This window comes from Anabrus simplex, chromosome 8 (genome assembly GCF_040414725.1).
Source record: "Anabrus simplex isolate iqAnaSimp1 chromosome 8, ASM4041472v1, whole genome shotgun sequence".
NCBI classification, from domain to species: domain Eukaryota; kingdom Metazoa; phylum Arthropoda; class Insecta; order Orthoptera; family Tettigoniidae; genus Anabrus; species Anabrus simplex.
Window position 1 is genome coordinate 118,061,677 of NC_090272.1, and position 576,716 is coordinate 118,638,392.

Sequence of the window (576,716 nt, forward strand, 5' to 3'; positions counted from 1 at the left end):
GCTAAATAGGAAAAGATTCAGCTTTGTGCATTTTTTCCTGGTGTTACAGCCGAATAGCTATCAGATTACCGAATTTCAAGTTCCTAGCTCATCTGGAACTGAAGGGCCTGACCCGAAATTTGAGTCCGATATTTTGATTCCGTGGGGGGCTAAATACAAAAAATTTAACTTTTTGGAATTTTGCCTTGGGTTACAGCCTCATATACATCAGGTTGCCGAATTTCAAGTTCCTAGCTCATCTGGAAGGGTCTAACACGAAATTTCTTTGATTGGGCGGAAGGGGGGCTAAATATGAAAAATTTGAACTTTTTGCAATTTTTCCTTGGGTTGCAGCCTAAAAGCTATCAGACTGCCGAATTTCAAGTTCCTATCTCACCTGGAAGTGGGCAAACATTAATGTCAGTGAGTGAGTGAGTGAGTGAGTGAGTGAGTTAGCCTTGCGGCTTTATATATATATAATAAGATAAGATAAGATAGAGCCAGGCAATGTGCACGCTAAATAGTGCAGGCTTTCGTTTGGAAATTTATTGCGAGCAAACGGTGCGTCATATCGAGGTACGGATTGCGGCGTTAGGCGACTCTTTTAGTGGTCTACATTACTGTCTTAAGCGCTTTCTCCTATCCCGCATATTTATGCCATAGAAAGAGGTGAACGTTTCGATCCATGTCAAATTTCGCCCACTTGTCACAAATTGAAAAATAAATTTGCCAACTTGGCAGACAGCTACAGTGTTGAAACTTTGCAGGCACGTTGACGATGAAACGGCCTATAATTTCGGTTATTTGAGGTTTTACCGTATCTCAACGGGTTTCGCCATAAATTGCTTAAGAATCATCAATTAGGCCGAAATTTCAGTAGTGTTTCCACATGTACCCTCCGTTTTCCCATACTTGCAAGGCAGCTAGAATAACGAAAGTCGGTCTACATATGGCCAATGCCGTTGCCAAGGAGCGTGCTGAATTTCGTTCATCTATCTATCATACGAGTGTGTGAATCAGAAAATAATTTATGGAAATTTAACAAAATTTTGCGAAACCGGGAAAATGAAGCTCAATCTAAGGTAGAAGGGGTCGAGATACGACAAAAAGTCATAAGACCAAAGTTGTAGATCTCTTAATTTTAGGAGTCGAAAGTGCAATCCGTTCATTGATAGCAAATACCGTTCGGCCACAAGAGAGCTCGAAACGAAAGCCTGCACCGTCCTATATATTGATTCGGTGGGAGGGGGTTAATTATTAAAAATTTTAGCTTTTCGGATTTTTTCCAGGGGTTACAGCCTAATAACTATCAGAATGCTGAATTTCAAGTTCCTAGCTCATCTGGAAGGATCTACCCCGAAATTTTAGTCCGAAACTTTGATTGGGTGGAGGGGGGCTAAATAGGAAAAGATTCAGCTTTGTGCATTTTTTCCTGGTGTTACAGCCGAATAGCTATCAGATTACCGAATTTCAAGTTCCTAGCTCATCTGGAACTGAAGGGCCTGACCCGAAATTTGAGTCCGATATTTTGATTCCGTGGGGGGCTAAATACAAAAAATTTAACTTTTTGGAATTTTGCCTTGGGTTACAGCCTCATATACATCAGGTTGCCGAATTTCAAGTTCCTAGCTCATCTGGAAGGGTCTAACACGAAATTTCTTTGATTGGGCGGAAGGGGGGCTAAATATGAAAAATTTGAACTTTTTGCAATTTTTCCTTGGGTTGCAGCCTAAAAGCTATCAGACTGCCGAATTTCAAGTTCCTATCTCACCTGGAAGTGGGCAAACATTAATGTCAGTGAGTGAGTGAGTGAGTGAGTGAGTGAGTTAGCCTTGCGGCTTTATATATATATAATAAGATAAGATAAGATAGAGCCAGGCAATGTGCACGCTAAATAGTGCAGGCTTTCGTTTGGAAATTTATTGCGAGCAAACGGTGCGTCATATCGAGGTACGGATTGCGGCGTTAGGCGACTCTTTTAGTGGTCTACATTACTGTCTTAAGCGCTTTCTCCTATCCCGCATATTTATGCCATAGAAAGAGGTGAACGTTTCGATCCATGTCAAATTTCGCCCACTTGTCACAAATTGAAAAATAAATTTGCCAACTTGGCAGACAGCTACAGTGTTGAAACTTTGCAGGCACGTTGACGATGAAACGGCCTATAATTTCGGTTATTTGAGGTTTTACCGTATCTCAACGGGTTTCGCCATAAATTGCTTAAGAATCATCAATTATGCCGAAATTTCAGTAGTGTTTCCACATGTACCCTCCGTTTTCCCATACTTGCAAGGCAGCTAGAATAACGAAAGTCGGTCTACATATGGCCAATGCCGTTGCCAAGGAGCGTGCTGAATTTCGTTCATCTATCTATCATACGAGTGTGTGAATCAGAAAATAATTTATGGAAATTTAACAAAATTTTGCGAAACCGGGAAAATGAAGCTCAATCTAAGGTAGAAGGGGTCGAGATACGACAAAAAGTCATAAGACCAAAGTTGTAGATCTCTTAATTTTAGGAGTCGAAAGTGCAATCCGTTCATTGATAGCAAATACCGTTCGGCCACAAGAGAGCTCGAAACGAAAGCCTGCACCGTCCTATATATTGATTCGGTGGGAGGGGGTTAATTATTAAAAATTTTAGCTTTTCGGATTTTTTCCAGGGGTTACAGCCTAATAACTATCAGAATGCTGAATTTCAAGTTCCTAGCTCATCTGGAAGGATCTACCCCGAAATTTTAGTCCGAAACTTTGATTGGGTGGAGGGGGGCTAAATAGGAAAAGATTCAGCTTTGTGCATTTTTTCCTGGTGTTACAGCCGAATAGCTATCAGATTACCGAATTTCAAGTTCCTAGCTCATCTGGAACTGAAGGGCCTGACCCGAAATTTGAGTCCGATATTTTGATTCCGTGGGGGGCTAAATACAAAAAATTTAACTTTTTGGAATTTTGCCTTGGGTTACAGCCTCATATACATCAGGTTGCCGAATTTCAAGTTCCTAGCTCATCTGGAAGGGTCTAACACGAAATTTCTTTGATTGGGCGGAAGGGGGGCTAAATATGAAAAATTTGAACTTTTTGCAATTTTTCCTTGGGTTGCAGCCTAAAAGCTATCAGACTGCCGAATTTCAAGTTCCTATCTCACCTGGAAGTGGGCAAACATTAATGTCAGTGAGTGAGTGAGTGAGTGAGTGAGTGAGTTAGCCTTGCGGCTTTATATATATATAATATAAGATAGAGCCGGGCAATGTGCACGCTAAATAGTGCAGACTTCCATTTGGAAATTGATTGCGTCCAAACGGTAAGTCGTATCGAGGTAAGGATTTCACCATCGGACGTCCCATTTAGTCGCCTACAGTACTGTGTGGGGCATTCTGTCGTATCTCGCCTATTTATACCATATAAAGGGGTGAACGTTTCGATCCATATCAAATTTCGTCCGCTTAGCAACAGTTGAAAAATAATTTTGCCAACATAGCAGACAGCTACAGTCTTGAAACTTTGCAGGCTGGTTAACGATGAAACGACCTATAATTTTGGTTATTTGAGGTTTTGCCGTATCTCAACGGGGTTCGCCATAAATTGCTTAAGAATCATAAATTAGGCCGAAATTTCAATAGTGTTTCCACATGTACCCTCCGTTTTCCCATACTTGCAAGGCAGCTAGAATAACGAAAGTCGGTCTACATATGGCCAATGACGTTGCCAAGGAGCGTCCTGAATTTCGTTCATCTATCCATCTTATGAGTGTGTGAATCAGTAAAATCATTTATGGAAATTTAACAAAAATTACCGAAACCGGGAAAACGAAGCTCAATCTAAGGTAGAAGGAGTCGAGATACGATAAAAAGTCATAGGACCAAAGTTGTAGATCTCTTCATTTTAGGAGACGAAAGTGCAGTCCGTTTATTGATAACAATTACCGTTTAGCCACAAGAGAGCTCGAAACGAAAGCCTGCACCGTGATTTAATTTGGCTTAAAATTTCGAATTTTTTAGTGGATGAAATATTAAATATTTTAACTTTTTGCAATGTCTACGTCGGTTACAGGCTAGAAGCTAGAACTTTGCCAAATATTAATTTTGTAGGGCACTGCATCACGGTATCCGCCATTTGGTTTGGGGGGAGGGGGCAAAAATTAAAAATTTAAAATTTTTGGAATTTTTCCGTAGGTTGCACGCTAATAGCTATCACCTTGCCAAATTTCAAGTTTCTAGCGCATCTGGAACTGAAGGATCTAACCCGAAACTTTTTTATTCCGTGGGGGGCTACGTACACAAAAATTTGAACTTTTTGGAATTTTTCCTTGGGTTACAGCCTAATATCTATCAGGTTGCCGAATTTGAAGTTCCTAGCTCATCTGGAAGGGTCTAACACGAAATTTCTTTGATTGGGCGGAAGGGGGGCTAAATATAAAAAAATTGTACTTTTTGCAATTTTTCCTTGGGTTGCAGCCTAAAAGCTGTCAGACTGCCGAATTTCAAGTTCCTAGCTCACTTGGAAGTGGGCAAACATTAATGTCAGTGAGTCAGTCAGTCAGTTAGCCTTGTGGCTTTATATATATAAGAAGATAGAGCCGGGCAATGTGCACGCTAAATAGTGCAGACTTCCATTTGGAAATTCATTGCGTCCAAACGGTAAGTCGTATCGAGGTAAGGATTTCACCATCGGACGTCCCATTTAGTCGCCTACAGTACTGTGTGGGGCATTCTGTCGTATCTCGCCTATTTATACCATATAAAGGGGTGAACGTTTCGATCCATATCAAATTTCGTCCGCTTAGCAACAGTTGAAAAATAATTTTGCCAACATAGCAGACAGCTACAGTCTTGAAACTTTGCAGGCTGGTTAACGATGAAACGACCTATAATTTTGGTTATTTGAGGTTTTGCCGTATCTCAACGGGGTTCGCCATAAATTGCTTAAGAATCATAAATTAGGCCGAAATTTCAATAGTGTTTCCACATGTACCCTCCGTTTTCCCATACTTGCAAGGCAGCTAGAATAACGAAAGTCGGTCTACATATGGCCAATGACGTTGCCAAGGAGCGTCCTGAATTTCGTTCATCTATCCATCTTATGAGTGTGTGAATCAGTAAAATCATTTATGGAAATTTAACAAAAATTACCGAAACCGGGAAAACGAAGCTCAATCTAAGGTAGAAGGAGTCGAGATACGATAAAAAGTCATAGGACCAAAGTTGTAGATCTCTTCATTTTAGGAGACGAAAGTGCAGTCCGTTTATTGATAACAATTACCGTTTAGCCACAAGAGAGCTCGAAACGAAAGCCTGCACCGTGATTTAATTTGGCTTAAAATTTCGAATTTTTTAGTGGATGAAATATTAAATATTTTAACTTTTTGCAATGTCTATGTCGGTTACAGGCTAGAAGCTAGAACTTTGCCAAATATTAATTTTGTAGGGCACTGCATCACGGTATCCGCCATTTGGTTTGGGGGGAGGGGGCAAAAATTAAAAATTTAAAATTTTTGGAATTTTTCCGTAGGTTGCACGCTAATAGCTATCACCTTGCCAAATTTCAAGTTTCTAGCGCATCTGGAACTGAAGGATCTAACCCGAAACTTTTTTATTCCGTGGGGGGCTACGTACACAAAAATTTGAACTTTTTGGAATTTTTCCTTGGGTTACAGCCTAATATCTATCAGGTTGCCGAATTTGAAGTTCCTAGCTCATCTGGAAGGGTCTAACACGAAATTTCTTTGATTGGGCGGAAGGGGGGCTAAATATAAAAAAATTGTACTTTTTGCAATTTTTCCTTGGGTTGCAGCCTAAAAGCTGTCAGACTGCCGAATTTCAAGTTCCTAGCTCACTTGGAAGTGGGCAAACATTAATGTCAGTGAGTCAGTCAGTCAGTTAGCCTTGTGGCTTTATATATATAAGATAGAGCCGGGCAATGTGCACGCTAAATAGTGCAGACTTCCATTTGGAAATTGATTGCGTCCAAACGGTAAGTCGTATCGAGGTAAGGATTTCACCATCGGACGTCCCATTTAGTCGCCTACAGTACTGTGTGGGGCATTCTGTCGTATCTCGCCTATTTATACCATATAAAGGGGTGAACGTTTCGATCCATATCAAATTTCGTCCGCTTAGCAACAGTTGAAAAATAATTTTGCCAACATAGCAGACAGCTACAGTCTTGAAACTTTGCAGGCTGGTTAACGATGAAACGACCTATAATTTTGGTTATTTGAGGTTTTGCCGTATCTCAACGGGGTTCGCCATAAATTGCTTAAGAATCATAAATTAGGCCGAAATTTCAATAGTGTTTCCACATGTACCCTCCGTTTTCCCATACTTGCAAGGCAGCTAGAATAACGAAAGTCGGTCTACATATGGCCAATGACGTTGCCAAGGAGCGTCCTGAATTTCGTTCATCTATCCATCTTATGAGTGTGTGAATCAGTAAAATCATTTATGGAAATTTAACAAAAATTACCGAAACCGGGAAAACGAAGCTCAATCTAAGGTAGAAGGAGTCGAGATACGATAAAAAGTCATAGGACCAAAGTTGTAGATCTCTTCATTTTAGGAGACGAAAGTGCAGTCCGTTTATTGATAACAATTACCGTTTAGCCACAAGAGAGCTCGAAACGAAAGCCTGCACCGTGATTTAATTTGGCTTAAAATTTCGAATTTTTTAGTGGATGAAATATTAAATATTTTAACTTTTTGCAATGTCTATGTCGGTTACAGGCTAGAAGCTAGAACTTTGCCAAATATTAATTTTGTAGGGCACTGCATCACGGTATCCGCCATTTGGTTTGGGGGGAGGGGGCAAAAATTAAAAATTTAAAATTTTTGGAATTTTTCCGTAGGTTGCACGCTAATAGCTATCACCTTGCCAAATTTCAAGTTTCTAGCGCATCTGGAACTGAAGGATCTAACCCGAAACTTTTTTATTCCGTGGGGGGCTACGTACACAAAAATTTGAACTTTTTGGAATTTTTCCTTGGGTTACAGCCTAATATCTATCAGGTTGCCGAATTTGAAGTTCCTAGCTCATCTGGAAGGGTCTAACACGAAATTTCTTTGATTGGGCGGAAGGGGGGCTAAATATAAAAAAATTGTACTTTTTGCAATTTTTCCTTGGGTTGCAGCCTAAAAGCTGTCAGACTGCCGAATTTCAAGTTCCTAGCTCACTTGGAAGTGGGCAAACATTAATGTCAGTGAGTCAGTCAGTCAGTTAGCCTTGTGGCTTTATATATATAAGATAGAGCCGGGCAATGTGCACGCTAAATAGTGCAGACTTCCATTTGGAAATTGATTGCGTCCAAACGGTAAGTCGTATCGAGGTAAGGATTTCACCATCGGACGTCCCATTTAGTCGCCTACAGTACTGTGTGGGGCATTCTGTCGTATCTCGCCTATTTATACCATATAAAGGGGTGAACGTTTCGATCCATATCAAATTTCGTCCGCTTAGCAACAGTTGAAAAATAATTTTGCCAACATAGCAGACAGCTACAGTCTTGAAACTTTGCAGGCTGGTTAACGATGAAACGACCTATAATTTTGGTTATTTGAGGTTTTGCCGTATCTCAACGGGGTTCGCCATAAATTGCTTAAGAATCATAAATTAGGCCGAAATTTCAATAGTGTTTCCACATGTACCCTCCGTTTTCCCATACTTGCAAGGCAGCTAGAATAACGAAAGTCGGTCTACATATGGCCAATGACGTTGCCAAGGAGCGTCCTGAATTTCGTTCATCTATCCATCTTATGAGTGTGTGAATCAGTAAAATCATTTATGGAAATTTAACAAAAATTACCGAAACCGGGAAAACGAAGCTCAATCTAAGGTAGAAGGAGTCGAGATACGATAAAAAGTCATAGGACCAAAGTTGTAGATCTCTTCATTTTAGGAGACGAAAGTGCAGTCCGTTTATTGATAACAATTACCGTTTAGCCACAAGAGAGCTCGAAACGAAAGCCTGCACCGTGATTTAATTTGGCTTAAAATTTCGAATTTTTTAGTGGATGAAATATTAAATATTTTAACTTTTTGCAATGTCTACGTCGGTTACAGGCTAGAAGCTAGAACTTTGCCAAATATTAATTTTGTAGGGCACTGCATCACGGTATCCGCCATTTGGTTTGGGGGGAGGGGGCAAAAATTAAAAATTTAAAATTTTTGGAATTTTTCCGTAGGTTGCACGCTAATAGCTATCACCTTGCCAAATTTCAAGTTTCTAGCGCATCTGGAACTGAAGGATCTAACCCGAAACTTTTTTATTCCGTGGGGGGCTACGTACACAAAAATTTGAACTTTTTGGAATTTTTCCTTGGGTTACAGCCTAATATCTATCAGGTTGCCGAATTTGAAGTTCCTAGCTCATCTGGAAGGGTCTAACACGAAATTTCTTTGATTGGGCGGAAGGGGGGCTAAATATAAAAAAATTGTACTTTTTGCAATTTTTCCTTGGGTTGCAGCCTAAAAGCTGTCAGACTGCCGAATTTCAAGTTCCTAGCTCACTTGGAAGTGGGCAAACATTAATGTCAGTGAGTCAGTCAGTCAGTTAGCCTTGTGGCTTTATATATATAAGATAGAGCCGGGCAATGTGCACGCTAAATAGTGCAGACTTCCATTTGGAAATTCATTGCGTCCAAACGGTAAGTCGTATCGAGGTAAGGATTTCACCATCGGACGTCCCATTTAGTCGCCTACAGTACTGTGTGGGGCATTCTGTCGTATCTCGCCTATTTATACCATATAAAGGGGTGAACGTTTCGATCCATATCAAATTTCGTCCGCTTAGCAACAGTTGAAAAATAATTTTGCCAACATAGCAGACAGCTACAGTCTTGAAACTTTGCAGGCTGGTTAACGATGAAACGACCTATAATTTTGGTTATTTGAGGTTTTGCCGTATCTCAACGGGGTTCGCCATAAATTGCTTAAGAATCATAAATTAGGCCGAAATTTCAATAGTGTTTCCACATGTACCCTCCGTTTTCCCATACTTGCAAGGCAGCTAGAATAACGAAAGTCGGTCTACATATGGCCAATGACGTTGCCAAGGAGCGTCCTGAATTTCGTTCATCTATCCATCTTATGAGTGTGTGAATCAGTAAAATCATTTATGGAAATTTAACAAAAATTACCGAAACCGGGAAAACGAAGCTCAATCTAAGGTAGAAGGAGTCGAGATACGATAAAAAGTCATAGGACCAAAGTTGTAGATCTCTTCATTTTAGGAGACGAAAGTGCAGTCCGTTTATTGATAACAATTACCGTTTAGCCACAAGAGAGCTCGAAACGAAAGCCTGCACCGTGATTTAATTTGGCTTAAAATTTCGAATTTTTTAGTGGATGAAATATTAAATATTTTAACTTTTTGCAATGTCTATGTCGGTTACAGGCTAGAAGCTAGAACTTTGCCAAATATTAATTTTGTAGGGCACTGCATCACGGTATCCGCCATTTGGTTTGGGGGGAGGGGGCAAAAATTAAAAATTTAAAATTTTTGGAATTTTTCCGTAGGTTGCACGCTAATAGCTATCACCTTGCCAAATTTCAAGTTTCTAGCGCATCTGGAACTGAAGGATCTAACCCGAAACTTTTTTATTCCGTGGGGGGCTACGTACACAAAAATTTGAACTTTTTGGAATTTTTCCTTGGGTTACAGCCTAATATCTATCAGGTTGCCGAATTTGAAGTTCCTAGCTCATCTGGAAGGGTCTAACACGAAATTTCTTTGATTGGGCGGAAGGGGGGCTAAATATAAAAAAATTGTACTTTTTGCAATTTTTCCTTGGGTTGCAGCCTAAAAGCTGTCAGACTGCCGAATTTCAAGTTCCTAGCTCACTTGGAAGTGGGCAAACATTAATGTCAGTGAGTCAGTCAGTCAGTTAGCCTTGTGGCTTTATATATATAAGATAGAGCCGGGCAATGTGCACGCTAAATAGTGCAGACTTCCATTTGGAAATTGATTGCGTCCAAACGGTAAGTCGTATCGAGGTAAGGATTTCACCATCGGACGTCCCATTTAGTCGCCTACAGTACTGTGTGGGGCATTCTGTCGTATCTCGCCTATTTATACCATATAAAGGGGTGAACGTTTCGATCCATATCAAATTTCGTCCGCTTAGCAACAGTTGAAAAATAATTTTGCCAACATAGCAGACAGCTACAGTCTTGAAACTTTGCAGGCTGGTTAACGATGAAACGACCTATAATTTTGGTTATTTGAGGTTTTGCCGTATCTCAACGGGGTTCGCCATAAATTGCTTAAGAATCATAAATTAGGCCGAAATTTCAATAGTGTTTCCACATGTACCCTCCGTTTTCCCATACTTGCAAGGCAGCTAGAATAACGAAAGTCGGTCTACATATGGCCAATGACGTTGCCAAGGAGCGTCCTGAATTTCGTTCATCTATCCATCTTATGAGTGTGTGAATCAGTAAAATCATTTATGGAAATTTAACAAAAATTACCGAAACCGGGAAAACGAAGCTCAATCTAAGGTAGAAGGAGTCGAGATACGATAAAAAGTCATAGGACCAAAGTTGTAGATCTCTTCATTTTAGGAGACGAAAGTGCAGTCCGTTTATTGATAACAATTACCGTTTAGCCACAAGAGAGCTCGAAACGAAAGCCTGCACCGTGATTTAATTTGGCTTAAAATTTCGAATTTTTTAGTGGATGAAATATTAAATATTTTAACTTTTTGCAATGTCTACGTCGGTTACAGGCTAGAAGCTAGAACTTTGCCAAATATTAATTTTGTAGGGCACTGCATCACGGTATCCGCCATTTGGTTTGGGGGGAGGGGGCAAAAATTAAAAATTTAAAATTTTTGGAATTTTTCCGTAGGTTGCACGCTAATAGCTATCACCTTGCCAAATTTCAAGTTTCTAGCGCATCTGGAACTGAAGGATCTAACCCGAAACTTTTTTATTCCGTGGGGGGCTACGTACACAAAAATTTGAACTTTTTGGAATTTTTCCTTGGGTTACAGCCTAATATCTATCAGGTTGCCGAATTTGAAGTTCCTAGCTCATCTGGAAGGGTCTAACACGAAATTTCTTTGATTGGGCGGAAGGGGGGCTAAATATAAAAAAATTGTACTTTTTGCAATTTTTCCTTGGGTTGCAGCCTAAAAGCTGTCAGACTGCCGAATTTCAAGTTCCTAGCTCACTTGGAAGTGGGCAAACATTAATGTCAGTGAGTCAGTCAGTCAGTTAGCCTTGTGGCTTTATATATATAAGATAGAGCCAGGCAATGTGCACGCTAAATAGTGCAGGCTTTCGTTTGGAAATTTATTGTGAGCAAACGGTGCGTCGTATCGAGGTACGGATTGCGGCGTTAGACGACCCGTTTAGTGGTCTACATTGCTGCCTTAGGCGCTTTCTCCTATCCCGCATATTTATGCCGTAGAAAGAGGTGAACGTTGCGATCCATGTCAAATTTCGCCCACTTTTCACAAATTGAAAAATAATTTTGCCAACTTGGCAGACAGCTACAGTCTTGAAACTTTGCAGGCAGGTTGGCGATGAAACGACCTATAATTTTGCTTATTTGAGGTTTTGCCGTATCTCAACGGGTTTCGCCATAAATTGCTTAAGAATCATAAATTAGGCCGAAATTTCAATAGTGTTTCCACATGTACCCTCCGTTTTCCCATACTTGCAAGGCAGCTAGAATAACGAAAGTCGGTCTACATATGGCCAATGACGTTGCCAATGAGCGTCCTGAATTTCGTTCATCTATCCATCTTATGAGTGTGTGAATCAGTAAAATCATTTATGGAAATTTAACAAAAATTACCGAAACCGGGAAAACGAAGCTCAATCTAAGGTAGAAGGAGTCGAGATACGATAAAAAGTCATAGGACCAAAGTTGTAGATCTCTTCATTTTAGGAGACGAAAGTGCAGTCCGTTTATTGATAACAATTACCGTTTAGCCACAAGAGAGCTCGAAACGAAAGCCTGCACCGTCATTTAATTTGGCTTAATATTTCGAATTTTTTAGTGGATGAAATATTAAATATTTTAACTTTTTACAATTTCTACGTCGGTTACAGGCTAGGAGCTAGAACTTTGCCAAATATTAATTTTGTGGGGCACTGCATCACGGTATCCGTCATTTTGTTTGGGGGGAGGGGGGAAAAAATTTAAAATTTAAAATTTTTGGAATTTTCCCGTGGGTTACACGCTAATAGCTATCACCTTGCCAAATTTCAAGTTTCTAGCGCATCTGGAACTGAAGGATCTAACCCGAAATTTGTTTATTCCGTGGGGGGCTACGTACACAAAAATTCGAACTTTTTGGAATTTTTCCTTGGGTTACAGCCTAATATCTATCAGGTTGCCGAATTTCAAGTTCCTAGCTCGTCTGGAAGGGTCTAACACGAAATTTCTTTGATTGGGCGGAAGGGGGGCTAAATATAAAAAAATTGTACTTTTTGCAATTTTTCCTTCGGTTGCACCCCAATAGCTACCAGACTGTAGAATTTCAAGTTCCTAGCTCACTTGGAAGTGGGCAAACATTAATGTCAGTGAGTGAGTGAGTGAGTGAGTTAGCCTTGTGGCTTTATATATATAAGATAGAGCCAGGCAATGTGCACGCTAAATAGTGCAGGCTTTCGTTTGGAAATTTATTGTGAGCAAACGGTGCGTCGTATCGAGGTACGGATTGCGGCGTTAGACGACCCGTTTAGTGGTCTACATTGCTGCCTTAGGCGCTTTCTCCTATCCCGCATATTTATGCCGTAGAAAGAGGTGAACGTTTCGATCCATGTCAAATTTCGCCCACTTTTCACAAATTGAAAAATAATTTTGCCAACTTGGCAGACAGCTACAGTCTTGAAACTTTGCAGGCAGGTTGGCGATGAAACGACCTATAATTTTGCTTATTTGAGGTTTTGCCGTATCTCAACGGGTTTCGCCATAAATTGCTTAAGAATCATAAATTAGGCCGAAATTTCAATAGTGTTTCCACATGTACCCTCCGTTTTCCCATACTTGCAAGGCAGCTAGAATAACGAAAGTCGGTCTACATATGGCCAATGACGTTGCCAATGAGCGTCCTGAATTTCGTTCATCTATCCATCTTATGAGTGTGTGAATCAGTAAAATCATTTATGGAAATTTAACAAAAAATACCGAAACCGGGAAAACGAAGCTCAATCTAAGGTAGAAGGAGTCGAGATACGATAAAAAGTCATAGGACCAAAGTTGTAGATCTCTTCATTTTAGGAGACGAAAGTGCAGTCCGTTTATTGATAACAATTACCGTTTAGCCACAAGAGAGCTCGAAACGAAAGCCTGCACCGTCATTTAATTTGGCTTAATATTTCGAATTTTTTAGTGGATGAAATATTAAATATTTTAACTTTTTACAATTTCTACGTCGGTTACAGGCTAGGAGCTAGAACTTTGCCAAATATTAATTTTGTGGGGCACTGCATCACGGTATCCGTCATTTTGTTTGGGGGGAGGGGGGAAAAAATTTAAAATTTAAAATTTTTGGAATTTTCCCGTGGGTTACACGCTAATAGCTATCACCTTGCCAAATTTCAAGTTTCTAGCGCATCTGGAACTGAAGGATCTAACCCGAAATTTGTTTATTCCGTGGGGGGCTACGTACACAAAAATTCGAACTTTTTGTAATTTTTCCTTGGGTTACAGCCTAATATCTATCAGGTTGCCGAATTTCAAGTTCCTAGCTCGTCTGGAAGGGTCTAACACGAAATTTCTTTGATTGGGCGGAAGGGGGGCTAAATATAAAAAAATTGTACTTTTTGCAATTTTTCCTTCGGTTGCACCCCAATAGCTACCAGACTGTAGAATTTCAAGTTCCTAGCTCACTTGGAAGTGGGCAAACATTAATGTCAGTGAGTCAGTGAGTGAGTGAGTGAGTCAGTTAGCCTTGTGGCTTTATATATATAAGATAGAGCCAGGCAATGTGCACGCTAAATAGTGCAGGCTTTCGTTTGGAAATTTATTGTGAGCAAACGGTGCGTCGTATCGAGGTACGGATTGCGGCGTTAGACGACCCGTTTAGTGGTCTACATTGCTGCCTTAGGCGCTTTCTCCTATCCCGCATATTTATGCCGTAGAAAGAGGTGAACGTTTCGATCCATGTCAAATTTCGCCCACTTTTCACAAATTGAAAAATAATTTTGCCAACTTGGCAGACAGCTACAGTCTTGAAACTTTGCAGGCAGGTTGGCGATGAAACGACCTATAATTTTGCTTATTTGAGGTTTTGCCGTATCTCAACGGGTTTCGCCATAAATTGCTTAAGAATCATAAATTAGGCCGAAATTTCAATAGTGTTTCCACATGTACCCTCCGTTTTCCCATACTTGCAAGGCAGCTAGAATAACGAAAGTCGGTCTACATATGGCCAATGACGTTGCCAATGAGCGTCCTGAATTTCGTTCATCTATCCATCTTATGAGTGTGTGAATCAGTAAAATCATTTATGGAAATTTAACAAAAATTACCGAAACCGGGAAAACGAAGCTCAATCTAAGGTAGAAGGAGTCGAGATACGATAAAAAGTCATAGGACCAAAGTTGTAGATCTCTTCATTTTAGGAGACGAAAGTGCAGTCCGTTTATTGATAACAATTACCGTTTAGCCACAAGAGAGCTCGAAACGAAAGCCTGCACCGTCATTTAATTTGGCTTAATATTTCGAATTTTTTAGTGGATGAAATATTAAATATTTTAACTTTTTACAATTTCTACGTCGGTTACAGGCTAGGAGCTAGAACTTTGCCAAATATTAATTTTGTGGGGCACTGCATCACGGTATCCGTCATTTTGTTTGGGGGGAGGGGGGAAAAAATTTAAAATTTAAAATTTTTGGAATTTTCCCGTGGGTTACACGCTAATAGCTATCACCTTGCCAAATTTCAAGTTTCTAGCGCATCTGGAACTGAAGGATCTAACCCGAAATTTGTTTATTCCGTGGGGGGCTACGTACACAAAAATTCGAACTTTTTGTAATTTTTCCTTGGGTTACAGCCTAATATCTATCAGGTTGCCGAATTTCAAGTTCCTAGCTCGTCTGGAAGGGTCTAACACGAAATTTCTTTGATTGGGCGGAAGGGGGGCTAAATATAAAAAAATTGTACTTTTTGCAATTTTTCCTTCGGTTGCACCCCAATAGCTACCAGACTGTAGAATTTCAAGTTCCTAGCTCACTTGGAAGTGGGCAAACATTAATGTCAGTGAGTCAGTGAGTGAGTGAGTGAGTCAGTTAGCCTTGTGGCTTTATATATATAAGATAGAGCCAGGCAATGTGCACGCTAAATAGTGCAGGCTTTCGTTTGGAAATTTATTGTGAGCAAACGGTGCGTCGTATCGAGGTACGGATTGCGGCGTTAGACGACCCGTTTAGTGGTCTACATTGCTGCCTTAGGCGCTTTCTCCTATCCCGCATATTTATGCCGTAGAAAGAGGTGAACGTTTCGATCCATGTCAAATTTCGCCCACTTTTCACAAATTGAAAAATAATTTTGCCAACTTGGCAGACAGCTACAGTCTTGAAACTTTGCAGGCAGGTTGGCGATGAAACGACCTATAATTTTGCTTATTTGAGGTTTTGCCGTATCTCAACGGGTTTCGCCATAAATTGCTTAAGAATCATAAATTAGGCCGAAATTTCAATAGTGTTTCCACATGTACCCTCCGTTTTCCCATACTTGCAAGGCAGCTAGAATAACGAAAGTCGGTCTACATATGGCCAATGACGTTGCCAATGAGCGTCCTGAATTTCGTTCATCTATCCATCTTATGAGTGTGTGAATCAGTAAAATCATTTATGGAAATTTAACAAAAAATACCGAAACCGGGAAAACGAAGCTCAATCTAAGGTAGAAGGAGTCGAGATACGATAAAAAGTCATAGGACCAAAGTTGTAGATCTCTTCATTTTAGGAGACGAAAGTGCAGTCCGTTTATTGATAACAATTACCGTTTAGCCACAAGAGAGCTCGAAACGAAAGCCTGCACCGTCATTTAATTTGGCTTAATATTTCGAATTTTTTAGTGGATGAAATATTAAATATTTTAACTTTTTACAATTTCTACGTCGGTTACAGGCTAGGAGCTAGAACTTTGCCAAATATTAATTTTGTGGGGCACTGCATCACGGTATCCGTCATTTTGTTTGGGGGGAGGGGGGAAAAAATTTAAAATTTAAAATTTTTGGAATTTTCCCGTGGGTTACACGCTAATAGCTATCACCTTGCCAAATTTCAAGTTTCTAGCGCATCTGGAACTGAAGGATCTAACCCGAAATTTGTTTATTCCGTGGGGGGCTACGTACACAAAAATTCGAACTTTTTGTAATTTTTCCTTGGGTTACAGCCTAATATCTATCAGGTTGCCGAATTTCAAGTTCCTAGCTCGTCTGGAAGGGTCTAACACGAAATTTCTTTGATTGGGCGGAAGGGGGGCTAAATATAAAAAAATTGTACTTTTTGCAATTTTTCCTTCGGTTGCACCCCAATAGCTACCAGACTGTAGAATTTCAAGTTCCTAGCTCACTTGGAAGTGGGCAAACATTAATGTCAGTGAGTCAGTGAGTGAGTGAGTGAGTCAGTTAGCCTTGTGGCTTTATATATATAAGATAGAGCCAGGCAATGTGCACGCTAAATAGTGCAGGCTTTCGTTTGGAAATTTATTGTGAGCAAACGGTGCGTCGTATCGAGGTACGGATTGCGGCGTTAGACGACCCGTTTAGTGGTCTACATTGCTGCCTTAGGCGCTTTCTCCTATCCCGCATATTTATGCCGTAGAAAGAGGTGAACGTTTCGATCCATGTCAAATTTCGCCCACTTTTCACAAATTGAAAAATAATTTTGCCAACTTGGCAGACAGCTACAGTCTTGAAACTTTGCAGGCAGGTTGGCGATGAAACGACCTATAATTTTGCTTATTTGAGGTTTTGCCGTATCTCAACGGGTTTCGCCATAAATTGCTTAAGAATCATAAATTAGGCCGAAATTTCAATAGTGTTTCCACATGTACCCTCCGTTTTCCCATACTTGCAAGGCAGCTAGAATAACGAAAGTCGGTCTACATATGGCCAATGACGTTGCCAATGAGCGTCCAGAATTTCGTTCATCTATCCATCTTATGAGTGTGTGAATCAGTAAAATCATTTATGGAAATTTAACAAAAATTACCGAAACCGGGAAAACGAAGCTCAATCTAAGGTAGAAGGAGTCGAGATACGATAAAAAGTCATAGGACCAAAGTTGTAGATCTCTTCATTTTAGGAGACGAAAGTGCAGTCCGTTTATTGATAACAATTACCGTTTAGCCACAAGAGAGCTCGAAACGAAAGCCTGCACCGTCATTTAATTTGGCTTAATATTTCGAATTTTTTAGTGGATGAAATATTAAATATTTTAACTTTTTACAATTTCTACGTCGGTTACAGGCTAGGAGCTAGAACTTTGCCAAATATTAATTTTGTGGGGCACTGCATCACGGTATCCGTCATTTTGTTTGGGGGGAGGGGGGGAAAAATTTAAAATTTAAAATTTTTGGAATTTTCCCGTGGGTTACACGCTAATAGCTATCACCTTGCCAAATTTCAAGTTTCTAGCGCATCTGGAACTGAAGGATCTAACCCGAAATTTGTTTATTCCGTGGGGGGCTACGTACACAAAAATTCGAACTTTTTGGAATTTTTCCTTGGGTTACAGCCTAATATCTATCAGGTTGCCGAATTTCAAGTTCCTAGCTCGTCTGGAAGGGTCTAACACGAAATTTCTTTGATTGGGCGGAAGGGGGGCTAAATATAAAAAAATTGTACTTTTTGCAATTTTTCCTTCGGTTGCACCCCAATAGCTACCAGACTGTAGAATTTCAAGTTCCTAGCTCACTTGGAAGTGGGCAAACATTAATGTCAGTGAGTCAGTGAGTGAGTGAGTGAGTCAGTTAGCCTTGTGGCTTTATATATATAAGATAGAGCCAGGCAATGTGCACGCTAAATAGTGCAGGCTTTCGTTTGGAAATTTATTGTGAGCAAACGGTGCGTCGTATCGAGGTACGGATTGCGGCGTTAGACGACCCGTTTAGTGGTCTACATTGCTGCCTTAGGCGCTTTCTCCTATCCCGCATATTTATGCCGTAGAAAGAGGTGAACGTTTCGATCCATGTCAAATTTCGCCCACTTTTCACAAATTGAAAAATAATTTTGCCAACTTGGCAGACAGCTACAGTCTTGAAACTTTGCAGGCAGGTTGGCGATGAAACGACCTATAATTTTGCTTATTTGAGGTTTTGCCGTATCTCAACGGGTTTCGCCATAAATTGCTTAAGAATCATAAATTAGGCCGAAATTTCAATAGTGTTTCCACATGTACCCTCCGTTTTCCCATACTTGCAAGGCAGCTAGAATAACGAAAGTCGGTCTACATATGGCCAATGACGTTGCCAATGAGCGTCCTGAATTTCGTTCATCTATCCATCTTATGAGTGTGTGAATCAGTAAAATCATTTATGGAAATTTAACAAAAATTACCGAAACCGGGAAAACGAAGCTCAATCTAAGGTAGAAGGAGTCGAGATACGATAAAAAGTCATAGGACCAAAGTTGTAGATCTCTTCATTTTAGGACACGAAAGTGCAGTCCGTTTATTGATAACAATTACCGTTTAGCCACAAGAGAGCTCGAAACGAAAGCCTGCACCGTCATTTAATTTGGCTTAATATTTCGAATTTTTTAGTGGATGAAATATTAAATATTTTAACTTTTTACAATTTCTACGTCGGTTACAGGCTAGGAGCTAGAACTTTGCCAAATATTAATTTTGTGGGGCACTGCATCACGGTATCCGTCATTTTGTTTGGGGGGAGGGGGGAAAAAATTTAAAATTTAAAATTTTTGGAATTTTCCCGTGGGTTACACGCTAATAGCTATCACCTTGCCAAATTTCAAGTTTCTAGCGCATCTGGAACTGAAGGATCTAACCCGAAATTTGTTTATTCCGTGGGGGGCTACGTACACAAAAATTCGAACTTTTTGTAATTTTTCCTTGGGTTACAGCCTAATATCTATCAGGTTGCCGAATTTCAAGTTCCTAGCTCGTCTGGAAGGGTCTAACACGAAATTTCTTTGATTGGGCGGAAGGGGGGCTAAATATAAAAAAATTGTACTTTTTGCAATTTTTCCTTCGGTTGCACCCCAATAGCTACCAGACTGTAGAATTTCAAGTTCCTAGCTCACTTGGAAGTGGGCAAACATTAATGTCAGTGAGTCAGTGAGTGAGTGAGTGAGTCAGTTAGCCTTGTGGCTTTATATATATAAGATAGAGCCAGGCAATGTGCACGCTAAATAGTGCAGGCTTTCGTTTGGAAATTTATTGTGAGCAAACGGTGCGTCGTATCGAGGTACGGATTGCGGCGTTAGACGACCCGTTTAGTGGTCTACATTGCTGCCTTAGGCGCTTTCTCCTATCCCGCATATTTATGCCGTAGAAAGAGGTGAACGTTTCGATCCATGTCAAATTTCGCCCACTTTTCACAAATTGAAAAATAATTTTGCCAACTTGGCAGACAGCTACAGTCTTGAAACTTTGCAGGCAGGTTGGCGATGAAACGACCTATAATTTTGCTTATTTGAGGTTTTGCCGTATCTCAACGGGTTTCGCCATAAATTGCTTAAGAATCATAAATTAGGCCGAAATTTCAATAGTGTTTCCACATGTACCCTCCGTTTTCCCATACTTGCAAGGCAGCTAGAATAACGAAAGTCGGTCTACATATGGCCAATGACGTTGCCAATGAGCGTCCTGAATTTCGTTCATCTATCCATCTTATGAGTGTGTGAATCAGTAAAATCATTTATGGAAATTTAACAAAAATTACCGAAACCGGGAAAACGAAGCTCAATCTAAGGTAGAAGGAGTCGAGATACGATAAAAAGTCATAGGACCAAAGTTGTAGATCTCTTCATTTTAGGAGACGAAAGTGCAGTCCGTTTATTGATAACAATTACCGTTTAGCCACAAGAGAGCTCGAAACGAAAGCCTGCACCGTCATTTAATTTGGCTTAATATTTCGAATTTTTTAGTGGATGAAATATTAAATATTTTAACTTTTTACAATTTCTACGTCGGTTACAGGCTAGGAGCTAGAACTTTGCCAAATATTAATTTTGTGGGGCACTGCATCACGGTATCCGTCATTTTGTTTGGGGGGAGGGGGGAAAAAATTTAAAATTTAAAATTTTTGGAATTTTCCCGTGGGTTACACGCTAATAGCTATCACCTTGCCAAATTTCAAGTTTCTAGCGCATCTGGAACTGAAGGATCTAACCCGAAATTTGTTTATTCCGTGGGGGGCTACGTACACAAAAATTCGAACTTTTTGTAATTTTTCCTTGGGTTACAGCCTAATATCTATCAGGTTGCCGAATTTCAAGTTCCTAGCTCGTCTGGAAGGGTCTAACACGAAATTTCTTTGATTGGGCGGAAGGGGGGCTAAATATAAAAAAATTGTACTTTTTGCAATTTTTCCTTCGGTTGCACCCCAATAGCTACCAGACTGTAGAATTTCAAGTTCCTAGCTCACTTGGAAGTGGGCAAACATTAATGTCAGTGAGTCAGTGAGTGAGTGAGTGAGTGAGTCAGTTAGCCTTGTGGCTTTATATATATAAGATAGAGCCAGGCAATGTGCACGCTAAATAGTGCAGGCTTTCGTTTGGAAATTTATTGTGAGCAAACGGTGCGTCGTATCGAGGTACGGATTGCGGCGTTAGACGACCCGTTTAGTGGTCTACATTGCTGCCTTAGGCGCTTTCTCCTATCCCGCATATTTATGCCGTAGAAAGAGGTGAACGTTTCGATCCATGTCAAATTTCGCCCACTTTTCACAAATTGAAAAATAATTTTGCCAACTTGGCAGACAGCTACAGTCTTGAAACTTTGCAGGCAGGTTGGCGATGAAACGACCTATAATTTTGCTTATTTGAGGTTTTGCCGTATCTCAACGGGTTTCGCCATAAATTGCTTAAGAATCATAAATTAGGCCGAAATTTCAATAGTGTTTCCACATGTACCCTCCGTTTTCCCATACTTGCAAGGCAGCTAGAATAACGAAAGTCGGTCTACATATGGCCAATGACGTTGCCAATGAGCGTCCTGAATTTCGTTCATCTATCCATCTTATGAGTGTGTGAATCAGTAAAATCATTTATGGAAATTTAACAAAAATTACCGAAACCGGGAAAACGAAGCTCAATCTAAGGTAGAAGGAGTCGAGATACGATAAAAAGTCATAGGACCAAAGTTGTAGATCTCTTCATTTTAGGACACGAAAGTGCAGTCCGTTTATTGATAACAATTACCGTTTAGCCACAAGAGAGCTCGAAACGAAAGCCTGCACCGTCATTTAATTTGGCTTAATATTTCGAATTTCTTAGTGGATGAAATATTAAATATTTTAACTTTTTACAATTTCTACGTCGGTTACAGGCTAGGAGCTAGAACTTTGCCAAATATTAATTTTGTGGGGCACTGCATCACGGTATCCGTCATTTTGTTTGGGGGGAGGGGGGAAAAAATTTAAAATTTAAAATTTTTGGAATTTTCCCGTGGGTTACACGCTAATAGCTATCACCTTGCCAAATTTCAAGTTTCTAGCGCATCTGGAACTGAAGGATCTAACCCGAAATTTGTTTATTCCGTGGGGGGCTACGTACACAAAAATTCGAACTTTTTGGAATTTTTCCTTGGGTTACAGCCTAATATCTATCAGGTTGCCGAATTTCAAGTTCCTAGCTCGTCTGGAAGGGTCTAACACGAAATTTCTTTGATTGGGCGGAAGGGGGGCTAAATATAAAAAAATTGTACTTTTTGCAATTTTTCCTTCGGTTGCACCCCAATAGCTACCAGACTGTAGAATTTCAAGTTCCTAGCTCACTTGGAAGTGGGCAAACATTAATGTCAGTGAGTCAGTGAGTGAGTGAGTGAGTCAGTTAGCCTTGTGGCTTTATATATATAAGATAGAGCCAGGCAATGTGCACGCTAAATAGTGCAGGCTTTCGTTTGGAAATTTATTGTGAGCAAACGGTGCGTCGTATCGAGGTACGGATTGCGGCGTTAGACGACCCGTTTAGTGGTCTACATTGCTGCCTTAGGCGCTTTCTCCTATCCCGCATATTTATGCCGTAGAAAGAGGTGAACGTTTCGATCCATGTCAAATTTCGCCCACTTTTCACAAATTGAAAAATAATTTTGCCAACTTGGCAGACAGCTACAGTCTTGAAACTTTGCAGGCAGGTTGGCGATGAAACGACCTATAATTTTGCTTATTTGAGGTTTTGCCGTATCTCAACGGGTTTCGCCATAAATTGCTTAAGAATCATAAATTAGGCCGAAATTTCAATAGTGTTTCCACATGTACCCTCCGTTTTCCCATACTTGCAAGGCAGCTAGAATAACGAAAGTCGGTCTACATATGGCCAATGACGTTGCCAATGAGCGTCCTGAATTTCGTTCATCTATCCATCTTATGAGTGTGTGAATCAGTAAAATCATTTATGGAAATTTAACAAAAATTACCGAAACCGGGAAAACGAAGCTCAATCTAAGGTAGAAGGAGTCGAGATACGATAAAAAGTCATAGGACCAAAGTTGTAGATCTCTTCATTTTAGGAGACGAAAGTGCAGTCCGTTTATTGATAACAATTACCGTTTAGCCACAAGAGAGCTCGAAACGAAAGCCTGCACCGTCATTTAATTTGGCTTAATATTTCGAATTTTTTAGTGGATGAAATATTAAATATTTTAACTTTTTACAATTTCTACGTCGGTTACAGGCTAGGAGCTAGAACTTTGCCAAATATTAATTTTGTGGGGCACTGCATCACGGTATCCGTCATTTTGTTTGGGGGGAGGGGGGAAAAAATTTAAAATTTAAAATTTTTGGAATTTTCCCGTGGGTTACACGCTAATAGCTATCACCTTGCCAAATTTCAAGTTTCTAGCGCATCTGGAACTGAAGGATCTAACCCGAAATTTGTTTATTCCGTGGGGGGCTACGTACACAAAAATTCGAACTTTTTGGAATTTTTCCTTGGGTTACAGCCTAATATCTATCAGGTTGCCGAATTTCAAGTTCCTAGCTCGTCTGGAAGGGTCTAACACGAAATTTCTTTGATTGGGCGGAAGGGGGGCTAAATATAAAAAAATTGTACTTTTTGCAATTTTTCCTTCGGTTGCACCCCAATAGCTACCAGACTGTAGAATTTCAAGTTCCTAGCTCACTTGGAAGTGGGCAAACATTAATGTCAGTGAGTCAGTGAGTGAGTGAGTGAGTCAGTTAGCCTTGTGGCTTTATATATATAAGATAGAGCCAGGCAATGTGCACGCTAAATAGTGCAGGCTTTCGTTTGGAAATTTATTGTGAGCAAACGGTGCGTCGTATCGAGGTACGGATTGCGGCGTTAGACGACCCGTTTAGTGGTCTACATTGCTGCCTTAGGCGCTTTCTCCTATCCCGCATATTTATGCCGTAGAAAGAGGTGAACGTTTCGATCCATGTCAAATTTCGCCCACTTTTCACAAATTGAAAAATAATTTTGCCAACTTGGCAGACAGCTACAGTCTTGAAACTTTGCAGGCAGGTTGGCGATGAAACGACCTATAATTTTGCTTATTTGAGGTTTTGCCGTATCTCAACGGGTTTCGCCATAAATTGCTTAAGAATCATAAATTAGGCCGAAATTTCAATAGTGTTTCCACATGTACCCTCCGTTTTCCCATACTTGCAAGGCAGCTAGAATAACGAAAGTCGGTCTACATATGGCCAATGACGTTGCCAATGAGCGTCCTGAATTTCGTTCATCTATCCATCTTATGAGTGTGTGAATCAGTAAAATCATTTATGGAAATTTAACAAAAATTACCGAAACCGGGAAAACGAAGCTCAATCTAAGGTAGAAGGAGTCGAGATACGATAAAAAGTCATAGGACCAAAGTTGTAGATCTCTTCATTTTAGGAGACGAAAGTGCAGTCCGTTTATTGATAACAATTACCGTTTAGCCACAAGAGAGCTCGAAACGAAAGCCTGCACCGTCATTTAATTTGGCTTAATATTTCGAATTTTTTAGTGGATGAAATATTAAATATTTTAACTTTTTACAATTTCTACGTCGGTTACAGGCTAGGAGCTAGAACTTTGCCAAATATTAATTTTGTGGGGCACTGCATCACGGTATCCGTCATTTTGTTTGGGGGGAGGGGGGAAAAAATTTAAAATTTAAAATTTTTGGAATTTTCCCGTGGGTTACACGCTAATAGCTATCACCTTGCCAAATTTCAAGTTTCTAGCGCATCTGGAACTGAAGGATCTAACCCGAAATTTGTTTATTCCGTGGGGGGCTACGTACACAAAAATTCGAACTTTTTGTAATTTTTCCTTGGGTTACAGCCTAATATCTATCAGGTTGCCGAATTTCAAGTTCCTAGCTCGTCTGGAAGGGTCTAACACGAAATTTCTTTGATTGGGCGGAAGGGGGGCTAAATATAAAAAAATTGTACTTTTTGCAATTTTTCCTTCGGTTGCACCCCAATAGCTACCAGACTGTAGAATTTCAAGTTCCTAGCTCACTTGGAAGTGGGCAAACATTAATGTCAGTGAGTGAGTGAGTCAGTTAGCCTTGTGGCTTTATATATATAAGATAGAGCCAGGCAATGTGCACGCTAAATAGTGCAGGCTTTCGTTTGGAAATTTATTGTGAGCAAACGGTGCGTCGTATCGAGGTACGGATTGCGGCGTTAGACGACCCGTTTAGTGGTCTACATTGCTGCCTTAGGCGCTTTCTCCTATCCCGCATATTTATGCCGTAGAAAGAGGTGAACGTTTCGATCCATGTCAAATTTCGCCCACTTTTCACAAATTGAAAAATAATTTTGCCAACTTGGCAGACAGCTACAGTCTTGAAACTTTGCAGGCAGGTTGGCGATGAAACGACCTATAATTTTGCTTATTTGAGGTTTTGCCGTATCTCAACGGGTTTCGCCATAAATTGCTTAAGAATCATAAATTAGGCCGAAATTTCAATAGTGTTTCCACATGTACCCTCCGTTTTCCCATACTTGCAAGGCAGCTAGAATAACGAAAGTCGGTCTACATATGGCCAATGACGTTGCCAATGAGCGTCCTGAATTTCGTTCATCTATCCATCTTATGAGTGTGTGAATCAGTAAAATCATTTATGGAAATTTAACAAAAATTACCGAAACCGGGAAAACGAAGCTCAATCTAAGGTAGAAGGAGTCGAGATACGATAAAAAGTCATAGGACCAAAGTTGTAGATCTCTTCATTTTAGGAGACGAGAGTGCAGTCCGTTTATTGATAACAATTACCGTTTAGCCACAAGAGAGCTCGAAACGAAAGCCTGCACCGTCATTTAATTTGGCTTAATATTTCGAATTTTTTAGTGGATGAAATATTAAATATTTTAACTTTTTACAATTTCTACGTCGGTTACAGGCTAGGAGCTAGAACTTTGCCAAATATTAATTTTGTGGGGCACTGCATCACGGTATCCGTCATTTTGTTTGGGGGGAGGGGGGAAAAAATTTAAAATTTAAAATTTTTGGAATTTTCCCGTGGGTTACACGCTAATAGCTATCACCTTGCCAAATTTCAAGTTTCTAGCGCATCTGGAACTGAAGGATCTAACCCGAAATTTGTTTATTCCGTGGGGGGCTACGTACACAAAAATTCGAACTTTTTGTAATTTTTCCTTGGGTTACAGCCTAATATCTATCAGGTTGCCGAATTTCAAGTTCCTAGCTCGTCTGGAAGGGTCTAACACGAAATTTCTTTGATTGGGCGGAAGGGGGGCTAAATATAAAAAAATTGTACTTTTTGCAATTTTTCCTTCGGTTGCACCCCAATAGCTACCAGACTGTAGAATTTCAAGTTCCTAGCTCACTTGGAAGTGGGCAAACATTAATGTCAGTGAGTCAGTGAGTGAGTGAGTGAGTCAGTTAGCCTTGTGGCTTTATATATATAAGATAGAGCCAGGCAATGTGCACGCTAAATAGTGCAGGCTTTCGTTTGGAAATTTATTGTGAGCAAACGGTGCGTCGTATCGAGGTACGGATTGCGGCGTTAGACGACCCGTTTAGTGGTCTACATTGCTGCCTTAGGCGCTTTCTCCTATCCCGCATATTTATGCCGTAGAAAGAGGTGAACGTTTCGATCCATGTCAAATTTCGCCCACTTTTCACAAATTGAAAAATAATTTTGCCAACTTGGCAGACAGCTACAGTCTTGAAACTTTGCAGGCAGGTTGGCGATGAAACGACCTATAATTTTGCTTATTTGAGGTTTTGCCGTATCTCAACGGGTTTCGCCATAAATTGCTTAAGAATCATAAATTAGGCCGAAATTTCAATAGTGTTTCCACATGTACCCTCCGTTTTCCCATACTTGCAAGGCAGCTAGAATAACGAAAGTCGGTCTACATATGGCCAATGACGTTGCCAATGAGCGTCCTGAATTTCGTTCATCTATCCATCTTATGAGTGTGTGAATCAGTAAAATCATTTATGGAAATTTAACAAAAATTACCGAAACCGGGAAAACGAAGCTCAATCTAAGGTAGAAGGAGTCGAGATACGATAAAAAGTCATAGGACCAAAGTTGTAGATCTCTTCATTTTAGGAGACGAAAGTGCAGTCCGTTTATTGATAACAATTACCGTTTAGCCACAAGAGAGCTCGAAACGAAAGCCTGCACCGTCATTTAATTTGGCTTAATATTTCGAATTTTTTAGTGGATGAAATATTAAATATTTTAACTTTTTACAATTTCTACGTCGGTTACAGGCTAGGAGCTAGAACTTTGCCAAATATTAATTTTGTGGGGCACTGCATCACGGTATCCGTCATTTTGTTTGGGGGGAGGGGGGAAAAAATTTAAAATTTAAAATTTTTGGAATTTTCCCGTGGGTTACACGCTAATAGCTATCACCTTGCCAAATTTCAAGTTTCTAGCGCATCTGGAACTGAAGGATCTAACCCGAAATTTGTTTATTCCGTGGGGGGCTACGTACACAAAAATTCGAACTTTTTGTAATTTTTCCTTGGGTTACAGCCTAATATCTATCAGGTTGCCGAATTTCAAGTTCCTAGCTCGTCTGGAAGGGTCTAACACGAAATTTCTTTGATTGGGCGGAAGGGGGGCTAAATATAAAAAAATTGTACTTTTTGCAATTTTTCCTTCGGTTGCACCCCAATAGCTACCAGACTGTAGAATTTCAAGTTCCTAGCTCACTTGGAAGTGGGCAAACATTAATGTCAGTGAGTGAGTGAGTGAGTGAGTTAGCCTTGTGGCTTTATATATATAAGATAGAGCCAGGCAATGTGCACGCTAAATAGTGCAGGCTTTCGTTTGGAAATTTATTGTGAGCAAACGGTGCGTCGTATCGAGGTACGGATTGCGGCGTTAGACGACCCGTTTAGTGGTCTACATTGCTGCCTTAGGCGCTTTCTCCTATCCCGCATATTTATGCCGTAGAAAGAGGTGAACGTTTCGATCCATGTCAAATTTCGCCCACTTTTCACAAATTGAAAAATAATTTTGCCAACTTGGCAGACAGCTACAGTCTTGAAACTTTGCAGGCAGGTTGGCGATGAAACGACCTATAATTTTGCTTATTTGAGGTTTTGCCGTATCTCAACGGGTTTCGCCATAAATTGCTTAAGAATCATAAATTAGGCCGAAATTTCAATAGTGTTTCCACATGTACCCTCCGTTTTCCCATACTTGCAAGGCAGCTAGAATAACGAAAGTCGGTCTACATATGGCCAATGACGTTGCCAATGAGCGTCCTGAATTTCGTTCATCTATCCATCTTATGAGTGTGTGAATCAGTAAAATCATTTATGGAAATTTAACAAAAATTACCGAAACCGGGAAAACGAAGCTCAATCTAAGGTAGAAGGAGTCGAGATACGATAAAAAGTCATAGGACCAAAGTTGTAGATCTCTTCATTTTAGGAGACGAAAGTGCAGTCCGTTTATTGATAACAATTACCGTTTAGCCACAAGAGAGCTCGAAACGAAAGCCTGCACCGTCATTTAATTTGGCTTAATATTTCGAATTTTTTAGTGGATGAAATATTAAATATTTTAACTTTTTACAATTTCTACGTCGGTTACAGGCTAGGAGCTAGAACTTTGCCAAATATTAATTTTGTGGGGCACTGCATCACGGTATCCGTCATTTTGTTTGGGGGGAGGGGGGAAAAAATTTAAAATTTAAAATTTTTGGAATTTTCCCGTGGGTTACACGCTAATAGCTATCACCTTGCCAAATTTCAAGTTTCTAGCGCATCTGGAACTGAAGGATCTAACCCGAAATTTGTTTATTCCGTGGGGGGCTACGTACACAAAAATTCGAACTTTTTGGAATTTTTCCTTGGGTTACAGCCTAATATCTATCAGGTTGCCGAATTTCAAGTTCCTAGCTCGTCTGGAAGGGTCTAACACGAAATTTCTTTGATTGGGTGGAAGGGGGGCTAAATATAAAAAAATTGTACTTTTTGCAATTTTTCCTTCGGTTGCACCCCAATAGCTACCAGACTGTAGAATTTCAAGTTCCTAGCTCACTTGGAAGTGGGCAAACATTAATGTCAGTGAGTGAGTGAGTGAGTGAGTTAGCCTTGTGGCTTTATATATATAAGATAGAGCCAGGCAATGTGCACGCTAAATAGTGCAGGCTTTCGTTTGGAAATTTATTGTGAGCAAACGGTGCGTCGTATCGAGGTACGGATTGCGGCGTTAGACGACCCGTTTAGTGGTCTACATTGCTGCCTTAGGCGCTTTCTCCTATCCCGCATATTTATGCCGTAGAAAGAGGTGAACGTTTCGATCCATGTCAAATTTCGCCCACTTTTCACAAATTGAAAAATAATTTTGCCAACTTGGCAGACAGCTACAGTCTTGAAACTTTGCAGGCAGGTTGGCGATGAAACGACCTATAATTTTGCTTATTTGAGGTTTTGCCGTATCTCAACGGGTTTCGCCATAAATTGCTTAAGAATCATAAATTAGGCCGAAATTTCAATAGTGTTTCCACATGTACCCTCCGTTTTCCCATACTTGCAAGGCAGCTAGAATAACGAAAGTCGGTCTACATATGGCCAATGACGTTGCCAATGAGCGTCCTGAATTTCGTTCATCTATCCATCTTATGAGTGTGTGAATCAGTAAAATCATTTATGGAAATTTAACAAAAATTACCGAAACCGGGAAAACGAAGCTCAATCTAAGGTAGAAGGAGTCGAGATACGATAAAAAGTCATAGGACCAAAGTTGTAGATCTCTTCATTTTAGGAGACGAAAGTGCAGTCCGTTTATTGATAACAATTACCGTTTAGCCACAAGAGAGCTCGAAACGAAAGCCTGCACCGTCATTTAATTTGGCTTAATATTTCGAATTTTTTAGTGGATGAAATATTAAATATTTTAACTTTTTACAATTTCTACGTCGGTTACAGGCTAGGAGCTAGAACTTTGCCAAATATTAATTTTGTGGGGCACTGCATCACGGTATCCGTCATTTTGTTTGGGGGGAGGGGGGAAAAAATTTAAAATTTAAAATTTTTGGAATTTTCCCGTGGGTTACACGCTAATAGCTATCACCTTGCCAAATTTCAAGTTTCTAGCGCATCTGGAACTGAAGGATCTAACCCGAAATTTGTTTATTCCGTGGGGGGCTACGTACACAAAAATTCGAACTTTTTGTAATTTTTCCTTGGGTTACAGCCTAATATCTATCAGGTTGCCGAATTTCAAGTTCCTAGCTCGTCTGGAAGGGTCTAACACGAAATTTCTTTGATTGGGCGGAAGGGGGGCTAAATATAAAAAAATTGTACTTTTTGCAATTTTTCCTTCGGTTGCACCCCAATAGCTACCAGACTGTAGAATTTCAAGTTCCTAGCTCACTTGGAAGTGGGCAAACATTAATGTCAGTGAGTCAGTGAGTGAGTGAGTGAGTCAGTTAGCCTTGTGGCTTTATATATATAAGATAGAGCCAGGCAATGTGCACGCTAAATAGTGCAGGCTTTCGTTTGGAAATTTATTGTGAGCAAACGGTGCGTCGTATCGAGGTACGGATTGCGGCGTTAGACGACCCGTTTAGTGGTCTACATTGCTGCCTTAGGCGCTTTCTCCTATCCCGCATATTTATGCCGTAGAAAGAGGTGAACGTTTCGATCCATGTCAAATTTCGCCCACTTTTCACAAATTGAAAAATAATTTTGCCAACTTGGCAGACAGCTACAGTCTTGAAACTTTGCAGGCAGGTTGGCGATGAAACGACCTATAATTTTGCTTATTTGAGGTTTTGCCGTATCTCAACGGGTTTCGCCATAAATTGCTTAAGAATCATAAATTAGGCCGAAATTTCAATAGTGTTTCCACATGTACCCTCCGTTTTCCCATACTTGCAAGGCAGCTAGAATAACGAAAGTCGGTCTACATATGGCCAATGACGTTGCCAATGAGCGTCCTGAATTTCGTTCATCTATCCATCTTATGAGTGTGTGAATCAGTAAAATCATTTATGGAAATTTAACAAAAAATACCGAAACCGGGAAAACGAAGCTCAATCTAAGGTAGAAGGAGTCGAGATACGATAAAAAGTCATAGGACCAAAGTTGTAGATCTCTTCATTTTAGGAGACGAAAGTGCAGTCCGTTTATTGATAACAATTACCGTTTAGCCACAAGAGAGCTCGAAACGAAAGCCTGCACCGTCATTTAATTTGGCTTAATATTTCGAATTTTTTAGTGGATGAAATATTAAATATTTTAACTTTTTACAATTTCTACGTCGGTTACAGGCTAGGAGCTAGAACTTTGCCAAATATTAATTTTGTGGGGCACTGCATCACGGTATCCGTCATTTTGTTTGGGGGGAGGGGGGAAAAAATTTAAAATTTAAAATTTTTGGAATTTTCCCGTGGGTTACACGCTAATAGCTATCACCTTGCCAAATTTCAAGTTTCTAGCGCATCTGGAACTGAAGGATCTAACCCGAAATTTGTTTATTCCGTGGGGGGCTACGTACACAAAAATTCGAACTTTTTGTAATTTTTCCTTGGGTTACAGCCTAATATCTATCAGGTTGCCGAATTTCAAGTTCCTAGCTCGTCTGGAAGGGTCTAACACGAAATTTCTTTGATTGGGCGGAAGGGGGGCTAAATATAAAAAAATTGTACTTTTTGCAATTTTTCCTTCGGTTGCACCCCAATAGCTACCAGACTGTAGAATTTCAAGTTCCTAGCTCACTTGGAAGTGGGCAAACATTAATGTCAGTGAGTCAGTGAGTGAGTGAGTGAGTCAGTTAGCCTTGTGGCTTTATATATATAAGATAGAGCCAGGCAATGTGCACGCTAAATAGTGCAGGCTTTCGTTTGGAAATTTATTGTGAGCAAACGGTGCGTCGTATCGAGGTACGGATTGCGGCGTTAGACGACCCGTTTAGTGGTCTACATTGCTGCCTTAGGCGCTTTCTCCTATCCCGCATATTTATGCCGTAGAAAGAGGTGAACGTTTCGATCCATGTCAAATTTCGCCCACTTTTCACAAATTGAAAAATAATTTTGCCAACTTGGCAGACAGCTACAGTCTTGAAACTTTGCAGGCAGGTTGGCGATGAAACGACCTATAATTTTGCTTATTTGAGGTTTTGCCGTATCTCAACGGGTTTCGCCATAAATTGCTTAAGAATCATAAATTAGGCCGAAATTTCAATAGTGTTTCCACATGTACCCTCCGTTTTCCCATACTTGCAAGGCAGCTAGAATAACGAAAGTCGGTCTACATATGGCCAATGACGTTGCCAATGAGCGTCCAGAATTTCGTTCATCTATCCATCTTATGAGTGTGTGAATCAGTAAAATCATTTATGGAAATTTAACAAAAATTACCGAAACCGGGAAAACGAAGCTCAATCTAAGGTAGAAGGAGTCGAGATACGATAAAAAGTCATAGGACCAAAGTTGTAGATCTCTTCATTTTAGGAGACGAAAGTGCAGTCCGTTTATTGATAACAATTACCGTTTAGCCACAAGAGAGCTCGAAACGAAAGCCTGCACCGTCATTTAATTTGGCTTAATATTTCGAATTTTTTAGTGGATGAAATATTAAATATTTTAACTTTTTACAATTTCTACGTCGGTTACAGGCTAGGAGCTAGAACTTTGCCAAATATTAATTTTGTGGGGCACTGCATCACGGTATCCGTCATTTTGTTTGGGGGGAGGGGGGGAAAAATTTAAAATTTAAAATTTTTGGAATTTTCCCGTGGGTTACACGCTAATAGCTATCACCTTGCCAAATTTCAAGTTTCTAGCGCATCTGGAACTGAAGGATCTAACCCGAAATTTGTTTATTCCGTGGGGGGCTACGTACACAAAAATTCGAACTTTTTGTAATTTTTCCTTGGGTTACAGCCTAATATCTATCAGGTTGCCGAATTTCAAGTTCCTAGCTCGTCTGGAAGGGTCTAACACGAAATTTCTTTGATTGGGCGGAAGGGGGGCTAAATATAAAAAAATTGTACTTTTTGCAATTTTTCCTTCGGTTGCACCCCAATAGCTACCAGACTGTAGAATTTCAAGTTCCTAGCTCACTTGGAAGTGGGCAAACATTAATGTCAGTGAGTCAGTGAGTGAGTGAGTGAGTCAGTTAGCCTTGTGGCTTTATATATATAAGATAGAGCCAGGCAATGTGCACGCTAAATAGTGCAGGCTTTCGTTTGGAAATTTATTGTGAGCAAACGGTGCGTCGTATCGAGGTACGGATTGCGGCGTTAGACGACCCGTTTAGTGGTCTACATTGCTGCCTTAGGCGCTTTCTCCTATCCCGCATATTTATGCCGTAGAAAGAGGTGAACGTTTCGATCCATGTCAAATTTCGCCCACTTTTCACAAATTGAAAAATAATTTTGCCAACTTGGCAGACAGCTACAGTCTTGAAACTTTGCAGGCAGGTTGGCGATGAAACGACCTATAATTTTGCTTATTTGAGGTTTTGCCGTATCTCAACGGGTTTCGCCATAAATTGCTTAAGAATCATAAATTAGGCCGAAATTTCAATAGTGTTTCCACATGTACCCTCCGTTTTCCCATACTTGCAAGGCAGCTAGAATAACGAAAGTCGGTCTACATATGGCCAATGACGTTGCCAATGAGCGTCCTGAATTTCGTTCATCTATCCATCTTATGAGTGTGTGAATCAGTAAAATCATTTATGGAAATTTAACAAAAATTACCGAAACCGGGAAAACGAAGCTCAATCTAAGGTAGAAGGAGTCGAGATACGATAAAAAGTCATAGGACCAAAGTTGTAGATCTCTTCATTTTAGGAGACGAAAGTGCAGTCCGTTTATTGATAACAATTACCGTTTAGCCACAAGAGAGCTCGAAACGAAAGCCTGCACCGTCATTTAATTTGGCTTAATATTTCGAATTTTTTAGTGGATGAAATATTAAATATTTTAACTTTTTACAATTTCTACGTCGGTTACAGGCTAGGAGCTAGAACTTTGCCAAATATTAATTTTGTGGGGCACTGCATCACGGTATCCGTCATTTTGTTTGGGGGGAGGGGGGAAAAAATTTAAAATTTAAAATTTTTGGAATTTTCCCGTGGGTTACACGCTAATAGCTATCACCTTGCCAAATTTCAAGTTTCTAGCGCATCTGGAACTGAAGGATCTAACCCGAAATTTGTTTATTCCGTGGGGGGCTACGTACACAAAAATTCGAACTTTTTGTAATTTTTCCTTGGGTTACAGCCTAATATCTATCAGGTTGCCGAATTTCAAGTTCCTAGCTCGTCTGGAAGGGTCTAACACGAAATTTCTTTGATTGGGCGGAAGGGGGGCTAAATATAAAAAAATTGTACTTTTTGCAATTTTTCCTTCGGTTGCACCCCAATAGCTACCAGACTGTAGAATTTCAAGTTCCTAGCTCACTTGGAAGTGGGCAAACATTAATGTCAGTGAGTGAGTGAGTGAGTGAGTTAGCCTTGTGGCTTTATATATATAAGATAGAGCCAGGCAATGTGCACGCTAAATAGTGCAGGCTTTCGTTTGGAAATTTATTGTGAGCAAACGGTGCGTCGTATCGAGGTACGGATTGCGGCGTTAGACGACCCGTTTAGTGGTCTACATTGCTGCCTTAGGCGCTTTCTCCTATCCCGCATATTTATGCCGTAGAAAGAGGTGAACGTTTCGATCCATGTCAAATTTCGCCCACTTTTCACAAATTGAAAAATAATTTTGCCAACTTGGCAGACAGCTACAGTCTTGAAACTTTGCAGGCAGGTTGGCGATGAAACGACCTATAATTTTGCTTATTTGAGGTTTTGCCGTATCTCAACGGGTTTCGCCATAAATTGCTTAAGAATCATAAATTAGGCCGAAATTTCAATAGTGTTTCCACATGTACCCTCCGTTTTCCCATACTTGCAAGGCAGCTAGAATAACGAAAGTCGGTCTACATATGGCCAATGACGTTGCCAATGAGCGTCCTGAATTTCGTTCATCTATCCATCTTATGAGTGTGTGAATCAGTAAAATCATTTATGGAAATTTAACAAAAATTACCGAAACCGGGAAAACGAAGCTCAATCTAAGGTAGAAGGAGTCGAGATACGATAAAAAGTCATAGGACCAAAGTTGTAGATCTCTTCATTTTAGGAGACGAAAGTGCAGTCCGTTTATTGATAACAATTACCGTTTAGCCACAAGAGAGCTCGAAACGAAAGCCTGCACCGTCATTTAATTTGGCTTAATATTTCGAATTTTTTAGTGGATGAAATATTAAATATTTTAACTTTTTACAATTTCTACGTCGGTTACAGGCTAGGAGCTAGAACTTTGCCAAATATTAATTTTGTGGGGCACTGCATCACGGTATCCGTCATTTTGTTTGGGGGGAGGGGGGAAAAAATTTAAAATTTAAAATTTTTGGAATTTTCCCGTGGGTTACACGCTAATAGCTATCACCTTGCCAAATTTCAAGTTTCTAGCGCATCTGGAACTGAAGGATCTAACCCGAAATTTGTTTATTCCGTGGGGGGCTACGTACACAAAAATTCGAACTTTTTGGAATTTTTCCTTGGGTTACAGCCTAATATCTATCAGGTTGCCGAATTTCAAGTTCCTAGCTCGTCTGGAAGGGTCTAACACGAAATTTCTTTGATTGGGTGGAAGGGGGGCTAAATATAAAAAAATTGTACTTTTTGCAATTTTTCCTTCGGTTGCACCCCAATAGCTACCAGACTGTAGAATTTCAAGTTCCTAGCTCACTTGGAAGTGGGCAAACATTAATGTCAGTGAGTGAGTGAGTGAGTGAGTTAGCCTTGTGGCTTTATATATATAAGATAGAGCCAGGCAATGTGCACGCTAAATAGTGCAGGCTTTCGTTTGGAAATTTATTGTGAGCAAACGGTGCGTCGTATCGAGGTACGGATTGCGGCGTTAGACGACCCGTTTAGTGGTCTACATTGCTGCCTTAGGCGCTTTCTCCTATCCCGCATATTTATGCCGTAGAAAGAGGTGAACGTTTCGATCCATGTCAAATTTCGCCCACTTTTCACAAATTGAAAAATAATTTTGCCAACTTGGCAGACAGCTACAGTCTTGAAACTTTGCAGGCAGGTTGGCGATGAAACGACCTATAATTTTGCTTATTTGAGGTTTTGCCGTATCTCAACGGGTTTCGCCATAAATTGCTTAAGAATCATAAATTAGGCCGAAATTTCAATAGTGTTTCCACATGTACCCTCCGTTTTCCCATACTTGCAAGGCAGCTAGAATAACGAAAGTCGGTCTACATATGGCCAATGACGTTGCCAATGAGCGTCCTGAATTTCGTTCATCTATCCATCTTATGAGTGTGTGAATCAGTAAAATCATTTATGGAAATTTAACAAAAATTACCGAAACCGGGAAAACGAAGCTCAATCTAAGGTAGAAGGAGTCGAGATACGATAAAAAGTCATAGGACCAAAGTTGTAGATCTCTTCATTTTAGGAGACGAAAGTGCAGTCCGTTTATTGATAACAATTACCGTTTAGCCACAAGAGAGCTCGAAACGAAAGCCTGCACCGTCATTTAATTTGGCTTAATATTTCGAATTTTTTAGTGGATGAAATATTAAATATTTTAACTTTTTACAATTTCTACGTCGGTTACAGGCTAGGAGCTAGAACTTTGCCAAATATTAATTTTGTGGGGCACTGCATCACGGTATCCGTCATTTTGTTTGGGGGGAGGGGGGAAAAAATTTAAAATTTAAAATTTTTGGAATTTTCCCGTGGGTTACACGCTAATAGCTATCACCTTGCCAAATTTCAAGTTTCTAGCGCATCTGGAACTGAAGGATCTAACCCGAAATTTGTTTATTCCGTGGGGGGCTACGTACACAAAAATTCGAACTTTTTGTAATTTTTCCTTGGGTTACAGCCTAATATCTATCAGGTTGCCGAATTTCAAGTTCCTAGCTCGTCTGGAAGGGTCTAACACGAAATTTCTTTGATTGGGCGGAAGGGGGGCTAAATATAAAAAAATTGTACTTTTTGCAATTTTTCCTTCGGTTGCACCCCAATAGCTACCAGACTGTAGAATTTCAAGTTCCTAGCTCACTTGGAAGTGGGCAAACATTAATGTCAGTGAGTCAGTGAGTGAGTGAGTGAGTCAGTTAGCCTTGTGGCTTTATATATATAAGATAGAGCCAGGCAATGTGCACGCTAAATAGTGCAGGCTTTCGTTTGGAAATTTATTGTGAGCAAACGGTGCGTCGTATCGAGGTACGGATTGCGGCGTTAGACGACCCGTTTAGTGGTCTACATTGCTGCCTTAGGCGCTTTCTCCTATCCCGCATATTTATGCCGTAGAAAGAGGTGAACGTTTCGATCCATGTCAAATTTCGCCCACTTTTCACAAATTGAAAAATAATTTTGCCAACTTGGCAGACAGCTACAGTCTTGAAACTTTGCAGGCAGGTTGGCGATGAAACGACCTATAATTTTGCTTATTTGAGGTTTTGCCGTATCTCAACGGGTTTCGCCATAAATTGCTTAAGAATCATAAATTAGGCCGAAATTTCAATAGTGTTTCCACATGTACCCTCCGTTTTCCCATACTTGCAAGGCAGCTAGAATAACGAAAGTCGGTCTACATATGGCCAATGACGTTGCCAATGAGCGTCCTGAATTTCGTTCATCTATCCATCTTATGAGTGTGTGAATCAGTAAAATCATTTATGGAAATTTAACAAAAAATACCGAAACCGGGAAAACGAAGCTCAATCTAAGGTAGAAGGAGTCGAGATACGATAAAAAGTCATAGGACCAAAGTTGTAGATCTCTTCATTTTAGGAGACGAAAGTGCAGTCCGTTTATTGATAACAATTACCGTTTAGCCACAAGAGAGCTCGAAACGAAAGCCTGCACCGTCATTTAATTTGGCTTAATATTTCGAATTTTTTAGTGGATGAAATATTAAATATTTTAACTTTTTACAATTTCTACGTCGGTTACAGGCTAGGAGCTAGAACTTTGCCAAATATTAATTTTGTGGGGCACTGCATCACGGTATCCGTCATTTTGTTTGGGGGGAGGGGGGAAAAAATTTAAAATTTAAAATTTTTGGAATTTTCCCGTGGGTTACACGCTAATAGCTATCACCTTGCCAAATTTCAAGTTTCTAGCGCATCTGGAACTGAAGGATCTAACCCGAAATTTGTTTATTCCGTGGGGGGCTACGTACACAAAAATTCGAACTTTTTGTAATTTTTCCTTGGGTTACAGCCTAATATCTATCAGGTTGCCGAATTTCAAGTTCCTAGCTCGTCTGGAAGGGTCTAACACGAAATTTCTTTGATTGGGCGGAAGGGGGGCTAAATATAAAAAAATTGTACTTTTTGCAATTTTTCCTTCGGTTGCACCCCAATAGCTACCAGACTGTAGAATTTCAAGTTCCTAGCTCACTTGGAAGTGGGCAAACATTAATGTCAGTGAGTCAGTGAGTGAGTGAGTGAGTCAGTTAGCCTTGTGGCTTTATATATATAAGATAGAGCCAGGCAATGTGCACGCTAAATAGTGCAGGCTTTCGTTTGGAAATTTATTGTGAGCAAACGGTGCGTCGTATCGAGGTACGGATTGCGGCGTTAGACGACCCGTTTAGTGGTCTACATTGCTGCCTTAGGCGCTTTCTCCTATCCCGCATATTTATGCCGTAGAAAGAGGTGAACGTTTCGATCCATGTCAAATTTCGCCCACTTTTCACAAATTGAAAAATAATTTTGCCAACTTGGCAGACAGCTACAGTCTTGAAACTTTGCAGGCAGGTTGGCGATGAAACGACCTATAATTTTGCTTATTTGAGGTTTTGCCGTATCTCAACGGGTTTCGCCATAAATTGCTTAAGAATCATAAATTAGGCCGAAATTTCAATAGTGTTTCCACATGTACCCTCCGTTTTCCCATACTTGCAAGGCAGCTAGAATAACGAAAGTCGGTCTACATATGGCCAATGACGTTGCCAATGAGCGTCCAGAATTTCGTTCATCTATCCATCTTATGAGTGTGTGAATCAGTAAAATCATTTATGGAAATTTAACAAAAATTACCGAAACCGGGAAAACGAAGCTCAATCTAAGGTAGAAGGAGTCGAGATACGATAAAAAGTCATAGGACCAAAGTTGTAGATCTCTTCATTTTAGGAGACGAAAGTGCAGTCCGTTTATTGATAACAATTACCGTTTAGCCACAAGAGAGCTCGAAACGAAAGCCTGCACCGTCATTTAATTTGGCTTAATATTTCGAATTTTTTAGTGGATGAAATATTAAATATTTTAACTTTTTACAATTTCTACGTCGGTTACAGGCTAGGAGCTAGAACTTTGCCAAATATTAATTTTGTGGGGCACTGCATCACGGTATCCGTCATTTTGTTTGGGGGGAGGGGGGGAAAAATTTAAAATTTAAAATTTTTGGAATTTTCCCGTGGGTTACACGCTAATAGCTATCACCTTGCCAAATTTCAAGTTTCTAGCGCATCTGGAACTGAAGGATCTAACCCGAAATTTGTTTATTCCGTGGGGGGCTACGTACACAAAAATTCGAACTTTTTGGAATTTTTCCTTGGGTTACAGCCTAATATCTATCAGGTTGCCGAATTTCAAGTTCCTAGCTCGTCTGGAAGGGTCTAACACGAAATTTCTTTGATTGGGCGGAAGGGGGGCTAAATATAAAAAAATTGTACTTTTTGCAATTTTTCCTTCGGTTGCACCCCAATAGCTACCAGACTGTAGAATTTCAAGTTCCTAGCTCACTTGGAAGTGGGCAAACATTAATGTCAGTGAGTCAGTGAGTGAGTGAGTGAGTCAGTTAGCCTTGTGGCTTTATATATATAAGATAGAGCCAGGCAATGTGCACGCTAAATAGTGCAGGCTTTCGTTTGGAAATTTATTGTGAGCAAACGGTGCGTCGTATCGAGGTACGGATTGCGGCGTTAGACGACCCGTTTAGTGGTCTACATTGCTGCCTTAGGCGCTATCTCCTATCCCGCATATTTATGCCGTAGAAAGAGGTGAACGTTTCGATCCATGTCAAATTTCGCCCACTTTTCACAAATTGAAAAATAATTTTGCCAACTTGGCAGACAGCTACAGTCTTGAAACTTTGCAGGCAGGTTGGCGATGAAACGACCTATAATTTTGCTTATTTGAGGTTTTGCCGTATCTCAACGGGTTTCGCCATAAATTGCTTAAGAATCATAAATTAGGCCGAAATTTCAATAGTGTTTCCACATGTACCCTCCGTTTTCCCATACTTGCAAGGCAGCTAGAATAACGAAAGTCGGTCTACATATGGCCAATGACGTTGCCAATGAGCGTCCTGAATTTCGTTCATCTATCCATCTTATGAGTGTGTGAATCAGTAAAATCATTTATGGAAATTTAACAAAAATTACCGAAACCGGGAAAACGAAGCTCAATCTAAGGTAGAAGGAGTCGAGATACGATAAAAAGTCATAGGACCAAAGTTGTAGATCTCTTCATTTTAGGAGACGAAAGTGCAGTCCGTTTATTGATAACAATTACCGTTTAGCCACAAGAGAGCTCGAAACGAAAGCCTGCACCGTCATTTAATTTGGCTTAATATTTCGAATTTTTTAGTGGATGAAATATTAAATATTTTAACTTTTTACAATTTCTACGTCGGTTACAGGCTAGGAGCTAGAACTTTGCCAAATATTAATTTTGTGGGGCACTGCATCACGGTATCCGTCATTTTGTTTGGGGGGAGGGGGGAAAAAATTTAAAATTTAAAATTTTTGGAATTTTCCCGTGGGTTACACGCTAATAGCTATCACCTTGCCAAATTTCAAGTTTCTAGCGCATCTGGAACTGAAGGATCTAACCCGAAATTTGTTTATTCCGTGGGGGGCTACGTACACAAAAATTCGAACTTTTTGGAATTTTTCCTTGGGTTACAGCCTAATATCTATCAGGTTGCCGAATTTCAAGTTCCTAGCTCGTCTGGAAGGGTCTAACACGAAATTTCTTTGATTGGGCGGAAGGGGGGCTAAATATAAAAAAATTGTACTTTTTGCAATTTTTCCTTCGGTTGCACCCCAATAGCTACCAGACTGTAGAATTTCAAGTTCCTAGCTCACTTGGAAGTGGGCAAACATTAATGTCAGTGAGTCAGTGAGTGAGTGAGTGAGTCAGTTAGCCTTGTGGCTTTATATATATAAGATAAGATAGAGTCGGGCAATGTGCACGCTGAATAGTGCAGGCTTTCGTTTGGAAATTTATTGCGAGCAAACGGTGCATCGTATCGCGGTACGGTTTGCGGCGTTAGGCGACCCTTTTAGTGGTCTATATTACTGTCTTTGGCGCTTTCTCCTACCCCGCATATTTATGCCATAGAGGAGGTGAACGTTTCGATCCATGTCAAATTTCGCCCACTTTTCACAAATTGAAAAATAATTTTTCCAACTTGGCAGACAGCTACAGTGTTGAAACTTTGCAGGCAAGTTGACGATGAAACGGCCTATAATTTCGGTTATTTGAGGTTTTACCGTATCTCAACGGGGTTCGCCATAAATTGCTTAAGAATCATCAATTAGGCCGAAATTTCAGTAGTGTTTCCACATGTACCCTCCGTTTTCCCATACTTGCAAGGCAGCTAGAATAACGAAAGTCGGTCTACATATGGCCAATGCCGTTGCCAAGGAGCGTGCTGAATTTCGTTCATCTATCTATCATACGAGTGTGTGAATCAGAAAATAATTTATGGAAATTTAACAAAATTTTGCGAAACCGGGAAAATGAAGCTCAATCTAAGGTAGAAGGGGTCGAGATACGACAAAAAGTCATAAGACCAAAGTTGTAGATCTCTTAATTTTAGGAGTCGAAAGTGCAATCCGTTCATTGATAGCAATTACCGTTCGGCCACAAGAGAGCTCGAAACGAAAGCCTGCACCGTCCTATATATTGATTCGGTGGGAGGGGGTTAATTATTAAAAATTTTAGCTTTTCGGATTTTTTCCAGGGGTTACAGCCTAATAACTATCAGGTTGCCGAATTTCAAGTTCCTAGCTCATCTGGAAGGGTCTAACACGAAATTTCTTTGATTGGGCGGAAGGGGGGCTAAATATAAAAAAATTGTACTTTTTGCAATTTTTCCTTGGGTTGCAGCCTAAAAGCTGTCAGACTGCCGAATTTCAAGTTCCTACCTCATCTGGAAGGGTCTAACACGAATATTTACTACGACATTTTGATGGGCCGTAAGGGGGGCTAAATATGAAAAATGTCAACTTTTTTGAATTTTTCCTTGGGTTGCAGCCAAATAGCTATCAGATTGCCGAATTTCAAGTTCCTACCTCACTTGGTAGTGGGCAAACATTAATGTCAGTCAGTGAGTCAGTCAGTGAGTCAGTCAATTAGCCTTGTGGCTTTATATATATAATAAGATAAGATAGAGTCGGGCAATGTGCACGCTGAATAGTGCAGGCTTTCGTTTGGAAATTTATTGCGAGCAAACGGTGCATCGTATCGCGGTACGGTTTGCGGCGTTAGGCGACCCTTTTAGTGGTCTATATTACTGTCTTTGGCGCTTTCTCCTACCCCGCATATTTATGCCATAGAGGAGGTGAACGTTTCGATCCATGTCAAATTTCGCCCACTTTTCACAAATTGAAAAATAATTTTTCCAACTTGGCAGACAGCTACAGTGTTGAAACTTTGCAGGCAAGTTGACGATGAAACGGCCTATAATTTCGGTTATTTGAGGTTTTACCGTATCTCAACGGGGTTCGCCATAAATTGCTTAAGAATCATCAATTAGGCCGAAATTTCAGTAGTGTTTCCACATGTACCCTCCGTTTTCCCATACTTGCAAGGCAGCTAGAATAACGAAAGTCGGTCTACATATGGCCAATGCCGTTGCCAAGGAGCGTGCTGAATTTCGTTCATCTATCTATCATACGAGTGTGTGAATCAGAAAATAATTTATGGAAATTTAACAAAATTTTGCGAAACCGGGAAAATGAAGCTCAATCTAAGGTAGAAGGGGTCGAGATACGACAAAAAGTCATAAGACCAAAGTTGTAGATCTCTTAATTTTAGGACGCGAAAGTGCAATCCGTTCATTGATAGCAATTACCGTTCGGCCACAAGAGAGCTCGAAACGAAAGCCTGCACCGTCCTATATATTGATTCGGTGGGAGGGGGTTAATTATTAAAAATTTTAGCTTTTCGGATTTTTTCCAGGGGTTACAGCCTAATAACTATCAGGTTGCCGAATTTCAAGTTCCTAGCTCATCTGGAAGGGTCTAACACGAAATTTCTTTGATTGGGCGGAAGGGGGGCTAAATATAAAAAAATTGTACTTTTTGCAATTTTTCCTTGGGTTGCAGCCTAAAAGCTGTCAGACTGCCGAATTTCAAGTTCCTACCTCATCTGGAAGGGTCTAACACGAATATTTACTACGACATTTTGATGGGCCGTAAGGGGGGCTAAATATGAAAAATGTCAACTTTTTTGAATTTTTCCTTGGGTTGCAGCCAAATAGCTATCAGATTGCCGAATTTCAAGTTCCTACCTCACTTGGTAGTGGGCAAACATTAATGTCAGTCAGTGAGTCAGTCAGTGAGTCAGTCAATTAGCCTTGTGGCTTTATATATATAAGATAAGATAGAGTCGGGCAATGTGCACGCTGAATAGTGCAGGCTTTCGTTTGGAAATTTATTGCGAGCAAACGGTGCATCGTATCGCGGTACGGTTTGCGGCGTTAGGCGACCCTTTTAGTGGTCTATATTACTGTCTTTGGCGCTTTCTCCTACCCCGCATATTTATGCCATAGAGGAGGTGAACGATTCGATCCATGTCAAATTTCGCCCACTTTTCACAAATTGAAAAATAATTTTTCCAACTTGGCAGACAGCTACAGTGTTGAAACTTTGCAGGCAAGTTGACGATGAAACGGCCTATAATTTCGGTTATTTGAGGTTTTACCGTATCTCAACGGGGTTCGCCATAAATTGCTTAAGAATCATCAATTAGGCCGAAATTTCAGTAGTGTTTCCACATGTACCCTCCGTTTTCCCATACTTGCAAGGCAGCTAGAATAACGAAAGTCGGTCTACATATGGCCAATGCCGTTGCCAAGGAGCGTGCTGAATTTCGTTCATCTATCTATCATACGAGTGTGTGAATCAGAAAATAATTTATGGAAATTTAACAAAATTTTGCGAAACCGGGAAAATGAAGCTCAATCTAAGGTAGAAGGGGTCGAGATACGACAAAAAGTCATAAGACCAAAGTTGTAGATCTCTTAATTTTAGGAGTCGAAAGTGCAATCCGTTCATTGATAGCAATTACCGTTCGGCCACAAGAGAGCTCGAAACGAAAGCCTGCACCGTCCTATATATTGATTCGGTGGGAGGGGGTTAATTATTAAAAATTTTAGCTTTTCGGATTTTTTCCAGGGGTTACAGCCTAATAACTATCAGGTTGCCGAATTTCAAGTTCCTAGCTCATCTGGAAGGGTCTAACACGAAATTTCTTTGATTGGGCGGAAGGGGGGCTAAATATAAAAAAATTGTACTTTTTGCAATTTTTCCTTGGGTTGCAGCCTAAAAGCTGTCAGACTGCCGAATTTCAAGTTCCTACCTCATCTGGAAGGGTCTAACACGAATATTTACTACGACATTTTGATGGGCCGTAAGGGGGGCTAAATATGAAAAATGTCAACTTTTTTGAATTTTTCCTTGGGTTGCAGCCAAATAGCTATCAGATTGCCGAATTTCAAGTTCCTACCTCACTTGGTAGTGGGCAAACATTAATGTCAGTCAGTGAGTCAGTCAGTGAGTCAGTCAATTAGCCTTGTGGCTTTATATATATAAGATAAGATAGAGTCGGGCAATGTGCACGCTGAATAGTGCAGGCTTTCGTTTGGAAATTTATTGCGAGCAAACGGTGCATCGTATCGCGGTACGGTTTGCGGCGTTAGGCGACCCTTTTAGTGGTCTATATTACTGTCTTTGGCGCTTTCTCCTACCCCGCATATTTATGCCATAGAGGAGGTGAACGTTTCGATCCATGTCAAATTTCGCCCACTTTTCACAAATTGAAAAATAATTTTTCCAACTTGGCAGACAGCTACAGTGTTGAAACTTTGCAGGCAAGTTGACGATGAAACGGCCTATAATTTCGGTTATTTGAGGTTTTACCGTATCTCAACGGGGTTCGCCATAAATTGCTTAAGAATCATCAATTAGGCCGAAATTTCAGTAGTGTTTCCACATGTACCCTCCGTTTTCCCATACTTGCAAGGCAGCTAGAATAACGAAAGTCGGTCTACATATGGCCAATGCCGTTGCCAAGGAGCGTGCTGAATTTCGTTCATCTATCTATCATACGAGTGTGTGAATCAGAAAATAATTTATGGAAATTTAACAAAATTTTGCGAAACCGGGAAAATGAAGCTCAATCTAAGGTAGAAGGGGTCGAGATACGACAAAAAGTCATAAGACCAAAGTTGTAGATCTCTTAATTTTAGGACGCGAAAGTGCAATCCGTTCATTGATAGCAATTACCGTTCGGCCACAAGAGAGCTCGAAACGAAAGCCTGCACCGTCCTATATATTGATTCGGTGGGAGGGGGTTAATTATTAAAAATTTTAGCTTTTCGGATTTTTTCCAGGGGTTACAGCCTAATAACTATCAGGTTGCCGAATTTCAAGTTCCTAGCTCATCTGGAAGGGTCTAACACGAAATTTCTTTGATTGGGCGGAAGGGGGGCTAAATATAAAAAAATTGTACTTTTTGCAATTTTTCCTTGGGTTGCAGCCTAAAAGCTGTCAGACTGCCGAATTTCAAGTTCCTACCTCATCTGGAAGGGTCTAACACGAATATTTACTACGACATTTTGATGGGCCGTAAGGGGGGCTAAATATGAAAAATGTCAACTTTTTTGAATTTTTCCTTGGGTTGCAGCCAAATAGCTATCAGATTGCCGAATTTCAAGTTCCTACCTCACTTGGTAGTGGGCAAACATTAATGTCAGTCAGTGAGTCAGTCAGTGAGTCAGTCAATTAGCCTTGTGGCTTTATATATATAAGATAAGATAGAGTCGGGCAATGTGCACGCTGAATAGTGCAGGCTTTCGTTTGGAAATTTATTGCGAGCAAACGGTGCATCGTATCGCGGTACGGTTTGCGGCGTTAGGCGACCCTTTTAGTGGTCTATATTACTGTCTTTGGCGCTTTCTCCTACCCCGCATATTTATGCCATAGAGGAGGTGAACGATTCGATCCATGTCAAATTTCGCCCACTTTTCACAAATTGAAAAATAATTTTTCCAACTTGGCAGACAGCTACAGTGTTGAAACTTTGCAGGCAAGTTGACGATGAAACGGCCTATAATTTCGGTTATTTGAGGTTTTACCGTATCTCAACGGGGTTCGCCATAAATTGCTTAAGAATCATCAATTAGGCCGAAATTTCAGTAGTGTTTCCACATGTACCCTCCGTTTTCCCATACTTGCAAGGCAGCTAGAATAACGAAAGTCGGTCTACATATGGCCAATGCCGTTGCCAAGGAGCGTGCTGAATTTCGTTCATCTATCTATCATACGAGTGTGTGAATCAGAAAATAATTTATGGAAATTTAACAAAATTTTGCGAAACCGGGAAAATGAAGCTCAATCTAAGGTAGAAGGGGTCGAGATACGACAAAAAGTCATAAGACCAAAGTTGTAGATCTCTTAATTTTAGGAGTCGAAAGTGCAATCCGTTCATTGATAGCAATTACCGTTCGGCCACAAGAGAGCTCGAAACGAAAGCCTGCACCGTCCTATATATTGATTCGGTGGGAGGGGGTTAATTATTAAAAATTTTAGCTTTTCGGATTTTTTCCAGGGGTTACAGCCTAATAACTATCAGGTTGCCGAATTTCAAGTTCCTAGCTCATCTGGAAGGGTCTAACACGAAATTTCTTTGATTGGGCGGAAGGGGGGCTAAATATAAAAAAATTGTACTTTTTGCAATTTTTCCTTGGGTTGCAGCCTAAAAGCTGTCAGACTGCCGAATTTCAAGTTCCTACCTCATCTGGAAGGGTCTAACACGAATATTTACTACGACATTTTGATGGGCCGTAAGGGGGGCTAAATATGAAAAATGTCAACTTTTTTGAATTTTTCCTTGGGTTGCAGCCAAATAGCTATCAGATTGCCGAATTTCAAGTTCCTACCTCACTTGGTAGTGGGCAAACATTAATGTCAGTCAGTGAGTCAGTCAGTGAGTCAGTCAATTAGCCTTGTGGCTTTATATATATAAGATAAGATAGAGTCGGGCAATGTGCACGCTGAATAGTGCAGGCTTTCGTTTGGAAATTTATTGCGAGCAAACGGTGCATCGTATCGCGGTACGGTTTGCGGCGTTAGGCGACCCTTTTAGTGGTCTATATTACTGTCTTTGGCGCTTTCTCCTACCCCGCATATTTATGCCATAGAGGAGGTGAACGTTTCGATCCATGTCAAATTTCGCCCACTTTTCACAAATTGAAAAATAATTTTTCCAACTTGGCAGACAGCTACAGTGTTGAAACTTTGCAGGCAAGTTGACGATGAAACGGCCTATAATTTCGGTTATTTGAGGTTTTACCGTATCTCAACGGGGTTCGCCATAAATTGCTTAAGAATCATCAATTAGGCCGAAATTTCAGTAGTGTTTCCACATGTACCCTCCGTTTTCCCATACTTGCAAGGCAGCTAGAATAACGAAAGTCGGTCTACATATGGCCAATGCCGTTGCCAAGGAGCGTGCTGAATTTCGTTCATCTATCTATCATACGAGTGTGTGAATCAGAAAATAATTTATGGAAATTTAACAAAATTTTGCGAAACCGGGAAAATGAAGCTCAATCTAAGGTAGAAGGGGTCGAGATACGACAAAAAGTCATAAGACCAAAGTTGTAGATCTCTTAATTTTAGGACGCGAAAGTGCAATCCGTTCATTGATAGCAATTACCGTTCGGCCACAAGAGAGCTCGAAACGAAAGCCTGCACCGTCCTATATATTGATTCGGTGGGAGGGGGTTAATTATTAAAAATTTTAGCTTTTCGGATTTTTTCCAGGGGTTACAGCCTAATAACTATCAGGTTGCCGAATTTCAAGTTCCTAGCTCATCTGGAAGGGTCTAACACGAAATTTCTTTGATTGGGCGGAAGGGGGGCTAAATATAAAAAAATTGTACTTTTTGCAATTTTTCCTTGGGTTGCAGCCTAAAAGCTGTCAGACTGCCGAATTTCAAGTTCCTACCTCATCTGGAAGGGTCTAACACGAATATTTACTACGACATTTTGATGGGCCGTAAGGGGGGCTAAATATGAAAAATGTCAACTTTTTTGAATTTTTCCTTGGGTTGCAGCCAAATAGCTATCAGATTGCCGAATTTCAAGTTCCTACCTCACTTGGTAGTGGGCAAACATTAATGTCAGTCAGTGAGTCAGTCAGTGAGTCAGTCAATTAGCCTTGTGGCTTTATATATATAAGATAAGATAGAGTCGGGCAATGTGCACGCTGAATAGTGCAGGCTTTCGTTTGGAAATTTATTGCGAGCAAACGGTGCATCGTATCGCGGTACGGTTTGCGGCGTTAGGCGACCCTTTTAGTGGTCTATATTACTGTCTTTGGCGCTTTCTCCTACCCCGCATATTTATGCCATAGAGGAGGTGAACGTTTCGATCCATGTCAAATTTCGCCCACTTTTCACAAATTGAAAAATAATTTTTCCAACTTGGCAGACAGCTACAGTGTTGAAACTTTGCAGGCAAGTTGACGATGAAACGGCCTATAATTTCGGTTATTTGAGGTTTTACCGTATCTCAACGGGGTTCGCCATAAATTGCTTAAGAATCATCAATTAGGCCGAAATTTCAGTAGTGTTTCCACATGTACCCTCCGTTTTCCCATACTTGCAAGGCAGCTAGAATAACGAAAGTCGGTCTACATATGGCCAATGCCGTTGCCAAGGAGCGTGCTGAATTTCGTTCATCTATCTATCATACGAGTGTGTGAATCAGAAAATAATTTATGGAAATTTAACAAAATTTTGCGAAACCGGGAAAATGAAGCTCAATCTAAGGTAGAAGGGGTCGAGATACGACAAAAAGTCATAAGACCAAAGTTGTAGATCTCTTAATTTTAGGACGCGAAAGTGCAATCCGTTCATTGATAGCAATTACCGTTCGGCCACAAGAGAGCTCGAAACGAAAGCCTGCACCGTCCTATATATTGATTCGGTGGGAGGGGGTTAATTATTAAAAATTTTAGCTTTTCGGATTTTTTCCAGGGGTTACAGCCTAATAACTATCAGGTTGCCGAATTTCAAGTTCCTAGCTCATCTGGAAGGGTCTAACACGAAATTTCTTTGATTGGGCGGAAGGGGGGCTAAATATAAAAAAATTGTACTTTTTGCAATTTTTCCTTGGGTTGCAGCCTAAAAGCTGTCAGACTGCCGAATTTCAAGTTCCTACCTCATCTGGAAGGGTCTAACACGAATATTTACTACGACATTTTGATGGGCCGTAAGGGGGGCTAAATATGAAAAATGTCAACTTTTTTGAATTTTTCCTTGGGTTGCAGCCAAATAGCTATCAGATTGCCGAATTTCAAGTTCCTACCTCACTTGGTAGTGGGCAAACATTAATGTCAGTCAGTGAGTCAGTCAGTGAGTCAGTCAATTAGCCTTGTGGCTTTATATATATAAGATAAGATAGAGTCGGGCAATGTGCACGCTGAATAGTGCAGGCTTTCGTTTGGAAATTTATTGCGAGCAAACGGTGCATCGTATCGCGGTACGGTTTGCGGCGTTAGGCGACCCTTTTAGTGGTCTATATTACTGTCTTTGGCGCTTTCTCCTACCCCGCATATTTATGCCATAGAGGAGGTGAACGATTCGATCCATGTCAAATTTCGCCCACTTTTCACAAATTGAAAAATAATTTTTCCAACTTGGCAGACAGCTACAGTGTTGAAACTTTGCAGGCAAGTTGACGATGAAACGGCCTATAATTTCGGTTATTTGAGGTTTTACCGTATCTCAACGGGGTTCGCCATAAATTGCTTAAGAATCATCAATTAGGCCGAAATTTCAGTAGTGTTTCCACATGTACCCTCCGTTTTCCCATACTTGCAAGGCAGCTAGAATAACGAAAGTCGGTCTACATATGGCCAATGCCGTTGCCAAGGAGCGTGCTGAATTTCGTTCATCTATCTATCATACGAGTGTGTGAATCAGAAAATAATTTATGGAAATTTAACAAAATTTTGCGAAACCGGGAAAATGAAGCTCAATCTAAGGTAGAAGGGGTCGAGATACGACAAAAAGTCATAAGACCAAAGTTGTAGATCTCTTAATTTTAGGAGTCGAAAGTGCAATCCGTTCATTGATAGCAATTACCGTTCGGCCACAAGAGAGCTCGAAACGAAAGCCTGCACCGTCCTATATATTGATTCGGTGGGAGGGGGTTAATTATTAAAAATTTTAGCTTTTCGGATTTTTTCCAGGGGTTACAGCCTAATAACTATCAGGTTGCCGAATTTCAAGTTCCTAGCTCATCTGGAAGGGTCTAACACGAAATTTCTTTGATTGGGCGGAAGGGGGGCTAAATATAAAAAAATTGTACTTTTTGCAATTTTTCCTTGGGTTGCAGCCTAAAAGCTGTCAGACTGCCGAATTTCAAGTTCCTACCTCATCTGGAAGGGTCTAACACGAATATTTACTACGACATTTTGATGGGCCGTAAGGGGGGCTAAATATGAAAAATGTCAACTTTTTTGAATTTTTCCTTGGGTTGCAGCCAAATAGCTATCAGATTGCCGAATTTCAAGTTCCTACCTCACTTGGTAGTGGGCAAACATTAATGTCAGTCAGTGAGTCAGTCAGTGAGTCAGTCAATTAGCCTTGTGGCTTTATATATATAAGATAAGATAGAGTCGGGCAATGTGCACGCTGAATAGTGCAGGCTTTCGTTTGGAAATTTATTGCGAGCAAACGGTGCATCGTATCGCGGTACGGTTTGCGGCGTTAGGCGACCCTTTTAGTGGTCTATATTACTGTCTTTGGCGCTTTCTCCTACCCCGCATATTTATGCCATAGAGGAGGTGAACGTTTCGATCCATGTCAAATTTCGCCCACTTTTCACAAATTGAAAAATAATTTTTCCAACTTGGCAGACAGCTACAGTGTTGAAACTTTGCAGGCAAGTTGACGATGAAACGGCCTATAATTTCGGTTATTTGAGGTTTTACCGTATCTCAACGGGGTTCGCCATAAATTGCTTAAGAATCATCAATTAGGCCGAAATTTCAGTAGTGTTTCCACATGTACCCTCCGTTTTCCCATACTTGCAAGGCAGCTAGAATAACGAAAGTCGGTCTACATATGGCCAATGCCGTTGCCAAGGAGCGTGCTGAATTTCGTTCATCTATCTATCATACGAGTGTGTGAATCAGAAAATAATTTATGGAAATTTAACAAAATTTTGCGAAACCGGGAAAATGAAGCTCAATCTAAGGTAGAAGGGGTCGAGATACGACAAAAAGTCATAAGACCAAAGTTGTAGATCTCTTAATTTTAGGACGCGAAAGTGCAATCCGTTCATTGATAGCAATTACCGTTCGGCCACAAGAGAGCTCGAAACGAAAGCCTGCACCGTCCTATATATTGATTCGGTGGGAGGGGGTTAATTATTAAAAATTTTAGCTTTTCGGATTTTTTCCAGGGGTTACAGCCTAATAACTATCAGGTTGCCGAATTTCAAGTTCCTAGCTCATCTGGAAGGGTCTAACACGAAATTTCTTTGATTGGGCGGAAGGGGGGCTAAATATAAAAAAATTGTACTTTTTGCAATTTTTCCTTGGGTTGCAGCCTAAAAGCTGTCAGACTGCCGAATTTCAAGTTCCTACCTCATCTGGAAGGGTCTAACACGAATATTTACTACGACATTTTGATGGGCCGTAAGGGGGGCTAAATATGAAAAATGTCAACTTTTTTGAATTTTTCCTTGGGTTGCAGCCAAATAGCTATCAGATTGCCGAATTTCAAGTTCCTACCTCACTTGGTAGTGGGCAAACATTAATGTCAGTCAGTGAGTCAGTCAGTGAGTCAGTCAATTAGCCTTGTGGCTTTATATATATAAGATAAGATAGAGTCGGGCAATGTGCACGCTGAATAGTGCAGGCTTTCGTTTGGAAATTTATTGCGAGCAAACGGTGCATCGTATCGCGGTACGGTTTGCGGCGTTAGGCGACCCTTTTAGTGGTCTATATTACTGTCTTTGGCGCTTTCTCCTACCCCGCATATTTATGCCATAGAGGAGGTGAACGTTTCGATCCATGTCAAATTTCGCCCACTTTTCACAAATTGAAAAATAATTTTTCCAACTTGGCAGACAGCTACAGTGTTGAAACTTTGCAGGCAAGTTGACGATGAAACGGCCTATAATTTCGGTTATTTGAGGTTTTACCGTATCTCAACGGGGTTCGCCATAAATTGCTTAAGAATCATCAATTAGGCCGAAATTTCAGTAGTGTTTCCACATGTACCCTCCGTTTTCCCATACTTGCAAGGCAGCTAGAATAACGAAAGTCGGTCTACATATGGCCAATGCCGTTGCCAAGGAGCGTGCTGAATTTCGTTCATCTATCTATCATACGAGTGTGTGAATCAGAAAATAATTTATGGAAATTTAACAAAATTTTGCGAAACCGGGAAAATGAAGCTCAATCTAAGGTAGAAGGGGTCGAGATACGACAAAAAGTCATAAGACCAAAGTTGTAGATCTCTTAATTTTAGGAGTCGAAAGTGCAATCCGTTCATTGATAGCAATTACCGTTCGGCCACAAGAGAGCTCGAAACGAAAGCCTGCACCGTCCTATATATTGATTCGGTGGGAGGGGGTTAATTATTAAAAATTTTAGCTTTTCGGATTTTTTCCAGGGGTTACAGCCTAATAACTATCAGGTTGCCGAATTTCAAGTTCCTAGCTCATCTGGAAGGGTCTAACACGAAATTTCTTTGATTGGGCGGAAGGGGGGCTAAATATAAAAAAATTGTACTTTTTGCAATTTTTCCTTGGGTTGCAGCCTAAAAGCTGTCAGACTGCCGAATTTCAAGTTCCTACCTCATCTGGAAGGGTCTAACACGAATATTTACTACGACATTTTGATGGGCCGTAAGGGGGGCTAAATATGAAAAATGTCAACTTTTTTGAATTTTTCCTTGGGTTGCAGCCAAATAGCTATCAGATTGCCGAATTTCAAGTTCCTACCTCACTTGGTAGTGGGCAAACATTAATGTCAGTCAGTGAGTCAGTCAGTGAGTCAGTCAATTAGCCTTGTGGCTTTATATATATAAGATAAGATAGAGTCGGGCAATGTGCACGCTGAATAGTGCAGGCTTTCGTTTGGAAATTTATTGCGAGCAAACGGTGCATCGTATCGCGGTACGGTTTGCGGCGTTAGGCGACCCTTTTAGTGGTCTATATTACTGTCTTTGGCGCTTTCTCCTACCCCGCATATTTATGCCATAGAGGAGGTGAACGTTTCGATCCATGTCAAATTTCGCCCACTTTTCACAAATTGAAAAATAATTTTTCCAACTTGGCAGACAGCTACAGTGTTGAAACTTTGCAGGCAAGTTGACGATGAAACGGCCTATAATTTCCGTTATTTGAGGTTTTACCGTATCTCAACGGGGTTCGCCATAAATTGCTTAAGAATCATCAATTAGGCCGAAATTTCAGTAGTGTTTCCACATGTACCCTCCGTTTTCCCATACTTGCAAGGCAGCTAGAATAACGAAAGTCGGTCTACATATGGCCAATGCCGTTGCCAAGGAGCGTGCTGAATTTCGTTCATCTATCTATCATACGAGTGTGTGAATCAGAAAATAATTTATGGAAATTTAACAAAATTTTGCGAAACCGGGAAAATGAAGCTCAATCTAAGGTAGAAGGGGTCGAGATACGACAAAAAGTCATAAGACCAAAGTTGTAGATCTCTTAATTTTAGGAGTCGAAAGTGCAATCCGTTCATTGATAGCAATTACCGTTCGGCCACAAGAGAGCTCGAAACGAAAGCCTGCACCGTCCTATATATTGATTCGGTGGGAGGGGGTTAATTATTAAAAATTTTAGCTTTTCGGATTTTTTCCAGGGGTTACAGCCTAATAACTATCAGGTTGCCGAATTTCAAGTTCCTAGCTCATCTGGAAGGGTCTAACACGAAATTTCTTTGATTGGGCGGAAGGGGGGCTAAATATAAAAAAATTGTACTTTTTGCAATTTTTCCTTGGGTTGCAGCCTAAAAGCTGTCAGACTGCCGAATTTCAAGTTCCTACCTCATCTGGAAGGGTCTAACACGAATATTTACTACGACATTTTGATGGGCCGTAAGGGGGGCTAAATATGAAAAATGTCAACTTTTTTGAATTTTTCCTTGGGTTGCAGCCAAATAGCTATCAGATTGCCGAATTTCAAGTTCCTACCTCACTTGGTAGTGGGCAAACATTAATGTCAGTCAGTGAGTCAGTCAGTGAGTCAGTCAATTAGCCTTGTGGCTTTATATATATAAGATAAGATAGAGTCGGGCAATGTGCACGCTGAATAGTGCAGGCTTTCGTTTGGAAATTTATTGCGAGCAAACGGTGCATCGTATCGCGGTACGGTTTGCGGCGTTAGGCGACCCTTTTAGTGGTCTATATTACTGTCTTTGGCGCTTTCTCCTACCCCGCATATTTATGCCATAGAGGAGGTGAACGTTTCGATCCATGTCAAATTTCGCCCACTTTTCACAAATTGAAAAATAATTTTTCCAACTTGGCAGACAGCTACAGTGTTGAAACTTTGCAGGCAAGTTGACGATGAAACGGCCTATAATTTCGGTTATTTGAGGTTTTACCGTATCTCAACGGGGTTCGCCATAAATTGCTTAAGAATCATCAATTAGGCCGAAATTTCAGTAGTGTTTCCACATGTACCCTCCGTTTTCCCATACTTGCAAGGCAGCTAGAATAACGAAAGTCGGTCTACATATGGCCAATGCCGTTGCCAAGGAGCGTGCTGAATTTCGTTCATCTATCTATCATACGAGTGTGTGAATCAGAAAATAATTTATGGAAATTTAACAAAATTTTGCGAAACCGGGAAAATGAAGCTCAATCTAAGGTAGAAGGGGTCGAGATACGACAAAAAGTCATAAGACCAAAGTTGTAGATCTCTTAATTTTAGGAGTCGAAAGTGCAATCCGTTCATTGATAGCAATTACCGTTCGGCCACAAGAGAGCTCGAAACGAAAGCCTGCACCGTCCTATATATTGATTCGGTGGGAGGGGGTTAATTATTAAAAATTTTAGCTTTTCGGATTTTTTCCAGGGGTTACAGCCTAATAACTATCAGGTTGCCGAATTTCAAGTTCCTAGCTCATCTGGAAGGGTCTAACACGAAATTTCTTTGATTGGGCGGAAGGGGGGCTAAATATAAAAAAATTGTACTTTTTGCAATTTTTCCTTGGGTTGCAGCCTAAAAGCTGTCAGACTGCCGAATTTCAAGTTCCTACCTCATCTGGAAGGGTCTAACACGAATATTTACTACGACATTTTGATGGGCCGTAAGGGGGGCTAAATATGAAAAATGTCAACTTTTTTGAATTTTTCCTTGGGTTGCAGCCAAATAGCTATCAGATTGCCGAATTTCAAGTTCCTACCTCACTTGGTAGTGGGCAAACATTAATGTCAGTCAGTGAGTCAGTCAGTGAGTCAGTCAATTAGCCTTGTGGCTTTATATATATAAGATAAGATAGAGTCGGGCAATGTGCACGCTGAATAGTGCAGGCTTTCGTTTGGAAATTTATTGCGAGCAAACGGTGCATCGTATCGCGGTACGGTTTGCGGCGTTAGGCGACCCTTTTAGTGGTCTATATTACTGTCTTTGGCGCTTTCTCCTACCCCGCATATTTATGCCATAGAGGAGGTGAACGTTTCGATCCATGTCAAATTTCGCCCACTTTTCACAAATTGAAAAATAATTTTTCCAACTTGGCAGACAGCTACAGTGTTGAAACTTTGCAGGCAAGTTGACGATGAAACGGCCTATAATTTCGGTTATTTGAGGTTTTACCGTATCTCAACGGGGTTCGCCATAAATTGCTTAAGAATCATCAATTAGGCCGAAATTTCAGTAGTGTTTCCACATGTACCCTCCGTTTTCCCATACTTGCAAGGCAGCTAGAATAACGAAAGTCGGTCTACATATGGCCAATGCCGTTGCCAAGGAGCGTGCTGAATTTCGTTCATCTATCTATCATACGAGTGTGTGAATCAGAAAATAATTTATGGAGATTTAACAAAATTTTGCGAAACCGGGAAAATGAAGCTCAATCTAAGGTAGAAGGGGTCGAGATACGACAAAAAGTCATAAGACCAAAGTTGTAGATCTCTTAATTTTAGGAGTCGAAAGTGCAATCCGTTCATTGATAGCAATTACCGTTCGGCCACAAGAGAGCTCGAAACGAAAGCCTGCACCGTCCTATATATTGATTCGGTGGGAGGGGGTTAATTATTAAAAATTTTAGCTTTTCGGATTTTTTCCAGGGGTTACAGCCTAATAACTATCAGGTTGCCGAATTTCAAGTTCCTAGCTCATCTGGAAGGGTCTAACACGAAATTTCTTTGATTGGGCGGAAGGGGGGCTAAATATAAAAAAATTGTACTTTTTGCAATTTTTCCTTGGGTTGCAGCCTAAAAGCTGTCAGACTGCCGAATTTCAAGTTCCTACCTCATCTGGAAGGGTCTAACACGAATATTTACTACGACATTTTGATGGGCCGTAAGGGGGGCTAAATATGAAAAATGTCAACTTTTTTGAATTTTTCCTTGGGTTGCAGCCAAATAGCTATCAGATTGCCGAATTTCAAGTTCCTACCTCACTTGGTAGTGGGCAAACATTAATGTCAGTCAGTGAGTCAGTCAGTGAGTCAGTCAATTAGCCTTGTGGCTTTATATATATAAGATAAGATAGAGTCGGGCAATGTGCACGCTGAATAGTGCAGGCTTTCGTTTGGAAATTTATTGCGAGCAAACGGTGCATCGTATCGCGGTACGGTTTGCGGCGTTAGGCGACCCTTTTAGTGGTCTATATTACTGTCTTTGGCGCTTTCTCCTACCCCGCATATTTATGCCATAGAGGAGGTGAACGATTCGATCCATGTCAAATTTCGCCCACTTTTCACAAATTGAAAAATAATTTTTCCAACTTGGCAGACAGCTACAGTGTTGAAACTTTGCAGGCAAGTTGACGATGAAACGGCCTATAATTTCGCTTATTTGAGGTTTTACCGTATCTCAACGGGGTTCGCCATAAATTGCTTAAGAATCATCAATTAGGCCGAAATTTCAGTAGTGTTTACACATGTACCCTCCGTTTTCCCATACTTGCAAGGCAGCTAGAATAACGAAAGTCGGTCTACATATGGCCAATGCCGTTGCCAAGGAGCGTGCTGAATTTCGTTCATCTATCTATCATACGAGTGTGTGAATCAGAAAATAATTTATGGAAATTTAACAAAATTTTGCGAAACCGGGAAAATGAAGCTCAATCTAAGGTAGAAGGGGTCGAGATACGACAAAAAGTCATAAGACCAAAGTTGTAGATCTCTTAATTTTAGGAGTCGAAAGTGCAATCCGTTCATTGATAGCAATTACCGTTCGGCCACAAGAGAGCTCGAAACGAAAGCCTGCACCGTCCTATATATTGATTCGGTGGGAGGGGGTTAATTATTAAAAATTTTAGCTTTTCGGATTTTTTCCAGGGGTTACAGCCTAATAACTATCAGGTTGCCGAATTTCAAGTTCCTAGCTCATCTGGAAGGGTCTAACACGAAATTTCTTTGATTGGGCGGAAGGGGGGCTAAATATAAAAAAATTGTACTTTTTGCAATTTTTCCTTGGGTTGCAGCCTAAAAGCTGTCAGACTGCCGAATTTCAAGTTCCTACCTCATCTGGAAGGGTCTAACACGAATATTTACTACGACATTTTGATGGGCCGTAAGGGGGGCTAAATATGAAAAATGTCAACTTTTTTGAATTTTTCCTTGGGTTGCAGCCAAATAGCTATCAGATTGCCGAATTTCAAGTTCCTACCTCACTTGGTAGTGGGCAAACATTAATGTCAGTCAGTGAGTCAGTCAGTGAGTCAGTCAATTAGCCTTGTGGCTTTATATATATAAGATAAGATAGAGTCGGGCAATGTGCACGCTGAATAGTGCAGGCTTTCGTTTGGAAATTTATTGCGAGCAAACGGTGCATCGTATCGCGGTACGGTTTGCGGCGTTAGGCGACCCTTTTAGTGGTCTATATTACTGTCTTTGGCGCTTTCTCCTACCCCGCATATTTATGCCATAGAGGAGGTGAACGTTTCGATCCATGTCAAATTTCGCCCACTTTTCACAAATTGAAAAATAATTTTTCCAACTTGGCAGACAGCTACAGTGTTGAAACTTTGCAGGCAAGTTGACGATGAAACGGCCTATAATTTCGGTTATTTGAGGTTTTACCGTATCTCAACGGGGTTCGCCATAAATTGCTTAAGAATCATCAATTAGGCCGAAATTTCAGTAGTGTTTCCACATGTACCCTCCGTTTTCCCATACTTGCAAGGCAGCTAGAATAACGAAAGTCGGTCTACATATGGCCAATGCCGTTGCCAAGGAGCGTGCTGAATTTCGTTCATCTATCTATCATACGAGTGTGTGAATCAGAAAATAATTTATGGAGATTTAACAAAATTTTGCGAAACCGGGAAAATGAAGCTCAATCTAAGGTAGAAGGGGTCGAGATACGACAAAAAGTCATAAGACCAAAGTTGTAGATCTCTTAATTTTAGGAGTCGAAAGTGCAATCCGTTCATTGATAGCAATTACCGTTCGGCCACAAGAGAGCTCGAAACGAAAGCCTGCACCGTCCTATATATTGATTCGGTGGGAGGGGGTTAATTATTAAAAATTTTAGCTTTTCGGATTTTTTCCAGGGGTTACAGCCTAATAACTATCAGGTTGCCGAATTTCAAGTTCCTAGCTCATCTGGAAGGGTCTAACACGAAATTTCTTTGATTGGGCGGAAGGGGGGCTAAATATAAAAAAATTGTACTTTTTGCAATTTTTCCTTGGGTTGCAGCCTAAAAGCTGTCAGACTGCCGAATTTCAAGTTCCTACCTCATCTGGAAGGGTCTAACACGAATATTTACTACGACATTTTGATGGGCCGTAAGGGGGGCTAAATATGAAAAATGTCAACTTTTTTGAATTTTTCCTTGGGTTGCAGCCAAATAGCTATCAGATTGCCGAATTTCAAGTTCCTACCTCACTTGGTAGTGGGCAAACATTAATGTCAGTCAGTGAGTCAGTCAGTGAGTCAGTCAATTAGCCTTGTGGCTTTATATATATAAGATAAGATAGAGTCGGGCAATGTGCACGCTGAATAGTGCAGGCTTTCGTTTGGAAATTTATTGCGAGCAAACGGTGCATCGTATCGCGGTACGGTTTGCGGCGTTAGGCGACCCTTTTAGTGGTCTATATTACTGTCTTTGGCGCTTTCTCCTACCCCGCATATTTATGCCATAGAGGAGGTGAACGATTCGATCCATGTCAAATTTCGCCCACTTTTCACAAATTGAAAAATAATTTTTCCAACTTGGCAGACAGCTACAGTGTTGAAACTTTGCAGGCAAGTTGACGATGAAACGGCCTATAATTTCGCTTATTTGAGGTTTTACCGTATCTCAACGGGGTTCGCCATAAATTGCTTAAGAATCATCAATTAGGCCGAAATTTCAGTAGTGTTTACACATGTACCCTCCGTTTTCCCATACTTGCAAGGCAGCTAGAATAACGAAAGTCGGTCTACATATGGCCAATGCCGTTGCCAAGGAGCGTGCTGAATTTCGTTCATCTATCTATCATACGAGTGTGTGAATCAGAAAATAATTTATGGAAATTTAACAAAATTTTGCGAAACCGGGAAAATGAAGCTCAATCTAAGGTAGAAGGGGTCGAGATACGACAAAAAGTCATAAGACCAAAGTTGTAGATCTCTTAATTTTAGGAGTCGAAAGTGCAATCCGTTCATTGATAGCAATTACCGTTCGGCCACAAGAGAGCTCGAAACGAAAGCCTGCACCGTCCTATATATTGATTCGGTGGGAGGGGGTTAATTATTAAAAATTTTAGCTTTTCGGATTTTTTCCAGGGGTTACAGCCTAATAACTATCAGGTTGCCGAATTTCAAGTTCCTAGCTCATCTGGAAGGGTCTAACACGAAATTTCTTTGATTGGGCGGAAGGGGGGCTAAATATAAAAAAATTGTACTTTTTGCAATTTTTCCTTGGGTTGCAGCCTAAAAGCTGTCAGACTGCCGAATTTCAAGTTCCTACCTCATCTGGAAGGGTCTAACACGAATATTTACTACGACATTTTGATGGGCCGTAAGGGGGGCTAAATATGAAAAATGTCAACTTTTTTGAATTTTTCCTTGGGTTGCAGCCAAATAGCTATCAGATTGCCGAATTTCAAGTTCCTACCTCACTTGGTAGTGGGCAAACATTAATGTCAGTCAGTGAGTCAGTCAGTGAGTCAGTCAATTAGCCTTGTGGCTTTATATATATAAGATAAGATAGAGTCGGGCAATGTGCACGCTGAATAGTGCAGGCTTTCGTTTGGAAATTTATTGCGAGCAAACGGTGCATCGTATCGCGGTACGGTTTGCGGCGTTAGGCGACCCTTTTAGTGGTCTATATTACTGTCTTTGGCGCTTTCTCCTACCCCGCATATTTATGCCATAGAGGAGGTGAACGTTTCGATCCATGTCAAATTTCGCCCACTTTTCACAAATTGAAAAATAATTTTTCCAACTTGGCAGACAGCTACAGTGTTGAAACTTTGCAGGCAAGTTGACGATGAAACGGCCTATAATTTCGGTTATTTGAGGTTTTACCGTATCTCAACGGGGTTCGCCATAAATTGCTTAAGAATCATCAATTAGGCCGAAATTTCAGTAGTGTTTCCACATGTACCCTCCGTTTTCCCATACTTGCAAGGCAGCTAGAATAACGAAAGTCGGTCTACATATGGCCAATGCCGTTGCCAAGGAGCGTGCTGAATTTCGTTCATCTATCTATCATACGAGTGTGTGAATCAGAAAATAATTTATGGAGATTTAACAAAATTTTGCGAAACCGGGAAAATGAAGCTCAATCTAAGGTAGAAGGGGTCGAGATACGACAAAAAGTCATAAGACCAAAGTTGTAGATCTCTTAATTTTAGGAGTCGAAAGTGCAATCCGTTCATTGATAGCAATTACCGTTCGGCCACAAGAGAGCTCGAAACGAAAGCCTGCACCGTCCTATATATTGATTCGGTGGGAGGGGGTTAATTATTAAAAATTTTAGCTTTTCGGATTTTTTCCAGGGGTTACAGCCTAATAACTATCAGGTTGCCGAATTTCAAGTTCCTAGCTCATCTGGAAGGGTCTAACACGAAATTTCTTTGATTGGGCGGAAGGGGGGCTAAATATAAAAAAATTGTACTTTTTGCAATTTTTCCTTGGGTTGCAGCCTAAAAGCTGTCAGACTGCCGAATTTCAAGTTCCTACCTCATCTGGAAGGGTCTAACACGAATATTTACTACGACATTTTGATGGGCCGTAAGGGGGGCTAAATATGAAAAATGTCAACTTTTTTGAATTTTTCCTTGGGTTGCAGCCAAATAGCTATCAGATTGCCGAATTTCAAGTTCCTACCTCACTTGGTAGTGGGCAAACATTAATGTCAGTCAGTGAGTCAGTCAGTGAGTCAGTCAATTAGCCTTGTGGCTTTATATATATAAGATAAGATAGAGTCGGGCAATGTGCACGCTGAATAGTGCAGGCTTTCGTTTGGAAATTTATTGCGAGCAAACGGTGCATCGTATCGCGGTACGGTTTGCGGCGTTAGGCGACCCTTTTAGTGGTCTATATTACTGTCTTTGGCGCTTTCTCCTACCCCGCATATTTATGCCATAGAGGAGGTGAACGATTCGATCCATGTCAAATTTCGCCCACTTTTCACAAATTGAAAAATAATTTTTCCAACTTGGCAGACAGCTACAGTGTTGAAACTTTGCAGGCAAGTTGACGATGAAACGGCCTATAATTTCGCTTATTTGAGGTTTTACCGTATCTCAACGGGGTTCGCCATAAATTGCTTAAGAATCATCAATTAGGCCGAAATTTCAGTAGTGTTTACACATGTACCCTCCGTTTTCCCATACTTGCAAGGCAGCTAGAATAACGAAAGTCGGTCTACATATGGCCAATGCCGTTGCCAAGGAGCGTGCTGAATTTCGTTCATCTATCTATCATACGAGTGTGTGAATCAGAAAATAATTTATGGAAATTTAACAAAATTTTGCGAAACCGGGAAAATGAAGCTCAATCTAAGGTAGAAGGGGTCGAGATACGACAAAAAGTCATAAGACCAAAGTTGTAGATCTCTTAATTTTAGGAGTCGAAAGTGCAATCCGTTCATTGATAGCAATTACCGTTCGGCCACAAGAGAGCTCGAAACGAAAGCCTGCACCGTCCTATATATTGATTCGGTGGGAGGGGGTTAATTATTAAAAATTTTAGCTTTTCGGATTTTTTCCAGGGGTTACAGCCTAATAACTATCAGGTTGCCGAATTTCAAGTTCCTAGCTCATCTGGAAGGGTCTAACACGAAATTTCTTTGATTGGGCGGAAGGGGGGCTAAATATAAAAAAATTGTACTTTTTGCAATTTTTCCTTGGGTTGCAGCCTAAAAGCTGTCAGACTGCCGAATTTCAAGTTCCTACCTCATCTGGAAGGGTCTAACACGAATATTTACTACGACATTTTGATGGGCCGTAAGGGGGGCTAAATATGAAAAATGTCAACTTTTTTGAATTTTTCCTTGGGTTGCAGCCAAATAGCTATCAGATTGCCGAATTTCAAGTTCCTACCTCACTTGGTAGTGGGCAAACATTAATGTCAGTCAGTGAGTCAGTCAGTGAGTCAGTCAATTAGCCTTGTGGCTTTATATATATAAGATAAGATAGAGTCGGGCAATGTGCACGCTGAATAGTGCAGGCTTTCGTTTGGAAATTTATTGCGAGCAAACGGTGCATCGTATCGCGGTACGGTTTGCGGCGTTAGGCGACCCTTTTAGTGGTCTATATTACTGTCTTTGGCGCTTTCTCCTACCCCGCATATTTATGCCATAGAGGAGGTGAACGTTTCGATCCATGTCAAATTTCGCCCACTTTTCACAAATTGAAAAATAATTTTTCCAACTTGGCAGACAGCTACAGTGTTGAAACTTTGCAGGCAAGTTGACGATGAAACGGCCTATAATTTCGGTTATTTGAGGTTTTACCGTATCTCAACGGGGTTCGCCATAAATTGCTTAAGAATCATCAATTAGGCCGAAATTTCAGTAGTGTTTCCACATGTACCCTCCGTTTTCCCATACTTGCAAGGCAGCTAGAATAACGAAAGTCGGTCTACATATGGCCAATGCCGTTGCCAAGGAGCGTGCTGAATTTCGTTCATCTATCTATCATACGAGTGTGTGAATCAGAAAATAATTTATGGAGATTTAACAAAATTTTGCGAAACCGGGAAAATGAAGCTCAATCTAAGGTAGAAGGGGTCGAGATACGACAAAAAGTCATAAGACCAAAGTTGTAGATCTCTTAATTTTAGGAGTCGAAAGTGCAATCCGTTCATTGATAGCAATTACCGTTCGGCCACAAGAGAGCTCGAAACGAAAGCCTGCACCGTCCTATATATTGATTCGGTGGGAGGGGGTTAATTATTAAAAATTTTAGCTTTTCGGATTTTTTCCAGGGGTTACAGCCTAATAACTATCAGGTTGCCGAATTTCAAGTTCCTAGCTCATCTGGAAGGGTCTAACACGAAATTTCTTTGATTGGGCGGAAGGGGGGCTAAATATAAAAAAATTGTACTTTTTGCAATTTTTCCTTGGGTTGCAGCCTAAAAGCTGTCAGACTGCCGAATTTCAAGTTCCTACCTCATCTGGAAGGGTCTAACACGAATATTTACTACGACATTTTGATGGGCCGTAAGGGGGGCTAAATATGAAAAATGTCAACTTTTTTGAATTTTTCCTTGGGTTGCAGCCAAATAGCTATCAGATTGCCGAATTTCAAGTTCCTACCTCACTTGGTAGTGGGCAAACATTAATGTCAGTCAGTGAGTCAGTCAGTGAGTCAGTCAATTAGCCTTGTGGCTTTATATATATAAGATAAGATAGAGTCGGGCAATGTGCACGCTGAATAGTGCAGGCTTTCGTTTGGAAATTTATTGCGAGCAAACGGTGCATCGTATCGCGGTACGGTTTGCGGCGTTAGGCGACCCTTTTAGTGGTCTATATTACTGTCTTTGGCGCTTTCTCCTACCCCGCATATTTATGCCATAGAGGAGGTGAACGATTCGATCCATGTCAAATTTCGCCCACTTTTCACAAATTGAAAAATAATTTTTCCAACTTGGCAGACAGCTACAGTGTTGAAACTTTGCAGGCAAGTTGACGATGAAACGGCCTATAATTTCGCTTATTTGAGGTTTTACCGTATCTCAACGGGGTTCGCCATAAATTGCTTAAGAATCATCAATTAGGCCGAAATTTCAGTAGTGTTTACACATGTACCCTCCGTTTTCCCATACTTGCAAGGCAGCTAGAATAACGAAAGTCGGTCTACATATGGCCAATGCCGTTGCCAAGGAGCGTGCTGAATTTCGTTCATCTATCTATCATACGAGTGTGTGAATCAGAAAATAATTTATGGAAATTTAACAAAATTTTGCGAAACCGGGAAAATGAAGCTCAATCTAAGGTAGAAGGGGTCGAGATACGACAAAAAGTCATAAGACCAAAGTTGTAGATCTCTTAATTTTAGGAGTCGAAAGTGCAATCCGTTCATTGATAGCAATTACCGTTCGGCCACAAGAGAGCTCGAAACGAAAGCCTGCACCGTCCTATATATTGATTCGGTGGGAGGGGGTTAATTATTAAAAATTTTAGCTTTTCGGATTTTTTCCAGGGGTTACAGCCTAATAACTATCAGGTTGCCGAATTTCAAGTTCCTAGCTCATCTGGAAGGGTCTAACACGAAATTTCTTTGATTGGGCGGAAGGGGGGCTAAATATAAAAAAATTGTACTTTTTGCAATTTTTCCTTGGGTTGCAGCCTAAAAGCTGTCAGACTGCCGAATTTCAAGTTCCTACCTCATCTGGAAGGGTCTAACACGAATATTTACTACGACATTTTGATGGGCCGTAAGGGGGGCTAAATATGAAAAATGTCAACTTTTTTGAATTTTTCCTTGGGTTGCAGCCAAATAGCTATCAGATTGCCGAATTTCAAGTTCCTACCTCACTTGGTAGTGGGCAAACATTAATGTCAGTCAGTGAGTCAGTCAGTGAGTCAGTCAATTAGCCTTGTGGCTTTATATATATAAGATAAGATAGAGTCGGGCAATGTGCACGCTGAATAGTGCAGGCTTTCGTTTGGAAATTTATTGCGAGCAAACGGTGCATCGTATCGCGGTACGGTTTGCGGCGTTAGGCGACCCTTTTAGTGGTCTATATTACTGTCTTTGGCGCTTTCTCCTACCCCGCATATTTATGCCATAGAGGAGGTGAACGTTTCGATCCATGTCAAATTTCGCCCACTTTTCACAAATTGAAAAATAATTTTTCCAACTTGGCAGACAGCTACAGTGTTGAAACTTTGCAGGCAAGTTGACGATGAAACGGCCTATAATTTCGGTTATTTGAGGTTTTACCGTATCTCAACGGGGTTCGCCATAAATTGCTTAAGAATCATCAATTAGGCCGAAATTTCAGTAGTGTTTCCACATGTACCCTCCGTTTTCCCATACTTGCAAGGCAGCTAGAATAACGAAAGTCGGTCTACATATGGCCAATGCCGTTGCCAAGGAGCGTGCTGAATTTCGTTCATCTATCTATCATACGAGTGTGTGAATCAGAAAATAATTTATGGAGATTTAACAAAATTTTGCGAAACCGGGAAAATGAAGCTCAATCTAAGGTAGAAGGGGTCGAGATACGACAAAAAGTCATAAGACCAAAGTTGTAGATCTCTTAATTTTAGGAGTCGAAAGTGCAATCCGTTCATTGATAGCAATTACCGTTCGGCCACAAGAGAGCTCGAAACGAAAGCCTGCACCGTCCTATATATTGATTCGGTGGGAGGGGGTTAATTATTAAAAATTTTAGCTTTTCGGATTTTTTCCAGGGGTTACAGCCTAATAACTATCAGGTTGCCGAATTTCAAGTTCCTAGCTCATCTGGAAGGGTCTAACACGAAATTTCTTTGATTGGGCGGAAGGGGGGCTAAATATAAAAAAATTGTACTTTTTGCAATTTTTCCTTGGGTTGCAGCCTAAAAGCTGTCAGACTGCCGAATTTCAAGTTCCTACCTCATCTGGAAGGGTCTAACACGAATATTTACTACGACATTTTGATGGGCCGTAAGGGGGGCTAAATATGAAAAATGTCAACTTTTTTGAATTTTTCCTTGGGTTGCAGCCAAATAGCTATCAGATTGCCGAATTTCAAGTTCCTACCTCACTTGGTAGTGGGCAAACATTAATGTCAGTCAGTGAGTCAGTCAGTGAGTCAGTCAATTAGCCTTGTGGCTTTATATATATAAGATAAGATAGAGTCGGGCAATGTGCACGCTGAATAGTGCAGGCTTTCGTTTGGAAATTTATTGCGAGCAAACGGTGCATCGTATCGCGGTACGGTTTGCGGCGTTAGGCGGCGCTTTTAGTGGTCTATATTACTGTCTTTGGCGCTTTCTCCTACCCCGCATATTTATGCCATAGAGGAGGTGAACGTTTCGATCCATGTCAAATTTCGCCCACTTTTCACAAATTGAAAAATAATTTTTCCAACTTGGCAGACAGCTACAGTGTTGAAACTTTGCAGGCAAGTTGACGATGAAACGGCCTATAATTTCGGTTATTTGAGGTTTTACCGTATCTCAACGGGGTTCGCCATAAATTGCTTAAGAATCATCAATTAGGCCGAAATTTCAGTAGTGTTTCCACATGTACCCTCCGTTTTCCCATACTTGCAAGGCAGCTAGAATAACGAAAGTCGGTCTACATATGGCCAATGCCGTTGCCAAGGAGCGTGCTGAATTTCGTTCATCTATCTATCATACGAGTGTGTGAATCAGAAAATAATTTATGGAAATTTAACAAAATTTTGCGAAACCGGGAAAATGAAGCTCAATCTAAGGTAGAAGGGGTCGAGATACGACAAAAAGTCATAAGACCAAAGTTGTAGATCTCTTAATTTTAGGAGTCGAAAGTGCAATCCGTTCATTGATAGCAATTACCGTTCGGCCACAAGAGAGCTCGAAACGAAAGCCTGCACCGTCCTATATATTGATTCGGTGGGAGGGGGTTAATTATTAAAAATTTTAGCTTTTCGGATTTTTTCCAGGGGTTACAGCCTAATAACTATCAGGTTGCCGAATTTCAAGTTCCTAGCTCATCTGGAAGGGTCTAACACGAAATTTCTTTGATTGGGCGGAAGGGGGGCTAAATATAAAAAAATTGTACTTTTTGCAATTTTTCCTTGGGTTGCAGCCTAAAAGCTGTCAGACTGCCGAATTTCAAGTTCCTACCTCATCTGGAAGGGTCTAACACGAATATTTACTACGACATTTTGATGGGCCGTAAGGGGGGCTAAATATGAAAAATGTCAACTTTTTTGAATTTTTCCTTGGGTTGCAGCCAAATAGCTATCAGATTGCCGAATTTCAAGTTCCTACCTCACTTGGTAGTGGGCAAACATTAATGTCAGTCAGTGAGTCAGTCAGTGAGTCAGTCAATTAGCCTTGTGGCTTTATATATATAAGATAAGATAGAGTCGGGCAATGTGCACGCTGAATAGTGCAGGCTTTCGTTTGGAAATTTATTGCGAGCAAACGGTGCATCGTATCGCGGTACGGTTTGCGGCGTTAGGCGACCCTTTTAGTGGTCTATATTACTGTCTTTGGCGCTTTCTCCTACCCCGCATATTTATGCCATAGAGGAGGTGAACGTTTCGATCCATGTCAAATTTCGCCCACTTTTCACAAATTGAAAAATAATTTTTCCAACTTGGCAGACAGCTACAGTGTTGAAACTTTGCAGGCAAGTTGACGATGAAACGGCCTATAATTTCGGTTATTTGAGGTTTTACCGTATCTCAACGGGGTTCGCCATAAATTGCTTAAGAATCATCAATTAGGCCGAAATTTCAGTAGTGTTTCCACATGTACCCTCCGTTTTCCCATACTTGCAAGGCAGCTAGAATAACGAAAGTCGGTCTACATATGGCCAATGCCGTTGCCAAGGAGCGTGCTGAATTTCGTTCATCTATCTATCATACGAGTGTGTGAATCAGAAAATAATTTATGGAAATTTAACAAAATTTTGCGAAACCGGGAAAATGAAGCTCAATCTAAGGTAGAAGGGGTCGAGATACGACAAAAAGTCATAAGACCAAAGTTGTAGATCTCTTAATTTTAGGAGTCGAAAGTGCAATCCGTTCATTGATAGCAATTACCGTTCGGCCACAAGAGAGCTCGAAACGAAAGCCTGCACCGTCCTATATATTGATTCGGTGGGAGGGGGTTAATTATTAAAAATTTTAGCTTTTCGGATTTTTTCCAGGGGTTACAGCCTAATAACTATCAGGTTGCCGAATTTCAAGTTCCTAGCTCATCTGGAAGGGTCTAACACGAAATTTCTTTGATTGGGCGGAAGGGGGGCTAAATATAAAAAAATTGTACTTTTTGCAATTTTTCCTTGGGTTGCAGCCTAAAAGCTGTCAGACTGCCGAATTTCAAGTTCCTACCTCATCTGGAAGGGTCTAACACGAATATTTACTACGACATTTTGATGGGCCGTAAGGGGGGCTAAATATGAAAAATGTCAACTTTTTTGAATTTTTCCTTGGGTTGCAGCCAAATAGCTATCAGATTGCCGAATTTCAAGTTCCTACCTCACTTGGTAGTGGGCAAACATTAATGTCAGTCAGTGAGTCAGTCAGTGAGTCAGTCAATTAGCCTTGTGGCTTTATATATATAAGATAAGATAGAGTCGGGCAATGTGCACGCTGAATAGTGCAGGCTTTCGTTTGGAAATTTATTGCGAGCAAACGGTGCATCGTATCGCGGTACGGTTTGCGGCGTTAGGCGGCGCTTTTAGTGGTCTATATTACTGTCTTTGGCGCTTTCTCCTACCCCGCATATTTATGCCATAGAGGAGGTGAACGTTTCGATCCATGTCAAATTTCGCCCACTTTTCACAAATTGAAAAATAATTTTTCCAACTTGGCAGACAGCTACAGTGTTGAAACTTTGCAGGCAAGTTGACGATGAAACGGCCTATAATTTCGGTTATTTGAGGTTTTACCGTATCTCAACGGGGTTCGCCATAAATTGCTTAAGAATCATCAATTAGGCCGAAATTTCAGTAGTGTTTCCACATGTACCCTCCGTTTTCCCATACTTGCAAGGCAGCTAGAATAACGAAAGTCGGTCTACATATGGCCAATGCCGTTGCCAAGGAGCGTGCTGAATTTCGTTCATCTATCTATCATACGAGTGTGTGAATCAGAAAATAATTTATGGAAATTTAACAAAATTTTGCGAAACCGGGAAAATGAAGCTCAATCTAAGGTAGAAGGGGTCGAGATACGACAAAAAGTCATAAGACCAAAGTTGTAGATCTCTTAATTTTAGGAGTCGAAAGTGCAATCCGTTCATTGATAGCAATTACCGTTCGGCCACAAGAGAGCTCGAAACGAAAGCCTGCACCGTCCTATATATTGATTCGGTGGGAGGGGGTTAATTATTAAAAATTTTAGCTTTTCGGATTTTTTCCAGGGGTTACAGCCTAATAACTATCAGGTTGCCGAATTTCAAGTTCCTAGCTCATCTGGAAGGGTCTAACACGAAATTTCTTTGATTGGGCGGAAGGGGGGCTAAATATAAAAAAATTGTACTTTTTGCAATTTTTCCTTGGGTTGCAGCCTAAAAGCTGTCAGACTGCCGAATTTCAAGTTCCTACCTCATCTGGAAGGGTCTAACACGAATATTTACTACGACATTTTGATGGGCCGTAAGGGGGGCTAAATATGAAAAATGTCAACTTTTTTGAATTTTTCCTTGGGTTGCAGCCAAATAGCTATCAGATTGCCGAATTTCAAGTTCCTACCTCACTTGGTAGTGGGCAAACATTAATGTCAGTCAGTGAGTCAGTCAGTGAGTCAGTCAATTAGCCTTGTGGCTTTATATATATAAGATAAGATAGAGTCGGGCAATGTGCACGCTGAATAGTGCAGGCTTTCGTTTGGAAATTTATTGCGAGCAAACGGTGCATCGTATCGCGGTACGGTTTGCGGCGTTAGGCGACCCTTTTAGTGGTCTATATTACTGTCTTTGGCGCTTTCTCCTACCCCGCATATTTATGCCATAGAGGAGGTGAACGTTTCGATCCATGTCAAATTTCGCCCACTTTTCACAAATTGAAAAATAATTTTTCCAACTTGGCAGACAGCTACAGTGTTGAAACTTTGCAGGCAAGTTGACGATGAAACGGCCTATAATTTCGGTTATTTGAGGTTTTACCGTATCTCAACGGGGTTCGCCATAAATTGCTTAAGAATCATCAATTAGGCCGAAATTTCAGTAGTGTTTCCACATGTACCCTCCGTTTTCCCATACTTGCAAGGCAGCTAGAATAACGAAAGTCGGTCTACATATGGCCAATGCCGTTGCCAAGGAGCGTGCTGAATTTCGTTCATCTATCTATCATACGAGTGTGTGAATCAGAAAATAATTTATGGAAATTTAACAAAATTTTGCGAAACCGGGAAAATGAAGCTCAATCTAAGGTAGAAGGGGTCGAGATACGACAAAAAGTCATAAGACCAAAGTTGTAGATCTCTTAATTTTAGGAGTCGAAAGTGCAATCCGTTCATTGATAGCAATTACCGTTCGGCCACAAGAGAGCTCGAAACGAAAGCCTGCACCGTCCTATATATTGATTCGGTGGGAGGGGGTTAATTATTAAAAATTTTAGCTTTTCGGATTTTTTCCAGGGGTTACAGCCTAATAACTATCAGGTTGCCGAATTTCAAGTTCCTAGCTCATCTGGAAGGGTCTAACACGAAATTTCTTTGATTGGGCGGAAGGGGGGCTAAATATAAAAAAATTGTACTTTTTGCAATTTTTCCTTGGGTTGCAGCCTAAAAGCTGTCAGACTGCCGAATTTCAAGTTCCTACCTCATCTGGAAGGGTCTAACACGAATATTTACTACGACATTTTGATGGGCCGTAAGGGGGGCTAAATATGAAAAATGTCAACTTTTTTGAATTTTTCCTTGGGTTGCAGCCAAATAGCTATCAGATTGCCGAATTTCAAGTTCCTACCTCACTTGGTAGTGGGCAAACATTAATGTCAGTCAGTGAGTCAGTCAGTGAGTCAGTCAATTAGCCTTGTGGCTTTATATATATAAGATAAGATAGAGTCGGGCAATGTGCACGCTGAATAGTGCAGGCTTTCGTTTGGAAATTTATTGCGAGCAAACGGTGCATCGTATCGCGGTACGGTTTGCGGCGTTAGGCGACCCTTTTAGTGGTCTATATTACTGTCTTTGGCGCTTTCTCCTACCCCGCATATTTATGCCATAGAGGAGGTGAACGTTTCGATCCATGTCAAATTTCGCCCACTTTTCACAAATTGAAAAATAATTTTTCCAACTTGGCAGACAGCTACAGTGTTGAAACTTTGCAGGCAAGTTGACGATGAAACGGCCTATAATTTCGGTTATTTGAGGTTTTACCGTATCTCAACGGGGTTCGCCATAAATTGCTTAAGAATCATCAATTAGGCCGAAATTTCAGTAGTGTTTCCACATGTACCCTCCGTTTTCCCATACTTGCAAGGCAGCTAGAATAACGAAAGTCGGTCTACATATGGCCAATGCCGTTGCCAAGGAGCGTGCTGAATTTCGTTCATCTATCTATCATACGAGTGTGTGAATCAGAAAATAATTTATGGAGATTTAACAAAATTTTGCGAAACCGGGAAAATGAAGCTCAATCTAAGGTAGAAGGGGTCGAGATACGACAAAAAGTCATAAGACCAAAGTTGTAGATCTCTTAATTTTAGGAGTCGAAAGTGCAATCCGTTCATTGATAGCAATTACCGTTCGGCCACAAGAGAGCTCGAAACGAAAGCCTGCACCGTCCTATATATTGATTCGGTGGGAGGGGGTTAATTATTAAAAATTTTAGCTTTTCGGATTTTTTCCAGGGGTTACAGCCTAATAACTATCAGGTTGCCGAATTTCAAGTTCCTAGCTCATCTGGAAGGGTCTAACACGAAATTTCTTTGATTGGGCGGAAGGGGGGCTAAATATAAAAAAATTGTACTTTTTGCAATTTTTCCTTGGGTTGCAGCCTAAAAGCTGTCAGACTGCCGAATTTCAAGTTCCTACCTCATCTGGAAGGGTCTAACACGAATATTTACTACGACATTTTGATGGGCCGTAAGGGGGGCTAAATATGAAAAATGTCAACTTTTTTGAATTTTTCCTTGGGTTGCAGCCAAATAGCTATCAGATTGCCGAATTTCAAGTTCCTACCTCACTTGGTAGTGGGCAAACATTAATGTCAGTCAGTGAGTCAGTCAGTGAGTCAGTCAATTAGCCTTGTGGCTTTATATATATAAGATAAGATAGAGTCGGGCAATGTGCACGCTGAATAGTGCAGGCTTTCGTTTGGAAATTTATTGCGAGCAAACGGTGCATCGTATCGCGGTACGGTTTGCGGCGTTAGGCGACCCTTTTAGTGGTCTATATTACTGTCTTTGGCGCTTTCTCCTACCCCGCATATTTATGCCATAGAGGAGGTGAACGTTTCGATCCATGTCAAATTTCGCCCACTTTTCACAAATTGAAAAATAATTTTTCCAACTTGGCAGACAGCTACAGTGTTGAAACTTTGCAGGCAAGTTGACGATGAAACGGCCTATAATTTCGGTTATTTGAGGTTTTACCGTATCTCAACGGGGTTCGCCATAAATTGCTTAAGAATCATCAATTAGGCCGAAATTTCAGTAGTGTTTCCACATGTACCCTCCGTTTTCCCATACTTGCAAGGCAGCTAGAATAACGAAAGTCGGTCTACATATGGCCAATGCCGTTGCCAAGGAGCGTGCTGAATTTCGTTCATCTATCTATCATACGAGTGTGTGAATCAGAAAATAATTTATGGAAATTTAACAAAATTTTGCGAAACCGGGAAAATGAAGCTCAATCTAAGGTAGAAGGGGTCGAGATACGACAAAAAGTCATAAGACCAAAGTTGTAGATCTCTTAATTTTAGGAGTCGAAAGTGCAATCCGTTCATTGATAGCAATTACCGTTCGGCCACAAGAGAGCTCGAAACGAAAGCCTGCACCGTCCTATATATTGATTCGGTGGGAGGGGGTTAATTATTAAAAATTTTAGCTTTTCGGATTTTTTCCAGGGGTTACAGCCTAATAACTATCAGGTTGCCGAATTTCAAGTTCCTAGCTCATCTGGAAGGGTCTAACACGAAATTTCTTTGATTGGGCGGAAGGGGGGCTAAATATAAAAAAATTGTACTTTTTGCAATTTTTCCTTGGGTTGCAGCCTAAAAGCTGTCAGACTGCCGAATTTCAAGTTCCTACCTCATCTGGAAGGGTCTAACACGAATATTTACTACGACATTTTGATGGGCCGTAAGGGGGGCTAAATATGAAAAATGTCAACTTTTTTGAATTTTTCCTTGGGTTGCAGCCAAATAGCTATCAGATTGCCGAATTTCAAGTTCCTACCTCACTTGGTAGTGGGCAAACATTAATGTCAGTCAGTGAGTCAGTCAGTGAGTCAGTCAATTAGCCTTGTGGCTTTATATATATAAGATAAGATAGAGTCGGGCAATGTGCACGCTGAATAGTGCAGGCTTTCGTTTGGAAATTTATTGCGAGCAAACGGTGCATCGTATCGCGGTACGGTTTGCGGCGTTAGGCGACCCTTTTAGTGGTCTATATTACTGTCTTTGGCGCTTTCTCCTACCCCGCATATTTATGCCATAGAGGAGGTGAACGTTTCGATCCATGTCAAATTTCGCCCACTTTTCACAAATTGAAAAATAATTTTTCCAACTTGGCAGACAGCTACAGTGTTGAAACTTTGCAGGCAAGTTGACGATGAAACGGCCTATAATTTCGGTTATTTGAGGTTTTACCGTATCTCAACGGGGTTCGCCATAAATTGCTTAAGAATCATCAATTAGGCCGAAATTTCAGTAGTGTTTCCACATGTACCCTCCGTTTTCCCATACTTGCAAGGCAGCTAGAATAACGAAAGTCGGTCTACATATGGCCAATGCCGTTGCCAAGGAGCGTGCTGAATTTCGTTCATCTATCTATCATACGAGTGTGTGAATCAGAAAATAATTTATGGAAATTTAACAAAATTTTGCGAAACCGGGAAAATGAAGCTCAATCTAAGGTAGAAGGGGTCGAGATACGACAAAAAGTCATAAGACCAAAGTTGTAGATCTCTTAATTTTAGGAGTCGAAAGTGCAATCCGTTCATTGATAGCAATTACCGTTCGGCCACAAGAGAGCTCGAAACGAAAGCCTGCACCGTCCTATATATTGATTCGGTGGGAGGGGGTTAATTATTAAAAATTTTAGCTTTTCGGATTTTTTCCAGGGGTTACAGCCTAATAACTATCAGGTTGCCGAATTTCAAGTTCCTAGCTCATCTGGAAGGGTCTAACACGAAATTTCTTTGATTGGGCGGAAGGGGGGCTAAATATAAAAAAATTGTACTTTTTGCAATTTTTCCTTGGGTTGCAGCCTAAAAGCTGTCAGACTGCCGAATTTCAAGTTCCTACCTCATCTGGAAGGGTCTAACACGAATATTTACTACGACATTTTGATGGGCCGTAAGGGGGGCTAAATATGAAAAATGTCAACTTTTTTGAATTTTTCCTTGGGTTGCAGCCAAATAGCTATCAGATTGCCGAATTTCAAGTTCCTACCTCACTTGGTAGTGGGCAAACATTAATGTCAGTCAGTGAGTCAGTCAGTGAGTCAGTCAATTAGCCTTGTGGCTTTATATATATAAGATAAGATAGAGTCGGGCAATGTGCACGCTGAATAGTGCAGGCTTTCGTTTGGAAATTTATTGCGAGCAAACGGTGCATCGTATCGCGGTACGGTTTGCGGCGTTAGGCGACCCTTTTAGTGGTCTATATTACTGTCTTTGGCGCTTTCTCCTACCCCGCATATTTATGCCATAGAGGAGGTGAACGTTTCGATCCATGTCAAATTTCGCCCACTTTTCACAAATTGAAAAATAATTTTTCCAACTTGGCAGACAGCTACAGTGTTGAAACTTTGCAGGCAAGTTGACGATGAAACGGCCTATAATTTCGGTTATTTGAGGTTTTACCGTATCTCAACGGGGTTCGCCATAAATTGCTTAAGAATCATCAATTAGGCCGAAATTTCAGTAGTGTTTCCACATGTACCCTCCGTTTTCCCATACTTGCAAGGCAGCTAGAATAACGAAAGTCGGTCTACATATGGCCAATGCCGTTGCCAAGGAGCGTGCTGAATTTCGTTCATCTATCTATCATACGAGTGTGTGAATCAGAAAATAATTTATGGAGATTTAACAAAATTTTGCGAAACCGGGAAAATGAAGCTCAATCTAAGGTAGAAGGGGTCGAGATACGACAAAAAGTCATAAGACCAAAGTTGTAGATCTCTTAATTTTAGGAGTCGAAAGTGCAATCCGTTCATTGATAGCAATTACCGTTCGGCCACAAGAGAGCTCGAAACGAAAGCCTGCACCGTCCTATATATTGATTCGGTGGGAGGGGGTTAATTATTAAAAATTTTAGCTTTTCGGATTTTTTCCAGGGGTTACAGCCTAATAACTATCAGGTTGCCGAATTTCAAGTTCCTAGCTCATCTGGAAGGGTCTAACACGAAATTTCTTTGATTGGGCGGAAGGGGGGCTAAATATAAAAAAATTGTACTTTTTGCAATTTTTCCTTGGGTTGCAGCCTAAAAGCTGTCAGACTGCCGAATTTCAAGTTCCTACCTCATCTGGAAGGGTCTAACACGAATATTTACTACGACATTTTGATGGGCCGTAAGGGGGGCTAAATATGAAAAATGTCAACTTTTTTGAATTTTTCCTTGGGTTGCAGCCAAATAGCTATCAGATTGCCGAATTTCAAGTTCCTACCTCACTTGGTAGTGGGCAAACATTAATGTCAGTCAGTGAGTCAGTCAGTGAGTCAGTCAATTAGCCTTGTGGCTTTATATATATAAGATAAGATAGAGTCGGGCAATGTGCACGCTGAATAGTGCAGGCTTTCGTTTGGAAATTTATTGCGAGCAAACGGTGCATCGTATCGCGGTACGGTTTGCGGCGTTAGGCGACCCTTTTAGTGGTCTATATTACTGTCTTTGGCGCTTTCTCCTACCCCGCATATTTATGCCATAGAGGAGGTGAACGTTTCGATCCATGTCAAATTTCGCCCACTTTTCACAAATTGAAAAATAATTTTTCCAACTTGGCAGACAGCTACAGTGTTGAAACTTTGCAGGCAAGTTGACGATGAAACGGCCTATAATTTCGGTTATTTGAGGTTTTACCGTATCTCAACGGGGTTCGCCATAAATTGCTTAAGAATCATCAATTAGGCCGAAATTTCAGTAGTGTTTCCACATGTACCCTCCGTTTTCCCATACTTGCAAGGCAGCTAGAATAACGAAAGTCGGTCTACATATGGCCAATGCCGTTGCCAAGGAGCGTGCTGAATTTCGTTCATCTATCTATCATACGAGTGTGTGAATCAGAAAATAATTTATGGAAATTTAACAAAATTTTGCGAAACCGGGAAAATGAAGCTCAATCTAAGGTAGAAGGGGTCGAGATACGACAAAAAGTCATAAGACCAAAGTTGTAGATCTCTTAATTTTAGGAGTCGAAAGTGCAATCCGTTCATTGATAGCAATTACCGTTCGGCCACAAGAGAGCTCGAAACGAAAGCCTGCACCGTCCTATATATTGATTCGGTGGGAGGGGGGTTAATTATTAAAAATTTTAGCTTTTCGGATTTTTTCCAGGGGTTACAGCCTAATAACTATCAGGTTGCCGAATTTCAAGTTCCTAGCTCATCTGGAAGGGTCTAACACGAAATTTCTTTGATTGGGCGGAAGGGGGGCTAAATATAAAAAAATTGTACTTTTTGCAATTTTTCCTTGGGTTGCAGCCTAAAAGCTGTCAGACTGCCGAATTTCAAGTCCTACTCATCTGGAAGGGTCTAACACGAATATTTACTACGACATTTGATGGGCCCGTAAGGGGGGCTAAATATGAAAAATGTCAACTTTTTTGAATTTTTCCTTGGGTTGCAGCCAAATAGCTATCAGATTGGCCGAATTTCAAGTTCCTACCTCACTTGGTAGTGGGCAAACATTAATGTCAGTCAGTGAGTCAGTCAGTGAGTCAGTCAATTAGCCTTGTGGCTTTATATATATAAGATAAGATAGAGTCGGGCAATGTGCACGCTGAATAGTGCAGGCTTTCGTTTGGAAATTTATTGCGAGCAACGGTGCATCGTATCGCGGTACGGTTTGCGGCGTTAGGCGACCCTTTTAGTGGTCTATATTACTGTCTTTGGCGCTTTCTCCTACCCCGCATATTTATGCCATAGAGGAGGTGAACGTTTCGATCCATGTCAAATTTCGCCCACTTTTCACAAATTGAAAAATAATTTTTCCAACTTGGCAGACAGCTACAGTGTTGAAACTTTGCAGGCAAGTTGACGATGAAACGGCCTATAATTTCGGTTATTTGAGGTTTTACCGTATCTCAACGTGGGTTCGCCATAAATTGCTTAAGAATCATCAATTAGGCCGAAATTTCAGTAGTGTTTCCACATGTACCCTCCGTTTTCCCATACTTGCAAGGCAGCTAGAATAACGAAAGTCGGTCTACATATGGGCCAATGCCGTTGTGCCAAGGAGCGTGCTGAATTTCGTTCATCTATCTATCATACGAGTGTGTGAATCAGAAAATAATTTATGGAAATTTAACAAATTTTGCGAAACCGGGAAAATGAAGCTCAATCTAAGGTAGAAGGGTCGAGATACGACAAAAAGTCATAAGACCAAAGTTGTAGATCTCTTAATTTTAGGAGTCGAAAGTGCAATCCGTTCATTGATAGCAATTACCGTTCGGCCACAAGAGAGCTCGAAACGAAAGCCTGCACCGTCCTATATATTGATTCGGTGGGAGGGGGTTAATTATTAAAAATTTTAGCTTTCGGATTTTTTCCAGGGGTTACAGCCTAATAACTATCAGGTTGCCGAATTTCAAGTTCTAGCTCATCTGGAAGGGTCTAACACGAAATTTCTTTGATTGGGCGGAAGGGGGGCTAAATATAAAAAAATTGTACTTTTTGCAATTTTTCCTTGGGTTGCAGCCTAAAAGCTGTCAGACTGCCGAATTTCAAGTTCCTACCTCATCTGGAAGGGTCTAACACGAATATTTACTACGACATTTTGATGGGCCGTAAGGGGGGCTAAATATGAAAAATGTCAACTTTTTTGAATTTTTCCTTGGGTTGCAGCCAAATAGCTATCAGATTGCCGAATTTCAAGTTCCTACCTCACTTGGTAGTGGGCAAACATTAATGTCAGTCAGTGAGTCAGTCAGTGAGTCAGTCAATTAGCCTTGTGGCTTTATATATATAAGATAAGATAGAGTCGGGCAATGTGCACGCTGAATAGTGCAGGCTTTCGTTTGGAAATTTATTGCGAGCAAACGGTGCATCGTATCGCGGTACGGTTTGCGGCGTTAGGCGACCCTTTTAGTGGTCTATATTACTGTCTTTGGCGCTTTCTCCTACCCCCGCATATTTATGCCATAGAGGAGGTGAACGTTTCGATCCATGTCAAATTTCGCCCACTTTTCACAAATTGAAAAATAATTTTCCCAACTTGGCAGACAGCTACAGTGTTGAAACTTTGCAGGCAAGTTGACGATGAAACGGCCTATAATTTCGGTTATTTGAGGTTTTACCGTATCTCAACGGGGTTCGCCATAAATTGCTTAAGAATCATCAATTAGGCCGAAATTTCAGTAGTGTTTCCACATGTACCCTCCGTTTTCCCATACTTGCAAGGCAGCTAGAATAACGAAAGTCGGTCTACATATGGCCAATGCCGTTGCCAAGGAGCGTGCTGAATTTCGTTCATCTATCTATCATACGAGTGTGTGAATCAGAAAATAATTTATGGAGATTTAACAAAATTTTGCGAAACCGGGAAAATGAAGCTCAATCTAAGGTAGAAGGGGTCGAGATACGACAAAAAGTCATAAGACCAAAGTTGTAGATCTCTTAATTTTAGGAGTCGAAAGTGCAATCCGTTCATTGATAGCAATTACCGTTCGGCCACAAGAGAGCTCGAAACGAAAGCCTGCACCGTCCTATATATTGATTCGGTGGGAGGGGGTTAATTATTAAAAATTTTAGCTTTTCGGATTTTTTCCAGGGGTTACAGCCTAATAACTATCAGGTTGCCGAATTTCAAGTTCCTAGCTCATCTGGAAGGGTCTAACACGAAATTTCTTTGATTGGGCGGAAGGGGGGCTAAATATAAAAAAATTGTACTTTTTGCAATTTTTCCTTGGGTTGCAGCCTAAAAGCTGTCAGACTGCCGAATTTCAAGTTCCTACCTCATCTGGAAGGGTCTAACACGAATATTTACTACGACATTTTGATGGGCCGTAAGGGGGGCTAAATATGAAAAATGTCAACTTTTTTGAATTTTTCCTTGGGTTGCAGCCAAATAGCTATCAGATTGCCGAATTTCAAGTTCCTACCTCACTTGGTAGTGGGCAAACATTAATGTCAGTCAGTGAGTCAGTCAGTGAGTCAGTCAATTAGCCTTGTGGCTTTATATATATAAGATAAGATAGAGTCGGGCAATGTGCACGCTGAATAGTGCAGGCTTTCGTTTGGAAATTTATTGCGAGCAAACGGTGCATCGTATCGCGGTACGGTTTGCGGCGTTAGGCGGCGCTTTTAGTGGTCTATATTACTGTCTTTGGCGCTTTCTCCTACCCCGCATATTTATGCCATAGAGGAGGTGAACGTTTCGATCCATGTCAAATTTCGCCCACTTTTCACAAATTGAAAAATAATTTTTCCAACTTGGCAGACAGCTACAGTGTTGAAACTTTGCAGGCAAGTTGACGATGAAACGGCCTATAATTTCGGTTATTTGAGGTTTTACCGTATCTCAACGGGGTTCGCCATAAATTGCTTAAGAATCATCAATTAGGCCGAAATTTCAGTAGTGTTTCCACATGTACCCTCCGTTTTCCCATACTTGCAAGGCAGCTAGAATAACGAAAGTCGGTCTACATATGGCCAATGCCGTTGCCAAGGAGCGTGCTGAATTTCGTTCATCTATCTATCATACGAGTGTGTGAATCAGAAAATAATTTATGGAAATTTAACAAAATTTTGCGAAACCGGGAAAATGAAGCTCAATCTAAGGTAGAAGGGGTCGAGATACGACAAAAAGTCATAAGACCAAAGTTGTAGATCTCTTAATTTTAGGAGTCGAAAGTGCAATCCGTTCATTGATAGCAATTACCGTTCGGCCACAAGAGAGCTCGAAACGAAAGCCTGCACCGTCCTATATATTGATTCGGTGGGAGGGGGTTAATTATTAAAAATTTTAGCTTTTCGGATTTTTTCCAGGGGTTACAGCCTAATAACTATCAGGTTGCCGAATTTCAAGTTCCTAGCTCATCTGGAAGGGTCTAACACGAAATTTCTTTGATTGGGCGGAAGGGGGGCTAAATATAAAAAAATTGTACTTTTTGCAATTTTTCCTTGGGTTGCAGCCTAAAAGCTGTCAGACTGCCGAATTTCAAGTTCCTACCTCATCTGGAAGGGTCTAACACGAATATTTACTACGACATTTTGATGGGCCGTAAGGGGGGCTAAATATGAAAAATGTCAACTTTTTTGAATTTTTCCTTGGGTTGCAGCCAAATAGCTATCAGATTGCCGAATTTCAAGTTCCTACCTCACTTGGTAGTGGGCAAACATTAATGTCAGTCAGTGAGTCAGTCAGTGAGTCAGTCAATTAGCCTTGTGGCTTTATATATATAAGATAAGATAGAGTCGGGCAATGTGCACGCTGAATAGTGCAGGCTTTCGTTTGGAAATTTATTGCGAGCAAACGGTGCATCGTATCGCGGTACGGTTTGCGGCGTTAGGCGACCCTTTTAGTGGTCTATATTACTGTCTTTGGCGCTTTCTCCTACCCCGCATATTTATGCCATAGAGGAGGTGAACGATTCGATCCATGTCAAATTTCGCCCACTTTTCACAAATTGAAAAATAATTTTTCCAACTTGGCAGACAGCTACAGTGTTGAAACTTTGCAGGCAAGTTGACGATGAAACGGCCTATAATTTCGGTTATTTGAGGTTTTACCGTATCTCAACGGGGTTCGCCATAAATTGCTTAAGAATCATCAATTAGGCCGAAATTTCAGTAGTGTTTCCACATGTACCCTCCGTTTTCCCATACTTGCAAGGCAGCTAGAATAACGAAAGTCGGTCTACATATGGCCAATGCCGTTGCCAAGGAGCGTGCTGAATTTCGTTCATCTATCTATCATACGAGTGTGTGAATCAGAAAATAATTTATGGAAATTTAACAAAATTTTGCGAAACCGGGAAAATGAAGCTCAATCTAAGGTAGAAGGGGTCGAGATACGACAAAAAGTCATAAGACCAAAGTTGTAGATCTCTTAATTTTAGGAGTCGAAAGTGCAATCCGTTCATTGATAGCAATTACCGTTCGGCCACAAGAGAGCTCGAAACGAAAGCCTGCACCGTCCTATATATTGATTCGGTGGGAGGGGGTTAATTATTAAAAATTTTAGCTTTTCGGATTTTTTCCAGGGGTTACAGCCTAATAACTATCAGGTTGCCGAATTTCAAGTTCCTAGCTCATCTGGAAGGGTCTAACACGAAATTTCTTTGATTGGGCGGAAGGGGGGCTAAATATAAAAAAATTGTACTTTTTGCAATTTTTCCTTGGGTTGCAGCCTAAAAGCTGTCAGACTGCCGAATTTCAAGTTCCTACCTCATCTGGAAGGGTCTAACACGAATATTTACTACGACATTTTGATGGGCCGTAAGGGGGGCTAAATATGAAAAATGTCAACTTTTTTGAATTTTTCCTTGGGTTGCAGCCAAATAGCTATCAGACTGCCGAATTTCAAGTTCCTACCTCACTTGGTAGTGGGCAAACATTAATGTCAGTCAGTGAGTCAGTGAGTGAGTCAGTCAATTAGCCTTGTGGCTTTATATATATAAGATAAGATAGAGTCGGGCAATGTGCACGCTGAATAGTGCAGGCTTTCGTTTGGAAATTTATTGCGAGCAAACGGTGCATCGTATCGCGGTACGGTTTGCGGCGTTAGGCGACCCTTTTAGTGGTCTATATTACTGTCTTTGGCGCTTTCTCCTACCCCGCATATTTATGCCATAGAGGAGGTGAACGTTTCGATCCATGTCAAATTTCGCCCACTTTTCACAAATTGAAAAATAATTTTTCCAACTTGGCAGACAGCTACAGTGTTGAAACTTTGCAGGCAAGTTGACGATGAAACGGCCTATAATTTCGGTTATTTGAGGTTTTACCGTATCTCAACGGGGTTCGCCATAAATTGCTTAAGAATCATCAATTAGGCCGAAATTTCAGTAGTGTTTCCACATGTACCCTCCGTTTTCCCATACTTGCAAGGCAGCTAGAATAACGAAAGTCGGTCTACATATGGCCAATGCCGTTGCCAAGGAGCGTGCTGAATTTCGTTCATCTATCTATCATACGAGTGTGTGAATCAGAAAATAATTTATGGAAATTTAACAAAATTTTGCGAAACCGGGAAAATGAAGCTCAATCTAAGGTAGAAGGGGTCGAGATACGACAAAAAGTCATAAGACCAAAGTTGTAGATCTCTTAATTTTAGGAGTCGAAAGTGCAATCCGTTCATTGATAGCAATTACCGTTCGGCCACAAGAGAGCTCGAAACGAAAGCCTGCACCGTCCTATATATTGATTCGGTGGGAGGGGGTTAATTATTAAAAATTTTAGCTTTTCGGATTTTTTCCAGGGGTTACAGCCTAATAACTATCAGGTTGCCGAATTTCAAGTTCCTAGCTCATCTGGAAGGGTCTAACACGAAATTTCTTTGATTGGGCGGAAGGGGGGCTAAATATAAAAAAATTGTACTTTTTGCAATTTTTCCTTGGGTTGCAGCCTAAAAGCTGTCAGACTGCCGAATTTCAAGTTCCTACCTCATCTGGAAGGGTCTAACACGAATATTTACTACGACATTTTGATGGGCCGTAAGGGGGGCTAAATATGAAAAATGTCAACTTTTTTGAATTTTTCCTTGGGTTGCAGCCAAATAGCTATCAGATTGCCGAATTTCAAGTTCCTACCTCACTTGGTAGTGGGCAAACATTAATGTCAGTCAGTGAGTCAGTCAGTGAGTCAGTCAATTAGCCTTGTGGCTTTATATATATAAGATAAGATAGAGTCGGGCAATGTGCACGCTGAATAGTGCAGGCTTTCGTTTGGAAATTTATTGCGAGCAAACGGTGCATCGTATCGCGGTACGGTTTGCGGCGTTAGGCGGCGCTTTTAGTGGTCTATATTACTGTCTTTGGCGCTTTCTCCTACCCCGCATATTTATGCCATAGAGGAGGTGAACGATTCGATCCATGTCAAATTTCGCCCACTTTTCACAAATTGAAAAATAATTTTTCCAACTTGGCAGACAGCTACAGTGTTGAAACTTTGCAGGCAAGTTGACGATGAAACGGCCTATAATTTCGCTTATTTGAGGTTTTACCGTATCTCAACGGGGTTCGCCATAAATTGCTTAAGAATCATCAATTAGGCCGAAATTTCAGTAGTGTTTCCACATGTACCCTCCGTTTTCCCATACTTGCAAGGCAGCTAGAATAACGAAAGTCGGTCTACATATGGCCAATGCCGTTGCCAAGGAGCGTGCTGAATTTCGTTCATCTATCTATCATACGAGTGTGTGAATCAGAAAATAATTTATGGAAATTTAACAAAATTTTGCGAAACCGGGAAAATGAAGCTCAATCTAAGGTAGAAGGGGTCGAGATACGACAAAAAGTCATAAGACCAAAGTTGTAGATCTCTTAATTTTAGGAGTCGAAAGTGCAATCCGTTCATTGATAGCAATTACCGTTCGGCCACAAGAGAGCTCGAAACGAAAGCCTGCACCGTCCTATATATTGATTCGGTGGGAGGGGGTTAATTATTAAAAATTTTAGCTTTTCGGATTTTTTCCAGGGGTTACAGCCTAATAACTATCAGGTTGCCGAATTTCAAGTTCCTAGCTCATCTGGAAGGGTCTAACACGAAATTTCTTTGATTGGGCGGAAGGGGGGCTAAATATAAAAAAATTGTACTTTTTGCAATTTTTCCTTGGGTTGCAGCCTAAAAGCTGTCAGACTGCCGAATTTCAAGTTCCTACCTCATCTGGAAGGGTCTAACACGAATATTTACTACGACATTTTGATGGGCCGTAAGGGGGGCTAAATATGAAAAATGTCAACTTTTTTGAATTTTTCCTTGGGTTGCAGCCAAATAGCTATCAGATTGCCGAATTTCAAGTTCCTACCTCACTTGGTAGTGGGCAAACATTAATGTCAGTCAGTGAGTCAGTCAGTGAGTCAGTCAATTAGCCTTGTGGCTTTATATATATAAGATAAGATAGAGTCGGGCAATGTGCACGCTGAATAGTGCAGGCTTTCGTTTGGAAATTTATTGCGAGCAAACGGTGCATCGTATCGCGGTACGGTTTGCGGCGTTAGGCGACCCTTTTAGTGGTCTATATTACTGTCTTTGGCGCTTTCTCCTACCCCGCATATTTATGCCATAGAGGAGGTGAACGTTTCGATCCATGTCAAATTTCGCCCACTTTTCACAAATTGAAAAATAATTTTTCCAACTTGGCAGACAGCTACAGTGTTGAAACTTTGCAGGCAAGTTGACGATGAAACGGCCTATAATTTCGGTTATTTGAGGTTTTACCGTATCTCAACGGGTTTCGCCATAAATTGCTTAAGAATCATCAATTAGGCCGAAATTTCAGTAGTGTTTCCACATGTACCCTCCGTTTTCCCATACTTGCAAGGCAGCTAGAATGACGAAAGTCTGTCTACATATGGCCAATGACGTTGCCAAGGAGCGTGCTGAATTTCGTTCATCTATCTATCATATGAGTGTGTGAATCAGAAAATAATTTATGGAAATCTAACAAAATTTTGCGAAACCGGGAAAATGAAGCTCAATCTAAGGTAGAAGGGGTCGAGATACGACAAAAAGTCATAAGACCAAAGTTGTAGATCGCTTAATTTTAGGAGCCGAAAGTGCAATCCGTTCATTGATAGCAATTACCGTTCGGCCACAAGAGAGCTCGAAACGAAAGCCTGCACCGTCCTATATATTGATTCGGTGGGAGGGGGTTAATTGTTAAAAATTTTAGCTTTTCGGATTTTTTCCAGGGGTTACAGCCTAATAACTATCAGATTGCTGAATTTCAAGTTCCTAGCTCATCTGGAAGGATATACCCCGAAATTTTAGTCCGATACTTTGATTGGGTGGAGTTGGGCTAAATAGGAAAAGATTCAGCTTTTTGCATTTTTTCCTGGTGTTACAGCCGAATAGCTATCAGATTACCGAATTTCAAGTTCCTAGCTCGTCTGGAACTGAAGGGTCTGACCCGAAATTTGAGTCCGATATTTTGATTCCGTGGGGGGGCTAAATACAAAAAAATTTAACTGTTTGGAATTTTTCCTTGGTTTACAGCCTCATATACATCAGGTTGCCGAATTTCAAGTTCCTAGCTCATCTGGAAGGGTCTAACACGAAATTTCTTTGATTGGGCGGAAGGGGGGCTAAATATTAAAAAATTCAACTTTTTGGAATTTTTCCTTTGGTTGCAGCCTAATAGCTATCAGACTGCCGAATTTCAAGTTCCTACCTCACTTGGAAGTGGGCAAACATTAATGTCAGTCAGTGAGTGAGTGAGTCAGTCAGTCAGTTAGCCTTGTGGCTTTATATATATAGGATAAGATAGAGCCGGGCAATGTGCACGCTAAATAGTGCAGACTTCCATTTGGAAATTCATTGCGTCCAAACGGTAAGTCGTATCGAGGTAAGGTTTTCACCATCGGACGTCCCATTTAGTCGCCGACAGTACTGTGTGGGGCATTCTCTCGTATCTCGCCAATTTATACCATATAAAGGGGTGAACGTTTCGATCCATATCAAATTTCGTCTGCTTAGCAACAGTTGAAAAAAATTTTGCCAACTTGGCAGACAGCTACAGTCTTGAAACTTTGCAGGCAGGTTGATGATGAAACGACCTATAATTTTGGTTATTTGAGGTTTTGCCGTATCGCAACGGGTTTTGCCATAAATTGCTTAAGAATCATAAATTAGGCCGAAATTTCAATAGTGTTTCCACATGTACCCTCCGTTTTCCCATACTTGCAAGGCAGCTAGAATAACGAAAGTCGGTCTACATATGGCCAATGACGTTGCCAAGGAGTGTCTTGAATTTCGTTCATCTATCCATTTTATGAGTGTGTGAATCAGTAAAATCATTTATGGAAATTTAACAAAAATGACCGAAACCGGGAAAATGAAGCTCAATCTAAGGTAGAAGGAGTCGAGATACGACAAAAAGTCATAGGACCAAAGTTGTAGATCTCTTCATTTTAGCGGCCGAAAGTGCAGTCCGTTTATTGATAACAATTACCGTTTAGCCACAAGAGAGCTCGAAACGAAAGCCTGCACCGTGATTTAATTTGGCTTAAAATTTCGAATTTTTTAGTGGATGAAATATTAAATATTTTAACTTTTTGCAATTTCTACGTCGGTTACAGGCTAGGAGCTAGAACTTTGCCAAATATTAATTTTGTAGGGCACTGCATCACGGTATCCGCCATTTTGTTTGGGGGGAGGGGGGGCAAAAATTTAAAATTTAAAATTTTTGGAATTTTTCCGTGGGTTACACGCTAATAGCTATCACCTTGCCAAATTTCAAGTTTCTAGCGCATCTGGAACTGAAGGATCTAACCCGAATTTTTTTTATTCCGTGGGGGGCTACGTACACAAAAATTTGAACTTTTTGGAATTTTTCCTTGGGTTACAGCCTAATATCTATCAGGTTGCCGAATTTCAAGTTCCTAGCTCATCTGGAAGGGTCTAACACGAAATTTCAATGATTGGGCGGAAGGGGGGCTAAATACAAAAAAATTGAACTTTTCGGAATTTTCCCTTGGGACACACCCTAATAGCTATCAGATTGTCACATTTCAAGTTCCTAGCTCATCTGGAAGGGCCTAACACGAAATGTCACTCCGATATTTTGATTGGGCGGAAGGGGGGCTAAATATGAAAAATATCAACTTTTTGGAATTTGTCCTTGGGTTGCAGCCTAATAGCTATTTGACTGCCGAATTTCAAGTTCCTAGCTCATCTGCAAGGGTGTAACACGAAATTTCAGTGTTTCGGCGAAGGGGGGGCTAAATACCAAAAATTTGAACTTTTTGTAATTTTCCCTTGGGACACACCCTAATAGCTATCAGATTGCCACACTTCAAGTTCCTAGCTCATCTGGCAGGGCCTAACACGAAATTTCAGCCCGATACTTTGATTGGGCGGAAGGGGGGCTAAAAGTGAAAAATTTCAACTTTTTTGAATTTTTCCTTGGGTTGCAGCCTAAAAGCTATCAGACTGCCGAATTTCAAGTTCCTAGCTCACTTGGAAGTGGGCAAACATTAATGTCAGTCAGTGAGTGAGTGAGTGAGTGAGTGAGTGAGTGAGTGAGTCAGTTAGCCTTCTAGCTTTATATATATAAGATAAGATAGAGCCAGGCAATGTGCACGCTAAATAGTGCAGGCTTTCGTTTGGAAATTTATAGCGAGCAAATGGTGCGTCGTATCGAGGTACGGATTGCGGCGTTAGGCGACCCTTTTAGTGGTCTACATTACTGTCTTAGGTGCTTTCTCCTATCCCGCATATTTATGCCCTAGAAAGAGGTGAACGTTTCGATCCATGTCAAATTTCGCCCACTTGTCACAAATTGAAAAATAAATTTGCCAACTTGGCAGACAGCAACAGTCTTGAAACTTTGCAGGCAGATTGACGATGAAACGACCTATAATTTTGCTTATTTGAGGTTTTGCCGTATCTCAACGGGTTTCGCCATAAATTGAGTAAGAATCATAAATTAGGCCGAAATATCAGTAGTGTTTCCACATGTACCCTCCGTTTTCCCATACTTGCAAGGCAGCTAGAATAACGAAAGTCGGTCTACATATGGCCAATGCCGTTGCCAAGGAGCGTGCTGAATTTCGTTCATCTATCTATCATATGAGTGTGTGAATCAGAAAATAATTTATGGAAATTTAACAAAATTTTGCGAAACCGGGAAAATGAAGCTCAATCTAAGGTAGAAGGGGTCGAGATACGACAAAAAGTCATAAGACCAAAGTTGTAGATCGCTTAATTTTAGGAGCCGAAAGTGCAATCCGTTCATTGATAGCAATTACCGTTCGGCCACAAGAGAGCTCGAAACGAAAGCCTGCACCGTCCTATATATTGATTCGGTGGGAGGGGGTTAATTATTAAAAATTTTAGCTTTTCGGATTTTTTCCAGGGGTTACAGCCTAATAACTATCAGGTTGCCGAATTTCAAGTTCCTAGCTCATCTGGAAGGGTCTAACACGAAATTTCTTTGATTGGGCGGAAGGGGGGCTAAATATAAAAAAATTGTACTTTTTGCAATTTTTCCTTGGGTTGCAGCCTAAAAGCTGTCAGACTGCCGAATTTCAAGTTCCTACCTCATCTGGAAGGGTCTAACACGAATATTTACTACGACATTTTGATGGGCCGTAAGGGGGGCTAAATATGAAAAATGTCAACTTTTTTGAATTTTTCCTTGGGTTGCAGCCAAATAGCTATCAGATTGCCGAATTTCAAGTTCCTACCTCACTTGGTAGTGGGCAAACATTAATGTCAGTCAGTGAGTCAGTCAGTGAGTCAGTCAATTAGCCTTGTGGCTTTATATATATAAGATAAGATAGAGTCGGGCAATGTGCACGCTGAATAGTGCAGGCTTTCGTTTGGAAATTTATTGCGAGCAAACGGTGCATCGTATCGCGGTACGGTTTGCGGCGTTAGGCGGCGCTTTTAGTGGTCTATATTACTGTCTTTGGCGCTTTCTCCTACCCCGCATATTTATGCCATAGAGGAGGTGAACGTTTCGATCCATGTCAAATTTCGCCCACTTTTCACAAATTGAAAAATAATTTTTCCAACTTGGCAGACAGCTACAGTGTTGAAACTTTGCAGGCAAGTTGACGATGAAACGGCCTATAATTTCGGTTATTTGAGGTTTTACCGTATCTCAACGGGGTTCGCCATAAATTGCTTAAGAATCATCAATTAGGCCGAAATTTCAGTAGTGTTTCCACATGTACCCTCCGTTTTCCCATACTTGCAAGGCAGCTAGAATAACGAAAGTCGGTCTACATATGGCCAATGCCGTTGCCAAGGAGCGTGCTGAATTTCGTTCATCTATCTATCATACGAGTGTGTGAATCAGAAAATAATTTATGGAAATTTAACAAAATTTTGCGAAACCGGGAAAATGAAGCTCAATCTAAGGTAGAAGGGGTCGAGATACGACAAAAAGTCATAAGACCAAAGTTGTAGATCTCTTAATTTTAGGAGTCGAAAGTGCAATCCGTTCATTGATAGCAATTACCGTTCGGCCACAAGAGAGCTCGAAACGAAAGCCTGCACCGTCCTATATATTGATTCGGTGGGAGGGGGTTAATTATTAAAAATTTTAGCTTTTCGGATTTTTTCCAGGGGTTACAGCCTAATAACTATCAGGTTGCCGAATTTCAAGTTCCTAGCTCATCTGGAAGGGTCTAACACGAAATTTCTTTGATTGGGCGGAAGGGGGGCTAAATATAAAAAAATTGTACTTTTTGCAATTTTTCCTTGGGTTGCAGCCTAAAAGCTGTCAGACTGCCGAATTTCAAGTTCCTACCTCATCTGGAAGGGTCTAACACGAATATTTACTACGACATTTTGATGGGCCGTAAGGGGGGCTAAATATGAAAAATGTCAACTTTTTTGAATTTTTCCTTGGGTTGCAGCCAAATAGCTATCAGATTGCCGAATTTCAAGTTCCTACCTCACTTGGTAGTGGGCAAACATTAATGTCAGTCAGTGAGTCAGTCAGTGAGTCAGTCAATTAGCCTTGTGGCTTTATATATATAAGATAAGATAGAGTCGGGCAATGTGCACGCTGAATAGTGCAGGCTTTCGTTTGGAAATTTATTGCGAGCAAACGGTGCATCGTATCGCGGTACGGTTTGCGGCGTTAGGCGGCGCTTTTAGTGGTCTATATTACTGTCTTTGGCGCTTTCTCCTACCCCGCATATTTATGCCATAGAGGAGGTGAACGTTTCGATCCATGTCAAATTTCGCCCACTTTTCACAAATTGAAAAATAATTTTTCCAACTTGGCAGACAGCTACAGTGTTGAAACTTTGCAGGCAAGTTGACGATGAAACGGCCTATAATTTCGGTTATTTGAGGTTTTACCGTATCTCAACGGGGTTCGCCATAAATTGCTTAAGAATCATCAATTAGGCCGAAATTTCAGTAGTGTTTCCACATGTACCCTCCGTTTTCCCATACTTGCAAGGCAGCTAGAATAACGAAAGTCGGTCTACATATGGCCAATGCCGTTGCCAAGGAGCGTGCTGAATTTCGTTCATCTATCTATCATACGAGTGTGTGAATCAGAAAATAATTTATGGAAATTTAACAAAATTTTGCGAAACCGGGAAAATGAAGCTCAATCTAAGGTAGAAGGGGTCGAGATACGACAAAAAGTCATAAGACCAAAGTTGTAGATCTCTTAATTTTAGGAGTCGAAAGTGCAATCCGTTCATTGATAGCAATTACCGTTCGGCCACAAGAGAGCTCGAAACGAAAGCCTGCACCGTCCTATATATTGATTCGGTGGGAGGGGGTTAATTATTAAAAATTTTAGCTTTTCGGATTTTTTCCAGGGGTTACAGCCTAATAACTATCAGGTTGCCGAATTTCAAGTTCCTAGCTCATCTGGAAGGGTCTAACACGAAATTTCTTTGATTGGGCGGAAGGGGGGCTAAATATAAAAAAATTGTACTTTTTGCAATTTTTCCTTGGGTTGCAGCCTAAAAGCTGTCAGACTGCCGAATTTCAAGTTCCTACCTCATCTGGAAGGGTCTAACACGAATATTTACTACGACATTTTGATGGGCCGTAAGGGGGGCTAAATATGAAAAATGTCAACTTTTTTGAATTTTTCCTTGGGTTGCAGCCAAATAGCTATCAGACTGCCGAATTTCAAGTTCCTACCTCACTTGGTAGTGGGCAAACATTAATGTCAGTCAGTGAGTCAGTGAGTGAGTCAGTCAATTAGCCTTGTGGCTTTATATATATAAGATAAGATAGAGTCGGGCAATGTGCACGCTGAATAGTGCAGGCTTTCGTTTGGAAATTTATTGCGAGCAAACGGTGCATCGTATCGCGGTACGGTTTGCGGCGTTAGGCGACCCTTTTAGTGGTCTATATTACTGTCTTTGGCGCTTTCTCCTACCCCGCATATTTATGCCATAGAGGAGGTGAACGTTTCGATCCATGTCAAATTTCGCCCACTTTTCACAAATTGAAAAATAATTTTTCCAACTTGGCAGACAGCTACAGTGTTGAAACTTTGCAGGCAAGTTGACGATGAAACGGCCTATAATTTCGGTTATTTGAGGTTTTACCGTATCTCAACGGGGTTCGCCATAAATTGCTTAAGAATCATCAATTAGGCCGAAATTTCAGTAGTGTTTCCACATGTACCCTCCGTTTTCCCATACTTGCAAGGCAGCTAGAATAACGAAAGTCGGTCTACATATGGCCAATGCCGTTGCCAAGGAGCGTGCTGAATTTCGTTCATCTATCTATCATACGAGTGTGTGAATCAGAAAATAATTTATGGAAATTTAACAAAATTTTGCGAAACCGGGAAAATGAAGCTCAATCTAAGGTAGAAGGGGTCGAGATACGACAAAAAGTCATAAGACCAAAGTTGTAGATCTCTTAATTTTAGGAGTCGAAAGTGCAATCCGTTCATTGATAGCAATTACCGTTCGGCCACAAGAGAGCTCGAAACGAAAGCCTGCACCGTCCTATATATTGATTCGGTGGGAGGGGGTTAATTATTAAAAATTTTAGCTTTTCGGATTTTTTCCAGGGGTTACAGCCTAATAACTATCAGGTTGCCGAATTTCAAGTTCCTAGCTCATCTGGAAGGGTCTAACACGAAATTTCTTTGATTGGGCGGAAGGGGGGCTAAATATAAAAAAATTGTACTTTTTGCAATTTTTCCTTGGGTTGCAGCCTAAAAGCTGTCAGACTGCCGAATTTCAAGTTCCTACCTCATCTGGAAGGGTCTAACACGAATATTTACTACGACATTTTGATGGGCCGTAAGGGGGGCTAAATATGAAAAATGTCAACTTTTTTGAATTTTTCCTTGGGTTGCAGCCAAATAGCTATCAGATTGCCGAATTTCAAGTTCCTACCTCACTTGGTAGTGGGCAAACATTAATGTCAGTCAGTGAGTCAGTCAGTGAGTCAGTCAATTAGCCTTGTGGCTTTATATATATAAGATAAGATAGAGTCGGGCAATGTGCACGCTGAATAGTGCAGGCTTTCGTTTGGAAATTTATTGCGAGCAAACGGTGCATCGTATCGCGGTACGGTTTGCGGCGTTAGGCGGCGCTTTTAGTGGTCTATATTACTGTCTTTGGCGCTTTCTCCTACCCCGCATATTTATGCCATAGAGGAGGTGAACGATTCGATCCATGTCAAATTTCGCCCACTTTTCACAAATTGAAAAATAATTTTTCCAACTTGGCAGACAGCTACAGTGTTGAAACTTTGCAGGCAAGTTGACGATGAAACGGCCTATAATTTCGCTTATTTGAGGTTTTACCGTATCTCAACGGGGTTCGCCATAAATTGCTTAAGAATCATCAATTAGGCCGAAATTTCAGTAGTGTTTACACATGTACCCTCCGTTTTCCCATACTTGCAAGGCAGCTAGAATAACGAAAGTCGGTCTACATATGGCCAATGCCGTTGCCAAGGAGCGTGCTGAATTTCGTTCATCTATCTATCATACGAGTGTGTGAATCAGAAAATAATTTATGGAAATTTAACAAAATTTTGCGAAACCGGGAAAATGAAGCTCAATCTAAGGTAGAAGGGGTCGAGATACGACAAAAAGTCATAAGACCAAAGTTGTAGATCTCTTAATTTTAGGAGTCGAAAGTGCAATCCGTTCATTGATAGCAATTACCGTTCGGCCACAAGAGAGCTCGAAACGAAAGCCTGCACCGTCCTATATATTGATTCGGTGGGAGGGGGTTAATTATTAAAAATTTTAGCTTTTCGGATTTTTTCCAGGGGTTACAGCCTAATAACTATCAGGTTGCCGAATTTCAAGTTCCTAGCTCATCTGGAAGGGTCTAACACGAAATTTCTTTGATTGGGCGGAAGGGGGGCTAAATATAAAAAAATTGTACTTTTTGCAATTTTTCCTTGGGTTGCAGCCTAAAAGCTGTCAGACTGCCGAATTTCAAGTTCCTACCTCATCTGGAAGGGTCTAACACGAATATTTACTACGACATTTTGATGGGCCGTAAGGGGGGCTAAATATGAAAAATGTCAACTTTTTTGAATTTTTCCTTGGGTTGCAGCCAAATAGCTATCAGATTGCCGAATTTCAAGTTCCTACCTCACTTGGTAGTGGGCAAACATTAATGTCAGTCAGTGAGTCAGTCAGTGAGTCAGTCAATTAGCCTTGTGGCTTTATATATATAAGATAAGATAGAGTCGGGCAATGTGCACGCTGAATAGTGCAGGCTTTCGTTTGGAAATTTATTGCGAGCAAACGGTGCATCGTATCGCGGTACGGTTTGCGGCGTTAGGCGACCCTTTTAGTGGTCTATATTACTGTCTTTGGCGCTTTCTCCTACCCCGCATATTTATGCCATAGAGGAGGTGAACGTTTCGATCCATGTCAAATTTCGCCCACTTTTCACAAATTGAAAAATAATTTTTCCAACTTGGCAGACAGCTACAGTGTTGAAACTTTGCAGGCAAGTTGACGATGAAACGGCCTATAATTTCGGTTATTTGAGGTTTTACCGTATCTCAACGGGGTTCGCCATAAATTGCTTAAGAATCATCAATTAGGCCGAAATTTCAGTAGTGTTTCCACATGTACCCTCCGTTTTCCCATACTTGCAAGGCAGCTAGAATAACGAAAGTCGGTCTACATATGGCCAATGCCGTTGCCAAGGAGCGTGCTGAATTTCGTTCATCTATCTATCATACGAGTGTGTGAATCAGAAAATAATTTATGGAAATTTAACAAAATTTTGCGAAACCGGGAAAATGAAGCTCAATCTAAGGTAGAAGGGGTCGAGATACGACAAAAAGTCATAAGACCAAAGTTGTAGATCTCTTAATTTTAGGAGTCGAAAGTGCAATCCGTTCATTGATAGCAATTACCGTTCGGCCACAAGAGAGCTCGAAACGAAAGCCTGCACCGTCCTATATATTGATTCGGTGGGAGGGGGTTAATTATTAAAAATTTTAGCTTTTCGGATTTTTTCCAGGGGTTACAGCCTAATAACTATCAGGTTGCCGAATTTCAAGTTCCTAGCTCATCTGGAAGGGTCTAACACGAAATTTCTTTGATTGGGCGGAAGGGGGGCTAAATATAAAAAAATTGTACTTTTTGCAATTTTTCCTTGGGTTGCAGCCTAAAAGCTGTCAGACTGCCGAATTTCAAGTTCCTACCTCATCTGGAAGGGTCTAACACGAATATTTACTACGACATTTTGATGGGCCGTAAGGGGGGCTAAATATGAAAAATGTCAACTTTTTTGAATTTTTCCTTGGGTTGCAGCCAAATAGCTATCAGATTGCCGAATTTCAAGTTCCTACCTCACTTGGTAGTGGGCAAACATTAATGTCAGTCAGTGAGTCAGTCAGTGAGTCAGTCAATTAGCCTTGTGGCTTTATATATATAAGATAAGATAGAGTCGGGCAATGTGCACGCTGAATAGTGCAGGCTTTCGTTTGGAAATTTATTGCGAGCAAACGGTGCATCGTATCGCGGTACGGTTTGCGGCGTTAGGCGACCCTTTTAGTGGTCTATATTACTGTCTTTGGCGCTTTCTCCTACCCCGCATATTTATGCCATAGAGGAGGTGAACGTTTCGATCCATGTCAAATTTCGCCCACTTTTCACAAATTGAAAAATAATTTTTCCAACTTGGCAGACAGCTACAGTGTTGAAACTTTGCAGGCAAGTTGACGATGAAACGGCCTATAATTTCGGTTATTTGAGGTTTTACCGTATCTCAACGGGGTTCGCCATAAATTGCTTAAGAATCATCAATTAGGCCGAAATTTCAGTAGTGTTTCCACATGTACCCTCCGTTTTCCCATACTTGCAAGGCAGCTAGAATAACGAAAGTCGGTCTACATATGGCCAATGCCGTTGCCAAGGAGCGTGCTGAATTTCGTTCATCTATCTATCATACGAGTGTGTGAATCAGAAAATAATTTATGGAAATTTAACAAAATTTTGCGAAACCGGGAAAATGAAGCTCAATCTAAGGTAGAAGGGGTCGAGATACGACAAAAAGTCATAAGACCAAAGTTGTAGATCTCTTAATTTTAGGAGTCGAAAGTGCAATCCGTTCATTGATAGCAATTACCGTTCGGCCACAAGAGAGCTCGAAACGAAAGCCTGCACCGTCCTATATATTGATTCGGTGGGAGGGGGTTAATTATTAAAAATTTTAGCTTTTCGGATTTTTTCCAGGGGTTACAGCCTAATAACTATCAGGTTGCCGAATTTCAAGTTCCTAGCTCATCTGGAAGGGTCTAACACGAAATTTCTTTGATTGGGCGGAAGGGGGGCTAAATATAAAAAAATTGTACTTTTTGCAATTTTTCCTTGGGTTGCAGCCTAAAAGCTGTCAGACTGCCGAATTTCAAGTTCCTACCTCATCTGGAAGGGTCTAACACGAATATTTACTACGACATTTTGATGGGCCGTAAGGGGGGCTAAATATGAAAAATGTCAACTTTTTTGAATTTTTCCTTGGGTTGCAGCCAAATAGCTATCAGATTGCCGAATTTCAAGTTCCTACCTCACTTGGTAGTGGGCAAACATTAATGTCAGTCAGTGAGTCAGTCAGTGAGTCAGTCAATTAGCCTTGTGGCTTTATATATATAAGATAAGATAGAGTCGGGCAATGTGCACGCTGAATAGTGCAGGCTTTCGTTTGGAAATTTATTGCGAGCAAACGGTGCATCGTATCGCGGTACGGTTTGCGGCGTTAGGCGACCCTTTTAGTGGTCTATATTACTGTCTTTGGCGCTTTCTCCTACCCCGCATATTTATGCCATAGAGGAGGTGAACGTTTCGATCCATGTCAAATTTCGCCCACTTTTCACAAATTGAAAAATAATTTTTCCAACTTGGCAGACAGCTACAGTGTTGAAACTTTGCAGGCAAGTTGACGATGAAACGGCCTATAATTTCGGTTATTTGAGGTTTTACCGTATCTCAACGGGGTTCGCCATAAATTGCTTAAGAATCATCAATTAGGCCGAAATTTCAGTAGTGTTTCCACATGTACCCTCCGTTTTCCCATACTTGCAAGGCAGCTAGAATAACGAAAGTCGGTCTACATATGGCCAATGCCGTTGCCAAGGAGCGTGCTGAATTTCGTTCATCTATCTATCATACGAGTGTGTGAATCAGAAAATAATTTATGGAAATTTAACAAAATTTTGCGAAACCGGGAAAATGAAGCTCAATCTAAGGTAGAAGGGGTCGAGATACGACAAAAAGTCATAAGACCAAAGTTGTAGATCTCTTAATTTTAGGAGTCGAAAGTGCAATCCGTTCATTGATAGCAATTACCGTTCGGCCACAAGAGAGCTCGAAACGAAAGCCTGCACCGTCCTATATATTGATTCGGTGGGAGGGGGTTAATTATTAAAAATTTTAGCTTTTCGGATTTTTTCCAGGGGTTACAGCCTAATAACTATCAGGTTGCCGAATTTCAAGTTCCTAGCTCATCTGGAAGGGTCTAACACGAAATTTCTTTGATTGGGCGGAAGGGGGGCTAAATATAAAAAAATTGTACTTTTTGCAATTTTTCCTTGGGTTGCAGCCTAAAAGCTGTCAGACTGCCGAATTTCAAGTTCCTACCTCATCTGGAAGGGTCTAACACGAATATTTACTACGACATTTTGATGGGCCGTAAGGGGGGCTAAATATGAAAAATGTCAACTTTTTTGAATTTTTCCTTGGGTTGCAGCCAAATAGCTATCAGATTGCCGAATTTCAAGTTCCTACCTCACTTGGTAGTGGGCAAACATTAATGTCAGTCAGTGAGTCAGTCAGTGAGTCAGTCAATTAGCCTTGTGGCTTTATATATATAAGATAAGATAGAGTCGGGCAATGTGCACGCTGAATAGTGCAGGCTTTCGTTTGGAAATTTATTGCGAGCAAACGGTGCATCGTATCGCGGTACGGTTTGCGGCGTTAGGCGACCCTTTTAGTGGTCTATATTACTGTCTTTGGCGCTTTCTCCTACCCCGCATATTTATGCCATAGAGGAGGTGAACGTTTCGATCCATGTCAAATTTCGCCCACTTTTCACAAATTGAAAAATAATTTTTCCAACTTGGCAGACAGCTACAGTGTTGAAACTTTGCAGGCAAGTTGACGATGAAACGGCCTATAATTTCGGTTATTTGAGGTTTTACCGTATCTCAACGGGGTTCGCCATAAATTGCTTAAGAATCATCAATTAGGCCGAAATTTCAGTAGTGTTTCCACATGTACCCTCCGTTTTCCCATACTTGCAAGGCAGCTAGAATAACGAAAGTCGGTCTACATATGGCCAATGCCGTTGCCAAGGAGCGTGCTGAATTTCGTTCATCTATCTATCATACGAGTGTGTGAATCAGAAAATAATTTATGGAAATTTAACAAAATTTTGCGAAACCGGGAAAATGAAGCTCAATCTAAGGTAGAAGGGGTCGAGATACGACAAAAAGTCATAAGACCAAAGTTGTAGATCTCTTAATTTTAGGAGTCGAAAGTGCAATCCGTTCATTGATAGCAATTACCGTTCGGCCACAAGAGAGCTCGAAACGAAAGCCTGCACCGTCCTATATATTGATTCGGTGGGAGGGGGTTAATTATTAAAAATTTTAGCTTTTCGGATTTTTTCCAGGGGTTACAGCCTAATAACTATCAGGTTGCCGAATTTCAAGTTCCTAGCTCATCTGGAAGGGTCTAACACGAAATTTCTTTGATTGGGCGGAAGGGGGGCTAAATATAAAAAAATTGTACTTTTTGCAATTTTTCCTTGGGTTGCAGCCTAAAAGCTGTCAGACTGCCGAATTTCAAGTTCCTACCTCATCTGGAAGGGTCTAACACGAATATTTACTACGACATTTTGATGGGCCGTAAGGGGGGCTAAATATGAAAAATGTCAACTTTTTTGAATTTTTCCTTGGGTTGCAGCCAAATAGCTATCAGATTGCCGAATTTCAAGTTCCTACCTCACTTGGTAGTGGGCAAACATTAATGTCAGTCAGTGAGTCAGTCAGTGAGTCAGTCAATTAGCCTTGTGGCTTTATATATATAAGATAAGATAGAGTCGGGCAATGTGCACGCTGAATAGTGCAGGCTTTCGTTTGGAAATTTATTGCGAGCAAACGGTGCATCGTATCGCGGTACGGTTTGCGGCGTTAGGCGACCCTTTTAGTGGTCTATATTACTGTCTTTGGCGCTTTCTCCTACCCCGCATATTTATGCCATAGAGGAGGTGAACGTTTCGATCCATGTCAAATTTCGCCCACTTTTCACAAATTGAAAAATAATTTTTCCAACTTGGCAGACAGCTACAGTGTTGAAACTTTGCAGGCAAGTTGACGATGAAACGGCCTATAATTTCGGTTATTTGAGGTTTTACCGTATCTCAACGGGGTTCGCCATAAATTGCTTAAGAATCATCAATTAGGCCGAAATTTCAGTAGTGTTTCCACATGTACCCTCCGTTTTCCCATACTTGCAAGGCAGCTAGAATAACGAAAGTCGGTCTACATATGGCCAATGCCGTTGCCAAGGAGCGTGCTGAATTTCGTTCATCTATCTATCATACGAGTGTGTGAATCAGAAAATAATTTATGGAGATTTAACAAAATTTTGCGAAACCGGGAAAATGAAGCTCAATCTAAGGTAGAAGGGGTCGAGATACGACAAAAAGTCATAAGACCAAAGTTGTAGATCTCTTAATTTTAGGAGTCGAAAGTGCAATCCGTTCATTGATAGCAATTACCGTTCGGCCACAAGAGAGCTCGAAACGAAAGCCTGCACCGTCCTATATATTGATTCGGTGGGAGGGGGTTAATTATTAAAAATTTTAGCTTTTCGGATTTTTTCCAGGGGTTACAGCCTAATAACTATCAGGTTGCCGAATTTCAAGTTCCTAGCTCATCTGGAAGGGTCTAACACGAAATTTCTTTGATTGGGCGGAAGGGGGGCTAAATATAAAAAAATTGTACTTTTTGCAATTTTTCCTTGGGTTGCAGCCTAAAAGCTGTCAGACTGCCGAATTTCAAGTTCCTACCTCATCTGGAAGGGTCTAACACGAATATTTACTACGACATTTTGATGGGCCGTAAGGGGGGCTAAATATGAAAAATGTCAACTTTTTTGAATTTTTCCTTGGGTTGCAGCCAAATAGCTATCAGATTGCCGAATTTCAAGTTCCTACCTCACTTGGTAGTGGGCAAACATTAATGTCAGTCAGTGAGTCAGTCAGTGAGTCAGTCAATTAGCCTTGTGGCTTTATATATATAAGATAAGATAGAGTCGGGCAATGTGCACGCTGAATAGTGCAGGCTTTCGTTTGGAAATTTATTGCGAGCAAACGGTGCATCGTATCGCGGTACGGTTTGCGGCGTTAGGCGGCGCTTTTAGTGGTCTATATTACTGTCTTTGGCGCTTTCTCCTACCCCGCATATTTATGCCATAGAGGAGGTGAACGTTTCGATCCATGTCAAATTTCGCCCACTTTTCACAAATTGAAAAATAATTTTTCCAACTTGGCAGACAGCTACAGTGTTGAAACTTTGCAGGCAAGTTGACGATGAAACGGCCTATAATTTCGGTTATTTGAGGTTTTACCGTATCTCAACGGGGTTCGCCATAAATTGCTTAAGAATCATCAATTAGGCCGAAATTTCAGTAGTGTTTCCACATGTACCCTCCGTTTTCCCATACTTGCAAGGCAGCTAGAATAACGAAAGTCGGTCTACATATGGCCAATGCCGTTGCCAAGGAGCGTGCTGAATTTCGTTCATCTATCTATCATACGAGTGTGTGAATCAGAAAATAATTTATGGAAATTTAACAAAATTTTGCGAAACCGGGAAAATGAAGCTCAATCTAAGGTAGAAGGGGTCGAGATACGACAAAAAGTCATAAGACCAAAGTTGTAGATCTCTTAATTTTAGGAGTCGAAAGTGCAATCCGTTCATTGATAGCAATTACCGTTCGGCCACAAGAGAGCTCGAAACGAAAGCCTGCACCGTCCTATATATTGATTCGGTGGGAGGGGGTTAATTATTAAAAATTTTAGCTTTTCGGATTTTTTCCAGGGGTTACAGCCTAATAACTATCAGGTTGCCGAATTTCAAGTTCCTAGCTCATCTGGAAGGGTCTAACACGAAATTTCTTTGATTGGGCGGAAGGGGGGCTAAATATAAAAAAATTGTACTTTTTGCAATTTTTCCTTGGGTTGCAGCCTAAAAGCTGTCAGACTGCCGAATTTCAAGTTCCTACCTCATCTGGAAGGGTCTAACACGAATATTTACTACGACATTTTGATGGGCCGTAAGGGGGGCTAAATATGAAAAATGTCAACTTTTTTGAATTTTTCCTTGGGTTGCAGCCAAATAGCTATCAGATTGCCGAATTTCAAGTTCCTACCTCACTTGGTAGTGGGCAAACATTAATGTCAGTCAGTGAGTCAGTCAGTGAGTCAGTCAATTAGCCTTGTGGCTTTATATATATAAGATAAGATAGAGTCGGGCAATGTGCACGCTGAATAGTGCAGGCTTTCGTTTGGAAATTTATTGCGAGCAAACGGTGCATCGTATCGCGGTACGGTTTGCGGCGTTAGGCGACCCTTTTAGTGGTCTATATTACTGTCTTTGGCGCTTTCTCCTACCCCGCATATTTATGCCATAGAGGAGGTGAACGTTTCGATCCATGTCAAATTTCGCCCACTTTTCACAAATTGAAAAATAATTTTTCCAACTTGGCAGACAGCTACAGTGTTGAAACTTTGCAGGCAAGTTGACGATGAAACGGCCTATAATTTCGGTTATTTGAGGTTTTACCGTATCTCAACGGGGTTCGCCATAAATTGCTTAAGAATCATCAATTAGGCCGAAATTTCAGTAGTGTTTCCACATGTACCCTCCGTTTTCCCATACTTGCAAGGCAGCTAGAATAACGAAAGTCGGTCTACATATGGCCAATGCCGTTGCCAAGGAGCGTGCTGAATTTCGTTCATCTATCTATCATACGAGTGTGTGAATCAGAAAATAATTTATGGAGATTTAACAAAATTTTGCGAAACCGGGAAAATGAAGCTCAATCTAAGGTAGAAGGGGTCGAGATACGACAAAAAGTCATAAGACCAAAGTTGTAGATCTCTTAATTTTAGGAGTCGAAAGTGCAATCCGTTCATTGATAGCAATTACCGTTCGGCCACAAGAGAGCTCGAAACGAAAGCCTGCACCGTCCTATATATTGATTCGGTGGGAGGGGGTTAATTATTAAAAATTTTAGCTTTTCGGATTTTTTCCAGGGGTTACAGCCTAATAACTATCAGGTTGCCGAATTTCAAGTTCCTAGCTCATCTGGAAGGGTCTAACACGAAATTTCTTTGATTGGGCGGAAGGGGGGCTAAATATAAAAAAATTGTACTTTTTGCAATTTTTCCTTGGGTTGCAGCCTAAAAGCTGTCAGACTGCCGAATTTCAAGTTCCTACCTCATCTGGAAGGGTCTAACACGAATATTTACTACGACATTTTGATGGGCCGTAAGGGGGGCTAAATATGAAAAATGTCAACTTTTTTGAATTTTTCCTTGGGTTGCAGCCAAATAGCTATCAGATTGCCGAATTTCAAGTTCCTACCTCACTTGGTAGTGGGCAAACATTAATGTCAGTCAGTGAGTCAGTCAGTGAGTCAGTCAATTAGCCTTGTGGCTTTATATATATAAGATAAGATAGAGTCGGGCAATGTGCACGCTGAATAGTGCAGGCTTTCGTTTGGAAATTTATTGCGAGCAAACGGTGCATCGTATCGCGGTACGGTTTGCGGCGTTAGGCGGCGCTTTTAGTGGTCTATATTACTGTCTTTGGCGCTTTCTCCTACCCCGCATATTTATGCCATAGAGGAGGTGAACGTTTCGATCCATGTCAAATTTCGCCCACTTTTCACAAATTGAAAAATAATTTTTCCAACTTGGCAGACAGCTACAGTGTTGAAACTTTGCAGGCAAGTTGACGATGAAACGGCCTATAATTTCGGTTATTTGAGGTTTTACCGTATCTCAACGGGGTTCGCCATAAATTGCTTAAGAATCATCAATTAGGCCGAAATTTCAGTAGTGTTTCCACATGTACCCTCCGTTTTCCCATACTTGCAAGGCAGCTAGAATAACGAAAGTCGGTCTACATATGGCCAATGCCGTTGCCAAGGAGCGTGCTGAATTTCGTTCATCTATCTATCATACGAGTGTGTGAATCAGAAAATAATTTATGGAAATTTAACAAAATTTTGCGAAACCGGGAAAATGAAGCTCAATCTAAGGTAGAAGGGGTCGAGATACGACAAAAAGTCATAAGACCAAAGTTGTAGATCTCTTAATTTTAGGAGTCGAAAGTGCAATCCGTTCATTGATAGCAATTACCGTTCGGCCACAAGAGAGCTCGAAACGAAAGCCTGCACCGTCCTATATATTGATTCGGTGGGAGGGGGTTAATTATTAAAAATTTTAGCTTTTCGGATTTTTTCCAGGGGTTACAGCCTAATAACTATCAGGTTGCCGAATTTCAAGTTCCTAGCTCATCTGGAAGGGTCTAACACGAAATTTCTTTGATTGGGCGGAAGGGGGGCTAAATATAAAAAAATTGTACTTTTTGCAATTTTTCCTTGGGTTGCAGCCTAAAAGCTGTCAGACTGCCGAATTTCAAGTTCCTACCTCATCTGGAAGGGTCTAACACGAATATTTACTACGACATTTTGATGGGCCGTAAGGGGGGCTAAATATGAAAAATGTCAACTTTTTTGAATTTTTCCTTGGGTTGCAGCCAAATAGCTATCAGACTGCCGAATTTCAAGTTCCTACCTCACTTGGTAGTGGGCAAACATTAATGTCAGTCAGTGAGTCAGTGAGTGAGTCAGTCAATTAGCCTTGTGGCTTTATATATATAAGATAAGATAGAGTCGGGCAATGTGCACGCTGAATAGTGCAGGCTTTCGTTTGGAAATTTATTGCGAGCAAACGGTGCATCGTATCGCGGTACGGTTTGCGGCGTTAGGCGACCCTTTTAGTGGTCTATATTACTGTCTTTGGCGCTTTCTCCTACCCCGCATATTTATGCCATAGAGGAGGTGAACGTTTCGATCCATGTCAAATTTCGCCCACTTTTCACAAATTGAAAAATAATTTTTCCAACTTGGCAGACAGCTACAGTGTTGAAACTTTGCAGGCAAGTTGACGATGAAACGGCCTATAATTTCGGTTATTTGAGGTTTTACCGTATCTCAACGGGGTTCGCCATAAATTGCTTAAGAATCATCAATTAGGCCGAAATTTCAGTAGTGTTTCCACATGTACCCTCCGTTTTCCCATACTTGCAAGGCAGCTAGAATAACGAAAGTCGGTCTACATATGGCCAATGCCGTTGCCAAGGAGCGTGCTGAATTTCGTTCATCTATCTATCATACGAGTGTGTGAATCAGAAAATAATTTATGGAAATTTAACAAAATTTTGCGAAACCGGGAAAATGAAGCTCAATCTAAGGTAGAAGGGGTCGAGATACGACAAAAAGTCATAAGACCAAAGTTGTAGATCTCTTAATTTTAGGAGTCGAAAGTGCAATCCGTTCATTGATAGCAATTACCGTTCGGCCACAAGAGAGCTCGAAACGAAAGCCTGCACCGTCCTATATATTGATTCGGTGGGAGGGGGTTAATTATTAAAAATTTTAGCTTTTCGGATTTTTTCCAGGGGTTACAGCCTAATAACTATCAGGTTGCCGAATTTCAAGTTCCTAGCTCATCTGGAAGGGTCTAACACGAAATTTCTTTGATTGGGCGGAAGGGGGGCTAAATATAAAAAAATTGTACTTTTTGCAATTTTTCCTTGGGTTGCAGCCTAAAAGCTGTCAGACTGCCGAATTTCAAGTTCCTACCTCATCTGGAAGGGTCTAACACGAATATTTACTACGACATTTTGATGGGCCGTAAGGGGGGCTAAATATGAAAAATGTCAACTTTTTTGAATTTTTCCTTGGGTTGCAGCCAAATAGCTATCAGATTGCCGAATTTCAAGTTCCTACCTCACTTGGTAGTGGGCAAACATTAATGTCAGTCAGTGAGTCAGTCAGTGAGTCAGTCAATTAGCCTTGTGGCTTTATATATATAAGATAAGATAGAGTCGGGCAATGTGCACGCTGAATAGTGCAGGCTTTCGTTTGGAAATTTATTGCGAGCAAACGGTGCATCGTATCGCGGTACGGTTTGCGGCGTTAGGCGGCGCTTTTAGTGGTCTATATTACTGTCTTTGGCGCTTTCTCCTACCCCGCATATTTATGCCATAGAGGAGGTGAACGTTTCGATCCATGTCAAATTTCGCCCACTTTTCACAAATTGAAAAATAATTTTTCCAACTTGGCAGACAGCTACAGTGTTGAAACTTTGCAGGCAAGTTGACGATGAAACGGCCTATAATTTCGGTTATTTGAGGTTTTACCGTATCTCAACGGGGTTCGCCATAAATTGCTTAAGAATCATCAATTAGGCCGAAATTTCAGTAGTGTTTCCACATGTACCCTCCGTTTTCCCATACTTGCAAGGCAGCTAGAATAACGAAAGTCGGTCTACATATGGCCAATGCCGTTGCCAAGGAGCGTGCTGAATTTCGTTCATCTATCTATCATACGAGTGTGTGAATCAGAAAATAATTTATGGAAATTTAACAAAATTTTGCGAAACCGGGAAAATGAAGCTCAATCTAAGGTAGAAGGGGTCGAGATACGACAAAAAGTCATAAGACCAAAGTTGTAGATCTCTTAATTTTAGGAGTCGAAAGTGCAATCCGTTCATTGATAGCAATTACCGTTCGGCCACAAGAGAGCTCGAAACGAAAGCCTGCACCGTCCTATATATTGATTCGGTGGGAGGGGGTTAATTATTAAAAATTTTAGCTTTTCGGATTTTTTCCAGGGGTTACAGCCTAATAACTATCAGGTTGCCGAATTTCAAGTTCCTAGCTCATCTGGAAGGGTCTAACACGAAATTTCTTTGATTGGGCGGAAGGGGGGCTAAATATAAAAAAATTGTACTTTTTGCAATTTTTCCTTGGGTTGCAGCCTAAAAGCTGTCAGACTGCCGAATTTCAAGTTCCTACCTCATCTGGAAGGGTCTAACACGAATATTTACTACGACATTTTGATGGGCCGTAAGGGGGGCTAAATATGAAAAATGTCAACTTTTTTGAATTTTTCCTTGGGTTGCAGCCAAATAGCTATCAGATTGCCGAATTTCAAGTTCCTACCTCACTTGGTAGTGGGCAAACATTAATGTCAGTCAGTGAGTCAGTCAGTGAGTCAGTCAATTAGCCTTGTGGCTTTATATATATAAGATAAGATAGAGTCGGGCAATGTGCACGCTGAATAGTGCAGGCTTTCGTTTGGAAATTTATTGCGAGCAAACGGTGCATCGTATCGCGGTACGGTTTGCGGCGTTAGGCGGCGCTTTTAGTGGTCTATATTACTGTCTTTGGCGCTTTCTCCTACCCCGCATATTTATGCCATAGAGGAGGTGAACGATTCGATCCATGTCAAATTTCGCCCACTTTTCACAAATTGAAAAATAATTTTTCCAACTTGGCAGACAGCTACAGTGTTGAAACTTTGCAGGCAAGTTGACGATGAAACGGCCTATAATTTCGCTTATTTGAGGTTTTACCGTATCTCAACGGGGTTCGCCATAAATTGCTTAAGAATCATCAATTAGGCCGAAATTTCAGTAGTGTTTACACATGTACCCTCCGTTTTCCCATACTTGCAAGGCAGCTAGAATAACGAAAGTCGGTCTACATATGGCCAATGCCGTTGCCAAGGAGCGTGCTGAATTTCGTTCATCTATCTATCATACGAGTGTGTGAATCAGAAAATAATTTATGGAAATTTAACAAAATTTTGCGAAACCGGGAAAATGAAGCTCAATCTAAGGTAGAAGGGGTCGAGATACGACAAAAAGTCATAAGACCAAAGTTGTAGATCTCTTAATTTTAGGAGTCGAAAGTGCAATCCGTTCATTGATAGCAATTACCGTTCGGCCACAAGAGAGCTCGAAACGAAAGCCTGCACCGTCCTATATATTGATTCGGTGGGAGGGGGTTAATTATTAAAAATTTTAGCTTTTCGGATTTTTTCCAGGGGTTACAGCCTAATAACTATCAGGTTGCCGAATTTCAAGTTCCTAGCTCATCTGGAAGGGTCTAACACGAAATTTCTTTGATTGGGCGGAAGGGGGGCTAAATATAAAAAAATTGTACTTTTTGCAATTTTTCCTTGGGTTGCAGCCTAAAAGCTGTCAGACTGCCGAATTTCAAGTTCCTACCTCATCTGGAAGGGTCTAACACGAATATTTACTACGACATTTTGATGGGCCGTAAGGGGGGCTAAATATGAAAAATGTCAACTTTTTTGAATTTTTCCTTGGGTTGCAGCCAAATAGCTATCAGATTGCCGAATTTCAAGTTCCTACCTCACTTGGTAGTGGGCAAACATTAATGTCAGTCAGTGAGTCAGTCAGTGAGTCAGTCAATTAGCCTTGTGGCTTTATATATATAAGATAAGATAGAGTCGGGCAATGTGCACGCTGAATAGTGCAGGCTTTCGTTTGGAAATTTATTGCGAGCAAACGGTGCATCGTATCGCGGTACGGTTTGCGGCGTTAGGCGACCCTTTTAGTGGTCTATATTACTGTCTTTGGCGCTTTCTCCTACCCCGCATATTTATGCCATAGAGGAGGTGAACGTTTCGATCCATGTCAAATTTCGCCCACTTTTCACAAATTGAAAAATAATTTTTCCAACTTGGCAGACAGCTACAGTGTTGAAACTTTGCAGGCAAGTTGACGATGAAACGGCCTATAATTTCGGTTATTTGAGGTTTTACCGTATCTCAACGGGGTTCGCCATAAATTGCTTAAGAATCATCAATTAGGCCGAAATTTCAGTAGTGTTTCCACATGTACCCTCCGTTTTCCCATACTTGCAAGGCAGCTAGAATAACGAAAGTCGGTCTACATATGGCCAATGCCGTTGCCAAGGAGCGTGCTGAATTTCGTTCATCTATCTATCATACGAGTGTGTGAATCAGAAAATAATTTATGGAAATTTAACAAAATTTTGCGAAACCGGGAAAATGAAGCTCAATCTAAGGTAGAAGGGGTCGAGATACGACAAAAAGTCATAAGACCAAAGTTGTAGATCTCTTAATTTTAGGAGTCGAAAGTGCAATCCGTTCATTGATAGCAATTACCGTTCGGCCACAAGAGAGCTCGAAACGAAAGCCTGCACCGTCCTATATATTGATTCGGTGGGAGGGGGTTAATTATTAAAAATTTTAGCTTTTCGGATTTTTTCCAGGGGTTACAGCCTAATAACTATCAGGTTGCCGAATTTCAAGTTCCTAGCTCATCTGGAAGGGTCTAACACGAAATTTCTTTGATTGGGCGGAAGGGGGGCTAAATATAAAAAAATTGTACTTTTTGCAATTTTTCCTTGGGTTGCAGCCTAAAAGCTGTCAGACTGCCGAATTTCAAGTTCCTACCTCATCTGGAAGGGTCTAACACGAATATTTACTACGACATTTTGATGGGCCGTAAGGGGGGCTAAATATGAAAAATGTCAACTTTTTTGAATTTTTCCTTGGGTTGCAGCCAAATAGCTATCAGACTGCCGAATTTCAAGTTCCTACCTCACTTGGTAGTGGGCAAACATTAATGTCAGTCAGTGAGTCAGTGAGTGAGTCAGTCAATTAGCCTTGTGGCTTTATATATATAAGATAAGATAGAGTCGGGCAATGTGCACGCTGAATAGTGCAGGCTTTCGTTTGGAAATTTATTGCGAGCAAACGGTGCATCGTATCGCGGTACGGTTTGCGGCGTTAGGCGACCCTTTTAGTGGTCTATATTACTGTCTTTGGCGCTTTCTCCTACCCCGCATATTTATGCCATAGAGGAGGTGAACGTTTCGATCCATGTCAAATTTCGCCCACTTTTCACAAATTGAAAAATAATTTTTCCAACTTGGCAGACAGCTACAGTGTTGAAACTTTGCAGGCAAGTTGACGATGAAACGGCCTATAATTTCGGTTATTTGAGGTTTTACCGTATCTCAACGGGGTTCGCCATAAATTGCTTAAGAATCATCAATTAGGCCGAAATTTCAGTAGTGTTTCCACATGTACCCTCCGTTTTCCCATACTTGCAAGGCAGCTAGAATAACGAAAGTCGGTCTACATATGGCCAATGCCGTTGCCAAGGAGCGTGCTGAATTTCGTTCATCTATCTATCATACGAGTGTGTGAATCAGAAAATAATTTATGGAAATTTAACAAAATTTTGCGAAACCGGGAAAATGAAGCTCAATCTAAGGTAGAAGGGGTCGAGATACGACAAAAAGTCATAAGACCAAAGTTGTAGATCTCTTAATTTTAGGAGTCGAAAGTGCAATCCGTTCATTGATAGCAATTACCGTTCGGCCACAAGAGAGCTCGAAACGAAAGCCTGCACCGTCCTATATATTGATTCGGTGGGAGGGGGTTAATTATTAAAAATTTTAGCTTTTCGGATTTTTTCCAGGGGTTACAGCCTAATAACTATCAGGTTGCCGAATTTCAAGTTCCTAGCTCATCTGGAAGGGTCTAACACGAAATTTCTTTGATTGGGCGGAAGGGGGGCTAAATATAAAAAAATTGTACTTTTTGCAATTTTTCCTTGGGTTGCAGCCTAAAAGCTGTCAGACTGCCGAATTTCAAGTTCCTACCTCATCTGGAAGGGTCTAACACGAATATTTACTACGACATTTTGATGGGCCGTAAGGGGGGCTAAATATGAAAAATGTCAACTTTTTTGAATTTTTCCTTGGGTTGCAGCCAAATAGCTATCAGATTGCCGAATTTCAAGTTCCTACCTCACTTGGTAGTGGGCAAACATTAATGTCAGTCAGTGAGTCAGTCAGTGAGTCAGTCAATTAGCCTTGTGGCTTTATATATATAAGATAAGATAGAGTCGGGCAATGTGCACGCTGAATAGTGCAGGCTTTCGTTTGGAAATTTATTGCGAGCAAACGGTGCATCGTATCGCGGTACGGTTTGCGGCGTTAGGCGGCGCTTTTAGTGGTCTATATTACTGTCTTTGGCGCTTTCTCCTACCCCGCATATTTATGCCATAGAGGAGGTGAACGTTTCGATCCATGTCAAATTTCGCCCACTTTTCACAAATTGAAAAATAATTTTTCCAACTTGGCAGACAGCTACAGTGTTGAAACTTTGCAGGCAAGTTGACGATGAAACGGCCTATAATTTCGGTTATTTGAGGTTTTACCGTATCTCAACGGGGTTCGCCATAAATTGCTTAAGAATCATCAATTAGGCCGAAATTTCAGTAGTGTTTCCACATGTACCCTCCGTTTTCCCATACTTGCAAGGCAGCTAGAATAACGAAAGTCGGTCTACATATGGCCAATGCCGTTGCCAAGGAGCGTGCTGAATTTCGTTCATCTATCTATCATACGAGTGTGTGAATCAGAAAATAATTTATGGAAATTTAACAAAATTTTGCGAAACCGGGAAAATGAAGCTCAATCTAAGGTAGAAGGGGTCGAGATACGACAAAAAGTCATAAGACCAAAGTTGTAGATCTCTTAATTTTAGGAGTCGAAAGTGCAATCCGTTCATTGATAGCAATTACCGTTCGGCCACAAGAGAGCTCGAAACGAAAGCCTGCACCGTCCTATATATTGATTCGGTGGGAGGGGGTTAATTATTAAAAATTTTAGCTTTTCGGATTTTTTCCAGGGGTTACAGCCTAATAACTATCAGGTTGCCGAATTTCAAGTTCCTAGCTCATCTGGAAGGGTCTAACACGAAATTTCTTTGATTGGGCGGAAGGGGGGCTAAATATAAAAAAATTGTACTTTTTGCAATTTTTCCTTGGGTTGCAGCCTAAAAGCTGTCAGACTGCCGAATTTCAAGTTCCTACCTCATCTGGAAGGGTCTAACACGAATATTTACTACGACATTTTGATGGGCCGTAAGGGGGGCTAAATATGAAAAATGTCAACTTTTTTGAATTTTTCCTTGGGTTGCAGCCAAATAGCTATCAGATTGCCGAATTTCAAGTTCCTACCTCACTTGGTAGTGGGCAAACATTAATGTCAGTCAGTGAGTCAGTCAGTGAGTCAGTCAATTAGCCTTGTGGCTTTATATATATAAGATAAGATAGAGTCGGGCAATGTGCACGCTGAATAGTGCAGGCTTTCGTTTGGAAATTTATTGCGAGCAAACGGTGCATCGTATCGCGGTACGGTTTGCGGCGTTAGGCGGCGCTTTTAGTGGTCTATATTACTGTCTTTGGCGCTTTCTCCTACCCCGCATATTTATGCCATAGAGGAGGTGAACGATTCGATCCATGTCAAATTTCGCCCACTTTTCACAAATTGAAAAATAATTTTTCCAACTTGGCAGACAGCTACAGTGTTGAAACTTTGCAGGCAAGTTGACGATGAAACGGCCTATAATTTCGCTTATTTGAGGTTTTACCGTATCTCAACGGGGTTCGCCATAAATTGCTTAAGAATCATCAATTAGGCCGAAATTTCAGTAGTGTTTACACATGTACCCTCCGTTTTCCCATACTTGCAAGGCAGCTAGAATAACGAAAGTCGGTCTACATATGGCCAATGCCGTTGCCAAGGAGCGTGCTGAATTTCGTTCATCTATCTATCATACGAGTGTGTGAATCAGAAAATAATTTATGGAAATTTAACAAAATTTTGCGAAACCGGGAAAATGAAGCTCAATCTAAGGTAGAAGGGGTCGAGATACGACAAAAAGTCATAAGACCAAAGTTGTAGATCTCTTAATTTTAGGAGTCGAAAGTGCAATCCGTTCATTGATAGCAATTACCGTTCGGCCACAAGAGAGCTCGAAACGAAAGCCTGCACCGTCCTATATATTGATTCGGTGGGAGGGGGTTAATTATTAAAAATTTTAGCTTTTCGGATTTTTTCCAGGGGTTACAGCCTAATAACTATCAGGTTGCCGAATTTCAAGTTCCTAGCTCATCTGGAAGGGTCTAACACGAAATTTCTTTGATTGGGCGGAAGGGGGGCTAAATATAAAAAAATTGTACTTTTTGCAATTTTTCCTTGGGTTGCAGCCTAAAAGCTGTCAGACTGCCGAATTTCAAGTTCCTACCTCATCTGGAAGGGTCTAACACGAATATTTACTACGACATTTTGATGGGCCGTAAGGGGGGCTAAATATGAAAAATGTCAACTTTTTTGAATTTTTCCTTGGGTTGCAGCCAAATAGCTATCAGATTGCCGAATTTCAAGTTCCTACCTCACTTGGTAGTGGGCAAACATTAATGTCAGTCAGTGAGTCAGTCAGTGAGTCAGTCAATTAGCCTTGTGGCTTTATATATATAAGATAAGATAGAGTCGGGCAATGTGCACGCTGAATAGTGCAGGCTTTCGTTTGGAAATTTATTGCGAGCAAACGGTGCATCGTATCGCGGTACGGTTTGCGGCGTTAGGCGGCGCTTTTAGTGGTCTATATTACTGTCTTTGGCGCTTTCTCCTACCCCGCATATTTATGCCATAGAGGAGGTGAACGTTTCGATCCATGTCAAATTTCGCCCACTTTTCACAAATTGAAAAATAATTTTTCCAACTTGGCAGACAGCTACAGTGTTGAAACTTTGCAGGCAAGTTGACGATGAAACGGCCTATAATTTCGGTTATTTGAGGTTTTACCGTATCTCAACGGGGTTCGCCATAAATTGCTTAAGAATCATCAATTAGGCCGAAATTTCAGTAGTGTTTCCACATGTACCCTCCGTTTTCCCATACTTGCAAGGCAGCTAGAATAACGAAAGTCGGTCTACATATGGCCAATGCCGTTGCCAAGGAGCGTGCTGAATTTCGTTCATCTATCTATCATACGAGTGTGTGAATCAGAAAATAATTTATGGAAATTTAACAAAATTTTGCGAAACCGGGAAAATGAAGCTCAATCTAAGGTAGAAGGGGTCGAGATACGACAAAAAGTCATAAGACCAAAGTTGTAGATCTCTTAATTTTAGGAGTCGAAAGTGCAATCCGTTCATTGATAGCAATTACCGTTCGGCCACAAGAGAGCTCGAAACGAAAGCCTGCACCGTCCTATATATTGATTCGGTGGGAGGGGGTTAATTATTAAAAATTTTAGCTTTTCGGATTTTTTCCAGGGGTTACAGCCTAATAACTATCAGGTTGCCGAATTTCAAGTTCCTAGCTCATCTGGAAGGGTCTAACACGAAATTTCTTTGATTGGGCGGAAGGGGGGCTAAATATAAAAAAATTGTACTTTTTGCAATTTTTCCTTGGGTTGCAGCCTAAAAGCTGTCAGACTGCCGAATTTCAAGTTCCTACCTCATCTGGAAGGGTCTAACACGAATATTTACTACGACATTTTGATGGGCCGTAAGGGGGGCTAAATATGAAAAATGTCAACTTTTTTGAATTTTTCCTTGGGTTGCAGCCAAATAGCTATCAGATTGCCGAATTTCAAGTTCCTACCTCACTTGGTAGTGGGCAAACATTAATGTCAGTCAGTGAGTCAGTCAGTGAGTCAGTCAATTAGCCTTGTGGCTTTATATATATAAGATAAGATAGAGTCGGGCAATGTGCACGCTGAATAGTGCAGGCTTTCGTTTGGAAATTTATTGCGAGCAAACGGTGCATCGTATCGCGGTACGGTTTGCGGCGTTAGGCGGCGCTTTTAGTGGTCTATATTACTGTCTTTGGCGCTTTCTCCTACCCCGCATATTTATGCCATAGAGGAGGTGAACGTTTCGATCCATGTCAAATTTCGCCCACTTTTCACAAATTGAAAAATAATTTTTCCAACTTGGCAGACAGCTACAGTGTTGAAACTTTGCAGGCAAGTTGACGATGAAACGGCCTATAATTTCGGTTATTTGAGGTTTTACCGTATCTCAACGGGGTTCGCCATAAATTGCTTAAGAATCATCAATTAGGCCGAAATTTCAGTAGTGTTTCCACATGTACCCTCCGTTTTCCCATACTTGCAAGGCAGCTAGAATAACGAAAGTCGGTCTACATATGGCCAATGCCGTTGCCAAGGAGCGTGCTGAATTTCGTTCATCTATCTATCATACGAGTGTGTGAATCAGAAAATAATTTATGGAAATTTAACAAAATTTTGCGAAACCGGGAAAATGAAGCTCAATCTAAGGTAGAAGGGGTCGAGATACGACAAAAAGTCATAAGACCAAAGTTGTAGATCTCTTAATTTTAGGAGTCGAAAGTGCAATCCGTTCATTGATAGCAATTACCGTTCGGCCACAAGAGAGCTCGAAACGAAAGCCTGCACCGTCCTATATATTGATTCGGTGGGAGGGGGTTAATTATTAAAAATTTTAGCTTTTCGGATTTTTTCCAGGGGTTACAGCCTAATAACTATCAGGTTGCCGAATTTCAAGTTCCTAGCTCATCTGGAAGGGTCTAACACGAAATTTCTTTGATTGGGCGGAAGGGGGGCTAAATATAAAAAAATTGTACTTTTTGCAATTTTTCCTTGGGTTGCAGCCTAAAAGCTGTCAGACTGCCGAATTTCAAGTTCCTACCTCATCTGGAAGGGTCTAACACGAATATTTACTACGACATTTTGATGGGCCGTAAGGGGGGCTAAATATGAAAAATGTCAACTTTTTTGAATTTTTCCTTGGGTTGCAGCCAAATAGCTATCAGATTGCCGAATTTCAAGTTCCTACCTCACTTGGTAGTGGGCAAACATTAATGTCAGTCAGTGAGTCAGTCAGTGAGTCAGTCAATTAGCCTTGTGGCTTTATATATATAAGATAAGATAGAGTCGGGCAATGTGCACGCTGAATAGTGCAGGCTTTCGTTTGGAAATTTATTGCGAGCAAACGGTGCATCGTATCGCGGTACGGTTTGCGGCGTTAGGCGGCGCTTTTAGTGGTCTATATTACTGTCTTTGGCGCTTTCTCCTACCCCGCATATTTATGCCATAGAGGAGGTGAACGTTTCGATCCATGTCAAATTTCGCCCACTTTTCACAAATTGAAAAATAATTTTTCCAACTTGGCAGACAGCTACAGTGTTGAAACTTTGCAGGCAAGTTGACGATGAAACGGCCTATAATTTCGGTTATTTGAGGTTTTACCGTATCTCAACGGGGTTCGCCATAAATTGCTTAAGAATCATCAATTAGGCCGAAATTTCAGTAGTGTTTCCACATGTACCCTCCGTTTTCCCATACTTGCAAGGCAGCTAGAATAACGAAAGTCGGTCTACATATGGCCAATGCCGTTGCCAAGGAGCGTGCTGAATTTCGTTCATCTATCTATCATACGAGTGTGTGAATCAGAAAATAATTTATGGAAATTTAACAAAATTTTGCGAAACCGGGAAAATGAAGCTCAATCTAAGGTAGAAGGGGTCGAGATACGACAAAAAGTCATAAGACCAAAGTTGTAGATCTCTTAATTTTAGGAGTCGAAAGTGCAATCCGTTCATTGATAGCAATTACCGTTCGGCCACAAGAGAGCTCGAAACGAAAGCCTGCACCGTCCTATATATTGATTCGGTGGGAGGGGGTTAATTATTAAAAATTTTAGCTTTTCGGATTTTTTCCAGGGGTTACAGCCTAATAACTATCAGGTTGCCGAATTTCAAGTTCCTAGCTCATCTGGAAGGGTCTAACACGAAATTTCTTTGATTGGGCGGAAGGGGGGCTAAATATAAAAAAATTGTACTTTTTGCAATTTTTCCTTGGGTTGCAGCCTAAAAGCTGTCAGACTGCCGAATTTCAAGTTCCTACCTCATCTGGAAGGGTCTAACACGAATATTTACTACGACATTTTGATGGGCCGTAAGGGGGGCTAAATATGAAAAATGTCAACTTTTTTGAATTTTTCCTTGGGTTGCAGCCAAATAGCTATCAGATTGCCGAATTTCAAGTTCCTACCTCACTTGGTAGTGGGCAAACATTAATGTCAGTCAGTGAGTCAGTCAGTGAGTCAGTCAATTAGCCTTGTGGCTTTATATATATAAGATAAGATAGAGTCGGGCAATGTGCACGCTGAATAGTGCAGGCTTTCGTTTGGAAATTTATTGCGAGCAAACGGTGCATCGTATCGCGGTACGGTTTGCGGCGTTAGGCGGCGCTTTTAGTGGTCTATATTACTGTCTTTGGCGCTTTCTCCTACCCCGCATATTTATGCCATAGAGGAGGTGAACGTTTCGATCCATGTCAAATTTCGCCCACTTTTCACAAATTGAAAAATAATTTTTCCAACTTGGCAGACAGCTACAGTGTTGAAACTTTGCAGGCAAGTTGACGATGAAACGGCCTATAATTTCGGTTATTTGAGGTTTTACCGTATCTCAACGGGGTTCGCCATAAATTGCTTAAGAATCATCAATTAGGCCGAAATTTCAGTAGTGTTTCCACATGTACCCTCCGTTTTCCCATACTTGCAAGGCAGCTAGAATAACGAAAGTCGGTCTACATATGGCCAATGCCGTTGCCAAGGAGCGTGCTGAATTTCGTTCATCTATCTATCATACGAGTGTGTGAATCAGAAAATAATTTATGGAAATTTAACAAAATTTTGCGAAACCGGGAAAATGAAGCTCAATCTAAGGTAGAAGGGGTCGAGATACGACAAAAAGTCATAAGACCAAAGTTGTAGATCTCTTAATTTTAGGAGTCGAAAGTGCAATCCGTTCATTGATAGCAATTACCGTTCGGCCACAAGAGAGCTCGAAACGAAAGCCTGCACCGTCCTATATATTGATTCGGTGGGAGGGGGTTAATTATTAAAAATTTTAGCTTTTCGGATTTTTTCCAGGGGTTACAGCCTAATAACTATCAGGTTGCCGAATTTCAAGTTCCTAGCTCATCTGGAAGGGTCTAACACGAAATTTCTTTGATTGGGCGGAAGGGGGGCTAAATATAAAAAAATTGTACTTTTTGCAATTTTTCCTTGGGTTGCAGCCTAAAAGCTGTCAGACTGCCGAATTTCAAGTTCCTACCTCATCTGGAAGGGTCTAACACGAATATTTACTACGACATTTTGATGGGCCGTAAGGGGGGCTAAATATGAAAAATGTCAACTTTTTTGAATTTTTCCTTGGGTTGCAGCCAAATAGCTATCAGATTGCCGAATTTCAAGTTCCTACCTCACTTGGTAGTGGGCAAACATTAATGTCAGTCAGTGAGTCAGTCAGTGAGTCAGTCAATTAGCCTTGTGGCTTTATATATATAAGATAAGATAGAGTCGGGCAATGTGCACGCTGAATAGTGCAGGCTTTCGTTTGGAAATTTATTGCGAGCAAACGGTGCATCGTATCGCGGTACGGTTTGCGGCGTTAGGCGACCCTTTTAGTGGTCTATATTACTGTCTTTGGCGCTTTCTCCTACCCCGCATATTTATGCCATAGAGGAGGTGAACGATTCGATCCATGTCAAATTTCGCCCACTTTTCACAAATTGAAAAATAATTTTTCCAACTTGGCAGACAGCTACAGTGTTGAAACTTTGCAGGCAAGTTGACGATGAAACGGCCTATAATTTCGCTTATTTGAGGTTTTACCGTATCTCAACGGGGTTCGCCATAAATTGCTTAAGAATCATCAATTAGGCCGAAATTTCAGTAGTGTTTACACATGTACCCTCCGTTTTCCCATACTTGCAAGGCAGCTAGAATAACGAAAGTCGGTCTACATATGGCCAATGCCGTTGCCAAGGAGCGTGCTGAATTTCGTTCATCTATCTATCATACGAGTGTGTGAATCAGAAAATAATTTATGGAAATTTAACAAAATTTTGCGAAACCGGGAAAATGAAGCTCAATCTAAGGTAGAAGGGGTCGAGATACGACAAAAAGTCATAAGACCAAAGTTGTAGATCTCTTAATTTTAGGAGTCGAAAGTGCAATCCGTTCATTGATAGCAATTACCGTTCGGCCACAAGAGAGCTCGAAACGAAAGCCTGCACCGTCCTATATATTGATTCGGTGGGAGGGGGTTAATTATTAAAAATTTTAGCTTTTCGGATTTTTTCCAGGGGTTACAGCCTAATAACTATCAGGTTGCCGAATTTCAAGTTCCTAGCTCATCTGGAAGGGTCTAACACGAAATTTCTTTGATTGGGCGGAAGGGGGGCTAAATATAAAAAAATTGTACTTTTTGCAATTTTTCCTTGGGTTGCAGCCTAAAAGCTGTCAGACTGCCGAATTTCAAGTTCCTACCTCATCTGGAAGGGTCTAACACGAATATTTACTACGACATTTTGATGGGCCGTAAGGGGGGCTAAATATGAAAAATGTCAACTTTTTTGAATTTTTCCTTGGGTTGCAGCCAAATAGCTATCAGATTGCCGAATTTCAAGTTCCTACCTCACTTGGTAGTGGGCAAACATTAATGTCAGTCAGTGAGTCAGTCAGTGAGTCAGTCAATTAGCCTTGTGGCTTTATATATATAAGATAAGATAGAGTCGGGCAATGTGCACGCTGAATAGTGCAGGCTTTCGTTTGGAAATTTATTGCGAGCAAACGGTGCATCGTATCGCGGTACGGTTTGCGGCGTTAGGCGACCCTTTTAGTGGTCTATATTACTGTCTTTGGCGCTTTCTCCTACCCCGCATATTTATGCCATAGAGGAGGTGAACGTTTCGATCCATGTCAAATTTCGCCCACTTTTCACAAATTGAAAAATAATTTTTCCAACTTGGCAGACAGCTACAGTGTTGAAACTTTGCAGGCAAGTTGACGATGAAACGGCCTATAATTTCGGTTATTTGAGGTTTTACCGTATCTCAACGGGGTTCGCCATAAATTGCTTAAGAATCATCAATTAGGCCGAAATTTCAGTAGTGTTTCCACATGTACCCTCCGTTTTCCCATACTTGCAAGGCAGCTAGAATAACGAAAGTCGGTCTACATATGGCCAATGCCGTTGCCAAGGAGCGTGCTGAATTTCGTTCATCTATCTATCATACGAGTGTGTGAATCAGAAAATAATTTATGGAAATTTAACAAAATTTTGCGAAACCGGGAAAATGAAGCTCAATCTAAGGTAGAAGGGGTCGAGATACGACAAAAAGTCATAAGACCAAAGTTGTAGATCTCTTAATTTTAGGAGTCGAAAGTGCAATCCGTTCATTGATAGCAATTACCGTTCGGCCACAAGAGAGCTCGAAACGAAAGCCTGCACCGTCCTATATATTGATTCGGTGGGAGGGGGTTAATTATTAAAAATTTTAGCTTTTCGGATTTTTTCCAGGGGTTACAGCCTAATAACTATCAGGTTGCCGAATTTCAAGTTCCTAGCTCATCTGGAAGGGTCTAACACGAAATTTCTTTGATTGGGCGGAAGGGGGGCTAAATATAAAAAAATTGTACTTTTTGCAATTTTTCCTTGGGTTGCAGCCTAAAAGCTGTCAGACTGCCGAATTTCAAGTTCCTACCTCATCTGGAAGGGTCTAACACGAATATTTACTACGACATTTTGATGGGCCGTAAGGGGGGCTAAATATGAAAAATGTCAACTTTTTTGAATTTTTCCTTGGGTTGCAGCCAAATAGCTATCAGATTGCCGAATTTCAAGTTCCTACCTCACTTGGTAGTGGGCAAACATTAATGTCAGTCAGTGAGTCAGTCAGTGAGTCAGTCAATTAGCCTTGTGGCTTTATATATATAAGATAAGATAGAGTCGGGCAATGTGCACGCTGAATAGTGCAGGCTTTCGTTTGGAAATTTATTGCGAGCAAACGGTGCATCGTATCGCGGTACGGTTTGCGGCGTTAGGCGACCCTTTTAGTGGTCTATATTACTGTCTTTGGCGCTTTCTCCTACCCCGCATATTTATGCCATAGAGGAGGTGAACGTTTCGATCCATGTCAAATTTCGCCCACTTTTCACAAATTGAAAAATAATTTTTCCAACTTGGCAGACAGCTACAGTGTTGAAACTTTGCAGGCAAGTTGACGATGAAACGGCCTATAATTTCGGTTATTTGAGGTTTTACCGTATCTCAACGGGGTTCGCCATAAATTGCTTAAGAATCATCAATTAGGCCGAAATTTCAGTAGTGTTTCCACATGTACCCTCCGTTTTCCCATACTTGCAAGGCAGCTAGAATAACGAAAGTCGGTCTACATATGGCCAATGCCGTTGCCAAGGAGCGTGCTGAATTTCGTTCATCTATCTATCATACGAGTGTGTGAATCAGAAAATAATTTATGGAAATTTAACAAAATTTTGCGAAACCGGGAAAATGAAGCTCAATCTAAGGTAGAAGGGGTCGAGATACGACAAAAAGTCATAAGACCAAAGTTGTAGATCTCTTAATTTTAGGAGTCGAAAGTGCAATCCGTTCATTGATAGCAATTACCGTTCGGCCACAAGAGAGCTCGAAACGAAAGCCTGCACCGTCCTATATATTGATTCGGTGGGAGGGGGTTAATTATTAAAAATTTTAGCTTTTCGGATTTTTTCCAGGGGTTACAGCCTAATAACTATCAGGTTGCCGAATTTCAAGTTCCTAGCTCATCTGGAAGGGTCTAACACGAAATTTCTTTGATTGGGCGGAAGGGGGGCTAAATATAAAAAAATTGTACTTTTTGCAATTTTTCCTTGGGTTGCAGCCTAAAAGCTGTCAGACTGCCGAATTTCAAGTTCCTACCTCATCTGGAAGGGTCTAACACGAATATTTACTACGACATTTTGATGGGCCGTAAGGGGGGCTAAATATGAAAAATGTCAACTTTTTTGAATTTTTCCTTGGGTTGCAGCCAAATAGCTATCAGATTGCCGAATTTCAAGTTCCTACCTCACTTGGTAGTGGGCAAACATTAATGTCAGTCAGTGAGTCAGTCAGTGAGTCAGTCAATTAGCCTTGTGGCTTTATATATATAAGATAAGATAGAGTCGGGCAATGTGCACGCTGAATAGTGCAGGCTTTCGTTTGGAAATTTATTGCGAGCAAACGGTGCATCGTATCGCGGTACGGTTTGCGGCGTTAGGCGACCCTTTTAGTGGTCTATATTACTGTCTTTGGCGCTTTCTCCTACCCCGCATATTTATGCCATAGAGGAGGTGAACGTTTCGATCCATGTCAAATTTCGCCCACTTTTCACAAATTGAAAAATAATTTTTCCAACTTGGCAGACAGCTACAGTGTTGAAACTTTGCAGGCAAGTTGACGATGAAACGGCCTATAATTTCGGTTATTTGAGGTTTTACCGTATCTCAACGGGGTTCGCCATAAATTGCTTAAGAATCATCAATTAGGCCGAAATTTCAGTAGTGTTTCCACATGTACCCTCCGTTTTCCCATACTTGCAAGGCAGCTAGAATAACGAAAGTCGGTCTACATATGGCCAATGCCGTTGCCAAGGAGCGTGCTGAATTTCGTTCATCTATCTATCATACGAGTGTGTGAATCAGAAAATAATTTATGGAGATTTAACAAAATTTTGCGAAACCGGGAAAATGAAGCTCAATCTAAGGTAGAAGGGGTCGAGATACGACAAAAAGTCATAAGACCAAAGTTGTAGATCTCTTAATTTTAGGAGTCGAAAGTGCAATCCGTTCATTGATAGCAATTACCGTTCGGCCACAAGAGAGCTCGAAACGAAAGCCTGCACCGTCCTATATATTGATTCGGTGGGAGGGGGTTAATTATTAAAAATTTTAGCTTTTCGGATTTTTTCCAGGGGTTACAGCCTAATAACTATCAGGTTGCCGAATTTCAAGTTCCTAGCTCATCTGGAAGGGTCTAACACGAAATTTCTTTGATTGGGCGGAAGGGGGGCTAAATATAAAAAAATTGTACTTTTTGCAATTTTTCCTTGGGTTGCAGCCTAAAAGCTGTCAGACTGCCGAATTTCAAGTTCCTACCTCATCTGGAAGGGTCTAACACGAATATTTACTACGACATTTTGATGGGCCGTAAGGGGGGCTAAATATGAAAAATGTCAACTTTTTTGAATTTTTCCTTGGGTTGCAGCCAAATAGCTATCAGATTGCCGAATTTCAAGTTCCTACCTCACTTGGTAGTGGGCAAACATTAATGTCAGTCAGTGAGTCAGTCAGTGAGTCAGTCAATTAGCCTTGTGGCTTTATATATATAAGATAAGATAGAGTCGGGCAATGTGCACGCTGAATAGTGCAGGCTTTCGTTTGGAAATTTATTGCGAGCAAACGGTGCATCGTATCGCGGTACGGTTTGCGGCGTTAGGCGACCCTTTTAGTGGTCTATATTACTGTCTTTGGCGCTTTCTCCTACCCCGCATATTTATGCCATAGAGGAGGTGAACGATTCGATCCATGTCAAATTTCGCCCACTTTTCACAAATTGAAAAATAATTTTTCCAACTTGGCAGACAGCTACAGTGTTGAAACTTTGCAGGCAAGTTGACGATGAAACGGCCTATAATTTCGCTTATTTGAGGTTTTACCGTATCTCAACGGGGTTCGCCATAAATTGCTTAAGAATCATCAATTAGGCCGAAATTTCAGTAGTGTTTACACATGTACCCTCCGTTTTCCCATACTTGCAAGGCAGCTAGAATAACGAAAGTCGGTCTACATATGGCCAATGCCGTTGCCAAGGAGCGTGCTGAATTTCGTTCATCTATCTATCATACGAGTGTGTGAATCAGAAAATAATTTATGGAAATTTAACAAAATTTTGCGAAACCGGGAAAATGAAGCTCAATCTAAGGTAGAAGGGGTCGAGATACGACAAAAAGTCATAAGACCAAAGTTGTAGATCTCTTAATTTTAGGAGTCGAAAGTGCAATCCGTTCATTGATAGCAATTACCGTTCGGCCACAAGAGAGCTCGAAACGAAAGCCTGCACCGTCCTATATATTGATTCGGTGGGAGGGGGTTAATTATTAAAAATTTTAGCTTTTCGGATTTTTTCCAGGGGTTACAGCCTAATAACTATCAGGTTGCCGAATTTCAAGTTCCTAGCTCATCTGGAAGGGTCTAACACGAAATTTCTTTGATTGGGCGGAAGGGGGGCTAAATATAAAAAAATTGTACTTTTTGCAATTTTTCCTTGGGTTGCAGCCTAAAAGCTGTCAGACTGCCGAATTTCAAGTTCCTACCTCATCTGGAAGGGTCTAACACGAATATTTACTACGACATTTTGATGGGCCGTAAGGGGGGCTAAATATGAAAAATGTCAACTTTTTTGAATTTTTCCTTGGGTTGCAGCCAAATAGCTATCAGATTGCCGAATTTCAAGTTCCTACCTCACTTGGTAGTGGGCAAACATTAATGTCAGTCAGTGAGTCAGTCAGTGAGTCAGTCAATTAGCCTTGTGGCTTTATATATATAAGATAAGATAGAGTCGGGCAATGTGCACGCTGAATAGTGCAGGCTTTCGTTTGGAAATTTATTGCGAGCAAACGGTGCATCGTATCGCGGTACGGTTTGCGGCGTTAGGCGACCCTTTTAGTGGTCTATATTACTGTCTTTGGCGCTTTCTCCTACCCCGCATATTTATGCCATAGAGGAGGTGAACGATTCGATCCATGTCAAATTTCGCCCACTTTTCACAAATTGAAAAATAATTTTTCCAACTTGGCAGACAGCTACAGTGTTGAAACTTTGCAGGCAAGTTGACGATGAAACGGCCTATAATTTCGGTTATTTGAGGTTTTACCGTATCTCAACGGGGTTCGCCATAAATTGCTTAAGAATCATCAATTAGGCCGAAATTTCAGTAGTGTTTCCACATGTACCCTCCGTTTTCCCATACTTGCAAGGCAGCTAGAATAACGAAAGTCGGTCTACATATGGCCAATGCCGTTGCCAAGGAGCGTGCTGAATTTCGTTCATCTATCTATCATACGAGTGTGTGAATCAGAAAATAATTTATGGAAATTTAACAAAATTTTGCGAAACCGGGAAAATGAAGCTCAATCTAAGGTAGAAGGGGTCGAGATACGACAAAAAGTCATAAGACCAAAGTTGTAGATCTCTTAATTTTAGGAGTCGAAAGTGCAATCCGTTCATTGATAGCAATTACCGTTCGGCCACAAGAGAGCTCGAAACGAAAGCCTGCACCGTCCTATATATTGATTCGGTGGGAGGGGGTTAATTATTAAAAATTTTAGCTTTTCGGATTTTTTCCAGGGGTTACAGCCTAATAACTATCAGGTTGCCGAATTTCAAGTTCCTAGCTCATCTGGAAGGGTCTAACACGAAATTTCTTTGATTGGGCGGAAGGGGGGCTAAATATAAAAAAATTGTACTTTTTGCAATTTTTCCTTGGGTTGCAGCCTAAAAGCTGTCAGACTGCCGAATTTCAAGTTCCTACCTCATCTGGAAGGGTCTAACACGAATATTTACTACGACATTTTGATGGGCCGTAAGGGGGGCTAAATATGAAAAATGTCAACTTTTTTGAATTTTTCCTTGGGTTGCAGCCAAATAGCTATCAGATTGCCGAATTTCAAGTTCCTACCTCACTTGGTAGTGGGCAAACATTAATGTCAGTCAGTGAGTCAGTCAGTGAGTCAGTCAATTAGCCTTGTGGCTTTATATATATAAGATAAGATAGAGTCGGGCAATGTGCACGCTGAATAGTGCAGGCTTTCGTTTGGAAATTTATTGCGAGCAAACGGTGCATCGTATCGCGGTACGGTTTGCGGCGTTAGGCGACCCTTTTAGTGGTCTATATTACTGTCTTTGGCGCTTTCTCCTACCCCGCATATTTATGCCATAGAGGAGGTGAACGTTTCGATCCATGTCAAATTTCGCCCACTTTTCACAAATTGAAAAATAATTTTTCCAACTTGGCAGACAGCTACAGTGTTGAAACTTTGCAGGCAAGTTGACGATGAAACGGCCTATAATTTCGGTTATTTGAGGTTTTACCGTATCTCAACGGGGTTCGCCATAAATTGCTTAAGAATCATCAATTAGGCCGAAATTTCAGTAGTGTTTCCACATGTACCCTCCGTTTTCCCATACTTGCAAGGCAGCTAGAATAACGAAAGTCGGTCTACATATGGCCAATGCCGTTGCCAAGGAGCGTGCTGAATTTCGTTCATCTATCTATCATACGAGTGTGTGAATCAGAAAATAATTTATGGAAATTTAACAAAATTTTGCGAAACCGGGAAAATGAAGCTCAATCTAAGGTAGAAGGGGTCGAGATACGACAAAAAGTCATAAGACCAAAGTTGTAGATCTCTTAATTTTAGGACGCGAAAGTGCAATCCGTTCATTGATAGCAATTACCGTTCGGCCACAAGAGAGCTCGAAACGAAAGCCTGCACCGTCCTATATATTGATTCGGTGGGAGGGGGTTAATTATTAAAAATTTTAGCTTTTCGGATTTTTTCCAGGGGTTACAGCCTAATAACTATCAGGTTGCCGAATTTCAAGTTCCTAGCTCATCTGGAAGGGTCTAACACGAAATTTCTTTGATTGGGCGGAAGGGGGGCTAAATATAAAAAAATTGTACTTTTTGCAATTTTTCCTTGGGTTGCAGCCTAAAAGCTGTCAGACTGCCGAATTTCAAGTTCCTACCTCATCTGGAAGGGTCTAACACGAATATTTACTACGACATTTTGATGGGCCGTAAGGGGGGCTAAATATGAAAAATGTCAACTTTTTTGAATTTTTCCTTGGGTTGCAGCCAAATAGCTATCAGATTGCCGAATTTCAAGTTCCTACCTCACTTGGTAGTGGGCAAACATTAATGTCAGTCAGTGAGTCAGTCAGTGAGTCAGTCAATTAGCCTTGTGGCTTTATATATATAAGATAAGATAGAGTCGGGCAATGTGCACGCTGAATAGTGCAGGCTTTCGTTTGGAAATTTATTGCGAGCAAACGGTGCATCGTATCGCGGTACGGTTTGCGGCGTTAGGCGACCCTTTTAGTGGTCTATATTACTGTCTTTGGCGCTTTCTCCTACCCCGCATATTTATGCCATAGAGGAGGTGAACGTTTCGATCCATGTCAAATTTCGCCCACTTTTCACAAATTGAAAAATAATTTTTCCAACTTGGCAGACAGCTACAGTGTTGAAACTTTGCAGGCAAGTTGACGATGAAACGGCCTATAATTTCGGTTATTTGAGGTTTTACCGTATCTCAACGGGGTTCGCCATAAATTGCTTAAGAATCATCAATTAGGCCGAAATTTCAGTAGTGTTTCCACATGTACCCTCCGTTTTCCCATACTTGCAAGGCAGCTAGAATAACGAAAGTCGGTCTACATATGGCCAATGCCGTTGCCAAGGAGCGTGCTGAATTTCGTTCATCTATCTATCATACGAGTGTGTGAATCAGAAAATAATTTATGGAGATTTAACAAAATTTTGCGAAACCGGGAAAATGAAGCTCAATCTAAGGTAGAAGGGGTCGAGATACGACAAAAAGTCATAAGACCAAAGTTGTAGATCTCTTAATTTTAGGAGTCGAAAGTGCAATCCGTTCATTGATAGCAATTACCGTTCGGCCACAAGAGAGCTCGAAACGAAAGCCTGCACCGTCCTATATATTGATTCGGTGGGAGGGGGTTAATTATTAAAAATTTTAGCTTTTCGGATTTTTTCCAGGGGTTACAGCCTAATAACTATCAGGTTGCCGAATTTCAAGTTCCTAGCTCATCTGGAAGGGTCTAACACGAAATTTCTTTGATTGGGCGGAAGGGGGGCTAAATATAAAAAAATTGTACTTTTTGCAATTTTTCCTTGGGTTGCAGCCTAAAAGCTGTCAGACTGCCGAATTTCAAGTTCCTACCTCATCTGGAAGGGTCTAACACGAATATTTACTACGACATTTTGATGGGCCGTAAGGGGGGCTAAATATGAAAAATGTCAACTTTTTTGAATTTTTCCTTGGGTTGCAGCCAAATAGCTATCAGATTGCCGAATTTCAAGTTCCTACCTCACTTGGTAGTGGGCAAACATTAATGTCAGTCAGTGAGTCAGTCAGTGAGTCAGTCAATTAGCCTTGTGGCTTTATATATATAAGATAAGATAGAGTCGGGCAATGTGCACGCTGAATAGTGCAGGCTTTCGTTTGGAAATTTATTGCGAGCAAACGGTGCATCGTATCGCGGTACGGTTTGCGGCGTTAGGCGACCCTTTTAGTGGTCTATATTACTGTCTTTGGCGCTTTCTCCTACCCCGCATATTTATGCCATAGAGGAGGTGAACGATTCGATCCATGTCAAATTTCGCCCACTTTTCACAAATTGAAAAATAATTTTTCCAACTTGGCAGACAGCTACAGTGTTGAAACTTTGCAGGCAAGTTGACGATGAAACGGCCTATAATTTCGCTTATTTGAGGTTTTACCGTATCTCAACGGGGTTCGCCATAAATTGCTTAAGAATCATCAATTAGGCCGAAATTTCAGTAGTGTTTACACATGTACCCTCCGTTTTCCCATACTTGCAAGGCAGCTAGAATAACGAAAGTCGGTCTACATATGGCCAATGCCGTTGCCAAGGAGCGTGCTGAATTTCGTTCATCTATCTATCATACGAGTGTGTGAATCAGAAAATAATTTATGGAAATTTAACAAAATTTTGCGAAACCGGGAAAATGAAGCTCAATCTAAGGTAGAAGGGGTCGAGATACGACAAAAAGTCATAAGACCAAAGTTGTAGATCTCTTAATTTTAGGAGTCGAAAGTGCAATCCGTTCATTGATAGCAATTACCGTTCGGCCACAAGAGAGCTCGAAACGAAAGCCTGCACCGTCCTATATATTGATTCGGTGGGAGGGGGTTAATTATTAAAAATTTTAGCTTTTCGGATTTTTTCCAGGGGTTACAGCCTAATAACTATCAGGTTGCCGAATTTCAAGTTCCTAGCTCATCTGGAAGGGTCTAACACGAAATTTCTTTGATTGGGCGGAAGGGGGGCTAAATATAAAAAAATTGTACTTTTTGCAATTTTTCCTTGGGTTGCAGCCTAAAAGCTGTCAGACTGCCGAATTTCAAGTTCCTACCTCATCTGGAAGGGTCTAACACGAATATTTACTACGACATTTTGATGGGCCGTAAGGGGGGCTAAATATGAAAAATGTCAACTTTTTTGAATTTTTCCTTGGGTTGCAGCCAAATAGCTATCAGATTGCCGAATTTCAAGTTCCTACCTCACTTGGTAGTGGGCAAACATTAATGTCAGTCAGTGAGTCAGTCAGTGAGTCAGTCAATTAGCCTTGTGGCTTTATATATATAAGATAAGATAGAGTCGGGCAATGTGCACGCTGAATAGTGCAGGCTTTCGTTTGGAAATTTATTGCGAGCAAACGGTGCATCGTATCGCGGTACGGTTTGCGGCGTTAGGCGACCCTTTTAGTGGTCTATATTACTGTCTTTGGCGCTTTCTCCTACCCCGCATATTTATGCCATAGAGGAGGTGAACGATTCGATCCATGTCAAATTTCGCCCACTTTTCACAAATTGAAAAATAATTTTTCCAACTTGGCAGACAGCTACAGTGTTGAAACTTTGCAGGCAAGTTGACGATGAAACGGCCTATAATTTCGGTTATTTGAGGTTTTACCGTATCTCAACGGGGTTCGCCATAAATTGCTTAAGAATCATCAATTAGGCCGAAATTTCAGTAGTGTTTCCACATGTACCCTCCGTTTTCCCATACTTGCAAGGCAGCTAGAATAACGAAAGTCGGTCTACATATGGCCAATGCCGTTGCCAAGGAGCGTGCTGAATTTCGTTCATCTATCTATCATACGAGTGTGTGAATCAGAAAATAATTTATGGAAATTTAACAAAATTTTGCGAAACCGGGAAAATGAAGCTCAATCTAAGGTAGAAGGGGTCGAGATACGACAAAAAGTCATAAGACCAAAGTTGTAGATCTCTTAATTTTAGGAGTCGAAAGTGCAATCCGTTCATTGATAGCAATTACCGTTCGGCCACAAGAGAGCTCGAAACGAAAGCCTGCACCGTCCTATATATTGATTCGGTGGGAGGGGGTTAATTATTAAAAATTTTAGCTTTTCGGATTTTTTCCAGGGGTTACAGCCTAATAACTATCAGGTTGCCGAATTTCAAGTTCCTAGCTCATCTGGAAGGGTCTAACACGAAATTTCTTTGATTGGGCGGAAGGGGGGCTAAATATAAAAAAATTGTACTTTTTGCAATTTTTCCTTGGGTTGCAGCCTAAAAGCTGTCAGACTGCCGAATTTCAAGTTCCTACCTCATCTGGAAGGGTCTAACACGAATATTTACTACGACATTTTGATGGGCCGTAAGGGGGGCTAAATATGAAAAATGTCAACTTTTTTGAATTTTTCCTTGGGTTGCAGCCAAATAGCTATCAGATTGCCGAATTTCAAGTTCCTACCTCACTTGGTAGTGGGCAAACATTAATGTCAGTCAGTGAGTCAGTCAGTGAGTCAGTCAATTAGCCTTGTGGCTTTATATATATAAGATAAGATAGAGTCGGGCAATGTGCACGCTGAATAGTGCAGGCTTTCGTTTGGAAATTTATTGCGAGCAAACGGTGCATCGTATCGCGGTACGGTTTGCGGCGTTAGGCGACCCTTTTAGTGGTCTATATTACTGTCTTTGGCGCTTTCTCCTACCCCGCATATTTATGCCATAGAGGAGGTGAACGTTTCGATCCATGTCAAATTTCGCCCACTTTTCACAAATTGAAAAATAATTTTTCCAACTTGGCAGACAGCTACAGTGTTGAAACTTTGCAGGCAAGTTGACGATGAAACGGCCTATAATTTCGGTTATTTGAGGTTTTACCGTATCTCAACGGGGTTCGCCATAAATTGCTTAAGAATCATCAATTAGGCCGAAATTTCAGTAGTGTTTCCACATGTACCCTCCGTTTTCCCATACTTGCAAGGCAGCTAGAATAACGAAAGTCGGTCTACATATGGCCAATGCCGTTGCCAAGGAGCGTGCTGAATTTCGTTCATCTATCTATCATACGAGTGTGTGAATCAGAAAATAATTTATGGAAATTTAACAAAATTTTGCGAAACCGGGAAAATGAAGCTCAATCTAAGGTAGAAGGGGTCGAGATACGACAAAAAGTCATAAGACCAAAGTTGTAGATCTCTTAATTTTAGGACGCGAAAGTGCAATCCGTTCATTGATAGCAATTACCGTTCGGCCACAAGAGAGCTCGAAACGAAAGCCTGCACCGTCCTATATATTGATTCGGTGGGAGGGGGTTAATTATTAAAAATTTTAGCTTTTCGGATTTTTTCCAGGGGTTACAGCCTAATAACTATCAGGTTGCCGAATTTCAAGTTCCTAGCTCATCTGGAAGGGTCTAACACGAAATTTCTTTGATTGGGCGGAAGGGGGGCTAAATATAAAAAAATTGTACTTTTTGCAATTTTTCCTTGGGTTGCAGCCTAAAAGCTGTCAGACTGCCGAATTTCAAGTTCCTACCTCATCTGGAAGGGTCTAACACGAATATTTACTACGACATTTTGATGGGCCGTAAGGGGGGCTAAATATGAAAAATGTCAACTTTTTTGAATTTTTCCTTGGGTTGCAGCCAAATAGCTATCAGATTGCCGAATTTCAAGTTCCTACCTCACTTGGTAGTGGGCAAACATTAATGTCAGTCAGTGAGTCAGTCAGTGAGTCAGTCAATTAGCCTTGTGGCTTTATATATATAAGATAAGATAGAGTCGGGCAATGTGCACGCTGAATAGTGCAGGCTTTCGTTTGGAAATTTATTGCGAGCAAACGGTGCATCGTATCGCGGTACGGTTTGCGGCGTTAGGCGACCCTTTTAGTGGTCTATATTACTGTCTTTGGCGCTTTCTCCTACCCCGCATATTTATGCCATAGAGGAGGTGAACGTTTCGATCCATGTCAAATTTCGCCCACTTTTCACAAATTGAAAAATAATTTTTCCAACTTGGCAGACAGCTACAGTGTTGAAACTTTGCAGGCAAGTTGACGATGAAACGGCCTATAATTTCGGTTATTTGAGGTTTTACCGTATCTCAACGGGGTTCGCCATAAATTGCTTAAGAATCATCAATTAGGCCGAAATTTCAGTAGTGTTTCCACATGTACCCTCCGTTTTCCCATACTTGCAAGGCAGCTAGAATAACGAAAGTCGGTCTACATATGGCCAATGCCGTTGCCAAGGAGCGTGCTGAATTTCGTTCATCTATCTATCATACGAGTGTGTGAATCAGAAAATAATTTATGGAGATTTAACAAAATTTTGCGAAACCGGGAAAATGAAGCTCAATCTAAGGTAGAAGGGGTCGAGATACGACAAAAAGTCATAAGACCAAAGTTGTAGATCTCTTAATTTTAGGAGTCGAAAGTGCAATCCGTTCATTGATAGCAATTACCGTTCGGCCACAAGAGAGCTCGAAACGAAAGCCTGCACCGTCCTATATATTGATTCGGTGGGAGGGGGTTAATTATTAAAAATTTTAGCTTTTCGGATTTTTTCCAGGGGTTACAGCCTAATAACTATCAGGTTGCCGAATTTCAAGTTCCTAGCTCATCTGGAAGGGTCTAACACGAAATTTCTTTGATTGGGCGGAAGGGGGGCTAAATATAAAAAAATTGTACTTTTTGCAATTTTTCCTTGGGTTGCAGCCTAAAAGCTGTCAGACTGCCGAATTTCAAGTTCCTACCTCATCTGGAAGGGTCTAACACGAATATTTACTACGACATTTTGATGGGCCGTAAGGGGGGCTAAATATGAAAAATGTCAACTTTTTTGAATTTTTCCTTGGGTTGCAGCCAAATAGCTATCAGATTGCCGAATTTCAAGTTCCTACCTCACTTGGTAGTGGGCAAACATTAATGTCAGTCAGTGAGTCAGTCAGTGAGTCAGTCAATTAGCCTTGTGGCTTTATATATATAAGATAAGATAGAGTCGGGCAATGTGCACGCTGAATAGTGCAGGCTTTCGTTTGGAAATTTATTGCGAGCAAACGGTGCATCGTATCGCGGTACGGTTTGCGGCGTTAGGCGACCCTTTTAGTGGTCTATATTACTGTCTTTGGCGCTTTCTCCTACCCCGCATATTTATGCCATAGAGGAGGTGAACGATTCGATCCATGTCAAATTTCGCCCACTTTTCACAAATTGAAAAATAATTTTTCCAACTTGGCAGACAGCTACAGTGTTGAAACTTTGCAGGCAAGTTGACGATGAAACGGCCTATAATTTCGCTTATTTGAGGTTTTACCGTATCTCAACGGGGTTCGCCATAAATTGCTTAAGAATCATCAATTAGGCCGAAATTTCAGTAGTGTTTACACATGTACCCTCCGTTTTCCCATACTTGCAAGGCAGCTAGAATAACGAAAGTCGGTCTACATATGGCCAATGCCGTTGCCAAGGAGCGTGCTGAATTTCGTTCATCTATCTATCATACGAGTGTGTGAATCAGAAAATAATTTATGGAAATTTAACAAAATTTTGCGAAACCGGGAAAATGAAGCTCAATCTAAGGTAGAAGGGGTCGAGATACGACAAAAAGTCATAAGACCAAAGTTGTAGATCTCTTAATTTTAGGAGTCGAAAGTGCAATCCGTTCATTGATAGCAATTACCGTTCGGCCACAAGAGAGCTCGAAACGAAAGCCTGCACCGTCCTATATATTGATTCGGTGGGAGGGGGTTAATTATTAAAAATTTTAGCTTTTCGGATTTTTTCCAGGGGTTACAGCCTAATAACTATCAGGTTGCCGAATTTCAAGTTCCTAGCTCATCTGGAAGGGTCTAACACGAAATTTCTTTGATTGGGCGGAAGGGGGGCTAAATATAAAAAAATTGTACTTTTTGCAATTTTTCCTTGGGTTGCAGCCTAAAAGCTGTCAGACTGCCGAATTTCAAGTTCCTACCTCATCTGGAAGGGTCTAACACGAATATTTACTACGACATTTTGATGGGCCGTAAGGGGGGCTAAATATGAAAAATGTCAACTTTTTTGAATTTTTCCTTGGGTTGCAGCCAAATAGCTATCAGATTGCCGAATTTCAAGTTCCTACCTCACTTGGTAGTGGGCAAACATTAATGTCAGTCAGTGAGTCAGTCAGTGAGTCAGTCAATTAGCCTTGTGGCTTTATATATATAAGATAAGATAGAGTCGGGCAATGTGCACGCTGAATAGTGCAGGCTTTCGTTTGGAAATTTATTGCGAGCAAACGGTGCATCGTATCGCGGTACGGTTTGCGGCGTTAGGCGACCCTTTTAGTGGTCTATATTACTGTCTTTGGCGCTTTCTCCTACCCCGCATATTTATGCCATAGAGGAGGTGAACGATTCGATCCATGTCAAATTTCGCCCACTTTTCACAAATTGAAAAATAATTTTTCCAACTTGGCAGACAGCTACAGTGTTGAAACTTTGCAGGCAAGTTGACGATGAAACGGCCTATAATTTCGGTTATTTGAGGTTTTACCGTATCTCAACGGGGTTCGCCATAAATTGCTTAAGAATCATCAATTAGGCCGAAATTTCAGTAGTGTTTCCACATGTACCCTCCGTTTTCCCATACTTGCAAGGCAGCTAGAATAACGAAAGTCGGTCTACATATGGCCAATGCCGTTGCCAAGGAGCGTGCTGAATTTCGTTCATCTATCTATCATACGAGTGTGTGAATCAGAAAATAATTTATGGAAATTTAACAAAATTTTGCGAAACCGGGAAAATGAAGCTCAATCTAAGGTAGAAGGGGTCGAGATACGACAAAAAGTCATAAGACCAAAGTTGTAGATCTCTTAATTTTAGGAGTCGAAAGTGCAATCCGTTCATTGATAGCAATTACCGTTCGGCCACAAGAGAGCTCGAAACGAAAGCCTGCACCGTCCTATATATTGATTCGGTGGGAGGGGGTTAATTATTAAAAATTTTAGCTTTTCGGATTTTTTCCAGGGGTTACAGCCTAATAACTATCAGGTTGCCGAATTTCAAGTTCCTAGCTCATCTGGAAGGGTCTAACACGAAATTTCTTTGATTGGGCGGAAGGGGGGCTAAATATAAAAAAATTGTACTTTTTGCAATTTTTCCTTGGGTTGCAGCCTAAAAGCTGTCAGACTGCCGAATTTCAAGTTCCTACCTCATCTGGAAGGGTCTAACACGAATATTTACTACGACATTTTGATGGGCCGTAAGGGGGGCTAAATATGAAAAATGTCAACTTTTTTGAATTTTTCCTTGGGTTGCAGCCAAATAGCTATCAGATTGCCGAATTTCAAGTTCCTACCTCACTTGGTAGTGGGCAAACATTAATGTCAGTCAGTGAGTCAGTCAGTGAGTCAGTCAATTAGCCTTGTGGCTTTATATATATAAGATAAGATAGAGTCGGGCAATGTGCACGCTGAATAGTGCAGGCTTTCGTTTGGAAATTTATTGCGAGCAAACGGTGCATCGTATCGCGGTACGGTTTGCGGCGTTAGGCGACCCTTTTAGTGGTCTATATTACTGTCTTTGGCGCTTTCTCCTACCCCGCATATTTATGCCATAGAGGAGGTGAACGTTTCGATCCATGTCAAATTTCGCCCACTTTTCACAAATTGAAAAATAATTTTTCCAACTTGGCAGACAGCTACAGTGTTGAAACTTTGCAGGCAAGTTGACGATGAAACGGCCTATAATTTCGGTTATTTGAGGTTTTACCGTATCTCAACGGGGTTCGCCATAAATTGCTTAAGAATCATCAATTAGGCCGAAATTTCAGTAGTGTTTCCACATGTACCCTCCGTTTTCCCATACTTGCAAGGCAGCTAGAATAACGAAAGTCGGTCTACATATGGCCAATGCCGTTGCCAAGGAGCGTGCTGAATTTCGTTCATCTATCTATCATACGAGTGTGTGAATCAGAAAATAATTTATGGAAATTTAACAAAATTTTGCGAAACCGGGAAAATGAAGCTCAATCTAAGGTAGAAGGGGTCGAGATACGACAAAAAGTCATAAGACCAAAGTTGTAGATCTCTTAATTTTAGGACGCGAAAGTGCAATCCGTTCATTGATAGCAATTACCGTTCGGCCACAAGAGAGCTCGAAACGAAAGCCTGCACCGTCCTATATATTGATTCGGTGGGAGGGGGTTAATTATTAAAAATTTTAGCTTTTCGGATTTTTTCCAGGGGTTACAGCCTAATAACTATCAGGTTGCCGAATTTCAAGTTCCTAGCTCATCTGGAAGGGTCTAACACGAAATTTCTTTGATTGGGCGGAAGGGGGGCTAAATATAAAAAAATTGTACTTTTTGCAATTTTTCCTTGGGTTGCAGCCTAAAAGCTGTCAGACTGCCGAATTTCAAGTTCCTACCTCATCTGGAAGGGTCTAACACGAATATTTACTACGACATTTTGATGGGCCGTAAGGGGGGCTAAATATGAAAAATGTCAACTTTTTTGAATTTTTCCTTGGGTTGCAGCCAAATAGCTATCAGATTGCCGAATTTCAAGTTCCTACCTCACTTGGTAGTGGGCAAACATTAATGTCAGTCAGTGAGTCAGTCAGTGAGTCAGTCAATTAGCCTTGTGGCTTTATATATATAAGATAAGATAGAGTCGGGCAATGTGCACGCTGAATAGTGCAGGCTTTCGTTTGGAAATTTATTGCGAGCAAACGGTGCATCGTATCGCGGTACGGTTTGCGGCGTTAGGCGACCCTTTTAGTGGTCTATATTACTGTCTTTGGCGCTTTCTCCTACCCCGCATATTTATGCCATAGAGGAGGTGAACGATTCGATCCATGTCAAATTTCGCCCACTTTTCACAAATTGAAAAATAATTTTTCCAACTTGGCAGACAGCTACAGTGTTGAAACTTTGCAGGCAAGTTGACGATGAAACGGCCTATAATTTCGCTTATTTGAGGTTTTACCGTATCTCAACGGGGTTCGCCATAAATTGCTTAAGAATCATCAATTAGGCCGAAATTTCAGTAGTGTTTACACATGTACCCTCCGTTTTCCCATACTTGCAAGGCAGCTAGAATAACGAAAGTCGGTCTACATATGGCCAATGCCGTTGCCAAGGAGCGTGCTGAATTTCGTTCATCTATCTATCATACGAGTGTGTGAATCAGAAAATAATTTATGGAAATTTAACAAAATTTTGCGAAACCGGGAAAATGAAGCTCAATCTAAGGTAGAAGGGGTCGAGATACGACAAAAAGTCATAAGACCAAAGTTGTAGATCTCTTAATTTTAGGAGTCGAAAGTGCAATCCGTTCATTGATAGCAATTACCGTTCGGCCACAAGAGAGCTCGAAACGAAAGCCTGCACCGTCCTATATATTGATTCGGTGGGAGGGGGTTAATTATTAAAAATTTTAGCTTTTCGGATTTTTTCCAGGGGTTACAGCCTAATAACTATCAGGTTGCCGAATTTCAAGTTCCTAGCTCATCTGGAAGGGTCTAACACGAAATTTCTTTGATTGGGCGGAAGGGGGGCTAAATATAAAAAAATTGTACTTTTTGCAATTTTTCCTTGGGTTGCAGCCTAAAAGCTGTCAGACTGCCGAATTTCAAGTTCCTACCTCATCTGGAAGGGTCTAACACGAATATTTACTACGACATTTTGATGGGCCGTAAGGGGGGCTAAATATGAAAAATGTCAACTTTTTTGAATTTTTCCTTGGGTTGCAGCCAAATAGCTATCAGATTGCCGAATTTCAAGTTCCTACCTCACTTGGTAGTGGGCAAACATTAATGTCAGTCAGTGAGTCAGTCAGTGAGTCAGTCAATTAGCCTTGTGGCTTTATATATATAAGATAAGATAGAGTCGGGCAATGTGCACGCTGAATAGTGCAGGCTTTCGTTTGGAAATTTATTGCGAGCAAACGGTGCATCGTATCGCGGTACGGTTTGCGGCGTTAGGCGACCCTTTTAGTGGTCTATATTACTGTCTTTGGCGCTTTCTCCTACCCCGCATATTTATGCCATAGAGGAGGTGAACGTTTCGATCCATGTCAAATTTCGCCCACTTTTCACAAATTGAAAAATAATTTTTCCAACTTGGCAGACAGCTACAGTGTTGAAACTTTGCAGGCAAGTTGACGATGAAACGGCCTATAATTTCGGTTATTTGAGGTTTTACCGTATCTCAACGGGGTTCGCCATAAATTGCTTAAGAATCATCAATTAGGCCGAAATTTCAGTAGTGTTTCCACATGTACCCTCCGTTTTCCCATACTTGCAAGGCAGCTAGAATAACGAAAGTCGGTCTACATATGGCCAATGCCGTTGCCAAGGAGCGTGCTGAATTTCGTTCATCTATCTATCATACGAGTGTGTGAATCAGAAAATAATTTATGGAAATTTAACAAAATTTTGCGAAACCGGGAAAATGAAGCTCAATCTAAGGTAGAAGGGGTCGAGATACGACAAAAAGTCATAAGACCAAAGTTGTAGATCTCTTAATTTTAGGACGCGAAAGTGCAATCCGTTCATTGATAGCAATTACCGTTCGGCCACAAGAGAGCTCGAAACGAAAGCCTGCACCGTCCTATATATTGATTCGGTGGGAGGGGGTTAATTATTAAAAATTTTAGCTTTTCGGATTTTTTCCAGGGGTTACAGCCTAATAACTATCAGGTTGCCGAATTTCAAGTTCCTAGCTCATCTGGAAGGGTCTAACACGAAATTTCTTTGATTGGGCGGAAGGGGGGCTAAATATAAAAAAATTGTACTTTTTGCAATTTTTCCTTGGGTTGCAGCCTAAAAGCTGTCAGACTGCCGAATTTCAAGTTCCTACCTCATCTGGAAGGGTCTAACACGAATATTTACTACGACATTTTGATGGGCCGTAAGGGGGGCTAAATATGAAAAATGTCAACTTTTTTGAATTTTTCCTTGGGTTGCAGCCAAATAGCTATCAGATTGCCGAATTTCAAGTTCCTACCTCACTTGGTAGTGGGCAAACATTAATGTCAGTCAGTGAGTCAGTCAGTGAGTCAGTCAATTAGCCTTGTGGCTTTATATATATAAGATAAGATAGAGTCGGGCAATGTGCACGCTGAATAGTGCAGGCTTTCGTTTGGAAATTTATTGCGAGCAAACGGTGCATCGTATCGCGGTACGGTTTGCGGCGTTAGGCGACCCTTTTAGTGGTCTATATTACTGTCTTTGGCGCTTTCTCCTACCCCGCATATTTATGCCATAGAGGAGGTGAACGTTTCGATCCATGTCAAATTTCGCCCACTTTTCACAAATTGAAAAATAATTTTTCCAACTTGGCAGACAGCTACAGTGTTGAAACTTTGCAGGCAAGTTGACGATGAAACGGCCTATAATTTCGGTTATTTGAGGTTTTACCGTATCTCAACGGGGTTCGCCATAAATTGCTTAAGAATCATCAATTAGGCCGAAATTTCAGTAGTGTTTCCACATGTACCCTCCGTTTTCCCATACTTGCAAGGCAGCTAGAATAACGAAAGTCGGTCTACATATGGCCAATGCCGTTGCCAAGGAGCGTGCTGAATTTCGTTCATCTATCTATCATACGAGTGTGTGAATCAGAAAATAATTTATGGAAATTTAACAAAATTTTGCGAAACCGGGAAAATGAAGCTCAATCTAAGGTAGAAGGGGTCGAGATACGACAAAAAGTCATAAGACCAAAGTTGTAGATCTCTTAATTTTAGGACGCGAAAGTGCAATCCGTTCATTGATAGCAATTACCGTTCGGCCACAAGAGAGCTCGAAACGAAAGCCTGCACCGTCCTATATATTGATTCGGTGGGAGGGGGTTAATTATTAAAAATTTTAGCTTTTCGGATTTTTTCCAGGGGTTACAGCCTAATAACTATCAGGTTGCCGAATTTCAAGTTCCTAGCTCATCTGGAAGGGTCTAACACGAAATTTCTTTGATTGGGCGGAAGGGGGGCTAAATATAAAAAAATTGTACTTTTTGCAATTTTTCCTTGGGTTGCAGCCTAAAAGCTGTCAGACTGCCGAATTTCAAGTTCCTACCTCATCTGGAAGGGTCTAACACGAATATTTACTACGACATTTTGATGGGCCGTAAGGGGGGCTAAATATGAAAAATGTCAACTTTTTTGAATTTTTCCTTGGGTTGCAGCCAAATAGCTATCAGATTGCCGAATTTCAAGTTCCTACCTCACTTGGTAGTGGGCAAACATTAATGTCAGTCAGTGAGTCAGTCAGTGAGTCAGTCAATTAGCCTTGTGGCTTTATATATATAAGATAAGATAGAGTCGGGCAATGTGCACGCTGAATAGTGCAGGCTTTCGTTTGGAAATTTATTGCGAGCAAACGGTGCATCGTATCGCGGTACGGTTTGCGGCGTTAGGCGACCCTTTTAGTGGTCTATATTACTGTCTTTGGCGCTTTCTCCTACCCCGCATATTTATGCCATAGAGGAGGTGAACGATTCGATCCATGTCAAATTTCGCCCACTTTTCACAAATTGAAAAATAATTTTTCCAACTTGGCAGACAGCTACAGTGTTGAAACTTTGCAGGCAAGTTGACGATGAAACGGCCTATAATTTCGGTTATTTGAGGTTTTACCGTATCTCAACGGGGTTCGCCATAAATTGCTTAAGAATCATCAATTAGGCCGAAATTTCAGTAGTGTTTCCACATGTACCCTCCGTTTTCCCATACTTGCAAGGCAGCTAGAATAACGAAAGTCGGTCTACATATGGCCAATGCCGTTGCCAAGGAGCGTGCTGAATTTCGTTCATCTATCTATCATACGAGTGTGTGAATCAGAAAATAATTTATGGAAATTTAACAAAATTTTGCGAAACCGGGAAATGAAGCTCAATCTAAGGTAGAAGGGGTCGAGATACGACAAAAAGTCATAAGACCAAAGTTGTAGATCTCTTAATTTTAGGAGTCGAAAGTGCAATCCGTTCATTGATAGCAATTACCGTTCGGCCACAAGAGAGCTCGAAACGAAAGCCTGCACCGTCCTATATATTGATTCGGTGGGAGGGGGTTAATTATTAAAAATTTTAGCTTTTCGGATTTTTTCCAGGGGTTACAGCCTAATAACTATCAGGTTGCCGAATTTCAAGTTCCTAGCTCATCTGGAAGGGTCTAACACGAAATTTCTTTGATTGGGCGGAAGGGGGGCTAAATATAAAAAAATTGTACTTTTTGCAATTTTTCCTTGGGTTGCAGCCTAAAAGCTGTCAGACTGCCGAATTTCAAGTTCCTACCTCATCTGGAAGGGTCTAACACGAATATTTACTACGACATTTTGATGGGCCGTAAGGGGGGCTAAATATGAAAAATGTCAACTTTTTTGAATTTTTCCTTGGGTTGCAGCCAAATAGCTATCAGATTGCCGAATTTCAAGTTCCTACCTCACTTGGTAGTGGGCAAACATTAATGTCAGTCAGTGAGTCAGTCAGTGAGTCAGTCAATTAGCCTTGTGGCTTTATATATATAAGATAAGATAGAGTCGGGCAATGTGCACGCTGAATAGTGCAGGCTTTCGTTTGGAAATTTATTGCGAGCAAACGGTGCATCGTATCGCGGTACGGTTTGCGGCGTTAGGCGACCCTTTTAGTGGTCTATATTACTGTCTTTGGCGCTTTCTCCTACCCCGCATATTTATGCCATAGAGGAGGTGAACGTTTCGATCCATGTCAAATTTCGCCCACTTTTCACAAATTGAAAAATAATTTTTCCAACTTGGCAGACAGCTACAGTGTTGAAACTTTGCAGGCAAGTTGACGATGAAACGGCCTATAATTTCGGTTATTTGAGGTTTTACCGTATCTCAACGGGGTTCGCCATAAATTGCTTAAGAATCATCAATTAGGCCGAAATTTCAGTAGTGTTTCCACATGTACCCTCCGTTTTCCCATACTTGCAAGGCAGCTAGAATAACGAAAGTCGGTCTACATATGGCCAATGCCGTTGCCAAGGAGCGTGCTGAATTTCGTTCATCTATCTATCATACGAGTGTGTGAATCAGAAAATAATTTATGGAAATTTAACAAAATTTTGCGAAACCGGGAAAATGAAGCTCAATCTAAGGTAGAAGGGGTCGAGATACGACAAAAAGTCATAAGACCAAAGTTGTAGATCTCTTAATTTTAGGACGCGAAAGTGCAATCCGTTCATTGATAGCAATTACCGTTCGGCCACAAGAGAGCTCGAAACGAAAGCCTGCACCGTCCTATATATTGATTCGGTGGGAGGGGGTTAATTATTAAAAATTTTAGCTTTTCGGATTTTTTCCAGGGGTTACAGCCTAATAACTATCAGGTTGCCGAATTTCAAGTTCCTAGCTCATCTGGAAGGGTCTAACACGAAATTTCTTTGATTGGGCGGAAGGGGGGCTAAATATAAAAAAATTGTACTTTTTGCAATTTTTCCTTGGGTTGCAGCCTAAAAGCTGTCAGACTGCCGAATTTCAAGTTCCTACCTCATCTGGAAGGGTCTAACACGAATATTTACTACGACATTTTGATGGGCCGTAAGGGGGGCTAAATATGAAAAATGTCAACTTTTTTGAATTTTTCCTTGGGTTGCAGCCAAATAGCTATCAGATTGCCGAATTTCAAGTTCCTACCTCACTTGGTAGTGGGCAAACATTAATGTCAGTCAGTGAGTCAGTCAGTGAGTCAGTCAATTAGCCTTGTGGCTTTATATATATAAGATAAGATAGAGTCGGGCAATGTGCACGCTGAATAGTGCAGGCTTTCGTTTGGAAATTTATTGCGAGCAAACGGTGCATCGTATCGCGGTACGGTTTGCGGCGTTAGGCGACCCTTTTAGTGGTCTATATTACTGTCTTTGGCGCTTTCTCCTACCCCGCATATTTATGCCATAGAGGAGGTGAACGATTCGATCCATGTCAAATTTCGCCCACTTTTCACAAATTGAAAAATAATTTTTCCAACTTGGCAGACAGCTACAGTGTTGAAACTTTGCAGGCAAGTTGACGATGAAACGGCCTATAATTTCGCTTATTTGAGGTTTTACCGTATCTCAACGGGGTTCGCCATAAATTGCTTAAGAATCATCAATTAGGCCGAAATTTCAGTAGTGTTTACACATGTACCCTCCGTTTTCCCATACTTGCAAGGCAGCTAGAATAACGAAAGTCGGTCTACATATGGCCAATGCCGTTGCCAAGGAGCGTGCTGAATTTCGTTCATCTATCTATCATACGAGTGTGTGAATCAGAAAATAATTTATGGAAATTTAACAAAATTTTGCGAAACCGGGAAAATGAAGCTCAATCTAAGGTAGAAGGGGTCGAGATACGACAAAAAGTCATAAGACCAAAGTTGTAGATCTCTTAATTTTAGGAGTCGAAAGTGCAATCCGTTCATTGATAGCAATTACCGTTCGGCCACAAGAGAGCTCGAAACGAAAGCCTGCACCGTCCTATATATTGATTCGGTGGGAGGGGGTTAATTATTAAAAATTTTAGCTTTTCGGATTTTTTCCAGGGGTTACAGCCTAATAACTATCAGGTTGCCGAATTTCAAGTTCCTAGCTCATCTGGAAGGGTCTAACACGAAATTTCTTTGATTGGGCGGAAGGGGGGCTAAATATAAAAAAATTGTACTTTTTGCAATTTTTCCTTGGGTTGCAGCCTAAAAGCTGTCAGACTGCCGAATTTCAAGTTCCTACCTCATCTGGAAGGGTCTAACACGAATATTTACTACGACATTTTGATGGGCCGTAAGGGGGGCTAAATATGAAAAATGTCAACTTTTTTGAATTTTTCCTTGGGTTGCAGCCAAATAGCTATCAGATTGCCGAATTTCAAGTTCCTACCTCACTTGGTAGTGGGCAAACATTAATGTCAGTCAGTGAGTCAGTCAGTGAGTCAGTCAATTAGCCTTGTGGCTTTATATATATAAGATAAGATAGAGTCGGGCAATGTGCACGCTGAATAGTGCAGGCTTTCGTTTGGAAATTTATTGCGAGCAAACGGTGCATCGTATCGCGGTACGGTTTGCGGCGTTAGGCGACCCTTTTAGTGGTCTATATTACTGTCTTTGGCGCTTTCTCCTACCCCGCATATTTATGCCATAGAGGAGGTGAACGTTTCGATCCATGTCAAATTTCGCCCACTTTTCACAAATTGAAAAATAATTTTTCCAACTTGGCAGACAGCTACAGTGTTGAAACTTTGCAGGCAAGTTGACGATGAAACGGCCTATAATTTCGGTTATTTGAGGTTTTACCGTATCTCAACGGGGTTCGCCATAAATTGCTTAAGAATCATCAATTAGGCCGAAATTTCAGTAGTGTTTCCACATGTACCCTCCGTTTTCCCATACTTGCAAGGCAGCTAGAATAACGAAAGTCGGTCTACATATGGCCAATGCCGTTGCCAAGGAGCGTGCTGAATTTCGTTCATCTATCTATCATACGAGTGTGTGAATCAGAAAATAATTTATGGAAATTTAACAAAATTTTGCGAAACCGGGAAAATGAAGCTCAATCTAAGGTAGAAGGGGTCGAGATACGACAAAAAGTCATAAGACCAAAGTTGTAGATCTCTTAATTTTAGGACGCGAAAGTGCAATCCGTTCATTGATAGCAATTACCGTTCGGCCACAAGAGAGCTCGAAACGAAAGCCTGCACCGTCCTATATATTGATTCGGTGGGAGGGGGTTAATTATTAAAAATTTTAGCTTTTCGGATTTTTTCCAGGGGTTACAGCCTAATAACTATCAGGTTGCCGAATTTCAAGTTCCTAGCTCATCTGGAAGGGTCTAACACGAAATTTCTTTGATTGGGCGGAAGGGGGGCTAAATATAAAAAAATTGTACTTTTTGCAATTTTTCCTTGGGTTGCAGCCTAAAAGCTGTCAGACTGCCGAATTTCAAGTTCCTACCTCATCTGGAAGGGTCTAACACGAATATTTACTACGACATTTTGATGGGCCGTAAGGGGGGCTAAATATGAAAAATGTCAACTTTTTTGAATTTTTCCTTGGGTTGCAGCCAAATAGCTATCAGATTGCCGAATTTCAAGTTCCTACCTCACTTGGTAGTGGGCAAACATTAATGTCAGTCAGTGAGTCAGTCAGTGAGTCAGTCAATTAGCCTTGTGGCTTTATATATATAAGATAAGATAGAGTCGGGCAATGTGCACGCTGAATAGTGCAGGCTTTCGTTTGGAAATTTATTGCGAGCAAACGGTGCATCGTATCGCGGTACGGTTTGCGGCGTTAGGCGACCCTTTTAGTGGTCTATATTACTGTCTTTGGCGCTTTCTCCTACCCCGCATATTTATGCCATAGAGGAGGTGAACGTTTCGATCCATGTCAAATTTCGCCCACTTTTCACAAATTGAAAAATAATTTTTCCAACTTGGCAGACAGCTACAGTGTTGAAACTTTGCAGGCAAGTTGACGATGAAACGGCCTATAATTTCGGTTATTTGAGGTTTTACCGTATCTCAACGGGGTTCGCCATAAATTGCTTAAGAATCATCAATTAGGCCGAAATTTCAGTAGTGTTTCCACATGTACCCTCCGTTTTCCCATACTTGCAAGGCAGCTAGAATAACGAAAGTCGGTCTACATATGGCCAATGCCGTTGCCAAGGAGCGTGCTGAATTTCGTTCATCTATCTATCATACGAGTGTGTGAATCAGAAAATAATTTATGGAAATTTAACAAAATTTTGCGAAACCGGGAAAATGAAGCTCAATCTAAGGTAGAAGGGGTCGAGATACGACAAAAAGTCATAAGACCAAAGTTGTAGATCTCTTAATTTTAGGACGCGAAAGTGCAATCCGTTCATTGATAGCAATTACCGTTCGGCCACAAGAGAGCTCGAAACGAAAGCCTGCACCGTCCTATATATTGATTCGGTGGGAGGGGGTTAATTATTAAAAATTTTAGCTTTTCGGATTTTTTCCAGGGGTTACAGCCTAATAACTATCAGGTTGCCGAATTTCAAGTTCCTAGCTCATCTGGAAGGGTCTAACACGAAATTTCTTTGATTGGGCGGAAGGGGGGCTAAATATAAAAAAATTGTACTTTTTGCAATTTTTCCTTGGGTTGCAGCCTAAAAGCTGTCAGACTGCCGAATTTCAAGTTCCTACCTCATCTGGAAGGGTCTAACACGAATATTTACTACGACATTTTGATGGGCCGTAAGGGGGGCTAAATATGAAAAATGTCAACTTTTTTGAATTTTTCCTTGGGTTGCAGCCAAATAGCTATCAGATTGCCGAATTTCAAGTTCCTACCTCACTTGGTAGTGGGCAAACATTAATGTCAGTCAGTGAGTCAGTCAGTGAGTCAGTCAATTAGCCTTGTGGCTTTATATATATAAGATAAGATAGAGTCGGGCAATGTGCACGCTGAATAGTGCAGGCTTTCGTTTGGAAATTTATTGCGAGCAAACGGTGCATCGTATCGCGGTACGGTTTGCGGCGTTAGGCGACCCTTTTAGTGGTCTATATTACTGTCTTTGGCGCTTTCTCCTACCCCGCATATTTATGCCATAGAGGAGGTGAACGTTTCGATCCATGTCAAATTTCGCCCACTTTTCACAAATTGAAAAATAATTTTTCCAACTTGGCAGACAGCTACAGTGTTGAAACTTTGCAGGCAAGTTGACGATGAAACGGCCTATAATTTCGGTTATTTGAGGTTTTACCGTATCTCAACGGGGTTCGCCATAAATTGCTTAAGAATCATCAATTAGGCCGAAATTTCAGTAGTGTTTCCACATGTACCCTCCGTTTTCCCATACTTGCAAGGCAGCTAGAATAACGAAAGTCGGTCTACATATGGCCAATGCCGTTGCCAAGGAGCGTGCTGAATTTCGTTCATCTATCTATCATACGAGTGTGTGAATCAGAAAATAATTTATGGAAATTTAACAAAATTTTGCGAAACCGGGAAAATGAAGCTCAATCTAAGGTAGAAGGGGTCGAGATACGACAAAAAGTCATAAGACCAAAGTTGTAGATCTCTTAATTTTAGGACGCGAAAGTGCAATCCGTTCATTGATAGCAATTACCGTTCGGCCACAAGAGAGCTCGAAACGAAAGCCTGCACCGTCCTATATATTGATTCGGTGGGAGGGGGTTAATTATTAAAAATTTTAGCTTTTCGGATTTTTTCCAGGGGTTACAGCCTAATAACTATCAGGTTGCCGAATTTCAAGTTCCTAGCTCATCTGGAAGGGTCTAACACGAAATTTCTTTGATTGGGCGGAAGGGGGGCTAAATATAAAAAAATTGTACTTTTTGCAATTTTTCCTTGGGTTGCAGCCTAAAAGCTGTCAGACTGCCGAATTTCAAGTTCCTACCTCATCTGGAAGGGTCTAACACGAATATTTACTACGACATTTTGATGGGCCGTAAGGGGGGCTAAATATGAAAAATGTCAACTTTTTTGAATTTTTCCTTGGGTTGCAGCCAAATAGCTATCAGATTGCCGAATTTCAAGTTCCTACCTCACTTGGTAGTGGGCAAACATTAATGTCAGTCAGTGAGTCAGTCAGTGAGTCAGTCAATTAGCCTTGTGGCTTTATATATATAAGATAAGATAGAGTCGGGCAATGTGCACGCTGAATAGTGCAGGCTTTCGTTTGGAAATTTATTGCGAGCAAACGGTGCATCGTATCGCGGTACGGTTTGCGGCGTTAGGCGACCCTTTTAGTGGTCTATATTACTGTCTTTGGCGCTTTCTCCTACCCCGCATATTTATGCCATAGAGGAGGTGAACGTTTCGATCCATGTCAAATTTCGCCCACTTTTCACAAATTGAAAAATAATTTTTCCAACTTGGCAGACAGCTACAGTGTTGAAACTTTGCAGGCAAGTTGACGATGAAACGGCCTATAATTTCGGTTATTTGAGGTTTTACCGTATCTCAACGGGGTTCGCCATAAATTGCTTAAGAATCATCAATTAGGCCGAAATTTCAGTAGTGTTTCCACATGTACCCTCCGTTTTCCCATACTTGCAAGGCAGCTAGAATAACGAAAGTCGGTCTACATATGGCCAATGCCGTTGCCAAGGAGCGTGCTGAATTTCGTTCATCTATCTATCATACGAGTGTGTGAATCAGAAAATAATTTATGGAAATTTAACAAAATTTTGCGAAACCGGGAAAATGAAGCTCAATCTAAGGTAGAAGGGGTCGAGATACGACAAAAAGTCATAAGACCAAAGTTGTAGATCTCTTAATTTTAGGAGTCGAAAGTGCAATCCGTTCATTGATAGCAATTACCGTTCGGCCACAAGAGAGCTCGAAACGAAAGCCTGCACCGTCCTATATATTGATTCGGTGGGAGGGGGTTAATTATTAAAAATTTTAGCTTTTCGGATTTTTTCCAGGGGTTACAGCCTAATAACTATCAGGTTGCCGAATTTCAAGTTCCTAGCTCATCTGGAAGGGTCTAACACGAAATTTCTTTGATTGGGCGGAAGGGGGGCTAAATATAAAAAAATTGTACTTTTTGCAATTTTTCCTTGGGTTGCAGCCTAAAAGCTGTCAGACTGCCGAATTTCAAGTTCCTACCTCATCTGGAAGGGTCTAACACGAATATTTACTACGACATTTTGATGGGCCGTAAGGGGGGCTAAATATGAAAAATGTCAACTTTTTTGAATTTTTCCTTGGGTTGCAGCCAAATAGCTATCAGATTGCCGAATTTCAAGTTCCTACCTCACTTGGTAGTGGGCAAACATTAATGTCAGTCAGTGAGTCAGTCAGTGAGTCAGTCAATTAGCCTTGTGGCTTTATATATATAAGACTCGCTTTCGCTCGTTGGGGGCTGCGCCCCCAAACCCCCCATTCCTCTACATTACAAGTGGTCACATGGAAAATTACTGTGACGAACCGGTACTTCTTGGATTGCGCCACCAGACTGCCCATATATTCGCGTACATGTTTGGTCCTCTAATATTTTCTCGTACAGTACATTCACGTTTTATAGAAAAGATAGCGTTAAACGTTTCGACGTGGTGAAAATTACGTACGATTCTCACAAGATAAGAAATTATTCTCCTAATGTAACGGGGAGCTGTAGTCTTGAAACTTGGTGGTTTTATCGTGGTTGAAACGCTCTATATTTCCGTTGTTTGATGTTTTGTCGTATCTGCAACGTTTTCACCGTAGATTGGTTTAGAACCTTGGATTAGGCGTACAGTGTTTCCGTTTTACTTTCGCGTTTCCATTTTTACAGGGTGCTAGAATAATGTATTTTGCTCACGTGTGACCCACGAACGTTCCAGTGAGCCTGCTTAATTTCATGAATCTCTCGGTCTTGTAACTGTGTAACACAGTAAAATTAATTACGCAAAATGTAAAAAATTGACGTTAAATCTGAAAAATGGAGCTCTATCTAAGGCATAAGGGAGCAAGATACGACTAAAATCCCGGGTCAGAAATTGTAGATCTCTTCATGATCGGATCCGTACGTCTTGTCTATTTGGTGGTAGGAGCGTGCGGAATTTCGTTCATCTACCCATCCTATGAGTGTGTGAATCAGTAAAATCATTTATGGAAATTTAACAAAAATGACCAAAACCGGGAAAATGAAGCTCAATCTAAGGTAGAAGGAGTCGAGATACGACAAAAAGTCATAGGACCAAAGTTGTAGATCTCTTCACTTTAGCGTACGAAAGTGCAGTCCGTTTATTGATGACAATTACCGTTTAGCGACAAGAAAGCTCGAAACGAAAGCCTGCACCGTCATTTAATTTGGCTTAATATTTGGAACTTTTTAGTGGATAAAATATTAAATATTTCAACTTTTTGCAGTTTCTACGTCGGTTAAAGGCTAGGAGCTAGAACTTTGCCAAATATCAATTTTGTACGGCACTGCATCACGGTGTCCGCAATCTTGTTTGGGTGGAGGGGGCAAAAATTAAAAATTTAAACTTTTTGGAACCTTCCCGTAGGTTACACGCTAATAACTATCACATTGCCAAATTCTAAGTTGCTAGCTTACCTGAAACGAAAGGGTCTAACACGAAATTTGAGTACGATATTTTGATTCGATTGAGGGGGCTAAATACAAAAAATTAGAACTTTGTGGAGTTTTGCCTTGGGTTACAGCCTAATAGCTATCAGATTGCCGAATTTCAAGTTTCTAGCTCATCTGGAAGGGTCTAACACGAAATTTTAGTCCGATTATTTGATGGGACGGAAGGGGGGCTAAATATGAAAAATTTCAACTTTTTTGAATTTTTCCTTGGGTTTCAGCCTAATAGCTATCAGATTGCCGAATTTCAAGTTCCTAGCTCACCTGGAAGTGGGAAAACATTAATGTCAGTCAGTCAGTCAGTCAGTGAGTCAGCCTTGTGGCTTTATATATATAAGATAAGATAGAGCCAGGCAATGGGCACGCTAAATAGTGCAGGCTTTCGTTTAGAAATTGATTGCGAGCAAACGGTGCGTCGTATCGAGGTACGGATTGCGGCGTTAGACGACCCGTTTAGTGGTCTACATTGCTGCCTTAGGCGCTTTCTCCTATCCCGCATATTTATGCCATAGAAAGAGGTGAACGTTTCGATCCATGTCAAATTTCGCCCACTTTTCACAAATTGAAAAATAATTTTGCCAACTTGGCAGACAGCTACATTCTTGAAACTTTGCAGGCAGGTTGGCGATGAAACGACCTATAATTTTGCTTATTTGAGGTTTTGCCGTATCTCAACGGGTTTCGCCATAAATTGCTTAGGAATCATAAATTAGGCCGAAATTTCAATAGTGTTTCCACATGTACCCTCCGTTTTCCCATACTTGCAAGGCAGCTAGAATAACGAAAGTCGGTCTACATATGGCCAATGACGTTGCCAAGGAGCGTCCTGAATTTCGTTCATCTATCCATCTTATGAGTGTGTGAATCAGTAAAATCATTTATGGAAATTTAACAAAAATGACCGATACCGGGAAAATGAAGCTCAATCTAAGGTAGAAGGGGTCGAGATACGACAAAAAGTCATAAGACCAAAGTTGTAGATCTCTTAATTTTAGGAGTCGAAAGTGCAATCCGTTCATTGATAGCAATTACCGTTCGGCCACAAAATAGCTCTAAACGAAAGTCTGCATCGTCATAAAATTTGGCTTCATATTTCGATTTTTCAGTGGGTTAATTATTCAAAATTTGAACTTTTTGCAATTTCTACGTCGGTTACAGGCTAGGAGCTAGAACTTTGCCATATATTAATTTTGTAGGGCACTGCATCACGGTATCCGCCATTTTGTTTGGGGGGAGGGGGGCAAAAATTTAAAATTTAAAATTTTTGGAATTTTTCCGTGGGTTACACGCTAATAGCTATCACCTTGCCAAATTTCAAGTTTCTAGCGCATCTGGAACTGAAGGATCTAACCCGAAATTTTTTTATTCCGTGGGGGGCTACGTACACAAAAATTTGAACTTTTGGGAATTTTTCCTTGGGTTACAGCGTAATATCTATCAGGTTGCCGAATTTCAAGTTCCTAGCTCATCTGGAAGGGTCTAACACGAAATTTCTTTGATTGGGCGGAAGGGGGGCTAAATATAAAAAAATTGTACTTTTTGCAATTTTTCCTTGGGTTGCAGCCTAAAAGCTGTCAGACTGCCGAATTTCAAGTTCCTAGCTCACTTGGAAGTGGGCAAACATTAATGTCAGTGAGTCAGTCAGTGAGTCAGTCAATTAGCCTTGTGGCTTTATATATATAAGATAAGATAAGATAGTCAGGCAATGTGCACGCTGAATAGTGCAGGCTTTCGTTTGGAAATTGATTGCGAGCAAACGGTGCATCGTATCGCGGTACGGTTTGCGACGTTAGGCGACCCTTTTAGTGGTCTACATTACTGTCTTTGGCGCTTTCTCCTACCCCGCATATTTATGCCATAGAGGAGGTGAACGTTTCGATCCATGTCAAATTTCGCCCACTTTTCACAAATTGAAAAATAATTTTTCCAACTTGGCAGACAGATACAGTCTTGAAACTTTGCAGACACGTTGACGATGAAACGGCCTATAATTTCGGTTATTTGAGGTTTTACCGTATCTCAACGGGTTTCGCCATAAATTGCTTAAGAATCATCAATTAGGCCGAAATTTGAGTAGTGTTTCCACATGTACCCTCCGTTTTCCCATACTTGCAAGGCAGCTAGAATAACGAAAGTCGGTCTACATATGGCCAATGCCGTTGCCAAGGAGCGTGCTGAATTTCGTTCATCTATCTATCATATGAGTGTGTGAATCAGAAAATAATGTATGGAAATTTAACAAAATTTTGCGAAACCGGGAAAATGAAGCTCAATCTAAGGTAGAAGGGGTCGAGATACGACCAAAAGTCATAAGACCAAAGTTGTAGATCTCTTAATTTTAGGAGTCGAAAGTGCAATCCGTTCATTGATAGCAATTACCGTTCGGCCACAAAATAGCTCTAAACGAAAGTCTGCATCGTCATAAAATTTGGCTTCATATTTCGATTTTTCAGTGGGTTAATTATTCAAAATTTGAACTTTTTGCAATTTCTACGTCGGTTACAGGCTAGGAGCTAGAACTTTGCCATATATTAATTTTGTAGGGCACTGCATCACGGTATCCGCCATTTTGTTTGGGGGGAGGGGGGCAGAAATTTAAAATTTAAAATTTTTGGAATTTTTCCGTGGGTTACACGCTAATAGCTATCACCTTGCCAAATTTCAAGTTTCTAGCGCATCTGGAACTGAAGGATCTAACCCGAAATTTGTTTATTCCGTGGGGGGCTACGTACACAAAAATTTGAACTTTTTGGAATTTTTCCTTGGGTTACAGCCTAATATCTATCAGGTTGCCGAATTTCAAGTTCCTAGCTCATCTGGAAGGGTCTAACACGAAATTTCTTTGATTGGGCGGAAGGGGGGGTTAAATATAAAAAAATTGTACTTTTTGCAATTTTTCCTTGGGTTGCAGCCTAAAAGCTGTCAGACTGCCGAATTTCAAGTTCCTAGCTCACTTGGAAGTGGGCAAACATTAATGTCAGTGAGTCAGTCAGTGAGTCAGTCAATTAGCCTTGTGGCTTTATATATATAAGATAAGATAAGATAGTCAGGCAATGTGCACGCTGAATAGTGCAGGCTTTCGTTTGGAAATTGATTGCGAGCAAACGGTACATCGTATCGCGGTACGGTTTGCGGCGTTAGGCGACCCTTTTAGTGGTCTACATTACTGTCTTTGGCGCTTTCTCCTACCCCGCATATTTATGCCATAGAGGAGGTGAACGTTTCGATCCATGTCAAATTTCGCCCACTTTTCACAAATTGAAAAATAATTTTTCCAACTTGGCAGACAGATACAGTCTTGAAACTTTGCAGACACGTTGACGATGAAACGGCCTATAATTTCGGTTATTTGAGGTTTTACCGTATCTCAACGGGTTTCGCCATAAATTGCTTAAGAATCATCAATTAGGCCGAAATTTGAGTAGTGTTTCCACATGTACCCTCCGTTTTCCCATACTTGCAAGGCAGCTAGAATAACGAAAGTCGGTCTACATATGGCCAATGCCGTTGCCAAGGAGCGTGCTGAATTTCGTTCATCTATCTATCATATGAGTGTGTGAATCAGAAAATAATGTATGGAAATTTAACAAAATTTTGCGAAACCGGGAAAATGAAGCTCAATCTAAGGTAGAAGGGGTCGAGATACGACAAAAAGTCATAAGACCAAAGTTGTAGATCTCTTAATTTTAGGAGTCGAAAGTGCAATCCGTTCATTGATAGCAATTACCGTTCGGCCACAAAATAGCTCTAAACGAAAGTCTGCATCGTCATAAAATTTGGCTTCATATTTCGATTTTTCAGTGGGTTAATTATTCAAAATTTGAACTTTTTGCAATTTCTACGTCGGTTACAGGCTAGGAGCTAGAACTTTGCCATATATTAATTTTGTAGGGCACTGCATCACGGTATCCGCCATTTTGTTTGGGGGGAGGGGGGCAAAAATTTAAAATTTAAAATTTTTGGAATTTTTCCGTGGGTTACACGCTAATAGCTATCACCTTGCCAAATTTCAAGTTTCTAGCGCATCTGGAACTGAAGGATCTAACCCGAAATTTTTTTTATTCCGTGGGGGGCTACGTACACAAAAATTTGAACTTTTGGGAATTTTTCCTTGGGTTACAGCGTAATATCTATCAGGTTGCCGAATTTCAAGTTCCTAGCTCATCTGGAAGGGTCTAACACGAAATTTCTTTGATTGGGCGGAAGGGGGGCTAAATATAAAAAAATTGTACTTTTTGCAATTTTTCCTTGGGTTGCAGCCTAAAAGCTGTCAGACTGCCGAATTTCAAGTTCCTAGCTCACTTGGAAGTGGGCAAACATTAATGTCAGTGAGTCAGTCAGTGAGTCAGTCAATTAGCCTTGTGGCTTTATATATATAAGATAAGATAAGATAGTCAGGCAATGTGCACGCTGAATAGTGCAGGCTTTCGTTTGGAAATTGATTGCGAGCAAACGGTGCATCGTATCGCGGTACGGTTTGCGGCGTTAGGCGACCCTTTTAGTGGTCTACATTACTGTCTTTGGCGCTTTCTCCTACCCCGCATATTTATGCCATAGAGGAGGTGAACGTTTCGATCCATGTCAAATTTCGCCCACTTTTCACAAATTGAAAAATAATTTTTCCAACTTGGCAGACAGATACAGTCTTGAAACTTTGCAGACACGTTGACGATGAAACGGCCTATAATTTCGGTTATTTGAGGTTTTACCGTATCTCAACGGGTTTCGCCATAAATTGCTTAAGAATCATCAATTAGGCCGAAATTTGAGTAGTGTTTCCACATGTACCCTCCGTTTTCCCATACTTGCAAGGCAGCTAGAATAACGAAAGTCGGTCTACATATGGCCAATGCCGTTGCCAAGGAGCGTGCTGAATTTCGTTCATCTATCTATCATATGAGTGTGTGAATCAGAAAATAATGTATGGAAATTTAACAAAATTTTGCGAAACCGGGAAAATGAAGCTCAATCTAAGGTAGAAGGGGTCGAGATACGACAAAAAGTCATAAGACCAAAGTTGTAGATCTCTTAATTTTACGAGTCGAAAGTGCAATCCGTTCATTGATAGCAATTACCGTTCGGCCACAAAATAGCTCTAAACGAAAGTCTGCATCGTCATAAAATTTGGCTTCATATTTCGATTTTTCAGTGGGTTAATTATTCAAAATTTGAACTTTTTGCAATTTCTACGTCGGTTACAGGCTAGGAGCTAGAACTTTGCCATATATTAATTTTGTAGGGCACTGCATCACGGTATCCGCCATTTTGTTTGGGGGGAGGGGGGCAAAAATTTAAAATTTAAAATTTTTGGAATTTTTCCGTGGGTTACACGCTAATAGCTATCACCTTGCCAAATTTCAAGTTTCTAGCGCATCTGGAACTGAAGGATCTAACCCGAAATTTTTTTATTCCGTGGGGGGCTACGTACACAAAAATTTGAACTTTTGGGAATTTTTCCTTGGGTTACAGCGTAATATCTATCAGGTTGCCGAATTTCAAGTTCCTAGCTCATCTGGAAGGGTCTAACACGAAATTTCTTTGATTGGGCGGAAGGGGGGCTAAATATAAAAAAATTGTACTTTTTGCAATTTTTCCTTGGGTTGCAGCCTAAAAGCTGTCAGACTGCCGAATTTCAAGTTCCTAGCTCACTTGGAAGTGGGCAAACATTAATGTCAGTGAGTCAGTCAGTGAGTCAGTCAATTAGCCTTGTGGCTTTATATATATAAGATAAGATAAGATAGTCAGGCAATGTGCACGCTGAATAGTGCAGGCTTTCGTTTGGAAATTGATTGCGAGCAAACGGTGCATCGTATCGCGGTACGGTTTGCGGCGTTAGGCGACCCTTTTAGTGGTCTACATTACTGTCTTTGGCGCTTTCTCCTACCCCGCATATTTATGCCATAGAGGAGGTGAACGTTTCGATCCATGTCAAATTTCGCCCACTTTTCACAAATTGAAAAATAATTTTTCCAACTTGGCAGACAGATACAGTCTTGAAACTTTGCAGACACGTTGACGATGAAACGGCCTATAATTTCGGTTATTTGAGGTTTTACCGTATCTCAACGGGTTTCGCCATAAATTGCTTAAGAATCATCAATTAGGCCGAAATTTGAGTAGTGTTTCCACATGTACCCTCCGTTTTCCCATACTTGCAAGGCAGCTAGAATAACGAAAGTCGGTCTACATATGGCCAATGCCGTTGCCAAGGAGCGTGCTGAATTTCGTTCATCTATCTATCATATGAGTGTGTGAATCAGAAAATAATGTATGGAAATTTAACAAAATTTTGCGAAACCGGGAAAATGAAGCTCAATCTAAGGTAGAAGGTGTCGAGATACGACAAAAAGTCATAAGACCAAAGTTGTAGATCTCTTAATTTTACGAGTCGAAAGTGCAATCCGTTCATTGATAGCAATTACCGTTCGGCCACAAAATAGCTCTAAACGAAAGTCTGCATCGTCATAAAATTTGGCTTCATATTTCGATTTTTCAGTGGGTTAATTATTCAAAATTTGAACTTTTTGCAATTTCTACGTCGGTTACAGGCTAGGAGCTAGAACTTTGCCATATATTAATTTTGTAGGGCACTGCATCACGGTATCCGCCATTTTGTTTGGGGGGAGGGGGGCAAAAATTTAAAATTTAAAATTTTTGGAATTTTTCCGTGGGTTACACGCTAATAGCTATCACCTTGCCAAATTTCAAGTTTCTAGCGCATCTGGAACTGAAGGATCTAACCCGAAATTTTTTTATTCCGTGGGGGGCTACGTACACAAAAATTTGAACTTTTGGGAATTTTTCCTTGGGTTACAGCGTAATATCTATCAGGTTGCCGAATTTCAAGTTCCTAGCTCATCTGGAAGGGTCTAACACGAAATTTCTTTGATTGGGCGGAAGGGGGGCTAAATATAAAAAAATTGTACTTTTTGCAATTTTTCCTTGGGTTGCAGCCTAAAAGCTGTCAGACTGCCGAATTTCAAGTTCCTAGCTCACTTGGAAGTGGGCAAACATTAATGTCAGTGAGTCAGTCAGTGAGTCAGTCAATTAGCCTTGTGGCTTTATATATATAAGATAAGATAAGATAGTCAGGCAATGTGCACGCTGAATAGTGCAGGCTTTCGTTTGGAAATTGATTGCGAGCAAACGGTGCATCGTATCGCGGTACGGTTTGCGGCGTTAGGCGACCCTTTTAGTGGTCTACATTACTGTCTTTGGCGCTTTCTCCTACCCCGCATATTTATGCCATAGAGGAGGTGAACGTTTCGATCCATGTCAAATTTCGCCCACTTTTCACAAATTGAAAAATAATTTTTCCAACTTGGCAGACAGATACAGTCTTGAAACTTTGCAGACACGTTGACGATGAAACGGCCTATAATTTCGGTTATTTGAGGTTTTACCGTATCTCAACGGGTTTCGCCATAAATTGCTTAAGAATCATCAATTAGGCCGAAATTTGAGTAGTGTTTCCACATGTACCCTCCGTTTTCCCATACTTGCAAGGCAGCTAGAATAACGAAAGTCGGTCTACATATGGCCAATGCCGTTGCCAAGGAGCGTGCTGAATTTCGTTCATCTATCTATCATAGGAGTGTGTGAATCAGAAAATAATGTATGGAAATTTAACAAAATTTTGCGAAACCGGGAAAATGAAGCTCAATCTAAGGTAGAAGGGGTCGAGATACGACAAAAAGTCATAAGACCAAAGTTGTAGATCTCTTAATTTTACGAGTCGAAAGTGCAATCCGTTCATTGATAGCAATTACCGTTCGGCCACAAAATAGCTCTAAACGAAAGTCTGCATCGTCATAAAATTTGGCTTCATATTTCGATTTTTCAGTGGGTTAATTATTCAAAATTTGAACTTTTTGCAATTTCTACGTCGGTTACAGGCTAGGAGCTAGAACTTTGCCATATATTAATTTTGTAGGGCACTGCATCACGGTATCCGCCATTTTGTTTGGGGGGAGGGGGGCAAAAATTTAAAATTTAAAATTTTTGGAATTTTTCCGTGGGTTACACGCTAATAGCTATCACCTTGCCAAATTTCAAGTTTCTAGCGCATCTGGAACTGAAGGATCTAACCCGAAATTTTTTTATTCCGTGGGGGGCTACGTACACAAAAATTTGAACTTTTGGGAATTTTTCCTTGGGTTACAGCGTAATATCTATCAGGTTGCCGAATTTCAAGTTCCTAGCTCATCTGGAAGGGTCTAACACGAAATTTCTTTGATTGGGCGGAAGGGGGGCTAAATATAAAAAAATTGTACTTTTTGCAATTTTTCCTTGGGTTGCAGCCTAAAAGCTGTCAGACTGCCGAATTTCAAGTTCCTAGCTCACTTGGAAGTGGGCAAACATTAATGTCAGTGAGTCAGTCAGTGAGTCAGTCAATTAGCCTTGTGGCTTTATATATATAAGATAAGATAGAGTCGGGCAATGTGCACGCTGAATAGTGCAGGCTTTCGTTTGGAAATTTATTGCGAGCAAACGGTGCATCGTATCGCGGTACGGTTTGCGGCGTTAGGCGACCCTTTTAGTGGTCTATATTACTGTCTTTGGCGCTTTCTCCTACCCCGCATATTTATGCCATAGAGGAGGTGAACGATTCGATCCATGTCAAATTTCGCCCACTTTTCACAAATTGAAAAATAATTTTTCCAACTTGGCAGACAGCTACAGTGTTGAAACTTTGCAGGCAAGTTGACGATGAAACGGCCTATAATTTCGGTTATTTGAGGTTTTACCGTATCTCAACGGGGTTCGCCATAAATTGCTTAAGAATCATCAATTAGGCCGAAATTTCAGTAGTGTTTCCACATGTACCCTCCGTTTTCCCATACTTGCAAGGCAGCTAGAATAACGAAAGTCGGTCTACATATGGCCAATGCCGTTGCCAAGGAGCGTGCTGAATTTCGTTCATCTATCTATCATACGAGTGTGTGAATCAGAAAATAATTTATGGAAATTTAACAAAATTTTGCGAAACCGGGAAAATGAAGCTCAATCTAAGGTAGAAGGGGTCGAGATACGACAAAAAGTCATAAGACCAAAGTTGTAGATCTCTTAATTTTAGGAGTCGAAAGTGCAATCCGTTCATTGATAGCAATTACCGTTCGGCCACAAGAGAGCTCGAAACGAAAGCCTGCACCGTCCTATATATTGATTCGGTGGGAGGGGGTTAATTATTAAAAATTTTAGCTTTTCGGATTTTTTCCAGGGGTTACAGCCTAATAACTATCAGGTTGCCGAATTTCAAGTTCCTAGCTCATCTGGAACTGTCTAACACGAAATTTCTTTGATTGGGCGGAAGGGGGGCTAAATATAAAAAAATTGTACTTTTTGCAATTTTTCCTTGGGTTGCAGCCTAAAAGCTGTCAGACTGCCGAATTTCAAGTTCCTACCTCATCTGGAAGGGTCTAACACGAATATTTACTACGACATTTTGATGGGCCGTAAGGGGGGCTAAATATGAAAAAGTCAACTTTTTTGAATTTTTCCTTGGGTTGCAGCCAAATAGCTATCAGATTGCCGAATTTCAAGTTCCTACCTCACTTGGTAGTGGGCAAACATTAATGTCAGTCAGTGAGTCAGTCAGTGAGTCAGTCAATTAGCCTTGTGGCTTTATATATATAAGATAAGATAGAGTCGGGCAATGTGCACGCTGAATAGTGCAGGCTTTCGTTTGGAAATTTATTGCGAGCAAACGGTGCATCGTATCGCGGTACGGTTTGCGGCGTTAGGCGACCCTTTTAGTGGTCTATATTACTGTCTTTGGCGCTTTCTCCTACCCCGCATATTTATGCCATAGAGGAGGTGAACGTTTCGATCCATGTCAAATTTCGCCCACTTTTCACAAATTGAAAAATAATTTTTCCAACTTGGCAGACAGCTACAGTGTTGAAACTTTGCAGGCAAGTTGACGATGAAACGGCCTATAATTTCGGTTATTTGAGGTTTTACCGTATCTCAACGGGGTTCGCCATAAATTGCTTAAGAATCATCAATTAGGCCGAAATTTCAGTAGTGTTTCCACATGTACCCTCCGTTTTCCCATACTTGCAAGGCAGCTAGAATAACGAAAGTCGGTCTACATATGGCCAATGCCGTTGCCAAGGAGCGTGCTGAATTTCGTTCATCTATCTATCATACGAGTGTGTGAATCAGAAAATAATTTATGGAAATTTAACAAAATTTTGCGAAACCGGGAAAATGAAGCTCAATCTAAGGTAGAAGGGGTCGAGATACGACAAAAAGTCATAAGACCAAAGTTGTAGATCTCTTAATTTTAGGAGTCGAAAGTGCAATCCGTTCATTGATAGCAATTACCGTTCGGCCACAAGAGAGCTCGAAACGAAAGCCTGCACCGTCCTATATATTGATTCGGTGGGAGGGGGTTAATTATTAAAAATTTTAGCTTTTCGGATTTTTTCCAGGGGTTACAGCCTAATAACTATCAGGTTGCCGAATTTCAAGTTCCTAGCTCATCTGGAAGGGTCTAACACGAAATTTCTTTGATTGGGCGGAAGGGGGGCTAAATATAAAAAAAATGTACTTTTTGCAATTTTTCCTTGGGTTGCAGCCTAAAAGCTGTCAGACTGCCGAATTTCAAGTTCCTACCTCATCTGGAAGGGTCTAACACGAATATTTACTACGACATTTTGATGGGCCGTAAGGGGGGCTAAATATGAAAAATGTCAACTTTTTTGAATTTTTCCTTGGGTTGCAGCCAAATAGCTATCAGATTGCCGAATTTCAAGTTCCTACCTCACTTGGTAGTGGGCAAACATTAATGTCAGTCAGTGAGTCAGTGAGTGAGTCAGTCAATTAGCCTTGTGGCTTTATATATATAAGATAAGATAGAGTCGGGCAATGTGCACGCTGAATAGTGCAGGCTTTCGTTTGGAAATTTATTGCGAGCAAACGGTGCATCGTATCGCGGTACGGTTTGCGGCGTTAGGCGACCCTTTTAGTGGTCTATATTACTGTCTTTGGCGCTTTCTCCTACCCCGCATATTTATGCCATAGAGGAGGTGAACGTTTCGATCCATGTCAAATTTCGCCCACTTTTCACAAATTGAAAAATAATTTTTCCAACTTGGCAGACAGCTACAGTGTTGAAACTTTGCAGGCAAGTTGACGATGAAACGGCCTATAATTTCGGTTATTTGAGGTTTTACCGTATCTCAACGGGGTTCGCCATAAATTGCTTAAGAATCATCAATTAGGCCGAAATTTCAGTAGTGTTTACACATGTACCCTCCGTTTTCCCATACTTGCAAGGCAGCTAGAATAACGAAAGTCGGTCTACATATGGCCAATGCCGTTGCCAAGGAGCGTGCTGAATTTCGTTCATCTATCTATCATACGAGTGTGTGAATCAGAAAATAATTTATGGAAATTTAACAAAATTTTGCGAAACCGGGAAAATGAAGCTCAATCTAAGGTAGAAGGGGTCGAGATACGACAAAAAGTCATAAGACCAAAGTTGTAGATCTCTTAATTTTAGGAGTCGAAAGTGCAATCCGTTCATTGATAGCAATTACCGTTCGGCCACAAGAGAGCTCGAAACGAAAGCCTGCACCGTCCTATATATTGATTCGGTGGGAGGGGGTTAATTATTAAAAATTTTAGCTTTTCGGATTTTTTCCAGGGGTTACAGCCTAATAACTATCAGGTTGCCGAATTTCAAGTTCCTAGCTCATCTGGAAGGGTCTAACACGAAATTTCTTTGATTGGGCGGAAGGGGGGCTAAATATAAAAAAATTGTACTTTTTGCAATTTTTCCTTGGGTTGCAGCCTAAAAGCTGTCAGACTGCCGAATTTCAAGTTCCTACCTCATCTGGAAGGGTCTAACACGAATATTTACTACGACATTTTGATGGGCCGTAAGGGGGGCTAAATATGAAAAATGTCAACTTTTTTGAATTTTTCCTTGGGTTGCAGCCAAATAGCTATCAGATTGCCGAATTTCAAGTTCCTACCTCACTTGGTAGTGGGCAAACATTAATGTCAGTCAGTGAGTCAGTGAGTGAGTCAGTCAATTAGCCTTGTGGCTTTATATATATAAGATAAGATAGAGTCGGGCAATGTGCACGCTGAATAGTGCAGGCTTTCGTTTGGAAATTTATTGCGAGCAAACGGTGCATCGTATCGCGGTACGGTTTGCGGCGTTAGGCGACCCTTTTAGTGGTCTATATTACTGTCTTTGGCGCTTTCTCCTACCCCGCATATTTATGCCATAGAGGAGGTGAACGATTCGATCCATGTCAAATTTCGCCCACTTTTCACAAATTGAAAAATAATTTTTCCAACTTGGCAGACAGCTACAGTGTTGAAACTTTGCAGGCAAGTTGACGATGAAACGGCCTATAATTTCGGTTATTTGAGGTTTTACCGTATCTCAACGGGGTTCGCCATAAATTGCTTAAGAATCATCAATTAGGCCGAAATTTCAGTAGTGTTTCCACATGTACCCTCCGTTTTCCCATACTTGCAAGGCAGCTAGAATAACGAAAGTCGGTCTACATATGGCCAATGCCGTTGCCAAGGAGCGTGCTGAATTTCGTTCATCTATCTATCATACGAGTGTGTGAATCAGAAAATAATTTATGGAAATTTAACAAAATTTTGCGAAACCGGGAAAATGAAGCTCAATCTAAGGTAGAAGGGGTCGAGATACGACAAAAAGTCATAAGACCAAAGTTGTAGATCTCTTAATTTTAGGAGTCGAAAGTGCAATCCGTTCATTGATAGCAATTACCGTTCGGCCACAAGAGAGCTCGAAACGAAAGCCTGCACCGTCCTATATATTGATTCGGTGGGAGGGGGTTAATTATTAAAAATTTTAGCTTTTCGGATTTTTTCCAGGGGTTACAGCCTAATAACTATCAGGTTGCCGAATTTCAAGTTCCTAGCTCATCTGGAAGGGTCTAACACGAAATTTCTTTGATTGGGCGGAAGGGGGGCTAAATATAAAAAAATTGTACTTTTTGCAATTTTTCCTTGGGTTGCAGCCTAAAAGCTGTCAGACTGCCGAATTTCAAGTTCCTACCTCATCTGGAAGGGTCTAACACGAATATTTACTACGACATTTTGATGGGCCGTAAGGGGGGCTAAATATGAAAAATGTCAACTTTTTTGAATTTTTCCTTGGGTTGCAGCCAAATAGCTATCAGATTGCCGAATTTCAAGTTCCTACCTCACTTGGTAGTGGGCAAACATTAATGTCAGTCAGTGAGTCAGTCAGTGAGTCAGTCAATTAGCCTTGTGGCTTTATATATATAAGATAAGATAGAGTCGGGCAATGTGCACGCTGAATAGTGCAGGCTTTCGTTTGGAAATTTATTGCGAGCAAACGGTGCATCGTATCGCGGTACGGTTTGCGGCGTTAGGCGACCCTTTTAGTGGTCTATATTACTGTCTTTGGCGCTTTCTCCTACCCCGCATATTTATGCCATAGAGGAGGTGAACGATTCGATCCATGTCAAATTTCGCCCACTTTTCACAAATTGAAAAATAATTTTTCCAACTTGGCAGACAGCTACAGTGTTGAAACTTTGCAGGCAAGTTGACGATGAAACGGCCTATAATTTCGCTTATTTGAGGTTTTACCGTATCTCAACGGGGTTCGCCATAAATTGCTTAAGAATCATCAATTAGGCCGAAATTTCAGTAGTGTTTACACATGTACCCTCCGTTTTCCCATACTTGCAAGGCAGCTAGAATAACGAAAGTCGGTCTACATATGGCCAATGCCGTTGCCAAGGAGCGTGCTGAATTTCGTTCATCTATCTATCATACGAGTGTGTGAATCAGAAAATAATTTATGGAAATTTAACAAAATTTTGCGAAACCGGGAAAATGAAGCTCAATCTAAGGTAGAAGGGGTCGAGATACGACAAAAAGTCATAAGACCAAAGTTGTAGATCTCTTAATTTTAGGAGTCGAAAGTGCAATCCGTTCATTGATAGCAATTACCGTTCGGCCACAAGAGAGCTCGAAACGAAAGCCTGCACCGTCCTATATATTGATTCGGTGGGAGGGGGTTAATTATTAAAAATTTTAGCTTTTCGGATTTTTTCCAGGGGTTACAGCCTAATAACTATCAGGTTGCCGAATTTCAAGTTCCTAGCTCATCTGGAAGGGTCTAACACGAAATTTCTTTGATTGGGCGGAAGGGGGGCTAAATATAAAAAAATTGTACTTTTTGCAATTTTTCCTTGGGTTGCAGCCTAAAAGCTGTCAGACTGCCGAATTTCAAGTTCCTACCTCATCTGGAAGGGTCTAACACGAATATTTACTACGACATTTTGATGGGCCGTAAGGGGGGCTAAATATGAAAAATGTCAACTTTTTTGAATTTTTCCTTGGGTTGCAGCCAAATAGCTATCAGATTGCCGAATTTCAAGTTCCTACCTCACTTGGTAGTGGGCAAACATTAATGTCAGTCAGTGAGTCAGTCAGTGAGTCAGTCAATTAGCCTTGTGGCTTTATATATATAAGATAAGATAGAGTCGGGCAATGTGCACGCTGAATAGTGCAGGCTTTCGTTTGGAAATTTATTGCGAGCAAACGGTGCATCGTATCGCGGTACGGTTTGCGGCGTTAGGCGACCCTTTTAGTGGTCTATATTACTGTCTTTGGCGCTTTCTCCTACCCCGCATATTTATGCCATACAGGAGGTGAACGTTTCGATCCATGTCAAATTTCGCCCACTTTTCACAAATTGAAAAATAATTTTTCCAACTTGGCAGACAGCTACAGTGTTGAAACTTTGCAGGCAAGTTGACGATGAAACGGCCTATAATTTCGGTTATTTGAGGTTTTACCGTATCTCAACGGGGTTCGCCATAAATTGCTTAAGAATCATCAATTAGGCCGAAATTTCAGTAGTGTTTCCACATGTACCCTCCGTTTTCCCATACTTGCAAGGCAGCTAGAATAACGAAAGTCGGTCTACATATGGCCAATGCCGTTGCCAAGGAGCGTGCTGAATTTCGTTCATCTATCTATCATACGAGTGTGTGAATCAGAAAATAATTTATGGAAATTTAACAAAATTTTGCGAAACCGGGAAAATGAAGCTCAATCTAAGGTAGAAGGGGTCGAGATACGACAAAAAGTCATAAGACCAAAGTTGTAGATCTCTTAATTTTAGGAGTCGAAAGTGCAATCCGTTCATTGATAGCAATTACCGTTCGGCCACAAGAGAGCTCGAAACGAAAGCCTGCACCGTCCTATATATTGATTCGGTGGGAGGGGGTTAATTATTAAAAATTTTAGCTTTTCGGATTTTTTCCAGGGGTTACAGCCTAATAACTATCAGGTTGCCGAATTTCAAGTTCCTAGCTCATCTGGAAGGGTCTAACACGAAATTTCTTTGATTGGGCGGAAGGGGGGCTAAATATAAAAAAATTGTACTTTTTGCAATTTTTCCTTGGGTTGCAGCCTAAAAGCTGTCAGACTGCCGAATTTCAAGTTCCTACCTCATCTGGAAGGGTCTAACACGAATATTTACTACGACATTTTGATGGGCCGTAAGGGGGGCTAAATATGAAAAATGTCAACTTTTTTGAATTTTTCCTTGGGTTGCAGCCAAATAGCTATCAGATTGCCGAATTTCAAGTTCCTACCTCACTTGGTAGTGGGCAAACATTAATGTCAGTCAGTGAGTCAGTCAGTGAGTCAGTCAATTAGCCTTGTGGCTTTATATATATAAGATAAGATAGAGTCGGGCAATGTGCACGCTGAATAGTGCAGGCTTTCGTTTGGAAATTTATTGCGAGCAAACGGTGCATCGTATCGCGGTACGGTTTGCGGCGTTAGGCGACCCTTTTAGTGGTCTATATTACTGTCTTTGGCGCTTTCTCCTACCCCGCATATTTATGCCATAGAGGAGGTGAACGATTCGATCCATGTCAAATTTCGCCCACTTTTCACAAATTGAAAAATAATTTTTCCAACTTGGCAGACAGCTACAGTGTTGAAACTTTGCAGGCAAGTTGACGATGAAACGGCCTATAATTTCGGTTATTTGAGGTTTTACCGTATCTCAACGGGGTTCGCCATAAATTGCTTAAGAATCATCAATTAGGCCGAAATTTCAGTAGTGTTTCCACATGTACCCTCCGTTTTCCCATACTTGCAAGGCAGCTAGAATAACGAAAGTCGGTCTACATATGGCCAATGCCGTTGCCAAGGAGCGTGCTGAATTTCGTTCATCTATCTATCATACGAGTGTGTGAATCAGAAAATAATTTATGGAAATTTAACAAAATTTTGCGAAACCGGGAAAATGAAGCTCAATCTAAGGTAGAAGGGGTCGAGATACGACAAAAAGTCATAAGACCAAAGTTGTAGATCTCTTAATTTTAGGAGTCGAAAGTGCAATCCGTTCATTGATAGCAATTACCGTTCGGCCACAAGAGAGCTCGAAACGAAAGCCTGCACCGTCCTATATATTGATTCGGTGGGAGGGGGTTAATTATTAAAAATTTTAGCTTTTCGGATTTTTTCCAGGGGTTACAGCCTAATAACTATCAGGTTGCCGAATTTCAAGTTCCTAGCTCATCTGGAACTGTCTAACACGAAATTTCTTTGATTGGGCGGAAGGGGGGCTAAATATAAAAAAATTGTACTTTTTGCAATTTTTCCTTGGGTTGCAGCCTAAAAGCTGTCAGACTGCCGAATTTCAAGTTCCTACCTCATCTGGAAGGGTCTAACACGAATATTTACTACGACATTTTGATGGGCCGTAAGGGGGGCTAAATATGAAAAATGTCAACTTTTTTGAATTTTTCCTTGGGTTGCAGCCAAATAGCTATCAGATTGCCGAATTTCAAGTTCCTACCTCACTTGGTAGTGGGCAAACATTAATGTCAGTCAGTGAGTCAGTCAGTGAGTCAGTCAATTAGCCTTGTGGCTTTATATATATAAGATAAGATAGAGTCGGGCAATGTGCACGCTGAATAGTGCAGGCTTTCGTTTGGAAATTTATTGCGAGCAAACGGTGCATCGTATCGCGGTACGGTTTGCGGCGTTAGGCGACCCTTTTAGTGGTCTATATTACTGTCTTTGGCGCTTTCTCCTACCCCGCATATTTATGCCATAGAGGAGGTGAACGTTTCGATCCATGTCAAATTTCGCCCACTTTTCACAAATTGAAAAATAATTTTTCCAACTTGGCAGACAGCTACAGTGTTGAAACTTTGCAGGCAAGTTGACGATGAAACGGCCTATAATTTCGGTTATTTGAGGTTTTACCGTATCTCAACGGGGTTCGCCATAAATTGCTTAAGAATCATCAATTAGGCCGAAATTTCAGTAGTGTTTCCACATGTACCCTCCGTTTTCCCATACTTGCAAGGCAGCTAGAATAACGAAAGTCGGTCTACATATGGCCAATGCCGTTGCCAAGGAGCGTGCTGAATTTCGTTCATCTATCTATCATACGAGTGTGTGAATCAGAAAATAATTTATGGAAATTTAACAAAATTTTGCGAAACCGGGAAAATGAAGCTCAATCTAAGGTAGAAGGGGTCGAGATACGACAAAAAGTCATAAGACCAAAGTTGTAGATCTCTTAATTTTAGGACGCGAAAGTGCAATCCGTTCATTGATAGCAATTACCGTTCGGCCACAAGAGAGCTCGAAACGAAAGCCTGCACCGTCCTATATATTGATTCGGTGGGAGGGGGTTAATTATTAAAAATTTTAGCTTTTCGGATTTTTTCCAGGGGTTACAGCCTAATAACTATCAGGTTGCCGAATTTCAAGTTCCTAGCTCATCTGGAAGGGTCTAACACGAAATTTCTTTGATTGGGCGGAAGGGGGGCTAAATATAAAAAAATTGTACTTTTTGCAATTTTTCCTTGGGTTGCAGCCTAAAAGCTGTCAGACTGCCGAATTTCAAGTTCCTACCTCATCTGGAAGGGTCTAACACGAATATTTACTACGACATTTTGATGGGCCGTAAGGGGGGCTAAATATGAAAAATGTCAACTTTTTTGAATTTTTCCTTGGGTTGCAGCCAAATAGCTATCAGATTGCCGAATTTCAAGTTCCTACCTCACTTGGTAGTGGGCAAACATTAATGTCAGTCAGTGAGTCAGTCAGTGAGTCAGTCAATTAGCCTTGTGGCTTTATATATATAAGATAAGATAGAGTCGGGCAATGTGCACGCTGAATAGTGCAGGCTTTCGTTTGGAAATTTATTGCGAGCAAACGGTGCATCGTATCGCGGTACGGTTTGCGGCGTTAGGCGACCCTTTTAGTGGTCTATATTACTGTCTTTGGCGCTTTCTCCTACCCCGCATATTTATGCCATAGAGGAGGTGAACGTTTCGATCCATGTCAAATTTCGCCCACTTTTCACAAATTGAAAAATAATTTTTCCAACTTGGCAGACAGCTACAGTGTTGAAACTTTGCAGGCAAGTTGACGATGAAACGGCCTATAATTTCGGTTATTTGAGGTTTTACCGTATCTCAACGGGGTTCGCCATAAATTGCTTAAGAATCATCAATTAGGCCGAAATTTCAGTAGTGTTTCCACATGTACCCTCCGTTTTCCCATACTTGCAAGGCAGCTAGAATAACGAAAGTCGGTCTACATATGGCCAATGCCGTTGCCAAGGAGCGTGCTGAATTTCGTTCATCTATCTATCATACGAGTGTGTGAATCAGAAAATAATTTATGGAAATTTAACAAAATTTTGCGAAACCGGGAAAATGAAGCTCAATCTAAGGTAGAAGGGGTCGAGATACGACAAAAAGTCATAAGACCAAAGTTGTAGATCTCTTAATTTTAGGAGTCGAAAGTGCAATCCGTTCATTGATAGCAATTACCGTTCGGCCACAAGAGAGCTCGAAACGAAAGCCTGCACCGTCCTATATATTGATTCGGTGGGAGGGGGTTAATTATTAAAAATTTTAGCTTTTCGGATTTTTTCCAGGGGTTACAGCCTAATAACTATCAGGTTGCCGAATTTCAAGTTCCTAGCTCATCTGGAAGGGTCTAACACGAAATTTCTTTGATTGGGCGGAAGGGGGGCTAAATATAAAAAAATTGTACTTTTTGCAATTTTTCCTTGGGTTGCAGCCTAAAAGCTGTCAGACTGCCGAATTTCAAGTTCCTACCTCATCTGGAAGGGTCTAACACGAATATTTACTACGACATTTTGATGGGCCGTAAGGGGGGCTAAATATGAAAAATGTCAACTTTTTTGAATTTTTCCTTGGGTTGCAGCCAAATAGCTATCAGATTGCCGAATTTCAAGTTCCTACCTCACTTGGTAGTGGGCAAACATTAATGTCAGTCAGTGAGTCAGTCAGTGAGTCAGTCAATTAGCCTTGTGGCTTTATATATATAAGATAAGATAGAGTCGGGCAATGTGCACGCTGAATAGTGCAGGCTTTCGTTTGGAAATTTATTGCGAGCAAACGGTGCATCGTATCGCGGTACGGTTTGCGGCGTTAGGCGACCCTTTTAGTGGTCTATATTACTGTCTTTGGCGCTTTCTCCTACCCCGCATATTTATGCCATAGAGGAGGTGAACGATTCGATCCATGTCAAATTTCGCCCACTTTTCACAAATTGAAAAATAATTTTTCCAACTTGGCAGACAGCTACAGTGTTGAAACTTTGCAGGCAAGTTGACGATGAAACGGCCTATAATTTCGGTTATTTGAGGTTTTACCGTATCTCAACGGGGTTCGCCATAAATTGCTTAAGAATCATCAATTAGGCCGAAATTTCAGTAGTGTTTCCACATGTACCCTCCGTTTTCCCATACTTGCAAGGCAGCTAGAATAACGAAAGTCGGTCTACATATGGCCAATGCCGTTGCCAAGGAGCGTGCTGAATTTCGTTCATCTATCTATCATACGAGTGTGTGAATCAGAAAATAATTTATGGAAATTTAACAAAATTTTGCGAAACCGGGAAAATGAAGCTCAATCTAAGGTAGAAGGGGTCGAGATACGACAAAAAGTCATAAGACCAAAGTTGTAGATCTCTTAATTTTAGGAGTCGAAAGTGCAATCCGTTCATTGATAGCAATTACCGTTCGGCCACAAGAGAGCTCGAAACGAAAGCCTGCACCGTCCTATATATTGATTCGGTGGGAGGGGGTTAATTATTAAAAATTTTAGCTTTTCGGATTTTTTCCAGGGGTTACAGCCTAATAACTATCAGGTTGCCGAATTTCAAGTTCCTAGCTCATCTGGAACTGTCTAACACGAAATTTCTTTGATTGGGCGGAAGGGGGGCTAAATATAAAAAAATTGTACTTTTTGCAATTTTTCCTTGGGTTGCAGCCTAAAAGCTGTCAGACTGCCGAATTTCAAGTTCCTACCTCATCTGGAAGGGTCTAACACGAATATTTACTACGACATTTTGATGGGCCGTAAGGGGGGCTAAATATGAAAAAGTCAACTTTTTTGAATTTTTCCTTGGGTTGCAGCCAAATAGCTATCAGATTGCCGAATTTCAAGTTCCTACCTCACTTGGTAGTGGGCAAACATTAATGTCAGTCAGTGAGTCAGTCAGTGAGTCAGTCAATTAGCCTTGTGGCTTTATATATATAAGATAAGATAGAGTCGGGCAATGTGCACGCTGAATAGTGCAGGCTTTCGTTTGGAAATTTATTGCGAGCAAACGGTGCATCGTATCGCGGTACGGTTTGCGGCGTTAGGCGACCCTTTTAGTGGTCTATATTACTGTCTTTGGCGCTTTCTCCTACCCCGCATATTTATGCCATAGAGGAGGTGAACGTTTCGATCCATGTCAAATTTCGCCCACTTTTCACAAATTGAAAAATAATTTTTCCAACTTGGCAGACAGCTACAGTGTTGAAACTTTGCAGGCAAGTTGACGATGAAACGGCCTATAATTTCGGTTATTTGAGGTTTTACCGTATCTCAACGGGGTTCGCCATAAATTGCTTAAGAATCATCAATTAGGCCGAAATTTCAGTAGTGTTTCCACATGTACCCTCCGTTTTCCCATACTTGCAAGGCAGCTAGAATAACGAAAGTCGGTCTACATATGGCCAATGCCATTGCCAAGGAGCGTGCTGAATTTCGTTCATCTATCTATCATACGAGTGTGTGAATCAGAAAATAATTTATGGAAATTTAACAAAATTTTGCGAAACCGGGAAAATGAAGCTCAATCTAAGGTAGAAGGGGTCGAGATACGACAAAAAGTCATAAGACCAAAGTTGTAGATCTCTTAATTTTAGGAGTCGAAAGTGCAATCCGTTCATTGATAGCAATTACCGTTCGGCCACAAGAGAGCTCGAAACGAAAGCCTGCACCGTCCTATATATTGATTCGGTGGGAGGGGGTTAATTATTAAAAATTTTAGCTTTTCGGATTTTTTCCAGGGGTTACAGCCTAATAACTATCAGGTTGCCGAATTTCAAGTTCCTAGCTCATCTGGAAGGGTCTAACACGAAATTTCTTTGATTGGGCGGAAGGGGGGCTAAATATAAAAAAAATGTACTTTTTGCAATTTTTCCTTGGGTTGCAGCCTAAAAGCTGTCAGACTGCCGAATTTCAAGTTCCTACCTCATCTGGAAGGGTCTAACACGAATATTTACTACGACATTTTGATGGGCCGTAAGGGGGGCTAAATATGAAAAATGTCAACTTTTTTGAATTTTTCCTTGGGTTGCAGCCAAATAGCTATCAGATTGCCGAATTTCAAGTTCCTACCTCACTTGGTAGTGGGCAAACATTAATGTCAGTCAGTGAGTCAGTGAGTGAGTCAGTCAATTAGCCTTGTGGCTTTATATATATAAGATAAGATAGAGTCGGGCAATGTGCACGCTGAATAGTGCAGGCTTTCGTTTGGAAATTTATTGCGAGCAAACGGTGCATCGTATCGCGGTACGGTTTGCGGCGTTAGGCGACCCTTTTAGTGGTCTATATTACTGTCTTTGGCGCTTTCTCCTACCCCGCATATTTATGCCATAGAGGAGGTGAACGTTTCGATCCATGTCAAATTTCGCCCACTTTTCACAAATTGAAAAATAATTTTTCCAACTTGGCAGACAGCTACAGTGTTGAAACTTTGCAGGCAAGTTGACGATGAAACGGCCTATAATTTCGGTTATTTGAGGTTTTACCGTATCTCAACGGGGTTCGCCATAAATTGCTTAAGAATCATCAATTAGGCCGAAATTTCAGTAGTGTTTACACATGTACCCTCCGTTTTCCCATACTTGCAAGGCAGCTAGAATAACGAAAGTCGGTCTACATATGGCCAATGCCGTTGCCAAGGAGCGTGCTGAATTTCGTTCATCTATCTATCATACGAGTGTGTGAATCAGAAAATAATTTATGGAAATTTAACAAAATTTTGCGAAACCGGGAAAATGAAGCTCAATCTAAGGTAGAAGGGGTCGAGATACGACAAAAAGTCATAAGACCAAAGTTGTAGATCTCTTAATTTTAGGAGTCGAAAGTGCAATCCGTTCATTGATAGCAATTACCGTTCGGCCACAAGAGAGCTCGAAACGAAAGCCTGCACCGTCCTATATATTGATTCGGTGGGAGGGGGTTAATTATTAAAAATTTTAGCTTTTCGGATTTTTTCCAGGGGTTACAGCCTAATAACTATCAGGTTGCCGAATTTCAAGTTCCTAGCTCATCTGGAAGGGTCTAACACGAAATTTCTTTGATTGGGCGGAAGGGGGGCTAAATATAAAAAAATTGTACTTTTTGCAATTTTTCCTTGGGTTGCAGCCTAAAAGCTGTCAGACTGCCGAATTTCAAGTTCCTACCTCATCTGGAAGGGTCTAACACGAATATTTACTACGACATTTTGATGGGCCGTAAGGGGGGCTAAATATGAAAAATGTCAACTTTTTTGAATTTTTCCTTGGGTTGCAGCCAAATAGCTATCAGATTGCCGAATTTCAAGTTCCTACCTCACTTGGTAGTGGGCAAACATTAATGTCAGTCAGTGAGTCAGTGAGTGAGTCAGTCAATTAGCCTTGTGGCTTTATATATATAAGATAAGATAGAGTCGGGCAATGTGCACGCTGAATAGTGCAGGCTTTCGTTTGGAAATTTATTGCGAGCAAACGGTGCATCGTATCGCGGTACGGTTTGCGGCGTTAGGCGACCCTTTTAGTGGTCTATATTACTGTCTTTGGCGCTTTCTCCTACCCCGCATATTTATGCCATAGAGGAGGTGAACGTTTCGATCCATGTCAAATTTCGCCCACTTTTCACAAATTGAAAAATAATTTTTCCAACTTGGCAGACAGCTACAGTGTTGAAACTTTGCAGGCAAGTTGACGATGAAACGGCCTATAATTTCGGTTATTTGAGGTTTTACCGTATCTCAACGGGGTTCGCCATAAATTGCTTAAGAATCATCAATTAGGCCGAAATTTCAGTAGTGTTTACACATGTACCCTCCGTTTTCCCATACTTGCAAGGCAGCTAGAATAACGAAAGTCGGTCTACATATGGCCAATGCCGTTGCCAAGGAGCGTGCTGAATTTCGTTCATCTATCTATCATACGAGTGTGTGAATCAGAAAATAATTTATGGAAATTTAACAAAATTTTGCGAAACCGGGAAAATGAAGCTCAATCTAAGGTAGAAGGGGTCGAGATACGACAAAAAGTCATAAGACCAAAGTTGTAGATCTCTTAATTTTAGGAGTCGAAAGTGCAATCCGTTCATTGATAGCAATTACCGTTCGGCCACAAGAGAGCTCGAAACGAAAGCCTGCACCGTCCTATATATTGATTCGGTGGGAGGGGGTTAATTATTAAAAATTTTAGCTTTTCGGATTTTTTCCAGGGGTTACAGCCTAATAACTATCAGGTTGCCGAATTTCAAGTTCCTAGCTCATCTGGAAGGGTCTAACACGAAATTTCTTTGATTGGGCGGAAGGGGGGCTAAATATAAAAAAAATGTACTTTTTGCAATTTTTCCTTGGGTTGCAGCCTAAAAGCTGTCAGACTGCCGAATTTCAAGTTCCTACCTCATCTGGAAGGGTCTAACACGAATATTTACTACGACATTTTGATGGGCCGTAAGGGGGGCTAAATATGAAAAATGTCAACTTTTTTGAATTTTTCCTTGGGTTGCAGCCAAATAGCTATCAGATTGCCGAATTTCAAGTTCCTACCTCACTTGGTAGTGGGCAAACATTAATGTCAGTCAGTGAGTCAGTGAGTGAGTCAGTCAATTAGCCTTGTGGCTTTATATATATAAGATAAGATAGAGTCGGGCAATGTGCACGCTGAATAGTGCAGGCTTTCGTTTGGAAATTTATTGCGAGCAAACGGTGCATCGTATCGCGGTACGGTTTGCGGCGTTAGGCGACCCTTTTAGTGGTCTATATTACTGTCTTTGGCGCTTTCTCCTACCCCGCATATTTATGCCATAGAGGAGGTGAACGTTTCGATCCATGTCAAATTTCGCCCACTTTTCACAAATTGAAAAATAATTTTTCCAACTTGGCAGACAGCTACAGTGTTGAAACTTTGCAGGCAAGTTGACGATGAAACGGCCTATAATTTCGGTTATTTGAGGTTTTACCGTATCTCAACGGGGTTCGCCATAAATTGCTTAAGAATCATCAATTAGGCCGAAATTTCAGTAGTGTTTACACATGTACCCTCCGTTTTCCCATACTTGCAAGGCAGCTAGAATAACGAAAGTCGGTCTACATATGGCCAATGCCGTTGCCAAGGAGCGTGCTGAATTTCGTTCATCTATCTATCATACGAGTGTGTGAATCAGAAAATAATTTATGGAAATTTAACAAAATTTTGCGAAACCGGGAAAATGAAGCTCAATCTAAGGTAGAAGGGGTCGAGATACGACAAAAAGTCATAAGACCAAAGTTGTAGATCTCTTAATTTTAGGAGTCGAAAGTGCAATCCGTTCATTGATAGCAATTACCGTTCGGCCACAAGAGAGCTCGAAACGAAAGCCTGCACCGTCCTATATATTGATTCGGTGGGAGGGGGTTAATTATTAAAAATTTTAGCTTTTCGGATTTTTTCCAGGGGTTACAGCCTAATAACTATCAGGTTGCCGAATTTCAAGTTCCTAGCTCATCTGGAAGGGTCTAACACGAAATTTCTTTGATTGGGCGGAAGGGGGGCTAAATATAAAAAAATTGTACTTTTTGCAATTTTTCCTTGGGTTGCAGCCTAAAAGCTGTCAGACTGCCGAATTTCAAGTTCCTACCTCATCTGGAAGGGTCTAACACGAATATTTACTACGACATTTTGATGGGCCGTAAGGGGGGCTAAATATGAAAAATGTCAACTTTTTTGAATTTTTCCTTGGGTTGCAGCCAAATAGCTATCAGATTGCCGAATTTCAAGTTCCTACCTCACTTGGTAGTGGGCAAACATTAATGTCAGTCAGTGAGTCAGTCAGTGAGTCAGTCAATTAGCCTTGTGGCTTTATATATATATAAGATAAGATAGAGTCGGGCAATGTGCACGCTGAATAGTGCAGGCTTTCGTTTGGAAATTTATTGCGAGCAAACGGTGCATCGTATCGCGGTACGGTTTGCGGCGTTAGGCGACCCTTTTAGTGGTCTATATTACTGTCTTTGGCGCTTTCTCCTACCCCGCATATTTATGCCATAGAGGAGGTGAACGTTTCGATCCATGTCAAATTTCGCCCACTTTTCACAAATTGAAAAATAATTTTTCCAACTTGGCAGACAGCTACAGTGTTGAAACTTTGCAGGCAAGTTGACGATGAAACGGCCTATAATTTCGGTTATTTGAGGTTTTACCGTATCTCAACGGGGTTCGCCATAAATTGCTTAAGAATCATCAATTAGGCCGAAATTTCAGTAGTGTTTCCACATGTACCCTCCGTTTTCCCATACTTGCAAGGCAGCTAGAATAACGAAAGTCGGTCTACATATGGCCAATGCCGTTGCCAAGGAGCGTGCTGAATTTCGTTCATCTATCTATCATACGAGTGTGTGAATCAGAAAATAATTTATGGAAATTTAACAAAATTTTGCGAAACCGGGAAAATGAAGCTCAATCTAAGGTAGAAGGGGTCGAGATACGACAAAAAGTCATAAGACCAAAGTTGTAGATCTCTTAATTTTAGGAGTCGAAAGTGCAATCCGTTCATTGATAGCAATTACCGTTCGGCCACAAGAGAGCTCGAAACGAAAGCCTGCACCGTCCTATATATTGATTCGGTGGGAGGGGGTTAATTATTAAAAATTTTAGCTTTTCGGATTTTTTCCAGGGGTTACAGCCTAATAACTATCAGGTTGCCGAATTTCAAGTTCCTAGCTCATCTGGAAGGGTCTAACACGAAATTTCTTTGATTGGGCGGAAGGGGGGCTAAATATAAAAAAATTGTACTTTTTGCAATTTTTCCTTGGGTTGCAGCCTAAAAGCTGTCAGACTGCCGAATTTCAAGTTCCTACCTCATCTGGAAGGGTCTAACACGAATATTTACTACGACATTTTGATGGGCCGTAAGGGGGGCTAAATATGAAAAATGTCAACTTTTTTGAATTTTTCCTTGGGTTGCAGCCAAATAGCTATCAGATTGCCGAATTTCAAGTTCCTACCTCACTTGGTAGTGGGCAAACATTAATGTCAGTCAGTGAGTCAGTGAGTGAGTCAGTCAATTAGCCTTGTGGCTTTATATATATAAGATAAGATAGAGTCGGGCAATGTGCACGCTGAATAGTGCAGGCTTTCGTTTGGAAATTTATTGCGAGCAAACGGTGCATCGTATCGCGGTACGGTTTGCGGCGTTAGGCGACCCTTTTAGTGGTCTATATTACTGTCTTTGGCGCTTTCTCCTACCCCGCATATTTATGCCATAGAGGAGGTGAACGTTTCGATCCATGTCAAATTTCGCCCACTTTTCACAAATTGAAAAATAATTTTTCCAACTTGGCAGACAGCTACAGTGTTGAAACTTTGCAGGCAAGTTGACGATGAAACGGCCTATAATTTCGGTTATTTGAGGTTTTACCGTATCTCAACGGGGTTCGCCATAAATTGCTTAAGAATCATCAATTAGGCCGAAATTTCAGTAGTGTTTACACATGTACCCTCCGTTTTCCCATACTTGCAAGGCAGCTAGAATAACGAAAGTCGGTCTACATATGGCCAATGCCGTTGCCAAGGAGCGTGCTGAATTTCGTTCATCTATCTATCATACGAGTGTGTGAATCAGAAAATAATTTATGGAAATTTAACAAAATTTTGCGAAACCGGGAAAATGAAGCTCAATCTAAGGTAGAAGGGGTCGAGATACGACAAAAAGTCATAAGACCAAAGTTGTAGATCTCTTAATTTTAGGAGTCGAAAGTGCAATCCGTTCATTGATAGCAATTACCGTTCGGCCACAAGAGAGCTCGAAACGAAAGCCTGCACCGTCCTATATATTGATTCGGTGGGAGGGGGTTAATTATTAAAAATTTTAGCTTTTCGGATTTTTTCCAGGGGTTACAGCCTAATAACTATCAGGTTGCCGAATTTCAAGTTCCTAGCTCATCTGGAAGGGTCTAACACGAAATTTCTTTGATTGGGCGGAAGGGGGGCTAAATATAAAAAAATTGTACTTTTTGCAATTTTTCCTTGGGTTGCAGCCTAAAAGCTGTCAGACTGCCGAATTTCAAGTTCCTACCTCATCTGGAAGGGTCTAACACGAATATTTACTACGACATTTTGATGGGCCGTAAGGGGGGCTAAATATGAAAAATGTCAACTTTTTTGAATTTTTCCTTGGGTTGCAGCCAAATAGCTATCAGATTGCCGAATTTCAAGTTCCTACCTCACTTGGTAGTGGGCAAACATTAATGTCAGTCAGTGAGTCAGTCAGTGAGTCAGTCAATTAGCCTTGTGGCTTTATATATATAAGACTCGCTTTCGCTCGTTGGGGGCTGCGCCCCCAAACCCCCAATTCCTCTATATTTCAAGTGCTCACATGGAAAACTACTGTGACGAAAAGGTACTTCGTTACGAAGAACGAATTCGCCACCAGACGGCGCATATATTCGCGTACATATTTGGTCCTGTAATATTTTCTCGTACCGTACATTCACGATTTATAGACGAGGTAGCGTTAAACGTTCCGACGTGGTGAAAATTACGTACGATTCTCACAAGATAAGAAATTATTTTCCTAACGTAACGGGGAGCTATAATCTTGAAACTTGGAAGGTTTATTGTGGTTGAAACGCTATATATTTCCGTTATTTGATGTTTTGTCGTATCTGTTCGAGTTGACCGTAGATTGGTTTAGAACCTTGGATTAGGAGTACAGGGTTTACGTATTACTTTCGTTTTTCCATGTTTACAGGGTGCTAGAATCATGCATTTCGTCACTTGTGGCCCACAAACGTTCCAATGAGCCTGCCAAATTTCATGATTCTATCGGTCTTATAAGTGTGTAAAACAGTAAATTAATTAAGAAAACTGTAAAAAATTGACGTTAATCTGAAAAATGGAGTTCTATCCAAGGCATAATGGATCATGATACGACTAAAATTCCCGGGACCGAAGTTGTAGAACCCTTCATGATGGGATCCGAACGTCTTGTCCATTTGGCGGTACGACTTACAGTTTAGCCACCAAAATGATTGAAACGTTACTTAGCACCATAATGAAAATAGCTTCCAGATTTCGATAACTTCTGGAGATGAAAACGTTAAACAATTCAACTCCTTAGAATTTCTCCGTCGGTTGCAGGCCAAAGATGTAACTGCGACAAATTTTAATTCTTTGGCGCACTGCAACATATCGTCCAAAATTTAGTTTAAGGCAAGGGAAGTAAAAATAATACAAAATCAACATATGGAACTTTCCCACAATACAGCCTATTTGCTATCATATTGTTAAATTTTAAGTTTCTAGCTCATGCCGAAGTGGGTAAACATTTATGCCAGCCAGTGAGCCAAGCAGTTTTATATATATAATATAGAGCCAGGCAATGTGCACGCTAAATAGTGGAGATTTTGGTTAGGAAATTTATTGCGGAAAAACGGTGCGTCGTATCAAAGTATGGATTGCGCCATCAGACGACCCCTTTAGTCTTCTACATTACTGTCTTAGGCCTTTTCTAGTATCTTGCGTATTTATACCAAGGAAGGAGGTGAACATATCGATCCATGTCAAATTTCGACCGCTTTAAACAAGTTGAAAAGAGATTTTGCCAACTTAGCAGACACCTACACCCTTGAAACTTGGCACGCTGGACGACAATATAACGACCTACAATTTTGGTTGTTTGAGGTTTTGCCGTATCTCCATGGTCTTCACCATAAATTGATTACGGTACATACATTATGCTGAAATTAAGGTAGCGTTTCTAGGTAAGTTATTCCTTCAGTTTCCCATACATTCATAGCAGTAGAATAAACAAAGTCGGTCTACATATGGCCAATGGTCGTGTCAGGGAGCGTGCTGAATTTAGTGTCTATCTGTCTTATGAGTGTGTTAATCAGTAAAAAATGTATGGACATTTAACAAAATTGATAAAAACCGGGGAAATGAAGGTCAGTCTAAGGTAGAAGGGGTCGAGATACGACAAAACGTCATACGACCAAAATTGTAGACATCTTATTTTTAGGACGCGAAAGTGCAATCAGTTCATTGATAGCAATTACCGTTCAGCCACAAAATAGCTCTAAACGAAAGTCTGCATCGTCATTAAATTTGGCTTCATATTTCGATTTTTCAGTGGGTTAATTATTCAAAATTTGATCTTGTTGCGATTTCTTCGTCGGTTACAGGCTTGGATCTAGAGCATTGCCAAATATTAATTTTGTAGGGCACTGCATCATGGCGTCCGCCATTTTGTTTGGGGGGAGGGGTGCAGAGGATTTTGATTGGGTGGTGGAGGGGTAAATATGAGAAAATGGAATATTTTGGAATTTTTTCTTGGGTTACAGCCCAATTTCTATCATATTGATTAATTTCAATTCCTGGATCATCTGGATGGGCCTAACACGAAATTTGAGTCTGATAATTTGATTGGGCGGGGAGGGGGCTAAATATGAAAAATTTGAACTAAATTTGAATTTTTCCTTGGGTTGCAACCTAATAGCCATCACATCGCCGAATCTCAAGATCGTAGATCATCTGGAAGGCTGTAACAAAAAAATTGAGCTCGATATATTGATTGGGCGGGGGGATTAAATATGAAAAATTTTAACTTTTTGGCATTTTCCTTGGGTTTCAGCCTAATAGCTATCAGATTGCCGAATTCCAATATTCTAGAGCATCTGGAACGGAAGGTTCTAAACCGAAATTTGAGTCCCATATTTTGATTCGGTGGGGGGATAAATATGAAAAATTTGAACTTTTTGGAATTTTCCCTTGGGTTGCAGCCTAATTTATATCAGATTGCCAAATTTCAAGTTCGTAGCTCATCTGGAAGGGTCTAACGCGAAATTTCAGTCCGATAATTCGACTGGACGGAAAAGCGGCTAAATATGAAACATTTCAACTTTTTAGAATTTTTCCCAAGGCTGAAGCTTAATAGCTATCAGATTACCGAATTCGAAGTTTCTAGCTCATCCGGAACTGAAGGGTCTTACCCGAAATTTGAGTCCGATATTTCGATTCGGTGGAGGCTAAATATGAAAATTTTGAACTTTTTGGAATTCTTAATTGGGTTACAGCCAAATAGCTATCAGGCAGCCGAATTTCAAGTTCCTAGCTCATATGGAAGTGTCTAACACGAAATTTCAGTCCGATATTTTGATTGGGCGGAAGGGGGCTAAATATGAAAAATTTCAACTTTTCGGAATTTTTCCTTGGTTTGCAGCCTAATAACTGTCAGACTGCCGAATTTCAAGTTCCTAGCTAATCTGCAAGGGTGTAACACCGAAATTTGAGTGATTCGGCGAAGGCGGGGCTAAATACAAAATATTTGAACTTTTTGGAATCATCCCTTGGGACACACCCTAATAGCTATCAGATTGCCACATTTCAAGTTCCTAGCTCAACTGGAAGGGCCTAACATGAAATTTCACTCCGATATTTTGATTGGGCGGAAGGGGGGCTAAATATGAAAAATTTTCAACTTTTCGGAATTTTTCCTTGGGTTGCAGCCTAATAGCTATTTGACTGCCGAATTTCAAGTTCCTAGCTAATCTGCAAGGGTGTAACACCGAAATTTGAGTGATTCGGCGAAGGGGGGACTAAATACCAAAAAATTGAGCTTTTTGGAATTTCCCCTTGGGACGCACCCTAATAGCTATCAGATTGCCACATTTCAAGTTCCTAGCTCATCTGGAAGGGCCTAACACGAAATTTCACTCCGATATTTTGATTGGGCAGAAGGGGGGCTAAATATGAAAAATTTCAACTTTTTGGAATTTTTCCTTGGGTTGCAGCCCAACAGCTATTTGATTGCCGAATTTCAAGTTCCTAGCTCATCTGCAAGGGTGTAACACAAAATTTCAGTGTTTCGGAGAAGGGGGGCCTAATTACAAAAAATTTGAACTTTTTGGAATTTCCCCATGGGACACACCCTAATAGCTATCAGATTGCCACATTTCAAGTTCCTAGCTCATCTGGCAGGGTCTAACATGAAATTTCAGTCCGATAATTTGATTGGGCGGAAGGGGGGCTAAATATGAAAAATTTCAACTTTTTGGAATTTTCCCTTGGGTTGCAGCCCAAGAGCTATTTGATTGCCGAATTTCAAGTTCCTTGCTCATCTGCAAGGGTGTAACACGAAATTTCAGTGTTTCGGCGAAGGGGGGGGCTAAATACAAAAAATATGAACTTCTTGGAATTTCCCCATGGGACACACCCTAATAGCTATCAGATTGCCGAATTTCAAGTTCCCAGCTTAACTGGAAGGGTCTAAAACGAAATTTCAGTCCGATAATTTGATTGGGCGGAGGGGGGGTTAATATGAAAAATTTCAACTTTTTTGAATTTTTCCTTGGGTTGCAGCCTAATAGCTATCAGACTGCCGAATTTCAAGTTCCTAGCTCACCTGGAAGTGGGCAAACATTAATGTCAGTGAGTCAGTCAGTCAGTTAGCCTTCCGGCTTTATATATATAAGACTCGCTTTCGCTCGTTGGGGGCTGCGCCCCCAAACCCCCAATTCCTCTATATTACAAGTGGTCTTATGGGAAATTACTGTGAGGAATGGGTACTTCGTTACGGAAAACGGATTGTGCCACCAGACGGCCCACTTATTTGCGTATATTTTTGGTCCTAGAATATTTTCTCGTACCGTATATTCACGATTTATAGCAAAGAAAGCGTTAAACGTTTGGACGTGGTGCAAATTACGTACGATTCTCACAAGATATGAAATATTTTCCTAACGTAAAGGGGAGTTATAGTCTTGAATCTTGGTAGGTTTATCGTGGTTGAAACGCTCTATATTTACGTTCTTTGATGTTCTGTCGTATCTGCATCGAGTTAGAGGAAGATTGGTGTAGAACCTTGGATTAGGAGTACAGTGTTTACGTATTACTTCCGTTTTCCATTTTTACAGGGTGCTAGAACCATGCATTTTGCTCACATATGATCCACGAACGTTCCAACGAGCCTGCCATATTTCATGATTCTGTCGGTCTTATAAGTGTCTAAAACAGTAACATTAATTAGGGAAAATGTAAAAAAATGGACGTCAAATCTGAAAAAGCAGCTCTATCCAAGTCATAAGGGATCAAGGTACGACTAAAATTCCCGTGACCGAAGTTGTAGATCTCTTCATGATGGGATCCGAACGCCTGGTCCATTTGGCGGTAAGACTTACAGTTTAGCCACCAAAATCCTCGAAACGTTAGTTATCACCATCATGAAAACTGCTTCCAGATTTCGATAATTTCTGGAGATAAAAACGTTAAACAATGCAACTCTTTCGAATTTCTCCCTCGGTTGCAGGCCAAAGTTGTAACTGCGACAAATATTAATTTTCTTGCGCACGGCAACACATCGTCCACAATTTAGTTTAAAGAAGGGAAATAAAAATAACAAAAAATCAACATTTAGCCAGGCAATGTGCATGCTAAATAGTGCATGCTTTCATTTGGACATTTATTGCGGGCAAACGGTGAGTCGTATCGTGGTACGGATTGCGGCGTTAGACGACCCGTTTAGTCGTCTACATTACTGTATTAGGCGCCTTCTCGTATCCCGCATATTTATACCATAGTAAGAGGTGAACGTTTCGAGCTATGTCAAATTTCGTCCACTTTTCAAAAATTGAAAAATAATTTTGCCAACTTGGCAGACAGCTACAGTCTTGACACTTTGCAGGCACGTTGACGATGAAACGGCCTATAATTTCGGTTATTTGAGGTTTTACCGTATCTCAGCGGGTTTCGCCATAAATTGCTTAAGAATCATCAATTAGGCCGAAATTTCAGTAGTGTTTCCACATGTACCCTCCGTTTTCCCATACTTGCAAGGCAGCTAGAATAACGAAAGTCGGTCTACATATGGCCAATGCCGTTGCCAAGGAGCGTGCTGAATTTCGTTCATCTATCTATCATATGAGTGTGTGAATCAGAAAATAATTTATGGAAATTTAACAAAATTTTGCGAAACCGGGAAAATGAAGCTCAATCTAAGGTAGAAGGGGTCGAGATACGACAAAAAGTCATAAGACCAAAGTTGTAGATCTCTTAATTTTAGGAGACGAAAGTGCAATCCGTTCATTGATAGCAATTACCGTTCGGCCACAAGAGAGCACGAAACGAAAGCCTGCACCTTCCTATATATTGATTCGGTGGGAGGGGGTTAATTATTAAAAATTTTAGCTTTTCGGATTTTTCCCAGGGGTTACAGCCTAATAACTATCAGAATGCTGAATTTCAAGTTCCTAGCTCATCTGGAAGGATCTACCCCGAAATTTTAGTCCGAAACTTTGATTGGGTGGAGGGGGGCTACATAGGAAATGATTCAGCTATTTGCATTTTTTCCTGGTGTTACAGCGGAATAGCTATCAGATTACCGAATTTCAAGTTCCTAGCTCATCTGGAACTGAAGGGTCTGAACCGAAATTTGAGTCCGATATTTTGATTCCGTGGGGGGCTAAATACAAAAAAAATTAACTTTTTGGAATTTTTCCTTGGGTTACAGCCTCATATATATCAGGTTGCCGAATTTCAAGTTCCTAGCTCATCTGGAAGGGTCTAACACGAAATTTCTTTGATTGGGCGGAAGGGGGGCTAAATATAAAAAAATTCAACTTTTTGGAATTTTTCCTTGGGTTGCAGCCTAAAAGCTATCAGACTGCCGAATTTCAAGTTCCTAGCTCACTTGGAAGTGGGCAAACATTAATGTCAGTGAGTCAGTCAGTGAGTCAGTCAATTAGCCTTGTGGCTTTATATATATAAGATAAGATAAGATAGTCAGGCAATGTGCACGCTGAATAGTGCAGGCTTTCGTTTGGAAATTGATTGCGAGCAAACGGTGCATCGTATCGCGGTACGGTTTGCGGCGTTAGGCGACCCTTTTAGTGGTCTACATTACTGTCTTTGGCGCTTTCTCCTACCCCGCATATTTATGCCATAGAGGAGGTGAACGTTTCGATCCATGTCAAATTTCGCCCACTTTTCACAAATTGAAAAATAATTTTTCCAACTTGGCAGACAGATACAGTCTTGAAACTTTGCAGACACGTTGACGATGAAACGGCCTATAATTTCGGTTATTTGAGGTTTTACCGTATCTCAACGGGTTTCGCCATAAATTGCTTAAGAATCATCAATTAGGCCGAAATTTGAGTAGTGTTTCCACATGTACCCTCCGTTTTCCCATACTTGCAAGGCAGCTAGAATAACGAAAGTCGGTCTACATATGGCCAATGCCGTTGCCAAGGAGCGTGCTGAATTTCGTTCATCTATCTATCATATGAGTGTGTGAATCAGAAAATAATGTATGGAAATTTAACAAAATTTTGCGAAACCGGGAAAATGAAGCTCAATCTAAGGTAGAAGGGGTCGAGATACGACAAAAAGTCATAAGACCAAAGTTGTAGATCTCTTAATTTTAGGAGTCGAAAGTGCAATCCGTTCATTGATAGCAATTACCGTTCGGCCACAAAATAGCTCTAAACGAAAGTCTGCATCGTCATAAAATTTGGCTTCATATTTCGATTTTTCAGTGGGTTAATTATTCAAAATTTGAACTTTTTGCAATTTCTACGTCGGTTACAGGCTAGGAGCTAGAACTTTGCCATATATTAATTTTGTAGGGCACTGCATCACGGTATCCGCCATTTTGTTTGGGGGGAGGGGGGCAAAAATTTAAAATTTAAAATTTTTGGAATTTTTCCGTGGGTTACACGCTAATAGCTATCACCTTGCCAAATTTCAAGTTTCTAGCGCATCTGGAACTGAAGGATCTAACCCGAAATTTTTTTATTCCGTGGGGGGCTACGTACACAAAAATTTGAACTTTTGGGAATTTTTCCTTGGGTTACAGCGTAATATCTATCAGGTTGCCGAATTTCAAGTTCCTAGCTCATCTGGAAGGGTCTAACACGAAATTTCTTTGATTGGGCGGAAGGGGGGCTAAATATAAAAAAATTGTACTTTTTGCAATTTTTCCTTGGGTTGCAGCCTAAAAGCTGTCAGACTGCCGAATTTCAAGTTCCTACCTCACTTGGAAGTGGGCAAACATTAATGTCAGTGAGTGAGTGAGTCAGTTAGCCTTGTGGCTTTATATATATAGGATAAGATAAGATAAGATAGAGCCAGGCAATGTGCACGCTAAATAGTGCAGGCTTTCGTTTGGAAATTTATTGCGAGCAAACGGTGCGTCATATCGAGGTACGGATTGCGGCGTTAGGCGACTCTTTTAGTGGTCTACATTACTGTCTTAAGCGCTTTCTCCTATCCCGCATATTTATGCCATAGAAAGAGGTGAACGTTTCGATCCATGTCAAATTTCGCCCACTTGTCACAAATTGAAAAATAAATTTGCCAACTTGGCAGACAGCTACAGTGTTGAAACTTTGCAGGCACGTTGACGATGAAACGGCCTATAATTTCGGTTATTTGAGGTTTTACCGTATCTCAACGGGTTTCGCCATAAATTGCTTAAGAATCATCAATTAGGCCGAAATTTCAGTAGTGTTTCCACATGTACCCTCCGTTTTCCCATACTTGCAAGGCAGCTAGAATAACGAAAGTCGGTCTACATATGGCCAATGCCGTTGCCAAGGAGCGTGCTGAATTTCGTTCATCTATCTATCATACGAGTGTGTGAATCAGAAAATAATTTATGGAAATTTAACAAAATTTTGCGAAACCGGGAAAATGAAGCTCAATCTAAGGTAGAAGGGGTCGAGATACGACAAAAAGTCATAAGACCAAAGTTGTAGATCTCTTAATTTTAGGAGTCGAAAGTGCAATCCGTTCATTGATAGCAAATACCGTTCGGCCACAAGAGAGCTCGAAACGAAAGCCTGCACCGTCCTATATATTGATTCGGTGGGAGGGGGTTAATTATTAAAAATTTTAGCTTTTCGGATTTTTTCCAGGGGTTACAGCCTAATAACTATCAGAATGCTGAATTTCAAGTTCCTAGCTCATCTGGAAGGATCTACCCCGAAATTTTAGTCCGAAACTTTGATTGGGTGGAGGGGGGCTAAATAGGAAAAGATTCAGCTTTGTGCATTTTTTCCTGGTGTTACAGCCGAATAGCTATCAGATTACCGAATTTCAAGTTCCTAGCTCATCTGGAACTGAAGGGCCTGACCCGAAATTTGAGTCCGATATTTTGATTCCGTGGGGGGCTAAATACAAAAAATTTAACTTTTTGGAATTTTGCCTTGGGTTACAGCCTCATATACATCAGGTTGCCGAATTTCAAGTTCCTAGCTCATCTGGAAGGGTCTAACACGAAATTTCTTTGATTGGGCGGAAGGGGGGCTAAATATGAAAAATTTGAACTTTTTGCAATTTTTCCTTGGGTTGCAGCCTAAAAGCTATCAGACTGCCGAATTTCAAGTTCCTATCTCACCTGGAAGTGGGCAAACATTAATGTCAGTGAGTGAGTGAGTGAGTGAGTGAGTGAGTTAGCCTTGCGGCTTTATATATATATAATAAGATAAGATAAGATAGAGCCAGGCAATGTGCACGCTAAATAGTGCAGGCTTTCGTTTGGAAATTTATTGCGAGCAAACGGTGCGTCATATCGAGGTACGGATTGCGGCGTTAGGCGACTCTTTTAGTGGTCTACATTACTGTCTTAAGCGCTTTCTCCTATCCCGCATATTTATGCCATAGAAAGAGGTGAACGTTTCGATCCATGTCAAATTTCGCCCACTTGTCACAAATTGAAAAATAAATTTGCCAACTTGGCAGACAGCTACAGTGTTGAAACTTTGCAGGCACGTTGACGATGAAACGGCCTATAATTTCGGTTATTTGAGGTTTTACCGTATCTCAACGGGTTTCGCCATAAATTGCTTAAGAATCATCAATTAGGCCGAAATTTCAGTAGTGTTTCCACATGTACCCTCCGTTTTCCCATACTTGCAAGGCAGCTAGAATAACGAAAGTCGGTCTACATATGGCCAATGCCGTTGCCAAGGAGCGTGCTGAATTTCGTTCATCTATCTATCATATGAGTGTGTGAATCAGAAAATAATTTATGGAAATTTAACAAAATTTTGCGAAACCGGGAAAATGAAGCTCAATCTAAGGTAGAAGGGGTCGAGATACGACAAAAAGTCATAAGACCAAAGTTGTAGATCTCTTAATTTTAGGAGTCGAAAGTGCAATCCGTTCATTGATAGCAAATACCGTTCGGCCACAAGAGAGCTCGAAACAAAAGCCTGCACCGTCCTATATATTGATTCGGTGGGAGGGGGTTAATTATTAAAAATTTTAGCTTTTCGGATTTTTTCCAGGGGTTACAGCCTAATAACTATCAGAATGCTGAATTTCAAGTTCCTAGCTCATCTGGAAGGATCTACCCCGAAATTTTAGTCCGAAACTTTGATTGGGTGGAGGGGGGCTAAATAGGAAAAGATTCAGCTTTGTGCATTTTTTCCTGGTGTTACAGCCGAATAGCTATCAGATTACCGAATTTCAAGTTCCTAGCTCATCTGGAACTGAAGGGCCTGACCCGAAATTTGAGTCCGATATTTTGATTCCGTGGGGGGCTAAATACAAAAAATTTAACTTTTTGGAATTTTGCCTTGGGTTACAGCCTCATATACATCAGGTTGCCGAATTTCAAGTTCCTAGCTCATCTGGAAGGGTCTAACACGAAATTTCTTTGATTGGGCGGAAGGGGGGCTAAATATGAAAAATTTGAACTTTTTGCAATTTTTCCTTGGGTTGCAGCCTAAAAGCTATCAGACTGCCGAATTTCAAGTTCCTATCTCACCTGGAAGTGGGCAAACATTAATGTCAGTGAGTGAGTGAGTGAGTGAGTGAGTGAGTTAGCCTTGCGGCTTTATATATATATAATAAGATAAGATAAGATAGAGCCAGGCAATGTGCACGCTAAATAGTGCAGGCTTTCGTTTGGAAATTTATTGCGAGCAAACGGTGCGTCATATCGAGGTACGGATTGCGGCGTTAGGCGACTCTTTTAGTGGTCTACATTACTGTCTTAAGCGCTTTCTCCTATCCCGCATATTTATGCCATAGAAAGAGGTGAACGTTTCGATCCATGTCAAATTTCGCCCACTTGTCACAAATTGAAAAATAAATTTGCCAACTTGGCAGACAGCTACAGTGTTGAAACTTTGCAGGCACGTTGACGATGAAACGGCCTATAATTTCGGTTATTTGAGGTTTTACCGTATCTCAACGGGTTTCGCCATAAATTGCTTAAGAATCATCAATTAGGCCGAAATTTCAGTAGTGTTTCCACATGTACCCTCCGTTTTCCCATACTTGCAAGGCAGCTAGAATAACGAAAGTCGGTCTACATATGGCCAATGCCGTTGCCAAGGAGCGTGCTGAATTTCGTTCATCTATCTATCATATGAGTGTGTGAATCAGAAAATAATTTATGGAAATTTAACAAAATTTTGCGAAACCGGGAAAATGAAGCTCAATCTAAGGTAGAAGGGGTCGAGATACGACAAAAAGTCATAAGACCAAAGTTGTAGATCTCTTAATTTTAGGAGTCGAAAGTGCAATCCGTTCATTGATAGCAAATACCGTTCGGCCACAAGAGAGCTCGAAACGAAAGCCTGCACCGTCCTATATATTGATTCGGTGGGAGGGGGTTAATTATTAAAAATTTTAGCTTTTCGGATTTTTTCCAGGGGTTACAGCCTAATAACTATCAGAATGCTGAATTTCAAGTTCCTAGCTCATCTGGAAGGATCTACCCCGAAATTTTAGTCCGAAACTTTGATTGGGTGGAGGGGGGCTAAATAGGAAAAGATTCAGCTTTGTGCATTTTTTCCTGGTGTTACAGCCGAATAGCTATCAGATTACCGAATTTCAAGTTCCTAGCTCATCTGGAACTGAAGGGCCTGACCCGAAATTTGAGTCCGATATTTTGATTCCGTGGGGGGCTAAATACAAAAAATTTAACTTTTTGGAATTTTGCCTTGGGTTACAGCCTCATATACATCAGGTTGCCGAATTTCAAGTTCCTAGCTCATCTGGAAGGGTCTAACACGAAATTTCTTTGATTGGGCGGAAGGGGGGCTAAATATAAAAAAATTCAACTTTTTTGAATTTTTCCTTTGGTTGCAGCCTAATAGCTATCAGACTGCCGAATTTCAAGTTCCTACCTCACTTGGAAGTGGGCAAACATTAATGTCAGTCAGTGAGTGAGTGAGTCAGTTAGCCTTGTGGCTTTATATATATAGGATAAGATAGAGTCAGGCAATGTGCACGCTGAATAGTGCAGGCTTTCGTTTGGAAATTGATTGCGAGCAAACGGTGCATCGTATCGCGGTACGGTTTGCGGCGTTAGGCGACCCTTTTAGTGGTCTACATTACTGTCTTTGGCGCTTTCTCCTACCCCGCATATTTATGCCATAGAGGAGGTGAACGTTTCGATCCATGTCAAATTTCGCCCACTTTTCACAAATTGAAAAATAATTTTTCCAACTTGGCAGACAGCTACAGTCTTGAAACTTTGCAGGCACGTTGACGATGAAACGGCCTATAATTTCGGTTATTAGAGGTTTTACCGTATCTCAACGGGTTTCGCCATAAATTGCTTAAGAATCATCAATTATGCCGAAATTTCAGTAGTGTTTCCACATGTACCCTCCGTTTTCCCATACTTGCAAGGCAGCTAGAATAACGAAAGTCGGTCTACATATGGCCAATGCCGTTGCCAAGGAGCGTGCTGAATTTCGTTCATCTATCTATCATACGAGTGTGTGAATCAGAAAATAATTTATGGAAATTTAACAAAATTTTGCGAAACCGGGAAAATGAAGCTCAATCTAAGGTAGAAGGGGTCGAGATACGACAAAAAGTCATAAGACCAAAGTTGTAGATCTCTTAATTTTAGGAGCCGAAAGTGCAATCCGTTCATTGATAGCAAATACCGTTCGGCCACAAGAGAGCTCGAAACGAAAGCCTGCACCGTCCTATATATTGATTCGGTGGGAGGGGGTTAATTATTAAAAATTTTAGCTTTTCGGATTTTTTCCAGGGGTTACAGCCTAATAACTATCAGAATGCTGAATTTCAAGTTCCTAGCTCATCTGGAAGGATCTACCCCGAAATTTTAGTCCGAAACTTTGATTGGGTGGAGGGGGGCTAAATAGGAAAAGATTCAGCTTTGTGCATTTTTTCCTGGTGTTACAGCCGAATAGCTATCAGATTACCGAATTTCAAGTTCCTAGCTCATCTGGAACTGAAGGGCCTGACCCGAAATTTGAGTCCGATATTTTGATTCCGTGGGGGGCTAAATACAAAAAATTTAACTTTTTGGAATTTTGCCTTGGGTTACAGCCTCATATACATCAGGTTGCCGAATTTCAAGTTCCTAGCTCATCTGGAAGGGTCTAACACGAAATTTCTTTGATTGGGCGGAAGGGGGGCTAAATATAAAAAAATTCAACTTTTTTGAATTTTTCCTTTGGTTGCAGCCTAATAGCTATCAGACTGCCGAATTTCAAGTTCCTACCTCACTTGGAAGTGGGCAAACATTAATGTCAGTCAGTGAGTGAGTGAGTCAGTTAGCCTTGTGGCTTTATATATATAGGATAAGATAGAGTCAGGCAATGTGCACGCTGAATAGTGCAGGCTTTCGTTTGGAAATTGATTGCGAGCAAACGGTGCATCGTATCGCGGTACGGTTTGCGGCGTTAGGCGACCCTTTTAGTGGTCTACATTACTGTCTTTGGCGCTTTCTCCTACCCCGCATATTTATGCCATAGAGGAGGTGAACGTTTCGATCCATGTCAAATTTCGCCCACTTTTCACAAATTGAAAAATAATTTTTCCAACTTGGCAGACAGCTACAGTCTTGAAACTTTGCAGGCACGTTGACGATGAAACGGCCTATAATTTCGGTTATTAGAGGTTTTACCGTATCTCAACGGGTTTCGCCATAAATTGCTTAAGAATCATCAATTATGCCGAAATTTCAGTAGTGTTTCCACATGTACCCTCCGTTTTCCCATACTTGCAAGGCAGCTAGAATAACGAAAGTCGGTCTACATATGGCCAATGCCGTTGCCAAGGAGCGTGCTGAATTTCGTTCATCTATCTATCATACGAGTGTGTGAATCAGAAAATAATTTATGGAAATTTAACAAAATTTTGCGAAACCGGGAAAATGAAGCTCAATCTAAGGTAGAAGGGGTCGAGATACGACAAAAAGTCATAAGACCAAAGTTGTAGATCTCTTAATTTTAGGAGTCGAAAGTGCAATCCGTTCATTGATAGCAAATACCGTTCGGCCACAAGAGAGCTCGAAACGAAAGCCTGCACCGTCCTATATATTGATTCGGTGGGAGGGGGTTAATTATTAAAAATTTTAGCTTTTCGGATTTTTTCCAGGGGTTACAGCCTAATAACTATCAGAATGCTGAATTTCAAGTTCCTAGCTCATCTGGAAGGATCTACCCCGAAATTTTAGTCCGAAACTTTGATTGGGTGGAGGGGGGCTAAATAGGAAAAGATTCAGCTTTGTGCATTTTTTCCTGGTGTTACAGCCGAATAGCTATCAGATTACCGAATTTCAAGTTCCTAGCTCATCTGGAACTGAAGGGCCTGACCCGAAATTTGAGTCCGATATTTTGATTCCGTGGGGGGCTAAATACAAAAAATTTAACTTTTTGGAATTTTGCCTTGGGTTACAGCCTCATATACATCAGGTTGCCGAATTTCAAGTTCCTAGCTCATCTGGAAGGGTCTAACACGAAATTTCTTTGATTGGGCGGAAGGGGGGCTAAATATAAAAAAATTCAACTTTTTTGAATTTTTCCTTTGGTTGCAGCCTAATAGCTATCAGACTGCCGAATTTCAAGTTCCTACCTCACTTGGAAGTGGGCAAACATTAATGTCAGTCAGTGAGTGAGTGAGTCAGTTAGCCTTGTGGCTTTATATATATAGGATAAGATAGAGTCAGGCAATGTGCACGCTGAATAGTGCAGGCTTTCGTTTGGAAATTGATTGCGAGCAAACGGTGCATCGTATCGCGGTACGGTTTGCGGCGTTAGGCGACCCTTTTAGTGGTCTACATTACTGTCTTTGGCGCTTTCTCCTACCCCGCATATTTATGCCATAGAGGAGGTGAACGTTTCGATCCATGTCAAATTTCGCCCACTTTTCACAAATTGAAAAATAATTTTTCCAACTTGGCAGACAGCTACAGTCTTGAAACTTTGCAGGCACGTTGACGATGAAACGGCCTATAATTTCGGTTATTAGAGGTTTTACCGTATCTCAACGGGTTTCGCCATAAATTGCTTAAGAATCATCAATTATGCCGAAATTTCAGTAGTGTTTCCACATGTACCCTCCGTTTTCCCATACTTGCAAGGCAGCTAGAATAACGAAAGTCGGTCTACATATGGCCAATGCCGTTGCCAAGGAGCGTGCTGAATTTCGTTCATCTATCTATCATACGAGTGTGTGAATCAGAAAATAATTTATGGAAATTTAACAAAATTTTGCGAAACCGGGAAAATGAAGCTCAATCTAAGGTAGAAGGGGTCGAGATACGACAAAAAGTCATAAGACCAAAGTTGTAGATCTCTTAATTTTAGGAGTCGAAAGTGCAATCCGTTCATTGATAGCAAATACCGTTCGGCCACAAGAGAGCTCGAAACGAAAGCCTGCACCGTCCTATATATTGATTCGGTGGGAGGGGGTTAATTATTAAAAATTTTAGCTTTTCGGATTTTTTCCAGGGGTTACAGCCTAATAACTATCAGAATGCTGAATTTCAAGTTCCTAGCTCATCTGGAAGGATCTACCCCGAAATTTTAGTCCGAAACTTTGATTGGGTGGAGGGGGGCTAAATAGGAAAAGATTCAGCTTTGTGCATTTTTTCCTGGTGTTACAGCCGAATAGCTATCAGATTACCGAATTTCAAGTTCCTAGCTCATCTGGAACTGAAGGGCCTGACCCGAAATTTGAGTCCGATATTTTGATTCCGTGGGGGGCTAAATACAAAAAATTTAACTTTTTGGAATTTTGCCTTGGGTTACAGCCTCATATACATCAGGTTGCCGAATTTCAAGTTCCTAGCTCATCTGGAAGGGTCTAACACGAAATTTCTTTGATTGGGCGGAAGGGGGGCTAAATATGAAAAATTTGAACTTTTTGCAATTTTTCCTTGGGTTGCAGCCTAAAAGCTATCAGACTGCCGAATTTCAAGTTCCTATCTCACCTGGAAGTGGGCAAACATTAATGTCAGTGAGTGAGTGAGTGAGTGAGTGAGTGAGTTAGCCTTGCGGCTTTATATATATATAATAAGATAAGATAAGATAGAGCCAGGCAATGTGCACGCTAAATAGTGCAGGCTTTCGTTTGGAAATTTATTGCGAGCAAACGGTGCGTCATATCGAGGTACGGATTGCGGCGTTAGGCGACTCTTTTAGTGGTCTACATTACTGTCTTAAGCGCTTTCTCCTATCCCGCATATTTATGCCATAGAAAGAGGTGAACGTTTCGATCCATGTCAAATTTCGCCCACTTGTCACAAATTGAAAAATAAATTTGCCAACTTGGCAGACAGCTACAGTGTTGAAACTTTGCAGGCACGTTGACGATGAAACGGCCTATAATTTCGGTTATTTGAGGTTTTACCGTATCTCAACGGGTTTCGCCATAAATTGCTTAAGAATCATCAATTAGGCCGAAATTTCAGTAGTGTTTCCACATGTACCCTCCGTTTTCCCATACTTGCAAGGCAGCTAGAATAACGAAAGTCGGTCTACATATGGCCAATGCCGTTGCCAAGGAGCGTGCTGAATTTCGTTCATCTATCTATCATACGAGTGTGTGAATCAGAAAATAATTTATGGAAATTTAACAAAATTTTGCGAAACCGGGAAAATGAAGCTCAATCTAAGGTAGAAGGGGTCGAGATACGACAAAAAGTCATAAGACCAAAGTTGTAGATCTCTTAATTTTAGGAGTCGAAAGTGCAATCCGTTCATTGATAGCAAATACCGTTCGGCCACAAGAGAGCTCGAAACGAAAGCCTGCACCGTCCTATATATTGATTCGGTGGGAGGGGGTTAATTATTAAAAATTTTAGCTTTTCGGATTTTTTCCAGGGGTTACAGCCTAATAACTATCAGAATGCTGAATTTCAAGTTCCTAGCTCATCTGGAAGGATCTACCCCGAAATTTTAGTCCGAAACTTTGATTGGGTGGAGGGGGGCTAAATAGGAAAAGATTCAGCTTTGTGCATTTTTTCCTGGTGTTACAGCCGAATAGCTATCAGATTACCGAATTTCAAGTTCCTAGCTCATCTGGAACTGAAGGGCCTGACCCGAAATTTGAGTCCGATATTTTGATTCCGTGGGGGGCTAAATACAAAAAATTTAACTTTTTGGAATTTTGCCTTGGGTTACAGCCTCATATACATCAGGTTGCCGAATTTCAAGTTCCTAGCTCATCTGGAAGGGTCTAACACGAAATTTCTTTGATTGGGCGGAAGGGGGGCTAAATATGAAAAATTTGAACTTTTTGCAATTTTTCCTTGGGTTGCAGCCTAAAAGCTATCAGACTGCCGAATTTCAAGTTCCTATCTCACCTGGAAGTGGGCAAACATTAATGTCAGTGAGTGAGTGAGTGAGTGAGTGAGTGAGTTAGCCTTGCGGCTTTATATATATATAATAAGATAAGATAAGATAGAGCCAGGCAATGTGCACGCTAAATAGTGCAGGCTTTCGTTTGGAAATTTATTGCGAGCAAACGGTGCGTCATATCGAGGTACGGATTGCGGCGTTAGGCGACTCTTTTAGTGGTCTACATTACTGTCTTAAGCGCTTTCTCCTATCCCGCATATTTATGCCATAGAAAGAGGTGAACGTTTCGATCCATGTCAAATTTCGCCCACTTGTCACAAATTGAAAAATAAATTTGCCAACTTGGCAGACAGCTACAGTGTTGAAACTTTGCAGGCACGTTGACGATGAAACGGCCTATAATTTCGGTTATTTGAGGTTTTACCGTATCTCAACGGGTTTCGCCATAAATTGCTTAAGAATCATCAATTATGCCGAAATTTCAGTAGTGTTTCCACATGTACCCTCCGTTTTCCCATACTTGCAAGGCAGCTAGAATAACGAAAGTCGGTCTACATATGGCCAATGCCGTTGCCAAGGAGCGTGCTGAATTTCGTTCATCTATCTATCATACGAGTGTGTGAATCAGAAAATAATTTATGGAAATTTAACAAAATTTTGCGAAACCGGGAAAATGAAGCTCAATCTAAGGTAGAAGGGGTCGAGATACGACAAAAAGTCATAAGACCAAAGTTGTAGATCTCTTAATTTTAGGAGTCGAAAGTGCAATCCGTTCATTGATAGCAAATACCGTTCGGCCACAAGAGAGCTCGAAACGAAAGCCTGCACCGTCCTATATATTGATTCGGTGGGAGGGGGTTAATTATTAAAAATTTTAGCTTTTCGGATTTTTTCCAGGGGTTACAGCCTAATAACTATCAGAATGCTGAATTTCAAGTTCCTAGCTCATCTGGAAGGATCTACCCCGAAATTTTAGTCCGAAACTTTGATTGGGTGGAGGGGGGCTAAATAGGAAAAGATTCAGCTTTGTGCATTTTTTCCTGGTGTTACAGCCGAATAGCTATCAGATTACCGAATTTCAAGTTCCTAGCTCATCTGGAACTGAAGGGCCTGACCCGAAATTTGAGTCCGATATTTTGATTCCGTGGGGGGCTAAATACAAAAAATTTAACTTTTTGGAATTTTGCCTTGGGTTACAGCCTCATATACATCAGGTTGCCGAATTTCAAGTTCCTAGCTCATCTGGAAGGGTCTAACACGAAATTTCTTTGATTGGGCGGAAGGGGGGCTAAATATGAAAAATTTGAACTTTTTGCAATTTTTCCTTGGGTTGCAGCCTAAAAGCTATCAGACTGCCGAATTTCAAGTTCCTATCTCACCTGGAAGTGGGCAAACATTAATGTCAGTGAGTGAGTGAGTGAGTGAGTGAGTGAGTTAGCCTTGCGGCTTTATATATATATAATATAAGATAGAGCCGGGCAATGTGCACGCTAAATAGTGCAGACTTCCATTTGGAAATTGATTGCGTCCAAACGGTAAGTCGTATCGAGGTAAGGATTTCACCATCGGACGTCCCATTTAGTCGCCTACAGTACTGTGTGGGGCATTCTGTCGTATCTCGCCTATTTATACCATATAAAGGGGTGAACGTTTCGATCCATATCAAATTTCGTCCGCTTAGCAACAGTTGAAAAATAATTTTGCCAACATAGCAGACAGCTACAGTCTTGAAACTTTGCAGGCTGGTTAACGATGAAACGACCTATAATTTTGGTTATTTGAGGTTTTGCCGTATCTCAACGGGGTTCGCCATAAATTGCTTAAGAATCATAAATTAGGCCGAAATTTCAATAGTGTTTCCACATGTACCCTCCGTTTTCCCATACTTGCAAGGCAGCTAGAATAACGAAAGTCGGTCTACATATGGCCAATGACGTTGCCAAGGAGCGTCCTGAATTTCGTTCATCTATCCATCTTATGAGTGTGTGAATCAGTAAAATCATTTATGGAAATTTAACAAAAATTACCGAAACCGGGAAAACGAAGCTCAATCTAAGGTAGAAGGAGTCGAGATACGATAAAAAGTCATAGGACCAAAGTTGTAGATCTCTTCATTTTAGGAGACGAAAGTGCAGTCCGTTTATTGATAACAATTACCGTTTAGCCACAAGAGAGCTCGAAACGAAAGCCTGCACCGTGATTTAATTTGGCTTAAAATTTCGAATTTTTTAGTGGATGAAATATTAAATATTTTAACTTTTTGCAATGTCTACGTCGGTTACAGGCTAGAAGCTAGAACTTTGCCAAATATTAATTTTGTAGGGCACTGCATCACGGTATCCGCCATTTGGTTTGGGGGGAGGGGGCAAAAATTAAAAATTTAAAATTTTTGGAATTTTTCCGTAGGTTGCACGCTAATAGCTATCACCTTGCCAAATTTCAAGTTTCTAGCGCATCTGGAACTGAAGGATCTAACCCGAAACTTTTTTATTCCGTGGGGGGCTACGTACACAAAAATTTGAACTTTTTGGAATTTTTCCTTGGGTTACAGCCTAATATCTATCAGGTTGCCGAATTTGAAGTTCCTAGCTCATCTGGAAGGGTCTAACACGAAATTTCTTTGATTGGGCGGAAGGGGGGCTAAATATAAAAAAATTGTACTTTTTGCAATTTTTCCTTGGGTTGCAGCCTAAAAGCTGTCAGACTGCCGAATTTCAAGTTCCTAGCTCACTTGGAAGTGGGCAAACATTAATGTCAGTGAGTCAGTCAGTCAGTTAGCCTTGTGGCTTTATATATATAAGATAGAGCCGGGCAATGTGCACGCTAAATAGTGCAGACTTCCATTTGGAAATTCATTGCGTCCAAACGGTAAGTCGTATCGAGGTAAGGATTTCACCATCGGACGTCCCATTTAGTCGCCTACAGTACTGTGTGGGGCATTCTGTCGTATCTCGCCTATTTATACCATATAAAGGGGTGAACGTTTCGATCCATATCAAATTTCGTCCGCTTAGCAACAGTTGAAAAATAATTTTGCCAACATAGCAGACAGCTACAGTCTTGAAACTTTGCAGGCTGGTTAACGATGAAACGACCTATAATTTTGGTTATTTGAGGTTTTGCCGTATCTCAACGGGGTTCGCCATAAATTGCTTAAGAATCATAAATTAGGCCGAAATTTCAATAGTGTTTCCACATGTACCCTCCGTTTTCCCATACTTGCAAGGCAGCTAGAATAACGAAAGTCGGTCTACATATGGCCAATGACGTTGCCAAGGAGCGTCCTGAATTTCGTTCATCTATCCATCTTATGAGTGTGTGAATCAGTAAAATCATTTATGGAAATTTAACAAAAATTACCGAAACCGGGAAAACGAAGCTCAATCTAAGGTAGAAGGAGTCGAGATACGATAAAAAGTCATAGGACCAAAGTTGTAGATCTCTTCATTTTAGGAGACGAAAGTGCAGTCCGTTTATTGATAACAATTACCGTTTAGCCACAAGAGAGCTCGAAACGAAAGCCTGCACCGTGATTTAATTTGGCTTAAAATTTCGAATTTTTTAGTGGATGAAATATTAAATATTTTAACTTTTTGCAATGTCTATGTCGGTTACAGGCTAGAAGCTAGAACTTTGCCAAATATTAATTTTGTAGGGCACTGCATCACGGTATCCGCCATTTGGTTTGGGGGGAGGGGGCAAAAATTAAAAATTTAAAATTTTTGGAATTTTTCCGTAGGTTGCACGCTAATAGCTATCACCTTGCCAAATTTCAAGTTTCTAGCGCATCTGGAACTGAAGGATCTAACCCGAAACTTTTTTATTCCGTGGGGGGCTACGTACACAAAAATTTGAACTTTTTGGAATTTTTCCTTGGGTTACAGCCTAATATCTATCAGGTTGCCGAATTTGAAGTTCCTAGCTCATCTGGAAGGGTCTAACACGAAATTTCTTTGATTGGGCGGAAGGGGGGCTAAATATAAAAAAATTGTACTTTTTGCAATTTTTCCTTGGGTTGCAGCCTAAAAGCTGTCAGACTGCCGAATTTCAAGTTCCTAGCTCACTTGGAAGTGGGCAAACATTAATGTCAGTGAGTCAGTCAGTCAGTTAGCCTTGTGGCTTTATATATATAAGATAGAGCCGGGCAATGTGCACGCTAAATAGTGCAGACTTCCATTTGGAAATTGATTGCGTCCAAACGGTAAGTCGTATCGAGGTAAGGATTTCACCATCGGACGTCCCATTTAGTCGCCTACAGTACTGTGTGGGGCATTCTGTCGTATCTCGCCTATTTATACCATATAAAGGGGTGAACGTTTCGATCCATATCAAATTTCGTCCGCTTAGCAACAGTTGAAAAATAATTTTGCCAACATAGCAGACAGCTACAGTCTTGAAACTTTGCAGGCTGGTTAACGATGAAACGACCTATAATTTTGGTTATTTGAGGTTTTGCCGTATCTCAACGGGGTTCGCCATAAATTGCTTAAGAATCATAAATTAGGCCGAAATTTCAATAGTGTTTCCACATGTACCCTCCGTTTTCCCATACTTGCAAGGCAGCTAGAATAACGAAAGTCGGTCTACATATGGCCAATGACGTTGCCAAGGAGCGTCCTGAATTTCGTTCATCTATCCATCTTATGAGTGTGTGAATCAGTAAAATCATTTATGGAAATTTAACAAAAATTACCGAAACCGGGAAAACGAAGCTCAATCTAAGGTAGAAGGAGTCGAGATACGATAAAAAGTCATAGGACCAAAGTTGTAGATCTCTTCATTTTAGGAGACGAAAGTGCAGTCCGTTTATTGATAACAATTACCGTTTAGCCACAAGAGAGCTCGAAACGAAAGCCTGCACCGTGATTTAATTTGGCTTAAAATTTCGAATTTTTTAGTGGATGAAATATTAAATATTTTAACTTTTTGCAATGTCTACGTCGGTTACAGGCTAGAAGCTAGAACTTTGCCAAATATTAATTTTGTAGGGCACTGCATCACGGTATCCGCCATTTGGTTTGGGGGGAGGGGGCAAAAATTAAAAATTTAAAATTTTTGGAATTTTTCCGTAGGTTGCACGCTAATAGCTATCACCTTGCCAAATTTCAAGTTTCTAGCGCATCTGGAACTGAAGGATCTAACCCGAAACTTTTTTATTCCGTGGGGGGCTACGTACACAAAAATTTGAACTTTTTGGAATTTTTCCTTGGGTTACAGCCTAATATCTATCAGGTTGCCGAATTTGAAGTTCCTAGCTCATCTGGAAGGGTCTAACACGAAATTTCTTTGATTGGGCGGAAGGGGGGCTAAATATAAAAAAATTGTACTTTTTGCAATTTTTCCTTGGGTTGCAGCCTAAAAGCTGTCAGACTGCCGAATTTCAAGTTCCTAGCTCACTTGGAAGTGGGCAAACATTAATGTCAGTGAGTCAGTCAGTCAGTTAGCCTTGTGGCTTTATATATATAAGATAGAGCCGGGCAATGTGCACGCTAAATAGTGCAGACTTCCATTTGGAAATTCATTGCGTCCAAACGGTAAGTCGTATCGAGGTAAGGATTTCACCATCGGACGTCCCATTTAGTCGCCTACAGTACTGTGTGGGGCATTCTGTCGTATCTCGCCTATTTATACCATATAAAGGGGTGAACGTTTCGATCCATATCAAATTTCGTCCGCTTAGCAACAGTTGAAAAATAATTTTGCCAACATAGCAGACAGCTACAGTCTTGAAACTTTGCAGGCTGGTTAACGATGAAACGACCTATAATTTTGGTTATTTGAGGTTTTGCCGTATCTCAACGGGGTTCGCCATAAATTGCTTAAGAATCATAAATTAGGCCGAAATTTCAATAGTGTTTCCACATGTACCCTCCGTTTTCCCATACTTGCAAGGCAGCTAGAATAACGAAAGTCGGTCTACATATGGCCAATGACGTTGCCAAGGAGCGTCCTGAATTTCGTTCATCTATCCATCTTATGAGTGTGTGAATCAGTAAAATCATTTATGGAAATTTAACAAAAATTACCGAAACCGGGAAAACGAAGCTCAATCTAAGGTAGAAGGAGTCGAGATACGATAAAAAGTCATAGGACCAAAGTTGTAGATCTCTTCATTTTAGGAGACGAAAGTGCAGTCCGTTTATTGATAACAATTACCGTTTAGCCACAAGAGAGCTCGAAACGAAAGCCTGCACCGTGATTTAATTTGGCTTAAAATTTCGAATTTTTTAGTGGATGAAATATTAAATATTTTAACTTTTTGCAATGTCTATGTCGGTTACAGGCTAGAAGCTAGAACTTTGCCAAATATTAATTTTGTAGGGCACTGCATCACGGTATCCGCCATTTGGTTTGGGGGGAGGGGGCAAAAATTAAAAATTTAAAATTTTTGGAATTTTTCCGTAGGTTGCACGCTAATAGCTATCACCTTGCCAAATTTCAAGTTTCTAGCGCATCTGGAACTGAAGGATCTAACCCGAAACTTTTTTATTCCGTGGGGGGCTACGTACACAAAAATTTGAACTTTTTGGAATTTTTCCTTGGGTTACAGCCTAATATCTATCAGGTTGCCGAATTTGAAGTTCCTAGCTCATCTGGAAGGGTCTAACACGAAATTTCTTTGATTGGGCGGAAGGGGGGCTAAATATAAAAAAATTGTACTTTTTGCAATTTTTCCTTGGGTTGCAGCCTAAAAGCTGTCAGACTGCCGAATTTCAAGTTCCTAGCTCACTTGGAAGTGGGCAAACATTAATGTCAGTGAGTCAGTCAGTCAGTTAGCCTTGTGGCTTTATATATATAAGATAGAGCCGGGCAATGTGCACGCTAAATAGTGCAGACTTCCATTTGGAAATTGATTGCGTCCAAACGGTAAGTCGTATCGAGGTAAGGATTTCACCATCGGACGTCCCATTTAGTCGCCTACAGTACTGTGTGGGGCATTCTGTCGTATCTCGCCTATTTATACCATATAAAGGGGTGAACGTTTCGATCCATATCAAATTTCGTCCGCTTAGCAACAGTTGAAAAATAATTTTGCCAACATAGCAGACAGCTACAGTCTTGAAACTTTGCAGGCTGGTTAACGATGAAACGACCTATAATTTTGGTTATTTGAGGTTTTGCCGTATCTCAACGGGGTTCGCCATAAATTGCTTAAGAATCATAAATTAGGCCGAAATTTCAATAGTGTTTCCACATGTACCCTCCGTTTTCCCATACTTGCAAGGCAGCTAGAATAACGAAAGTCGGTCTACATATGGCCAATGACGTTGCCAAGGAGCGTCCTGAATTTCGTTCATCTATCCATCTTATGAGTGTGTGAATCAGTAAAATCATTTATGGAAATTTAACAAAAATTACCGAAACCGGGAAAACGAAGCTCAATCTAAGGTAGAAGGAGTCGAGATACGATAAAAAGTCATAGGACCAAAGTTGTAGATCTCTTCATTTTAGGAGACGAAAGTGCAGTCCGTTTATTGATAACAATTACCGTTTAGCCACAAGAGAGCTCGAAACGAAAGCCTGCACCGTGATTTAATTTGGCTTAAAATTTCGAATTTTTTAGTGGATGAAATATTAAATATTTTAACTTTTTGCAATGTCTACGTCGGTTACAGGCTAGAAGCTAGAACTTTGCCAAATATTAATTTTGTAGGGCACTGCATCACGGTATCCGCCATTTGGTTTGGGGGGAGGGGGCAAAAATTAAAAATTTAAAATTTTTGGAATTTTTCCGTAGGTTGCACGCTAATAGCTATCACCTTGCCAAATTTCAAGTTTCTAGCGCATCTGGAACTGAAGGATCTAACCCGAAACTTTTTTATTCCGTGGGGGGCTACGTACACAAAAATTTGAACTTTTTGGAATTTTTCCTTGGGTTACAGCCTAATATCTATCAGGTTGCCGAATTTGAAGTTCCTAGCTCATCTGGAAGGGTCTAACACGAAATTTCTTTGATTGGGCGGAAGGGGGGCTAAATATAAAAAAATTGTACTTTTTGCAATTTTTCCTTGGGTTGCAGCCTAAAAGCTGTCAGACTGCCGAATTTCAAGTTCCTAGCTCACTTGGAAGTGGGCAAACATTAATGTCAGTGAGTCAGTCAGTCAGTTAGCCTTGTGGCTTTATATATATAAGATAGAGCCAGGCAATGTGCACGCTAAATAGTGCAGGCTTTCGTTTGGAAATTTATTGTGAGCAAACGGTGCGTCGTATCGAGGTACGGATTGCGGCGTTAGACGACCCGTTTAGTGGTCTACATTGCTGCCTTAGGCGCTTTCTCCTATCCCGCATATTTATGCCGTAGAAAGAGGTGAACGTTGCGATCCATGTCAAATTTCGCCCACTTTTCACAAATTGAAAAATAATTTTGCCAACTTGGCAGACAGCTACAGTCTTGAAACTTTGCAGGCAGGTTGGCGATGAAACGACCTATAATTTTGCTTATTTGAGGTTTTGCCGTATCTCAACGGGTTTCGCCATAAATTGCTTAAGAATCATAAATTAGGCCGAAATTTCAATAGTGTTTCCACATGTACCCTCCGTTTTCCCATACTTGCAAGGCAGCTAGAATAACGAAAGTCGGTCTACATATGGCCAATGACGTTGCCAAGGAGCGTCCTGAATTTCGTTCATCTATCCATCTTATGAGTGTGTGAATCAGTAAAATCATTTATGGAAATTTAACAAAAATTACCGAAACCGGGAAAACGAAGCTCAATCTAAGGTAGAAGGAGTCGAGATACGATAAAAAGTCATAGGACCAAAGTTGTAGATCTCTTCATTTTAGGAGACGAAAGTGCAGTCCGTTTATTGATAACAATTACCGTTTAGCCACAAGAGAGCTCGAAACGAAAGCCTGCACCGTGATTTAATTTGGCTTAAAATTTCGAATTTTTTAGTGGATGAAATATTAAATATTTTAACTTTTTGCAATGTCTACGTCGGTTACAGGCTAGAAGCTAGAACTTTGCCAAATATTAATTTTGTAGGGCACTGCATCACGGTATCCGCCATTTGGTTTGGGGGGAGGGGGCAAAAATTAAAAATTTAAAATTTTTGGAATTTTTCCGTAGGTTGCACGCTAATAGCTATCACCTTGCCAAATTTCAAGTTTCTAGCGCATCTGGAACTGAAGGATCTAACCCGAAACTTTTTTATTCCGTGGGGGGCTACGTACACAAAAATTTGAACTTTTTGGAATTTTTCCTTGGGTTACAGCCTAATATCTATCAGGTTGCCGAATTTGAAGTTCCTAGCTCATCTGGAAGGGTCTAACACGAAATTTCTTTGATTGGGCGGAAGGGGGGCTAAATATAAAAAAATTGTACTTTTTGCAATTTTTCCTTGGGTTGCAGCCTAAAAGCTGTCAGACTGCCGAATTTCAAGTTCCTAGCTCACTTGGAAGTGGGCAAACATTAATGTCAGTGAGTCAGTCAGTCAGTTAGCCTTGTGGCTTTATATATATAAGATAGAGCCAGGCAATGTGCACGCTAAATAGTGCAGGCTTTCGTTTGGAAATTTATTGTGAGCAAACGGTGCGTCGTATCGAGGTACGGATTGCGGCGTTAGACGACCCGTTTAGTGGTCTACATTGCTGCCTTAGGCGCTTTCTCCTATCCCGCATATTTATGCCGTAGAAAGAGGTGAACGTTGCGATCCATGTCAAATTTCGCCCACTTTTCACAAATTGAAAAATAATTTTGCCAACTTGGCAGACAGCTACAGTCTTGAAACTTTGCAGGCAGGTTGGCGATGAAACGACCTATAATTTTGCTTATTTGAGGTTTTGCCGTATCTCAACGGGTTTCGCCATAAATTGCTTAAGAATCATAAATTAGGCCGAAATTTCAATAGTGTTTCCACATGTACCCTCCGTTTTCCCATACTTGCAAGGCAGCTAGAATAACGAAAGTCGGTCTACATATGGCCAATGACGTTGCCAATGAGCGTCCTGAATTTCGTTCATCTATCCATCTTATGAGTGTGTGAATCAGTAAAATCATTTATGGAAATTTAACAAAAATTACCGAAACCGGGAAAACGAAGCTCAATCTAAGGTAGAAGGAGTCGAGATACGATAAAAAGTCATAGGACCAAAGTTGTAGATCTCTTCATTTTAGGAGACGAAAGTGCAGTCCGTTTATTGATAACAATTACCGTTTAGCCACAAGAGAGCTCGAAACGAAAGCCTGCACCGTCATTTAATTTGGCTTAATATTTCGAATTTTTTAGTGGATGAAATATTAAATATTTTAACTTTTTACAATTTCTACGTCGGTTACAGGCTAGGAGCTAGAACTTTGCCAAATATTAATTTTGTGGGGCACTGCATCACGGTATCCGTCATTTTGTTTGGGGGGAGGGGGGAAAAAATTTAAAATTTAAAATTTTTGGAATTTTCCCGTGGGTTACACGCTAATAGCTATCACCTTGCCAAATTTCAAGTTTCTAGCGCATCTGGAACTGAAGGATCTAACCCGAAATTTGTTTATTCCGTGGGGGGCTACGTACACAAAAATTCGAACTTTTTGGAATTTTTCCTTGGGTTACAGCCTAATATCTATCAGGTTGCCGAATTTCAAGTTCCTAGCTCGTCTGGAAGGGTCTAACACGAAATTTCTTTGATTGGGCGGAAGGGGGGCTAAATATAAAAAAATTGTACTTTTTGCAATTTTTCCTTCGGTTGCACCCCAATAGCTACCAGACTGTAGAATTTCAAGTTCCTAGCTCACTTGGAAGTGGGCAAACATTAATGTCAGTGAGTGAGTGAGTGAGTGAGTTAGCCTTGTGGCTTTATATATATAAGATAGAGCCAGGCAATGTGCACGCTAAATAGTGCAGGCTTTCGTTTGGAAATTTATTGTGAGCAAACGGTGCGTCGTATCGAGGTACGGATTGCGGCGTTAGACGACCCGTTTAGTGGTCTACATTGCTGCCTTAGGCGCTTTCTCCTATCCCGCATATTTATGCCGTAGAAAGAGGTGAACGTTTCGATCCATGTCAAATTTCGCCCACTTTTCACAAATTGAAAAATAATTTTGCCAACTTGGCAGACAGCTACAGTCTTGAAACTTTGCAGGCAGGTTGGCGATGAAACGACCTATAATTTTGCTTATTTGAGGTTTTGCCGTATCTCAACGGGTTTCGCCATAAATTGCTTAAGAATCATAAATTAGGCCGAAATTTCAATAGTGTTTCCACATGTACCCTCCGTTTTCCCATACTTGCAAGGCAGCTAGAATAACGAAAGTCGGTCTACATATGGCCAATGACGTTGCCAATGAGCGTCCTGAATTTCGTTCATCTATCCATCTTATGAGTGTGTGAATCAGTAAAATCATTTATGGAAATTTAACAAAAAATACCGAAACCGGGAAAACGAAGCTCAATCTAAGGTAGAAGGAGTCGAGATACGATAAAAAGTCATAGGACCAAAGTTGTAGATCTCTTCATTTTAGGAGACGAAAGTGCAGTCCGTTTATTGATAACAATTACCGTTTAGCCACAAGAGAGCTCGAAACGAAAGCCTGCACCGTCATTTAATTTGGCTTAATATTTCGAATTTTTTAGTGGATGAAATATTAAATATTTTAACTTTTTACAATTTCTACGTCGGTTACAGGCTAGGAGCTAGAACTTTGCCAAATATTAATTTTGTGGGGCACTGCATCACGGTATCCGTCATTTTGTTTGGGGGGAGGGGGGAAAAAATTTAAAATTTAAAATTTTTGGAATTTTCCCGTGGGTTACACGCTAATAGCTATCACCTTGCCAAATTTCAAGTTTCTAGCGCATCTGGAACTGAAGGATCTAACCCGAAATTTGTTTATTCCGTGGGGGGCTACGTACACAAAAATTCGAACTTTTTGTAATTTTTCCTTGGGTTACAGCCTAATATCTATCAGGTTGCCGAATTTCAAGTTCCTAGCTCGTCTGGAAGGGTCTAACACGAAATTTCTTTGATTGGGCGGAAGGGGGGCTAAATATAAAAAAATTGTACTTTTTGCAATTTTTCCTTCGGTTGCACCCCAATAGCTACCAGACTGTAGAATTTCAAGTTCCTAGCTCACTTGGAAGTGGGCAAACATTAATGTCAGTGAGTCAGTGAGTGAGTGAGTGAGTCAGTTAGCCTTGTGGCTTTATATATATAAGATAGAGCCAGGCAATGTGCACGCTAAATAGTGCAGGCTTTCGTTTGGAAATTTATTGTGAGCAAACGGTGCGTCGTATCGAGGTACGGATTGCGGCGTTAGACGACCCGTTTAGTGGTCTACATTGCTGCCTTAGGCGCTTTCTCCTATCCCGCATATTTATGCCGTAGAAAGAGGTGAACGTTTCGATCCATGTCAAATTTCGCCCACTTTTCACAAATTGAAAAATAATTTTGCCAACTTGGCAGACAGCTACAGTCTTGAAACTTTGCAGGCAGGTTGGCGATGAAACGACCTATAATTTTGCTTATTTGAGGTTTTGCCGTATCTCAACGGGTTTCGCCATAAATTGCTTAAGAATCATAAATTAGGCCGAAATTTCAGTAGTGTTTCCACATGTACCCTCCGTTTTCCCATACTTGCAAGGCAGCTAGAATAACGAAAGTCGGTCTACATATGGCCAATGCCGTTGCCAAGGAGCGTGCTGAATTTCGTTCATCTATCTATCATACGAGTGTGTGAATCAGAAAATAATTTATGGAAATTTAACAAAATTTTGCGAAACCGGGAAAATGAAGCTCAATCTAAGGTAGAAGGGGTCGAGATACGACAAAAAGTCATAAGACCAAAGTTGTAGATCTCTTAATTTTAGGAGTCGAAAGTGCAATCCGTTCATTGATAGCAAATACCGTTCGGCCACAAGAGAGCTCGAAACGAAAGCCTGCACCGTCCTATATATTGATTCGGTGGGAGGGGGTTAATTATTAAAAATTTTAGCTTTTCGGATTTTTTCCAGGGGTTACAGCCTAATAACTATCAGAATGCTGAATTTCAAGTTCCTAGCTCATCTGGAAGGATCTACCCCGAAATTTTAGTCCGAAACTTTGATTGGGTGGAGGGGGGCTAAATAGGAAAAGATTCAGCTTTGTGCATTTTTTCCTGGTGTTACAGCCGAATAGCTATCAGATTACCGAATTTCAAGTTCCTAGCTCATCTGGAACTGAAGGGCCTGACCCGAAATTTGAGTCCGATATTTTGATTCCGTGGGGGGCTAAATACAAAAAATTTAACTTTTTGGAATTTTGCCTTGGGTTACAGCCTCATATACATCAGGTTGCCGAATTTCAAGTTCCTAGCTCATCTGGAAGGGTCTAACACGAAATTTCTTTGATTGGGCGGAAGGGGGGCTAAATATGAAAAATTTGAACTTTTTGCAATTTTTCCTTGGGTTGCAGCCTAAAAGCTATCAGACTGCCGAATTTCAAGTTCCTATCTCACCTGGAAGTGGGCAAACATTAATGTCAGTGAGTGAGTGAGTGAGTGAGTGAGTGAGTTAGCCTTGCGGCTTTATATATATATAATATAAGATAGAGCCGGGCAATGTGCACGCTAAATAGTGCAGACTTCCATTTGGAAATTGATTGCGTCCAAACGGTAAGTCGTATCGAGGTAAGGATTTCACCATCGGACGTCCCATTTAGTCGCCTACAGTACTGTGTGGGGCATTCTGTCGTATCTCGCCTATTTATACCATATAAAGGGGTGAACGTTTCGATCCATATCAAATTTCGTCCGCTTAGCAACAGTTGAAAAATAATTTTGCCAACATAGCAGACAGCTACAGTCTTGAAACTTTGCAGGCTGGTTAACGATGAAACGACCTATAATTTTGGTTATTTGAGGTTTTGCCGTATCTCAACGGGGTTCGCCATAAATTGCTTAAGAATCATAAATTAGGCCGAAATTTCAATAGTGTTTCCACATGTACCCTCCGTTTTCCCATACTTGCAAGGCAGCTAGAATAACGAAAGTCGGTCTACATATGGCCAATGACGTTGCCAAGGAGCGTCCTGAATTTCGTTCATCTATCCATCTTATGAGTGTGTGAATCAGTAAAATCATTTATGGAAATTTAACAAAAATTACCGAAACCGGGAAAACGAAGCTCAATCTAAGGTAGAAGGAGTCGAGATACGATAAAAAGTCATAGGACCAAAGTTGTAGATCTCTTCATTTTAGGAGACGAAAGTGCAGTCCGTTTATTGATAACAATTACCGTTTAGCCACAAGAGAGCTCGAAACGAAAGCCTGCACCGTGATTTAATTTGGCTTAAAATTTCGAATTTTTTAGTGGATGAAATATTAAATATTTTAACTTTTTGCAATGTCTACGTCGGTTACAGGCTAGAAGCTAGAACTTTGCCAAATATTAATTTTGTAGGGCACTGCATCACGGTATCCGCCATTTGGTTTGGGGGGAGGGGGCAAAAATTAAAAATTTAAAATTTTTGGAATTTTTCCGTAGGTTGCACGCTAATAGCTATCACCTTGCCAAATTTCAAGTTTCTAGCGCATCTGGAACTGAAGGATCTAACCCGAAACTTTTTTATTCCGTGGGGGGCTACGTACACAAAAATTTGAACTTTTTGGAATTTTTCCTTGGGTTACAGCCTAATATCTATCAGGTTGCCGAATTTGAAGTTCCTAGCTCATCTGGAAGGGTCTAACACGAAATTTCTTTGATTGGGCGGAAGGGGGGCTAAATATAAAAAAATTGTACTTTTTGCAATTTTTCCTTGGGTTGCAGCCTAAAAGCTGTCAGACTGCCGAATTTCAAGTTCCTAGCTCACTTGGAAGTGGGCAAACATTAATGTCAGTGAGTCAGTCAGTCAGTTAGCCTTGTGGCTTTATATATATAAGATAGAGCCGGGCAATGTGCACGCTAAATAGTGCAGACTTCCATTTGGAAATTCATTGCGTCCAAACGGTAAGTCGTATCGAGGTAAGGATTTCACCATCGGACGTCCCATTTAGTCGCCTACAGTACTGTGTGGGGCATTCTGTCGTATCTCGCCTATTTATACCATATAAAGGGGTGAACGTTTCGATCCATATCAAATTTCGTCCGCTTAGCAACAGTTGAAAAATAATTTTGCCAACATAGCAGACAGCTACAGTCTTGAAACTTTGCAGGCTGGTTAACGATGAAACGACCTATAATTTTGGTTATTTGAGGTTTTGCCGTATCTCAACGGGGTTCGCCATAAATTGCTTAAGAATCATAAATTAGGCCGAAATTTCAATAGTGTTTCCACATGTACCCTCCGTTTTCCCATACTTGCAAGGCAGCTAGAATAACGAAAGTCGGTCTACATATGGCCAATGACGTTGCCAAGGAGCGTCCTGAATTTCGTTCATCTATCCATCTTATGAGTGTGTGAATCAGTAAAATCATTTATGGAAATTTAACAAAAATTACCGAAACCGGGAAAACGAAGCTCAATCTAAGGTAGAAGGAGTCGAGATACGATAAAAAGTCATAGGACCAAAGTTGTAGATCTCTTCATTTTAGGAGACGAAAGTGCAGTCCGTTTATTGATAACAATTACCGTTTAGCCACAAGAGAGCTCGAAACGAAAGCCTGCACCGTGATTTAATTTGGCTTAAAATTTCGAATTTTTTAGTGGATGAAATATTAAATATTTTAACTTTTTGCAATGTCTATGTCGGTTACAGGCTAGAAGCTAGAACTTTGCCAAATATTAATTTTGTAGGGCACTGCATCACGGTATCCGCCATTTGGTTTGGGGGGAGGGGGCAAAAATTAAAAATTTAAAATTTTTGGAATTTTTCCGTAGGTTGCACGCTAATAGCTATCACCTTGCCAAATTTCAAGTTTCTAGCGCATCTGGAACTGAAGGATCTAACCCGAAACTTTTTTATTCCGTGGGGGGCTACGTACACAAAAATTTGAACTTTTTGGAATTTTTCCTTGGGTTACAGCCTAATATCTATCAGGTTGCCGAATTTGAAGTTCCTAGCTCATCTGGAAGGGTCTAACACGAAATTTCTTTGATTGGGCGGAAGGGGGGCTAAATATAAAAAAATTGTACTTTTTGCAATTTTTCCTTGGGTTGCAGCCTAAAAGCTGTCAGACTGCCGAATTTCAAGTTCCTAGCTCACTTGGAAGTGGGCAAACATTAATGTCAGTGAGTCAGTCAGTCAGTTAGCCTTGTGGCTTTATATATATAAGATAGAGCCGGGCAATGTGCACGCTAAATAGTGCAGACTTCCATTTGGAAATTGATTGCGTCCAAACGGTAAGTCGTATCGAGGTAAGGATTTCACCATCGGACGTCCCATTTAGTCGCCTACAGTACTGTGTGGGGCATTCTGTCGTATCTCGCCTATTTATACCATATAAAGGGGTGAACGTTTCGATCCATATCAAATTTCGTCCGCTTAGCAACAGTTGAAAAATAATTTTGCCAACATAGCAGACAGCTACAGTCTTGAAACTTTGCAGGCTGGTTAACGATGAAACGACCTATAATTTTGGTTATTTGAGGTTTTGCCGTATCTCAACGGGGTTCGCCATAAATTGCTTAAGAATCATAAATTAGGCCGAAATTTCAATAGTGTTTCCACATGTACCCTCCGTTTTCCCATACTTGCAAGGCAGCTAGAATAACGAAAGTCGGTCTACATATGGCCAATGACGTTGCCAAGGAGCGTCCTGAATTTCGTTCATCTATCCATCTTATGAGTGTGTGAATCAGTAAAATCATTTATGGAAATTTAACAAAAATTACCGAAACCGGGAAAACGAAGCTCAATCTAAGGTAGAAGGAGTCGAGATACGATAAAAAGTCATAGGACCAAAGTTGTAGATCTCTTCATTTTAGGAGACGAAAGTGCAGTCCGTTTATTGATAACAATTACCGTTTAGCCACAAGAGAGCTCGAAACGAAAGCCTGCACCGTGATTTAATTTGGCTTAAAATTTCGAATTTTTTAGTGGATGAAATATTAAATATTTTAACTTTTTGCAATGTCTATGTCGGTTACAGGCTAGAAGCTAGAACTTTGCCAAATATTAATTTTGTAGGGCACTGCATCACGGTATCCGCCATTTGGTTTGGGGGGAGGGGGCAAAAATTAAAAATTTAAAATTTTTGGAATTTTTCCGTAGGTTGCACGCTAATAGCTATCACCTTGCCAAATTTCAAGTTTCTAGCGCATCTGGAACTGAAGGATCTAACCCGAAACTTTTTTATTCCGTGGGGGGCTACGTACACAAAAATTTGAACTTTTTGGAATTTTTCCTTGGGTTACAGCCTAATATCTATCAGGTTGCCGAATTTGAAGTTCCTAGCTCATCTGGAAGGGTCTAACACGAAATTTCTTTGATTGGGCGGAAGGGGGGCTAAATATAAAAAAATTGTACTTTTTGCAATTTTTCCTTGGGTTGCAGCCTAAAAGCTGTCAGACTGCCGAATTTCAAGTTCCTAGCTCACTTGGAAGTGGGCAAACATTAATGTCAGTGAGTCAGTCAGTCAGTTAGCCTTGTGGCTTTATATATATAAGATAGAGCCGGGCAATGTGCACGCTAAATAGTGCAGACTTCCATTTGGAAATTGATTGCGTCCAAACGGTAAGTCGTATCGAGGTAAGGATTTCACCATCGGACGTCCCATTTAGTCGCCTACAGTACTGTGTGGGGCATTCTGTCGTATCTCGCCTATTTATACCATATAAAGGGGTGAACGTTTCGATCCATATCAAATTTCGTCCGCTTAGCAACAGTTGAAAAATAATTTTGCCAACATAGCAGACAGCTACAGTCTTGAAACTTTGCAGGCTGGTTAACGATGAAACGACCTATAATTTTGGTTATTTGAGGTTTTGCCGTATCTCAACGGGGTTCGCCATAAATTGCTTAAGAATCATAAATTAGGCCGAAATTTCAATAGTGTTTCCACATGTACCCTCCGTTTTCCCATACTTGCAAGGCAGCTAGAATAACGAAAGTCGGTCTACATATGGCCAATGACGTTGCCAAGGAGCGTCCTGAATTTCGTTCATCTATCCATCTTATGAGTGTGTGAATCAGTAAAATCATTTATGGAAATTTAACAAAAATTACCGAAACCGGGAAAACGAAGCTCAATCTAAGGTAGAAGGAGTCGAGATACGATAAAAAGTCATAGGACCAAAGTTGTAGATCTCTTCATTTTAGGAGACGAAAGTGCAGTCCGTTTATTGATAACAATTACCGTTTAGCCACAAGAGAGCTCGAAACGAAAGCCTGCACCGTGATTTAATTTGGCTTAAAATTTCGAATTTTTTAGTGGATGAAATATTAAATATTTTAACTTTTTGCAATGTCTACGTCGGTTACAGGCTAGAAGCTAGAACTTTGCCAAATATTAATTTTGTAGGGCACTGCATCACGGTATCCGCCATTTGGTTTGGGGGGAGGGGGCAAAAATTAAAAATTTAAAATTTTTGGAATTTTTCCGTAGGTTGCACGCTAATAGCTATCACCTTGCCAAATTTCAAGTTTCTAGCGCATCTGGAACTGAAGGATCTAACCCGAAACTTTTTTATTCCGTGGGGGGCTACGTACACAAAAATTTGAACTTTTTGGAATTTTTCCTTGGGTTACAGCCTAATATCTATCAGGTTGCCGAATTTGAAGTTCCTAGCTCATCTGGAAGGGTCTAACACGAAATTTCTTTGATTGGGCGGAAGGGGGGCTAAATATAAAAAAATTGTACTTTTTGCAATTTTTCCTTGGGTTGCAGCCTAAAAGCTGTCAGACTGCCGAATTTCAAGTTCCTAGCTCACTTGGAAGTGGGCAAACATTAATGTCAGTGAGTCAGTCAGTCAGTTAGCCTTGTGGCTTTATATATATAAGATAAGATAAGATAGAGCCAGGCAATGTGCACGCTGAATACTGCAGGCTTTCGGTTGGAAATTGATTGCGAGCAAACGGTGCATCGTATCGCGGTACGGTTTGCGGCGTTAGGCGACCCTTTTAGTGGTCTACATGACTGTCTTTGGCGCTTTCTCCTACCCCGCATATTTATGCCATAGAGGAGGTGAACGTTTCGATCCATGTCAAATTTCGCCCACTTTTCACAAATTGAAAAATAATTTTTCCAACTTGGCAGACAGCTACAGTCTTGAAACTTTGCAGGCACGTTGACGATGAAACGGCCTATAATTTCGGTTATTTGAGGTTTTACCGTATCTCAACGGGTTTCGCCATAAATTGCTTAAGAATCATAAATTAGGCCGAAATTTCAGTAGTGTTTCCACATGTACCCTCCGTTTTCCCATACTTGCAAGGCAGCTAGAATAACGAAAGTCGGTCTACATATGGCCAATGCCGTTGCCAAGGAGCGTGCTGAATTTCGTTCATCTATCTATCATATGAGTGTGTGAATCAGAAAATAATTTATGGAAATTTAACAAAATTTTGCGAAACCGGGAAAATGAAGCTCAATCTAAGGTAGAAGGGGTCGAGATACGACAAAAAGTCATAAGACCAATGTTGTAGATCTCTTAATTTTAGGAGTCGAAAGTGCAATCCGTTCATTGATAGCAATTACCGTTCGGCCACAAAATAGCTCGAAACGAAAGTCTGCACCGTCCTATATATTGAATCGGTGGGAGGGGGTTAATTATTAAAAATTTTAGCTTTTCGGATTTTTTCCAGGGGTTACAGCCTAATAACTATCAGATTGCTGAATTTCAAGTTCCTAGCTCATCTGGAAGGATCTACCCCGAAATTTTAGTCCGAAACTTTGATTGGGTGGAGGCGGGCTAAATAGGAAATGATTCAGCTATTTGCATTTTTTCCTGGTGTTACAGCGGAATAGCTATCAGATTACCGAATTTCAAGTTCCTAGCTCATCTGGATCTGAAGGGTCTGACCCGAAATTTGAGTGCGATATTTTGATTCCGTGGGGGGCTAAATACAAAAAAAATTAACTTTTTGGAATTTTTCCTTGGGTTACAGCCTCATATATATCAGGTTGCCGAATTTCAAGTTCCTAGCTCATCTGGAAGGGTCTAACACGAAATTTCTTTGATTGGGCGGAAGGGGGGCTAAATATGAAAAATTTCAACTTTTTAGAATTTTTCCTTGGGTTGCAGCTTAAAAGCTATCAGACTGCCGAATTTCAAGTTCCTAGCTCACCTGGAAGTGGGCAAACATTAATGTCAGTGAGTGAGTGAGTGAGTGAGTTAGCCTTGCGGCTTTATATATATATAATAAGATAGAGTCGGGCAATGTGCACGCTGAATAGTGCAGGCTTTCGTTTGGAAATTTATTGCGAGCAAACGGTGCATCGTATCGCGGTACGGTTTGCGGCGTTAGGCGACCCTTTTAGTGGTCTATATTACTGTCTTTGGCGCTTTCTCCTACCCCGCATATTTATGCCATAGAGGAGGTGAACGTTTCGATCCATGTCAAATTTCGCCCACTTTTCACAAATTGAAAAATAATTTTTCCAACTTGGCAGACAGCTACAGTGTTGAAACTTTGCAGGCAAGTTGACGATGAAACGGCCTATAATTTCGGTTATTTGAGGTTTTACCGTATCTCAACGGGGTTCGCCATAAATTGCTTAAGAATCATCAATTAGGCCGAAATTTCAGTAGTGTTTCCACATGTACCCTCCGTTTTCCCATACTTGCAAGGCAGCTAGAATAACGAAAGTCGGTCTACATATGGCCAATGCCGTTGCCAAGGAGCGTGCTGAATTTCGTTCATCTATCTATCATACGAGTGTGTGAATCAGAAAATAATTTATGGAAATTTAACAAAATTTTGCGAAACCGGGAAAATGAAGCTCAATCTAAGGTAGAAGGGGTCGAGATACGACAAAAAGTCATAAGACCAAAGTTGTAGATCTCTTAATTTTAGGAGTCGAAAGTGCAATCCGTTCATTGATAGCAATTACCGTTCGGCCACAAGAGAGCTCGAAACGAAAGCCTGCACCGTCCTATATATTGATTCGGTGGGAGGGGGTTAATTATTAAAAATTTTAGCTTTTCGGATTTTTTCCAGGGGTTACAGCCTAATAACTATCAGGTTGCCGAATTTCAAGTTCCTAGCTCATCTGGAAGGGTCTAACACGAAATTTCTTTGATTGGGCGGAAGGGGGGCTAAATATAAAAAAATTGTACTTTTTGCAATTTTTCCTTGGGTTGCAGCCTAAAAGCTGTCAGACTGCCGAATTTCAAGTTCCTACCTCATCTGGAAGGGTCTAACACGAATATTTACTACGACATTTTGATGGGCCGTAAGGGGGGCTAAATATGAAAAATGTCAACTTTTTTGAATTTTTCCTTGGGTTGCAGCCAAATAGCTATCAGATTGCCGAATTTCAAGTTCCTACCTCACTTGGTAGTGGGCAAACATTAATGTCAGTCAGTGAGTCAGTCAGTGAGTCAGTCAATTAGCCTTGTGGCTTTATATATATAAGATAAGATAGAGTCGGGCAATGTGCACGCTGAATAGTGCAGGCTTTCGTTTGGAAATTTATTGCGAGCAAACGGTGCATCGTATCGCGGTACGGTTTGCGGCGTTAGGCGACCCTTTTAGTGGTCTATATTACTGTCTTTGGCGCTTTCTCCTACCCCGCATATTTATGCCATAGAGGAGGTGAACGTTTCGATCCATGTCAAATTTCGCCCACTTTTCACAAATTGAAAAATAATTTTTCCAACTTGGCAGACAGCTACAGTGTTGAAACTTTGCAGGCAAGTTGACGATGAAACGGCCTATAATTTCGGTTATTTGAGGTTTTACCGTATCTCAACGGGGTTCGCCATAAATTGCTTAAGAATCATCAATTAGGCCGAAATTTCAGTAGTGTTTACACATGTACCCTCCGTTTTCCCATACTTGCAAGGCAGCTAGAATAACGAAAGTCGGTCTACATATGGCCAATGCCGTTGCCAAGGAGCGTGCTGAATTTCGTTCATCTATCTATCATACGAGTGTGTGAATCAGAAAATAATTTATGGAAATTTAACAAAATTTTGCGAAACCGGGAAAATGAAGCTCAATCTAAGGTAGAAGGGGTCGAGATACGACAAAAAGTCATAAGACCAAAGTTGTAGATCTCTTAATTTTAGGAGTCGAAAGTGCAATCCGTTCATTGATAGCAATTACCGTTCGGCCACAAGAGAGCTCGAAACGAAAGCCTGCACCGTCCTATATATTGATTCGGTGGGAGGGGGTTAATTATTAAAAATTTTAGCTTTTCGGATTTTTTCCAGGGGTTACAGCCTAATAACTATCAGGTTGCCGAATTTCAAGTTCCTAGCTCATCTGGAAGGGTCTAACACGAAATTTCTTTGATTGGGCGGAAGGGGGGCTAAATATAAAAAAATTGTACTTTTTGCAATTTTTCCTTGGGTTGCAGCCTAAAAGCTGTCAGACTGCCGAATTTCAAGTTCCTACCTCATCTGGAAGGGTCTAACACGAATATTTACTACGACATTTTGATGGGCCGTAAGGGGGGCTAAATATGAAAAATGTCAACTTTTTTGAATTTTTCCTTGGGTTGCAGCCAAATAGCTATCAGATTGCCGAATTTCAAGTTCCTACCTCACTTGGTAGTGGGCAAACATTAATGTCAGTCAGTGAGTCAGTGAGTGAGTCAGTCAATTAGCCTTGTGGCTTTATATATATAAGATAAGATAGAGTCGGGCAATGTGCACGCTGAATAGTGCAGGCTTTCGTTTGGAAATTTATTGCGAGCAAACGGTGCATCGTATCGCGGTACGGTTTGCGGCGTTAGGCGGCGCTTTTAGTGGTCTATATTACTGTCTTTGGCGCTTTCTCCTACCCCGCATATTTATGCCATAGAGGAGGTGAACGATTCGATCCATGTCAAATTTCGCCCACTTTTCACAAATTGAAAAATAATTTTTCCAACTTGGCAGACAGCTACAGTGTTGAAACTTTGCAGGCAAGTTGACGATGAAACGGCCTATAATTTCGGTTATTTGAGGTTTTACCGTATCTCAACGGGGTTCGCCATAAATTGCTTAAGAATCATCAATTAGGCCGAAATTTCAGTAGTGTTTACACATGTACCCTCCGTTTTCCCATACTTGCAAGGCAGCTAGAATAACGAAAGTCGGTCTACATATGGCCAATGCCGTTGCCAAGGAGCGTGCTGAATTTCGTTCATCTATCTATCATACGAGTGTGTGAATCAGAAAATAATTTATGGAAATTTAACAAAATTTTGCGAAACCGGGAAAATGAAGCTCAATCTAAGGTAGAAGGGGTCGAGATACGACAAAAAGTCATAAGACCAAAGTTGTAGATCTCTTAATTTTAGGAGTCGAAAGTGCAATCCGTTCATTGATAGCAATTACCGTTCGGCCACAAGAGAGCTCGAAACGAAAGCCTGCACCGTCCTATATATTGATTCGGTGGGAGGGGGTTAATTATTAAAAATTTTAGCTTTTCGGATTTTTTCCAGGGGTTACAGCCTAATAACTATCAGGTTGCCGAATTTCAAGTTCCTAGCTCATCTGGAAGGGTCTAACACGAAATTTCTTTGATTGGGCGGAAGGGGGGCTAAATATAAAAAAATTGTACTTTTTGCAATTTTTCCTTGGGTTGCAGCCTAAAAGCTGTCAGACTGCCGAATTTCAAGTTCCTACCTCATCTGGAAGGGTCTAACACGAATATTTACTACGACATTTTGATGGGCCGTAAGGGGGGCTAAATATGAAAAATGTCAACTTTTTTGAATTTTTCCTTGGGTTGCAGCCAAATAGCTATCAGATTGCCGAATTTCAAGTTCCTACCTCACTTGGTAGTGGGCAAACATTAATGTCAGTCAGTGAGTCAGTGAGTGAGTCAGTCAATTAGCCTTGTGGCTTTATATATATAAGACTCGCTTTCGCTCGTTGGGGGCTGCGCCCCCAAACCCCCCATTCCTGTACATTATAAGTGGTCACATGGAAAATAACAGTCGCGAACCGGTACTTCGTTACGAAAAACGGATTGCGCCACCAGACGGCCCATTTATTCGCTTACATGTATGGTCCTCTAATATTTTCTCGTACCGTACATTCACGAGTTATAGAAAAGATAGCGTTAAACGTTTCGACGTGGTGAAAATTACATACGATTCTCACAAGATAAGAAATTATTTTCCTAACGTAACGGGGAGCTACAGTCTTGAAAGTTGGTAGGTTTATCGTATTTGAAACGCTCTATATTTCCGTTATTTGATGTTATTCGTATCTGCATCGTTTTCGCCGCAGATTGGTTTAGAACCTTGGATTAGGAATACAGTGTTTCCGTTTTACTTTCGTTTTTCCATTTTTACAGGGTGCTAGAATCATGCATTTTGCTCACGTGTCACCCTCGAAATTTCCAGTGAGCCTGCTAAATTTCATGAACCTATCGGTCTTATAAGTGTGTAACACAGTAAAATTAACTACGGAAAATGTAAAAATTGACGTTAAATCTGAAAAATGCAGCTCTATCTAAGGCATAAGGGATCATGATACGACTAAAATTCCCGGGTCAGAAGTTGTAGATCTCTTCATGATCGGATCCGAACGTCTTGTCCATTTGGTGGTAGAACTTACAGTTTAGCCACCAAAATCCTCGAAACGCTAGTTAGCACCATAATGAAAATTACTTCCAGATTTCGATATTTTCTGGAGATAGAATTTTACTTATTTAATGTTTTGCCGTATCTCCAAGGGATTCACCATATATTGCTTAGGAACCTTAAATTAGCCTGAAATTTTATTGGTGTTTCCATATATTCCTTCCATTTTCCTATACATTCAAGGCAGCTAGAATAATGAATGTCGGTCTGCATATGCCCAATAACCGTGCCAAGGACCGTGCTGAATTTAGTGCATCTATCTGTCTCATGAGTGTGTGAATCAGTAAATTAATTTTTGAAAATTTAACTAAATTTTCCAAAACCGGGAAAATGAAGCTCAATCTGAGGTAGAAGGGGTCGAGATACGACAGAAAGTCATAGGACCAAAGTTGTATATCTACTCATTTTAGGACATGAAAGTGCAGTCCATTTATCGATAACTATTACGGTTTACCCACAAGAGATCTCGAAACAAAAGGATGCACCGTTTTTAAATTTGGCTTAATATTTCGAATTTTTAGTGGATTGAATATTAATTATATTAACGTATTGCAGTTTCTACGCCGGATATGGTTTAGGAGCTAGAAATTTGCCAAATTTTAATTTTGTAAGGCGCTGCATCACGGTGTAGCCATTTTGTTTGGGGGAGGGGGTAAATTTAAAAATTTATACTTTTAGGAATTTTTCCGCAGGATACACGCTAATAGCTATCACATTGCCAAATTCAAAGTTCCTAGGCCATCTGGAAGGGTCTAACCCGAAATTTGATTCCGGTAATTTGATTGAGCCGTGGGGGTTCTAAATATGAAAAATTTGAACTTTCCGAAATTTTTCCTTGGGTTACAGCCTAATAGGTATCAGAAAGGGTCTACGAAATTTGAGTCCGATATCTTGATTGGGCGGAAGGGTGTAGCACGAAATTTGAGTCCGGTATTTTAATCCGGTATGGGGGGCTAAATGTGATAAATTTGAACATTTTGAAATATTTCCACGGGTTATAGAATAACAGCTATCAGATTGCCGAATTCCAAGCTTCAAGTTCATCTGGAACGGAAGGGTCTAACCCGAAATTTGAGTCCGACATTTTGATTCGACGGGAGGCTAAATACGAAAATTTAAACATTTTGGAATCTTGTCTTGGGTTGCAGCCTAATAGCTATCAGATTTCCGAATTTCAAATTCCTAGCTCATCTGGAAGGGCCTAACAGGAAATTTTAGTCCGATATTTCGATGGGGAGGAAGGAGGGCTAAATACGAAACATTTCAACGTTTTTGAATTTTTCCTTAGGTTGCAGCCTAATAGCTATCAGACTGCAGAATTCCAATTTTCCACCTTATCTGGAACGGAAGGGTCTAACCCGAAATTTGAGTCCGACATTTTGATTCGATGGGGGGCTAAATACGAAAAATCTGAACGTTTTGGAATTTCGCCTTGGGTTGCAGCCTAATAGCTATCAGATTTCCGAATTTCAAGTTCCTAGCTCATCTGGAAGGGTCTAACGCGAAATTTTAGTCCGATATATTGATGGGGCGGAAGGGGGGCTAAATATGAAAAATTTCAACGTTTTTGAATTTTGCCTTGGGTTGCAGCCTAATAGCTATCAGACTGCCGAATTCCAAGTTTCCAGGTCATCTGGAACGGAAGGGTCTAACCCGAAATTTGAGTCCGATATTTTGATTCGATGGGGGGCTAAATACGAAAAATCTGAACGTTTTGGAATTTCGCCTTGGGTTGCAGCCTAATAGCTATCAGATTTCCGAATTTCAAGTTCCTAGCTCATCTGGAAGGGTCTAACACGAAATTTTAGTCCGATATATTGATGGGGCGGAAGGGGGGCTAAATATGAAAAATTTCAACGTTTTTGAATTTTTCCTTGGGTTGCAGCCTAATAGCTATCAGACTGCCGAATTCCAAGTTTCCAGGTCATCTGGAACGGAAGGGTCTAACCCGAAATTTGAGTCCGATATTTTGATTTTATGGGGGCTAAATACGTAAAATTTGTACATTTTGGAATTTTGCCTTGGGTTACAGCCTAGTAGCTAACAGATTTCCGAATTTCAAGTTCCTAGCTCATCTGGAAGGGTCTAAACGAAATTTTAGTCCGATAATTTGATGGGGCGGAAGGGGGGCTAAATTAGAAAATTTTCAATGTTTTTGAATTTTTCCTTCGGTTGCAGCCTAATAGCTATCAGACTGCCGAATTACAAGTTTCCAGGTCATCTGGAACGGAAGGGTCTAACCCGGAATTTGAGTCCGATATTTTGATTCGAAGGGGGGCTAAATACGAAACATTATAACTTTTTGGAATTTTGCCTCGGGTTAGAGCCTAATAGCTATCACATTTCCGAATTTCAAGTTCCTAGCTCATCTGGAAGGGTCTAACACGAAATTTTAGTCCGATATTTTGATGGCGCGGAAGGGGAGCTAAATATGAAAAATGTCAACATTTTTGAATTTTTCCTTGGGTTGCAGCCTAATAGCTATCAGACTGCCGAATTCCAAGTTTTCAGCTCATCTGGAACGGAAGGGTCTAACCCGAAACTAACCCGAAATTTGATTCCAATATTTTGATTCGATGGGGGGCTAAATACAACAAATTTGAACTTTTTGGAGTTTTTCCGTGGATTACAGCCTAACAGCTATCAGATTGCCGAATTTCAAGTTCCTAGCTCATCTGGAAGGGTCTAACACGAAATTTTTAGTCCGATTATTTGATGGCACGGAAGGGGGCTAAATATGAAAAATTTCAACTTTTTTGAATTTTTCCTTGGGTTTCAGCCTAATAGCTATCAGATTGCCGAATTTCAAGTTCCTAGCTCACCTGGAAGTGGGCAAACATTAATGTCAGTGAGTCAGTGAGTCAGTCAGCCTTGTGGCTTTATATATATAAGATAATAAGATAGAGTCGGGCAATGTGCACGCTGAATAGTGCAGGCTTTCGTTTGGAAATTGATTGCGAGCAAACGGTGCATCGTATCGCGGTACGGTTTGCGGCGTTAGGCGACCCTTTTAGTGGTCTACATTACTGTCTTTGGCGCTTTCTCCTACCCCGCATATTTATGCCATAGAGGAGGTGAACGTTTCGATCCATGTCAAATTTCGCCCACTTTTCACAAATTGAAAAATAATTTTTCCAACTTGGCAGACAGATACAGTCTTGAAACTTTGCAGACACGTTGACGATGAAACGGCCTATAATTTCGGTTATTTGAGGTTTTACCGTATCTCAACGGGTTTCGCCATAAATTGCTTAAGAATCATCAATTAGGCCGAAATTTCAGTAGTGTTTCCACATGTACCCTCCGTTTTCCCATACTTGCAAGGCAGCTAGAATAACGAAAGTCGGTCTACATATGGCCAATGCCGTTGCCAAGGAGCGTGCTGAATTTCGTTCATCTATCTATCATACGAGTGTGTGAATCAGAAAATAATTTATGGAAATTTAACAAAATTTTGCGAAACCGGGAAAATGAAGCTCAATCTAAGGTAGAAGGGGTCGAGATACGACAAAAAGTCATAAGACCAAAGTTGTAGATCTCTTAATTTTAGGAGTCGAAAGTGCAATCCGTTCATTGATAGCAATTACCGTTCGGCCACAAGAGAGCTCGAAACGAAAGCCTGCACCGTCCTATATATTGATTCGGTGGGAGGGGGTTAATTATTAAAAATTTTAGCTTTTCGGATTTTTTCCAGGGGTTACAGCCTAATAACTATCAGAATGCTGAATTTCAAGTTCCTAGCTCATCTGGAAGGATCTACCCCGAAATTTTAGTCCGAAACTTTGATTGGGTGGAGGGGGGCTAAATAGGAAATGATTCAGCTATTTGCATTTTTTCCTGGTGTTACAGCGGAATAGCTATCAGATTACCGAATTTCAAGTTCCTAGCTCATCTGGAACTGAAGGGTCTGACCCGAAATTTGAGTGCGACATTTTGATTCCGTGGGGGGCTAAATACAAAAAAATTTAACTTTTTGGAATTTTTTCTTGGGTTACAGCCTCATATACATCAGGTTGCCGAATTTCAAGTTCCTAGCTCATCTGGAAGGGTCTAACACGAAATTTCTTTGATTGGGCGGAAGGGGGGCTAAATATAAAAAAATTCAACTTTTTGGAATTTTTCCTTGGGTTGCAGCCTAAAAGCTATCAGACTGCCGAATTTCAAGTTCCTAGCTCACTTGGAAGTGGGCAAACATTAATGTCAGTGAGTGAGTGAGTGAGTGAGTTAGCCTTGTGGCTTTATATATATAAGATAGAGCCAGGCAATGTGCACGCTAAATAGTGCAGGCTTTCGTTTGGAAATTTATTGTGAGCAAACGGTGCGTCGTATCGAGGTACGGATTGCGGCGTTAGACGACCCGTTTAGTGGTCTACATTGCTGCCTTAGGCGCTTTCTCCTATCCCGCATATTTATGCCGTAGAAAGAGGTGAACGTTTCGATCCATGTCAAATTTCGCCCACTTTTCACAAATTGAAAAATAATTTTGCCAACTTGGCAGACAGCTACAGTCTTGAAACTTTGCAGGCAGGTTGGCGATGAAACGACCTATAATTTTGCTTATTTGAGGTTTTGCCGTATCTCAACGGGTTTCGCCATAAATTGCTTAAGAATCATAAATTAGGCCGAAATTTCAATAGTGTTTCCACATGTACCCTCCGTTTTCCCATACTTGCAAGGCAGCTAGAATAACGAAAGTCGGTCTACATATGGCCAATGACGTTGCCAATGAGCGTCCTGAATTTCGTTCATCTATCCATCTTATGAGTGTGTGAATCAGTAAAATCATTTATGGAAATTTAACAAAAATTACCGAAACCGGGAAAACGAAGCTCAATCTAAGGTAGAAGGAGTCGAGATACGATAAAAAGTCATAGGACCAAAGTTGTAGATCTCTTCATTTTAGGAGACGAAAGTGCAGTCCGTTTATTGATAACAATTACCGTTTAGCCACAAGAGAGCTCGAAACGAAAGCCTGCACCGTCATTTAATTTGGCTTAATATTTCGAATTTTTTAGTGGATGAAATATTAAATATTTTAACTTTTTACAATTTCTACGTCGGTTACAGGCTAGGAGCTAGAACTTTGCCAAATATTAATTTTGTGGGGCACTGCATCACGGTATCCGTCATTTTGTTTGGGGGGAGGGGGGAAAAATTTAAAATTTAAAATTTTTGGAATTTTCCCGTGGGTTACACGCTAATAGCTATCACCTTGCCAAATTTCAAGTTTCTAGCGCATCTGGAACTGAAGGATCTAACCCGAAATTTGTTTATTCCGTGGGGGGCTACGTACACAAAAATTCGAACTTTTTGGAATTTTTCCTTGGGTTACAGCCTAATATCTATCAGGTTGCCGAATTTCAAGTTCCTAGCTCGTCTGGAAGGGTCTAACACGAAATTTCTTTGATTGGGCGGAAGGGGGGCTAAATATAAAAAAATTGTACTTTTTGCAATTTTTCCTTCGGTTGCACCCCAATAGCTACCAGACTGTAGAATTTCAAGTTCCTAGCTCACTTGGAAGTGGGCAAACATTAATGTCAGTGAGTCAGTGAGTGAGTGAGTGAGTGAGTCAGTTAGCCTTGTGGCTTTATATATATATAAGATAGAGCCAGGCAATGTGCACGCTAAATAGTGCAGGCTTTCGTTTGGAAATTTATTGTGAGCAAACGGTGCGTCGTATCGAGGTACGGATTGCGGCGTTAGACGACCCGTTTAGTGGTCTACATTGCTGCCTTAGGCGCTTTCTCCTATCCCGCATATTTATGCCGTAGAAAGAGGTGAACGTTTCGATCCATGTCAAATTTCGCCCACTTTTCACAAATTGAAAAATAATTTTGCCAACTTGGCAGACAGCTACAGTCTTGAAACTTTGCAGGCAGGTTGGCGATGAAACGACCTATAATTTTGCTTATTTGAGGTTTTGCCGTATCTCAACGGGTTTCGCCATAAATTGCTTAAGAATCATAAATTAGGCCGAAATTTCAATAGTGTTTCCACATGTACCCTCCGTTTTCCCATACTTGCAAGGCAGCTAGAATAACGAAAGTCGGTCTACATATGGCCAATGACGTTGCCAATGAGCGTCCTGAATTTCGTTCATCTATCCATCTTATGAGTGTGTGAATCAGTAAAATCATTTATGGAAATTTAACAAAAATTACCGAAACCGGGAAAACGAAGCTCAATCTAAGGTAGAAGGAGTCGAGATACGATAAAAAGTCATAGGACCAAAGTTGTAGATCTCTTCATTTTAGGAGACGAAAGTGCAGTCCGTTTATTGATAACAATTACCGTTTAGCCACAAGAGAGCTCGAAACGAAAGCCTGCACCGTCATTTAATTTGGCTTAATATTTCGAATTTTTTAGTGGATGAAATATTAAATATTTTAACTTTTTACAATTTCTACGTCGGTTACAGGCTAGGAGCTAGAACTTTGCCAAATATTAATTTTGTGGGGCACTGCATCACGGTATCCGTCATTTTGTTTGGGGGGAGGGGGGAAAAAATTTAAAATTTAAAATTTTTGGAATTTTCCCGTGGGTTACACGCTAATAGCTATCACCTTGCCAAATTTCAAGTTTCTAGCGCATCTGGAACTGAAGGATCTAACCCGAAATTTGTTTATTCCGTGGGGGGCTACGTACACAAAAATTCGAACTTTTTGGAATTTTTCCTTGGGTTACAGCCTAATATCTATCAGGTTGCCGAATTTCAAGTTCCTAGCTCGTCTGGAAGGGTCTAACACGAAATTTCTTTGATTGGGCGGAAGGGGGGCTAAATATAAAAAAATTGTACTTTTTGCAATTTTTCCTTCGGTTGCACCCCAATAGCTACCAGACTGTAGAATTTCAAGTTCCTAGCTCACTTGGAAGTGGGCAAACATTAATGTCAGTGAGTCAGTGAGTGAGTGAGTGAGTGAGTCAGTTAGCCTTGTGGCTTTATATATATAAGATAGAGCCAGGCAATGTGCACGCTAAATAGTGCAGGCTTTCGTTTGGAAATTTATTGTGAGCAAACGGTGCGTCGTATCGAGGTACGGATTGCGGCGTTAGACGACCCGTTTAGTGGTCTACATTGCTGCCTTAGGCGCTTTCTCCTATCCCGCATATTTATGCCGTAGAAAGAGGTGAACGTTTCGATCCATGTCAAATTTCGCCCACTTTTCACAAATTGAAAAATAATTTTGCCAACTTGGCAGACAGCTACAGTCTTGAAACTTTGCAGGCAGGTTGGCGATGAAACGACCTATAATTTTGCTTATTTGAGGTTTTGCCGTATCTCAACGGGTTTCGCCATAAATTGCTTAAGAATCATAAATTAGGCCGAAATTTCAATAGTGTTTCCACATGTACCCTCCGTTTTCCCATACTTGCAAGGCAGCTAGAATAACGAAAGTCGGTCTACATATGGCCAATGACGTTGCCAATGAGCGTCCTGAATTTCGTTCATCTATCCATCTTATGAGTGTGTGAATCAGTAAAATCATTTATGGAAATTTAACAAAAATTACCGAAACCGGGAAAACGAAGCTCAATCTAAGGTAGAAGGAGTCGAGATACGATAAAAAGTCATAGGACCAAAGTTGTAGATCTCTTCATTTTAGGAGACGAAAGTGCAGTCCGTTTATTGATAACAATTACCGTTTAGCCACAAGAGAGCTCGAAACGAAAGCCTGCACCGTCATTTAATTTGGCTTAATATTTCGAATTTTTTAGTGGATGAAATATTAAATATTTTAACTTTTTACAATTTCTACGTCGGTTACAGGCTAGGAGCTAGAACTTTGCCAAATATTAATTTTGTGGGGCACTGCATCACGGTATCCGTCATTTTGTTTGGGGGGAGGGGGGAAAAAATTTAAAATTTAAAATTTTTGGAATTTTCCCGTGGGTTACACGCTAATAGCTATCACCTTGCCAAATTTCAAGTTTCTAGCGCATCTGGAACTGAAGGATCTAACCCGAAATTTGTTTATTCCGTGGGGGGCTACGTACACAAAAATTCGAACTTTTTGGAATTTTTCCTTGGGTTACAGCCTAATATCTATCAGGTTGCCGAATTTCAAGTTCCTAGCTCGTCTGGAAGGGTCTAACACGAAATTTCTTTGATTGGGCGGAAGGGGGGCTAAATATAAAAAAATTGTACTTTTTGCAATTTTTCCTTCGGTTGCACCCCAATAGCTACCAGACTGTAGAATTTCAAGTTCCTAGCTCACTTGGAAGTGGGCAAACATTAATGTCAGTGAGTCAGTGAGTGAGTGAGTGAGTGAGTCAGTTAGCCTTGTGGCTTTATATATATAAGATAGAGCCAGGCAATGTGCACGCTAAATAGTGCAGGCTTTCGTTTGGAAATTTATTGTGAGCAAACGGTGCGTCGTATCGAGGTACGGATTGCGGCGTTAGACGACCCGTTTAGTGGTCTACATTGCTGCCTTAGGCGCTTTCTCCTATCCCGCATATTTATGCCGTAGAAAGAGGTGAACGTTTCGATCCATGTCAAATTTCGCCCACTTTTCACAAATTGAAAAATAATTTTGCCAACTTGGCAGACAGCTACAGTCTTGAAACTTTGCAGGCAGGTTGGCGATGAAACGACCTATAATTTTGCTTATTTGAGGTTTTGCCGTATCTCAACGGGTTTCGCCATAAATTGCTTAAGAATCATAAATTAGGCCGAAATTTCAATAGTGTTTCCACATGTACCCTCCGTTTTCCCATACTTGCAAGGCAGCTAGAATAACGAAAGTCGGTCTACATATGGCCAATGACGTTGCCAATGAGCGTCCTGAATTTCGTTCATCTATCCATCTTATGAGTGTGTGAATCAGTAAAATCATTTATGGAAATTTAACAAAAATTACCGAAACCGGGAAAACGAAGCTCAATCTAAGGTAGAAGGAGTCGAGATACGATAAAAAGTCATAGGACCAAAGTTGTAGATCTCTTCATTTTAGGAGACGAAAGTGCAGTCCGTTTATTGATAACAATTACCGTTTAGCCACAAGAGAGCTCGAAACGAAAGCCTGCACCGTCATTTAATTTGGCTTAATATTTCGAATTTTTTAGTGGATGAAATATTAAATATTTTAACTTTTTACAATTTCTACGTCGGCTACAGGCTAGGAGCTAGAACTTTGCCAAATATTAATTTTGTGGGGCACTGCATCACGGTATCCGTCATTTTGTTTGGGGGGAGGGGGGAAAAAATTTAAAATTTAAAATTTTTGGAATTTTCCCGTGGGTTACACGCTAATAGCTATCACCTTGCCAAATTTCAAGTTTCTAGCGCATCTGGAACTGAAGGATCTAACCCGAAATTTGTTTATTCCGTGGGGGGCTACGTACACAAAAATTCGAACTTTTTGGAATTTTTCCTTGGGTTACAGCCTAATATCTATCAGGTTGCCGAATTTCAAGTTCCTAGCTCGTCTGGAAGGGTCTAACACGAAATTTCTTTGATTGGGCGGAAGGGGGGCTAAATATAAAAAAATTGTACTTTTTGCAATTTTTCCTTCGGTTGCACCCCAATAGCTACCAGACTGTAGAATTTCAAGTTCCTAGCTCACTTGGAAGTGGGCAAACATTAATGTCAGTGAGTCAGTGAGTGAGTGAGTGAGTGAGTCAGTTAGCCTTGTGGCTTTATATATATAAGATAAGATAGTCAAGCAATGTGCACGCTGAATAGTGCAGGCTTTCGTTTGGAAATTTATTGCGAGCAAACGGTGCATCGTATCGCGGTACGGTTTGCGGCGTTAGGCGACCCTTTTAGTGGTCTACGTTACTGTCTTTGGCGCTTTCTCCTACCCCGCATATTTATGCCATAGAGGAGGTGAACGTTTCGATCCATGTCAAATTTCGCCCACTTTTCACAAATTGAAAAATAATTTTGCCAACTTGGCAGACAGCTACAGTCTTGAAACTTTGCAGGCAGGTTGACGATGAAACGACCTATAATTTTGGTTATTTGAGGTTTTGCCGTATCTCAACGGGTTTCGCCATAAATTGCTTAAGAATCATAAATTAGGCCGAAATTTCAATGGTGTTTCCACATGTATCCTCCGTTTTCCCATACTTGCAAGGCAGCTAGAATAACGAAAGTCGGTCTACATATGGCCAATGATGTTGCCAAGGAGCGTCCTGAATTTCGTTCATCTATCCATCTTATGAGTGTGTGAATCAGTAAAATCATTTGTGGAAATTTAACAAAAATGACCAAAACCGGGAAAATGAAGCTCAATCTAAGGTAGAAGGAGTCGAGATACGACAAAAAGTCATAGGACCAAAGTTGTAGATCTCTTCATTTTAGGACAAGAAAGTGCAGTCCGTTTATTGATAACAATTACCGTTTAGCCACAAGAGAGCTCGAAGCGAAAGCCTGCACCGTCATTAAATTTGGCTTAATATTTCGAATTTTTTAGTGGATGAAATATTAAATATTTTAACTTTTTACAATTTCTACGTCGGTTACAGGCTAGGAGCTAGAACTTTGCCAAATATTAATTTTGTGGGGCACTGCATCACGGTATCCGTCATTTTGTTTGGGGGGAGGGGGGAAAAAATTTAAAATTTAAAATTTTTGGAATTTTCCCGTGGGTTACACGCTAATAGCTATCACCTTGCCAAATTTCAAGTTTCTAGCGCATCTGGAACTGAAGGATCTAACCCGAAATTTGTTTATTCCGTGGGGGGCTACGTACACAAAAATTCGAACTTTTTGGAATTTTTCCTTGGGTTACAGCCTAATATCTATCAGGTTGCCGAATTTCAAGTTCCTAGCTCGTCTGGAAGGGTCTAACACGAAATTTCTTTGATTGGGCGGAAGGGGGGCTAAATATAAAAAAATTGTACTTTTTGCAATTTTTCCTTCGGTTGCACCCCAATAGCTACCAGACTGTAGAATTTCAAGTTCCTAGCTCACTTGGAAGTGGGCAAACATTAATGTCAGTGAGTCAGTGAGTGAGTGAGTGAGTGAGTCAGTTAGCCTTGTGGCTTTATATATATAAGATAAGATAGAGTCGGGCAATGTGCACGCTGAATAGTGCAGGCTTTCGTTTGGAAATTTATTGCGAGCAAACGGTGCATCGTATCGCGGTACGGTTTGCGGCGTTAGGCGACCCTTTTAGTGGTCTATATTACTGTCTTTGGCGCTTTCTCCTACCCCGCATATTTATGCCATAGAGGAGGTGAACGATTCGATCCATGTCAAATTTCGCCCACTTTTCACAAATTGAAAAATAATTTTTCCAACTTGGCAGACAGCTACAGTGTTGAAACTTTGCAGGCAAGTTGACGATGAAACGGCCTATAATTTCGCTTATTTGAGGTTTTACCGTATCTCAACGGGGTTCGCCATAAATTGCTTAAGAATCATCAATTAGGCCGAAATTTCAGTAGTGTTTACACATGTACCCTCCGTTTTCCCATACTTGCAAGGCAGCTAGAATAACGAAAGTCGGTCTACATATGGCCAATGCCGTTGCCAAGGAGCGTGCTGAATTTCGTTCATCTATCTATCATACGAGTGTGTGAATCAGAAAATAATTTATGGAAATTTAACAAAATTTTGCGAAACCGGGAAAATGAAGCTCAATCTAAGGTAGAAGGGGTCGAGATACGACAAAAAGTCATAAGACCAAAGTTGTAGATCTCTTAATTTTAGGAGTCGAAAGTGCAATCCGTTCATTGATAGCAATTACCGTTCGGCCACAAGAGAGCTCGAAACGAAAGCCTGCACCGTCCTATATATTGATTCGGTGGGAGGGGGTTAATTATTAAAAATTTTAGCTTTTCGGATTTTTTCCAGGGGTTACAGCCTAATAACTATCAGGTTGCCGAATTTCAAGTTCCTAGCTCATCTGGAAGGGTCTAACACGAAATTTCTTTGATTGGGCGGAAGGGGGGCTAAATATAAAAAAATTGTACTTTTTGCAATTTTTCCTTGGGTTGCAGCCTAAAAGCTGTCAGACTGCCGAATTTCAAGTTCCTACCTCATCTGGAAGGGTCTAACACGAATATTTACTACGACATTTTGATGGGCCGTAAGGGGGGCTAAATATGAAAAATGTCAACTTTTTTGAATTTTTCCTTGGGTTGCAGCCAAATAGCTATCAGATTGCCGAATTTCAAGTTCCTACCTCACTTGGTAGTGGGCAAACATTAATGTCAGTCAGTGAGTCAGTCAGTGAGTCAGTCAATTAGCCTTGTGGCTTTATATATATAAGATAAGATAGAGTCGGGCAATGTGCACGCTGAATAGTGCAGGCTTTCGTTTGGAAATTTATTGCGAGCAAACGGTGCATCGTATCGCGGTACGGTTTGCGGCGTTAGGCGACCCTTTTAGTGGTCTATATTACTGTCTTTGGCGCTTTCTCCTACCCCGCATATTTATGCCATAGAGGAGGTGAACGTTTCGATCCATGTCAAATTTCGCCCACTTTTCACAAATTGAAAAATAATTTTTCCAACTTGGCAGACAGCTACAGTGTTGAAACTTTGCAGGCAAGTTGACGATGAAACGGCCTATAATTTCGGTTATTTGAGGTTTTACCGTATCTCAACGGGGTTCGCCATAAATTGCTTAAGAATCATCAATTAGGCCGAAATTTCAGTAGTGTTTCCGCATGTACCATCCGTTTTCCCATACTTGCAAGGCAGCTAGAATAACGAACGTCGGTCTACATATGGCCAATGACGTTGCCAAGGAGCGTTCTGAATTTCGTTCATCTATCCATCTTATGAGTGTGTGAATCAGTAACATCATTTATGGAAATTTAACAAAAATGACCAAAACCGGGAAAATGAAGCTCAATCTAAGGTAGAAGGAGTCGAGATACGACAAAAAGTCATAGGACCAAAGTTGTAGATCTCTTCATTTTAGCGCCCGAAAGTGCAGTCCGTTTATTGATAACAATTACCGTTTAGCCACAAGAGAGCTCGAAACGAAAGCCTGCACCGTCATTTAATTTGGCTTAATATTTCGAATTTTTTAGTGGATGAAATATTAAATATTTTAACTTTTTACAATTTCTACGTCGGCTACAGGCTAGGAGCTAGAACTTTGCCAAATATTAATTTTGTGGGGCACTGCATCACGGTATCCGTCATTTTGTTTGGGGGGAGGGGGGAAAAAATTTAAAATTTAAAATTTTTGGAATTTTCCCGTGGGTTACACGCTAATAGCTATCACCTTGCCAAATTTCAAGTTTCTAGCGCATCTGGAACTGAAGGATCTAACCCGAAATTTGTTTATTCCGTGGGGGGCTACGTACACAAAAATTCGAACTTTTTGGAATTTTTCCTTGGGTTACAGCCTAATATCTATCAGGTTGCCGAATTTCAAGTTCCTAGCTCGTCTGGAAGGGTCTAACACGAAATTTCTTTGATTGGGCGGAAGGGGGGCTAAATATAAAAAAATTGTACTTTTTGCAATTTTTCCTTCGGTTGCACCCCAATAGCTACCAGACTGTAGAATTTCAAGTTCCTAGCTCACTTGGAAGTGGGCAAACATTAATGTCAGTGAGTCAGTGAGTGAGTGAGTGAGTGAGTCAGTTAGCCTTGTGGCTTTATATATATAAGATAAGATAGTCAAGCAATGTGCACGCTGAATAGTGCAGGCTTTCGTTTGGAAATTTATTGCGAGCAAACGGTGCATCGTATCGCGGTACGGTTTGCGGCGTTAGGCGACCCTTTTAGTGGTCTACATTACTGTCTTTGGCGCTTTCTCCTACCCCGCATATTTATGCCATAGAGGAGGTGAACGTTTCGATCCATGTCAAATTTCGCCCACTTTTCACAAATTGAAAAATAATTTTGCCAACTTGGCAGACAGCTACAGTCTTGAAACTTTGCAGGCAGGTTGACGATGAAACGACCTATAATTTTGGTTATTTGAGGTTTTGCCGTATCTCAACGGGTTTCGCCATAAATTGCTTAAGAATCATAAATTAGGCCGAAATTTCAATGGTGTTTCCACATGTATCCTCCGTTTTCCCATACTTGCAAGGCAGCTAGAATAACGAAAGTCGGTCTACATATGGCCAATGATGTTGCCAAGGAGCGTCCTGAATTTCGTTCATCTATCCATCTTATGAGTGTGTGAATCAGTAAAATCATTTGTGGAAATTTAACAAAAATGACCAAAACCGGGAAAATGAAGCTCAATCTAAGGTAGAAGGAGTCGAGATACGACAAAAAGTCATAGGACCAAAGTTGTAGATCTCTTCATTTTAGGACAAGAAAGTGCAGTCCGTTTATTGATAACAATTACCGTTTAGCCACAAGAGAGCTCGAAGCGAAAGCCTGCACCGTCATTAAATTTGGCTTAATATTTCGAATTTTTTAGTGGATGAAATATTAAATATTTTAACTTTTTACAATTTCTACGTCGGTTACAGGCTAGGAGCTAGAACTTTGCCAAATATTAATTTTGTGGGGCACTGCATCACGGTATCCGTCATTTTGTTTGGGGGGAGGGGGGAAAAAATTTAAAATTTAAAATTTTTGGAATTTTCCCGTGGGTTACACGCTAATAGCTATCACCTTGCCAAATTTCAAGTTTCTAGCGCATCTGGAACTGAAGGATCTAACCCGAAATTTGTTTATTCCGTGGGGGGCTACGTACACAAAAATTCGAACTTTTTGGAATTTTTCCTTGGGTTACAGCCTAATATCTATCAGGTTGCCGAATTTCAAGTTCCTAGCTCGTCTGGAAGGGTCTAACACGAAATTTCTTTGATTGGGCGGAAGGGGGGCTAAATATAAAAAAATTGTACTTTTTGCAATTTTTCCTTCGGTTGCACCCCAATAGCTACCAGACTGTAGAATTTCAAGTTCCTAGCTCACTTGGAAGTGGGCAAACATTAATGTCAGTGAGTCAGTGAGTGAGTGAGTGAGTGAGTCAGTTAGCCTTGTGGCTTTATATATATAAGATAAGATAGAGTCGGGCAATGTGCACGCTGAATAGTGCAGGCTTTCGTTTGGAAATTTATTGCGAGCAAACGGTGCATCGTATCGCGGTACGGTTTGCGGCGTTAGGCGGCGCTTTTAGTGGTCTATATTACTGTCTTTGGCGCTTTCTCCTACCCCGCATATTTATGCCATAGAGGAGGTGAACGATTCGATCCATGTCAAATTTCGCCCACTTTTCACAAATTGAAAAATAATTTTTCCAACTTGGCAGACAGCTACAGTGTTGAAACTTTGCAGGCAAGTTGACGATGAAACGGCCTATAATTTCGGTTATTTGAGGTTTTACCGTATCTCAACGGGGTTCGCCATAAATTGCTTAAGAATCATCAATTAGGCCGAAATTTCAGTAGTGTTTACACATGTACCCTCCGTTTTCCCATACTTGCAAGGCAGCTAGAATAACGAAAGTCGGTCTACATATGGCCAATGCCGTTGCCAAGGAGCGTGCTGAATTTCGTTCATCTATCTATCATACGAGTGTGTGAATCAGAAAATAATTTATGGAAATTTAACAAAATTTTGCGAAACCGGGAAAATGAAGCTCAATCTAAGGTAGAAGGGGTCGAGATACGACAAAAAGTCATAAGACCAAAGTTGTAGATCTCTTAATTTTAGGAGTCGAAAGTGCAATCCGTTCATTGATAGCAATTACCGTTCGGCCACAAGAGAGCTCGAAACGAAAGCCTGCACCGTCCTATATATTGATTCGGTGGGAGGGGGTTAATTATTAAAAATTTTAGCTTTTCGGATTTTTTCCAGGGGTTACAGCCTAATAACTATCAGGTTGCCGAATTTCAAGTTCCTAGCTCATCTGGAAGGGTCTAACACGAAATTTCTTTGATTGGGCGGAAGGGGGGCTAAATATAAAAAAATTGTACTTTTTGCAATTTTTCCTTGGGTTGCAGCCTAAAAGCTGTCAGACTGCCGAATTTCAAGTTCCTACCTCATCTGGAAGGGTCTAACACGAATATTTACTACGACATTTTGATGGGCCGTAAGGGGGGCTAAATATGAAAAATGTCAACTTTTTTGAATTTTTCCTTGGGTTGCAGCCAAATAGCTATCAGATTGCCGAATTTCAAGTTCCTACCTCACTTGGTAGTGGGCAAACATTAATGTCAGTCAGTGAGTCAGTCAGTGAGTCAGTCAATTAGCCTTGTGGCTTTATATATATAAGATAAGATAGAGTCGGGCAATGTGCACGCTGAATAGTGCAGGCTTTCGTTTGGAAATTTATTGCGAGCAAACGGTGCATCGTATCGCGGTACGGTTTGCGGCGTTAGGCGACCCTTTTAGTGGTCTATATTACTGTCTTTGGCGCTTTCTCCTACCCCGCATATTTATGCCATAGAGGAGGTGAACGTTTCGATCCATGTCAAATTTCGCCCACTTTTCACAAATTGAAAAATAATTTTTCCAACTTGGCAGACAGCTACAGTGTTGAAACTTTGCAGGCAAGTTGACGATGAAACGGCCTATAATTTCGGTTATTTGAGGTTTTACCGTATCTCAACGGGGTTCGCCATAAATTGCTTAAGAATCATCAATTAGGCCGAAATTTCAGTAGTGTTTACACATGTACCCTCCGTTTTCCCATACTTGCAAGGCAGCTAGAATAACGAAAGTCGGTCTACATATGGCCAATGCCGTTGCCAAGGAGCGTGCTGAATTTCGTTCATCTATCTATCATACGAGTGTGTGAATCAGAAAATAATTTATGGAAATTTAACAAAATTTTGCGAAACCGGGAAAATGAAGCTCAATCTAAGGTAGAAGGGGTCGAGATACGACAAAAAGTCATAAGACCAAAGTTGTAGATCTCTTAATTTTAGGAGTCGAAAGTGCAATCCGTTCATTGATAGCAATTACCGTTCGGCCACAAGAGAGCTCGAAACGAAAGCCTGCACCGTCCTATATATTGATTCGGTGGGAGGGGGTTAATTATTAAAAATTTTAGCTTTTCGGATTTTTTCCAGGGGTTACAGCCTAATAACTATCAGGTTGCCGAATTTCAAGTTCCTAGCTCATCTGGAAGGGTCTAACACGAAATTTCTTTGATTGGGCGGAAGGGGGGCTAAATATAAAAAAATTGTACTTTTTGCAATTTTTCCTTGGGTTGCAGCCTAAAAGCTGTCAGACTGCCGAATTTCAAGTTCCTACCTCATCTGGAAGGGTCTAACACGAATATTTACTACGACATTTTGATGGGCCGTAAGGGGGGCTAAATATGAAAAATGTCAACTTTTTTGAATTTTTCCTTGGGTTGCAGCCAAATAGCTATCAGATTGCCGAATTTCAAGTTCCTACCTCACTTGGTAGTGGGCAAACATTAATGTCAGTCAGTGAGTCAGTCAGTGAGTCAGTCAATTAGCCTTGTGGCTTTATATATATAAGACTCGCTTTCGCTCGTTGGGGGCTGCGCCCCCAAACCCCCCATTCCTCTACATTACAAGTGGTTACATGGAAAATTACTGTGACGAACCGGAACTTCGTGGATTGCGCCACCAGACTGCCCATATATTCGCGTACATGTTTGGTCCTCTAATATTTTTTCGTACCGTGAATCCACGTTTTATAGAAAAGATAGCGTTAAACGTTTCAATTACGTACGATTCTCACAAGATAAGAAATTATTTTCCTAATGTAACGGGGAGGTGTAGTCTTGAAACTTGATAGGTTTATCGTGGTTGAAACGCTCTATATTTCCGTTATTTGATGTTTTGTCGTATCTGCAAAATTTTCACCGTAGATTGGTTTAGAACCTTGGATTAGGAGTACAGTGTTTCCCTTTTACTTTCGTGTTTCCATTTTTACAGGTTGCTAGAATAATATATTTTGCTCACGTGTGACACACGAACTTTCCTGTGAGCCTGCTAAATTTCATGATTCTATCTTTCTTATAAGCGTGTAACACAATAAAATAAATTGCGCAAAATGTAAAAATTTGACGTTAAATCTGAAAAATGCGGCTCTATCTAAGGCATAAGGGAGCAAGATACGACTAAAATTCCCGGGTCAGAAGTTGTAGATTTCTTCATGATCGGATCCGAACGTCTTGTCCAGGAGCGTCCTGAATTTCGTTCATCTATCCATCTTATGAGTGTGTGAATCAGTAAAATCATTTATGGAAATTTAACAAAAATGACCGATACCGGGAAAATGAAGCTCAATCTAAGGTAGAAGGGGTCGAGATACGACAAAAAGTCATAGGACCAAAGTTGTAGATCTCTTCATTTTAGGGATGAAAGTGCAATCCGTTCATTGATAGCAATTACCGTTCGGCCACAAAATAGCTCGAAACGAAAGTCTGCACCGTCCTATATATTGAATCGGTGGGAGGGGGTTAATTATTAAAAATTTTAGCTTTTCGGATTTTTTCCAGGTGTTACAGCCTAATAACTATCAGATTGCTGAATTTCAAGTTCCTACCTCGTCTGGAACTGAAGGGTCTGACCCGAAATTTGAGTCCGATATTTTGATTCCGTGGGGGGGCTAAATACAAAAAAATTTAACTGTTTGGAATTTTTCCTTGGTTTACAGCCTCATATACATCAGGTTGCCGAATTTCAAGTTCCTAGCTCATCTGGAAGGGTCTAACACGAAATTTCTTTGATTGGGCGGAAGGGGGGCTAAATATTAAAAAATTCAACTTTTTGGAATTTTTCCTTTGGATGCAGCCTAATAGCCATCAGACTGCCGAATTTCAAGTTCCTACCTCACTTGGAAGTGGGCAAACATTAATGTCAGTCAGTGAGTGAGTGAGTCAGTCAGTCAGTTAGCCTTGTGGCTTTATATATATATAGGTTAAGATAGAGCCAGGCAATGTGCACGCTAAATAGTGCAGGCTTTCGTTTGGAAATTTATTGCGAGCAAACGGTGCGTCATATCGAGGTACGGATTGCGGCGTTAGGCGACTCTTTTAGTGGTCTACATTACTGTCTTAGGCGCTTTCTCCTATCCCGCATATTTATGCCATAGAAAGAGGTGAACGTTTCGATCCATGTCAAATTTCGCCCACTTGTCACAAATTGAAAAATAAATTTGCCAACTTGGCAGACAGCTACAGTGTTGAAACTTTGCAGGCACGTTGACGATGAAACGGCCTATAATTTCGGTTATTTGAGGTTTTACCGTATCTCAACGGGTTTCGCCATAAATTGCTTAAGAATCATCAATTAGGCCGTAATTTCAGTAGTGTTTCCACATGTACCCTCCGTTTTCCCATACTTGCAAGGCAGCTAGAATAACGAAAGTCGGTCTACATATGGCCAATGCCGTTGCCAAGGAGCGTGCTGAATTTCGTTCATCTATCTATCATATGAGTGTGTGAATCAGAAAATAATTTATGGAAATTTAACAAAATTTTGCGAAACCGGGAAAATGAAGCTCAATCTAAGGTAGAAGGGGTCGAGATACGACAAAAAGTCATAAGACCAAAGTTGTAGATCGCTTAATTTTAGGAGTCGAAAGTGCAATCCGTTCATTGATAGCAATTACCGTTCGGCCACAAGAGAGCTCGAAACGAAAGCCTGCACCGTCCTATATATTGATTCGGTGGGAGGGGGTTAATTGTTAAAAATTTTAGCTTTTCGGATTTTTTCCAGGGGTTACAGCCTAATAACTATCAGATTGCTGAATTTCAAGTTCCTAGCTCATCTGGAAGGATATACCCCGAAATTTTAGTCCGATACTTTGATTGGGTGGAGTTGGGCTAAATAGGAAAAGATTCAGCTTTTTGCATTTTTTCCTGGTGTTACAGCCGAATAGCTATCAGATTACCGAATTTCAAGTTCCTAGCTCGTCTGGAACTGAAGGGTCTGACCCGAAATTTGAGTCCGATATTTTGATTCCGTGGGGGGGGGGCTAAATACAAAAAAATTTAACTGTTTGGAATTTTTCCTTGGTTTACAGCCTCATATACATCAGGTTGCCGAATTTCAAGTTCCTAGCTCATCTGGAAGGGTCTAACACGAAATTTCTTTGATTGGGCGGAAGGGGGGCTAAATATTAAAAAATTCAACTTTTTGGAATTTTTCCTTTGGTTGCAGCCTAATAGCTATCAGACTGCCGAATTTCAAGTTCCTACCTCACTTGGAAGTGGGCAAACATTAATGTCAGTGAGTGAGTGAGTGAGTTAGCCTTGTGGCTTTATATATATAGGATAAGATAGTCAAGCAATGTGCACGCTGAATAGTGCAGGCTTTCGTTTGGAAATTTATTGCGAGCAAACGGTGCATCGTATCGCGGTACGGTTTGCGGCGTTAGGCGACCCTTTTAGTGGTCTACATTACTGTCTTTGGCGCTTTCTCCTACCCCGCATATTTATGCCATACAGGAGGTGAACGTTTCGATCCATGTCAAATTTCGCCCACTTTTCACAAATTGAAAAATAATTTTTCCAACTTGGCAGACAGCTACAGTCTTGAAACTTTGCAGGCACGTTGACGATGAAACGGCCTATAATTTCGGTTATTTGAGGTTTTACCGTATCTCAACGGGTTTCGCCATAAATTGCTTAAGAATCATCAATTAGGCCGAAATTTCAGTAGTGTTTCCACATGTACCCTCCGTTTTCCCATACTTGCAAGGCAGCTAGAATAACGAAAGTCGGTCTACATATGGCCAATGCCGTTGCCAAGGAGCGTGCTGAATTTCGTTCATCTATCTATCATATGAGTGTGTGAATCAGAAAATAATTTATGGAAATTTAACAAAATTTTGCGAAACCGGGAAAATGAAGCTCAATCTAAGGTAGAAGGGGTCGAGATACGACAAAAAATCATAAGACCAAAGTTGTAGATCGCTTAATTTTAGGAGTCGAAAGTGCAATCCGTTCATTGATAGCAATTACCGTTCGGCCACAAGAGAGCTCGAAACGAAAGCCTGCACCGTCCTATATATTGATTCGGTGGGAGGGGGTTAATTGTTAAAAATTTTAGCTTTTCGGATTTTTTCCAGGGGTTACAGCCTAATAACTATCAGATTGCTGAATTTCAAGTTCCTAGCTCATCTGGAAGGATATACCCCGAAATTTTAGTCCGATACTTTGATTGGGTGGAGTTGGGCTAAATAGGAAAAGATTCAGCTTTTTGCATTTTTTCCTGGTGTTACAGCCGAATAGCTATCAGATTACCGAATTTCAAGTTCCTAGCTCGTCTGGAACTGAAGGGTCTGACCCGAAATTTGAGTCCGATATTTTGATTCCGTGGGGGGGGGGGGCTAAATACAAAAAAATTTAACTGTTTGGAATTTTTCCTTGGTTTACAGCCTCATATACATCAGGTTGCCGAATTTCAAGTTCCTAGCTCATCTGGAAGGGTCTAACACGAAATTTCTTTGATTGGGCGGAAGGGGGGCTAAATATTAAAAAATTCAACTTTTTGGAATTTTTCCTTTGGTTGCAGCCTAATAGCTATCAGACTGCCGAATTTCAAGTTCCTACCTCACTTGGAAGTGGGCAAACATTAATGTCAGTGAGTGAGTGAGTGAGTTAGCCTTGTGGCTTTATATATATAGGATAAGATAGAGCCAGGCAATGTGCACGCTAAATAGTGCAGGCTTTCGTTTGGAAATTTATTGTGAGCAAACGGTGCGTCGTATCGAGGTAAGGATTGCGGCGTTAGACGACCCGTTTAGTGGTCTACGTTACTGCCTTAGGCGCTTTCTCCTATCCCGCATATTTATGCCATAGAAAGAGGTGAACGTTTCGATCCATGTCAAATTTCGCCCACTTTTCACAAATTGAAAAATAATTTTGCCAACTTGGCAGACAGCTACAGTCTTGAAACTTTGCAGACAGGTTGGCGATGAAACGGCCTATAATTTTGCTTATTTGAGGTTTTGCCGTATCTCAACGGGTTTCGCCATAAATTGCTCAAGAATCATAAATTAGGCCGAAATTTCAATAGTGTTTCCACATGTACCCTCCGTTTTCCCATACTTGCAAGGCAGCTAGAATAACGAAACTCGGTCTACATATGGCCAATGACGTTGCCAAGGAGCGTCCTGAATTTCGTTCATCTATCCATCTTATGAGTGTGTGAATCAGTAAAATCATTTATGGAAATTTAACAATAATGACCGATACCGGGAAAATGAAGCTCAATCTAAGGTAGAAGGAGTCGAGATACGACAAAAAGTCATAGGACCAAAGTTGTAGATCTCTTCATTTTAGAGAACGAAAGTGCAGTCCGTTTATTGATAACAATTACCGTTTAGCCACAAGAGAGCTCGAAGCGAAAGCCTGCACCGTCATTAAATTTGGCTTAATATTTCGAATTTTTTAGTGGATGAAATATTAAATATATTAACTTTTTGCAATTTCTACGTCGGTTACAGGCTAGGAGCTAGAACTTTGCCAAATATTAATTTTGTAGGGCACTGCATCACGGTATCCGCCATTTTGTTTGGGGGGAGGGGGGCAAAAATTTAAAATTTAAAATTTTTGGAATTTTTCCGTGGGTTACACGCTAATAGATATCACCTTGCCAAATTTCAAGTTTCTAGCGCATCTGGAACTGAAGGATCTAACCCGAAAGTTTTTTATTCCGTGGGGGGCTACGTACACAAAAATTTGAACTTTTTGGAATTTTTCCTTGGGTTACAGCCTAATATCTATCAGGTTGCCGAATTTCAAGTTCCTAGCTCATCTGGAAGGGTCTAACACGAAATTTCTTTGATTGGGCGGAAGGGGGGCTAAATATAAAAAAATTGTACTTTTTGCAATTTTTCCTTGGGTTGCAGCCTAAAAGCTGTCAGACTGCCGAATTTCAAGTTCCTAGCTCACTTGGAAGTGGGCAAACATTAATGTCAGTGAGTCAGTGAGTCAGTCAGTCAGTCAGTTAGCCTTGTGGCTTTATATATATAAGATAAGATAAGATAGAGCCAGGCAATGTGCACGCTAAATAGTGCAGGCTTTCGTTTGGAAATTTATTGTGAGCAAACGGTGCGTCGTATCGAGGTACGGATTGCGGCGTTAGACGACCCGTTTAGTGGTCTACGTTACTGCCTTAGGCGCTTTCTCCTATCCCGCATATTTATGCCATAGAAAGAGGTGAACGTTTCGATCCATGTCAAATTTCGCCCACTTTTCACAAATTGAAAAATAATTTTGCCAACTTGGCAGATAGCTACAGTCTTGAAACTTTGCAGACAGGTTGGCGATGAAACGGCCTATAATTTTGCTTATTTGAGGTTTTGCCGTATCTCAACGGGTTTCGCCATAAATTGCTCAAGAATCATAAATTAGGCCGAAATTTCAATAGTGTTTCCACATGTACCCTCCGTTTTCCCATACTTGCAAGGCAGCTAGAATAACGAAAGTCGGTCTACATATGGCCAATGACGTTGCCAAGGAGCGTCCTGAATTTCGTTCATCTATCCATCTTATGAGTGTGTGAATCAGTAAAATCATTTATGGAAATTTAACAATAATGACCGATACCGGGAAAATGAAGCTCAATCTAAGGTAGAAGGAGTCGAGATACGACAAAAAGTCATAGGACCAAAGTTGTAGATCTCTTCATTTTAGAGGACGAAAGTGCAGTCCGTTTATTGATAACAATTACCGTTTAGCCACAAGAGAGCTCGAAGCGAAAGCCTGCACCGTCATTAAATTTGGCTTAATATTTCGAATTTTTTAGTGGATGAAATATTAAATATATTAACTTTTTGCAATTTCTACGTCGGTTACAGGCTAGGAGCTAGAACTTTGCCAAATATTAATTTTGTAGGGCACTGCATCACGGTATCCGCCATTTTGTTTGGGGGGAGGGGGGCAAAAATTTAAAATTTAAAATTTTTGGAATTTTTCCGTGGGTTACACGCTAATAGATATCACCTTGCCAAATTTCAAGTTTCTAGCGCATCTGGAACTGAAGGATCTAACCCGAAAGTTTTTTATTCCGTGGGGGGCTACGTACACAAAAATTTGAACTTTTTGGAATTTTTCCTTGGGTTACAGCCTAATATCTATCAGGTTGCCGAATTTCAAGTTCCTAGCTCATCTGGAAGGGTCTAACACGAAATTTCTTTGATTGGGCGGAAGGGGGGCTAAATATAAAAAAATTGTACTTTTTGCAATTTTTCCTTGGGTTGCAGCCTAAAAGCTGTCAGACTGCCGAATTTCAAGTTCCTAGCTCACTTGGAAGTGGGCAAACATTAATGTCAGTGAGTCAGTGAGTCAGTCAGTCAGTCAGTTAGCCTTGTGGCTTTATATATATAAGATAAGATAAGATAGAGCCAGGCAATGTGCACGCTAAATAGTGCAGGCTTTCGTTTGGAAATTTATTGTGAGCAAACGGTGCGTCGTATCGAGGTACGGATTGCGGCGTTGGACGACCCGTTTAGTGGTCTACGTTACTGCCTTAGGCGCTTTCTCCTATCCCGCATATTTATGCCATAGAAAGAGGTGAACGTTTCGATCCATGTCAAATTTCGCCCACTTTTCACAAATTGAAAAATAATTTTGCCAACTTGGCAGACAGCTACAGTCTTGAAACTTTGCAGACAGGTTGGCGATGAAACGGCCTATAATTTTGCTTATTTGAGGTTTTGCCGTATCTCAACGGGTTTCGCCATAAATTGCTCAAGAATCATAAATTAGGCCGAAATTTCAATAGTGTTTCCACATGTACCCTCCGTTTTCCCATACTTGCAAGGCAGCTAGAATAACGAAACTCGGTCTACATATGGCCAATGACGTTGCCAAGGAGCGTCCTGAATTTCGTTCATCTATCCATCTTATGAGTGTGTGAATCAGTAAAATCATTTATGGAAATTTAACAATAATGACCGATACCGGGAAAATGAAGCTCAATCTAAGGTAGAAGGAGTCGAGATACGACAAAAAGTCATAGGACCAAAGTTGTAGATCTCTTCATTTTAGAGAACGAAAGTGCAGTCCGTTTATTGATAACAATTACCGTTTAGCCACAAGAGAGCTCGAAGCGAAAGCCTGCACCGTCATTAAATTTGGCTTAATATTTCGAATTTTTTAGTGGATGAAATATTAAATATATTAACTTTTTGCAATTTCTACGTCGGTTACAGGCTAGGAGCTAGAACTTTGCCAAATATTAATTTTGTAGGGCACTGCATCACGGTATCCGCCATTTTGTTTGGGGGGAGGGGGGCAAAAATTTAAAATTTAAAATTTTTGGAATTTTTCCGTGGGTTACACGCTAATAGATATCACCTTGCCAAATTTCAAGTTTCTAGCGCATCTGGAACTGAAGGATCTAACCCGAAAGTTTTTTATTCCGTGGGGGGCTACGTACACAAAAATTTGAACTTTTTGGAATTTTTCCTTGGGTTACAGCCTAATATCTATCAGGTTGCCGAATTTCAAGTTCCTAGCTCATCTGGAAGGGTCTAACACGAAATTTCTTTGATTGGGCGGAAGGGGGGCTAAATATAAAAAAATTGTACTTTTTGCAATTTTTCCTTGGGTTGCAGCCTAAAAGCTGTCAGACTGCCGAATTTCAAGTTCCTAGCTCACTTGGAAGTGGGCAAACATTAATGTCAGTGAGTCAGTGAGTCAGTCAGTCAGTCAGTTAGCCTTGTGGCTTTATATATATAAGATAAGATAAGATAGAGCCAGGCAATGTGCACGCTAAATAGTGCAGGCTTTCGTTTGGAAATTTATTGTGAGCAAACGGTGCGTCGTATCGAGGTACGGATTGCGGCGTTGGACGACCCGTTTAGTGGTCTACGTTACTGCCTTAGGCGCTTTCTCCTATCCCGCATATTTATGCCATAGAAAGAGGTGAACGTTTCGATCCATGTCAAATTTCGCCCACTTTTCACAAATTGAAAAATAATTTTGCCAACTTGGCAGACAGCTACAGTCTTGAAACTTTGCAGACAGGTTGGCGATGAAACGGCCTATAATTTTGCTTATTTGAGGTTTTGCCGTATCTCAACGGGTTTCGCCATAAATTGCTCAAGAATCATAAATTAGGCCGAAATTTCAATAGTGTTTCCACATGTACCCTCCGTTTTCCCATACTTGCAAGGCAGCTAGAATAACGAAACTCGGTCTACATATGGCCAATGACGTTGCCAAGGAGCGTCCTGAATTTCGTTCATCTATCCATCTTATGAGTGTGTGAATCAGTAAAATCATTTATGGAAATTTAACAATAATGACCGATACCGGGAAAATGAAGCTCAATCTAAGGTAGAAGGAGTCGAGATACGACAAAAAGTCATAGGACCAAAGTTGTAGATCTCTTCATTTTAGAGAACGAAAGTGCAGTCCGTTTATTGATAACAATTACCGTTTAGCCACAAGAGAGCTCGAAGCGAAAGCCTGCACCGTCATTAAATTTGGCTTAATATTTCGAATTTTTTAGTGGATGAAATATTAAATATATTAACTTTTTGCAATTTCTACGTCGGTTACAGGCTAGGAGCTAGAACTTTGCCAAATATTAATTTTGTAGGGCACTGCATCACGGTATCCGCCATTTTGTTTGGGGGGAGGGGGGCAAAAATTTAAAATTTAAAATTTTTGGAATTTTTCCGTGGGTTACACGCTAATAGATATCACCTTGCCAAATTTCAAGTTTCTAGCGCATCTGGAACTGAAGGATCTAACCCGAAAGTTTTTTATTCCGTGGGGGGCTACGTACACAAAAATTTGAACTTTTTGGAATTTTTCCTTGGGTTACAGCCTAATATCTATCAGGTTGCCGAATTTCAAGTTCCTAGCTCATCTGGAAGGGTCTAACACGAAATTTCTTTGATTGGGCGGAAGGGGGGCTAAATATAAAAAAATTGTACTTTTTGCAATTTTTCCTTGGGTTGCAGCCTAAAAGCTGTCAGACTGCCGAATTTCAAGTTCCTAGCTCACTTGGAAGTGGGCAAACATTAATGTCAGTGAGTCAGTGAGTCAGTCAGTCAGTCAGTTAGCCTTGTGGCTTTATATATATAAGATAAGATAAGATAGAGCCAGGCAATGTGCACGCTAAATAGTGCAGGCTTTCGTTTGGAAATTTATTGTGAGCAAACGGTGCGTCGTATCGAGGTACGGATTGCGGCGTTAGACGACCCGTTTAGTGGTCTACGTTACTGCCTTAGGCGCTTTCTCCTATCCCGCATATTTATGCCATAGAAAGAGGTGAACGTTTCGATCCATGTCAAATTTCGCCCACTTTTCACAAATTGAAAAATAATTTTGCCAACTTGGCAGATAGCTACAGTCTTGAAACTTTGCAGACAGGTTGGCGATGAAACGGCCTATAATTTTGCTTATTTGAGGTTTTGCCGTATCTCAACGGGTTTCGCCATAAATTGCTCAAGAATCATAAATTAGGCCGAAATTTCAATAGTGTTTCCACATGTACCCTCCGTTTTCCCATACTTGCAAGGCAGCTAGAATAACGAAACTCGGTCTACATATGGCCAATGACGTTGCCAAGGAGCGTCCTGAATTTCGTTCATCTATCCATCTTATGAGTGTGTGAATCAGTAAAATCATTTATGGAAATTTAACAATAATGACCGATACCGGGAAAATGAAGCTCAATCTAAGGTAGAAGGAGTCGAGATACGACAAAAAGTCATAGGACCAAAGTTGTAGATCTCTTCATTTTAGAGAACGAAAGTGCAGTCCGTTTATTGATAACAATTACCGTTTAGCCACAAGAGAGCTCGAAGCGAAAGCCTGCACCGTCATTAAATTTGGCTTAATATTTCGAATTTTTTAGTGGATGAAATATTAAATATATTAACTTTTTGCAATTTCTACGTCGGTTACAGGCTAGGAGCTAGAACTTTGCCAAATATTAATTTTGTAGGGCACTGCATCACGGTATCCGCCATTTTGTTTGGGGGGAGGGGGGCAAAAATTTAAAATTTAAAATTTTTGGAATTTTTCCGTGGGTTACACGCTAATAGATATCACCTTGCCAAATTTCAAGTTTCTAGCGCATCTGGAACTGAAGGATCTAACCCGAAAGTTTTTTATTCCGTGGGGGGCTACGTACACAAAAATTTGAACTTTTTGGAATTTTTCCTTGGGTTACAGCCTAATATCTATCAGGTTGCCGAATTTCAAGTTCCTAGCTCATCTGGAAGGGTCTAACACGAAATTTCTTTGATTGGGCGGAAGGGGGGCTAAATATAAAAAAATTGTACTTTTTGCAATTTTTCCTTGGGTTGCAGCCTAAAAGCTGTCAGACTGCCGAATTTCAAGTTCCTAGCTCACTTGGAAGTGGGCAAACATTAATGTCAGTGAGTCAGTGAGTCAGTCAGTCAGTCAGTTAGCCTTGTGGCTTTATATATATAAGATAAGATAGAGTCGGGCAATGTGCACGCTGAATAGTGCAGGCTTTCGTTTGGAAATTTATTGCGAGCAAACGGTGCATCGTATCGCGGTACGGTTTGCGGCGTTAGGCGGCGCTTTTAGTGGTCTATATTACTGTCTTTGGCGCTTTCTCCTACCCCGCATATTTATGCCATAGAGGAGGTGAACGATTCGATCCATGTCAAATTTCGCCCACTTTTCACAAATTGAAAAATAATTTTTCCAACTTGGCAGACAGCTACAGTGTTGAAACTTTGCAGGCAAGTTGACGATGAAACGGCCTATAATTTCGGTTATTTGAGGTTTTACCGTATCTCAACGGGGTTCGCCATAAATTGCTTAAGAATCATCAATTAGGCCGAAATTTCAGTAGTGTTTACACATGTACCCTCCGTTTTCCCATACTTGCAAGGCAGCTAGAATAACGAAAGTCGGTCTACATATGGCCAATGCCGTTGCCAAGGAGCGTGCTGAATTTCGTTCATCTATCTATCATACGAGTGTGTGAATCAGAAAATAATTTATGGAAATTTAACAAAATTTTGCGAAACCGGGAAAATGAAGCTCAATCTAAGGTAGAAGGGGTCGAGATACGACAAAAAGTCATAAGACCAAAGTTGTAGATCTCTTAATTTTAGGAGTCGAAAGTGCAATCCGTTCATTGATAGCAATTACCGTTCGGCCACAAGAGAGCTCGAAACGAAAGCCTGCACCGTCCTATATATTGATTCGGTGGGAGGGGGTTAATTATTAAAAATTTTAGCTTTTCGGATTTTTTCCAGGGGTTACAGCCTAATAACTATCAGGTTGCCGAATTTCAAGTTCCTAGCTCATCTGGAAGGGTCTAACACGAAATTTCTTTGATTGGGCGGAAGGGGGGCTAAATATAAAAAAATTGTACTTTTTGCAATTTTTCCTTGGGTTGCAGCCTAAAAGCTGTCAGACTGCCGAATTTCAAGTTCCTACCTCATCTGGAAGGGTCTAACACGAATATTTACTACGACATTTTGATGGGCCGTAAGGGGGGCTAAATATGAAAAATGTCAACTTTTTTGAATTTTTCCTTGGGTTGCAGCCAAATAGCTATCAGATTGCCGAATTTCAAGTTCCTACCTCACTTGGTAGTGGGCAAACATTAATGTCAGTCAGTGAGTCAGTCAGTGAGTCAGTCAATTAGCCTTGTGGCTTTATATATATAAGATAAGATAAGATAGAGCCAGGCAATGTGCACGCTGAATAGTGCAGGCTTTCGTTTGGAAATTTATTGCGAGCAAACGGTGCATCGTATCGCGGTACGGTTTGCGGCGTTAGGCGACCCTTTTAGTGGTCTATATTACTATCTTTGGCGCCTTCTCCTGCCCCGCATATTTATGCCATAGAAAGAGGTGAACGTTTCGATCCATGTCAAATTTCGCCCACTTTTCACAAATTGAAAAATAATTTTGCCAACTTGGCAGACAGCTACAGTCTTGAAACTTTGCAGGCAGGTTGACGATGAAACGACCTATAATTTTGGTTATTTGAGGTTTTGCCGTATCTCAACGGGTTTCGCCATAAATTGCTTAAGAATCATCAATTAGGCCGAAATTTCAATAGTGTTCCCACATGTACCCTCCGTTTTCCCATACTTGCAAGGCAGCTAGAATAACGAAAGTCGGTCTACATATGGCCAATGACGTTGCCAAGGAGTGTCCTGAATTTCGTTCATCTATCCATGTTATGAGTGTGTGAATCAGTAAAATCATTTATGGAAATTTAACAAAAATGACCAAAACCGGGAAAATGAAGCTCAATCTAAGGTAGAAGGAGTCGAGATACGGCAAAAAGTCATAGGACCAAAGTTGTAGATCTCTTCATTTTAAGGCACGAAAGTGCAGTCCGTTTATTGATAACAATTGCCGTTTAGCCACAGGAGAGCTCGAAACGAAAGCCTGCACCGTCATTGAATTTGGCTTAATATTTCGAATTTTTTAGTGGATAAAATATTAAATATTTTAACTTTTTGCAATTTCTACGTCGGTTACAGGCTAGGAGCTAGAACTTTGCCAAATATTAATTTTCTAGGGCACTGCATCACGGTATCCGCCATTTTGTTTGGGGGGAGGGGGGCAAAAATTTAAAATTTAAAATTTTTGGAAATTTTCCGTAGGTTACACGCTAATAGCTATCACCTTGCCAAATTTCAAGTTTCTAGCTCATGTCGAAGTGGGCAAACATTTATGTCAGTCAGTGAGCCTTGCGGCTTTATATATATAAGATAAGATAGAGCCAGGCAATGTGCACGCTGAATAGTGCAGGCTTTCGTTTGGAAATTTATTGCGAGCAAACGGTGCATCGTATCGCGGTACGGTTTGCGGCGTTAGGCGACCCTTTTAGTGGTCTATATTACTATCTTTGGCGCTTTCTCCTGCCCCGCATATTTATGCCATAGAAAGAGGTGAACGTTTCGATCCATGTCAAATTTCGCCCACTTTTCACAAATTGAAAAATAATTTTGCCAACTTGGCAGACAGCTACAGTCTTGAAACTTTGCAGGCAGGTTGACGATGAAACGACCTATAATTTTTGTTATTTGAGGTTTTGCCGTATCTCAACGGGTTTCGCCATAAATTGCTTAAGAATCATCAATTAGGCCGAAATTTCAATAGTGTTCCCACATGTACCCTCCGTTTTCCCATATTTGCAAGGCAGCTAGAATAACGAAAGTCGGTCTACATATGGCCAATGACGTTGCCAAGGAGTGTCCTGAATTTCGTTCATCTATCCATGTTATGAGTGTGTGAATCAGTAAAATCATTTATGGAAATTTAACAAAAATGACCAAAACCGGGAAAATGAAGCTCAATCTAAGGTAGAAGGAGTCGAGATACGGCAAAAAGTCATAGGACCAAAGTTGTAGATCTCTTCATTTTAAGGCACGAAAGTGCAGTCCGTTTATTGATAACAATTGCCGTTTAGCCACAGGAGAGCTCGAAACGAAAGCCTGCACCGTCATTGAATTTGGCTTAATATTTCGAATTTTTTAGTGGATAAAATATTAAATATTTTAACTTTTTGCAATTTCTACGTCGGTTACAGGCTAGGAGCTAGAACTTTGCCAAATATTAATTTTCTAGGGCACTGCATCACGGTATCCGCCATTTTGTTTGGGGGGAGGGGGGCAAAAATTTAAAATTTAAAATTTTTGGAAATTTTCCGTAGGTTACACGCTAATAGCTATCACCTTGCCAAATTTCAAGTTTCTAGCTCATGTCGAAGTGGGCAAACATTTATGTCAGTCAGTGAGCCTTGCGGCTTTATATATATAAGATTTGCTGCGGGGTTTCTTTCCCTCATTGGTCCACTCCAACAGGTTTCTTTTTGACTTGTGCTCTTGGTAATCATTCAATTAGTGAACTTTAAATCTAAATACTCCCCTGTTTTGTATGACTTCTTACGTGATTTCCGCCAATTTAAGATATATTTTTCTAATCCCTTTTATCATGACTTACCTGTTTTGGCTTTGTTACCGTTTTCATAGAAATTGGCTATTGATTCGTGATTCTATTATGGTTCATTGTCTGACATGTTGTCGAATGTCTGTGTATTGTTTGATTTGTTTCTGAGTCCGCATTTGTTCACCTCTGAGTTTTGGGCCTAGAATTGTCCTTATGAGTTTGTCTTCTTTTAGTCATCCTTTATGATATATGCTTTCCTGTTAAAATAATAATAATAAAATTTTAATATTTTTATTTTAACAACTCACAACAATTTATAGGTTTTCAGGAAAGCCTAAGTGTGGGAATTTTATACCGGAGGAACTTTTAAGTGCCGGCGAATCTATCGAAAAGAGACTGGGACATTCAAATAGTCAGACTGGGCCGGGATGGAGTCCATCAACTTTGATTTAGAAATACCGCACTCTATCATCATCTGAGAAACGCAACTGGGAAATAATAATAATGTGTCCTCAGCTAACATGCAAAAATACTTCGATTTGGTAATATTTGGGCTAGTTATATGTCAATTTCGATATACTGAATTACTCTTCTAGATATCCGAGTTACCGAAACTCTATTGCTGAGTTTAAATTAATCTTAATTTAGTTTTAATTAGTTTTTATCGAATAAGGCATACTCCAGATATGTCACCGGAGTACTCTTTCAATTAGACACCCTAAAATACAGAGTATCGACGGAACGTTTTTCCGTATTTCATCCACCTAACTCACCTAGTTTGAACATCTATCTGGGAATCGAGACGCCGACACTCTACCGCTGGACCACACTGCCATGGAAGGCAGGTAAATACCATGGGTGATCCAAATGGAAAGGTGAGAGTGAATGAAGCAGGACACACAGAAATCAGAAGTACTTCCAGACGCAGCTGCTGTCTTATGATCACCATTCCAGTCTCAGGCAATGTAAGAGCCATGTGGGATTCGACCAACGTTATACTGTATTAGTCTCCTAACTTATTAGAAACATATCATTGATGAAAATGTTCTCCAAAAGCCTGAATTATCTGTCATTCATCTTTAAATAGTATTATTTGCTAGACGGGTATGCTTGGATATTTTCCAGGGTTTCTCAACTTTGCCGCAACGCAAACCCTATGCGAATCCTGCATTGCTTCTGCTTATTTGTGCCCCTCTCTTCACTCTCTTGTTTTTCCTATCGGATCTCCTTAGATCACAACTTCTTTTGTTTCAGAATTTGCTTTACGTCGCCCCGACACAGATAGGCCACATGACGATAATGGGATAGGAGAGGCCTGGGAGTGGAAAGGAAGCGGACGTGGCCTTAATTAAGGTACCACGGACCTCCTTGTTCAGGGCTGCCGACAGTGGGGTTCGAACCCACTATCTCCCGGATGCAATCTAACAGCTGCGCGCCCCTAGACGCACAGCCAACTCGCCCATTAATCTTGTTCTCTTCCGAGCCTGACATTATTAGGTCTGCAACGCCAGAATGCCTTGGGGATCTCCCATTTTTACATTCTTTGTGGTATTTCCATTTATCTTCCCGCTAGTTTCACAAAGCGAATAAGAAATAATATCATTTAATACATATTCCATGAAAAAAAATTTTTGTGACACACAAATCCTATGAAATGTTTGCAAACAGTAGCTGTGGTCAAAACTATTATTACTAATACCAGATTCATGCAGGAGTTGTAACTTAATTCAGGTCTCGATCGCTACCCGTCCAAACCTATCTCTTTCTTATCGCCAAAAACCTCTGTACATTTTGAGGCCTTCGATTCAGAGGGTCCGGGGTTCGATTCAAGGCCGGGTCGAGGATTTTAATCGCATCTGGTTAATTATTCTGGCTCGGGGGCTGCGACTTTGTGTTCGCCCCAACACAACATCCTCATCAATTGACACAAGACACTACCAGTCCCCACAGAAACACGCAATAATGATTATGTCCCTCCACATAGGGTTGGCATCAGGAAGGGCATCCGGCCGTAAAACATGTGTGACCCATTTTGAACCCACGACCCCATAGGTGTGGGAAAAGCGGCAGAAGAAGATACAGACAGTAAATGGAAAATACCTCCACCAAAACATGACTCGCAAAAGAGTCCTTCGAATATGGATTGAATTAGGAGATCTTTAACGAGATCATTTTTGCTTTAGCAATGTATCCAGTATAGGCCTATCCGGTTTCTATGGTTGTCGGTACTATTATGTGTTGGTTGTATATGCATAGAAGTGTATAAGGACGAACACAAACCTCTAGTCCCCGAACCGGAGGAATTAATCATACATTTAAAATATCTAGCCCGGCCTGTAGTCGAAACAGAAGCCCTCTGAACCAAATACCAGAACACTAACCTAAAACGCAAGAAGTCAGAGGCACATAACCCGGACCTTTGTTGGGCGATCTATGACTAAGGATATCGTACGAATGCATTCCTTTCCTATCCTTCACAAATTATATTAAATATTTCGTGAATGAACCCGTGATTTTGGGAACTTATTTGACAGGTTTAGAAATCAGAAACCACGGAAATCCATACCTTCAGATTCAAACCCACAAAATTCCGAGTGCAATCTTACAACTACATTATCCACACCGCGTAGTCAAGTCACTCGCTTGTGAGGCTGTAACAAATAAAGCAGTATTTTAGTTTTACTTGACTGTTGATATTGTGATTATAGCCGATGCATCTCCAGCTTTAACCACAGCAAGTGACTTCTTTTCTTAAATTTTACATTCCTTTGCCGGGATTTGAACCACAGTAACCGTGAAGAGGTATGATGGACCACGTCCCTGGACTATCATGTATGTAATAATACGTATAAAAAGCATGGCCATGATAAATATTTCTTGTCATAAGTATCAGAAATTTAAGGCCACATAGGCATTCTAAGCTACAAATAGCCAATAAAAAACTACACTGAACTATAAAAATCACAAAACTGTTTTTGAGGAAAAAGCAAGTTGAAATTTTTTCCTTAATAATTTGATAGAAAATTAGATATATAACTAAGTTTTTATGTATAAAAATTCGCATACTGCTGTTAGATTTGACTTATACCTAAGAAGTACAAAGTCAGTTTTGAATAATTAAACGCGTACAATATATACATGACCTCGACGGTCCGAAGCGATTGAAAATATTTTTAAAATTCAGATCTCTTACAAGGACAATAGTATGAGTCACAGTTGTGCAAAACTTAACGTCTGACCACATAGATATCTGAATAATTTGATAACCACTTCGAATTTTGGTAACATGGAGACGCAAAGTAGCAGTATAATAGGTCTAAACACACACGTATTTCAATGTTGTGACGATAAGCTATATTTCCGATGAAACATATCACAAGATATGTGCTTAGAATAATAACGATAAGTCAACAACCAACTTGTCTAAACTAAATTGATAATACTACACAGCTATCCAGTCTTCCAAGTGCAGGGGTGAGATTTCAATGAAGTGGTCAAACCTAATTGCAACTGAACAATATGCACATCTGATTAAAGTAACAGTTTCAAATTCAATATCTCTTTGGCATTTAAGGAGGCCAAAATCAAAGCCACACCAATTACAATTTCAAACGACGATATTATTGTGTCGAAGTCATAACCTGCCTTTTGCCGAGTATATAGCACCATATATTTATACTTTTTATGTCATAAAGTGAAGTCTCATGACGAAAAGATGATGGTGTAGTTTTCATGTGCTTTTTCACATTCTAACAAAGTCAACCATCCTTCTAATATTGCTCCCGGGCTGACTGGCTCAGACGGTTGAGGCGGTGGCCTTCGGACCCCAACTTGGCAGGTTGGATCTAGCTCAGTCCGGTGATATTTGAAGGTGCTCAAATACGTCAGTCCCGTGTCGGTAGATTTACTAGCACGTAAAAGAACTCCTGCTCGAAATATTTCCGACACCTCATAGTCTCTGAAACCCGTCAAATGTAGTTAGTGGGACATAAAACCTACATTATTATTATTATTATTATTATTATTATTATTATTATTATTATTATTATTATTATTATTATTATATTGCCTAATGAAATGCAGATCGAGAGGCTGGAAACATTTTTTCGTCCTCGGTGACATGATATTTCTATGGTATGACCAATTTAACGACAAAGTGATGGGATATTTTCACTTCACGTTAAATTTCACTAGTGAGAAACCTATTCATATAGCCTTTCGTCACTTTCATCTTCTTATTTGTCTCCATATGAATTTTTTGTAGATATATTTCGAGTGTGTTTGAAACATTTCGATATTTGTCCCTCTTTGAAGCAAATGCATTTTTGGTAGAGCCAACTCATTTGTGAAACTGTGAGTAGAAGTATACACAGATTGGAACGTAATACCTATATTTTCCTCTTCACTGTGATATTTTGAAAATAAAGACTTTTTGTAGTGATGTGTGTAGAATTCCTCCATCAATTCTTCTGCCTTCTGAAGAATGACCCTCTTAGTTGTACATTTTATGCAAGATATCTCCTCAGGCAAGGAGGTAATCTTAGCTCATTATTTTCCAAACTAAAGCTTAGTTCAGTACGAGTTGTGAATGCAAACTTAGTGTGACATTTCTACGTTTCCAATTCTGTCACTGTTCGACAGACATTGCAAGCCATGAGCCTGTAGTCTCCAGAGTGCCCTGACCCTCCAATACTCTGACCGATAGCGAAGTAAGCCAGATTTATGAATGGAAATATTCCGAATTTTTCATATCTCAAGACGCCCACGGAGGTATTTATTCCCCCAGTAGATTGCGCAGGGGTGGTGTTGTTAGGTATTAAGTAACATGTCAGTGTGTATAAGAGAGAGCGCTACCCAATAGCGATGATCGTTAAAGTGTCAAGTCTATATTATTTTCTGATACGGTGGTTGGATAGTTCGGTGGGAAAAAAACATCAGAATGTTGGCAGGCGTGGCAGCAGAGATGGTGGTGTACAATTTCTAATCACTAGATTGCGTGCCAGAATTTGCAAACCTCCCGGTAGTGTTGATGCTGAGTGCGGCCATGTGACACTGTTGCGGGTTATTCTTTCGTGGGTTAAAGACGTTAATATTTGAACGGACACCTTGCTGTTATTCGATAGGAATAATTTGTGTGCCGACACCCAGTTTCACTCTCTCTCTACCTATCATCGTCATCATCATAAACGTGGAGGGTGTGAGTAAATTACCTCATACCGGGCGAGTTGACCGTGCGATTAGGGGCGCGCGGCTGTGAGCTTGCATCCGGGAGATAGTGGGTTCGAATACCACTGTCGGCAGCCATAAAGATGGTTTTCCATGGTTTCCCATTTTCACACCAGGCAAATGCTGGGGCTGTACCTTAATTAAGGCCACGACCGCTTCCTTCCAACTCCTAGGCCTTTCCTACCCAATCGTCGCCATAAGACCTATCTGTGTCGGTGCGACGTAAAGCCACTAGCAAAAAAAATTACCTCATAAGTCATGTGAGTAATATACAGGATGCATACAAACTTCGTTTCGTAAATGGAAAGGGTGTTAGATGATACAAATTCAAGTATTGTGAACTTATGTCTGTGGGGATTAGATTTGGCACTAAGCGCAGTTAAATATCTCAGATTGGCTACCAACCTTCCAGGTGTCCGAGCATAAACGTGACACACTGTTTGCTTTTGGTTTACATTCTATCTGCTCACAATGATAACGGACAAACGTTCAATACTTCAGAGCAAATGTTTAAAATGTCTCCCTCCAACTTGGTGGTCCAATTCACATCGACGCAACAACTATTCGCGTATTACTTGGACAATTCCCAGTGCTTTCGAAATACGAAGCGGAGGAGTTAAAATTATTTCAATCCGTAACTACGAAAAAGAAGGTTATTAAACTATTCTACTCACTTATAAGTACACGATGCTAATAACTTCGATGTTAGAATTTATTTTAAAAAATGAGTCTTTCTAAGTAGACAATGGACATAAGAATGTTGTATTGTATTCTTGGCTTCTGAGGCGTTATTTGGGATCTTCATAGAATGGTTGTGTCTGTAAATGGGAAGAAATTTATGGCTGACCAAGAAGTGTGGAAATGATGCCGTGGATGTGTAGGGACTCAACTATGAATGACAAGGAACTGAATGGCCGTCCAGTAACATCGGATAAATTCATCGATGCCATTAATCAGATAGTACTGGAGAAAAATCTGTAACGCTAAATCAAGTAGAAATATTGATAATGATGATGATGCTTGCTTAAATTCCAAAACTCACCCCCTGACCAGAATTTAAAACGTGATGGTGAAGAATGAACGGATAATATGAATTTAAAATTATCAGCGGATACAATTCGCAATATTGAAGGTTAAAAAATTCCAAAATGAATCCACTGACTAGAATTAAAAAAAAGAGACGATGACCAATGATAATGTTTTTATATTTTTTAACATCTTTTTATTACTGCATTGACCTTTTACAATAAACGTGCATAATGTACACAAAACACTAATGACATGCACTCTCTGAAGTTCATTGTCCTGGTTCCTTACTGCTAAACAAAATTATGTCAAACACTGATCACATTTTAACTTTGGTTGTTTTTGTCAGTTCCGTAAAGTAGTCCGTGTCACATTAACACCTTATACTGATCTAATAATTACAATATTCAAAAACTGTTACACCATGACTTAACACTGATATAATAATGAACTAAAACCTGTTGGCATGTCCGGCTCTATGACTAAATGGTTAGCGTGCTGGCCTTTGGCCACAGGAGTCCCGGGTTCGATTCCCGGTGGGATCGGGAATTTTAACCATAATTGGTTAATTTCGCTGACACGGGGGCTGGGTATATGTGTCGTCTTCATCATCATTTCATCCTCATCACAACGCGCAGGTCGCCTACGGGAGTCAAATCAAAAGCTCTGCATCTGCCGAGCCGAACTTGTCCTCGGACACTCGCGGCACTAAAAGCCATATGCCATTTCATTTCATTTCATTACCTGTTGACATCTTCTGATTGCACTTATATGTCCATCTTTCCATCCGTATGTATTGCTAAAACGATAGTAAGTTCAGCTGTGTTAGTTTCCGTCGGACCGAGCTCGATAGCTGCAGTCGCTTAAATGCGGCCAGTATCCAGTAATCGGGAGATAGTGGGTTCGAGCCCTACTGTCGGCAGCCCTGAAGATGGTTTTCCGTGGTTTCCCATTTTCACACCAGGCAAATGCCGGGGCTGTACCTTAATTAAGGCCACGGACGCTTCCTTTCACTTCCTAGGCCTTTCCTGTCCCACCGTAGGTGTCGGTGCGACGTAAAACAAATAGCAAGACAAAAGTTTCCTACGGTGTTCCAGAATGAAGTGAATGGTTGCTGCAGTGAGCCATAGAACTGCGTTGTTGACCGTGGCCGGAGGAAAGCGTATTCTATGTTGATAAGTGGATATTCTAAGATGGGATGTGGAGTCATATGAAGTATGTTGCATATTTTTGCGAAAGACCATGCCCATATGTCCGCACTTACACAAGACTTAACACGACGCATTAGTGTATCTCTTTGTTGTCAATGCTCACAGATATTGGAGTCAGACCGTCCATTTCGGAATAACTTATCCTTTGTTGGTATAGTTTAATTTATTGTTAAGTATAAAGTTGTTTTCCACTGAAGTGGAATCCATTTATTAGCAATATTATTCCATATTAGTTTCCAGTGTCGCGAAAGATACTTTGCCTGTATTGTAGGTGGTTTAATATTCTTGTTCATCATATGGTTATAGATGCATTTTGTTGTTACAACTGAAGTTGGATCTATTAATATTCTTGGAAGGTTGTCCATAAAGCTCAAAACTCGTTTGAAATGCAGTGGCAAATTATGATGGGAAGTGAGAAAGGCCACACTTCAGATATTATTATTCAGAACCGCTTTAGCATAATCATCATCTGGTCTGCACTCGCAATTAATAATATTTCGCGCGACAAATATAGTGAATTTAGCTTCTGCAGAAACTAGTCCTAACCCTCCGCTCTTAATGCTTTGGTACAATTGTGTTCTGGCTATCTTGTAGTGGTGTCCTCTCCATAGGTAATGCCCTATAACTTGATCGATTTTCTTGAATATTATAGGTGGTGGAGGTAAAATCTGCTCTGCGTACCACAGTTTACTTAGTGCAAAGGTGTTAACTTTTTGCTATATATTGAGGTTTCGAAGGTGTTGAGCAAATAGGACATAGCGAACTGTATTGAGCAATTTTCTCCAGTTGTCATCTATTATTTGAGTCAAATTCGCAAAAAATGTTATTCCTAGAATTTTATGTGTTTCGGCAGAGGTAATGAACTTAAAACGATCAGTGTATTTGACCTCAATGCTCCAACTTCCCAGAAACTATCGTAAAACAATAGTACGTACTGACCAAAGGGCGGCTTCCAAAGCACAATCCTGAATCGAAGATGCTTGGTGTCAAATGGGGTCCAAAATCTAGGTCAACGGCACCTCATAATGGTACTTGTGGCTAGGAAAGTAAAAACCATGCTATTTCCCATGTAGCGGTACTAATTACGAGTAACGTAGACTTACGATGGTCCACACATTGTGGTACTACTCATAGGTAACGCAAACCCATGGTGTTCCTCACATAGGAGTACTAATCACAGGGACTCGCACTATCCCGTGGTGTTCCTCACAGAGTAGGTATGAATCACAGGCAATTCAGATCACGGTATCACTCATATACTAGTAATAATCACAGGCAACGCCAGACCCATGGTGTTTCTCACAATGGTACTAATCATAGACAACATTAGCTCGTGGTGTTCCGCATGTGGTGGTACTGTAAAACCCATAATGATTCACCCTCTATTGCTACCAATTAAACCTATAGTGTACATAGCAGTGGTACTACTCGCAAGTAAAAGCGACCCATAGTGTTCCTCGCGTGATGATACTAATTGCAACTAGTCTCATGGTTCTAATTCATCTCCTTGTTTGTAACTTGTGTCCAAATACTTGCTCTCTCCAGAATGTGATGGACGCTACCAAGGAAGCACGTAAATTAGCCGCTTACTGGTCACACCACATTTAATTAATTTTGTATTTATGGAGAGCTTAAATCACATCGTTACCTGCCATCATCAGAAGTGATTAATGATTATAGTACCAGATTTGTTATTTTCCTGTTATTATTATTGTAAGTATAATGTATGTTTCTGACACGACTAAATAAATAAATAAATAAAATCTCTTGGTCGGCTCTTTTATTCGCCTTTTACGACAGGCAAGAGATACCGTGGGTGTATTCTTCGTCTGCGCCCCCACCCCACCCACAGGGGTTAGTAGAAATATTCATCGACGAGGTAAGTTCGGTGTTCGATGATTCCTAATCTCTCTGACTCTCTGTGCTTACATAACTACAACGCGGAGTTCAACCAATCATGGGCGATTTATTATAAAATAACGCAGAAAGGAATTTCATTACTTTAAAAGGAAATTACCTCGTGGTATGAAATAAAATCCTCTTCAAGTTACAGAATACACAATATCAGAATTAATTATTTTCCACATTATTTCATTTAATTATATTCCTCCACTTCACGATGACAGCTACCTTCTCAATATGGTAAATAAAACAAACATCCTCTTTAAAGCTCATATTGTGGAGAGAAATCTTCCTGTTGAGATGGAATATAACCGGTAAACTTATCTCTCTACAAAGACGCGAGCAGCTTGGTACAGTCCACTGTACAGCAGCTTGAAAAGCAAAGCTCATCGTAAAAATATATGAATAAAAGAAACCTTGCAGAAGAAGGGAACTTCGCCGCGACGTCATACATGAAAGTATTCATGGAAATGAAATTTAATTAAATTCGTCTTATGAATTACTTATGTCTCTTCATTCCCAGAGGAAAAATGGCCTAGCAGAGAAATGGGGCTAAGTTATGATAATTTCTTTCATTAGGGCCTATATGGAAGATTATATTCCAGACCTAGTGGTAGTTTCCATATATAATACCACTGAATACAAATGAATGATAACATCATCTATTTTGATTAATAAAATTGAATGAATGAATACGCTCCTCTCCCAGTCACAGATGACCATCAACGTATTCATTTATTGTAATCTGAGTCATTAAATGGAGTTAGAACGAACAGTACTACAAAAAATGTCGAAGATATTCGAATTCCTTAAATGTTACAATAATGTTAGTTTATGTTACATGCCCAGTAAATATTATACAAATTTATACTACAAATGAAAATGGACCAAGACAATGATCAGGATCCTCCCTCCCGCGGTCACAGATGACCGGCAACCGTGGAAGAGAGCACCCGTCTACTGCAATTATGACAATCACATGACACTAGTGCTGTTAGTTTTAGGAAACCAAACATCCTATTACTTATGAGAGCACGAAGACAATGAAAATGATCCCCCACCCAGTCACTGATGACCACAAACCGGGGGTGGGGGGTGAGAGCACTCGTCCATCGCAATCATGGCAATCATATGCAACAGTATTGTTATTTTTGAACATTCGAAACTTATTTTTAACACGTATGAGCGAAAGAAATCCGCGAACAGACTCCCTCCCTCCCTCTGAGTCACGGATAACCGCCAAACGGGGGGCAGCGCATCCCTCCGCTGGAACCATTGCACTCACATGCGACCAGCATTATTAATTTTGGGAAATATCAAACATAATTTACACCATATGATTGATGAAAAACAACGAACGGACGCACCCCTCCCCCAATCACATATGACCATCAACTTGGGGGAGAGACCATCCGACCATCGCAATCATCTCTATCTCGTGCCACAATATTAGAAAATGTAAACAATATTTGCAAAATAATACTGTTTGTAAGAAAATTATTTTACCGTGCCTGTTAATGCGTCACAGCTATGGAGCCAAGCTCTGCATTCTGAAGATGTGTCGGTTCGCACCCCACCGCCTGCTCTCCTGAGTATTGTTTCCTGGGGTTTCTCATTTTCATTTCCAGCCAAATGCTGGGACAGTTTATCTTCGTAGGCCACAGCCGATTCTTTCCACACCCTTACGCAGTTTTATTCACCATTATTCATTTCATCTTCATTAGCTCCTCAACTGACGTTGGCGTCAGGAAGGCCACCCAGCCGTAAAACCTGCCATATAAATTCACCTCACCTCATTCCTGACTCCGTATCAAGAAACTAAGGAGACTAAGGGGTAACATCACTCATACATAAGGGAATAATTTCAAGAGTAAGTTTCTCCTTACAATATAGTTTTTATTGGTAAAAATTCTTCAAATTAAAATGATTACAACGCCAAGTAAACGATTCCTATTTATATCATTTTCTAACAAAGGTCGGTGATATATATTGAACGGAAACGGCCGTAACCCTGTTGAAACACCGGATCCCGGTAAGCAACATTGGGCGTGGTCAAGATTTGGATGGGTTACCACGCGCTGTTGTTGGGGGTTAGGGAATGGACGAGTGGAAAGGAACTGGCCACCTTACCGTACGTAAACTCCGGCTCAGGCACACCTCTGCGGAGGTTCAGACCTGCCTTCGGGCAGTATACACCCTTACCTTACCTTGCCATAAATATAGCCATTGGTCGTTCAACAGATATTATGATGATGATAATAATAACAATAGTTCAACTGATATTCTCATCAGTTTCTCAAGTTGTGACTTTGTCACTAGCTCAGTGATGCTTCTTCAAATGACACTCACGTATGTCCAAATTACTTGTGATTCTACCTGTACCAGGTCGTACCGGCAATTACTGGCACAAGTAAACAAAGGTAAAAAAAACTCAAACAAGGACAAAATTAAACAGGACGCGTGGATACTCACCCGAAACAGGAACAGGACCATTAAACAGAGGCAATTCGGACAGTAACCTAGCGGTTTTTGCGGTGGCAAACTTTGAAATATGAAGGAAAGAAAAACACTGCTTAATTCCTTTCAAAACAATTAAATCATTTAATTAATAATTCCTTTGCAAAAACTTTACCCTTTTTTAAAAAGCATACCTTTTTCTTCTCCTTTAAAACCTACGGTGCACCGTTTATGACAAGATAAAATTAAAAGGTAGAAATTAATTAAATATAATTAAAGATTAAGTCAAAATATTTTCCTCTGAGAAGAGAGACGCCCTCTAAGTTAAAAACTAAAATTAACATTAAAGAATTAAATAATTAATGGGAAAAATTATCTTCTGGCAGAAAGCATCTAAAGTAAACAGTTTTTTCAGAACATTAATTACATAAAATTACAGGATTTCTTGCCCTTATCTATTACATGATCCAAAAATTAAGATTTACAATGAAGTTATTTGTCTCAGGAAAAAAAGAGAGAGATATACAAGGTTCTATAGAGTTCTTCCTGCGGTACGGAGTTTGAAATAGTGCAGTCAGTAAGCCGAGAACTTTCCACAATACCAAATTTCCAAGTTCTCTCCGAAGGAGATAAAACGGAATGTATTTCGTAGGACGGAGTAACATCCACCAAATTCAACCAAGTTTTGAGGCGAGGCAATTCAGGATGAGGAGAAAAAACATTAGAATAATCTTGAAAAACATAACTTACTTTTGGTCGTTGCACATTAAGTAACGCATGGCGTCAGCCAGGGATCTTATACTCACAACATTCCAAATGAATGAAAACATTACGTATGTTGCGGACGTCCACTCCCAGAAGAATCAGATCAACTTTGAGGGCATAAACCCCTCATATCTTATGAATTACCCAGGCATTTTGTGGTATTTCAATGCTCTAGCCATGAGCCAACGCAAAACACGTCCAAGCTCCATGATGGACGACAATCAACACGCCACCCACCAATAAGCTAGGCCAAGCCGAACTCGGCCGGACAGCGGACGAACCTCGAGCGATAGACTCGCTTCAGACCCGGTCCAAGACCGGACCATGCAATAACAAAGATAAGAGCAGAATACAACGTAAATATACGATGGAGCACTACCCCGCGGGCTGAGAAGATGCAAAAATCATAGCGACGTAAGTCGCACAGGAAATAAAACTAAACAGAGTAGGGATAAAATTCCCAGGTGATACACTTTCCAACGGCATTTTGCCCAGGCCACTAATGTTGTAGAGAAAGCTAAAATCGTGTGCCCACCGGCACATACCTACTTCAGTGTATAAAGAGTGTTCAATCTAGTCCGAGGTAATTTCTTTATGAAAGTAAATCAGTCAGTCAACCAAATTCTTTTCGATACAACTATGGGTCTCTATCCTTGATTTTACGTTTATTTCTTGTTATTTGGCTACATTGAAAACTATGCTGTGGCTGTTTAAAGTATTTTATTCTCGGTATTCCACGTCCGTTCTTCAAGATTTTCCCTTTTCCCTTTGATTTTGTGAATGAAGGAGGTATTGTCGGACGAGGAGAGTCCAATTAATTAAATGGTCCTTTACCGCACAGAAGGGTTCAGTACACTCGTCAACAGATTTCCTGCAGGATACATTCATTCGTCCCTTTCCTATGAAACTAATCTTCGGCATCCTTGTACAAACTCACCTTTCCACTTACTGAAACTAGACAGCACTGGCTAGGAGCACAAGTAATTTGGACATACGTGAGTGTCATTTGAAGAAGCATCACTGAACTAGTGACAAAGTCACAACCTGAGAAACTGATGAGAATATCACTTGAACTATTATTATTATCATCATGGCTACAAAACCAATCATGGCCAAAGAGGTAGGAAATAATACGTGTACAAGGTAAGCCCAAATAATACGATATGTAAGTACGGATATAATCTGTGTAAAACGTCCGCATGAATATGTGTAGGGGTTGTTTAGAAGCCACAGCCGCATATCTTTAGGACCTGGGTGTCAGAAGTAAGTGAATGGGCTTAGCATTTATTTTTGGCTCTACTGTTGTGAAAGTTGTGGTATCATATTATTTCCAGTCAGCGTCGACCAAGATGATCGAGACCAAGATGGATAGCTGCAGTCACTTAAGTGCGACCAGTATCCAGTATTCGGGAGACAGTGGGTTCGAACCCCACTGTCGGCAGCACTGAAGATGGTTTTCCGTGGTTTCCCCATTTTCACACCACGCAAATGCTGGGGCTGTACCTTAATTAAGGCCACGGTCGATTCCTTCCCACCCCTAGCCCTTTCCCATCCCATGGTCCCCATAAGACCTATCTGTGTCGGTGAGACCTAAAGCAACTTTCAAAAAAAAAGAAAAAAAGAAACACAAGAAAAAAATATGCTCTATAGGAACAATACAGTAGACGTACTTGTTGCGGCTCGCGGCACTCGGCCGTCTGGACTTCCTTATGTCGCCTATACGCTCTCTTACGTTCAGCCTCCAACAGTTCGTGATTGCTCGATTTTTTTAACTCAAACTTACTGCTGAAATATTTCTGAAATATTCACAAAATTCCCACAAATTTCACTCCCTTTTACGCACCTAGTCAAACTTTCTCACGAACATTATTACAGGTAACGATATATCTCGTGTAGACAAAACGAATCACACCCTTCGGTGCCTGCTATCACGTGACGGTCTCGGGTTCTACTACTCTGACGCCATCGCTACTTGCTATTTCTCCATCTGACCTTGAAATCTACTTGGGTAGCCTACTATGATTTTCTTTTTTTTCACCTTACTTTTCAAGCTAGCTTTTACACTTTGGAAATTATTGAGGGAAGTCTGGTGTACATTTTGAGTAATATGAGTTAACATTTTTATAACATACTTTTAGAACGAAATTAGGAGGTCTCCATATTATACTTTTATCCCACGACCACGTATCTCTCCAGAAATAGAAGTCTTATTTCTAAATTTCCTGACCTTCTGATGAGGAATACTACTCAGATCCTTCCGAATTAACCGAGAACGACTTTACTGCCTTTGCTAGACTGCCTTCCTAAGAAGTACGCTTTCAAGTATTCTGAGCTGATACCTTCGCAGAAGTTTCAGCTCACTGACTTGAGACATTCACATTTACAAGCTACCAGGCGAAACAAAGAAATGAAGTTAAAGGAAAGGGTGCGGTGTGCTGTGAACGCAGTCATGTCACGTACACAAGTCAGCAAATAAAGGAAGGAAACAGGAAACTTGAGGATAGTGAACCTCTTTTACGCACACTTCCCATTGTTCAGTTGAAAACGTCCGAGTTGTAGTATAAATACCAGTACACACACACAATCACAGGAAACATCAGATTCCTTTCTTTTCCGAGCGATTTAACGGCACTATAACTAAGGTAGTCAGCGACACTGGTACAGAGAAAGGCTAGCAGTAAAGTAGAATTCTTGGCTGTAACTCTCTTCAATCGTATGTCAGTGTATAAGCAAGCAAGCAAGTAAATAAATTAAATAATTAAATAAATAAATGTTCTTAGTACACCAATTCTGCTGATAAGGGGTTTAGAACTGGCTAAAGAGACCAGTTTTTGAAGTCCAATCTCTGGCGAAACAGTGGGACATGAAATCTACGCAAATGTCTTTGTACTGGTGGAAGCAGACGATCGCACCATCTCTGAATTTCGCCTGCTTTTCTCCTTCATCATCTTCTACTTCTTCTACTGATGCTGCTGCTACTGCAGGGATGTGGATTTGGCCCAGGTTTATAGCCGGATGTCCTCTAGACATCAACCCTGTGTTGGGGGATGTATTCACCATTGAGCATTTCTGTAGTAGCGTGTAGTGTGATGTGTTGAATTTATATGGGGAGAAATGTATTAAGACGGACACAAGAACCCAGTCCTCAAGGTAGAGATCGAACTGTGGAATCGAACCAAGGGCCCTCTGAACCAAAAACCGTTAAGTCAAGGAGTCAGAATTTCTCGTTCTGTTCTGTGGTTTTTGTTATCAGAGCGTTGTGGACCCCCATAGACTCGCTACATCAGTCGACCAGACGTCCTATCTTCTCGGTAACCCATATCAATCATAATATAGGACATAATATAACATCGTTTCGTCTTTATTGTCCTCCAAGATTACGTTATCTATTCTTCAGTTGCGAATACATCACATGCTTTCGAAGGCATATTGTGATAGGCATGTGAGTGGATTTGTGGGTGGCGTATTAAAGTTGATGTTTGATAATTATTGTCTCAATGTTCGAAATATTGTTTTCCTCTAAATTTGTTTATTCGACGGCTCTGACAAACCAGATTAGAGACGCTACCTGCCAATAGGGTGAACCTGATATTATCAGATGTTACACAGTCTCAAAGTCAACTGTAAGCAAAGTTGGTGTAAAATATCGTCAGACATGAAGAACACATCAGTGTGCTTCTATTTATGCGCAGAAATAATCTGCTGAAAATGTAGTACTGTAGATGACGATCGGACTAGGTAGACCCTACCATTCCCAATCGACCCCCTCACAACCGCATGTTTCACCGGAAAATTCTCTAACATATTTGCTGTGCGAGTACAAACCAATGTGGCGCTTCACAAGCTACCATGTTGTGACCTTGTGCCACATCTACAGAATGATCATAATCTCTTTCAGTGCAATAGATTTCACCCATAGCAAGATGATTTCATAGAAAAATTAACAGAACTTTGCGAATTCTTCCGAACAAGCATACGAACATTATAGCTACAAACTGCAATAAAGTCTACCCTGACATTGGAAGATTCTCTGAATGTTAAAACCAAAGGAATATTCTTCTCACCTATCACCTAACTGACATAGGAAGTTCTTATGGCGAGATGGTGTAGGAAGGCCTAGCAGTTGGAAGGAAGCGGCCGTAGCCTTAATTAAGGTACAGCCCCAGCATTTGCCTGGTATGAAAATGGGAAACTACAGAAAACCATCTTCAGGTCTGCCGACAGTGGGATTCGAACCCACTATCTCCCAGACGCAAGATCACAATCGCACGGCCATCTCGTTCCGTAGAAGATAAGTACTTTATGTAATTATCATAATGTACAGTGTCATAAGCATTTTATTTATCTTGCATATAAGTTAATATTTTACAGAACCTCTACTGATACAGCCTAGATGTATGGTCTACACAAGACCAAAAGCTAACATATAAACAAAATGCATGAACTTCGGTTGAACTACTTCAAAGCGAATAAACTCATTTCACGTTTACCTATGTACGTGTTGTCAACAAACCATTACTCCCCTGCTTACCGGGCGAGTTGACCGTGCGGTTAGGGACGCGCGGCTGTGAGCTTGCCGCATTGTCCGCAGTCCTGAAGATATTTCCCCGTGGTTTCCCATTTTTACACCAGGTAAATAGACCTATCTGTGTCACAGTGACGTAAAGCAAATTGTAAAAAAAAAAAAAATCTCCCTTGCCAGTTACGTCATTGGCGGTTCGTAATCATCAGAACGAGGAACTTGCAAGGAAATGGATAGGATGAGGAGGCCCTGTTTCTAAATCCGCCGTATCACTGGATTGTCCGGACTCCAGTAGCGCATGTTGTGGCGACTGACGTTACCCTTATTGTGGAAGCGCGATTCGCCCGAGAACAAGATGTGCGATACGAATGCTGCATCATTGTCCAGCCTGCCTAACAGCCTCCGAGAGAACTCAATTTGAGCTTCGAAATACCGCCCATGAGGCTCTTGGTGTAGTTCAAGATGGTATGGATGAAATTTATATTCGCGAAATATTCACCAAATGGACGGCTGGCTGGTTTTCACCTGTTGTGGATTGTTAAGAGCTGCCTCCAGAACGGCCTCTTTTGTTTCACCCGATGTAACATGCCTATCGCGGACTGGTGGCTGCTTGGAAATCACGTCTGTTGTCCTCAGGCGTCTTTCAACACGGTGGAATGTCGTAAGAACCGGGTGCCGCCTGTCGAGATACCGTTCCTGGTACAGACGTACTGCCTTACACGTGTTTTGTCCTGCTTCTCCATAAAGAAGGAGCATGCCAACGTATTCCTCTGTGGAAAACATGCCGAATGACAGCAGAGATGACATTCAGGCCCTAACCAGCGGAGGATGCTCAGGGCACAAGATGTATAACAGCGTCGTTCTATTGTTTGAATGTAGCAACGTTGGCCTGTATTTACGTATTTAGACATCATACCGATGCAAAAATATTTGAACGATGTAGGATTCGGAACGCCAATGGCACCTTCCGTCGATTGCTAGGCTAACGCCTAACCACATCGGCTACGCTACTCTACTGGGAACATGCTGGTAGTACGACGTGTGTAGAGTACATACGCTATCCGGTTCGGTGTTTAAGAGTTTTAATTATTGCACTATTACCTACGTTGGTACATTCATTCCCCCTCTTCGTTACACCCGGTCACGAGAAACGACATATTAACATATTTATATGGTCAATGGATGTCGCTACATAATATCAAGGCGTCTTGCTTTTCGAGTGGACGGTATAACCTGTCGGTAATGTCCAGAATCGTGTGTAAAATGTGTTCACTGGGCATTAGTACCGTAAAGTACTTCTGCAGGGGAATAGCTACCTTATAACTAGAGTCCGGATTATTAGGTGCTGATAGGTTAGAATGCAAATTTACGTAAGCCAGTAACAAGTATACCCTCCACTTTACAACGGTTATGCTATGAGATTTGCATAGATATTAGGGGTACAGCCTATAGATCTCCTTGAATTTATGCTACTCTTCCTACACTGTGGAACAGCGGGTTGCATCACACTTCCTACAAAACAAATTTCTTTGCATTCTAACCTATTACCAACTAAAGATCCGAGGTATACTTATAACCATGTCTTACGTTAGCTGGGTTGCATAAAACTGCAAAGGAAGGGGCGGCTGTATCAAACGATAAAGCAAAAAAGCAGAAAACGCAGAAAAATCAACGAAACAAAATAATTATTTATCGAATAACAAAACCAAATTAACGTATTCGTCAGCTAAGGAAAAACAGATGCAAGAAATGAGAAATTGGAACCCTAGCACAAACATTCACGGCCAAGAGATTTCCTTTGACAAAATTTAGAACTCTTTCGTAAGACTGATATATCAGTCTATTGATTTAAGTGCAAACTAATGCTTTACAATCCCGTTCGTAGGACTGATGGATCTGTATATTGATTTGAGTGAAAATTAATGTTTTAAGTTCCAGACACGATCATGTGTTCTCATCTAGCAGCCCCACAAATAATGAAAACATCTACGACAGGACTGAAATATCTCGCATTCTCTGTTCTTCTCATACCCAGCAAGAGGATTAAGATATAAAGGTTTCCCAGTTGTCCTTACTCTTAAAACAATAAAATCCACCACCAAAAATAATTGTACATATTTTATACTATATAACGTTACCCTTGTATTCTCTTGCTTTTCGGTTAAAAGAAGGTTTTATTATACAAACAATATTCTCTACTTTGTGCCTTGTTACTTACTGCAATACTGGTTATTTCTCTGTAATATTAACCACTAACGTCACAGTCTAAACTTCTTCACAATAAAGTGTTTTTCACTCTTGTTGAGTAGCACTTCTTTCTACTTTCAGCATCAGAGCATCAAAAGAAATGATGAGGAAAAAACGTTGCTGACAAATGAGACGGCGGACGTTCGCTCCCTCTATTCCCGTTCGAAGTGAGATAATGTTGCTAAATTCAAAGAAATGTTGTTTAAAGTACAAAAAGTTGGAAAGAAATATTTGCTAGAAGTCGGCCGAACAATCCCCATTATCATATTTTACCAGGAGTTAAGTTCCAAGTTTCTAGTGAACTTTGTATTAGTGCCAAAGAAATCAAACGATGGAAAGGAGTAGTTGCTGAGAGAAATGCTAAGTTTCCCTTGGAACTTTTGAAAACATGACTAGTTCGATGAAGATTATTGGTTATATCTCTCTACACAAAGTGGCCGCAATCGGTGGACATCTCCCTATTAGCGGAGGCATGGATTACACCGAAAGTATACCCTGCCTGTCGTAAGAGGCGGACAATAATAATAATAATAATAATAATAATAATAATAATAATAATAATAATAATAATAATAATAATAATAATAATAATCAGGGCTAGGATTTTGATGACATGTCGTGTTTTAATTGGTTCACAACGGACATTGCTAACTTGTACAGAAATCCTTACCATAGTTCAGACATTGTAGAAATATTGATCTATTAGGTTATTTTTTATTGTGTATTCTTGGTCATTTTCTAAACTTATAGGTCATTATTTAGTCATTTTATGGAATGTATTAGACTACTTTATATTGTTGTATCATTTTCTTACATGCGTGAGGATTTTGAAACATTTACGTGTGTGGAATTGGATATTATCACAACTGTAAATATTTTATTGTTTATTTCTTCAGATGTTCACGACCTACCGGACCAAATAACAGAAAAGACATTCTTAAAAGAAAAACTGAATTTGCAATATTCAATAATGGGCTGAAATATTAACCAGTATTCATGTGCATTTTCATCAATGTATAAAATTAGATTAGGTAACCATTAAATCTGTGTTAGTATAGAAATTCGCAGTATATTTACATTTGTTTGTGTGTTAAAATTATGTCAACAAGATAAATATAGGGTATACCAACTCGATTAGTAAACAGATTGTAATATTTCATTTCAAATGTGTATGCCATTTTTTAAAGTTTTTGGATCATTTAACTATAATTTTGCTGTCGTTTTATAGATTAGTAGCTGATGTACCCGTGCTTCGCTACGGGATTCTCAGAAAGTCTGACTTTGTGGTTTTCCTAACCGAAATCAACATAGGTCATTACAAAAACGTAAGTATGAATGTAGCGATTAAAAGCAATGCTATCATATAAAATACTCGATCAAATGGAAAGCCGCATGTTTTATCACTTTTGACGAACAGTGCTGCGGTTAGATTACGGTGCCAATCTAATAGTCCAAAGTTCCAGAGCTGGGATGACCAGGCCTCAGATTGCCATGAACACTCATCTGCCATTATTCCGTTAAATATGCACACTGTTCATTCCAATCAGTGCCTCAAAGTAGGGATTGAATAGCCCGAATGCTATGATGATCCAGTGTGTTACGTACCAGTAGTATCAGAAAATTTATAAACCAGGGGAATGGCATGCTAAAGAAGAAAGTTATCTAACTCTCCAGCTACTTCCCATCAATATTCAGGCAGGCTGTTACACTCTGTACGACTGGGCGAGTTGACCGTGCGGTTAGGAGTGCGCAGCTGTGAGCTTGCATCCAAGAGATAGTGGATTCGAACCCCATTGTCGGCAGTGCTGAAGATGGTATTCTGTGGTTTCCCACTTTCACACCAGTCAAATGCTGGGCCTGTACCTTAATTAAGGCCTAAGACACTCCTAGCCCTTTCCTATCCCATCGTCGCCATAAAACCTATCTATGTTGGTGCGACGTAAATGAAATAAAAATACTCTGTACGCAGCAGTAATCCTATCTACCGGAGATGAGGGGCAACAGAAGACACAAAGCACATCACGACAAACAATGACCAATGAAATGGTATTGTTGATCAATGTTATGAACTTTCCATATTGTAGGCCTTCACATTTAGTTTTCTTTCAACTCTGTGATTTGTAAAATATTTTATACCCTAAACTGTAGTTTCTTATTCTCCGACTTTATACACCGATTTTCATTAAATACTGTTTAACAATTTTCTCGTTACTCGGTGCTGATATGGACTTAGTGACAAAAATCCAAATTCATGAATATCTTTGTGATCATAGGCAGTACGGTAACAATATATAAGACATGAATAATAGGAAATTTAATATTATATAACCTTAGTTATGTAGCATTCATCGATTACACCTCTAATAAGAAACATTTGAGACTTACATTTTAGGCCTTCCCCTAAACTACCATTTCACTCAGCGTGAATACAATTATTGATAGCCTAGATTGTAGCAGCTTATTCCCCAACTTTGAATACCCATTTTCTTTAAAATACGACCACTAATAACATAATTGTTGAGAATTCAATTTCAGGCCTTCCCCTAAACTACCATTTCACTCAGCGTGAGTAAAATTATTTATAGCCTAGATTGTAGAGGCTCATTCTCCGACTTCACATACCGATGTTCATTAGACCACTAATAACATAAATAGTTGAGAATTCAATTTTAGGCCTTCCCCTAAACTACCATTTCACTCAGCGTGAGTAAAATGATTTATAGCTTAGATTGTAGAGGCTCATCCCCCGACTTCACATACCGATTTTCATTAAATTCTCTTCAACCGTTTTCTCGTGATGCGTGTACATGCAGACAGACAGACAGACAGACAGACAGACAGACAGACAGACAGACAGACAGACAGACAGACAGACAGACAGACAGACAGACAGACAGACAGACAGACAGACAGACAGACGGAAATTACCGAAAAGCAAAAGGTGCATTTTCTTGTTACTATGGACATGACCGATACAGAAATACCATTATTTTCAAATTCTGAGCAATGTACAGACAAAACTGTTATTTTATATATATAGATTTTAAACACTTTTAGGTCATCAAAATCCAGGCCTTAATAATAATAATAATAATAATAATAATAATAATAATAATAATAATAATAATAATAATAATTAACGCATGGTCTCAGCTACCGTGCGCTGGCATTTCAATTTTACACCATCTAGTCTTCCAGCGCGTGTATTTTGATATTAAATTTTACTCTGCCAGATGCCACAGTAACCGTGATCCCTGTTGGATAATAAATGACTGTTAATTTTAATTTTGACAGATAAATACCGAATATGTCATCAGAAATGATTTACATGTCAAAATCGTACGACACGGATGTCGAATGAACCTTTATCAACCATTCAAATAAATCGTTCTTCTTCTTCTTCTTCTTCTTCTTCTTCTTTAGTGTTTGCCCCACATGCTGACTTGGCCAAGGCACTGTTTTGGGTGTCTGTCACCGCTTGACACGGTCTTGTGTCCTCCCGCCCATATGCATGCCTGTAACTTTCAGATTTTCATTCAGGGTGTCAAGTCAACGCTGCTTTGGCCATTTCCTATCTAGTAGCAAACCAAAACGATCATCATCGTCGTCATGTCTTGATTGTGTTTCAGGTACTTCATCTACTATCGTTTTCATAACATTCCAGTATCGAGAATTGGGTCAGTTAGGCTACGTCAAAAGCAAAATAAATGAGTTAGCCTGTGGCCTATGAAGACAATTGCTGCCCGGCCAGATTCCTTGTGGGTAATGCAGTGACATGTGAACAGCGTAACGACCGTATTATTTAGATGTTTTGACCAGGCCCGCTGATCCACATATCAGAAAGCTGCCCTCATGAGGCAGAGTGAACTCCATTCCAGCCCTAAATCCTGAATTAAAATCCCTGGATTGACCGCGGATCGAACCCGGGCCCTCCAGGTAAGAGGTAGGTACTGTAACCCCACATCATGGAGCTGACGCAGAGTTACGTCACATTGTCCAAAATTTTGACTCAGATTAGGAATTTCTAAATTAAATAATTTAGCCAGTTTGTGACATTGGCCGAAGGAAAACACCGCATACGTGTTTATATATTAAAAATGTCAGTTTCTTGCATTAGTAAATAGATAATATTCAAAATACTTAAATTAACAAAATTATGTTTTCTCTATTGACATGATAATCTTCTGGGTGTTTGCTGTGTGAAGGAAGTAAGCTGTTAGAACTGTTATTACAGTCATAGTCTAGGTAGGACGTGTCTATTATCCGAGGATCCGTCGCAATGTCTTCACGAAACGTAAAGAATTCCCACTGTTTACTCCTTTCGCGTGCAAAAAAATTATCATGTCCATTTATATGAACCGAAAGATTAATTCTGCGTATATCGCCGCGTGGTTTAACAGTAATCCAGTTGTTCCTCAGCAGATGTCTACAATATTACAGTCAATTCAACATCGAAGAGCTGTGTGTATTTTTCTCCTTTATTGGTTATCCCGGCAGAATGGATAGCGCGCTCCCTTGGGGAACGGGAAATTCGAATTCTGTCCTCAGTTGTTAAAATTTTCAACTAATTCTTCTTAGAATCCCGACTTCTTTAAGAGAAGCTAACGTCTACACCTGCTTCTGGGTTACACATTTTTCGTAATTAAAGCAGACCTCCCACGTCCGGAAACTCTTTCTACGCCTCTTCCAGCTCCATCGATATTGCAGTATTAAAGACTGTCAAGTAACCATCCTTATGATTAGAAAGGGTGAAAGAAAAGCAAAGCTATCTCCATAAAGGCCACGGAGCCCTTTGGAGGAGTGGAACGTAAAAGCTTCCACTAACCGTAACTGGACACTAAGTGGGATGAGAATGGTAAGCACTACCCCAGACGTCTTCCTCCAAAGAATTAACCTTGTACTCATTTTATTTGGAGGATGAGTGAACCTCAGGACCATGTTCCTGAAAGGGTTCTTTCATTCCATTTTTATCTTTCCCTTTTGAACGAGGTGTGATAAACAATAAAACTATTTTTATTTTTGAAATCGCCGTTGTCCGACCGAGATTATTGCAAATGTTCAAATGGTATGTTCAGTTTACAATTTTAAACGAGAAAATTAGAAAATACAAATATATATACCAGGTGTATGCGTAAGTCTTATTCGGTTTCACTAAGAGATGGCGCCAGCGAACCGTACGCAGCGTATGAATTTGACACATATGTCAGTTTGTTCGTCTGACATTTACCTACCAACACACACAAGCTGAATCCGCCAACCACTAGCGTCTGTGTTGTATCGTTCAATGCTTTTCTTATTTAATCAACAGAAAAAGTCTGTGGAAAGCCATCGTTTGCTGGTAGAAACATTTGGTGAGCACATTCCATCGATTAGAACATGTGAGACATGGTTTCGACAATTTAAACGTGGTGATTTGTATCTGGTGGGTCCAGAGCGGTATTGTGTATTATGAACCCTTGAAGACCAGCGAAACCATTAATGCACAACGCTATCGTCAACAAATGATTAATTTAAATCACGCATTGATCGAAGGACGAGCGGAATGGGCCAGAAGACATGGAAAAGTGATTTTGTTACACGAGAATACGCCGTTCCGCACAGCAAAGCCAGTGAAGGACACCTTGAAATCGCTTGGATGGAATATCCTTCCGCACCCGCCGTACTCTCCCGATCTGGCACCATCTATCACCTCTTCGCATCAATGGAGCACGCGCTCGCAGAGCAGCACTTCAGCAATTTCGAGGAAGTTGTAAAATACAAACGACAAGTAGTTTTTTCTGGCATGGTATTTATAACTTACCTAAAAGATGTGCGACCGGGCGAGTTGGCCGTGCGCGTAGAGGCGCGCGGCTGTGAGCTTGCATCCAGGAGATAGTAGGTTCCAATCCCACTATCGGCAGCCCTGAAAATGGTTGTCCGTGGTTTCCCATTTTCACACCAGGCAAATGCTGGGGCTGTACCTTAATTAAGGCCACGGCCGCTTCCTTCCAACTCCTAGGCCTTTCCTATCCCATCGTCGCTATAAGACCTATATGTGTCGGTGCGACGTAAAGCCCGTAGCAAAAAAAAAAAAAAAAAGTTGTGCGAAGTGTGTAGAAGCCGATTGCCAATGTTTTGAATACACAAAAAATGAATTTCGCTTGAAAATTACGTGTTTTCTTTACCACAAAAACTGGCAAGAACTTATGCATACATCTGGTATACAGTAGAATGTTTGGCTTCTGGCATTAACTGATAGACAGCCCTTTGGGTATCGTTAAGTGGTTTCATAGTATTCCAGTGTCCAAGTGCTAAGATGAATGATAAGCCTTCTGTCCAATGGGGTCGGGTTCGATTTCCGGCCGGCCCGTAGAATTTAACCGCGGATTATTAATTCCAATGGCTCGGGGGCTGTGTAATTTTACTGTCTATAATTCTACAACTCACAAACAAACTATAAGATATTCCTCCACCACAACTATGTGCACTACCTCACACTTCAAGCGCACCTCAACCTCTACGGAGGGTCCGCCTAGGAAGAGCTGTACCCAAACTACAACAGCCAAATTAAATTTCTAACCACGCTGTCGGCACCATGAAAATGTTTTTCCGTGGTTTCCAATCTTCCATCCAGGAAGTTGCTGGGTACTGTTCCTTGATTAAAGCTACGGTTGCTTTCTTCGAAGTCCTAGCTCTTTCCTACCCCCATCACTGAGTAAGTGGCTGTTCGGGTTGCGCAGGTGTGAGCTTGCATGCGGGAGATAGTGGGTTCGAACCCCACTGTCGGCAGTGATGAGGGTGGATTTCTGCGTTTTCCCATTTTTCACACCGCGAAAAATAGGGCTGTACCCTAATTAAGGCCACGGCCGCTTCCTTTCCACTCCTGGCCCTTCCCTGCTCCATGGTCGCCGTAAGACGTATCTTTGTCGGTGCGACGTAAAGGAAATTATAAAATAACAAAAATTCCTATCCCTTCGTCACCACAACACAGCCATGATGCCTATATTGCGGCGACATAAATCAAGTACCAGAAAGAAAACTAATATTGCAATATTCGATAAACGACGTAAGGAATTTACAAATATACTGTATTTTAAAAATAACTAAACTAATTAACTGAATTAATAACTAAAATAACTAACGATGGCAGAAGTAAGAGCGACCTAAAATGCAGACTACCATAAGCAAGAACGGTCTTTCTTAAAAAAAATGCTCACTTCGAACGATGACATAGGAATTACAAAGATGTTTTTGAAGATTTTCGTATGGAGCCTGCCACTGTATGGAAGTGAAACATGGACGATAACTAGCACAGAAAGAAAGAGAATAGAAGATCTTGAAATGTGGTGTTACGGAAGAATGGTGAAGGTGAGGTGGATAGATCGAATCACAGATGAAGAGATACTGATTCGATTTGGTGAGAGGAGATCGATTTGGCTAAGTTTGAGGAGAAGATGAGACAGAATGATAGGGCACATCTTACGACATCCAGGTCTTGCTCAGTTAGTTTAGGTAGGGGTAGACTAAGGTATGAATATGACAAGCAGATTAGAGCAGATGTAGGATGTAGTAGTTACGTAGAAATGAAAAGTTTAACACAGTATATGATCATCATATTCTTTTCCTACCGGGCGATTTGCCGTGTGGTTAGGGGTGCGCAGCTGTGAGCTCGCATCCGGTAGATAGTGGATTCGAGCCCCACTGTCGGCAGCCCTGAAGATGGTTTTGCGTGGTTTCCCATTTTCACACATGATAAATGCTTGGGGCTATATCTTAATTAAGGCCATGGCCATTTACTTCACATTCCTATACCTTTCTTATGCCATCGTCGCCATAGAGCTATCTGTGTCGGTGTGACGTAAAGCCAATTCTATATTTTTTCTTTTTCTTCCAGTAAATTTTATAATAGGGTGATAGTCTTCTTGTTTAGTCAATCAGATTTAACAGTATCTGTATATTAAACAAGAGCTCGGACGTGCTATTCTTGGTCTTCTCTCTCTCTCTCTCTCTCGCTCTTCATAGCCCGTGAAGTATCATAAGCTTCCGGGAACGCCCGGAAGGGTGAGAGCGAACTGTACTCGACCTAATACCCCGCTTTCTATGCATGAAAAGCAGCCCCGTCGCTTGTGAGTTATGTTCATGTCGTATGGACATACCTGGTCATCACGAACACTCCATAAGCATTTAGATGGCCAACAACACGGGAGTAAACACCTCATCTCCATCGTTTCAGTTCGGCAAGGCCAAGGCATTGTTGATCAGTTTTCTACTCTTCTCATTTTTCAGGATGGTGAATCTCCTTTCCATTCTCACCGGTGGCAAAAGTATTAAAGAGCATATAGGACACAAATTTATATCAGAGTACATTCATGTTTTCTTTAGTTTCATGGTCCAATAACTTAATTATCTCCAGTCTCATGTGCGAAGGTTTACCGTTACTTGAATGTAAAACTGGTTCTAGATGCACATAACAACGGTCTTGTGAGATTTGCCATGAAGTGCAATTTTAATTGAATGTCCTAAAATATGTGATAGTCTATACAGTTTCTTTTGTAATTTGCTTTACGTCGCACCGACGCAGATAGGTCTTATGGTGACGATAGGATAAGAAAGGCCTTGGAGTGAGAAGGAAGCGGCCGGGGCCTTATTAAAGATACAGCCCCAAAATTTGGCTGATGTGAAAATGGAAAACTGCGGAAAACCATCTTCAGGGCAGTCGACAGAGGGGTTCCAATCCACTCTCTCCCGAACGCAAGGTCAGAATTGCGCGCACCTAACCACACGGCCAAATCGCGTGGTATCTATATTTTTTCTTTGCTTATTGGAAGTAAAATCAATTAACATTTACATTCTCTAAGAGAATGTGGAATACTTAATAATAATGTTATTGGTTAAACAGCCCACTAGCTACCTTAACCGATTTTGGAGACACTGAAATGCTGGGATTTTGTCCCTCAGGAGTTTTTAAAACGTGCCCGTAGATCTACTGGCATGACGCTGACGTATTTGAACACCTTCAAGTACCACCTTAGACTTCCCCTGTGGGTGGGGGTGGTTGAATAACACCCACGGTATCACATGCCTGTCGTAAGAGGCGACTAAAAGGGGCCCCAGTGGCTCTGAACTTTAGAGCGTGGGTTGGCGGCTACGGGGCTCCTAGCTGAGTTTCGGCATTGCTTCCACTTACTTGTGCCAGGTTCCTCACTTTCATCTGTCCTATCAGACCTTCCTTGGTCAACTCTTGTTCTTTTCCGACCCCAACGCTTTCAGGTTTGCGACGACTAGGGAGTCTTCCACCTTCGTGGCCCTTGCCTTTCCTTGGCCGATAGTAGTATAATTGGACAGTTCTGCGGCCACCGCCACCTCCGGCTCCCAGTGGCCACCTCCACCTCAGCCAGTGGCCTCTTCCAGTACTGCCAACTTAACCTAACTAGCGCGACAGTACTGCCAACTTAACCTAACTAGCGCGAAATTTGAATTTGTAAACAAAGCCACGTGCTTTTTGACAGCTGTCATCGACAACAACGCAACGCTAACCTCACTGCTGCCATCTTGACGGGCCTAAACCTCAGTAGTGCCAACTTAACCTAACTAGCGCGAGGTAAACAAAGCCACGTGCTTTTTGACAGCCACGTGCTTTTTGACAGATTTGTAAACAAAGCCACGTGCTTTTTGACAGCTTTCATCGACAACAACGCATCGCTAACCTCAGTACTGCCATCTTGACGGGCCTAAACCTCAGTAGTGCCAACTTAACCTAACTAGCGCGAGGTAAACAAAGCCACGTGCTTTTTGACAGCCACGTGCTTTTTGACAGATTTGTAAACAAAGCCACGTGCTTTTTGACAGCTCTCATCAACAACAACGCATCGCAAACCTCAGTACTACCATCTTGACGGGCCTAAACCTTAGTGGTACCAACTTAACCTAACTAGCATGAGGTAAACAAAGCCACGTGTTTTTTTGACAGCCACGTGCTTTTCGACAGATTTGTAAACAAAGCCACGTGCTTTTTGACAGACAACAACGCATCGCTAACCTCAGTACTGCCATCTTGACGGACCCAAACCTTAGTGCTACCAACTTAACCTCACTAGCTCGAGATAAACAAATCCACGTGCTTTTTGACAGCTACGTGCTTTTTTGATAGCTGTCATCCGCCATCTTTAATCTATAGAGCACAGTGCTGCCCTCTTTAGCTACTTACCTTTGAAATGTGGTGGCGGATAATTTGAAAAATGCTTTTCGACAAGCAGCCATCTTTAATCCAGAGAGAACAGTGCTGCCCTCTATGTGGTGGCGGCAAATTGAAAAATTCTACGTGCTCTTGTTTGAAAACAAACTCACGTGCTTTTTTGACAGCTGTCATCTGCCATCTTTGAGCACAGTGCTGCCCTCTTTAGTTTGAAATGTGGTGGTGGTAAATTCCACGTGCTCTTGTTTGGAAACAAAGCCATGTGCTTTTTTGACAGCTGTCATCCGCCATCTTTAATCAACAGAGCACTGTGCTACTATCATGCGGGCAATTTCATCACCTGTCATCCGCCATCTTTAATCCACAGAACACCATGCTGCCCTCTTTGTGGCTACTACCTTAAGCACGTAGTAGCGGACAATTTGAAAAGTTCTGTTAGCTATCATCCGCCATCTTTAATCAAGAGAGCACCGTGCTGCCATCTTTAGCTAGATACCTTTGAAATGTGGTGGCGGCAAATTGAAAAATTCCACGTGCTCTTGTTTGGAAACAAACTCACATGCTTTTTTGACAGCTACCATCCGCCATCTTTAATCAACAGAGCATAGTGCTGCCCTCTTTAGTTTGAAATGTGGTGGTGGTAAATTCCACGTGCTCTTGTTTGGTAAACATAGCCACGTGCAGCTGTCATCCGCCATCTTTGAGCACCGTGCTGCCCTCTTTATCGTAGTAGATGTAAATTCGTCACCTGTCATCCGCAGTGCTGCCATCTTTAGCTAGATACCTTTGAAAAGTGGTGGCGGATAATTTAAAAAGAAAAATTCTACAGCAGCCCTCTCTCGACGCTAATTGCATAAGCTGGTGGCTATACATGACTCCTTAAGGGTGCTTACGCAAGATGGCTGCTATACACAGGTTCTTATGAGACGCCCTTGGGATGCTTGCGCAAGATGGCAGTTATACATGGCTCCTTATGAGATGCCCTAGGGATGCTTGCGCAAGATAGCGGCTGCTCTTATGGGACGGCTTAAGGGTCCTTGCACAAGATAGCTTGAGACGCCCTAAGGATGCTTGCGCAAGATGGCGGACACAAGATGGCAGCTATACACAACTCCTTATGAGACGCTTTAAGGGTGCTTGCGCAAGATAGTTGCTACTCTTAGCTTAGAGGCTAACGTGTCGTGATAGTTCGATTCATTAAATTTAGGGCTTAAATGCAAAATGTTAAATATATCGAAAACGGTGCACCGTAGAGCAAAACGGACAAAATTTTTCTGCCTAATACCTAGGTTCGCAGTATGAGGAACAAGAAAATCATAGTCTAATGATGGGATCAACGGTTCGGTTCCTACTTAGGCCCTTTGGCATTTGCTCTGTTTTAGCTTGTATTGAAGCGAGTCTTCGTAACATGATCAGGTCTAGCTATGGTAGAGAGTATAACGTACCGTGCAGGTTCGATTCATTAAATTTGGAGGCTTAAATGCAAAATGTTAAATATCTCGAAAACGATGCATCGTAGAGCAAAACGGACAAAATTTTTCCGCCTAATACGTAGGTTCGTATTATCAGGAACAAGAAAAAACATAGTCTAATGATGAGATCAACGGTTCGATTCCTACTTAAGCCCTTTGGCATTCGCAGCTATCTATTTCTACAAGATAGTGGCTGCTCTTATGAGAAACAAGATGCCTTGAGACGTCCTAGGGATGCTTACGCAAGATGGCAGACACAAAATGGTGACTATACATAGCTCCTTATGAGACGGCCTAGGAGTGCTCGCACAAGATGGCGGCTACTCTTATGAAGAAAGCTAGCTTAGAGGCTACTGCGCAAGATAACAGCTGCTGTTATGCATGTGGTGGACGGCAATTTGAAATTCTATGTGCTTAATCAACAGAGCACCCTGCTGCCCTCTTTAGCTGAAATGTGGTGGTGGATAATTTGAAAAATTCTTTTGACAGCTATCATCTTTAAAAACAATGGCGACTATACATAGGCTGTTAAGGTCTTATCATTCTCCTCCTCCTCCTCCTCCTCCCCCTCCTCCTTCTCTACCTCCTCCTCCGCCTCTTATGTCAAGGCATAGCTTTATATCGAACAAGTTTAAACCTGCATCGCGAAGGCAAGCGTGTGCAGCGATAACATTATTATGCATGTTTAGACTTTCGAAACATAAGAAGAGTAGAATCAAACGCTGTACTCGATACGACATGTGATCAGAACATTGATTGATGCGTTCAGAAAAACAAAATAAGTGATCAAGACTAGAATCGAACAATGTACTCAATACATCATGTGTTTAGAATATGTCAGGGGATACGCTTGTTCTAAGAAGATCAGATTGAAACATAACAAGACTAGAATAGAACACTGTAATCGATGTTGTTAACTTCAACATGTGATCAGAACATTGATTGATGTGTTCAGAACACAAAATAAGTGATCATGACTAGAATCGAACACTGTACTCGATACAACATGTGATCAGAACATTGATCGATGTGTTCAGAACACGAAATAAGTGATCAAGACTAGAATCGAACACTGTACTCAATACAACATGTGTTTAGAACATGTTAGGGGGTACCCTTGTTCTAAGAAGATCAGAATGAAACATAACAAGACTAGAATCGAACACTGTAATCGATGTTGTTAACCTCAACATATGATCAGAACATTGTTTGATGTGTTCAGAGCAAAAGTACAATTTTGATGATTTGCTTAGTGTAAAATCAAAAACTATGGAAACACACTGTGCACATATCGCGTAGCTAACTCGCTCAGTAAGCAATATTGCAAAACTACAACTTCAATGATTTGCATAGTGTAAAAATAAAAACACACTGTACCCATACTGCGCAGCTAACTCGCTCGGTAAACGATATAGCCAAAGTATAACTTCAAATTATTTACCTTCCATCATTCGTCTTGTGTGTAAAAATCAGTCGAACAAGTTATCGCATAAACATGGCTGAAAAAAAAACGTGATAGGGTATGGAACCCAGGGGTTACATCTTATCAGAAGGGCAAAAAGGATGAAAGGACTCTTCCTCCTCCTTACCGCACATTCCTTGAAGGGCTAATCGGCTGAAGGGCTAATGGGCTAAAGGGCTAAAGGGCTAAAGGAGCAACAACCTCGTCGATCGCTATCAGCAAGAACGCTTGTACTTTGTTAAGTGTAGAAAATTAATCTTTATTTGTAAATGGTTTCATGTTCAGAACAAGGAATGGAAAATCCCCGAGGTGCGATGAGTTACGTTTTTCGAACTAGTGTTTGGAACACTGAACTTTTCAAGATGATAGCAGAGAGTTTAGCAATGTTCTGTTGTTGGATTTTAAATTCCGCGCTACAACATGCATAAGGTGGTAGCCTTGAGGTTTACCGCCGTAAAGATGGCAAGAGTGAGGTTAACAATGTTCTGTTGTTGGATTTTAAATTCCGCGCTACAACATGCATAAGGTGGCAGCCTTGAGGTTTACCGCCGTAAAGATGGCAAGAGTGAGGTTAACAATGTTCTGCTGTTGGATTTTAAATTCCGCGCTATAACATGCATAAGGTGGCAGCCTTGAGGTTTACCGCCGTAAAGATGGCAGCAGTGAGGTTAGCGACGCTCTATTGTCCTTCAAAGTGAGGTTAGGGTTCGTCAAGAAGACAGCTGTCAAAAAAGCACGTGGCTATGTTTACCAAACAAGAGCACGTGGTCGTGACGTCACGGTCACGTAGTATGATGCCTCAGCATGTAAAGTTCAATGTCTACACCTACGTAGTTAACACTCTGCTATGTTCACAAGATTTTTTACACATAACTATTCTTTATGCTTTAAGTTCATGCACATAGGCTATGCTAAGATAGCAGTACAAACACATGCGAACTTTGTACATTCTAATGGAATAAGTTTAGTACTGTGTGCATCATGGATACATGATGTGTGCACGCATTTAATCTTGACTATACGTAATGCTGCTGCTTTGTTTACAAGATTTTTATACATTGCTATTCTTTATGCTTTAGGTTCGTGCACGCACAAGCGATACTCGTACGCTCTAGCAGGAGAAGTTTAGTACGATATTCGATACATATATTATCGATATGTGATGTGTACACGCTTTAGAACATAGCTCATCTTTATGCTTTAAGTTCATGCACAGGGGTTTGGGATACACAAAAGCGATTGCTACATGCTCTAGCGGAAGAAGTCTAGTACGATAGTCGATGCATGTAAAATCGATAGGTTATGCTAAGATAGCAGCACACTTACATGATTTTAGCACAATCTAGTGGAAAAAGTTTAGTATGATAGTCGTTTCGTGCAAAATCATTAGGTAATGTGTAAACGCTTTGAAACAAGGCTATTCTTTGTACTTTAAGTTCATGTGTATGAGTTATGCTAAGATAGCAGCACAACCTAGCGGAAGAAGTTTTGTACGAGAGTCGATACATGCAAAGTCGATAGGTAATGTGTACACGCTTTGAAACATGGCTATTATTTGTACCTTAAAGTCATACGTATAGGTTATGCTAAGATAGCAGCACAATCTGGCGGAAGAAGTTCAGGGTGATCTGTACACGCTTTGAAACAAGGCTATTCTTTGTACTTTAAGTTCATGCGTCTTAGTTATGCTTGCGATAGTCGATGCATGTAAAATCGATAGGTTATGCTAAGATAGCAGCACACTTACACGATTTTAGCACAATCTAGTGGAAGAAGTTTAGTACGAGAGTCGATGCTTGCAAAATCATTAGGTAATGTGTACACGCTTTGAAACAAGGCTATTCTTTGTACTTTAAGTTCATGCTTCTTAGTTATGCTAAGATAGCAGCACAATCTACCTGAAGAAGTTTTGCACGAGAGTCGATACATGCAAAATCGATAGTTGATGCGTACACGCTTTAAAACATGACTATTCATTGTACTTTAAGTTCATGGGTATAGGTTAGGCTAAGATAGCAGCACAATCTAGCGGAAGAAATTTAGTACGAGATTCGATGCATGCAAAATCGATAGGTGATGTGTACACACTTTGAAACATGGCTATTCTTCGTACTTTCAGTTCATGCATCTTAGTTATGCTAAGATAGCAGCACAACCTAGCGGAAGAAGTTTAGTACGATATTTGTTGCATGCAAATCGATAGGTGATGTGTACACACTTTGAAACATGGCTATTCTTTTTACTTTAAGGTCATGCGTATAGGTTATGCTAGGATAGCAGCACAATCTAGCGGGAGGAGATTAGTACGAGAGTCAATGCATTCAAAATCCATAGGTAATGTGTACATGCTTTGAACATGGTTATTCTTTGTACTTTTAAGTTCATGTGTATAAGTTATGCTAAAATGCCAGCACAATCTACCGGAAGAAGTTTAGTACGATATTTGTGGCATGCAAAGTCGATAGGTAATGTGTACACGCTTTGAAACATGGCTATTCTTTGTACCTTAAGGTCATGCGTATAGGTTACGCTAAGATAGCAGCACAATCTAGCGGAAGAAGTTTAGTACGAGAGTCGATGCTTGCAAAATCGATAGGTAATGTGTACATGCTTTGAGACATAGCTATTCTTTGTACTTTAAGTTCATGCATCTTAGTTGTGCTAAGATAGCAGCACAATCTACCTGCAGAAGTTTAGTACGAGAGTCGATACATGCAAATTCGATAGTTGATGTGTACACGCTTTGAAACATGACTATTCATTATACTTTAAGTTCATGGGTATAGGTTATGCTAAGATAGCAGCACAATCTAGCGGAAGAAATTTAGTACGATATTTGATGCATGTAAAATCAATAAGTAATGTGTACACGCTTTGAAACATGGCTATTCTTTGTACTTTAGTTCATGTGTATAAGTTATGCTAAGATAGCAGCACAACCTAGCGGAAGAAGTTTAGTACGATATTTGTTGCATGCAAAGTCGATAGGTAATGTGTACACGCTTTGAAACATGGCTATTCTTTGTACCTTAAGGTCACGCGTATAGGTTATGCTAAGATAGCAGCACAATCTAGCGGAAGAAGTTTAGTACGAGAGTCGATGTGTGCAAAATCGATAGGTAATGTGTACACGCATTGAAACATGGCTATGCATTGTACTTTAATTTTATGGGTATAGGTTATGCTAAGATAGCAGCACGATCTAGCGGATGAAGTTTAGTTCGATGGTCGATGCATGTAAAATCGATAGGTCATGTGTACACGCTTTGAAACATAGCAATTCATACTGCTGCTCTGTTCCCAAGACTTTTAAGCATAGCTAACCCTAATACTGCTCTTAACGACGTCGAGCTAAGGATTGATTACGTGACCGTGACGTCACGACCACGTGCTCTTGTTTGGTAAACATAGCCACGTGCTTTTTTGACAGCTGTCTTCTTGACGAACCCTAACCTCACTTTGAAGGACAATAGAGCGTCGCTAACCTCACTGCTGCCATCTTTACGGCGGTAAACCTCAAGGCTGCCACCTTATGCATGTTATAGCGCGGAATTTAAAATCCAACAGCAGAACATTGTTAACCTCACTCTTGCCATCTTTACGGCGGTAAACCTCAAGGCTGCCACCTTATGCATGTTGTAGCGCGGAATTTAAAATCCAACAACAGAACATTGTTAACCTCACTCTTGCCATCTTTACGGCGGTAAACCTCAAGGCTACCACCTTATGCATGTTGTAGCGCGGAATTTAAAATCCAACAACAGAACATTGCTAAACTCTCTGCTATCATCTTGAAAAGTTCAGTGTTCCAAACACTAGTTCGAAAAACGTAACTCATCGCACCTCGGGGATTTTCCATTCCTTGTTCTGAACATGAAACCATTTACAAATAAAGATTAATTTTCTACACTTAACAAAGTACAAGCGTTCTTGCTGATAGCGATCGACGAGGTTGTTGCTCCTTTAGCCCTTTAGCCCATTAGCCCTTTAGCCCATTAGCCCTTTAGCCCTTTAGCCCATTAGCCCTTCAGCCGATTAGCCCTTCAAGGAATGTGCGGTAAGGAGGAGGAAGAGTCCTTTCATCCTTTTTGCCCTTCTGATAAGATGTAACCCCTGGGTTCCATACCCTATCACGTTTTTTTTTCAGCCATGTTTATGCGATAACTTGTTCGACTGATTTTTACACACAAGACGAATGATGGAAGGTAAATAATTTGAAGTTATACTTTGGCTATATCGTTTACCGAGCGAGTTAGCTGCGCAGTATGGGTACAGTGTGTTTTTATTTTTACACTATGCAAATCATTGAAGTTGTAGTTTTGCAATATTGCTTACTGAGCGAGTTAGCTACGCGATATGTGCACAGTGTGTTTCCATAGTTTTTGATTTTACACTAAGCAAATCATCAAAATTGTACTTTTGCTCTGAACACATCAAACAATGTTCTGATCATATGTTGAGGTTAACAACATCGATTACAGTGTTCGATTCTAGTCTTGTTATGTTTCATTCTGATCTTCTTAGAACAAGGGTACCCCCTAACATGTTCTAAACACATGTTGTATTGAGTACAGTGTTCGATTCTAGTCTTGATCACTTATTTCGTGTTCTGAACACATCGATCAATGTTCTGATCACATGTTGTATCGAGTACAGTGTTCGATTCTAGTCATGATCACTTATTTTGTGTTCTGAACACATCAATCAATGTTCTGATCACATGTTGAAGTTAACAACATCGATTACAGTGTTCTATTCTAGTCTTGTTATGTTTCAATCTGATCTTCTTAGAACAAGCGTATCCCCTGACATATTCTAAACACATGATGTATTGAGTACATTGTTCGATTCTAGTCTTGATCACTTATTTTGTTTTTCTGAACGCATCAATCAATGTTCTGATCACATGTCGTATCGAGTACAGCGTTTGATTCTACTCTTCTTATGTTTCGAAAGTCTAAACATGCATAATAATGTTATCGCTGCACACGCTTGCCTTCGCGATGCAGGTTTAAACTTGTTCGATATAAAGCTATGCCTTGACATAAGAGGCGGAGGAGGAGGTAGAGAAGGAGGAGGGGGAGGAGGAGGAGGAGGAGGAGAATGATAAGACCTTAACAGCCTATGTATAGTCGCCATTGTTTTTAAAGATGATAGCTGTCAAAAGAATTTTTCAAATTATCCACCACCACATTTCAGCTAAAGAGGGCAGCAGGGTGCTCTGTTGATTAAGCACATAGAATTTCAAATTGCCGTCCACCACATGCATAACAGCAGCTGTTATCTTGCGCAGTAGCCTCTAAGCTAGCTTTCTTCATAAGAGTAGCCGCCATCTTGTGCGAGCACCCCTACGCCGTCTCATAAGGAGCTATGTATAGTCACCATTTTGTGTCTGCCATCTTGCGTAAGCATCCCTAGGACGTCTCAAGGCATCTTGTTTCTCATAAGAGCAGCCACCATCTTGTAGAAATAGATAGCTGCGAATGCCAAAGGGCTTAAGTAGGAATCGAACCGTTGATCTCATCATTAGACTATGTTTTTTCTTGTTCCTGATACTACGAACCTACGTATTAGGCGGAAAAATTTTGTCCGTTTTGCTCTACGATGCATCGTTTTCGAGATATTTAACATTTTGCATTTAAGCCTCCAAATTTAATGAATCGAACCTGCACGGTACGTTATACTCTCTACCATAGCTAGACCTGATCATGTTACGAAGACTCGCTTCAATACAAGCTAAAACAGAGCAAATGCCAAAGGGCCTAAGTAGGAACCGAACCGTTGATCCCATCATTAGACTGTGATTTTCTTGTTCCTCATACTGCGAACCTAGGTATTAGGCAGAAAAATTTTGTCCGTTTTGCTCTACGGTGCACCGTTTTCGATATATTTAACATTTTGCATTTAAGCCCTAAATTTAATGAATCGAACTATCACGACACGTTAGCCTCTAAGCTAAGAGTAGCAACTATCTTGCGCAAGCACCCTTAAAGCGTCTCATAAGGAGTTGTGTATAGCTGCCATCTTGTGTCCGCCATCTTGCGCAAGCATCCTTAGGGCGTCTCAAGCTATCTTGTGCAAGGACCCTTAAGCCGTCCCATAAGAGCAGCCGCTATCTTGCGCAAGCATCCCTAGGGCATCTCATAAGGAGCCATGTATAACTGCCATCTTGCGCAAGCATCCCAAGGGCGTCTCATAAGAACCTGTGTATAGCAGCCATCTTGCGTAAGCACCCTTAAGGAGTCATGTATAGCCACCATCTTATGCAATTAGCGTCGAGAGAGGGCTGCTGTAGAATTTTTCTTTTTAAATTATCCGCCACCACTTTTCAAAGGTATCTAGCTAAAGATGGCAGCACTGCGGATGACAGGTGACGAATTTACATCTACTACGATAAAGAGGGCAGCACGGTGCTCAAAGATGGCGGATGACAGCTGCACGTGGCTATGTTTACCAAACAAGAGCACGTGGAATTTGCCACCACCACATTTCAAACTAAAGAGGGCAGCACTATGCTCTGTTGATTAAAGATGGCGGATGGTAGCTGTCAAAAAAGCATGTGAGTTTGTTTCCAAACAAGAGCACGTGGAATTTTTCAATTTGCCGCCACCACATTTCAAAGGTATCTAGCTAAAGATGGCAGCACGGTGCTCTCTTGATTAAAGATGGCGGATGATAGCTAACAGAACTTTTCAAATTGTCCGCTACTACGTGCTTAAGGTAGTAGCCACAAAGAGGGCAGCATGGTGTTCTGTGGATTAAAGATGGCGGATGACAGGTGATGAAATTGCCCGCATGATAGTAGCACAGTGCTCTGTTGATTAAAGATGGCGGATGACAGCTGTCAAAAAAGCACATGGCTTTGTTTCCAAACAAGAGCACGTGGAATTTACCACCACCACATTTCAAACTAAAGAGGGCAGCACTGTGCTCAAAGATGGCAGATGACAGCTGTCAAAAAAGCACGTGAGTTTGTTTTCAAACAAGAGCACGTAGAATTTTTCAATTTGCCGCCACCACATAGAGGGCAGCACTGTTCTCTCTGGATTAAAGATGGCTGCTTGTCGAAAAGCATTTTTCAAATTATCCGCCACCACATTTCAAAGGTAAGTAGCTAAAGAGGGCAGCACTGTGCTCTATAGATTAAAGATGGCGGATGACAGCTATCAAAAAAGCACGTAGCTGTCAAAAAGCACGTGGATTTGTTTATCTCGAGCTAGTGAGGTTAAGTTGGTAGCACTAAGGTTTGGGTCCGTCAAGATGGCAGTACTGAGGTTAGCGATGCGTTGTTGTCTGTCAAAAAGCACGTGGCTTTGTTTACAAATCTGTCGAAAAGCACGTGGCTGTCAAAAAAACACGTGGCTTTGTTTACCTCATGCTAGTTAGGTTAAGTTGGTACCACTAAGGTTTAGGCCCGTCAAGATGGTAGTACTGAGGTTTGCGATGCGTTGTTGTTGATGAGAGCTGTCAAAAAGCACGTGGCTTTGTTTACAAATCTGTCAAAAAGCACGTGGCTGTCAATAAGCACGTGGCTTTGTTTACCTCGCGCTAGTTAGGTTAAGTTGGCACTACTGAGGTTTAGGCCCGTCAAGATGGCAGTACTGAGGTTAGCGATGCGTTGTTGTCGATGAAAGCTGTCAAAAAGCACGTGGCTTTGTTTACAAATCTGTCAAAAAGCACGTGGCTGTCAAAAAGCACGTGGCTTTGTTTACCTCGCGCTAGTTAGGTTAAGTTGGCACTACTGAGGTTTAGGCCCGTCAAGATGGCAGCAGTGAGGTTAGCGTTGCGTTGTTGTCGATGACAGCTGTCAAAAAGCACGTGGCTTTGTTTACAAATTCAAATTTCGCGCTAGTTAGGTTAAGTTGGCAGTACTGTCGCGCTAGTTAGGTTAAGTTGGCAGTACTGGAAGAGGCCACTGGCTGAGGTGGAGGTGGCCACTGGGAGCCGGAGGTGGCGGTGGCCGCAGAACTGTCCAATTATACTACTGCCGATAACTTAATTTTTCGGAGTGTTGGATCCCTTCCCTGTTTTCTCTCTTATATAGAGGATGGTTGCTTAGTTGTACTTCCTCTTAAAACAATAATCACCACCACCACCACGGACTGATCCTGCATCAAGCCTACCCACTTTAGTTCAAAAGAGCGGTGTTTTGCCGCCTGAGCTACCCATCCCGGCGATTGCAATTCTTCAATGAACTTATGGAATTCGTTGCACAACGTTACTTGTCAGCATAAAGGCTTGGATAAAGAAAGAACAGGGGATTTATGACAGTTCTCCTTTATTGGAGAAAGTTGTAATTGTGGTGGTGGTGTTTACTGTTTAAAGAGGACGTACAACTGGACAACCATACTCTGTTACAACTAGTCAGAGGGAAATCTGGAAGAGTTCCGACGCTTCAACAAATGAAGGTATTGGTGAAAGAAAGGGAAATACCAAGAAGGGCTTTAAAATTAAAGACTCCCTTGGCCTCGCAAACCTAACACCGTCGGTGTAGGATAAAACGAGAATTCACCAAGGGAGGTCGAATAGGAAAGATGAAAACGAGGAGCATGACGCAAGCAAGTGGATGAAATGCCGGACACAGAGATAATATGATATGAGTAAAGAACTGGAATCACCGAGCGAGTTGGCCATGCGGTTAGGGGCGTGCAGCTGTGAGGAGATAGTGGGTTCGAACCTCACTGTCGGCAGCCCTGAAAATGGTTTTCCCATTTTCACACCAGGTAAATGCTGAGACTGTTCCGTAATTAAGGCTACGACCGCTTCCTTCTTACCTCTACGCCTTTCCTATTCCATCGTCGCCATAAGAGCTATCTGTGTTGGTGCGACGTAAAGCAAATTTCAAAAATAAAGGACCTGGAATCAAAGATAAGGCTTTTGTGGAAGATGTTATACTTGTAAAAAGTAATAAATGAGTTACAAGATTGTGAGCAACTGCAAAAAAGCCCTCGGCAGTGTTGTGAGATGGACAGCAGGCAATGGTATGATAAAAATACAGGGTTAAAATTCAGGTTGTGACTTTCACTAATAGGAAAAGTTTTCTCAGTTTTAATTACTCAGTCGACGGGGTGAAAGTCCCTTGTAGGGATCAGTATAAGTACCTAGGTACCTAGGAAGGATTTTCGTTGGGATAAACACATAAACGGGATTGTAAATAAAGGGTACAGATCTCTGCACATAGTTAGGACGCTATTTAGGGGTTGTAGTAAGGATTTTTTGTGCAAGTTGCTTTACGTCGCACCGACACAGATAGGTCTTACGGCGAAGATGGGAAAGGAAGGGGCTAGGAATGGGAAGGAAGCGTCCGTGGCCTTAATTAGGGTACAGCCCCAGCATTTACATGGTGTGAAAATAGTAAACCACGGAAAACCATCTTCAGGGCTGCCGACAGTGGGGTTCGAACCCACTATCTCTCGAATACTGGATATTGACCGCATTTAAGCGACTGCAGCTATCCAGCTTGGTAGTAAGGACTTAAAGGAGAGGGCATGTAAGTCTCTGGTAAGACTCCAACTAGAGTATGGTTCTAGCACATGGAAGCCTTACCAGGATTACTTGGTTCGAGAACTGGAAAATATCCAAAGGAAAGCAGCTCGACTTATTCTCGGTGATTTCCGACAAATAAGTAGCGTTACGAAATTCTTTTAAAGTTTGGGCTGGGAAGACTTGGGAGAAAGGAGACGAGCTTCTCGAGTAAGTGGTATGTTCCGAGCTGTCAGTGGAGAGATGGCATGGAATGATATTAGTAGACAAATACGTTTGAGTGGTGTTTTTAGAAGTAAAAAATAACAATATTAAGTAAGGTTGAAATTCAAGAGGACAAATTGAGGCAAATATCGTTCATAGTAAGAGGCGTTAGGGATTGGAATAATTTAACAAGGGAGATGTTCAATACATTTCCAAATACAATTATTTAAGGAAATACTATGTAAACAACAGATAGGGAATCTGCCACCTGAGCGACTGCACTAAATGCAGATCAGTGGTGATTGATTGATTGATTGATTGATTGATTGATTGATTGATTGATTGATTGATTGATTGATTGATTGATTGATTGATTGATTGATTGATTGATTGATTGATTGATTGATTGATTGATTGAACCGTAGTTGCCAACCAAAACTCCGAAATTCAGATGGTCCAATTTTCTTTCTTCTCATACGACAGGCAGGGGATACCGTGGATGTATTCTAACACCCCCACCCACAGGGAGTTCTCGTAATTGAAATACATCTACAAATGAATAGAGAAGCATATGATACTGAGCATGAACCCATCCCTCTTTGATGCTGCGATAGTTAATAATGATATTGGTTTTATGCTCATCTGACATAAATTTTACGATTATTCAGAGACAGCGAGGAGCTGAAAATTTTGTCATGAAGGAGTTCTGTTACGTGCCAATGTATCTACCAGCACACGAGGCAAACGTACTTGAGTATCGTACGAAATGTTAACACCTTCAAACAACGCCGGAATAACCAGGGCTAAGAAAGCCGGTACCCTACTTTCTGAATTCCGCGGGCAAGAAGGTTAGGAAATGAAGGCGTTGCTGATAACCACTGGAAGTGGATAAATATGTCTAGTCTGCGTACACTATATTTCATACTAATCGAAAACTTTGTCCGCAAGAGAACGACGACGGAAGTTTTTTCCTTTGCAGCGTAAAAACATCTGTCTCTGTATATGTTGATGGTATATTGGAGAGAGTAGGTACAATTCACAAAGTCTTTATCGCTTGAGTTAGAAAACTTTTTAAAGTAAATTAACTTTCACTATAAGCAACGAATGAATAACGACACTCTGCACTGGATAACTTTAACAAAATTTACTCTTCCTGAATGAAAAGTGAACCCGTTCGTTGTGGTAATTTATTTAGATGGATCCCTCAACAATTCCACCACGACCGTAATAGAAAGACTAGGTATCAATGAAAATGTACTCATTATATAATTCATTGTACTTAACATCAAATTGTAATATAAAACCATGGTCATACAAAACGTAAAATTTCTTATCCCCCGCCTAAGAGAAACTTGTTCCTCATTACCCTTGACATATTGAAGATCCTGTTCAGTTTGATCCCTTCTGTCTCAGTCTACCTAGAAGTCTCTTTCTAACTCGGCTGCCTAGTTCTAATACCACGTATTTGACAATATTCTTCCTGTCCTTTATTTTCCTTAAGACAGGTCACACCTCCCAGCCGCATATGGATGTGCAGTCCATAAGAACAAATTCCGCTGTGCTCATTTTCCTATGCAGACGTGTAAAGGAAAATGAACCTTGAATGCATTATACTGTTGGAGTGGATAAATAAGCCACGCATACACACATTCCTACAGTACTGTGCGGTAAGGTTCATTTTCCTTTACACATATGCTTAGGAAAATGAACACAACGAAAATTGTACTGATGGACTGCCTATCTACATGTGGCTGGGAGGCGTGATCAGTCTTAAGGAAATTAATGGTTATGAACAGCATTGTCAGATACGTTGTATTAGAATTAAGCAGTCGATATGATGAAATTATCTGTGACGTCTGCTCCAGATTATGGCAGTGACAGAGTAGATCGTCCGTATGTTGTGATTACTACGTCGTTTCCATATGTTGGTTCCTTTTGGAGATCGCAGTATTTTCCTGAGAATTGAATTCACACGAAATGTGTGACTGGTACCTATTTTTAGTGAGAACACAATTTTCAAAACCATAGAGTAGTTCTGGTAGGATAATTCTGTAGTATATCCATTATTTTGTATTTCTCGAAATTAATTGTTAAATTAATAGTTTAGTGAAGCAGCACCTGTTGCTGTTATTTATTCTAATTTTGATTTATTTTCCTTCCCCGCTACATTTTATTACTTTCACACCAGCGAAGAAGTTCAACGAAACTGCCTCGGCATACACGCAAAGAAATCTAAGTGAATGCATTTAGTCGCCTAGATCTTGCCTGATGTTCGACTAACCATTAATAGTTAGTATCAATCCTAACCAAGAGATAGAAGCATTGTTTTAATTTTCTTATTTTTTGAAGGTTAGAATGTTTTGTGCATATGTTTTCAGCTGTGTCCATCAAAATCAAGTGTCTGATTTGTTACCTACTGGCATTTACTTTTCAAATCAATTACTAAAAATGTGAGTCTACAACGTGCCGGAGATTTCATGACGTTAATTTTCATGGGTACGAAATCATTACATATTTGGAAATTCTCCCCTATGGGCCATATTTCTTCTTGAAGCTGTAAGGTTTCAATTTTCAAACGACAGTTATAAGCGTTCATAAAATCGAAATTTCGGAGAAATTTCCTCCTAGCATCGTAGTCAAGGCGCTGAATCAATAAAAATGTTGCTACAAATCATTTTTATTTTATTTTATTTTTATTTTATTTTATTTTATTTTATTTGTTACAGCTAATTTTACTCTCTGCCGTTGTTTATAACTTGATGCCTTCTTCATTTGTTCGTGTTTTTTTGAATTACTTTGCTCAAATTTTTAGTTATAACACCACTTTCCATTAATAGCACATGAAAAGACATTCTGCAAATAGACCATCTTGAAATAAAAGTAAGAACAAAGATAATATCAAAATTAAATATGAATGACTTAACGGAAATCATAATCCCTTTACCTTGCATTACGGAAGTAGTATCTTGACCACTTTACTAAGAGAACGCGTCTCTCAGTACCGGCTGATATGACGGCTGGAACTAGTGTGTCAGAAATGAAATGCCAAAATCTCTGAAACTGAACCTTATTCGAAATATTTTACAAAGAGCTATTAATTTTGTATTCACGTAGATGCTCGAAAAGTTTGCCACATTATAGACTCCCCTTGTAAATTGACAGCGGAATATTTTTCACACTTCAGGAGAGGATTAAACACGTTCTCCTATGCGATTGATCTAGAAATGTGGGTTAAAATGAAAATGAGTGAATTGCTCCCAATTGTTCATAGCAAAAAGAATCTGAAATGTCAATTCAGTGAATAGACTGACAGTCAAAATTACCGTCTGTTCTCTGTGAATGAAGTGAGATGCATGCGACCTCTTGTGAATGACATAGCGTTCTCTGCACGGGCTTGGAGTGCTCTCACTGCTGTCAGGGGCCATCCATCACACTGTCCACGAGAAGCAGAGGATTAACCTCAACGTGTGGTAGGCAGAGCTTAAAGCCCGAACACTGTTCGCAGTCAAGAGCTTCACCACACCAATCACGGGAAAAAGTACTGCGGGACAGTCTAATTAGCGCTATCACAACGAGGAAGCTTTCACGATGTCGTGTTCTACGATCGATTTAACATGTGTAGACATAACAAAAAACTGCCTTTATATCCGAAAATGTTCTACAGGATGTAGAAAAATGCAGTCCAGTAAACACTGGTGTTGATAAAGGAGAACCATAAGAATTAAAATGCGGAATGGAACAAATTGTGTAACTTGCAATTTTCATCCCAAGTCGACAGGGGTAAAATAAGGTATTGAAGTTTTCAAACAATAATTAATTAGGTAGGAGTTTCCACGTTTTATTTCCTTTCTGTGTTATCTGAAGCCATCTCTTTTCAGTTTCAACTCAGCCAATTTATAACTGTTAGATTCTTCAGTCTACCGAAGTTAATTTTGAGTTTTATATATATATATATATATATATATATATATAGTAACATATTCTGATTGACTGACTGACTGACTGAAAGACTCATCATCGCCGAGCCAAAACTACTGAACATAAAGAAATGAAATTTTGGGAATACATTTATATTAGTGTGTAGGTGCTCACTACGGAAGATTTTTTTGGATATTCCGGCGCTAAAGGGGTGAAAAGAAGCGTGAATGTTTAAAATGAGAATATATTTATCTAAAAACTTAAAAGTTTACAGACGTAAACATTGGTATTTGGAATTTCCTTTAAAAATAAAGTAACACGTGTTTTTTGTTTTCAGTTAATCCCATTAACGGGGTGGAAAATGAGGGAAAAGGGATTGAACACCTTCTATGAGGAGACCTATATCTCAAAAACTGAATATGTTACAGACATAAAAATTGGTATTTGGAATCTCTTTTGAAAATAAAGAAATAGGTATTTTTGTGTTTTTGAATAATCCAATTAACACGCGAGATTTCGCATCCGCGGTATTTTGCAGCACTTTTTAAATATTTGTTAATTTTGTTGCTAGCCGCTGTAGAGCTTAGGACGCTCGTTTCATCCATCCCCGCCCTCTCTCCCGCCTGACGGTGATTATCGTCAGTTTAAGTTTTCTTTCACTCTTGCATCTGCCGCGGCAAATTCCCCTCGAACGACCCCTCGCGTAGTGTACTCTTAAATGACTGCATTTCCAAGAAAAGTAAAGTTCATGAGGTTTATGGTGGCTTTCAGTGAAGTGTGGTGTTGTAGTTTTATCTTGACCAAATCATTCATTGAAACGTGCAATTGCAAACGTTGAGGCAATTTGCTCACGCGCGACTTCTCGCGTTCTTTAAAAACACACGTAATTTTACCAGATTTTGCAAAAACATTTCATTAATTTTTTACATTGAAACAATATTGTTTCTGGGTAATTATGTTAGTACTAGTTGCAAGGCAGTTAAACAAGTTACATATTTATATTTTTTATCAGAGCATTCACTGCAGAAGGAAAATAGCAGCTCATTAGAATATTAAGCGTGAGCAATTTGCTTTCGCGCGACCTCTCGCGTTCTAAAACGGGCGGGGGTGAACAGGAGTGACAAACGGGGTGAATTTTTAAAAGGATTATATATGCAAATTATCTCAGACACGTAACATATTACATATTTCAAAACTGCTATTTGGAATTTCCTGTAAAAATAAAGAAACATTTTTTTCGGAAAATCCTCTTAATGGGAACTAAAAAAGGGTTTTTTTAAAATTAGCATATCTACAGTATATCTCAAAAACTTAACATGTTGCAGACGTAAAAATTGGTATTTGGAATCTCCTTTAAAAATAAGCAAACACGTATTCTTTTGTTTTCGGAAAAACCCTTAGCGGAGGGGGTGAAAGAATTACGAAATCCACGCGAACGTATTCGCGGAAAATTGCTAGTAAATTTATAAACCTGAAGGACAAAATGTATGGTAAGTGTATTAGACCTCAAAAAGAAGCAACTTAATTACAATAGAATGACATGTTTCGTTCTTGGAAACAAATCATCAGATTCTATCAAGTCCCCCTCATGTATTTATGTTTATTTCTGTTTAAATACTTAGGAACTTAGGAACTCTTAACGATGTTCTCCAGATGGAATAGATACAAAGCCTCGTTTTCGAACTAGGCTAGAATTTGGTAGACCAGCACTAGAGTTTCTGTCAACATATTGACAATGGCTGGTGGGTTCAGCAGCAATGAATACATAGGTAGAATTTTAATCTATGGGGTATCTGGCCGGAATGCAGCCGAAACTCGCGGATGGTATGCACAGTTTCTAAATAGCCGTCTGCCTTATATACATGCATTTCGCCGAACAGAGTTACAATTAAGAGCTCATTCAAGGCACATACAAGCAACTATTTGCTACAGAGAATGTCTGTATATGTATAAATAAGAGTTATTAATCTTTATTTTTGCACCTTTGGCTTGTTTACAAATGCACCCTGTTGCATAACGTGTATAGCAAAATAACTGCTATTTGTTTCACATCCAAAACACAGCACGTTGAAGGGCTCCTTTGCAACCAGTGAATAGGCATCCCATTCATCATTAGTGCATGCGCGACACTTATACGTGGAAAGGACGGCGTTGGAGGGCCACCTGGTATATAGGAATATATCTCCATGTGCCGCAGCATCGCACAGTACCTACATGTGGCCGTGTTGCAAAAAGTCATGGGAAAGCAAACGCCTGCTTGTAGTGTGTGGGTCTTTTATTGGCTTCTTCTGCTATGCACAACAGAAAAGTGAGGCAAACCGATCCACTGCTTGTCCAAGAACATGCCAGGCCACATCTCTACCACACGCCTATCACAAGCGTTGCCAGCACCTCACTTTCATCACAGTTTTAACATCTGTATCTTCGAAACTACACCTCACGGCGTTTTGAAACAAAATGCGTTACGTTTCCTTTTCATGATTTTTGACTTGTTCTACCATTTATCTGACACCCCATATTACTATTTTATTTCTCTATTGATTATTAGTGTTTTAGTTAGCCAAAATTGTTTTACCGTTAAGAATTAATCTACATTACATTCAAAGTCATAAATAAGTGTAGTTATTATCTTTTAACCATTAGAACAATTAAGCAATTAAACAAGAGAGCATTGGTGAAAAAAAATTAAATATATTTGGAGTTAAGAGAGTCATATTTCTCGAAAATCTTTTGAACGCACACTCATTTACTGCTTCGGATAGTAAAGTACTTTAATTTTAAGCAAAACAATGAATAATACAGACAGAGATCCTAACATACAACTGCAGTGGTAATGAAATAAAAAATTCTGCATTTAATCGTTTGAAATAATACGAAGTTTTTCCAATAATAGGCTCCCAATTTATGTACGCTACGATTATCGAAAAGCAGGCATGCCCACCGCAAAGTTCGAAAAATATGGCGTTATTCAAGTCTGATGAACAAGTTTTCAGCCGGAATGAGAGAGAGAGAGGGGCAGTGAAAAAAATCTCTGGTAAGCAGAGGAAGGAGGATTATTTTTTTCCTCTCCATCGATAACTCTCCTAGAATAATGCGTATAGCTATGGCCGCTAATTGAATATACGTGTATTAATCCCCGGTCCAGTCAGTGAAGGGGTGGTGGGAAGTTGCTATCTTTGGAAATAAAATTAATGAATACCGTTCAAGCGTACTTTAAAGCAGAAGTCTAGCTATGGAATCCAGTTCATCTCAAGTGTTTAGAGAAACTGACTGAAAAACTTAGTTGGAGGTTTTGAATGTTTGAAGACAAATAGCCAGGGATATTTCGTTTGTTATCGATTACGATTAACTGGGAGAAGAGACTATTTAAAATAACCTGGATGTGCTATCAATAGACTGAAAACATTTTAAAAAATCATTTTCATGTAACAACACTTTATGGAAATGTCCGACTCGTTGGCTAAATGGTCAGAGTACTGGCATTCGGTCCAGAGGGTCCCGAGTTCGATTCCCGGCCGGGTCGGGTATTTTAATCGCTTCTGATTAATTCTTCTGGCTCGGGGACTGGGTGTATGTGTCCATCCCAACACTCAGTTCTTTATATTCAGACAACATATCACACTAGCAACCACCACAAACACGCAATAGTGATTATCCCTCCATATAGGGTTGGCGTCAGGAAGGGTATTCGGTCGTAAAACACGCAGTTCGCACCAGCGACTCCACAGATATGGGAATAAACGGTAGGAAAAAGAAGAAGAAAATAAAGGAGACTCCACTTTATGGAAATGAAGGATGGACATTGGGAGACGAGGAAAAGAGCCTTCTTGATGCAGCAGAAATGTTATTTTGTTACGAGCCACGTAGATTGAAAGAAAAACAAAACGGAAGTCTTACTATAAGTATAGGAAAATAGAGGGTTGTTAAATGAAACAGAAATGAGTAAATCTATAGAGCATATCACAAGGCATAAAATCTTCGCCGCTAATACTTTTGTAAACAAATTGTTATAGAAGGGAAAGAGACGTTGTCCTGGAAGAAAGTATCTGGAAGACGTCAGAGTGGTATTTTAAGGAAACTCGAAAAATCCCAAGCTAGTGTGTTTGATGCTGGGTTACAATCGGACACAAAACAAATAATATTATTATTGTAACTACTAAACAAGGGACTGTAATTTTAGAACTCTTCAAGATTGTTGAGGTCTACAGTGAGTGCACAATCATGCGCGGTTATAGACCAAAATTTTAGTAATATCTTGTAGTTAACTCGTTATACAGTCAAAGTTACTTTGGAGGATAATTAAATTACACGGAATCCTTGACGATATAATGATGAACCTAATAATAATAAAAATAACGGTGACATGAAAATACGGCCTCCCTTACAATTAGTCTACCAGTCTTGCTTTTAGCATGCAAGTCATCTACAGTACCGGTCAAACGTTTAGAAGGACATAAACAAATCATGAAATATCATCTAGAACCTAAATTTGTGGCACTAGACTTCTGTAATTTGTTTTATGAGCTCCTACATCTAATGAAACATATACCTTCTGATATCACTGAGTTAGGCTAAGTATCGTAGAAGTTATCATGTTTAACTGTTGGAAGGTTACAGTAAAAAGTTACTCTAATAGTTTGCAAGAGTTACCACCAAATTCTTGTAGACTTAGCAATAGACTGGGTTCATTTCAGTACTAATATAACAATTTCTAAAAAATGCGGCACCGATTTTGACATACACATTTTTTCAAAGCAGCGCCAAGATGGTCGAGTCTTCATGTTCTTGTCATACTTTTCACGGTGAGCTATTGGCGACAGAAATGTGTTCTTACATGCCATCTGTAGAGTGCAAGTGAAACTACCAGGGCAGATAAGTCTGACGCCGATAGCTCGCCTTGTGACCTTAGGCCATATATGACAAAGACAACGAAAAATCGAACTTCTTGGTACAGTGTTGAAACAAATAAACACGCAGAGATAAACGGTGCCATGTCTTTTGTGAATTTTTATATTTGAACGAAAATGGCCTATTATATTTTCCAAGAAATTGATTTTCTTATTTGACCTTCCAACAGTTAAACATTCGTAACTTCTCAATACTTGACTTAACTCATTGAAATCAGGCGAAATATATCCTATTGGATATAAGAGCTAAAAATACTAATTACACAGGTCTAATGGCATCATTATATGTTCTAGGTGACATTTAATGATTTCTGTATGTGGTTCTAAACTTTCGACTGGCACTGTAGCTCCACGTTTTGGAACTTGCTCTAGCCACGTTTATGATACCACCTACAGATTGTCCTTCAGTTACTCTGTCCTTCTTGCATCTAATCTGCATCCAGCAAGATCAAGAGGATTTGGAGCGGTGAAGATGATGTATGGAGAAGGTGAGAGGATTTGCGGCCGTGGCCTATAACATGAAATGTCTCGAGCATTCGCCTTATGGATGGGTAGAGTTTGTATTCCATATCCGGAGAGAACACGGCGGGCCTCGTGAACGGTAAAGCCGTCTTTTAGGCCGGGAGATTTCTGACAGTAGCATGATGTTGGGAGAAGGTAAGATGGGTTGGGCTGTGGCGTAAAATAGGAACTAATCCGGCATTCGCCTTAGTGCAGGAGAATGGGAAATCACGGAAAATCATTCTCAGGACAGCCGTCGGTGAGAACTAGCCCCACCACCTCGCGAGTGCAGGGCTGCAAGACTAATAAAACAAGATGTTGTTAACCCGAAGCCTACTTTAATCGGATGCATTCCACAAGAATAGATTTCGGCTTAACAATAGCATTCACCAAATTCCAAGGGAATATAAAAAAACGATTTGACTGACGAGCATCTGTTAGCGCAGTTGAAATAAACCCAGATTTTGTGAAATAAACTTAAGGGCATATTTTTTATTAAAAGTAAAATGTTGTAATATAAAAAGATATTTTTTGTAGAATGATTTGCATAAAAACCAGAATCTGTTTTTGTCTAAAAATCAGCAACCACCACTGGACTACCTGCCCGTTTTTGCCCACATCTATCAATTCGCACCGAACTACGTGTTACCGAGCAATTTGGCCGCATGGTTAGGGGCGCGCAGTGCATTGGGGAGATAGTTGGTTCGATCCCCCACTGTCGGAAGTCCTGAAGATAGTTTCCCGTAGTTTTCCCATTTTAATACCAGGAAAATGCAGGGCTGTACCTTAATTAAGGCCACGGTCACTTCCTTCCAACTCCGAGGCCTTTTCTCTCCCATCGTCGCCATAAGGCCTGTTTATGTCGGTGCAACGTAAAAATTTATTTTAAAAATTGGCGGTAGGATGTCACTATTGTGACGTCAGCAGAGTTTTGAGGATTTCGTAGGCTTAATTATTAGAAATAAAAGGCAAATATTATGTGGATAATAAATTTTATTCAGTAGAGTGTGGTAATTTGGAATGTGGACAATAACTCGCTGTAGTATGGGTCTGTGATATGAGAATTGAGAGACATATTTTTAAGAGTTCGGGAGTGATATTACGAGTAAAAGTAACATCAATAATGAATTGCCGAATGTGCTGGGATAATTTCTCGGCACAACATTCAAATTAAAGTGATATTTGCGAAAATCACCCTCTAACTGAGCACGCGAGTCAACACAGCGCCATCTTATAACAGAGTATGCGTGTGACGTCACGTATTTAGCACAAATTTTTGCCTTAATTTGAAGCGCTATTAAAACTACGTTTCATATTTTCTTTTTTGCAACAAGTAGCATCCACATTTATCTGTCAACTGAGATATTAACCATAATCGTAAATTAAATACTCTCAGCAATATACGCGTTCTAACCAAACACTAAAAGAGCCTTAATATTTTTCTTTCCATGTACCCATTTTCGAGGAACAAAAGTCTACGTTAGAAAAGACACTACATAGTCTTTACCGGTTTAGCGAGTTTCTCATCATTTGGTTTGGGGTTTGCCCATACATGTCATAAACATGGAATACTGAACGAACTTTCTCTCACTCTTCGAAACTCCTTCCACAATGGAAGCAACTTATATAATAATATAAACAGTGGCATGTACTGAGGGCTACCAAGGCTATCAGTGAAGCCCAAACCTCAAATGCGAACGATGGAAATCTATAGCACATAATAATGTAAGCATCTGACACATTATTTCATTTACGAACATTGAAAGCAATGAGAAAAATCGTCGCACGTTTTTCTGAGAACAAGACTTCGGAGACTGATATTGCAGCCCAGACTCTCGTCCCTTCCCATCGACTCGCCTCACGTGGCTTGCTGCTGTATGGCTGATAGGCGCGGGACCGGGGTGGAGGGGCAGGTGTGTTAGGCTTCGGTCCGTCAGATCGCCATTGTTATCAACAATACGTTACTCATTTTATATACTTCCTCGCCTCATCTTTCTGACTTAATTATATATATAACAGAGTGCTGGTATTTCACTTCCGTTTACTTCTACATCCTAATAGGAAGACACTGCAGGGCTGCTGTTAAAGGAGTAATATAGTTTTATTTTTATAAGTAGATCTACTAAAACGAAATGCAATCTTTCAGGTTTAGTGTTCTCTTTGTTGGTTGGAATCGAACCCGTGATCATGGTCAGGCACCACCACTGATCTCCGAAGGAAGCTAATAAACCAGTGAACGATGAGTATGACCGCTGTAAAATTCAACATTTTGATTTAATGATGATGATGATGATGATAATAACGGTGCATGGCAGCTGTTTAGACTTGGTAGAGACCTAATGAGGATAAAATGAATGGCGAAGAGGTCATAAAAATCCAGTCCCCAAGCCAGGGGAATTAACAGTATAAGGGGGTTGATACTGAAAATTGAACCGGGGCCATCGGACCTTAGGCAAGCATTCTATCCATTTAGCTACAATGCCAGACTTCAATTTGATAAACCTTAGGCTACCATCTCGACTGATCAGGTGTTGACAGTGGCAGAGGCCAGGACAGTAGCTTGTGAAGCAGCCTTAGCAACGCAGAAGGCTTCTCCGTTGGCTATTGGCAGCAGTTCAAAACGCTAAATCAGGGCCTCTCAAACGCCCAAAATCTCACGCGTGCAGAGCGAGGCGCAAGACCTCCGTGCACTGTGCATCGGTGCCGCTCGGTGCCGCTCGGTATGGCTCGGATCAACGCTTCGTCTCTGGGCTACTCGGCTACGCTCGGCTCTACTCGGCTATACTCGGCTCAACTCAGCCCGGATTTGGAGCGCTACGGCTCAAGTGGGGGAGAGGGAGACAGGCGGAGTGAGCGAGAGAGGCGTGAGGAAAGAGAGAGTTAGCGCTATTGCTCCAAATCGAGGAGTGGGGGTCTGCACTCTGGTCAACCAAGCCAAGTCGTCTTTTGCACCGTGCACAGTGCATGCACCGCGCGCATGCACCCTGAGAGGCCCTGCGCTAAAGGCTTGACGTTCACTAAACCAACTATCGAAAAGGGGTAAGCTAAGTCTAATGGTAGCCCATGTCTTGATTCCAGCATACGCCACTGAATATAGCATACTTCAAACACTGTTTAGTGAGGAAACCAATGGCAAACTACCTCACTCTTTATCTTGCCTAGTACACCTCATTTTGGCTCCGCCATTGGTTTTTGCTGCTTCCCTATAACTGCATAGACTTTGGTAGTGCTATGTGAGGAACCAACCAGCCTCGAGGCTGATGACCTAACAGACAGACAGAAACACTGTTTAACTTGTCAAGAGTGTTAAGACGAAATCGCATCGGCTAGAAAAATACTCAAATATCGGACTGTTCCTTCGTCAAGTTGGTACCAGTGTAGTGTTGTGTAGCTGTCTTCCTCCTCACATCTGATTGTCGGGAGAAAGTGCTCTTTGGAGCAGAAATAAGAAAGAGTACGTCCCTTGTTTCTCTAATCACATCCGAGATCTTCCCTCTCCCGCTCGCAAGCTCATCAAATGATTAGCTACATGTAATTAGAAGAGTGTTGACTGATTGACACCAGATAAGACGGATTGCTGTTCAACGTTAAATATTAATTATTATTCTTTGTTTTGATTTCTTTTCAGTTGAACACTTTGTTGACGAATGGTTGTTACAGGTGAAATAAAATCATCAAAAGCGTTTTGAAAGAAATGTTACAGTTACCACCAGCCACATCCGATAGCGCGCTGTGTTCTGACCTAAAATATCAAGGGTTTTCAGAGTGACATGGGAATATCACCTTTTTCTCAAATGGTATTTTTATTGGCATTGTTAAAATATACAACTTCTACACGTCAGAAATCCAGTCAAGAATGGTATTGTAAATACAATGGTACAATTATAGAATGTTTTTAATAATGATGTTATTTGTTCTTACGTCCTACTAACTACTTTTACGACCGGGCGAGTTGGCCGTACGGTTAGTAGCGTACAGTCGTGAGCTTGTACGCGGGAGATATTGGGTTCGAACCCCACTTCCGGCAGCGCTGAAGATGGATTTCTGTGGTTTCGCATTCTCACATAAGGCAAATCATGGGGCTGTACCTTAATTAAGGCCACGGCCGCTTCCTTCCCACTCCCAGCCCTTCCCTATCCCATCGTCGCCATAAGACTTATCTGTGTCGGTATGACGTAAAGCAAGTAGCAAAATATAACTACTTTTACGGTTTTCGGAGACACCTAGGTGCCGAATTTAGTCCCGCAGGAGTTCTTTTTACGTGCCAGTACATGTAGCGACACGAGGCTGACGTATCTGAGCACCTTCAAATACAAGCGGACTGAGCCAGCATCGAGTCTGCCAAGTTGGGGTCAGAAGACCAGCCCCTCAACCGTCTGAGCCACTCAGAGAGGCTTTTCTTATTTTGGTGCCTGTTAGGTTTTTCAATCTTCCGCAACAAATTTTGAGTAATAAAATGTATAAACTACCAGGAAAGGAAAAAAGATATTACACCTGAAAATGAAACAATTAACTTAAAATAAAATGAAAGGTTTCGTTCCTGATAGAACATCATCAGATTCTAACAAGTATTCTGTTCTATCTGTGACCTTTTCTCATAACATTATCTGAAATACTGCACTGTACTGATCATAAATATTTTGTCACTTTAGTCCCCTTCATAATGTTTTACGTCACTTTTCTAGTGAATTCTGTATCTCACCCATCTATTCTCACAACATTCGTTATAAAGCTATTACACCTGCACACTGTTCGTATTATTCTATTTTGAAGAAAATGTTTAAAAAATTAGAATTTCAGAAATAAAACAGACTGTTGTTTTACTTATCACTACAAACATTAAGAGGAAGACACGAAATGGTGTTTTTTATTTCGCTTTGTGGAGAAAGAGTTTCACTTAACATTTTACACTTACATTTCAGAAAATTAATGCATATAATCTCCTTAGTGGAGCAAGAAACATTTTAATAGTACACCACCTGACAAATGAAACTACACACTGTTCACAGGCTGACATATTTGAGCAGCTTTAATACATTGAATGCCACGTCATTCGTATATGAATGACACTTAACTTCCCGCTAATGCAGCGTCATCCACATATGAATGCCGTGCAGATGAGCTGTATCAGGCTTCGTCATTCGCATACGAACGACGTTACGGTAAAATCAAATGGTAACCTTAAAGTGTGGCCCACGGGTTACTCTTTAGTGTGCTTGGTTTGGCCGTACCTGTAATGGAACTGGGTATACCATGCTGAATATAAACATAGTATGCACGAATAAATTTGTTATTTATTCTAGTTGAAAACAACCAATATATTTTATCAAACACACTTGTTCTGAATTATTATCTGAATTATTATATTTTAAACTTATTCTATACGTAAATATCCTATAATATGTAATGATACCAGTGATGACCAGTGGCGTCTCTAGACTTACAAATTTTACAATTTTAAATTTTTTTCAAATTGAAGGCACGCAGGCTGAGCTAGAACCGTCTCTGGTAATGGTTTATTTTCATGTTTTTAGTATTTTAATTTTCCCTGTGCCTTGCTCAAAAATAAAAAGAAATAAGTCTAGTTATATAAAACAACCTGAATAAAAAGTTTGCAGTACAGAAATCATTGGTGCACGTAATTGAAACAGACTAGACACAGTTGAGGCATGCCAGGACATATCTTGCAATAGGTGAAAACCATCTTTGCATGTTCTCTTGCCTCAATCCTACTTCACATAGACTTTCTGTGCGACGTCTCTTATTCATTTTTAACAAATTTTAATCAATTCTGAAAAGATAAAAAGAAAAGAATATTAAAAGGTGTCATTCATACATGAATGACATGGCCACCATATATAAAAGAATGCCTCCAAATTCACACAGTGCCACGTCATTCATATGTGCATTACAGTGAAAATCACGAAAATAAGACCGTATAACTGTTGAAAATGAAAATAAAATGCAAGGTAGCAATCCACATGCGCAAAATAATACAAATCACTTAAAAAATATATATTTGGCCCCGGGGAAAGTTTTACGACCCAGACCTTGGTATTCAATGTGTTAAATACCAACAAACTGGGCCGGGGTCGAACTCAATACTTGCTTCAGAAAGCCAATGCTTTTGCTGTCTCAGCCACCTAGCCCTGCAACGTAAAATATGCGGCAATCATGTAAAGAAACACCATCAGATGTATGTTGAGGGGAACAGGAATGTTGGGTGACCAGAACAAATATGGATGGACCTTATCAAGAAGAAGACCTCGTAGAAAATAACTTAAATATAAAAGTACCCCAGTTGAGAACGCTAAGCTGATGAAAGACAAGTATGAGCCAGCCATACCGGCTAGTCCAATCTACAGAGCACCCGAGAGGATGTTCTCTTTGTGGTGCGTGTGGTACAATCTAAAACTTTTTCGTTGACTTACAAAAGATGACAGGACGAAATCACCATCACTGTTACAAAACATACTGCAGCAATACTACTCAATCATATGTGCGATGTTCATAATACGTGAGCCTGAAAAAAGAACGCATTTTTATCTCTAATATGTACTATATACTGTGCCATTGTGGCAACCCTAATGAGGGTCAGATTGAGAAATATCGCGCTTGAATGAATCTGGGATAATGTTAAGAATAAGATATTCAAGTTTACCCGTGAACTTACTATTTCTAGCGTTTTTAGCATAGTGTAGACTTAATTGCAGGAACTTCCATTACATTTCACATGAGTTCGTTCTACAATACGCATCTCCATATGAAATACGGAGTTCATATTACATACTGCACAAAGAACCATGTCTGTGCTGACTGTGGATAGATATTACTACAGTCTGTAGCAAACAGTTGACAAAGTAACTTCAGAAAGAGGGAGAGAGAGAGAAAGCCTTCAGTGGCACTTCCCCTTTCAATACTGACTGCTAAACTTTGTTCTCTCTCACACAAAATCACGGCAGAGTTACCAATTGTCGACCGCCGCCACTTACCTGGGATATAATATTGCACTTCTCCTTAAATATTATATTTTTTCTCAGCAATGCAAGTCTTCCTAGAGCTCTTTACTTGCTCGTTGTGGTTCCTTTCAAAATGTAAACCCAAATAAACCTCTAATTCTAGACTAGATAAGGATTCGAACTCTTCTAGACGGGTGCAATACCACGTCCTTTCCTTGACTGTAATCACTATATCGACAGTTGTTACAACACCACCACTATGGACTGCCTACCCTAGGAGGTAAATGCGTACTCGGTTCACCCGAAAGCACACGGTTTTGATCCCCCTTTAAAAAATAAAAATGTGATTTCTAATTCTAGAAAGGAACATAGTCATGAATTTCACTCGACTTACACCAAAAGTGAGCTCCGGATTAATTGCTGGGGTCAGAGGCAGCCTGGCATAAAAGTATTAATAGTCGAAGGCTTTACCTTCAGCTCCTCGTACGGGCTTCATGGCCTGTACGAAATCGGATTTTTATCAAAACTTCTTCATGCTTGCTTGTAATTTTAGTTGCGGAGGTGGCTAAAACGTAAAACTATGATGTTATAATGCATGTTACAATAATATAAATGACGCTTTACTGATGTGAGACCTTCGTATGGATTCCCGGCCGGGTCGGGGATTTATTCATTCATGTCTCATTAATTCTTCTGGCTCTTGGACTGGATATTTGTGTATGCCTCTTCATATTCAGACAACACACCACACTACCAACCACCATAGAAACAGGCAATTGTGATTACCTCCCTCCGTATAGGATTGGTGTCAGGAAGGGCAACCGGCTGTAAAACATAGCCAAATACATATGCGTGACACAGCTAGTACCAACGGTCCCACAGGTGTGGGAAAAACGGTAGGAAATGAGGAGAAGAAGAAACTTTACCGAGTGAGGTAAGACTGACGTTATCTTGTTTGGAGCAATATCTCCGAACATGCAGATTTGTTGCAAACTCCTTTCACTAAAGAAAGCTACAGGTCTGAAGTTCGAATCACCGAAGTTGCACCGTGTGAAACAGTTTTTATATAGTATTTATCCGAAGTTGCAAATCGATTTTGTTGATCAAGTGTAAATGAATGAAAAAGCACGAAGTGGAACCGAGCGAGCGTTCAGAGAGAGAGATTTATTAAAGAAATAAATCATCCTTCCTCCAATGAGGGTGACCATTTGGATCCGGAATACAGTTTCAATTTCAATGGAGTTTAAATATGTCAAGAAATGAAAATTTAGTCGTTGAAGCTGTTATCTTCTATTTTCCCAGGGTTAGTGAGGGAGAAATGTCAATCACGTTCTCAGGTACAGATGGAAGTGAATGATTTGGAGAGAGTCCCTCAGTATCGGTATTACTAATTTTTCTAACTCGCAGAATGGAACTTTCAAGTTATGTAGGAAGTTCGATGTCTGACTAGGGAGGGCGCCTCTTACTCCGAGTAGCAGGCCTCTGACAATCCAGCGATCGATAGGTATTTTATGCTTAGATGAAAGGTAAGGCAAGCATGGAACATAAATAGCTTGCTTTTCTAGGTCCACATCTCGAGCTTGATCCAGGTCTCCTTCAAAACGAATGATGGGATCTAAGACCATCGCTTTAATGTCCTCTCTGTTGATGGCTACGATGTCCGCCCTCCGATTAGAGTCATCGGTAGAGACGCAGTGAACCTCCTCGTGCACCTCCCATCCACGCTGTCTCAAGCCCTGAGCAATCGACGTTCTTACACGATGGTGGCGATGGTTGCGCATTAGCTCAGTACTCCGGCAGAATCCCAACACATGTCCAAGGGTTTGTCTCGTTGCAGCCATTTTGGCGGCAACGGGTTGTGTTGAATGACCTACCGGGAACCGACCTGACTGCGGTGAGGTTGCATGTCATCTTCATTGCATTTATGTATTCAGAGGAGGACAGAGGTGATTTATGAGTCATCCAGGAGTCTGCTATCGGGCAGTATAAATATAACGCTACTCCTTTTCCTTTATGTGGTAGCTAACACCACGACTGAAAGGATCGATTTCTCATCACTTCGCGTAGTTTTCTTCCGTCAATCTTTGGGGGGAGACTTTCCTTTTTTATGTCGAGTCTGTGGAGTGCCATGTCTTGTTCTTCGGGTAACTTCCTTACGTATGGTAGGTGAACGTCCTGAACATGGAGTAAGCGATTACAAATATTGTAATGCTGTATATTTGCTTCCCATTCTGCGCAAACTATCCCCATCTTTCAGACCTATCTTGCACTATACAGCATCGAATTTGGAGTATCATCAGGCAGCAACATTATTTCTTTTACAGAACTTCTTATAATTTTGTCCAGAGCTTTAAGAAAAGTGTTTGATACTTGTGTCAGAGGGGCACATTATAGAGGATAGATCAAACCCGGCCAAACAAACTCGTTAATAATCTTGATCTTTTGCTCTGGTTTTAGAAGTTTTGTTTTTACCAGATTATTAAGTCAGAAGTTATTGTGCTTATTAGTTTATGTCTGTAAAGAGAGATTTCATTGTTGAAGTCAATTCCTAAATACTTGATTCATTCATTGTTTGTTTTTATCGATGGGATTTATTATTATCCGCGCCGGGAAGAATACTATGTTTCCAGTTGAATGCGCAGCTGTGGTCTTGCATCCGGGAGATAGTGGGTTCGAACTCCACTGTCGGCAGCCCTGAAGATGGTTTTCCGTGTTTTCCCATTTTCACACCAGGCAAACGCTGGAGCTGTACCTTAATTAAGGCCACGACCGCTTCCCCCCCCCCCCCCCTCCTAGACCTTTCCTGACCCATCGTCGCCATAAAACCTATCTGTGTCGGTGCGACGTAAAGCAAATAGCAAAAAAACTAACTGCACAAATGAATCATTCATCATGGCCCGTAACAGGTGAATGTCATCGGTATAGGATTCTCACTCAAGCGAGGCGCTTTTCAAATCCCAGTTAAAGCAAGTGGGATTTTTGAAATTGAAGATCACTTCCCTGTCGTTCCAAATCATCCTAAAACTAGAGATCCTGTGGTCATTATAACGACATCAATAGTAATGTTCAACTTCAAACATGCTTTTCGGACTGTAGTAGACAAGTGACATTGTCGCAAGCTGCTCACTAAGATGACCGTGGCTTGGACTACTGCCAATGAACATGGAACGTTTTGAAATTAATCTCTTCCCTATAGTTTCAACAGTACATAATAAAAGGAGATACCATGGCTATGACCACTACATGAAAGGTCACGTAAAAATACAAGCTTGCTTTCAGTGATGTAGTCACTGTATTCTCAACAAGACGGACGCGGCTCAAATCCCGGCCAACTGAAGTGGAATACTTAGATGAAAATCAAAAGTTACATTCCTTAAGTTCGGAATGCATATAAACTTGAATTTCTATGTCTGTGGTGAAGACATCACCTGCCACGTAAATCTTCAGGCTTGCTTTCCTTTGAATAATTAATTCAGTGCATTAATTGCTGTCCATATCAAGAATTAAAAATAATGTGTATAATTAAAGCTATAGGCTGCTAAAATGCATACAGTACACAGTGATTTATTACAAATGTATGGTCTTATTGAAAATCAGCACTTTGCCTTCCTCTGTGGATCAGTGGTAGAGTGTCCGCCTCCGAATCCCAAGACAGCGGGTTCAAACCCGGTAAAGGTTATCGGATTTTTGCAGGGCTGAAAAAAAAATCCGTTCAGCACTCTCTATGCCGCACGATGTCGACATGTATAAAATGTAACACATTCGGTGTTTACCTGACAAATTTAATAAAAAATTCAGCCATAGTCGCTCAAGAGTGACTCGATATATTGTGCCATCTAGTACGCCGAGAGTAAAACAGAACGTCTAAGTTGACAAGCAAGCAGACAGATGGCATCAAGTTAAAAAGCATGCGTGCACACGGTAGCTGAGACCATATTATTATTATTATTATTATTATTATTATTATTATTATTATTATTGGGCATTTTGTGATTATTTTTTCAACAATTTGCTTTACGTATCACCGACAGAGACAGATCTTATGGCGACGATGGGGTAGGGAAGGGCTAGGAGATGGAAGGAAGCGACCATTGCCTTAATTAAGTTACAAACCGAGCAATTGCCTGGTGTGAAAATGGGAAATCACGGAAAATCATCTTCAGGGCTGCCGACAGTGGAGTTAGAACCCTCTGTCTCCCGAATGCAAGCCGATTGCTACGTGATCCAAACCACTTCGCCACTTGCTCGGTCTGTGAAATTTTCTTGTAAGACTTGTGCATCTTCAGTGTCTCGTTTGTTCTATAATATAGCGTCAGATGTTTGAATCTAGGTGGTGTGATGGGTGTTTTAAACGCACATCCCATTCCAGACTTCCTCATTTCCCTCTGGAAGGAACTTAATAACAATTGTGAACAGTAATGCTTTACAAGTTCCCTGGTGTGTGGAAATGAGATAACGTCAAGGAGCAAGAGCGTGTATTGCATTGTAGGAAATTAAATCATTAAGTAAAAGCCGCTGCTCTTGAGGTTTGCTTCGAGGGAATCCAATAGCAGGAAGGAAGGCAGCAATGTCTTATAACGACGATGGAAAGAGAGTTCCTACTAAAGGAAACATAATTGTACATGGATTAAATAACTAAATTATTAAAGCAGTCTATTTCACACAATTTTAAACAATATTTTTCAACCTCTGTGAGCGATATAGTATTCATTGTGACCCACTTTGCCTTAATAATAATAATAATAATAATAATAATAATAATAATAATAATAATAATAATAATAATAATAATACGATGGTTGGGGCAGAAGTCATGGCAACTATTTTTTTTCTTGAAGATACTAGTCCGGTTGGAAAATGTGACATATACAGACGAAAGGACAAGGTGTTAACCACATGTGTGGACAATGAATAGCACTGAAATATCGTAACACACTAATTTATTACGGCAGCATACAGGGTAATATGGCTTTCCCGGTGCAAAATAAAAGACAACACAGTACATATAAAGTTGACATGACAAACGTGGGCCTAGAGACGCTCAAAGTAGTCCCCTGATACTGACACCACACGCTGCGAACGATGTGGGAGGTGCTGAATACCATCTGCCTCAGCATTTACCGCACGATGTACGAATCGGGTCACCTGTTGGCGCACAACATTAGCAATGTCCTCTCGTGCTGCAAACCGCCTACCACGTAGTGGTTGCTTAATCTTTCGAATGAGATCAAAGTCACAGGGCAAAATGTCGGGATAGTACGGTGGGTGCTCCAATTCTTCCCATCCCCAATGTCGCAGTAGCTGCCCTACACACTCTGTTTTATGTGCTTTTGCATTGTCCTGCAGGATTATTGCACTGTCCACAAGATCCGGACGTTTCTTTCGAACGCCACGTCGTACCTGTCGCACCAGGAAGTCCCTGTAGTACTGTGCGGTCACGGTTCTGACATGTGGAACAAAGTGGCAAACAATGACACCACCGACGTCATACGCGACGATCACCGTCACTTTGAATGGGGAAGGATTCTGACGGATCTTCTGCCTCCTTGGTGATCCAGCATGTCGCCGCTCCGCGCACTGACGTTTCAGTTCTGGTCCGTATGCCCTGGCCCAAAATTCATCGATGGCGATTACTCGTGACAAGAATTGATCGCCGTCCTGTTGCCAGCGTGCAAGGTGGTCGGATCATATTGCATAGCTCACCCACCTTTGAACTTCCGTCAGTGCATGCAGTACCTACTGCGATGCGATTTTGCGCAGTTGAAGCTCATTACGCAATATTCTGTGGACGGTGCGTTTCTCGATGCCACTTGCCCTCTCTAACTCCAGTAGCGTCCATTGTCTGTCTTCATCCAGGAGCTGCTCGATGGCGGCATGTGCCACGTCGGTCCGCACACTGACTGGTCGTCCCGAACTTTGCTCATCATTGGTTGACACACGTCCTTGCTGAAACTTTCCTACTCACCGTGTTACTGTACGGTATGGTAGGGCATCGCATTTCTCCCTCGGAGAACGGCTATTTTGATGTAAGCGCGCTGCTCAACACGGGTTACTTCCATCTCGCACGACACTCACCAACTGACTGATTTCACCAGGGAATAAAGAATACAGGGAGATGCCTTGGAGCTCTGAGAGTGAAGCCCAATGACAGTGGTCGGGGCGTGGTCGTAATAGGCATTCAACTTTTAGAGTCTTCCCTATTTTGCTTCGATGAACTTTTCAAACTAGCATCCTGATTTAGTAGGTATATTAACTTCAACAGGACCGTTCAGTATGATTAATGTAATATTATCGATATTGGGCTGATCAGTCCTTAAAAGTAACGACTATAAGATGAGCATCAGAGTCCTATCCTGTTAATGTTAAATTTAACAGATTTACATCCTGGTTTCTGTGGAACTGTTCAAGGCAATAAAACAAAATTTTGATAAGTCATAGATTGATATCTAGTACATTTCTGATCTACTTTCTTGGTTCTACCTTTATTACAAATGAAGGTATGGATTTTTAATTCAAGTTAATTGTATTTTTTATTTACATTTCATTTAAAAAATTTATTAATAAACAATGTGTGGTATTTCTACTATTGAAGATCCATATAAACACAATAATGCTGTTAATGGGATGTAACAATTTCAGAGCTCTAGCTTAAATCGTTTCTGAGAAAATGGGAAAGAATCGCAAATATATGTCGGTTTTCAAAAATGACACTCGAAAGTGTATTGATACTTACAAAATGTGGATGCTGCCATTTATTCTTCTTCCTCTTCTTCTTCTTTTTAATCTGTTTACCCTCCACGGTCAGTTTTTCCCTCAGACTCAGCGAGGGATCCCAACTCTACCACCACAACGGTAGTATCCTGGATCTTCAGACTCTGGGTCGGGGAATACAACTGGGGAGGATGACCAGTACCTTGCCCAGGCGGCCTGACCTGCTATACTGTACAGGGGCCTTGCGGGGGTTGAGGAGATTGGAAGGGATAGACAAGGAATGGGGAAGGAAGTTAGGCACCATCCCGGCATTTGCCTGGAGGAGAAGTGAGAAACCACGGAAAACCACTTCCAGGATGTTTGAGGTGGGAATCGAACACACCTCTACACAGTTGACCTCCCGAGGTTGAGTGGACCCGGTTCTAGCTCTCGTACCACTTTTCAAATTTCGTGGCAGAGCCGGGAATCGAACCCGGGACTCCGGTGGTGGCAGCTAATCACACTAACCACTAGACCACAGACGCGGACTGCCATTTCTTACCACATAAAAACCAGACAGGAAGTGATTTCACACCAACCAACGTACCAATTTATGCAGTGGGATGTTTACTGTAAATCAACATACATTACTGCCTTCCAGGACAAATAGTTCCCAAGATATCATGTCTAAAGTGAACAAGTGCTCACGAAATCTAGAGAAATGGCTTGCGCAGTAACACATATCTTTAAATTTATAAATATTTTCAGTCATCCAAAATCAACAAAACATACATCAGATTAAAGAGTAAACTCCAAGTAACAAGTAAAAATTGACATATTGTACCAATACCACAATTTATTCCCCTCTTCAAAGGTAGGAAAGAGGGAAAATGATCAATTGCAAAGCATCACAAGTGGAATTTTAAGTTTCCATATAAATACTGTGACAAATCCCTCCACGTAGAGAGCAGTGCGGTGACAAGCTTGAGGAAGGAAGGGAAGTTCGCCAAGAAGTTGCTCCCATCTTAACTTTCATATTACTTGCTAAAGCAATTTCCGCTCTGCACCCCCTGATCGAGAGCCAGCTTTGTATTGGTTTCCCACGAAGGCGCAAGTTAAATGGGAAGGTTGTCTGATTTTAAACTAATTACCTCCCAGAAGTTTTAACGGGGGAGGATTTGTCGACATCAACACGTTCTGTGGAGGAGACAGGGAATACACCTTCCCAATAGGAGACATCTAACGTGCCAGACCAAGTGAAATACAGAACACCAAAATGTGGATCAAAATAAATTAATTCCTATATTATCATGTGATAATGCATTTAATCTAGTTCAGATATATCTCAGGGTTCAAATATTTCACACCGAGTTCTCAGAAAGTGTTTCTGTACCACCAACATGATACACAAAATTATCCTCGATATTCGTGGCTACAAAATCATTAATAAGAATAAGAATTTCCCTTTCTTAATCCGTTCACTCTCCAGGTTTGGCTTTTCTCTAGGACTCAGCGAGGGACCCCACCTCTACCGCCTCAAGAGCAGTGCTCTGGAGCGTGAGACTTCGCGTCGGGGGATACAGTTGGGTGGAGAACCAGTACTTCGCCCAGGTGGCCTCACCTGCTATGCTGAGCAGTGGCCTTGTAGGCGGATGGGAAGATCGGAAAGATAGGAAGAGGGCAAGAAGCGGCCGAGGCCTTATGTTAGGTACTATCCTGGAACTTGCCTGCAGGAGAAGTGGGGAAACCACAGGAAACCACTTCAAGGATGGCTGAGGAGGGAACCGAACATCCCTCTGTTCAGTTGATCTCCCAAGGCTGGGAGGACCTCATTCCAGCCCTCGTACCACTTTTAAAATTTCGTAACGGAGCAGGGAATCGAACCCGGACCTCCGGGGGTGGCAGCTAATCACACTAAACAGTACACCGCAGAGGCGGACAATAATAATAATAAAAAACAAAAATAACAATTTCCTGGTATGTCAACATCAAGAAAACCCTCAAAGAATTCGGCCTACGACCAGAATATTTTAGAACAAGCATCGTGACCTTTTGGACTTTCCTGTATGAGAAGTGGACAGCCGGTGTAAAGTGTCAGATGAACGCCGTGAACGACAAAGCGAGTTAATGAAAACCTACTGGAGATAACGAAGATTGAAGAAACTTCAGATTGTGCAGTATAATAAAACTTATCTTGGTTCCCACTTGAGCGATTACCGAATAACAAACAAAATAACAATAATAACAAAAATAATAAGTGTATGTGTTATCATGTGGCCTCCGACAAGTTCATGTGAGGCATGAGAAACTAGATGTGCGATAACGATTTTAAGGAGGTAGGTAAAGGCTGAGACTCGGTGTCAATATATGGCCTACGCCGTCGAATATAACTACGGGATCTGGTCAAGGCTTAACGTGGTCATCTTACGGAAGAATCACCATCAACAGCATCATATTCCCTCACTCCATAAGAAGTTTGACTCCCTGGTTGAATGCTCAGGCCATTGGTCAAGGGGTCATGGGTTCGATTCCCGGCAGAGTCGTGAATTATAACCATCATTGGTTACTTTCCCTGGCACGGGGGCTGGGTGTATGTGTTGTCTTCGTCATCATTTCATCCCCATCAAGACGCGCAGGTTGCCTACGGGTGTCAAATAAAAAGACCTGCATCTGGCGAGCCGAACCCGTCCTGGGATATTCCCGCACTAAATGCCATACGACATTTCATTTTTTCAATGTAGGTACCTTCAGTTTACAGCGTTCCAGGTTTGATTCCCAACAATGTCGGCGATTTCAAACTTAAATGGTTAATTCCTTTGGTCCGTGGGCTAGTTGATTGTACTGTCCCCAGCATTCTTGAATCTAATACACCTCACACAACACTAATCTCCATCACACCATGACACAGTCTCCTATACCTATACCTCGCAGATGCCGCCCCCCCCCCTCGTGGAAGGGTCTGCCTTACAAGGACTGGACCGGCCTAGTAATAGCCATAAGAAATTGTATTATACTCCATATGAACACTGAGCAGTGGTTTGGAATCGAACTCAGGCTTTTGGTCCGCAATATGTATGTTCAGTCCATCAGCGATGCCGCCGGTGGGATCCTCAACAGCTTTGCCATCAGCTGTCATAGATGGCTTAGGCTTCACTGAAGAGGCGTACTAGGGAAATGAGGAGTGAGGTAGTTTCCCGTTGCTTTCCTCACCGAGCCAGAGTTGCTATTACATATCAGTCTGCCAAACCCACTGAAATGCATACACCAACCGATCGTATGAGCAAAATTTTCGCACCATTCATAGCAGGGACTGGCTGCATTAGGATTGGCATTACTTTTTTTTTTGCTAGTTGTTTTTCGTCGCACCGACACAGATAGGTCTTACGGCGACGATGGGACAGGAAAGGGTTAGGAGTGGGAAGGAAGCGGCCGTGGCCTATTGGCATTACTAACATCGCTCATACCTCAGTCACTTTCATAATGTCAAAGCCAAGGATAAGACAGAGACAGACCAATGAAAGTAACAAAATTGCTCTAGCCTATACCAGAAGACATAGTGCACTGTAAACACTAGGTCCTGCCAGCAAAGGCATGTCCGCAATATAGTGATTATAAATTGTATACTACAACCTCTTTGGCAACATTCTGATGGTGAAAATATTCTCCACCAACGGGACTTGAACCAGCTCACCACGGCGTCATACCATAAAGGTGGATTTAATAATAATAATAATAATAATAATAATAATAATAATAATAATAATAATAATAATAATAATAATAATTCCAGGCTGATTGGCTCAGACAGTTGAGGCGCTGGCCTTCTGACCCCAACTTGGCAGGTTAGATCCTGGCTCAGTCCGGCGGTATTTGAAGATGTTCAAATAAGTCAGCCTCAAGTCGATAGATTTAATGACACGTACAAGAACTAAATTCCGGCACCTCGGGGTCTCCGCAAACCATAAAATAAGTTAGCAGGACGTATAGCGAATAACATTATTACTATTATTATTAAGAAGAAGAAGAAGAATTAGAAGAAGACCTCAACAGGGATCGAACCCAGGTGATGTTGAAAATAAGAAGCTAGTGCACCCTGATAACTCGATCATAATAACTGTGAGAAATTGTTAGTAAAAGAAAATAGAAACGACGAATAAAGCAAATTTTCAATAAGGTGATAAGAACAATGTTAGAGTGATCAACTACGATTAGAATAAAACTTACTGATGAAGACACATTCAGAAGGAGTTACATGAAGAGCTTAATAGAAGTGGAGAACGATAAGGAGATGATGTTTGAATGTATTAAAATTTACAACACATGGAAAGGTTTATTTATTTATTTATTTATTTATTTATTTATTTATTTATTTATTTATTTATTTATTTTATTTATTTATTACCTGAAACTAGTGACATCGATTTCAATGCGAGTTCGTCATTTTCTTAAGAATTTGCTGTACGTCACACCGACACAGATATGTCTTATAGCGACGATGGGATAGGAAAGGTCTAGGAGTGGGAAGGAAGTGACCGTGACCTTCATTCATTTACAGCCCCAGCATTTTCCTGGTGTGAAAATGGGAAACCGCGGAAAGTCAAAACAAATTTCCTCTGCCAAATCGACTGCACCATCGTTCCTAACATAACACGAAGAGCATCCCATTTTTTAAATGGTATAGTTCTAATACACCCTGTGTAAAGAAAAGTTCTGCCAATAAGGGCATCACGTTGAAGAGAGATTTGAAAGACTGCAAAAGAAGTAGCATAAATGCTATGGAATTGTTGTGGCAACGAGAAATCACAAAGAAGGGAATATTGGAATCATGAGAAAGAAGGTCCCGTATGGTAGTCCAATATTACTCATAGGTTATATTCAACCTATGATTACGATCTTACCTAGCTGATAAATATAATTTTGTTGAGCAACACCAGTGTAATTTCCACCTCACGTCGTCGAACTCAGCAGGAGTGTGGCACCTTATGAAGGTAGGAAGGATACTGAATTATTTAATATGTCAAGCAACGTTAATTACTATACCGCATCTTGGTAGCTTTATGCTGTTCCCTCTCAAAAGAACTGAAAGCAACATGTTAAAAGAGAGACGTCCACAGAATAAGCTAAAAGAAACTTGCCTGTAGCAAGCACACTACATAACTCTGAAGTATAAACGGTTATGCCTTCCAGCGTCCAGACAGCTTACCACTTTGACATCCGTAATACTGTTACTATAATTTTCAAAACATACACTAAAGTAACTGTTGCTGTTTGGGTCATAAATCTATAGAATCTATCTATCTATCTATCTATCTATCTATCTATCTATCTATAAATCTATAGAATGATTTGATGCAACTCTGCAAGTAATTCAATCAAATTCTAACTTTTCATTTCCACATTTCTAATGCATGCTATGTATAATCTAATCATTGTCTTCTTTACATTATTATTATTATTATCCTGTACATTTTTCCCAAGCGCTGGTGAGGTTGTGGGTGCGATTTGTCTCCCACATGTCAAGTTAAGGCTCATCTACAGCTGGATTCCTGTTCTGACTCCATACCTATATGGTGGAATATATTTTATATTGTTTCTCTGGTGGTTGGTAGCGAGAGGTCTTGTGGTTATATGAAGGCGTTTATTACGGTAAGACGGGTAGGAAAACCCAGAAACACGAATCAGAAGAATCAGGAAGACGCAGCTAAAATAACCAATCTATCTATTAATCGAACTCAGGAGTCTTTGAAGTAAGGATAAGACGCTAATCATTCAGACTTGAAGCCACACCTCACAAATACTCTAATTGATTTGCAAACTATTTATGCCTTAGTCTATTCCTACTGTTCTTATCCACAGTCTTCCCTAAAAGAAAGTCACTGAACAAGTCAAGGGTTTCCCAAGGTATGTCCTTTCTATCCACTTTTCCAGTAAAAAAAATCGCCGAAGCGTTCTCCTCTGTCTGCCTCAATTCACTTTATCTTCATCTGTGATTCCATCAACCCATCCCCTTTCAACATTCTTCTGTAACTCAACGTTCCCAAAGCTTCTATTCTCTCTCTCTCTCTCTCTCTCTTTTCTTTGCGATAGTTAGGCCGATTGCAGAAACGGTATTTAGACGATGTTTACCCTGCCGCATTTTCAAGGACGTTATTTATCACTTAGAAACTGTCTAAAACCTATGTTCAATGGGCCATGTTTAAACACTACCGAGAACACTGTTTAACCTCAAATTTTAGGAGGAAATCACAATCAGAGGTTATGTACCATGAAACACACGACACAAGGGACAGCCCGGTAACTGTCAACTTCACTACAATTCTCGGCAACCAATATGTAATATTTGGGATAACTTCCCTGGAATTATAGGTCACTTCGACTTCATCCATATCAGAATAACTTGTCCCAATCGTGAGAGAGCTGTCACGGGAGGAATTGAGTTAATATATTTACTGCCAAAGTTCTGCTCTACAGTTGAAACTCTGAACTTTGAAATTGAATTAATTCAACCGTTTATCAGAAGATGTCACTGTGTTAATTTCGAATGGTTTTTGTTTTCTAATTATCAAGAAGTGTGGACATTCTCTCTCAGATGTCTCTACCAAAAACTATTATCATGCACTCTGTCGCGAAGTGAAGGAACTTTTCTTGAAGATATTTTGTATTCATAAGTTTGTTCTTTACTAAATGTTGTTCTTTCATTTGTGGGTTGGAAATATTAATCTTTCTTTCCGCCAGTTTTGAAATTAGCCAATCGTAAATTTCTGTGATTAATTTTCCGCCAATGGCGTCTTTCTTCCCCAATGTTGATGTGTAACTGTAAGCTACCCAATAAACGACTGTGGGTGTGTCTTAATCATTCATGAAAGGTCTCGAATCTTCTCCGAGAGTATAAAAACTGCTGATTTTCCTGGCTCTCGGCCACTCGTACAACATCTAGCTTAGTGTATGGAAGTATAGCAGGAGGCGGGAAGCGCCTCTTTCATCCGTCAGCAGCTCTTCTACAAGGTAATGGCCTTTTAACATCTTTATTTCTTGCTAGCTCAGCAGTTTAGCCCTCGGGGAAGGTCCGAATCCTTTTCAATGTAACCTACCTTTCGAAAAATGTAACTTAGTGCTGGCTTATGTAAAAGTTTCTTATTATTTAACTATAAATCGGGGATAGAGAGTGCTTTACCCTCTCGAGCTCCCCTTCATTTTGAGTTGAGGTGACTACGTTTTCATAACCGATTTTCTACTCTTAATGTATTCAAATTTTCTTATACGAATCACCTCCCTAGTTTGGGAGTAGCTCCTGTGTCAGCGGCCTAGTGCCCCTTAGGTTTCATAACGTTTCATGTAGGAGCGCAAGCTACGCCTCCATTCATATTGGTATTTTGGGCCATTTAATTAACCTATTATTTTTCTTTTAAGGCCCTGTAGGCTGGGTACAAGATACCCCTGTTTAATTCTTGTAAGTTGCGCCTCGATGGCAAGTGATTGTAAAGCATTGTATTGCCTTTAATAGGCTTGAAGGATTGAGAGAGGGTCAGCTCTTTATGGTGTTTTGAAAGGTGCCTGTAGGAGGCTTGACATTACTAGGTGGGAGCAAGTGCTCCATGTAATGAGGGGTTTTCTGCCCTTTGGTAATTTTTGGTTGTGAGCTGAGGGCTCAGTAATTATTAACTTGGGGCTCGAAGCCCAGAATTTGTAAAGATCCCTTAACTTGTGCTTTCCTTTGTAAAGTTATATTTGTACCTGATTTTTCATTGTTATTTCACCTAGTGAAAATTTGTTAAATCTTGTTGTCTACTGAAAATATAACCTTTATTGGAATTTAAACTCATCTTTCGGACTTGTAGTTAGACCCATTCCAGCCTGCACCTTCTTTCAACTCTGCTGTTCCACAGATACCACGGAACAATTATTATTATTATTATCACTATCTTGTTATATTGATTCTGTAGAACGACCACAACAACCCACCCCTTGAGAAAGGGAAACCTATGCTCTCTTAAAATGTAGTAATAGTGGTGAATGCTGTGTATTTTCAGTGCTGAAGCATATGGATTGCAATAGCCCATATTTATAGTCATGTCAACATACAGACATCCATGACATACATACTAATGTCCAGTCTCACATAAAACTCTTCACACACATTCACAGATTTCATGTGAGCTCGTTTACACGATTTTGAATAGAGTGCTAGATGACAGAGAACAACGGGTTGCCTATGTACATTGCAGGCAGGGGAGACTAACATGCAACCTGGGTTAAAATATGGTTGTACAAGCTACCACTGCATCCACCAGAAACATGCATCCTACTGCGCGAGTGGTGCTGCAATCAGAAAAGGTAGCAAAGGTTTTCTAATTTACTGCAATTTCTATTATAAAGTACATTCATAAAAAATTTGAGCATATCTGCAGTTCACCCACTAATGCTTCATTCCTGGTTAAACAGCAAGTACGTTGTTTATATCATGGAATCCCTACGTTTTTCACAGCTAGTGGCATTCAACTCACGATTGGTAAACAAATCCAGTACGCTATAGCTGAGCTAACGGTGAAGCAAGCTTGTCAGCGTGCCTCGTTTCTATGTACTATGCACTAAAATGTCCCTTCATACGCTTTATAGCCAACGGCCGTAGCCGTGTTGAAACACCGGATCCCGTGAGATCTCCGAAGTTAAGCAACATTGGGCGTGGTCAGGAGTTGGATGGGTTGCCACGCGTTGTTGGCGGGGGGTAAGGGAACGGAGGAGCGGAAAGGAACTGGCCACCCTACCGCGCGTAAACTCCGGCTCAGGAACACCTCTGCGGAGGTTCGGACCTGCCTTCGGGCAGAATAAACCTTACCTATACGCTTTATACGGCAGATCACATTAAAATCATCACTTTGATGGTACGAAAAATTAGACAAGTTGACGCTGCCGACACTGTACACGTGAATCGAAGTGTTGTCTGCAGGTTGTGGAAAATGTTCCAAAACACCCTTTTAGTAGCAGATCGACTTGGCGCGGGCTGTCTACCGAAAAGAGCGGCATCTCAAGGCTGATGTACAGTATACGCATATATCCTGAACGTACACCTACTGCTCTGTGTCATAGGCTTCGAAACGCCACAGAAGTTACTGAAAGCATCCAAATTTGCGCGTTAGTCTTCATGAGGGAGGACTGTATGCAAGAAGATCCCTCAGAACTACTCCACTTCGACAATATCACAGGAGGGTGAGATAGACATGGACACGAAGACATTGGTCCAGGACGTTGTTCACTTATTAATTACAAATTTCCTTAATTAAGTGCAAATTTCCTTACAGCCTGTCGACAACTCTCTGCGTCATCTACGGACATCAAATGCATTCAGCCTACATGGACCATTCTTAAAAAAAGCAATTTTCAACAGTTAGCATCTACGGCTAACGATTTGGGTCTTAAAAGGTGTGTAATCGAAGAATTGCACCACTTGGAATTTAAGTGTCTCATGGTTGGTGGTTAAGCAACATTGGGCGTGGTCAAGAATTGGATGGGTTACCACGTGCTGTTTGTTGGGGGTGGAGAGGTATGGGATGGAGGAGCGGAAAAGGAACTGGGCCACCCCGCCGTATGTGAACTCCGGTTCAGGTACACCTCTGCGGAGGTTCGGACCTGCTTCGGGCAGAATACATCCTTACCCTTACATGGTTGGTGGAAGACCATCACGTTACTGACTGCATTGAAAACTCTCTTTAATTTATAATTATTGTCAACCTGAGGAGTTTCCTTAATTAGCCTGGTTTAGTCACAGACTGAGTCTTTTCATTTTCATAATGGGTTCATAGTTTTAGCGAGAAATGTATATGTATGTTATATTTACTATTCTGAGTTTCACGTTAATTAATGTGATATCGCTTCCACCTCAGCACAACGTAATCTGTTATATGCTTAACACAAATCTGCTTTCATACTATATGGAAAAACAACGTTTGTGTAACACAAAATTTCCTTCCGAAAACAGATATGGACGGGGGATATTTGAAATAAGCTGGGGAATAACATAATATATTCTGGTACCAAGAAACCGTAACAAGAAACTACGGTCATAGTAAAAAGTATTCGCACACTTAATACTGAAACAAAAATATTATACTTAGTACACTTATTGTCATATACGTTTTATAACATCAATAGGTTTGCTTTCTGTACTCTATGTAAAGATATATACATCATAAAACATAACATTGGTAGACGTGTCTGTCTATAATATATAAATAAATGAAAATACCATGATTCCATACTCATAAAAAGTATTCGTTCAGTCCGGTTTTACTTCCATTCCCCACTGATTTTTGTAACATTTAGTATTTTGTTGTCAATCCTTTTTATTTTACAATGGCCTCAAGCCGCCTAGGCATTGAATGAACTAGCTTGGAGGTGAAGGTGAACTCAATCTTACCCTATTCTTCCAAAAGAGCCATTTTCAAAGCTGTCTTTGATGAAATATTTCTTGTGCTCAGTCTCTCTTTAAGATAAGCCCACACATGTTCAATCGGATTCAGATCCGGTGATTGTGGGGGTTTACCATATATTTGGGTGTGTTGTATAAAATACACAATCGTGTATCAAGGGCCGTATGCTTTGGATCATTATCATACATGAATACATAATTACCTTGAAATCCCATTTTGTCGGCACTAGATGCTAGATTTTTCTTCAAAATTTCAATATAGTATTTACGGTCCATCTTTCCATCTATGAATTTTAAGGAACCTACTCCAGCTGAGCTCATGCAACCCCAAACCATTAAACAACCTCCACCATGCTTCACTGAAGGAACCAAATATTTTTCTTCGAGTTCTGTGTTCGTTTTCCTCCACAACTTTTTGCCATGTTCTTGAAAAAGAGTGAATTTACTTTCATCCGTAAATATAACTCGATCCCAGAATTCTAGAGAAGCATGTTTATAGTCTGTGGCACATTGTAGTCTTTTCTTCCTATTTGGTGAGGTAATTAAAGGTTTTCGCTTGGCATTTCTACAATGATACCCATTCGTATATAAAAACTTTTGAATTGTGGAAGCACAGATATTAAGTTTTAAATCCTTTCCTAGCTCAGACCTCAGTTTTGCAGCACTGATTCTAGGATTTTTCTTAACTTTCCTGAGGATTAGTCTTCTAGTTCGATCGTCTAGTTCGCATGGATGTCCACATTTTTGAAAGTTTTTCCCTCACTATAACTGTCAATAATTCTCTGAATTGTAGATCTTGGTCTCCTCACAAGTTTCTATACTTCTGAGAGCGATTTACAGGATTATAATTCTGGATTATAATTCTTCTCTCTTCTTCTGTTGTTTCTTTCATTTTTCGACCCATCTTACCGATTGACTGTATCACTTGTTGTTCAGAACGACTGAAGCACAACTGACTTGGCAAAAGATGTGACCTTTACTGCTTACCTGCGTTGCAAGGGATGTCACCAAGGACTTTGATGTGAAGATAAACCAAATGTACGAATACTTTTTATGCACCTATATTTCAAACTCAATGGATGACATGTTTGTTAAAACAAACATTTCTCAAGTACTATTGTTATTTCCGGTACGTATTAATACTCATGTTTCGCGAAATACCGAAATATAGAATACATACATTATCATTATAGACTGTTATGCCTTTCAGCGTTCAGTCTGCAAGCCTCAGTGAATTTACTAAACGTCGCCAAAATCCTCGATTTGCAACTAGTGTTGTGGCCTCATTTAGTTCTATACCTCTTATCTTTAAATCGTTAGAAACAGAGTCTATCAATCGTCGTCTTGGTCTACCTCTACTTCTCTTACCCTCCATCGCAGAGTCCATTATTCTCCTAGGTAACCTATCCTCCTCCATTCGCCTCACATGACCCCACCACCGAAGCCGGTTTATGCGTACAGCTTCATCCATCGAGTTCATTCCTAACTTAGCCTTTATCTCCTTATTCCGAGTACCCTCCTGCCGTTGTTCCCACCTGCATGTACCAGCAATCATTCTTGCTACTTTCATGTCTGTTACTTCTAACTTATGAATAAGATATCCTGAGTCCACCCAGATTTCGCTCCCGTAAAGCAAAGTTGGTCTGAAAACAGATCGATGTAAAGATAGTTTCGTCTGGGAGCTCACTTCCTTCTTACAGAATACTGTTGATCGCAACTGCGAGCTCACTGCATTAGCTTTACGACACCTTGATTCAATCTCACTTACTATATTACCATCCTGGGAGAACACACAACCTAAATACTTGAAATTATCGACCTGTTCTAGCTTTGTATTACCAATCTGACATTCAATTCTGATGAATTTCTTACCTACTGACATCAATTTAGTCTTCGAGAGGCTAATTTTCATACCATACTCATTGCACCTATTTTCAAGTTCCAAGATATTACACTGCAGGCTTTCGGCACAATCTGCCATTAAGACCAAGTCGTCAGCATAGGCCGGACTGCATTCTACATTTCCACCTAACTGAATCCCTCCCTGCCATTTTATATCTTTCAGCAGACGATCCATGTAAACTACGAATAGCAAAGGTGAAAGATTACAGCCTTGTCTAATCCCTGTAAGTACCCTGAACCAAGAACTCACTCTATCATCAATTCTCACTGAAGCCCAATTGTCAACATGAATGCCTTTGATTGATTTTAATAATCTACTTTTAAATCCATAGTCCCCCAGTATGGCGAACATCTTTTCCCTCGGTACCCTGTCATATGCTGTCTCTAGATCTACGAAACATAAACACAACTGCCTATTCCTCTCGTAGCATTTTTCAATTACCTGGCGCATACTGAAAATCTGATCCTGACAGCCTCTCTGTGGTCTGAAACCACACTGGTTTTCATCCAGCTTTCTCTCAACGACTGATCGCACCCTTCCTTCCAAGATGCCAGTGAATACTTTGCCTGGTATACTAATCAATGAGATACCTCGATAGTTGTTGCAATCCTTCCTGTTCCCTTGCTTATAGATTGGTGCAATTACTGCTTTTGCCCAATCTGAAGGTACATTACCAACACTCCATGCTAATTTTACTACTCTATGAAGCCATTTTATCCCTGCCTTCCCACTATACTTCACCATTTCAGGTCTAATTTCATCTATTCCTGCTGCTTTATGACAATGGAGTTTATTTACCATCCTTTCCACTTCCTCAAGCATAATTTCACCAACATCATTTTCCTCCTCCCTATGAGCTTAGCTGTTTGCAACACCACCAGGATGATTTCCTTTTACATTGAGAAGATGTTCAAAATATTCCCTCCACCTCTCTAGGGATTCCCTGGGATCTATTATGAGTTCACCTGAATTACTCAAAACACTGTTCATTTCTTTTTTCCCTCCCTTCCTAAGATTCTTTATTACTGCCCAGAAAGGTTTCCCTGCTGCTTGACCTAGCCTTTCCAGGTTGTTACCAAAATCTTCCCATGACTTCTTTTTGGATTCAACAACTATTTGTTTCGCTCTGTTTCTTTCATCTACGTACAAATCCCTGTCTGCCTCAGCCCTTGTTTGGAGCCATTTTTTATAAGCCTTCTTTTTACGTTTATAAGCTGCTCTCACTTCATCATTCCACCAAGATGTTCGCCTTTTCCCATCTTTACACACAGTTGTTCCTAGGCATTCCATTGCTGTTTCTACTACAGCATCCCTGTATGCCACCCATTCACTTTCTATATCCTGAACCTGCTTACTGTCTACCATTTGAAACTTCTCACTGATCATATCCATGTACTTCTGTCTAATTTCCTCGTCCTGGAGATTTTCTACACGTGTTCAAATCCCTCCCCTGGAGAAATTTATTTCTCCTATTAGTGCTCTCAAACCGATCTCAAGCCACGTGTAGGTTTAGCAACACCGCCTCGCACAGCTCATTTGAAGTCGCCCCCGAAGCGATCTAATTGGCTAAATTCAACAGCTGAATAAATGACAATGGCACGCGATATCGAATTATTCTTTTTCTAATTATTTATCAGTATGACAAACTCTCTAACGCTTATATACCCTGTTCATGTTGTTTCCGAGCACCCTGTATTATTTTCTCTTTGTGTTTTTGTGTCTATATACGCAGGAGGCATGGGTTACTCATATTGCGATACAACCTGTATATTATAGTGGTGGTGATGATGGAGGCGTGAACTTTGTAACTTACATTTTCAGTGTGACGGGCGCACTGCTGAGCTTTCTGCTTGCTCTGCCAGTAAATGAAGTTACATGACGGTGTGTGCATTCCCTGTAATACAGCCGCAGGGTGAGTGTACTCTGCACATCACATGTATCATTGATGTAGACAGTATTTATTGAGCGCTGATAAAAGATAAAAGGCGCACACAGATCATCAAACAACCTTCACACACACATATTCTCTCCCTCAGTATTCCCTGCCTGCCGCAAGAAGCGACTAAAAGTGCCCCAGGGGCTCGAAACTCGGGAACGTCAGTTGGCGACCAGGCCCAGGGGGCCCTTAGCTGAACCCTGGCATTGCTTCTAAATACTTGTGCAAAGTTCCTCAGTTTCATCTATCCTATCCGACCTCCCTTGGTCAACTCTTGTTCTTTTTCGACTCCAATTGTATTAGGTTTGCAAATCCTAATGAGTATTTCATTTTCACGCCCTTCGTGGCCCTTGTCTTTCTTTGCTCAATACCTTCATTTTTCGAAGTGCTCATGCCCTTCCATTTTTCCCTCTGATTAGTGTTAATAGAGGATGGTTTCCCAGTTGAACTTCCTCTTAAAACAATAATCACCACCCCCACCCCCACCATCTCTCTCTCTCTCTCTCTCTCTCTCTCTCTCTCTCTCTCTCTCTCTCTCTCTAAGAACCGGCTTATTTTTGTAGGTTACACAAAACTTCTGAAAAGTATTTATCTCAAATCCCTCCCAATAAAATTTTTAGATAGAGATACCCATTACAGTGGCACCTTTAACAGTCTAGGTCTAATTTTCGACAGAACCTTATCCTGGTCTGATCATACGTCAAATGTGATCCGAGAAGTTGTGTCATCGATGCATATCTTGTAACGTAACGTCTCGTGCACACCACCTTTCATGCGAAAACTACTTGTTCAAAGTTTTATATTCCCAATCATTGACTATGGTTCAGTCGTATACAACGACTTATCTAAAACTTTGATCATAAACCTATAGAGGATACAAAACGCATGTGTGCCTTACGTGACAAATGCCAGGCGTGATGAACGCATAACACCCTATTACATACAGTTGAAATGGTTGAAACTCCATGAACGTCGGTAAATCTCAGTACCTGTTGCTACGCACAAAATTCTCAAACTGAAGACCACATCCTACATTTATAACGCACCTATGGAGTCGGTGCATGGCAGAGATAATAGGCTTACAAAAGCTACCTTTCAAATTCCCCTCCATCGTATCACTAAATTTAATAAATCCTTCGTTTGCACTGCATCACGTATTTTTAACGACTTTAACCTTTACCATTTCGCAGATAACACTAACTGTACTCAACTAAAACAGTCCTTAATATCCATCTTCCTGGAGGAGTACTCAAGGGGCTGAGATTAGACATTCTTGTGTCTAACAATTAGAAATATGTATATTCTTTAGAGAATTGTTTTACTCTCTGCTTTTTCTTTAGAATCTTCAGATTCTTGTAGTCTACAGTAATAAAAAGGCTTAATGTTTTACTTTACCACTTATTATATAACGTATGTTTTAATTTTAATGAATTATATATTCATTTTTAAGTGTAATGTTTTATTTAATATTATAAAAATGTAGTTGATGTTTTCATAGACCTTATATTTTGGTACGAAAACGCTACATAAAGGTGCTTTTCAGCCTCAGTGGCATGTAAATTATCAAATTCAATTCAATTCAATTCAATTCAATTAAGTTAAATTCAATTCAATTCAATTCAAATTCTCTCTCTCTCTCTGTCTCTCTCTCTCCCTTTTGTATGCGAGTGATAGAATTGATGCGTAGTATCTTCTGCCTGTCGTAAGAGGCGACTCTAAAACGTGTAATATTATTATACAGGATGGCCCACGTACGTTCTTCATCACAAATAACTTCTGACTAGTTGAAAATGGTCAGTTTTCACCTAGATGGGGAGAACTAAAGGTCATAGCTGGAAGGACTCCATATTAACATTACTCGTCATTACGTCATTTCAGTTACTGTAGTGTCGATTTAAAAATAGGTTTTCAGAAGTTTGTCCGACCTTGGCTGAATGATCAGCATTGAGAACTTCGGTTCGGAGGGTCCCGGGTCGGGAATTTTAATCGCCTGATTAATTCTTCTGGCTCCGGGGCTGGATGTTTCTGTTTGTCCCAACACTCTTCGTATTCACACAACACATCAGAATACATTACCAACCAGCATAGAAACACGCGATAGTGGTTATGTCCCTCCACGTAAAGTTGGCGTTAGGAAGGGCATCTGGCCGAACAACAGGGCCAAATCCACACGTGCGCCACTACAGGCATGGAAAAAGCTATAGAAGTAGAGGAAGAAGAAGGGCATCAGAATTTTGTTTCACTAGGGTCTTTTAGGGAGCTGGAAGTCAATGATATGGAGTTGAAACATTTAAACACCCTCAAATTCCAGTGATCTTAGCGGGGTTCAAGCCCGTTATCCTGGTAACAGAAGTACAATGACTCACTCTCTTCACCATTGTGTTTGACGAGAAGCGAATATGGGACAACTGGAAAATATCTCCACTGCATTAGGATTAAAAAATAAAAAGAAATATTGTCCTTATCCCGAGGTGGTGCAGGTCTGTTCAGGCACACCTCCAATGGAAGTGAGCTTCATTTATATTTTTAATCGCATACCAGTCCGTCAGCCAAACTTAATTTCCTAGCAGTATTGGAAATTGAGCTCGTGTCACCGAGGATGACAGCTATGTGTACCTACCTTTGTGTTAAGGAGGTGGACACTAGAGTTTTTAATGAAAGCCATGAATGTCCATTTCATCATTTGTTCGCCCAGGAAGCAGATGGAAACGAGTATTTAGAAATAAAATAATAACTAGTGTTCCTCAGGAGATGGAGAATATTCTTTACACGCATATACTGATCGGTAGCCAAAGGAGTGACTTACTTTCAGTAATGAAAACACTAATACTCTTTTAGAGCCTTGGAACCACATGATGGGACCACGTAAGGAGCGAAAGTATAAGTTGGCGACTGAATGTTGCTCCGATTGCAGAGAAAATTAGTGAGGCATGTCTAACATGGTTCGGGCAAGTGATGCGGAGCTCCAAAGATTCTGTTGAAAATAGAGCACTGCAACACAACACAATCCCAGCGGATTTTTGTCCCGCAGAAGGCTGAAGAGCCTGTGGATATATCGCATTAATGAACACATGAAGAAGGCCAGATATCTTTCTCATCCCCGAGTATGTCGTGAACAGGTAAAACAGCAAAGATATTGCAAATGTGTGGATCCTGAAATTAAACAGAAATGACGCCAGGAAAGAGAGAAAGGAGAAATCTTCGAAGATTAACGACGACTTTTTCGTCATGTAACTACTGTAACTTAAGCGGATTCTCAATAATCTAACTAACAGGAAATGGCAATCTCGATTCTGTGTAGTAAGCGTGCCTGAAAAATAGACCACATCAGGTTCACCGGCACAAGTTCCACTGATTTAATTGACGGATTTCCAACTTTTATGTAGCGAGCAAAGTGCTTGACTTTTACGACGGATATTTCTAAACAGTCATGGTCTTAATGATGTATCCTGGAAAGGAGGAAAGTTCCTGCTTACTTTTCTTGATTCTTTACGCCAAATTAAGGAGAGCATTTGAACATATTACCACTTTTTTTCAGTTTTTCTTCTTCTATCCCCAATATTTCTTCATCCTCTCGCTGTGTTTATTTTTACGCTGTTCATTCTATCCCTTTCAGACCCGACTTCTTATAGGCACTAGTCATTATTTGTGTGTAATATTCACGTTAAACTCCAGCTGTTAATAATGGCTGCAGCACTGAATGCGTATTGAGTATGCATGTCAACTGAGATCTGTTCACCATCCCCAGGAACATGAGGACACGAATACAGTAATATGATTGAAATAGAGCGTCAAAGAAGAATATATACGGTGTGTGATGTTACGGGAAAGGTATGTGTGGAGACAATGAAGTCATTTTTCAGTATGTTTCCATAGTTTAATGCCCACTTACTGTGCTGTGGTTATCACCGACAGCTACGGCTGGAAAAGTTTGTAGTTGCAGTCCTTATTGAGATCATCTCCGACTGTCCTGTGGAAATATTCCGAAATTTATTTTGGATAATATTTCGATTTGTCATATAAAATTCATTGTGTTGCAGTACGTCTGACTTAACCTCTTCTACATTACTGTTGAAATCATTTCTTAGCAGACAAGGTAGGGCTCCCCCATACTATAAAAAACGTAAAATTAAGCAATTTGCTCAATTGTACCGAAAGTTAAAGGGCTAATGGGCCCGAACTGGTTTCAAATTGTGAGTCTTGGACAGATATATCAAACTAAAAAGATAAATTTAAAAAAATCACTTCCGGTCTAAATGCAGTTCCGGAAAAAACAGCCTAAAATTGCTTATTTATTTAATTTATTTACTCGTTTTCTTTTTTTATCAAATCCTAGCCAAGTTAACTTATTTACATAATTCTTTATGTAATGTGCTTCATGATTCAATATTCTCAGGATTTTTTTTTTTTTGAAAGATGTGCACACCGAATGTAGCTATAAGGGTTTATGTGAAACTCCGCATTGAATCACATTAGCGCTCGTATTGATAGAAAAACTCAAACAGCTAATGTAATCGACCTGGTAACGATGATTAAGGAAATTATTGTAATTTTTAGGATTCTAATTATGTGAGTGAATCTGACAGTTATTTTGGATCTTTTATGTCAGATCGTGGACAACAATCTCGTATGTTAGATTACATCAGTGACTCAGATAGACAGAAGTCAAGTACAGAGAGCACTTGTAGTATGCAGTGGGTATCGATACAGTCAGCGGCTTCTCAAAAGATAATTCAGTGTGTAATTTAGAAATTTGAGGTCGATATCTAGAATACTTTTTCCATTACATGAGTTTGAGTGCAGCATTGTAATTTTGTTCTTGCAGGTTTGAACTATCCGGTCAACAGGGGGTAGCAGCCTCCGTTCGAACCCGGTCAGCAATGTGTTGTCCGATTCCATGGCTAAATGGTTAGCGTGCTGGCCTTTGGTCAAAGGGGCACGGGTTCGATTTCTGGCAGGGTCGGGAATTTTAATCATCATTGGTTAATTTCGCTGGCACGCGGGCTGGGTGTATGTGTCGTCTTCGTCATCATATCATCCTCATCACGACGCGCAGGTCGCCCACCGGAGAGCCGAAAATGTCCTCAATCAATCAATTAATACCGATCTGCATTTAGGGCAGTCGCCCAGGTGGCAGATTCCCTATCTGTTGCTTTCGTAGCCTTTTCCTAAATGATTTCAAAGAAATTGGAAATTTATTGAACGTCCCCCTTGGTCAGTTATTCCAATCCCTAACTCCCCTTCCTATAAACGAATATTTGCCCCAGTTTGTCCTCTTGAATTCCAAGTTTAACTTCATATTGTGATCTTTCCTACTTTTATAAACGCCATTCAAACTTATTCGTATACCAATGTCATTCCACGCCATCTCTCCGCTGACAGCTCGGAACATACCACTTAGTCGAGCAGCTCGTCTTCTTTCTCTCAATTCTTCCCAACCCAAACATTGCAACATTTTTGTAACGCTACTCTTTTGTCGGAAATCACCCAGAACAAATCGAGCTGCTTTTCTTTGGATTTTTCCAGTTCTTGAATCAGGTAATCCTGGTGAGGGTCCCATACACTGGAACCATATTCTAGTTGGGGTCTTACCAGAGACTTATACGCCCTCTCCTTTACATCCTTACTACAGCCCCTAAACACCCTCATAACCATGTGCAGAGATCTGTACCCTTTATTTACAATCATATTTATGTGATTGCCCCAATGAAGATCTTTCCTTATATTAACACCTAGATACTTACAATGATCCCCAAAAGGAACTTTCACCCCATCAACGCAGTGATTAAAACTGAGAGGACTTTTCCTATTTGTGAAACTCACAACCTGACTTTTAACCCCATTTATCAACATACCATTGCCTGCTGTCCATCTCGCAACATTTTCGAGGTCACGTTGCAGTTGCTCACAATCTTGTAACTTATTTATCACTCTATAGAGAATAACATCATCCGCAAAAAGCCTTACCTCCGATTCCACTCCTTTACTCATATCATTTATATATATAAGAAAATATAAATGTCCGATAATACTGCCTTGAGGAATTCCCCTCTTAATTATTACAGGGTCAGATAAAGCTTCACCTACTCTAATTCTCTGAGATCTATTTTCTAGAAATATAGCAACCCATTCAGTCACTCTTTTGTCTAGTCCAATTGCACTCATTTTTGCCAGTAGTCTCCCATGATCCACCCTATCAAATGCTTTAGACAGGTCAATCGCGATACAGTCCATTTGACCTCCTGAATCCAAGATATCTGCTATATCTTGCTGGAATCCTACAAGTTGAGCTTCAGTGGAATAACCTTTCCTAAAACCGAATTGCCTTCTAACGAACCAATTATTAATTTCACAAACATGTCTAATATAATCAGAAAGAATGCCTTCCCAAAGCTTACATACAATGCATGTCAAACTTACTGGCCTGTAATTTTCAGCTTTATGTCTATCACCCTTTCCTTTATACACAGGGGCTACTATAGCAACTCTCCACTCATCTGGTATAGCTCGTCCGACCAAACAATAATCAAATAAGTACTTCAGATATGGTACTATATCCCAACCCATTGTCTTTAGTATATCCCCAGAAATCTGATCAATTCCAGCCGCTTTTCTATTTTTCAACTTTTGTAACTTATTGTAAATGTCATTGTTATCATATGTACATTTTATTAATTCTTTGGCCTTAGTCTCCTCCTCTATCTCGACATTATCCTTGTAACCAACAATCTTTACATACTGCTGACTGAATACTTCTGCCTTTTGAAGATCCTCAAATACACACTCCCCTTGTTCATTAATTATTCCTGGAATGTCCTTCTTGGAACCTGTTTCTGTCTTAAAATATCTATACATACCCTTCCATTTTTCACTAAAATTTGTATGACTGCCAATTATGCTTGCCATCATGTTATCCTTCATGTTATCCTTGGACACTCCCGGCACTAAAAGCCATGCGGCATTCCACAAATGTATTCATAAAACTCCACCAAATACCATTTTATCTCTCATCATCAGAAAAAGCAATGGCGTCACGACCGTGATAGGCATTTTCCTGCCAAGCGACCAAAGCTCAGCCCGAAGGCTGCAGGTTACGTGGTAAAATAAACTCGTGTCCTCATCCTGAGGTGTTGCAGTTCTTTTCAGGCACACCCCTAATGGAGGTGAGCTGCATGACCATTTTTAACACATACCAGCCCTCCTGCCGTGTTTTAATCTGGCAGTACCGGGAATGGCAGCTAATAGTGCTTACCTTTACGCTACGGAGGCGTACAGATTGCGAGGTGACGCATGGTCTACGAGACGAACCTGTCGGCCAGTATCCTCGGTTTTCGAAAACGGGACCGCTACCTCATTTGTTCTAATTTAGGATAAGTGTACTTCGAACTATCCCTCATATTCAGATGAAAATTCTTAATGTGGGCGCGAATTCAACCCGGAGCCTCCAGGGTAGAAGCAGACTCACTACCTCTAGACAGGCTTCATCATCAGAAGTAATCCGTAATGCAGCCCATCACTGAGGAACCAATAGGAAATGAAAATCCACAGCCTCTTTCCAGTCATTCGATCGGGTCAGGAATGGAATGAATGAAACCCCCATCTAGCGGCCAGGATAGGAATTGTGCCAACTGCCGAAGCCTGTCGCACTCCTCTGAGGCAATGATTAATGACGAAATGAAATGATTTTGGAGAGTGTAGCTGGAATGAAATATGACAAACGGACTACCCGAAGAAAAACCTGTCCCGCCTCCACTTTGTCCAGCACAAATCTCAAATGGAGTGACCGGGATTTGAACCACGGAACCCAGCGTTGGGAGGTTCGCGGGCTGCCATCTGAGCCACGGAGGCTCTGAGTAACCAATCGGAAATAAATTCTATAAATACAGGGTGTTTCGAAACGTGTGGGAAGTAATCGGAGGGTCGGAAACTATTTCACTCCTCATTTCCCTTGTACGTCTCCTCAGTGACATCATAGCTACCTATAGCAGCCAGTGGTGGATCTGATGAGGATTCAACCAGCCTTCGGACTAAAGACTTAGCAAACAAACAAACAAACAAACAAAACAAACAGACTCAGCAAATAAACTAACAAACAGACAGGTTATAATACATACATGAAATGGATAAAATGCCACGCCCGAAAACCGCAGGAGTGGACTTCCGGGCTTTCTCGACGTGAACTACAAGCGAAATTCGGCATGATACATTACAAATAAACCATTGTCGCTTTTCTTTCAATTAAAGCTCATTAAATATATAGAATACTATTATGTACTCGCGGCTTCGCCCTCGTTTATTAATTCAATCGCTACATGTTTTAAAACTATTTATTTAAAAGCAAAATTAAAACATTATATTAATATACGTCGTTTTTACGTACAAGAAAATGCACATTATTTCATCTTAACTATGCTGCTACGTTCAATGCACCAGGTTGGTGGGTGGTACAAATAATATTAACACAATATCAAATACCATTGTGTTGCATAAAAACAAACTCTTTTTTCCTTACATAGCTTCCGGATAAACTTTATTAATTGTTCTTGGATGTTGAGCTAAAATGCATACAAGCTCTTGAAAAACCCACGTACAATCGACCATGGGAGCAGCACGGTTTCCGAAGATAGAGTCCTACAACTTTAAGCGATTTCCTTGTGCCTTGTCAATGCTCATAGTGAAACTCAAACAAACGGGGAAGTGCGGATCTCTAAACTGAAACGAAGGGATGATCTGAATCCGATGAATTAATTACTACTTCATCCGTGACAATACCAGTCATGAGGGAGGCTTGAATAATATTCGGCATCAGTTTCTTGGCTGAGAGTCGTGTTCCATTTCAGAGGGAGGAGAATTCATATTCCGTCGTCTACTCCAGGTCGTTCGGGGGTACTCCAGGTGACTCTGTGTTGCTCAAAAGCTCTGTCGTGTAGATTACAGCCTCATCTGTATTACATATCGTGTCGATAGGCTTGTGAATTTGTATAAGTTGCTTGTTGATGACGTTAACAGCTTCATTTCTTGGAGCATGAATAGCTCTTTGACACAGCCCTGCGTGATCGGTGAAATGCTGTACCCACGTATGTTACATTTCAGATCTCTGCGTGTCGTAGATTCGGCTGGGCATGTCACACATACACACAGCCAAACATTTCCGGATATCATAGACTGTATATGGTTCCTCGTTTCGGGGACACAAAATGGTCTCCTATGCCATGGAATTAAAATGTCACGGTGACTGATATGTGTATTACTAATCTTTGATTTAGTATTATTATGATGTTTATTAGTATCATTATTTATCTTGTGATTTATCTAAATGAAATAACCGATAGAACGAAATCCTTGTATTTCCTAAACTTTTAAGTGAATGTAATTAATATTGGGTAAATATAAAACAAATAAACAAATAAATAAGTAAAAATAAAATTATATAAGTAATGATTGAAAGCGGATCTTTACTTGTATAAAGGTTCATCTAAGAATACGCCTACGTTAAACATTTCAGATCTCTGCGTGTCGAAGATTTGGCTGGGCATTGCACTCATACAGACAAACACTTCCGGATATCATGGACTGAATATGGCTCCACGTGTCGGGGACTGAAAATGGCTTCGCAAATCATGGACTTAAAAGGGTTCTTTTATTTTTTTTGCTAGTGGCTTTACGTCGCACCGACACAGATAGGTCTTCAGGGCTTCAGGGCTGCCGATCATGGGGCTCAAACCCACGATCTCCCGGATGCAAGTTCACAGCCGCGCGCCTCTACGCGCACGGCCAACTCGCCCGGTTTAAAAGGGTTCCTTAACGTGTATTACCTATCTCACTTTCGTTGCCTAGCATTCAATCCTGGTGACAGCACGTTTGATTACCATATCCAAAAACAAGTTTTCCGCCTGTTTTTCATTCTAACTGGTCAATGAACGTGAAAATGAAGAATTTGGCTCCGAGGTGTATTTGAAACACTTTCTGTCTACCTACGTATAAAATTTCAGACCTCTGAGTGACGTAGATCTGGCTGGACACACAGACACCACTTTCTTTTGTTATTAGGCCTATAGATACTATTTACTGGCACATGTATCACAGCGACGTGGGATCATTCCTATCTACATGAAACATGAGCAACAACTTGTACAACTTTCAGTTTCGATCTGGGAGACAAACACAGGCAAACGGGATAAAACTAACTGTTTTTACATCTGAAACATTCATACCACCCATAATAGTGACAGTTTTGACTTCAGCAATGACACATTATAATTTTCCATTTGGGTCACTCCTAGCCCGCCGGATACACTATAAAATGCACGCTGTATGGTAAACTCAGCGTATCAGTAACAGCAATTGCACCATGTCCCTTGGTGGACGACTACCAGCAGGGTATATTATAAAATGACGTTCCATATTTAATGGATGTGAAACAATTATCTGCCATTCTAATTACTCCGTAGGCAGTTGTACTTCTGAAAACTATAACGCGTGTATTGTTGTTGGAAAAGTCATGGTAGTATAATAAGCCACAAACATCAAAATATCAAATTTCCTTGAATAGACCACAATTAGTCAATAAGACGTTATGGAGTGTTCACGATCAGATCACTCCCAATTTTAGACTTAATTTGTGTAAATTACATCTTCAACGAATTTAAAATTTGTGCGGAATTTTCATTTTTATAGTTTACTTTTCAGTTGGATCAAGGGTCAGGGATTTGATGTAGTAATAGATCCTTATACCTCCATGAAGATGTTTTTACTATCCAGGCTGTCTCAGGAGGAATGGTGAATATTCTGTGGTATGACAGGAACGATAATTTGAAGCAGGAAACTTGATATGGAGATATGCCCTTTTCCGAGAGAGGACACATCCAAGGAGTCGTCTATTTGCAAAACCGGCCATCTCCAAATGGTTAAATTTTTCAGGAGACCAAAAAAACGTATAAAATCTAAATAAAGAGATATATAATTATTTGTGTTTGCTATATCACTTATAAATAGCATTGTAAGGAATGTTACAGAATGCCAATGTTTTATTCGTATAATTATTTGAAATATTATATTTCAAATTTGGAGATGGCCGGGTTTGCACCAAACTAAAGAAACTGAAGAAATGAAAAATGTACAAAAAACGCTTTATTTAAAAGCTAACTTAAAAAATCAGTGCAATATAAAAAGCCAATGTATTTACACACAATGAACCAGAATTAAATTTTCAAAAATTAAACGTTAAAAACATTAAGCATTAAATTAAGCATTAATGCCATTGTCTACACTGTGCTCACATGCATCTTCCTCATCTTCTGGATTGTTTTGTGGAAGGTTATTGTTATCAATGAGTTAACTTAAGCACTTCAACATTTTTCCACTGAGTCCCAAAATATTTAGTCAATAGAGATTCAACATCTTTTGCCTTTAAAGCCTTTACTACTTTACCAGTTTGAATAACTCTTGGATTCATCATCAAAATATTTTTGCCTTTCTTACAAATGCCTAATTTTGTTCCAAAGTCTATTTTGTAGTTGGGTTCACCTTGATTTAACACTGAATTTCCTCCTTTTGATTTGGTCAGAATAACCCTTCTCGCAGCAGAAAATTTGAAGTGCCATTTCCCTGTAGGCTTGAAAATAGAAGTACATTCTGTTTTCCAGTCAAAGTAGAGAACATTGACATCTTTTCCTAGATGAAATAATTTGCCATACTGAGAAAGAAGGTTAAAAAATTCCTCAGGTTGTATTACAGTTTCTATTTTCTTGTTTTTCAATGAGCCCGAAAACTCTATCGGATGGTAAAAATGAATAGTCTGTCACAGAGAAAATTAACTCAATTTCCTTAATGCTTTTAGGTGCCTTTGTGACAAACCAAAAGGAGAGCATTGATATCATAACAGAATTTTTATTCTTCCCCACGCATCCATCATCAAAACACCTTATAAAATGAAACATTGGACATATCAGTAGTATTTAGCTTATAATAAAGTGCTGATCCTATTTCATTGCCTTTTTCTGGCCCTTTCTGGTGTCACTTCATCAACCTTAGTGTCCATTTTTCCCAATATAATTATAATAGCTACACAGTTCTATGATAAAAACCACAACTTTCCTTACAACAGAAGTACAAAAATCACCATGAATAAGCTGTTCTTTCCCACACAATTACTGCGATTCTTCTGCCCTCTAGTGTTAGAGGAGATGGCCGGTATTGCAAGTCATAACCATATGCCGACGGCCGTGTTTGCAACTAACTCCAATTTTTGATGAAGTAAATAAGCTGAGCTTGCAGGTAATAGTTTGCTACCTTGTGTAAAAGTGGACAGAGAACACATTCAGCACAAAAAATGGATTTCAATTGTTTTGGGAGATGGCCGGTTTTGCAAATAGACGAAAAATCCTTTGCCAATGTACAATTGTTTATAGGTTAGTGACCGGCACGTAGGTGTCTTAACCACCGAACCTCTTTGACGTTTTATTCTAGCCCACGCTACCTCGTTGCTTTCAACCTCTTTGCTCGGGATGGCTTTCTGCCATTGAACTAGCCCGTTGAACGCGCAGTAGTCCATTGTGTGCTGTGAATGGAGTAGTCCGAAGGTTTGAGAGTGTATCAGAGAAAAGCATCGGTTAACTGTAATTGTACATGCACTGGCTAAAATGCCACTTATCTACACTAATGAAGAATATGCATATATGGTGTATGTTTACGGCTTCTGCGATGGTGGTGCTCCTGCTGCTGTCACTGTCGTCACTTTCTGACACGTCAAATTTCTGATCGTAGAGTGCTTACCAGCCGGCCCCGTGGTGTAGCCTGCCTGCCTATTATTCGTTGGCCCCGGGTTCGATTCCCGGGCAGATCAGGAATTTTGTCCTGGATCTGAGGGTTGGCTCGAGGTCCACTCAGCCTATGTTATTATAATTGAAGGGCTATCTGACAGTGGGATAGCGGTCCCGGTCTAGAAAGCCAAGAGAGGAGAGGAGAGCATTCGTCCTTCTGACCACACGACACCTCGTAATGTGCAGACCTTCGGGCTGAACAGCGGTCGCTTGGTAGGCGAAGGCCCTTCAGAGGCTGTAGTAACATGGGGTTAGGTTTTTTAGAGTGTTTACAGTTTTCAGCACGTAACTTGAAACAGGTATGCTTCCAAGATCCCATTTTTCTTCTGAACGTGTGGATCCACAACCTGTGCAGAAACAGCAACACATTGTTGAAATTGTGCAGCGTAGTCCTACTACCAGCACATGGTGACTTTCTGCACGTATCTCAGTGTCCAACGAACACATGTGTGACGAACATTACGTGGGTGAGACACGAACGTGCGCTTCACTAGCCCAAACTAATGTACAGTGAATTTCTCTCATCGATTAGCCGGCAGGCGCGCCCAGCTTATCTGCCTCCCGTTGACTCATCACTCCCCGATTCGCGGCGTAGCAACAAGGACAGAACTACGCTCACTGTATTCGTGCACGACATGCGATAACAATTAAAATTAAGAACATAAGTATTAAGAACATTAGTAATTAAACATTAAGAAAATAAGCTCGTACATTATAACAGTAAATGTTGGAAATGTTCTCATCCTGCATCTACACATATTTGGGATCGTCTTAGGAAACTCCGATTCACAAGCATAATTTCGTCTTCCGTAACTGAAGAGCGCCTGCCGGCCAACCAATGAGGGAAACTCACTGTACATTAAGGGGATACGGAACGGTTAAAATGGTCAAAAATGTCATGTTTTATATTTTTATATTTTATGAATCTCTGAAGTCTGCTCTTTAAAATGATGTATAATACATTAAAGTTTAACAGTTAAAAGTTGCCACAATTTAAATTCAAACTTGCGCTAACAATGAGAAAATCATATGTGTGTAAAGTTTTAACTGCAGTTTTCTCAGTCTCCAATTTTTTCAATGTTCCTTTTTGTAGGTGACTATTTATCACAGAGCTGTGTAATTTTCATCCTTAATTTGTCTCTTATTGGTTAACATTTTAACGGAGGGATTTCCTGACGTATAAAACTGTTTGAGATGTGACTGTTTTTTAAGGAAAAAATATTCTATTTATTGACTGTTTAAAAAATATGTGTCAGAGTCCCCTTAAGTCCAATTACAAAAACGCTCTGTCAGTATGTCAAATGTGGTTTGAATAAAATGTGACATAAATTTCATTTTCATAACTTTATTAGATCCTGAGAAAAAGGAACATGAATTAAACAAATTTAACATTGGTAAGATAGGCGGCTCCGTATCCCCTTAAATGTGTTCTTTTTCGGAAACCATTCGGAATAAGGCAGATGTCCATATTGACCATTCCTTCTGGGGCGCCCTGTATTTGCATGGATAATTTGGAGTCCGACCTGATTCAACTCTTACTATTCAAGTAACTCTCCCTAAACGACCGTAGAACGGGTAAGAGAATTCTTGAACTCCTCCTTACCCTGACCTATTACTGCACGAACCTCCTCGCCCTAGTCCCAGTGATCTGGAATGTGTTGGTACTTTCGGCATTTATCTTTGAAATAAGGAACTCCTTAATATACTCTTATGCATTTTCTTTGTTTTCTTTGTTCTTCTGTACGCGTTTGTTAATTTCTCATTATGTTTCCTTACCTTGTTACCAGATTTGGAATCGGACACCATCAATCAATAAGGTCTACCAGCGATATGCATTTAGGGCAGTCACGCAGGTGGCTAATTCCCTACCTGTCGTTTACCTAGTATTTTATTAAATAATTGCAGAGAATTTGGAAATTTATTGAACATATCCCTTGTGCAATTATTCCTCTTCATGTAGACGAATATTTTCCCCAATTTGTCCTCTTGAATTCCAAGCTTATCCTCATTGTTTGATCCTTCCTAATTTTATAAACGCCACTCAAATATACTCGTCTACTTATGTCATTGCACGCCATCATTCCACTGACAGCTCGGAACATACCACCTAGACGAGTAGTTCGTCTCCTTTCTCCCAAGTCTTCTCGACCCAAACTTTGCAACATTTTCGTAATGCTACTCTTTTGCCGGAAACCACCCAGAAATAAAACGAGCTAGTTTTCTTTGGCCTTTTTCCGGTTCTCGAATCAATAATGTTTACAACAATCAGAAAATTGCTTACTATTTGTAGCATGAAGTCTCCGACTCCTTGACTGAATTGTCAGTAGTGACGCCTTGGGTTCGGTTCCCGGCCGGGTTGGGGATGTGAATTAAGTTTGATTCATACTTCTGGCTCGGGGACGGGGTATTTGTGTTTGTCCCAACACTATCTTCTTCATATTCAGAAAACATGCCACTCTACCAACCACCACAGGAACACGCAATAGTGATTACATCCCGTTACACAAGGTTGGTGGCAGGAAGGACATCTGGTCGCAAAACAGGACCAAATCCATATGTGCGACACACTTTGCACCCGCGATCCCACACGTGTGGTAAAAGCGGCAGTAGAAGAAGAAGAAGGAATGGAAGAAGTTTGTAGCATGGTAGTATTAATATTACACCATATTAACTTTTTTACTTTACGTCGCACCGACACGATGGGATAGGAAAGGTCTAGGAGTGGGAAGGAAGCGGCTGTGGTTTTAATTAAGGTACAGCCCCAGCATTTGCATGGTGTGAAAATGGGAAACCACGGAAAACCATTTTCAGGGCTGCCGATATTGGGCTTGGAATCCTCTATCTCCCGGATGCAAGCTCACAGTTGCGCGCCCCTAACCGCACTCCCAACTCTCCCGGTCCGTATTAATTACAAAATCACAAAAACATTTCTCCCTAACAACGTTCATAGTACAGAATAATAATGGCGCATGGCTTTTAGTGCCGGGAGCCGAGGACAAGTTCGGCTCGCAGGATACGAGTCTTTTGATTTGCTCCCGTAGGCGACCTGCGCGTTGTGATGGGGATGAAATGACGATGAATACGACACAAACAACCAGCCCCGTGCCAGCGAAATTAACCATTGATTGTTAAAATTCCACACCCTGCCAGGAATCGATCCTGGGGCCCCTGTGACCAAAGGCCAGCATGCTAACGATTTAGCCATAGTACGAAAATTATAATTAATAGCAGGAATTTAGATTGATGCATAATATGAAGAAAGGGCAAGTGCTGAGACCATCGTGTCCAATGTGATATAATTCCGTATTATTTTCATGACGTTATTTACATGGAACTGATAGTTGAATAATAATAATAATAATAATAATAATAATAATAATAATAATAATAATAATAATAATAATAATAATAATAATAATAATAATTCGTTTTATTTAGCTGAATTACGTAATATGGGTTAGAGTCGTTTGCAATTGCTAAACTATAATATATTATTGAATTTAACGCAGTTGCAAGTAAGGTTCGAACAATAATAATAAACATATCACCACATATTACACAATGGCACGAAAATATGAACATTTTTTCTCTTCATTCCAATACCTCGTAGATTACACAAAATTGTTGAACTGTTCAAAGTGTAAAGTGGCAAAAATTATGGACACCACTTCATAGCTTTGGAGTGACTAAATATTGTATTAAACAAATACATAATTTGCTTGAAAATAATCATACCAAAATAATAATAATTAAATAAATAACATATAAGTATTTGTTGGACATCTGGAATGGAGGAACTTACGGGGATGACTAGAAAGTAAGCAATAAGAGATACAGAAACCATAACAACACTGACATGCAACATGACATGGGAAGATCTAGAACCTAAAAGAAAGAAGAACCCTCTTCATTAAATTTAGAACACATTTTTTCAAGGCAAAATTCTGTACTTTAGTGTCTCTTAAGATAGGCCTCTTCAGCACAGCAAATGGCCACATCAGCGATAACATTTCTCGACGCAATGTGTATGGAAAGTCAGCGTTTCCAAACTGTTTGCATTACTGTGCTCTATAAAGCCGCACTGCTGAACTATACACACTTAAAGCCGCAACAAGGATCATGCAGGAAATAGCGGTGATATTCCCGCCTGATGTTGATTATCGTCAGTGTATTGCGTGCTGCGTTCCAGAGTAGTTTAAGTTTTCTTTCACTCTCCCATCTGCCGCGGCAAATTGCCTTCGTGCGACCCCTCGCGTAGTGCATTCTTACATGACTGCATTTCCAATGGTGGCTTTCAGTGAAGCGTGGTGCTGTAGTTTTATCTTGAATTGTGACCAAATCATTCATTGAAATGTACAAATGCAAACGTTGAGGCAATTTGCTCACGCGCGACCTCTCGCGTTCTTTAAAAACTCACGTAATTTTATCAGATTTTTCAAAAACAATTCATTAAATTTTTACATTGAGAAAATATTGTTACTGGGTAATTATGTTAGTATTAGTTGAAAGGCAGTTAAACAGGGTACATATTTATACTTTTATCAGAGCATTCACTGCAAAAGGAAAATAGCAGCTCATTAGAATATTAAGCGTGAGCAATTTGCCTTCGCGCGACCTCTCGCGTGTTAATATAGCCCCTGATTTAACTTCGTATTCATATTTGGTGAATGGTCAGTGAACCCTATTAGGGGTGGAAGACTATTTCTCACCGGGCGAGTTGGCCGTGCGCGTAGAGGCGCGCGGCTGTGAGCTTGCATCCGGGAGATAGTAGGTTCGAATCCCACTATCGGCAGCCCTGAAGATGGTTTTCCGTGGTTTCCCATTTTCACACCAGGCAAATACTGGGGCTGTACCTTAATTAACGCCACGGCCGCTTCCTTCCAACTCCTAGGCCTTTCCTATCCCATCGTCGCCATAAGACCTATCCGTGTCGGTGCGACGTAAAGCCCCTAGCAAAAAAAAAAAAAAAAAAAAAAAGACTATTTCTAGGTTTCTCGATCCCCGACCGAGAATCGAATTCACGTCTTTGCTGCCTAGGCTAGGTAATTCCCAAACAAAAGTCACAGACACATTAAAGCTAAAGAGTAAAAATGGCAAATATTCCTGTATCCCATTTTCAATACTTCTTCCACCATACACACGACATAATACCGTCACTTCGACAGCGAAATCTTTTGAAGCAGTTACCGAAGAATGGTTTCCTGCACATCTTCCAGAAATGGCAATGGCGATAGGACAAGTGTATTGCACTTGGCGGAGACTGTTTTGAGGACAGACAAAAGTTTGAAGATGCAATATTTTTAAATGCATTGTTAAGAGGAGTAGTCCCTATTTTAAGTATTACAACGGTTTTACGGATATACATCACCATGCATTTAAAGGTTCAGTTTAAAGAAGATCGAGAAATAGAACCCAGAGTAATAGGACTGGAAGAACTGTCTCAGAGTACATAACATACGAATTCGCTTTACTGTTTGATGAGACAGGGAGATTCTAAAATACGCCATAAGGTTTAAATTGAACACGCTTTCTGGTGACACCATCACGTCACATGTTAATTGCTCCAACGTGTAACTACCACCGTAATGAACTTAATTGTTTCTCGCGGAATGCTGCTTTGTAAGGTTGGTTTCCTTACCATATAATTAAGGAGTCGTAATCCTTCTGGCTCAATAAAAATTAGCGGAAACTTCTGTGCTTGTGGGAAGAACTTCATTCAATTTTACTCCGCGTCTCATGCAAAGTTCCTTACTGAGTTTAATATGAATAGTTTTTCAATATCATTCTTTAATACTTCTTGTTATCGTTGGTTGTTTTACCTGGAAAAATATTAATTAAAAATAGCAGAGAGTTTAGAATAACAGAATAGGAAATGATACATTTGAGACCCCGTCGTCTGTTGATATTTACGTATATACTGTAGTGATTCATAAATTGGGGAGGGGTTAGACAGACATATTGCTAGGACAAATGTAGTGAAATTCAGTTTTTGTAACTCAGTTAATTTAAACGTGGCCTAAACAGAATTTCACATACTTAATATGTTATATTCATTACCATTCATGAAATGATCTTCAGAATTTTTTAAACCTAGGGAATATCTGTAAATTTCTTTTTTTTAATTGCACGTAATTAACTTTCTATTAAATATTGTTTGCACTATTAAACCCCCAATTAATTAATTGTTATACATAATTATTTTATATAGCTAGGCTGAGTGGCTCAGACGTTTGAGGCGCTAGCGTTCTGATCCCAACTTGGCAGGTTCGATCCCGGCTCAGTCCGGTGGTATTTGTGTCGGCAGATTTATTGAAACGTAAAAGAACTCCTGCGGGATAAATTTCCGGCAACTCGGCGTCTCCGAAAAATGTGAAAAGTAGTTAGTGGAAAGTAGAAACAACAATAAAATGATTAATCCTTTTATAAAATGATTAAAAACTTACAGAACAACACACACTACATTTCCTGAGATACTACTCAAGAAACTGCCTTCATCGCGTCCGACTCCACGGCTAAATCGTTAGTATGCTTTCCTTGTGTCCACGGGGTCCTGGCTTCGATTCATATATCGGTTAATTCCTCTGGCTCGGGGGCTGATTTTTTATTTTATTGATGCTATTTGTTTGGGGCGTCGACACATGTAGATATTTTGCCTCTACTGGCACCATATTGTATGTAATTGGAATGGCAGTAGTGTGGAATATTGTGTGTGAGGAAAAGAATATTCTGTCAGTAGATTTATTGGAACGTAAAAGAACTCCTGCAGGATAAAATTCCGGCAACTCGGCGTCTACGAAAAGCGTTAAAAGTCCCCAGGCCAGGGATATGAATCATTAGAATTAAAAACCCCTGACCTGGCTGGGAATCGAACCGGGGCCGCCGGGTGACAGGCGGACGCGTTTCCCCCTACACCGTGGGGTCGGACGGGGACTGGGTTACTGTGCCGTCTTCATAATTATAATTAACCTTAGGTAGGGCCCAAACCTCACAGATGCGTAAGTCGCCCATAGGGAATCAAATCGAATCACCTGCACACGCTCTTATTATTACTTCGATTGTTACCTTTCTTATACTACTTCTGACTTTTGCACTAATGATCATTAATTTAAGTTAAATTACTTATGACAAAGAAAAGATACACTACAATGCAAAATTTCAAACAAATCAATAATTCTTGACCCCTGATTAAAAACAATGTGTATAGTTGAAAGTCATGAAAAATGAACAACAATCCTATGAGATAATAATTTATGGCTTTCCTGATATTTGAACCAGACATCTCAACTAAAGATCGACCGGGATTCGAAGCTCAGCCTTTCAGGCTTGAAGTCGGCAGCAAAGCCACTGAGCTACTCACGCAATAAATAAAGTTTTCTAATGAAAACTGAAGAAAAGAAATACGAAAGTTTAGTGCATCAAAACCACGATATTTCTTTCGGCTTACAAATAGAAAAATGCCGTTCTAATAGCCAGACCAATCTGCGTATAGGCCAAAAAGGCCATCGAGGGTTTCCGGTATTGGTGACCCCGACGTTAAGTGAGGGAGACGAGTTAGCTCTACGCCCAGCAGAAATGAACGTGGTACTCATTTTCAGTGTTTCTTAATTGCTTATATTTTCCGAATTGGCTACCACAGAATGAAACTTTGTTTTACAATTTGGCTCCGAACCATAGCATTGTCCCCACAACATCAATATTTTCTTACACACTTTAACGGACTTCGGACTGCCTTTAGTACGCAGGTATGGTTAAAATGTTATTACGAATGTACAGTACTTAAGTCATTAGATTCCCCTATTTTAGTTAGTTCTAAGTTCCTGTATTGCTTCCTACTGCTGCATGGAGAGATCATATATTCGGTTCAATAACCTATGCAAAAAAGCATGCACCTTCAAAGCTTTTCAGACTGTCGAAAATATTTACAATGCATATAACACTGTTTTAATTTTTAATTTCGTGTGGCTATTTCTAGCCGAGTGCAGCCCTTGTAAGGCAGACCCTCCGACGAGGGTGGGCGGCATCTGCCATGTGTAGGTAACTGCGTGTTATTGTGGTGGAGGATAGTGTTGGGTGTGGTGTGTGAGTTGCAGGGATGTTGGGGAGAGCACAAACACCCAGCCCCCGGGCCATTGGAATTAACCAAGGAAGGTTAAAATCCCCGACCCGACCGGGAATCGAACCCGGGACCCTCTGAACCGAAGGCCAGTACGCTGACGATTCAGCCAACGAGTCGGACATATAACACTGTAACATACCTGGAGGCCAAAGAAAGGAAGATGTTGAGAAAGATCGTATGCCCCGGGAAAGACAATGGGGAGTACAGAAGGAGACGGCATATGGACGAACTATACACCCACGTACAGAGGATTACCGATACCATCCGGGAAAGAAGAATTATCTTTTATGACATCTGACACTGATGCACCCAACAAGACTGACCAGCTGCATTATCGTTTTCCAGCAGAAGAACACCAAAGAAGCTTGGTTCATTGGGGTGCCTCGAGACCTTGAAAAAGTGGGGATCACATATAACGACATCCAGGAGCATGTCCCACTTCAGAAGAAACTGCAAAAGTCCCAGGGTTTCCGAGAGAAGCCAAAATTAAAAATTGGAGAGGCATGGATACAGGAGAGAAAAGAACGACACCAAGAACGCATGTAGAAGTACTGGGCAAACAACAAACCAGAAGTAGCCTGTTGAAATGACGTGTTCCAAAGTTATCCGATACGACATGAATGAATGTACTATAACATACCCGTGAAAAAGTGTGTTTTTAGAGGTATGTTGTAGTGTTATATGGGTTACAATTAGTGTTATTGTTAGAACTGTTAGAATTAGTTGCATTAACTGAGTCAACGCAAAAAAGCATGGCTTCCTTTTTAACACACGTAAATATTTTAAACACGATATAAACTGCATGTCTCTACACAACAATGTTTACTGATACCATATTGAACACAAATGACGACCCTGTCTATCTTACAGCAACAAGCAGAATTGTCCGCCTCTTTGGTGCAGTAGTTAATGGGATTAGCTGCCACCCCCAGAGGCCTTGGTTCGATTCCCGGCTCTGCCACGAAATTTGAAAAGCGGTACGAGGGCTGGAACGGGGTCCACTCAGCCTCGGGATGTCACCTGAGTAGAGGGGGTTCGATTCCTTCCTCAGCCATCTTCGAAGTGTTTTCCTGTGGATTCCCACTTTTCCTCCAGAGAAATGCCGAGATGGTACTTAACGCCGGCCACGGCCGCTTCCTTCCCTCTTCCTTGCCTATGCCTTCCAATATTCCCATTCCCCACATGGCCCCTGTTCAGCATAGCAGGTGAGGCTGCCCGGGTGAGGTAATGGTCCTCCATCCCAATTGTATCCCCCGACGCAAAGTCTCACGCTCCAGAACACTGACCTTGAAGTGGTAGAGATGGGATCCCTCGCTGAGTTCGAAGGAAAATCTAACCCTGGACGACAAATGGATCGAGAAAGAAAGAAAGAAAGAAAGAAAGAAGCAAACTTAACAAAACAGGAAAAGAAACAAACAAAAAATTGGCGGAGCTAATGGCTGAACTACTGCACAACAGTAACGACATTTTAATCGGATGTAGCCAGTATGTTAAACTGAATGCACTGCAGGTAGATGTAGTGCCTCGAAGCTCATTCAAACGTAGGCCTAACCCAGGAGCCAATTCGGGCGTGAATTGCTTTCCTTAGGAGCTAAATCGAAGAATGTTTGGGAGCCAATTTTGATACCATATTTTATTTTAGGAACCAATTCGATGCAGTCCTCATCGCCTTTTCTGGATAAGGAAAACTCGTTTGTAATTTTTTCAACTTCCTGCGGGAGAACCGAACACTCATCCTTCTGGATAAATCAAGCACGCTTTTACCGCCTCGACTAAACAGCCCCCCTCGCCCCCCACTACACTGTTGAAATGCTATAGCAAAATCTGTGAAATGTAATTTAAATTGAAATTTTTGACGTGAATTATATCTCATTAGATAGAACAGACGCCCTTAAGAAATGGTGGTGTTAAATCTTTCTTTAGATTTACATTAAAACCAACGGAGATATGAAGGAGACTTACAGTTTAATTAGATGAGATTTCTTCTGTAACCTGAGCAGTTTCTTTTCAAATTTTAGTGAGGTTGAGGCACGCAGCAGGTCATTACAAGTACTCAATTATGTTGGAGAGAAAGGTAGTCTACAGTTTTAAAATTATATTCTCCTAGAGCAGCATTTTGTGAGCGACACTTCCTTCGGTGTGCAAGTTCCTTAGGGAACGTAAAGAAACCAAAGCAATTAGCATGTAATGTGGTGTCATTAGAGGAAGCTAAATCGGGCTTGGTCCATTCAGCTAGATGGCGAGTGGCTGCCGAGCTATTCAGAATTTATTTCGTCTTTCTCCTAAAGCAACACATCGAACACCGTGGTTTGCAAAATGAGGTGAGTCACATCTTCACTGAAATAAAGATTTCCCTTATAAGAGCTTGAAACCATAATCGGAACTTAAGGCACTCTCTGTCTAGGAAGATGTGTTCAATTCTCATGGGTGTAATAATAATAATAATAATAATAATAATAATAATAATAATAATAATAATAATAATAATAATAATAATAATAATAATAATAATAATAATAATCTCCTAGGACAAAATGCGTCCGAAGAACAGACTTTAATCTTCATTTGGGAAAAATTCACCGTGTTCAAAAATGCAATTACCAGAATAAATTTTCTACTGCCCTACGGGAACGAAAGGGTTCAGCTACATGACTGAGAGGTCAGCGTCATGACCTTTGTTTCAGAGAGTATGGGTTCGATTCCCGGCCAGTTCGGAAATTTTAACCACATATGGTTAATTCCTCTGATAGGAGAACTGGATGTTCGTGAACAACTGTACACACCCCTCTTAATAAACACGAAACACCCCGTGCAACTAGCATACACATAAACACGCAGTGGTGAATACGTTTCTCCACATAGGTTTGGCGTCAGGAACGGCATCCCATCGTAAAAGAAGGCCCAATCCACATGTGCAACATATTTAGCACGCACGATCCCAGCAGGGTCCGGGAAAAGTGGCGAGGGGATTAAAATGTAGATACCAGAAGAAAGGTTGTGAAGAATTAAGATTACTTTCAGACTACGTACGTTCTGGAATTTAGAAATCAAAGTCCATCTGAATTCAAGCCAAACTAAAGCACTATTGTATGGTGACCAGAAATGAGTGTGTCTATTCGACAGAAAACGTTGCTTGAGCCGAAAAAATAACAGCTACTGTGTGAAAACGAAAGTGGCGTTCTGAACCTGCAAAAAAAAAAAAAAAAAAAAAAAAAAAGGGAAACGCAGTCTTTGTGCCTAAGGAAGGGACACGACGTCTTCGAAGAAGAGAGTTAAGAGAGGAATATGGCAAGGGCCTACGAAGAGGCCTGGTGGAGGTTGTTCGAACTGTCGCACATAAGAACCATTCTACGAGCCTGAAGAATTAACCAAAAAGGTTTAAAATCTGCGATCCATCCGAGAATCAAACTCTGGACCCGTTGGACCAAAGGCCAGCCGACTAACCACTTAGCCATCGATCCAGACGAAGATGTGGGTGTCGATGGGGAAGATATATGGACAAGATAAGCCTTTAGGAAGAAAATTTCAGGAATCCATCTGAAAAAGCAACATGTCCAGTCACGAAAAAATATAGGTGAAAGAGCGAGAGAAATGCTGAAGGACCTTTAATGGGAGTGCAACGAGAAAGACAAACGTCTGAGGAATACCGCCAAAGGACAAGAGGCTTGTGTAAACATGACCGTAACGATTAATTAATTATTGAATGAATTAAATAATCTTCAGCTACATTGCCCATCCCCTGTTAGGGCCGCGGTGTGAACACTCCCTCGCATGTACACTTGGCCTTGTTTAACGGCAGGAAGCCTTTCATGAGGTCAGCCCTATGTGGAGGGCTGTGTTCACTATAGCGTGTTTCTGTGGCAGTTGGTGGTGTGGTATGCAGTATATATGTGAAAATATATGTAGTGAGAAGAACACAAACACCGGGCGAGTTGGCCGTGCGGTTAGGATCACACAGCTGTGGGCTTGTATCCGGGAGATAGTGGGTTCGAACCCCACAGTCGGCAGTGCGGAAGATGGTTTTCCGTGGTTTCCCATTTTCACACCAGGCAAATGCTGTGGCTGTACCTTAATTAAGGCCACGCCCGCTTCCTTCCCACTCCTAGCGCTTTCATGTCCCATAGTCGCCATAAGACCTATCTGTGTCGGTGCGACGTAAAGCCCCTAGCAAAAAAAAATAATAATAACAATAATAATGTTATTAGCTTTACGTCACACAAACTACTTTTACGATTGTTGGAGATACACAGAGGTGCTGGAATATAGTCCCGCAGGAGTCCTTTCTTCGTGCGTTTGATTATATCGACACGAGGCTGACATATTTGAGCACCTGCAAATACCACCGGACTGAGCCAGGATCGAACCTGGAAATTTGGGATCAGAAGGCCAGCGCCTCAACCGCCGGAGCCACTCAGCCCGGCACTGCGAGTTTCACATGCATTTCAACCCTCCTTTACGGGGTTGCACTTTTCAGTAATTTCAGTATTATAAGTTTTATTTTATAAATTAGTAATTTTATCACATTCTCACCGTTAATAACACGTGAAATTTTCACGACCTTTTTTACAGATGGGGCATAGAAACCTAAAAATCAAGAACAAATTCATAAAACAATATTTTTCGAAAAAATAAAAATCCACAGTTTTAGCCCTTCGGGCAAACAACTCAATGTTGAAAACATCCTAGGGATATGAGCGACATATTTTAGGTAAATAAAATGTAATAAAAAATGAGCATATATTCATTTACTCCTAAAAATTACAATCCTTTTCTTAATCACCATTATCCGGTCGATTAGATTAGCAGTTTGCCTTTTTCTACCACTACGAGCGCTAGTGTGAGTCAATGCAGAGATTCACTTAAGTTCTTATAACATATTCGGTGCGGACACTTTAAAACTCAAGAAACACTTAAGGATATTTAACCAAGGAACACATTACAGAAAAAATATGTAAATAAGTTAAATTGGCTAAGATTTGTATAAAAAAAGGAAGGGACTAAAGAAGCAAGCGATTTTAGGCTGTTTTTTCGGAACTCGACTTAGGCCGGAAGTGATTTGCGAAATTAGTTCTTTTTATTTTGATAGAGCTATCCACAACTCACAATTTGAAACCTGTCCCGGCCCTTTAGCCGGTACAATTTAGGAAAATGATTAATTTTAAGTTTTTCGTAATATTGGGACCTCTACTAATTTGTCTGCTAAGAAACGTTTTCACGTTAAAAGTCCTGAAGATGGTTTTCCGTGGTTCCCATTTTCACACCAGGCAAATGCTGGGGCTGTACATTAATTAAGGCCATGGCCGCTTCCTTCGCATTCCTAGGCCTTCTTGTCCCATCGTCGCCATAAGACCTATCTGTGGCGGTGCGACATAAAGCAACTAGCAAAAAAAAAAAAAAAAAAAATCGGAGCTGTAGTTGACAGGTGAACTCAACACGCACTAAGAGCACGTAGCTCGTTGATCACTGTGTCCCTAGTACCTCACATTAAACAAAAATCACATCATCGAAAACCAACATGCGAACAAAGGGAATGTACAAAAACATTCTCAGAATTCCTGTGAATAGCGAGAAATGAATCATGGGGAAATGACAGAACTCTGTGCTAGACAGTGTGCTCAATACCACGTCATGATTTACAGTCAATTTCCACGGCGGTTTCTAACAAAATGAGCTTAGTATTGCACATTCTGTAGCCTTGAGATTTGAACATTTGAATTGGACCTTACGCAAGCCATGCATCACCTTAAGACGCACCCCAAGAGAACGTGGTAAAATGAATGGCCATCAAAGACGAGGAGAGTAGTCAGAAGGACGTAGATAAACTGCGAGGCAGAGGATGAAGTATTAAAGAAGAGCTCTAAGAACACAAGGAAGAGCTAGACAAGCAGGACTTCACGTTCAACTTGCGGAATCAACTGATATTAAATTTAGGTATTTGGGGAAATTTATGTCGACATTTATCAACTGCCTGAATCCAGCAGAATCGTCAGCGTACTGGCCTTCGATTCAGAGGGCCGGAGATTGATTCCTGGCCGGAACAATTACTTTAACTGTGTAATGAAGCTGTTGTCCGCCTTCGTGCTGTATTGGTTTATATTATTGGCTGCCTCACCCGAAGGTACGGGTTCGATTCCCGGCTCTAGTACGGAAAGTGGTACGGGGACTAGAAACGGGTCCACTCAGTCTACGGAGGTCAACTGAGCAGAGGGTGTTCGATTCCCACCTCTACCATCTTCGAAGTAGTTTTCCGTTGTTTCCCACTTCTTCTCCAGGCAAATGCTGGGATGATGCCCAACTTAAGGCCACGGCCACTTCCTTCTCTGATTCGTGAATATCTCTCCCAATCTTCCCATCCCCAACAAGGCCCCCGTTAAGCATAGCAGGTAAGGCCACCTAGCCAATGTACTGGTACTCATGCCCAGTTGTATCCCCGAGCACATGCCTCACGCTCAAGGGCACTGTCCTTGATGCGGTAGAGGTGGGGCCCTGATTGAGTCCGAGGGGAAACGAACCCAGGACGGTAAATGGACTAACAAAGAAGGAGGCTGTTGATGCCGATGAAATGGGAAACCCAATTTTGAGGTCATAATTCGACAGAGCTTTGAGAGGCTTAAATAAGATTAAGGCACCTGGAATTGATAACAACATTACTGACTGCCTTAGAAGAAACCAGCATGGCGGTGTCATTCCGTTTAGTGTGTAAGATGTATGAAACAGAAGTGGTGTCATTCGATTTTAAGCAGAATGTTATTATACCTATTCCCTAGAAAGGAGGTGCTGACAGGTGTTAAAACTACCGCACAATTAGACTACTATCTCATTCGGGCAAAATTTTAACACGTACTGTTTACGTAAGAATGGAAAGATAAGTTAAAACTTAGTTGGGAGAAGATCAATTTGGCTTCAGAAATGCGGGGGGACACGTGAAGCAATCCTGATTTTACGTCTAATCCTAGAGGACCGAATTAAGAAGGAGTAGCTCATATACATTGCGTTCGTAGATCTAGGAAAAGCATTCGATAATATTAATTGGACCAAGCTATTTGAGATTCTGAAAGTAATCGGGATCTATACTAGAACGGAAAATTATCTACAATCTGTACAAAAATCGGACTGCAGTGATAAGAATCGACGGCCTTGAAAAAGAAGACGCAATTCAACAAGGGGTTAGGCAAGGCTGCAGTTTATCTCTGTTCTTTTCAATGTTTATATACAACAGGTGGTAAAGAAAATCAAAGAAGAATTTGGAAAGGAAATCACAATCCTAGGAGAGGAAACCAAAACCCTGAGATTTGTTGATGATATGGTTATGTTGTCTGAGTATGCATAAGATCTGGAGAAATTGCTGAATGGTATTGACAGAGTCTTGGAGAAGGAAAACAAGGTGAAAATAAATAAGTCCGAAAAATGATGTAATGGACTGCAGTCGAAGTCAGGAGATGTAGGAAATGAAGTCTTAAAGGAAGTAGATGAATATTGTTACTTGGGTGGTAAAAATAACTTACGATGGCGAAAGTAAATAATAATAAAGAGGACATAAGAATGATGACTATCACAAACAAGGGAGGCCTTTCTTTTCTTAAAATATGCTCACTTCGAATATTGATATAGAAATTTGAAACATTTTTTGAAGACTTTCGTTAGGAGCGTGGCATTGGATGGAAGTGAAACGTGTACGATAACTAGCTCAGAAAGGAAGAGAATAGAAGCTTTTGAAATGTGGTGTTACAGAAGAATGCTGAAGGTGAGATGGGTAGATCGAATCACGAATGAAGAGATAGCGAATCGAATTGGTGAGAGGAGATCGACTTGGCTAAATTTGACGAAATGAAGATAATAGAGTTATAGGATACATTTTAAGACACCCATGACTTGTTCAATTAGCTCTTGAGGGAAGTTTAGGCGGGAAGAATGGCAGGGGTAGACTAAGGTATGAATATGACAAGCAAATTAAACCAAATTTAGGATGTAGTAGTTACGTAGAAATGAAAAGGTTATCACAGGTTAGGGTGGCATGCAGGACTGCATCTATCCCAGTCTATGAAATGATGATTCAAACTTGGGGCTTGGGGACTGAGTGTTTTTGAGTATCTTGGCGTCTAACACATTACTCTACCATCCACTATAGCAACACACAGCTGAGGTAGCAGTTTTTTGAAGTGCTAATAATAATGATAATAATAATAATGATGATAATAATAATAATAATAATGATAATAATAATAATAATAATAATAATAATAATGTTATTTGCTTTACGTCCCATAGCTACCTTTTAAGGACGTCGAAGACGCCAAGGTGCCGGAATTTAGCCCCGCAGGAGCTCTTTTACGTGCCAGTAAATCTACCGACACGGGGCTGTCGTATTTGAGCACCTTCAAATACCACCGGACTGAGCCAGGATCGAACCTGCCAAGTTGGGGTTAGAAGGCCAGCGCCTTAACCGTCTGAGCCACTCAGCCCGGCTTTTTGAAGTACAGCCAACCAAATCTCTCCTGGGAGTTCTTCTCATGTGGTTACCGTCAGGAGGGGCATCCGACCATAGTACTGGATATACAGTCGAACTTCAAAATCTTGAACCTCCATTACACGAATTTTCAGTATCTCGAAGTAACTTAAATTTCGCCGCCGTTTCTTCTATTCTTCATGTGTATTTATTTCTCTATTACTCAAAATTCGGTTACATGAATTTCTCGATTTCTGGAAGAAAACATTTCCTCCCTTGAAGCTCGAATTTTCTGCAAAATTAACTGTGCAATACAGCTTTTGTGGTTTGCGAGGAACAGTTAATAAGTAAAGAAAGGGTTACAATGATGCTGGGAGCCAATATGACAGGAACAGAAAAACTAAAACTTCTAGTGATCGCAAAACCGGTGAAGCCTCGCTGATTCTCGGCCGGTGTGAATTAATTACCTGTCACGTACGAGAGCAACCGCCTGAGTTGCGGACGACAAGCTCCATTTACGAATCTTGGCTGCGTGGTATTCACGAGAAGCTTCAACGTGAAGGCAGGAAAGGTTAACTATAACAACCAGAAGAGACTAACGGCTGTTTTTCAAATGTGTTAATGGAAGTACACTCATGCTCAAAAATTAAGGATAATGCAACTACATGGTGAAACAACGTTATGGTGGGCGGTTTACGGTTTTAAATCACCTCGGGGTATGACCGTGTGGTGCATTTGACCTGCGGTCGTCGCATGGTGGCGCTGGTAGCAGTCCAAATACTCAGAGGTGTGTTGGTGCATGTCAGAGTACGGTGCAGCGAGTAAGTGTGCAGATATTTTCAGACGTGGTAATGGTGACTGTGTGGTGAAAATGGCTCAACGAACACATATTGATGACGTTGTGAGGGGTAGAATAATAGGGCGACTGGAGGCTGGTCAAACAGAGCAGGTCGTAGCACGGGCCCTCCGTGTTCCACCAAGTGTGATCTTAAGATTATGGCAACGATTCCAGCAGACAGGAAACGTGTTCAGGCGCTACAGTACGGGACATCCGCAGTGTACAACACCACAAGAAGACCGATATCTCACCATCAGTGCCCGCAGACGGCCACGGAGTACTGCAGGTAGCCTTGCTCGCGACCTTGCCACAGCCACTGGAACACTTGTCTCCAGACACACAGTCTACAGACGACTGAACAGACATGGTTTATTCGCCCGGAGACCTGCAAGGTGCATTCCACTGAGCCCTGTTCACGGGAGAGTCCGTAAAGCCTGGTGTCAAGAACACAGTACATGGTCATTGGAACAGTGGTCCCAGGTTATGTTCACGTACGAGTCCAGGTATAGTCTGAACAGTGATTATCACCACATTCTCATCTGGCGTTCTTTGACGTCAGGAAGGGCAACCGGTCGAAAACAATAGTGTATGATGTAAGAGGCTAGATACTGCCAGTTTTGCGTCAGGAAGGGCATCCGGCTGTAAAACAATAGTTCGTGATACAGCGATTTAAAATCTAAGAAGTGCATCTAGCTGTAAAACCCCGATTCTCGTGTTAGAAGTTGTAAAAGAGATTCTTAATCCGAGTTCTTTGACGTCAGGAAGGGCAACCGGTCGAAAACAATAGTGTATGATGTAAGAGGCTAGATACTGCCAGTTTTGCGTCAGGAAGGGCAACTAGTCTTAAAACAAATTCTCGCGATTTAAAATCTTAGTTTTGCGTCAGGAAGGGCATCCGGCTGTAAAACAATAGTTCACGATACAGCGATTTAAAATCTAAGAAGTGCATCTAGCTGTAAAACCCCGATTCTCGTGTTAAAAAGAGCATCTAGTTGTAAAAGAGATTCTTAATCCAAGTTCTTTGACGTCAGGAAGGGCAACCGATCGAAAACAATAGCGTGTGATGTAAGAGGCTAGATACTGCTTTTTAAAATCCTAGAAGGGCATCCTGTTGTAAAACGGATTCTTGTGATTTAAAATCTCGCGTCAGGAAGGGCAACCGGTCGTAAAACAAATTCTTGCGATTTAAAACTCATGCGTCGGCTTTAAAACATATTTTTAATCCCGGTCCTGCTACGTTAAGAACCACATCTAGCTGTAAAAACAGGAGTTTCAAACTTTTACAGTTTAAACTTTACGAACGGGTTATGGGTTACATTTTCTGTTCTACTACATAGAACACTATCTTTGAAGTTGTATCGGCGTAGTCATTCAGAGCGAGGTATTGAATGCATGTGTTAGCTGAAATTGTACACTCGGCTTCCGGCTACACTAACCTTGAACGAAGACACGGTGTGCTGATGAGCGAATTGTAACTCACCGTGTAAGCTCCTAACATAAATTATCATGATTGTACGGAGGGGTTAAAACACAGTGCTAGCATATAGCCCACTCCTATCGAAAGAGCCTGCACGGCGCCAGCATGTAGGCTACTCCTGTTGAAGGAGCCTGTACAAGGTTTAACACCCCTCTATCAACAGCCCTTACTTAATACTAGCTTTTATTGCACACCCTCGAAACTGCCTAAGAATGTAATATACTACCGTAGGGAGAGGGTTAAACTCGGTGCCAGCACATAGCCTACTCCTACCGAAGAAGCCTGCACACAGCTTAACACCTCCATCCGACAAATGAATCACCCTCAACACTCTTGTACTCACAATCAGTTTCGGGGAAGCCTGCACAAGGTTTAACACCCCCATCAACAGCCCTTACTTAATGCTGGCTTTTTGCACGCCCTCAGCCTGCACACAGCTTATCACTTCCATCCGACAGATGAATCACTATCAAGATCTTGTACTCACAATCATTTTCGAAGGAGTCTGTACAAGGTTTAACGTCCCCATCAACAGCCCTTACTTAATGCTGGCTCTTTGCACGCCCTCGAAACTACCTGAGAATGTAATATGCAACAGTAGGATAACCCCCATCCGACAAATGAATCACCCTCAACACGGGTTTTACAGCTAGATGCACTTCTTAGATTTTAAATCGCTGTATCACGAACTATTGTTTTACAGCCGGATGCCCTTCCTGACGCAAAACTAAGATTTTAAATAGCGAGAATTTGTTTTAAGACTAGTTGCCCTTCCTGACGCAAAACTGGCAGTATCTAGCCTCTTACATCATACACTATTGTTTTCGACCGGTTGCCCTTCCTGACGTCAAAGAACTCGGCTTAAGAATCTGTTTTGCAACTTCTAACACGAGAATCGGGGATTTACAGCTAGATGCTCTTCTTAGATTTTAAATCGCTGAATCATGAACTATTGTTTTACAGCCGGATGCCCTTCCTGACGGCATAAGTTGCCAGGATTTGAATCGCGATATCCATCATTGTGTCTGACTTGCAAGCTCACGCGTATTTTTTTTTGCTGAGATATCATGCTACTTCCGTTCGCCAGCTACAGCGGAAACTCGCAGTACTGCGTCTATTTCGTCTTACAACTTGGAGGAGACAGCATGTGTACATATAATTTATGATCTTTCACCCCCAATATTTTTTTAACATGTAAGTATGTAGTATCTCGCAACATTCTTATCCGTGTGTGTATCAGTGTTCTAGTCGTGTTGCAATTACTAAGCGAGTGACCCGAGCGAGTTGGCTACGCAGTGTGCTTTCTTGATTTTCGTATGACATATATCAGTGTATTTGCAATTACTAAGCGTCTTAGCAGTGCGATGAACGAGTTAGCTACGCGGTATAGATTTTTTTATTTTCGTACTAAGCAAATCATTTGAAGTGTTGCCGAGTTAGCTATGCGATATGTGCACAGTGTGTTTTTGATTTTCATACTAGGCAAGTGATAGGCGAGATAGCTATGCGATATGTGCACAGTGTGTGTTTTACACTAGGTAAATCATTGAAGTTGTACTTTTGCTCTGAACACATCAAACAATGTTCGATTCTAGTCTTGCTATGCTTCAATCTAATTTTCTTAGAACAAAGGTATCCCCTAACATGTTGTATCGGATCACATGTTAAGGTTAACGACATCGAGTGCAGTGTTCGATTCTAGTCTTGTTATGTTTCAATCTAATTTTCTTAGAACAAAGGTATCCCCTAACATGTTGTACAGTGTTCGGTTCTACTTGTTTAGTGATCTGAACACATCTATCAATGTTCTGATCACATGTTGTATCGAGTGCAGTGTTCAATTCTAGTCTTGTTATGTTTCAATCTGATCTTCTTAGAACAAAGGCATCCCCTAACATGTTGTACAGTGTTCGGTTCTACTTGTTTAGTGATCTGAACACATCAATCAATGTTCTGATCACATGTTAAGGTTAACGACATCGAGTGCTGTGTTCAATTCTAGTCTTGTTATGTTTCAATCTGATCTTCTTAGAACAAAGGTATCCCCTAACATGTTGTACAGTGTTCGGTTCTACTTGTTTAGTGATCTGAACACATCAATCAATGTTCTGATCACATGTTAAGGTTAACGACATCGAGTACAGTGTTCGATTCTAGTCTTGTTATGTTTCAATCTAATTTTCTTAGAACAAAGGTATCCCCTAACATGTTGTACAGTGTTCGGTTCTACTTGTTTAGTGATCTGAACACATCAATCAATGTTCTGTTCACATGTTAAGGTTAACGACATCGAGTGCAGTGTTCAATTCTAGTCTTGTTATGTTTCAATCTCATCTTCTTAGAACAAAGGTATCCCCTAACATGTTGTACAGCGTTCGATTCTACTTATGTAGTGTTCTGAACACACCAAACAATGTTTTAATCACATGTTGAAGTTACCGACATCGAGTACAGTGTTCGATTCTAGTCTTGATCACTTATTTTGTGTTCTGAACACATCAATCAATGTTCTGATCACATGTTGTATCGAGGACTGGCTGTCTCATAAGGAGCTATGTATGACCGCCATCTTGCGTCCGCCATTTGCGCAAGCATCCTTAGGGGTGGGGGGGGGCGTCTCTAGCCATCTTGTGCAAGGATCCTTAAGCCGCCTCATAAGAGCAACCACCATCTTGCGCAAGCATCCCTAGGGTGTCTCATAAGGAGCCTTGTATAACCGCCATCTTGCGCAAGCATCCCAAGGGCGTCTCATAAGAAACTATGTATAGCGATCATCTCGCATAAGCACCTTTAAGGAGTCATGTATAGCCACCATCTTGTGCAATTAGCGTCGAGAGATGGCTGCTGTAGAATTTTTCTTTTAAAATTATCCGCCACCATTTTTCAACTAAAGAGTGTAGCACTGAGGTTTACGATGTAAGATGGCGGATGACAGCTGACAAAAAGCGCGTGAGTTTGTTTACTAAACAAGAGCACGTGGAATTTGCCGCCACCACAGTTCAACTAAAGATGGCAGCACGGTGCTCTCTTGATTAAAGATGGCGGATGACAGCTAACAGAACTTTTCAAATTACCCGCTACTACAGGGAGCATCACGGTGCTCTGTGGATTAAAGAAGGCGGATGACAGCTGACGAAATTACCCGCAGCACAGTGCTCTATTGATTAAAGATGGCGGACGACAGCTGTCAAAAAAGCACGTGGCTTTGTTTACTAAACAAGAGCACGTGGAATTTGCCGCCACCACATTTCAAAGGTATCTAGCTAAAGAGTGCAGCACTGAGGTTTGCGATGCAAGATGGCGGATGACAGCTGTGACGTACCACATTTCAAAGGTAAGTAGCTAAAGAGGGCAGCACGGTGCTCTCTAGATTAAAGATGGTGTTTGACAGCTGCACGTGGCTTTGTTTCCAAACAAGAGCACGTGTAATTTGCCGCCACTACATTTCAAGCTAAAGAGTGCAGCACTGAGGTTTGCGATGCAAGATGGCGGATGACAGCTGTGACGTACCACATTTCAAAGGTAAGTAGCTAAAGAGGGCAGCACGGTGCTCTGTGGATTAAAGATGGAGGATGACAACTGCACGTGGCTTTGTTTCCAAACAAGAGCACGTGGAATTTGCCGCCACTACATTTCAAGCTAAAGAGTGCAGCACTGAGGTTTGCGATGCATGATGGCGGATGACAGCTGTGACGTACCACATTTCAAAGGTAAGTAGCTAAAGAGGGCAGCACTATGCTCTATGGATTAAGGATGGTGGATGACAGCTGCACGTGGATTTGTTTATCTCACGCTAGTGAGGTTAAGTTGGTAGCACTAAGGTTTAGGCCCGCCAAGATGGCAGCACTGCCGATGACATGTGACGAATTTTACATCTACTACGATAAAGAGGGCAGCACAGTGCTCTGTGGTTTAAAGATGGCAGATGACAGCTGTCAAAAAGCACGTGGCTTTGTTTACCACGCGCTAGTTAGGTTAAGTTGGTACCACTAAGGTTTAGGCCCGTCAAGATGGCAGTACTGAGGTTAGCGATGCGTTGTTGTCTGTCAAAAAGCACGTGGCTGTCAAAAAAAACACGTGGCTTTGTTTACCTAACGCTAGTTAGGTTAAGTTGGCACTACTGAGGTTTAGGCCCGTCAAGATGGCAGTACTGAGGTTAGCGATGCGTTGTTGTCTGTCAAAAAGCACGTGGCGGTCAAAAAACACGTGGCTTTGTTTACCTCACGCTAGTTAGGTTAAGTTGGCACTACTGAGGTTTAGGCCCGTCAAGATGGCAGCAGTGAGGTTAGCGATGCGTTGTTGTCGATGATAGCTGTCAAAAAGCACGTGGCTTTGTTTACAAATTCAAATCTCGCGCCAAAATTCAAATCTCCCGCCAAAATTCAAATTACCCGCCAAAATTCAAATTTCCCGCGGGAGGAGGCGCCAGAATCCCTGTAATATACTACTCCTGCTGAAATGATTTTTCTGGATATTCGCTTTCAAAGGCATGGTCATTCAGTGAAAGGCACGTCTATTCCCTTATATTTCCTAAAACATTAATCTCAGTCTTCAAGGTAAAGTCCAAAGAATTTCATCCACACTGACAGGGAAATCAGTGGCGAAGTCAGCCCAAGTAGGCCAGTCCACATGACAATAAGTGTCAAGTAAAATATTATTTTAAGGAAACATAACCTGTGAAATAATGCGCCATTGCCATTTATGAACCATTCTGCGCAGCCATAAGGTGCACAGGAGACTGGCATTTTCCTTCAGAGGAGTATATACTTCAGTTTATCGGGAAGCTCCAGTAGTAACAGTGCCAAACAATCCAGCTTTTACCAAACAGCGCGATCGCTGACCTTCGTACGCGACTGAAGCGCCAATGCTGCCTCTAGTGGATATTTTACTTACTCTATGGGTTTTCCATCCTCCTGCAGTAAGGCGAATACTGGGACAGTTCCTGGTATAGGCCACGGCCACCAAACCTCTCACCTTCACCATACCAAATCTCCTGGCGTATGAGACGACGTCACCCTTCAGGTGGGGGCGGGGGAATGAAAACATTGAGTAGTAGTTGCTTTTCATCTCTGAGTACCAGGACTTCGCCCACTCAACAACAGCTCCTACAGCAAGCACTGTTTGCTGCTCCTTTTATACCACAAGCTTCAGACGTTAAGTTTAAAAATGATGCTTGATAATTTATATTCCTTTGCGGTAAAAACAAATATCATGGGATTCTGATAAAAATTCTTCCATGTAAACAACTGTTTCATAATTATACGCAAACATCATTGTTTGTAGAAATATATTCGTAGAGTGTATTGGAAACCAATGAAAGCTGGAGAGTTTAGTTCGTATTACCCGTCTCGGCCCCTGACATAAACCTAAAATAATCACTCTGATGTGATATGTACGGATTAATTTAAAAGAGAATGGATACTCTTTTTCAGAGAGAGATAAAATGGTTTAATTAAATCACCTTGATGTTGAGTTAATTACATTTTCCACAAAATGTCCTGAGATTCAAAAGTGTATTTTTATTTCATTTGCTAAGAGTTATATCTCATCAAACTACATAATTAACTTCCACGTTGAGTAACAGGATGTGTTATGATCCTAAAAGTAAAGTATAAATCACGTTCGTAACTGTATAATTTCAGATTCAGATGTTTCGGCGTAACAGAAAACAAGACAATCTCCAATACATGGTTTTAGTTTAACCATTGCTTACGCTACTATACAAGGCTGGGAAATGAGCAATGAGATAGGGTCACAGAATTTAGTTCTCAGTTCTCCCGCTAGGATCGCTTTTCTTAGACAAAAGTTTTGAATGTCTTCTTATATTCAGCGTGGATCTTGTGACAAGTGCTTGTGAAAATTCGCTAATGTATAGCTAATTATGATATTTACGGAAAAACCACGCGTTCGGAATGTTGCTTAGGATCCAGTTTTGTTGTAGTGCAAATAATCATGAATATCAGGCCATGTTAGAAACATTTCAAGAATATGTATGGTTTCATTGAGGCTGTCCCTGTCACCGATTTCTTCTGGGCTTACTTTCTCCATACTTCTTAGGCCAGCATTAGTGTATGACGAGAATATTACTTTAGCCCTTGCAACATTCATATTTTCCAAATTTGTGGGGTATACTACTTTCCTAGTTAATTTACGCACAGCTTTCACAACCAATCGCTTTTGCAGGTAATAGAGATTTTTCACATGTTCTGCAGTTACCACGTTAACATTTACTTTAACATTTCTGCTGTGATCTTACATTTTTTTAATATATAGCTGGGGTCAAAACTCAAAATGTAGGCCTTCTGGGATCTAATGGGTACAGAATTTGATGTACAAGGTCTTCCTCCTTTTCACACAAGGAGTTAGACGTGGCAACATTCATTTGACAATTGTCTGTCACAATTCAGATGACTCGGAATCCACAGTAGTCTTCAACAACCTGTAAGGCCTTGCGTGGTAATTTGGCTGTCTTATTTCCTGTCAGGCTGAGTGTAAAATAATATGATACAGGAATCTTGTAATGTTTGGAAAGACCTTTGAAAAGAATGCAGAACAATTTATTAGCAAGCTTGTCTTCAATACTGACAGCATCTCTCTCTACATCAGTCATTCCAAAAAGCAGATCGAAAATCCTGTCATAGACCAGCTTTGATTTTATTACCATCTCAACGATGAGAGAACCTACCTGTTCATTATCGCGGTGTAAGGATTTCTTTTCTGCAATCAGACGTGCTTGTACCAAAGAAGTAATTCCTTTCTCTCGTCTGGAATGGCTAATATTAAGAGATCTTAGAAACCTGTAGCCTGTAGCCTGTGGATGACCTTGGAGAGTAATATGCAGACCTTTATAGTATTCTCTCTAAATTTACACTTTCGTTTATTAAAAGCATCAATCTACTCAATCAAGAAATTAGCTTTCAAATCACCTCGTTCAGCAAGTCTAGTAATTTTGTTTAGTTGTCTGTCAAGTCCATGTTGATTGTTTCATTTATGAGTTGATGTATCCTTTCTTTTAAAATGGTAATAATATTTTCTGCTTCACTATATGTGCTATTTATTTCCTACCTTTAGTGACTACTCTTTACAGTTTCAAACCTACTTTAGTGCAGTATAGTTTAAGTTTAATAGAACACTGTGTGCCTTTGGTTTTACATACGTAATAGTTCACTGATAATTACAGGTGGAGGGCCATTCTCTTCACTGCTGTAGATCTGGTTGGTTCCACATGAAGTTCAATTTTCTTGTAGGGTTTAGCTTCATTTCCCGCTTCTGTAGCCTTCTTCTTATGTCGTCTTCCTGTATGTGATTTTTTGTGCTGTGCCTACACTATAATATGAGTCCTTAAAATGCCTACTGCAAACAGTGGAGTGTACACTAGGTTTCCGCAGAGATCCCAGTCTTTTCCCTTTACGAGAAATTGCCAAACGCCATTTAGTTTTATGTACTTTTAGGAAATCTGTGAAATAAAATACCACATCCTTTTGAGGTCTTTGATTTACAATAAGGAACACTACAGTACACAATGTATTTTAAGTTTATCCGATTACGTAAATACGTCATTAATTTCAGATACTAAATTATAATCATCTGCACTAGCACAAGAAAGATCATCAAGTACAAAAATACGTCTCGACACGCTCATGATTGAATGTCTAAGAAGCGCGCACCTAGCGGCGAAACGATGCTTTTCACGAGCCCGAGCTGGAATCAGTTTCACGACCAGCGAGGCCTTGTATTTCCCTGCCTTGTATAATAGCGTAAACAACGGGTTTAACTCATGACCCTCAGTATGTAGGTTCGATTCTGTTCGAGATAATCGATATCTGAAGGGTGAGTAAAGCCGGTCCCGTGGTGTAGGGGGAGCGTGACTGCCTCCCTCCTACCCGGACGCTACAGATTCGATTCCCGGCGAGATCAGGGAATTTAACTTGGATCTGAGGGCTGCATCGAGGCCCACTCAGCCTACGTGATTACAACCGAGGATCTGTCTGACGGTGAGATGGCGGTCTCGGTGTAGAAAGCCAAGAATAATGGCCGAGAGGATTCGTCGTGCTGACCACACGACACCTCATAATCTGCAGCCATCGGGGTGAGCAGCGGTCGGTTGGTAGGCCGTTGGCCCTTCGGGACTTTTGTGCCATGGGGTTTTGTTAGGTTTTAAGGGCGAGTAAGAAGCTTAGCATTTCATGTCTTTTCTGTAGGTATGTTATGGTGTATGTATGGTGCACTCCACGTCATCAGACACAATTAATAATAATAATAATAATATGAAATGAAGTGGTGAAATCAAAACCGATAAGAAACAGGCCGGAATTACAACAGCAGATGCCAAACACCGGATGACCTTCAGATCCAAAATTCACAAAATTGGCAAGTCGACCAAGAGAAGAAGAATGGAATTACCTTGTCTGAAGACAGAAGGGAAGCCCACAGTAAAATAAAAAAAATATGGGCACGAAGAATGGCAAATGCTCGCCTCTAACTTTGGGTAGTCTTAACGGGCTTGTTCACAAATATATATGCCCTCAGGTGTCCGCCTCCCTAGCGTAACGGTTATCGTTATTAGCTTTTGTCCTCGGGCGTCCGGGTTCGAATGCCGGTATAGCCAGAAATTTAAGAATGGCAGGAGGGCTGGTATGTGGTTTAAAAGGTACATGCACCGAGCTCGATAGCTGCAGTCGCTTAAGTGCGGACGGTATCCAGTATTCGGGAGATAGTAGGTTCGAACCCCACTGTCGGCAGCCCTGAAGATGGTTTTCCGTGGTTTCCCATTTTCACACCAGGCAAATGCTGGGGCTGTACCTTAATTAAGGCCACGGCCGCTTCCTTCCCACCCCCAGCCCTTCCCTGTCCCATCGTCGCCATAAAAACTATCTGTGTCGGTGCGACGTAAAGCAACTAGCAAAAAAAAAAAAGGTACATGCAGCTCACCTCAAAGAGGGGTGTGCCTGAAAAGATCTGCGCCATCTCGGGATGAGGACAAGAGTTTGCATTTGCATGCCCTCAGGTACCGTATGGAAGTACTTGAAACTGATGTCATCTAAATTGCGTTTGCATCATTTTCGTATCGTTTTAGTCTGTCAGGTGGCAGAGTAAATAAAATCTCTCATGGGAGATATATGAATGGTTTTAATTATTGTTGCCGAGGAAACACCAAACATGTCGTTGTTTTTACGTCCCACTAACTACTTTTAACGGTTTTCGAAGTGCCGGAATTTTTTGACGCAGGAGATCTTTTACGTGCCAGTAAATCTACCGACAAAAGGCTGACGTATTTGAACACCTTCAAATACCACCGGACTGAGCCAGGATCGGACCTACCAAGTTGGGGTCAGAAGGCCAGTGCCTCGGCCATTCAGCCCGGCTAGAGATTTTGTACTTGTCAACATCGCAAGATATAGATTGCCCTTGAAAAATCCCATTTCCTCTGTTGGGTTTGAACCCACGATCTCAGGATACGGAGGCCGACACCATACCACCGATCCAGCGAGGCCTCTAAATTAATGATACAAGTATTTAGATTGATGCTTTCACGGTCCGTAATTGTAGATATGATAATAAGGTTTTGGGCCTTTGCAGTGTCAAGAAAGAAATCCTACAACCTACTTTCCAGTCAATGACCAAGTTCGGGATTGAATGAATGAAGCCCCCATCTTGCGTCGAGGATAGGAATTGTGCCGGCTGCCGAGGCCTGTCGCACACCTCTGGGGCAATGAATAATGACTGACAGAAGAAATGAAATGATAGTGGAGAGTGTTTCTGGAATGAAAGATGACAGGGGAAACCGGAGTACCTGGACAAAAACCTGTCCGGACTCTGCTTTGCCCAGCAGAAATCTCACATGCAGTGACCGGGATTTGAACCACGGCACCCAGAGGTGAGAGGCCGACGTACTGCCGTCTGAGCCACGAAGGCTACTTTGCGGTGTCAAGAAAATAAGGTGAAATTATTTACGTTTCGTAGAGAACTTTGCTCTGCGTCTTCAGAAGAAAGTCTCGTCTGTTCACGAGGAAGTGGTATTATCGTTCGCTCCGAGTGGGAGATGACGACACCACCTTAGTTTCAATTAAGATGTTTCTTGTTTCACCATATGTGCGTGCGAAGTAAGTACCAAGGTCATCAGAAGAATCAGGGACGAATGAAACAGGCTGTAGAATTTCATAATCGTTGGTAACGTTAAGTCAAGAAAGTAATAATTTATTGCAGCCAATGGCCATACACAAATTATTCTCAATGATTAGATTACATAAGTAATTAAATTCGATAGAGTAAAAGGTACAATGTCAGATAATCATTGTCAGGTCTTTACTAACAGTCATAGTGGGGATCGACTTCCGTTCCGCTTGTAAGCAGGTCCGTACAGTGGTGCTCGTGTGTCCATGTGTTCCATCTGTGAGAGGACATTTAGGGCTGAACTCTGCCTCACACATATTGTAACGCACAGTGACGGGAGGCCGTTTGCGTGTCTAATTTGCGACACTGTACTGAGATCGCATTTTGCAGGGCACAGTGATGAAAAGTCTTCCGTCTGCCTAATTTGCAACACTCTGTTGAACATGCCTCGTCCGCTTGTAGGTGCACGCGGTTCCTCTTTACCAGTCTTTAGCGAGTGCGGTAATGGATATTGTTCTTGCGGTGCAGTTGACGAGGTGGTACCTGGGGCATTTTCCACCACAGAGCCGGCAGGTACATTCTTCGTCTGGTTCGTGGTATCCAGCGGTTTGGCATATCTTTCCGTGGAACCCGTGGACGGCGAATTGGGTGAAGGTGTGGCGTAGGTTGAAGCCTGGCCCTTTCCATTCGTCATTTCTCACTGCCCCAGTTTCACAGTATTCTTCCGGGATTTGCTGTGCTTTTCGTCGTCTTTCTTCCAGGACAGCGGCGGATGCTTCGGTGTCGGGAAGGTTGAAGGAGGTTTTTATGTCCTCTAGGAAGAACGGCTCATCCACCAGGGTGTACACCAGTCTGTTCCTTGTATATTTTGATAGTTGGAGGATTCAAGAAAGTTAAACACGTTTTCGTCATTCTGGTATTTGTCATTAACAGTGCACAGTTGGCAACAGTGCACATATCTCTCAGCTTGGTCAGTCCCTAAGATGACTTGCTCCAACCTGGCTCAACTACTACTACTACTACTACTACTACTACTACTACTACTACTACTACTACTACCACTACTACTACTACTAAAATGTTTTCATTCCTCCCCTGAAGGGGAAGGAGGGCCTCTTAGACGATGACGCCGTCTCTCAGGCCGAGAGTCTTGTTACGGTGAAGGAGATGCTCGCAGAAGGTGAGGGTGTTGGCGGCTGTGGCCTATACTACGAACTGTCCCGGCATTCGCCTTAGTGCAGGAGAATGGAAAACCACGGAAAACCACTCTCAGGACAGCCGACCTTTGGGGCCAGCCGAGAGGTCCAGCCCTACACCGTTTCCCGAATGCAGATGCGTAGATCCACGGTAGAGCCGTACATGGCCCAAACCCGTTCTAGGCTCAGTGGGCCCTATCAGTCCAACACGTGTGCATATGAGTTTATGTGATCAAACCGAGCTTGGTTAGAGCCTACGCCAGGCTCATGAACCTGCTTGAGCTTTCTCGGTTACACACGCTCCGTCTGAACCGCGACCGTAGGCAGGCAACCACCCTGAGACTCATGTAGGCTCAATGCACATCTCTAATTAAGGTACAAACCAGCGTTTCCAACCCTTGTATCCTGACCAGCAAGTGGATCCTTAGGGGGCGTTCGGTGGGTCACGAAGTCCCACGATGGTGTAACGGGTCTAAACAAATGTTATATTGCATGGCATAGAATTGCATTTCAGATGCCTTATAAATCCATTTCTGTTTAAGTACTTTCTTATCATGTTTTATATCATTTCACTTCATATGTAATTCTTAATAATCGCCTTTATTCAATAATGAGCAGGTCTACACCACAGAATGTTGTTTGTCACTCGACTCACTTCGTCCATGCCTCGAGAAAATGCGTGCAATTGAACAACAATACAACTCCACCTCTCTTTTACCGAATTTATAGCAGAGAACCAATTAACTCAAATTCACAGCTGATGCTTCAGTTAAGAAAGAAATTTGTTAAGAATTTTATACAAAATTATTCGCTCCCTTCGCAAGAGAAAGAACGTTCTTGTTACTCGAAATCCACGTTGAATATTATAGAAGAAAAATTGGGGCAAATATTCATTTAAAGGAAGGGGAAATACAGATTGGTATAACTTACCAAGGGAGATGTTCAATGAATTTTCAATTTATCTGCAATCATTTAAGAAAAGGCTAGGGAAACAAGAGATAGGGAATCTTCCACCTGGCCCACTGTCCTAAATGCAGATTAGGACTGACTGACTGATTGATTGATTGATTGATTGATTGATTGATTGATTGATTGATTGATTGATTGATTGATTGATTGATTGATTGATTGTTTGATTGATTGTTTGATTGATTGATTGATATGATCATGATACTAACAGTCACGTAACACTAGTAACTTACGTTCCTGCTTTCTTGTCTATTCTGCTGTCAGCCATCTCCGTTAGTTAATGTTACTGCTGGAATAATAACTACAAAAATTAACACGTCAACGACGGATACAACAGCTAGTTCTAAAATAAAAGAGAAGCATTTGAGAAAAAAAGAATACTACTCATATTCATCAAATACCAAAGCAAACCATAAAGTAAAATATTATTCTTTATTTTTTATTATCAGCGAAAGAGGTTAAATTTATAGCAATGTAAATTATCTACATCATGGTACATTTAACTAAAGGACCCTTATCTCTAGCAGAGTCTTCAGCGCCAGTCCGAGCGTGCTTCTATTGTTTCTTATCTCAGTCGGTTGCTAAGCTGCAGAAAGGAAGAACTGGATTCAAACTACACTTCACAAAAGTAAGTCAATGGCTTGAAGAGGATTAGTAGGGAAGTGTATATGCTTGAATACGTGTCTGTAATAAAAATAAATTATTTTAACTGAAGATTATTTTAAATACTCTTAACACAGTCGATTAATTTTCATAAACTGATTGGTCTATTTAAATGTAAGTTAATAAGACATTAATATCTATCTATCCTTCTCTCCCTCGCTATCTAACCATCTCACAATCTATCTACCTATTTATGTGAGATATTTTTAACAATTACATAGTGTGTTATTAATTAAAGTGTCCCATAAGAGTCATCATCTTGAAGAATGTTTTGGAGGCTTGCATTTTCAAAAGTTACTTATAGTTATGCCAGTAGAAGGTAATGTTTCTGAGTGGGTCACCCATGATGGACAGGTATAAGATGATAAGTACAACACCTGGTCCTCCAGGTTGAGGGCTTTAGCGTAGGACTAATGACTGTACCTCCTAAAGAAACTGGAGTTTCAAGATTCATGAAAATTCACAGAAAATATGGATACGGATGTTATGGTACGAAATGTGCATGCAAACGGAAGAATGACATATTCATAGAAACGTGGAATAGAAGAACATTTTCAGAGAAGCTGGAGAAGCAAGGCGGAGAGGAGAAAGCTGAGATTGTACCAGAGGTCAAGGCCATGCATAGACTAGAGGGAGATAGAGAGAGAGAGAGAAAGAGAGAGAGAGAGAGAGAGTGAAAGTATTTATGAAATTTTGTACAATGAAGGTACTGCTTCTGCGATTTTTTAAGATATATTTTGAACTGAACTAATGATGGCAGTTACTAATCACCAACCAAATGATTCAACACTGACCATTCAGCCATGGAGCGGGACACCTCATCATGTATAATGTACTTCGGAATTTCAAATTAGCAGTCGCATGCAATTACACAGTTTAAAATGATTAACTCTGAATTGAACTGAGTGACTTGCACGAAATAATTATAAGTTCATCTTTAGTTTATGAGCATCATGAATTCATTTTATAGGGTGTTCGGAAACAACGTGAACCGGGTATATGAGCGTTAGAGGATTGGTCATACTGATAAATAATTTGAAAACAATAATTCAATATCTTGCACCGTTGTCATTTTATCAGCTGCTGAATTTAGTCAATCAGATCGCTTCAGTAGGTGAATGCAAATGTTCTTTGTGAGGCAGTGTTTCTAAATCTGCACCTGGCTTAAGACCGGCAACAATTGAAAAGAAAACTTCGTCATGGAAAAGGGTTACAAATGGAAAGATAGCGCCCGCTGCTTTAGTTAAGGTAAAAGCCCCAGAATTTGCCTGGTGTGAAAATGGGAAACCATGGAAAACATAAAAAATTCATAAATTTGTTTTCATATTTTGTATCTAACGCTAACATAGCCAGTTCACGTTGTTTCTGACCATCCTGTATACATAGCGAAAAATAAAATTCTGGCGAACAAAAGCACGCGACTAAGCACGAAGGTACTTTCTAGTGGGATATCTCTCTCGAGCCATGGCCCACAAAATCTTAATATCTAGGTAGTCAGTGAGTAATTATAGTGACTGCTACATGCAGTTATACGCTTCCTTCGAGGGTCATGATTTATTATTGTTGTTTATTTGTTTTTGGTAGTATTTTAACGTCGCACTAACAAATCGAAAGGGGCTGCCTGGCCGAGGCGGAAAAACGTGGGTTCGAATCCCCGTCAGGAAGTCGCAAAATTTAAGAAACAAGATTTTCAATTCCGGAGCCTTGAGGTTCATTCAGCCAGGTTAATTACTGGGGGCAAAGGCGGCCGGGCGTAGAGCTAACCACTCTACCCCAGCACGTGCCCAGGTTACGAGTAGTGGGAGCCTTTAACTTCTACCCCTCCAAGGACCTTCGTGGCCTGTACGGAGGAGACTTTGCTTTGCTTTTACTAACACATCGAAGGTTTTCGGCGACTTAAGAATAGGAAAGGGTTAAAAAAGGGAATGCCTTAGTTAAGGTACAAGCCCCAGCATTTGCCTCGTGTGAAAATGGGAAACCATGGAAAACCACCTTCATGTTTGCCGACGGTGGGATTCATACTCACTATCTCCCTATTTGCAAGCTCACAGCTACACGACCATTAATCGCATGGTAGCTCGAGTGGTACGAATTATTGCGGCTGCTAAAATATATGTACGAGAGAACGTCGCAATGAAGAGAGAAGTGATAATTTAGGAACAGATTAATGAGTGAAGCTGTATGTACGATCCAGTTTCAGTTATGGGGTCATGTGAAACAAATTGAAGAGAGAAAAAAGGAATCATCTATAGAGGCAAAGGGTGACCTGTAAAGCAATGATTAATTTGTGTTCAGATTTTAATATTCCTAAGCAAGAAGCGTAGAGCTGTTAGTTTGTTCACAGAAGCTTCCGTACTGAGTGCTGAAAGGAATAACGGTCTATTAAAAGTATTTGAAATAAACATTCAACATGCTGTATATTTTTAATAAATTAACATTTAAAGAGACTCTCATAGTGATTGTCGAAAAATAATGATCTTCAAATAATATTGACCAAAAAAAATTCATATTGATTTCTTCTTTATGTTACAGATGATTTTGAATCTCCTATTTTTCAACTGCATCCTTTAGTTCAAGATATAATCTGTAGTATGAACATATTTTAGATCTGTACTGGCTTGTCTGAGGGACTCCGTATCTGCAACGAGTGGTTTCCTTAAGGGATAGCTTAGGGTTTGTGGCGGCAAGCGGTTGTGGCTTGTGCGGCTTCCATGTTGTTTAAGCAGTGCTGTGTGTGCCTTCCTGTGAGTGATTGCAAGCCAGAAAACGATGTGGCAATATTGGCACGGCAGAACATTGTGTAATGCCTGCACCCTGGAACCTTGCATTCATTGTCTGGTGCAAGTCGCCATAACTGTTGTACCCGGCGGGCACCACGGGGCCGCAAGGTAATTTCACCGCGGCTAATTAAAGCACTTGATGACTATTAAGGTGTTTTTATGCTGATAGGACCATGGTTTACGATGGCTGTCATGTGTTGTTTCTGTTTAGTGTTCATTTGTATCGGTTTTGCAGTTTCTGCTGTTTTGAGAGTCATGTATCTCCTATTCTGTATGTTGTATGTTTTGGTCTGAATAACTTCGTACCTTTTGTTGTGGTTTCTTTCTTTGAGGATAGATGATTACCACCTATTACGTTTCTGAACCGTGAGAACATTAAATGACTTCCGACTCTGAGATTACTTACTAGTGCGCTGACATTTCTTGGCTACACATTGGAACTTTGCATGAACTTGTTAAAACATCTGTCGGAACTTCATTTTACTTAGTTATGACATCCGACGGTCACTTGCAGCATTTAATAAGACACACGGCGCACGAGACTAATGATGTATCCCAGTTGTCCTAAGTAGGTAGGAAGATTTACTAAGGCAAACAGATTATACAGTTCCCTAGGTAGAAATCTGAGATGTTCTGGCAACTTGTCGAACATGTTCACTACGGATGCAGAAGCGTTATCAAAATTAGCCTCTTCAGTGGGTTAAATGATGGGAATTTTTGTTTTTTACACCTCAAAGTTAGTGAAATAACCTCTTGAATTATGATGGCACGATATCAGGTAGCTAAATCAAATTGGCTTATATTTGATGAATTGTTTACATCATTCCCTACCGTATACTCATCCTTTGTCTCATCGTAGCAGAGTTAAATGTCCCCTTGAAAGTGCTGTAAGAACGTCTCATTTAGGGAATCCATTAACATGAACAAATTGTCACCGTGAAAGGCTAGAATGTTGTCCGCACAATGGATACATTGCATTATCTCACAAAAGGATACTCCTCATTGCATTATTATCATTTCATTGTTCACTTCTCCGATATTGTCCTAATAATGTATTTTGCTAGAAACACAGTTGTAGCCAATAAACAGTAAGATACCAATAAAACATTGCATGTCTTCAGCAGTTACCGTAGAGTAAGTGTTGTTCTGTCTACTATATTTTATACACTCGCTGACTTCATCGGGAAAATGTACTCTACCATTTCAACCGGACTCTTGTTTGCATAGAACGAGTAATTGGAATAGCTTTCACGGTAGTATACACTCGTAATTATTTACTTTCCCACCCGAAGTTTCTACACACTCGTAAATCTTTCCTTTCCCACCCGAAGTTTTTGGTCACAACGGACGTGAAGTTACATCTCGTTTTCAATTCCTTCTTGGTACGACTGGATCAGTATTAGTATTTTACGAAGGCTTTTCTTAATTTCTAGGAAGCCTGACATCAAATTGCGCTATATTCTTATTACTGTTGCTAGGCCTGAAGGAGTTGTTTACATCATAGCTTACGCCTATTTGTATTTAGTCGCTTAGTAATGCTTTTCCATCTGTGCTTTCAAAATGTTATGAAGGGTTCCAGTGACATCATCGTCTGCCGAATGTACTTCAGGCAACTCAGGCAGCTAACGGATTCATACCCCGTAAATAGGATTTCCTCCTTTTTAATCTTTAATAATCCTGCAAACCCTCCATTTACTGCTACTTTAGAGTTCCGATTATTGGCGTTAAATCTACTTCGTGGTTGGTGTCTGAATGGGATTATAAATGAACTTATTATCCTTTAATGAACAGTATTTTCAAGTCCAGCTCGGTTTCTTCTAAAATTGTTATTTTTCCACTACTCTCAACCAAAAAGAGGACAAGTAGACATCGGTAATGAAAAAACTAAGATCAGTACGTTTCTTTAAAATAGTATTGTATATTACGATGTTTACATAAGTAAATATTTGAGGCATCCTTTACATTGCTGCTTCAATGTAGGCCAAATTAGCCATCAGTTGTGTACAAGAAATATTTTCTGTATCTTATATTTGAGAAAAAATAGAAATCCCGTGAGGAAACAGAAGACGTATTGTTGCAGTTCGAAAGCACAGTGGCTCAATACTGTACCGGTAAAGTTCCGTTTGATATTTCTCAGCAATAGGAAGTTAAAATAATTAAAAATACAAGAAATGCCTTCGTTTTATGGTTTGGGAACGAATTAAATGCGTTGATTATATTTATGGCAGACTAGTGTGAAGACATGACAAATGAATAAAATTTATCTTATGAGAAATCCATGTTTTAGGAAAGGACAATGACTCCGCCTCTCTGTTACTGTTATACGTCAAAGAAAAATAGGTTTACAAGGAGATTCAATTTCATAAATAATGGCTTTCAATAATTGTTAAAGCAAAAAATATCCACGGAATAACACACCAGAGAAAATGAAGTAACATGAAGTCTGCTAGTACATAAATGCACCAATAGGTTAATTTTGGAATACCTTGATGCAACGCAACTTCTTGAAGTTGTTCTAGTAAACAGGTAGTTTTTCTACCTCCACTTCAGCAGAAATGTTTGCTTCAAACCCTGTACCATTTGAAGTTAGTAAGAGTAGACTGTCCCGCTGTACACCTAACGCAGAAAGGTTGCCGATACGGGAGTTTTGACAGGAAGGCTGATTCTCGGGAAAGCTAGTTACTGTACTTCAGGCCACTTACTAAACTGCATACCTCGTATATGCCTTTGCTGGCGAGATGTAGTGTTTACAGTGCACTATGTCTTCTGGTATGGGCTATATCAAATTTGTTACTTTCATTGACCTGTCTCAGTCTCATCCTTGGCTTTGACAATATGAAGGTGACTGAGGTATGAGTGATGCTAGTAATACCATTCCTTATGCAAACAGTCCCTGTTATGAATGGTGTGAAAATATCGCTCATAGGGTCGGTTGGTGCATGCATTTCAGTGGGCTTGGCAGACTGATATGTAATAGCAACGGCTGGCTCGGTGAGGAAAGCAACGGGAAACTACCTCACTCCTCATTTCCCTAGTACACCTCTTCAGTGACGCCTGGGCTATTTATGACAGCTGTTGGCGGAGTTGCAGAGGATCAAACCAGCCTTCGGGCTGAATACCATACATACATACATACATACATACATACATACATACATACATACATACATACATACATACACATGCCTCGAATATTTGAAGCATGTGTTAGAATCCCTCAAGTATTTTTAGTGAATGCGATTGTGCATCGTTCTTCATAATCAGAAACTATACCCCCATTTCCCAAGTCTTATATCCTGTTTCGTACGTGTTAATTCTTGTCTATGGCAGGGGTAACTTGAGTATATAAACAGGAGTTCTAAATGATTAATTAACACATTTTTATATTACCACTATAAAGTCGAGCTAATTCAAGTAAGTTTCCGGGGTTGTCCATACAGAAAACATGCTACGACCGGGAATCCATAATAAAGGTACGGGAACAGCAGTGGTCAGAAATGAAACTTGAATAATCATGGGCTCTACTATTATTCAACATCGAACTAGAAAATAAGAAATTGAGAAACCTGGTTACATCAACCATGAAATTAGCAGTTCTTCTTCTCCTTCTTTTTTTCAATATCCCTTATTACAGTTTTATAGTTTTACGAGAAGCTGAAGTGCCAAACACGAATCCTTTTATGTGCAAATAAACCTACCCACACGAGACTGGGATTTTTTAGCACCTTCAAACACTACCGGACTGAGCCGGGATCGAACTAAATAACATGGGCTCAGAAGGCTAGTGCTCCACCATCAGAGGTGGTGGTGGTGATTATTGTTTTAAGAGTAAGTACAACTAGGAAACGGAGACATTCTTCCCCAGTTATAATAATAATAATAATAATAATAATAATAATAATAATAATAATAATAATAATAATAATAATAATAATCATAGATATTCACCAGCCAGGAAACATCCGGGGAAGACGCACACAAACCTCAAGAACAGGCCTTATTAGAGAAAGGGTTGACTTTAAATTCTCAGAAAGCATATATTTCCCGTTGTGTACAACTGGTTTATGTCTTAAGATAATACATGTTATAAATTGTGCGTAGCATGTTCTTACTCAAAACATGAATAGTCTGACATAATAACTGTCACTTGCAGAGTGTCCTACCAGCGCGTTTTGTTTACTTCACTCCTGGAACTCGGCCAACTCAGAAACAAGAAACTCCTAATATGGTTTATACGCGTTTGCATGCCATTATCCCCGGGAACGAAGCCTACTAATATTCTGCCATTACTAAGTATTGTTCCGGAAAGCAGCGTTGCTGCACGTTTGAGGACAAAATAGAACATCTTCGAAGAGTATATTCCCAACTGTTCTCGTAACTAGACAAACAAACTTGGGAACAACTGCAGTGATGAGTATAGTTCTGTTCATGACAGTTGTAAAGGTTTGATCTTTAGATTAATCGGAATTCATGTTGCATTGAAAAACATACTATTCAATTTTCATCCACAGGAGATGTGTGAAGGAGTCACTGATATTTAAGGGTGAAAGATAGGGTTGGCTCCATTTCCCATAGTTGTAGATCACCTGAAACTGGAGGGAGAGCATTCAGTTATTGCGATTCATTTAGTAGAGGGGCTGGACGGGTTCTAAGCCACCTCGTCAGCATTTAGGTGCTCAGTCAGTACCCGAGGTCATTGACCCCGACCGAGGTCATTCACCCCATGGCGTCATGACGACGTGACAGTGACGTCACATTGATTACAAACATGGCCGTGTGCTCTTGACTGATGTCATCTTGACAGACCCTAACCTCACATTTTTATACACGTGGGCGCAACTAACCTCATTGCTGCCACCTTGACAGGTCCTAACCTTACCTTTTCTGAACAAGTGAACGTGGCTAACCTCACTGCTGCCATCTTGACAGATCCTTACCTCGTTCACTTGTTTTGGTGCGGGTTTTGAATAAGTGGACGATCCTAAACTCACAGACCTCTACTAATTTTGATACAGGCATTACATTCTCCTCTGACAATTATTTGACTATAAGTACACAAAATTTATTTTGTCCTAGACGTTAACAATGTTATGTAGTCCAGGCCAACATGTATCTTCCCATTCCTTAGCTTATTCAATGCTTACTTTGGTGTCACAAGTCTTGTGGAGTTATCCTACCATTAACATCATGCCTTATGACTGAATTGAATGAGTGGATGACTGCATGAATCTGTAAATGGCTGATTTCATGCTTGAAATGTAAGGGACTGCATTGATCAGAAAATATGTAATTTCTCACTTCAGCTAGAAGTCTTAAAAAAGAACTCGGGCTACACCAAATACCAGATTGTGATATTTTTATTTACATCGGTTATGCGAAGAGTCATTGGTAATAATTGAAGTGTTTGGTGCAAGATGGCAGTGACTCCAATTTAAAATATTTTTTCAGGGGAGATGACACAACTTATTAGAAAATATCGTAAGAATTGAATAAGTTTTAAATGCACTTTCCATTTTTCATATTCGTACATTTAAGCGGCCTTAGTAAATCAGAACTCATGCTCTACTGACTATCATATTTCAACACAGTGACCCACATGATATTTGCGACGAACCATTGCTATTATAGGGGTTTGATTCAATCACCCTATCTTTGATGAATATCTTCCTATACCACCGCCCCCTAGTTATTTCTCACCTCTAAGTCGCAGTCAATCAGGCATTAAATCTGTACTTTCAAGCAACTCACACCCGCTTAAACATGCACTTCTAATTTCACCGACTAAAAACGACTGTGTATTTTCCTATTTTTCAGCCTACAATCATACCTCCTGCCTCAGTGCGCTTGACAGTGGTAATACTTTCATACATCTCTTCGCGCAAACGGTTGCGCAAACAATACGCATTTCATTCTAGGTACCCCTATGCAACGGTTAACAAAGGATTCAAGACACGCTTGGGGAACAAAATCTTCTAAAACTTAAATCACCAGCGCCAAAGTGCTTCAATTCTTTAAAACATGACTCTGTAAGAAGCTGCACTACATTAACATTTATTCCGTGTGCTGATCTAGTGCAAATCAAAAAATCCACTTCTTTAAATGCAGGTTAACATAAAATTGTTAAATTAGGTTAGCTTTCAGAACCAGCAATTCACTTGTATTAGCCACAGAAAAATCAAATATTGTACTATGTTTTAGACATGATACTGTATAGGCCTTAGGGCTTATGCCGTGTCAAGAAAAGAAGCCTTTCTCGTGGGGAGTCGAGATTTCTTCTGATGACGCACGGCACAGTTCTCTGCGATACGTTAAGAATTTAACCTTATTTTCTTGGCAGGGCATACGCCCAAAATTCTATACAGTACAATGTCTATAAGTATGGGCCGTGAAAGCATCAATGGCAACCTTCTACTGTGTTATTAAAAACTAGCAAGATACCCATGCTTCGCTACGGTATTATACTGAAATTTATAACTGAATGCTTATTGTGTTATATATCATCCGCCGAAATTCGCGATCTGACTCATTTTCTGAGAGAATCCGCCAAAATTCGCGATCTGACTCATTTTCTAATAGACTACGGCAAGCTTCTTCACATTTTTCAATCTTTCTTTCCAGCAAGCGATTTCGTACTTCCCGGGCTAGGTCCAGGTATTCCACCCGATCAATTGGGTCCCTAAATCCTTGCCATCTTTTCCTATAAGCATTTTTAATATGGATCAAATCCTTCAGGAGATCCGGCGTTGTGACGTCTTGGGTGCCTTGGCGGTACTGAACCCGCGGCCGGACTGCGTTCTTAGTCATTACCCGTCCAGGACCCGTTTCCAGCACGGTCCGCACATTTAACGACGCTGCAGAACAATATTATTATTATTATTATTATTATTATTATTATTATTATTATTATTATTATTATTATTATTATTATTTATTATTATTATTATTAGTAGATATTCTGGACCCCACAGCAAGATGCATGCCATTGTCATTGTTGACAATGTGACCAGCACCATTGTCGCGCGTAGGCAAGTGTGCGGGTTTTGTGGCGATACGAATGACGTACTTCGGTACATTATTGACCTTATTATAGAGGTGAACAATTTGACGGTCAATCGTATTCCTATCGTTTATGTCAAATGTGTTTAAATTTTTATTTATATGCCAGGAGAATCTACTGTAATCTAAGAACGTTCTCCGAAGGAAAAGATGGCTGTTGAAAACGAACCCAGGAAAGATTAAAAATGATCGGTTTATGATCAGAATAAGTACATCGAAAATCTACAGCCTGTTTCCAGTCATTCGACAGGGTCAGGAATGGAATGAATAAAGCCCCCATCTAGCGGCGACAATAGGAATTGTGCCAGCTGCCGAAACCTGTCGCACTCCCCTGGGGCAATGATTAATGAATGACAAATTAAATTATATTGGACAGTGTTGCTGGAATGAATGACAGAGAAAAGCGGAGTATCCGGAGAAAAACCTGTCCCGTCTCCGTTTTGTCCAGCACGAATGTCACATGGAGAGACAGGGATTTGAACCACGGAACCCAGCTGTGAGCGGCCGGCGCGCTGCCGCCTGAGCAACGGAGGCTCCTTATAAATACATCTCAGTAAAATCAATTGGTCTCACCTCCTTTTACACCCCACTGCCGTTAAGTTTATTTAACCCCACTCCAAAAAAACAACCAACAGAAGGCGTGTTTCTTTATGTTTTTGGAGATTCCAAACACAAATGTTCATGTCTATTACCTTCATTTTTTAGATATAAGTATCCCCATAAAAATAATTCACTTTTTCACTTCCTTTCAATCTCCCCCCCCCCCCAGGTGAATTTTCCGGCAAAAAATACTTGTTTCATTAATAGTAAATGATCTTCTAAATACCAATTATCACGACTCTAACTTCTTCAGTTTTTGATTTATGTGTCCTCAAGAAAGAAATTCAACTCCTTTTCATTCCCGTCCCCCAAAGATAGCCTCCCCCTCCAACCCGTTTACTTTGTTTTTAAAGCAGATCCAAATACCAATTTTCACGTCTGTAACAACTTTTATTAGATGTGTGTATTCTCATACAATTAAGTTAATATATTTTCAATTATTTCACCCCCTCCCTTCATTGGATTTTCCGAGAATACGTGTTTCTTTACTTTTAAAGCAGGTTCCAAATATCAAATTTCATGCCTGTAACATCTTCATTTTTGAGATATCAGTAGCCTAATTAAAAGAAATCAACACCGTTTTCAGTCACTTTTACCCCCCTTCCACCCAAGTAGTATTTCCGAAAACTAAAAATACACGTTTCTTTTTTTAATGGAGATTAAAAAAATACCATTTTCACTTCTATAACATGTTAAGTTTTTGAGATATACTTTAGAAATTCTCATTTTAAAATTTCACCCTTTTTATTTCCCCTTAAGTGGAGTTTCCAAAAACAAATCACCTATGTTTCTTTATATTTACCGGAAATTCCAAATACCCACTTTTTACGTCTGTAACATTTTACGTTTCTCAGATATTCTGTAGATATAATCTTTCGAAAAATTCACCCCAATTTGTCATTCCTGCCATTTATTGGATTTTCCAAAAACAAAAAATACGTGTTTCTTTATTTTAAAAGGAGATCCCATATACAAATTTTCAGTTCTGTAATATCTTCAGTTTCTGGGATATATGTATCCTCATTGAAGGCGTTCAACTAAATATTCACCCTTTTACACCCCTCCTATTGGCATTCAGACAAAACAAAAAAATACGTGTTCCTTTATTTTTAAAGGAGATTCTAAATACCAATTTTTACATCTGTAAACTTTTAAAGTTTTAAGCTATAGACACACTCATTTTAAAAATTCACCCCCCTTTTTACCCCCAATTGTTTGGATTTTCCAAAAACGAAAGTATATATGTTTCTTTATTTTTTAAGTAGATTCCAAATACCAATTTTCAGGTCTGTAATATCATCAGGTTCTGAAATACATAAGTAGCCTCATTAAAGGCATTCAACCCCTTTTTCACTCTTTTCCACCCTTCCCATTGGGATTTTCCGAAAACAAAAAAAAGTGTTTCTTTATTTTTAAAGGAGATTCTAAATACCAATTTTTACATCTACAAACTTTAAAGGTGTTGATTTGTAGATACACTCATTTTTAAAATTCACCACTTTTCACACACCCCCATTAATTGGATTTTCCAAAAACAAAAAATACATGTTTCTTTATTTTTAAGGGAGATCCTAAACACCAATTTTCAGGTCTGTAATATCTTCAGTTTCTGAGATATAGGTGTCTTGATTAAAGGCATTCAACCCCTTTTTCACCCCTTTTCACCTCTCCTATTGGGATTTTATGAAAACAAAAAAATAAGTGTTTCCTTATTTTTAAAGGAGATTCTAAATACCAATTTTTATATCTGTAAACTTTTAAAGTTTTGAGATATAGATACACTCATTTTAAAATTTCACCCCCCTTTTAACCCCCTTATCGACGGAATATACACAAATCCTCTCTTAGCGAGCACCTACATGTTAATATGAATATATCTCCAAAATTTCATTTCTTTACGTTCAGTAGTTTTGTCTCGGCGATGATGAATCAGTCAGTCAGTCAGTCAGTCAGTCAGTGAGGACAAGTTATTACATATATATAGATTAATAAAAAGGAAGAAACACCTTAGCAAAGAGGCAAAATCTCCCTCTATCTCCTTCATTTTCATATCCCTTACCCACCTCCCTTTTCCGTCAAATCTCCTAAACCCGCCAGCACCTTTTGGGCAGAGAGAGGGTTGTGCACTTTAAGTGGCCCGCCCCACGACCTCAGGGTGTGGAATGAATATGTAATAGAAATATATAGGAAAAAGTTGTGCATGCATTGAAAGTTGCAGAGCAGACTTCAACACGGCTGGTCCGCGGTCCCATAGCTCTGCATTCCGACTGACCAACCGAGTAGAGGACGGGTAGCTACGGCTCTACAACTCTGCATTTGGGAGACAGAGAAGGTCTGGTCCCCACCGTCGGCTGTGATAATAGTCATCCTTGGTTTTTCATTCTTCTGCACTAAAGCGAATGCCGGGACGGTTCCTGATACAGCCCATTGCCACCAACGCCTTCACTTTGCCCCCACATCTCCATCAGCACAAATTTCCTGGACTGAGAGACGGCGTCACAGTCTAAGAGGCCAACTTCCCCCTTCAGGGAATGAATTTAAACAATTTAGTGGTAGTAGATGTGGATAACTCCGTTACATCATTTTTTCAGAGGGGAAAGAGATTCTTATTTTAATATCTCGTAAAACCAGGATCAGTTTCTAATTTATAATTTTTTAGTTGCCTACTTATCAGACCACGTCGATAGAATGGAACTCGTATTGCGCTGACAGCTATGTAATTAAACTTTAATTCACGTCAGATATGCGAGCAGACATTGTATGGTTTGATGGAAATTTTATTCTTTACATATAATTAGTAATTGTATCCCAATTAACATCACTGACATGAACAATCATAGATTGGATTCATATCTTTCCTCCAACAGTTTACAAAACATTTGATTACTTGGACATACATATTATTATTATTTCCGCCTCTGTGGAGTAGTGGTTAGTGTGTTAGCTGCCACCCCCGCAGGCCTGGGTTCGATTCCCGGCTCTGCCACGGAATTTGAAAAGTGGTACGAGGTCTGAAACGGGGTCCACCCAGGCCCCAGCCTAGGAAGTTCAACTGAGTGGTTGGGAGGGGAAGTTCGATTACCCGCTCAGCCATCCTCGGAGTGATATTCAGTGGTTTTCCACTTCTCTCCCAGGCAAATACCAGGATGGTACCTAACTTAGGGTCACGGTCGCTTCCGTCCCTCTTCTTCATCTATCCCTTCCGATTTTTCCATTCCTCAACAACACCCATGTTCAGCATAGCAGGCGAGGCCACCTGGGCGAGGTACTGATCTTCCTACCCAGTTGTATTCTTCGACTCAAAGTCTCACGTTCCAGGACACTGCCCTTGAGGCAGTAGAAGCGGAATCCTTCGCTGAGTCCGAGGGAAAATCCAACACTGAAGGGTAAACGGATTAAGAAAGCAAGAATTATTATTATTATTATTATTATTATTATTATTATTATTATTATTATTATTATTATTATTATTATTATTATTATACAGCCCTGTGGTGTGGAGATAGCGTGAATGCCTGCTATTCCACTGCCCTGGGTTCGTTTTACGGCCATTTTAAGGATTTTAATTCTGGATTGAAGAGCAGAACGGGATTCACTTGATAGGAACTGTTCTCACGCTCTTTGTTAAAGGAACAAAGCGCACAGTGGGAAAATGACCTGATATACATAGCCGAAAATTGGTTGCCATGATTACAATGGTGTCGGAAAATAGATTAGGCTGTTTCCGGATAGACGACAAAGCCTCCGTGGCTCAGGCGGCAGCGCGCCGTCCTCTCACCGTTGGTTCCGTGGTTCATATCCCGGTCACTCCATGTGAGATTTATGCTGGACAAAGCGGAGGTGGGACAGGCTTTTCTCCGGATACTCCAGTTTTCCCTGTCATCTTTCATTCCAGCAACACTCTACAATAAAATTTCATTTCATCTGTCAGTCATAAATCATTTCCCCAGAGGAGTGCGACAGGCTTCAGCAGCCGGCACAATTCCTGTCCTCGCCGCAAGATGGGAACTTCATTCGTTCCATCTCTGACCCGATCACTGACTGGAAAACAGGTTGTAGGTTTTCATTTTCATTCCCAGATAGACGCCAAGCCCATAGGCAGATGCGTGTTGATAATAATAAACATCATTTTCCAACACTGGGATGGTATTCGCTCTCCAATTGATTGCATATTCCTTCCCGTTTTTTCCTGCACACAAAACATAAGCCGATTCCAGTAGGATGTATTATTCTATCTTCTCAGTGAATTTACTCCTTTCTCGTACCATAGAGGGCACAAATGGAGTTAACAATCTGGTTCTTTGCGCAGAATGGTCAGTTCATAAGGTTCACAAGGCCCTGGATTCAATCAGGCTGGTCCAAGGTTTCTAACCACTTACAGTTAATTGTTCAAGCACGGTGGCTAGGTGTTTGTTATCGTCATTGAACACAAATTCATTCTGTTTTTCAATTTTCTTTACGTCGCACCGACACAGATAGGCCTTGTGGCGGCGACGGTGGAATAGGAAAGGCCTGAGACTTGGAAGGAAGCGGCCGTGGCCTTATTTGATGTACAACCCCAGCATTGGCCTGGTGTGAAAATGGAAACCACGGAAAACCATCTTCAGGGCTGCCGACAGTGGGGTCCGAACCCACTATCTCCCGGATACAAGCCCACAGCTGCGCGGCGCTAACCGCACGGTCAACTCGTCCGGTCACAAATTAATTTACATTCAACAAATCACATTAAGAACCTCCAAATATATCCCTGCACATAGGTTTAGTGTCAGGAAGAAGATCAGGTCGTAAAACTGGGCTTAATTGACGTTAGTTTCTACTCTAGACAATTTTAAAAGAAAACGAGGAAGAAGACGAAGACAGTACTTGGAATGGATAGACCAAACACTTGGCACTGACACTTCATTCTTAGTCAGATTTAGATTTTGGGAATGGAATAGGTATTTAATAGTTGTGATAGTGTTAATGCATGACTTAAGGAAACATCTATAGGGTTAAGTCGTGTTTGTACCTATAATAAATTTCGTCTAGGATCCAGGAGGGAAAAGTCAGGGGCTGTGATTTTCGTATTATCCCACCAACTATAGGAAACTGTCTTTATGAGGATACCACAAAATAACATGAAATACTGAAAGTAGTATTATTTACTGTTTGTTTTAAAGGCGGGATTTGCTATACTGTGTTACGATTTACAAGATAAACTGCCCGAATACTTGGTTGAATGGTCAACGTTGAAGCCATCGGTTCCCGGCCGGGTCTGGGATTTTAATCCCGTGTGATTAATACTTCTGTCTCGGGGACTGGTTAATTTTGTTCGTTGCGACACTCTCCTCTTCAAATTCATAAAACACACGACACTACTAACCACCACATAATCACGTAACAGTAATTACATCTCTCTGTTGGCGCCAGGAAGGGCATACGGCCGAAAAACAGGGCCAAATCCACATATTTGTGATAGAGTTCACACCTGTAACCCCACAAAGTGTGGGGGAAAACTGTAGAATAAGAAGAGAAGTAAAAGAAAAACTCCGGAGAATAACACAAACAGAAATGTATTATCGCATGAGTTGAAATTAACAGATCAGCTACCAATAATCGTAATCCCTGAACTACAAAACTTATCCAGTGGAAAGTTAACACAACACAACGTTAACACAACACTCCAATGAAGTCCGGCTCCTTGGCTAAATAGTTAGCGTGCTGGCTTTTGGTAACAGGGATCCCGGGTTCGATTCCCGGCAGGGTCTACAATTTTAACCATAACTGGTTAATTCCGCTGGCACGGGGGCTGGGTGTATGTGTCGTCTTCATCATCATTTCATCCTCATTCCGAAGCGCAGGTCGCCTACGGGAGTCGAATCCAAAAAGACCTGCATCTGGCGAGCCGAACTTGTCCTCGGACACTCCCGACACTAAAAGCCATACGCAATTTCATGTTACTCCACTGTAAAGAAGAATAGTAAACCGTGAGAATATCGTGAAAGTAAAATAATGGTTGAATGTAATTTTCTTCTTCTTTTTCCTGTGGAAAGCAACGCCTGAGAAAAGAAATTCTATAACCTGACACGGATAGGTATTTTCGATATTTCTTTCCCTCCTGGAAGGTACACTACTTGCGACCTGTTCGCCAAGGCCTTGAGCTGTCTCTTAGATACCATCGATAATAGGTGTAGGCTTGATTAAGAAAAAAAGGCCAACATTCTTTTAGACCATCTGCATCCCTTTCATGCAATAATACATTTCGGTTTGTGTTATTATCTGGAGATTTTCCCTGATGGAGGTGCCATGTTCCAATAGGACAATACGCCATGTCACCGCTCTGTGGTGGCACGGATGGTTGGAGGAGCACTCTAGTAAAGTTACGACCATGGATTGGTCCTCCAGATCCCCCGATCTCAATCCAATTGACCATTTATGGGATACTGTCGATGGTGGTGTAACTCCGCACCAACTAAACAAGATGCGTGGGTACAAATCACTCCAGAACGATTCCAACACCTAGTAGAGTCGATGCCTTGCCGAATTGCTACCGTTTTGCGGGTTTGCGGAAGAGTAACTCGCTATTAACATCACATTCAGTATCTTCCCACGACTTTTGGCCGCTCAGTGTATATCAGGTTCTGTGGGTCCTCCAGCCTGCTTCTGCGGTAAGAGTTGCATAAAAGTTTCGGTTTGCAAAGGCTATTCTTCTGATGTTTATGCCAAGTTTTAAACACAATCATTCTGTAGCCCAGACGACACTTCGCCTACAAATCACGTAAACAGCACTTGTTCGTATATCTGACTGATAATTAAGTAATAGTCTATGTTGACGTAATATTATGGCCGGATGTAGAATTTGGGTTTGACTAGGTTTAGGAAGGATAAAATAATTAATCATTTTCATTACATACTACCAAGTAACTCTCTACATAACATTTTACCTGGGTGAAATTTTGTGCCTCGGACCGGTGGAACATAGGATCAAATTAACAGTACACAGTTGAACAAGATGTAAATATATTCAGAGATATTTAATAATGCGGCAATTACTTGCCATGATGGTAAGATCAAATCAAAACTGTCTTGCTATTTTCAATCAACTTCTCAGAATGGGACTAAGGGTTCTCGTCCATTGGAAGCGGAAGCCTGCGATGACGAATTCGTACGAACGCGCACGAAAACGGGCGAACGATCCAAACCGCTGAATTCAAGCCAGAATCCATTGGAACGAGCGTTGTACGTCAGTGAACGCACGAATACATGCTAACTGCGAACTATCCAGATTGGTTTGGATTTTTCGGCCGACGTGCTGAAAAGCTCATACGTCTGGTACAAGATGGGAAGTATTTGAGGGACCAGCGAGAGTCTAAGTAGTACATGCGGGATGTGCAAAAGTTGTTATGGAGTCAGGTGGCGAGAAAAATGGATGAGCCCGTTAAATTTATTTTATATAGTTTATTCGCTTTATACCACTTTACTTGATTCTTACATCTGAAGATTCCTCACAACACAATTTTCATTAAAATAACTAGCAGTATTTATATTTTCCCGTCCGATCACTTCATACCTACGTCTGATTAGCTTTTTACTAAATGAATGAAAACCTACAACCTGTTTTCCAGTCATTGACCGGGTCAGGGATGTAATGAATGAAACATATATAGGCTGTTATTACAATGGGGTCGCCACTCCCAAGGTGATTTTTATTAATGAGTGATAAATGCGATGAAATGATAATGGAGAGTGTTGCTGGAATGAAATGTGTCAGGAAAAACCGGAGTACCCGGAGAAAAACCTGTCCCACCTCCGCTTTGTCCAGCACAAATCTCACATGGTGTCACCGGGATTTGAACCACGGTATCCAGCGGTGAGAGGCCGACGCGCTGCCGTCTGAGCCACGGAGGCTCTCTCTTTTTGCTAAATATGTTCTAAAAATCATTGCCTCCAGTCTTCGAATTATAGAAAATAAACATGAAGCTTCTCATTTCAGATAAACTTTATCATTCTGTGACTTGACCACGATACTCCACACCTACTACCGAGTGGTGTGGGCTCTCGAACCAAGTTTTATCGTACAGATGAGAGATAATCATTTCCGCTATTTCTATTACCTCTCGCCGTAACAAAACATACTCCGGAATAAGCGAAGATTTCTTTCGCCTGGTTTGGAATTAGGAAATGAATGTTAAAATTGGAAAAACTTGGTAGAAGGGGAGAAATTTTCCAACTTCCCATTTCAAAATGAACATTGCTTACCTCAAAATTACAGCTATACGTTTATCAGGTGAAACAGTTTCTCGAAAGTTACTGTAATTCCTTAACTAATATTGTGCTTTTTGTAATATGTATCGAAATGTTTAACATTTCATGAGAAAATAAAAGAAGTACTGTCTGTGTCCTTTTCCTGATCATCCCACATACGTGAAAATTCGCCAAACGTTTGTCTTTTCGATAAAATATAACTTCAACACTCCCGTCTCCTCTTCTGAGCTCTTCTCGCTAGCAGAGGTGTACGTAATGCATAAAGATTACACAAATCTTGAGGAAGCACCATTACTTCACGCATATACCTACTAATAACTCGGCCGAATACGCAACCAAAGAACAATAGCGTACGCACGATTTCGGACGAACTGACTACTCACAGATTTGTCCGAACTCGCAGTTCACATGTTTTCATTTCCAATGAACGAGAAGCCTAAACTTTGGTTGAATTCAAGTTATATTGGTATATCAAATTTATGTTGCCGTGTATGTTTCCTGTCGTAAAATTCAGCGAACGTTTGTACGAAAAACTCTTAAAAAAACGTCACCCTGTGCTATGGTCCTTCTTTTGTAACTCTGTAATACTGTTAAGTTCCAGCCCCTAGGTAGCCCCTTTCGGTACTTCCAGGAAGGAGCTAGTGACTCAGACGACAGGGTATCTCCCAGACAGCTTGTAGGGTGGGCCGGTCTTTCCGTGCATTGTTCTCGTTCGCCGGCTTACCTGTGAGTTTCTTGGAGATCAACGGGAACGTTCCGTCTCTAGCCACCTCTCGAATGTTGTGGTTCACATAATACAAGTTATAAAAAGGGAGGCTAACCGCGGACAGTCAGTCAGTGTTGGGCTCCGTGGTGGAGGCTGTGAGACTCAGTGTGTTGGGGGCCGGTGTCTGGGCTGAGGGGGACAGAGGTGTTGGCTGTTGCTGGTGTCTCATCGAGGTCTGAACGAGGGGCTGTTGTGGTGTCGGAGAGTCCAGTGGGTAGGTGGGCTGGAGACGACGGAGCGGTAGACTGTGTACTACCTGGGAATACTGTGTGTTTGTGTGTTTCTGTGGAGTGACGTTCGCCGTGAGTTAGGGAGGTAAGCCGCTATCGTAAGTGTAGAGTAAGTAGACCGGTGTTAATATTTGCTGTTGTGAGTAACGTCCTGCTGTTGAATACTGTTAAGCTGTTGCTATTTGGTTGTTCGCTGCATGTGACTGTGTGAATTAGAGAACTGTTTCTCGAGTCGAACCAACGAACAATCACCGTATGTAGAGTGGCCCGTAGCCCTGTGTTCAGATCCAGTAGTCTACACACAGTTGCTGTATGAGGTGAATGGACTTGGGGAAGTAAAAGTAAGTCTTAGCCGTCGCAGGTATAGCAACGACCCGGACCGCCTGCTGTACCCTAAAGAAGAGAGACTTGTAAATAGACAGTAATTAGTAAGTATGGCCATTCATAGCGGAACAGACGTGTGTGTGTGTGTGTGTGTGTGTGTGTGCGCGTGTGCGCGCGCATTTATGGGGTCATCCTGAAATAAATTAGAGTAATAAAAAGTCGAAGTTTTATTCGTAAGAATAAAAAACAAAAGTAGGAGAAAGTAAAGGCTTCCACTATCGGTAACCCCAGCATTAAATGAGACACAAGGTTAGCAAGTTTCCCAGCCAGTTCCCAAGCCTGCTTGCCTCCAGGAATTAACCACACGATAATTCCCTTTTCTTTAACTTTTAGGCTTTTCAGTATGCCGAAAGTAATTTTGAGCGATACGTTTACAAACTACCTGAAACAAGAAAAAGAACAAATGGTAACAGAATTAGATTTGAAAAAGTTTATACATTTCTAAATATTTGAGTGTGATTTGATAAAATCTGATGATGTTGTTTCAAGAACAAAAAACATGCCAGTCTATTTTAATTAAGTTGTTTATTTATCAGAACCTATCAGAACCTACCAGTTAAAAATTAACTGAGTCGAAACTGAAAAGAGATGGCTTCAGATAAAACAAAATTCACATTTTCTGTAGAGGGACGTAGTTATTTCAGTGGCTGAGCTGTTATCTTCCCACCCGTAAGGCTAAGATCCTATAGTAGTGTCCAAAAGTTAAGCATAATCACTAAACGAGGCCATACCACCTGATAGGAATGTCAGACGGATTGCTGAACAAACAGAAGCTGAATCACACACCATGTCGCACACAACTTGTTCAAAAAACAGTGTCAGAAAGGTTCTGATAGCTAAGGTACATCTTTGACAACAACTAACAAAACGTGGCAATGTCTTCTAAAAAATGCTGTTAATAGGGCTTCACAGCGACGTGGCATGCTCTCTATCAGATGGTCCAAGGGTTCTTGTGGCAGTCGATCCCATTCCTCCGAAAGGGCAATGCGAAGGTCTTGGAGGGACCTTGGTGGAGGCTGACGGGATGCAATTCACCTCCCCAATGCATCCCAGGCATCTTCATATTTGCACACCTCACTGGCCAGTCCATGCGATGAATGTCTTCCCCAGCCAGAAATTCATCCACCAGAGCAGCGCGGTGCGGTCGGGCATTTTCGACCATTAAGAGGAAGTCTGAACCAACCGCACCTCTGAAGAGTCGAACATGTGGCCCCAGAACCTCATCCCTGTATCTCCGAGCTTTAACTGTGTTCCTTGGACCACCCATGAAGATGTGCAGGTCCGTACGGTCATTCAACATGATGCCGCCCCACACCATGATACCATCACCACCATACTGGTCCCGTTCCACGATGTTCCTGTGGTTGTATCGGCTACCCGATTCTCTCGAGTTTAATGTGCGACAGGAATAGTTGTGCAAACTGAAGCGGGAATCATCTGTGAAAAGCACATGCCTCCATTCATTCATGGTCCAGTTTCAATGTTGACGGCTCCACAGTAAACGGGCCCGTCTCTGTGGTGGAGTGAGCGGGATGCACACCGCTGGACGTCGGGCAAGCAGCGCTACTGTTCTGAGCCTCCGGTACACAGTTTGCCGGGAAATGGCAACCCCTGAGCCGGCTGCAAGCTCCGCCAACAATTGTCTTGCAGGTGCACTCCGATTTCGTCGGGCAGTTAGAGCTAGATATCGGTCCTGCTGTGGGGTGGTTACCATTGGTCAACCTGCTACTGGCCTACGAATAACATCTCCAGTATCCCGAAATCGTTTCCAAAGCCTCGAGAAGACACTTAATGGCACATTCAAAGATACGGCGACTTCGGTCTGTGTCTGGCCTGCTTCAAGGCGGCCGAGTAGTCTACAGTACTCTGAAGAACGGGGTCCAAATGGCGTTGTTGTGCCATTATGTTGTCACGTTCACCACGAGGCTACACTCCGCACACTATAACGGGGCAAACAGGACTGACGGAATATGGGGCGCAGGCACTGGCTGTGTTTACCTTGCGGTTACGCCGCTAGTCAAAGCAAGGAACACTCCTTTCCTATACAGAGCGAACACGTAAGGTTGGTATGTTCATATGTCGTGCGATTTGCGGTCTATTTCCTTTTGCCCTGCTTACTCATAATGTATGCTTAACTTGTGGACATTAGTGTACTTCCTATCAATGCTTTGTTCAGATTTTCATCTCAAACGTCATATGGCGTCAGGAATGGCATCAAGCCATCTAGCCAAAACCAAAATGAGCCGGGGTGGTTCCAATAAACCCAGAATTAACTGGGATAATTCGAAGAAATTTCACAAGACAGTACACTACGAAACACAATATAAAACATGCAATAAGGAATACATGGTGTCAGTCAGGGCGTTCTGCCTAAATAGGATCAAGTCAATACAATTGCGGAGCAACTGGAGAAAGGAGAAAGGAAAATTCTGAGTAAGATACTGGGACCAAAAATAGGAGGGGAAAGATAGGAAGGAAGGGACGAACTATACTGAAACATGACGATCAAAAAATAAGACCACCGGGCGAGTTGGCCGTGCGCATAGAGGCGCGCGGCTGTGAGCTTGCATCCGGGAGATAGTAGGTTCGAATCCCACTATCGACAGCCCTGAAAATGGTTTTCCGTGGTTTCCCATTTTCACACCAGGCAAATGCTGGGGCTGTACCTTAATTAAGGCCACGGCCGCTTCCTTCCAACTCCTAGGCCTTTCCTATCCCATCGTCACCATAAGACCTATCTGTGTCGGTGCGACGTAAAGCAAATAGCAAAAAAAAAAAAAGACCCAAAAGAACAAGATTTTCTGGATATGTGATCAGGATGGACATGAAGAGGATGGCTGGAAGAGTATGGGAGACACCGGGTAGGACGACAGGAAGATGGGAACTAAGTAGGTTGTCGAACTCAGGAAGGATTGGACTGAGGTGGAGATCAAGTTGGGAGGGACAGAGAACTGGAGAAATAAATATACACCAACCAATATGCCAGAGCTCCGTGAAATATAAAGGTACAGGAATAGACAGAGAAGCACCGACAGGGGAGAGAAGAGAAAAGGATATTGAAAATACCAGCTGAAGAACGGGAGAGAAAGACAGAGAGGATGAAGAGATTCTGGGAGGAGAAGAAGAAAACCCAAACCATGAAAAAACTACCCGTGGTCCTACAGGGGCCATAACGGAGGAGGAGGAAAATGATCCGCAACTTTACTAAAGTGTAAGAAAAGCAGAAAAAGATGATTCATTTTTAGCGCTGGCTGAGTGGACCTCAAATGTTATGTCCCTCTCCAGACGTTTCGTTTCTTAATTTGATGATTTTCTGAAAGGGAATCGAACCCAGAACACTCAGTGAATCGGGCATATCATTACCGCTTTGGCTAGGACTCCCCTACGCTTTAACGTACGTTTCTGAAATACAGACTTAGCCAGTAACATTCTTTCGTTCTATTGTGTTAGAAAACTGAGAAATCAGAGCAGTTTGAAGGGAATATCTTGCTGATTTTTTAATAATTTTCTTTACGTCACACTGACACGAATAGGTCTTACGGCGAATGTGGGACGGGAAAGGGCTAGGAATGGGAAGGAATTGGCCGTGACCTCAATAAGATATAGCCTCGTGCGAAAATGTGAAACCGTAGAAAATCATCTTCAGGGCTGCCAATAGTGGGGTTTAAACCCACTATCTTCCGAATACAAGCCGACAGCTACGTGACCCAAATACCGCAGCCATTCACTCGGTGATTTCATTTTTCTCTCGTTATAAACGTATAGAAGGGTCCTTATTTATGTTTATAGTGGAGCGATGACCTATATGTTAACTCGTGTGTTCGCTACGCACTCTCAAAGTAGACTGACAGCTCGAAACTGAAACCTCGAGATGAGCGTCGATTCCTCGTCGTGACCTCGAATATTTTCGAGAACCTTTGTTTTCGGAGAACGCTTGAACTCTCACCCTATGTACGTGTATGTACTCGGCTGTACTGTGCGCGGTTTATCTTATGTTACGTTTTAATCTTTCCTCAATCGACGTAATAATAATAATAATAATAATAATAATAATAATAATAATAATAATAATAATAATAATGATTCTGCATCCCACTAACAAGGTTTAAAGTTTAAAGGTGCCGGAATTTGTCCAGCAGGGCTTCATTTGTGCCAGTAAATTTACCGATATGAGTCTGGCGTATTTAAGCACCTTAAAATACCACCGGATTATGGCAGGATCGAACTTGACAAGCTAGGCCAGCGCCTCAACCATTTAAGGTACTCAGCCCGTCCCCCGATCGATTGAAATCGTGAAAGGCCAGCTGGAATACGAACCCTACACCTAGGAGGCGCAAAAGAGAAGAAAATGGAGAAGAATAACAAGAAGGAGAAGAAGATAATGAGACTTCAGGAATAATAATACTAATACTAATAATAATAATAATAGTAATAATAATATAATACTATCTAAATATCATATATTTAACACAAGGCGATGGTTTTTTTCTGAAACAGTAAAATTTACATAGTTTCATCACAATAACTTTATAATGTTTCCTCCTCCTCCTCCTTCTCCTCCTCCTCCTCCTCCTCCTCCTCCTCCTACTTTAACATTTAGTGACAAAGCCGGGAATCGAACGAGGGCCTCCGTGGGTAACAGCTAATAATATCACTAACCACTACAGCACAGAGCGGACCAAGAATATATTTACACAGTTTTATCACAAAATCTTTATTATCTCACCCCTCTTCCTCTAAACTAGTTAGCTACGCATTAACTTTCTTTAAGATGTATGACACCAAATTACAGAAAAAAATGGGATAAGAATGTTTTAGAATTACTTTATAACTTGCCAAGAGGGTATCAAATTTATTTTCTAACATTTCATCAAACATGTCGGAGTAAACCGTATTTGATACTGGGAACATTTTATTTTCAACAAATGTCGTTCATGTTTCCATTGCGTATTCCTTCTAAGCGAACTGCATTGCTGCAGAGGTAATATGCTGAATACTGCTCGTATCGTGTTCACAATCGTTCAATGTTTTATCTTACAAGACCATGCTAGTGAACCTTCATATTTCCTTTGCTTGTACGAGCTTCGGATCTCTTTCAGCCTCGGCGTAGCCCTTCAATAAGATCTCTCTAGACATTCAAGGATAATTTGATTTCCTCACCAGTGGGACTTTCTTCCAGTCTGCTCCAGTGCAATGAATATACACACAGCGTTTTTCTAATCCTATAGACAGAACAACGATACTGACTGAAATCGGTGTGAAGAGAAACAGATATTGGCAATTTAGACCCTTGTTCTCCCTTTTGTTCTTATGAGACAATTTTATGTTAGCAGGGTATCATATTGGTTATTTCCTTTGAATATCAACTTAGATACAAATGATTTACAATGAAAGGTTTGAATTCGAAATATCGAAGTAAAGGTCTAAATGGTTTTCCGTGGTTTCCCATTTTCACACCAGGCAAATGCTGGGGCTGTTCCTTAATTAAGGCCACGGCCGCTTCCTTCCCACTCCTAGCCCTTTCCTGTCCCATCGTCGCCGTAAGACCTATCTGTGTTGGTGCGACGTAAAACAACTAGCAAAAAAAAAAAAGGACTAATGAGTATTGTCATAATACACCAATGGAAATGTATTTAAGAAAACCGCCGCGAAATACATCTATCTGCTTTACACTGAGAAGATAGTACATGGGACTAATCAAAACATTTCATTTTACAATTTGTTTTACGTCGCACCGAAACAGATCACATAGCGACGATAGGATAGGTAAAAGCTAGGAGTGGGAAGGAAGTGGTCGTGGCTTTAATGATAAAACCATCGCCTTAATAGGGAAGGTATCACATTTGTCAGATATTAACTTCTTGTCCTACTTAAAAATATTTATCGACTGTGCTAAGTTTTAGTCAAATTAGTAAACATGTCTTAACTTACTTGAGGTTCATGAATGAGTTTTTAGTAGCTTTTTCCTAAAATAGGATTATCTAATACTTGCTCATAAACACATATAGACTTAGAAATGAGAAATGATGTTACTCTGCTATTATATCCATTACTAGCTGTTATCAGCGTCATCGCTCGCGTGGATTTCGTACTTTGTTAAAAGTTAATTGTTCCTTGGTATTGCACTAAGGCATTATATAAAAAATCCTAAAGTATAAAAACTGCAGAAAATGGAGTTTCATTTACCCCAGATGCTCTATGTAAACCACGTTTGTGTTGTTGCTTTTTAGGGCTAAAATTACCTGGTAGAGCTAACTGTGGAACATACGACATAGAAATGTATATGTGAAAAACAGTCCTCTCTCAAGTCGAAAACAACATCATGTTTCTTTATTTTTAAGAGAGATTCCAAATACCTATCCCCACGTATGTAACATCTTCAGTTTTTGAGATATAATTATACTCATAAAAATAAATCAACTACTTTTTAACTTCTTTTCCCTCCTGCTAAGTGGTTTTTCCGAAAACCAGAAAATACATGTTGCTTTATTTAGTTTATTTTCCGCGTTTAACCGTTTTGTTTTTTCTGTACATTACGTGCAGTTTGCCGAAATAATTCTACACGCCGTGGAAGCTTCACCTCTAAGGTACATGTTGCTTTATTTGTGAAGGAGTTTCCAAATATCAATTTTTACGTCTGTAAGACGTTGTGTTTCTGAGATATACTGTAGATCTACTCATTTTAGAAATTCATCCGCTTTCTCAACTTTTTCTCCCCCCTTTAAGTGGATATTCCGAAAACAAAAATAATAGGCCTACGTGTTTCTTTATTTTCAAAGCGGATGCCAAATACCAATTTTCATGACGGTAACGTATTCAGTTTTTGAAATATATAATCATAAACTGAATTCGACTATGTTTTCACTTTACCTCCTCGCCCCTCCCTTAATTCGATTTTCCGAAGACGAAGAAATAGGTGTTTATTTCCAAAGAAGATTCAAAATTCCAATTTTTGCGACAGGTTTTGAGATATCAGTATCCCAATTAAAGAATTCAACTCCTCCTCAGTCCTTTTCATTTTCCTTTAGATGGAATTTCCGAAAACAAAGAAGATTATCTGTTTCTTCATTTTTAAAATAGATTCCAAATACCTGTTTTCACGGCTAGAACATGTTACATTTTTGAGATATACTGTAGATATACTCATTTTTAAAATGTACACACTTTTTAAATTCTTTTCACCCCCTTAAGTGGATTTTCCGAAAATAAAGAAATACAGTTTTCTAAATTTTTAAAGGAGATTCCAAATAAAACCCTGACCCGGTCAATGACTGAAAACAGGTTGTAGGTTTTCATTTTCATTTTCATTCCAAATAAAAATGTTCACGATGTAACATCTTCAGTTTTTGAGATTATAAGTTTCTTCATAAAAATAATTCAACCAATTTTCGGTCCTTTTCAACCCCTTAAATGGATTTTCCTTAAACAAAACAATTTTTTTAAAGGAGTTTACAAATACAAATTTTACGTCATTAACATGTTTAGTTTTTGAGATGTACGCATTTTAATAATGCACGTTATTTTCACACTTTCACTTCTTTTAACTCATCTTACATGTATTTTCCAAAAACAAAATATGCGTGTTTCTTTATTTATAAAGGAGATTCCATATACCATTTTTTTACATCTGTAACATGTTTAGTTTTTGAAATGTACTCATTTTAAAAATGCACAATATTTTCACTTCTTTTAACCTCGCTTAAGGGGATTTTCCGAAAACAAAAAAATGCGTGTTTATTTCTAAAAGATATTCCAAATTCCAGTTTTTAGGTCTATAACATGTTAAGATTCTGAGATATACTCATTTTACAAATTCACCCATCTTTCACTTCTTTTCAACCCCCCTTAATTGGATTTCCCGAAAACAAAAATTGTTTATTTTTATTTTTAAGGGAGATTTAGTCCATGCACCAAATGTAGTAGCTTCTCTCTTGATATATAAGTATCATAAAAAGGATTGAACCCAGGTTTCACTTATGTTTATCCCTCACAAGTGAATTTTCCAAAAAAAAAAAAAGGAAAGGAAGTACACATGTTTCGTTGTTTTAAGAAGAGTTTCCAAATACCAAGTTTCACGTCTTCAAACTGTTAAGTTTGTGAGGTATACATATACTCATTTTAAAATTTCCCCCATTTTCGCCCCCTTAGCGACGGAATATCCAAAAATCCTTCCTTGTTGAGCACCTACACTGTACTATAAATGTACCCCAAATTTTTATTTCTTTATGTCCAGTAGTTTTAGCTCGGCGGTTATGAATCAGTCAGTCAGTCAGTCAGTCAGTCAGTCAGTCAGTCAGTCAGTCAGTCAGTCAGTCAGCCAGGACATGTTGTTTTATACATCTGGATTAAGTCCGGCCTCTTGGCTGAACGGTCAGCGTAGTCAGTTTCGGTTCAGAGGGATTTTGGTTCGATTTAACTCTAAATGGTTATTTACCCTGACTTGGGGACTGGGATTTGTACGGTCTCCAGCATTCCTGCAGCTCACACACAACACTGTCCCCCACTGCAAGAACACGCATTTCCCATGCACGGCAGATGCCTCCCACCCTCGTTGGAGGGTCTGCCTTACAAGGCTGCATTCGGTTAGGAATAGGCATACGAAATTATTATTATTATTATTATTATTATTATTATTATTATTATTATTATTATTATGAGCAAATAGACCACGTGGAATCATTTGTTCAGCTTTCCTCTTTGCCCAGTAGTTCTTCATTTTTACAGACTGTTGTGATTTCCGTTCCTCCGACCAAGTACAGTACGTTGTGTTAGTTTCTTCTCATCTTCCTCACATCCCCTCGTGTGAACAATTTTCCTGATTACATTATTTTCTCTCCTGCAGATTGTGTGATCCTAATTCAATTAGGTCTTCCCCTACTTGTTTATTATTTTGATCTCGTACGTTTGATTTGCAAAAATTTGTGTATTCGATAAGTAATTTGAATTCGTCTCACAATCAGTCTTATTGTATCTGTAAGTTTAGGTATTTCCGAGTTGGGTTTGGGGTAATGTATTCAATTTTTAATTCTTGGCCTTACGATTTCTCTCATGATTTTCCTTTCTTTAATATCGAATTATTCCTTTAAATTGTTATGATGTAAATTGGGTGCTTCTGAAGTATAAAGAGCTTCGAGTTTGATCACTGTTCATTAAAGACGAATTTTACTGTTCCAGCAGAAGCAATTTTACTACGAACTTTATTATTATTATTATTATTATTATTATTATTAATTATCCATTATTTTTGTTTTCATTACTTTTATTGCCAATATTCAAATTTCGTTGCCATTTTGAATAGGCGTTTTCCTCATAAACCCCTGTTCCTTTCTCTCATATCCTGTCATTATGCTATATATACCCGCACTAAACGTAGGCTTCATCAAGTACAATCCAATTTCCGAGCTTAATTCCATCAACAGGTGAGCTACGAGGTTGCTAGGAACATTATAATTACCGGGTCCTAACTTCAACACGAAACATAGTTATAACGCAGAGAGTAGAGAGGGCTTTAGCGCGCTCGCCGCACGCTGCTGCGGTCAACAGCCTTGCCCTCTGCGGCTAGCTCCGTTACAGATATAGCGAGCAGAAAGTTAAAAAAAACAATAAATGTAAACGAGGCGTTTCTTGAGGAATAAATTACTTATTTTAATTGACTTGTAGGAAATGAATTAATTCTATTAAGTAAATGAAGGTAATTTGGGCAATGTTATATTATTTATATGTCATAAGTTTATACAGAGTTCTCCTCCACATTCAACAGACATTGTGCATGAATTGGATAAATGAATGGCTACACGAATGAATGAATGAATTAATTAATTAATTAATTAATTAATTAATGGTGAATTAATGCATCACCTACTTGTATTCATGCACGCAGGAATGAATAAATACTTCTCACCCAGTCACTGATAAACCACAAACTGGGGAGAGAGCATTCATAATTCAGCCAGTCTATGAATGAATGAATGCTCTCGGACTATTGCTACGGAACCCCAGCAGCTGCGGAGAGAATATTCCGAAAGAATGGACATAATTCATGCATGCAAGAAAATAAAAGAAAACTCTTCACTCTCAGTCAGGAAAACTAGTATTTGCGGAAAGAGTTCTGTTTGTGGAGTGAGTGAATGAATGGATAAATTAATAAATGCTCTCGGCCTATAGCTACGGAGAGAATATTTCGAATGAATGGACAGGATTCATCCAATCAGGAATAAGGAAACTCTTCATTCTCAGTCACGGAAAAGGCGGAGAGAGCCTTCGTTATTGAATGAATGAATGAATGAATGAATGAATGAGTAGATAAGTGAGTGAGAGAATGAGTGTTCTCATCCCACAGCTACGGAAACCAGCAGGTGAGGAAGAAACATTCCAACTATTGGACCCTGATTCATTACATGCATTTTAACAATACCAATTACATAACGGTGTAATAATAAAAACAAAGACAATTAATACTCACTATACTAATTACCACTACTGACAGATTCGTGTACTAACATATTCATGGCTCAAATTGATATATCTAGCCGTAGTTTGCACTGTATGTACACTACTGTCCAAACGTTGAGCATAATCACTAAACGAGGCCATACCGCCTGATAGGATTGTCAGACGGATTGCTGAACAAACGGAAGTTGACTCTCACACCATATGTCACATTACTTGTCCAAAATAACAGTGTCAGAAAGGTTCTGATAGCTAAGGTACCTTTGACAAAAACTAACAAAACTTGGCAATGTCTTCCACAACAAATATGCTGTTAATAGGGTGTATGGTTATCCCTAACGGCCACATATGTTTCGCAGCGACGTGACATGCTCTCTATCAGATGGTCCAAGAGCTCTTGTGGCAGTCGATCCCATTCCTCCGAAAGGGCAATGCGAAGGTCTTGGAGGGTCCTTGGTGGAGGCTGACGGGATACAATTCGCCTCCCCAATGCATCCCAGACATATTCTTCAGATTCGCAGACCTCGCTGGCCAGTCCATGCGATGAATGTCTTCTCAGCCAAAAATGCTTTCACCAGAGCAGCGTGGTGAGCTCGGGCATTATCGTCCATTACGAGGAAGTCTGGACCAATCGCACCTCTGAAGAGTCGAACATGTGGTCCCAGTATCTCATTCCTGCATCTCCGAGCGTTAACACTGTTCCTCAGATCACCCATGCAGATGTGCAGGTCCGTACGGCCATTCAACATGATGCCGCTCCACGCCATGACACTACCACCACCACCATACGATGTTCCTGTGGTTGTATCGGCTACCAGATTCCCTCCAAATTAATGTGCGACGGGAAAGGTTCTGCAAACTGAAACGGGATGCATCTGTGAAGAGCACATGCCTCCATTCATTTATGGTCCAGTTTCGATGTTGACGGTTCCACAGTAAACGAGCCCGTCTCTGTGGTGGAGTGAGCGGGACGCACACCGCTGGACGTCGGGCAAGCAGCCCTGCTGTTCTGAGCCTCCGGTTCACAGTTTTCCGGGAAACGGCAACCTCTGAGCCGGCTGCAAGCTCCGCCGACAATAGTCTTCGAGGTGCACTCCGATTTCGTCGGGCGGTTAAGGCCAGATATCGGTCCTGCTGTGGGGTGGTTAAACTTGGTCGACCTGGTACTGGCCTACGACTAAAATCCCCTGTGTCTCGAAATCGTCTCCAAAGCCTGGAAATGACACTTTGTGGCACATTCAAGGATACGGCGACTTGGGTCCGTGTCTGGCCTGCTTCCAGGGGGCCGAGTATTCTACCCTGCCAAACGGGGTACAAATGGTGTCATTGTGCCATTATTCTGTCACGTTCACCACGAGGGTACACTCCGCACACTATTAGAGGGCAAACACGGCTGAGGGAGTATGGGCCGCAGGCACTGGCTGTGTTTACCTAGCGGTTACGCCGCTAGTCAAAGCAGGGAACACTCCCTTACTATGCAGAGCGAACACGTAAGGTTGGTAGGTGCATATGTTGTGCGATTTGCTGTCTATTTCCTGTTGCCCTGCTTACTCATAACTTATGCTTAACTTCTGAACGCTAGTGCAGTAACTGGAACGAATCGGGTGAGATATTTACAGACTAAAACTCTTAATTACAAGGACCGATTACTTGCAAAGCAATTAGGCCCACTACGACCAGAACTTTGTATAATCCAGATGTTTAACACATCGAACACCACAGTGGATTTCTCGCTTGGCCACGGTGGACACGCGCAAACATTTCAAAAATAAAAGATTGGCACCCAACTTGTTTAGGATAAAAATAGAAAGTATATTAGAAATGTCTACAAAACTATGTAAATATCCGTAGTTCTATCCCTTCAGGCAAGCAACTCAATGTTGAAAACATCCTAGGGATATGAACTAAGAATTTTAGGTACGGTAAATAAAATGTAATAAAGTATGATAATAGTCTGTATTTTTTATTAATTCCTAAAAATTACAGACTTTGAGTGCACAGTTTCCCTTAAGCCCTTATAACTACATTCGATGTGGGCATTTTTCAAAAATCTAAAAAAAGCCTGAGGGTATTGGACCAAGAAACACATTACAGAAAGAATTATGTAAGTAAGTTAATTCGGCTAGGATTTGAATTAAAACAGAGTTCTAATAAAGAAACAAGCGGTTTTAGACTGTTTTCCCGGAACTGCATTTGGGCCAAAATATGTTTCTTTAGTTTGATACAGCTGTCCAAGACGCACAATTTGAAATATTTCTGGGCTCTTTAGTCCTGTAACTTTCGGCACAATTGAGGAAATTGCTTAATTTTACTTTTTTTTAAATATGAGGATGATCCTCCGTGGATCAGACGGCAGCGCGTCGGCTTCTCACCGCTGGATACCGTGGTTCAAATCCCGGGCACACCATGTGAGATTTGTGCTGGACAAAGCGGAGGCGAGACAGGTTTTTCTCCGGGTATCCGATTTTCCCTGTCATCTTTTATTCCAGCAACACTCTCCATTCTCATTTCATGGCATCTATCAGTCATTAATAAGTCGCTTTGGGAGTGGCGACCCCATCGTACTAATAGCCTATATACGATTCATTCATCACATCCCTGACCCGGTCAAAGACTGGTAAACAGGTTGTAGGTTTTTTTTTAGAAAAAAATATGAGAATCCATACTTTGCGTGCTGAGAAATGTTTTTTCCATTACAAAATTGGAATGGATGTTTGGTTGTCAATTAACTAAGTCACTATTTTGTTTTACGTGTTTCTTTGCGTTAGTGTGGAGACTAAGACCGTCGTAACAGAGCCGAAATGTTGTGCCCCATCTCCTGTGAACACCACGAACCTCCACTGCTGTTTACAGTTCACTATGTTGTCTGGTATGAGCTACAACAATGTTTTCGCTTTCATAAGGCTGTCTCAATCTCACCTTTGGCTTTGTCAACATGAAAGTGAGTGAGGTATGAGCGACGCTAATAACGTCATTATTTATGCAGCCAGTCCCTGTGAGCGATGAATGGTGTGAAGGTGGGCTTGGTAAAATGATAGACAACAACACCTCCTGACTCTCTATGGAAAGCAACGGGAAACTATCTCACTCCCGACAATAAGACCACTTGCACACGATCCAATGCTATCCACATAACTCCACTTCACCAGTAGTGTAGAAAGGGGCCCGGAGCATTCACAGGAGACACTTCGGGTGGCGCCATCTCCCTACACTCTCGCCAACAGCAGAAAATTCTAATATGCTCACAAATATATTTGTAAAAGAGATACGATAGAGTTAAGTGCTAGGATGCCCGCCTATCATTTCAGCATTATACCCCATTAGTGAACCATTAAAATTTAGTTAAGCAAAGTAAGATGAAACTACCATTAGCCGAGGTCATCATTTCTCATTTAACACACTTCCGTTCTCTTCACAGAAGGGAATTACCTTCGGGATTTCTGTGAACTGAAAAGATTTAATTACCATAGATATTATGGAGATATATAAATTATATGATGCCTGTGATAATGAACCGAATGCGAACAGATGACTAGAACTGCCAGAGTTTGCCTATATACAGTAGAAGGCATTAAATTCAAATTTATCATCTGTAATAAGAGCAGTAGAAGGAGAAAATCTGCATTGTTTCCAATAGCTGACAAATGCTTGCATCTATGGAATATTTTACTAATTTTCTTGCATTTCTTGAGTTTCATAGCAGTAACATATTCGCATTTGTCGGAGATTCAGTGCCTTGATTTCAAGGATTACGTTCTTTCTTTCTTTCTTTCTTTCTTTCTTTCTTTCTTTCTTTCTTTCTTTCTTTCTTTCGTTCTTTCTTTCTTTCTGTTGTGTTTATTAGTATCAAAACATTACAATGTGCAAGCATATAAAATGAAAAATGTATGTACAACATTGTGCAAACTTTGGCCTGGGAAGTCTTGGAAGTAAGGAGACGAGCTGCTCGACTAAGAGGAATGTTTCGAGCTGTCAGTGGAGAGATGACTTGGAATGACATTAGTAGACGAATAAGCTTGAGTGGAGTTTTTATGAGTAGAAAAGATCATAAAATGAAGATCAGAATTGAATTCAAGAGGACAAATTGGGGCAATATTTGTTTACATGAAGAGGAAATAGGGACTGGAATAAATTATCAAGGTATGAGCGGGTATTCCCCGAGCGGACACGCTGGGAACTTTGGTGACGAAAGAGCTATGCCCGCCAGAAGGACAAATACAGGAAACAACAGGCAATAATTTGAATTTTTATTGGCAAGCGATAAAATAATGCCATAACATTTACATTTGTCCTGCTTTGTCCTTATACTACTTATAATTTATACTCGGTGCCATCTTCATATCACAGACACTGAATCGATGAAAATTAAAAAAGTGTTTTTATCTTGGAAACAACATTAAACATTATCATCATATTAAACAATGCCGGTTCGTTCCTGGCTCAGTACGGTGGTATTTGAAGATGCTCAAATACGCCAGCCTCGTGTCGGTAGATTTACTGGCACGTAAAAGAACTCCCGCGGGAATAAATTTCGGCATCCCAGTGTCTATGAAAACCGTAAAATTAGTTACTGGGACGTACATTCTATAGAATTATTATTATTATTATTATTATTATTATTATTATTATTATTATTATCTAATTCAATTTCTTGTACTTTGTTTGCCGTTGCAATTGTTTGTATACATAATGTGTATCTTTATTCTTATACACTAGACCGAACGTAAATTAAATTATGTCCTAGTGTAAAAAGTAACAATGGTATAGAGAAAATGCATTTCATTTTTAATTTGCTTTACGTCGCACCGACACAGATAGGTGGGATAGGAAAGTGTAGGAATGGGAAGCAAGCGATCACGATCTTACTTAATGTACATCCCCCAGAATTTGCCTAGTGTGAAAATGGGAAACCACTGAAAACCATCTTCAGGCCTGCTGACAGTTGGGTTCGAACCTACTATCTCCCGAATTGAACCTGACAATTACGTGACCCAAACAGCGTAGCCCGATACATTCAAAATAAAACTCTGTCTTTGGTTCGAAAAGAAATATCCGAAACGTGAACTAACAGTAATGGCACATGTATCACGAACACGTGGTAATGTTTTCTTTTCTTGATACTTCTGACATTATCCTTCAGACCCTTTCTTCCACAAAAACATTTGTATCATATATTATTTTTACGGAATAGCCCATGTTTTCCCAAATATTAATACACTGACCAACAAGATCTGTTAGTTACTTCCCACACTAACGGAGATTGCCGAGGAATAATTTCCCAATTATTACTTAGGCCTCTATCTAATCACCGCCCCCTCCTTCGATCTACACATACGTACGTGAAGTACTTACCTAACGAACGTAACCACTTGGCGATAGAGGACATGACGTCACGGATGATGGAACGGCGGCCTGTTTCAATAGCATGGACGCAGAATGCAATAAATTCACACACTATAATAAGCAGATTACTCACCTTATTGAGGGTAGCGCTATGCGATGTGGCGCAAAACCCCTAACAGCACTACTTACCTGTTTATCGGCGACGAGCGTACATCATGTGATTATCGTTTCCCAAATATTTTTACTTAAACTATTCACAAGTTTTATACGTCATGGGTATGCATTGGTTTCAATATTCCATTATGTGCTATGGATATGTACGTATTTAGATGAACTCACGCTCATCGGGACCGCGAGTGTTAATCCCCCTCCTTCCGCGAAGAATGGTTGGCGGGCCTGGGTGACGTCACATTCTCGCGGTGTACCACATGTGCTGTCTGTGGTGTGACGTGAAATGGTAAATAATTACATTGGTGGCGCGGCAGCTACTCTGCTTTGAATATGGAAAACCAGAAGCCAACTTCGCACTGATACACCTAGGCATTCGGGGAAGATAGAATACGATGAAGTAGGAATTTTATTTTACTATTCGAAAGTGAAGAAATAAAAATTCTTCAGTCACTGTGAGAAGAGAAGGTCGATCAGTTACTAAGACAGCTCTCCGGTATAACTGAGGAGGAAATCGATCACGCGGACGTCCCAGCTTGATCGTCTGAAGGAAGACATGAAGATCGTGGGTGTCAGACCTGATAGGACTAAATGAATATTGGCGTGAAAGTAGCGGACCTTGTAGGGAAAAACGCTACGAAGTAGTTTCGCTAACAGCAGGAACGTGAACAAAGTGATGGATCCGATTACGCCAGGAAACTCCAGCAAACTCTGTGAGGGATAAGTGAAAAAGAGGACCACCTAATTTTTCACCTATGGTCACACAGACCGTACTTCAAAGTAGTGCTTTAAATCTACATTTATGTGGTCATTTCAGTCAACAATTATGAGCTAAAGTTTGGAGACTTTTCAAGCCTCCTTTGTCCGTCTGTGCGTTTCTAAGTGAGAGCGAACGTCGGAATCAAATTTACAAAGACTCAGCTAAGGTATACTAAATGTCAAGTGGCTGGAAGGACTTGTAAAAGTGCGTACTTTTTCATTGTGGCACTGAAGCTCAACTGCGGTTTCCATTTCACTAGAGTTGAGATAGACTCTTGTCACTGGGAGGAACTTTGAGCACAACTGTAAGTATTGCGTTTGTTTTCTTCAGAGAAGATGTTAACATTCCAGGAAAAACGCTTAGTTGCATGTGAAACGTTCTCCATGAAGAATAACTTATGCACAAGTACTTTTACTACATCAAGTCATCCTCTCCCTCTTAATCCAGTAACCCTTGTCAGGGCTGTGCTGACTGCCTGCGACAGAATCCTACTACACTTTTTGTAGTCTCTGGCTGGCTGGACTGCTTTTCTAAAGCAGCTGGTCGTAATTTTGCAGCTCACAGTTGCCATCAGCAAGATAATTATTCCTCTTTGTTGTGTGCCCATATTATGGAGAATTTCAATGCTACATCATCATCATCGAAGACATTCACTCGCTGTCAAGTTTAGAAATGACTTTCGAATGCATCAAAGTTGTAGATTATGGGTTTTAATCCTAGGACTGCCAAAAGAAAATTCGTGAGCTCTCAAACTTCAACAGTTATAATGTAGGTAATTATAAAGCTTGAGAATTGTTTTTGATATCATTAAAAATTGCCTAGTCGGACTGCAATTAACTATTGTTATTAATAGGGCCCTGATGTTTATGCAGTAATAGGTTAGAATGCAAACTTACTGAAGCGAGTAATAAGTAGTCTACCCGACGACGGTAATGCTATGAGGTTTGCATAAACGTCAGGATTTCGGCCCATTAGAACCCCTACAATTTTTGTTACTCCCACTGCATTACGTTCGAGCGGGCTAGTCAACATTTCCCACTAACAAAATGATTTAGTAACAAAATTACTTAGTAGGAAATGTCGACTAGCCCGCTCTAAAGTAATGTAGTGAGAGTAACATGAATTCTAGGGGGTTCTAATGGGCCGAACCCCTAATGTTTATGCAAACCTCATAGCACTACCGTCGTTCGGGTAGACTCTACTTGTTACTCGCTTCAGTAAGTTTGCATTCTAACCTATTACTGCATAAACATCCGGGCCCTAGTTATTACATTAGATACAATTAATTATTAATTAACAAAAGCAGATATAAAAGTTCAAAATAACATTTCGTGAATTAGAAATTAGGTGTAAATTACTAAAAGTTCTGATATAAAGAAAATTATAACCAGTACAGTGAATTTCAATTTACTGTGTTAGAAGGCAATATTTTCAATATGAGGGAGATTGTGTTTTTATTCATTACATAACGATACTGAACTCTCACTCAGGGTGCGAAATCGGAAAAAATGGTGGGGGGGGGGAGAAGGTTCGTAGAGCTTAACTACTAGTGTTTATTTCATACAGTATATAGGGGTATATAATTTCCTTCTAAGTAAATTACCACCCTCCCTTTAAAATTTAATTTTAAATGTTTTTCTTTGAATTCTGTTGTTATAACAAGAATCACGTTCAATAGAAAATTATTCCGGGGTTTAAGATGGACTTGCCAGAATGAAACATGAAAAATAGGCTGCGTGTGCTGCGTTGTTATATTGTTCAAGGTCTGGCAGTCATCCGATTATTTCTAAGTTATGTGTATTATTGTTGATGCTTTTATGAAAATATGCACAGTAAAAGACGTTTTCAGTCATATATGTGTTACATTTTCCTCATTTTATAATGAAAGAATACCCCTGGGCAATTTTAGTGGGGGGGGGGGAGAACCTTTGAGATAAAAACATCGGTGCAGGAAAAACCTCCCATCCACCCCCCCCCCCCCCGCACCCCACGCGATTTCGCACCCTGCTCTCACTTACACAGTTTTTTCGGCTTCTACTTCCACACATTCCTCTCAGTTTTCTCCCTTCCTCTTCACAATTCCTTAAACTATTTGAGTTTCTTATCTCAATCTTTGCTTGCAGCGGCAAATCGGAATGTGAAATTTGATCACTGTTTTCACTCCAATTCCGCCTATTGTCTCTATTCACTGTCAAGATTTGCACAGTACTGTCACTAACCCATACAAGTTCAATATCATATTAACTCTATAAACCACGATCGTCAATATCACTATTTTCAATAGACAATAAATGACTTCCCCCATCTAAAGTACTCAAGACAATAGCACTAATATCCAATAGCAGGTGCCATGTTCTTTAATAAATATTACATCGTCATGTCTTTTTCATTTCATGGACGGAATAATACCACAGAAGTCAACTAAAATATCTCTTTGAAATGTCCCTGATGAAGTAGATCCATAACTTTGTCAACAGATGGCACTGGTGGTTTGAAATAGTATATTTGTTAGAACTAGATTTCTTCGATGCTGGCAGTATAGAGACGGAATGCAAGTTGAAATTTTCGACTCTCGGCAGTCCTAGGGTTAAGATACCTGAAGAAAACAATTCCTGAGCGATAAACTCTGCCAAAATGCTTGTAAATCTAAACTGCCAAACTCTTATAGAACCTGGTGATCAGTTCTTCTAAAATACTTTTCGCTCATTTCTGCAATCCCCTTTATCGCACTCGTGCCTTCGTGACTGAGGTTATTAATATTATAGGAACTCGTAGACAGTATGTCGCCATATTGACCTATAAGACATTGTATCTTTGAAGTTGCCGATGTTAACTTAGCACTTCAGTCTCTTCTTACTAATTGGCTGAAATACCATAAGATCCCCTGACAGTTGATATCATGCATTCACTTGTTATATTCCCAGTTCCCTTACGACGGATGCATTGGTTGCCGTGCCAACTTGGCAGGTTCGATCCTGGCTCAGACCGGTGGTATTTCAAGGAATACAATTACGTCAGCCTCGTGTCGGTAGATTTACTGACAGGTAAATGAAATCCTTGGCGTTTCCGAAAACCATAATAATGTATATTATTATTACTATTATTATTATTATTATTATTATTATTATTATTATTATTATTATTATTATTATTATTACGGATGCATTGGAAAGTTTGCAATTCATGGAATTGGATAGCATCATTTTTCAAGAAAATCGAGTTTCTTACGGTGTTTTATTCCTTGATCGATCTTCTTCGTCATACTAAAGAAAAGTAGAGATATTTATCACCAAAAATTTTCTGGTAGCAGCTTATAGGGTAGTGGTAAAGTGGAATCCAGTGTTTGACATTTTGTCAAGAAATTTGGTGAGGTGTTGAATATCTTACTTATTTTGCTACGCAGTAAGAATCGGAAAAGTGTATGTCTGCATGCGGGGAATGGTAGGTTCGAACCCTAAATATGGATTTCCAAACTTTTCCCTTTACCCACTGAGAAGATGTTGAGGTTGTGCTTTAATTAAGGCATGATTAAAATCTTCCTGCTTCCACTGCGCTTCAAATATAGTGGCGCTGAAATTCTGTCAGGGTTGGTGCGAAATTTAAACGCCGGGAAAGGAAAGTGACTTATTATGCTTAATTTTTGTTGCTCCCTGTAGGCATGTACTTCTGGTCTTGTTGACGACAGTTGATTCCAAGTTTTTTTCTCCATTCACTGTTTCAAAGTGGTCAAGTTTGTCTGGGCCTTCCTTTCTTCCCTTAACCGCGCACCCGCTTCCACCGCTTCCCAGTAGATTTTTTTTTTTTTTCGCTAGTTGCTTTACGTCGCACTGACACAGATAGGTCTTATGGCGACGGTAGATGTAAAAATTGATTCGTTAAATGCGGTTCAGGAATCTTTGCTTGTAGTTTTAAGCTTGTTGTTTTAAGGGGCCTAACATCGAAGGTCATCGGCCCCAGGAATCTTTAGAGGTAAATTTTACCCACTTCCCATGCCCATGATCCATATAAAATCAAAGACTGTAGAATGCTCCAGAAGGTACAGAGATCGGTTTTAACAGATATTTGTTGCTTTCCCATAATGGGTAATACGAAGACCCCATTAACTTCACAAATACGTTGCGGGATGTTCTGTGCAGATTCTTCATTTAGGTAATCACACTGCCCAAATGAATAATAACAATATCAATGTATTGTTTAGTGGAATAAATTAACACGTCAATCTTAAGAGTAGGAAAATACCTTGAGTTATCGCTTCAAAAGGAATTGTAATTATATGTGTACATATAATTAGGGTTGCCTGCATTTGTACCTTTGTTGAGTTCCGCAGCTGTTCGTTCCTCAGGTTAAGGACAGGAGACACTTGCAACGAAATGATGAAAATAAAGAAAAATATTTCGTCTATATAAAACGAGAAATTCAATTTAAAAAGATAAATAAACCTTTCTTATTCTTTGTCTCATTAAAACAGCTCCAAGAGAAGGTATTCAAAAGGAATCTACTGCTTTTTCTCATTTCCGAAGAGACTATGTTACTGCTCTCAAAATATATCTTCTTATTGATTGAAGCTTGTACTAAAAATGAGAATTCCTCACAATAAAGAGTGGCATTTTACTTGCAGATATGGTGTGTTGGAATTTATTAACTGAGACCATGAGTTCGAGCGCAAGTAAAGAATTAATTGACCTCTTCCGTATAGTATCGAGATTATGAAGAATGGAATCCTGAAACAATGTAGTGAGATGGACAGCAGATAATGGTATGAATGTAATTGAGGTGAAAAGTCAAACTGTAAGTTTCACCAAGCGGAAAAGTCCTCTCATTTCTAATTGTTGTGTTGGTGGGGTGATAGTACTGTACCTCATGGCGAGCAATGTAAGTACATAGATGTTAATATAAGGAAAGATCTTCATCGGGGTAATCATATTAACGAGGTAGATAAGAAATGTTACATACCTCTTCACATGGTTTCGAGAGTATTTAGCGGTTGTAGTAAGGATGTAAAGGAGAGGGTGCATGAGTCTCTGGTAAGACCGCAGTTAGAGTATGGCTCCAGTGTATGGGACACTCACCAGGAATATTTGATACGAAAACTGGAAAAGTTCCAAGGAAAGCAGCACGATTTGTTGTGGGTGTTTTCCGACAAAGGAGTATTGTTACGAAAATGTTGCAAAGTTTGGTCTAGGGAGACTTGGGAGTAAGGAGACGAGCTGCTCAACTACGTGGCATGTTTTAAGCTGTCAGTGGAGAGATGGCGTGGAATGGCATAAGTAGAAGTATAAGTTTGAGTGGAGCTTTAAAAGTGGGAAAGATCATAGTAAGAAGATAAAGTTGGAGTTCAAGAGGGCATATTGGGGCAAATAGGCCTCTTTATTTATAGGACGAGGAGTAAATGATTGGAATATATTATCAAGGGATAAATTTCCAAGTTCGTTGAAAATATTTAAGAAAAAGCTAGGTAAACAATTGATAGGGAATCTGCCGCCTTAAATGCAGATCATCGATTGATTGCTTGATTGATTGATTGATTGATTGATTGATTGATTGATTGATTGATTGATTGATTGATTGATTGATTGATTGATTGATTGATTGATTGATTGATTGATTGATTAGTAGCCACCATAGGCTGAAGATTTTGAAAATATTCTTGAAGTATACAGAGTCCTTTTAATAAAACAACTTTACCCACATGATTAGAAGAATCAAAGTAGAGGATTTTTGCAAATAGGACGTTCATTTCTGTGCAGATATTTCAGTAATATACAACTCTTTCATTAAGGTATACATTGAGCCTAACCAAAATGAACTCGTTCACAGTCAAGCACAGACTAAAAATACTCACAGTTATGAATATTTGTAAGGATTGCTTACATTTATCAAAAGAAAAATAAGCTTTTAATGTTACGTGACTGTTTATGTGGTTGTCATAGTCACTGAATTTCCAGGTTTACATAAAATATGAACCACAAGGACGTTGTTTTATCAAACAGACCAGTATTCGAACACTGGTGTCCTAGATTAAAAATTGTCCACGTTCTGGCATAAGACTGCTGAGTGGTAAAAGCAAACGCTCTGTGTCTGACGACTTATCGCAAGCGTTGTAAACCATGAGGCAACCTGACTATAAAGAATGTCCTTTAAAAAGTTTCTAATATTTACGGAAGAGGCAGCACGCAACAAACGAAGGAAGAATCGCCCTATAAACATTGATCGTAAACCTACTACCGTGTTGTGTTGCGGTCTTACTATGCAGGAGAGGTATATCTTGCGCACCCAACATTTTATCACGAAACAAATGCGAAATCATTGTACGTAGACAATTGATGCAGTGCATCGTGTGTGTGCATTTGTATTTATTGAACATTGAACACAGCAGGCTTTCACCCAGATACATGTTCACCATACCCATAAAAAACCAAGTATACTATTCCTCTTACCACCTCCTACTAAATGTGATTACTAATTTACATCTAACCCAATACATAGAGAACTGATAAAACAGAGAAATGTTTCGCTCCTTATCGGATACCTTGGCAGAACGGCAACATTGAGTTAGAAAAACAATAAATAGTGCCTTTCGGCGATACAAAGAGAAAAAACTGTGAAATAAATAAAACAAATCGGCACTCTAGGGGGGTACATGACCTGCCCCCATCCTTAGTGTCAGCAACACTTCTTTATTCACTTCCTCCTCATACTCAAACATCTTAGCAAGCAGGCACTGTTCTTGAACCCTATTCAATAAGGTTGGACCTGTCTGCTTGCTCGTAGACATCCTCTATTGTTCCATTTCGCTGCAGGGTGTGCATTTGTACACTATCAAACAAGTACAAAACACACTATAGGTCAATACACGTAAAGAAAACAGTATTGCTCCTATAGACTTACAAGGAGTGGACACACCCCCTCTTAGAGACCCTCACTTTTTTTTTTGTAAAAAATGAATAGTCCATTATAATGTATTATGAAGGGAAGGAAAAAGGATGATGTATTTATTTCTCGTGTTTTATTAAAACTACTCATAAAGAAAAAAGTCGTTGAGAGGAAGTTGGATGAAAACCAGTGTGGTTTCAGACCACAGAGAGGCTGTCAGGATCAGATTTTCAGTATGCGCCAGGTAATTGAAAAATGCTACGAGAGGAATAGGCAGTTGTGTTTATGTTTCGTAGATCTAGAGAAAGCATATGACAGGGTACCGAGGGAAAAGATGTTCGCCATACTTGGAGACTATGGAATTAAAGGTAGATTATTAAAATCAATCGAAGGGATTTATGTTGACAATTGGCATTCAGTGAGAATTGATGGTAGAATGAGTTATTGGTTCAGGGTACTTACAGGCGTTAGACAAGGCTGTAATCTTTCACCTTTGCTGTTCGTAGTTTACATGGATCATCTGCTGAAAGGTAAAAAATGGCAGGGAGGGATTCAGTTAGGTGGAAATGTAGTAAGCAGTTTGGCCTATGCTGACGACTTGGTCTTAATGGCAGACTGTGCCGAAAGCCTGCAGTCTAATATCTTGGAACTTGAAAATAGGTGCAATGAGTATGGTATGAAAATTAGCCTCTCGAAGTCTAAATTGATGTCAGTAGGTAAGAAATTCAACAGAACTGAATGTCGGATTGGTGATACAAAGCTAGAACAGGTCCATAATTTCAAGTATTTAGGTTGTGTGTTCTCCCAGGATGATAATATAGTAAGTGAGATTGAATCAAGGTGTCGTAAAGCTAATGCAGTGAGCTCGCAGTTGCGATCAGCAGTATTCTGTAAGAAGGAAGTCAGCTCCCAGACGAAACTATCTTTACATCGGGCTGTTTTCAGACCAACTTCGCTTTACGGGAGCGAAAGCTGGGAGGACTCAGGATATCTTATTCATAAGTTAGAAGTAACAGACATGAAAGTAGCAAGAAAGATTGCTGGTACACACAGGTGGGAACAATGGCTGGATGGTACTCGGAATGAGGAGATAAAGGCTAATTTAGGAATTAACTCGATGGATGAAGCTGTACGCATAAACCGGCTTCGGTGGTGGGGTCATGTGAGGCGAATGGAGGAGGATGGTTACCTAGGAGAATAATGGACTCTGCTATGGAGGGTAAGAGAAGTAGAGGTAGAGCAAGACGACGATGTTTGGACTCGGTTTCTAACGATTAAAAGATAAGAGGTATAGAACTAAATGAGGCCACAACACTAGTTGCAAATCGAGGATTGTGGCGACGTTTAGTAAATTCTCAGAGGCTTGCAGACTGAACGCTGAAAAAGGCATAACAGTCTATAATGATAATGTATGTATGTATGTATGTATAAAGAATTTCTTTTTCGTAACTAAATTCTAAGGGAGGAAGCAGCATGGCGGTAACAGCCATCGCTTTGTTGTCTTCTTCCATGTCGCTCTGATAAATGTAACACGTAATCCGTTACTCTGTGAATCGCTGACAACTCACCACTGTTGTAGCCAAGTCGTCTATTTATGTGATGCGTATGTTTTTCTTTTTAGTCGTTACATCAGTGCGTGCTTTTCCAGTATTCGGGAGATAGTGGGTTTGAATCCCATTGTCGGTAGCTCTGGAGATGGTTTTCCGTGGTTTCCCAATTTCACACAAGGCAAATGCTCGGGATGTACCTTAATTAAGGCCACGGACGCTTCCTTCCCACTCCTGGCCCTTTCCTATCCCACTGTCGCCATAAGAGCTACCTGTGTCGGTGCGACGTAAAGCAGCCTGCAAAAAAAAAAAAACGTAGGAGTTGCCAGTGATCTGATTTAATACAAAATAAATTGTTTTTAAACATCTTGCTTCTTCATTTCGATTACTGATACCTTCACCGTGTATATCTCCTGGTTCATTATTCGGTCCCTCAAGCCATCGCCATCTGCTATGCTTATAACGCCTCGCCACTTCACCCAAAATTCTGTACACCCAGTAGTGCTGCACTCCTCTACTGCTCAGCTCAGAGCGCTGCAATGATGTCCCTCATACAGTGACTACAGGAAGTCATAGTAGTCCCACGCTTTTTTCCTTATATGCTGGAGGAATCTTAAACTCTTAGGGCTGGTTTCATCAAACTCCATTAAGGATTTAATGTTACATTAAAGTACTTCTACAAGATTGAGACATAAAGTTATGAGTTGCGAGTGATCAGATCTAATACAAAATAAATTGTTTATAAACAGCATTCTTCTTCATTTCGATTACTGATACCTTCACAGTGTGTATCTAATTACATTTCCGTACACAAAGTTTAATCAGTGTTATACTTGTTAACGCCATACGGTGTATTAATCTGGCTGTATGGTCGACTGCCCAAAAGGAAAAATTCAAGAAAAAGTAGTTTTTAAAAATGTGTGTAATTTCAGCATCACAATACTACTTATGTTCCAGTTTCAATACATATTTACATCATTAAAAAGATCAAGGAAAGGGGAATCATGAGAAAAAATCTCAAGACCTAAAATTAAAAATGGAATACATTACCCGAAACCCAACTCGGAAATATATAGGTATTTAAAAATGTGTAAACTTACTGATAAAATGAGATTGTGCCGAATTCAGTTTTAATCCATTTGGAAGTAATGAATAACACAAGACTTACTTATCGAATACAAACATTTCTTCAAATCAAACGTACGAGATCAAAATGGTACAAGCAAGTAGAGAAAGATCTCACTGAATTAGGCTCACCAAATCTGCATGATAGAAATGTAATCAGGAAAATTCTTCATACAAGGAGATTTGAGGAGGATGACAAGAAACCTGGTCGGAGAAACATAAATTACAACAATCTATGAAAATGAAGAACTGTTGGGAAAGAAGGAAAGCTCAACAAATGTTGATTCCACGTTGGCCTAAGTGACACACTCGCGCAGGAGGAGGAGATGAAGAAGAAGAAACACAGTGGTTTTATGTAATAATGCTGTTCCTGAAACAAACTTTACACCTTTGGCAATGGCAGTAGTCAGGACAATCGCATCACCACTCTGTCCAACAGCGTACGATGCTGCTGAAAAGTGGTACGAGATGTACGCTGAAGTTGCGTGCAAAAGTGGGATGTAGACAGGTGCTGCCTCGAGCCGTACTCGTCAACGAGCAGCTCATCAGAGGTGTCGATATCCATGAAATTATCCCTGGAACTCATATCGGTGTCGACATACACTGGCGGATCCCTGTCAGTAAAGCCTGAACGAGTACAAGGCCAAGTGGCAGTTTCATACTTAAAGATTCTTCCTCTCCCTGTAGAGTCTGTTCCTTTCGACACTGGTAAGTGGCACCTTTTCGAAATCACCACGAGCTGCTAATTTTCTAATTGATATTTCCTGAAATTTCGCTTGTATAAATTCAAATATGCCCCGACATTGGCGATTTCTTCTTGTAATTTCACCTAATATTATTCATTGTTTAATTCGTTTACTCTCTGGGGTTCGTTTTCTCCCTCGAACTTAGCGAGGGATCCCACCTCTACCGCCTCAAGAGCAGTGTCCTAGAGCGTGAGATATTTGGTCGGGAATACAAATGGGGAGGAGGATCAGTATGTCGCCCAGGTCGCCTCATCTGCTATGCTGAAAACGGGCCTTGTGGAGGATGGGAATATTGTAAAGGATAGGCAAGGAAGATGGAAGGAAGCAGCCGGTAAAATCCCGGAATTTGTCTGGAGAAGAAGTGGGAAAACACGGAAAACCAATTCTAGGATAACTGAGGTTGGAATCGAGCACTCCTCTACTCAGTTGACCTCCCGAGGCTGAGTAGACCCCGTTCCCGTTATCGTACCACTTTTAAAATTTCTTGGCAGAGCCGGGAATCGAACCTGGCCTCCGGGGGTGGCAGCTAATCACACTAACCACTACACCACAGAACTGGACATAGTTATTTTGTTATTTAAACGTATTTTTCATATGTTAGTATATTCTGCACATTATGACATGTTTCATGGTTGAGGAGTGTGTTTGCTACGCACTCTCAAAGTAGACTGGCCATCTGGAATTGTACAGTCGAGAAGTGCGTCCATTCCTCGTCGTGATGAAGAATATTTTCGAGAACAGTTCTTATCGGCGGAAGCGTGAACTCTTGCCCTTCATACGTGCAACTGAACTTTAGTGCAGCTGCCTCCGTCGATCTGTGGTAGAGTGCTGGCTTCCGGATCATAAGATAGCGGGTTCAAACCCGGCAGAGGTAGACGGATTTTTGAAGAGCGAAAAAAAGTCCATTCGACACTCCGTATCGTACGATGTCGGAATGTAAAAGATCTCTGGTGACACATTTGGTATTTACCCAACAAAATTAATTAAAACTCAGCGTTAGAAGCCCAACGGATGTTCGGTTTACTGTGAAACCCCTCTAAGTTGGACACCAACGGTTCGTTAAAAACCTCTCCAATGTAGTGGAGTGCGCAATCTACAGGGTAGGTGTACAGTGCAGGAAAGGAAAAACACTGAGCTAATGTACACAGTCCGGCCCCGCGTTGTAGGGGGCAACGCGTCCGCCTGTAACACGGCGGCCCAGCGTTCGATTCCCGGCTGGGTCAGGGGATTTTAATTGTAAAAGATTAATATCCCTGGCCTGGGGACTGGGTGTTTGTGGCGTCCTTAATGTCAACACTCTACACTTCCTCCATTCCAATTACACGCAGGTTCACATTACATGGTGCAAGTAGGGGTAAAAGATATATATAGGTCGACGCCCCGAACAAATAGCATTTAAAGAAAATACTGTACATACATTAGGGTGTCCGTTACTTTGCAAAATAAAAAATTATGTGTATTTGGGGCTCATCCCCTAAATATTTTCTATTGAGTCAGAATTACTCAAAAACTATATTTCATTTCAATAGGCCGATATGAACCCGTGCCGACTTGAACACGAAATTCAAATGTTAGGAATTATAGGTTTTGTAGTTTTAAGTCAGTGGAAAATCTACTGATACAGGTTTAATATCTAATTTTATGTTTCATTTTAATAGATTTTCACTCTTTAGACTGTATTATGGTTTTTAGTATTTTTGTGGATACTTTCTTATCACTGTTTCTTTCTTGCAATTTGGGTACAGTGTGCGATTTCTTGAACACAACACAAATTGCTTTTGCTTCTCATCTACAGTCAGTAGTCCATGAAAACCTTGCATTAATTTAACACCCCATTCAGCACAGTCATTAGCTGCTTTAAACTTCATAACTTTACTATCCTTTGAGTTTGTATTGAAGTGTTGCTCGTCCATGCCGAAGGAGATTTTTGAATGAACCTAGTGTCCATCTTCAGGCAAACAAACAGACCTCTGTTTCTGGTTGACACAAATTCGTCTATTGTTTCCGCTGAAATGAATATGAGTTTGGATTAGATGATGATGACGATGATGTTTGTTGTTTAAAGGAGTCTAACAGCTAGGTCATCGGTCTCCAATGGTACGAGGTGAACGAAACAAAAATTAAAACTCCAAAATGTATCCACTGATCAGAATCTAAAACAAATGCTGTAGAAAAATTTGATCGTGAAACAAAAACAATCAGTGGATAAAATTCCAATGCTTTAATTACTGGATGATAATCATTATCTAAAGGGGTCCAAAATCCAGGCCACCGGCCCCTCATAATGGCACTTGTAGAGCAGAACTATGGTGTTCCTTCTATAGGGATACTAATCACGGGTAACGTAGACTCATGGTGTTTCTCGCACGGTGGTACTAAGCACAGAATTAGATTCATAGTATGTCACACAGAATGGTACCACTCACAGGTAACGCAAGCCCATGGTGTTTCGAACATAAGGATACTAGTCACAAGCAACGCACGCCCGTGATGTTACTCACATAATGAGACTAACCATGGGCGCCGGTATTGCCGTAGCGTTTCTCGCTTAGTGGAAGTAATCACAGGACACGTATACTCACGGGGTTGCTCACATAGGGGTACTAATCATACGCAATGTAGACCCACTGTGTATTACGCATTATGGCAACGCCCAGAGGCAACAAAAACACAAGGTGCTCCTCACATAATGGTACTACTACTCTCAGGCAAAGCAGACCGATGATTTTACTCACATGATCAGGGGCGCCAGCCAAACCCGTGGTGTTTCTAACTTAGTGGCGCTAATGACAGGCAACGTAGACCCATGGTGTTTCTCATCAAGTGGTACTACTCATAGGTAACGTGGGGTCATTATGAACACAGTGGAAGCGACCGGTGGAATACACACGATGTCCTTTATCACAAACAACGCCCAGACCCGTAGTGTTTCTCGCTTAATAATACTGCTCCTATGTAACGCAGACCCACGGTCTTCCTCGCAAGGTGGTACTAGCCGCAAGTGACGTCAACTCATGGTATTCCACACGCAATGGTACTAATCACAAGTAGTTTCATGGTTCAAATATCATTCCTTGGTCGCCCCTTTTAGTCGCCTCTTACGACAGGTAGGGGAAACCCCCACTAATAGGGGATACAGAGAATGAGGAACAGAGAGAGAGAGAGAGAGAGGTAGGGAGAAAAAGAAAAGGAGTGATCCGACACTTCGAAAAATAAAATACCGGATAAAGAAAGACAAGGGCCACGAAGGGCGTGAAAATGAAAGACTCCCTGGGCCTCGAAGGCTCTAATACCGTTGGCGTTGGAAAAGAGCAAAAGTTGACCAGTGAAAGTCGGACAAAACAGATGAAATTGAGGAGCCTGGCACAAGTAAGTGGAAGTAATACCAGAACTCAGCTAAGCGCCCCGTGGTCGCCAACCCACGCTCCAAAGTTGAGAGCCCCTTCGTCCCCTTTTAGTCATCACTTATGACAGGCAGCGGATACCGTGGGTATATTATTCATCTGCGTCCCCCAAACATAGGGGTTAAATTGAATTAAGAGATTTGTAATTTTCTTTGCCTCGCCCTTTCTTGTTTATCCGCGAGTTTTTGGTCTACTCCTGCAAGGTAGGATTTACGTCCTGGCTCTCTCTGCCGAAGTAAAAATATCTTGTCTTCTCCCAAGTTTGTCATTTGTAGAGCATGCGCATGTGCAAAATCAAATAGATTGTCCATATTATTTCTAAACCTCACTTCACGATGCTTAGAAATATCTTCACACTTGTTTGCGGTCTTTTGCAATTTTCTCCACTCCGAATACAAGTTAACAAGTTTTAGTGAACAATGCTGATTAGCTGTTGTCGGAATTCTTGTTTCCTTCCAAAATATCATGGACTCATGAACCGCGAGATTAGCACTTACACTGACAGTTAATTTTACCTCCCGTATGTTATAAAATAAAACTTCAAAAATGTGTCTATTTGATGGTAATTTTTGTCCACTTTGTGTTTTGTATCTCTTACTAAAATCACACATTCTATGTCACTGGGCATTGATGTGATATTACATTGGATTAGCGACCCGAAAACACGTAACACGTGTGACACGATGGGTAATAATAATTTCGTGTGGCTATTTTTAGCCGGGTGCAGCCCTTGTAAGGCAGACCCTCCAATGAGATTGGGCGGCATCTGCCATGTGTAGGTAACTGCGTGTTATCGTGGTGGAGGATAGTGTTATGTGTGGTGTGTGAGTAGCAGAGATGTTGGGGACAGCACAGACATCCAGCCCCCGAGCCACTGGAATTAATCAATGAAGGTTAAAGTCCCCGACCCAGCTGGGAATCGAACTGGGGACCCTCTGATCCGAAGGCCAGTACGCTGACCATTCAGCCAACTTGCTTGCACTAAACCATTACAAAAAAGAAAAAGAAAATAAAGTTTTGAAACTGTTCATACTGTCATTTTAGAGCTGTCCAGGGTCCAGAGTTGACGGATGTCCAATCGACAGAGAATTGTTAACATGTAAAAGTATACGGAATTAAATGGTGCGTCCAATATACACTGGAAATCCTAGAGAAACACGCCAAAATGACGAACATCCAGCCAGATGGCGTTGAATTAAACCGTCTGCTCAAGGGTAGCTGGGGCTATACGATTACTCTGATTATTATTATTATTATTATTATTATTATTATTATTATTATTATTATTATCAATCTAGGAAGACACAGCTTGTGCCGGTAACAGAATGGACTGACTGCCTAAGCAAGAAGTCACCCTCTTGATTTTGAATCTATAGGTAGGTACATTCATCTACAAATATTTACAAGAGAAATAATTACAACATATACACTGACTGACAGTGACAATGCAACACCAAGGAGGAATGGTTCGAAAGGGATGAAAGTTGGGGAAAAAACAGAGTCGGCACGGAAGAATAATTGATGTTTATTTCAAACCGATATGCAGGTTACACAATGCGCACGGCATCGACTCAGTAGGATGTAGGACCACCGCGAGCGGCGATGCACGCAGAAACACGTCGAGGTACAGAGTCAATAAGAGTGCGGATGGTGTCCTGAGGGATGGTTCTCCATTCTCTGTCAACCATTTGCCGCAGTTGGTCGTCCGTACGAGGCTGGGGCAGAGTTTGCAAACGGCGTCCAATGAGATCCCACACGTGTTCGATTGGTGAGAGATACGGAGAGTACGCTGGCCACGGAAGCATCTGTACACCTCGTAGAGCCTGTTGGGAGATGCGAGCAGTGTGTGGACGGGCATTATCCTGCTGAAACAGAGCATTGGGCAGCCCCTGAAGGTACGGGAGTGCCACCGGCCGCAGCACATGCTGCACGTAGCGGTGGGCATTTAACATGCCTTGAATACGCACTAGAGGTGACGTGGAATCATACGCAATAGCGCCCCAAACCATGATGCCGCGTTGTCTAGCGGTAGGGCGCTCCACAGTTACTGCCGGATTTGACCTTTCTCCACGCCGACGCCACACTCGTCTGCGGTGACTATCACTGACAGAACAGAAGCGTGACTCATCGGAGAACACGACGTTCCGCCATTCCCTCATCCAAGTCGCTCTAGCCCGGCACCATGCCAGGCGTGCACGTCTATGCTGTGGAGTCAATGGTAGTCTTCTGAGCGGACGCCGGGAGTGCAGGCCTCCTTCAACCAATCGACGGGAAATTGTTCTGGTCGATATTGGAACAGCCAGGGTGTCTTGCACATGCTGAAGAATGGCGGTTGACGTGGCGTGCGGGGCTGCCACCGCTTGGCGGCGGATGCGCCGATCCTCGCGTGCTGACGTCACTCGGGCTGCGCCTGGACCCCTCGCACGTGCCACATGTCCCTGCGCCAACCATCTTCGCCACAGGCGCTGCACCGTGGACACATCCCTATGGGTATCGGCTGCGATTTGACGAAGCGACCAACCTGCCCTTCTCAGCCCGATCACCATACCCCTCGTAAAGTCGTCTGTCTGCTGGAAATGCCTCCGTTGACGGCGGCCTGGCATTCTTAGCTATACACGTGTCCTGTGGCACACGACAACACGTTCTACAATGACTGTCGGCTGAGAAATCACGGTACGAAGTGGGCCATTCGCCAACGCCGTGTCCCATTTATCGTTCGCTACGTGCGCAGCACAGCGGCGCATTTCACATCATGAGCATACCTCAGTGACGTCAGTCTACCCTGCAATTGGCATAAAGTTCTGACCACTCCTTCTTGGTGTTGCATTTGCTCTGTCAGTCAGTGTACATTTATAAAACAAATATGCAAAGGTGATGTCGCTAAACAACTTATTATCTCCCCTTCCGTAATCTGTTCTTCAGTTTTACTGGAACTGCGGCCTGGAACTTCATGCTGTTTGGCGTAAGTCGGAGGAAAAGTCGTTCCTAGAAACTTTCTCACAATGTGGCAGGTGCTCAGGAGGGTGGCTTTCTGTAGTTCAACGTTGTAACCTTTTGCAGAATACTGATAAATAATATCATGAATAATATATAAATAAAAATATGTAAATAAATAACATTACTCAAAATCTTTATAAAATTAATAAACATAATTAAATTAATAAAATAGTTAATCGAAATGTCCGTAGTATGGGCGCCAGAGTTCACCAGAATTGATCCCTCGAATTTTGATAGAGCATGATAAACTTTATTTCCCAGGGCGTGTACATAATGCTGCGTACTGGTACATCTGCTGCAGGCCTTACCTAACCTCCTGAAAATGACTAAATAGGTAGGAACTGCACCTAGGTTCATCAATAACTCCACTGATTCTAAAATAGCCAACTATATTCTTAATAAAACCCGTGCATGAGCACGTAATCAACACACAAAATTATACATATAATACACACACGAAAGATTGCTGGAAGACTCCATATTTACAACAACAGGAAATAAAACAATGGGAAAACGAAAGCGAGAAGTAAAGCTACCATTTGTAGATAGTCCAATGAACAATGTACATACATGTAGATAAATACCCTTCACTGTCTCTGTATCAATACTACTTGCCAATTCTCATAATCAGCACTTCTAACATCACAGATACTGTACCTCGTAATACTGTGTTCACAGACTTTAACACTTATTGTAAAGATATATACATTTAAGAAACACACGTTTGTCGACCCTGAACACAAATTATGGAAATAGCTTTCACCAACGTATAATGCCAGGCCGCTACAAGTGCTACAATATTTAATGCGCAAGCACTCCACAATCCGTCGATCAGTCAGTTTCCACGAACATAACAAGACTACGCTCCACGAACGTTTGAAGTCCAGTCCATTGCAGCCGTGTCACTCCAGTACGGTGTATCAGCACCACTTCCTTCCCGTATAGTGTGTCAGTTGTGGTTCACACATACAGTGATGTCGAAGTTCACATAAACATCCGCTTCTCCCTTCCTCTCAGATGATACGTCTGGATTGGTCCTTGAACTCAGGTCGTCGCGGTTAGGAGACACTGTTCCACTGTTCCACATGAGTCATAGAACTTCCCTACTACCACAACAAGCTCATCTCATCAGACAATGGGATATATACATGACTCATAGAACTTCCCGACAACAAGTACATCTCAACAAACACTGGGATGTCCGCATGAGTCACACAAATTACCTGGGTAAAATATAGCAATGTTTTCCCACTCGTTGTTCAAAACAAATTACTCTTACCTACATATGTGGATATCTACCAGTTTACAAATATAAATGACAAAATATACAAATGAAATAATTATAATAATAATAATAATAATAAATCGAATACTGACAATAATATCTGTAACTTCTACATACAGTGTGAGGGTGTGATATATGTACTATCACAACGTATGTGTGAGGATGCAGGTTTAATGCGGCCAGAGAGCTGTGCAAGCTTTTTGGAATAACACCGGTACACCTTTTTAAATGCTAATTGTTCGGGGCGTCGTCCTGTGAAGAACTCTTGCCCCTACTTGCACCATATGTGAGGAACCTGCGTGTATTACGTAAATGGCGGAAGTGTAAAGTGTTGAATGTGAGGAAAGGAAAGTTAAGGACGACACAAACAGTCCTCGGGCCAGAGAAATTAATCATTTACAATTAAAAACCCCTGACCCGACCGGGAATCGAACCCGGGGCCGCCGAGTGACAGGCGGGCGCATTGCCCCATATACTGCGGGGCCGGACAACATCGGTACATCATATTATTATTATTATTATTATTATTATTATTATTATTATTATTATTATTATTATTATTATTATTATTATTATTATTATTACTGTAGTGTTCGTATTATATACAGAGTGCTCGCAAATATGTGGGAGGTAATCCATAGGTACACGCCAAAATAACACAGAAACACCCTACGAATGTAAGTTATACGGAAGGTAGTTTACGAGTTACAAACTTTCCAACTTTCTACCTCATGTATTGGTTATAGCTTTGCCTGGCATATCTCATATAGAGCAGCTGTCACCAGGAATTCCTCCGCCTAAACACGGTACCTCATCGATTGTCGGATACGAACAATCGAGGCATTGCACGTATTCGATGGCAACCTTGTTCGACGCATTGGCGAAGTACTGCAATCTCCCTAACTGCAAGCCTTACTCCAGACTTAATCCTATATACGAACTCTCTTCCCATTCCAAGTAAGAATTAAAACAGACGTAGCTCGTAAACGATCTACCGGATGACGGGGCTTTTCGTGTTGTTCTGGAGTATACTATCCCCCAATTCCCACCCACTTCACGATTACATCCCACATATTTGGGAACATTCTGTATTTTATAACGTCTTCAAATCTTACATTTTTCATCTCACTCAGATCTTCAAAATGGCATCTTTGATTCATAAGCTGCAATCCCTATTCACATCAAAAGGAAAAGAAGAATTTTGTTGAATTCTCTTCTTCAGAATGAAGACTTACTGTACCATTTCAGTGAGAGAAAACACTGAAATTCCCTCTCTTTACGTTAGACGTGATGACTGTAACCAGTGGTGTGTTCAGGAAAGGAACATGCTTTTGAATGACAGGAGATAACTGAGTTTGTGGTCGTGCGGTCAGCCCGACTGATTGATCTCTTCCCGCGGGGATCCTGGAGCGCACGGGATATTACAGCATACAATAGCTTGGGGAAGTTTTGAAATCCGCGCACGATCACGGCGTGGGGACTAAGGGATTGCAGCAGATATATGACGAGGATTTCATTGCGGAAGAGAGGATTCGAGACCAGGGCAAGTTCTATTGTAAAACTAACAAATGTGCGTGAAAAAATTAAGGTTAGTTCAAAGAAAGTTATTGAAGTTTTCTGAACTCCTTAGTGTTGGGTTCTTCATACAAATTTCTTAATATTAACCCAGGTAGGTACTGGGAGTAAGAGTGGCGTATCGCTAGGGCCTGAAAATCCTGCAATGGAGGTGGGCCTAGGCCTTAAGGGGCCCGCAGACTTACCCTAAAAAGTAATTAAATGAATAAATAACTTTATCTTAATGCCACTCTGCATGGCAAGGAGGACATTTTGTTCATAGAACCGAAAAAGTATGTTTTTTACAAATCGTATGTAATCGTCGTATGATTGTATCCGCCTGCGTGTGTTGAGTCTAAGACCGATGTCTATCGTAACAGAAATCTCTCAGAAAAATCTGTACCAAGTTATTATTCAAGAAACAGTTAAAACAGGTTCCAAAGTGTCAGATTTTGGACTTAATCATTCCTGTTTCTTCCGCAAAACTATCATTTTCGAAGCAGAAACTACCTATGAAATGTTATGACCAATGACAGACTCTGTGAGCTCAGTCTCCTCAGTATCGATTGTGTCATCCATGGATATAATTGAAATCCCAGAAAGTATGCTGCATGGTCCAGTTTCTTTAGAATCAAATACGAGAACAATAAAACTAAAAACAAAATATAAAATCATTTATTTACGTTGTATTTCAATCCCTACAAAATATTAATACCTTATTTATTTATTACAAGTTGCTTTACGTCACACCGACACATATAAGTCTTTCGGCGATGATGGGACAGGAAAGGGCTATGAGTAGGAAGGAAGCGACCGTTGCCTTAATTATTAAGGTGCAGCCCCAGATTTTGCCTGGTGTAGAGATGGGAAAACCGTCCTCAGGTTTCCAACCCACTATCTCCCGAATAACTGGATACTGGCCGCACTTAAGCGACTGCAGCTATCGAACTCGGTAATACCTTAATTAGTTTTGTATTCTTATAGTAAGTCCTTTATATATATTAAATGGATATAGATTGCATTAAAGTATCTGATGTAGTTAAATTTAGATTTGTTATTGATAGGTTTTGTACAATTTCTTTGAGAGGGCCTTGTTTCCTGAAGTTGGACCCGTTTCATATATGTTATGTCTCTGGGAGCTATGATGGGGAATAACATGTCTTCCTCTAACCCAGGGCCTCTCACGGTGCAAAAGTAGACTTCGCTTGGTTGACCAGAGTGCAGAACCCCATTCCTCGATTTGGAGCAATAGCGCTGTCTCTCTCTTCTTTCCCACGCCTGTCTCGCTCGCTCCCCCTGTCTTCCGCTTCCTCACTTGCTCCATAGCGCTCTAAATCCGAGCCGAGTTGAGCCGAGCTTAGCCGAGTAGCCCAGAGACGAAGCATTGGTCCGAGTCGAGCCGAGCGGGACCGATGCACAGTGCACGGAGCCCTTGCGCCTCGATTTGCACGCGTGAGATTGCGGGCGTTTGTAAGACCATGCTCTAACCTGAAGGCTATGGCTTCGCTCTTCATACATTTAAAAGATTTTAGTCGTGATTAGAAGGATGGGACTGGATTCACTCGTCCTGAGGTGTTGTCTGATATGATGATTGTGATAGTAATCATCGCCACTTGACACCCTGTTATCTGCAGGCCGTTTAACTCTTTGAGATACTTCCACAGGACTTCACATTGATCGCATTTTCATTCCACAGGTGGTGTTCTGTGGCATGTAAATCCAGACCACTCACACTGATAGCTGATATCTATTGGTAGAGAGCGTGATTGTTCAATGACATCATCACTGAATTCTCATCAAGATGGCTGAGATGTGTACTCTTGTCAATGACTGTGCGAATTTTGAAAATAATGTGTAAACATCCTGTAGCTTGGTATGGCAGTGTCTGGTCTACGACAGGCGTGTATGGGACGTTTCGTAAGTAGGCGCCAAGGAGTTAATATAGAGTGTGTCAGGGCAATATCATCCATGAAAGTATCATTATTCTCAGAATTCGACAGCAGATTTTTTCAACTGCATGCTTCTGTCACCGACGTTGACATGAAAATAAGGGTAGTATAATTTATCAGAGAGAACTGGCAGCTTGCGTTCCCTCAACGGAAGAAACTGATCAAAGTATTTCCTTTCCTCTTTCCTCTTCGCGTTCGTTGCTGAAATATATTTTCAAGCATTTAATCCTGTCAATGGTATTCTCACTTCCTATAGTTCATGAAGAGCGCTGGAAATTTGCGGAGGTCATAAATTTAATTTGTATTTAAGACATCTTTGTCTACAGCCCCGTTCATTTCAAGTGCTTGATTTTTCCTTCATAAGCTGTGTGACAGTGTGGTATAGAGTGAAGAACTAGGACTGGAAGGCTCCATATGTTTAAATTCGGACTAAAGTGCTTTATAAACATTCAATTCTGATATGATGGGAATTCAATTGTCTGCCTTGTTTAATTCCGAATTTTCCGCACGAATATGCAGTTTATCGCGAGGACATAAAAATGCAGCGGAACTAAACTAATTGTAAGAGCCTGTGTAATAACGTAATTAAAGCAAAAGTCATCAATGGTAAGCAATCCGGCAAAGAAATGCATATTCCTAGAATCACCATTGAACGGACACAGTAAAGAGTTAGGATTAAAACCTCAAATATTTGTGTGTTGTACGTAATGAATTACAATTTTCATTATTATTGTATTTTACGAGGTACTCTAGAAACATTTCTCCTATAATACAGAGTTAAAGTGGATAAGCTGTAGATTGTGGCTGCTTGCATTTAAATGATCTGACAAACTCACCTACATTCCAATCAGGCTTACCGGAAATAACATCAGTTAGGTTATTTATTTATTTATTTATTTATTTATTTATTTATTTATTTATTTATTTATTTATTTATTTATTTATTTATTTATTTATTTATTTATTTATTTATTCAGTGATGAGCATAACAGGCTTTTTGTCCAATTACAATGTTCACAATATACAGTTCAATTAATAGTTACACTACTAAACATTAACTGAAAAAACAATACAAAGAATACAATGAACTAGCCAAACAATACAAAGTTGGTAATACAATAAAAATATACAGTTACTACATTAATAATTATTTTACAGTGGTGCTTAACACTGTATATCTAATAAGTAGATATACTTACATTGTTGTTGTACTTGGATACTAAATGTGCATGTCCTCACTCGTGATGAAACCTCCTCGCATTTTAGAGGCTAGGTATTATAATCGGACGCCTGATAAGTTTTAAATATTGTTTTCAGTAATTCAGTGAACAAGAAAAGTCACACAAGAGTACAACACTATGCAAAATCAAGCAGTCAGCTTGCTGAATTGTGTAAATTCATCACGGTTTGCTGAATGATGAACAGAAATTATACTTTTAAAAACATGGAAATACTGTGATTCCGATCCAAGGAATAGCAAATCGTAGCTTGTATGCTTAAACCTTGTATCTTCGTAAATTTAACACAAAAATTATAACATGTCACTTTTATTCGTATGTATGGATATAAGAAAATAAAAGTAACTGTTTATATCTAGCGCAGTATACATCTTTCTTCCTTTCTTAATCATTTTACCGTCCAGGGTTGGTTTTCCCTAGGGATCAGCAAGGGATCCCAACTCTACCGCCTCAAGGGCAGTGTCCTGAAGCCTCAGACTTTGTGTCGGGGGATACAAATGAGGAGGTAGCCTCACCTGCTATGCTGAACAGGGGCGTTTGAGGAGATGGGAAGATCGGAAGGATAGATAAGGAAGAGGGAAGGAAGCGGTGGTGGCCTTAAGTTAGGTACCATTCCGGCATTTGCATGGAGACCTCACGAGGCTGAATGGACCCCGTTCCAGCCTTCGTGCCACATTTCTAATTTCGTGCCAGAGCCGGGAATGGAATCCGGGCCTCCGGGGGGTGGCAGCTAATCACACTAACAACTACACCACAGAGGCGGGCGAAGTAAAAATCAAACCGAGTAGTGAAGGAGGACTTCTAAGTCACAATCAAACGTCACTGCTCCCTGCAAAGTGTGTTCGCTCTCTCGCTTCACTGTCACGTATGCTTGCTACGTAAGCTGCCCGTATTTACGCCAGGTCAGCCCGGCCGCACCGGGGCGCCCAGCTGACTACCTTTACTATATACTATTTTGCTCGCCGATGCCGAAATATAAATGCCAGAAAATTGAATCTTAATGAGGCTCATTATAGTTCACATTTCATTATGAAACAGGTTCTCCACCAATCAGAGTTCTGATTTTCATTATGATACAGGTTCTCCACAAATCAGAGTTCAGATTTGCATTATGATACAACTGTGTGACCAATTAGGTAAGGATAGCATCGCACCTGCGCTCAACACACTAGCTTCGCACTTGTTTCCAAAATCAAACATGTCGGACACATATATTAACATCAATGCATATTCTACTTCAAACATTCCACAAGCACTCGACACATTCCCGCAAATTAATTTCACCAACTCTACAATAAACAATTTGTATTTGAAATAAAGCGAGGTTATAATTACGTTCTATCAAAGCTTTGAAAACATATGACATTGTCAAGGTCTCCGATCCACTCACGGAAAATCAATAACCCAGCGCATGCGCTCTGTTCAGTAAACTCAACTGTCAAGCGACATCTTGACAGAAATCTATGAATATTGACAAAATAGTGTTATAATTATCGTCGAGCATACACAGTGAATGCAAGTCGCTTATAATGGTAATTAAGACACTCGTATGGAAATTATAAAACGAGCGAATCGAGTTTTATAAACATACTCGTGTCTTAATTATTTGCCATTATAGGCTTGTTGCAAAATGTGCTATTATGAAAACCTGTCTTCGACAGTGGAAATAGCTATTTAAAAGGTATTTGGAAATTTGAAATTAAGCATGTTAATATATCTTATGATCAAAAGTTGCACTACCGAATGATATATACATGCCAGTTGCATAGAATCAGAATAGATATTATAACATTTCCTTGCTTGGTGCGGTAGCATATTTTGAGGATTTCTTTTCACTACCATGCTCTGTGTCTCTGCCCACTTGCGTTCCTCTGTGATAGCTCATTCGTGGTGTGCAATTCCTTCTTCCGAGTGGATGTATTTGTCTTGTAGAGTTATTCAGGATTTTAAACTTTAAACGGTTGCTTATGGGGCTTCAGAATAATATGTTAAGTAGTTAAATTATTTTTCATAATTATAATAATGCAATTTGCTTTACGTCCCACTAACTACTCTTTTACGGTTTTCGGAGACGCCAAGGTGCCGAAATTTAGTCCCGCAGGAGTTCTTTTACGTGCCAGTAAATGTACCGACACGAGGCTGGCATATTTGAGCACTTTCAAATACCACCGGACTGAGCCAGGATCGAACCTGCCACGTTGGGATCAGAAGGCCAGCGCCTCAACCATCTGGGCCACTCAGCCCGGCATTATTTTCCTTAGGCGTATTTTTTTTTTACATTTCACTTCAAAAATAGATAACTCTGACAATTTTATATTTTACTTCTTTATTTCATATTAAATGAAAGCTGAAAACATTCTGCAGCACTGGTAGTAGAACTCTATAGTTTTGCTACCAGTTTTCAAGGAGTTCAATTAATCTACATGCATGTTAAATATTTCAATAATTTCAATTTTCCCTAGTAATGTTAAATATTTTACTACCAAACGTACCCACATAAAGCAGAATCACAAACGAGAAAACCTTTACTTGTTCTAGACCTCGAGTTAACCACACCTAAGATATTAAATATGCCTCAGAAAAAAAGAACTTAGTAGTTCATCCTGCACCTTAAGTAATATCTTACACTATTAAACGAGCAATTCTTGTTTGTAAATACTAGCATTCTTGGAAACGGCTCTATAGATTTCGATGAAAATCAGAGACTAGGGGTTTCATGGGACTAGAAATCGATCGGTAAGGGTCTCATTTCCATAAAAAGTCATTTAACTGGCGTTGATTGCAAAAACAATACAATGATTGCCATGGTATTTACTGTTTGGTGAAAAAATCCTGGCAAAACGTCTGATGGCTGTGTTCATTAAGGCGTCGAATTTAAACCTATAACGTCGTGCCCAGCTTAGACGCCTCGCAAACATTTTTACCATCAGACTGTAGGCTGGTAGGTTAGGATAGATGGTGGTATACAGTTTCTAAACGAGCACTTCTTGATTTTTAGGAATTTAAATGCGGTTTTTACAGCATGACAACCAGTGACATCTATCCTTTTCATTAAGAAATCAGCTAGACAATAGATTTTCCAGAAGTGTAACTACCAAATAACAGGTGGCGGTCAAAACTTAGTCAGAGAAGTAATATTCATCCCATATGGTCTTTGTATGGTACTCCAGTTGGCGAATGGAAACCAAATAAATAGTATCAATTATGATAGTATCCACCTCTGTGTCTTCTGTCGAACCTGACCACGTAATAATAATAATAATAATAATAATAATAATAATAATAATAATAATAATAATAATAATAATAATAATAATAATAATAATAATAATAATAATAATAATAATACCCGTGTGGGGATTTACCGGTTACCTCCATCGGGCGCGTCCCATTGGAATTGGGGAAGCTCGCTTGCTCTGCCGCCAGCAGAGTCAGAGGGTAGTAGGGAAATAAAATACCACCGTGAAAAAAAAACACTGGTCCCTTGCCAGGGTTACGGCGAAGACTGGTAAATGACCAGAAGCCAGAAAACATCTTGAGGCAACCTCTAGGGCTAACAACCCTAGTTGTAAAAGGATGGGTACCCGTCCAAAGCAAAGTCAAGTCAAAAAGCATGATGGCACAAAATTTCAAGTAACATACCCCAGGGGGTAAATCTTCAGATAAATCCCTCGTCATGAACGCCACGGCGCACGAGTCTCGTTCGGATTCTGGGGGAGACTCGACATCATGCAAGAGACGAGTCGGAGCGTCTCGGTGTACCCCGAAGAGTCAAAAACTCAGGCCAAAATCTAAAACCTTTCTAGCAACTTTCAACATAAATTCACTTACACAAACTGGCAAGCTGAAAACCCTCACCAAAGCTCTTCACGAAAATCAGATATCCATAATGGCCCTACAGGAAACAAGGTACCCAGATGAAGAGATTTTTGAATCCGAAGGCTACCGATTTTTCAAGAGCAAAGCGCAAAGAGCAATCCTCAACGGAGCTGTGATGCTTGGAACCGCGTTTGCTGTTAGAACCAAGATCCTTAAATCGGTTGCAAATTTCGAACCTGTGAATGACAGATTGTCTATATTCACAATTAAATGCGCGAATAAAACCTACGCCCTAGTTAACGCACATGCTCCTACAAACGATAAGAACAAGTCTGATCCAGACGAAGTTGATAATTTCTGGGACCTACTGGATGAAAAATTAAACAAAATCCCCAAACACCATGTCAAGCTTCTTTTGGGTGACTTCAATGCCCAACTAGGTCGTGAACAGAAGTACAAGAAAGTTATAGGAAATTACCCTGCTCACAAAATAACCAATCCCAACGGCAAAAGAATGGTGTCCATTTGCGAAAATCACAACCTGCAGGTCATGTCGACCCACTTTCGCCATCTACCCAGAAAGCAAATGACTTGGCGTTCTCCCGTCCAAGCTCTCGGAGAGTTCCAAATTGATCATGTTGCAGTCTCCAGGAGAAACAGCCCTGAGATTATGAATGTCAAGGTAAAGAAAGGCATCAATGTGGCCTCATATCATTATATGTCTCTTATCAAATTCAAACCAATTCCCGCAAACACAAGGAAGACAACCAAGCAGATCACACGCTTCGACAATGATAAACTTCGGCAAAGGGTCGAGGAGTTCCAGAAGAAGGCTAGACCAAATAACTGTAACTTTAACAACGCCAAAAGTCTCCTTGTTGAGGCCGCCAAAGACGTTGCAGAAATAAAAAGAAGCAAAAAGCATGTCTGGTGGAATGGTACCTGCGAATCAGTCCTCCAAGAAAAACTCAATGCGTGGAAACAGTACTACTCTACGAAATCAGAAAATGATTGGGAAACCTACAAAACCCAACGTGCCCAAGCAGCTAGGGTGTTCAGAACTGAGAAACGTAAATACGAAAAATCTCTCATTGAAAAGATAGAACAAAACTTTAGGAAGAATGAAAGCAGAGAGTACTACAGAGCCTTCAAACGCAAACTCACTGGCTATAAACCACCATCTCTATGCTTTGAGCGAGAGGACGGCACACTGGCGACGTCAAATGAAGAAAATTGCAGCATTCTAGCAGATTACTTCAAGAATTTACTTAATTGCTCTAAACCGCAAAGCGCCATTGAGACCAAGGAACCCTTACTCAGGTACCCAGATTCCAGACCACCCGACAGAGATGAAATCAAGCGCCACATTGCCCGTCTCAAAAATAACAAAGCGCCGGGGGAAGACTCAGTAGTAGCAGAACTATGGAAATATGCCCCAGAGGAATCACTTGATATCTTTCAAAAGCAAATAGAAGAAATTTGGAACAAGGAGACCCTACCCGAAGATTGGAAAATAGCTTTGACCCATCCATTACACAAAAAAGGCAGCATGAAGAACATCAACAACTACAGAGGAATATCTTTGCTACCCGTGACTTACACAATTATATCACTTGCCATCCTGGAGCGTTTGGAAGCACAAGTCGAACATCAAATAGGTGAATACCAAGGAGGATTCAGAAAAGGTCGCTCAAAGGCTGAACAGATCCAAAATCTCAAAACGATCATCAGATATTGTACACTAAGGTCCAAGCAGTATGTGTCCGTCTTTGCGGACTTTAAGAAAGCGTACGACTCCATTGACCGGGAAGTCCTGCTAAATATCTTAAATGAATGTGGAGTTGATTTGAAACTGCTTGCATTAATTAGAGCCACCCTGACCGATACAAAATCCAAGGTGAAGTTCCACGGATGTCTCTCGCATTCCTTTGACATCAAAACAGGAGTCCGACAAGGTGATGGGCTATCCCCGATACTCTTCAACTGTGTTCTTGAAAAGATCATCAGAATCTGGCGGGTGAGATTACAGGAAACCAACTACAGTCCATTGAGAATCGGAACCAAATCCAAGGGGATCGCAACAGACTGCTTAGCATTTGCCGATGATATTGCTGTTCTCTCAACCGACATAGAAACCGCTAGAGCTCAAGTTGAAATTTTAAAGGAAATTGCCGAACAAACTGGTTTGCAGATATCGTTTGAGAAAACAGAAGTAATGACTAACATCAAAGAGGCTCCACCAAAACTCCATACAAAATACGGGGACATCACCCGAGTAGACAAATTCAAATACCTGGGTGAGATCATCATGAAAAATGGACTGGACAAAGAAGCACTTCAGGAGCGAGTACGCAAACTGGAAATAGCCTACCAAACATCCCGCACAATCTACAACAAAAAATATCTTTCCCAAAACACCAAGATACGTCACTATGAAACAGTTCTGAAGCCAGTAGTTCTATATGCAGCCGAAACCCTGTCTCTAAATGCCAACAAAGGACTCCTTGAAGAACTGGAGAAAAGAGAACCCAAAATTGTGAGAGGAATCTTGGGATCAAAGTACAGAAATGGAATCCATCAAAATAGATCCAACAAGGAAGTCTACAGCAAAATAGAGAAAATTACCGACACAATCAGAAAAAGACGGGCACGATTTTACGGTCATCTGAAAAGAATAGACGGAAGAAAGTTAACTAAAGAAATCTTTCACTTTTTGATTCAAACCCCAAAACCACAATTCCCTGGTTTAGAAATACCAAAGAAGACCTGCAAATGCTACATATCTCAGCTGAAGACGGCCTTAACAGAGATCTATTCCGCAAGAAAATATTGACGAACGGGCTTACCCGAGACGAGCAAGCGAAGAGAAGACGCGGTGCCCCTTGGACAGAGGAGCGTAAGCAGGCCCACTCACAAAGAGTGAGGGAAATTTGGGCTCTACAGAAGGCCAAGTTCAGTGTCAAATGCAACAAGACTTAACGTGGTCCTTGATGTCCCCAACAAATAATAATAATAATAATAATAATAATAATAATAATAATAATAATAATCGTGTGACCTCACAAACCAAGTGCAGGCATTTCAATTTGATGCCATCTGGCTGCCTGCTCATCAATTTATTCTTTCCCTTTTACAGTAGGCCTACTAGATGACAGAGTGAACCGAATCTCTCTTGGGAATCTATGGCTGAGATTTAATGAATTTTGTCAGGTGAACAACAAATGTGTCACCATGCCGACATCATACGACAAGGAGTGTGTAATGGATCCTTCCCGCTCTTCAAAAAATACTACCTCTGCCAGGTATGAACTTGATATCTTGGGATACGGAGGGCGACACTGATCCACAGAAGAGCTGGCAACATAATGTATAGCTATGGAGAATTAATGTATTTTTATAACACAAATGATAGTCTATTAAAGTCATACTTCAGTTCAATAATGACTTTTAGAAATGTGGAAAAGAGGTATCCCTAAAATGCATACTTAAATGAACGTAGACAACATATTTAATGTCTGCTGAACTTGTTCTCACCTCCAGATCACGGAGAGAATCATTTTGGAAAATTAGGTGTACTATTCGTCACTGTGGTTCATTAAACAACTTGACTGGTGATGCTAATCCAAGTGCATGACAGCCCTTGTCATACACACAATTAGTATATATCCGGTATTTCACAGTTCAGGAGGGTCTGAGGACTGTGCGTTTTTGCACCTGATAAAATCAATCACGGCAACAACCACCACCACCATCGCTAACGAACAATATTACCTTGTCACGAACGTTCGAAGTAGGCAGACTTGGCAATTGAAACTATAAATTAGTGAATGCCATATATTATTATAACATATCGGTGAACGACACATAAGATCGTAAATAGTATTTTCTGCAACGTTTGTAATGTACAGCGACTGAGTCGAACTAAATTAGTGGAGATATTTGGACGTTAGTGAAAAATATAATAGTCGCGAGTATCTCCACTCTTATATACCGTATGGTAAAAGTGCGTAAATTTCTTAAGGTCGGAAATTATAATTTGAACAATGTGTATTGCGGGACAGTAAAACTGAGAGTCCGCCTCTGTGGTGTAGTGGTTAGTGTCATTAGATGTTACCCCCGATTCCCGGCTCTGCCACGAAATTTGAAAAGTGGTACGAGGGTTGGAACTGGGTCCACTCAGCCTCGGGAGGTCAACTGAGTAGAGAGGGTTTCGATACCCACCTCAGCCATCCTGGAAGTGGTTTTTCCGTGGGTTCCAAGATCTCCTCCAGGCAAATGTCGGGATGGTGCCTAACTTAGGACCACGGCCGCTTCCTTCCCTCTTTCTTGCCTATCCCTTCCAATCTTCCCATCCCTCCACAAGGTCCCTGTTCAGCATAGCAGGTGAGGCCGCCTGCGCAAGTTACTGGTCCTCCTTATCAGTTATAATTTCCGACCCAAAGTCTCACGCTCCAGGACACTGCCCTCAAGGCGGTATAGCTGAGATCCCCCGATGAGTCTGAGGGGAAAAACCAATCCTGGAAGGTAAACAGATTAGGAAAGAAAGAATGAACAGTAAAACTACGATTAATGGAAATACGTGCCACACACACCCCTCTGCCCACACCAAATGTTGCTAGCCTAATCAAATTACATAATCCAGTCTACAAACCGGCTATCCTTCAAAAACTGAATTTCGAGAAATTTTATCCAGCCGTTATGCAACTGTGTCTTCAAACAAAGGGAACAACACAGCAGACATTGAACAGCTACTATATTTAATCAGAGATAGACAGGAAATACGTGACAAAATGTTGAGGTTACAGGCAAATTGTACTGATATAGAAAATAGAAAGACGAACATAAAACATGACCTAATTAGCAAACAAGAGAAGTATTAAATCTCTCATGCCGAAACCTATCTTGAAATTCCAATAGCAGAAGCGATGAACCTTAAGAAGGCCATATAAAAAAGTAAAAATGCTGCTGCTTTCAACTGCAAGCCTAATACTAGCACAATCACCTATTTAAAATACAGACAAATAACATTTCAACTTAATTGATTGGATTGGATGCCCCTGACTGCTTACCTGAAAGTCACGTGGGTTCGGAGAGAGCGGAGCGTGGAGATCATCCTTTGTCATGTTAAAAGGAAGGATGTGAGCAAGCTGTGACATAAGGATCAGCTGTTTGTTGACATTCAATTTACTGTTAGAGGAATCACAGCATTCATATTGTAAGGGTAGGTTTGAAAGAGATAGGTCAGTTGCAACATGTTCCACTGATTGTGAGCGAGTTGTTCTCAATTCTGTTTGTAACGTTGCTTTCGTGTTGAGTTATTTCCGCAAAAACGGATTTTGTTGCATCGACAATATAGGCACGAAGGTGTGTCAGTGTGTGATAGAACTAATCGATAATAATTATGTAAGAGTTACGAAACGAAACAGTTCTCGGGGTGCATGAGGAGGGCAATGAAAATAAGCCAGTAATACCGGTCAAGAAGGCAATTCTGCTTCCACGTATGATGTTACCGTTTCGAATGCGAGTTCCAAGTTAAGGTTGGAATCCCCGGAATCCAGTGATACACTTTTCTCGGGTATTCTTCCAGATAAGACTAGAATTGCTCCAGATTCAACTTGGTACTGTGGAAGAATCCAACTACTAGATAAATATTTCTCTTTCAGTGGAGAGCTCCTTATCGTCGCGTAAAAGATATAATTTCGTCAGATGAGAAAATTCATGAACAGGACTTTCACAAAAACAGTAACCTGAATTTACAAACTTTTATCGGTTTTCGTCTCCAAAGTTACGGAACATGATCAAATATTTCTGATTTCCAGACAGTTATACAACAAACCGTCCTCGTGAGTTCACCAGTTGCCTGGAAACGAAGGAAAAAAAGTGTGCAGAACAGTGCGACAAAGAGATTAAAGGTTGTGCATGCTGCAAAATGAATTTGTATTTTCACCATTTAATTGATATTAGTCACTTCTAATTTTGTTTTACAGCGGATTAAGAGCATTCGGTTGTAGCGAGATGGGTCTTGCTGCGCAGAGCTCTCCAATTCCACACTTAGCTCCACTTAAAGCAGTGATGTCCATTTGTATAGGAGTCTGATTTGCCACTGCAGTATTCCTGCTTCGATTGCGAGGTCTCTCATGTTTAAAGTAGCAGCTGAGTTTAAGATAATGGCTCTTAATGTGGTACATCGCTTGTGTCACTGGAATTTCAAGGTAGGTTTTGACATACGGGGTGTGATGTTTCGCATGCAATGTGTAAGCTTTCATTCGATTCAAGCCCCACCATTGGCTGCTCTGAAGATGCTTTTCCGTGTCATTTTCTCATCAAGCGAATATTGAGGCTCTCTCTTAACAAAGGTCACGGCCGCTATCTTCCCTATCCCACCGAGGCTGGAATGTTAGTATGATGTTAAGAAAATAGTGAAAACCCGTAGTAAAACAGGTCATTGGGCCAGCTTCAGACGAAGCGACTTGTGACGCGCGACACATTTTGTGTTACACCCTGATTCAACAGTCGTAGATGACATACACACGGTCTAGTGCTACTCGCCAAGTCGCGCGCTACCGTCGACCTCTGCATGTCGCGCTTCAACAACCAGTCAACAATCTCCACACTCTCCTGTCACACGTGGAGAGCAGTAGTGGCTACCAACCCATGGATCGGAGTAAAATAGACGTGGAACAATGTATTATTGAAATAGAAAAGCTTCCGTAGGAATTGCTGGCGTCATGACGGTGTTTTGACGAGTCAACCTTTCTTTCAGAGTAACATACAGTTCTTCAAATGATGTGACTGATATACTAGAACAATTAACGAATTCCGCTGCATCTGCTCTGAGACGAGAGTACATTGTACAAAATATACTCGTTAGTAATTTAATTTCGTGTGGCTATTTCTAGCTGAGTGCAGCCCTTGTAAGGCAGACCCTCCGATGAGGGTGGGCATGTGTAGGTAATTGCATGGTGGAGGATAGTGTTGTGTGGTGTGTAGGTTGCAGGGATGGTGGGAACAGCACAAACACCCAGCCCCCGGGCCAATGGAATTAACCAATGAAGGTTAGGAATGGAACTCGAGACCCTCTGAACCGAAGGACAGGACACTGACCATTCAGCCAACGAGTCGGGCAATATACACGTTGATTTTCGCTCTTGTATAATAGGTTAAATCCAGAACCTTCTTTTCCTTCACCTCGTATTTTTTTCTGCAAAAGGGACAAATACACTATCGCAGCTTCTTCTTCCACTTTCATTTCCTCGACTGCGAAAGACCGTGTCACTATTAGAAGTCCCAAGTCAAGTCGCTATACAATGAAGTGGTGCGACACCGCTAACGCTTCAAAAGTCGCCCCGTGTGTCTGTACCTTTAGGGTCTTCACCTGCCAAAATCACTGCTACCCAGCCCGATGGCCTGCAGGTACTTGTCAGCGTAACGTCATCCTAAGCCATATTACTTGTATTTCTAGACCGGTCCGCTGTCTCTCGTATGAGACAGCGCCTGATTTAGTCTTATAATGCTGAGTGAACCGCATTCCGGCCCTTAGTTCACACTTGCATTCCATAGACTGACCAGGAATAAAAATCAGCGCCTCTTGGTAACAGGCAAGCACGCTAATATTAAACCACAAGGCTGGCCGTTATATTTAAAGTCCGGATTTTCATGCCGTAACAGGTCTGATTGCAAACTAAATTTGGTTAATGGGAAGTTTCCGCCACCCGCTCTCCCATAATGTAGCGAGAGTAACATAAATTATAGGAGTTCTGATGGGCCGTACCCCTAATGTATATGCAAACCCCATAGCACAACCGTTGTGAAGGTAGACTATACTTGCTACTCTCATCAGAAACTTTGCATTCTAATTAATGCATAAAAATCCGGGCTCTAGTTATATTAATACATAGCGTGTGGAAAGAAGAAGTGAGCGCTCTTTCGAACTGAATAGGTTGTGACTACTCTAACCACTACTCTTATACCTTCATCTCCTTCACACAATATACATAACATTTGTTTGAGCGCCAGTTGTTTTTTTAAGAAAAACAACAAAATTCGGTAGAGCATACCTCTTATATCAATTATCTCAAAGCGTGAGGTGATAAACTCACATATCTGGCATTATACAGGGATATGGATCAGGACAATATTAAATTACTGTTGCATTTCCACAATTGAGGATTGTACATGGAACTGGAATCACTTATTATAATTAAAATAAAACTGAGTTTATGACTATAATTTACGTCACAATGAACAAGCATTGACGTCTTAATTTAACAAAAAAAATATATAGTGAGATTTGCGGTAAAAATAAAAGAAAAATTTAATCTAAACAAAAAAAGCTATTGGCATGAACTTGAAGTGAGATGTGATATCGCCGCTGATTACATTCTTCTTCATGTTATGAATGCATAACATGTCTGATGCTTTAATTACCTGATGTCTGCATACACCGCTATTGAACATGAAATTCTTGGGAAAACCTATGAGCTGAAGTCGGAAGCCGTCTGCTGTTATCTTCTTATATAACAAGGAGTTGACCTACATACCATGTACGCGTGTAGAGAGCTCCAAAGTAATTACGTCCACTAAATATATTATAAGTAATTGGAAAATATTATTGAAACATCTTGTGAAGTCCATCCTCAGAAGAAGATGATGTTTCTTTATCAGCATAGTACCCGTCTCTGCTCGGATACAACCACCACTTGTAGACCTCCTCGATTATTACAAGACCTCTTGAAAACACAACTCTTAGCTCTGACCATCACTCTAAGACCACTTCTTCCATTTGATACATCTGACTGTTACATATGATCTGAACGATATGGTATGAATACCTCTCACCACCGTTGCATCGACTTTTATAACCTCGCGATGACGACTCATCTCCCTACTCTCTGTTCATCCCTTCCACTTCAACATACAGTAGCTGGCAAATACTGACACTTGATCGCAATCACGTGCCCACGCACTGATGTCATCAGTCAAGTGTTGTCTAAGCGTGCCCAAGCGGATTGCAGATGACTAAGTTTCATGCGTCACCGGCAAATCTACTTGCACATAACATTCTCAGTTAAACATAGCCTCAATTGCAAAATACTATGCCAGCTCATCTAGCCAGAGTTACAAGCCACAGCCTGACTATATGAAACCAACAAATCTCACTTACTACAATACAGAATAATTACAAACAAATTTCACTTAACCTATGATTAAATACCTAATTATTACAGTCTAAGTGATGAGAAACAGAATATAAAATCTAATGTATCGGGTTACTAATAATAATAATAAAAATAATAATAATAATAAATACTGAATGGAATCTGTAACCCTGTTGTACGGTTACAAGGTGGCGGCAGACTGCGCTTGTATCGCGTTGGCAACACCGCGCTGCTGGCGTTAATGCAATAAGCGGGAGCTGCAATATACACAATGTACACGAAAAAGAACTGTACGATTTCCATATGACAAAATGACTTTCGAATAATTTCTTTTCATGTGCCAGAACTATTTGAATAGAGGAAACTGGTTAACACTAATTTAATAGCATAATGTAATCCCCTGAAAGGATATGAACGTCAGCATTTCTGAAATGATTTATCAAGTTTTAAGATAAATATTTGATCTCTTTGCGCCTTTCAATCGTGAATTAACAGCGTTTTGCCCCAGTGTGGCAGTGGGCTCATCAGTTTCATGCTACACTGGAGTGAAACGCTGGTAATTTCACGATTGAAAGGCCTAATGGCCTTAAATGTCTTTAACATTTACAATCGATGAAATTAAATTAACGTTGGTGAAATTAATTTTTGATATTAAGACATAGTTGAAACTATTATGCATTTTACACTATCTAGTATGTATACCAAAAGTTTTAACTCACTCACGAAGTCGTTAGTTGTCCTTGGAGAACTTCTGGGACAATTTCGCTGATTTGAACGACAGCAACTCTTTCCTATTTCCTTCGTACGGAAGAAGAAGCGGCACTTAATGTAATGAAACACTAATTTTACCACCCAAGCTCATCAGCGCCCATATGACAGTTTGTAGGGGAACCCATAGCTGGGGGTACGTAGTATTTTTAATATTTTGGATGATAAATGGTGACTTTTATTCTGTGGTAGAATAACCCACAGTGTTCCCTGCCCGTCGGTGGGGAACGGTACTACCGCTTCTACGTTATACTGATTTTAAATCGCCGGGCTGAGTGGCTCAGACGGTTAAGGCGCTGGCCTTCTAACCCCAACCTGGCAGGTTCGATCCTGGCTCAGTCCGGTGGTATTTGAAGGTGCTCAAATACGACAGCCCCGTGTCGGTAGATTTACTGGCACGTAAAAGAACTCCTGCGGGACTAAATTCGAGCACCTCGGCGTCTCCGAAGACCTTAAAAGTAGTTAGTGGGACGTAAAACAAATATTATTATTATTATTATTATTATTATTATTATTATTATTATTATTATTATTATTATTATTATTATTATTTTAAATCATTTCCTTGAAATGAGAACACCTGACTAGACTAGATTTTTGCCTTTCCCTGACAGCTAGGGGGAGGGGGGGGCGGCCTCACCTTGCCCCCGGGTATGGGCGCACTTGCCCAAGCTTATATCTGTGATCACTGCTGCATTCAGATTCTGTGCATCCGATAACAATAGAGGTTATGCTGTACACATATGCAAAAAATATATTCCCCCGTAAATTTTGTTCTGACCGCAATTTTTCTGAGACGACCTCTTTTACTGGCAAGATCAACCTAGGCACACATTGTGAAGGAAAGGCCTAGGAATGGGAAGGAAGTGGCCGTGGCCTTAGTTAAGGTACAGCCCCAGCATTTACCTGGTGTGAAAATGGGAAAGTACCGAAAACCATCTTCAGGGCTGCCGACAGTGGGGTTCGAACTCGCTATCTCCCGAATACTGGACTTATATCGCTAGTAAAGCAGAACCATGGTATTCCTCACATAGCGGTACTAATCACAGGGACCCGTACACTCCCGTGGTGTTCCTCACATAGCGGTACTAATCACAGAGACCCGTATACTCCCGTGGTGTTCCTCACATAGCGGTACTAATCACAGGGACCCGAACACTCCCATTGTGTTCCTCACATAGCGGTACTAATCACAGGGACCCGTACACTCCCGTGGTATTCCTCACATAGCGGTACTAATCACAGGCACCCGTACATTCCCGTGGTGTTCCTCACATAGCGGTACTAATCACAAGGACCCGTACACTCCCGTGGTGTTCCTCACATAGCGGTACTAATCACAGGGACCCTAACACTCCCATTGTGTTCCTCACATAGCGGTACTAATCACAGGGACCCGTACACTCCCCTGGTATTCCTCACATAGCAGTACTAATCACAGGCACCCGTACACTCCCGTGGTGTTCCTCACATAGCGGTACTAATCACAGGGACCCGTACACTCCCGTGGTGTTCCTCACATAGCGGTACTAATCACAGGGACCCGAACACTCCCGTGGTATTCCTCAGATAGCGGTACTAATCACAGGGATCCGTACACTCCCGTGGTGTTCCTCACATAGCGGTACTAATCACAGGGACCCGTACACTCCCGTGGTGTTCCTCACATAGCGGTACTAATCACAGGGACCCGAACACTCCCGTGGTATTCCTCAGATAGCGGTACTAATCACAGGGATCCGAACACTCCAGTGATGTTCCTCACATAGAGGAACTAATCACAGGGATCCGAACACTCCCGTGGTGTTCCTCACATAGCGGTACTAATCACAGGGATCCGAATACTCCCATGGTGTTCCTCACACAAAGGTACTAATCACAGGGATCCGAACACTCCCGTGGTGTTCCTCACATAGCGGTACTAATCACAGGGATCCGAACATTCCCGTGGTATTCCTCACATAGCGGTACTAATCACAGGTAACTCCCAGACCCGTGGTGTTACTCGGAACGCACCCCATAATGTCCATAAATATAAGCTGAAACACCGTAGTGAGGACAGCGCCTTTTTATCTCCTTGGGAGTTTCCAACCGAATCTGGACTGAGGGTGAGTCTCCATCATAGTGGCGGATACAATACACGGGTACTGTAAACCCTTCATGATCCACCCACAGACCTATGGTATTCCTGACATAATGGTTCTAATCGCACGAAATTCGATTCATGGTGTTCCTCGGGTCATGGTATTAATCACTGGTAATCTCATGGTTCAAAATTCAGCATCCCTTGATCATCCCTTTTTGTTGCCTCTTTTGACAGGCAGGTGATACCGTGCGTGTATTCTTCGTCTACGTTGCCTACCCACGGGAGGTTTCTATTTTTTTATTACTGTTAATAATATAACAATTCAGTACGATTATAATTATGAAACAGAAGCAAAGCAAAGCAAAGTCACCTCCGTACAGGCCATGAAGGCCCTTGGAGGAGTGCAAGGTAAAGGCTTCCACCATTGTTAACCTCGGCACGTGATGGGGTACAGTGGTTAGCTTTACGCCCGGCCGCCTTTGCCCCGGAATTAACCTAGTACTCATTTTTGGTGTAGGCTGAGCGAACCTCAGGGCCATATGCACCTTCGGAAGTGGAAATCTCGTTTCTTAAATTTTACGACTTCCTGACGGGGATTCGAACCCAGGTCCTTCAGGGCGAACCGAGCACGCCTTTACCGCCTCGGCCAGGCAGCCCCCTATGAAACAGAGGTGATCAATATTTATTATTATTATTATTATTATTATTATTATTATTATTATTATTATTATTATTATTATTATTATTATTATTATTATTATTATTGTTGTTACGGAGTTATCCGTGGAAGGCAGAGGTGAAAGAAGGTGCGGGCTGGAATGGGTCTAAGTACAAAGCTGAAAGATGAATTAAAATTTCAATAAAGGTTATATTTTCAGAACTTAACAATTTTCATATAGACTTTCAAAATTCAACAAGTAGCAAATCAACAACAAGCCAAAATCAGGTACAACGAATCACAAGTTTTCGGAGATCATTACAAGAACTGGGCTTCGAGCCCCAAGTTTATAATTTCTGAGCTCTCAGCTCACAACCACAAATTACCAAAGGGCAGAAAACCCCTCATTACATCGAGCACTTGCTCCCAACTTTTAACCTCAAGCCTCCCAGAGGCACTTTTCAAACACAAGAAAGAGATGACCCGCTCTCAATCTTTCAAGCCCATTAAAGGCAATACAATGCTTTAAAATCAATTGCAATCGAGGCGCAACTTACAAGAACTAAACAGGTGTATCTCGTACCCAGCCTACAGGGCCTTAAAAGAAAATTAAAAGGTTAATGAAATGGCCCAAAAATACCGAAATGAATGGAGGCGTTGCTTGCACTCCTACATGAAACCTTATAAAACCTAAGGGGCACTAGGCCGATGACACAGGGGCTATTCCCAAACTAGAGAGGTGACTCGTATGAGAACGCTTTAATACATTAAGAGTAGAAAATCGGTTATGAAAACGTAGTCACATCAACTCAAAATGAAGGGGAGCTCGAGAGGGTAAAGCACTCTCTATCCCCGATTTACAGTTAAAGTAATAAGAAACTTTACATAAGCCGGCACAAGTTACATTTTTAGAAAGGCAGGTCACATTGAAAAGTTTCGGACCTTCTCCGACGGCTAAACTGTTGAGCTAGCAAGAAATAAAGGTTAAAAGGCCATTACCTTGTAGAAGAGCTGCTGGCTGATGAAAGAGGCGCTTCCCGCCTCCAGCTATACTTCCATACACTAAGCAAGATGTTGTACGAGTGGCCGAGAGACAAGAAAATCAGCAGTTTTTATACTCTCGGGGAAGATTCGAGACCTTTCATGAATAATTAAGACACACCCACATGCGTTTATTGGCTAACTAAAATTAACACATCAAAAATTGGGGAAGAAGGACACAATTGGCTGAAAATTAATGACAGAAATTATTGATTGGCTAACTTCAAAACTGGCGGAAAGAAAAGATTTATATTGCCAACCTACAAATGAATGAACGAAATTTAGTTATAGGAAAACTTATGAGAATAACATATCTTCAAGAAAAGTTCCGTCACTTCGCACCAGGGTGAATGATCATAGTTTTTGGTAGAGACATCTGTGAGAGAATGTCCACACTTTTTGATAATTAGTAAACAAAAACAATTCGAAATTAACACAGTGACATCTTCTGAAAAACGGTTGAATTATTTCAGTTTTAAAGTTCAGAGTTTTAGCGGTAGAGGAGTACTTTAAAGCGGAAAATTCAAATGTGCCGCGTATAGGTGTACCACGGTACAATTATTATTATTATTATTATTATTATTATTATTATTATTATTATTATTATTATTATTGTTGTTGTTGTTGTTGTTGTTGTTGTTATCCGTAATAAATTCGCACAGTACGAGTAACCGAGATAGTTGCTACGACCCTTTCCACAGTGGAGTTTTTAATGTCATGCAAATTTCAGCACATTCTATCACACCTGTATGCAAACCTCAAACTCACCTTTGTTTTTACGAGCCTCCCTTATCACGATCACCACTTCTATTTATTCAGCTGCTGCGCTGAAACGACCCCACCAGACTTCATATATTTTTGTGGAAGTTATTTAGACTGGTGATGTACACAGGGGCTGGAGGTGGGGGTGGTGGTGGTTTTATCCTGCAGCTATTTTTATCAACAAAGGGTTGAAAAGTTCCCATCGTACCCTTTTGTTAATGAGTTTTGGACGCTATATTCTAAAACTCAGAGTATTCGATATTACAAAAAGAGGCATAAATTAGCATTTCCACCGAATATTCATTGCACTTCTAAACGAAAGACGACTACGTTAAAAGAATGTTAGGAAATCAGAATCGATACTGTCATAATATCTACATGAAGGAATAAAAATGACGTCTGTCCGACTGCCCTGCGAAAAGATATCACGTCCAAAGCGCTGGGTGGAATTTCGTGCAGGTTTTGCACAGACACTCTAACAGAAATATAAACTATAAGATTTGCGAAATCCTGCGAAAATTCGCGTTATAGTTTACTCCTAGACCAGGTACCATGACTACGCGAGCATAGCAATTACATAATAAGACTGATATGAAGACGACAGCAGACATAATAATATTGTTATTGATTTGTTACGTCCAACTAATAACTTTGAAGGTTTTGGAGACGCCAATATGCCGGAATTTCGTCCCATGCCTGTAAGTCTACCGACACAAGGCTGACATATTTGAGCACTTTTAAATATTACTGGACTGAACCTGCCAACTTGGGCTCAGAAAGCCATCACCTTCACCGTCTGATCCACAGCCTGGTGACAACAGATATATTGATAGTCTGCGGCATAGCTTACTCCCAAACCAAGTACCATGGTTATGTGAGCGTAACTGAATATTTACAAATATAAACATAAAGATACATTTTTCTTAAGTTAGCGAACAGAATTTTAAATCAAGACATGAAAACTCGGTGAAGAGCTTAATTTGTCACGCAGATCAGATATTTTATCTTTGACAATTTTTGTTCTATTTATTTTACGTTGCATCGACACAGATAGGTCTTATGGCGACGATGGGATAGGAAAGGCCTAGGAATCGGAAGGAAGCGACCGTAGCGTTAATCAAATTACAGCCCAGCATTTGCCTTGTGTGAAAACGAAAACCCACGGAAAACCATCTTCAGGGCTGGTTGAGAGGGAATACATTTAAATTTACTAATTCCTGCTACCCGACTGACGAAAATTTCTGGGGAGAACACAGTAAATATATTCTTAAATAATCTCAAAAAAAGCTGGAAACTTCGTGAATATCTTCCTTGATATCTCATTCATCTTCCTATAAACAAACATGTGTACGGCCTATATTCTAATGAAATACTGAAGATGTTCCAGAATGCTATTCTGATGAATTTACTTTCAAAAAACTCTGCTCAATCTTATTTTTCTACATTTTTCAAATGTCATTTAATTGTATTCATTACCTCTTTTTTACATGAAGGATATTAGTTTCAAGAATTTTTCCTTTTATTTTATTTAATTTATTTCAACTTAATGTAATTTCATCACTCATCATATTTGTATTTCTATTAAATTAATTTTACTTCATTTGTAGTCTATATAATCTAATTATTACAATGCAATACAATGTAATATATGTATATTTCAGCGCATGGTTAGGTGGAAGAGAAGACCTGAAGGCCTTTATTTTGCCAGGACCGAGCTCGATAGCTGCAGTCGCTTAAGTGCGGCCAGTAACCAGTAATCGGGAGATAGTGGGTTCGAGCCCCACTTTCGGCAGCCCTGAAGATGTTTTTCCGTGGTTTCCCATCTTCACACCAGGCAAATGCCGGGGCTGTACCTTAATTAAGGCCACGGCCGCTTTCCTTCCACTTCCTAGGCCTTTCCTGTCCCATCGTCGCCATGACATATATGTGTCGGTGCTACGTAAAGCAAATAGCAAAACAAAATTGCCAGGTAAAATAAACCATTACTAACTACGTCGCACCGACACAGATATGTCTTACGGCGACAATGGGATAGGAAAGGCCCAGGAACTGGAAGGAAGCGGCCGTGACCTTAATTAAGGTACAGCCCCGGCATTTGCCTGCTGTGATAATGGGAAACCACGGAAAACCATCTTCAGGGCTGCCGACAGTGGGGCTCGAACCCACTATCTCTCGATTACTGGATACTGGCCACACTTAAGCGACTGCAGCTATCGAGCTCGGTTTACTAACTACTAATGTCATTCTTCATCATCTCTCTACTGACAACTCGGAATATACCACTCAGCCGAGCAGCTTGTCTCCTTACTTCCCAGTCGTCCCAGCACAAAGTTATGCAATATTTTTGTAACTTTACGGATATCAACTAAAACCCTAGGCACAACAGAACCGAAGGGCCATCACCTATCAAGCGGTAGCTTCTCAGCCCGAAGGCCTGCAAGGTAACGTGTAGTCAACACATCCAAACCAAACGTCATGGCGCAATAGCCGCAAAGGGCCATGACCTACCAAGCAACCGCTGCTCAGCCCGAAGGCCTACATATTACGAGGTGCCATGTGGTTAGCATGACGAATCCTCTTGGCCGTTATTCTTGGCTTTCTAGATCACGGCCGCTATCCCACCGTCAGATAGCTTCTCAATTGCAATCAGTAGGCCGAGTGTACCTCTAGCTAGCTCTCAGATTCAGTAATAATCCCTGATCCGATCGGGAATCGAACCCGAGGCATTCGAGTTAGAGGCAGGCTCGCTATTTCTACCCCGCGGAGGCAGCTTTATCGAAACTCACCCAGAACAAATCGCGTTGCATTTCCTTGGATCTGTTCCAGTTCTGTGTGTGGGTGCAATTCTAATTGTTTATAGACCGGCTTTGCAGTACGGGAATGAAAGCTGGGCGGAGGATACGTTATCTTATTCGTAAGTAAAAAGTTTGTCGCCATACGACCTATCTGTGTCAGTGCGTCGTAAAGTCACCAGCAAAAAAACGTAAAAAGTAATTGACATGAAAGCAGTGAAATGATTTCTGGTACAAACAGGTGGTTGGAATGGCAGGAGGTTACTCGAAATGAGGAGATGAAGGCTAAGTTAGCTGTAGCTGTACTTATCAACCGACTTCGGCGGTGGGGTCATATGTCGTGAGTGGAGGAGGATAGGTTACTAGGAGAATAATGGACTGGGAATTGACGGTTATCAAGGTCACCATAGACTCAGTTTCCAATGGTTTAATTATAACAGGGCAGGACTGTGTAGCTCAGACAGTAGAGCGTTGGCCTTGTGACTAATGGTTGGCGAGGTTCGATCCCGGCTCATTCCGGTGGTATTTGAAGGTGCTAAAATACGCTTCAACTTCCATGGGGAAAAACCTTCGGCCCGTCGGTGTAAAGAGAGTCGATGGGACGTAAAACCATGAACATTACATTATATATTTTAATTATTAAAGGCATGGAACTGAAAGGCGGGTACCACTGCTATTGTTTGTTTTAAAATGTTGACAATAAAATATAATATATGCCAAATCATTTTTTTTAAATTTCGCATAATAGTTTAAAATGAGATACTGCCTTTTCATTTCCTAATTAGTCACGCCTAAACTACAGGAGTAACTGAGGTGAAATATGGTATGGATATTTAAGCAGTTCAAATACAATCCCGACTCCTCGGCTGAATGATCAGCGTTGAGGCCTTCAGTTCAGAGTGTCCCGAGTTCGATTCACGGTCGATTTTAATCGCGTCTGATTAATTTTTCTGGCTCGGGGACTGGGGGAATGTGTTTGTTCGAACACTTTTCCCTTCATATTCAGAAAACATACTACACTACCAACCGCCACAGAAACACGCAGTAGTAATTACAACCCTCCATATCGGGTTGGCATCAGGAAGGGCACCCGGCCGTAAAACAGGGCCAAATCCACATTATGCGGCAAGTTCGTACCCGTGACTTGACAAGTGTGGGAAAGCGGTAGAAGAAGATGTAGTTCAAATACAAGTCTAGTCCAGCTTCTTCGTAATTAATTTTTCCAAAAGGTGGCCTTTAATATAGGGGTGTTTCCCGAACTTCTACAATTCTTTTATCGGCTCAAAACTAAAGTACCGAGCTCGATAGCTGCAGTCGCTTAAGTGCGGCCAGTATCCAGTATTCGGGAGATAGTGGGTTCAAACGCCACTGTCGGCAGCCCTAAAAGATGGTTTTCCATGATTTCCCATTTTTACACCAAGCAAATGTTGGGTCTGTACCTTAATTAAGGCCACGAACGCTTCCTTTCCATTCCTAGCCCTTTCCTGTCCCATCGTCGCCATAAGACCTATCTGTGTCGGTGCGACGTAAAGCAACTTGAAAAAGAAACTAAAGTAATGGGGAATTGGTTGGTCCTATAACCAAATGAAGTCCATCATGTAGATTTAAATATCATATTTATATCAAAAAGTTCCAATGCACTTTCTTTGTATCTCCAGTGATTATCCAAGAAATTTGGCTTTTATGCGTTAAGCCACGCGACTCGGAGTACTCGCCGGCCGAGCACTGTTCGGCTGGAAATTTGCTCGGCTATTCGTAGGTCCAGCTAATGCAGACTGTACGCTAAAGTGTGCGAAGGTCGAAGGAAGGATACAAACAGACACCAATGTCAACTATTGACTCGTTAATGACGGATATGTTCTGCTTGTCGCTCCGTATTTGGAAATGAATTGCCATCCGCCTGTCTGTTTGTCAATCTAGTGAAACATCACGTCTAAACCATTGGACGAAATATCATGATATCTTTCACAAACCTTCGCAATGCAATCTGTCAGCTAGTATTTGCAAATTTGTTTGCGAAAAATTTTCTAATAGCTTTCAAGGTGCCATGATTAAATGAGGATTGAAATGAAATTTGAGGGCGTAACCGCCTCATTTGATACTTTGTGGTTTTCCGAGTGTGGTGAAATTATGCCAGCCTGTGCAAACGTTTCATGCACCAAAAATATTTCTCAGTAAATTGTCTTTCCTACCTGACCTCAGATATCTAATAGGTCACAATTTCAAGAAAGTTAAAAGCTACAAATATACTGAAAACTCTGGGAGAAATGTAATTAAAACTTACGTCTTCAGAAGATAATGATGCCAAGGACATATCTGTAGGATTTTAAAAACCCTGATTAACGGCGTCACAACATTACAAATTTTAGCTTCCTCTTTTTGTTTATTGCTACTTGTATTTACGTAGCGCTAAGAAAACAAACGTTTACGGCGATGGAGGGATGGAAAAGGACTGGGAATGTAGTGGCCGTAACCTTCACGGAAAACCATCTCCAGGGCTGCCGACAGTGGGACTCGAACCCACTATTTCCGGAATATAAACTCACAGCTGCGCGGCCCTAACCTCACGGCCAACTTGCTCGATGCTTATCTTTTTATATATCCATAGAGAATTATCCTTTGAATTATCGGAAGGAAATATCTAAACTTCGGTTTGTTTTAAGACCAACTTCTCTGTTCGGGATTAAAAGCAGGGTGAGCTTAGAATATCTTATTCCTAAGTTAAGACTAACAGACATGAAAGTAGGGAGAATGATTGGTGGTATAAATAGGCGGAAAGATTGTCCGAAAGATACTCTCTCATGACGAGATAAAGGCTAAGTGAGGAATAAATTCGATTAATGGAGCTGTACGTATCAACCAGATTAGGCGGTGCGGTGGTGTGAGGTGAATGAAGCAGGGAAATAATGCATTGGGTCTCGGAGTGTAAAATAGAGGGAGACAAAGGCGATGACTGTTGTGGGAGATGAGGAACTAAGGGACGGGTACGTTGTGCTATGTTTTGTTTCAAGATATCCTAAAGTATAATATTCGTTATGTTTTAAGATCACTGTAGAGTTTTAAATGAAACGGAGCCTCTTAATTTCTCTCTTAATTACACGTAAAGTATACAACCAATTAAAATGAAATTGGCTCAGGTATTAAGTTCAACGTAAGCCCCTTATAATTTATCAATAGCTAACCTTTTAAACCGGCAATTAATGTCTAGGTATTTACGGAACTTGTACGTGTTTTATCCACGAATATCCTAAATAATGGGGAAAATGATTAATCCCATAACCAAATAACGCCAGGCTTGTGTATTTAAAATGTAATTTTCTACGAACAGTTAGACAATATGCACTCCTTTGGGTTTGGGACCTTGTGTGAACCGATATTTATTCTCTCCTTCTTGGCTCAGTATCTACTTCCATTCTCGAGAGATCCTTTCCAAAACATGAGTGGAGCGAGTCCTTTACCTTACCTGATAACAGGTTTGATCTCCAGTGGATTCGAGATCTCATATATGAATTTCACCTTTGATACATTGCTGGTAAGAGTCTGTTTAATCGGATTTCTGTACGTTCCATCCACTCCAATCTCTTCCAGAAGTAACACCTCTCGGTACGCGTTCCTAAAAATCAACGATTACGAACAAAAAAGTATAACACCCGATCGCCTTGCGTCTAATTGTATCTTGGGTGATATTATTATTGTTGTTATTATTATTATTATTATTATTATTATTATTATTATTATTATTATTATTATTATTATTATTATTATTATTATTATATCAATATAAAAACACTTCCAGAGACATGGTTCCCTTGGGATAGGAGCATTACACATCTATTTCGGCTCTCACTTGTTGTCAGGTAGGCTATTCCCCTTGCCGCTCTCAACACTGTCACTGTTTATGATGGTTGTCGCTTTACAGCCTGTGTTAACAGCTCGTTGGCGGCGTCTGGACGCCGAGGGTGGCGCCGAGCCCTTTACAGCCGCCCCCTTCATCCCATCCACTTGCTCCCATGACAACGCAACTTATCACCCATTATGGGTAGGCAAGCATGAAAGAGGAGACGAGTTATTTCTCATCAAATGACAGTAACTAGAGACAATATCCAGTGAGGAGCAAGAAGTCAATAATACTGTCAGAGTCAATACAGACTGAGTGAAGAAACTCGAGACAGGCCGAGATGATTCACTACGACTCGACCATTCATTTGTTCCATAAGAATAAAAGGCGATTTTAGTCTTAAGTGACCTATGTGTGTACACACTGATATTGACAGAATATTGTCTATTTGTGTTTACTTTCATATATTAGAAGGAGTATGTTGAATATGTCCCTACGGTAAATCCGAAATTTTGGAAAAACTAATACAAGAAATTGAATACTCACAACTCAGATGTATACCAGGACGATAATGTGTCTGCAAGAAGAATGTAATTTAACACGTTCATCCCGACGTGCACCACCGTTGGTACATTATTTTTAAAAAGTGCCTTCCAAAAATTGCTTTGTTTTTAGCATTGCGTTTCTTAAAAGATGACAGTGAGTTTTTTTTACAAAAAACATAAGACCCTTGATCAATGGTCAGTTTGCGTATTATAACAATTTTAGGGACATTTTAAGAACTTTATTTTGTGGTACACGGTGTTACATGCAATTTCATGGCCGTTGAAGCAGATTTTGAAGCTTTGTAATTTCCAAAACTGCTTGTATGAGTGGAACAACTTCCATAAGCAATCAGTACAGCACCCTTTCAGTGTATCTGTGAACCTCTCACGTTGGATAAATATTGAAACAATTCACAGTTCACTGTTTACTGTTTGCATCGTTTTCGTGGGCCTGCAGTATAAAACTCTACGTTTTTCTGGTGCTGTTTCAGAAAGAGAAAAACAGCATTCCTTTTTTGGGCACTTGTCCTCTTTCCCAAAGAAAATATACTGGTCTAACAATCCAATGTTTGGAAATGAGGTTAGGCTATAAAGAAAACTATGAGAAGGGACTGATTTACCAGCCTTTGACTTGCAACTGCTTTTTTTCTTAAACATTTTATTTTTTGTCAAACCTGTGTAGTATCTATATAAATAAAGTTGTAGGGGGTCCGCTGTCTGTAATTTCTTTTGTTTTGCCAATTTTTCAGATATTTATCCGTTTTAGGTCAACTCAAGACCGAATCGGTGGTTTTTACTTTTCCTGTCTGTTTGTCTGTCTGTTTGTCTGTTCCAACATCACGCCGAAACGGCTCGATAGATCTCAACCAAACATCATATTTAGAGTATACTCATCCCGGGAAAGGTTTCGACATGCATATCATTTTCAAATCTTTGAATAGACGGGGGATTTATAGGAAAACCAGAATGGTTTTCCTAAATCTTCTCTTATACTATTGATTTTATGTAAACTCTGTGGACCGTACGTGAAACGTCTCTTCATTATAAACAACTTTCGTTATGTTCATAATTGACCTTCCTCTTCACATGACGGAGAAATTTACTATTTTCTGTGGGTATCATGCTCTACATTGAGCGACCGAGAGACCGACAACGAACCTACAGGTTACCATGGCAACGGCTCTGACTGCATGCCAGCAGGGAAGTAACGTATTGCCATTTTTCTCATCGTGCTTTTAAATTCGTGGTTGTTCCTTAGGTAGAAGGCAAGAGAGGCGTCAATCGGCCTACATGCGGCATATTGGCGGAATATCGTTGGAGGTTATAACCGCCCTCGAATAGATTAAGTAATAACACCATTAGTCATCTTCTTATCTGTTTACCTAGGAATCACTGCGCCTAAATTTCTCCTCTGTTACCGCTTTCTTATATCCATAACTCACACTAGCATAATTTATTGAGGGGCATTTGATTTTCCAATACATTCACTTGGCATTTACATATTTGCCGTTATCCGGCTGTCCTCAGTTATAATCAATTTTCCATTAATTTCAAATTTCTGAACTGTATTATTTTCTTTCTTAATTACTCCGTATGAACACGGGTGCTAGAATTTACTGGATATATTTCCACCAAACTTCATATTTAGAATCCACCTGTCTTTGGGGTAGGTTTTAGGGCAAATATTGTTTCTAAATCCCTGAACTGACTGGGGGTTTATACGAAACCGAAACCGTGATTTTGCACTCCCACAAAATATACACAACCAAACTTAATTTCTGCCTTAATGAAAATGAATTTCTAAACCTTTTTTTCTCATTTGCATCATTTTGATACGAACCTAACTCAAAAGCGGGTGCGTGTAAAGCGTATTTCTTACAACATGAAAACTACTGAAGATATTCGAATCAAACTTTATATTTAGCATCCACCTTTCCAAAGGTAGGTTTTAAAGTTCAATAACATTTCATGTTCCCAGAATGGACTGGTGGTTTATAGGGAACCCAAATGGTGATTTTACTCTTCCACAATATATACAGTACAAGACCAACCTGACTGGAAATCTATCAAACGTGATGGAATTCCATCTGTAAAACTCTTTTCTCATGCGCATTTTTTCGTCAGGAGGATTAATAAGGGAGACATCATGAATGGTCAGTTTTGCAGATTAAGTCCAGCTAACATAGCCCAAAGATGTTGTACGTGGAAAAGATTCCTTATCTATCTCTATCAATAAAATCGTAACGACTGTGTGCCTCTACTGAACCCTTGACTTACCATTCCATCGTTGGTCGGCCACAGCTGTTACAGTAGAGCAATATTGAACTCTTAAATCTTGGGGTCGTTGCGGGAATATTTCGGTCACGATCTTAACCAAACGATGGGGTTCAGAAGAGAGCCTAACTACTTGAAATGAGGAGCAAATATGTGCTTACTAACTTTTATTAAACTCTTAATGGCACAAAAAATGTATTTGTATAAATCCTTGATCAACAATTAATTATTTATTATTAAATGTTTCAAACGCAGTCACATTGCATAGCGTATATATTTATTTCTTACAATATCGAGCAGTTTTCTTCGGAGAAAGTAAGAATCTCATAAATTAGTGGACAGCGAAACTGAAAAAGTGAAAAAACCTGAAAATTCGGGCACCTATTAATACAAACGATAACTGAGAATTAATCCACACGATCCGTGGAAAATCTGACCTTCAGCAAGTAGAACGCCTGATTTACCCTTAATTAAGGTTATCCGCCAGTCGAATACCCTTTTGGATACGGAACACCCGCCGAATGGACCCTTAATCGAACCAAATTGATTGTCAGTTGCTTTGGATAGGTTGCGAAATATTACTGGAAAGCATGGTGTCCACTACGAGTTACCAGCAGCATTCACAATTGAAACAAAATTCCACTATGTATTTGTCATTTCATGACACCCTTAAGTGATAAAATAATCCCGATGCTAAAACGTGCATCACCCAAACAGCTGATCAGAAGAAACCAACAACAACCCGATCCGCGAGGATCTTACGTTACGTCGTTCGGAAGGAACAAAACTGCGAAATGCAGGAAACACTAATTCATCACGCATTTAGAAGAAATGCCAAACACTGAATTAATTAAAAAGTGGTAAATCACTTGAAAAATATTATTATAAAACCGACTTTCAGGTTATGAATGGTTACGTTACGCTTAATAAAATTAGAAGTCCATATGGTAAAAATAAAACAAAATTTTCAGAATTCTTTCCTACTTAACAATGACTGCCATCACATATCCATCTACTTATTGTTTGTCCCAACACACTACCTACAAAGTTATCAATTGACCGAACTCAACTACGTATAAAAACTGAAAGAACGACAAAGATTGAAAATAAAATATGTACCGGTTGGTACACCCCTACGCCGCACCTTTGAATTTTCCGCGTTAAGTACTCCTCTACAGGAGAAACTCTGAACTTTAACAACTGTATCAACTTATAAGTTTTCTCAGAAGATGGCACTACCATAAATTTTGTGATTACAAAGTTGTCAATACTGTGTGGAGTTCAAATTGTTTTGTTTTCCATTAATCAAGAAGTGTGGACAATCTCTTATAGATGTCTCTACTAAAAACTATGATCATGCACCCTGGTGCGAAGTGAAGGAACTTTTCTTGAAGATATTTTGTACTCATAAGTTTTCCTATAACTAAATTTCGTTCTTTCATTTGTGGGTTGGCAATATAAATCTTTTCTATTCGTCAGTTTTGAACTTAGCCAATCCAGAATCTCTGTAATTAATTTTTGACCAATCGTGTGCTCCTTCTTCAATTTTGATGTGTAACTTTTAGCCAGGCAATAAAGTTGAGTGGGTGTGTCTTAATTATTCATGAAAGGTCTCGAACTTTCCTCGAGGGCTGAAAAACTGCGGATTTTCACGGCTCGTCGCCACTTCAACAACATCTAGCTTAGTGTATGGAAGTGTAGCAGGGGGCGGGTAGCACCTCTTACTTCGGGCAGCAGCTCTTCAACAAGGTAACGACCGTTTAACATCTTTATTTCTTGCTAGCTCAGCAGTTTAACCCGCGGGGCAGGTCCGAAACCTTTAATATGTAACCTATCTCTTGAAACATGCAAACGTTTTTCAGTCTTTGTAAAACTTCATTTATCTTTAACTGTAATTCGCGGATAGAGAGTACTTTTCCCTCTCGAGCTCCCCTTCATTTGATTGGAGGAGACTACGTTTTCATAACCGATTTTCTACTCTTCCTTAATGTGTAAAAAATTTTCTTATACGAGTAACCTCCCTAGTTTGGGAATAGCCCCTGTGTCATCGGCTAGTGTTTCTTATGTTTTAAAATGTGTATTTAGGAGTGCTGATACACGCCTCCATTCTTTTTCCGTTTAGGGCCATTTAAGTTAACCTGTTATTTATCTATTAAGGCCCAGTAGGCTACGTACTAGATGCCCCTGTTTAATGGTAAGTTGTGCCTTGATGGCAATCATGTGTTAGCCTGGCATTGCCTTTAATAAGCTTGGAAAATTGAGAGCAGGTCAGCTCTTTCTGATGTGGTAAAGAGCCTCTAGGTGGTCAGATATGGTTTTTGGAGCTAATGCTCCTTGAATGAAGGGGTTTTCTGCCCTTTGATCAAATGCGTGATTTGGTAAAGTTGGGCTAGTTGCTCAAGGATTGTGAAATTCGGGCTCGAAGCCCAGAATTTGGAAAGACCCCTGAACTTGTGCTTTCGTTTGTAAAGTTATCATTGTACCTGTGTTTTATTGTTATTTCACCTAGTGAAAATTTGTTAAATCTTGTTGTCTATTGAAAATATAACCTTTATTGAAATTTTAATTCATCTTTCGGCCTTGAAGTTAGACCCATTCCAGCCCGCACCTTCTTTCACCTCTGCCTTCCATGGGTAACTCCGTAACAAAATATATTACTGTCTGACGAATCGAATCCGCATTCGTAACTCAAGTCTCACACTAATACGTTGAGTGTCAACATGCACACTATCAAAGCGAAACGGACGTCAGAACGACAAACAATTAAGTCCGTAAAATAAAATAAAATACTGAAGTTATTTGAACTCAAACCCGCATAGCGCACTGCAGTAAATAGTCAATCTCCGCTAGGTCAGTACCCAATATTGGAAACCCTCATATGCCGATAGTGGTTCCATAATCTTAAGTAAACACCTTCCAGATGTTGAGGGATGCGCACAAGCTTGGCCTCGTTATTACCGAACTAACACTCTCCACATTGCGCGTACTACTGCAGACACTACCACTGACCAGGTTACTTTGCAAAAGCATCTAATCTAAGACTTGAGTATGTACAGCTGACATCCCAGACCTATCGTCGGGCCTACTTAACATCTGTACACCCTAACACTAACCTCTATGTACACATACCTTCATAATTCTATCGTTGAGCGTGAACTAGGACGTCTCATCATCAGTATACTCCTAGGATAACATGTGACGTCCTAAATCTATTGTCGAGCGGAAACTGGGTCGCATACGCTTCCTCTAGCATATCAAGCGAAATCGTAATTTCAAACAAACTCTTAAATATTTCGGCTGTAAATCTGGTCGAAACTAATAACATACAACGAAACAACTCTTGCCACAGAATGAACGCAAGTCGGAAAATGCCACTAAGTCCCTATCTTGTTACTAAAACGTGAACTTGAAAAATAAATATCGCGTGGCGAACAATCCACAACTCAAACACGATCTCAGCATGCGCAATGAAGTTTAGGAAAGAATAATGACTTCCAACACACGTCTAACATTAAGTGGATGTCGTAAAAGAACAATAATCATCACCACCAAAAAAATCCACACAGTAGTATTAGGATGAAGCCCTCAAATCACCTACCGTCATTTTTCTAAATATTCCTAACGATGAATATCCAGTGAAACAAAATTCAATAAATTTTACAGAGTCAAACATCTCGCTTTAAAAACGTCCAATAACTCATCCCACAATGTTTCCGATTTAATGATAAATTACCGCCTTGTAATTTATGAACTTTACTGATTGGAAAATTGCCATTACAGTCAAATAACCCCAACCGTGTATTGAAATGCTCTTCTATCCTGGAGGTTATATTATTCTAACTTTCATTCTACTGAATTTACGTAACTAGTCACTTGATTTTTTACTACCAAGATTTGCAATCTTCACCAGAATCGTTTTTCACTAGGGATCATACTTCAAATTTACTGTGCCTCACACAATAATTCTCGAACCAACCTTCTCCAGGTCTCAGCTTTCGGATTGTTAGCGGTATATACTACAACCTGCCACATAAATCTCACATTTAATATACAGCCTGTCTCAAAATCATTCCTCGGCACATATATCCTGTCTCAAAAATTCATTCTCATCGCCTTCTCAGGGCGGTATTCTATGAAACATCCAGGCTTTCTCTGCCTTCAACATTTCTACGACTCTTATCTCCACATGTATAAATTCTTCGCTCTCAATCCATTTTCTTATATTTCAAGACCTTTTCAAACCTAAATCCTCTCGTGACAAACGACTTTTATAAAAATATACTTTTTATATATATTATTTATTTTACTGTTACTTCAACTTTCGGACCTCGAGAATACAACAACACACCGTGATTTTCCATATCATCGACATACACGATGTCACACAATGTTACTTCCCATGAATAAAACATAACTTTATCGGATTTCACTGGAATTTTCTAGACACCCGCAAAACCTTGTAGAACATACTTGTTAAATCCACTTTTAACATAGGAAAATTTTATCCCGCGGTAGACATTATTATTATTATTATTATTATTATTATTATTATTATTATTATTATTATTATTATTATTATTATTATTATTATTATTATTATTATTATTATTATTATTTCAACCAATATTTTCTGAATTCAAACGATATTCGAAATTAAGACATTCGCCACGACTACGATATCATTATCACTTTCCTAAATTTCCTCAATTCAGAAATATCTCAAAGAATATTAAGACAATATTTAAACGTCGCATTTTATAGTTTCTTGATGTGAATTTTACAACACTAAAGATTTTCACACGCTGACCAGGAATATAATACTTTCGCCTGATCATTACAAAATATCAACCCAACACACGCAATGAAAATTGGTAGGGACAAACAATAATCTAACTACAACATTGATACAAAAATATTCACAGACCTGCGATCGTAGCCACAGTCCTGGATTCTGGCTGCATCTAAGCAGCAAACATCGTTTATTTTAGCCTCGCATGGCTATCTGGGATTTCTTCTTATATTTACACAGGTAACTTAAATTACACAACACTCCACAACGCACTTTCAAAACGTTTACCAGGCGACGAGCATTCTTCTCAAATGATCACGTCCACTGCGTTCGCAAGACTGTCCCCTTCTCGCCCGACTACGGCCAGGTATTCCAACAGATAAGAAACCAGACACAGTAGCTAACTTCAAAACTCCTCTTTAACAGACACACACTGAATACCGAGAAAAATTCAATTACTTCTAAACCTTCAAAGTTTCCATTAGCGGCAGCTCAGAAAATTTCTATAATCATCCGCTTCTAACAGTATATTTGAACCATAGCCACGAACATGTAATAAGTTATTTGGAGACCAAATTTTCACACTTTTCTGCTGACGAGTGACGCGGGCTCCGCCGCTCCAGTAACCAAACAGAGACTATGTCATGTACGGAGGGAGATTTCTTTTAAACTCTATGGGATGACGCCACTCACACCATGAAGCTTGGTTGTCTACTATGCTAATTCCGCATCCAATAGACCGATTTTTCTGAAATTGGTCCATAACTTCGGACAGACTTACGATTTATTTCGGTGTTAATTTCATAATTTTCCCATACTCGCAACAGGCGAAATAAATTATTTCTGCCCGGGCGTTTTGCGGGTTTTCTTCATTCATCGACCTTGGCATGTGTCGCTGGTTCGCGGGTTGGACGCGGGTTTGCCTCTAGGCTTAACTGCATTTATTTTTACCCTGGGGGTTCTGTCTTCCCGTAGGGTTTAAGAATAATTTAGATTCTTTATTTCTGGTCTTACTGCGTTGCCAAAATCTCTCGTTACGAAGATTCCTTGAATTTGAAAAATTGTTGAATATTCGACGTCCACCGAAGTGTCCCGGCGTTTCACGAGTTCGCAGCTTGCTTGAAGCGAGGCGCTCGCTCCCACGAGACAGCCAGACTCATGAAATGCAAACATGGCCGCTCTCAAACAAGTAACTTTTATTTGAAATAAATATTGGGAAAATAAAAAAATTATTTTCTCATTGTAGAATTATGGGTTCACGACATTGACTATTTTGTCGAAATTTTCGCACAGCAAATAAGGGTTAATAATGACCATTTGCAGATTTTTTGGTTTAGTTTCCTGAAAGTCCTAATTTTTACCCTCCTCGCCCAAAATCCAGGTTGCGCCATAATCTGCCAGACGAAAAAGAAAATTGAAATTTAACAAAATTATATGTTTTAGCCTGTAACGGACGGAAAACTTCCAAGATCTTTAAATTGTTCACTTTTTATCCTCGAAAAATATCAAAATATGGAAGCAACTTTAATGATGGTGCAGACCATCGGGAAGTCTTATCACATAACGGATTGCAAAATCCCCTTTCAATTTGGAATGATCTACAACCTTGGTCTTATGACTTTTTGTCGTATCTGTATCCCTTTTACGTTTGATTTTTCTCTATTAATCGATGTTAAGTAAATTTGGACTTTTCACATGCATAATTCATACTTTCTATCACTTCTAGGAAATACAGAATCATCAAACACTTCACGAAAATTGGCCCACCCAGTAGCCATATATGAGCCAAATGCTATGTATGTAGCTGTCACATAATTATCCGAAAAATAATGCGATGTGAGATAATCTAAAAAAATCTTTACCCTGTTCAACGTTTCTACCTCAAGCTGACCCAAGAATAGATGAGATATCATAGGACCAGCCATTTAGGCCACTTGTCTTATGGTACAATCCTTTGTCGATATGACGTACGTTTAGCAGCAGTTAATCTGTAAATCTAGGTCTGCAATATTGTAAACACGCATATACTCACGTATGTCGATCTATATAATATATTATATTCACTGATGCCGATTTGTAGCGATCGAGAAAGGGTGTATCTGCTATTGTAATCAGTACTCCGCACACCGACTTTGACTGGCAGTAGGAATCGGGTCCTTCTCCAACTCCTGGGTAACTTGCAGTAGTAAGGAAGGCCTACCATTTTAATTAATAGTTTACTTCTCGATTTGATTTGCAGAAGGCAAGGGAGCACGCAGTTTTTGTTTAAAACTCCACTACCCGACTGTGTTTGGCAGTAGGCAAGGGTGCCCGCCATTATAAAGAAATGTCCTCATCTAAAATGTGACTGGCACTAGGCATAGTGGCCTGCTATTTTGATGGAAACTCTCCAACTTGGTGTGACTGGCAGTAAGCTGGCTGGCAGTAGGAAAAGGGGCCTGACATTATAATGATAACTGCACAACTAAATTTCGAGTTATAGTAGGGTAGTTGCCCGCCATTATAATGGAAACTCCTCAAGTGTTATTTGTCTGGAAGTAGGAAAAGGGGTCTGCCATTGTAACGAAAACTGTCCAAATCGATTGTGACCGCGCAGTAGGCAATGAGCCCTGCAATTATAATGTAAACTTCAAAACTCGATTGTGAATGGCAGTAGGCAAGTGAGTCTGCCGTTATATCATAAATCGGTAACAAACACTTTACATTGGAAACAGCGTATGGAGACCTCCCCGTGCTGTTTTTCGGATAACAATCTTATTTATCTTATTTACTGCATGTACAGTATTTACTTCTATATTCGAATACAATGTAGAATACCGTAGCTAAGCACGGGTACATTTCCTAGTTGAAAGTAAAAATACACAGCCTGTTCCAGTCATACGACCGGGTCAGGAATGAAATGAATGAAGCCCCCATCTAGCGGCGAGGATAGGAGATATTCCAGCTGCCGAAGCCTGTCGCACTCCTCTGGGGCAATGATAAATGACTGACAGATGAAATGAAATTTAAATGGAGAGTGTTGCTGGAATGAAAGATGAGAGGGAAAACCGGAGTACGCGGAGAAAAACCTGTTCGTCTCCGCTTTGTCCAGCACAAATTTCACTTGGAGTGATCAGGATTTGAACCACGGAACCCAGCGGTGAGAGGCCGGCGCGCTGCAGCCTAGGCCACGGAGGCTTCTGTGTTATATTACTTTATGAAATTCAATTTGCAATGGAATTTAATAAATTAACCTTATTTTTATAACTGTACGCAATTTTGTAATCTTACAACATGTTTAAGTAGATGCATTGCTAGGTCTTCGTAATTAAAGAAGGGTATTGAATGACATTTATTTACGGGGTTTCATGTACCACCGGTGGCGCACGTGGGTTTTATAAAAGGACAGCGTGCTGAACGTGTTAATGTTATGAATGTTTTTAATATTGTAAACCATTTTACTTGGGATTCTTCTGAACGTACGGATCAATGTTACTACTCATAAAGAACATGTGAAATGGCGTACGGATTTTAGTGTCGGGATGCATCCGAAGACTTCGGCTCGCCAGGTGCAGGGACACTCGCTATTGTCCTCACTCTCTCCGTCATCCATTTTTGCCTTTGCGGAAAGGGGTGGTAGAATAACATCTGCGGTATTCTCTGCCTCCTGACTGTCGTAAGAGATGTCCTAAAGGGGACTGAATGTCTCTTAACTGGGAAGCGTGGGTTGGCAATCACGTTGCCTTTAGCCTAGTCCTGGTATAGCTTCTGCTAGGTTCCTCATTTTCATGTACCTTATCCGACCGCCCCTCGTCAACACTGTCTTTTCTGACCCCGATGCTATTAGGCTAGGATGCCATTCATTTTCACACCCTTCGTGACCCTAACCTTTCCTTTGCCGATACCATTATTTTTCGAAGTGTCAGACCTCCTCCATTTTCCTTCTGATTAATGTTTATAGAGTACTTCCTCTAAAAAAAGTAATCACCACCACCACCACCATCCATTTCCACCAAGGAAGAATTTTGTTTTTTCGGCTTCATTTGTTCTGCAACGATTCCTTTTGCAAAGCTTGTTCTACCATCCAATTTTTTGCCGTTTCCTACATTTTCTTTTTCAGCTTTCTTAGCAAATTTTGCATGCGGTGAGTCTTTTAGCCCTGCTACACATGCACTTCGTGAAGACCGAGCATGTGCCTGTGCGGTTTGTGTCATGTACCTATCAGCTTGCATCCGGGAGATAACGGGTTCGAGGCCCACTGACGGCAGCCCTGAAGATAGTTTTCCATTGTTCCCCATTTTTACAGCAGGCAAATGCTGAGGCTGTACCTTAATTAAGACCACGGACACTTCCTTCCCAGGGGCCGATGACCTGCGATGTTAGGCCCCTTAAAATAACAAGCAAGCAACTTCCTTCCCACTCCTAGTCCTTTCCTATCCAATCGTCGCCATAAGACCTGTCTGTGTCAGTGCGACGACAAGCAGATTGTAAAAAAAAAAAATTCGTGAAGGGCGACTAAGTCCGGAAGTCATTTCTGAGTCACAGTCCTACAGTGTACCAAATACCGTACCGTACGAGCATAGTTGGTGTGCGATATTAGGCGCATATGATTGAAATAACTTGATGGTCTGGTTTGCGTGAACAAAGTAGTGTAAATCTACTGATTCTATGCAATAAAAATCTTCCGGGCTACTATTAAGACGTGGTCCACTCCTCTCATTCCTTCCAGACGTTTCGACTACTGCTGCGGTTACTGCGACTACGATTAACTGCATCTACGGACACACCGCCACAGAAGATGACTACCGCAGCAGTAGTCGTAACGTCTGGGACGAATGAGAGGAGTGGACCACGGCATAATAGCCCGGAAGGGTTTTATTATATTGACACCGGCCGTGAAAGCCTTCATACTTTGATCTACTGATTCTATATGCCTCAGATTTGGGTGTCATTTGTAACTTTACTTCCCCTGCTAAAACCTAATAAAATAAATATCAGGACCAAAATGACCGTAAATTTGAGCAACAGAGCTCACCAAAATGGCTTCCTCGAATTTAGATAACTAGAGAGAGAGAGCATGAAAGCATTCTCTTCTCTCAGAGCGTGTACATGAGGCTATGTTCGGTACATCTGCTACTGGCATTACCTAGCCCTCTGAAAATGATCAACTGCATCAACGGACACACCGGAAGTAAATGTGAAACACAGATGGACGATAAAGTACTGCGTAACGTATCCCTCCACTGGTATCATTCGTCTGTGAGACGGCTGAAAAATTTTCCAAGTCCATCCCCTCTCCATTCCTCGGCCTACTGCTTTCTTCCCTTGGGTACCTCTCAGTTGGAGTGTTGTTTCCCTGCAGGGAAGGTGATGTACCGCTTGCTTTGTTTGACCTTGAGTAAGTGCGTAGTTAACATCGCGCCGTCTGACAGACGTATGATACCAGTTCCGTGACTATTGTTCGCGAATGTCGTTATCCAGTATTGAGTGTTTATTGTGAGTTAGTATAACACTGTTGTTACTTACAGTGCGTTTAATTCCTATACATAATAATGGAGCTGTTGTGTGTCCTTCGCGATCTCAGCTCTGCGCCTGATAGCTCCGCAACACGACGCAGCCCGGATCTTTCCAGACTCTACGAGGAGACTGCAGTGCGCTTGCTTATGACGTCAGCCAGCGCTATAAAAGGAGCAGCATTCCGCTACTTCCCAGGACTCCCCAGTGTCCAACGCCAGATTACACTGAAAGTCGAACACGGAGGCTATCCCTCTTAAACATGTGTATCGAACAGGTGGACTGAATTCTGGTTGTGAGGTTTCACCTCTGGCACTGCCTCACCTCCCGCTTCCTGTAGCCACGTCGAGCCCCGATGCCAGTATTCTACTCATCCTTCAGTCCTCATTTATGCTCCGACATCAACATTAGTATTCTACTAATTGTGAATATTTATGTCAGTTCCTGACAAGCCTACGGCAATTACTAGCATTCTGTCAGTGCGAACTTTCATTGCAAGTTACACTAACAATTCTACAAGGCAGATAGTTTTCGACTATCTTTAACTCTCCTTTCAATGATTTTACCACTTCTTTAAAAATACTCTTCACTTTATCAAAACATACGTCATTACTTCTCCAAGACTCGTTTTGAAACCAGGTCATATTCTTTGAAACACAGATACTTTAACCATAATGAATGTGAACAAGTAATAACTGTACGCACGATGTAGTAATACGAGCAAGACCTCGTAACAAGGCCTACGCCAAGCTGTATCACCCTACAGAAGGTAGTTCGGGATCTCTGCTGACGAGTGCGAAGGCCGCTGTCAGCGCTGTTAGCAACTTCAACATGTCAAAATGGGAGTGATGATTCACGTCTGTACTGAGAACGTTTGTGTAGATCTTCCTGACATTAGCTGCGACGATGCCGAAGCGAACTGACCCTTACTGCGAGGGCTATATAACAGCCCTTTGCAGTAGCGACGATTGGGAATTAAAAGTGCGGGTGCAAAAAAATATACAGACAACAAACAGTACCCGAGTTTGAGCAATATAGCGGAGGATGGGGGGAGGGCGTATATACATCAAAACTTTAAAAAGGCCGCAAAATGGTAAGTTTTTATGCTCTCTGAGCAAATTTCGCCACAGAAGTAAAGATTGACAATTTACCAACATAAATGAGGGAAAAATTGTTTCTTAGAGATTTTTATTCAGTACTATACAATAAAACTTTCACCAATGAAACATTATTGCGCATTTATTAAAATTAAAAAGAAATACGGCGTGATTACTATTTAGTATTTGACTATACACTAAAACACAAACAGACTCTAAAGAGGCACGCGGCGAGGTAGTGAATCATACCTCAGTGTCTATGACCTTACCAAAAAAGTATAGCCCTGGTACCCTTCCTCATAGCACAGGGAAAGTCTTCACTATTTGACGTGGCGCCATACAATTCGATTAGCCGGAACGAATGATATTTGTTGCATATTTTTGCTAATAATTTTGGTAATGATTAAAGAAAATAAAGAAAAGAATTAGCTGATAAGACAATAGGGCTTGTACACATGGCTTTTTTAACAAATCCTATAATTCCTAGTTTTAGTCGGCTAAAATAGAATAAAAATATAATATTTTCTCCAAAAAGTTGATGCTTGTTGATGATGATTGTTGTTTAAAGGGGCCTAACATCCAAGGTAATGGGCCCTATCCAAAAAGGTGAGGGGGGGGCAACGAGTTGCCTCCCCCCCCCCCTTATCGCCGCTACTGGCCCTTTCCGATGCTAAACATAGCTATTCTGAAATTCAAGGAATGTGCAAGAAGCGTGCTTTCAAATAATGGGATCAGTGCTGTATTGAATAAAAAAGGCAAAGGCCGACTGGGCTTAATTTCATAGGGGAAAAAGCAGGCAAATGTACGACCAGCCGCCAGTCGTACACCAGAAGTCGTGAAAGGAAAGAGAAGGCCTTTGTCGCAGGTGGTAACCCTGCCCTCATAGGACTATCGCACACATGTTGGGGATGGAAAACTTTCGTGACATTAGACGAAGTATATGCGTACCTTAATGAGTGTAACAAACCCCGGTTGACTAACTACCGCCCTAAAGACAAAACATTATCAAACATTGTATAAAGAATGCCAGGGAAGTTTGCAAGTGATGGTCATCTCTGGACACTACTACAGTGGCAAGTTAACCATTTGCCATGTCGCTAATAATTTGAAAGTTAGCTCTACATACAATTAGAAAGAGGTTTTAACACCCATTTACAACACATATATCCCAGCAATGCACGTTATGGGAGGGAGTAAAATCAGGCATGAGTACATCAAGGTGAAGCATCGAGCCTCACTCCTCGTTCGACGCGTCTGTCTTTAGAGAGAACGATAATAATAATAATAATAATAATAATAATAATAATAATAATAATAATAATAATAATAATGCTATTGGCTTTACGTCCCACTAACTACTTTTTTCGGTTTTCGGAGAAGACGACGTGCCGGAATTCCGACCCACAGGAGTTCTTTTACGTGCCCGTAAATCTACCGACATGAGGCTGACGTATTTACGTACCTTCAAATACCACCGGACTGAGCCAGGATCGAACCTGTCATGTTGAGGTCAGAAGGCCAGCGCCTCAACTGTCTGAGACACTCATTCCGGCTTAGAGATAATGGAGATGGAAACTGGAATCCGTGCAATTCCTCTTACTGGCATTACGGTGAAGGCACCCGATTGGTCACACATGGACTGCTGTGTATCTGGACTCCTAAAACGTATTTTAGGAAACAGACGTCCACGCACTATCAACGCCCTCTGGAAAGCCTGTCAGGAGGAGTGGGATAAGATAGACCTGCTAGCTCTGCAAAAAAGACTGCAGCAATGGAAAATACGTTGCCGGGCTATAGCCAGAAATGGACTTTCCAATTTAGCGTAATCGTTGGTGGAGACGAGTGTTGCCAACTTATATTTTCAAGATCCGCTAAATACTACTAAAAATCCGCTGAAATTCCGCCAAGAAATCCGATCTCAAATAATGAGCAATAATAATAATAATAATAATAATAATAATAATAATAATAATAATAATAATAAAAGTAAATGTCTGTACTCACCTGATCTGTGAGTTTCACTGGAATTAACCCCCTGCCTGCGAGCCGGCGAGCTAAAACTTGTAGGCGTTTTAGTGCCGCGTGCAAACTAGGTGAATCCCCTACCTCAAGGGCCACACACAAAACAGGCCAGTTCATTAAACGGTCTTCCTTCATAGCATAAAATATAAATGCTACTCTCTCACAGTTTCATTATCTGTCGTCATTCGTCAACTAAGAGATGAGCACCCTTTCCCCCCACTCATTACAAATTTATGATACCATGATCTCATAACATCAAATCCAAATAACGAGACAGACTGGAGTACAAATTAAAAAAAACGCAAAATTGATAAAACACTAAATTCCGCTTAATAAACCTAGAATTCCGCCAAAAAATCCGCTGTCCGCTAAATGATATTTTTCTCCGCCAAATTTAGCGGAAAATCCGCTAAGTTGGCAACACTGGTGGAGATATGGCTTTTCATAAGCTAAATACGCTTCAAATATTGTCCCCACAGATCCCAAATTAGCTTCTGCAGACTAATGAGATAAGATTTTCTCATAGGCTGTCACCAGATAAGAGGGTGACTGATGATTAAGATCAGGCTGTAATTCCAAATAGGTGTCCCTCTCCCCTTTTAACTTGTTTCACTGATCTGGACGACCTGTCCATGAAGTTATCCAACGAACTGCTATGACCTTGAGATATCCCGCGCTGTGTGACTACCTTCACCGAACAACCTCGAAATCGTACGACGAACTGTCACATTTATAAACGTTCCTGAGCTGATTTAACAGTCTGGCGTGTCATGGATATCAGTGATTCATCCAAACTTTCGAATTTTCTTTTCACCGTCCCTAAATAGCTGTGATTTCCCAAGTACTAAACACAATATGTAACGGATAAACTTCAGTATGAATAACTTTCCAGTTTATTCATTTAATATATTGTATCTATGTCTACCCGTTAGTCTCGTTTCGTGATACTATTACGATCGTCGTATGTACAGTACATTTCCCTACCTTACATACTGCTGTTCGCCTCGACCTCGTCCTCGCCGCATCAAGCACTCCGCTCACCTGTGCTCTACCAGTGTGATTACGTCATCCTCGCTGCACTTCGCCGTTGCCTGTGCGCTGTGTGTACACGTGACCTCATGTTTCTCGAACTCAATGGCTTGTAGCCTTCTCTATTTTCTGGAATATTCTATTCCACTATATATTGCCCACTCCGCTTCTCCACATTTGAGTCGGGTTTCATAGCGGGGTGGTGGAGTACCAAAGTACTGTGCCTCTTGTAATCAGGTCTATTCCATCTGGACTCAGTCTTCAAGCTATTTGGTGAGCAAGACTTATTGCAATTCATCTTCATTTGGACTTTAATTTTTATTCGGCCTCTTGCTAGTTCAAATTTTCTTCCGTCGAGTTGGTATGCTACATTCTTAAAGCTCATAGACTGCATCACTATACGAACATGCCCTATGGACAATTAGGAATTATTTATAATCATTTCTGATGTCTTCTTGGACCTATGTAAAAATTGGTAAATCTTGGAATACCCGGTGAAGAAAATCCTTTCCCCGCCCTAATCCTTATGTCACTTCCCTTCTCCCTTTCTTTCGTCCTTCTTTCTTCTCTGTTCTTTACTCCTGCTGTCCTATTTAGTTTTTATATTTATTGTACGTTGGTAAATTATTTATTAGGCTTTCCCCTTATGCATTTTTGGATATTCAATTGGTAAATGTGGTACACTTTTCGGATTTTTCTCTACTCTGCTATATTCATCTTTCTCCATTTGTTATAAATTTATCTTCGATTTTATTTTTCTTGTTATTATGTTTTATTGTTAAATATATATTCTATTCACATCGTTTTTTTTGTCTTCCTATTGGCCTAGCTCCTTCTCACTGTGCGTTTCTTGGTTTAAATCATTTATTATTATTATTATTATTATTATTATTATTATTATTATTATTATCTATTTCACTAATATAATTTGGTACACTGAGCTTTCTACGGTATTGCTAATATCATATTATGCTCCACTGTACGTACTTCTGATCACTTATCACTACTGTATAATAGTACACCACCCACGACAGTATGATAGCAGTACCACTCACTACAATACGGAGTCGGGAATGACGTAGAGTGATATTTAAGACATGTTTTCCGCCCGGATGGCCTTCCTGATGCCAACTTCAGTTGAAGAATCAATACAGATGAAATGAATGATGGTGAAACCAGTTGGGTACAGAGGTGGAATGAGTCGGCTATTGCATATGAATAGGATCTGTCCCGGCATTTGCCTGGAACTGAAAATAGTAAACCACAGAAAAATAATTCTCAGGACAGCTGATGTTGGGGTTTGAACCCCACTCGCCTTTTGAATACAGAGCTTGGCTCCATAGCCGTAGCACGTTAACATGCACAACCACTCCGCTCGATTATACGTTTAATATTTGGAAATAGTTAGTACTAAATACACGTTACAAATTATATTCATTTTTTACTATTTGCTTTACGTCGCACTGACACAGATAGGTCTTATGGCGACGATGAAATAGGAAAGAGCTGGGAGAGGGAAGGAAGCGGCAGTGGCCTTACTTAATTCAAGGCTGCCGACAGTAGGATTCGAACCCACTATCTCCCGGATACAAGCTCACAGCTGTGCGCCCCTAAACGCAAGGCAAACTCGCTCGATAAATTTACATTTTAACGTAACCATAGCCCTCCCCGTAGTGTAGGGATAGCGTGCCTTCCTCTTACCCGGAGCCCCGAGATTCGATTCCCTGTCACGTCAGTGATTTTAACCTGGATCAGAGGTCTGGTCCACTCCCCCTACGTGATTACATTTGCGGAGCTATGTGACGGTGAGATAGTGGCCCTGATCTAGAATCCCAAGAATAATGGCCCGGAAGATTCCTCATGCCAACCACATGACACATCGTAATCTGTAGGCCTTCGGGCTGAGCAACGGTTGCTTGGTAGGCCGTGGTCTTTCGCGGCTGTTGCGCCACGAAATTTGGTTTTGAGATAAACATATTACGAAGGCGTAATTGATGCACTCTCACAATACTCAACTCGAGAACTCAATGAATAAAATGTAATATTTAGCACAGCAAGAGCACTAAATGTGTTGGCATATTAGCGTGATAAATCAGTTTTTCGAGAATGAGAAGACTGTACACAATCAATTTCTACAAGTGACGTTTTCACTGAGTGAAAATCGAGTGAACGTTTTCCAGCGAGATCGTAATTTTTAGTATAGTTTAATTTTAAAATACTCATTCCTTTTTAATGATAATTTTTCTGTTCCATATTGCCATGTGAAACAAGTATCACGAAGACCCTACTTGTTTCAAGAAGTTGTAAAGAACAGGATGGGTAACGTCCGGAGTGGTTCGCTGCTGCTGAACAATAATGTTCCACCTGTGAGTTTTGATCTCACTCGGGACACTTAGCTCAAGCTCAATCGCATTCAGACTAGTCATGCCGGGGCTGTACCTTAATTAAGGCCACGGCCGCTTCCTTCCACTTCCTAGGCCTTTCCTGTCCAATCGTCGCCATAAGACATATCTGTGTCGGTGCGACGTAAAACAAAAACAAAAAAAAAAACAAAAAAAACAGACTAGTCATGGATAATGTGGGTCTGCGATCGTCCTCGAGCTGGAGAAACAGACCGTTCACCGCATTACATCTGAGTGCCCTCGTAGGGCTTTTAGTGGTTCGGCTGCTGATTTCATCAGTGTGTCCGAAGAAGACTTAAAGTGGTTGAGTAATATGGATTTGGCACCGTGACGAATCATCACTTGCACTGCAATACTGTTCATTCCTTCCTACCGTCGTGGTAAAACACTCAGTAATGCTCATCTCTTTAGTTATAAATAAATAACGAAGACCATTCATTCATGTTCTCAATAATTGTCAGGATAATACTCCCTACAATGCCTGAAATCAACAGAGGGTTTTTATCTGAGTGTTTGCTTGCTACAGTAACGGCTTGTAATTCGAGATCGGGGCAGTCGATTGGAGTCCTGGAAGCAAAGCAGATATGTGTTTGGCAGTACTGAGTGGTTTTTTTTTTTTTTTTTTTTTTTTTTTGCGAAATAATGGGGATAGGCTTAGCACTCTACCAGGCGGTCTTTGGCCCATGGAACAACTGCATAAATTAGCAGGTATGTGGTCTAAAATGTGATTTGACGGATTGTGCCATCAGGTGGTTCCACTAACTACGTCTACGGTTTTAGGAGACGCCAAGGTGCCGGAATTTAGTCCCGCAGGAGTTCTTATACGTGCTAGTAAATCTACCGACAGGAGACTGACGTATTTGAGCACATTCAAATACTGCCGGACGAGCCAGGATCGAACCTGCCAATTTGGGATCTGAAGCAACATTTTTCTCAAGTCCAGTCCTTTCTTGTTTCACTGTATAATTCATCGCATCTCTTTATGTTACATTAATAACAACAAAATAATAAAAATATTAAATGTCTTTCAAATTACTGTCTTAGACACCCGGTTGTTGTATTTTCTGATTTTGAGGTGTCCCGAAAGCTAACGATTCGAAGTTGTCACGTTCAAGCTCCCTCAAATACCACTGACCGCAGCCAGAAATCGAATTCGATATCTTAGGTACAGACGAACAATCACTAACCGACTTCCCAGTGAGAAAGCTTTCGTCGATGTGTACTGTGCGTTTGACGGGCATCCAGTTGGGAGTGTCGTTATGTGGCGTTGAAGTGAAGAGTGTCGATTTCATCGCTCTAAAACATGTTTCCAAAAGGTGACCAGCGTTCGCGGATTAAAGTCGAGATTGCCCGCGGCAAAAAGGCAGCAGAATGTTACCGAGTATTACGTGAAACCTGTAGTGAGAATGCATTACCGTATAGGACGGTTGTACGAAGAGTCAAGGCGTTTCGTGCGGGTCGCAATGAGACTGCGCATTTGCGCCACACAGGTCGGCCGTCCATTCCTCAACATCAGATTGACATCGTGAGTGATCTCGTCTCCGTAAACCATTGAGGAACTGTCCGGGAATTATCCGTAGAGTTTGGTCTCAGTCATCAAACAGTTGGCACATACTGACGAAATGTTTTAACATGAGAATAGTTGTGTCCCGTTGGGTTCCATATCCGCTCATCAACGTGCAGAAATGGCACCAGTACGCACTGGCTGGCATCCCCCTGGACACATACGGCAACGAAGGAGGCGCATTTCTGCAGCGCACTATTGTTGCCATTGATGAGACGAGCCTGCGAGCCTGAATTAAAGTGTCAATCGAATGGTGTCACCCAGGTTCGCCACGTTCACAGAAATCTCGACAGCAACCCAGTCGGGTGAAGCTTGTGCTAATTTAATTTCGTGTGGCTACTCCTAGCCGAGTGCAGCCCTTTTAATGCAGACCCTCCGATGAGGGTGGGCGGCATCTACCATGTGTAGGTAACTTCGTGTTATTGTGATGGAGGATAGTGTTATGTGTGGTGTGTGTGTTGCAGGGATATTGAGAAAAGCACAAACAACCAGCCCCAGAGCCATTGGAATTAACGAATGAAGGTTAAAATCCCCGACCCGGCCAGGAATCGAACCCGAGACCCTCTGAAACGAAGGCAAATACGCTGACCATTCAGACAATTCGGACAAGTTTATGCTGATTGTGATTTGTGACTGCGTGGGTGTTATTCTTACGCATGCTGTGCCTGAGGGACACACCGTCAAGTGACTACTATTGCCGATTTCTGGAGCGATATCTGTGTGCGGTTATGAGGCGCAATCGTCTACGTTTATTGAGAAACGATCGCCTTATCACGTTGCATGACAACGCACCTTGTCTTATTATTTTTTATAATTTGCTTTACGTCGCACCGACACAGATAGGTCTTATGGCGACGATGGGAGAGGAAAGGGCTACGAGTGGGAAGGCCTTAATTAAGGTAGAGCCCCAGCATTTGCCTGGTGTGAAAATGGGAAACAGCGGAAAACCATCTTGACGGCTGTTGACGGTGGGGGTCCGAACCCACTATATACAGCATGCACGTTCACAGCTGCGCACCCCTAACCGCACGGCCAATTCTTCCGGTACGCATGTTGTTATGTCGCAATCAATCTCAAGCTGTTATTCTGCAACGGTGGCATTGAGAGGTCTTGGAATACACTCTGTCTTCACCAGATAGGAGTCCTTGGACTTCGACATGTTTCCGCAGTTCAAGGACCCTCCCCCCCCCCCCCCCCCCCCCGAGGCCGCCGATCTCCTGTCTTGACATCTGTACTCCGCGCAGTAGGGCGCTCCGCCACTGTCATCAACGGTTCCCCACGGCTTCCCGACATGTGGCAAAAGGTAATAGACTTTACGGGTGACTGCACTGAAGGAATATTGTGCAATTGTACAGTACTTGTTAGTTCATTGAATATGTCGTTCTATCAATATTGCCACGACTTTATTTCCATACCATGTTATCATGTGCACTTTGTATGTTTTACTATGGCAAACTGCTCAACTGTTCTGAGGGTTACCTCAGTCTTTCTGCTTCTCAATATATCATATGTGCTTGTATACGCAGAGTTTCCCTGCGCGAGGGGTTCGGGTTAACGAAGCACACAGAATGTAAACCAAACACCGCACTATAGAGGGGAAGCTCCAACAGTGAGCCGAACGCTGCTCCGATTCCTCGTGTCGCGAGGGTTTTTAACTTTTGACTACAACCTGTGAATTGTGGTTTATCAACTTACACAGTATTACTTGTTTATTGCTATAAGTTCTCAAGGAACTCACCTTATGGCATCTGTCTGTCTTCCTCCCTAAAATATATCATGTCTATACTGCAAGGTGGAATTGTATGCAATTATTCATCGCAAACATCTGAAGAAACGCACATGGTTATATTTTATTTCGAAATATTGACATGAAGTGATTTCCAAAAATAAGGCAATAATACTTTAAAATGAGACAGTGTCAGTTTCCTTATCGTTCAATCACGCCATAAAATGGAAATATTTTAGGATATGACACTTGGCCCACCAAACAGAAAAACACTGGTGGCCATAATTCTGGAAACTTTTGCACTGCATTACCACAGTATGTGCGCTTATTAGCAGATGAACATCGTTTAGTAATTGAGAAGATAATTGTGATCCGCAATAAAGATAATTTGGCCTTAAGTCTGTCATATTTACAATTACTAGAGTCTAGTGAAGAAGGCTACACATACAAGATGATTTAGATGAAGATTCGTGATGATACAGTGCCTACTGTTATAAAAGCATGCCAGAAATACAAGGTAAGCAAATAATATAAAACAGCTCCAAAATTTGGTAGATATCGTAAAGTAAGTCTCAAGGGATGTGAGGTCTATTTTTCGAGATTATTATCCAGAGGTCACAAGAATTCCTCTGGAGAAATCCAGCTAGTTTGACAACATAATATAATTAATGTTTCTGGAAGAACTTCGGTAAATTAGAACACTTAGGAAAAAGTCATTTCTCAACTAAAGACAGTCTGAAAGCATGGAAAATAGTGTAAAAGTAATAAATCTTGTAGTGAAGATAATTAAGGTCATCCAACAAAGATCTGCCATTACCTTACTACGAAGAGAATGAAAAGAACATGACATAACATCTTGACGAGCATAACATGTACTTTGAGAGTTATTAGGTTTAGAAAATGCTTTGAACATTCTTAAATCATTAATTAACTTTAATGCATTTGGAGTGATTTCAGATTGATAAAAATGAATCCAATGCTTGAAAAGTGAAAATTGCTTTTTTTTTTTTTTTTTCCTCCAAAGTTTCGAGAATTAGTTTGGTCACCAGTGTACACTTTCTATCTGAATTATCCCACAAGGGAAGTTGTGAACAGAATAACGAATATCGCATTGAAACTTTCACAGCGAAAACAACAGCAAATAATAATAATAATAATAATAATAATAATAATAATAATAATAATAATAATAATAATAATAATAATAATATTGTTACAGTGTTTTTGTGGTAGTTATACGTGAAAGAAGGTGCGGGGTGGTGAATAGGTCTCAGGCTACGAAATTAAAGTGAATTTAAAATTTAACAAGGTTATATTTTCTTTTCAAACTCAAGAAATAACAAACATGGCAGGTGCAGAGTAGCAAGGCAACAAAAGTACAATTACAGTATTTACAGGATTTGGGCTTCGAGCCCCGCGATCACAATCCTTGAGCAATTAGCTCAGTTTTACCCCAAACACAAGTGTCAACAGAGGGGCAGAGAACCCCATTCATGCCTAGGAGCACTTGCTCCAAAATACACAGTAAGGCCTCCTTGAGGCGCGCAGAAAATAAAATTTTCAGAAAAAGAGCAACTTGCTCTCAAAATTCAGGCCTGTCAAAGGCCCCACCTAATTCCACTTTCAAGCTGTCCTTTCAGGACATATACACAGGGGTAAAATACCCAACCTACTGAGGTCTGTTAAATGACAAGAAGGTTAATTACATGACCTCTAAAATAACCATTTGAGAGGAGGCGATCTGCACTCCTAATACACTTGTTTTTGAAACCAAATCTGGCTCTAGGCCACTAATGCAAGGGCTAATCCCATACCACAGAGGTGACTTTAGAAAAGAACAATGTGCTTTACGTTAACGAAGAATAGGTTGAGAAAAATAAGTTCACCTCAAAACAATATGATTGGGAGCTCGAGAGGGTTAAGCACTCTCTATCCCGATATGCAGTTTAAAAGATGGAATAGATACAAGTTTCTTTACATTTTAAGGAAGGTTACATAATGGAAAAACTTCGGACCCGCCCCGAGAGTTAAACTGCTGAGCAAGCAAGAAAAGAAGTAATTAATCGGCCATTACCTGGTTGTTGACTGCCGCCGAAGAAAGAGGCGCTTCCCGCCCCCTGCTATGTACTTTACACACGAAAAGATGGAACAGAAGTGGCCCGGAGACCCTAAAATCAGCAGTTTATATACTCTCGCGGAATGTTCGAGGCGTTAGGGGAATGAGAACACCCTCCCACAAACTCTTTATTGGGTAGGATACAGCAACATATTCAAGTTGGGGGAAGATACATCCGATTGGTCAGAAATTAATGAAAGAAATTCGGGATTGGCTAAATTTAAAACAAGGGGAAAGAAAGGGTTAATATTGCCAACTTAAACAATGACAGAAGGAAATTTAACAAAGAACAAACTTTTGAAATTAAATTTTCTCCAAAAGAACAGTTCACCGGGCGAGTTGGCCGTGCGCGTAGAGGCGCGCGGCTGTGAGCTTGCATCCGGGAGATAGTAGGTTCGAATCCCACTATCGGCAGCCCTGAAGATGGTTTTCCGTGGTTTCCCATTTTCACACCAGGCAAATGCTGGGGCTGTACCTTAATTAAGGCCACGGCCGCTTCCTTCCAACTCCTAGGCCTTTCCCATCCCATCGTCGCCATAAGACCTATCTGTGTCGGTGCGACGTAAAGCCCCTAGCAAAAAAAAAAAAAAAAGAACAGTTCTTTTTCTTCGCACTAGGGTGCACTATTGTAGTTCTTCAGTAGTGTCCTCTAGAAGAGAAAGTTCACACTTCTTACTACCGGTAAAACAAAAATACATCAAAAGTGGCACAGTTCAAAAACTCCAAACTTTCCAAGTAGTGACATCTTCCGAGAAACTTGAAAATTAATACCGTCGATAAAGTTCAGACTTCCTCCAGCAGAGGTGTTTCAATTGGCGCACATTTTAAATTAGCGGCGTGGAGGTGTACCGCCCGGTACAGGCCTCCCCCCCCAAAAAAAGTTCCTCCAGGGGTGACACATGAAATTTGTTTGAAAACAAGGTCCAAGTTTTGATGTTGATACGGAGATTAATTGCCGAAGAATTTTTCGAAATGGCTGGAATTTAGTTTGATTCAGTTTCAAAATTTCTTTTAGTAACAGCGGAAGTACTGTCTTAATGTTTGTAGAAGGTTGAATTGAGAAGGAAAACTTTAGTTTTAAAGTTGAGGAAAATTTTCTAAGTCCACCAAATATTGCAGTAGAATACCCAAGAAAAGGTAGTAAGGTTGATCTGGAATGTCCATATAGTTGATGTTGATTAAGTTGGATGGCCATACCGGCCGTTGCAGCTTGCGTCCAAAGGCGGCCGCTCGGACCCCACAAGTACCCTGAGATACCGCTCGCCCGCACTATGAGGGGAGCAGAGGTGTTGAAGCACGCCGCGCCCGCGGTGAACATATACAGGCTGCGGGCAAGTAGCAGGTCGTGCGCCGCACATCAGCCTTGGCCGGGAGGAGAGCTCCGGCTCGCCGTGCACATGTGGTCCTCGCTGGGGAAGAGGGGGCCCATCCTCTAACCCAGTCGCAGCAGGGCGCCGCGCGGCTGCGGGGGCACTGAAACATTAAAACTAGGCGGCAGAATTTGTTGGACCATCATCTTTTTTGAGGGCACAGGCTTTGTGGAGAGGTTGAGGGGCCAGCGGCGTGCAGAAATTCATTGCATTAATTAAGCCACTGTGTAGAGTGGAGCAGGAGACGGGAGCGTGGTAATAGCCGTGGCAAGGACAGGATGGCAGTTTAATGGTTCGGGGCAGGTTTCAAAAAAATGCTTACATATAAAACAAAATACTATAGAAGGGGCAGAAAGCCTTAAAAGTGAAAACTCCAAAAAATATATAACCTTCATATTCCTTTCACGATTATATGAAGCAAGTTAACACAGAAATTACACCGGTTTCACCTGTGACAGGTGAACCCTAAATATCATCTCGGTGGCTGGATTACTTAATAACAAGGTAACCGGCGTAAGGAAATCTAAAATAGTACACGGCCCATGAAATCTGGGGGCAAGCTTGCCCGCGGGAACAAATTCTTGACCATCACTTGGTCACCTACCTTCAAAGGGGTGGGTCTCCGTCCACGATCATATCTTTCCCTAACCTTTTCATGAGAGACTTTAAGATTGGCTTTAGCTTTCTTCCAAAGATCTTTAATGTTGTCCGGATCTATTGTCTCGGGTAGAATGTCACTCAGAGACCAGAGGTTAGAGAGCGGCGTGTTGGGAACGAACTTGAACATCAAAGAAGCTGGAGTAAACTTGTGAGATTCATGAACCGCCGAATTTAAAGCAAAAGCTAACCAATGCAAGGACGTGTCCCACCTGGAATGATCTTCATGATGATAGGCAATAAGTGCGGACCTGAGATTACGGTCAACCCGTTCAGCCAGAGATGGTTGAGGGTAATAAGCAGAAGTAGTTACATGAGAGATGGACAAGTCAAAACAGAATTTACGAAAAAGATTTGATGTGAACGCCTTAGCATTATCAGACACAATATATTGGCACGGACCAAAAAGAAGCAAAAATAGAATTTAGGCAAGTAATGGTGGACTGAGCGGTAGCCAGCTTAGTCGGAAATAACCAGGAAAATCTTGTAAAACCATTTACGCATACAAAGATGAACTTGTTGGCATTTCCCTTTGACTGGGGGAAGGGTCCTACATAATCAATATACAGGCGTTCCATGGGGCGCGACGCTTGATGCGAAGACAGGAGGCCTACCTTGGTGGACATGGTTGGTTTACTAAGCAAACAAGATTTACAAGCCTTTACTAGTTCACGGATTTCACCGTCCATACCTTTCCAGATGAACATTTCACGAATCTTCTCACGAGTTTTAAAGATACCAAGATGCCCCCCTAATGGGGTCTCATGATAGTACTTGAAGATCATAGGTACAAGGACAGCTGGAACGACAACCTTCATCACCTTATCATGCCTCGAAGGGCAACATAGAACACCATTCCTCAGAACATAAGGGACAACATGTTCCCCAGAAGAAAGGGTTTCCATTATCGGAGCCAGCGTCGGATCTTCACGTTGGTATTTCTCGATATCCCTAAAGAGCATGGGAGCATCTGTTAAGATGGCATTAACCTCAGATAGCATGGACTCTGGAGGTGAATAACTATCGACCGGATTATGGGTCTCGACCTCGTTGGAAAACATACGGCTGAGTCCATCAGCAACAACATTTTCGGTACCTCGGATATGCCTGACATCGAATTGGAAGGCAGAAATACGGATTGCCCAACGGGCTATACGACCAGTACGACGCGGCCTACCTAAGACCCAGCTTAAGGCTTGATTATCTGTCTCCAGGTCTAATTTGACATGTTCAAGATAGAGACGGAACTTTTCTAAGGCAAATAAGACTGCCAAACCTTCGAGCTCATAGATGGAATACTTGGCTTCTTGAGCCGACAAGGTCCTAGATGCATAGGCGATGGGTCGCCTCCCTAGTTCAGTGTCTTGAAGAAGGACTGCAGCTACTGCTGATGACGACGCGTCGGTTTGGACAATGAATTTTTTTGAGAAATCTGGCATAGCCAGTACAGGGGCATTACAGAGAGCTAATTTAAGTTCTTCAAAAGCGGCTTGTTGAGAAGGTCCCCACTCGAATTTGATGCCTTTCCTACGAAGAAGGTTTAAGGGCGCCGCTCTATTAGCGAAGTTAGGAATAAACTTCCTGAAGAAATTCACCATACCAATGAACCTGGCGATACCTTTAATGTCCTTGGGAGGTTTAAAATCACGGATGGCCTGTGTTCTAGAATGATCGACTGCTACACCATCAGGTGACACAATATGCCCTAGGAATGACATAGAGGGCTTAGCAAAGGCAACCTTGGACAACTTGACAGTTAACCCAGCCTTACGAAGGCGATTGAGAACTTCTCGCAGATGATCTAGATGTTCTTCAAAGGTCTCCGAAAATACGACGACATCATCCAAATAGTGATACAAATACTCAATTTTGATGTCAGAGAAGACCCTATCTAGCAGCCTAGTGAGTACAGCTGCTCCCGTGGGGAGCCCGAAAGGCACGCGGTTGTATTCGTATAAATTCCAGTCCGTGGCAAACGCTGTAAGATGTTTAGACTCTTCCGCCAGGGGAATTTGATTGTAGGCTTGATTCAAGTCCAAGATAGTAAAGAACTTGGCCTTACGAAACCATGAAAAACAAGAATGAAGGTCAGGAAGGGGCACAGATTGTAACACCACCTTCCGATTGAGAGCCCTATAATCAATGACAGGCCTGAAGCCTCCTTGGGGTTTCGGGACTAGAAAAATAGGCGAAGAATACGCCGACTTAGAGGGCCTAATAATACCGTCCTTCAACATCTGATCGATGATTTCTTTCAGAGCCTTCATTTTAGGTGGAGATAGCCTATAAGGTGGAAAACGGACAGGAATCGAATCCGTGACCTCAATTTTGTATTCAATAAGGTCAGTAACACCAAGAGTATCAGAGAACACCTCTGGAAACGACTGACACAACTTACGAATACTATCAGCCTGCTCCTCAGGTAGATGTCTAAGGTCTAACAACATCTCATCCTGGGTAGGCGAAATATATGAACATGATACAGAATTACACTTTAACAAGGGAATTTTACAATTGGACGCAAATTTGAATGTGCACGACCTACTCTGGAGATCGAGCACAAGACCAGTGTAAGAAATGAAGTCAGCTCCCAATATAATGGGGCAAGACAAGTGCTTAGCCACAAACAATTTGATTTTCCATGTAAATTTAAAAATACGAATTTTGACATTTACAGCACCTAGGATTTCTAATGGAGATGAATTAGCCGAAACGTATTGAACAGGAGAAGAGACATAGTCAGGTAGTTTACAAACAGACTTCAATTTAGAATACCATTCAGCCGAAATAATCGAACAAACACTGCCTGAATCTAAGAGAGCTGTTACAGGTTCATTATTTAACTCAATCTTAAGAAAAGGAACAGGCGCGGGGAAACCCGCCGCAATCCTAAGACACTCTTTAGGGCATTCAAAAGACGAATTTGAAGACTGATCGTTCCCTGAGTTTACAACCTGTTTACCCGGGGCTGAGTCTCGGGAAGATGGATTAGTTGACTCAGCCGAAGCCACTAGTCACTTTTGATTGTTGTTGGAAGTTGCACCAGAAGTTGAGCAGGACGGGGTGCTATTTGAATTTGGGCAATTTTTGGCGATATGTGAGAAAGCCCCACATTTAAAACAGCCTTGTGATGAACCAGCCCCATTCCTTGTCCCACTTGACTTGATCAGTGGACACTTATTGCGCAGATGGTCGGGCGACCCGCAAGCATAACATTTACGGGGTGTGACTGGTCGGCGAGGTGGAGGCCGAGTATTACTAAAGGAAGGTGGGGGTTCTTTCGCGACACGCAAGGAATCGGCGTACCTCACTCCTTCCGCTGAGACGGCCAACGCTTCAAGTTCAGAGAAAGTTTGCGGGCACGCCGCGAAACACAAATATGACCTATAGGGTGGTGAAATTCCTTCTACAATAGCCTGTACAATCTGATCTTCAGGAAAATGAAGGGCAAACACCCTAGTATAAAACTTAATGTCTTGTATGAAATCAGCCAAATTTTCATCCAATCTCTGTACTCGATAATAGTACTTCTGAATCAGAGATGACCTCGCGCGGGCGGGAATAAAATTTGCAAGCAAGTGTGCATGAAAATCTTCAATAGATGACTGTTCGGCTATGGCTCTTACTATTTTGTCAGAGAGAATACCAATTGCATAAGGATAGATGATTTGCAAAATTTGGCATGTAGAAAGAGAAAACACAAGGGCATGGTGCTGAAATTCAACTAAAAATCTTAAGAATGAAATTACGTCACTGGTGGTATTAACGGAAAACTTAGAGATACCTCTGAGCAACATTGCCAATGGATGAGGCAAGCTGCTAAACCCGGGTGACATAGTAGGTAAAGGTTTCAATGGCAAGGAAGTTAATTCCGAACGTATATTATTCAACGATGCACGGCGTCCAGACTCGTTGTCCAATGGGGCAGAGATGGTTTGAGCAGCAACGGTTATCCTATTAACTTCTCCCTTAGGAGGCTCTTCCTCGGAACCTGCATTCATCGTGGTGGGTTGATCAATTTTGGGAGGAATTTCCCCAGTTAACAATTGAGTGACCTTGCTAGATAACTCAGAAATATTTTCAAGTAGCGTACTAGCTTCCTTCTTCTGAACGTCATTCAACTTTAGAGACAACAGATCGTTAACTCTATTTGAAAAATGAAACAGCCTGGCTTGCACACGCTTAATTTGATTAGGAGAAGGATCATTTTCATCAAAAAGCTAACTACAGATGCTAGCCCAGTAATATTCTCGACGATCGTGGAAAGAGAGTCGTCAATTTCTTTCTCTCCCAAGGTGGGGATGGAAATGGGCAAATCAAGGGACTCTCTAAGCTTGTTTGTGTCTACCGCAACCGTGCCTCCAGATTGCACATTTCTAATAGTCAATTCATAGATCAACTCCTCCTTGCGCAAATAGTTAAGATGGAGAACATCGCGAGGACCGGGCATGATGACAGAACAATTTTGAAAAACTCAAAAAATTCCAGCAACTGAGAAAATGGTTAGAGTTCGGATCAAAACAATGTTTAGCCGTCAAAATGGGCTAAAATGAGACCCATTCAACCACGCTCTGCTACCACTTGTTACCGTGTTTTTGTGGTAGTTATGCGTGAAAGAAGGTGCGGGGTGGTGAATAGGTCTCAGGCTACGAAATTAAAGTGAATTTAAAATTTAACAAGGTTATATTTTCTTTTCAAACTCAAGAAATAACAAACATGGCAGGTGCAGAGTAGCAAGGCAACAAAAGTACAATTACAGTATTTACAGGATTTGGGCTTCGAGCCCCGCGATCACAATCCTTGAGCAATTAGCTCAGTTTTACCCCAAACACAAGTGTCAACAGAGGGGCAGAGAACCCCATTCATGCCTAGAAGCACTTGTTCCAAAATACACAGTAAGGCCTCCTTGAGGCGCGCAGAAAATAAAATTTTCAGAAAAAGAGCAACTTGCTCTCAAAATTCAGGCCTGTCAAAGGCCCTACCTAATTCTACTTTCAAGCTGTCCTTTCAGGGCATATACACAGGGGTAAAATACCCAACCTACTGAGGTCTGTTAAATGACAAGAAGGTTAATTACATGACCTCTAAAATAACAATTTGAGAGGAGGCGATCTGCACTCCTAATACACTTGTTTTTAAAACCAAATCTGGCTCTAGGCCACTAATGCAAGGGCTAATCCCATACTACAGAGGTGACTTTAGAAAAGAACAATGTGCTTTACGTTAACGAAGAATAGGTTGAGAAAAATAAGTTCACCTCAAAACAATATGATTGGGAGCTCGAGAGGGTTAAGCACTCTCTATCCCGATATGCAGTTTAAAAGATGGAATAGATACAAGTTTCTTTACATTTTAAGGAAGGTTACATAATGGAAAAACTTCGGACCCGCCCCGAGAGTTAAACTGCTGAGCAAGCAAGAAAAGAAGTAATTAATCGGCCATTACCTGGTTGTTGACTGCCGCCGAAGAAAGAGGCGCTTCCCGCCCCCTGCTATGTACTTTACACACGAAAAGATGGAACAGAAGTGGCCCGGAGACCCTAAAATCAGCAGTTTATATACTCTCGCGGAAAGTTCGAGGCGTTAGGGGAATGAGAACACCCTCCCACAAACTCTTTATTGGGTAGGATACAGCAACATATTCAAGTTGGGGGAAGATACATCCGATTGGTCAGAAATTAATGAAAGAAATTCGGGATTGGCTAAATTTAAAACAAGGGGAAAGAAAGGGTTAATATTGCCAACTTAAACAATGACAGAAGGAAATTTAACAAAGAACAAACTTTTGAAATTAAATTTTCTCCAAAAGAACAGTTCTTTTTCTTTGCACTAGGGTGCACTATTGTAGTTCTTCAGTAGTGTCCTCTAGAAGAGAAAGTTCACACTTCTTACTACCGGTAAAACAAAAATACATCAAAAGTGGCACAGTTCAAAAACTCCAAACTTTCCAAGTAGTGACATCTTCCGAGAAACTTGAAAATTAATACCGTCGATAAAGTTCAGACTTCCTCCAGCAGAGGAGTTTCAATTGGCGCACATTTTAAATTAGCGGCGTGGAGGTGTACCGCCCGGTACAATAATAATAATAATAATAATAATAATAATAATAATAATAATAATAATAATAATAATAATAATAATAATGATAATAGTTTGCAGGTCTTCTCAAATGGTGACACTTAGTGTATCTACTCCGGTGATTGATATGATACCCTCTGGCAGCAAGGCGTAACTCTACAAGACGGTACCTAAGGTTGAACTGACTTTGACGAGTGCGACAGCTGAAGTGTTAAGACTGCCAGAACTTTGTGTTAAGGAGTGATGAAACTTCGGCCCACCCTTAGAAATCGGCTACTTTTGGTGACGTAGAAATTACAAACGAAAGAATTAAAGGTCGGGCATTCGGTTGCTCTGAGACAGCCTTCATGTCAAGTCATAGATTTTTCACCTTGCTATAAATAAATATGAAACTGTAAGGAATATTATCTTTGCCCTCGTAAGTTATATTCACACGGAAATATAATGCAGTATTAAATATAAGTTTTCTTGGACATACCATTAATTACCCCCTTGTAGAACGTACTTAATAACATGGGACAGCGCCCCTGCGGAGATCGCGAGTTGGAAGGTGGATTCCTCTCTTCATTATTCCCTGATTTACTTTATCATGGTCTGTGATCATTGGACCCTGTGGATGAGGGCGGTAGAATAACACCCATGGTATCCCCTGCCTGTCGTAAGAGGCGACTAAAAGGGGTCCCAGGGGCTCTGAACTTGGGAGCGTGGGTTGACGACTGCGGGACCCTTAGCCGAGTCCTGGCATTGCTTACACTTACTTTTGCCAGGCTCCTCACTTTCATCTATCCTATCCGACCTCTCTTGGTCAGCTCTTGTTCTTTTCCGACCCCGACGGTATTCGGTTCCCGAGGCCTAGGGGGTCTTTCATTTTCACGCCCTTCGTGGGCCTTGTCTTTGGACGATACCTTCATTTTTAGAAATGTCGGATCCCTTCCATTTTTTCTCTTTGATTGGTGTTATATAGAGGATGGTTGCCTAGTTGTACTTCCTCTTAAAACAATAATCACCACCACCACCACTTGTGATCATTGGACGTATTTTTCATACACCCAGTAGACAGCATACGGAGAGTATCCCTGTTGATGTTACAAACTTTCAGGGATTATGGGGGACGGCGAATGGATGAACTTGAGATTAGGAACCGTAGTCCGGAAACGTACGAGTCAATAGTTATTAATAATTGGGAACATGCATCATTTTCAAACACATTTTTTTTAAAAAGTACACCAATGAAATAGTACGTAAACGTATTACATTGTGGTATGTTGCCTTGTTTTCTACCAATAAAAAAATATTTAATAGTGCCTTTCCGCAAGGCGAGTGAAACGGCCTCTGACGTAAGCGGCGCGCTGTGACGTCACGATCCAGTACCGCATGGAGCTCTACCAGCCGTTGTGCATCAGCCGTTACTAAAAGCCGATTGTTTATTATTCATGATCGCGAATAACTTCAAAATGACAGAAGAAAGGTTCAAAACAGCTCAATCAGACAATCTATCATGTGTAAATGTCATCATTCTTGAAAAATAGTGACTTTTGTGGCCGCAGAAATTCGCGGATAACAAGCAAGTTTGTGAGTGGCGTCTTTTATATACGTGCAATGTACTGTAACCCATAGTATTAGGATAACAACGAACCTGGATAGATATCACATCACTTTCAACATTTCCTTCTAGATTGATTCCCCTATTAAAGAATAACATTACATTTTTGGGCTTTCAGCATTAGTAATGTAAGAAATCGGATTTCAGCGCTAACATAAACATATAGGTAGCATTATAGTACTAGTCCGCTTCTGTGGTGTAGTGGTTAATATGTGCCACTCCCGGAGGCCCGGTTTCGATTCCCGGCTCTGCCATGAAGGTTGAAAACAAATAGTACGAGGGCTGGAACGGGGTTTACTCAGCCTCGGGAGGTCAACTGAGTAGAAGGGTTTCGAATCCCACCTCAGCCATCCTCGAAGTGCTTTTTCGTATTTTCCTACTTCTCCAGGCACCTAAGGCCAGGGCCGTTTCCTTCCCTCTTCCTTGTCTATCCCTTCCGATCCTCCCATCCTCCAACAAGGCCCCTGTTGAGCATAACAGGTGAGGCCGCCTGGGCGAGGTAATGGCCCTCCTCACCAGTTTCATCACCATACTCAAAGTCTCACGTTCCAGGACACTGCCCTTGAAGTGGTAGAGGTGAAATCCCTCGCTGAGTCCGAGAGAAAACCAACCCTGAAGGATAAACTGATTAAGAAAGAAAGAAAGAAAGAAGGAAAGAAAGAAAGATCATAGTACTATAGGGCTATAATCTATCATTCCCAAAAAAATATATATTTATGGTTGGGACAACTGGCCTACCCACTCCCGGGGCCCATGAAAGAGAATTAAATATCTTTGTGGAGGGAAAAAGTTAAACATGATAAAGATAAATATGACTTCATCTAGTTTTCACAAGTCGGGCTGAGTGGTTCAGACTGTTGGGGTGCTGGCCTTCTGACCCCAACTTGGCAGGTTCGATCCTGGTTCAGTCCGGTGGTAGTTGAAGGTGCTCAAATGTGTCAGCCTCGTGTCGGTAGATTTACTGGCACGTAAAATAACTCCTGCAGGACTAAGTTCCTGCACATCGGCGTCTCCGAAAATCGTAGAAGTTGTTAGCGGGGCGTGAAGCCAATAACATAAATTTCATTTGACTTTTAACAAGCTGAGCATATCAGGAAAGAAAAGTGTCCTGGTGACATTTTAGTCGCTCAATACAAGAATGACTTTGGGTGCTGTGACTTTTACTTTTTTTTTTTTTGCTTTGTCACACCGTCACATATAGGTCTTATGGCGACGATGGGACAGGAAAGGCCTAGGAATGGGAACAAAGAGGCCGTGGCCTAAGGTACAGCCTCAGCATTTGCCTGGTGTGAAAATGGGAAACCACGGAAAACCATCTCCCGGATGCGAGCTCACAGCTGCGCGCTCCTAACCGCACGGCCAACTCGCGCGGTATTTTTACCCTTCGGTTTATTGACTTTGCTTGTATAACCTAAAACTTAAGCTAAGTTGGATAATATTTTAAACACCTACATCACTATTTTCACCTGTGTGCAATTATGTTATTTATTTCATTAATATTATTATAATTATTATAATTGAGCATTGTTAACTTATAAGACCCCAACAGACAAGCATTGGTTTTGTGTAGAGTTATACATTTGTTAAATCCACGTTGATTCCTTTCATGATGTACACGCCTATTCTTTGTTACGTTATAGAGTATTTAGATATAGCCTAAATTTCTTTACCAATTAAGCTCTTCAATAAAGACATACATAACTGCCCCATGCCAAGATATATTGGTAGAATTAGAGCTGTCAAAATGGTTCATAACCCCTTTGATTTATTATCTTGACATGGATCACCCAAAACATAGGTTAGGTTTGGAGAATACTTTAATAATCAGCATTATTTAATGCACTGTTTATTACTTTCATATTCCAAGATGTAATTGAAGCATTTAAATAAAGCATCATACATTTAAATTTAAAGTTTTACCACTAGAACAGCTGACATGGGAAAGTGATTTGAAAATTCAGACAAATTCATCTTACGTTAAAATCTTCAAAAAAATAAACTGTAGACTTTTCCGATATAACACCAGCATTTCTTCAGCTCGCCAAAATCCATTTCTCCCTAGTTTTAGCGTCTTTGGAACGTTTATAAACAATTTGTTTGGTATGGTATGCGATGTGCTATTGCAAATCGGAACTCTACACCATTTATAAGTTTTCTGCCTCACTGTCTGCGCAGAATTCATTTTAAGTCTAAAATATACCACTCAGATTGTTATCCAATGTATAGACCTCGAATTTAACCATACTAGACACTAACGTAAAGTAGAAATACGCGAAGTGTATCCTGCTTCTCACAGCACACTATGTGTTATTTCGTCTGCTAATTCAGTCAACCTGTACGATGACGTCAGGCCAATGAGATCGCGTACTTGCGTGACGTGACATTTTCGTAGATTTTTATCATGTTTGGAGTTATTATTTGTACATTCTGATCACATTTTTGAATTCTACATGCAATTTTGAATCAGATTAGCATATTTTAAATTAAAACCCCGGATCATGCATGTTCCCTATTCAAGTTGTTTAACGCCTGTCCTTTCTTAACAGACACCGGAGATATCGGAATTTCTCTCGCAGTAGTTCTTTAACCTGCCAGAAACGAACGACATGGAGTTGTTACCTTTAAACACTCTTACGTAGTAGACCTGTTTCTTCTTCCTCCCCGCCTAAATGCAGCAGAGTACAAAGTGGTGCTCAGAGATATACTACCCACGTTCCTGGAACACATCCCAATTTGCCTTCGTTAACGGATTTGGTTCCAACATGATGGATCCCCACCTCACTTTGGACTGAGAGTTCGTGAACATCAGGATCAGACATACTCTGCAAAGTGGATAGGAAGAGGAGGTCCTGTTTCGTGGCCCACTCGTTCACCTGATCTCACCCTAATTTGTTTCTTCCTGTGGGGCCATGTGTAAAGCCTCGTGTAAGAGACACCTGTAGAGACTGAAGAGGATCTCTAGGCAAGAATTCTCGCTGCCTGGGACGCTGTTCAAACGACGCCGATATTCGAACGGGTACGACAGAACTTTGTGCGACGATACCATTTATTGTAAATTGAGTAGCCTTGTGAAACTTGTGCAGGTATACTGACTTAAATGAGTAGAATTTTGCTTAACTTTTGACTCGATCGTTGAAGGAATATGGTGCTTTATCTCAAATTTATCCATTTGCCGTCCTCTATTGTCACGGGTACACCCTGTATGAGATGTTCCCAAACACGTGGGAAGTAATATAGGGTGAGGGGCCGAGGTGAGGGTGAGTAGTACACCCGAAGAATAACACCAGAAGTTCCTATCAAAATTCGATCGTTTACGATTTACCAACATTCCAGCTTTGTACGGGAAGTATTGGTAACAGCCTTACCTGGGACATCCACCACCACGTCGAGTAGCTGTCACCGTACTGGTGTACCAGCAGGGATACTGAATTCTTATAAAAGAAGTCCTCAGTATGTCCATCACGCCCCTCAACACGCGATCTCATCGATTGCCGGACACGTTCAACCTCTCCAGGCATTCCACATATTCGATGGCAACCATGCTCCATACGCTGAGGAAGTGCTGTCGGTAACGAAATGCCTGACTCCAAACTAGTTTTAAGTACCAACTATCCCCCCAATTCTAGCTAATAACTAAAGCAGATGACCGGACCGGGCGAGTTGGCCGTGCGCGTAGAGGCGCATTTGGGAGATCGTGGGTTCGAATCCCACTGCCGGCAGCCCTGAAGATGGTTTTCCGTAGTTTCCCATGTTCACACCAGGAACATTCTAGGGCTGTACCTTCATTAAGGCCACGGCCGATTCCTTCCAACTCCTAGGCCTTTCATATCCCATCGTCGCCATAAGACCTATCTGTGTCGGTGCGAAGTAAAGCCCCTAACAAAAAAATAAAAAATAAGCAAACGTAGCTCGCGAACGATCGATAGTAGGGAAAATGCTCATAGAGGCATTTTGTGTTGTTCTGGTGTACACTATATACTCACCCCCGATTACTTACCAATGTTTGGGAATAGAGGGTGTTTCAGAATGAAAAAAAAATATGACTGTAGGAAATAGCATGGAATATTCCAAGTCAAATTGGCCATATAATGGTATGTCCAATGCGCAATGTGTGCATGAGTGTGTGTATGTGTGTGGAATTATAGCTGTGTGTACGGTATGCGAAAGAACAACCTTACAAAAATTATTGAAGGTACACAAATGATCGATGGAGAGTGAAGTTTACAGAGAGAAAGTAAAGGCGTAAAATGTAATCTATATTTCAGTTATTTCTAATGTAATCTTCAGTACTTCTTTCTTAGTAACTTCCGAGTGAACCCTTCCAAATTTCAAGACCTTGAATCAGCTGCGCGGCTTTGTTAGTTCCGCACATAGTGTGAGGAAAACATCGACTGGGTAAATTTCGCCCGTGTGCGTGCTTATATGTTTCAGAATGCCATTCTTGTTTATTGTTAACTACTTTGTTTTTACGGACGAACAGTGCAGTAATTATTGTTAGACAAGTGTACTTTATACTATGTGTGCGTTTTTGGCAAGTTTACATGAAATTTTAGTAAATTTCAGGAACTGAAGATGAAGTCTATGACGCGGAATGGAATTATAAACCTGTTGCTCCCAAGAAAGACAGCAACATCGTGGCTAGTGATGACTGATAAATTGATAATGTCGAAGAAGGTGATCACGCACTTTCCTAATATGTTTATTTTCTCTATAGGAATTAGTAATTGACAACTGTATCCTATTTCAAGTGCTCAAGTCATCTATGATGCAAACAATCTCAATTAACTCCGTCGAATTTTTTTTTTTGAAAATGCTGTTCTTGGCTCTCACAAAGGTAGGTTTGGCATCGAGAAGTAAAATACTGACTCTACCAACAAATCTCCCAATTCGGGTTCACTGGCTTTCTGGAAAAGTACAGTCCTCAGAAAGCTTCAAGCAGGAACATATTTAAGACCATGGAAGTAAAAAGAACAGAAAAGGCAACGTGTTATATAATGTGCGAAAAATTAATCTGACGAGAACAGTGTAATCAAGTGTGATCTTTGAGCATCCTGTACAGTTCTTACCCTTTGCTCTTCTCTCTATACCCAACGGGTGTTTATCAAATGTGACTCTTCTGATAGCGAAAATGTGTGTCTAATATAAACGATGCAATACAAAAAGTAAGTGATGCCAGTGCATGTGTAAGCATTATGAGAACATGAATATTTAAATATCTGTTCTTGTTATCAAAAGTTGCAGATTGCCCTAATTCCGCCTAAACTATTACAATTGATTTATTACACAAATTTATCGTCATTTCCATGGTTCCCTATAATTACAATTTGGAATTATGGAGTATTTTTGCTTGTGGGTAATTTTCACCCATCGCGCGTCCTTGAGTCTTTGCAGAGAGCGCGCCTCCTGCTTAATTAAACACAAGAGACGAAATGGTTGCTCACATTATGCATAGTTCTTCCCCCATAAGAGAACATCAAGAAGATCTTGGTCGTGCTATCCGTACTATTACCAACAAAAAAGCTAAAAAATGTCGGTTGTGGGATTTTTGAACATGTACTACGAGCTGTTCCATAGGATGGAGGTATTTGAGCCAGGAAATGCATCGATGATTCATTAGTATTGAATTGTTGCATATTCCATAAAGTATGTATATAGATAAGTCATCCGGGTTGAACTGCTGCACATTATGCATAGTTTTGCATCAATAAATACATCAAGAGTCATTTGTGTGCCTTTAATATTAATTTTTTGCAAGATTGTTCTTATGTGTACCACACAAGCAGCGGTAACTCCACCTACATTGAACATTGGATAGACCTGTATGTTTATACTAGCTATAGTCACGTCCTCGACGGGACAGTCATATAGAATGTGCAAAGCTATCTAACTCCCCAGCTACTTTCTGCCAATATTCAGACATGCTGTTTTACTTGGAACGCAGCAGTAATCCCATCTATCGGAGTTGAGTGGCAGCAGAAGAGACAAATCACATCACAACAGTAGTCGATATAATGTAATTGTTGATCATTTTTATGAGCTTTCGATATTGTAGGCCCTCACATTTAGTTTTCTTCCGACTCTGGATATTAGAGCATCTAATGAAAAGGCAGTCCTTCCGCTTTTAATGACTCTCTCTTGTCTTATTCTTCAAGCGATCGTTCACTTATTTTAATTCACTTTTTATAATAATGTTCACAATTTTCCTTGTCAATACGGACCGATGACAAAGGAGTTTTACAGACAGAAACCATCGACAATTAACACGATTGAGCAATATTTCCAGGATAACAATGCTTGGCGTTGATATGGACTAAGTAACAAAAGTCTAAATTCATTATTATACTGTATAATCAAAGTCGGTAGGTGAAACAGTTTAAGACATAAATGATTGTAACTAGTATTCTCTATATTACGGTATGTAATACTTTTCGATAGGACCTACAACATAGGTATTTAAAAAATAAATTTTAGTCATCTTCCCCTAAACTACCATTTCGCTCAGCGTGAATAAAATTATGTATAGAATAGAATGCAGTGCATTCTTCCCCGACTCTACATACCGATTTTCATTAAATTCTCTTCAGTCATTTTCTCGTGATGCCCGTACATACATACATACAGACAGGCAGACAGAAATGACGGAAAATTACTGTAAAAAGTACATTTCCTTGTTACTGTGGACACGACCGATACAGAAATACCATTCTCTTTAATTTCTAAGCAATGTGCAGACAAAACTCTTATTTTATATATAATAGATGCCATTTTGTACTTGAAACAGTCCATACTACTGTCTCCAGAAATATTTATCATTCCTTCTGGAACAAAGAGTGTGTGCGCGTGTGTGTGTATGGGTGTGTATTATCACCATCAACATCATACACTTAAAATCCATTCTTGAACGCGTTTTTCTAATAAGCAGAAGGTCGTGATACTTCTCGTTGACTGCTTTTGTCAAGCTTAAGTATCTGTCTACCGCTGACTGTGTTTCTCGGCGGGATAAGGCAATAATTGTAAGTTATTTCCTCGTCGCGATAGCTTGTTGGCGCGCATCCCAATGTAGATTGAGGCGGGATTGGATTTCTGAAAAATGTGCTCCAGCTCTCTTGAGCCGTTCCGTAAGCCTCGGAAACTTCCAAGGAATATGAATAATTCTAAAATAAGACAGTCATGAGCCATGAGAAAGAGGAATAATTTGTAAAAATTGTACCGTTGAGCTTAGCGTACAGTGACTCACTTACCGTATAGTGACACACAGTGGCTATTCTGTGTATAAATTTCACCATACTCATCTACCTCAATACCGGGATGTGTTTTCAACAACTACTGAGAGACATATGGCGTTAGTGCCAAATTCTTAGTTTTCAAATTTAAAAATATTGTATGCTTTTAGTGCCGGCAGTGTCCGAGGACATGTTCAGCTCACCTGATGCAGGTCTTTCAATTTGACTCCCATGGGCGACCTACGCGTCTGGATGTGGGATTAAAATGATAATAAGGTAGGGAGACGGTGAAACACGGCATCCGCACGTAAGCTACTCATGTCGAATAACATCAAGTGGTCTGCTCAAAGCCTTACGTCCGCATCTGTCGGACGAATCACCATCAAGAGCGTCATATGCCCTCACTCTATATGAGCCCTCCGGAAAGGTTTATATTTTATAAGGAAGTTTCTGAGATCTTGGATATGGCAGTAGTTCTGTATGTCTAATAGTTAAGGGGTTAAAGCAGTATAAATGAGTTATTATCTAATAATTCTTCCGACATAGGCTGTAACAATTTGCTCACACTATCGGACATTGTACACATGCTAAAAAATGGCACATTCAATGAAGATTGACCCGTGTTAGGTATCTGGTTATAAAAACACTGAAAACCCAAGGGTTACATCACACTCTATTTATGAATACACATCTGATTTTTATGCCTCATAAATCTATGTATATAAAAGAAGAGTTTTGTCCGTACATTGCTCGGAATTTGAAAAGAATGGTATTTCTGTATCGGTCATGTCCACAGTAACAAGGAAATGCACTTTTTTTTTAAACTTTTCCGTAATTTCTGTCTGTCTATCTGTCTGTCTATATGCATGTATGTACACGCATCACGAAAAAACGGCTGAAGATAATTTAATGAAAATCGGTATGTAAAGTCGGGAGATGAGCCACTATTATCTAGGCTATAGATCATTTTATTCACGCTGAGTGAAATGATAGTTTAGGGGAAGGCCTAAAATTTAATTCTCAAATATTTATATTATTAGTGGTCCTATCGATAATTTCCGATCGTTTATGTCTTATACAATTTTGCCCTACCGGCTATGATAACTCGGATATTCATGAATTTGAATTTTTGTTGATGTCTATATGAAGGCCCAGCCACGACAAAATCGGTTAATAGGTTTTAATGTAAATCGGTAAATAAAGTCGGGAAATAAGAAACTGCAGTCTGAGCCATAAACAATTTTATTAGCCATGGATTAAATTGTAGTTTAGGGGAAGGCACCTAAAACGTATTTTTTTAATACTTATGTTATTGGACCTATCGAAAAGTACAACATAAGAAAAGTTATAGAGAATGCAATTTCCGATCATTTGTTTTATTCAGTTTTACCGTACCGACTATGATAAGACTGGTATTTGAGAATCGGAAGAAAACTAAATGTGAAGGCCTACAATATCTAAACCGCATAACATTGATCAACAATGACATTACATTGACCATTGTTTGTTGTGTTGTTCTTTGTCTCTTATGCTGCCACTCAACATTGATAGATGGGATTACTGCTGCGTACCTAGTATAACAGCCTGACTGAATATTGGCGGAAAATAGTTGGGGAGTTAGAAAACTTTCTTCTTTAGCATGCCATTCCTCTGGTTCATATTTTTCTGATACTGCTGGTGCGTAATACACTGGTTCATCATAGTATTCGAGCTATTCGATTCCTACTCTGACGCGCTATTTTGAATGAGCAGTGTACATACTGAAGGCAGAGGCTCCTTTAGTAGTGGTAGAATAACCTGTTCTAGAATTATAATTTAGTCCAGTCCAAATTATAGCACCACAATTCACTGAATAACTCAAAAGTCAACCCTGAAAAGAGCCATTTCTTAAGAAAAACTTCTTCATCTTCACTTTTATTAAATTCTACCTTCATTTTATTCCAAATTAGCAGTGAAGAGGGGGTTTCTTCTCTGGCTTGGAGAAAAAATTTGCCTCCAAGTCAGATTTTTCCGCCGCCAGTGTAGTGAATTGAGATCTTCAGACTCATGGGGCACACCTAGTAAGGGTATTAGTAAAATAGCATAGTTTATTTTCCTGGGACTCTCTACTGTTCGACCCTCACTCCCGCCGGAAAAAGACGAAGAGTGTTCACAGATCACGGTTGTCTACGGCTTGGTCATTCCGGCTCTGGAACTTTGGACTGTTAAATCGGCAGAACAGTCCTGTTCGCTAAAGGAGCAAATGTGTGGTTTTTCATTTGATCGAGTATTTACTATGTAAGCATTGCTTTAAATCGCGCCATTCCTACTGACGTCGTTGTAACGACCTATGTTAATTTCAGTTGGAAAAGCCATTAAGACAGTCTTTCTGAGGATGTAAAAAGGCAGGTGGAGAGTGAGTGTCTACCATTATAGTGAAAACTCCCCAACTTGATTGTGACTGATGGTAGGCAAGCGCGCCTACCATTACAGTGAAAATTCCCTAACCCAGTCTTCATATGAGAAATGAAGTTTGGTGAATTCTCCGTCGCGTTTCTAGGGCAACGTTAAGAGCTATGCAGTTTAATACAATCTTGCTCACAACGTGTGCACTACCTAACCTATAATTCTGTATACAATGTAGAATTCCGCAACGAAGCACGGGTACATCAGCTAGTCACTAATATAAACATTCATCTATGCTACAGAAAGTGGTGAAATATGCATTTAAGTATGAACTTATTTTCGTGCTTGTATGAAATGAAAACCCTAACATTCCTTCACTAGATTCACGCGATTCACCCACATCAACACACAAACTCATTAACTTGAATAATTAACTGATTTAACTGAATGAAAACCAAAACGTCACACTACTTAGAGCTGCGGCTGTTCAACTACTACAATCAATCCGTGCATAGTTTGTGAGACGTATCAATCTATCAGTGTTCACATTTCTCCTAGAAAAGACACAATGTGTTATTTAATAGCACCTTGCGCCAGAGAATCGAGTCTGATACGGCAAGTGCATTGATTGCTCTATAACCGCTAGAATCGCAAGGTGAAATATTATTAATATTTCGAAAAAAATTGTCGACGTATGAATAAATTACATATCTTAAATCGTAATAGTACGGGATTTTATTCTAGTGTCAGAAATTACTGTTGTTCCATTTAAGAAAATGATGTTAATATCTACGTTATTAATAAATATATTTTCATTATAGATTGTTATGAATTTTAGCGTTCTGCCTGAAAGCCGGCGTGAATTAACTAAGCGCTTTCACAATCGTGTGTTTCTAACTGGCTATGTGGCCTCGTTTAGTTCTCTATCTCTGTACTGAGATTTACCATCGCCACCTTGTTCTCCCTCTATGGAAAAGTCCACCCCCATAGGTATCCTATCCTCCTATCAATAGCCCCACGGAAACACCTAGCACAATATTCTACAGCTCAATGTATACCATTTAAGAATATGAAAATAGATTTCAATTACCTTCAATGAAATTTATGCAGTTGTCATTTTCATTTTAGTTAAAAACCTGGGTAACAATTGCTTTGCGACAGAACGGGTGGCAAGTGCGCGAAGAAATCCCATGCATTTCCTCAGAGGGGTGTACCAGAAGATTTGATATTACTGCATATTATAACAACTCTAGGAATGGCATAATAATTGAGCCTTCTGTCCGATTCTAGGTTGGCCTTCAACAAGCTGAGGAGGTGGATAAAGGAAAGAAAGCTATCTATGAACCTACTGTTAATTATTTCAAAGAGGTATAAACTCAAATGTGTTGATGTAATAGATCTAATGATACGAGCACGAGATTTTTTACGAATATCGAAGAAAAACTATCACATTCCAACTTTCGTACGAGATGAGATAGTCACCATAGTACTAAAGAAGAGTTGTCAAATTCTGAATCACCATCTTAATCCCCACCACTAAGAGTTGTCTGAAATGTAAGGCATTGATCATATTATTATAGTTTAATACTGTATTTATAAATTTAGAAGCCTCCGTGGCTCAGGCGGCATCGCGCCGGCCTCTCACTGCTGGATACCGTGGTTCAAATTCCCATTACTCCATGTGAGATTTGTGCTGGACAAAGCGGAGGCACGACAGGTTTTTCTCCGGGTACTCCGGATTTCCCTGTCAAAATTCATTCCAGCAACACTTACCATTAACATTTCAATTCATTTATCAGTCATTAATCATTGCCCCAGAGGAGTGCGACAGGCTTCGGCAGCCGGCATATTTCCTATCCTCGCCGCTAGATGGGGCTTCATTCATTCCATTCCTGACCCGATCGAATGACTGGAAGCAGGCTGTGGATTTTCATTTGTAAATTTAATGTAAATTATTATTGTCATGTGGGTATACTGAGTCATTTGAGGTTACCTCCACTTGGAGGCAGTTTTGTACATAAAAAATATTAACAAATACGTACATGCTTTAATTATGATTTTGTTTGTATAATTCAAATGTTTTGTCTCATACTTAACCAAGATTAAGTACACAAACGTCGGAAGCAAGTTCAGTCCATTGTTTGTTTGTTTCTTTATTTGTTTGTTAAATCATGGGAATATGGCTTAATAGCGTTTCTCTAAACTCAGTAATTAATTTCATGGATAACCAGAGTGTGCACTGGGCTATGCATTATTTAACTAGTATACAGTGCCGTAGCAACATTAAGGGAGTGAGATGAGGAGATTAAAAATTTCTCTGCTGATATAACTCTATAGAAAATTTGTTCATATTTAATGTTGTTGAAATTATAATTTACATACTTTTTTTGTGTGTGTGTTATGCTTTCTTACCGTACAAGGAATAATAACAGATATGTTCGTTGTTATTATTACATTTTTCACAATGAGAGGACTTCCGAAGATGTAATGTGAGCACAAAACCTCCCATTGATGTACCGAGAAATAAGCATGAATATCGAGCTTTTACAAAATATATCATGGCAATTTTCCTATATTATCGCATTATTTCTTGGCCGTAAATACACCATATGTTCATATAACAGGGTCTTCCTCATCAACGGTGTGGCGTCTAAATTATTATCTCCTCCTGCTAACCCTATGTAATCGGCTTTAACAGCTTATTGATTTTAAAATCAAGTGGCGAATATTTATGAATTAACTAACATATTGTTTTTAAGTGGTCCGCCTATTCAATACACATACATTTATTTTGATCTAGAACATGTTGCTTCCACTAAGGGACATCATCAGTTAGAATATTTCACAAAATACATGAGCCATAAAACCACATTAATAGATTGGTACGACATGATTTAAAATAATATGGGAATCGCTCATACAATTATTGATGACGAAGTCCGTAAAAACTAACAGGTGCAATAATAAAAATATCGCAGAATGATCATTGATGTTGAGAAAATTCCTTGAATTATAATATTTCATGACAAAGGATCCTCATGATCTTTGGAAGTAGTTCCTTCGAAATACATTGAAGAATTGAATTGAAGCAGGTCTTCGTCATATCGGGGCCAATAACAAGGAAGTAAGTAACGCAATTTAGATCGTATATATTATTCAATCCTCCGTCTATCTTCTCTTACACTTAGTTTTCTATTAATTTCAGACTTAACATATTCAATTCTACAACCAACTTTAACATTTCGGGCCCGTTTTGACTTAAAATCCGGAAGCAACCTTATTCTTCAATGGATTTTTAAGCAACTACTTCCAAAGATCATAAGGATCCTTTATGTCATGAAATATTATAATTCAAGAATTTTCCTCAACATCAGCGGTAATTCTACAATGTTTTTACGAATGCAAATGTTAGTTTTAATGGACTTCTTAATCGAAAATTTTATGAACAATTCACATCAATATTATTGACAACATGACTTGGAACATTAGTCAAGTTTGCAATTATATTAAATGCCCTTTTGTATGAGAGTGTATTTTAACTCAAGTCTTACCGACCTATTAATGAGATTTTAAATTGGATGTATTTTGTGAAATTTTCTAGCCGATGATATCCCTTAGGAGAAGAAACATGTTCTAGACATGAATAGGTGAACCACTTAAATACAATTTTTAAGTTTATTCTTAAATGTTCGCTACTTGAGTGACGAGTCATACTGCTGGTCATTAATAAGTGCATTATTTCCGACCAATGTCGACAGTTATTGGTGCATATATTGTACAAGCGGATCAGGCGCCAAAACTTGTTAATCAGTACAGTTGCTGTTTGTCAGGTTCACACCCACAGCATGTCCTAAGATGAGAACAGTGTTCTCGTGGTTGTTCGTGAATAAATTACGTCCTGCTCGCTTGTCACTGACACAGTGCTTGCAGGTAGAACGTAAGTGGCGTCAGTACACACAGCCTAGTCAGAATGAGCTATTCCAATTATAATGAAATTTCCAAATTTACGTCCCTATATATCTTTGAATTCGCCTCAGCAAAAAATGTTGAAATAGAGGAGTTTGTTTCAGCGACAACGGTTTCAGAGATACGACATCTATAGCTCTGGTATTTTGTGGTACCAACATATTCTACATATTGAAACAGTTATTCATCCTTACTTTATAGGTCCTGTAAATTCATCCACTTTGTATATAACGCAATTTCGAACCTCACCTTCGATTATTACTTGGAGATTCATAAGTTGAAGCTGGGGGTCGACGTCCAGACCAATTCTTTACACTTCCCTTCTGTCACTGACCTTCGGAATTTGATGCAGACACGCTAGTACTCCGCCCGCCGCCCCCTCACAAATTTTATGTAATTTAATACCAAATTCTTGTTGTACGTACCGTTCTTCAAATTTTTACTTTTATGTCGGCCTGAAAAAATCTAATTCAGTTTTGTTCTACGGCATAATTCACTTGTCTCGAATGAGAGCTCAAGTCTCAGTTACAGCATCACACGTTTATAAGTAGATTATCAGATCCCTTGGATAGTGTTATAAAATTCTACTGTAATTAAATCTGCATTTGGTATCATAAATGTGGCTGTAAATAAAGGTTACAGATCTCTTCATATAGTTATTTAGGGGTTATAGTAATGATGTCAAGGAGAAGGCCTAGAGCACGTGGCTTTGTATATGTGTCTATGCTTCTGGCACCTCAAATTTCATTGTGGTTGACGCTTTGGTGTGATTGTTTTCAAGTATTTCGTTAACACTTAGTTTACAATATGTTTAATGCCCTTCATGATAGGTAGTAATTAGTATAGTGTTTAATGTATTGTTACGTAATAATTTACGTTGGTTAATTGGTTTTGTGTTTGCATTTCCCATTTGGATATTGTTATACATTTATATTGATTGGTTTAGGGTATTCATTAGAGATAACTTTTCTGTAAGTTGGTATCACAGACTTAGAATTTTGAGGTAAGGGTTTAGTGTGCGTATTTAAAGTATATCTTGCGTGGGAGCTTTAGCGTGAACATGAGTTTGAACTATGTCCAACGACAGGCCTCGAACTCCGCCCGTTTCGTGCCCCGTAAAAATAAAACTTACAATTTAAGGGAAGCAGAAAGTGTAACGCGGGAAGCTCTAAGTGAACACGTGACAGTTGATAGGTGGGCACGTGAGTGAAATGAGTGAAGGGAGTTATTCAGGAAGCCTAGGAAAATGAAGGAATTCTAGATGGCATTATGGAGAGGTTCATCATCTCTGCGGACAGTGGATGCTCATCAAATGGCTGCCTAAGTAACAGGGGATAGAATAATGAGCTATGTTACTTCATACTGTTTTTCCTACCCCACTCTCTCTGCATGTTGTTTCATATAATTGTGCGTTGAATTGACAGCTTGTATATCATCACAGCAAGTGCTGATGATGATGATGATGCTTGTTGTTTAAAGGGGCCTAACATCGGCCCCTAATGGTACGAAATGAGACGAAATGGAATGACAAATTAATAGTCCAAAAGTCTCCACTAACCACAATTCAAAAAGTGAGGACGAAGAATGAATGGATGGACATGCATTTAAAACAATCAGTGGATGCGACCCGCAATGCCTTACAGTCACAGAAACGGACTTAAAACAACATGATTACTGACCAAGGGACTGCTGCTAGAGCATAACAATGAACCGATGATGCTTGCAGTCTAAAGGGGGTCCAAAATCCAAGTTATCGGCCCCTCATAACGGTATTTATCGCGGAAAGTAGAACCACGGTATTTGTCATATTGCGGTACGAATCAAAAATAGCAGAGACTCGCGGTATTCCACACATTCTGGTACTACTCACAGGTTATGAAATTCGACATATAATACAGACCTATGGTTTTTCTCACTTTGCGGCGCCATATACAAGCAACGCAAACCTATGGTGTTCATCACATAAGAGTACTAACCACAGGGACCTGCACTATCCCGTGGTGCTCCTCATATAGTGGGCACTAATCGTAGGTAAGGCAGAACCATGGTAGCTATCATCCCATGGTCCTCCTCATATGGTGGTACTAATCACAGGTACTGCAAAAGACGACCCCACGGTGCTCATGTGTGTTACTAATCACAAACCTATTTGGTACCTAATATAGTGGTACTACGCGCAAGTAACAGCGACCCATGGTGTTCTCCGCGTTGTGGTTTAATCACAATTAGTGTCATGGTTCCAAGACAATCATCGCTTGGTCGCCCCGTTTAGTCGCCTCTTACGACATGCAGGGGATACCGTGGGTGTATTCTTCGTCTGCGTCCCCCACCCTCAGGGGATTGTGTGTTTGGTCCTCGAGAGGTATTTTATTTCCCTCAAGTCCGCCGGCAAGCTGGTTGGCACCCCCCTATCCGCCTACTGGGACGCGTCACGTGGAAGTATCACTTCTCCCCCTGCTACGCCAGCGTAGTAGGTTCGTGGCACGGCAAGTGCATGATTGAGTGTAGTTTTATGTTCATTGCCATTTGTGTCAGTTCGTAGTATCTTGCCACTCTTCTAGTGAGTACAGGGTAGTTACGGTATATCATTTCCCTCGTTAATCCTAGCTCTTCGTTTTCGTGTTTCATAAATATGATTTCCCCAAAGTAATGCAAGTGCTTGCGTGTGACAACTTAATGCTCTCTGAGAGATATTTAATTTTCCGAGTGATTAGTTCAGATGGCATGGCTGCCATCTGTTGATATTACACGGAAACAAGTTGATTTTCATTTGTTTTAAACTTTGAAACATCTCGCAACGTCAAGTACAAACTAGATCTAGATGAACTACAATGAGGTGCTGAGATAAGAACGGGACAAGTCACTGAATAATAGTTTTCACATATATCAATTTTTGTATATGAAAATGAAAATCCTCATCCTGTTTACAGTCATTCGAACGAATCAGAAATGGAATGAGTGAAGCCCCATCTAGCGGCGAGGATAGGAATTATGTCGGCTGCCGAACCCTTTCGCACTCCCCTGGGGCAATGATTAATGAATGAAAGATAAAATGAAATGATATTGGGCAGTGTTTCTGGAATGAAATATGACAGGAAAAACCGGAGTACCCGGAGAGAAACCTGTCCCGCCTCCGCTTTGTCCATCACAAATCTCACATTGCGTGACCGGGATTTGAAACACGGAACCCAGCGGTGGGAGGCCGGCGCGCTGCCGTCTGATCCACGGAGGCTCTAATTTTTGTATATAACTGTGTATAATAATTTTCCTGCACCTTATAGTTAATCCTATATGCTCATTAGGAAGATTAAAGTCATATACCAAAATATATAATCATATGATGAAGACACATACAAGGAAAATTGATATAGAAAATGACCCGACTGGTCCCGTTTTTAATTTAAACAACACTCATTTTACCAAAAATATAGTTTAACTAAACGTTTCGTACAATGTTATAGTAAAATATGTTTTTAATCATTTAAGCATATTAATGTGCATTCCAGATAAGTGCATAAACATGCGTCATATAACGAAACATACTTATAAAAATCGACGCTGTATTGGAAAGACAAGACCTGTGAGTATCTTGGCTTATAACATGGAAGGAACAATACAAAATGATTTTCTTACTAAACAACTCTGTTTATTTAGTCAGACAACTATGTTCATACTTGATTTGCACGCCAGATTTCACTCCTGATCACTCTCTCAAACTTCACTTTGGTAGGACACAAAATTTCAACACTGGTTTAGATAGGGAAAGATTTGCTGAACAAGTCCCATTTTAGCATCAACAGATGCAGAATCATATAAAGATAATAACTACAGTAACAACTTACATACCACCAAAATGATGACTCGTCCCGTTTTTTTTTTTTTTCTTCAACGCCTCATATTTCACTGAATGATACGACTAGCACTTCACTGATTGTCAGTTCTACAGAGCATTCTGCATGTTTCGTTCTGTCGTTCCTGACAATCCCAGGCTGACCCTGAAGCAGGGTTCCGTCCCAAACCATGCGTTTCTATTCGAAAGTTGTTGCATTTCGACCCTTCTAGGGGCTAATTTGGCTAGTTGGTATTTTTTGACGGATGTAGTACTCTTGCACCTATCTGTGGTCACGGGCCAGAGCAAAATGTAGCTTCCATCAAAATTTCAGTCTCATTTATGGCTGTAACTGTTCTCTTTTTTGCTACTTGCTTTACGTCGCACTGACACAGATAGATCTTATGGCAACGATGAGATAGAGAGGGCCTAGGAGTGGAAAGGAAGCGGCCGTGGCCTCAATCAAGATACAGCCCCGATGTTTTTGCCTTGTGTGAAAATGCAAAATAAATAAATAAATAAATAAATAAATAAATAAATAATAAATAAATAAATAATAGTTTGAGTCGAAAGGCACTGACAGAGAAGATTCAGAGGATCAGTGGAAGTAGTCACTTAAAAGTTCTGTTAAGTCGCCAAGGATTCAAAAGCTATGGACGAATATCGGGACGTCAGAGGTAAATTATCGTAAATGCAAAAACTACGATTTTGAGTTTTCTTTATAGTATTTGAATTTTTTTGGTCGTGTCTTCTTACGGGTACACTATTGTATGTTTCGCTACGTGATACTATCGTATGTGCAAGGAGAACTGAGCGATAAACAATGATAAGTGACCATAGGACTACAACAGTTGAACTTTATGCCATCCGCCCCACCCCTTATCGTATTAGCTCTTATGATACTTTACCATGGTCTGAACTGTCAACTCGACCTGCATTGAACGTAGCAAAATATGCACCGCAGCAGCTCTTTTATGCTCTTTTGTGAAGGTAGTGAAATTTCACTTATGATAGTTTATCTCCGACTACCAGATATATGGTGCGAATTTAGCGTAGGAGACAGGAATGGGATAATGTCACGATCTATGAACAGAAAATTATCCCAATATTTTCCGGGAAATGAGTAGAAATTTATAAGAAACCTGCTACAAGGCGACCCCAGAGTTTACTGAATGTGACATCTGAACCACGGGCCCAAATGCAAATTTCCCTTGTCTGTGGATACTGTGTCCTTTGTTTTAATTTTTGTGAATGTCAGAAATAGAATGTCAGAAAACATTCAATCAGTATTAGGTATACGGATTAATAAGCATATTTTCTCTTCTTAAACGTATGACAATTCGTCGCCTTGTTACACAGAAATGAAATAATATATTTGCTAGAGATTATTGCCATAAATAGATTTATGGATACTATACACACGATTATGCTAAAACCAACTTCTTAATTCTCATGAGAAACTGCAACAAGTTAAATACATCTGTTGGTATGGCTCAGCATCAATAGTTACGAGTATACAGGAAGAGTGTGTATCGGCCAGATTGGATTCAAGAAATATATTGTTCAACTTGCCTTGGGAAACAAATTTCACAGTACTCACCGCATGCTGGTACCTACGATTAAATGAAGTTCCTCTTAACACAGCACTCCTGGACATATGAGCAACGACTTACCTGTGGAAGAAGAAAAACCAAAACATAAGTATAATAAATTAATACAATCTACACAAAAATTCAAGAGTGTTTGCAGTTAAAGTCAGAATCAATAGATTCCTATTTCTCTGCATCAGTTTTTACTTTAATGAGCAGAATGGGTCATTCTTCCTTTCTGGTCGGTAACAAAGTGAACCGGGTATATGAGCATTAGATAGTTGGTCATACTGATAAATAATTTTTTTAAATAGTTCGATATCCTACGCCGTTGTCATTTTATCAACCACTGAAATTAGGGGCTGCCTGGCCGAAGCGGTAAAGGCGTGCTCGGTTCGCTCGGAAGGACGTGGGTTCGAATTCCCGTCAGGAAGTCGTAAAATTTAAGAAAGTAGATTTCCACTTCCGGAGGTGCATATGGCACTGAGGTTCACTCACCCTTCACAAAAAATGAGTACCAGGTTAATTCCTGGGGGTAAAGGTGGCCGGGCGTAGAGTCAAACACTCTACCCCATCACGTCCCGAGGTTAACTATGGTGGAACCCTTTACCTTCCACTCCTCCAAGGGCCTTCATGACCTATAGGGAGGTGACTTTGCTTTTGCTTACTGAAGTAACCCAATCTGATCGCGTCGCGGATGAATTCAAATGGGCTTTTCGAGGTGGTGTTACTAATTCTGCACATTGCTTAACACGGGCTTGTGTAAATAGCCGAAAACATTTTAATGGGAGTCGTCGTGTGTTGTATGTTGGGTATTCAGCCCGAAGGCTGGTTTGATTCTCCACAGTCCCGCCAACAGGTATCATAGACAGCCTATGCGTCACTGAAGAGGCGTACTAGGGAAATGAGGAGTGAGGTAGTTTCCCGTTGCTTTTCTCACTGAGCCAGAAGTTGCTATTGCATATGTCTGCCAAGCCCACTGAAATGCATGCACCAACTGACCCTATGAGCGATATTTTCACATCATTCATAACAGGGACTGGCTGCATAAGGAATGGTATTTTTTTTTTTTTTTTGCAAGTTGCTTTACGTCGCACCGACACAGATAGGTCTTACGGCGACGATGGACAGGAAAGGGCTAGGAGTTGGAAGGAAGCGGCCGTGGCCTTAATTAAGGTACAGCCCCAGCATTTGCCTGGTGTGAAAATGGAAAACCACGGAAAACCATCTTCAGGGCTGTCGACAGTGGGATTCGAACCTACTATCTCCCGAATACTGGATACTGGCCGCAATTAGGGGAATGGTATTACTAGCTTCACCATACCTCGGTCACTTTCATATTGTCAAAGCCAAGGATGAGACTGAGACAGGTCAGTGAAAGTAACAAATTTCTCTAGCCCACACCAGAAGACATAGCGCACTGTAAACACTACATCTTGCCAGCAAGGGCTCTGGGAGTCATCATTGTACTGTATAATAGGATATACTTTGTTTCGAACCCGAGCAGACCCAGCAGTGACAAGGACTGGTCCCCATAATATCAGACAATGGCAAGGAAATGGTTATGATTGCATAACACATTTTCCTAACTAACACAACCTCTGGACTTTCAAGCCCACATCAAAAGATGTCAGGTTTTACACGTAGGCTCTTTCTATTTTATGCCTATGTGGTTTTTCCCTGACCCTTCAATACCACACCTTAACACTACCTTACCAACACAAACTTTGCCGTGGTAGCAAGTCTAACTCGGAAACCGGCAGATACTCCTTGTATCACTTTCCACTCTTCCCTGCTATCTCTTTTCTACTTAGAAACTAATAGGATGTCGGAGGCAATGTAGATTGAGTCGATTGCCATGGCGAGGGAGCGGGCTACGCCCCCCCCCTTAAAAATAGACCAACAAAAAAGGCGAAAAGGACTGGACTTCGAACTTTGGTGAAGACTTGACTTAAAACTTCGAGAGGAGATGTAGACTGGGTGGAACGTGGTTTTATTCTGTTCTTGGAATGTGAAGTGTAGTAATAAGCTACAACTGTGGAATGCTCAGGCACCTGGTATTGTATCACTTGTGGCGGCTTGGTATTATATGATGGTGTTCTGGAACAGCAAGCGTGTGTTGCTCGATTGAAGTGTCTTTAATCTTACCTTTAAGTGTTAGAGTCAGTGAACACATTATTATAAGATACAGCATCTGTGTGAGATTAAAAGTGCAAATAATGAGGATATGCAAGTTTTGTTGATACACAGAGATAATGAAGGGTATTCATCTACATATATGTATGCGTTGTCATTAATCCTCGCCGGGCTGACTACAAATGGTAGCTTGGTCCTCGCTTTTGGTTTCCCACTGTTTTTGTTGTTGTAAATATGGAGTCTTCCAGCGGTGTTTTTGAGCGTATTTTATGTATATTTTGGTGTGTTGATGAGGTGCTCATGGACTATGTAGTTCAGAATACAGTATAATTAATTATTTTAGAATAAGTGGAGTTATTGATGAACCTAGGTGCAGTTCCTTCCTATTTAGTAGTTTTCAGAAGGTTAGGTAAGGCCTGAAGTAGATCTACCAGTACGCAGCTATATGTACACGCCCTGGGAGAGAAAGTATTATCATGCTCTATCAAAATTCGAGGGATTTATTCTGGTGAACTCCGGCGCTCATACTACAGACATTTCGATTAATTATGTTTATTAATTTATTTTATTTTAATTATGTTAGTAATTTATTCAGTTATTTATTCATTTTGAATTAGATTACATTTTAGACCCAAGAGTGAGTCGATTAAGTATTTTATTCATATTTGATTATTTTAATCATATTGCTAGGGTTATGAATTGTTATTATTATTATTATTATTATTATTATTATTATTATTAATCTTACACATGGACAAGTGTAACACGAACATAAAATGTAGTTCCTCAGAAACTCTTTCTCACTTTTAGATACACACAAAACATAGCATGTAAGGTACTACATCCACAGGTATGGAATTTTGCACCTTTCTTTATGAATGTATTGTTATACATCATTTATATTATTTTAATGTAGCTACAAAATGTTATTTCTGAAACGTACTTTATGTTGTTGAAATATTCTATTGCAATTCAAATTTAATTAAAATGAGGTAATAAATATTGATCGAAAACAAAAAATTCTACAGTTTCTTATTGTTATGAATATATTTAATGTCAGCTAAAATTTGAAGGGTGTGGTACAAACACTTCAATAGAAATATGGACTTTTATTGGCAGGTTTCACCAAACCCTGAAACACAATTTAAACATAACTTAGAATAGACCCCAATTTATTGGAATTAGATAGGCTTTGATTTCACACAGTGAAATTTGTGCACCTTATCTTAAGCGTTTCGACAGAAAAGTGACAAATGTTATGGTAGTCTCAGCTCCATATCGCTGTGCGTTCATAGTCATCTGCCGTTAAAAATAGGAAAGTTAGTCCCAAATCCAGACGCAATATTCATGTCCTTTCCTTGTTGACGTCGATTGGATTCATTCTATTTCTGGTGTTTTCTATTCCTTATTCATGATAGAAAATCAGTATTGGAGAAAGTGAATATTACATTACATTTCATCCCTTATAGATTGGTATAAACGTCCCATTAACCCATAGGTGAACATATATGTGTTTCGTTGTCCTCAGTTCCTTCTGGAATTGTGAGAGGTGTAGAGATCTACTTTATATGCGGTACACAAGGGGAGGTATTCGTTGGACTGGACGAATTGCAGAGAGAACAAGGGCGACATCAGTATGCATGGTTGGGACCCGAGAACACACACACAAATAAAACACGACGACAATGCTGGATTAGCACTCCGTGAATCTTGAAGTAACTTTCTAGGTCAAGGCGAAATCCATTTTAAGTAACACCCAAACGTACTCGAGTTTCTTCTTCACAAATCATCGTGTCACTCCAAATGGACACTGGAATCCAATATCCCTGTGTGTGTTTACGTGATTTCAGCACAAATCTTCCTGTCTCATACTTTGTGAGAACATTTATTTATTTATTTATTTATTTATTTATTTATTTATTTATTTATTTATTTATTTATTTATGTATTTATTTATTTATTTACTAGCAAATGTACCCGTGCTTCGCTACGGTATTCTACAATGTATACGGATCGAAGTAAATTGCTGTACATGAAGTGAATTAAAAAATTTAATTGCATGTCTCTTGGCGTTATCCGAGAAAAAGCATAGGGAGGTCCGCAGACGTTGTTTCCAATGTAAAGTGCGAGTTGCAGAGTTGTGATGATAACGACAGGTCCACTTGTCTGCCGCAATTCACTATGCGTAACGTCAGTCACATTTTGATGGGTAAATTTGTTTATAAGCAGGTGCACCTATACCTAATGATAAAGAGAATCAGGTAAAAGAGTTTAAAAATATGCACGCTCCCTTGCCTTCTGCTAGTGAAATCAAGAAGGGAATTATACATTACAATGGTACACAGGGGTTGGAGAACTACCCCATTCCTATTGCTAGTTAAGGTCGATGTGGGGAGTACTGATTACAACAGCAGACGCCCTCCTGCTGAGAGTCACTTTTGATATGTAAAGTATTAATTACAATGTAAGACACACCCCTTTCTAGATCGCTAAAAATCGACTTAAATTAATAAATGTAGATCGGCATACGGAAGTATATGCATGTTCACCTTCGTTTACAGAATAACTGCTGCTAAACGGTGCATTCATATTGAAAAACGGATTGTATAAAAAGACTACTCTGGCTTCATTTAGCTATCTAAATGGCTGGCCCTATGGTATTTCCTCGTATCTCATCTATTTAAAGGCAAGATTATTTTAGAACCGTTGAATAGGTTGACATTTGTGTAAGGTTCTTACACAGTGAATTACTTTTCAAATACTTATGCGACAGCTTCAAACATAGAATTTGGCTGGGTGGGTCAATATTCGTGTAGAATTTGATGATCCCATCTTTCCTATAAGTGAATCAAACCATCAGTTTACGTGTACAAAGTGCAAAGTTTAGGTAATTCCAGAAATAGAGCCAAATTTAACATAAGGGATAGAGATACAACAAAAAGTTATAGGATCAAAGTTGTAGATCACTCTAAATTGAACGGAGATTGTGCCATCCGTTTTGTGAAACGACTTACCGTCTAGCCACCAAACACCTCGAAAGGAAAGTCTGCACCGTCATTAAAATTGCCTCCATATTTCGATATTTTTCGGGGGTAAAAAATTAGTTTTTAAACATCTCCTAAATCTTCCATCGATTACAAGCAAAATGCTTTAATTTTGCCAAATTTCTATTTTCTAACTCGTCTGGGAGATTGTGCTGCCATCTTGACATGGGGGAGGGGGTTAAAAATTACGACTTTCAGGAAACCTTTAAGCCCATGAAACGTATAGGTCATCCTTCAGGATAAATATCACCGACTGTGTTCTTATGCAGATTTGAAAACTCCCAACGTGTCCCTCTTAGAGAATTTTAGGAATTTTAGATTTTTCTAGGGATCCTGAAGTCATCAGGTTGTCTGGTACCAAGTTTTAAGTTTCTAGGATGCCTAGAATGGTCTCATTAATTCACGTCTGTTTTCATTTTTATGCCTTAATTTATATATGTATAGTACAGTATATATATCGCGCCAAACTTTGTTCTATTTATTAATATGGATTTTATATTTCACCCGCTTCCGAAGTGGTTCTAGGGGCGTCTTACTCCCACAGTGTGTTTTCCAGGTAGTAAGTCATACTTGAAAGTCATACTGAAACATACACATGTCTATTACCTTGGGCATATTGGACACTTTATTTTTTCACCCTTTCTCACCCTCTATGCCAACGGGGGGCATTTTTGACAATTTATTATTTCACCCTTTCTCACCCTCTATACCAAAGGGGGGTGAGGCTGGCCTTAAAAAATCCGGAATGTTACTATTCATCTCAGCGACCCGGAAAACTATGGATTAGGCACTATATTCGATTATTATTATATTTCATTACCCTCCCCCCTAAGGGGGTCAAACTTTGAGTTTTAAAAAACCGGGAGTGTTACTATTCATCTCAGCGACCACGAAAACTATGGCTTCGACACTATTTTCGATTATTTTTAAATCTGAATCCCCCTCAACCCCACCAGAAAGGAGGATGAACTTGGACTTGTAAAATATCCGGGGTCTCACCATTCATCTCAGCGACCCCTACAACTATGGATTCAACATTATTTTCATTTATTTTTATATATCACTCTCCAATTGCCACCCACCACGAAGGAGGCTGAACTTTAAAAAATTCCGGAGTGCCATTATTTATCTCAGCGACCCCGAAAAGTATGGATTCTACACTACTTTCGATGATTTTTATATCTCAGCCCCCTCGCTCATCGGTGGCTAAGGGTTGCTGGGGTGTCCTACCCCCACGTGGTTTGTCTCCTGATACTAAAATTTCGAAGTGTACAATTCACCTCGGCGAAATCGAAAACTATGTATTCGACACTATTTTCGATTAATTTTATATATCAATACCCCCCTCGCCCCCGATCCCAAAGGGGGATAAAATTGGACTTATAAAATAAACGGATTCTCACTATTCATCTCAGCGACCTCGACAACTATGGATTCGACACTATTTTCCATTAATTTTATATAACATTCTCGCATCTCCCCCACCACGATGGGGGATAAAATTGGACTTTAAAAAATTCCGGAGTGTCACTATTCATCTCAGCGACCCCAAAAAATATGGAACCGACACTACATTCGATGATTTGTATATCTCAGCCACTCGCCCCCCACCCCTAATGTTTCCTGGGGTGTAGTACCCCCACGTGGTTTGTTTCCTGATACTAAAATTCCGGAGTGTCACTATTCATCTCAGCGAACCCGAAGCTTACGTATTCGACAGTATTTTCTATTATTTCTATATATCAATCCCCCATCCACCCCCCCCCCCCCAACGAAGAGGGCTGAACTTGGACATTAAAAAATTCCGGAGTGTTGCTATTCACTTCAGGGAGCCCGAAAAGTATTGATTCGACACTACTTTCGATGATATATATGTCTCACCCCCTCGCCCCCCCCCGCCCCTAAGCGTTCCTGGGGTGTCCTACCCCCACGTGGTTTGTCTCCTGATACTAAAAATCCGGAGTATACAATTCACCTCGACAAACCCGAAAACTATGTATTCGACACTATTTTCGTTTAATTTTATATATCAGTCCCCCCTCGCCACCCACCCAAATGGGAGCAGAAATTTGACTTAAAAAATCGGGAGTGTCACTACTCACCTCAGTGACCCCCAAAACTATGGATTCGACACTATTTTCGATTATGTTTTTACCTGAACCCCCTAACCCCCACCCCTAAGGGGGGTAGTGGTGGCTTACGCGCCACAGTGCTCGTCTCCAGATAGCAAATAATGTGTGTTCAAATTTTGATTGAAATTTCTCCAGTGGTTTAGAAGATGTGTCATTTACACACATACATTTATCATCAGTCTCCCCTCGCCCCCCACCCAAAACGGGAGCAGAATTTTGACTTTTCAAAAATCGGGAGTGTCACTATTCACCTCAGCGACCCCAAAAACTATGGATTCGACACTATTTTGTATTATGTTTTTACCCGACCCCCCTAACCCCCACCCCTAAGGGGGTAGTGGTGGCTTACCCCCACAGTGCTCGTCTCCAGATAGCAAATAATGTGTGTTCAAAATTTGATTGAAATTTCTCCAGTGGTTTAGGAGGACATGTGTCTTTTACACACATACATTCATCATCAGTCCCCCTCACCCCCCACCCAAGTGGGAGCAGAATTTTGACTTTTTAAAAATCGGGAGTGTCACTATTCACCTCAGCGACCCCAAAAACTATGGATTCGACACCATTTTCGATTATTTTTTACCTGACCCCCCTAACCTCCCACTCCTAAGGGGGCTAGAGGTGGCTTATCCCCACAGTTCTCGTCTCCGAATAGCAAATAATAAGTGTTCAAAATTCGATTGAAATTGCTCCAGTGGTTTAGGAGGAGATGTGTCATTTACTTACAAACATACAAACATTAATTTTTATATATATAGAAGATTTATTTATTTATTTTGCTAGCGTATCAAGTCTCTATAGCACTGACTTTTAATATTATATTTAATATGAACTGAATTGATCTTTCTTTCTTTCTTAATCTGTTTACCCTCCAGGGTTGGTTTTTCCCTCGAACTTAGCAAGGGATCCCACCGCTACCACCTCAAGTGCAGTGTCCTTGAGCTTGAGACTCTGGGTCGGGGTATAAAAATGGGAAGGAGGACCAGTACCTCCTCAGGCTGCCTCATCCCCTATGCTAAAAAGGGGCTTTGTGGGGGATGTGAATATTGGAAGGGATAGCCAAGGAAGAGGGTAGGAAGCGGCCGTTGCCTTAAGTTAGGTACAGTGGGAACCACGGAAAACCACTTCGAGGGTGGCTGAGGTGGAGATCGAAACTCCTCTACTTAGTTGACATCCCGAGGCTGAGTGGACCACGTTCCAGCCCTCGTACCACTTTTAAAATTTCGTGGCAAAGCAGGGAATCGAACCCGCGCCTCCGGGGGTGGCAGCTAATCACACTAACCACTACACCACAGAGACAGACAACGGAATTGATAATATCCAAATTTTAACAACTTCTTTTAATCAATCGCATCGCAGTGTGAATTTATAGTAGAATGTTTTCTTGATACAGAGTAGTTATTGGGGGTGGGCAAGGATATAATATTCCAACCTTACTGTTCATAGTTTACACGGATCATTCACTGAAATATATAACACGGAAGGGAGGGTTTCAACTGGGTGGAAGCGAAGTAAGCAGCTCGGGCTATACGGTAAACTTGGTCTTTGTGCTGGACCATGCAGAAAGCATTCAATCTAATATTTCGGAATTTGAAATGTGATGAATTGGGTATGATATAAAATTAGAAGAGCCTCTGCGGCTCAGATATCAGAGCGCTGGCCTCTCACCACTAGCTTCCGTGACTCAAATCCCAGACACTCCACGTGATACTTGTGCTGGACAAAGCGGAGGTGGGACAGGTTTTTTTTTCGGGTATTGCAGCTTTCCCTGTCAGCTTTCATTGCAGTAATACCCTCCAATATAATTTCATCTCTCCATCATTAATCATTGCCTCAGAGAAGTGTGACAGGTTTCGGCATTTGCACAATTCCTATCCTCGTCGCCAGAGAGGGGCTTCATGCATTTCATTCCTGACCAAATCGAATGATGGGAAACAGGTTGGAGAATTTCATTTTTCATAAAAATTAGCATTTCCAAGACTAAAATTATGTCAGTTGAGAATAAACCAAAGAGGACTGATTTCTGGTACGTAAAAAACCCTGGATTATTTCCAATTTCCAGTATTTATTATGTGTATTCTTTCAGGACGTAAATGAAATCGCAAAAAGGTGTAATAAAGTGAATCTAGTGACCTCACAGTCGCAATATCCAGTATTTTGTAAGAAAGAAGTGAATTCTTGGACGAAATTATCTTGATATTAATCTGTTTTCAGAGTGACATTTTGTCCTGGAGTGAAAGTTCGAGGACTCTGAGATCTTACTCATATTAGATATGAAAGCAGTGTGAATGGCTGCTCGTCTAAATACACACATCAAAATAAGTTTTGCACAATAGTTATTTGCCATGATGCAGAGTTCATTTGGGATTTTGTGCTATGGTATAACAAAATAAACTGCATTCTGTATTGCAAGTCATCCGGCCCCTTGTGGCGCTTACGATAACAAAGTGGTCTTGAGCACTGAATGTCTCTCCTGATGCCTCCTCCATATTCGGAACACGTCACTTCGTTTGAGTGCAAGACGGTTTGCAACTGCTGTCTGCGTTAGTCCTTTCTGGATCAGTGTGACGACGGGTACCCGGTTAGCAGTGTGCAAGCATGTTGACGTAACTGATAAGATGCACCGAATGCGATCAGACCGCAACATGAATGGTCTGCACTTTCCTCGTATACAGCCGAAAACGGAAAAGTGATTGGTCGATGGAAAGTGCGTAAGCATATGGATGTTTCAAAACGATTCACTGTGCAAGATCCTGAATGGCAGTGCAGGAGGCTCAAAACATGTCTATATGTTTATTATCCGTACTATTCGCCATTATACAAAATATTTTTTGATGTGTATAGTTGGAAGAATTGCAGGAAGGCGTTCTGAGTGAAGATGTAAAAATTAAGCTAGGAAGAAACGTGATGCAGGTATAAACTGGCTTTGATTGCAGGGTCATGTGAGGCGAATGTAGGAGGATTGATTATCCAGAAGAATAACACAATACAAATGGTTTTTGAGGCAAAGCATTTTATATGTGATTTCAAATAAATAATGCATCCTGATATCAGAAATATCATTGTTTCTTTTGTAACACACTGGGTTTTCGTGTTAACTGCAATTTACTGTCTGAAAATGTGTCATTGCGGCTCAGTGCTGCTTTGTGATAAAAGCGAATCGTCTGTTGTTAGTGTGGCCGCGGTTTGCTTTTTTATTATTGCGTGTCTTTGTCAATCCGAACCTTCCCCACCCACTTTGTTCCTTTGAACTTTGCATCTGAAAAAATGTGGAAAATTGCTTGCAGTGTACTTGAAACAGGGGCTACTTCAGTCCAACGCCTTAACAAACCGTGTCGGTATTCCCAGTTTGTTGTGTCGTGGTGTTTGAAAAGAGAAGACAACATGATTCAGTTGGGAAGCCAAGCGTTCATTCCAAGGGAACATCTAGGACTGTTCATTTTTGTTCATAAAGATACTGAATAAAAGTTATACTTTTCACTTGTAAATCACACCGTATTTTCTAATTAAATTACTGATGTGTCATTGCCTCAGAGTTTATCTGCTTTCGTGTAAATCAGTATTATATTAAAATACATGCTAAATATTTCGTTGTAGTTTTATACTAAATAATTATTCATTGTATATAATAATACAATACAATATTCAACTATTTTAAAATGAAAATAGTATAAAAAATTATAAATATTTCCAAAATTGTTAACTTTGAAAATACTTCTTATATTCAATATTCAGGTTAATATCTTCATTGCAATAAAACGTGACGTGGTACGTACAAACGGACAACGGATTGGTGTTCAGCGACCCAAAATTAGTTTATATATCCTATCACACCTCTTGCCGCAAAGAAAAGAATTAAAACTGCTGGACTGTGTAATAGACTCGACCCTGTAGAGTAAGAGTAGCAGAGGGAATCCAATAGGATAATTGTTAGAATCAGTTTTTAACGATTTTGAGGTACCAAATGTAGAACTAAACGAGACGTCACTGCTAGTTGTAAAACATTAAAGTCAGTTTTAAAATGCCCTTCTTGAATAAATAATATTTTTATTAAACACAATGAGTGTATTAGTTTTGGTTCTGCTTTCATCAGTCTTTTGTCAGCTTGTTTAAGTTTTAATTCTGTTTCCACTTGTTACTTGGGGCATGGTTGGCTGCATATTTTGCAGGCGCAATCCTCCTTGGGTTCGTGATATGATTCATTTCGGCATATTTTCCCGTGGAAACCGTGAGCGGCGAATCAAGTGTAGAGATGGTGGAGCTCGAATTTCGGTCCGTTCCAGGTTTCTGCCTTCAGCTTTCCTGTGTCCATTATTTCTCTTGGTATCACGCTGGCTTTGTTCTTTCTCTTATTGATGATGGTTTTGTGCTTGCGTTTCTTGTAGCCCGAAGTAACTTCTTATGTCTTCGATAAAGTAGGATTACTGCGCTATTATATACGCATAACTACAGTTCCTTGTAAACTTAGAGATTGATGGACATCTTTTTAGGAATCTTGCTTTAACGTTCTCTGGTTTCCTAAGGTTGTTTACCGTCAGGTATGGCCATTTTATTTGTAGTACATACGTGCCGCTCGGCACAACTTTTAGCTTGAAAAGTGCTATAGCGTTTGGTAGGGAAAGTTTTTGGAATTCAGGGATGTCATATGTTGCTTTAGTTGCGGCCGTTGTTTTCTCTTGTATTTCCATCATGACCCCCAGTTACTTGAAGCTGGGTAGCAGTTTTACGGTTTCTCCTCCGCACATGAGGTCCTTCCTCCCCATCGAAACTGCATTGGCTTTGATTTGGCACTGTTTATTTCCATATAATTTTCTACTCTGATGTTCTTCATGGCTGTCTGCGGATTATCTTGGTTTCTGGAGATGACCCCCATGTCGTTTGCATATATTAGCAGTTTAACATTTCTTTTGTTTATAGTCTGGCCAATGTCTGCTGTCATTACCATTGGAGAAAACTGGGGTCATCGGAACTCCTTGCAAGACTCCCCTTGGTTGAGTCATACTCTTCTACATGGTTATGCCGTCATAGATTCTCACATAGTTTCCAATTAAAAGTGATTTTATTGTTTGTAATTCGTTGTTTCTACTGACTCTTATATTCTCTGGTTTGTGGATAAGTATTCTCTTATCTGTACAGTCAAATGCCTTGGAGTAGTCTATGTAGACCACAAACGACCGTGTGGCTGGTCGCGCTAGTGTCGTTATTTCTTGTACGAGTTCTTGAACAGCATGTAATGTTGCTCTACACGGGATAAACCGTATTGGTTTGGTGATATACTGGCATATAATGTTTGTTTCCCCGCGTCCTAGTAGGATCCTGGAGAAGAGTTTGAACATACCATTTTAGGGCAATTCCCATGTGGGAGTTTGGGTCATCCTCCTTTCCTTTCCCTTTGTAGATGGCGGTTATAAGAGTCTATCTCCAATGTTCTGAGACTGACTTATTCTTTAGGCATTCATTCAATAGGCATGTTAACGGATCTAGCATGTCTTGGAGTGTATCCTTCAAGTGTTCCATGAATATCCCATCAGGTCCGGTCGCTTAGTCATTTCTCTATTTTGTTATAATTTGGTTGACTTCCTCTGTTGTCACTGGGCTCATGTCTCATTTATTTCCCCCATTGGGTGTGAAGAAATAAGCACACATAAATTATAGAACCAATAATTGGTAAAAAACACCTTAAGGTTTTAAAAAATTAGGATGTCTAGTTATCTAACATAGTTATTGCATTGCACGATATTGAAAAGTGTGTGTGCGTGTGTGTATAAAAGTACTTTCCCCTCCACAATTTGATAAAAGAGCAGATAAAAGGATTCAAAGTTCTAGCTGCCACATGTTAAGATATGTACGTATATACATTTGGCAACGTTTGCCTTGATGCGATGGGATACCCCAAATTCCAATAACACGATCGATTCTGAGGGGAACACCTTAAATTTAATAGGAGGAGTCATTCACTCAGCTCTTCGTAATATTTAACAAGGCTAAAGTGATGGTTATTTGTTAAACGGGATATATTATATCGATTATCGTTGCGAAATGGACTATCATGTTACCCTTAGTCAGGAACAGATAAATGGAGTAAAAGGAGGAGAGAGAGAAAGAGCACAGCAATGTGAATAAATGTGCTGGGGAAGAGGAGATTGAGTTCTCAAACATGACTGAGATAGATAAAGTTTTCGTAACGTACGCTCTAACGTCTTCTCATAGCTGGCACTATTCCATGACAGTGGAACTTCTCCCTTATGATACTCCTGTCCTTTCTGTATTACCTTGAATCTCATTTACAATATTTCTTCTTTAACAGCCATATTATCTATATAGCAGTACGCAAGTACAGGTATTCCGACAAATTTTATCACCCAAAGTTAGTGATTTCTTTTCAAATTTCTTGTTTTTTTTTTGTTTTTGTTTTTTTTTTTTTTGCTAGGGGCTTTACGTCGCACTGACACAGATAGGTCTTATGGCGACGATGGGATAGGAAAGGACAAGGAGTTGGAAGGAAGCGGCCGTGGCCTTAATTAAGGTACAGCCCCAGCATTTGCCTGGTGTGAAAATGGGAAACCACGGGAAACCATTTTTAGGGCTGCCGATAGTGGGATTCGAACCTACTATCTCCCGGATGCAAGCTCACAGCCGCGCGCCTCTACGCGCACGGCCAACTCGCCCGGTTTTCAAATTTCTGATATATGGCACAATAGAGTGCAAATTAATCCGAACACGTGAGCTTCTAAGGATTATTTTACAACTGATGTTGGCAGAATTGTGTGTACATGCGAAACACTATTCCCCTTTTCAAACGTACTGCATTGTTGGTGTATGTCAGCGCAGTAGTGACGATTGGAAATAAGACGTGGGGGAGCACAAACATTTATAGACAAGAAAAGTATACGGATCTGGGAGATATAGTGAGGGAGGAAGGGGGTAGACAACAAAATCGACCAAAAAGCCAAAAAATATAAGTTGTGATGCTCTCTGAGTGAATTTCAATAGAAATGTAAAGGTTGACAGTCTAAAAACTTGAGTACAGTAATAATAGTACTATACAATGGCTGCCTCTGTGGATCCGTGGTAGAGTGTCGGCCTCCGGATCCCAAGATAGCGGGTTCAAACCCGGCAGAGGTAGTCGGATTTTTGAAGGGCGGAAAAAAGTCCATTCGACACTCCATGTCGTACGATGTCGGCATGTAAAAGAACTCTGGTGATACATTTGGTATTTACCCGACAAAATTAATTAAATCTCAGCCATAGACGCCCAAGAGAGATCCGGTTTACTCTAGGTCCGCTAGATGGCAGACAGAGTAAACCGGAACGTCGAAATTGACGAGCAGACAGCCAGATGGCGTCAAATCGAAATGTCTGCAAACGGTAGCTGAGGCCATACGATTATTATTATTATTATTTAGTACTATACAATAAATAATTACGCAGGTATTACAATTAAACAGAAGTACGGCGTGAATATAAAATTTGAAAGTATTATTTTTTTTTTTTTTGCTAGGGATTTTACGTCGCACCGATACAGATAGGTCTTATGGCGACGATGAAATAGGAAAGACCTAGGAGTTGGAAGGAAGTGGCCGTGGCCTTAATTAAGGTACAGCCCCAGCATTTGTCTGGTGTGAAAATGGGAAACCACGGAAAACCATTTTCAGGGCTGCCGATAGTGGGATTCGAACCTACTATCTCCCGGATGCAAGCTCACAGCCGCGCGCCTCTACGCACACGGCCAACTCGCCCGGTGAAAGTAATTTTCGGTGTTTGACTACACAGTAACAAAGTACGGTAACAGACATATTGACTGGGTGAGAATGCCAGACTGATGAATTCGAGCGGCAAGCGCGTGACCATGGCATAAAATGTACCTCTGCTACCCTTCGTCGCCGCTCCGTGGTCTTCACTATTTGCTGTGGCGCAGTACAATTAGGTTAGCCGCGACGAACGGCATTTAGTGCTGAGTATTTTTCTTAATACGTACATCATCATTATAGACCGCTATGCCTTTCAGCGTTCAGTCTACAAGCCTGTGTGAATTTACTATACGTCGCCACAATCCTCTATTTACAACTAGAGTTGTGGCCTTATTTAGCTCTATACTTATTATATTTAAATAGTTGCAAACTGAATCTAACCATCGTCGTCTTTGTCTCGCTCTATTACGTTTGCCCTACATAACAGAGTCCATTATTCTCCTAGGTAGCCTAACATCCATTCGCCTCACATGCTACCACAACCGGAGCCGGTTTATGCGTACAGCTTCATCCAACGAGTTCATACCTAACTTAGCCTTTAACTCCTCACTCCGAGTACCCTCCTGCCATTGTTCCCATCTGTTTGTACCAGCAAACATTCTCGCTCCTTTCATGTCTGTTACTTCTAACTTATGAATAGATCCTGAGTCCACCCAGCTTTCACTCCCGCAAAGCAAAGTTGGTCTGAAAACAGACCGTTGTAAAGATAGTTTCGTCCGGGAGCTGACTTCTTTCTTACAGAGTACTGTTGATCGCAACTGCGAGCTCACTGCATTAGCTTTACTACACCTTGATTCAATCTCACTTACTATATTACTATGCCGGGAGAACACACATCCTACAGTAAATACTTGAAACTATCTATTTGTTCCAGCTTTGTATCACCAATCTGACACTCAGTTCTCTTGGATTTCTTACCTAAGACATAAATTTGGTCTTAGAAAGGCTAATTTTCATACCATACTCATTGCACTTATTTTCATGATATTAGACTGTAGGCTTTCGGTACAATCTGTCATTAAGACCAAGTCGTATAGGCCAGACTGATTATTACATTTTCACCTAACAGAATCCCTCCCTGCCACTTTATACCTTTTAGCAGATGATCCATGTAAATTACGAAAAACAATGGTGAAAGATTACAGCCTTGTCTAACCGCTGTAAGTACCCTAAACCAAGAACTCGTTCTACCATCAATTCTCACTGCAGCGCAGTTGTCAACATAAATGGCGTTGATTGATTTTAATAATCTACCCTTAATCCCATAGTCCCCCAGAATGGCGAACATCCTTTCTATCGGTATCCTGTCGTACGCTTTATCTATGTCTACGAAATACAAACGTATCAGTCTATTCCTATTTTTCATAATAATTAAAGGAATAAAAGGAAATAATTAGCTCAAAAGACAATAAAGTTCGCACATTTCTTTGTATAATTCCTAATTTTATGCGGCTGAAATGGAATATATATGTTATTTTTCTCCATAAAGTGTACTCGCCGCTACTGTGTCAGCGTTATTGTAATAGTTATTTACGCAACAGTCTCAGACAGTGGTGTTTTACGTTACGTGTGAGATGAGAAACGAGTAACGTAAACTTATCACTATAATTTCCTCACTGTTTCATTAGAAATCGTCTCTGACCTGTCGAACTACACTTCACGCCAATGTACCACGGATAGTCAGAGAGATAATGGATCAAGGAACACCAAACACTTAACCTTGTTCAATTGCTTCTCCGCCTGATTTCACCACCGCGATTACGTAACCACCCACATAGAAGATGGCGCCTCTACAATCCCAGCTGAAGTACTCTGACGCCAACACAATAGGCGGAATTGGTGGTCGCAAATACGGGCTAACCAACATTTTGTCAGAACAGAGATAAATCAACTTTTGCAAATGTCAAGAAAAAAGGAAAACAACCATGGCATAAAATATGTTTTCGTTACTTTATCTGAATGCAGTACCTTAAGTTATCAATACCATTTAATAGACCTGTATTAAAAATGAAAGGTGATTCGAAAAGTAGGAATATAAAGACTGATAAAAATTGACTTTTGCTTTGACCTACCTATAGATAATAGTCTACCTTAGATTCGTAACCAACCTTTATTTTACGATCATACAATACAAAAAAGATGCTTTATATACAGTAAACATAAAAATGAATGAAATTTATTTTGGGATATGACATAACGTTCCCTTATGGGGCAATCATCAGTCATAAGGGTCATATTCTAATAATAATAATAATAATAATAATAATAATAATAATAATAATAATAATAATAATAATAATAATAATAATATTTGTTTTACGTCCCACTAACTACTCTTTTACGGTTTTCGGAGACGCCGAGGTGCCGGCATATTCTAATGCATTGGAGAATGATTCCCCAGCCACTTCTTTGCCACTGCCAGCTGTCAGTTCTCTGCAATACTGGTGATATCTTCGTGATATCTTGGAGGCACGTATTCAAGTAATTCAAACAAGAAGTTAAGCTTTGCTGGCTTTGTTGGCCTTGTAAAATTGTACCTTTGTGGAAGATCAATACCAGCAAGTGATGGGCAACCACCAATACTGTTCTTTTTGTTAATGTCAGCCCAATCACATTCCTCAACAACACCATATGGATACTTTAAAAATTTACTTAAACGGTTCATCTTTTTAAACTGTATGCTTGAAACTCCACTAATTAGTACTCTTTTTTCATTTACAGATTAGCAAACGTACCCGTTCTTCGCTACGGTATTTACGTTGTATACGGATTTCTCCGTAAATTACTGTAAACGCAGTTAGTAAGATTACATAAAATTGCATGCCTCTTAGCGCTATCCTAGAAACAAAATAGGGAAGGTCGGAATTTCTTGTTTCCGATGTAAGGTAGGCATTTGGGAAGTTTTGAGTATAATGGCAGGCCACATTTCCTACTGCCAATCACAATCGAGTTCGGGAGTTTTTACGATAACGGCATGCTCACCTGGCAAGTGCCATTCTCAATAGATATGGAGAGTTTTCATTATAAAGACAAGCTTTTTTTCAAAATGCAAGTCGCAGTCGAGTTCGAAAGATTTGATTATAACCGAGAAATGCAGCTCTATGTAACGTATCAACAATCGATACACGACAATAAGTCATACAACCAATTAGGACGGCGATTATTCTATCTGTTTTGTAATACGACTTACCGTTTAGCCACCAATTATCCCGAAACAAAGGTCTGCACCGTCATTAAAATTGCATCCATATTTCTATATTTTCTGGGGCCAACAGTTATACCTTTGCATAGCTTGGAATATTTACTGAAAGAAAGAGTGCCCAGGTTTTGCGATTATCACTCGCATACATACGGAGTAATTAAGGAAGAAAGTAATACAGTCAATGAACTTCAAATTAATATAAAATAGAATTATAACTGAGGACAGCCGGATAGGAAAAATATGTAAATAACAAGTGGATGTATTGGAAAATCAATTGCCCCTCAATAAATTATGACGGTATGTGTTACGGATATAAGAAAGCGGTAACAGAGGAGAAATTTATGCGCAAGGATTCTTAGTTAAACAGACAAGAAGGTGACTAAAGGTGTTATTACTTAAGCTATTCGAGGACGGTTATAACCTCGAACGATATTCCGCCTATTTCCCACAGTATGGCCTCGTGAAGCATGGTGGAGGGATTTATATATTTTACTTTAAAAAATGCAATAATCACTTTCCATTGAATAGGCCTATTAAACCGTTCTGAGATAAAACAAACGTAGAATCTGACCATCACGAAAAAAAAATAAACATTCGATTAAGCAATGAAGTGGACGTCCGCTGAATTTTCGTAGCGAAAACAAATTTGAGACTTGAATATTGTACACGTCTACAAAATCATTTATCTTCTTCAGGATCGGACCTGTTCAGGAGAGGGATCAGCCTTACTAAAAGCCTTTATTTCAGGTTTTAATTTGTAATGCGGAGAGGGTGCCGTGATTCCTCGAGGGAGAAGCCGCGCCTAGATAGAGGTGTAAAACTTAATTTTAAAAACTTGATCCGACTGTCCCCGCTAATAGCACCTCCTGAGGGCACCTTGCCAGGGTTACGGTTAAGTTTTCGACGGTGGAGGAGTCAATCAGTACCACGAACTCGGAAAAAGATGTGATGCGCGTCTTCGTGGAGTTAATTAAGAAAATAAACAACTTAGGGTGTATGTATCCATAATGGGCGACTCCAAACATCGTCTGTAGCCACACCCGGATAGCCAACTATGAGGTGGTTTGATGCCAATTCCTGTCAGTAAAGTGAACTATCTGGCTGGGATTGCTCCGTATGATATCAGAAGAGAAGTTGCTACCAATAGTGAAAACAAACTCATCTACTATGACCTTACACCCACTCTACGGATATTAGCCTGCTGGAAGGAGATTAAAATCGAGAAAGAGCTTCCTAACAACTGTTCAACCGTAATAAGGAACAGTTGCAAAAGCACGACTTGCCATGTGGAAGGAGAGAACTAGTAATTTGTCTGAATCGATGGAACAGAAGGAATCTCTACCTACTGACCACACAGAAAACTGATCAATCTGATGCCTTTGGAGTGTACAGACCGGGAAAGGGTAGCGCTGATGCTGATTCAGAATTATTTGATAAGATAATCAGCTATGTAGGAAACGATATGGAAAGGAATGTGATTGTAGCGGGAGATCTCAACTTACCAAAAGTCAATTGGGAGGGTAATGCGACCGACAGGAAACATGATCAACAAATGGTAAATAAGTTAATATGGGAAGGACAGCTGATTCAGAAAGTGATGGAACCAACTAGAGGGAGGAATATTATGGACGTGGTGCTGGTAAAACCAGATGAGCTCTATAGAGAAACCGAAGTAATAGATGGTGTTAGTGATCACGAAGCTGTTTTTGTCGTAGTTAAAAAAGTGACAAAAAGGAAGGTCTTAAAAGTAGGACTATTATTCAATAAGATATTGTTGATAAAACAGGCATGAGGGAGTTTAAAAAAGTAACTATTAGACTATAGGTGGAAAACCGTAAATAAAATTGTAAACATACTCTGGGATGGGTTTCAAGCACTTGCTGAGGAATGTGAAAATAAGTTTGTACCTTTAAGAATGGTAAGGAATGGTAAGGACACACTATATTATAACAGAAAAGTAAAGCGACTAAGAAGGAGGTGCAGGTTGGGAAGAAATAGAGTTAGAAATGGCTGTGGAAGTAAGGAGAAATTGAAGGAACTTATTAGGACATTGAATCTAGCAAAGAAGTCACCTAAGGATAACATGATGGCAAGCATAACTGGCAGTCATACTAATTTTAGTGATTAATGGAAGGGTATGTATAGATAATTTAAGCAAGAAACAGGTTCCAAGAAGGACATACCAAGAATCATTAATGAACAAGGTGAGAGTGAAGGTGAGGAACTTCAAAAGGCAGAAGTATTCAGTCAGTAGTATGTAAAAGTTGTTAGTTACAGGGATAATATCCAGTTGAAGGGGGTGACTAATACTAAAGAAGTATTAAAGTTTATCTATGATAACAACGACATTTACAATAAGATACAAAAGTTGAAAACTAGAAAAGCGGCTGGAATTGATAAGAATTCTGGGGATATACTAAAGACAATGGGATGGGATTTAGCAGCATATCTGAAGTACTTACTTGATTATTGATTGAATGAAGGAGCTATACCAAATTAATGGATAGTAGCTATAGTAGCCCCTATATATAATGGAAAGGGCGATAGACATAAAGCTGAAAATTCCAGCCCAGTAAGTTTGACATGCATTGCATGTAAGTTTTGGGAATGCATTCTTTCTGATTATATTAGACATGTTTGCGAAATTAATAAATGGTTCGATAAAAGGCAGTTCTGATTTATGAAATGTTATTCCGCTGAAGCTCACCTTGTAGGATTCCAGCCAGATATAGCAGATACCTCGGATTCAGAAGGTCAAATGGATTGTGTCGCGATTGATCTGTCTAAGGCTTTTGATATAGTGGATCATGGAAGACTACTGGAAAAATAGAGTGCAATAGGACTAGACCAAAGAGTGACTGAATGGGTTGCTATATTTCTAGAAAATAGATCTCAGAGATTTAGAGTGGGCGAAGCTTCACCTCTCCCTGTAATAATTAAGAGGGGAATTCCTCAAGGCAGTGTTTATGGAACTTATAAAATGATTTGAGTAAACAAGTGGAATCAGAGATCAGGCCTTTTGTAGATGATGTCATTCTGTGTAGAGTAATAAATAAGTTACAATATTGTGAGCAACTGTAAAATGACCTCGATAATGTTGTGAAATTGACAGTACGCAATGGTATGACGATAAAGGGCGCTAAAAGTCAGGTTGTGAGTTTCACAAATAGGAAAAGTCCTCTCAGTTATGATTACTGCGTTGATGGGGTGAAAGGTCCTTATGGGAATCACTGGAAGTACCTAGGTGTTAATATAAGGAAAAATTTTCATTTGAGTAATCTCATAAATGGTATTGTAAATTACGGGTACGTATCTATTCACAAGGTTATGAGGGCGTTTAGGGGTTGTAGTAAGGATGTAAAGGATGTAAAGTCTCTGCTAAGACCCCAAATAGAGTATGGTTCCAGTGTATGGGGCACTCATCAGTATTACTTGTTCGAGAACTGGAAAAAATCCAAAGAAAATCAGCTCAATTTGTTTCGGGTGATAGCCGACAAAAGAGTAGCGTTACATAAATGTTGCAAAGTTTGGGCTGGAAAGACGTGGAAGAAAGGAGACTAGCTGCTCGACTAAGCGGTGTGTTCCGAGCTGTCAGTGGAAAGAAGGCGTGGAATGAAATTAGTAGACGAATAAATGTGCCTGGCGTTTTTAAAAATAGGAAAGATCACAATATGAAGATAAATTTGGAATTCAAGAGGACAAATTAGGGCAAATATTCTTTTTTAGGTAGGGGAGTTAGCGATTGGAATAACTTACCAAGAGTGATGTTCAATAAATTTCCAGTTTCTTTAAAATTATTCAAGAAAAGACTAGGAGATGAACAGATAGGGAATCTTCCACCTGGGTGACTGCCCAGTAGTGATTGATTTTTTAAATTTTGATCTGGTAGACCTGATCATACTGCGAGCTGAAGTTACAAGAACAAGGGACAACTTATATAAGAGGCATTTTCCGACCAAGACATCTCGTATGTTGTCTGCTGTGCTCATTCAGATGTACAATGAGTGATTTGACTCAAGCTAATTCAGGTCCTCTGAAAGTGGCTTAAGTTTTGGATGGGAACTGTTTGAAGTCACATGATGAACACATATTTGTTTAATAATAATGTTATTGACTTTACGTCCCACTAACTACTTTGACGGTTTTCGGAGACGCCTAGGTGCCGGAATTTTATCCCGCAGGAGTTCTTTTACGTGCCAGTTAATTTACCGACACGAGGCTGACGTACACTGACTGACAGAGCAAATGCAACACCAAGAAGGAGTGGTCAGAACTTTATGCCAATTGCAGGGTAGACTGACGTCACTGAGGTATGCTCATGATGTGAAATGCGCCGCTGTGCTGCGCACGTAGCGATCGATAAATGGGACACGGCGTTGGCGAATGGCCCACTTCGTACCGTGATTTCTCAGCCGACTGTCATTGTAGAACGTGTTGTCGTGTGCCACAGGACACGTGTATAGCTAAGAATGTCAGGCCGCCGTCAACGGAGGCATTTCCAGCAGACAGACGACTTTACGAGGGGTATGGTGATCGGGCTGAGAAGGGCAGGTTGGTCGCTTCGTCAAATCGCAGCCGATACCCATAGGGATGTGTCCACGGTGCAGCGCCTGTGGCGAAGATGGTTGGCGCAGGGACATGTGGCACGTGCGAAGGGTCCAGGCGCAGCCCGAGTGACGTCAGCACGCGAGGATCGGCGCATCCGCCGCCAAGCGGTGGCAGCCCCGCACGCCACGTCAACCGCCATTCTTCAGCATGTGCAAGACACCCTGGCTGTTCCAATATCGACCAGAACAATTTCCCGTCGAATGGTTGAAGGAGGCCTGCACTCCCGGCGTCCGCTCAGAAGACTACCATTGACTCCACAGCATAGACGTGCATGCCTGGCATGGTGCCGGGCTAGAGCGACTTGGATGAGGGAATGGCGGAACGTCGTGTTCTCCGATGAGTCACGCTTCTGTTCTGTCAGTGATAGTCACCGCAGACGAGTGTGGCGTCGGCGTGGAGAAAGGTCAAATCCGGCAGTAACTGTGGAGCGCCCTACCGCTAGAGAACGCGGCATCATGGTTTGGGGCGCTATTGCGTATGATTCCACGTCACCTCTAGTGCGTATTCAAGGCACGTTAAATGCCCACCGCTACGTGCAGCATGTGCTGCGGCCGGTGGCACTCCCGTACCTTCAGGGGCTGCCCAATGCTCTGTTTCAGCAGGATAATGCCCACCCACACACTGCTCGCATCTCCCAACAGGCTCTACGAGGTGTACAGATGCTTCCGTGGCCAGCGTACTCTCCGGATCTCTCACCAATCGAACACGTGTGGGATCTCATTGGACGCCGTTTGCAAACTCTGCCCCAGCCTCGTACGGACGACCAACTGTGGCAAATGGTTGACAGAGAATGGAGAACCATCCCTCAGGACACCATCCGCACTCTTATTGACTCTGTACCTCGACGTGTTTCTGCGTGCATCGCCGCTCGCGGTGGTCCTACATCCTACTGAGTCGATGCCGTGCGCATTGTGTAACCTGCATATCGGTTTGAAATAAACATCAATTATTCATCCGTGCCGTCTCTGTTTTTTCCCCAACTTTCATCCCTTTCGAACCACTCCTCCTTGGTGTTGCATTGTCACAGTCAGTCAGTGTATTTGAGCACCTTCAAATATTACTGGACTGAGTCAGGATCGAACCTGCCAAGTTGGGGTCAGAAGGCCAGCGCCTCAACCGTCTCTGAACCACTAAGCTTATAACCATGTGCAGAGATCTGTACCCTTTATTTACAATCCCATTTACGTGATTACCCCAATGCATTATTTGTGACTGGTATCAGATAACTAGAATAATTGTATTCATGAAAGAGATATCCACAAGTAATTATCAATGTACAGGGTAGTGATAATTAAACTTTCGCTACTTGAGCCAGTGTAAACGAAAAACTTTGATGTTTTCATGTTTCATATTTTGTACTTCGTAAATAAATAAATAAATAAATAAATAAATAAATAAATAAATAAATAAATAAATAAATAAATAAATAAATAAATAAATAAATAAACAAGTGCGTGAAAGGATCAGGGCCCTCGAAATGTACTTTCAGAGTACTAGGTCTTTTTCAGTCAATATAATACGTACCGAAGAAATATTCTGTACAGAACAAAACTAGTCAACCAGATAACATTCGGATCTGAAACCACAATCTTCCGACCGAATAAAACTCACTATTCATTGAAGTGGTTCCCCTACGGGTGATTTGCGCCCACTCTATAGTTGTTATATCAGTGATGGACCTGTAGCTTAGATTCTTTCTACCAGAACAAATATGACCTGGAATACCATGGTTCATCTGGTAAGAGGATCAAACGCGAACTAGGAACTTTGTTGTTTCACATCCCAGAGGTTTTCTGTTATGTTCTTACTATGTACGAAAGATGACCTTACACGTTGAAAGTTTATTTCGAATACAGGACGGTCGAGAAAATTCAGTATTCATTGATCAGGGGGCTGATCATATCAATTTATTCCCAAAGTAAGTCTTCATGGAAGAACGAAAGGGGGAAAGTGAACAGCTCTTCATTGAAGGTAAGATAGAGCGAAGATTATTCTGGACACACAGCCTTCGAGTGTGATTCGTCATCTATGATACGATAACTCTGATGCGAGAAGAGAAACATAGACATAATTTATCCTAATTTGCACTCCATCTTTGCACTTGACCCGGCTGTGCCATCACCCTATCGCACTCCGATACTGCTGCACTGTTACGCCCATACTGCTTTCCCTGCACTTCCGGATCGTAATCATGCACGTCTGCTCACTAGCTCAGCTCAGCAAAGCCGAAAGAATTTCTTCATGATGGTCACCAATATTCTGAGATACCTGAAGTAAAAGAAGAATAACACCGCGAGAGTTGGCCGTACGGTTAGGAGTGCGCAGCTGTGAGATTGCATCCGGGAGATATAGGGTTCGAACCCCACTGTCGGCAGCCCTAAATATACTTTTCCGTGGTTTCCTATTTTCACACCAGGCAAATGCTGGGGCTGTACCTTAATTAAGGTTCCCACTTCTAGCCCTTTCTTATCCCATCGTCGCGCCATAAAGCAAATTCTAGAAAAATGGAGAAGAAAGAGTATATGACTACTCATGGGTAGCTTTCAAAATATCGAAATATTATTTTCTTGTATTATTTCAATCAATCAATCAATCAATCAATCAATCAATCAATCAATCAATCAATCAATCACTACTGATCTGCATTTAGGGCAGCCGTCCACGTGACAGATCCCCTTTCTGTTTTCTTCCTAGCCTTTTCTAAAATTATTTCAAAGAAATTGGTAATTTATTGAACATCTCCCTTGGTAAGTTACCGGTATTCCAATCCCTAACTCTCCTTCCTTTAAACGAATATTTACCCCAGTTTGTCCTCTTGAATTCCAACTTTATCTTCATATTGTGATCTTGCTTACTTTTAAAGACACCACTCAAACGTATTCGTCTACTAATGTCATTCCACGCCCTCTCTCCACTGACAGTTCGGGACATACCACTTAGTCGAGCAGTTCGTCTCCTTTCTCCTAAGTCTTTCCAGCTCAAAGTTTGCAACGTTTATGTAACGCTGCTATTTTGTCGGATATCATCCAGAACAAATCGAAATGCTTTTTTTTTTTTTTACAGTTGTAGAATCAAGTAATCCTGGCGAAGGTCTCGTTCATTCGGACTCTATTCTGCTTGGGGTCTTACCAGAGAATTATATGCCCTCTCCTTTACATCCTTACTTCAACCCGTAAAAAACCATCATAACCATGTGCAGAGACCTGTACCCTTCATATACAATCCCATTTACGTGATTAACCCAATGTATTATTTATGACTGGTATCAGATAACTAGAATAATTGTATTCATGAAAGAGATATTCACAAGTAATTATCAATGTACAGGATGGTAATAATTAAAATTTCGCTCCTTGAGCCAGTGTAGACGGAAAACTATGTACCGCATGGGTAGCCAACTTTATACGAATGATGATCAAACTGTGAGCTGCAGAATTTGCGTTGTTAGTATTGTTAGTGTCATGACTTGCTGTTAGACATCGGTACTCGTACGATGACGTAGGGTTGAAGCACAAGCATCATTATGCATTACAGCTGCAGACAATCAACATGGGTCTGAACAAGGTGAGTAGGGCTTTAAAAGTAAAGCTGTTTTATCAAAAAAACAGCAGTAGTGCTGCTGTTCTTCTTTACTATCGGTTCATTAAAGGAATACGAAGAGGCCCTCTTTCCGCACCGGGGTTGAGAAATATGATTCGGAAGTTCGAATTAACTGACGATTTGGGAATTGCTCGTGAGAGAGACTGACGGCAAATTGTGCCACAAATTGTTGAAGAAGTTACTGTTGCCGTGACTGCGAATGCTGGACGCACTGTGCGATCTTCAAGCAGTGCACGACAGCTGGACGCTCCATATTCCACCGTTCGAAAAGTGCTGTGAACAATTATGAAATGGTATGCGTATAAACATCAACCTACTCACCAACTGTTGCCATGTGACGCAGACATTCGAGTAGACATTGATATTACGTTTCCTGCAAAGGTTCAGTTTGACGACTTGTGGCCATGTATCATTTTGTGGAGTAATGAAGTACTCACTACGCTCGCTGGGGCGTTGAACACTAACAATTGTCGCAATTGGGAATCTTCACGGCTAACGAACGTTTATGAACTTCCCCCGCATAGTGAACGCGTCACTATGAGGTGCGGCTTTACGGTAAACTTCATGAATTGGTTCATTTTTCTTTGAGGAACTCGGACCCCAAGGACCAAGGACATGCAGCGTGAACGGAACACGGTACTGTGATTTGCTTCGCCAGCACGTGATTCCTGCTCTACGGGAGAGAGGTGCTTTCGTTTCAACTGTTTTGATGCACGATGGAGCTCCACCTCCCATTGTTCGTGCGGCCACTCGGTTGCTCCGTAACACATTTAGAGAAGACGGAACCATTGGCCGATCGTTCCAAACTGTCTGGCCGGCAAGGTCACCAGGTTTGAACCCGTGTGACTTCTGGCTGTGGGGTTACCTGAAGGACAGGGTTTATCAACAGGACACTAATACGCGTTAGAGGTAGAAGATGAGCATAGTGAGGGAGGTAGCCAACATCCCATCTGAGATTATTCGGTCAGCAGTTGATCAATCTCTAGTGCAGTTTCAGACTGTCCTTGATACAAATAGTCATCACTCTGAGAAAGTTTGTAACCTGGAACGGAAACATGGTATGCAATTAACAAACGTTATCCTCCCGTGTGGAAATTGAAATGTGTTTCTTTCAATTTTTCTTCTATATTTCTCTTCCGCATATCCTTACAAATGTTTCCACAAAGTTCCATTGCCCTACGATCACTCGTTTTTCATGAGGGAGCCCTCTCATGTAGCGAAAGATGAATTATAACTACCCTGTATTATTGAAGGGAAAGAGCATTTTGAGAGGCAAGAATGATCGCAAAATATCCACTAGTAATTATCAATGTATTACTGAGCAATTAACATTTTGTGAGACAAGACTGATCGCCATAACAACTTAAAATTAGGAACATTCTGTCTTCATTGGTCTATTAGTTAATTGTTGTTCCCGTTGCACACAGAGTTGTAAAGATTTGGTGGAGATACCAGAACTTCAGGGAGCTGGAAGATGTGAAGGTATATCCACTAACGAGGACTGCCGCTTAACTTCAGGCTATAAAAGACGAAAAAATATACTTCGTACTGAAAGGGGGAGATATGGTAGAAATGATGAGACAACGGAGGAAAAACGCTACAGATCATTAGGAAGATGAAACGCAATCCGAGATGACGTAGCTTTGAAAGGGATTGTGTCCTGACGAACGCCATTTATAATTAACGAAATACATTATTAAAATAGTATAAGCAAGACAGTAATTATTAAAATAATGATACATTCATTAAAATAATATTATCTGAAGACGACCATGTACTTCGTGCAGAATCTGAGGTTGTTTTTCAAGATAATATGACAAAATATACACTAATGCTTGTTTTCAACACTAAAATATTTGATAGCCTTTATTTATTAAAAGCAAAGCGCCGCTGTGGTCTCAATGTTCTAAATAGTCAGTCCTGATCCCCTCCCCAAAGGAATCACACTTCAGCTTGCTGTTTATTAAAGAGCAGGGGTGGTGCGTGGTATTGTTGCACAACTCCCAATAATTCTACACTTCATCTGTTGCATTTTATTCCTAGTTTTTAGGATTAATAAACTACCATATATTCTAAAATATGTTGATATGAATCATCTTTGATCGTTCGATGTATTAATACTTCGTAATGAATCAGTGAACGTTGCCGGCTTCGAATGAAACTCAGGGGGTTTGCTTTCCTACGGCAACTCTCAAACGGTAAGTCTAAGCCTGTACGTAGCATCAAGTAGCACGCAAGCCAATATCAGTCCTCGGGTGTTGCACAGGACCAGGAAACCCCCTATCGAGCAACAACTCCAAATGTCCACGTTAGATTGCACCACTCTGCGGAGATGAATTCATGCCTGCTTTTACTCCTCTCACAAGGGTAATATCTTTTCCAAGCTACTAGGGTACGTCATACAGGCCCACCCACAATATTACCAACCATTTTGCATCAATGAAAAATAGGAGGGCAAATTTTAAATTTAAAAACGGTAAGTACAACTGTAGTTATACTGTATAATTAGCCTTTTATTTCCTGTGCTTTTGATGGATATATTTCGGTTTTAATAGGAATGTAGTTTCTTGCTATTTCTGTGAACTTCTCGTATAAAAATTTGACATTGAAAAATTTGGTGCAACACGCAATTTCAGATACCACCAGCCGCCACTGTTAAAGAGCGGGGAAATAGTTCAAAATAATAACTTATGTTTACATGCGCGCCTTAGTTGTAGTCTGTACCAGTTTAGATATTCACATATGCCACGAATTGCAGCTCACACAACCAACACGTAGACTTACACAAGCCATTGCTGATCGATTTGTGATTTAGTACTGATGTCTGATGGTTTTTCTTGCTAGTTGCTTTACGTCGCACCGATGCAGATAAGTCTTATGGCGACGATGGGATAGGAAATGTCTAGGAGTGGAAGGAAGCCGCCGTGGCCTTAATTAAGGTATAGCCACAGCATTTGCCTGGTGTGAAAATGGGAAACCACGGAAAACCATTTTCAGGGCTGCCGACAGTGGGGTTCGGACCTACTATCTCCCGATGCAAGCTCACAGCTGCGCGCCCCTAACCTGTGTCTGATGTTGTTTCAGCGACGAAAATACCAACGACCAAGAATATTTAACAATATAGTGTGGACATGCTAATACAGGAATTTGGTGATGAATATTTTGGTAGAATAATTTATAAAAATACGTGTACTTTTTGCATATCAGAATTGACGAATCTGCAAAGAACAGTATACACGACAGCATTTGTGGACTAAGGTCTATAATACAATATTGAAAGTGTTACACGAGCAGATACGAATTCAAATATAAATGATTTCCTTCTTGATACGAAATTTGAGTTTAAGAGACATTTATGAAGAGTGATAATCCGTATACGATTTAAAACTTTGGAACATTAAGAATTCGAAGGTTTTCTGCAGTAGAATAACAAATAATCGGATATCTAGTGAAACAGTGATTCAAAGACAGTGAATTAATTGTTTAAAAGGTAAGAAGCAAAGAAGGCGGCGATGAGGTTTGAGTTTCACTTGATGAAGCGACGGACATAAAGGGTAGACTTGCGGCAAGTATCATAGTGAGCATAGGCCTACTAACCGAGCTGAGTGACTCGGACGGTTCAGGCGCTGGCCTTATGGCCCCAACTTGGCAGGTTCGATCCTGGCTCAGTCCGGTGGTATTTGATTGTGATGGAAATACGTCAGTCTCGTGTCGGTAGATTTACTGGCACGTAAGAGAACTTCTGAGGATCTAAATTCCGGCACTTCGGCTTCTCCAAAAACCGTAAAGTATTATTATTATTATTATTATTATTATTATTATTATTATTATTATTATTATTGGGCATAGTGTCACCTAATAATTGGCATTCAAAATTCTAGAAAATGTAAATCACTTAGCAATCGAGATTTCATTTGAATATCACCGTTGCGCCTGCGTAAACCGCCATGCGAAATATTTCAGCTAAGAACTTTTCTGGTAAGGTTCTGTCATCTAATGTCCGATACTGTGGGATTAATTTCGATTTATGCGATGCGGGTCAGTTATTCCCCACAATATTATTACATAGCGGTTTTCTCAGACACAACGACAGTATGATGTCACTTATATGGCTCAATCGAAATAAATACGGCAACATGGTGAAAGATGGTAAGTTCGTTTACAGAGATGTTACATCTGACTTTTCTAGCTCATGCCTTTCGTAAAGTGGCTGACGTTATTCATGCTTCCTTTGCCGATGTTAACACTTACTCACTCTATGCGAAAACAGAAATATTTCTAAACACCCCTTATAGATTGCAAAACTTTAAAGAAATAGAAACAGAGCTTCCACTACCTCCTCAACTTGTATTAACTTCGGAGGGGAGTTGGTTGGAAGTGGTGATATATTATTCTTAACATTACAACACAATTGACACAACAACAGTTGTAATGATGGCTAAGCGTTGTACCACTCTAGTTACAAAATCTGAGTTTAACAAAGTATTGTGTAGAATTATACTCCGTGTTAATATACTGTTTAGTACGTCAGGAAATTCAGAATTCGAAGGGTTTCTACAGAACTACACATGTAATCAGATACCCAGTGAAACAGTGATTCGGAGATAAATCTTACCTTGATATTACTGCAAAGTTGTACAAAGGATGAGACGAGGTATGACAGTAAAGTTCATGACCCGACGGACATTAAGGGTAGATAAACAGCAAATACGGTTGTGGACATACTTTCACCTAATAATTCAGGGATATTTTTTATTGAGGTTTGAAATTATTGAAAAGGTAATCAATGTAAAATTCGAGATGCACTTTACAGTGTGAATGCATTATGACAAAGTTTTGACCGAGCAAGTGGCCGTGAGGTTCGGGTCACGCAGCTGTGAGCTTGCAACAGGGAAACAGGAGGTTCGAACCCCGCTGCCGGCGGCCCTGAAGATAGTTTTCCGCGGTTTCTCATTTTCACACCAGGCAAATGCTGGGCTGTACCTTAGTTAAGGCCACGGCCGCTTCTTTACCACTCCCAGCACTTGTCTATCCCATCGCGGCCAAAAGACCTACTGTATCTGTGTAGGTGTGACGTTCGTTCGTTCGTTCGTTCGTTCGTTCGTTCGTTCGTTCGTTCGTAATCTGTTTACCCTCCAGGGACGGTTTTTCCCTCGGACTCAGCGAGGGATCCCACCTTTACCGCCTCAAGGACAGTGTCCTGGAGATTCAGACTTTGGGTCGGGGATACAACTGGGGAGAATGACCAGTACCTCGCCCAGGCGGCCTCACCTGCTATGCTGAACAGGGGCCTTGTGGAGGGATGGGAAGATTGGATGGGACAGGCAAGGAAGAGGGAAGGAAGCGGCCGTGGCCTTAAGTTAGGTACCATCCCGGCATTTGCCTGGAAGAGAAGTGGGAAACCACGGAAAACCACTTCCAGGATGGCTGAGGTGAGAATCGAACCCACCTCTACTCAGTTGACCTCCCGAGGTTGAGTGGACCCTGTTCCAGCCCTCGTACCACTTTTCAAATTTCGTGGCAGAGCCGGGAATCGAACCCGGACCTCCGGGGGTGGCAGCTAATCACGCTAACCACTACACCACAGAGGCGGACAGGTGTGACGTACAAACAAATAATAATAATAATAATAATAATAATAATAATAATAATAATAATAATAATAATAATAATAATAATAATAATAACGCGTCACTGAAGGGTACATCAGCTAGTTTTGTGCGGGAACATCCATTTCGTTACAGCCATAATTTCCATATACGTCACCATCTCTCTAAGAGTACCAAATACCACTATGAATTTGGTAGACTTACATGAAAGGTCAATAAGAAGTTGAGCACATTGAGAAAGTTTGAGCAAGGCGTCAGCTTGTAACACTTGCGTTACTGTTTAGCACCAGCGGAGTCTAAGCCACAGCTTCCGCCAGCCTGCTATATAACAGCAGTCATTACTGGAGACTTTATTTGGACAGTGTAATTATGTACCATCGTATATAATACGGAACTCATCTCGCATAAATGAACCCGAAAGGAGGTTGATGACACAGTTACAACTGCTTCTCCCCACAACGGCCATGTGATATTCTGCTGCAGTGATAACATAAAAAGAACACACATTAGAAATAAGAAGATATGACCAATGGAGGTTGTGGTCAATATCCCAGCGCATTTCGCTATACAGATATAATTTGTCTGAACAGTAGAGTTTTCGTCCTCTTCCTGGCTCTTAATTCTGGGGATCAATTTGGATTTATGCCAGTTTAATGGCTGGATGCCCTTCCCGACTTCGACTCTGCGTGGAGGGACATGTTTAATATTGTGTGTTCTTGTGGTGGTTGATATAAGATGTGTTGTATGTAAATGAATATATGTATTAAGATGAATACAAGCACCCAGTTCCCAAGCTAGAGGGATTAACAAGACGTAATCATAATCCCCGAACCGACCTGCCAAGGAGCCACATTATGTAAAGTATGTTTCTATACATTTCTTGGCTTAGAACGGAAAGAGGTTCGCTTAGTCTGGAATGAAACATTTTTGCAGAAAGAACTGATGTGAATCATCGAGTCGCTAGTGTGCTAACTTCTCATTTTTATAATCGAGGATGAAGCGGAGACATAGGAACGCCTTCTCATGTAAATGGGAGCTGTTCTCACAATCTGTTAATGATTAAATCTTGACACCGTGAAGCCAAACATAAGCTGGAAGACCTATTAATTAAGAAACGATTTAACTGTTATGAAAACTTTACACCGATCAGGAGGAAATGAGCTAATTCAGGAATATATTGGCATTTTCCGAAAATCTAACGGTCCCGTCTAAATCCTATACAAGAAATGCATTTTTAAAACCGCTTAGTACGACGTCGCTTATTGAGACATATCATATTAAACAACGTATTTTGATCACATTTTCGGATAAATGAATCGGCTATAAAGTCTAATGTTAATGTATGTTGGTTACGTATTTTGGGATTGCTGACAACGTTACCCTTATTACCGTAGATTTCAAATCAGTCTGTTAAATAGTCAAGACAAGCATCGCTGTGAAGATGACGCAAAAGAAAAGTGCTTAATACTGGAAAAAGTCAAACATAATATTGCGACTAGAAAATGGCGATGCGAACATGAGCATCGCGAAGGAACTGGGTATAATACACTGAATGATTTGGAAAGACAGAGAGAAAATACGTCTCCTTTTGAAGATAAATCTTTAAAAATGAGCGAGCTAGATAATCTGAGCACAAAAATATTTAAATATCTTTACTTAGACGGTTAAAGCACCAAAGAACCAATAATGTTCCGATCAGTGGACCTATTCTTCAAGCGAAAGCCAATGAAATTCCTTGCAATTCTATTCCAAAAATACAGTGATTATTTCAGTTATGTTTTTGAAGTTTGAATTTAAATGCTTTAATTAACCATCTAAATGTGCAGCCTAAAACTTTCAGATATAACATATTTTAGCAAAAACAACGAAAACCGGTTTGTGCGACTATCGGCTACAACGACCATAATTGGCGGTCCCCCCAGCGTCGTTATAAACTATTTCGAGTGTGTATCCTTCTGTAAACAGTCTAACTTCGTTTTTGTTTTTTAAAACATGATTTTTTCATTCAAAACACATTTTATCGAAGAAATATCCTTTTCATGGTATTCTGTTCAAGTTAATACATGTCACTTTTAAAATCTCGTATTAGAACGTATCAAAATGAAAACGATTAGACTGATGACTCATTTACTTACATAATAATTAAATATCCACTCAAACTGAACAGGCAGCGGGAAATCGAGGGATTATAAATGAACTCTCTCAAATGTCACATAAATCCTCGAAGGGCACTTAAATAATTTGGAGTGTTGACACGTTTCCGTGTGTCGGCAAACTGCCAAAGAATGCGGTGGGTATTATTTAATGAGAAAACGTAACAAGGATTGTGGATTAGAATTTCATACATGTTTTTCACTTCGCTATTCATTACTCCTTGTTAAACTCAGTGGTAATCAAACTTGACTGAACTATCCAGGGGGAACCCTTTAGAGTTACTTGGTTGAAATTTCTGTTCATCACCGGTGTAGCCTATATGCATATTAACGTAGAATACGTTTTATTAGAGAGCCAACTTCACCAATATAAAAATCCGTAAAGTGCATGAATGTGCCCTACCGTGGTTTTGTTTACCAAAAATTATTTCAGAGTGTCAAAAATAAGCACATTAAATCAGGTGAATCAGCAGCCCCTACCAATATTTTGTTCTGCAGCCCAACAAACGCGTAAGATCGTCGTGAAGTCTTATTTCTCTGCTAGCAACTTGCTTCGTAAACACATCCTGCAAACGATTATGGACACTATCACCGTATCCGCCATGTGAGAACAGACCGTTCAAAAAATATGACGTGCGTTCGATCATTCATCGTACGTCAGTCTACCAAATAACTATGTTAGGTTGTCGTGCCAAGTGACCGCGTATAACAAAACATTTAAAACTACCACACACTCATTCAGAATTCACACAACACAACGAGCAGCTGCCGCAACCAAAGCCATCTACGACATCATGCCATTAAGAAAACTTTCCATGGAAACAGCTATAGCCCTCTTTGATGCCAAAATCGTTCCTATTCTAACATACGGAATAGAGATAACATGGGAAAAGTTAAGCTATAAAGACCTAATACGAATGGAAAAAGTGAAAGCCAGATTCTTGAAAGCAGCCCTCGGAATTTCAAAGTACACCAAGTCAAGACTAGCGTACGAACTCGCGAAAGAAACATTTCTAATAGAGGACCTGAGATGGAAATTCAATCTGCCCTGTACAGAGAACTGGAAGAAACTGCGGTTAGAGAGGGAGAAGAAAAAGAAGGAGATATGGCCAGAGTTCTACTCTTCAGAGGCCATGATGAACAGAGCATGGACCGGCACAAACCAGGAGCTGAGACATTTTGTAAATTCCATGGCAGTCCATGGCTACCATCACAAAATCTGTAGGTCGAAGACATACCACGACCCGGACTCGATGTGCATATGTGAACTCTGTGATAAACATTGTGACCGATATCACGTGCTGTCGTGTAAAAATCGTGTGAAATCAATCATAGACCTCTGTATTGATTAATTATCCTAATACTGCACAACTTGTGCGCAATAAAGTTTATATATAAAACTACCACACAGTGACGTCGACGGCGTACAAAAGAGCGAATTGGAGGAGTAACGTACTCCAAGGTATATTTAATACAAGTTTCACTCACAGCTGTGGATAATCGCATTTGGTCGAACACTAACTTAGCACTGAACGGAACGTAGTATTGATAGTACGAATATTACATCATACATTTTTGTTACAACGATATGGAGCTTCATAGACCCTCCGTGGCTCAGGCGATCGCACGGTGGCCTCTCACCATTGGATTCCGTGGTTCAAAACCCGGTCACTACATGTGAGATTTATGCTGGACGAAGTGGAGGCGGGACAGATTTTTCTTTCTCTAAACACTCCCGTTTTCCCCCTGTCATCTTTCATTCTAACATCACTCTCCAATATCGTTTAATTTAATCATTGCCCCAGAGGAGTGCGACAGACTTCGGCAGCCGGCAAAGTTCCTATCCTCACCGGTAGTTGGAGGCTGCATTCACTCCATTGCTGATCCGGTCGAATGTCTGGAAACAGGCTATGGGTTTTATTTTATTTTATGAAAATTCATACTTAAAAACAGGACAGTGTGTACAACACAGAGACGAAATGTGCCGCTTATTATTGTATGTGCTCCGCACACTGCACATCTATGCGGTCGGAATAAAGTCGCTTCAGTCATTCGTCATGTATTCCACGGACGAATTCGTTGGCATACACTTCGTCTACAGGGAAGTAAGAAAGAAATAGTTGCAGGCACTATACCTGTATCAGGAAAGGTAGCCGGACAGGAGACATCTGACTGCAAAGACTTTCCGCAGTGTTGAAAGCAACGGTGGCACTTGAGACGAAACCATCTGTTCGAGATAATACTGTAACGTTTGGTGGGAATGAGGTGGCTATTTCGGACACAGCTTGCAATAACCCACACACGAGTACATGGGCAGTTGTACAACAGGTAAACATCGGCAAGTTCTCCGTAATACGAATATGCATGCGCATAAATATCTATAGTTAAGAGAGTATTTCATGGGCGGAATTTTGAAGCTCGAGTGAATTTCTTTCAGTGGCTGCCAGAAAATCTGGAAAATGATGCAGCATTTTTGTCGAGTATCCTATTCTCGGACTGAATCGACATTCCACAATAATGGTACTGACAACCACCACAATATGTACTATGCGAGTGCTGAATATCTCCACTGAGTGTGACAGGCAGCCTATCAAGTTGAATGGGAAGTGAATGTATGGTGTGGAGTCTTCGGTGCTTGTCTTATTAGACCGTATTTCTTTGAGGGCCATTTAAAAATCACACGCTACCTACACTTTCTATGCCGTGAGCTCACACTTGTGCTGGAGGACGTACCACTTGAAGAAGATTTTAACGATGTAGTTTCAACACTATTGAGATCCACCACATCGGAAGTTAACCGTCTGTAACCATCTGAATGAGACACATCCAGAAAATTGGATGGGAAGAGGAGGACCCACCTCTTGGCCCCTCAGGCCACCGGATTTAAAGTAATTGCACTTCTCAATTTGGGGCCACTTGAAACAAACCGATTATCTTACATACAGAGGCCAGAAAATCCCGATCACCTTTGACATGTCATCACCTAAACCTGCAGATCAATAACACCGGCACTGTAATCCGTTCAGCGCTGTGCCCAGATGTTCATAAACCAATTAGGACATCACTTCGATGACTTGCTAACCTAACTAGGTATTACTAATGCAGTTTGGTTCACCCCCTGTACCTATCCCACCTTTGTCCGACCAAATACACTTTCGTTGACTGAATATGTGCATAAGAGGGGATTTGACGTACGTGGTACAAACAAAATAAATGTAAAATAAAAACGTATCCCTGCCCCGTGCTCGAGCTTACGACATGCAAGACTGGCGCAACGTAGAGTTCGGCTAGGTATTGCCATCTTCAGAGCGGCACGTTAGGTGTACAGTTGATTAAAGATCTTGTGATAGTTTTAACACGGTCGCCATGTCCACTTCCTGTTTCACAAACGTTTCATTTACATACCAGATAATTTAGGGAACGCACTCGTGTTTTTATTGTTTAATAAGATTGTGGCATAACAGCTTCCTATTTTCTGGTTTGGCCCTTTATACAAAGATATCCGTTTGGCTGTGTTTACTGTACGTACCGGAAGGGAAGATGTTTTCAGAACGCCTATAAAATTGCGATTTGCATAAAACGATATTAATAGGGGCAGCCGGTTCACTCGGTATATTACATGTATCATTGATCTATTTGTGTATGTTTAAACACTGTTAGGGAAAATTATAATTATAGGTAGTAATAGCAAAGCAAAGCAAAGTCACCTCCGTTCAGGCCATGAAGGCCCTTGGAGGAGTGGAAGGTAAAGGCTTCCACCATAGTTAACCGCGGCACGTGATGGGGAAGAGTGATTAGCTCTACGCCCGACCGCCTTTTCCTCCAGGAATTAACCTGGTACTCATTTTTGGTGTAGGCTGAGTGAACCTCAGGGCCATATGCACCTCCGGAAGTGGAAATCTCGTTTCTTAAATTTTACGATTTCCGGACGGGGATTCGAACCCACGTCCTTTCGGGCGAACCGAGCACGCCTTTACCGCCTCGGCCAGGCAGCCCCTAATCCTAGGTAGTAATAGTAGTTGTAATTAAAACACATTGTGCCCGGTTCCTTGGCTGAACAGTCAGAGGATCCCGAGTTCGATTCTCGGCGGGGCCGGGGATTTTAGCCGTGTCTGGTTAACTCATCTGTCTTGGGGACTGGGTTGTTCTGCCTGTCCAAATACACACAACACACTACATTACCAGCCATCAACGAAACATGCGATAGTGAATACTTCTCTCCACATTGAGTTGGCGTCATTAAATGCAGCCAGCCGTGAAGACAATCCAAGTCAACATGCGCCACACAATTTGGAAGTAAGTGTGGGAGAAGAATTTAACACACTGTACAAAACTGAGCGAGTGGCTGCGTGTTATGAGTCACGTAGATATCAGGTAGCATTCGGAGAAAGTGGTTTGGAACCCCGCAGTCGGCAGCCCTGAAAATAGTTTTCCGTGGCCCCCCATTTTCACACCAGGCAAATACTGGAACTGGACAAATCCACCTGTGTCGGTGCGACGTAAAGTAAATTGTAAATGGAAGTAAATAGTTACGTCATATCAATTAAACAATAACGTCCAACTTAATCCTTCGGCAGTTGATACTTTGGATAAGTGGACATCCCTATTAAAAGAGATGGGTTTTTTTCGGATGGTAGAGCATTAAAAACAGAAATTTTCATATTCACGTTTCTGTCGTTGCAATGTTATAAGGAAAGTATTCTACGCCTGATATTTTCAGGAAAAATGTTTAAATATTTTTGTGCCATCACCACCATCAGAGGCTTTCAGTCGCTGAAATCTTCTGACTGCATCATGATCACCAGTTAAAGAGTTATTACATGGCTGAGGGTAGGAATTCCGTGTCCAAGGATTTCAAACTTCCAGTAAGTTTCTAAATGTGCATATTTTCTATATAGGAGAGCCGATTTGACTAAGAGACGAACATGATAAAAATGCTATATAAAATATGATAATGATGCACAGAACACTTTATACAGAAGCCTGTAAGTGCTTCTGCTCTGGCTAAAACTATCATACCTAGTAGATCCAACTGAAAGTTTCTATAGACTATATTCTAAAATGAAACATATTTTCGCTGTAGTACAATAAAATAAAAGGCACATAAACTAAGCGTTCTACCTACGAAAAATCTTTCTGATATAATTAAATGGCGTCAGGGAATACAATCTTTCATTTACATGTAGGTTAATTCCTTTTGATGAAATATTATCCTTGGAGACTGTTTTAACGAATTTTCAATTAGCTTCTTAAATTAAAAACGGTGTATTAATAATACATATGATAGTAAGGCATGGACGACTGTATCTGATGACGATGGGATGTTTTGCAACCACATCAAAGGCATAAATTCCATTCCACCGAGGAGAACATCATGGATATTCCTACCAATATCGTTGAGCATGGTTTCCAATAACTATAGAAATATTGCCAGACGTGCAGAGCGGCCGAAGCTGACTATTTTGAGGAATGAAATAAAATGGCTTATGGCTTTCAGTGCCGGGAGTGTCCGAGGACATGTTCGGCTCGCCAGATGCAGGTCTTTCGATTTGACTCCCGTCGACGACCTACGCGTCGTGATGAATATGAAATAATAATGATAACGTCACATACACCCAATCCCCGTGCCAGAGAAATTAACCAATGATGGTTAAAATTCCTGACCCTGTCGGGAATTGAACCCGGGACCCTTGTGACCAAAGGGCAGCATGCTAACCATTTAGCTATGGAGCCGGACATTTTGAGGAATGATTTGGAGCTATATAAGTGTACCTCTTGTTACGGTGCTGCCTACACTCTAGGCACCATTAACTTCTTATTCTTCTTTATCATTATTATTTTGCAATTTGCTTTATGTCGCATTAAGTCCATTTATCTTAAGCGTAGGTTCGTCACTCCACAAGCTAACCCTTAAATGCACAGCCTTGCAGATGCGCAAATGACTATTTACTTGCTTGTTGTATCTGCTTTACAATGCTACAAGTGTACATTTTCTTCTACCTTGGGGACGAACTCGCTAGGTGTCGCTAATTTATTAGAAAATGAAAATCTTTTACATTATGTTTCTTTCTTGCTAATCATCCGGAGTGAAGTGTAAATTTTAAGCAGTTAAGGTAAAACAAATAAAATGTTTACCTGAGATAATTCGTGAGCAAAGATATACTTAAGATTAAAGTGTGGTAGTAGCTACAATAATCGGACAGCTTTGCATATTAAGCTACGTAAAACATTCATAACTCTGAACATTTATTACATCGTTCGGCATATTATTGATGCAGTGCATCATACACTTTTGCTGTTTATTTTTTTAGCATGGTTCTTGTGTTGTTACTTAGAGTAAAGAATATAGTTTACGACTACATGTCACAAGTTATTTTAATTTTACTATATGCTCATGTAATAAAGCGAGATATTTGATATGGGTCGTTTTCGACCCTGCGGGCATTTTTAAAATATTCCAAATATTTTTAAAATATTAGCCCATCATATTTTAAAGAAATAATAAATTGCGCATTTAAGGGCTAAACCCAACTTCTGTGTAATCTTTACAGAACTGAAGGCACCCATCGAGATTGTTTTCATGAAGCGTTTATAGAAGCATAGGTCTGTATGGTTTAATTCCCCAAAACTAAACATTCTTCTTACACTTCTATCTGATATGTCTGTCTCTGTGCCTTACAATTGCTTTTGTTGCGTAACAAACAAACATTTCAGCTAAATATTGCACACTTTCCACCGTAGGCTACTTGCGGAGTTAGGTCACCCGGAGTGTCTTAAATTTACACTGACTGACAGAGCAAATGCAACACCAAGAAGGAGTGGTCAGAACTTTATGCCAATTGCAGGGTAGACTGACGTCACTGAGGTATGCTCATGATGTGAAATGCGCCGCTGTGCTGCGCACGTAGCGAACGATAAATGGGACACGGCGTTGGCGAATGGCCCACTTCGTACCGTGATTTCTCAGCCGACAGTCATTGTAGAACGTGTTGTCGTGTGCCACAGGACACGTGTATAGCTAAGAATGCCAGGCCGCCGTCAACGGAGGCATTTCCAGCAGACAGACGACTTTACGAGGGGTATGGTGATCGGGCTGAGAAGGGCAGGTTGGTCGCTTCGTCAAATCGCAGCCGATACCCATAGGGATGTGTCCACGGTGCAGCGCCTGTGGCGAAGATGGTTGGCGCAGGGACATGTGGCACGTGCGAGGGGTCCAGGCGCAGCCCGAGTGACGTCAGCACGCGAGGATCGGCGCATCCGCCGCCAAGCGGTGGCAGCCCCGCACGCCATGTCAACCGCCATTCTTCAGCATGTGCAAGACACCCTGGTTGTTCCAATATCGACCAGAACAATTTACCGTCGATTGGTTGAAGGAGGCCTGCACTCCCGGCGTCCGCTCAGAAGACTACCATTGACTCCACAACATAGACGTGCACGCCTGGCATGGTGCCGGGCTAGAGCGACTTGGATGAGGGAATGGCGGAACGTCGTGTTCTCCGATGAGTCACGCTTCTGTTCTGTCAGTGATAGTCACCGCAGAAGCGTGTGGCGTCGGCGTGGAGAAAGGTCAAATCCGGCAGTAACTGTGGAGCGCCCTACCGCTAGACAACGCGGCATCATGGTTTGGGGCGCTATTGCGTATGATTCCACGTCACCTCTAGTGCGTATCCAAGGCACGTTAAATGCCCACCGCTACGTGCAGCATGTGCTGCGGCCGGTGGCACTCCCGTACCTTCAGGGGCTGCCCAATGCTCTGTTTCAGCAGGATAATGCCCGCCCACACACTGCTCGCATCTCCCAACAGGCTCTACGAGGTGTACAGATGCTTCCGTGGCCAGCGTACTCTCCGGATCTCTCACCAATCGAACACGTGTGGGATTTCATTGAACGCCGTTTGCAAACTCTGCCCCAGCCTCGTACGGACGACCAACTGTGGCAAATGGTTGACAGAGAATGGAGAACCATCCCTCAGGACACCATCCGCACTCTTATTGACTCTGTACGTCGACGTGTTTCTGCGTGCATCGCCGCTCGCTGTGGTCCTACATCCTACTGAGTCGATGCCGTGCGCATTGTGTAACCTGCATATCGGTTTGAAATAAACATCAATTATTCGTCCGTGCCGTCTCTGGTCTTTCCCCAACTTTCATCCCTTTCGAACCACTCCTTCTTGGTGTTGCATTTGCTCTGTCAGTCAGTGTATTTCAATCCCTTGGTGACCGGGCGAGTTGGCCGTGCGCGTAGAGGCGCGCGGCTGTGAGCTTGCATCCGGGAGATAGTAGGTTCGAATCCCACTATCGGCAGCCCTGAAGATGGTTTTTCGTGGTTTCCCATTTTCACACCAGGCAAATGCTGGGGCTGTACCTTAATTAAGGCCACGGCCGCTTCCTTCCAACTCCTAGGCCTTTCCTCTCCCATCGTCGCCATAAGACCTATCTGTGTCGGTGCGACGTAAAGCCCCTGGCAAAAAAAAATCCCTTGGTGAGTCGGAATTTCACAATTAGAAAGTCGTTGCTCAAACGCTGCTTTCACTTAAGAAAGATCGCGGTCGTACTGGCGCCAGTTTTGCAGAAGGCATACTGATTGTTCAGATGTACGCTGAGTTTTCTTCTCTTTTTTCTTCTCCTTCTTCTCCTTGTCCGTACCACTATGGGGTGCGATAAATCAATCAATGATTAGTGAGTCGTGTTTTCCTGTCCTCCCAATTCTCTTTCATCCTTTCATATCTTGCCTTCCCCTCTTCTTCAGAAATTCTGTATAGTCAGTTGGGCTTCACCCTGTCCTGAAAACTCTCTATCTTATCTTTGGTTATTTTCTTCACGGATCCATCAACAAGCATCTATTCTCTAATTTGGAACTCGCGTAGGCCCTTCTCAATTCCCTTAAACCAGTTTACTTCTATTCATAATTAAATTTAATCAATAACGATTAACAAACCACAAATGAGCAATCTATTTGCAAAACTGGCCGTTTCCAAATGGTTAAATTTTTCTGGAAACCGTAAAAACGTATAAAATCAAAATAATGAGATTTAGAATTACGTTTATTTACTTAATAGGTTATAAATAGCATTGCAATTAATGTTGCATAATTATTTGGAAAATTTCAATTTCAAATTTCGAGGTGGCCGGGTTTGCATCAAACGAAAGGATGTGTAGGAATGAAAATGTACAAAAAAGCTTTATTCAAGAGTTAACTTAAAGGAAATCAATAAAGTGTAAAGATCCAATGTATTTACATGAAATTAAACAGAATTAAACATTAATTGATGTCATTGTCTATAATGTGGTCACATGCATCTTCCCCATCTTGTGACTTGTTTTGATGGAAGGTTGTTATTATCATTTAGTTCTTTGTAAACATTCGGCACGTCTACATTTCACCACTGAGTCCCAAAATGTTTAGTCAAATAGAAATTCAACATCTTTTGCCTCACTCAAAATTTCGATGAAGAAAGTATGCTTATTAGAGGCCGAGTTTGCAGCTAATAGTTCACTGTCTTGTGTAAAAGTTGACGGAGAACACTTTCAACACAAAAAAGTTGATTTCAATTATTTTGGATTGGACAATTTTGCAAATAGACGACTCAAATAACAAAAAAAATATCTTTGCAAATAAAAGCTACACCAGGATGTCAACCATCCCCTGGTTGCACGAGCAAATACATCAATAATGTCTGATACGTCGTCGTCAATAATAGATTTCGAAAATGACTAACTTACGCGGGACTCTGTATAATTAATCAGGTTTGGTCCATTTGCATTATTGTTAATGAGCCCGCTATTAGCCAAACCGGGCAGGTCATTTTCTCTTTAATTGCTACCCTGCATTGTAGACCACATAAAGGCTAGTAGTAGTAGCAGCAGGGAATTCTTCCAATACTGGAAGACGTTAAGCAAATAACCCAATCAATTCTTCTGTGGGTTGTTCTTGTTGTTCCTATAGGTTTTCATTCTTTCCGAAAAGGCTTGTTTACGTTCTTCCGACCATTTTGACCTGTGCTGTTTTTGTTGTGGTTGTTCTGATGTAGCTTTCCAATTGTTTATATTGTGTCTAAAGATATCTCTTTCCAGAATATCTGTTGAGTTTATTTGTGCGTTTTCCAGGTTCTTTCGAAGTTCGTTAAGCCAGGGTGTTGACTTCTTAAGTGAGGTTGCATAATCTATTATCTTTATGTCAATAGATTTTCTAGCAATCTAATGAGGTGACCGAAGAATTTTATTCGTCTTTTTTACGTCAATTTCGATGTTTGAGAACTTTTCTGGTGTTTTGATTGATTGTAACCTGTAACAGTCTTGGGCGTAATTTGCTCCTAATATTTTCCTAATGATCTTCCTCTCTTTTTGTTTTTTGTTGAGTGCCAGTGCTTCATTTGCGTAAAGGGCTATTATTATTATTATTATTATTATTATTATTATTATTATTATTATTATTATTATTATTATTATTGTATGTTCAACCATTGTCCCGTTCGTGTACGGGGTCGGGTATGATGTGAGATGAATCTTTTAGCGAGTTTTTATGACCGGATGCCCTTCCTGAATTAACGTCATCGGAGGAGTTAATGAGATGAAATGAATAACGTGATATATGATAGTAGAAAGGGAGAGGGTGAAATCAGTGCCGGCACATAATCTACTCTTCTCGAATAGCACTAAGGGGTCTGTTCAAGTCTTAACGTCCTCATCCGATGGACGGACAAATCACCATTAACAGCGTCATAATGTTCTCACTCCATTTGAACACTGGGCAGAGGTTTGAATTTGAATCCTGGCTTTTGGCGAGCAATCTAGTGATTATAAAATTTATACCACCACCTCTCTTACCATGCCAGCCTATATTCTTATGGTAAAAAGTTTTCGGCGAATGGGAATCGAACCGGTTAACCACGGCGTCAGCCCATATAGACTTGATGCCTTAACGATCATGGCCACTAGGCGGGCTGTTATAATAATAATTATTATTATTATTTCTATTTTTATTATTATTATTATTTATTATTCCAGAATTAGAAACTGGGCTTTTTTGACAAATGCTACTCAACAGTAAAATTTAGAAACGCTCTAATGAGCTGAAAATCTGCTCTAGAGGTTACTCGGAGTGTAGTTTCGAAATAAGCCTTGGCTGGTCTCCACTTATGAAAAGTACTTCAATGATTGATATTTGCAGGGGACTGTACTTTCATCCCGCATGAAAGAGCCACGCGCGGTCTCATCTTTTGCTCTCCACTTCCGCTGCCGTGAAAGAATCCCGTGGATTATGCCCTCCGGAAATGTTTCTACTCGCGGGGGTGGTCAGGCGCATCGCGGCGGAAAGAGATAGAATTGCGCTTTTGGCCAATAGTGCCCAGCTTGGCGCGGCGTTTCATACCAGATAACATCGCACACGACAGTGGGACGAAAACCTCTTTCAGCTCTATCTTAAAAGGAGTAGAATGATACAAATCTTACGAAACTGAAAACTTATTCGTTATGAACGATATTACGTTAAGACACCGAAAAAATGAGACTTCTTGTTATTATTATTATTATTATTATTATTATTATTATTATTATTATTATTATTATTATTATTATTATTATTATTATTATTGTTACGGAGTTTTTCCGTGGTAGGTAGAGGTGAAAGAAGGTGCGGGTGTGAATAGGTCTCCAGCTACGAAAGCAAAATTAATTTAAAATTTAACAAGGTTATATTTTCTTTTCAAAAACAAGAAATAACAAGCATGGCAGGTACAAAGTAGCAAGTCAAAAAGGGTAGTTACAATATTTACAGGAATTGGGCTTCGCGCCCTGATTTTACACTGCTTGGGCAATCAGCTCAGTTTTACCCCAAACACGAGTTTTAACAGAGGGGCAGAAAACCCCATTCATACCTAGGAGCCCTTGCTCCAAATTACACAGAAAAGCCTCCACGAGGCATACAACACTTAATTTTCAAAAGAGCCACTCGCTCTCAAAATTTAAGCCTCTCCCAGGCCACACCAAACTCCACCTTCAAGTTGTCCTCACTGGACATAGACACAGGGGTACAATACCCAACCTACTGGGGTCTATTAAATGAAAAGGGGCAATTACATGACCTCTAAAATAACAATTTGAGAGGAGGCAATCTGCACTCCTAATACACTTGTTTTTAAAAAACCTAATCTGGCTCTAGGCCACTAATGCAAGGGCTAATCCCATACTACCGAGGTGACTTTAGAAAAGAGCAATTTGTTTTACATTAACGAAGAATAGGTTGAGAAAATAAGTTCACCTCAAGACAATGTGAGTGGGAGCTCGAGAGGGTTAGCACTCTCTATCCCAATATGCAGCTTAAAAGAGAATAGAAGAAAAGATCGTTACATTTTAGGAAAAGGTTACATGGAGGAACGCTTCGCACCCGCCCCGAGAGTTAAACTGCTGAGCTAGCAAAGAAAGAATTTATTAATCGGCCATTACCTTATTGATGACCGCTGCCGAGGAAAGAGGCGCTTCCCGCCTCCTGCTATGTACTTTATACACTGAAAGATGGAACAGAAGTGGCCCGGAGACCCTAAAATCAGCAGTTTAAATCCTCTCGCGGAAGTTTCTAGGCGTTAGGGGAATGAAAACACCCGCCCACAATTACTTTATTGGCTAGGGTACAGAAACATATCCAAGATGGGGGAAGATACATCGGATTGGTCGGAAATTACTCAAAGAAATTCAGGATTGGTTAAATGCAAAACAAGGGAAAAGAGAGGGGTATACAGCCAACTTAAACAATAACTGAAAAAAAATTTAGCAAAGACAAACATTTGAAATAAAAATTTCTCCAACAAAATAGTTCTTTGACTTCGCACTAGGTTGCACTATTGTTGATCTTCAGTAGTGTCCTCTAGAAGAGAAAGTTCACACTTCTTACTTCAAGCGAAACAAAAACACATCACAAATGACACAGTTCAAAAACTCAAAATTTTCCACGTGGTGACATCTTCTGAGAAAGTAGAGAATTAATAGCGTAGATAAAGTTCAGACTTCCTCCAGCAGGGGAGTTTCAACTGGCGCACATTTTAAATTGGCGGAGTGGAGGTGTACCGCCCGGTACAATTATTATTATTATTATTATTATTATTATTATTATTATTATTATTATTATTATTATTATTATTATTTTACATCCCATCAAGTATGTCTTCCTTGGTCTTCCTCCTCCTTTCTTTCCTAGAATTTTTTTCCTTCAAAGACGTTTACTGAGACGTGATTATGTCTCAGGATATGACCTACAAGTTTTATCTTCCTTATTTCCACATTATTTATCCGTCTCCATTGTTCATTGATTTCCTTTAGAACATTTCGATTCGTCTTTTTTCTTCAGTTCAGCATGTCCGCGCCATTTTCCTCCAAATCCACATTTCAGTTGCTTCCAATGAATCTCTTTCCTTTTTCCCAATAGTCCAGCTCTCACAACCGTAAAGTAGTACACTCCAGACAAAGGGTTTTACAATCGCCTTTCTTGTTTCTAAACTTATATGGGTATTTGTTAAAAATACTTCTTTTATTTTAAAGGCCTGCTTAGCAAGAGGTATTCTTCTTTTCATTTTCTTGGTGGATCTATTGTCTTCAGTTATAATGATTTCTAAGTAATCTTATGTTTGTATTAACTTTCCCGCCATATTTTATCACAACTAAAATTTTGGTTTTCTTACTGTTAATTTTAAGTTTGTAATGTTTCAGTGTATCAAACAGAACAGTCACGATTCTATTCCTTCTCAGAGTCTGCTACTATGGAAATGTCATCAGCAAATCTAATACTCTGGATTCTTTTCCGATTTATTTTTATTCCTTTAATCCTATCGTTTAAATCACATATATTACCAAGCTCGATAGCTGCAGTCGCTTAAGTGCGGCCAGTATCCAGTATTCTGGAGATAGTGGGTCCGAACCCCACTGTCGCAGCCCTGAATGTGGTTTTCCGTAGTTTCCCATCTTCACATCAGGCAAATGCTGGGGCTGTACCTTAAGGACACGGCAGCTTCCTTCCCACTCCTAGCCCTGTCCTGTCCTGTCCTGTCGTCGCCAAAAGACCTATCTGCGTCAGTGTGACGTAAAGCAACTTGTAAACAAAAAGAAACATATTGCTTCTGTAATAAACAAATTGAAAAGTTATAGTGAGAGTGTACAATCCTACTTTACTCCTTTCTTAATTTCTTCCATTCTAGTACATCCATTATTATTATTATTATTATTATTATTATTATTATTATAAGCAAGCGAGAGAAGATGGTCACTGATTTTCGTAGAACTCACAACCTTTATAAGAAGAAAGCTATGTCACTACAGGCGAAGATCAGATACTAAAACATACCGATTAAAACAGAATGTCTATATGTCAATGAGCGCCTTCCAATGACTGGGAAGGTCGAGAAGGTTGAGAGAAAAATTACTCGCAAGATAATGTGTCCAAAGATTGTAAGTGGACAATATGGATTAAGGGTAAATGAACAATTGTAACGAGGAAATGGACAATTGATGGAGACTATTAGGAAAAGAAGGCTGAACTTCTATGGAGACCTCTTCAGAATGGATAGAAAGTGATAGACAAAAAAATGGACATCTCTAATTGAGCAGAGTAGCCGTTAAAAATCAACAACTTCAGGATCTTCCATGAAGAACAAAAGCAGAACAGTGGTTTGATAATGGAAAGACGGCGGGCTGCCAGGGACAGAATGTAACAATTTTGGACTGCATAAAAAGGACTTTCAAAAATGTGTAACAGTTATTTAACCTGGTCTTTATTAGCCGTAAACAAAAGAAAATAATAATAATAATAATAATAATAATAATAATAATAATAATAATAATAATAATAATAATAATAGTGGCCGTCTCCATGGCTAAATGGTTAGCGTGCTCGTCTTTAGTCCACAGGGTTCCGGCTTCGATTCCCTGCTGGGCCGGGGATTTTAAACTTCATTAGTTAATTCCAATGGCTCGGGGACTGGCTGTTTGTGCAGTCTTCATCATTAGAATTCATCGAAGGTAGGGTTCCATCCTCATAGAGGCGCAGGTGGCCTTTACCGTGTCAAATCGCAAGACCTACACCACGCCTCTACGGAGCCCACACACACCTTGTATCAACAAGAAATCAAGTGGATTCTATACCACGTATTCAAAATATTACTGTCTACAGAGTAAAGAACATTGTTTTTAAATCACTATTCAGTGACATTTTCCGCCAAGGAGGGAGATATGGTGTTTGCCGCGAGGTATCTGGTGACACCCACTACAGGTTTCATTGATTTTTCTCAAAGCTTTCCCGTCCGGCGTTAGCAGACAGGGAAAAATAATCCTTTAGCTTATTGCATTTTACATATAGGATATCTGTTAAGTGCTAATATCAGTGTAGAAGCAAACAGAACAGTCTATAATAAATGTACGAAGAAAATAACAATTAAAATTCAAATCAGTTTGTTTTATTTAATACTAGCTGTAAAACCCACCGGTGATGGGTCAAACATGTAGCATGCGCAAATTTATCTAACTCCCCAGCTACTTTCCGCCAATATTCGGCATGTTGCAGCAGTAATCCCATCTATCGGAGATGAGTGGCAGCAGAAGTGAGAAATCACAACCAACAATGGTCAATACAATGTTATTGTTGATCAGTTTTATGAGTTTTAGATACCGCAGGCCTTCACATTTAGTTTTCTTGTGACTCTGTGATAACAGACCATTTAATATAAAGACAGTCCTTCCTTCCTTCCTTTAAAGCTCCCTCTTGTCTTATTCTTCAAGCGATCGTTCCTTTACAATCATGACAATCATGACAAAAACCACCGCCAGTCAACAGGATTAAAAAATTATTTCCACGTTAGCAGTGTCGGCGTTGATATGGACTAAGTAACAAAATTCTAAATTCATGAATTCTATTATTATAGTCGGTTCGATAAACCTGTATAAAATTTAAATGATCGGAAATTTCATTCTCTATATCTTTTCTTACTTTTCGATAGGATCAATGACATAGATATTTAAAGATGGAATTTAAGATACCTTCCCCTAAAATACCATTTCACTCAGCGTGAATAGAAGTATTTCTAGCCTAGACTGTAGTTCCATATTCCCTGACTTTACATACGGATTTTCATTAAATTCTGTTCATCCATTTTCTCGTGTTTCGGCGTTGATGTGGACTTAGCAAAAAATCGACATTCACATCTCTGTTATCATAGCCAGTAAGATAAAAATATGTAGGAGATAAATTATCGTAAATTCTATATAACTTTACTTATGTAGTATTTATTCATGGGAACATTAATAACTTAGATATTTGAGAATGACTTTTCAGGCCTTCCCCGAAACTACCATTTCATTCAGAGTGAACAAAATTATTTATACCCTTGATCTCCCGGCCTGAGAGAATGCAGTACCTTCTAGGTGGCCTGTCTCTCCCCCTCAGGGAGGGGAATTAAAACTTCTCATGACGATGACCCTAGATTGAAATGAGTCATTCTCCGACTTTAGATACCGATTTTCATTAAATTTTCTTCAGCCATTTTCTCGTGATGCGCGTACATACATACATACATACCACATAGCGCAATGTACAGACAAAACTCTTATTTCATACATATAGACTCTCTGTTTACCCGGCGCAGCCCGGGTACTTTATTAACTGTTTACTCTTCGGACTTGTATTACCTGTTAATTATGTGTGAAGCGTATGTGTGTAGATTTCTTATCGTAAATTTGATTAATCTTTTACGAATTAGTTTGTAGATTATGAGTTATTGTTATATGTTCAATTCTAAGTTTTAGTTTTAGACTATTTCGTCTCGCGTTAATTAAACTTTGGCCTTGTGGCAGCCCGAGCTGTCTAGGAAGTAATTCATCCTTTAAACTAAATAATACATATACCTAGGTATATCAGGTGTATAGATAAGTCTTTTCCGGTTACACTAAGAGATGGCGCCAGCGAACAGTACGCAGCGTATGAATTTGACACGTACAGCAGTTTGTTCGTCTGATGTTAACCTACCAAATCACATAAGTTAAGTCCGTCAAACACCAGCGTCTATGTCGTATCATTCAGTGAACGAGTCGACGTTTGTATCTGAGAAGAGAACAATGCTTTTCTTATTTAATCAAAAGTAAAAGGCTGTGTTCGTTTGCTGGCAGAATCATATGGTGAACACGCTTCATCGATCACAACATGTGAGACATGATTTCGGCAATTTAAGAGGTGATTTAAGTGCGGTAGACCACAAACGTGCGAAGACGAACAATTGCAGGCGTTACTGGATGAAATGAAATGTCGTATGGCATTTAGTGCCGGGATATCCCAGGACGGGTTCGGCTCTCCAGGTGCAGGTCTGTCTATTTGACTGCCGTAGGCGACCTGCGCGTCGTGATTAGGATGAAGTGATGATGAAGACAACACATACACCCAGCCCCCGTACCGTAGGAATTAACCAATTAAGGATAAAGTCCCCGACACGGCCGGGACCCTCTGAACCGAAGGCCAGTACGCTGACCGTTCAGCCAACGAGTCGGACGTTACTGGATGATGACCCAACACAAACGCAACGCTATCGCCAACAAATTATTAATTTAAATCACGACAATCCGCCGTCTCACATAGCAAAACCAGTTAAAGACACCTTGAAATCGCTTGGATGGGCCATACTCTCGCCCCCGCCGTACTTCTCCGACCTGGCACCATCTAACACCTCTTCGCATCAATGGGGCACGCGCTCGCAGAGAAGCATTTCAGCAATTTCGAACAAGTTGGAAAATGGCTCGACGAATGGTTTGCCGCAAAAGACAAGCAGTTTTTCTGGCAAGGTATTCATAACTTACTTGAAAGATGGGCGAAGTTTGTAGAAGCCGATGGCCAATATTTTGAATAAACGAAAAATGAATTTCCTGTGAAAATTACGTGTCTTCTTTACCACGAAACCCGGCAGAGCCTTATGTATATACCTGTTATAATAGTAATGGTAATAATAATAATAATAATAATAATAATAATAATAATAATAATAATAATCATAATAATATGGTTTATTTATTCTGCCAAATTAGGGATGTACTCCCTTTCTTACACTTAACCAGTCTTAACCTAGAACACTTAATAATAACTACTGATGACCATACTATGATAATATTAACAATAATAACAGTAATAGTAATCGTATTAATAAAAGTAACCACACTTTAAAAATTTCGTCTCACCTATATAATACACACCGGACGTAAAGTACATTAAAAATATGTGAATAATGAGTACTATAACTACTAATTAAGAGAAAGTTTAGAAAATGTATACATTTCTACAGTACACCGAAATATCGCCTTCAATTGAGAGGTGAAGAGAGGGATTAGTAAGAAGAACAACAAGAAGAAGAAGATGTGCGAAAGGAAGAGGGAAATAATGGTGAAGAGGTGGTAGGAGGAGGTGTTTTCAGGTCATAATTTGATGATTCATGCATGTTTACCTGGTATTTCAACACAGGCATGTTTAAAATCTGAGCTGCTGGACATGCTTCTGACGTCCACTGGTAAGAGATTCCATTGTCGGGCTGCGGTAAGGGTAAATGATTTCGTGTAGATTGCTGATCTGTGTACAGGAAGGGATAAACACAGGGTGCATCAGGATGGGGTATGTTTGTTATGGTCTGTGGAGAGGAGCTTGATGCGATCACGGTGATAGGCTGGTTGAGAGGTTTTAAGAATCTACGCATCACACCAGAGATATGGTATACATGATTCCATCTGTCACTGGGACAGTCACCAATCAGCCTAAGGACCCCGGAAACCTTTGATTTAGCACTAATCCTGATCAGTTTTGATATTTTCTCTTCGACCCATTCTCACCCACAATACCGATGGAGCCTGGACTTATACAGTACTCCAACGGCATCCAGAGTGTCGTAATTCTCGCCTGCGATCCCGAAATCTATGGATTCGACTTTAATACTGCTAATTCTTCGTTATTTCTACATGTAATCCCTCACCTCAAGGAGTGCTAGGGGTGTCTACCCTCCAGTATTACTTTCAGATAGTAAATGATATGTGTACTAAGCTTCATTCAGAGCTGTTCTAGAACATACCAACTTAATCACGTTCATTTTGGACATTTTCTTTTTCAACCCTTCTCACCACCATACCAATGGGGACTGAAATTGGACTTAAACAACATCCAATTTGTTACTATTCACCTGAGCAATCATGACAACTATGGATTCAACAATATTTTCGTTTTTTTTTTTTTTTTTTTTTTTTTTTTTTTTTTTTTTTTTTTTTTACATATCACCCCACCCCACCGCCACCTCTACGGGTGCTAGGATTATCTTACCCCCATCTGCCATGTTGAGTTCAGAAGGCCAACGCCTCAACCGTCTGAGGTTTCCAAGACTGTAGCTTCTTGATAATATGGTCCATGGATTGAGTCTCTTTCAAAATTGTGTTTCTTATTTGTATGTTCACCTACTGGTCTGATGAAGGCTTGGAGTCTTTTCCGATGTAAATGGAAGCTTCTCTCCCATGGTCAAAAACTTAAGCTCCAGAGCGGGCGGGTGCTCATTGTTCATAAGTTGTATATTTAGGGTTGTTCTTGTTATCAGTTGAAAATATTTCTAGCAAAGAGATAAACATATTGGAAGACTTCCAGCTAATATATTTTTCAAAATTACATTTTTGTTCATGATTTGTCCAGCCATTTATCCCTCACGGTTCTTTAACGCTCTGCTTCACTAAAATCAACGTAAAGATTATTATTATGATATCAATATTTTGTTATTGTTATTATTATTAATAATAATATCTGATGATGTTTACCAGATTTGTTTTTCATAACCTGTAAAGCAAGCGGACACATCTAAATTCTCTTTCACGAAATTGTGAAATTATTTATGAATTTCTGTTATATACTTTGTATTTCAACCAATTTTTCCACTTACCTACATCATGTTGCACTCTACCTCGTTAGAACAATCAGACTAACGTTCAAACTTTAATCATCAAAGGCCACCATTGCTAGTAAATATATAGGTGTCAAAAGCAATATTGATTAGCCTCATGAATGCACATAGGTTAATTAAAATGGCATGGTAATATTACCCTCCATATTGACATTTTCTGTCGTTGAAATGTTTAATTTTAGCGTAGTATTTGATATCACTACTGTATATGCTCGTCGATATTTTATTACCGGCTCGTACAGCGCTGATTTTCATAACAAACCTCAAATTAGGGCAGCGTTAACGAGTACCGACCGAAGAGATGCGCATTATAATTGTGGTGGCTTTATGGACCTTGCACCACATAGACAGAAAAACACCAGTATAAAATAATAATGATTCATGAGCAGCGGTTTGCTGTTCAGTATTGCTGTTCACAAATGAGGTGATTTATGTGAGTACTCATACTGTCAAGTATTTCACGATTGGATTTTTCTGGAAAAGGTTTACGGCAGGCCATTTCCTGTGGGCAGCCCCGAGCGCTCACGGCCACCACATACAGACAGCTAAGCTAATCTGTGCTATGCTACGCAACACAACGGAATAAAAAACCACTCCAATTAAGCTATATAATCTACGTATATATATATAAATGTGTATTTGTATATATGTTCGAATGGACTCAAAAACTACTGGAGCGATCTGGCTGAAAATCTTACAATGTTTTCTTATTACTCCTGGGAGGGTTTAGTAAGTGGCTTGAACGAAATCTGATTGGTAGTTCGATATAGGGTGTGAGAAGGGTGAAAAAAAAGAAAATAGGGAAGGTAAGTAACCGCATGACAAGTTTGTTCAGTGGGTTGCCTAACCATCAGTATGTGAAGATGAAAATGAAATGAAATGAAATGGCGTATGGCTTTTAGTGCCGGGAGTGTCCGAGGACAAGTTCGGCTCGCCAGATGCAGATCTTTTGATTTGAATTCCGTAGGCGACCTGCGCGTCGTGATGAGGATGAAATGATGAAGAAGACGACACATACACCCAACCCACGTGCCAGCGAAATTAAGGTTAAAATTCCAGACCTTGTCGGGAATCGACCCCGGGATCCCTCTGACCGAAGGCCAGCACGCTAACCATTTAGCCATGGAGCCGGACGTTATGTGAAGATTACAGTGAGTTTCTTTAAACTTATATTCTTCTATCTTCTTGTGCTTCTTCTTATTTTATGTACGGTATATAGAAATGAAAAGTCCAAGTTCAATCCCCATAGCAGGAGAAAAGGAGTGAAGAAAGAAAATGTAGAAAATGACAGAGATTACGGGTGAATGTGTATGCTTCAGCATAGTTCTCAACCAAACTAGATACATGTATAACATACTATCCGCAAAAATTACCGTACGGGCAAGAAACCCCTAGCAACCCTAAAGGCAGGGGCGAAATGTAAATGTAAAAAAACAATGGCCAATATTAGTCTTTGGGGTAGCTGAGGAGAACTGTGACACACTGGATGCTGTTTGAGCCAAAGTTCATTCCCAATCGCAACTGGGGTTAGAACGGGTGAAAGTAATGTTCAAAATGACCGATATCATGAATGTATGTATGCATTTTCCAGCATAGCTCTCAACCAAACTGTAGAGTAAGATACGCCTACGGGCGGGGTGCAAAAGCGGGTGAAATATTAAAATAATCGAAAACGATCAATATTAAAAGTGAAAACGATGTTAATAAATATAGTTCTTTTGCATATGATTAAACGGTTTAGAAACATCTAACGCAGTTGAATTCATAAACGTGGGCGAAGCCGTGGGCACCTGCTGGTAATATCAATTATATTAGAAATTAAGTGGTATCAGAGATAAAGATTTTTGCGGATGATCTTGTTCTATATAGAGTAATATATGTTACAAGATTATGAACAACTGCAAAATGACCTCGATAATGTTGTGAGATGGACAGTAGACAATGGTATGGTGATAAACGGGGTTAAAAGTCAAATTGTGAATTTCACAAATAGGAAAAGTCCTCTCAGTTTTAATTACTGCGTTGATGGAGTGAAAGTTCCTTATGGGGATCACTGTAAGTACCTAGGTGTTTATATAAGGAAAGATCTTCATTGGGGTAATCACAAAAATGGGATTGTAAATAAACGGTACGGATCTCTGCACACGGTTATGAGGGTGTTTAGGAGTTGTAGTAAGGATGTAAAGAGAGGGCGTATAAGTCTCTGGTAAGACCCCAACTAGAGTATGGTTCCAGTATATGGGACCCACACTTGGATTACTTGATTCAAGAAGAAAAAATCCTAAGAAAAGTAGCTCGATTTGTTCTGGGTGATTTCCGACAAAAGAGTAGCGTCAAAAATATGTTGCAAAGTTTGGGCTTGGAAGACTTGGGAGAAAGAAGACGAGCTACTCGACTAAGTGGTATGTTCGGAGCTGTCAGTGGAGAGATGGCGTGGAATGACATTAGTAGACGAATAAGTCTGAGTGCTGTATTTAAAAGTGGGAAAGATCACAATATGAAGATAAAGTTGGAATTGAAAACGACAAGTTGAGACGAATATTTGTTTATAGGAGGGGGAGTTAGGGATTGGAATAACTTACCAAGGGAGATGTTCAATTAATTTCAAATTTTTTTAAATCATTCAAGAAAAGGCTAGGAAAACAACAGACAGGGAATCTGCACCTGGGCGTCTGCCCTAAATGCAGATCTGTAGTGACTGATGTATGGAATGGCACACACAGACTGTTACTCTAAGCAACGCTAACATAAGCAATGGCAAGCTAAATTCTACAATGCGCCAAGGGGGCGATTTTCATAGCTGTAGCTGGCGTTGCGCATGCGGACAATCACATTTTTGCCCGACATCTAGCAAACAGTCGTGTCATGCGTGTGACCTTCTTGAATTACCCCAATACGGTAGCTGTATTATTGCTTAAGTGTTTCTGTGTTTGTTAATTATCATGGAAGGCAAACGAAAGGAAGAAATTCTGATTGAAGAGATACAAAAATACACTTGGCCGTCAAATTATTAAAGAGCTATAACCGTGAAGGACAGCTGTTGGCAAGAAATAAATGAAATTCTGGAAATTCATTGTACGTATCATTTATTGCTGTACTGAGTAATCAGTTCGAAGACAAAAGCAATGTCTCCAGTATAATTTGGTGTGGCTATTTGTAGCCGAGTGCAGCCCTTGTAAGGCAGACCCTCCGATGAGGGTGGGCGGCATCTGCCATGTGTAGGTAACTGCGTGTTATAGTGGTGGTGGATAGTGTTATGTGTGGTGTGTGAGTTGCAGGGATGTTAGGGACAGCATAAACACCCATCCCCCGGGCCATTGGAATTAACCAACGAAGGTTAAAATCCCCGACCCGACCGTGAATCGAACGCAGGACACTCTGAACCGAAGGCCAGTACGCTGACCATTCAACCAACGAGTCGGACAATGTGTCCAGTATGATACTCACTTCTCGCCTAATTGTGCTTCTTGACTTAGCTTTCAATCGCTTTGGAATTGTGAAAGGCCTGATGACGGAGGGAAGATATACGGCGGAGGGAGCCCTTGCCCTCATATTGCGTAGTGACTTTGAAGAAGTTGACGATGGTTGTGATTTGTCATCTAATTCTAGTGACGGAACGACTTCAATCACACCTTCCAATTCAGGCACATTTTCTACTCCAGGTGCCACTTCGTCGTCTGAAACGTCGGCCTACTTCGATGATGCAACTGAACATGAAGATAGGATGAAGATCAGGTGCCTGAACCACCGAGCAGAAAACTAAATTGGAAAAAGTAGAAACTGAATCCGAATAAAGGTAAGCTCGACGCAGCTAATTTCGGATTGAAAAGTTTAGTGAACAATCCTAGCATGTTAAGTTTCTTTCAGCTGTTTTAAACACGAGTATACCGAGCTCGATAGCTGCAGTCGCTTAAGTGCGGCCAGTACCCAGTATTCGGTGCATAGTAGGTTCGAACCCCACTGTCGGCAGCCCTGAAAATGGTTTTCCTTGGTTTCCCATTTTCACACCAGGCAAATGCTGGGGCTGTACCTTAATTAAGGCCACGGCCGCTTTCTTCCCACTCCTACCCCTTCCCTGTTCCATCGTCGCCATAATACCTATCTGCGTCGGTGCGACGTAAAGCAAGCAGCAAGAAGAAGAAGAAGAAGAAGAAGAAGAAGAAACACGAGTATCATAACTCTTCTGTGGGAGGAGAATGAAAAGTTCCAAAAATATAGCCACAAGCATTTCTTTGAATATGCATTACAAATGAAATGAAATACTTTGAAACTCTGTCTGTCCTCTCGTCACGTCACGAGCTGACTGCGGACTGGAAAGCGGAGCGAAACAATTATCCCGTACAGCGGGCTCGATAAACCAACTGCTGCTTGCGTCGAGAGGGTCACGCCACCATACTCGCTACGCGCGCCGTAGTGAAAGGGTTAAAGAAGAAATTACATCTTTCGTTCTTAAAAGAACACAATAAGATTCTATTAAGTCATTCTTTGTGAACTAGCGTGGTTTTTACAGCCATGTTAAATTGTAATATCTGTACTGAACTTCTGTTTTCGACAGACTGAAAGGCATTTACTTTACATTTAACTGAGTCGACACTGGAAAGTATGACTTCCTTTTTAATAAACCTATATTTCTCTCAGTCACGGTCAACCATCAGTACTTCACATCACAACCTGCACGGTTGCTAGGTAGCATCGCGACACAAAGTTTGCATCGCTAATTTCATGACGCAAATTTTCAGTTTACCCCGCAGCCATAAGAAATATTTATTTCAAATATTTAATTCAGGTGACATTTCTTGGATATTTCTAAACCTTTGTCGAATTGTTTAAGGGCTTTATATTAACGAATTCTGTCCCACATTGCATCAATCAACACATTTTAGATTTGCAGAGAAATATCTCTATAGTGAGTATTCAGCCCAAATGCTAGTTTGATCCTCAAGAGCTCCACCATCAACTGTCGGGGATGGCGTAGGTGTCACTGAAGAGGAACATTAGGGAAAGGACGAGTTATATAGTTTCCCGTTGCTTTCCTCATCGAACAAGAAGTTGATATATCACTCTGCCAAGAGCACTGAAATTCACCACCAACCAACTCGTTGAATGACACTTTCACACCAATCATCATAACAGGGACTGACTGCATGAGTCATGGTGTTACTATCATCGCTCATGGTTGAGTCACTACCGAGCAAGTAGTCGTGCGGTTTGGGTCACGTACTGTAGCTATCAGCTTGCATGATGAATGAAATGTTTCGTACTTAAAAGAACATCATCAGGTTCTATCAAGTTATTCTTTGTTTAATAGTTTTGTTTAATAACCCATCGACGTCATAAGACGTAAAGCTAACTGTGAAAAATATAAGCACTAATTTGATTATAAGCAATGATTAAACGCATGGTTTGATATTTTAATACCTTTATAATATGCTTGAAAATGTGCAATGATGCCCTTTTAAAAATATACAAGTGAAAGAAGTTATAACTTAAAATACGTACAGAATTTCTGATTATCTTATACCGCTCTTGATTTGAAACAATGTAAATTAAAAGAATGTGTAACAAAACTCAGTACAGTCCTAGAAATATCTAGAAATCTAGCGCTCCTAATTACCGTATCCTGCCCACTGCAGCATGTTTTAGAGCTCAGTATAATCAATGGACACATATGCCTTGTTGTTGTTGTTGTTGTTGTTGTTGTTGTTATTCGAGTTATCAATCCAGAGACTGGTTTGATGCAGCCCTTCTTGCCACCCTACATAACTGCTGCATCCTACTTCAGTTCTAATCTGCTTGTCATATTCATACCTTGATCTACCCCTACCGTTCTTGCCCTCTACGCTTCCCTCAAAAGTCAATTGCACAAATCCTGGGTATTTTAAAACGTGTCCTACAATTCTATATCTTCTTCACATCAAATTTTGCCAAATTGATCTTCTCTCATCAATTGGATTCAGCATCCCTTCATTCGTGTTTCGATCTATTCATCTCACCTTCAGCATTCTTCTGTAACACCACATTTACAAAGCTTCTATTATATTTCTTTCTGAGATAGTTATCGTCCATGTTTCACTTCTATATAATGCTACGCACTAGACAAAAGTTTTCAAGAACATTTTTTTGTAATTCCTATATCACTGTTCAAAAATTAGCAAATTTATTTTCTTAAGAGAGACCTTCCTTGCTTATGCAAGCCTGCATTTTATGTCCTACTTACTTCTGCCATCGTTAGTTATTTTACTACCCAAGTGACAGGCGGACGCGTTTCCCCCTACACCGCGGGGCAGGGTTCCCAAGTATCAATATTCGTCTACTTCCTTTAAGACTGCATTTCCTAATCTAATATTAGCTGCATCATCCGACTTCGTACGACTGCACTCCAATTTCTTTTTGGACTTACTTATTTTCATCTTGCACTCCTTACACAAAGTTTCACGAAATCTCTCAATTTTGTTGCTTTAATGAGAATTGTATCCGTGGAGTGTTCTCTGCCGTATACTAAAGGAACAATTCTCCTTGAAGAACGCAAAATGTAGGTAGTACAAAGCCGTTAATATGGGCTAGGTTTTGATGTCAGCAATGATATAACTGATACCCCTTTTTTCCCCTGTTTGTTCTTTTTTTCATTTCCTCTTTCAGGAGAAGAAATATTCCTGGAGTGCATTTTGCACATCATTTTGAAGCCCATTGTCTCAAAAGTCTTAAAGTTCTTGGCCGCACACTTGTCTGCTTTGCAGCCGTTTACTAGATGCTCAATAACTGATTTAACAAAACGCGCGAAGTTTTCCCCCTTGTCACGGACCACAGAGTAGTGAGATTGATTCCGAGTTGAAACATAACGAGGGCTTTATTTACGAAGTTGCTAAAATAACCAAAATAGTACCTGATGCCTATTAACATATCGAAATTCAAATATGAATACGAGACTTAAATTTTTCATTTTCAGACAAAAAAAAACAGGATTGTGGTAAGAGATTAAAGATCATAACCCTCATAATTGAGTGAGACACAAGGAAAAGTAGAGGCAGGGATTATTAGTTAACAACGTACGCTAGGTTATAGCTTCATTTTGCTCCCCGAGATTTCATCATTACAATATTTATTTAACAGTGTGTCTACACTGGAGAGAGCAGCTGCTACAACCGACCCTTACTTTGCAATTGAGATGCGCTAGAGTATGTATTCTGTGCAAACAGTTATATTTATACACGATGGCAAATACTGAGAATCGGTCAGTGCTTTAACTAGAGTTACAGAATTAAACACATTCACTGTAATTACCAAACTATATGCTGTACCTGACACTGGCATGTTATGTTCGCGAGAGAGGAATCAACTGTGTGAGTAAGCTGCTTCATCTGGAGATAATCATTCAGTAAACCAAAGTTGTTAGGTTCAGTTGTTCTCTGGATCGAAAATAAATCATTCAGATTTGCCCCAATATTTGCCTGGTGTGAAACTGGGAAGCCACGGAAAACCATCATCAGGACTGCCGACAATGGTGCTCGAACCCACTATCTCCCGAACACTGGATACTGGCCGCGCTTAAGCGACTGCAATCAATTAGTCAACCAATTAGCAACAATACTCATACGGAGGGCTGGTACCTGAATACAGTAGAGGTATTCACGCGCACATAAAATTTATTCGCAACAAATTTACTTGTGTAAAAACAGTTTTGATGTAAAACGTCTTTCATATTCGGGTCGGAGGTATCCGGTGAAAAGTGTAGGTAAAATTTTTCATGAAGCGCACAAAAAACGGTCGAGTTTTGAAAGCGCTCGTCCTCATGCTGTCACCCAATGTGCTCTACAGAGTGTCGACCAGTTGCTTTGGCCTTCGAGATCACCACGACCTTTCGCCCATTAAGCACGCATGGGACGACGAATCCAGCCTGTACAATACCAGCTTTCATCGTTGCTGATCTGACTGAGCAAATACAACAAGCGTGGAACTCTATCTCACAAAATGGTTTACAGCATCTCTAAAACACAGTGCATTGCTTGCATTCAACATCGTGGCGACTAGAAATTCTTCTTTTTCAACTTGCTTTACGTCACACCGACACAGGTAGGTCTTATGGCGACAATGGGAGAGGAAAGGGCTATGACTGGGAAGGAAGGCATGGAAAACCATGTTCAAGGCTACCGACACTGGGGTTCGAACCCACTATCTCCCGTATACTGGATACTGGCCGCACTTAAGCGACTGCAGCTATCAGGCTTGGTAGAAGTGTTATTTTCTTTTTTTTTCTTTTTTTGCTAGTTGCTTTACGTCGCACCGACAAAGATAGGTCTTATGGCGAAGATGGGATAGGAAAGGCCTAGGAGTGGGAAGGAAGCGGCCGTGGCCTTAATTAAGGTACAGCCCCAGCATTTGCCTGGTGTGAAAATGGGAAACCACGGAAAACCATTTTCAGGGCTGCCGATAGTGGGGTTCGAACCTACTATCTCCCGAATACTGGATACTGCAGCTATTGAGCTCGGTAGAAGGGTTATTAATGTACCACAATGTCACATGTCTTGTCTTGTCTTGCATACTTGAACCTGTGACCCGAAAACGTTAATCAACTCTAAACGTAATAGAACTCCTTTTAAATATGGGTAGCTCTTGAAGAGAAAGAAACATTTTGTCGTATTTATAAGACTTTGCAAAAGTGTTTGACCTAATAAAGAGAAAATTAGTACTAAAAACATTGGAAGAATATTTATACAAATGCAATATATCGTCAGAAATTATAGGATCAATTTTAAAATGGAATAAAATAAGAATTTCTGGCAAGACCTCCTTTTCAGAAACGATGCTCCAATCAAATGGAGTTTTCCATGGTGATCCTCTGAGTCCCCTACTTTTCATACTTGTAGCCGAGGAAATTTTAATAACGCAAAAGGAAGGCGTAATATCATATGCTTATACGGATGATATAGTAATGGGATTAAGGGATATCAAAGAACTTTGAAATACTATAAATGACATGGAATACTTGTGTGTCAAAATTTACATTCCGGTAAACATATCCAAATCACAAATGGTGGGGTGTTTAGAAACGGAGGAAAAGCCCGTGCATCGGCAGAAATTCTCATCAAGGAGAGGAATCATGCAGGATTTCAAATATCAAAGAATCACGTTGCATGCAAGTGCTTATAGTGTTATAAAGCATGCAACAGAGAAGGCAAGACAAGATCCCTCAACCTAGAAATAGACCTGATATTATTCAGAGCTAAAATTGTTATGTCTGCGCTTATGTACGGCATAGACAGTTTCTGCCCAAACTTTACTGTCAATAATCTGTCCACACTAGAAAAAATGAAAGCACTATATACCAAAAGAGTACCTAACTGGAGTGTCAATGACTACAAGATCCAGATTCGTCTATCTTCTGGCAAGAGAAAAATTCCTTATCGAGGACCTCAGGATACAGCTGCATCAACCCAACACCAAAGCCTCTGAAAAGCTATCAACATCACTACAAGTACTGAGAGAACAAAGTGGGTCAGAATTGTATGGCACAGGAGCAATTATTGATCGTACATGGACAATGGACAATTTTGGGATAAATAATTATATTTCGTGTGACTATTTCTAGCCGAGTGCAGCCCTTGTAAGGCAGACCCTCCGATGAGGGTGGGCGGCATCTGCCATGTGTACGTAACTGTGTGTTATTGTGGTGGAGGATAGTGTTATGTGTGGTGTGTGAGTTGCAGGGATGTTGGGGACAGCATAAACACCCAGCGCCAGGGCCATTGGAATTAACCAATGAAGGTTAAAATCCCCGACCCGGCCGGGAATCGAACCCGGGACTCTCTGAACCGAAGGCCAGTACGCTGACCATTCAGCCAACGAGCCGGACAATTTTGGGATGAGACCTGCATTTATAAGAATGGTAGTGAATGGTTTTCATCACCTTATTATTTTGTATCATGAACCAACTATGACATATACATTTAAATTATGTGGAATGTTGTGCGATCGCTATCATTTGGAATTATGTACTAAATGAAAGTATGCAAATTAAAGAAGAAGGAAAAGAACACACGCGGACATGGATGTAATTTTTGTGTAAAGTATTATTCTAAACTTTACATGGCTATTTGTCTGCCAATAAAGTATAATTCAATTCAAGTATAATTCAAGTATAGTTCAATTCCGTACTACAACGAGAAATATGATGATGAGTCTGGTAGGTGAAGTTATTTGGTATACAGATTTTTGTTTTGTGTATACTTCATTACATTGCTGAA